Here is a 506962-nt window from a genome sequence, read left to right as displayed (position 1 = left end):
TGACTGATTATATTGATAAATGTAACAATAAATGCAGGAAGTTGCTTGAGCTTGAAACACGGCTTGAAAGCAGGAAATCTTTTTTATATCTTTTTTTGGTATGTGGTGTTTTCTTAAATACACTCTTACTTGTTTTGTATTAACACATACTGTAGTTGTTTATAATAAAATAACTCGATTAGATTTTTTCAATTTTATACAGTCTTTTTACAATATTTTGAAGTAATCACTTGTCACTCAAATTTTAATTATATTAATTTTCTGCTATGAGTTCCAATTGTACTTATTTCGTTGTAAAATAAAATAAACTACTTTGAAAATAAAATGACAGACACATCTATCACTGTCAAGGATCTCGTCGTTGGACAGACTATAGTTGTTGGATAGTTGTTGTTAGAATTTTAATTAATGTCATATTTTTTGCTCTTTTAAAATATTAAAGAAGCACAAAATGTATTTAGTTCAATGCTACGTAAAGAAAAATAATAGTTATCGGAAAATGTGATACTTTAACAACAGCAAAATATGACGTTAATCAAAATTAATATGATATTGAGAATATCTCACAATTGATAATCATATGCGTCAGTTTTCAGCTTTCAAAATTCAGTTTTACTACACAAAAGATGTCTATTTACATTTGTAAATAGACATCTTTTGGGTTCTTCTTCACTTCAAAATCGTGTGAAAAAAAAACTCAAAATGTTTTTGATTTGATTAAACTTTTCATCTCATGTCATCATCATCATTATCATCATCATCCTCAGCTTATTCAACCATTTCCAATTATGGTGTAGCCTCCTCACATATTTAGATGATATCTTTGCAATTAGACTCATTGTTTGTCTATCTGCTAATTTCCTAATATCATGGGCAAATCACAGGTTTAGTTTTCGTCTAGGTCTCTTAATTACTTATGGTACCATGCTGTAATTTTTGTGATCCATATGTTGTCCGTCCTTCTTGCCAGGTGTCCTGCCCATTGCAACTTGTGAGAGATATGATTCTGTTGATGACATCTATTACCTGAGGCTATTGTCGCATCCACTCTACTTTTTACGGTCTTTCTTGGTTATTCCCAGTATATTTTCCACCGAGTATTGCTCACCTGCAGTTTCTTTAAAATGTCCGTTTTGAGTGTCCTAGTTTCGTATGAATTGATCACGACTGGCAGTACACATTGGTCGAATGTTTTCTTCTTTAGATAAAGTGGTATTCTTGATTTGAATATGTATATTCTTGTAAAAAAATCTGCTTGGACCTAGTGAGATTACATTTTTACTAAAATAAGACAAAACATATTTACTATAGAATATATTTAGGTATTTAACTCTCTTTTTCTGTGATGCCAATGAAGTCGTCAAATCTTGAAAAAGGACGAGTTTAACAGTGTAGTCAAATAATACGAAAACTGTTATAAGGGTGAGACACTCCTGAGACGCTCCGGTATTATTTGTATTGAAAAATAGTAATTTTTTACATTGAAAAATATGTTGATTTTATAAATAAAATCAGAACTTGTAAATTTTTAAGAAGTTAAAGAAAAAACAAATAGATTACATGTGAATTGACATTTGTCAATTTTAAATTAAGATTCATCTCATAAATCCATCACAATCTGGCAGCGCTGTCGCCATAGCTTGTCACTCAAAGTTGATCACGTGCATCGGAAATTGTTTTGCGATTACCATAGTAATTTTTGACATTGAAAAAGATACAGGGTTGTGGAATCGCGGGAGAAATGATTACATTTTTATTCCATTCTATCATTCAATACGACGTTGCCAATTCTATCTAACAATTCTTTATTTTGAATATTTGTATACATAGAGGGTGTCCCAGAAATAAGTGCAAGTGAGGAGCAGACTTTCTAGATGCATTTTATCCATTTTTTCGAATTTTGGCAAACCAAGAAAAACAGCTACGCTTTCTGCAAAAAACTTACCGTAAAACTAGCATACTTAAAAATGGGTAAAAAGTCATAAAAATAGTACACCTACATATGAAAATATTTGGCATAATTTGCTAAAATTTTTCGATCGATAATTTCTTTTAGTATCAGTACTTCCTAACCACTAATCCTAAAATTCTTTAACGCAGTATCGCCAACTATTTCAACCATTGCTGATCGCTCCGTACAAGTTAAACTAAATAGAAAAATAATGTTAGCTCGATGTTCAAACGCATTCATCCTTAACCGAGCATACCGAACTACGCCATTTAAGAATACAAAAGTCCGAACCACCAGCGCCTTTTATCATAGCGACATTCCCGATTGCCGCAAGGACTAAAATCAACAAAACCCAGTCGAAACAAAAGGAAAAGAAACGATTTAAATCCGGACTGGAAATCAGACGAAAGGAAATCTGTAGAAATAACACTAACACGCGCACACATGCACGTCGAAACAGAGGAAAGGAGCGTGGAATTTAAACAAAAGTCGTCTGTCTGCTTTTGCTCCCGGTTCCCCTGCGGACGGTTTAAATTGTACACGGGACAAAATTCGATCTATAAAATTCAACTGGTTTTCGATTTTCCTCAGTTTTATAGTAATTTGAGCTGCAGAAAAATACAGGGTTGCGGAACAGCGGGAGAAATGATTACATTTTTATTCCAGTCTATCATCCATTACGACGTTGCCGATTCTATCTAACAATTCTTTATTTTAAATATTTGTGTATATACAGGGTGTCCCAGAAAGAAGTGCAAGTAGAAGTGATGACAGGAAAAAATAAAATTGATTTTCAAAAAAATCCGTTTTTTTTTCCAAAAAACTCAGCAATCCTTGAATTTTTTAAAACTTTTTTGATGGCATCTCGGTGAACATCCCAGAGCGCAACTTCGCGCCAATTTAACCATGTTTGTAGCTATTACAGTTACCGAGATACCATTCTCGCTCGTTCCCCGAATTTGTAACACCGTGTATATGCACTTATATGCATATTTTCTTATTTAAGATTCACACTGTATAGCGGCTTATCTTGCGATAGATATAGTAGATATCTGCTATCAGAATAAACCTATAACTGTCAGGATAAGACAATATATTATTTTTACGCGTGACAAAAATAAACTTTTATCTGAAAATAATCTTGAAAAAGACGAAAATATATGTCGAAATGTCGAAAATTTTCTAAAAAAAGGAGTTTTTATTTCCTGATCTTAAACCTGTTATATAATATAATTATTATTATTATTATAAATTGTAAAAAACCTTCCCTTTGTGCTGGGCCAAAGCAAACCAATGTATATGCTTAGTCTATCTTTTATACATGCATGTGGTAAAGTTTTTAAAACGTTCATCGATCTAAATATTGACATCTAATAAGGTCACTTAACTGGAGAATCGATTGGGAACAGGTGTTTCGACATAACTGGGAAGCTTCCTGAAGAAAAACAGACAAAAAGGACACCCTTTCAGTCCAGAAAAAAGTGCCTGACAACAGTAACAAAAACAACCAAACGCGGGAATTTCTTAATCAATTTCCTTAATCACATTAAAAATATATATTTCTCGCTTTCCTCTAACGCGTTGAAAAGTAACAAATGATTGTTCCATTCTTCGAGAACGTTTCGAAAGTTTCCGCGTTGCCGCCGTCCGCCACTTTTTCTCCTCAAACTTCCTTTCTCGTCATCAATCAAGATTTATTGTGGTCCCGGATCAACTTTGGAGATTGAATTTTGTACTGTGTGTACGGTATAGTGGTCGTCGTTTATCTCGGGGCTTGAGGGGCTGAAAGGGAGGTAAAAAGGAGAGGGCTTTTGTTTAAATTCATCGTTTCCCGCTTCTTTTTGCGTGGGCGTTGGAGTGGGTGTGTGTTATTTCAGCAGATTTTCGCCGTTTGTTTTGTTTTCGCTTTAAATCGCGATAGTTTTTGGTGGTTCTTTTTATTTGTGCCCTGCTTCGGAGACATACGGGGTTGTTTCATATCGGAAGATGAAACTATAAACATAATCAAGAATATAACTTAGACTGAAAATACGATTAGGATGATTTCAAATACAGGGATATTCACTCCATTTATTACATTAATGTAGAATGAGTGGAGGGGGAGTTCATCACCGCGACCTTAAAGATATATTGTATCCCCCTTTCTTGAGTTATAACTCATCGTACAGTCCTTTTTTTGTGGGGATGGTAAAAAATCTTCATAGACGCTTCATATTCTGTTGTTCTAGCAACCGAGGTGTGCCGGATTCCTACCGACTAAAAAATATCCACCCTATTTGCTTGACAAACTGCGCTGGAACTGCTCACGCATTTGCGCATATACTCCTCTCTACATTAGACTTTCGTCATTCTTCAGCCCTTCATTGATCAAGCTCTTTCTGTCGTAGTATTTGTGATATAAACGCCACATAAGCTTCCTATATATCTTCGTCCTCCACAATAAAGCGTATTAAGTTTTCTTTTTTAAAGGGTACCTTAAAAATCCCTTTGATTTTCAATCTACCTGGTTCCCAGGCCGGGCATTCAAAAATGTTGTGACTGACATCGTTGATGGTATTGCTGCAATATTTACAGGCCACACTAGCTCTTTTCTTAATCCGATATAAATAGTGTTTGAAAGCTCCGTGACCGCTAAGTATCTGGGAAAGATAATAGTCCCAACCTGTCTGTGCTTTAGTTTAGTCCATCTTCTTATATTCAGGATTAACATATGTGTCCATTTTCCACCGTACACTTCATCCCATCTTCTTTGCCCACTGTTAATGTAATATTTCCTTCGCTTCATTTTTGATATTAGCTTATAATATGTTCTTCCTCTAGTTTTCTGATCGTATATACCGGGTACGTCTCAAGGTGCGTATTCATTATCCGAACGAACGAACAAACGAACGAACGAACGAATGAAAGTGCGGTATATTTAGACGGGGACCGAACGCATGCGGCCGTTCGTTCGTTCGTTCGCTCGACCATCCGTTTCGAGTCGGTACATCAAAGGCGTTCGCCAACAAATGCCTCCGGTCTTCTCGTGCGGTTCTATCGTACGGTCCCCGTCCATACCACTAGCGAACATTCGTTCGTTCGTTCGTTCGTTCGTGCGGATAATGAATACGCACCTTCAAAAGTGGCTCACCCTTATAACTTTTTTATATTACAAAAATTAGGATTGATTGACGTACTCAATTATTTTCGGCCACTTCTTCTTTAAATGGCACTCTCGGTATTCGGTTACTTTATTCGATAGAAAATGACACTGTGAATAGAATGACATATCATATGTCAACTTTTGACATTTTCGAATATGGTTTATTTGAAATGCAACATGCGATTTATAACGCCAATTTGATTCGAATTACCAAGCGTGTGGGTACCAAATTATTCGTAAAAAATGTTTTTTCCAAATATGCTAATGAGTCACCCCCTAAAAATTGAGATATATTTAAAAATACGATTTGGGCATCTTTTAACAAGACACTAAAAACATTAGATGATCAAATCTATTTTTTCAAGACTCCTTGATTAAAAATTAGTGTTTTTAACACAGCCGTGGCACTCTAGATTGTAATTTTGTTTTAATCAAAAATGTAAAAACTTGACATATGATATTCAGAGTGTCATTTTCTATCGAATAAAATAAAAAAAACAGGAAGTGGCTGAAAAGGATTGCATGCGTCAATCAGTCCTAATTGATGTCATATACTAACATACCAAATATCGTTTTTTTATCTGAAAAAATAAAAAAGTTATAGGGGGTTCTTTAGAGCCACTTTTAAGACGCACCCGGTATAGGCGGCACGTTCCTTTACTACCAGGTCTATTGGTGATATACCTGTGATTACGAATACCGCCTGCTCCGCTACAGTTCTGTAGGCAGAAACAACTGTCACAAGGCGCTCCGTCGCTGAACTGATAGAAGTTTCTGTTTTTCTTTTTTAACCTCCAGTGCCTTTGCCCATACTGGAGCGCCGCACAGTGGTTCTTGCATATGTGTCAAAGAGCGGCCATAAGTGATTTTAGAAAAATTAAACTATATGACACACTGTTAAACTTTTTGAATAGTAGCATTGGTTTAAAAAAAACAACAAATTTTTTGAATAAAATTTATAACCATGTTTTTTTTCTCTTAAACCCATCACATTGAATTGTCTTTTTCGCTTAGTGATAGCAAATAAGAATCTAAATATTCCTGGAGGCTTTAAAAAACCCGAGATGATTATTATTTTTAATATTTTAAAGAAAAGGTTTTCTCTACTTTTGGACTATTACTAAGAAAGTTCTGAAATTATTATTATGTATTAATTTTTCATGTTTTTTGAACGTTGTTTTTATCCATATTTTTATAGTTTTCAAAATACCAAAAAATACTATCGACGCTTATCGACGTTTCCTCTTATCGCAAATAATAATATTTGAGGAATGTATTTGTTTATAAACAAAAAATGCTCTGCCGAATTCTGCCTAATCATGCGATATATTTATTTGAACTAGTCCGTGTTTCTCAATAGACCGCAACACAATTTTAAGTTACGTTTTTTCAGAAAAGACAATAGTCGAAAATGTTCACGGTATGCCACAAATCAAGATATTTTTAATTTTCTCCTGATATCCTCTGACACTTATTTGGCTGCATTTCGGCGTATGTGGAAGAAAAGTGAATGTTTAGAGCTGGATGATGAAGCCAAAGAACTCCTTTTTTAGAACATATTACTGAGTTGGTTGAGAATATGTTTCCTTACATAAATATTATTTTTTACTTTTACGTTCGAAGTTGTAATGATGGTTTAGTTTTTTTGTTTTGTAAAATATATATTTTTTTAATTTTATACTTCAGGTTTATTTTAGTATTATTTAAAGTTTCTTTTAAGTATGGAAATCACTTGATTTACAAAATAAAACTTTTTTACAAACATAATTAAATTATAAACACTTCTTCGTCTGCACGCATATAATATATTTTTTGGATCCCATTGTTAAATTAGTATCTTGTTATACCCAATCATTGGCGTAACTACAGTGGTGCCTGGTTGTGCCGCCCCCCCCTGCAGGTATTGCTGGGCACCCCCCAGAGAAATCCTGAATTATTACTGTTGGCTACGTATTAATTTTTATTTGATTGTGATGCAGTAAAAATGTCGTTTTTTAGTTTTGTTTAGTTAATATCATTTTGTTGTATTCAAAAAATGTGTTAATTTTTATTTTTTTTTAATTTGTAGGTATTTAAGTAATCTACGGGAACACGGTTAGATAACCAAGTCTATGAAATTTATTGATAGAGAAATTCATGTAAACGTTTTATTCAAAAAATGTGTTTTTTAAAATTATTTTTCATTTAAAAAAAAACCCTAGGCCCCCCCTGCGCTCAACCCCGGGTCCCCCAGGATAAATTGCTAGTTACGCTAATGTACCCAATCCAAACATTTCCCGAAACCCATCCCCCACGTTCACCCTTTAAAGGAGGGGGCGTGGCGTGGGGCTGTTAGTGTAAGAAAAACATTTTTTGAAATTCACCAGAAATCATTACTAAGCGATAACGGTAAATCTACAGGTGTGTACCTTTACCGATATTATTAAGTGACACGCTTTACAAAAAAATAATTTTTGCAGTCATAATTAGACCGGCGCCGGCGTTTTGCTAAAATTCAATTAACATTATAGAAAAATCTATATTTTCTTTTCGCCATAAATAAAGCAGCTGGGCTACAAATTACTTATTAAAGTATTTTTTTCTATTTATGACCGCTATATGCCTATACCTCGAACCACTGCGCGCCGGCGTACAAAATACTGGCATGGACCACTTCATTTAAAAGTATCCTTTTTTCCTGTCCTGGACCTCTTATGTTTGGCATTACTCTTGTTAATTTAGCCAGTGTTGTTTGAGCCTTTACTAGTATGTGTTCTTCAAAGTTCAGCTTTTTGTCAATTTGCACTCCCAGATACCTGAGGCTTTCGGACCATTTGATTACTGTCCTATCCAATACAATACGTAAAAGATCGCTTAACAATTTTTCTTCAAGTGTATCCAGCCTTATGGATACGAGTTAAAATTATTTTCAAAAGATACAGTGTCTTAAATAAACAAAATATTAAAGTTATTTTTTAAAGAGAACACGATTTTTCTTCAAGTCTCACCCCAAACACAAACATTATAACATTAAATCTAATCCCCTGTCCCCTCACCATAAAGAACGCGATGCCGTAAAAAGAGATTATTCCTCATTGCTTTTTTTCTCTTTTAGTATTTTCAAGCTTACCGCCTCTAGACTCTTTCCCGCCGGCAATTGGCCCTTAAATAACGGCATGTAACCGTTAGCAGTTAAAACAAATTGGCTTATAGATCAAGATCCAACGAGTGGAGGTCGGCTGTCGTCGCTTGTGGCGCCCTCTCTACCGGAAACGTCAGCTAGACGCGGCTAAATCATAATTTAGACTCGCGCCAAGCTTTAAACACGCCACCAGAGCTATCTGGCGGGGTGACAGATAAACCGTGAAATGTGTGAAGCTAGGCTTATTACATTTTCAAAAGTCTGTTATCTTTGTAATTTTATCTGTCTATGAGAGATTTTATTTCATTATGGTTTTCGTTAATACACACACCGGAAAAGTCTAGGGATATTTCAATTTTATCCAGCCGTCGTCAGTAATTTTATTATTTGCATTTCTGATATAATAAAATTAAAATAAACAAATAGTTTACAGGACGTATTGGAAATAAAAATGCGAAATTTACCTTGATTTTTATTGAACTCAAAAAAATACACACATTTTGGCCCATTGTTCATTCGACCACTGAACATGATCTTGAGCCCACAAATATCGTACCTCTCGATTTCCTCTCGTTAAGGATTGAGCTCTCCAGGGGCGTCTACTTCTTAAGTTGACCTCTCTTAATCTACTGCGAACAGTGTCAGGACTAACGGTTACATTATGTGTTTCCTGGAGAATTAAAGTAAGTTCTGGTGCTGTAAGAGTCGGTCGGCGTCGAGCATTTAATTGTAAAAAATGATCTTGCTGAGGGGTAGTAATGCGATGTCGCCCTGTGTGCCTTTCAGCAACATCACCACTTTCACGGTAGCGTGCACTTAATCGCGATATTACACTTTGCGTTGTATTTAATGCTCTAGCTACGTCGATTTGGCGTATTCCAGCTTCGAGCATACCCATGGCCCTTAGCATTTCGTCTCTGTTAAGATGTCTACGCTCCATAATGTCGTTTAATACGAAACAGAGTTATTTGAATGAATTCTGGCCAGTTATCATAAAAAAATAGCCAGTACAGGTTAAATTCGAACAATTGATGCTAGGTGCTTTTTATACATTTGACAAAAAATGCACAAACACTTCTGCAAATATCCCAAATTTAGAAATAACTAGTGTGACTACTTCGTTTCAATCGAAGTAGAAAGAATCGGCCTACAAATATGTGGTTGTTTTTTCAAAACATTTATTTTTAACTTTAATAAAATGATATCTCTAGATTTTTCCGGTGTGTGTATTTAACAACGGATTTATTGTTCTTCTTTAACTCTTTACTGCCGTAGCTGGGACAAATTTGATCCTATCTAGGATTTAACGAAATATTTCTTCACCTAAATTTGATGGCGGTTTTTGCGCTTTCCTCTAATATTCAACCGAGATAGAGATTTATCGAGACACTAGAGCCCGCTTTGTTATCTTTACATGAATTTTGTGTGTTTTGCAGTCAATTAAAAATGGCAAGTTGTAGTAAAAATTATATACCGTGTGGTGCATTCGAACGCGGCGCGGGTCATAGGAAATCCTATATAAATTTTGAAAGGGTCAAATATTATCTCCCCAAATGATCTTATGCAAAAATTGTATGAGACTTTTTTGAAGAGGCGTTAAAGTTGTACTCTCGTTTAGAATTTTGTTTTATTTTAAATAGGCATTTAAAAGTTATTTACAAAAATCTACCGTCAAATTACTAAAAATTTATAATATGGTCCAGAAAAAGCTACAATTAAAATATAGTAAACGCCACGAATCTTTGGGAGTGATACATCACTTGATGAAGTTAGAGTCGACACGCGCACTATCATTTTTACATTAAAAATGTAAATTTTTACCGCAGACGTAAGTTTTTAAAGGTCCGGTCTAATCATGTGCCTGCGCTCCTCCTACTTATTCTGAAATGTTAGCGTGATTGACAAATACGATACTATATCACGTTTCTTTGATTGATTCGTTTTTGTGCGTCAGTCCATTGGTGTGCTTGCAGTGCGACCAATGGGGCATTCCAGTTTATATTTATAGCTAAATATATGTTTTGGCCAGACTTTGACAGTTAAAACAACAAATTACATCATATTATATATTGATTATTATATGACTTAAAACATCACGGCACTGGAATTAAGTTTTATGTAACCTTGAACTGATTAATTCACATGGTAGCGACCGATTAATCACTCACAAACATTCGTGGCGTTTACTATACCAGCAAAAATTATATGTTGTCATTGTCAAATTCGATATCACTTTTCTTTTTTTTCTTTACAAGAATTTCTGTGGTTTGAGAAAGGTGGTTAATTTGGAATAATCATCTACAAAAGAATTAGTTGAACTGAGAATAGTATTGGCGGTGTATGACTTGCTTGCTGTTCATTACTCGATCACTCGCAGGCCTCGCTCATACCAAACACATCCAAAACAATTTGTATGTACATGTCTTTTTTATATATAATATATGATGTCTGGTCTATCGTCACCGGATTCCCTCTCGTTCAGGCCGGATAGTTTATTTGGCGCGCTTGGCGTAATTTTTACGTTCTCTAGTCGGCAACCCTGCTATCGTTTCACTGTTCTGTGGAGCGCTGTCAACATCGCTTCAAGGCGTCTCTCCGTGCTTAACTTCACTTGGTTTTGAACGTCCTACTGCCACCATCAAAAAATCCTTGCTTCGAGAAACTGCAATTATAAAAATCTTGCTGTATAATTTGAATCAGCTGCTATTTCGAAGTTACAGGGTAGAGTTACGGATGCTCCAACCTAACTTGTATTTGTATTTTGCTGGCACGTTGGCGTCCCTTTTCTTTTGTCCTCCAGAATGTCACATGGAAGAAAGGACAAGTTCTTTATTATTTAGTGAGCCCTCGGAAGTAATTCGAGGTTCTTATGGACGGACTGGTCCAAGGTTATGGTGCAGGTTACGGACATTATCCAAGGTCCTAGTAGTGTTCCAAGGTACGGGTAGTGTCCCCATATTGCCACAGTATGGATACAGCGTAGGCCCCATGCTGCTTCGCTCCCATTTCTAAGCCTAGTCAGTAGCTACGGCTGTATTGATTCATGGTGTCCTCATTCTGGCCCCTTTTGTTGTTTTGGCCAACAGAATCGCCGACAGACAGTACAGAAATATGAGCCCACCTCACGCTTAGTGGTTAGATTATTAAGAACATTTATGTCGATTTAGTTGTTACAATATGATTTAGATTTTAGGTTACATCACATTACGCCTTGTAATAGTATTACTTTCTATAGATAATATTATTACGCTATATTAACAGATGAATAACCAGACATAGATTCTAGAATCTACAGGTTGCAACATATCAGATTTAACACCGCATAAAATTTAACAATTTAAATAAAGTAATGCTACCTTTCTTATATTTTCTATAACGTTACACGCATTGTATTTTGTCATAGTCTTTTCATAGAACATATTTAATATTATTTACATACATAGCTTTTACTCGACATATAACCACTATAATAATTATTAAAACTGTACAATGCTATTTACCATCAGGATACATCATGAACGAATATAGTCACTAGTTTTAAGTAATAAACAACTGTGTTTTCTTTTTCTGTTCATGCCTGGCGCCCAATATTTATAATTTCGAGTTATTATTGCTAATTAGTTCTTTCCAGTGAAATACCTTATCCACGACTGCTCTACCAATGAAAAGCTGCCGTTCGCAGTGGTAATGTTTATAAAAAAACGCTACAAATTCAAGGGATAATCGAAATATTTGTAACACAAAGAACTTTGGTAAATCATACCAATTAATAGAATGTTTACATAATTCCCCATTCACAGCCAAACAGTACCCCAAATGATTGTGAAATTCACGCCTTACAATAAAAAAAATGTTAAGGGGAGAATCTTTAGCATCCATAGAGGTGTCTTTTTTAGTCCATCTAAATTGCTGTATTTAATATGTCTATATACAAAGGTGCCCGGTGGCGTAGAGGTACACGCTCTCGTCTACCAATCTCAAGGTGTGTGTTCGATTCCCACACCCGGCATTTCATCAGCCGACTATTTTTATTAAAATAAAAATAGTTTGGGTACCTAGGTCGACTCAGCCTTAAATGAGTACTTGGGATTCACAATCCTGAGGTAATAATAGGCGGTTGAAGCGTAGTGCTAGCCACATTACCTTCCTTGTATACCGAACGGCTCTAGTATAGCAAGCTGTACCTTGCTACTTTCAAGGCGTTAAACGCTATATACGGGAGCTATTATTATTATATAATATGTCTATAAAGACGTTTTTTTAGTGTGCTCTACAGGAAGTTGTTCGACGAAAGATTGTTGTGTGTTTTTCCTACTGTATCCCCAGTAAACGGTAGTCAATGCTGAAACATAAAGAATATTCAAGTCATTGTGGTTTTCTTTCTGTTCATTATTTTTGTCTTCACAGTTCTATGTCTTTAGTTTCATGCCTTTAGTTTCAAAGTTCTGGTTTGTTCTTTAAACTGTTCACTTATTCGGTATGAGCTGCGAACCCATCCAACATAGCAGAAATAATATTTACAGCAAAATGCCGTTTAACCATCATAACTTTTTTAGAAGTTGCGAAATTCATGACTATTTTACACAAAATTGGCGTTGGTACTTTCAAATCCTTGTAAACAAAATGTGACAATGATGTAACATGCAACTTGACAATGAAACAATAACACTTATGCTTGTATTGGTGGTATTTTAATTGTAGCTTTCTCTGGGCCGTATTACAAATTTCACTAATTTGAAGGTAGATTTTTACAAATAACTTTTAAATATCTATTCCAAATGATACAAAGTTCTACACTACACAGTACAACTTCAACGCCTCTTCAAAGAAGTCTAATACAACTTTGGCACAAAATCATCTGGGGAGATAATATTTCCGAAATAGAAATGAAACTTCCACACCCTATATCTCCAAAACGAAGTATTTTAGGACATAAATTTATATGACCTTTTTTAATTAATTTTGTCAAAGAATTCCGATTACACTTCGAACCATCCTGTATATTTTTTTCTTAGAACATAAGTTCTAAAATAACAACTCATATTCCTGAAGAACAGTATTTTAAATCTATTTTTGAGAAACAACTCTTCCTAATAATTTTAAATTAGTTGAGATTTCAAAAATTTCACGTTGAAAACTTAACCTGAAAACCACCGGTCGTTAGAGCGTTCGTTCCAGGTTTTATTTTCCTTTGGACATAGCGTTTTAAAGAAAACTAATTACGGAAATCGTTAGTGGCTCATTGGCCGGCCCAAAAGGCAAATTTACTTCCAATTTCTTGGCGGGGGCAAATTGGGAAAAGTGCCGCTAAATTACACAGGGCTGAAACAGTAATTTAATCTGCGGCGAAAGATGGATTTTGATAAGATGGTTCTAATAAGTTTCGGCAAAGACTAATTGGAATTTTTACTGATAAGCAAACATGGATGCGTGTGAGGCTTGGTAATAAACCTTTTAATTTAATAAAAATGTACAGGGTAGTCCAATGTTCCAAAAAAGGTACAGCGTAAGATTATTATTAGGCAAAGGTTATTTTTTGGCATAAGAAGTTTGATTTTGATGTCAATATGACTCCTTGTTGTACGGGGTACCACCTACATATTTTTGAACTGTTTTGAAGAGCAAGAACTTTTCGTCCGTACCTGTATTAAAATACCGACTGAAAAAATATACATTTCCGCCATTTTTTACACAAATAAGTTCTTAGGGTAAAAAGCGCTACGAGTAATGGCTCTCAGGATATTTGGAAACGAAATAATCAACACAAAATTGTTTTTATCGACAAAAATCAAACATGTTTACTTGGTAATTGTTAGACAAATAATAAACCTAGATTTGTTTGTGCTAAAGGTTCAACTAAAAACTGTTTTATTATAATTATTTCTAGAAAATGTTTTATGATTATTTAAAAAATCCCAAATTTTTCATTTGTCTATTAACTATGTAGACAAAATTTTTTTTTATTTTTTTCTCAGTGATGACATTGCGGCAACTTTTTAAAAGATTAGAAAAAATTATATAAAAAGATGGTAAAGATTAAAAAGAAAACCGCAGCGTACAGCTGCTCTTCGTATGGTGAACAGTAAGCGTGGGTTCATTTAATTGTTTTTGCATTTTGTTGGGCACCACTTAATTTAAGCCAAGTCAATGTGCTATTTAAAAAAATAAGAAAATTGCCACAGGCTAAAGATGTTCTGTAATGATATATCTCAAATTAAAACACCAAAATTTAATAGAAAACTATGTACTATTAATAATTAAATAGGTTGAATCTCCAGTTTGAAAATAAATAACAAAAAAGGTAGTCATTAAAAAAATTATACAATAATTTAAAAAAAAAACAACAACAAATATTTTTAATAAGGTTTGGGTTGGTTTGGTTTAGATTGGATTGGATTGGATTGGATTGGATTGGATTGGATTGGATTGGATTGGATTGGATTGGATTGGATTGGATTGGATTGGATTGGATTGGATTGGATTGGTTTGGTTTAACATAGTTAAAATATATTTATTTTTTATATAACTGATTTCAGCTATTCTAAAGTCTAATAAATTTCCTAAGAAAATGAAAACAGCTTATTTCCGCATGAAAATTTTTCTGTTTCATGTTAAAAAACACACAGACACCAATTTTCATCCAGATATCAGCTTCAGTTCAGAAGTTATTTTGAAAAAATCAAGACACTGTATCTTCTAGACAAAACACTTTAGGGCATAATTTTATACGAACTTTTTTACTTATTTTTATCTGCAGAATATGTTGCCAAAGTTTCCGGAATACAGTTCGGACCACCCTGTATATAAACTATCTGAAAACTAAGAAGTTCAAAATAGGCGATTTCGAATTCAATTCCTTGGTCATAACTCATAGATTAAAAAAAAATAGTTATTTGCTTGGTACAAACTGTAAACATCCATTTTAAAGGTGGACCGTGCTTCTATTTCGAAAGATTTAAAACAGTTAGGCCAAGAGTAATTCTCTCCAAAACTCCAAGACCAATATATAAAATAGTTTGCGAAAAAGATTAGTTAGAAAGTTTCATCCGTCCAGATCCATATAAGTCGAACGAGACCAAAAAGTGGGAGTTTGAAATTGGATAGCCGCAACAGTTTGGACTGAGGACTAAGTCGCAACTGAGAAAAAAGACAATCTTTCAAAGTTAGCGAAGGCACGCGATCCATTTTAAATAAAGTGAGAGATGGGTCAACAACACCGGCTGTCAATATATATATACTAGCAGATTTCAGTTATTCTAAAGTTCGAAATTTGGAAATTACGCATTCAATTCGCATATTTAAGGTTCTCGTTAAAAAAATATTTATTTTTAAATTGTGACAAAATGGTATTAGATAGAAGAAAGTTGCAAGAGACATTTTTTCTTGGAAATAAACCGAGTAAATAAAAAAACTCCGAAATTTTTATTTTTATCAGTGGCGTACTTTTTTTTTTTGAAAATATTACCCGATGCGTATCACAGCTACGCCAGTGGTTGAAACTAAAACCTCTTCTTTTTACATTTAAAGTGTCTCTGTTAGGCAGACTCCTATAATAAAATTTGTAACGATACTTTCAACTGTTGAGAAACTATTAAAGAATATCTTTAATTTATCAAAAACTTTAACACCCTGTATCTGGCGTAAGAGGCATTTCCGACCCATAGTGTGCTATATCAAAATTAATATTTCGACGTCCTTTATTATTCTTTGAAAGCATGACCGACTTACAGGAATCACCCTGTATATGCATCTTTTGCTTTTTTTATTGCATCTTCCCTGTATTCCGGGTCAGATTATATTTGTTGGTGTTATATTTTTTACACAGTTGTATTTTATTGATAATATCTTATTGGTAGACTTTGAAAATGGTTAAAACTGAACCGAAACCAAAGAGTAGATAAGACAAGAGACGACAGTGAACAAAGAAGTCGAATTTCGCGAGAGAGACGCAGATATATTAAAATTTAAAGGTCCCATGAAGTCCCATTTTGTCTGTTGCCAAGTATATTTCTTTGAAAAATAAACAAGATTTTCTGAAAATAAATTAATAATATAAGAAGGAATAAGTAACGTATGTTAATACGGAAATATACATTTTTAGTTTAGGTTGGTTTAGATTCTTTTTTCGCAATGTACTGATAATATCAAAGAAACAGAATGACTACGTTGATCGATTTCAAAGATAAACAGATAAAATCTGAAAATCTGACAACGGCGAATTTTATTTATTTTAACCTATGATTTTAGGACGCTAATCAGCTGTGCTAATCAGGCTTAAACATAAACAAATCTTATTAGTTGTTTTCTTGCATTTTTGCCTTTTTAAAGTGTGTTTTCAGAGTTTTTCGATATATTATCGTTTTGAGAGTTTTCAAGGTTTAATTTTAGTATTGTTTTTGTTGCGTACTAATTTGTAATTATTGTTAAATATGAATACTGGACAGGACACGAGTAGCAGGAAAAGACAAGATGGTGGCAATGTGTGTGCTTATAAAGACTGAAAAAATAGATCTTATTCTTCGACAAACATAATATTTCACTCTTTTCCAAAGGATCCTGAAAAGTATTTTTATAGAAATATACTATATAATTATGTTATTAAACTAAATGCAGTCCAAAGATCGAAGACATGGTTAGAAGCTTGTAATATAATTTTACAAAAAAAATTGAGCAACTCTATTTTTTTGTACATAAACTCCACATTGTGATATTACACTTGTTCAAGTCCATATGTAAAAAAAATACACGTAAATAAAACATTTCTTACAAATCGACTTGGTCACTTTCTCTTGTTTACCAACGATATACAAAATATTGCTTTTATTATCTTTATTCCCCGACAAATATGTTTCTAATTATAATTTATTTTATATAATATTTAGAAAACTCATTTTTTTTTCGTTTCTATTTATCTCTTTACCCACACAGTAACTATTTATAAGCTATACAGGCAAATTTTAATAATAGTCTATTTCAAATTTCCCGCGAAAAAGTTACGAAAATTTAAAGGGACAAGCGAGACGAGGTCACTCTCCCCACCACTCAAACATGAAAGGTACCGCGCGAACTGTCGTCTCTTGTCTTATCTACTCTTTGCCGAAACGTTAGTTATGTAATAAACACTTCCTAAACCCAGAAAAAGGTTAATTTTGACGAAAAGTCAAGAACCCTTTAAATAAAAAATTATTATTAATGTGTGACCTATTTAAAATATCACTACAAAAGTCTCAATAAAGACAATCAAGAGTTTTACTGATGATGTTTTCAAAATTCAAAGAAAAAGAATATTTTGAATTATTACCAATTTTCAAAGAAATCCTGAACTAGATAATTAACTAAAACTAAATTTGCTCTGTAATATTGTGGTTTAATATCAGAGCGAACTAATTCCTATTTTGCGAACAAAACTACAGAATTATCGATACGTCCGAATGTAATATTACCCCGACCTCACCACTAACATGGAAAATATGGAAATACCCGGTCTAGCACAGATAATTGCCGAATATTGGGCCAGTATATTAATAAAAACCTAATATTAGCGATATAGCGTAACCTGATAGAGGCACTTAACCTGATTTGTAAAAAAGATTGTTTCACTGTGCAATTTAAAAACGAATATTTCGAGCCAATTTATTAAGTGTTTTTCAATATTTTTATGGAGTTACGGTATTTAGTAACTTTATAAACCGGTTGTTTTTAGTAACTTTCAATTATCTGTTATTTTTATTTTAGAACCCTCTACATTGATTTATTAAACGTTTTACAAAGTTTTATTGGATAAAATGTAAATTACTTATATTGGTTGTAGAGTAAACATGATTCTGTACAGAATTTTATAAAGGATTAGTTTATAAGGGAGTTTATAAATTTATATACAGGGTTGTTCACAACATACGACACGGAGTATTGTAGCTAAACGATGAGATTTTTACAAATTGTAAGTTTGGGGTTCGTTGAAGGGCTATTAGAGCTACAATTTAAAAATATTTTTACAATATACAGAATGTCCCAAATAAATAAAAAATATCAAAGTTGTATTTGTTTAAATAGAACACCCTGTATATTATTACATTTTTAGTTTCTACGATTAAGATAAAGGTAAATTTGATTAAGGTTTATTATACTTAAACCTTACTGTATTTGAAATATTTTCAATTTTGTGAAATTGCAGTAAAAATTTTAAAGCTTCATTTCACCAAATCAATGTTTTTAATACTAAATATTTAATGAAGTTTATTTATTGATCAGTTATTGTGTTGCAATAATAAAAATAATACTACCTTATACAGAGTGTCTAAAAATTTATTTTAGATAATTATTAGCTTCAAACGGCAATAACTTGTTTAATTTAAATGGAACACCCTGTATATTTTACGAGAATCAGATGCACAATTTAATTGTCTATAAAATTATATTATACCATTTTTTACCTATTTCTTTAAGTTTCCGTAGAAAATGCATTTTCTTGTAATTTAGAACTTATTTATCAATATACCCATGGACTACTGATATTTTAGATTATTTTTAAAGATGTACCAAATTTTTAAAGAGTACAGATACTAATATTGTCGATATAATTCGTTTATTTCATTAAAAAATAAAAAAAAACTAGCCCATTTGTATGCAAAAAGAAAACTATTTAAATCTTTATAAAAGAGTATACCATTAATTAAATATAACACCATTATTTATGCCCATATACTAATTAATGACATACTTAATTGTGTTCGTTAATAAATTATTATAAATAAATGTGGATTTGAGTCAGAAATCAATATAATAATAAGTTATCAAATTAAAGTCTCTGTTGTTATAAATAAGCATTTATTAAAAAATGAAATATCATTTTTAAGGTGTTACTTTTTATCACACTGTCTAATGCCCATACAAAATTCAGTTTTTTAGTATTTGGAGCAATTATTATTAATCAACGCAAACAGTCAGTTAATGTAGTTTGAATACTGAAATCATATTAATTGGTCCTCTTTAACAAATATTTAAACAGTTTTTTTTTATTTTTTAATAAAATAAACAAATTATATCGACAATATTAGTATCTGTACTCTTTAAAAATGTGGTACATCTTTAAAAATAATCTAAAATGTCAATAGTCCATGGGTATATTGATAAATAAGTTCTAAATTACAAGAAAATGTATTTTCCACAGAAACTTAAAGAGATAGGTAAAAAATGGTATAATATAATTTGATAGACAATTAAATTGTGCATCTGATTCTCGTAAAATATACAGGGTGTTCCATTTAAATAAAACAAGTTATTGCCGTTTGAAGCTAATAATTATTTAAAATAAATTTTTAGACACTCTGTATAAGGTAGTATTATTTTTATAATTGCAACACAATAACTGATCAGTAAATAAACTTCAGTAAATATTTAGTTTTAAAAACTTTGATACCCTTGGAGAAATGAAGCCTTAAAATTTTTACAGCAATTTCACAAAATTGAAAATATTTCAAAAACGGTAAGTTTTAAGTATAATAAATCTTAATCAATTTACCTTTATTTTAATCGTAGAAACTAAAATCTAATAATATACAGGGTGTTCCATTTAAAAAAATACAACTTTGATATTTTTTACTTATTTGGGACACTCTGTATCTTGTAAAATTATTTTTAAATTGTACCTCTAATAGTCCTTCATCGAACCCAAAACTTACAATTTGTAAAAATCTCATCGTTTAGCTACAATACTCCGTGTCGTATGTGGTGAACAACCCTGTATTATATTGAGTACCAGTTTATAAAGGATTTTAAAATGTAATTGAATTACAAATCTGAATTTTTTAAGTCAAATATATTTTGAAGTCTCCCCAAAAAACCCTATATGGGTATTTCGCCACTGCAAGAAAATCTACAAAATAAAATAGTTATTTTTTGTAAACACTGCACTGGCTACGTTAATCCAACGGAAACTACTTGTCAGTAGTTAGGTTTAGAGATAAACAAATTTGCCTAACGAAAAAAAAATGCTTAACGTTTCAGAAAGTTTATCTCTTTCCGTCGTCGGAAGCAATAAAAATACAAAGAATAAAGAAAAAAACTATTTAAAATATTTAAATTCAACTATTCAGAACACTTTAGTTTTTTTTAAACACTCTACAACTTTGGTCTACAAAAAAAACCACTGACGTTCTAGTTTGTTGTTGTTTCCGTTTGGATTAACGCAGAAGTGTTTACTATTTTATTTTGTAGATTTTCTTGCAGTGCAGTGGCGAAATACCCATAAAGAATTTCTTTGGAGAGATGAATCCGCTACATAGGTATGACATTTTTTATATTTCGAGGTGTATTATCTTTTCAAATCTTATCTGTTTTTTGAGATTTCCGTTTTACCCGGAAGTGGGTATCATTTTGTTTACTTTAAATTGACCTACCTATATACCGGGTGTTGCATCGTCGAGCGGGACATAGGAAATCCCATGTAAATTTTAATGGGGTCAATTATTGGCTTCTCTAATTATTTTAGAGAATAATTCTATTTAGGTTTATTGAAGAGCACTAAAACCCACATTCAAAAGAATAACTTTAGATATTTTTGATTAGCCCGTTTACGAGTTATCGCCGATTTATCGATATTTTGATTATATATATTATGCGATATATCGCAGTGTGATCTATTCCTATTTCTGATCACAACTTAATAGAGCTTCGGTTTGGAATAGATAGCGATACAAATAACAAGACACTGATGAAGAAATATAGACCTATCACTGAAAGAGGTAAGCAATCTTTTTTTACTTTAGTTCAAGAATATAACTGGTCTTTTATATCTAAAAACAACATAAATGTCAGTACTAAATGCAAACTTTTTTGTGATAAGATTCAAGAAGCTTTTGATGCTTCTTTTCCAGAAAAAATATATAAAAATAAACAATATCAGACTCTGTTTCCTTGGTTTAATGACACACTGCGGGAAATGCGAGAACGTCTGTGTTTTCTTAATGATCTTTTTAAACAATACCCATCCCAAGAACTGCTTGACAATAAAAACTGCTTTAAAAAACAGTATAGAAGGGCAATTAAAGTCGCGAAAAGGGAATATAATGTTAGACTTATTTCTAACTCAACAAATAAGTCAAAAAGTATTTGGAAAATCTTGAATAACAACCGTGCAAACAAGCAGAAACAAAATCCCTCAATGACAATTGGTCCCGATGCATTTAATGATTTTTTCTCTAGTGTGGCGGATGTCTTGGTCGGAAATGGACAGTGATCTACGCAAGATATTCCATTTCGGATTACTCATCTGCTGGATGAGGAATTCAAGTTCGGAGATGTGGGTTTTAATGAGGTCAGGGACGTAATACTTACTTAAAAAATAAAGATTCGCGTGACAAATTTGGGTTCAGTGTTAGGATTATAAAGATGATAAGGGAGCTTATCCTTATACCGCTAACAAAAATTATTAATTTGTGCTTTAGGGAATGCATTTTTCCATGTTGTCTCAAGGAGGTTGTTGTTGTACCAGTATTCAAAAAGGGGGACACGAATGATATATCTAATTATCGTCCGATTTCACTGCTTCCTGTTTTTTCAAAAATCATTGAGAAATGTATGGCCTCAAGAATGGCGTTATTCCTTGAAGAGTATTTATTGCTGAACGACCAACAGTTCGGCTTCAGGTCCGGACGCAGCGCTGTGGCGGCTATTCTGGACCTCGTGTCATTCATCTTGGATGGCTTTGAGGGTAGGAAACATGTTGGCGCGGTATTTTGCGATTTAAGTAAAGCCTTCGATTGTGTGTCTCACGAGTTGCTCATTAAAAAACTCGACTATTATAACTTTAGTGAGGGTAGTGTTGCCCTTTTGAAATCCTACATGGAGGACAGAATATAGAGGGTGGTCGTTGATGGTGTGTGGTCGAACCCAAGACCTCTTAAAAATTGTGTCCCACAAGGCTCAGTACTGGGTCCTTTACTTTTTTTGATTTATATAAACAACTTACCACATATCCGACGTGACAACCACTACGTTATGTTCGCAGATGATACAGCGGTCTCGGTCAGGGAAAAGAACTAAAAGACCTAGAGGGAGGCGCGGATGACGCTCAAGCGAGGGCGGCTGACTGGTTCCGGAAAAATAACCTAGTTTTAAATGAGGCCAAAACAAATCGTGTAATTTTTTCTTTGAGGAGTGTGCCTGAGGACTGTCGCTTCTCCAGGGAATCTGTTCCATTTTTAGGGGTTCAGTTGGACAGTGAAATGAGATGGAATGCTCATATTGAGCAACTATGCAAGAAGCTAAGAAGCGCGCTCTTCGTTCTGCGTAATTTTCAGGTACTGTTTCCTGTTGCGTATTGCGGACGGCTTACTACGCTCTTTTTTCATTCTGTGATGTCCTACGCTGTTTGGCTTGGGGTCACGCACCTCAGTGGCGCAGAGTTTTCTGCGCTTCAGAGGAGGGCTGTGAGAGTTGTCGGAGGATTGGGCTACAGGGATGATTGGAGGGAAACCTTTAAAATGTTAAATATACTTACTCTCCCAAATCTTTATATATTGGAAAATCTATTATATGTTAAAGCCAATACGGAAAAATATCCCACAAATGCTCAGGACGGCTCTCATGACACTCGTAGGGCGGAGCACCTCAGTATCCCTATACATAGATTAGAAAGGTCTCGAGATGGACCTAGATACTGGGGTGTGAAGTTTTACAAGTTTTACAACTTCCGGATGGGTATAAACTATTGTCCGATAGGGTGTTTAAGGGCAGGGTTCGTGGCTGGTTACTTGAAAATCCACTGTATGACTCGAGGGAGTTTCTTTCAAGTGATATACATATTAATCTCGCTTAATGGAAATTCCTTCTACAACAGAATGTGGGAACTGGAAACTCCCACCCTATGTTTATATTACAATGTATTAACTAGAGTATATAATTGTCATTGTGTACCCATCTAATATGATGGTTTTAACTTTATGTCTTTTGTGTTAATTTTTAAGTTAATTGTGTTTTATATATGTATTTTATTTTATATTTTGACTTATGTACGCCACTATTTGTATGGTATTGACATCAATAAATTATTCTATTCTATTCTATTTCATCCTCAAGTTTCCTTGTGCTGATCTTTCCATCGTTCTCTTCCACGCACAATAAAACTTCCAAGTCGGTATCATTTCTTGCATCTTCTCTTTGTTCCTGCCTTGCTTCACATCTGCAGATATTTATTAGGGTACCTTTGGTCTCAAATCTCTGGATATTCCTTGCGATTGTAGATTTTCCAGGTATCGGTCTATTCGGATACAGAGCAGCAAACATGTCCGACACCTTTTGATAACTATTTCCTTGATAATACCATTTAATCATCAATACTTTTTCTTCGGTAGTGTAATTCATGGCTAATATTTTCGATGTAGGTATGAGTTTTTAATAATAATAATAAAGCACTAAATAGGTAAATTTATGAAATGACAACTTCATTTGACAGTTATATTTTACCTTGACTGGTGCTTATAAGTAAATACAGGGCCATAAGAAAGGAGAAATATTTAAAAAGAAATCGGCGATAACTAGTAAACGAGCTAATCAAAAATATCTAAAGTTATTCTTTTGAATGTGGCTTTTAGTGCTCTTCAATAAACCTAAATAGAATTATTCTCTAAAATAATTAGGGAAGCCAATAATTGACCCCATTAAAATTTACATTGGATTTCCTATGTCCGACGATGCAACACTCGGTATATAAAAAGAAGTTAAAATATAAAATATTTTAACTTCTATAGGATGAGAAAAAATAAATATGTTGATGAGATAGTTATTTGACGCAGATATGATAATATTGCGAAATTTTTATTTTTTAAGCTAATCATTAGCGATGGGAACTATCGAATGAATTAGACTATCAAATGGTTAATGAATGAATGATTTCAACTATCGAATGGTTTTATTCGAATAAAATCATTCATTCATTTGTATACTAAAGCATATGTGACAACCCCGCCGTGCGACTAAATGGTTATCGTTGAGCCACGACTATCGAAGGCTTTTGATAAATGAAATTTAGTATTCGTTTGATTTTTGTATGCGTCAGTGCATTATTAGTTCTTCCAAATTTTTATAACTTCGCCGTATAAATACTGTGCTATTTTTGCGTTTATTATAGTAGTTAAAATACCTACTAAAATAGTAGTTATTTTTTAATTTTATTCATTGACGATTGTGTGCATGTGCAGGTGGTCAAAATTTTTCCGAAAATTTGTGTGGTTTTCCGTAGTCCGATCTTTCAATTATTTAATTTTATATGGTATATGGTCTATTTTTTAATGGGAAATTTTGAGAAGTAGCAATTTTTGAAGAGAGATGAGATGAACTTACAATTAATTTTAAAAATACATATTTGTATTTTAGATGTTTTAATAATATGAATTAGTTGAACTTAATAATCATATTTAAGTAATGTGGTTAAGTAAATGTTTGTATTTTGTTTATGCTAATTCTTTTACATGTAGTTTTTTGCGAAGAAATATTTAATTTATTTTTTAAAGTAAATGCCAGTAAAAGTAGACCATAAAAGTAAATATAATTTTTAAATAGTAATATAAAGCACCTAATATAAATAATTTTGATTTATAATTTTTTATTTATATTTTCCTTCCTTTACACTGCATGCTTAGAAAATTAATAAATGTTTATATTTCATGATTTTAAAATTTGTTGTTAATATAACAAATTAGTTCTGTAATTATTATTATTTAATAAACCAACGTTGCCACACACACAAAAATTTAGAGACTATATTATTTTTAAATAGGATCTAATATAAATAATTTTGACATCTAATTTGTTGTTTATATTTTGCTACTATTTAAAAAAAAATATTTATATTAAATGATTTTAAATTATGTTGTTAATAGGTATAACAAATTATTACTGTTATTATAATTTTTATTAAACCAGTCTTTGCTTAAAAACATTAAAAATCATTTTCCTACATCCAAAATAACAAGTATTATTGCAGTGTAATAACAGAATATTAATAAAAAAAATGCAAAATATATAGACATACTACCCCTAACTAACTAAAGCCAAACAATAATATTCTTTGCTAATATCAACTAATACCAAAATATGGCAACAGCGCCCCTCATAATGTATTTTCTGTGTAAATACTAGCACCTCAATAAAAAAAAACAATGTGTCCTTATCTATATCCTTAGATTAACAATAGAATTTATATCTAACTCCGCAAAAAATCAAAGATGCCGGCTTCTTTCATAGCATTGCCACCGACCGCTGTCGGGTTTCTCGGAAAGAAACCTACGTCGCCGGGCGACAACTAAAATTCAGTTAGTATTTTATTATAATCGATCTTGACGAATAAATGAATTTCATAAATGAATGAATTTTATAAACGAATGGTTTTTGCTGCCGAATTACTAGAATACAATATTTCAAGGCAAATGACGGATCTATTCGATAATTTTTATTCGAATAGTTTTCAACGAATGTTTTCTTACTAACTATCGAATTATTCGAATGAATTGCAACTATCGAATGTTTCGATAGTATTCATTCGATAGTTCCCACTACTACTAATCATGAATTTTTCTAGAAATAAAAATAAATTCTATAAATAAAAATACGATAAAACAGTTTTTGTTATATCTTTGACACAAAAACATCCAAAATGTTTTTTTTTTCAAAAATTAGTGGTTTTAACACAGCCATGTCACTCTGATTGAATTTTTTTACCTGCAAATGTTTAAAGTTGACATATAATATGTCCTTCTATTCAGAATGTCATTTTCTATCAAGTAAAGAAAAAAATATCAAGGATACTCTTTAAGAATCAAAAGTTGAAGTAATTTCCGGTGAAACAGGAAGTGACTGAAACTCAAAGGTGAGCAAGTTTTCAAAAAAAACCGGTATATACGTAACCCTCTTTAAAATAAACAAATTGATAGCAACTTTGGGTTAAACCGTGGAAGTTATCTAAAAATACAACTGAAAATAACCATAAACTAAAACATTTAGATGTGTGTCTAAATTATATCCTAAAAACTTGAACGGTATAATTAACATAAAAAACTCATTAACATATAGAGGAAATAGTTATTTTTTATGCAAGACGATAAAATGGTATTTTATCGTCGAAAAGATTAATTCACAAATGATGAAATCGGGAGTGAATTAATTTCGAGAGACGATAATGCAATTTTATCGTCGTGTATAAAACAATATTTTTTTCCATAGTGAGTTACGTTTTAAAAAATATCCAGAAATTATTATTTCTAGCAATTTATTACGATTAGAAAAAATATTGTGCTGGGTTGGCGTTGGTTTCTATGTAATTTGACAAATAAATAAAGCTGTCTCTGTAGTGCCAGTTTTGAGTCAATGTTTTTTAATTTTCTTTCGTGTCGATTGCTGATTGAATTGGAGCCAGAAATGGCTCAAAACGAAATAAGTAAATTACCAACAGATATTCAGGCTGAGGCGACAAACGCCATATCCAAATTACTTCCATTTAAATCCCGAATAACTTATGAAAAGGAATACAAAAATTTTCAAAAATGGAAGTAATAAATAAAAAACGAGCGAGAAGAAATAAAGTTTTTAACTTATCCTCGCTGTTAAAGTATCATTTAATCTACCCTAGCGGTTAAAGTACTATTTTATCTACTATTTTTGATAGATATAAGGCAATTTTAACAGTTGCTTTGGAAAAAATATTCATTAACTAGCTTGATTACCCTTTTATTTAATTTCATCTCAGGTTTTGATTATCATCTTCTCTAAAACAAATATTCTTAAACATATACTTAGCAAACTTATAATTCGATAAAACTTTCTTATAATTTGCCGCCGAAGCTTTCAATAGTTTCGACACAGCATGTGTCCTTTATGCGAAACAGGGCCAAATTTTCGAATAACAATCTGCCATTGCCGATAACAGCTTTATACTCAGGAGAACTATAGATTAAGCAGTAACCTGTACGAGACACGTAGACAATAATTGCAACACGCCATCTGAGAGAATCTTTACAAGGCAGATTTTCCAAGTTGTCAATCGATACAATTGCGAATCCAAACTTAAACTAAGTTCTTAATCAATGAATCGAGCATGTGGCTATAAAGCTGGAATTGTCGTGTTGTTTCAAACTGTATTTTTCTTTTAATTTTTGTTCGATCAATATGTTACGGTTTAAGTGCTTACTTAGCCCAATCACTTTAGCTCAACTTTAACTAACTTTAGTTAGTTCCTATTTGACAAGTAAATGACAAAATTATAGTCTTGCCCATATATTTGATATGGGACTTTGAATAAAAAGATTAAAATAGGAGCATATCAAACAACTTAGATCAAACTCAATTTCATGTAAAGTTGCTATAAATATTTGCTAGTTTTTATACTATACCGGGTAAGTCTCAAAAGTGGCTCACCCCTATAACTTTTTTATTTTTTCGGATAAAACAACGAGGTTTGGTATGTTAGTATATGACATAAGTTAGAATTGATTGACATACTCAATTGTTTTCGGTCACTTCCGATTTCACCGAAAATTACTATAACTTTTGATTTTTACATGACACCCTCCGTATTTTTTTACTTTATTTGATAGAAAATGACACTGAATAGAATGACATATCATAATATGTCAACTTTTGCCATTTTCAGATATGGTTTATTTGAAATTGTCCCATGAGGTTCATAGCGACAATTTGACTCGAAATACCAAATGTGTGGTATCAAATTATTCGTAAAAAAATGCTTTTTCCAAATATCCTAATGAGACACCCTCGTTCTATTTGAAAAAATTGAGATATAATTAAAAATATGATTTAAGCATTTTTTAACCAGCCAGGATAAGACACTAAAAACATTAGATGATCAAATCTATATTTCCAAGGCTCCTTGATTAAAAATTAGTGTTTTTAATACAGCCATAGCACTCTAGATTGAAATTTAAAATACAATTTGTTTTTGAGCGAATATGCCAAAAGTTGACATATGATATGTCATTCGATTCAGAGTGTCATTTTCTATCAAATAAAGTAAAAAAATACCGAGGTAAAAAAATTTTTCGTTCTAGTTGCTAATGCCTGTTACTCTATTATGTTCTATTTTGGTTACCAGATTGTTAGTTTTATTTTTTATGGTATTTATTTTATTTCTTTATTAAGGAAGATTAGTTGGAAAAGTTTGGACACAGGGTGTACGGAAAGGTCATGCTAGAGTGTACTATTTGCGCCATTTGGTACTACTTTTTGTTGGCGGAGAAATTTCGTGCAGGAAAAGTAGTACCAAATAGCACAAATAGCGTGCTCCACGAACCCACCATTAGTTTCAACTACCGTTAGTTTTTTTTTATAATACCATTATACCAATATAATTTTGTGTATAATACCAATTACCAATATTCGGTTTGTTGCCTCGACTTTATTTTATTTTATTCTCAACTCTAAAACACTGGCTATGATAGAAAAAAAAATGAACACTGGTCAATATTAATGCCGGGTTTATACAACATTTGCATAAGTCGTAATCATAATCACACTCTTAATCATCGTTATAATCACAACACAATTTTAATGTGCGTTTATAGAACATTTTCATAATCATAATTTTTATATCAGTGAAGTTAGGTAACATAATTAAAGGCTAAGTTCATGGTAGATATCAACAGGTTTATAGGAAGTGGATAGTTTAACTTATGATTATGACTATGATTGTGATTACGACTATGTAAATGTTGTATAAACCCGGCATTACTTGCGCAAAGACCTAATTATCACTTAAAAAAATGTATCATTTCCAACTTTCAAGAAGTCTTGAATTCAAGAAATCTTGCAAGACTTTTGAAATTTCTTGCATATAGTCTTGTCTTGTCTTGTTTTTGAAATTTTGAAAGTCTTGAATTTCTTGCAAGAGTCTTGGTCTTGCAAGACTTTTTCAAGACTCTTGGGCAACACTAAAGATAACACTTGCTAACAACAAGAAAATTACACAAATTGACCAGGGTTTTTGGCTATAGTTTAGAAATTAGTCAGAGTATTTGGATAAAGTATCAACTTGAATAATAATCTCCTTGGTTAGTATCTAAACTGACCAATTTTCTCTGGTTAATTTATTAGTAGTAAGATAACTTTTTTACATGGATTGTGATTTTTATTGTGAACTGATATATTTTCAAAAGTTGTTTCAGAAATATTCTGATTACTAATAGCTAACCCGGCAAACGTTGTTTTACCATATAAATATTTTTTATGGCCCAACAGTCCTTTTTATTCACGAGGTATATTAATATATACATAATTATTGAATTACTAAAATAAATCATAAAAGCCACTATTGTCACTAAAATAATCATAAATTAATAAATCATAACATAATAAAAATAAAAAATTTTGTCAAAATTTTTTTTAAAAATTTGGGGTGGGCAACCCTTATCACTTAGGGGTATAAAAAATAGATAGGTCTGAGAATAGATATACTCTAATTTGAATGTAAAAATTCAAAAGGTCAAAATTCGTGACTGTAATTACTGTCAAATAGTAGAAAAAGTTAACAACTCCAAAATTAACGAGTTACGTCAATTTGGCCTTTGATTAACTTCCGTCAAGAGAAATTGTGGTTAGAAATCAAAAATCTATTGTTTTGTATTATTAAATATATAGCTAATTATTAGTCTTTTTTATGGATACAACTGACTACTGCAAGCTGTTGCTAGAATATTAATTTTAATTGTATTTTATTATACATTGTAAATATCCATAATTTTTTTAGTATAAAGCTTCATTCATAACCTCGAAATTAGTGGAATAAATTAGTGGTTTCGATCACACTTTATACTTTTTAGTTTACGATCATTCACAATGCAATGTCTTAGACCTCTTTCAGTCGAGGACGCTGTATCCCAGACGCGCGTATCTCAGATACAGAAAAAGCATGTAGTTAAATTGTACCTTACACATGGCATTCGGCGACGCATACAGTATCGCGCGGCAGAATTTTTGAATGTGGAATGTTCAGCCGCCCGGCGACGAAGGAGTATCCGGGATACAGAATTATCATAGTAGCTTATGGACCTGTTCAGATTTGCATACTTTTGCGATACAAAAAGTTCGATTTCACAGGCGAATAGAATATTTATTGCAGGTTTATTATAGTAAAATAATAATTCAGTAGTGAGAGTGAGTTCGAACAATAAATCGTCCCATTGCTGCCAAGTCACTAACTTACTTTTTATTACTTCCGAGAAAAATACGTCTAAAAATGAATTGCATTGCATAAAGATGTTATAGTTAGTAACTATTCGGTATTAAAATAAAACATAAATAGCCAGAAATCGTAGTTAATGACTTTTGCAATCGATTCTCCGCTTCAAAACATAGTTAGTGATTGAATTTGGTTGTTCGGAAAAATGTTAATTAGTGACTTTTGGCAGCAATAGGACGAAATAAGAGAACCATGGATCGTGCTGCTTTCGATAAGACCTAATTATCACTTAAAAAAATTATCATTTCTAACTTTCAAGAAGTCTTGAATTCAAGAAATCTTGCAAGACTCTTGAAATTTCTTGCATATTAAAGTCTTGTCTTGTCTTGAAATTCAAGACAAGAAATTTTGAAAGTCTTGTCTTGAATTTCTTGCAAGAGTCTTGGTCTTCCTTGCAAGAGTCTTGGTAAAAGTTGTATTTTTTTAAACGGAACACCCTGTATATTATTACATTTTTAGTTCCTGCGATTAAATTAAAGGTAAATTTGATTAAGGTTTATTATACTTAAACCTTACCGTTTTTGAAATATTTTCAATTTTGTGAAATTGCAGTAAAAATTTTAAGGCTTCATTTCTCCAAGGGTATCAAAGTTTTTAATACTAAATATTTACTGAAGTTTATTTATTGATCAGTTATTCTGTTACAATAATAAAAATAATACTACCTTATACAGAGTGTCTAAAAATTTATTTTAAATAATTTCTAGCTTTAAACTCCAATAACTTCTTTAATTTAAATGGAACGCCCTGTATATTTTAGGAGAATCAGATGCACAATTTAATTGTCTATCAAATTGTATTATACCGTATGATCGAAAAAAAACGGCGTCCAGTTGGCTGGGAAATGAACATCAATGACATTTCCCATATAAATTTACATATAAAATGACAGCGATCTTCATTCCATAGCCATCGCTGACGCCGTTTTTTCTCGATCATACCGTACCATTTTTTACCTATCCCTTCAAGTTTTCGTAGAAAATGCATTTTCTTATTATTTAGACCTCATTTATCAATATACCCATGGAATATTGACATTTTAGATTGTTTTTAAAGCAACAAATGTACAAAATGTACAGGCTAGTAATATTATCGATTTTAACAAAACGATAATATTACTAGCCCCATGTATAAAAAAACTATTTAAATCTTTATAAAAGTGTATAACATTAATTAAATATAACACCATTATTTCAGCCCATATAATAATTAATTTCATACTTAATTGTGTTCGTTAATAAATTATTCTAAATAAATGTGATTTTGAGTCAGAAATCAATATAATAATAAGTTATCAAAATAAACGTCTCCGTTGTTATAAATAAGCATTTATTAAAAAATGAAATATCATTTTTAAGGTGTTACTTTTTACCACACTATCTAATACACATACAAAATTCAGTTTTTTAATATTTGGGGCAATTATTATTAATCAACGCAAACAGTCAGTTAATGTAGTTTGAATACTGGAATCATATTAATTGGTCCTCTTTAACAAATATTTAAACAGTTTTTTTTATTTTTTAATGAAATAAACGAATTATATCGACAATATTAGTATCTGTACTCTTTTAAAAATTTGGTACATCTTTAAGAATAATTTAAAATGTCAATATTCCATAGGTATATTGATAAATAAGTTCTAAATTACAAGAAAATATATTTTCTACGGAAACTTAAAGAGATAGGTAAAAAATGGTATAATACAATTTGATAGACAATTAAATTGTGCATCTGATTCTCATAAAATATACAGGGTGTTCCATTTAAATTAAACAAGTTATTGCTGTTTTAAGCTAATAATTATTTAAAATAAATTTTTAGACGCTCTGTATAAGGTACTATTATTTTTATTATTGCAACACAATAACTGATCAATAAATAAACTTCAGTAAATATTTAGTATTAAAAACTTTGATACCCTTGGAGAAATGAAGCCTTAAAATTTTTGCTGCAATTTCACAAAATTGAAAATATTTCAAAAACGGTAAGGTTTAACTGTAATAAACCTTAATCAAATTTACCTTTATTTTAATCGTAAAAACTAAAAATGTAATAATATACAGGGTGTTCTATTTAAAAAAATACAACTTTGATATTTTTTACTTATTTGGGACACTCTGTATCTTGAAAATTATTTTTAAATTGTACCTCTAATAGTCCTTCATCGAACCCAAGACTTACAATTTGTAAAAATCTCATTGTTTAGCTACAATACTCCGTGTCGTATGTGGTGAGCAACCCTGTATATGCCACAGCAGAACGCACTCTTCAATATTCATTTTATAATACAATAATACGACTGCACCGCACTGAAATTTGTTTTAAACTGGAATATTATTTTGTACCTAAAAAAAGTATGCCAAAAGAGTATCTCGATAGTATTCGACTGTAATTCTGTATCCCGTATACAGAATCTCGCATACAGTATCCTCATCTGAAAGTGCTCTAAAAACAAAATGAAAATTAATAGGATATCCTAGCAACAGCTTACGGTAGCCAGTTGTATGCATAGAAAAATTTTTTAGAAAAGAATTTAGTTTATGAAAGAATCAACTTTTGATTTCTAACTACAATTTCTCTTGACACATGATAATCAAAAGCCAAAATGATATTCCTTGTAAATTTTGAAGTATAATTAATGGAAATGTTAAAAGTTTGTAAACTTTGTCTACTAAAATGACCACCACTATTTTTGACGTTCTGAATGCTTACATTCAAATTACAGGAACAAACTTCTACGCTAATTGAAACCACTAATTTATTCCACTAATTTCGAGGTTCTGAATGAAGATTTAGTCCAAATACAGTGATACTTTTAATTAAATTTTAGGAGAAGTATGAGAGAGTTATTCCCTTTAATAAGATTTAAGGATTTCAGGCCAAAAAAAAAAAGAAATATTACACAGACCAAACCCAAAAACCTATGAATATAATACATATAATTCGCAAACGATTTGCTAAAGAGTTTCTATCATTAAACCAACCTTTTTCTCGATGATTTTCCATCTCTCATCCTCAATTTTTTCTTTCTTTTCCAGATCTCCGGCGAAAATGACGAGGAGGAAAATTTTATGGCCGCCCATATTGACTTTTCTCTTCTTCCTCTCAGTCACTGGTGAGTAAACAATGTAAATATTAAATTTATTTTCGTGCCCGGGGCTTCTTCGGGGTTTCCAGGGCGCGCGTTTTTTATTTTTCCTCTTTCGGACTGTTTTTCTCGATCTGGAACGGTCCTGATTTATATCGCCAGGCAAATATTCGCGTTTATAAGTGTTGGGGATACATATTTTTTATTTATTTATTGCGGGGGCGCGGCGTTTGAAATATGTTCGATCAACATTTGAAGAAGAACTATGGATGAAGAAATTTAAGATGTATCTGTTCAATAAGCTTAATGTATACTTATGTACAGTGTGTCTCAGTTTCAATTTCCTTGCTAGATATCTCTAGTGTTGACAATAAAATTTTTCGTACAAATTATGATAACTTAATAAATTTTTTTTATGAAAAATATAATTTCTTTTTTATGAGATACAAGGGAAAATTGAAAATATTCTATTGTAGGACAACATATCGAATAGGTAAATTTTGGTTCTAAATTATTTTTTACATAGAATACAAAGTTGTACAGTGTGGCGTCTCTCATACGACGCGGATTCTAATTTAGAGCATTTTTTAAGAGAGAGTTCTACAGAGTGCCCCTAAAAAAAGTTGCACATCAAAGTTGGATTTTTTGTAATGGAACACCCAATATATAAATTGATTTTAGGATTCTAGGAGGAAAATAAAGGTGAGTTTCATTAGAGAAGTATATGACTAAAATGTAAGGGTTTTGAAATTTGGTTCTTCATTTTTGGTTCTTAGATTTCTAAAGATGAAGAACAATTTCTAAATTTCAATAAAAGCTACCTAAATTCGAATTTACTCGGCATAGCCTAATATGTAGTTAAAATAACGATTGTATTTTAAATCAAATTAAAACTTGAGCCCAAAAAGTTATACAGGGTGAGATAAAATTAATATTGAACATTGGTCACCATTAAATGCAAATTACTCTTTTATTTTAAATAAAAAACACAATATTATTCGATATTAATTTATTGAGGAATTCATTCTCTTCAAAATACTATTAAGGTTGTCTACCCCTCAAACAAATATTTTCCTGGATATTTTCATTTTTTTAATTAATGTCAGTAGATCTTTATTATTTGTTAAAATCTAGGTGGCTGTGATACGTCTGACGTTACTTCAACAGAGAGCTGTGAAATTAGTTCAATTTTAACAAATAGTTATCATTTTGTGTTAGTTAAAATAAGAAAAGTTCTCAGAAATTTGCAAAAAATGGAAACTGATCCAACTATGATCCAACAATTATTGTCTAGAAATACATGAGAGAAATGGTTGTGACTGCTTTTCGAAATAGAACTTCACATATGCCATTTAACAAGAAAAGGTCTTTTGAAAAGAGAATTATTTTAAGCAGTGAACAGGAAAGGAAACATATTGGCCTTTTATTTCATCTAGCTAATTTTTGTGTCACAATTATACGCTTATATCTAGTTTTAATTCTGTAATAATTAAAATATGTTTTAAACGTGTATCTTTTTAGTACGGTTGAGTATTTTACTCCTTTAATTTTTGTTAAATTATCAAAAGGTATATCACATTAGCCCTCTAGATTTTATCAAATAATAAATATCTACTGAGGCAAAATCATAAAAATGAAAATATCTAGGAAAATCTTTGCCTGAGGGTAAGCAACCTTACTAGTATTTTAAAGATATATAAATTCTCCATTAAATACCGGTATAATAGACTGGGCGTTCCATTTAAAATAAAGAAGCAACTTGCTTTTAAAAGTGGCCAATGTTCAATATTTATTTTGCCTCACCCTGTATAAGTTTTCGGGACAAATTTTAATTTTGTTTTTGACATACAATGGTTATTGTTATTAAATATCAGGCTATACAGGGTAAATTACAATTTAGGTAGCTGTTATTGGAATTTAAAATTTATTCTACATTTTCACAAAATGTGAAATATGTCGAAATCCTTATACTTTAGGCATATGTTTCTTTAATGAAACTCACCTTTATTTTTGTCCTAGAATCCGAAAATCAATTAATATATAGAGTGTTCCATTACCAAAAAAAAACAACTTTGATGCGTAACTTTTTTTGAGGACACCCTGTAGAACTCTATATATTTTTATAAAATGCTTTCAATTAACCCACAAACTCCTTGGAGCCTCCGCGTCGCCGTCGTATGGGAGGCGCCACCCTGTATATTTTCAATATTCAAAACAAAAGTTGCTACATTTTTCAGAAATGTATAACATCATAAGGAAACCTGAAACTGATTTTTTTCTGAATAGTTAGTAGTTAGACGTCCTGTATAGACTTGCAAAGTTTCTTAACCCTCGAAAATGACAAAATATGTCTTTAAATCCAGTCTCTCATTGCAAATGTCCGGCTAACCTCAAAACCTCTTGTAATCTAGCTGGGAAAGGGCCACAAATTCAGATGCTATTATTCGACAAATCTAATTCAGGAAACTGAACATTCTGAAGTTAACTCAACGAAGACAACGATTACGAAGGACCTCTACTGCCCATTCCTGCTAGGGATGGAACAAATTAAAAATATCGATATTTGCCTCTTCAAAAAAGTTCTATGGGTATTTTGCTCGGTATTTTGCCACTGTAAGAAAATTTACAAAATAAAATAGTTATTTTTTTGTAAACACTGCTGCGTTAATCCAACGGAGACTAATTGTCAGAAGTGGTTAAAAAAATTTGCCTAACGGGCAAAAAAATGCTTAACGTTTCGGGAAGTATTCTTCGTCTTCGTCTCTTCTCGTCGTCGGAAGCAAAAAAAAACACAAAGAACAAAAAAAAAACTATTTAAAGGTGCGTATTCATTATCCGCACGAACGAACGAACGAACGAACGAATGTTCGCTAGTGGTATGGACGGGGACCGTACGATAGAACCGCACGAGAAAACCGGAGGCATTTGTTGGCGAACGCCTTTGATGTACCGACTCGAAACGGATGGTCGAGCGAACGAACGCACGAACGGCCGCATGCGTTCGGTCCCCGTCTAAATATACCGCACTTTCATTCGTTCGTTCGTTCGTTCGTTCGTTCGTTCGGATAATGAATACGCACCTTAAAATATCTAAATGCAACTATTCGAGAACACATTAGTTTTTTTTAAACAGATACGTCTATAAAAACCTTTGACGTTCTGTTAAAAATACAGTGTTTACAAAAAATAACTATTTTAATTTGTAGATTTTTACAGTAGTGAAATACCCATAGAACTTCTTTGAAGAGATGAATCCGCCACAGAGGTATAGACATTTCTTATCAATGTTTAAGTAAATACATTATACAGGGGATTTTAAAAAACATGTGCCATCTCTCGTGAGGAGATTCCTCACGTAAAACTAAAGCAGAGTTTACACTGTGTCACTTTGGATGTACAACCAAAATGAATCACTCAGATTGAATTCATCCAAATTGAACATCCTTGTTTACATATTTTCATCCAGTTCGTAGGAGTTCACTGTTTCATCTTTTGCAGGCTGCCACCTCTCCCAGTGTTTTCTATATCGAGGTTGGCCGCACGAGTCGGCATCGGCTGTTTACATTTTTCACTTGCCGTTCAATCTGGATGAATCAACGGTTCGTTGAACGCTCTTTCAACAAAAGTAGGAAGACCGTCAACTTGTTTCATCGCTCAATTTTAGTGTACACTTTGGATGAAACAGTGATGAAAGGCAATTTATACTTATCACTTTGGATAATTCATCCAAGTTGTACATCCAAGGTGACAAATGTAAATGAGTCTTTAGATTTATTTTCATACCATCATAGGTCCAATTCTGCTTTGTTTCGTAGTTACAGGGTGTTAAAGTCTTAATAATCTTTCGAATTATTATAATTTTTTTCCAAGTACTTTTAGTGATTCGAATGAAATTTTGAGGGTAAAAGTGCTACATATTTTAATGCTAAAAAAGTGTCGATAAATTCATCAAGAAAGCATATGGGTTATCGCTGGAATATTTTTCAAAAAAAAACATGTGCTCCACTGACTTTTTTTTATATTAAAATTGTGTAGGAGGTTTAATGTCAATTAAAAGTTATCTCTTGTTATTTTGCTGAATTCGGCCTCCTTGATGAGATAAACGCAATTTTATTAATCAACAATTTATAAAATTAAAATTAAAATAAAATTAACAAATTATATATTTTACCAAATTTATTATTAAATATTATTACTATTAGTTATTATTACTATTAGTCCATCCTACAGCAATTTCAATAAAAAAAATAGCAATTTCAAATAAAAAAATAATGGTATTTACGATAATTACAAAAAACCTATGTTATATAAAACTATGCATTTCCATACTCATATTTATAGGAACTTTTTTTCATATTTTTTGATGAGGAATCAATGAGTACTTATTTAAAACTTTCGCAAGTTAATGATATTAAAATTTTTTTGGTATTAGACTTGGACCAAGACAAATTAATCAAATTGCGTTTATCTCAATCTTTATTATAATCTCATCAAGGAGGCCAAAATCGACAAAATATCAAGAGACAACTTTTAATCGGCATTAAACTGCTTACACTACTTCGCTAATAAGAAAAATAAAAGTCCTTAGCGTACATGCTTTTTTTAGAAAAATATTCCAGTGATAACCCATATGCACGTCTCTGGTGAATACATTGACACTTTTTAGCTTTAAAATATGTCGCATTTATAGCAACTTTTACCCTCAAAGTTTCATTCGAAACGCTAAACGTAGTTGGAAGAAAATTGTGATAAATCGAAAAAATATTCAGACTTTAACACCCTGTAGCTACGAAACAAAGCAGTATCGGGCCTATATGTTAATATGAAAAATAAATCTTCCTTAAGAAATCTCCCCAGGAGAAATGACACATGCTTTTTGAAATACCCTGTATACAAAAACATCTCTACTACCAGAAATTAACAGAAAAATTAAGTTAGCATGGAGTACTTATGGAAAAAACTCAAGATATTCAAATCTAGAATTCCACTCTATCTAAAGAAGAAAACACTCGACCAATGTGCACTACCAGCAGTGTTGAAAAAAATAATTATTATTAAATTTATGTCATAATCATTATCGTGCTTACAGAATAAAATATGTATTCAACACAAAACAACGACAGTGATGACACTTGTTGAATTTGACACTGATGACAGATAACGGAATGACGCATAACATGACATGATGACTGATGACATTCCGTCGATATTGCCAATAGATAGAATGTTAATGTTACTAAAATATTAGCAAGCAACAACAAGGTTGCCTGCAAACAATATATTAATATTCCGAAATTGTCCGATTTATTTCTTGGTCCGAAAAAAGTCCACCAACCTATCAAATAGTCCGACAATCGGACAATTATCCGGCAATTGGCAACACTGACTACCAGTCATGACCTATGCATGCGAAACCTGGACACTTAAAGGTTGGTTCTCACTATACCTTCCGTTGCCATTCCATATTCGTTCCGTATATTTTTATTGTATTGATGCTATACGTAAGCTTCCGTTCCGTATCAGTTCCATACTTTTTATTGTAGAATTATATTATTACGAAAGTTTTATTTTAAAAATTTGTATCTTTTAAAAAAGGTAATAGATTTAATTAAGAGGTGAAAGAATAAATAAATATCAGCCAAATTTTAACAGAGCTGGTACAAATGTAAGTACTTGACAAAGCTGTTTCCGATACGCTTCAGTCCGTCCGCCAAAAAAATGTATGAAAGGAAATGATATGGAACGGAAGGGAAACGGAATGGATAGTGTGCATTATCCTATTCATTTACATGATATAATATTTTATGTGAACGGAAGAGAAACGGAAGGGAGCTGACATGGAAGGTATAGTGAGAATCAACCTTAAAACGGACTGCAGACTAAGAAAACTGCAGGTCGCACAACGGTCAATGGAACGAAATATGCTGGGACAGATGACAGCTTCTGTGGATGACATCTATTACCTATTTCCTAAAATCTTGAGTACTTGCTACTGAATTGAGCCCTTCCAAGGTAAATTTCGAGGTTTTGATTTAGAAAATTGTACAAAATGAAACCATACATTTCTTAACCAAAGTAAGATTTTCTAAAACTTTTCAAGACTTCCTTTGCCATTTTGTGAAGGTGAAGAGTACGGTGGTGAGGGGGAACGAGGGGAGGTAGAAAACTACTTAATTTTACGACACCGAAGCCCATTTACCTACCGAAGTTAAAAGCTACTCGCAGAGCGGAGAAGAGATTAACTAAAATTACTTAAGTTTCTAACAACAACTATTATTGGCCCCGAATTGGACTGCGGGGGGTTAGACCATCCCTCTTCTACTCCTTTTACCCTCTCTGTCTTTCTTCCTTGCTCTTCTTATCCATTTCAGGTTGCCGTATTTAAATCCGAAAATTAGAGATGAATTAATATATCGATATGTGAAAATATCGGTATATTTGTATAAGTATATCGATAGTTTTCGTATTTGTTCTCTTATGTTCTTCGTATTACTTTATTGTTACTGTATAGGGTGTCCCATTTTTGTTTAAATCACACGATATCTCCGTTATTAGTAAAGATATGAAAATGGGATTTGCACAAACCTGTCCCACTGTTTTGTCAAACGGAAAATGCTGTATATAAAAGTTTCATAGCCTTCTTTTTTTTTGACCTACAAGGTATTTTCGAAAATTTTGTGATTTGGGACAGGATTTTGTGATTGGTATCGACAAGGTGAAAACTGATCCTTGTAGAACTTTTTACATAGAATATAGTGGCATAGTCTATTTTTCTACAAAAAAATATTTTTGAAAATAGAAACTAAAGTTATATTTTTTCAAATGGAACCTCCTGTATATTTATAAATCATATGATTCGTCTTGCTATGGGCTTCTCAAAAAATATATATCAGCAAAATATAACACTAAATCACCACAATACACCAATACACTTTTACTTTTACATTGGACGCGCGTTTCGCTAACCATGTTAGCATCATCAGCAGATGACCAAGGCTAAACTAAAAATTACAATTTGAGCCTTTTTATACTCGCTCAGTGGGTACCGAGTGTCTTGACCCACTTCGGTTTGCCTCGACCTACTTTCGATTCTTAAAAGCGCCTGAAAACTACTTGTGAGGAAGGTGTGGGGTGATTTTTTTTGGCGTTTCTTGTTGCCTCATTCATTTTTTTTTCGTTTTGAGCTATTTCCAAAACGTAGCGGTATCTGTACCCAAGGCAAAGGACTTTTTTTCATAAATCTCCAGTGAAATAAGTAAACCTAGACGTTTCTAAAATAGCTGTTAAATCTCGTTTTATGTTGATATATATTCCACAAAATTAATATTTGAACACGCGTTTATAATATGTATAGTAGATATTTAAGAACAAAACTTAGGAATATAATTACAATATTTATATGATTTATTTATGTTATAATGAATTAGTATATAAAATTGTATATGATGTTTGTTTACTGTTAATTTATTAATATAAGAGTAGTATTGCTTGATGAGTAATACTGGTAACATTATCAATATATCGAGCTGATTGGGAAAATTATTGATTGACCCGATGTCAACAAGAGTATTGTATTTTACTAAGAGTGAGTCCCAGGTGGGACCCTCCACTGAGGCCGCGAGGGCCTATTGTGGCTCAGTTTCTACAAGCTCTTTAATAGAAAAAGAGCATTAAAGTTCGCCCTCAAGACCCAGCCTTTTAACATAGGCCGTTGTCCTCAAACATGTCCGAGGGTGATATGTCTTCTAGGTAAGTCTAGCGTGGGTTTGCCAAACACCTCAAACCTGGTCCTGCCCCCAGCGGGGCAGGTACACATAACGTGCTTCATTGTTTCGTCATCTTACCATACAGAGTCGGCATTCGGCGTCTTCCACCAGTCCCATCCTCTGTAGGTGTGATCTCAGCCGGCAGTGGCCCGTGTATACTGCAGTAAGCGTACGCGCTCCGTTCCTACCAGCCTTTAGGAGGATTGTTTTGGCATGTTCCATTCCGGGACTGTCATACCAGTCCCGAAGCGTTACACCCCGAACCCATTCACAGAGCCTATCTCTTGCGAGATTTTTTGGTACGCTAAGTGTCGGTTCTGGGCCCACGAATGGTGAGCCTGCACCAGTTTTGGCGAGGGAATCAGCACGTTCATTTCCCTCTAGGCCGACATGTCCCGGTATCCATATTAGCGACACTTTGTTTCCATCTCCTAATATATTGAGTAGTTTCTTACAATGAAGAATCGTCCTGGACGTACTTTTCGTTGCCTCAAGTGCTTTCAACGCGGCTTGACTATCCGAAAATATGCTTATTGTTTTCCCGGTGTATTGCTGTTCTACCAGCAGTTGCACACAGGTTTCAATCGCATATAGCTCAGCTTGGAAAAATAGATAACAAGAGTATGGTATATTCTTAAAGAAAATTGGCATGGTTTGATATAAATCCATTGAACTTGTATTTATTATGCAGAGATTTTTAGACAATTACTAGGAAAACAAAACCAAATTCGTAAACTAAACTTTGCTACAGACTACAGTATAAATTACTTTACCATAACCAGAAATATGAAACAAAAATACTATTTTTTAAATAATTTTGTGTATATTTTATTCATGAGGCGTAATACCGTCGGCGTCGTTTATAAGCCGATAAATGGTAGACCGCTAGTTAGTCACTGTTTTATGTTTTTTTTACTATATTGTAATCAATAATATTAGACAATGATTAAAACTAAATATATTCTTGTGTAACCTTCGAGGAATAGCCAATTTAATGTACCATCGCTAACTGTTTTCATATCAGTTTTTCCATGTTTACTTATTTTTCTGAAGCCACTACAACGTTTGACCATGATTGCTTCGTGCTATTTCACAAAATAGTACAATAAAAAGCCCGTGTTATAAAAATTAGTTGTTTGTTTTTTATTGTTAATTTATATTAACAATAAAAAACAAACAACCAATCACGGCGGGTCTTGATCTATTTCAGGAAACCTGGGAAACTAATTTTTATAACACGGGCTTGTATTTAGCGTTCTATTTCCAGTTTCCAACTGTTTTGCGAAATGTTTCACAAAATATTTCCAGAAATATTTCGTAAAACATTTCGGGGATAGTGTAGAGGCTGTTTTAAAGAAGAAAATTGCTGTTAATTTCTAATTAAAAAAATATATTTAAGAAAAATAAAAAAATAATTACAAGAAAATTTAGAGAACTTCCAGGTAAGAAAACAGGTCAAATTCAACAAAAAAAAAGAACATTGATGATAGAATTGAAAAAAGATAGAGCAAAAAAGAGCGACAGGAATGGAAAGAAAACTACTTAATTTTACGACACAGGATTCCAATTATCCGTCGGAGAGTTAAAAGCTATTTCACACGGAGATGGAAAAGTTATTTCTGATGGCGAGCGGCATCGAAAATTGTGCGGTTTTTAAAGTTCCGCCCGGCGCGGCGCGGCGCAATTAGAAATCATTTCCAATCGGTATTTCGCCAGTAATAACGTTTCTATTTTCGGAATCTTCCATTCAGTCCTAATGGAAAACATTTCGGTTTTATGCTGTACTAATAAATTCAATTTATAGCTATTATTGCAAAACTATTTAGATATTGAAATACATTATCTTTTGGGACTGGCATTGTCTTCAATTTTGGGAATTTACACGACGCCGACGTCAGATAGGTGTCACTGATCGTTATTTTTTTTTCAATAATAAGGGGGTCTCCTGTGCCGGAAGCACTGTGACCTGTAAGGCCTATTATGTTTTCCATATTCTGCAGATAAAAATAAGTAAAAAAGTTCGTATAAATGTATGCCTTAAACTGCTTAGTTTCGGAGATACAGGGTGTAGAGGTTTCATTTTTATTTCGATTTTTTCCAAATAATTTCTAAGGTAACGTCAATATTTGGATGAAACTTGGTGTATGAGAGTTTTTTGCAATGACAAATTTGATTTCGGTGTCAATATGACTCCTATTTGTAGGGGGCGCCACTTACATGTGTTTTAACTTTTTTGAAGAGTAAAAACTTTTCGTCCCTACCTGTATAAAACTACTGAGTGAAAAAATGGTAAAAATCGCTACGAGGAACTGTTCTCAAGATATTTAGAATGGAAATAGTCGATATTTGTATGTTATTATTGACAAAAAATAAACACGTTGAATAGATAGTTATTTCACTGAAATAATGAATTTGGGAATTTTGTATTTTTCATAAATTTTTCTGCGAAAAAATGATGATAAAACAGTTACTGTTGAGCTTTTGCCACAAAATCATTTCAAATTTATGATATCAGTCTAATAACTATTTAGACAACATATTTAATTTATGTCAATGATGATATGATAGGTAATTATAATTTCGATTCCAAATAGCTCAAAAACATGACTAGTAGCGATTTTTACCAAGAGACCTTTTTTCGTAAAAAACGTCGTAAATGTATATTTTTTTACTCAATAGTTTTATACAGTTACAAACGAAAAGTTATTACTCTTCAAACCAGTTAAAAAATATGTAGATGGCGCCCTCTACAAGTAGGAGTCATATTGACATAAAAATCAAATTTCTCATGTCAAAAAGCTCCCAGATACCAATTTTCATCCAAATATTGACCTTACTTCAAAAATTATTTGAAAAAATCGAAATAAATATGAAAATTCTACACTGTATCTCCGAAACTAAGCATTTTAGGACATACATTTATAAGAACATTTTTACTTATTTTTATCTGCAGAATATACTGCTGAAGTTTCCGGAATAGTGTTCGGACAACCCTGTATAATAGTCTTGTTTTCCCAAATAGAAAGTTCCGCTTGCGATTCAGAGCCTGGGACATATTATGTGATCCACTGTTTCGGAATTTTATCGCAGAGCTTGCATCAAAGTCTTAATATAGGTTGAGCTTGTTCAGGTAACACTTGTCCATAGCCATATGACCTGCCAAGAGACCTGTTCCTGACGTGCCAAGAGACCAAAATCCGCACTTTATTCCTCCTAAGCATTAGCAGTTCCTTTGTGGTTTTAGATTTCGGTCCTTGGATAAAAGTCTAGCTATGTCCCCTAAGGCCCGGCACCCCACTCACTGTAATTAAGTGTAAACTAATCAAACCACTGTATTAGAACGTCATAAGTGATTGCCATATTGCCAAGATTTTTTACATTGTTAATTGAAACAATGGGGTTGATATAATCAGATGAAAATAACTGAAGGTTAAGTTCATCGCGGTTCTCGCCAGACTATTCTCTGTACCTACATCTGTGAAATTATATTGGAAATTGATTACTATGCAGATAAAAAAATCGTGGGTGTTTGGGAAGGCTTGAAAGGAAACAATGTTTTTGCGACGTTTCGCGACTTTATTGTCGCTTCTTCAGGCACCAAAACATATATTAATCCACATTATGCCTACAAACATTCATGGCGACTCCAACCGCCAACACTAAGACACATACAGACGAATCGAACAGAAACTTGACAGGTATTCTTTGGCCCGATATACACCGATGCTCGGTTTGTGTCGAGAGTACGACACAAACCGAGCATCACTGTATATCGGGCCAAAGAATACGACACAAACCGACGCCAAACCTTCCCAAACACCCACGATTTTTTTATCTGCATATTAACTACTGGGAACTAACAATAATCAAAATTGATTACTATGTAACTGCCGATGACCAACGATGACGAGAATCATATAAGTGAGAATAGAGAGCATAGCACGAGTTAGTGGAGTCTTGATCAAAATTAGACCAGTGATAAAAAGTCTTGCAGTCCCAGTAGGAATCATCGAAGGTGTAGTCAGGGTAACTTTTATGTAAGTCCCTATTTTTATTCGCTTCACTCCTAAAGGGCTTGGCATTTGCGTATTTTTTACACATCTCTGTTTTAGCAATCGTTATAATCTCTAACAACCAAATGTATTTTTAAAATATTGTGGTTGTTACAAGATTCGAACGCACAAATGCTGAAATTATATACCTGGGCATTGGAGGCGTTGGGCCTTAAGCTGAAGATCGATATAACTAAAATTATGTGCAGTCTCCCGGAAACTCATAACTATGCTATAAAAATCAGAGAAGAAAGTATTGGAATACGTAGCGAAATTCAATTATTTTGGCAGTTTGATTTAGGGAAAGGCCAATATCAACTCTGAAATTCAGCATAGAATTACCAGCGCCTCAAGAGCATTCTGAAAATTAAAAGACAGGGACTACTACAATCTACAATCATGACTTGAGCACAAAAACGAAACTTGCAGTGTACTGAGAAATGATAATCTATGTTATATGGAAGCGAACCTTGAGTGGCGTACCGTCGGTACATGAACGCGCAAGTTGCAATAGAGACACCTTAGACAACTGTTAAGAATCAAATAAGTCTCAAACGTATCGGTTCTTGAAAAAGTTCGCTACAAGAGCGCTGAAATCATGATTACTAAATCCCGCCTAAGATAGTCTGGTCAAGTATGCAGGATGCAGGAAAACCACCTACCGAAATATCCCCTTTACGGTGAGCTTGTAGACGGTAAGAGGAAACGGGATGGACAAGTCAAAAGGTACAAGGATATTTTCCATGAAAACTTAAGGGGATAAGCATGCAGAATTAGTGGGAGGAAGCAGCGCACAATAGAATGCAGTGGGGAAGAATTGTAAACTCAGTTAACAGCGACAACCAAAAAGTAAAGAGACAACAAGGTAATGAGATTTTCGAATGTCCGAAGTGCCGATCAAGGATAACATCACGTATCTGGCTTTTCAGTCACACAAAAGCTCATGAAAGAAAACGCCTTGCGTAACCGTCTTCTGATGCATGTCGAATACTCGTCAGCGAGTAATGGCAGTAAGTAAGTAAGTTTATGCGTTCTCTCTAAATCTCTTTTCTAATGTACTTTTTATACATAAAATTGTTAAGACAGTCTCAGGCAAACGTCTCATAAGTCTGGCTTATAGGTCCAAATAAATCTATTTTTGTTTTGCCTTAAATTTTATTTGCCTTGTGTTAAATCTGATTTTAAGGTACCGTTTAATTTGATGACTGTTCTAGTATACTCTTTCCCGATGCAACAGATATATTTAGGAACTTTTTTAATTTGATCAGGTTACCCACAGTTACAACTCAAATAAAAATAAATCAAAAACAATACGAAATTTAATCGACTCTTCTCTGGCAGTCTTCCATTTTACCTTCAAGTCGTCAATTTTAAATTAGATTTCTCATTTTTCCAAACTTCGATTAAATTCAACGTAAAAACGGGGTTTCTTATATTTATAATTCGCAGAAAATTCCTTAGGGAATTCTGCCTTTCATCCCGCTTTCCAAGTAATAATACACGGATTTGTATTTGTGTGCGGTAAAGAATTCGAAAGTAATATAGAATTATAAAGAAAAAGTATAAAAAATATATGGCAAAAAGTATTAAAAGGCATTTTTCTGAATGAATAAATGTGTATAGGTGTCAGTCGTAAAAATACCACGTTTTTTATTTTATTTTTCTTAAATTCCAAACATAACAAAAATTAAAGAATAATGCAAGCAGTTGGTATTAAAATCTATTTTACGATCTGTGTAATTTTAACTTGTATACTTGACATTTCATTATTATATTTTTGTAATTTCTAATTATTCGCATAGGAATAAACGAAAATTTGTTGTAAAATAAGAGGGGTGGACCATGGAAGGGCCACTGTAACGAATAAACAGTTTTTATGAGTGCATTTAATGGATAAATGAAAGAAACAAATTATTAACAACTGGAAATAAAACTATTAAATAAATAATATTATTTATTGGTACATTTAATACTTTTTATTCGCCATCTTTTCATCAGACTGTAAAATAGTTTTTTATAAGTTTTATATTTTTGCTAATGCTATAACCCTTAGAATTTAAATTAAGATATATTTGTAAGATAATTATATTTTTCATTAATCATTTTTCTTAAAATCTGTTTGCTTTAGAAATACTTTAGCTTAAAGAATAAAAAGTAACATAATTTGAATCTTTATCCAAGATTCCTACGCTATATGCTAATTTTTTTATCTACATGTATGTTTTTATCTACGTATATTTCTTATTAAAGTTAGAAGTAAAATGGTTCATGTCAGATAATCACTAAAATAATCAATAAAATCAGTCTTACTTTATTCCCGTGTGTTAGTGAAATGTAATTCTCTTTTTTGCATACTGTATAACTATAATTGGAATTATATTTTTAATCAATTAATAGTAGCTTTACAAATTTCCTTTTTTTGTCATATTTTTTCTTTGTCTTTTCTTATTTTTGTAAAAATATTTTTTTTTCAAACGTCATAAAAGTATTAATTTTTGTGGCGTGATTGACAATATAAAAAACTAATTTTAATGCACTTTTATGCCTAAGCAAATACGAAAATATATTATTAAACTGACATAAAGTGTCAAATTCAACTAGCGTAACTATAATTCCTGGATATATTCCTAATTACTTACAAGGTATTACTTACTTACTTAACAAACCAGAAGGTGTAGTGTACATGAAATTTTCAAAAACCGGAGAGAATGTGGCAAGTTTTATAAGCTTTACGAAAATTTGTTGCCACTTCATCTCATAACTTATCTAAAATGTATAGATTATGGTGATTACTATCTTTCTGAACCCATAAAATATCTCTTACAAATACTAAATTTATTAATTTCTGGGAATCCATCATTTTTTACACCTAAATTATTTGAATCAATCTCGCTTTACTATGTTCACACGTACTTGTCTTCACAGTTTTTTTGGACGCGATGTCGCGCTGCTTGCTCGCCGCTATCCCCATCGCTTCACTATGTTCTTAACCTTACTCAAATACCGACACATCACTAGATGTAATTGTGTACTGTAAACTAGGAAAAAGTCATAATAAGTCACAACAAGTTTGATATGACAGTATTTTTTCAGATACATAATTTATCAGTATAGGACTAGCATTTTATAATATTTTTTCCAACTTTTGTATTTCTCAGATAGATGATAATTTTTTGAATTTCTCAGATGATTATATTCTCAAATTATAAAAGATAATTTCACTGAGCACATATTTAAACGCATTTACTTAAATTTTACTCTTTATCTCTTACATTCTCCGACATCATGTATACACATATATTTATCTTAATTTACATTTTCTAAGAAAAAGCTTAAAACACAAATTTAAGCATAACATTCCAGCCGTTTCCACAAAACTCCTAAACAATTACCCGAACAAACATGCACACAAGGGAGGCCCAAAAACATCAACAAATTTTAATCACGAAAATCTAATTAGGAAGCTCTCTTTGTAAACGCTGGATGCTTCAGCCTTGCGTCTTTTGTTTGAGGTCGCGCACAGACAAAAGGACGTACAAAAAACAGAACCACGGGCGGAAATGAATGAATATCTTTCATTTTGAGCCCTTCGCAGCGCTTTTCTTTTTTCTACTAGGCTTTTTCACTTTTCTACGTCAGTTTTTATGTTAGTAGAATATAAATAGGAAGTAACACAAATTGTTATATGTCTTTTGCAGTTTTTACATTTAAAATTGCATTGTTTAACCTTTAAAAATTCAGGGACAAAAATTAAGAAAAATTTGTACTATACCTTTGCGACGGGTTCTTTTCTTGAAATAATCCTGATATTTGTAACTGATACAGGAATCTGAAAAATAAAAAAAAATAGTGTGTGGACTATGTACGCATATTTGAAGTGAAACTTCTTACTAACAGCTATTAAATTGAAGAATTTGAAGGATAAATATTTTTTTATAAATGCTTTTTATTAACTTCAAAAAAATAGACTTAATATAAAACCGTATACTATTCTAGCTTTATAATTTTAAAATGTTTTTGAAATTTTATTAAAGAACGATTATTCTATCACCCTGCCGGATAGCGGTATCCATTAAACCAAAATACTACTACATCTATATCTCTGATTACTACTAACTGTTAATAACCAACAATTTGTTTGTTGTGGTCGGTTTTTGTTTAAATGTTTTGTTCATTATTCATGTTGGTGATTTATTTTTAAATTAATGTTAATCGTTAGGCAACCAGTAAACTCAAAGAATATGTATTTCTTTTACTTAATCAAAATTATATTATACAGGGTGTTTCAAAACAAATGCGAAAAACTTCAGGGGGTGATTCCTTATTTAAAATAAAGGGTAGTTTGCTTAATAAACGTTGGGTCAAAAGTCAACCATTAGGGAGATATCGCCGTACAAAGATGGCGGAAAAATAATGTTTTTATTTTTTATCTTGAAAACGAAAAGCGATAGACTAATGAAATTTTATGGAAGCATTACTATTATGAAAATACACTTTTTGGTAATTTTTTCACTTTTTTAAAATGAGTGGAAGGGGTTGAAATAAACTACCCCTATCATTCTTGTTAACGAAATTTAAAGAAAAATCTTATCAAACACATGCAAAAAAATTAATTTGGATAGCTTAGCTTGTTTAGAAACTTTTTTATCTCTTGTGTTTTTTTGATAAAACTCGCCGATTTGCAATTAAAAAATAAAATGCATGTCAGGAAAAAAAACTTTTTAGATGAAGAAGCATTACAAGTCAGGAAAAAAAAACTTTTTAGATGAAGAACCTAGGGGGCTGCTGTAATTTTTTAAGGAAAAAATCTAGTCGGTTACTGTCGTCTTTAGGAGGTTTCATACTCTACTGCAATACGTTATTATCTTACGATCAGTTAATTATTCAGAGAAGTCTATTTTTATGATCTATTTAATTGCGTAAGAAAGGAGTTTTAATTACGTATTACATAATCAGTAAAACAATAATGGTTAATTTCACTAATGCTGAAATGGCAGATATGCGTTTTATGTATAGGCGTGCAAATGGAAATTCATGAAGCTTGTCGTCTTTATACAGAAATGTATCCGAATCGTAAGACCTCCCCACCACAGCACGTTCACTAGGCTTCATCAAAGGCTGCATGAATCTGGAACTTTCGAAAAAGAAGTTTGATACCTCCGACACCGCCAAATTCGAACACCAGAATTAGAAAGTCGCTGTCTTAAATATTATTGAGCGCAACCTGAGACAAGTACCAGGAAAATTGCAGCGGAATTAAATACTTGTGCATCAACTGTATGGAGGATATTAAAAGAACAGCAGTTATATCCTTACCATATACAGAGATTTCAAGCTCTTTTACCAAGAGATTTCGAGCCGAGAATGACATTTTCCCAATGGTTTCATCAAATGAATATGGAAAACCCTTTTTTTTTGTTCAAAAATTCTTTTTTCGGACGAAGCTAGTTTCTCAAGAGATGCAATTCAAAACTTCCCTAATAGGCATGTATAGGCTTAAGAAAATCCTCATTCAGTTATAGAATCTAGACATCAATATCAGTTTTCCGTTAACGTTTGGATAGGAATTGTCGATGAACATTTAATTGGGCCCCATTTTCTACCTTTAAGATTAACTGGTGAGTCGTATTTTTATTTCCTACAAGAAGAATTGCCTCCTCTACTAGAACATTTACCCCTGCAGATTAGACGAGAGATGTATTACAGGCATGATGGTGCTCCAGCACATTTCAGCATAGATGTACGAAGGTATTTAAAGCTTAATTATGAAAACCGCTGGATAGGAAGAGGTGGGCCTCATTTCTGGCCGCGTCGATCCCCAGCTATTTCGAGCTTCATTCAGTAACTCAAAATTAGTAGAATAAATCAATGGTTTCAATTAGCGTAGAAGTTTGTTCCTCTAATATCAATGTATGTTTTATAAGCTAAATATTAGGCTTTCTCTATGGTTACAACTGACTACCGCAAGCTGTTGTTGGATATTCTATTAATTATAATTGTGATTTTAGACATTGTGAATGATCGTAAACTAAAAAGTATAAAGTGTAATTGAAACCACTAATTTATTCCACTAATTGCGAGATTCTGAATAAAGCTTTATTGTTAAATATCGGTTAAAAAGTATCATAAAATTCTATATTTTCGCCAACTAGATTATTAGCACATACTAGATTTTATGCACCTACCTAGCTTGATGTGACAAAAACATTTTTTTGTAGATATTGAATTAAATATCTCTGAAAACCTTGTAACTAGGCATTTTATCCGCATAAATTTTCAATACATTGACCTTTTATATTAAAAGAAACGGATATTTTATTTTCTGTTTACTTTGTTCCTTAGATATTCCCGATATAACCCTCCCACGCGTGGGCACTCTCAAACCTCCTCGAACGCCCTCAGTTTACAAAGCTCTCAAACACACGCCAAACATGCCCATCTCGTAATATCCTCCCTCGAGAAATATTTAAAATCCATCTCCGTGTCCGGGTGAATTTCCGAGGGCAAACACTTGTCGATACCTCGGCGCGGTGTCCCTTCTGGAGTGTCCCCCGCGCCAGCCTGACGGTCCAGAGTGCCCTCTGATGGAAATGGGCCTGTCGGGAACAGCCGCTCCTCGATTTGTTTATCGTGTTAATAGGGGTGACGGGAGAGGAAGTCGTGTTGTTCGTTGTTTCGTGCTCCCTTTAGGACCAGCCAGCGGTCAAGCAGGGAAAGGTCAGTTTGTGGAGTATCTGGATGTTTGTCGACTCGATTTCTGACCTGTAGATATTTTTCTTTCAGGTACAGTGTCTAATACTATATGTATAAACATTAGAATTACAAATATCCCATTGATTACAATAACGATATTTGAAATACCTTTTCACCTGCATATTTTTGAGAAAAATTCTGTTTTCTGATCAGCCATAACAGATGCGCCTCCAGCGGACATTTTTCGAACTTATTGATGATTTCCAGCTATTTCTCTTCACCGATTTACTTATTACAGTTTTTTTCCCAATGTTATACGATAAGTAGTTTCTGAGATACAGCGTCCATTCCTGGTTGGCTACCCGGTATATACCGTGTGCGTCTCGAAAGTGGCTCACCCCTATAACTTTTCTATTTTTTTTTCAGATAAAGAAACGAGATTTGGTATGTTAGTATATGACATAAATTAGGATTGATTGACGTATTCAATTGTTTTTGGTCACTTGCTGTTGTACCGTAAATGACTAAAACGTTCGGTTTTTAAATGGCACCCTCAGTATATTTCTATTTTATTCGATAGAAAATGACACTCTGAGTAGAATAACATTTTTGCTTTAAAAAATCGTATTTCAAATTTCAGTCTAGGTGTTATTTTTTAATCAAGGAACTTTAGAAAAATATATTTGATCGTCTAATTTTTTGTGTCTTGTCCTGGCGGGTTAGAAGATGCCCAAATTGTATTTTTAATAACATAATTAATATTAATTATTTAAAATAATTTTTAATAATACATATCATTTTTTCAAATGGAACAAGGGTTTACATTAGCATATTTGGAAAAACTATTTTTTACGAATAATTTTGTACCACACACTTGGTATTTCGAATCAAATTGTCGTTATAAACCGCATGTTACAATTTCAAATAAACTATAACCGAGTGTCATTTTCTATTCAGTAAAGTAGAAATATACCCAGGTGCCATTTAAGAATCAAAAGTAGTTATTTTCGGTAAAAAATTTTCCATAGCAAAAAAGTTACAGCGATTTGTTAAAAATGCATATTTTTGAAAAACACCCCGTAACTCCGAAACGGTAACAGATATCGATATGCGGTTTTCACCATCATGTTTTTGACAAAAATTGAGCTCCAGACACCGATATTAGTTTTTGTCTATCTCCTATAAAAAAGGGTGTTTCCATTTATAAGCGTCGAATTTGACCCACCCTGTACAGTGTGTTCAAGAAATTTAGACACTTATATTTATAAAATAATATTGTCTTAATGTTAAGGTTTTATTAAAACTAAAAAAGAATGATACTCATAGTCTAACAAATTGTGATAAAAATATCTTATATTTCATATTAATTAAACTTTTAGTTACGTAATCCAGAGCGCAATTTTTAAATTCATTGTTGCCAACCATGGATATATTTGGCGCCGGGCTGACTAACTGGAATTTAGATTTCGCGCTGGGGATTCAGGCGGTAGCTCTGCTGTAAAAAATGTCAAGTTGCCGCATTTATTTATTTATTTTCTGACATTATCATTAGTTTTGAAAATGTAGTTTTCTATTACGAGTTTTTGGTTTAAATGAATTGTACTGTGATATTTTAAGCTTAAAAAATAGTAGCAGACCTTGAAGTCGCACATTGTTCTTTTTAGAACTTTTTTAGTGCGAAGTATACAAGATAGCAACAGCCATAAAAAATTCATAGCAACTTTATTAGAATATTTTGAACGGGAAAGCAGTAGTAATGGTCCTTTATGTCCCTTAAATGCTGTTAAGAAGGTAAGCTTTGTTGATGTAAATAATAACTGTTTATATATTTATTATTAATTTATATTTTTGTTTCCTAAAATATTTTGATTAAAAGAAAATATATAAAAGTGGGCAACGCTGTGCCGGTCAAGCTTAATCACGTGACTAAAAGTTTATTTGGTATGAACTGTATGTTAACAATCCTCAAACTTCTCCATGTTTAAAATGTTCTTGTTATTACCGTATTTTCAATGGACCTTATCAACAAATTCTGACACATCTGCATCTTATCAAGCTAATAAAATCAATCGAATAAACCCTTGATATTTAATAATGTTGTTTAAGATTACACGAAAATATTTTTTTATTTTACAAAAAAATTTTATACAAACGCTTAATTTTGTTTCTACATTATCTGTGTGTATATGTGTGTATTTTTTGTCGGTTGGATATCTGCAAGATAGAAGTTTTGAAAATGTTTATACTAAAGAAACATTTTGTAAGTTTTCCATAATTTGGATACAACGAATGCTTATCTTGAGATAAGGTGGGTGGACCATGGAAGGCCATGCTCCTTTGAAGGCCAACTATAAAAAGTCATAATTATTGTCATGTGATGACAAATTCCTTACACTAACACTGAGCTCCATTAAACTCAAGTATACAGACGCGACGTCGCTGTTTTGTTAGTGCGGTCCCTCGCTTCGTAGGCTTCGGCCGTCGATGTTAAAATGTAATTCGCGCGCACAGGTAAAGGTAAGTTTTTATGTAAATTAGCTATTATTATCTTATTTTTTACTCTAAATTGGCATAAAAGTATTTGTAATGGTACTAAAGAAAAAAGTAATAATTTTGCTTTGATTTTAATTAAAATATCGGTAGTGTTTCTATGAAAGCCGGTGGGTCCTTATAAGGGCAATCAAAAATTTGACTGTTGGCCTTGCTAGGGTACATGGGCCTTACTAGGAACATTTACAAACCATGAAAATATGAACACTTAGTTTTTAGTTATAAATACGTACCGGGACAGTTGAAACAATGTTTAATATTTATAATATTATTATTTATAAGGGTTATTCAACTTTTTAGCTAAAAAACATTTTGGCTTTACAAAGAACAAACCCGTAAGACTGCCATTATAGGTATTTTTTCTTTCTGTAAGCTCAATTATAAATTATTATAGTAATGCTCATTACTATAATTTTTAAGTAATTTTCATTAATATATTCTTAGTTATACGATTGTGTCCAAGGAATGTTTGTTGAGTTTTTTTAAAAAAGATTATAATATATTAAGCATTACATTTTTCGTTTAAATAAAAGTGCTTTTTATGTACTTTTAGTAAAAGCGGATATTTTGATTATTACAACTTTAGTTTTAAGTTAAACGACTGATTTATAATATTGACCTTACATGGAGCCCTGTTCCTTGCAAGGCCGTTTGGAAGAACTTAATAAAAGTTAAGGTTAATAAATAGTGATCATATAGAATAAAAAAAGTAATGTATATGTTACACAATAAAACAAAGTGTTAGTTTTCAAGTATCCAGTAAATGAACTAATAAAAACTGTTTATTCGTTACAGTAGCCATCCATGGTCCACCCACCTTATATTGAATAAGTTGATATACAGGGTGTCCCAGAAATAAGTTCAAATATTTTAACTGGTAGTATAGTTCAACCCCAGAAATACGCCTATGAGGTTTTTTTACCAAAAAAAATTGAAAATTCGAAATTTTTTGAAAAAATTTTTGGAAATTTTTTTCGTTTTTAGTTAAAAACATAATTTCTTGATAATATGACAACATAGGTAATAGATTAAATTTACAAGAAAGAAAATCCAGGAAAGATCCGGTGGTTCTCAAAATTTTAGCAAAAAATCATTTTTTTTGGAAGTTTTCAAAGTAAAATAACTCCGTTATTTTGGACTTATTTGAAAAACGATAAAGAGAAAATATGTTTATTTTATCGAGATCTATCATCTCTTAAAATATTTGCACTTATTTCTGGGACACCCTGTATATCCCATATGTTTAAGTTGTTTTAGACACCATAAGATATTTGGTAAATTAAAAGGAAATAGTAATCATAGTCTAAAAAATTGTGTAATTATGTAATTGTACAGTAACGATTGTTTATTTATATTATCTCTCCGAGGTTTAAAACAAGTCCATTTCCATTTCATTAATTAAATTAAAAATAACGATATATACAATTATTTTCATATTTAGATATTTTATTTTGTATCTCTAAAAAAGCCCACAATTCTATTTTTAGAACAGTATACTGATTTTCTAAAAGCAAACCAACGATATCGATGTTTTGAGCTTGTAAACAATTTCACAATTCCTTTCGCACGATCTAATGTTCGTCCAAGTGAAAATATTCAAAAATCACTTTTTCTTCTCAGAGAAACGTGAAAGGTAAACAGTTGCCGATAGCAAACTGATATAGAGGCTTTAAACAGGTGTTTACGGTATCTGGGCAGTCATGCTTGTATTTATTTATTTTTATATTGCCTACAAACAGAGTTTTTTATTACAAAGTTTATTTATCTTTATTTTTGCGTGAGGTATTTTAACAAAATCTTTATATGAAAAACTACATTAAAATTTATAACTTGATAAACATAACGTAAGTAAAAACTGAAAACAAATATGCTTAATATAATATATTTAAAAAAAAAAGAAAGAAATTATTGAGCAAAACCTTCAGTACGATTAGCCATGAGACATGACTAAAATATGACCACCAATAAACACTTAAAACAAAAAAAGAAGTGTCTACGGGTAGTCATATTTTAGTCATGTTTTATGGCTAATCTTACTGTAGGTTTTGCCCAATAATTTCGTTCTTTTTTTATATTATATCTAGTTTTAATTTTTTTTTCTTATATTTATATCTAGTTTTAATTTGTAATATTTGAAATACGTTTTAAACGTCTATCTTTTTATTACCGTTGAGCATTTTACTCTACATCATTTAATTTTTGTTAAGTTAACAAAGGGCATATCACAGCCACCTCCTAGATTTTTTTTAAATAATAAAGATCTACTGACGCGAAATCATGAAAATTAAAATATCTAGGAGAATCTTTGCCTGAGGGGTAGGCCACCTTGACAATATTTTGAAGATATATGAATTCCCCATTGAACACGGGAATAATATACTAGGTGTTCCATTTAAAATAAAGAAATAACTTATTCTTAGCTTTTAAAAGTGACCAATGTTCCATATTAATTTTGTCTCACGCTGTATAACTTTTCGGGTCAAATTTCAATGTGTTTTAACATATAATGCTTATTGTAATTAAATATCAGGCTATACAGAATATATTAAAAAATAGGCAGCTATTATTAAAATTTAAATTTTGCTCTTCATTTTCACAAAATGTGTCAAAATGTTAAAATCATAAATTTCAAGTATATGCTTCTTTAATAAAACGCACTTCTATTTTTTTCCTAGAATCCTAAAATCAATTAACATATTTAGTGTGTTCCATTATAAAAAACACAACTTTGATGTGTAACTTTTTTTGGGGACACCTTCGATAACACACCTTCGATAACTCCATATATTTTTATAAAATGCTTTCAATTAACCTACATATGCTTACAAAATTTCATTTCGATATAAACTACCGTTCTCCCGGGAGCCTCTGCGTCGTATGAGTGGCGCCACCCTGTATATGGTTCCTTATAATTTAGTTATGATTTTGTAATACACTTTTTCAAGAGAGTATACTCAGAAAAGTAATTTTCCTAAAAAACAGAAAACCTATCTGTTTCGACCGATTTCTCCGAACAAATTCGACCATCTCTCATGATATAGAAACGTTCAATATAAAATATCTAGTGTTATATTAACATCGCCTCAGTCGGGTTTTAAAAATGGACATTTTTACAGGGAAAAAGCCCACTTTATTTCGGAGAAAATTGCTCTTTGTGGGTAGAGAGGTTTAAAACACCGGACGATTAATAGGCGGCATTTTTCACCGGAGACAATCTGGCGTCATCGACGTATTTTGAAGGGAACTCACACTCCGATAACTCTATCGGGTCGGCGCTGTATTACTGGAATAGAAAAAAGGAAAAAGAGAAAAAAAGAGTGTATCGGAGCTTTGACATGGCACGTAGCCAGCTGCTGAGCTTAAAATACGACTTTAATTAAGATAGTGTACCTGTTTCTTGTACAGTTAGTTGAAATAAAACGAGAGAGTTTATTTAAGAAAATATCTTTTTATAAAGTACCATCATTAACTTGCAAACGTTTATTATGTAGAGTGTCCTATTTTGTTAAAAAAAGCTTGAGATTTAGCCACTGAAAAAGAGATTTAAAACATAAAGATATTTTTTGTAAATCTAAAGTGAAACCAGCTTGAAATTGTCTTTTTACTCATAACATAAATTTGCCTAATCAATAAAAAAATACTTAACGTTTTGTAGCCATAAATAATAACCAATAAAAAATACTTAACATAATTAGCATCGCCTCAAAAATATTCTCGAAATTAAGAGACAGGGGGATTTCTACAATCATTACTTGAGCATAAAAACAAAACCTGCAGTTGCAGTGTACCGAGCAATAACAATCCTGTTATATGTTGTTAATGTTATATGGAAGCGAAATCTGGGTGCCGATGCCGTACCGCCGGCTTATAACCTGTTGCAACTGAGAGTTAAGGCAATATCCTTGAAAAAGCAGCTGCGAGAGCGCTGAAGTCATGATTAGTAAATCCCGCTTAAGATGGGATGATCACGTATGCAGGATGCAAGAAAACCGCCTATTGAAATATTTTCCTTTTGGTGAGGTTGTAGACGGTAAGAGAAAATCGGTGGACAACATAAAATGTACAAGGATATTTTCAAAACTAACAATAACAAAAAAGTTTTGCCTCTTGTAAAGACAATCCGGGGTCATACTGTAGAAAATTCAAAAAGATAGACATCAACTAATTTTTAGATTTAGCCATACATCAACTGATTTAATTCAAACATTTAAAGGTACCAGATATTAAACTAAAAAAATGCTATGTGCGCATATTTGACCAAAGTGAAACTTCTTACTAGCAGCTATTAAATTGAAAGATTTGAAGGACATGTATGAAAAAGTAACATATAATGCTGTTTTAATATAAATATTATTTTTTATTTATTTCTATAATCAGTACATTTTCTGTTTCCTGAATAGCCTGCAAATTTTGTGGAAACCCACCCAAAATACACACTTTTATGCAAATTCCTAATAAAAATAAAATTATATAAGGATTCTTGCCACTTAACTACTGATATAGAAATTTAATCCTACGCTGTGTTTGTCATAATGTGGATCAACCTGCTCTCACTACCGGTTTCGGAGCCCTACTCCATCATCAGGTGAGCTTGGGCAGATCCACAAAATGACAACCACAGCGCAGAGATAGTTAATTCCGACCTGTCGGAATGTGTCAGTTAGATATTAAGTCCCGAACGAAAGATAGCGGCCTGTGTGCAATGGTAGTACTTTCGTACAACCGAGGCGCAACTATCGATAGTAAAAGGATGTTAAAAGGCTTTTTGGGCATCTAATTGTGGATCTGCCCAAGCTCACCTGATGATGGAGTATAAAAATAAAACAACAAAAATCATAATCTTTATATTACACATCTAAAATGTTGCCGTCGGTCATGCAAAATTTTAGTATAAATATAATCTTATTACCATCTCCACTTACTTTTTACTTTTCGTCATCTTCCTTAACCGTCCATCAATCCCCCCTCTCCCCAGTCACTGATTAATCCAGCCTCCAGATGACGTTGTTGTGATTTTCCGCACTATCGGTCTTTTGTTTCTCAGAGCCGACGTTTCTGATAATTTCCACCCGTCCAACTTCCGGATGGAGAGTGGCCGCCAAGGGGGGGGGGGTATTAGGGGAGAATGGGGTTATAATACGGTGGTGGGAGAATTATTTGGGACGGAGGGAGGGGAGGTTAGCGTAAAGGAGTTTAATTAGTGGTCAGGCGGGCAGCAGCGGATAATTTAAGAGCCGAGAGATTTCGTGAGATGGATATAGTTCGAAATGAATGAAAGAGGGAGACAGATGAAGTATTTGCTATGTCCATTGATGGACATAATTTGTACGTATCCTCAATAGATATTTTATTGGGTATTTCTTTAATTCTTGTTTGTAACTCCTGGCATGTTTTTTAATTTTAATTGTTTATTCTCTACAGTTAAATGTTTAATTGATTTTTTCATTTTTACTTTTCGAGGAGTATGCGCGGTTATGCGCGGTTGAACTGCGGTTCTAGGTCCTCATCCCTACCGAAATGCCGTAAATCGACTCTTGCCCATAAGATCATCTGGGGTTCTGCTAGAAGAAATTTTTTAAACCTAACATTAATTCTACACGTGATTTGTGTAAAAGTTAAATTTATATCTAGGTTAAATACCTTCTGTTTTAGAAATTTTTGATTTAAAATACCTTTAATATAAGCAGATTAACTCTGAGTTGTGTTCTGGAAACCTTTTAATTTTAGTTAGTTTTAATTTTATCTTCAAAGCGTTGTAGTCTGTCATAAACAATAACATTACTTCTACAGAATATGACTACAGACATATACATCTATAGTCATATACAGAGTGAGTCTTAAATAAGTGCAAATATTTTCAGGGGTGGTATATTTCTACCCCAGGAACAAGTCTATGAGTTTTTTTTTTCGCAAAAAAGATCTTTAAAATCATGCATTTTCTTTTAAATTTACCTGTATATTTTTCCAGAAAAGTTTTTAGAACTGCCTATTCACCGCAAATTTTCCCACGGTCTATTTTATTGACTAGTTCTATTTTATTTACTATATTTCACTAAAAAGGATGGAACATTGCCACTTCCTAAATAACCTATATTTATAATTACTCATCTGAGAAAATGCAACTAACAAGTAAAAATTGCTAAAAAGGTGGTGAACAAAATATCCTTTGTTATAAAGAGCAGAAATACTAGTTTTGCCATTATGATTAAATATTTATTTCAGTATTCACATAATCTCTAAAAAACTCTCTTCTAAACTCAAAGAAAAAAAATTGCTTTAACAAAGATTACCTTAACGCAAACAATCATCTGTTTTTTAGACAGATAAGGCAGGACTTGAAAATTAAGAATATAATAAATAATAATAGTATATTTTATTTAAGTAAAAGAGGTAAGCTTTTTCTATTTATTGTGTGGCATAACAGTGCTACTGACAAACACCATTAAACAAGAAAGGCATCTTTGCAATACCCTTTGGGGGCGTGTAACAAATAACATTTAGGTAAAATTTTGGAATTTTCAGTTAAAAAATATAATATCTTACAAACGTGACAACATCGCTAGTAGATTAAAATTAGAGGAATAAATTACAGGAACAAATCCGGTGACTCTCAAAATTTTTTCAAAAAACTTAAATAACTCGATTATTTTGCACTAATTTGAAAAACAGTAAACAGAAAATATGTTGCTTCTATCGAGATCTACGCTATCTCTATGCTGAAAATATTTGCACATATTTAAGACTCACCCTGTATATATCTGAAAATTAATATTTTTCGGTAATAAACGCACCATAAAAAGGCATGGTCACAAAATAGTGGGTGGTCAACAAATCTTAAACGCGGAAATTCACAAAAAATGGGGAATATTTGTTAAAATTTCAGGCAGACATAAAAAACAAAGACAGAAAGATTATCAAAACTGTAGTGGTTTTTCTAACAGGACATTGCAAGCTTTATAAACATCTAAAGCTCATTGACCGTTAAAGCTATGTGCAGATTTTGTCAATCAGAAGAAGAAATGGCAGGACACATTTTATGACAGTTTTAGCGATTGGCAAAGAATGGAGAGTTTAGTCTCCTTATTAGTCTCCTTATTAGATATTTAACAAAGACGGAAGGAACTGAAAAATGTAATCTAGAAATCGGAAGATGACCAAATAGATCTCAAGAAATTAACTTTTTCTGTAAATTTCTTGCAAAATATACTATTGTGCAAAACAAAGTCTCGGCATCAATCTGTTCGTTACTCAGTAGTTAAAAGGTAACCTTGTTCTACTAAACCCGCTATCAAATTAATCGGATTAAGTCACCAAGAAATGTTGACATGTCTGCTAGAGGACAGTTATGTCCTAAGTTTACGTCATTTGTGATGGCATATAGGACGCCTGTTTATTTCGAAGAAAGATTTACAGGGACATTGATATTCTAGTAAGATTTTTGGATGCACAAATTTCGGCACACCAGTCACACGACTACACGGCTACAGGAGTATGCACCTTAAGACTTCAAAATGGATTGGTTGTGAATCAAAAAACAGTCAGTTTACGCATTTTGGATTCTGATGGAGTTAAGTCAGCGACGTCATCTAGGAAGGCGACCATACTACAATAAAAGACCCAATTTCCTATGGCATACCGATTGTTACGACAAACTTAAACCATTTAGAATTTGCATAACAGGCTGCCTATGCAGGATTTTCACGCTGCATTACCTGGTTGAAAGCTGGTCCAAATATCAATGACCCGCCGATAATTGCTTATCATTTTATCTTTTGTGAATAAACTGGCGTAGAATGGAGTTTGATGGGAGCGACTCGTAGAATAACGTACACAGCTGCCACTAACGCAAAAATTGACAGAAATAGTGAAAATTTACAGAAAATCTGTGGATTTACGAAAAAGTGTGAATTTACAGAAAAACTTTAAAGTTAGCTAAAAATATTTTTCAATGTTGCGATGGCAGCTTTACGCATTCTTACAGACCGCTGCTAGAGGTATTTTCTAATTTTATAAGACCTGCATTGTCTATCATTATGTCCTTTTACCTGTAGGTATTAGTAAAGTTTTGGGCATGGAATATTAGTTGAAAAATAATAGTTGAAAACTTGACCTAAAATAAACAAATTATCTGTCCAATTGACTACACACTTCTGCTTAAAATATTCTTTCTAAACAATCTACTGCTGAAACAGTTACAGAGTATATTGCTCAAGTACACTCGCCTAAACCAAAATTCCGAGTAAACCAATTTAATTACCGCATTACAACGGCACCGCAACGGACAATACACTCGATCAGAAAGACAGCGAGGAAAACGGACGAGGACAAGCACACTCAGGACAAGGACAGAAAGCTCCCGAATCGCTCCGAACGAATGACGTAGCTCCGGGAAGAAACGAGATAGCAGATGAGGGAGAGAGAGAGAGGAAAGTATTTAGCGTAGAAGCGGTGGTCGTAAAATCTTGGCGGACTTTGGCGAATTCGATTAGAGACGGTTTTCGAGAAGAGGACATTAAGCCAGCTAGAGAGAAATATTAATCTTGGAACGGAGTTCGCAGGTATAAGTTTCGTTTTAGCAGATGAGATAGATAGGTAGGTATATATTGGAGAGATATTTCGGAGACTTTGGAGTGCTTAGCCGCTTCTGTGGAGCAAGCAGCGACCGTGATTTCTTTGAAGAGAATATTGCTTGATTAGAGGGGATTAGAGCTAGTCGAGGAAAGTTTTGTGCTTTAGAAAATATACCGGGGTAGTGCAAATATATTGATATCACGATCTAGCTCTGTTTTTTTTGCCGTGGTGGTTTAGGTTCTAGATGCTCTTTTATGATTAAAGCAACATAATATAAAAAGGTTTATTTATTGAAGAAATAATATAAAATATACGAATGGCAATTTGGGAAATGTCCAGACAAAGTGAATGCTGAAGTACTTACAGTTTTATCAACATCAGGGCCTATTATGCCATAAGGCCCATGAGGCCCGGGCCTTGGGCCCGGTGGTCTGTGGGGCCCGTTAAAGGTCGTAAAATATTCATAATTTCTTGAATTTTTGAAATTTATTGGAAAAAAGGGCCCGAATTTTTGCTTGGGCCTTAAGGCCCGACCAGATGAAAAATAGGCCCTGATCCACATCTACTGATTCTTTACTCAGCGCAATCAAATATTAACCCGTTAGTTGTCTAACTGATTAACTCTTCCACTGCCTGATTCTAGTGATGGGCAAAACTATTATTTTTAGATAACAGTTGAAACTGTTATAGTTATTCATAAAAAAACAGCTTAAAATAACAGCTTAAAAATAACAGGTTTCTTTATTTTATTGCTAAATATCTGAAAGAGTATGAGGCGGTCACCGCCAGGCGTATTAACACAGTTGCAAGTTGCAACAATTTTTAAAAACGAAGTGGGGAAATATAGAGAATAGAAAGCCCTTTTCATTACGGCACCACTTGACCCCCCTTCCCATTTGAAAAAAGTTGGGGGATGACACACCCGCTTAGAAGGTTGAAGATTTTACAATTATTTTTGGGGCAAAAGTTGTCCCCCTCACGAACAAAATTGACGTGTTTTTGGACTTTTTCAAAAAATATATACCCTGGTCGTTATGCCTTGCGGAACGTTTTCGATGGGCCACCCTGTATTAATCAATTAAGGCCGCGTAAGCAAACATAAGATATACAATTTTATACTTACTAATGCCATTATAATAAAATTAAATAATAAAAATATTGCAATTATGTTCCTGCAGATTAAGTAAAAAGTTTTGTTCATAAATATCTACTAGACATATTATAAACGCGGATTCAAATATTAATTTTGTGAAATATACAGGGTTGTCCGAACTGTATTTCGGAAACTTCGGTAGCATATTCTGCAGATAAATTATAAACGCGGATTCAAATATTAATCTTGTGAAATATAGAGGCATATACAACCATATACAAATTAAATAATAAAAATATTGAAATTATATTCCTGCAGATTAAGTAAAAAGTTTTGTACCTAAATATCTACTACACATATTATAAACGCGGATTCAAATATTAATCTTGTGAAATATACAGGGTTGTCCGAACTGTATTTCGGAAACTTCGGTAGCATATTCTGCAGATAAAAATAAGTAAAAACTTCGTATAAATGTATGTCCTAAAATGCTTAGTTTCGGAGATACAGGGTGTAGAAATTTCATATTTATTTCGATTTTTTCCAAATAATTTCTGAAGTAACGTCAATATTTGGATGAAAATTGGTGGCTAGGAGTTTTTTGACATGAGGAATTTGATTGTGATGTCAATATGACTACTATTTGTAGGAGGCGCCACCTACATGTGTTTTAACTGTTTTGGAGAGTTATAACTTTTCGTCCGTACTTGTATAAAACTACTGAGTAACAAATTTTATATTTCCATAATTTTTTACATAAAAAATATATCTTAGCAAAAATATCTACTAGCAACCGTTCTCAAGATATTTAGAATGGAAATAGGACAAAAATAAACATATGTTGAGTTGATAGTTATTTGACTGAAATGATTAATTTGGGAACTTTTTATTATTTTTAAATTAATCATAAATTTTTCTTCGAAAAAATGAGGAAAAAACAGTTTCTGTTGAACTTTCATTTCAAATTTATGATTTCAGTCTAATAACTATTTAGTCAACATATATGTTTAATAATTTATGTCAATGATGAGAGGCATTGGTAATTTCGATTCCAAATATCTCGAGAACCATTACTGGTAGCAATTTTTACCAAGAGACCTTTTTTACTTAAAAAACGTCGTAAATGTATATTTTTATTCTACGTTTGCATATTTAATTGAGATTTATAAAAAAAAGTCCTTTGTTTCGGGTATAGATACCGACACGTCGTGGAAACAGTTCGAAACGATACAAAATTGAACGAGATAACAGGAAACGCCAAAAAATCCCATCGCGTCCTTCTCCGAAATTTCACGAGCAGTTTCGAGACCCTTTTAAGAATCAAAAGTAGGTCAAGACAAACCGAAATTGGCCAAACAACCGGTGATAAGCCAAAACGTAATAAATTTGGCGACAAAAAGTGACCTATCGAAATTTGCGCCTTGGCGATACAAATGTACGACCGTTGCACGCAAGCCGCTATCTCGCCATGCGCGACTTAATATCTAACCGTTGTTTTCCGACAACTCGGATTTACATACTCTGCGTTGTGTTTGTCATTTTGTGGAATCAACCAAAGCTCACCTGATGATGGGGCAGGATCTTCAAACCACACAAGTGGAAGTAGTAGTTAAACTGCGTCAATTGGCCTACACAGTCCGCATGTGTTAAAAACTGAGTATCTGGGGGGCTCTTATACACAAATCTATTTTAAATCAAATATTTTTTTACCCACTACGCAACGATTTAAATTTTTTCCCTTTCGTCCTTTAAATAAAATTTAACCTTTGACATATTCATCCTCTTTTTTTCATCGATATACGTTTGTCACGAGACTAACGCGATTTATATTGTGAAGACGGCCTAAGAACTGACGTCTTATCGCTCTGCCAAGCGATGCAAATCGATCCCCTGTTACATCGTCCTGTCCCTCTCTCGCACACTATCAACGTATATAATCTCTCTCTGTCTCTCTGCTGTAGACGTAAGAGGGTGATGGGATTGCAATTAGGCCGGATCTGGAAGGACAAATGACCGTCCAGTGGCAAGATTGATGTCGGCTCGGATTTAGTAATAATCCGCTCTAAATCGGAAATTGTTATTGATTCGAGAAGAAATAAAATCAGTGGTGTCAGTTGAGTTGCCAGAGTTGTGGTTTTGTCCTCTTTTATGTTTATATTAATTTCGCTCTATTGAAAACTTTAAGATTATGATGAATAAAATGGTGACTATATCCTAACTTTTTTATTATATTTTATTTACTAACTCTACATTCTTTCTTTTGTCTACATCCTACCAAACATTTTTTGTTTTATTCCTAATAAAACATAAAATATTTTTATTCACAAATTTTTAGTAAAACAAATTGTGTGTGCACTATGTGGGCATATTTGAAGTGAAACTTCTTACTAACAGCTATTAAATTGAAGTATTAATTTGAAGGATTGAACCCAAACTATACAGGGTTGTTCACCACATACGAAAAATATCATCGTTTAGCCACAATACTCCGTTGTGGCTAAACGATGATATTTTTACAAATTGTAAGTTTGGGGTTCGTTGAAGGACTATTAGAGCTACAATTTAAAAATATTTTTACAAGATACAGAGTGTCCCAAATAAATAATAAATATCAAAGTTGTATTTTTTTAAATGGAACACCCTGTATATTATTACATTTTTAGTTTCTACGATTACAATAAAGGTAAATTTGATTAAGGTTTACTTAAACCTTACCGTTTTTGAAATATTTTCAATTTTGTGGAATTGCAGTAAACATTTTAAAGCTTCATTTCTCCAAGGGTATCAATGTTTTTAATACTAAATATTTAATGAAGTTTATCTATTGATCAGTTATTGTGTTGCAATAATAAAAATAATACTACCTTATACAGAGAGTCTAAAAATTTATTTTAAATAATTATTAGCTTCAAACGGCAATAACTTCTTTAATTTAAATGGAATGCCCTGTATATTTTAGAAGAATCAGATGCACAATTAAATTGTCTATCAAATTGTATTATACCATTTTTTACCTATCCCTTCAAGTTTTCGTAGAAAATGCATTTTCTTATAATTTAGACCTCATTTATCAATATATCCATGGAATATTCACATTTTAGATTGTTTTAAAGCAACAAAATGTACAAAATGTACAGACTAGTAATATTATCGTTTTTAACACATGTGTATGCAAAAAAGAAAACTATTTAAATCTTTATAAAAGAGTATACCATTAATTAAATATAACACCATTATTTCCGCCCATATTCTAATTAATTACATACTTAATTGTGTTCGTTAATAAATTATTATAAATAAATGTGGATTTGAGTCAGAAATCAATATAATAATAAGTTATCAAATTAGTATCTGTTGTTATAAATAAGCATTTATTAAAAATTAAATATAATTTTTAAGGTGTTACTTTTTATCACACTGTCTAATGCCCATACAAAATTCAGTTTTTTAGTATTTGGAGCAATTATTATTAATCAACGCAAACAGTCAGTTAATGTAGTTTGAATACTGGAATCATATTAATTGATCCTCTTTAACAAATATTTAAACAGTTTTTTTTATTTTTTAATGAAATAAACGAATTATATCGACAATATTAGTATCTGTACTCTTTAAAAATTTGGTACATCTTTAAAAATAATCTAAAATGTCAATAGTCCATGGGTATATTGATAAATAAGTTCTAAATTACAAGAAAATGCATTTTCTACGGAAACTTAAAGAGATAGGTAAAAATGGTATAATATAATTTGATAGACAATTAAATTGTGCATCTGATTCTCGTAAAATATAGAGGGTGTTCAATTTAAATTAAACAAGTTATTGCCGTTTGAAACTAATAATTATTTAAAATAAATTTTTAGACACTCTGTATAACGTAGTATTATTTTTATTACTGCAACACAATAACTGATCAGTAAATAAACTTCAGTAAATATTTAGTATTAAAAACTTTGATACCCTTGGAGAAATGAAGCCTTAAAATGTTTACTGCAATTTCACAAAATTGAAAATATTTCAAAAACGGTAAGGTTTAAGTATAATAAACCTTAATCAAATTTACATTTATTTTAATCGTAGAAACTAAAAATGTAATAATATACAGGGTGTTCCATTTAAAAAAATACAACTTTGATATTTTTTACTTATTTGGGACACTCTGTATCTTGTAAAATTATTTTTAAATTTTACCTCTAATAGTCCTTCATCGAACCCAAAACTTACAATTTGTAAAAATCTCATCGTTTAGCTACAATACTCCGTGTCGTATGTGGTGAACAACCCTGTATAACAAAAAAATTTATATGAAAGAAAGGGACCTACGTTGTTAAAAATATTTTTATTGTGATTACCTCGGATACGCTTCGACAGAAGCAATATTTTGGGAAATTTCAGGAGAATAGGATGTGTAAATAAAACGCTAAATTTGTAAATAGCCCTACTTATTTTATTAAATGAAATGAAAGGAGTGCCGTACTCTGCCTTGAATTCACATGTAAAAGAGCACGGCAGAGAAAACCATGATCACTATTCCAGAGAATCTAACTATGCTGTCCTGAACTTTAATAAAAGAAAAAAAAATAATATAGAAACTGTCTTCATACCAAGGTTTGCAGTTTCATACATTCAAAACATGCCACATTTTTATCATGCAAAACTGAAGAGATTTGGTTAGTTAGCAGGCCGCTGTCCGCAGGTACTAAGATCCTGGTTTCGGATCTCGAAGCTAATCTAATGTTTGGTGTAAATATCTTAATATTATATTTATTGTTTTTAGTTGCCCTCTGCGAGGTAAGATACTTGTCCAGTCACGGTCGAGAAATATTAGTAAATTCAACAAGGCCCTTATTGTTATACTGAACCAAAAACATCGCCACGACTCGACTGGACTGTGCTTTAGTTAACATTAGTTAAAAAATGAGAAAATATTTACTTTACCTTTAATAAAATTCTTTGTCACAAAACACAAGAAACAAAAATAACATCAATGCGTCTCGAATGGTAGTCTAAAAGCTAATAAATCTTACAATTATTATCTCTGGTCGTCGCCTGATTTCCCTCTCCCTACTTTTGCGAATAATATTTTAAAAATCAATAATTTTATTTATGTATACAGAGTGTCTTAAAATTTAATATTTTAGATTTAAAGAAGTATGTCTATTTTTAAATAGGCGGTTCATCTCAATATATATTTTTTATGAATGCTTTTTATAAACTTCAAAAAAAGTAGATTTAATATAAAACACTATTCTATTCTAGCTTTATAATTTTATAATGTTTTTTAATTTTTATTAAATACCATAATTCAACCGGCCGGATAGCCCTGGCAGCTGTGGCTATTAAACCAAAATATTACTACATCTCTTTGAATAAGAAGACTAAGGAAGGAGCATATCAAAAATCTTAGGTACACCGCGATGGGCCTCAAATATGGCCGACTTAAATTCCGGTTTATCAGTGTCGTTCTAATTTTATTTAAAAAATATAAAACTATGATGTACGGTAGATATGGGGTAGACTCAATAATTTTTTGTTTTATTTTATGTTGTGAATAAATGTTGGTAGTTATTAAAATTGTTATAAAAATATATAATTCTAATAAAAATAGATAAGTTATAATAAGTATTTATTAACACAAACATTCGATACGTTACTGAAGCAGGTAAGTCAAATTAACGTATCTAAATTCTTTGACATCTAATCTTTGACAAGTAATAAATAAAAGCTAAAATGCAAGAAAAATATATAATTTAGTTAATTTAAGTGAATTTCATAAATGATCGGTTTACTACACGTATGTATATTATATAGTCACTTACTAGCGAAAAGTTGTTCCATTATTTCACTCAATTTTTGCCGAGATCTACCGCACGCTACACAACCAACTATTAATCGCGATAGTGTCACTGTTAATTTAAGTTCTGCCACAATTTCCATCTACATTTACTACCTTTATACAACTATCAGTAGTAGAATAAATAATAAATAACACAAAATAAGCTCCATAAAGACTGACAAATCCACAAAATTTCAAATCAAATTCAAATGTGTCAAATGAATCGTCAAACAGAACTGTCAAGAATCCCCACCCTAGAGAGCTTTTATGGTGCCTTTTCCGCCCACCATGCATGAATACATGGCAAATACATGGATAGCATTATGCTCCTTCCTTAGCCTTCTTATTCAAAGCTACATCTAAATCTCTAATTACCTACTACAAGGCTACTACTAAATGCTACTAACCAACAATTTGTTTTGTGTCTGTGGTCTGTTTTTGTCTAAATGTTTTGTTCATTATTCATGTTGAGGATTTATTTTTAAAATTAATGTTAATCGTTAGGCAACCAGTAAACTCATAGAATATGTATTTCTTTTGCGTAATCAAAATTGTCACTCTAAATTTTACATAACAAAATTTTCACTCGAAATCGCTGTTTTTTTTAGACAGATGTCACTTGTCTTGTCATTCAATTCATTATTCGAATTCTCAGAATGTTTTTAGCAAAAGTTTCATCTAAAAATAAAATTTTAATCAATCACAATTGTTTATCTCTATCATTTACCCGATTAATAATACAGAAATTACAGTTCAATTACAAACAATTCATTATTTATAGTGATTTACAGTAATTTTTATTAAATTATAAGAATATTCTCGTTGAGTATTGGTTTGAAATAAATATGACACTGTCCTCCGTGTGTGAATTTTTACTCCCAACCCGCGTAAAGAAGTTTCACTTCAAAAAGAGAATTTTGCTTATAAACAGAAAATATAAGTAGACAATCCTTATTATACAAACCTCAAACTTTGTACCCAATATATTAAGAAAGCAAGACCAAGATTAATACTAGCGTTAGATCTCCAAAAAAGACCCAGACCAAGACCAAGACTGATCAGTGCAAAACTTCGGTAAAAGGAAAAAGGCCAAGACCCTTCATGCCGTACTACAGCGGTCTTGCCTTTTTTCACTATTATTTTTCATAGGCAATTAAAAAATACAAAATTCTTATTTTGACCGAGAGGAAGAGAGTCTCCCATTGTATTTCATTTTTTATTGGTACCGACTTCTTTACGAAAAACGGTAAAACACATTTTAAATTTATTTTATTTTTATTAAAAATATTATGCTACTCTATTTTAACTGCTTCTCAAAAGAATGTATAAGAGGATAACGAATTTTATAACTATTGAAGCTGATGCTGTAAAAGTTTTACACTTACAAAGTTCCTTAAACTTTTACAAGTCTGTGCATCTAAGTTTAATAACTGACCACAGTTGTTCTTATGAAAAAGTTCCGTGATTTTTACAAACCGACACGTTTTGAAGTAGTTTTGCACTAAAATATGGATACTTAGTTTAATTAACTTTAACCTATTGCAACTGAGAAGTAAGTTTGTACAAAGAGCATATTGTTTACAAAATATTTTCATTGTATGAACATGAGTAAAAGCATCAGTTTAACTCATGCTTACCGTGTTTAATATGTTATTTTATGATTCGTTTGTAGCAGTTGTGTTAAAAGTGATCTGCTTTTAACACTTTTTTATATTAGCACGCGTACTTTTGGTTTGACTTACTATACAATAATTCAAAATTAGTTTTTTTCAAACCTCACAAACGTATTAAGTTTTGCGACGCGATTGACAATATAAAAAAGTCATTTTAACGCCTAAGAATAAAGGCGGAGTCTGAGGCGGACTCGTGTACTTGTACAGGGTGGGTCAAATTCGACGCTTTTAAATGGAAACACCCTTTTCTATAGGAGATAGACAAAAACTAATATCGGTGTCTGGAGCTTAATTTTTGTCAAAAACATGATGGTGAAAACCGCATATCGATATCTGTTACCGTTTCGGAGTTACGGGGTGTTTTTCAAAAATATGCATTTTTAACAAATCGCTGTAACTTTTTTGCTATGGAGAATTTTTTTTTTATGAAAACATTTCCAACGCACTTTTTTACGTAGAATTTAATGGTTTAAGTATAATTTTTTTAAAATTAATACTTTAAGAATTATCAACAGAAAATTTGATTTTTTATATGAGACGCCCTGTATATTTTTAATTTATTGAAAATAATTTAAAATTACCTTTCCAAAAATATAACACACTTGATATTTTGCTCGATTCCTCTTCGAGATATAGAGTATACAAAAATTCGCCCACTTTAAATAAGTAGGCTTTGAACGGCACAGGCTGTAATGCAAAAAAATTCTAGCTGTGAGCATCAATTAAAACGAAAATAATATCTGCTATGAGAGATGCAGAATTTTATAACAATTTATAATATATTTAACCAACATCAACACATTTGAACTATATCTAATAACAATAAAAATAAATAGCAAACCAAGACATGAGATTTTGCTACAGGTGTTCGACATATCGACCGTCTTCTGTTATGGACAGACGGGTCAGTTTTTGAACATTTCTTGCGGAATTCATTAACTCGGTGGGGGTGAAAGCTAAGTATTTTTAATTCTTGTCTAGATTATATGGAAGAATAAGGAACCTTCATTCTTCCGCAAATATGTGCATAGGATTAGATCCATGGGCACTAAGGTAGGCGGTCTCGACGGCCAATGGCTGGGATCTTGGTTAGCTATTCAATTATTCTTGAAATTGGCTGCAAAAATTTGCTGATAACTTCAGCGTTCAGAGGCGGTGCGTCGTCTTGCTGGAAATATAATGTTCTCGAGTTCCATTAAGGGCATATCATCAATAAGGGGTCAAGCCTACTAGTTAAAAGTGGCGAACTTTTAAAAATTCTGTATTTTGAAGGATATTATAACAAAATATCAAGTGTGCTATATTTTTGGAAAGGTAATTTTAAATTCTTTTCAGTTAATTAAAAATATATAGGGTGTCCCAAATAAAAAATCAATTTTTCTGTTGATAACTCTTAAATTATTAATTTTAAAAAAATTATACTTAAACCATTAAATTCTACGTAAAAGGTGCTTTGGAAATGTTTTCATAGAAATACAAAATTTTTCACAGCAAAAAAGTTAGAGCGATTTGTTAAAAATGCACATTTTTGAAAAACACCCCGTAACTCCGAAACGGCAACAGATATCGATGTGCGGTTTTCACCATCATGTTTTTGATGAAAATTGAGCTCCAGACACCGATATTAGTTTTTGTCTATCTCCTATAGAAAAGGGTGTTTCCATTTAAAAGCGTCGAATTTGACCCACCCTGTACAAATATTTGTCAAGGCGGATTTTCACGACTAGTGTACTTGACAGGTACGCCAATATTTACGTATTTGGCAAGTATGCTATCTTTGTAAACAACATTTTTCGCAACCAACACAGCGCTCACGCGCCGCTTCAAGTGACAAATAGTTGCGCAAGTGAACCGATCACATGGCATGGCAATGTATATGCCGATAACCAATGTTTGTACAAGTACACGAGTCGTGAGAGTCCGCCATTATTGGCATATACTTGCCATGTTTTGTGAGCGGTTTACTTGTGGAATTACTTGACACTCGTAGCGCCGCGTGAGTGCCCAGTTTGTTGCAAAAAATGTTGTTTACAAAGATAGTATACTTGCCAAGTACGCAAATATTGGCGTACTTGCCAAGTACACGAGTCGTGAGAGTCCGCCTTAAAAGTAAAGCACTTTTGGCCTAAGCATATAGAAGCTATAAAAAAATATATTGTTAAACTGACATAAATTGTCAAATTCAACGAGCGTAACCAAAGTTTCTGGATAGATAATTACATACAAGGTATTACTTTTAAATCTTTTTATATTATTTGGAACGTATGAAATTGGTTAAAAAATATTTTTGGCTTTTGAAAAAAATAGCATGTTCTATTCGGAATAAAAATGACTTTTTGTTCGTCGCCTCTAATGTCAACCGTACAGCTTCGAAACAAAAAGTATCATTTTTACTCCTAATAAAATATTATACTATTTTGTTATTACACAAAAGTCGCACCCTTTCTGACAGTTGTACAAAAATACACTTCCAAATTCTATTCCTAGCAAATTTATTACCTTTTTATAATACTACTTCGTTTTACTCCCCCGAAGATCAAAGGAAACTGGAATAAAAATTATTCAAAAAGAAATTTGAGACTTTTTATAAAACGAGTAGACTTGTTTATGTCATATTTCTGACGTAATTAGATTGTACGGTTTTCGAGGCAGAGATAAAAACCTTTTTTTATTTCGTTTTCCGTGAGTTTTCAGAGTTTTCAAAACTGAATAAAATTATTTCTTCGCATCAAGCGAATCCAGTAGATAGAAATATGAGAAAGATGAGAATATGTACACTCAAAAAAATTATAAAATTATAATAATTGACCCATGAAAAAATGCGTGCCTAATAAAATCTTTAGATGAATATTATAATAGATATTTACGATACAAGTGAGTTAACAGCATCATTAAGATACGCGTGTGAAAGTTGCATAACAAGTATCTTAATATGGAGTTAACTCGCGTGTATTGTACAATATTTTATCTACGTCTAACTATAAAAACACACAATGAATTTTAAAAATTATTGTACTTAACTATATACCTATCCTAAAAATCAATTACCTTAATACCTTTGTTCAGATAACACCATGCATGGCAATGTCAATATGACAGTAAATAATATTGATGTCACTAGTTTAAAAAATTGGTCAAGTGCGAGTCGGACTTGCGCACGAAGGGTTCCGTACCATTCATTATCGATACAACATTAGACACTATATTATTATAAACTTTTTTTCCGATTCAACTGAAATTTTGGATGCGCGTATAAGTAATTTAGAAAAAAATGAAGAAACACATTACTAAAAATTGTATTAAAAAAGTAAAAATAAATATGTAAAAATATGTAAAAATTAAAAAAAATTCACAGATTTTGCAACATGCGCAACCATCGTAGGAGTATTGAAAATACCAGACACAAAAGTCGGCGGTGATCACCTGTTTTTTTTTTTCATTTTATAACTTGTGACGTCATTTGGAAGAGCGCAATAAAAATATAAAAGAACTAAACCTTGTTTGGAAAGCAATTTGACATTCGTGACGTCAGCACTCCGCCAGTCTAACGTATCGCCTAATTGCCATTCGTAAATATATTCCAGATACGTATAGTGAACAAGTGAACCGTTCGCAACGTTAAATAATTTTGATATTTGATTCTTATCGTGATGGCTTTTTATAAAAGTGAATAATTTTGAAGGAAAATATTAATGATGGAGATGAACGTGTGCGGATTCATGAATGGTCACGACCACGGTCACGACACTATAGAAATGTGAGGTATGTATATATATATATATATATATATATAGAATTAATGGCATCAATTTGCAGTAACACCTCAAACCCACAGTTTCGTTATGGAGAAAAAAACAAACTAAATCAATCAGAATGAGTATTATGTTACCGTAAAAGCCCGAATATTGGTTAAACGTAGGTTACCCACGTAGGAGCCCGAAATAGTCAAAAAAAGGTCAGTTTAGGTGAAGTTTAGATTAGGTCTATATTTTTATTAATGCAAAACCAACAAAAACCTAATTTTAATCTAACCTAAACTCACTCCCTCTTTTGCATATTTCGGGCTATTGCCTGGGTATTCCTAAGTTTAATCAATATTCGAACTTACGGTGTAAATTTATGGATGGCCCATAAATTTAAATTCGCCGTACAAAAAATAAGTAATAGTTACTGTAGATAAAGATAAATTAAAATATAGTTCCATGATAATTTAGTTTGCAGCGTCTTTTCATCATACCTAATAAAAAACCGTCACAACCACTACTCATAGTATGTATACCTATGTATTTTTAAACATCGTTATGAGATTTAAGTGTACATAGGTGCCCATAATACGAGCCATAATATGAGTAGCGGTATTGACGGTTTTTTGTTATGATGAAAATGTTGTGTGATATGAAAAAGCAACAAAATATATTATCGATTGCAGCAACTATACCTAGTTTACATTCAGTATGTCCAATTAATATAGAACATTATACCTATGCATGATTTTAAAAAATTTCTACCATTATATTTTGATAGTTGAGTTTTTGAAATTATTTGTTAGCTTTTTAAACAAAACAGACCCATAATAATTCAAATATTTATCATCCGAGACTTCCAAGGATTATAAAGAAATCTCACGTCAAATTTTTTTTAAATTATTGCATGCCTTAAATGTTTGCAAAGTTAACAAAATTATTTCTTTCGATACTTTGCAATTAATATATTTGGTCCAATTTATCAGTTCTGCATCATATCCGAAATTCAGATTGTATGTGACACAACGAAGAGTCAACGTGCAACGTGAACGACAAGAAAAATTGCAAGTAAAAAAATTGTAAAGTCTTAATTATTAATTACACAGTCCTTCCCTTGAGTTCTCCTGCCTAAAATCTATATTGCCTTCCCTATGATTTTAAATATAAATGATTGAAACTCATACAAGTTTACCACAATTTAAACTTAAGATAATTATTAAATCCATAATTATATTAAAATATAACACCTTATACGAAGTTAATAAATATTAACTACATATTTCTACTTAATCATTTAATAATTCTGATAAAAACACGCTTGATTATATATTTTAGGTTAAATAAATATTTCATGTTTTAGAAAGTTTGGCGTGGAATTTTGAACACCCTGTATGATTTACAGTTACAATATTTATAGCAAAGTAAGTATAGACCATTTAAAGTAAATACCTAATATATTTTTGATTTCAAGACATTTCTTGTATTTTTAATATTTTTTTTAAAGGCTGAAAAATATATATTTTTTATTTATTTATTAATATCTCTGAAACTATAGAAATATATTTACTAGTATATTAGGATTATATAAAGTGATCTAAAAAGAAGCCAAAAATGCAATAATATACAGGGTGTTCCATTTAAAAAGAATCACCCCGATACACTCACACTTTTTTGAGTCACCTTATAGAAATTAAAATATTTTCCTGAAATACATCCTAGTACATTCTATAGGTTTGCACTTAAACCATATACCCAAGTTTTTTATTCTAGGAACTACAGATGCCCAACGAAATATTGTCGGAATCTGTATATCTATCTATATTAGTGAAGTTAAAATTAAAAATTACTGATTATAAACTGAATGTAATTCAATGTAAAATAATTAAAACAAAAACAAAAATAATTATTAGGTACCTAAAAAAATAGTTGATTTTAATTTCCAATATTTCAATAAATAAAAAATACTATTTGATGCCAACGTTATTTGGGATAATATCGACAAAACCTCTTTTTTTGTCTTCCTGTAATTATATCACCTTGAGCCCTGGAAGATTTTATTACCACGATGTTATATACCCTCTTTTTCGCCCACACCCCTTCACCACCGCCGCCACTGGTGCCCGGAATTGTCCCAGTAATTAAATCGGTCCGGTTTGAACAGAGAGAGAACTCCGGGTCTTCCCGGACTCCCTTTTCTCCCATATTCCGCTCCGGGGGATACGCTACGAAAGGATAAATAATTATTTTCGTACTGGAATCGCTCGGAACTTCAAATAGAACGGAAAAAAATGTTTTCTCTTGTTCTCTCGAAAGGAGTACAAACTAATTACGTAGGACAATATGACGTAAATAGATTTTTTTCTTGTTTTACAGAGAGAGACTAACGTTTGTTCTGGATTTGTTTGTTTTTTAATTTTGATAGCATAGGTGTAGAAATAAAGTAAAACCGCAGATAGTGCTATCTGTGGTAAAACTATAGTTCATATTAGTGATGGGATAACTCGAGCGAAAATTCGCTCGAGTTCTCGATTATTGAAATAGCCGACATCGCTCGATTATATCGAAAAAGTTAAGCTCTGCCTGTTTTGCATTAAGATCTGTTTCTAAGGAGCTTAACTTGTCAGTGGCAGAACTGTTTATTATGCACTTTTTGAGTCGCACCTCAGATATGGCCTTCCATTCTGTTAGGTTATGTTGTTCGATATTCACTGGGACTAAACAGCAGAACTCATTGCCAGGACTTTTTAAAAAAATTAAAAATATTAATTCTTCCTTCCTTATTAATATTTGAATCCGTTTGCCTAATACGTAAGCATGTATCAGCTTCTCAAGAAAGGCCATCTCACACTTATCCACGCAGGAACGCGGAGCAAGATCTTTATCTACTTACGCCACGCTCAGAGTTAAGCCCCATACTCACACTTCGCTCCTTCCTCGCCTTACTTCCTCGCGTTACTTCCTCGCGTTACTTCCTCGCGTTACTTCCTCGCTTTCCTTCGTCCCTTCACTTCCTTCCTTCGTCCATTCGATGCTTGGAAATTAGTCAGTTATGCAACAACACATCACAAAATATTTTTAATATAGCAGCTACATGTTTAATACGAAATATCTAGTAACCTCTAAAATTTTTAAAAAATCCGAAAGGCGCATAATTTTTATTTTATAAAACTGCAATTCTTTGTCGTGTCAAAAATAAAAATTGAATTTTAATAATATATTTTTTTTTAATAAATCCGAATATTTCAGTATCATGTACAAGGTATATCAGTATGAATGTACAAGGCGAGTCAACAACAGAGTAAAGTTTATTATGTAATTTATATCGAAACCATGAAATATGACATACTAATTAAACGTTAATGATGTCAATCCCCATTTCTTCAGATATTTTTGTAAAGGCATCATGCACATTATTTCTATTTTTATATTTTTGTCGCTACAATTACATAAATATGGACATGCATTTTTTCACAAATATGAAGACAATATTGTTTTTTTCTTCCATTTTTTAGACTATTGTGTGTGAATTATTTTTATATCGACTGGCGATTGCTAGATGTACAGGATGTCCCATTTGTGTGTGTTTTATGGGGTTTCTGGTTTATGAGTAGAGATAGAAAGGTGCTGTTTTCACATTATTGTTCTACTTATTATGAAACTAAATATGCTACATAAGAAATAAGAATTAACTTTGAACTAAGAAGGCTAGGATAAATATGTATTTATCCTAGCCTTCTTAGTTCAAAAGCTTATTTCTTTCTTTCTCTTTTACTTTATTTTTAATTAGTAGAAATTTTTGCATTTTTCGATAACCTTTGTATCTTGATTATCTTATAATTTATCGAAAAGGTGAAAAGGGTCAGTGATGGGCGGTGGGTAAGTACCCAATTTGAGGGTGATAAATAAAAATCTGGAGTATATATGTATATACCTGTAGATTTAGATGAACATCTAATTTTAATAAAAGGAGTTTCCGACGACGGCATAGTAAATACCCGGTATAATACCGGGAATAAAAATATACCAATATATAATATCAATACAATATATATATATATATATATATATATATATATATATATATATATATATATATATATATATATATATATATATATATATATATATATATATATATATATATATATATATATATATATATATTATTCTTATATATATATATATATATATATAGAAATATTGTGAATATACGTATTCCTGACATTACTGGTATTATATCGGGTATTTACTATGTGGTCGTTGAAAAGTACCTTTATAAAATTAGACTGTTCATCTAAATGTACAGGTATATACCGGATACCCCTGGGATTTTTTTGTTCTACCTATTGAGTACTTACCCACCACCCGTGTCTCGTTTTTCAGGTAGAATGGCAGTGACGAAAGTGGTTCTTCGTTGGGAGCTGTCTATTTCGAAAAATGACTCAAACTTATGTTCTTTTTTTTAAACAGGACTTCTTCTTCTTACGACACCGTCTCCTTTCGAAGGTTGGCAGCCTGTTCTATGCGGCTTCTAATTTCTTTCTTCGGGTCGCATTGATCATTTACAATACACCCCAAATACTTGTATGAAGACACTTGCTCTACTGGGTCACCGTTGATATCCAGGTGAATCTGCACAGGTGTTTTGGTGAATGCAAGAACCTTCGTTTTGTGGTATTTATGAGGAGACCGCAGTTTTCACTATGCCGAACTAATTCATTCATTAGCCTCTGCAAATCTTGTTCATTCTCGGCCAGCACAACTGTATCGTCGGCATACCTGATATTATTGATCACTTTCCCGTTAATCTTAATTCCACATTCGATTCCTTCTAGAGCTTCTTTGAAGATAGCCTCTGAATATATATTAAATAAGAGCGGTGACAGCACACAGCCCTGTCTTACACCTCGTTTAATCGTGATTTCTTCTGACGATGTCCCTTCAATTTTAACCACTGCGTTTTGCTGCCAGTAGAGATTTGTAATCAATCGAATTTCTTCTCTATCTATTCCTGTTGTTTTGAGGACTTCTATAAGTTTTTGATGGTTAACGCAGTCAAAGGCTTTTCTATAATCTATAAAACAAGCGATTACATTGACATTCATGTCTCTGCAACGCTGAGTGATAACGTTTAATCCGAATAACGCCTCACGAGTACCTAGGCCACTGCGAAATCCAAATTGAGTTTCGTCTAGTTGGTATTCGCATCTTTTATAAATTCTGGTGTGAATTATTCTGAGAAATATTTTGAGGACATGGGACATCAGAATTATCATGCGGTATTCATCGCAGTTCGAAGCGTGGGTTTTCTTTGGAAGGGTAATAAATGTCGAGCGTAGCCAATCCGTTGGGATAGTCCCTGTACGGTAGATTGTATTGAATATGAATACCAGCGGTTGCAACCCCCTTCCGTCCTGTTCAGCCATCAGTTTTATAACTTCGGCATGAATATTGTCTGGGCCAGTTGCTTTTCCGTCTTTTTGGGATCTTATTGAATTAGTTCGTCTTTGGTAATTTCAGGTCCTTTTTCGTTCATGTTTTCATCCGCTTTCGGTCTGCTATAATTAAATAGTTCTTCTACGTATTCCTTCCATCGTTGTAGTTTATTCTCTATTCCTAAGATGATGTCATTATTTTGGTCCCGTAAGATAGCTGTGGAACGTTTCTTGTTACAGTTTACCATTTCTTTCACCTTCTTGTGTAAATTGAATGTGTCGTATTTTTCTTGAAGATTTTTGATTTCACTACACTTCTCGGCCATCCACTGTTCCTTTGCATCTCTGCATTTTCTTCTAATCCTTTTGTTTAGTTCAGCATATAATGCTGGATTTGCCTTATGGGTTCTCCTTTCATTGATGAGTTCTAGGATTTCAGGAGTCATCCATTCTTTTTTCACATTAGTTTCAAGGTGGCCAATGTCATTTTCCTGAATAAGAGTTATGGAGGTTTTTATCCTATTCCAGGTTTCCATTATATCCAGTTGTTTTTCATTTTGGATTTTTGTCATTTCACATTCGATCCTGGAACTCACTTGAGTGTGTACATCCGGTATCCGCAGTTTTCTAGTTAAACAGGACACTCTATATATATTATTTTTTATTTTATTTGCCTTGTTAATCTTTGATTAACGAGAGCTTTCGAAAATTATAATATACTCTATATTTATTTATTTAGATACTGCTAAACTGCTAAACGGCTCTTATTTTATTTAACTTAATTTTACCAGATAATTTTGCTTTGCATCGTGATATTTTGATAAACTACACGGAAACTGAACTTGTGCTGCTTTTAAATAACATGCCAATAACCAACATTTTACGTCGAATAAATTAGTTGATTGTTTTGATTACCTAATTTAAACCGACCGACTATGTAATAAAGTTAAATAAAGTATTTTTACCCCGTTTATGAAAATAAGTATTTTAGAAAGCTCATAACAAGGAAAATAAAATAATATACAAAATATCGTATTTAAAAAACATATAAGTTTTAGTCAATTTAAAAAAAGACGTCAGAGTTACGTCAATGCATTCTACGTGAAAAACTGTACGGGAGACCGTTTTCACCTTTTCAATAAGTTATGATACAAAGGGGATCGAAAACTGCATTAATTTCAGATTCGCCCTGTATTTTAGGAAGTAAGAGAGCTAGGACATATCTGTATGTAGCATCTTTAGTTTCATAAAAAAGTAACAGCGTAATGTGAAAACCGCATCTTTGTATTTCGACTCATAAACGAGAAACCCTGCAAAACACACGAAAATGGGACACCCTGTACAGACGTACTGCCAAATCAAGAAATCAACTACGAATGAAATCCAAGATCGATTTAAATATTTTAAATATTTTAATATTTTTTTGTGTTCGTGATAATTCCTTTCCAAATATACTGTGCTACTTTCTCCAAAAACCGACAATACGTGGAAGGAGCGTTTCGAGGAAGTAAATGGACGAAGTAGCGTTTTGACGAAGGAGGAAGGAACACACAGTCGCATAAAATCGACATTTTCCCATAGTAAATATATGATTTTTGGACGAAGGGACGCGAGGAAGGAACGAAGTGAAGTAGCGAAGTGTGAGTATGGGGCTTTAGTTAAAAATTCAATACCATACAACTCGAAAAAAATGCACAATCACCTGCCATTTGAAATCAAATCCGTAACATCATTTTCTTCATTTCGTAAAGCACTGAAACCTTATTTACTAGACAAGGCTTTCTACGCAGTAAATGACTTATATTTTGATAATCGAATTTGATATTGTAAACACTGGTCTAATATTTGCTATTACTATATTTACTATAAACTTACTAAATATTTTTGAGTATTATTTTCATTTTTTTTATTCTTTGACATTGTAAACATTTTTTAAATGTTTATTTTAAACAATAAGACTGACAATGTAATTTGTATACTTGTTTTGTATTCTCTTTTGTTTGTTTACTCTACCTTTGTCTACAAATTGTAAAGGCAAAAAAAAAGAAATAAATTGAAATTCGATTTTAATGTTAGCGAATTTTCTACATATATTGCAGGTAGCAAATTTATACGACGTTATCCGTTGCGTATTTTAGTGACAAAATTTTACGATCTACATCGACAATGCTTTCAAATAAACATAATCACGGTTTATATTACATAATATGGCTTTTTCAACAGTAAATTTTTATCAAAGCCACATAATGAACTTTGTCTAGTATTTTACCGTTGAGAAAGCCATAGAAAATAATACTGCGTGTATCTGCAAAACCATTAAAAATTTTGAAATACTTTAAATACAAAAAATGTTCACTTCTTAATTCTACGTCTAATAAAAAGATGATATACAGGGTGTTCCATTTGAAAAAACGAAGAAAAATTATTTTATACTTTAGAAAGTTTGGTGTAGAATTTTGAACATGTATGATTTAAGATTGCGATATTTATAGCAAAGTAAGTATAGACTATCTAAAGTAAATAACTAATACAGTTTTGATTTTAGGACGGTTATTGTATTTATAATAATTTTTTTAGTGAAGGTTCAAAAATATTAATTTTTTATTAATTTATTAATATCTCTAAAACTATCAAAATATATTTAATTATAACTTATGGATTATGTAAAGTGATAAAAAAAGAAGCAAAAAATGCAATAATATACAGCGTGTTCCATGTAAAAAAAAATCACCCCGATCCACTCACACTTTTTTGAGCTAACCTATATAAGTTAAAATATTTTCTTGAAATACATCCTCATACATACTTTAAGTTTATACATAAACAAAATTCCCATTTTTTTTTATTCTAGGAACTTAGTGCTACCAAAAATGTTCATTTTTCAATTCTATGTCAATACGAAAAATAATATACATATGCACCATTATAAATCATGCAACATCTGCATAATTTTATTTCGTACCTTCGTCAACAACGACGATATTGGACTTCCTCGCACTAATAGGCTCACACCCTGTATATAAAATATAATCCAGCCATGTATATTGATTTGTTTTGACTCAATATATGCAAGCAAAATTCACACAATCCGACTGTTTATTTACAGTTTCATTAGCTGCCCAAACACGGAAAGGCCAGGCCTGCGGGTCTGGTCTTCGGATCCAGCCTTCGCATGAAATCTTTGAGTTTGTGGGCAAGACCAAGTCTTTGGCAGGCTGGCAGGCAAAGCCTTTGGCGGACTAAGCCTGTCAGAGGCCAAGTCCGCGGACTTGGTCTTTAAGATTGGATTTATCTAATGAAACGAACGAAAGGTAAAATCCGCGGACAAGTAACTAGCTATAAGATTTACTGAAATTGATATTTCACAAGAATCACACTATTTGAATTTCTGACACTGTATCTTTCTAAATTTGTACACACTGCATAAAACCAATTATAAAATTTACAAGAAATAACGTAAAATATACATACTCAGAAAAACTCACTAAATGCTATAGCATGGATACTGGATAACCTTCCTTGGATTTTTCGATATTTAAACATCTGGTTAAAGAAACATATTTTAAATTAACTAATTGTCTTTTTTTGTATTTATTTACTTTATTTCATAGTATTTTAGCCTCACCAACCCTTTTGTATTAAACAAAACTGTGTTACTAATTAAATTAATTTGGTTTTACAGAAATACAAAAAGAGAATTCCCACTCTCCCTGGTGTCTTTTCTCTTCTATATCAATCTCCAGGGTGTTGGTTTGGAGAGAATAAATAATTATTTCCTAGCGAATACCGGAAATTCAGAAAAACAGAGAGAAAAAAGATTCCTCTCTTTCCCACCAGAGCTGGCAATCTAATTAGCTCGAATTGTACGACGTAAACCAGTAGCTTGGTTTTTCGGAAAGTCCGAAAATTTTCCATTGGATAAGTCGTATCTGGGTTTTGTTATTATCCCTAAGGGTTCAAACAAAATATAAATAGAAAAGATTGAGGACAATTCTGATGGGAATAGAAATATGACGGCAATATTTTTACTGAATGTTTTTGATGTACTCTATCTCTGGTTTAGAATATTGGATCCACATCAAATTTGACTTCAGTCTAATAACTATTTAGTCAACATGTTTAATTTATGTCAATGGTGACAGGTATTGATAATTTCGATTCCAAATATCTCGAGAACCATTACTCGTCGCGATTTTCACCAAGATACCTTTTTTACGTAAAAAATGTCGTAAATGTATATTTTTTTACTCAGCAGTTTTATACAGGTATGGACGAAAACTTATTACTCTTCAAACCAGTAAAAAAATATGTAGGTGGCGCCCTCTACAAGTTGGAGTCATATTGACATCAAAATCCCAAATTTCTCATGTCAAAAAACTCCCAGACACCAATTTTCATCCAAATATTGACGTTACATCAGAAATGATTTGAAAAAAATCGAAATAAAAATGAAATTTTACACCTTGTATCTCCGAATCTAAGCATTTTAGGACATACATTTATACATACTTTTTTACTTATTTTAAGGTGCAGAATATGTTACCGAAGTTTCTGGAATACAATTCGAATTCCCTGTATATCTTCCATCTCATTTAAACTATTATTCGGATCTATTGATTAGTCAAATTCGGCAATTAGTAGCTAGTAGGTATCACTGAAATAAGTTAAGGCTTTCCCGGACACACTCGCGAACACATAACTGCCGCTAAACACTTCACATTCCAATCGCTCTGGGATAACCCTGTTTATCGCAATCGAGCACCTCCAGCAACTTACAAGACACAACTCAAAGGCATGAGGCCCTTATTTAACATAGAATAAACAAACAAAACGTAAAACTCATGTTAACCACAAAACACACTTCTCGTACTGCCCGCCGTCTTACGTAACTACTTTTACCTCTGTTTGCCTTGCTTTCCAATGAATCATATATTATTTTTTCTAGTTATCTTTAAAATATGGAGTTTTTATTAATTGGTAATTGGTATATACAGGGTGTCAAAGAAATAGTGTATCTAACTTTGGTGGAGTGAAGTCCTTCCTGTCATGATAATTACTATGAATATATGCCCTAAAATACTTCTCAAGGAAGTTATAGCTTGTCCTTGAAAGGACAAATAAAACTAATATAAATTTATCTTTTTTACGTGAAAAGTCCTAGTTCTAAAAGTCCCGTTTATGCCATTTGTTGAAATTACTGTATCTATAGGTTTGGTGCATTTCAGTTGATTTCAACAAATTCCGACCACAGCGCTTCAACGGCAGAAATCAGAAATTATCAGTATGCATTTCACATCGACGCGCGGCGCGGCGCGGCCGTTCCTGTTACAGTTCATGTTGATCGCATTAAAGATTGAAATCGTTTGTCATAATATTTAAGTTTTTTGCTAGTGCAGTTATTGAAACTACAAAATACTCAGGTACTACGAGATTTGTGTTTCGGGTAGTAAAAAATAAGTGAAAAAAAATTCGAACTAGACGTCGTTTTGTGTTGTGACAAGTTCAATTGTTAATAAAATTGCCGAAAAAATGTTAGCACGTAAAGGAGAGCATAATTAAGGCATTGTTGGGTGCAATAACATTCAATAATTCAACTTTCCCGCATATTCAACTCTTTCGAAACAACATTTTATAACTTCATAGTTTCTCACAGCGATTTGATCAAAAGCAAAAGTGGCTTTAACTCCTTCAGTATATATTTGGCATTTGAGCCTTTTTCTGTCCATGATATTCGTAACATTTCTCACCAGCACATTTCAAATACATCTATTCTTAGTTGTGTAATTCATGTAAGTCATAAAACAATGCCAATTGAAAGAAATTCGGCAGTTTCTTAGAAAACTTTTTAATCTAATATTCTATCCTTATCTTATTGTAAAACTTCTACAGGGTGTCCCAGGCTGAGCGTGCATTAGAAGTTTCTAGGGAACTACAATATCTAGATCGGTGATTTCAGTTTGAACTTAAAAACGATTTATTTTTAGGTATAGGAACATGTACAGGGTGGGTCAAATTCGACGGTTTTAAATGAAAACACCCTTTTTTATAGGAGATAGACGAAAACTAATATCGGTGTCTGGAGCTCAATTTTCATCAAAAACATGATGGTGAAAACCGCACATCAATATCTGTTACCGTTTCAGAGTTAAGGGGTGATTTTCAGAAATGTACATTTTTAACAAATCGCTGTAACTTTTTTGCTATGAAAAATTTTGTATTTCTATGTAAACATTTCCAAAGCACCTTTTTACGTAGAATTTAATGGTTTAAGTATAATTTTTTTAAAATTAATAATTTAAGAGTTATCAACTGAAAAATTGATTTTTTATTTGGGACACCCTCTATATTTTTAATTAACTGAAAAGAATTTAAAATTACCTTTCCAAAAATATAGCACACTTGATATTTTGTTATAATCCTCTTCGAAATACAGAATTTTTAAAAGTTCGCCACTTTTAACTAGTAGGCTTTGGACCCCTTATTGATGATAATGCCCTTAATGGATCTCGACAACATATTTTTCCAGCAAGACAACACACCGCCTCTGAACGCTGAAGTTATCAGCAAATTTTTGCAGCCAATTTCAAGAATAATTGAATAGCTAACCAAGATCCCAGCCGTTGGCCGTGGAGGCCGCCTGACTTAGTGCCCATGGATCTAATCCTATGGATATATTTGCGGAAGAATAAACGTTCCTTATTCTTCCGTATAATCTAGACAAGAATTAGAAATACTTGCAGTTATGAGTTAATGAATTCAGCGAGAAATGTTCAAAAACTGCCCCGTCTGTCCATAACAGAAGACGGTAGCAAAATCTCATGTCTTGGTTTGCTATTAATTTTTATCGTTATTAGATATAGTTTAATTGTGTTGATGTTGGTTAAATATATTTTAAATTGTTATAAAATTCTGCATCTCTCATAGCAAATATTATTTTCGTTTTAACTGATGCTCACAGCTAGAATTTTTTGCATTACAGCCGGTGCCGTTCAAAGCGGGCGATTTTTTATATACTCTGTATCTCGAAGAGGAATCAAGCAAGATATCAAGTGTGTTATATTTTTGGAAAGGTAATTTTAAATGCTTTTCAATAAATTAAAAATATACAGAGCGTCCCATATAAAAAATCAAATTTTCTGTTGATAATTCTTAAATTATTAATTTTAAAAAAATTATACTTAAACAATTAAATTCTACGTAAAAAGGTGCTTTGGAAATGTTTTCATAAAAATACAAAATTTTCCATAGCAAAAAAGTTACAGCGATTTGTTAAAAATGCATATTTTTGAAAAACACCCCGTAACTCTGAAACGGTAACAGATATCGATATGCGGTTTTCACCATCATGTTTTTGACAAAAATTAAGTTCCAGACACCGATATTAGTTTTTGTCTATCTCCTATAGAAAAGGGTGTTTCCATTTAAAAGCGTCGAATTTGACCCACCCTGTACAGTCAAGGTAGGTATTTATGATAATTTTTTAATCCTTCAATTCCATGACAGCTACCGCCATTATTCTATGACATTCAAACAATTCTATTTTTGAAATAGATAGCCACATGTCTTCTCTTTATGTCACAGTGACTGTGGTAATCACTATATTTGATTTAGGCTATACATATTTTTTGACAGGTATTTTTTTTCGTTCAAAAATTAAAAATTTTTTTTTTCTGAAAAACGGTTAATGTTAGGTACAGAGTGTTTTACATCAATATTCATAAAATTTTACGGAGAATCTAAGTATGTAATAAAAAACGGGGGTACCCTTTACAATATTTTGAATTTCCGGAAGTGCCGCCATATTGAAAGTATTTTAATCGATTGATCGCGTTCCCAAGTAGTATAGGAAGGAGAAAAAACCATTGACCACGGAAAATTAACCACTATTTGGTTGAATTTTACTTATACTTAACTTAATAAATTTCTTGTAGGGAATAAACTGCGAGAAATCTAAAAATGAAGTCGTAAACTAGTTAATAATAACCTAAAATTATGCCTCTGAAAAGTAGCAACGTTGGAGTTAGCTGTCATTGTTAAAATCTGGTTACTGATCAAGGTTATTATACTCTAAAGGTTACCTCACCTAAGCCCAACCAATCATAGCGCGTGACGCCCGAGACCCAGTTCCTCTTTGTCTAGCCTAGAAGTTATATGGATTTTGTCTCTCTCGTACTAACAGTTTAAATTTGTATTTTGTCGTCTCTTTAAAATAATGCAAAATACAAAAAGATTGGTATTATTTTGTAATGATTTATATTTTTTTCTAAAATGTAAAAAATTAAATTATTTTCATATAATTTAAATGAAATGTGTAAATGTATTAAAACGTAAAAAGTTAATTAATTTTGAAGATTTTGTAAAAGGATCTTATCGTGAATAAATCTTGATTTTCTTTTTCATAAATATTTTGGTATATATTTATAAAAATAGATACAATAAATAAAATTTAATATTTGGAAATTATTATCAATACCCTTACATTTTTATTTAGTAATATATGAATTTGTATAGTTATTGAAATAAATAAATCAAAGTACCTAATCAAAGCAATAAATTATTTATTTGTAATATAAATGATGTATATGCAAATTTAGTACAAACAGTTTTAAACAATTCAGAAATACCAATTTTACGACATGGTTTGTATAATTAATTTCTAAATATGTATATAAATAAAAATAATTTACATTGTAAAAAAAAATTCTTAGCATTTCTTTTTTATTTTCTTTAAACTTAAAGTTTAAATTTAGAACAAAAGTTGAATTTAAAATTTATAAATAAACTAACCGACTTAGTATTCTACTGTTTTATAGGACTTTTCTGCTTCAAGTGTAGTTGAGATTTTAAAAGTTGTTTTTGTTATTTCTTAATTTTTTGGTCCTCTGCCATCAATAATTCTTCCTTTAGAGATAGGATAGTTTTCAATTCATTATATTTTAACAATAATTCATCATACATTGGATGACCAACACAAGTAATAACAGCTCCAGATGCTACGGTACTGTGTTCCTTGGCAACATTTACATTGCTTTCCTCGAAATTTTTCATTAGTAATTCCTCCACCGCCACTTGTGTTCTTCTTTGTTCAACTCGTTTTTGCCTCAATGGATCAATTTTGTCAGGTGGACTGACTGTTTTTTACTTTTACATAAGATTCTACTCATACCTATGTAACTAAAAATATTATATTACAAAAAAGCCAAAAAGCTTTGAATTATTTACCAATTGCTTTTAATGTTTTTCTTAGTTTCCAAGTCCTAATAATTCCTCTTACTTGAAGATCTCTTTCATAATCGTCATCGGTAAAATGATCTGAACAAATCCTACAAGTTTCTACATTCCATTTTCCATCTCTACAACTCTACACCCTTTGAATCTGCACCCATATTTGAGTAATTTCGGTATTCTTCGGGAAAGCATGAAATTTAATAATTTTTCCAAATTTTTAGCCTTTTCTAGGCTATTTTGACAAGTAGTAACTGTATACTGAGTTCACAGCATTCTAAAAATATTAAATCTTATTGTTTTTTTTTCAAAAAAAAATAGTTATTAAAAATTAGTATAAACATGCCGATAAACGTTTCTCTAGGCTGAACATTTATATAAGTAATTATACTCACTTAATTGCCAGTTCCTGAGATCTACGCAAATAATAAATTGTCCACAAAGTACTTAAATATGTGTAGTTCACAGACCACAATTAAATTAACCAGTAACACTTAAAGAAATATTAGAAAATAAAGAAATAATACAAAAACGACACAAAACCACTACCAAACCAACGGCCATTGCCATTAAACCGTACGAGAAAGAAAACTAATTTTGTTTTCTAGTTAGTGTTTTAGTTTAGGCCAGTTCGGTAATTGCATCGGTCAGCAAAAGAATAAAAATTTGACATGTCACGTGACTCTCAATAAAGATTCTCATTTTAGGACACATGATTACTGTGAAAAGTTAATCGGATTGCTCGAAGATGTAATTACCGAACTTAGCATAAAATATTATTGTCAACTGTCACTCAAAGAAAATAAAAGTTTTCTGTTTTATCGGCGATACTCCAACAATGTATTCAAGACTTCGAGAAATGAGCTTCGACCTAATATAGCCCATTTTTTAACTTGCACCTCGAAAAATACCTTAAGCCAGAAATCTTGACCTTTGAGGTTATTAATTTAAAGAAATCTTAACCTGATAAAAAGAAAGTGGACTTTAAGGTTTTAAAATTATGGAAAACCTAACTTCATAGACGAATAGTTAAAAACACCATTAGCGGCCACTTTCTTATTCAATTTGTTTTCAAAAAATATTTTTTTGTGATATTGTTCTAAACTATTGAGAAAAATAAACAGACGTTTATGAATAACACTACCTACCACAAGTTAAATTAACTAATTAAGAACATTAAAAGTGTACCAAGGAAGTTAAACCAAGGAACTGAAAAAACGTTAGGTTAGAACCTTGAAAGTAACGATTTATTCTAAAATTAATTATTGAAAATACATAAAATTTTAATGGCGCTTAATTTTTTAGGGCCTATCATATTTACGTCTGACAGAAAACATTTCTCCGCAAACATAATTATCTTGCGAATTCAGTAATCCACTTCTTACCAATAACTTATTTACATTTACTAGGAAGTGCATATATGTAGGTATTTCATCCATATTGGATTAATGTTCAAACGACCATGCCAGTTATTACTACACTTGTTGGTCTTCCTGGTTCATTATTGGGAAATTCATTTACAGACACATATTAAAAAGAAAAATACTTTACCTTACTCTTTTTTTTCTCTTCCATGTTAAAATATAGGTAGTAAAAATTAGGACTATTTTTAGTAAAATTTATCTCTATTTTGCCATGTTATGACCTCAGGTCGGTTATTTTTGACTTCATAGCCCATATTTCATACAAGACATTATAACCTGTTAACCTGTTTTTAACTTTCAAATTACTTTAGCTTTATTCCCCACTTTGGAATTTTAACGTCAATTCTTGGAAATTTCGACCAATTTCCAGTTGGTCAATAATAGTCCAGATGGTTAATTTAACGTAATTTTACCTTCAAATGTTTGTTGGGTTGTAAAACATGTGCAGAAGATCTCCGATCTAGATACTGTAGTTCTCTAGAAACTTCTAATGCACGCTCAGCCTAAACACCCTGTATATCCCTACGTTTAACTACAGTCACCCTCTATACAATGATAATTAACGTCATTATCCCACTCTAAACAAAAACCTTTAATGACGCCCTCTCTATAGCTTCTGGAAATTGTTATAGAATAAAACAAATCGCTGGAAATATCCTGCGAAGAACTGGAAAAACGAAAATCGAAAAATCGATCCTATTGTTGGGCTGTGCCGTGCAGACGGCCGAGGCGTTAATTAATTTTCATGACAATTCGTAATTTGCGATCCCCATAATGACTTTTATATTTTTATATTCGTCAAGGAATTTAAATTCCAAAAATAAATAACAATGAGGTCCTTGTCCTGCTTCCAGCACCTGCTTAAAAAAGAAATATTCCAGCTTTGTAATCGTCGACTTGTTTAGATGATTACTTTCTAATTAATTTTAATTAAAATTTAAATTAATTCTAGTATTATTATTATTATTTAAGTATGATTAATTATTATTCTTGGACGATGAAGACATACGAAAAATAGATGTATTTGAAATGTGCTGGTGACCAATTTTACGAATATCATGGACAGAAAAAGGCTCAAATGCCAAATATACAGGGTGGTCCGAACTGTATTCCGGAAACTTCGGCAGTATATTCTGTAGATAAAAATAAGTATAAAAGTTCGTATAAATTATGTCCTAAAATGATTAGTTTCAGGGATACAGGGTGTAGAAGTTTCATTTTTATTTCGATTTTTTACGGTTTTTACGATATCGTACGGTCAATATGACTCGTACTAGTAGAGGGCGCCACCTACACGTGTTTTAACTGTTTTGAAGCGTAATAACTTTTTGTCCGTACCTGTATAAAACTACCGAGCGAAAAAATATACATCTCTGTGATTTTTTAAGTAAAAAATATCTCTTTGTAAAAATCGCTACGAGCAACTGTTATTAAGATATTTAGAATGGAAATAGTAAATACATGTCATTATTGAAGCCGAAGTTTCCGGAAAGTTTCCGAAGTTTCCGAAGTTTCCGTTTTCGAAAAGTTGCCGAAGTTTCCGGAAAACAGTTCGGACCACCCTGTATACTAAAGGAGTTAATATAATTTTATTTTGTACCAACTTCCAGAATCTACAGAGGACGTCATTATACGTTTCTGTTTAGAGTAACACTAACGTCAATTTGTATTATACAGTGTGTCCCAAAAATAAGTGCAAGTATTTTAACTGGTAATATATAGTTCAACCCCAGAAACACGCCTATGAGGTTTTTTTCGCGAAAAAAAAATTGAAAAAAAAATTTTTTTTTAGTTTTTAAAAAACATAATTTCTTGATAATATGGCAACATACATAGGTATTAGGTTAAATTTACAAAAAAGGAAAGATCCAGTGGTTCTCAAAATTTTAGCAAAAAATCATTTTTTTTATATATTCTCAAAGTAAAATAACTCCGTTATTTTGGACTTATTTGAAAAACGATAAAGAGAAAATATGTTTCTTTTATTTTATTAAGTATATTAAGGAGTCTACCACTCCTTAAAATACTTGCACTTATTTCTGGGACACCCTGCATACTGAATGGTTTTGCCATTAAAAATCTGTATTAGGGAGTTTACCAATGAGAAGTATAATAAAATATATTCTCAAAAAATGAATTTTCACTGCCTTTAGTTTCATATGGCTGTCCATTATCAGGCAGATACTAAACCTGGTAAACTAAGATGCACAGTTTAGAAAGAAATTTTTTGTTATTTAAGCCTAAAAACTTTAACGCGTAAAATTATGCCACATGAACAGTTTTATTAAAATCTTCCAGAATTCATCTGAATTGAAAGAATATTCATTCATCACAACATTGATATTTCATTGTAATTCATCAATTCCGTGTTTACACATTTTATATCAAAAATCTAAAACCTCTATTTAAAATAGCGATAGTTCTTAATGCTGTGTCATACACAGTGTTTGAGGTTTAACACACTTAAAACATTAAAATTTATAACTGAAGGTTTTGTTAGTTAGCAGGTTCCCACCTGAGGTCCCTGGATTGGGGAGGCTACTCGGCTAAGTTGATATGGTTGGTGCCAATATCTTTAGACTATGATTTATACCATTCTTTGGTTTTGATTGTTCAATTGTGTGCTAACATATTCGCCCAGGCACGGTTGGAAAATATTAGTACACTCAACAAGGCCCTTATTGTCACACCAAGTTATACTGAACCAAAAACAGCGGCACGAATGGACAGTAAACGATTATCTTTAGATTTAGTTTTAAACTAGAAATTATTCACAACATAATTCAAATCTATTAAATACCCCCATACACATGTTATTTATACTAATATATATTATAAAATCCTTAAAGGTGCGTATTCACTATCCGAACAAACGAACGAACGAACGAATGGGATTCGGTATATTTGGACGGGGAACTAAACGCATGCGGCCGTTCGTTCGTTCGTTTGCTCGACCATCCGTTTCGAGTCGGTACTTCAAAGGAGTTCGAAAACGAATGGGTAGATGTTGTTCGTTCGTCGTATCTGTCAAAATTGACGTTTTAAAAAATTTTGGTGTAGAGAATCGGCATCCTCGCGAAAAATTACAGTAGAAAATTTCTCTACTATCTTTAAATACCAAACAGGAAAATTATAAATCGAGTGAGACACTTAAAATGATGTCCCTGTACCTTAAGGTGCGTATTCATTATCCGAACGAACGAACGAACCAGCGAGCGAACGAATGGAATTCGGTATATTTGGACGGTGGACCGAACGCATGCGGTCGTTCGTTTGTTCGTTCGCTCGGCCATCCGTTTCGAGTCGGTACATCAAAGGCGTTCGCAAACGAATGGGTTAAGGTGTTAAGGTTTGGTTCTAAAATCCGGTCCCGTCCATATTACTACCGAACGAACGAATAAACATTCGTTCGTTCGTTCGGAAATGAATACGCACCTTTAAAGTGACTGACACACTGATTAATCACGATCCTGCTCAAACCACTCAACGTGAGAAGCTCAATTTTGGCATACAGATTGATTCTAGGGTGTAGAGGTTCGATAAGAAGGGATTTTTCGAAATTCCAGTTCCAAGGGGATGAAACCACCCCTCAAATATTACAATATTTTATATTTAAAAAACGGCCAAGTTTCCAAAAAAACGTTTAAACACGTATATTTTATTTCGTTTTTTTACAAATTTTAAGATTTTTTAAAAATGTATACAGGGAGTTTCGATAAATCTGGTCATTGATTAATCACGATCCTGCTTAAAGCGCTTGACGTAAAAAGCTAATTTTTGGAAAACGCATTGATTTTAGGGTGTAGAGGTTCGATAAGAAGAGATTCTTTGAAACTCAAATTCTAAAGGGGTGAAACCACCCCTCAAATATTAGAATATTGTTTATTTAAAAACCTGTGAGTTTTTCGATAAAACTCTTAAACACGTATATTTTATTTTGTTGTTTTATCTTAAACACGTATATTTTATTTTGTTGTTTTACATATTTTAGGATTTTTTAAAAATTTATACAGGGTGTTTCATAAAATATGACTATTGAATAATCACGATTCTGCTTAAACTGCTGGACGTTTAAAGCTGATTTTTGGTAAAAGATTTGACTGTGGGGTGTAGAGGTTCGATAAGGAGGGGTTTCTCGAATCTCAAATTTCAAGAGGGTGAAAACGCCCCTCAAATATTACAATATTTGTTATTTAAAAAACGGTTAGTCTTTCGGGAAAACGCTCGAACAGGCATAATTTATTTTGTTTTTTTACATATTTTGAAATTTTTTAGAAAATCATACAGGGTGTTCCAAAATGTTGAGTAATTGATTAACCACGATTCTGCTTAAACTGCTTGACTCAAAAAGCTTATTTTTGGCAAACGGATTTTTCGAAAGTCAAATTCCAACGAGATGAAAATACCCCTCAAATATTACCAAGTTATTTAATAATATCGTCATATTGTTTTTTCTCATGCTGACATAAATGTGAGAAAATTTTATCCAGTTTGTGTGTTAATGGAAATTCTTGTTTTGCTTTATCATCACCATTAAAAATTATTAATTCTACCCGAACGAAGTCGCGGGGACACGCTAGTACAATGTAATACTCAGATAAAATAAATCAAGAAAAGCTTTAGAACAGAATATTACAACAGAAAAATAAAATAAAATAATATGCTTAGTAAATATTGAGAAAACATTTACTTTACCTTTAATAACTTCCTTCGTTGCAATAACCAAAATTTACAAACCAAATTACGCGTTTAAATAATATTTTTTTTATAATTCTTGCCCAATTTATGTAATTCAAATGTTTTAAGATTAAAAAACAAAATTAAAAAACGAAGACTTTTTTATGCTGTTTTATATTCCAACAAAACCAGCACTACAATGAAAGCGCTCAAATTTACAAATCAATCGAATTGTTCGAAGTCTTTCGATCGCAGCGGCCATGATTAATTTTCATGACAAATCGCAATTTACCAGACCTCAATAGAGCCGAACAACAGCCTTTTTATATTTCGATATTCGTTAGAAATTTGAATTTATAAAACAAATACCTACTTTTTCCAACTTTATCCTAACTTTTTTATTATTCGAAAGAACCCGAGGAAAAGCCGAACTGGAAAAAAGTTATTTTTACACTTTTTGATCTGCCTTCTCGTCTGTAATTAATAATTAAACATTTTCCGGTTCAACTAAGGGTGGAAATGAGGCGAAAGGGTACGTGAAAAATTCAATTTTTGAAGAGGAATAATTAAGTTCTATTTTAGAGCGAAAAATTCAACAAGGCGTGGATTTATAGGAAAAAATTGCATTAAATGTAAAAAGTACAAAGTACTAATTTATGTATAAGCTCTAATAAATGCTGCTGTAATAACACTAAATAATATACTTTAAATTTTTGTTCTTTTTGTTCTTTTTGTCTTCTTATTTTTTTCTTTATTATGTTCTTATTTTTGTTTGTTTTCTTTTTTTTTCTCTGCGTTTTTTGCCATTGAAATATTTTTTTGCTTTATATTCCGCTTAACTCAGCAATCTATCTTGGATATTTAGCTGTTTCTTTGTCTGATTAATGTAGTTTCAAAGATGGTAGTTTCAAGGTGGAAGAGACCACTCTCTCACTATTCTTTAGAGAATCGTCTTGACAGATTTGGAACACTGTTCCTTCTCAGTTTTGTGTATGCTACTACTAATGGTACTTCTAGAACTAATGTACTAATGGTACTTCTAGAACCCGTTAGTTTGTCAGCTAGAGCATTGAAAAGTATTGTAAATCTTTGTTGGTAGTTTAGGCTTCGGGCAGCGATTTCTAGTTTCACAGTGTTGAGTATCAGGTCGTGCAGAATATGTTTGTTGTGTTAGGTTAGGTTAGTTTCGAATATTTTGGAATATTGAAAATATATTTAATAGCTTTAGTCTGAAACCTTTCCAGGATTTCTATGTTGCTATTACTTGCTGTGTCCACCGTTTTAATCCGTTTGTCCAAACTGGCTTTTGAATCTTTTTGTAGGCTGTTATTTTGCTTTCGTTTGACTACTGAGACTAACAATCGGCCACGTTTTGCGTCCAGGGCTTCTTTTGCTTCAGATATGTTTCTCCCGGGTCAAATTTTTAGATGTCAAACTTTTAGATGCATTCCTAGGTATTTTGTGACAACATCGTGGTAAATTTGTTCTCCGAGTAGTGTGATTAATGGAATAGTCAATACCCGTCATCATTGACAAAAAAATTAACATGTTAAGTAGATAGTTATTTCTGAATGAAATGATAAATTTGGGAACTTTTTATTTTTTTAAATTAATCATAAATTTTTCTTTGGAAGAATTATGATAAAATAGTTTCTGTTGAACTTTTGGCACAAAATCATTTCAAATTTATTATTTCAATCTAATAACTATTTAGCCAACATGTTTAATTTATGTCAATGATGACAGGTATTGATAATTTCGGTTCCAAATATCTCGAGAACCATCACTCATAGCGATTCTTATCAAGAGACCTTTTCTACGCGAAAAACGTCGTAAACGTATATTTTCTACTCAATAGTTTTATACAGGTAAGGATGAAAAGTTATTACTCTTCAAACCCAAAAAAATATGTAGTTGGCGCCCTCTACAAGTAGGAGTCATAGTGATATGTCAAAAAACATGATGACATTTCTCATGTCAAAAAACTTCCAGGTACCAATTTTCATCCAAATATCGACATTAGTTCAGAAATTATTTGGATAAAATCGACATAAAAATGAAACTTTTACACCCTGTATCTCCGAAACTAAGCATTTTAGGACAACAATGCTGCCGACTAGAGGTGTGTAGTTCGTGAACGAACGAGTTTTAATAAACTATTCCTACCCCGAATGAAAAGAACTAGTTCATGGTTTCTCAAAGAACTAGTTCCTCAGGACCTCCGGGATTGAGACTGTAACTGATAGATATTCTGAATTTTTAGACAAAAACAAAAACCTTGAGGTGAGGAAAAATGCAATTTTTAGTAGAATTTTCGTAATATTTGCTGCAATTGATTTGTGATATAATTTTTTAAACTCTGATTTCAGTTTCTTACATATACAGGGTGGCGCCTCTCAGACGCCGCGGAAGCTCCAAGGAGAACGGTAGTTTGTATCAAAATGAAATTTTGGCAACATATGTAGCTTAACTGAAAGCATTTTATAAAAATATATAGAATTATACAGGGTGTCCCCAAAAAAAGTTACACATCAAAGTTGTGTTTTTTCTAATGGAACACCCTATATATAATAATTGATTTTCGGATTCTAGAAAAAAAATAAAGGTGAGTTTTACTAATGAAGCATATACCTAAAATCTAAGGATTCTGACATATTTCAAATTTTGTGAAAATGAAGAGTATATTTTAAATTTCGACAACAGCTACCTAAATTTTAGTTGACCTTGTATAGCCTGATATTTAATTACAGTAACCATTGTATGTTAAACCAAATTGAAATTTGACCCGAAAAGTTATACAGGGTGAGACAAAATTAATATGGAACATTCGTCACTTTTAAAAGCAAGTTACTCCTTTATTTTAAATAGGTTACCACAGTAAAGTTTTCCGATGTTCAATGGGGAATTTATATAACTTCAAAAAATATTATTAAGGTTGGCTACCCCTCAGACAAAGATTTTCCTAGATATTTTAATTTTTATGATTTTGTGTCAGTAGATCTTTATTATTTCAAAAAAATCTAGGTGGCTGTGTGATATACCTTTTGTTAATTTAACAAAAATTAAAGATTATAGAGTAAAATACTCAACGGTAATAAAAAGATACACGTTTAAAACATATTTTAATTATTACAGAATTAAAACTAGATATAAATCTAGAATTATGTGACAAAAAATAGCTAGATGAAATCAAATGCTCAAAATGCTTCCTTTCCTTTAATTGCCTAAAATGATTGTCTTTTCAAAAAGATCTTTTCATTTTAAAAGGCATATGTGGAGTTCTACCTCGAAAAGCAGCTACAATAATTTCTTTCACGTTGTCGACAATAGTTGTCCAGTTTTGTAAACACTGTCTCTAACATATCCCCATAAAAAATCCCAGACTAGATAAAATCGGGAGCACTTAAGTATTTTATTAATTGATGAAGTAGATAGATATTCACGAAATAATATAATCATATCAATTCTTTCTGATGTAGGATAAGTTTGCATTTTCGGAAAATTTCTGAGAAAATTTTTTGTTTTAACTGACACAAAATGATAACTAGTTGTTAAAGTTGGACTAATTAGACAGCTAAGTTGAAGTAGCGTCAGACTTATCACAGCCCCCTGGATTTTATCAAATAATAACGATCTACTCAGATCAAATAATGTAAATGAAAATATCTAGGAAAATCTTTGTTTGAGGGGTAGGCAACCTTAATAGTATTTTGAAAAGACATGAATTCTCCATTGAATATCGGAATAATATACTAGGTGTTCCATTTAAAATAAAAGAGTAACATACTTTTAAAGGTGACCAATGTTTAATATTAATTTTGTCTCACCCTGTATAACTTTTTAGATCATGTTTTAATTGGATTTAAGGTACAATAGTTAATTTAGCTAGATATTAGGCTATACCAGGTAAATTCCAATTGAAGTAGCTTTTATTGTAATTTAAAAATTGTTCTTTATAATATATAATATGTCAAATATGTCTAAAACCTTACATTTTTGTCATATACTTTTCTTATATAACTTAACTTTATTTTTCTCTCAGAATCCGAAAAACAATTAATATATAGGCTGTTCTATTACAAAAAACACAACTTTGATATGTATATTTTTTGGAAACACCCTGTAGAACTCTCTATCTTTTTAAAAAGTGCTCTGAATTAACCTACATATGCTCACAAAATTTCAGTTCAATATAAACTGTCGTTCTCCTTGGAGCCTCCACGGCGTATGAGAGGCGCCACCCTGTATGTTTTTAACATATACAATTACACGTCTCGTTATATTTCGTACATAATAAAAATTCTACAGATCATAAGGTGAATAGTTTTGACTCACAATGAAATCCATTAGCAAGCAACGGGGATGCCAATGTTAGTCGGGAACTATTGTGAACTAAAGACATAGTTCAAGGAACTATTCCTCTGGAGGAACTAGAATTACCACTTCTACTGCCGACGTTTACTGAATACAATTCGGACCACTCTGTATAATAAAAAAGATACGAACTCTAAATAAATTACCTTTTATAAACACAAAGCCTTCTCACAATAAAATGAATGTAAATTTCAATTAACTCCAGGTAACAACTAAAACAACAAACTACACTCCACAAAGAAACAATATAGACAATATAATTCGATTTGCTAATTCCAATAAAAACTTCGTTCAACCGTTCAATTTCTCGGAAGCCTCAAAACGACTCAAAGTTATTTTTATGCGTTTTGATCCTAAGCGAATTAATTAACAATTTAAGGATTGTCTGTAGGTATGGAAGGTTGTGGAAAAAGGGGCCCAACAAAGCTGCCTTTGAATTAGCTGGATTAAAGGAAGCAATTTGCTAAGCTAACTTTTACGATATTTTTAACATCCGGGCTTCTCGTTCAGTTTCAGAACTGTCGGCGATAGTACTTTTGTAGGGTTTGTTTCGTTATTTTTTATTTAATTTGCTCGGGGAATTGAAGAAGAAGAGTAGTTTTAAGTTTTAAGAGTTTCTCAAGAACAAAGCCGGTCAAATTATATCAAAAGAGATTATGAAATACATTATATACTTACATAAAAAATATTATTAAACATTTTCAGTTAATATAGAGTGATCCAGGGCGATTACACGTTAGACATTTAGAACCAGTGATTTTTTTTTTGAAAATTTGGGTTTTTACATAAAGGCAAATGCTCCATCTATCTAAAATATTTTCAGCGCGTTACAATGTTGCTGCATCATTTGAAAAGTGACACTATCTTTTTTATTTTAAATGGAACATCCGGTATTGTATTATATTTTTAGAAACTAGTATCATATCTCATAATTTTTCTATTAGACTAACCTATCTCTAATAGTTTTTGAGGTAAAAAATAAAACATAAATAAATGAATGAATAAGCATTGATAAAATCATGAATTAATAGTTATTTTTTATACAAGACGATAAAATGGTATTTTATCGTCCACCGAAAAGGTTAATTAATTTCGGAAGACGATAATTAATTTCGGAAGACGATAATGCAATTTTATCGTTGGCGTTGGTTTCTATGTAATTTGACAAATAAATAAAGCTGTCTCTTTAGTTGTCAGTTTTGAGTCAATATCTTTTAATTCTCTTTCGTGTCGATTGCTGATTGAATTGGAGCTAGAAATGGCTCTAAATAAAATAAGTAAATTACCAACAAATATTCAGGCTGAGGCGACAATATCCAAACTACTTCCATTTAAATCCCGAATAACTTATGGAAAAGGAATACAAAAATTTTCAAAAATGGAAGCAATTATAAAACGTGCGATAAGAAATAAAATTTTTAACCTATCCTCGCTGTTAAAGTATCATTTAATCTACCCGTGCGGTAAAAGTATTATTTTTTGATCATAAGGCAATTTTAACAGTTGCTATGACAAAAATAAAAAAAGTTAACAAGGTATGTCGTTAGTATTTGCGACATTGCATTATATGGTTAGTATTCTATAGTTAAAAAACACAAATTTAGCGTAAAAATATCTTTCGAATTTTTTTAAAATCTGTATTTCCCCCATACTTAGTAAAAACGACTGAATAAAAAAATTGGAGAAAAAACGCTTGGTCGCCATATTATACGAGTAGACTATTCAAAATCATATTATCTTCCCAAAAAATCAAATTTAATATAACATTATAATAAAAATAAACCGTTAGACTGCTAAAATAGCTCATGCTACTCATCAAATATCACTCACTATATCATCGGAGCATTCTTTTCCTCCATCAAAGTTTAAAGGTTTAATGCCCTTAAGGCCAGGGCCGGTGAACTTTGCAGACGGCATATAGAGGGCGACACCTGGGCCAAACGACGTTATTTGACGCAGCGCCCGTCATCAGGGAGCCAGGATGGAGGATGGACCGGAATTGATAATTATCTGCACGGGCATCGGTTGGCATCTTGTGGAGAATGGTAATAAAAAAGGAGAAGATTAGAATCGGATGGTTGGTATTTTATTGGAGATATATATAGGGTGTATCAGCTAGAGATGGGCAAAGATTGAACGAAGTTTGTTCAAAGAGTCAAGGATTGATTTATTGCTGATAACACGGTTCGTTCAAGCGAATCGTGGCCAGTATATACCTCTAAATTTTTCGTGTCCATATGTGTCATGACGATACCCAAGTAGCATCTATCTGACTTCGAACTAAATCTGACCTGAAGCGACGTCAGACTTTGTGCAAATTTAGGTCGGGTGCTGGTGATACGACTGGTGACGTCGCTTTCCTATTAAAAGTGACGTTGTTGGATCCGAGTCGGTAAATCCAACGATCTGTCGACGTACAAAATAATAACGTACCATTTTTATTAATTTCCCAACGTCGCCGCGTCGTTCCAACGTTGGCTTGCACGACGTACCAATACTTGAACTAGCCCGACGTCTACCCGTTGTCCGAATAGGATACGTCTCACTGATAATCCCTAAAGTAACGTCCAATTATATTTTGTTGTATTTTATGTTCATATATTTAACCTAATTTACGTATCTCTATTTACGTCCGTAAATACAACCCTTTAAGTAGCATTTGCGGCCTAATAAACATCATGAACATAACCTAATAAAAAGTTTTTGTAAACAAACTTAATTTTTTTTATTATGCCTAAAAAACACTAAAAAGGCATTTAGACATTCATCTACATTTTACAGAAAGAGGTCGAAGCTTTTGCAAAATAATAATAGTGGTAGTGATGTCTTCCCTCCGCCCACGAATGCTTTTTATCCGGAAGAGATGCTGCATTACACTGGCGCATCTTAATTTCATTTTTTAGCTTAGGAAACCAGCAGACCCCATCCTCCTCCCACATGTGAGGTACTGGTTCCAATTCTTTTAAATTTTGTATATACTATCTTAAAAAAGTGGCTGCCCATGTTATATTTAAAGAGAAAACAAAACTAAAATATAGTTGCACAAATCCACAAATCTCTGATACGCAAAGTGAGATTACGTGGCGTACGTTGGAATTATATACGTCATAATACGATTGCCGGTCGTCCGGTTTGATGACTTCGGTCGTGTGAGACTAATGTTGGAGACCCGGTCGGAATTGGTATATTGGTAGTTCATATTAAGTCGGACACAGAAATCCGCCATTTTTAACAGGTATCCGATTGTCAGCTATTTTAAAATCGTTTTTTGTTTTTAAAATTTATATTCACATTCCGATTTCTAGTAGAATAATATTGATAAGGTTGAGTTTGGGGGGAACCACAGTACAGTTTTATGATTAAACCAGCTAGAAAATAAAAAAAAATATTTTGCGAGTTACTTTTTTATAGATATTTTTATTTCATAAATCTACCTACTTTTGAAGGCGCTCGTTGTTTTCCGGAGTATTTTAATCAGATATATCAAAAAAGTGACTTCCGTTGACAAAACTGATGTCTGGATTAATGATTCAGAATTATTATAATATGAAATTAGATAGGCACTTATAGTTCTACTCGAGGAGTGATTATGAATCCATTTGTAATTAGGTAGTTTGGTTAGGTTTTTATGTATTCTTGGTAGCGAATATGAAACCAAACGTAACGTAAGTGCTTAGGGACGAATTTTAAGTGACTAAAATCTAACGTAATATGACGTTGGTAATTGGTAGAATTACATTCCCTATTAGGTCAGATACCGACGTCGAGGCGATCCGAATCTGTATTCCCCATTTAGGTGCAAATAAGGGTCGTCAGGCGGTCGAACCGACGTTGGTACCCGACGTCGGGTTTATTGAACGCGACGTATACCCGACGTTAGATAACGTCCAAATGCTACTTGGGTAGTATCAATGTTGATATACATATAGAAAGTTAAAACTAAGCAAAGTAGTACAAAACTACCAGGGTTGGATCACAAATGACCAAACGCTTGCAATAAAATACCAAATATCTTAGAACATATACAGGGTGTCCCAGGATGAGCGTGCATTAGAAGTTTCTAGAGAACTACAATATCTAGATCTGAGATAATGAGATCCGTCGATTAAAAATATTTTCAATATGGCGGTACTACCGGAAACACCGGAAGTTGGCAGTAACTTTCTTATTTTAAATGGGTACGCCCATTTTTTATTACATACTTTAATTCCCTGTAAAATTTTATCAATTTTGATCTAACATTAACCGTTTTTGAGAAAAAATATTTAAAATTTTTGGAGGAAGGACAAAACTGCCTGTCAAAAAAATTTGTATAACCTAAACGTCAAATTTAGTGATTATCACAGCCACTGTAACATAAAGAGAAAACATGTGGCTATCCATTTGAAAAATTAAATTGTTTGAATATTATATAGCATTGGCCGTAGCAGTCATAGAATTGAGAGATTAAAAATTATTATAAATCAATTTTTTTATTTCTCCAGTAAAAAAGTTTCTCAATTTGTTACTTTTTGATTATACACGTTCCTATAGATTTAGTTTTAAATCGTATATTTTACTTGATTTTATTTAAATTCCTTTGACATTAAATGTGAAACAATCAGACAATTTATTTCCTTCTGTCAAAAAACTAATTATTTGAATATAGTGTATTATAAATACTGATGCTAAAACTTCATAAAGTGTGTTTATAAAAATATATCTCGTATTTTAGTGATATATAATAGTTGATATTAATAATATGATAATCTTATATGATCGAAAAGAACAGCGTAAAGTTGGCTTGGAAATGACGATCGATGACATACTGAATTTTTAACAATGTCGCAATATGACATGGCCAGATATATTGTTTGACATCGCTTGATGTTTAAAGTCATAGGCTACTGGTTAAAAACCAGAAAACTATACGTTGTAAAACTAAATCTTAAATAACTCAAAAACGGTTTATTTTAGGTATAGGAATATAGCTTAGCGTTTAGAACATGGTTAGCGAAACGCGCCTCCAGTGTAAAGATAAAAGTGTTTTGGTGTATTGTGGTGATTTATTGTTTTATTTTGCTATGTAATACCCTTGTTTATATATTCTTAAAGTTGGTCAACCTCTCGACAAAATGTGCTGCCTCTGGTGAACAAATCGTGAATTTCAGTCATGTGATTAGGGGCGGAGTCAAAAATATCGATTATTTGCGGTATTTCCCTCAGAGTAATGTAATAATATAGCTCGGATTTTTGCGAACTATAATAGGGCTCAGCTGATTAAGAAATTTAAACAAAACTATTATTTCATTGTTGATTTTCGATTATTTTTTGCGGTTATTTTAAGGATTCCAAACCGTATTAACATAGAAATTATTATTTCAATATGTTGGTACATTTGCTAATTACTGGTAATTATTAATATTTAAAAAAAGTTACATACACTTACTTTATTTCGATTTGACACAGGGCTATAACATTTTATTTCATTCTTAGAACATTTTATTCTAAATTGAGGTTTTACGAATTTACGATAATTTTTTTTTTTTTGAAAACAAAACTTTTATACATTCTTGATTAAATTTTTTCTTAATTAAAAATAAAACTTGGCACTTGCTTCAATAATATTATTTGACATTTAAATAAATATTATGTAGATACTTAATATACCTTTTAAATCTTTATTACACGAAATAAATCTTTCTTAGCGTAAAACATGATCAGTCAAGTTTGCTTTAACTTTGTACCATATGAAAAAAAAAACGGCGTCCAGTTGGCTGGGAAATGACGATCGACGACATTTCCCATATAAATTTACATATAAAATGACAGCGATCTTCATTTCATAGCCATCGCTGACGCCGTTTATTTTCGATCAAGAATTATAGAAACTGAAAATATCATTATGTTTTAACTCACAAAGCCTGTTAAACCATAAAACTTTCTAGTATATTGTTTTATTAGGAGTAAAAATGACATTTTTCGTGCATGCATGGCGAGACTGTACGTTTGACATACAGCCGAAGCACAAAAAGTCATTTTTACTCCGAATAGAGCATGCTATTTTTTTCAAACGCCACAAATAATTTTTTAAACAATTTCAAACGTTCCAAATAATATAAAAAGATTTAAAACTCATACCTTGTAAGTAATTATTATGATACAGAGAAAACAAGGTATGATATTGCGCAGGTTGGTCACCACGTCACAGGTGATAAACGGCACTATTGGTCGTCAATTTCAAATTTTCAAACAGATGACGCATAATAAATGTGAATAATGTGTCATAACTTTTCAAATGTCAAGCTCGATGATTTTACATAACTTTAGGGGCTATGTCATTATTCTTACTTATTTTAGGTCTTTTTTTATTAGTGGCATTTGAAGAATATGGATATTTTTTTGTATGGCATATGACGTCACAGACGATATGCGCAAACTGAACGAAATTGGAGCCGCTATCGATCATACCTTGTTTTCAAGTTTTCTGTGTACCATGAGTAATTATATATCGAGAAACTATGGTTACGGCTCGTTGAATTTGAGACTTATGTCATTTTAATAATATATTTTCATACTTTTATGCTTAGGTGTAAAACTTTACTTTTATGCCTAGGCGATGAAATGACTTTTTTATATTGTCAATCACGTCGCAAAAATTAATACTTTTATGACGTTTAAAAAAAAATAATATTTTGAAACTAACTGGTATATTTTTCTGCCACAACAAAGTTATTATACAGTGATAAATGATAAGATCATATTGAAATACGCTACTGGGTAAAAAAAATTGGCTAAATTTTATCAATAATACTCCATTTCAAAATTTATTTTCCAAAATAATAAATATTTTTTAACAATTGATTGCAATTAATATTATTTGACTAGTTTAATTTGATTAATAAGACTAGATTAATTTAATTTAAAATTTGATCAGATTTTTTTTCGTATATATTCAACTACCAGAGAACCAAAATTATATAATAACGCATTTTTAACGAAGTTGAAGGAAGATTATAATGTATCTATCACAATATTTAAAAGAACTACTACAATTATTTAGAAGAAAAACAAAAAGAAAAAAATACCCAAATACCTTCACTTTCTACTCAACTCGAAAATAAATGAATATAATCTCTTACAAGAACACTACACAAACTACTTCATGTCTTCTACACTAAACAAATTATCAAACTTATTAATTAATCAAACATAAAGAAAAAATAACCACACACAAATTACCCCTTCACCTATACTACTTAAATTCAAAATAAAATATAAAAACACTACTAAATTACTTCTGGTAGTCTACACTAAACATTATAATCAAACTTAATAAATTAATCTAATTTTACTAAAACTACAAAGAAACAAGAAAATGTTTTAAAACTACAAGAAACAAAACTTCGATACGTGCGACCAGTATGTAGATCAAGCGGTCAAAGAATATAAAATATTTTAAAATGTGCATTCGGAAAGAAAAAATATCTCGAAAATTATCTAAACAAACATTTTATTTCTTATCAGTGAAAAACATCGGCTTCGTCGGCCTTGCGGAATTTGTCGGGTATTTACAATGGTCGAATTGTATAATTACCAGCTTTTATAGCATATCTAATAGACAAAAAGTATCTGGTCGATTAGCAACCAATTGGCACAGTCCGAAAATTATCGATTTTTATTTTCTCTGTTTTTATTGGCCGCTTCAAAATTCAGAGTACCAAAAAATATTTTTCTGTAGTAAAAGACTGTGAAATACGCCCCGCCATCTGGTGCTTTACATCCATAAACGTCTTAGGTTGAGCTACTTTAAAAATTCATATACAAGGGTAATACCAAAGATTCCAACCCCAATCACTGTAATACAGGAATATATATCTACAGGGTGAGACTTAAATAAGTGCAAATATTTTCAGGGGTAGTATATTTCGACCCCAGGAACACGTCTATGAGTTTTTTTCGCAAAAGAATGATGTTGAAAATAGTGCATTTTCTTTTAAATTTCCCTGTATATTTTTCGAAAACTTTTTAGAACTGCCTGTTCACCGCAAATTTTCCAATGGTGTAATTTCTTAATCTCTGATATTACCATAGTTACAGCTTTACTCTATGGTTCCGGCACTAAAAGGGATGCAAATACCTACAGAAAAAAGCCGGTGGCTCTCAAAGTTTTTCAAAAAAAAAATATTCTTTTTTTAAATTTTCAAACTTAAATAACTCGGTTATTTTGAACTTATTTGAAAAATGATAAAGAGAAAATATGTTTCTTTTATCGAGATATACCAGTCCTGAAAATATTTGCACTTATTTAAGACTCACCCTGTATAATTAAAAGGTAACAAATTACAAAACTTTTTTCAATTTAATTTAAGCCTAAATAATAAATTTACTTAATTTAATTACAAAACGAGTCCTTTTTCAATTTAATTTAAGCCTAAATAAGATATTTATTTGCTGAAAAAACTAAAATCCTAGATACATTCTCCCACAAACTCATTCTTTTTACTAAATATTCACCAGACAGTTCCGGCGGCATGGCAGGTAAAAATTTCAAATAATTCTTCGCTCGTACATTCCTCTTGCAAATAACCAGTCCGAAATATAGGTCTTAATTCGTTTCCGATGACCAGAACTGTAGAGATCCGGCATCCTAACGACCCGTTCTAATTCAATATCGGGCTGCAATATTGCGCGTCGCCGAAATATTTGCAGGCCACCGATCTTATCGATTCGGCTTCGACGTGGTGACGGAGCTGGATGCTCGTGAATTACGGCTGCGGACTGATGAAATGGGTGGCCAAGCTGTGGAAGCATCAGCGAAGCTGAATATACGTGTATTTCGTAATATTGTCGAGATATGCGATACTTTAGCTTATAACTGTATCTTTTTATTCTTAATATAAGGCTGTATGTAATATGCACACGGGAACACTACGGGAATATCATAAACAGCGTCTACACTATGCGGAAAACTCTTCGAAACATGTCAAGGTCGCATTTAGATTTATTTCCAATTGTCTTGACCCACTTCGGTTTGCCTCGACCTACCTTCGATTCTTAAAAGCGCCTGAAAACTACTCGTGAGGAAGTGCGTGGGGGGATTTTTTGGCGTTTCCTGTTGCCTCGTTTAATTTTGTTTCGTTTTGAGCTATTTCCAAAACGTGGCGGTATCTGTACCCGAGGAAAGGACCTTTTTTTCATAAATATCAGTAAAATAAGGAAACCTAGATGTTTCTAAAATAGCTGTTGTTACGATGATATTTCGTTAATTACATCTCGTTTTATGTTGATATATATTCCACAAAATTAATATTTGAACACGCGTTTATAATAATATTGTTACGTTTTTCGTCGGTTCCGTGTGGATAGAAAGTCACAATTTATTTAAACACTATTTATTTAACACTAATTAACAAAAACAATAACGATAAAAGACTTATAGAACTATTTACAAACGATTTATAACTAAGAATTTATTTTGAATTTTAGCACGTCAACTGTATATTTATAACTGCCCTCTCTAGGCCACTGCCGCCGGCTTTTATACCTACAGCAAAAGAAATCTAGAATAGTCCATAGATCGTTAGGCGCATAGAGAAGGTTTTCGAATGTTCTCGTATGTACTAGTCCATTCTAGTGGGTCTCGATTCTTCTCGAACGAATGAATCATTGCGGTGTCTATGCGATGTTAAGGTCATCCGAGGGCGGGCCATATTGTGAGGTTAGGTCGAGTCCACACCGGCTCGCAACAATATGTAGAGTAGATATTTAAGAACAAAACTTTTCACACTCAATCTGCAGGAATATAATTACAATATGTTTATTATTAATTTTATTATAATTAATTAGTATATAAAATTGTATGTTATGTTTATTTACGCAGCCTTAATTGATTAATATAACAGTAGTATTGCTATGAGTAATACTGGCAACATCATCAATATATTGAGCTGATTGGGAACGTTATTGATTGACCTGATGTCAATAAAACATACTTTTATGTATAATAATAACATGGTTTGATATAAATCCATTGAAAAATAAGAAATAATTTGACGATTTTTTAAATAGTTTAAGAACGTAGATTATAACCTATAAAATGCAGACCATCAGAACACTTAGTCACTACGTATTGCCCAGCGGTTTCACGATTTTAAGTTTTGAAAATATTTTTTTTACTATACTCTGTTTTTTTTTCTCAGGTAAGATTTCGACAGACGATAACAGAAGAAAAGCAGATGACGTCCCATACCAATCTATTTATTTTACTAAAAAAAGTTTCTAATAATTTTTAAGTTATCTATGGATGGGTTTAAATATAAATCCGTCATACGTCGTGTCTTGTTGTTTTTAACCAGTTTTATTGGTTTATTTAAAAAATGACAGATCGTATTTCAATTTTATTGGTTTGACGGAACGATGAACGACAAACGGACGCCGATGCGTATGAACTCGCCTTTAGATTTTTGTCATTTTTGACGCTTGTCAAAGTCTTGCCAAATTATTGGTTATAATTTTGTGTCAACTTTTGTTAAATACCCTGCATTTTGAAAGATGATGCATTTTGATTCGTATTATTACGTGTGTTTTGTGTCTTTTGAAGTCAAGTGGAGGAAAAATCGAGTGAAAATTAACTGTAGGCCCAGAGCACAGTTTATGGTTAATACACGCTGCCCAGGCAGAAAGTCTTATACACCAATGAAGTTGCCATCGATAAAGTTTGTATACCATTTCGTCGTAGATAAGTGCATTTCGTATATAAGGATCAAACTAAACACATACTAAAAACTGGAGTAGCTGTAAAATATCGACATCACACGATAGGTAAATAATGGATTTTAGTACTGGTGCAGAAAAATAATGTCAAAAGGTACTGGTTTAAAAAAATTAAGATTAAAGGTAATTAATCCACCTTTAAGGTATAAAATTTGGTAGGTGTTATTATTAATAAAATAGTTGTTGTATTTACCTATGTTGTTTTATTTATACCTGTGGAATATTACAAATTTGTATTTGTACATAAGTTATATTGATAAATATAATCATAAATGCGGGTAGTTTCATAAAGCTTGAAAGTAAATAATAGTTATTTTTTATATTTTTTTGGTATGTAGTGCCTTGTTCTTGTTTGTTTTGTATTAACACATACCGTTTTTATTAAATAAAATAACTCGATTACATTTTTTCAGTTTTATACAGTTTTTTTCACAATATTTTGAAGTAATCACTTGTCATCTTGTCAATCAAATTTTAAATATATCCGGCTATGCGTTCCAGTTGTACCAACTTATTTCTTTGTAAAATAAAATAAACTACTTTGAAATTAAAATGACAGACACATCTATCACTGTCAAGGATCTTCTCGTTGAACAGACTATATATTGTTATTAATAATGTTATACAATGATTAAAACTAAATATTCTTGTCTAACCTTAGAGGAATAGCCAATTTAATCTACCATCGATAATTGTTTTCTAAATGCACTGTTTTTGATTTTTCATATCAGTTTAATATAGTGGTATTACATTACACTCCATTACAAATTCATGACATTTATTCATGCTCCATGTTTCCTTATTTTTCTGAAGCCATCACAATGTTTGACCTTTATTGCAATAGTGTAGAGGCTGTTTTGCAAATAAAATGATAGCGATTTTCACTTCATAGCCATCGAGACTGTCGAAATATTTTTTCGACAGAAAGGCCGTATCTTTTTTTGCGTTAACTTCATTCGTCAAGGGACTGTAGACCTGAGTACATTGTTTTAATTCCGATTGGATACCTCCACACGACAAAGATTCTTGACAGAGAGACAGACGGACAGACAATAAAATGATCCTATAACGGTTCCGTTTTTTTCCTTTTGAGGTACGGAACCCCCCAAAACCAGGATTTAACTATTAAATAAACTCTTTGTCCATTAAAGTTTCCATGTCGCTTCCGTCTCGACTTTCATGTTTCCGTCCTTTTTTTGGCTTCTCGTCTGGTAAAAATAAAGTCTGTCTCCATGGTGGTGGCATACTCGTCACACCGCTATAAATTTGTTAGCACTCGCTGTTGGCCGCAATAAAACTTTGCTTTTAAAACTTTCTAACGAACACCACCAGCGCCGCAGCACACAGTTATATAAAAGCTATTTCTTTTCGACGGATTATAAACTTTTTCGGTCTTTCTCTCAATTCCTCACGATTTCGGCTATAAATTACATACATTTCATTTTACAAAGATTGATGACGGAGCCCGCCTCGTTTCTGGCGGGATTTTCATTGTCGAATCGTGATGCAAGCGATGCCTGGCGATGGCGATGCAACGTTTCGCGGGGATGGGAAGACCCAGGCTGCGATTTATTATTCCCCGATGCGTTTTAGTGAGGAGCATTCGAAATTTTGTTCGAATCAGTCGGATTAGGTTTCATCAATCTAATTCATTTTGTCTGTAATTTAAAATTTGTTATTATTTTTATTTATACACTCACCGAAAAGAAAAAGGGGCACCTTAAAATTTTGATATATTTAAAGTATAATATATCTTTCCAAAAAAAATCCTGTATGGGTATTTCGCCACTGCAGTGCAAGAAAATCTACAAAATAAAATAATTATTTTTTGTAAACACTTCTGCGTTAAACCTAAACGGACGCTGCTTGTCAGAAGTTATGTGTAAGGTAATAAAAATTTGCCTAACAAAACAAAAAAAAATGCTTAACGTTTCGGAAAATTATCTCTTTCCGTCGTCGGAAGCAAAAAAATACAAAGAATAAAGAAAAAAACTATTTAAAATATTTAAATTCAACTATTCGAGAACACTTTACTTTTTTAAAACAGATACGTCTAAAAAAACCGTTGACGTTCTGTTAAAATGACATTTTTAACTTGATATTTAAACTTCAAAATTAACACAATTACTACCTGATAACAATTATTTAGTAAGGCAAAACCAAAAAGCCCCAAACTTTCTGTATGATTGTTTTTAAATTTTACGTATGTTATGTTTATTTATCTTGTTGTATCTATTGTTCTTTAAAATCAAAGAAGCGATTGCCATACATTACTAACATCTACAGATGTATGAGCAATACATTTATTTTTATTACATTGAATTAAAAAAGCCTCTTTTATTTCTCTCTTAGAGGCTATCGCTTCTTTCGTTATAATTTTGGCGTTATTACAATTTATTCTGTGCCCTGTGTCCCAAGAATGCTGACAAATCTTAGATTTGTGAAAATTTCCCTTTCTTAAATAATCTTTATGTTCTTTAATTCTAACATTTAAGGGTCTAGATGTTTCACCAATGTAAAATTTATCGCATTCACAGGGTATTTGGTATATTACATTTTTTGTTTGTTGTTCTGTATTGATTGGTTTAGTATGTGATAAAATGGATCTAAGTTTATTTTGTGTATATTTTTTTGCGCTATAGTTCTTCCCCCAACACGATCTTTCAAAGCAATCAAAATTAATATAATTTTTTTGAATAATAATATATAATTTTAATTGAAGGGTCCAAGGGAAAAACTTGATAAGCGTTGGTTTTTTAATTTTAGGATTTTAGAATATTATAGTAGGTCTAACTGGTCCCTACAAAATGTATAAATTCTGTAGGGTAATAAGTTGTTAAATCCTAGGATATATGCTTAGTAAAAATATAGAATACACGCAAAAAAACCTGATAACTACCAGCCATCCAGTGCTCTCCGGTAAAATTAGTAAAATGGTGCTTATCATGTTTTTCCTCACGACCCTTCAATTATTTTTACACGATGTCAAATCAAACGTAACGTGAGAAGAACTATATCTACAGAAACAAAATATACACGAATTTGTATTTCTTTTCCGAATTTTTATATTATTTATGAGAAAATATATATGGGATTTTTGAATAAACCGACAGAAGACCGAACAGAAACGCTCTATGCTTATAGAAATGCGCTATGCTTCCTAGAAACCAATTTACATGCGATGAAAACCGAAATAGCGACGGTTATGTCTCGAAGGAAAAATTACGAGCTTAATCTTTCGAAAGCGTTTTAAGTGACGAAAGTTATTACCGCAATATTTCCGTACTTGTTTTACGTTCAACAGTTATTTGCTTTATGCGCTAACAGGGAAAATATGGCGAGAAAACTCTTGTTTCCAAAGCACTTTAATTTAACGCTTTTCTGCTTTCTACATACATTTATATCTATAATTGAAAAAAAATAATTTAGTACAAAAATTTGTATTTTGTAACATGGTATTTGTTGTACAGAGTTCTGTTCTAAACGAGTAAAAAAGCACCGACAAGCTGGAAAAAATCTACCAAACGAAACTAAGTAATAAAAATGAAATTGTCTAGGAAGATTTATGTCTAAGGGTGCGTACCCCTTAGACAAAAATGAAACCTTAAAAGTGTTTTGAAGAGACATGCATTCTCCATTGAATATCTGAGTAATATAATGGGTGTTTCATTAAAAATAAACGAGTAACTTGCTTTTAAAAGTGACCAATAATCAATATCAATGTTTCGTGCACTACGAAACCCCATCATCAATGAATCAAATCAATCAAGACCAACTTGACCTTGTACGACAGGTGACACTTAGTTTTGACGTAAGAAACATCAAAGTTGTGGATATCCAAACCAAACGATTCGATATTGAAGAAAAATGTGGGACAATTTCGGCATAATTGAAGACGGGCTACAGGATGACGCCCTCGACGTTTAAAACCAAAAACATCTAAATGTGTAGACAGAACACTCCATTCATAAAACTCAATTTTTGAGAATCATACATGGTTTGACACTTTTATGAGAGTTAAAAAGAGATGGGCACATAAATATGACAACTGTCATTTGGCTCTATCAGTGGAGTGGCGGTGGCGTGATGTTTTTTTATCTGGGATTTATTGGGATTTCCTCAGACCAATTTTCCATTATAACTAGTTTTGCCTGAGGTCTAACTGAGGGTAACGAAAATCGAAAGCGAAAACAAATAAGAAAATATACGTATTTTTGTAATAATCTACTAATCTAACTAAAAGTATCTAAATACGCTACTGTAAGCATGGCTAAAGGTAAAACGTAATGACACTTACGGTCGAAATATATCAATTCCACGGGTTAGAATAGTCCACCTTTTTACAAACTATGCACTGGCGAACCATCGGCATCGTAGATAGTTAAAGACTACTTTAAATAGTTTTCTGTGCAATAAACATTAATAATTATTAGGAAATTGTTCAAAAGCTACAAAAACTTTCCACTACCGCAGAAAACTCACAACCGCGCGCTGTCAAATATAAGTTGAATGAAAACAAATGAAACCGTCAAATGTCAGCGTAATTCCTACAGATTTCGACAATTTCGTAGTAAAGATGAATCCATAGCGATGCCGCTAGTTATCATTGTAATTTCCCTAATATAATTTAATTAGAAAACTAAAAATAAGGTATAATCCTGGCACAATCTATGTATATAAATTAAAGTTATATACCTATACAAATATTTAGTTTAGCGTTCCTATAGGTACCCAAAAACATTAACAACAATAATAACATTTGGAACTCGAACCGTATTTTATCACATACCGCGTAAATCTGTCATCATCGATTTATGCGGAACACGGTTCGATCGCGATAAAATGTAAATTGTTTTGTTTCCTTTTATTTGGATGTCTTTGTTTAGAACCCATGATACAAAGAAAACAAAGTAAGAGCGATAGCGGCTCAAATTTCATTCAATTTGCGCATATCGCCTGTGACGTCACTACGCCATACAAAAAATACATACTGTTTAATTGTCACTAATAAAAATGTGAAATATACATGGACCGTTTATCTAGTTGTCTCTAACTCGGCTTCAACTTGAACACATTGCAGAGATAGGCGATAATCTGTATAGGGTTTATAAATATATGCAAATAATTGAGCTTGACATTTGAAAAGTAATTTCACATTTATTATGTGTCATCAGTACACTCCACAACCATCAGTTTGACGATTTGAACTTGGCGCGCGGAGCGTGCCGACCGATGGTGCCGACCAATGGTGCCGACCAATGGTGCCGACCAATGGTGCCGACCAATGGGGCCGACCAATGGGGCCGACCAATGATGCCGACCAATGGTGCCGACCAATGGTGCCGACCAATGGTGCCGACCTATGGTGCCGACCTATGGTGCCGACCAATGGTGCCGACCAATGGTGCCGACCAAATCATCTGTGACATAATAACCAACCTGCGCAATATCATACCGTCATACCTCGTTTTCTTTGTCTCATGTTTCAAACCGATGCGATGCCTCTAAATGGACGAAATCATCAGGATTTTTCTTAATTATGAGTCGATTGGAACCAAACTCGGCACGTGGATAAAGATAACCGAATAGAATCCTCAGACGGACAGACAGACAGACGAATGTACAAAGAAGTTTTACTTAAAATATGCTCACCCCAATTTATTTTTCAAATATACTATTTAATTCGTTATTTATTTTTTAAATCAATTTTGTTTGTTTTTAGTTCTAAAACTATACCAAAAGTCAGTTTAACTTCATTGAGAAATGTCAGTGTTTTGGATTAAAGCGAATGATTTAAATAAAGTCGAAAACTGTCTTTTCCAAATTCGATTTACCGAAGTCATCGAGATCGGCCTTAATGAAGATATAAGAAAGATAAAGTAACAAATCGAGGATTTCCCGCTTTTCTTTCTCTTGTATTTCCCTTTCTTCCAAACTAATTAGACGTTACTCTTACACACAGCCAGCGTTCGCCTTCATTAGCTCAACTCCGTCTATTAAAATTTAATTAGTACAACGAGATATCGGATACGCCTGCAGCGCCAATTATAACAATCTTTGATACCATCTCTCTTTCAAAGAGTTTAAAGCGAAATAACATGTACAACGCGAATGAAAACGACGTCACGGTAGGCGTAGAAATATAATACAGAAGTCCTTCGTTTTACGCGGGGATTACGTTGCTTCAAAACACCCCACAAAATAAAAAGAAACGTATATTCAGAGAAACTTTCCATTACATAAACTATGCAGTGTAAATCTTAACTAAGTGTTTGACTTATTCAATATTGTTCAAATTTGGCATGTGTATTTAGTATAAGCACGCCTTTAAAAAACTATCTACGACTTCGAGAGCCAATATTTGGACAGTGCAAAATTTGCATGCGATTTACTGTTTCCAACAACGACGCACCACCCGTTATCTAGTATAAACGTTTTCTTAACGCACTCGTTACGCAATAACACAGTTTAAATAAATTATAATGACAGTTTCATTTGTCTCGCTGCCTGCAATCCAAATCGTCGTTTGTATTTCTCCCATTGTTACCAGTGACCTCCTTTGAGAATGTCTTGTCCACTCCAGCAAGCCGCCATTATTATCTGGAACACAATGGCACCAGCAATATAACAATAACGGATGAAAATATCATCGTTAGGTCTTGTTTAACGACCTTAAAATGTAACGTCGCAGTTGTATTATACGTGTCATCAGTTGTTTAAGCTCTATTAAATTATAAACAAGTTAAAATAACATGTTGTATTCAGTTAACGTTGAACTATTTTATGGAGAATCATGCTCTATTGTTTATCTGTTTTTTAATTTAAAATGATCGAAATATTACCAGGACTCTCTTGTTGTTTTCCAGTTTTCAGATGTTAATGGCAAATATCAAGAGAGTTATTGTACTCAGGACCCTACATGTTTAACTACTTAGATAGCACTTTTATTAATAAAAGCCTAGTATCACAAAATATAATGCTAAGGCATGCATTTTAGATAAAAAAAACTCAAGAATCTTTACACATGCCTTATTCTTCAATTTTATAAAATCTTATATAATAAATAATATATTTTACCATATATTAGTATTTAATTTTGAACTACACAGAACCCTGCATGTTTAACTACTGTATGTATTTTTTCTTAAAATAAAATAAAATTTCCCGCTGGCGATTCAGTTGGTAGCTCTGCTGTAAAAAATGCGAAGTTGCCATATTTAGTTACTAATATTTGGTTACTTTTGACAGTTTAGTTTTGTATTAAGAGTTTTTTGTTTAAGTGGATGTTTGTTGACCAGTTTAACCGGTTACCTCAAGCTGGTTCATTTTTGGATGATATGGACGAAGACATCACAAAATCTCTAAAGCTTGTTATGCACAATATAGTAATGCTGAAAAATCATTTGCAATTTATTGATACAACATTTTATCGAGCTTAAATGTTGTAAATTTGTGTATGTAATATGTGTCTATAACGTACATTTTACCTATGCGTCAGGATTCATTTAAAAAGATTGTAACAAACTGGATAAACGTATATTAAGAGAAATTAATAGGTAATACTAAAGTGGTAAAAAGAAACTGCAAAAAGCGTAAGGTGATCGATATAAGTTATATTATAGACATTTCATTTGTAACTATTTCTAAAACTTATTAATCTGTTATTTTAAGTTTGTTAACCCTTTTACCAGTGTTAGATAACATATTAATTAAAAATTATTTTTTACTTTTTATTTGGATCTGCAATAAAAACTTGATATTTAGCTTTTTAAAATATTCTTTATGTAAAAAATTGGTAAGAGTAAAAACGGAAGCAAACTTAATTAAAATTAATTAATTTATAATTTATATTTTTCTTTTAAATTTTGCTAAAATATGATTAGAGCAGTGCTACAGTAGAAATATAATTTAAAATATAAAATAAATTAAATAATTAAACATTCCTCCTCCTCCTTCCTTTTACTCTATGTAATAGAGTAATCGGACAACTGAACATCACCTTAATGCATTTTTCAAGTGGGTAAATATCACCATTCTCCAACCTTCCACTTTAGCCATACTATACAGGGTCCGGCAATAGTGCGTCGGGCATCTGTAGCTCCTAGAATAAAAAACTTGAGAATTTTGTTTAAGTGCAAACCTAAAGTATGTACCAGGATGTATTTCAGGAAAATATGTAGACTTCTATAGGGTGGCTCAAAAAAGTGTCAGTGGACCTGGATGATTTTTTTTAAATGGAACACCCTGTATATTATTGCATTTTTGGCTTCCTTTCAGATCACTTTACATAACCCTAAAATATGAATAAATATATTTCTATAGTTTCAGAGATATTAAAAAATAAATCAAAAATATATATTTTTCAGCCCTTCTTTTCAGCCCAAAAAAATTATTAAAAATACAGGAACTGTTTTGAAATCAAAAGTATATTAGGTATTTACTTTAGATGGTCTGTTCTTACTTTGCTATAAATATGGTAATCGTAAATCATACAGGATGTTCAATATTCTACGCCAAACTTTCTAAAATATAAAATATTTTTTCTTGGTTTTTTTAAATGGAACACCCGGTATATTATTTTTTTATTAGATCAAGAGTTAAAAAATGAACATTTATTGTATTTAGAGTATTTCAAAATTTTTAACGGTTTCGCTGATACACGCAGTATTATTTTATATGGCGTTGTCATTGGTAAAATACGAGAGAAAAATCATTGGGTGGCTTTGATAAAAATTTACTGTGGAAAACGCCATATGAAGTATAAAACCGCAAATCATTTGCCGGATTAATAGTATAGTACAATTCTTTTAGAAGTTCCTCAATATGGCCGACCTAGTTACGAAAATTGGTAATTTTTTTTAATGAACTCTCTTTGGTTAACAAAAACATTTTTCAGGATTGTCAAGTTGACGTTAAAGTTAAGTTATTAGGTGGTTGTTATAAATCATAAATAAAAACATAGATTATTGAAATTATTTATACAAAGAATAAAGGTATATATATATATATATATATAAATATATATAATATATATATATATATATATATGTATATATATAAGTATATATATATATATATATATATCCCGTATACATATATATAATATATATATATATATATTATATATATATACATATATATATATTAATAATATATACATATGTATATAGCATAGCTACATAATATATATGTATACATATTATTACATATATTATGCCAATCCATGTACCTGTATATCTACATTTATTACACATGTAATGGATATATAAATATAATATGCTGGATACCGTCCCCTGCTGGATATGTATGCTATTGCTCCTGTGAAACCAGTTAATATATTCATATTATATATATATATATTATATGTATATATACACATACTATTACATATAATATTGCAATATACATATATATACATATATATTACATACATACATATATATATAATCTATATATATATATACAGCATATACTCTAAATACAAAAAATGTTCATTTTTTAATTCTCCGTCTATTGAAAAAATAATATACAGGGTGTTCCATTTAAAAAAAAAAACGAAGAAAAATTATTTTATATTTTAGAAAGTTTGGCGTAGAATTTTGAACATCCTGTATGATTTACGATTTTCATATTTATAACAAAGTAAGTACAGACTATCTAAACTAAATACCTAAAATAGTCTTGATTTCAGAACAGTTCTTGTATTTTTAATAATTTTTTTAAAAGGACTGAAAAATATATATGTTTGATTTATTTTTTAATATCTTTGAAACTATCGAAATTTATTTATTCATATCTTAGGGTTATGTAAAGTGATCTTAAATGTTCCATTTTAAAAAAATCATCCATGTCCATTCACACTTTTTTGAGCCCCCCTATAGAAGTTACAATATTTTCCTGAAATAAATCCTGGTACATAGTTTAGGTTTGCACTTAAACAAAATTCTCAAGTTTTTTATTCTAGGAGCTACAGATGCCCGACGCACTATTGCCGGACCCTGTATAACCAAATTGAATGATGATATGCTCATAAAGCACATATGCACAGTCAGCAATAGTGGGTCTCAAATGAATTTAGCAAAAACTAAAGTAATGTACAACAAACACTTGGACAAAAAAGACATTTTAATAAATAACACAACACTTGAAATAGTAGAAAAATAAATATATAATTGGGATAACTACTACACAGCTCGGGATCTTTATTATCAGAAATCAACAGAAGAATTAAGTTAGCACGGAGTACTTATGGAAAAAACTCAAACATATTCAAATCTCGAATGCTACTCTATCTAAACTAGAAAACATTAGACCAATGTCGGCTACAGAATCAAATCTCTCAAGTGGCAATGGGCAAGAGACCTGGACAGGAAGAAGGACAGACAAAAGATGGATCACAAAAATTACAGTATCTATGAGGGATTAAGAGACCTAAAGGAAGACCGAACCTATGAGATGGGACGATTAACAAATTAACAGGGATAACTTGGGCCCTAACTTGAACTGGTCGGTCATCAGGGCCGTTTGAACGGGTCAACGCGACGCAAGACGTCACGCGTCTGCGCCTGAGAATTTACCCCCACCACATTGGTCACAATAATGACAGGATGGACCTTCATAAGAAAAAGCATGGCATTTTGTCCCAAAACGAAGGTTACTTATCTACTAGTACATTTTAATTCATTTTAGAAAAAAAAATATTGGCTTCAATTCCAGAATCCATGCGTGTATCTTATACAATTCATGTTTCGAAAGATACTTTATTTCCTCATTTTACAATCCTCTTTGTACACACAACATGGCGATGACTTAAACTAATAAAAGAACACTTTGCATCCCTCCTCATCGCACATTCTAAATAAAAAAGAATCAACGCCAAAAGGAGACTTGATGAAAATTTAGGGCCCGCTGTTCGCTGGCATAAGCCTATAAATTTTCCAGTAATATAATTGAAGTTCGGAACGAGTTCGTAACCGACTCGGAACAGGTCCGGTTTTTCCAGCAACTGGCCGATTTAAATTTTAATTTCGTGGGTGGAAATTAAGGGTGAAGGCAGACGCATCGGTTGTTCGTGGATGAACTACGTAATTAGAGAAGACGCTTCGGGTTTTTTTCTTGTAATTATTAAAGCGTTTAATCATCACGAAATGGTTCGTTGGATTTGTGACATTTGTCTTTGTCAGAGAACAACGGGAATAAAAGTTTAAAGCATCAAAAATAATTGAAAAAAAAACTCTATTATGCAGTCTTCGTTTAAGTTTTTTTTAACCATATTTTTGCTAAAAAATATACAAAGATTAACCTTCTTTCATCATCATCTACACTAAGCCCGAAATTTTTCGCGAAATATTTCTGGAAATATTTAGTGAAACATTTCGCGAAGCATTACTCGAAATACTTTCAAAAGTAAACCCTGTGCTTTTTATATATTGCGGGGGGCGCATATACGGGAGGGGTAATGGGGGTAATTACCCCTCCCAGAAAGAAATTAATTTATTTTAATTATTACTTTCGAAAATCGACAACTATGAAACTATGAACCCTTCCCGGACACAAACGGTACAATGTGAGGCAGGAAATTGTAGAGAGAAACGAGCCCTATAACATAGGATACAATATTTTAATGAACAGTGCTTTCCATAAAATCAATAAAATGAAAAATATACGAAATAATATACCTGTACTGATTTCTTTCGAAAATCGACAACAATGAAACTATGATCCCTTCCCGGACACAAACGATACATTGTGAGACAGGAAATTGTAGAGAGAAATGAGCCCTATAACATAGGATACAACATTTTAATGAACAGTGCTTTCCATAAAATCAATAAAATGAAAAATATACGAAATAATATACTTTTACGGATTTCTTTCGAAAATCGGCAACTATGAAACTATGAACCCTTCCCGGACACAAACGGTACATTGTGAAACAGGAAAGTGTAGAGAGAAACAAGCCCTATACAATTACCCCTCCCAGAAAGAAATTAATTAATAAGATAAAATTTGGTATAATATAAAGTTGTTATAAAAAATTTAATAATACAAATTAAAACAGAATATCCAAACCAATCCAAGTAGATTTTTTCCACAGTTACAATACCTTGCAGCAAAAATTTAATTCAAATTTAGTACTTTTTTGAATATTCACACTACCCCTCCCAGACTCAATCTCTAGATGCGCCACTGGCGGGGAATCTTGGCTTGTCTCAGCCCCAAACTCAGAAACAGATCAAAGTCGTGGTTGGTTGTTTATTTTTCATTGTTATTGGAATTGTCTTGTTAAATATTTCGAGAAACGTTTCGATCTGTTTCGACAAAACTTTTATAACATGCATTGTACTACTTCGTACTACCTCGCAACACATACTATTAGTTGATAGCAGATTTTATTGTATACAGGGGAGTCCGAACTGTATTCCGGAAACTTCGGCAACATATTCCGCAGATAAAAATAAGTAAAAAAAGTTCGTATAAATGTATGTCCTAAAATGCTTAGTACTGTATCAATTTGTACTGTATCGACTGTACTATATCCATTTTTTCCAAATAATTTTTGATGTAACGTCAATATTTGGATGAAAAATGGTAACTGGGGTTTTTTGACATGAGAAATTTGATTTTGGTGTCAATATGACTCCCACTTGTAGAGGGCGCCACCTACATATTTTTTTAACCGGTTTGAAGAGCCATAACTTTTCGTACGTACCTGTATAATAAAACTACTGAGTAAAAAATGCACATTTACCATGCTTTTTACGTAAAATAGGTCTCTTGGTAAAAATCGCTACGAGATATTTAGAATCAAATTTATTAATAATAAAACCAAACTTCATCATTGATATGTTATATAAATTAAACATGTTGACTACATGGTTATTTATTAAACTGAAATCGTAAATTTGAAATGAGTTTTTGTATCAAAAGTTCAACAGAAACTGTTTTATCATCATTTTTTCGAAGAAAAATTTATGATTAATTTAAAACTATAAAAAGTTAAAACAAAAACAAAAGAAAATTGCATACTTACGAATAGTGAAATTGGTTTACTTTTAGGAACAACTGTACAAAAAAAAGTATCAGGATCATGTTTTAGCTAAAGACCCAAAATTCCATTTGATCATGAAATCATCTACATGCAATATTTCGGTCAACATTGACGGAAAACCCGTTCTTTGACCCCGTAGAGCCGTGTTTAAGCGGTTTCCCGGGACTTTACAAGAAAAAGTGTGGACTTTTTTGTAGATAATGCCGTAAGCTTCATTTTTTTCCAGAAAAATATTTATAAATTGCATATTTTGGCAGATATTTGCGAAAAACTGATTCAGGCCATTTGGGGCCATCTTTTCGGCCAAAGCCGGTGCATGGTGTTTTTTGTCACAATTTTCTCCCCTAAAACTACTCCCCAAAAGGTACACAATCCGCGTAAAAAGTCACGGTCGTCCAATTAAGCCGAAACTTGGATCTTTTCGTGTCCTTATTTACTGGACTATTATTTGTCTGGCCTATAAAACGAATAGTCTAAGATAATAAAATATATTAATTTAGACTGCTTTAACGAATAGTCTACTGACAGATTGAAAAAATTCACAGATTTTGCAACATGCGCAACCATCATAGGCGTATTGAAAATACCAGACACAAAAGTCGGAGGTGGTCAGCATCACCTGTTTTTTACATTTTATATTAACTTGTGACGTCATTTGGAAGAGCTCAATAGAAATATAAAAGAATTAAAGCTTGTTTGGAAAGCAATTTGACATTCGTGACGTCAGCACTCCAGCAGTCTAACGTATCGCTAATTGCCACTCGCAAATATATTCCAGATACGTATAGTCAACAAGTGAACCGTTCGCAACGTTAAATAATTTTGATATTTGATTTTTATTGTGATGGCTTTTTATAAAAGTGAAGAATTTAGTAAGAAAAATATTAATGATGGAGATGAACGGATTCATGAATAGTCACGATCACGGTCACGACACTATAGAAATGTGAGGTATGTATGTATATATATACACAGGGTGATTCCTGTAAGTTGGTCATGCTTTCGGGGAATGATGGGGGACGTCGAAATATTAATTTTGATATAGTACACTATGGGTCGGAAATGCCTCTTACGCATGATACAGGGTGTTAAAATTTTTGGAAAATTAAAGATATTCTTTAATAGTTTTTTAATAGTTGAAGGTATCGTTATAAAATTTTATTATAGAAGTCTACCTAACAGAGACACTTTAAATGTAAAAAGAAGAGGTTTTAGTTTTAACCAGTGGCGTAGATGTGAAACGTATCGGCATTAAATTGCAATAGCACCTCGAACCCACAGTTTTATTATGGAGCCAGATTAAACCAATCAGAATGAGTATTATGTTACCGTGAAAGCCCGAATATTGGTTAAACGTAGGGTTACCCACGTAGGAGCCCGAAATATGCAAAAAAGGTCACTTTAGGTTAAGTTTAGATTAGGCCTCTATTTTTATTAATGCAAACCCAACTAAAACCTAATTCTAATCTAACCTAAACTCACTCCCTCTTTTGCATATTTCGGGCTATTACAGTGGCGGATACAGAGGCGGGGCCCATGGGGCCCGGGTCCCCCCCTAAAATCTATAAATTGCGTTAAATATTAGGCTTTTGGGTTAAAAATGGCGCCCTAAATAGCATATTCTACTTTTATATCTGGACCCCCCTAAAATAAATTTCTGTATTCGTCCCTGGACTATTACCTGGGTATTTCTAGGTTTAACCAATATTCGAACTTGGACCGTCCATAAATTTAAATTCGCCGTACAAAAAATAAGTAATAGTTACTGTAGATAAAAATAAGTTAAAATATAGTTCCACGATAATTTAGTTTGCAGCTTCTTTTCATCATACTTAGTAAAAAAACGTCAAACCACTACTCATAGTATGTATACCTATGTATTTTTAAACATCATGCCCATAATATGAGTAGTGGTATTGACGGTTTTTTGTTATGATGAAAATGTTGTGTGATATGAAAAAGCAACAAAATATATTATCGATTGCAGCAATATATTATCGATTGCAGCAACTATACCTAGTTTACATTCAGTATGTCCAATTAATATAGAACATTGTAGGTATGCACGATTTTAAAAATTTGCTACCATTATATTTTGAGAGTTGAGTTTTTGAAATTATTTCTTAGCTTCTTAAACAAAACAGACCCATAATAATTCAAATCTTTATCATCCAAGACTTCCAAGAATTATAAAGTAATCTCACGTCAAAATTTTTTAAAATTATTGCATGCCTTAAATGTTTGCAAAGTTAACAAAAATATGTCTTTGATTACCTGCAATTAATATATTTGGTACAATTTATCAGTTCTGCATCATATCCGAAATTCAGATTGTGTGTGACACAACGAAGAGTCAACGTGAACGACAAGAAAATGGCAAGTAAAAAAAATTGTAAAGTCTTAATTACTAATTACACAGTCGTTCTCTTCAGTTCTCCTGTCTAAAATCTATATTGCCTTCCTTAAGATTTTAAATATAAATGATTGAAACTCATACAAGTTTACCACAATTTAAATTTAATATAATTATTTAATTATTAAATCCATAATTATATTAAAATATAACACTTACAAAGTTACTAAATATTAACTATTTCTACTTAATAATTTAATAATTCTGATAAAAACACGCTTGATTATTTATTTTAGAAGTCATAAGAACCGTTTTAATACTCTATGAAGTTATTTTTAAGTGCTCCTGTTCATTTTTCAATTATTAAAGTGCCTTTAGATACAATTAAAATTAATTAATTGGTGTATAGTATTTGTATTATGGGTTTGTTTATTTTTTATTAGATGATTTTTTTCCTATTAAAATAAACGTAGCTTACTAAATCACTAGCTAGCCATTTTTAAATACAGGATGTTAATTAAGTATCTGGCCAAACTTCAGGAGGTGATTCTTTGAGTGTTTTTAAGGTAAAAAGTTCATATAAACATGTGTCCGGAAATGTATAATTTTAAAGATACAGGGGTGTCAACCTGTTTTATTAATATCTCAAAGATCCGTTAGCCGATTTTGTTGAAATTTCGCCGTGTTGTGAAATTTAATAAGTTAGCACTAATTATATGATAATTATTATTTACAACAATATTTAAACGATAAAAACTTATCCCAATAAATATTTGGCACTGCCTTGAATTCATTTGTTTTACGTTGGCGGTGGAAATCATGCAAGCTTTTTCTTTGTCCTAAGTTGTTAATTAAAAAAATAATTATCATATAAAAAAATATAGGTCCTAATAGCCTAAATTTTATCAAAATATATCAGCAGATCCGATGAGACCCGAATTATTATATGTTTTGGAACTTAATGATTTAATTAATTATTCCCTTTAATGTGCGATTGTGCGCATTATCCTACGCGATACATCGATTGTGCGCATTATCCTACGCGCCAAGAAAAAATATTGCATTAGTCTAAATTTATTATTTCTGTTATTCCGCTCTTTCACGTATAATTTGCCCCTGCTTCTCATACGGAAAGAGTTAGATTAAAATAGCCCAACTGTACTTAACAACCCATGCTTTGACGCATATTCTTTTTTATAATAATATCGGCTTTCAGAGACTAAACATCCATATCCATAAAATAGTTGGCCCACATTAATAAGACCTCATTTCGGTCCTCGGACTGCCTTGCTCTATTCAGCTATCGACTTACGTGTTGACAAGTTGATTAGGCAGGTTATTGAACTCCATGTCGCCTCTAGCATGTCGTTTTTTCAAAGATGGGTCCCATATAAACGCGGCCAGAAGTATTTTCAATACTAAAATCTTCTCTTCTTAAGGTGCCGTGCAGATTCCTGCGTAGGCGTTCATCTTTTTCTTCCTCAGCAGATGGTTCTATTTATTGCAGCGACTTGGAGTGCTTGGAAGTCCTGTATGCCTGTCCAATGACGAATATTTCTCAGCCAGGATAGCTTCCTTCGGCCTATTCCCCTTTTGACGCCCTCGATTGCACCCTGGAGAATTAGACGCTGAAAGTGGTAGTATGCGTCCCAAATAGGATATTTTCCTCTTCTTGATGATTTCGAAGAGTTCACGTTCTTCTAGACCAGCTCTTCTGAGAATGTCTTCATTCCTCACACGGTCGACCCAGGACACTCTTAGCATTCGTCGTAGGGTCCAAATTTTGACTACCTTTAGTGTCCATGCACACCATATAACAAAACGGACCAGACATAGCACTTGACCATTCTGTATCTAATTCCCGTTTCTATCTGTGAGAAACTTTTGAAGTTTTAGAAAAGTGGTTCTTGCTTGCTCGATCAAATGCACGATCATTTGATCTCCTGATCTGGATTCCACGTTTGATAAAAACACTAAATCACCACAATACACCAAAACACTTTTACTTTTACACTGGACGCGCGTTTCGCTAACCATGTAGCATCATCAGCTGATGATTATAAACTAACAATTATTCAATTCACTTTATAATCATCTAACAATTCAGTTTATAATCATCTGCTGATGATGCTAACATGGTTAGCGAAACGCGCGTCCAGTATAAAAGTAAAAGTGTTTTGGTGTATTGTGGTGATTTAGTGTTTTTATTTTGCTGTGTAACACCAAAGGTTCCAACTCTCAACTGTAATCCCACGTTTGGTTAACCATACATCCCAAATATTTAAATTGTGTGACCTGATTGATGAACTCTCCATTTAAGTAAATTCTGGTGCTCGGAATGTTGTTTCTGTTGACAGCCATAAATTTAGTTTTTCTAGTATTAATGTTTAAACCCAGTCTTTGGTTTCATTGTTAACCTTATTTAGAAGGATTTGGAGATTATTTGCATTGTCTGCCAGTATCACTGTGTCATCCGCATATCGGATATTATTAATTAAAATGCCATTTATTTTCAAACCAATGGGACTGTCGGATATTGACTCAGTGAATGCTCTTTTCACATTCAAGTTAAACAACATTGGATACAGAATGCCTGCCTTACCTCCTTTTTTATTTCAAAATTTTCTGTTTTAAAAAATGCTTGACAAAAATTACAGTTTGTAACAAAAAAATTAAAGCAATAACAGAAAAGTGAGAAAAGAGAAAACAAAAAACAAAAGCAGTGGAAAAACAAATTTTGTCAGGTAATAAATCGAATTTGCGGTGGAATACGTAAAAGATAAATGGAATATCTGACCGGCTGCAGCCATTCACATGGCCGAACGTTCGGTTTTGATAACGAATTACACGCGCATTCCACTCTATTTACCGAAAAACGCTCCACGGCTCCGATATATAACGGCGCGGGAAGATTTTTGTTTATTGAAGAGTCGCATAGCTGAGAGCTGACATGTCCACCGGCTGCCATCATTCCATTCGGAAATAACGTCGCGGTTTTCGAATTTTTCAAGCACTGTTGAACTGTTTGAAGGATTAGGGAGGTATTTCTGATTGTTAGAGTAGCTTCAGTTTCCAGGATTTCAGTTTTATGATTTTTTTGTAATAAAAAAATGTGGTTCGATTTTTTTAAATATTTTTTCTAAATATTTTTTTTAAGTGAAACTTCTTTACGCGAGTTGGGAATAAAAATTCAAGGCCGTGTGTCACAGTGTTGCCACAGCCATACCATTCGGGGTAGATCGACCCCTTTGTAAAACAATTTAAACTCGTTATCTCGTGATAATCTACTCCGTGATAAAAAAAGCTTGTGGCAACACTGGGTAAAGATCTATGCCATACGCGGCTAAGAAAATCACCTTACCCAAGTAGCATTTTCACGACTTGCGACCACATGTTTACTAATCACAACGTTGGATTAGTTACAAAAAATAGTTAGCTCCGTACCTTGGGTATTAAAATAAATGTAAACGTTGTTGTAACGTTGTGCCGACGTTGAACTAGTACTACAAGAAAGTAAAAGCTTCTGCGACGTCGAATAAACGTTGTCTTGTAACCTTTTTTGCTTAAGTGATCTTTAGGTGATTCGGACAACGTAATAACAATGTTGGGCAATAAAGAATTTTCCGACGTCACTTTCAGGACCTATTCCAACGTTATGCAAACGTCGTCTGTTTTACTAATTCCAACGTTGTTTAGATTTCCTTATTCTTACGTTGGTAGGACGTCGAGCCACTACCTTTTTGCAACTGTATTGAACCATAACCTTAAATCTTAAATTTTCACTTCATTGTTCTGTTCAATCAGACAGTTCAGTGCAGTTTTTGTTTTTATAAAAAAAACTTAATTAAAATGGGACATAAGAAAGGTACATATAAAACTAAATTTAAATATACATCGACATATTACCGATACTTTATCCACTCCCTCGTTTATTTAGAATATAGAGGGCGGCACAAGCTAGACTCTAGGATGACTAAATTAGCCAATCTTGCGACTAGTATACTACCTGTTAAGGCTGAACTGCGACTTTATTAGTTCAGTATGCGACTACTCGAACTACTCCATCTTAATCTTCAAAACAACAAAGTGAAAGCCGCCATGTTGTTGAATAAGAAAATGTTTCGTTCTTAAAATAGTAATTCCTGCTTTTTGAATACATTAACTTGAAATATTTGACCCTAAACAACACGCGGAAACAATTTTTTCGACTACGAATAAATTATTCTCATTTTACTAAAAAAAAGTTTCAAGAAATGTTTTAAAACTTCTTTAATTTTAAGGCCCATTAGTATTTTTCAAAGTAGAAACAATACATTTAGCAATAAAGTTGTTTGCGTTTGACTTTTTTGCCTTGGGTAACGAGTTACAGAGTCGATTAAAGTGTTTCAATAATTATGATCTTTAAACATCCTCCACACTAAAATACTTTTGTTTTGTTTCCCTTTACTGCCATCTGGCATATGTCTCTAACTAAATCACAAAAATAATATTTTTACTATAATTATCCCAATTTAGGATAAAACGCGACTTAGACGCCATATTATTATAGTTTTGTATTTCTGTGAATTAGGATTTTAAACAACGTTGCAGTTTGTACTAAATTAGGCTACTAGCCAACGTCGGTATCCAACGTCGCGCGTCGTTTCAACCCAAAAATTATTCTCCAAACTAGTGCAGACTAGGGTTGGCACGAGGTTGTGCCGACGTTGCGCCCCGACGTTTGGTCGCGTGACACAACGTTGTCCCGACGTCCAAATGCTGCTTGGGTAATAAACTTGAAACTGTACCAACCTCGATTTCATGCATTATTTCATCGATAGGTTTGTAGTTTATGTATAACAGTCTAGGTAAAGCATTTAGCTCATTAGAATTAGAATTTTAGAGTTAGTAACTCGCATTTTCATTGGAGGACACTCATATTTATTTCAAACCAATAATCAACGAGAATATTCGTATAATTTAATAAAATTACTGTAAATTACTATAAATAATGAATTGTTGGTAATTGAGCTGTAATTTTTGTATTATTAATCCGGTAAAATGTGGAGATAAACAATTGTGATTGATTAAAATTTTATTTTAAGATGAAACTTTTGTTAACAACATTCTGAGAATTCGAATAATGAATTAAAAATGACAAGACAAGTGACATCTGTCTAAAAAAGACAGCAATTTAGAGTGACAATTTGGTTGTGTAAAATTTAGGGTGACAATTTTGATTATGAAAAAGAAATACATATTCTATGAGTTTACTGGTTGCCTAACGATTAACATTATTTTAAAAATAAATCCCCAACATGAATAATGAACAAAACATTTAAACAAAAACAGACCACCAACTACACAAAACAAATTGTTGGTTAGTAGCAGTTAGTAGTAGTCAGAGATATAGATGTAGTAGTATTTTGGTTTAATGGCCACAGCTATCTGGTCGGGTAATAGAATTATCGTTTTTTAATAAAAATTAAGAAAGCATTATAAAATTATAAAGCTAAAATAGTATACTGTTTTATATTAACTCTAATTTTTTTGAAGTTTATAGAAAGCATTCATAAAAAAATATATATATCCTTCAAATCCTTCAATTTAATAGCTGTTAGTAAGAAGTTTCACTTCGAATATGCACACACACAATTTTTTTGCCCACACATAATTTTTTTATTTACTACTTGTAAAAGTTAATATTTTGAAACTTACTCAGGACACACAATGCAAATTCACCTCAAATATCTATTTAGTTGGGCAATGGTAAGCGGAATCTCCTTACACATGAAAATAACAAAACAAAAATTTACCAATTTGAACTAAATTGATAATTTAATAGTAAAACTCACGTCCTACCTACGTCCCTTGCTCTAGCGCCTGTGGAACATAATTTATAAAATTTTGTATGACAATCCTTGTGATATCTGGCACTCGAACAAAAAAAAAATCTTGACAACAACTATTATTAACGAAAATAACTATTATTAGCGAAAATATGAATAAGTTTGTAAAAATCAGAAAATTTTTGGGTCAAGGTCAAGGTCATCAATCATAAATATGACAAAATTCAAACAAGTTCCAAAATTTCATAGCTGTTGATTCTACCTTTTAAATGAGCTTTGAATCATCAAAAAAAATTAAATTTTAGCCAAGTTATTAAACAATTTGTCCTGTCAATCAATGATAAGCTTATGCTTATATGCTTAATAAAATTCAGGGATCTTCGGCGGAATATCTCGAAAACTACTAATTTTAGTTAAAAAATGAAAAGTACCATTTTTATAATTGATAATTACTTAAGCTTCATTCAATTGTAAATTACATATTTAGGCAGATATTTACAATAAACTTTTTTTTTTGGCTATTTGGGTCCATTTTTCGGGCAAATCTGACCGAGCACGGTGTTACAAGTTTTTCCCCTAATTACTCCCCAAAAGATACACAATCCGCTTGAAAAGTCACGGTAGGGACTAACTACTAGAAAATTAGGAAAATAACTTATTTTTTGCGCTAGTGCAAAAAACACCTTGACGTTATTAATCACAAGAGAAAAAAATTGTAAATAACCAAGTACCAGTAGTGAACACGCAGCAACATTCCGGAAAAGAGTTTTAGGCAAAGAACGAGAACCTAAAACATCCACGAGCAGAAATAAAAGTAAAATTCAAAAGACTACTGCAATAATGAAGTTTGTCCATCAGTTACCTCAGTGAATTTTTCAAACTGCGACATCAAAATTAAAATGAACTCAAAAAAAGTTTATAGTGTTATTGTTACTGGTAATATTATTCCGTGAAACTTGAAAAAACTTTCACTCCGTGAAAAATTCCGTGACTGTAAAAACTTTCTAATATACATTTAAATAAGAATTTCAATTCGATCGTAGAAAAAATCTTGTATGCAACATGTGCAAAAAGCATATTTCATGCACTCAGACCCATTGCAGTTGGCGTGCAAAAGTCAAGCGTCGTGCAACAAATATGTCCTTTTTGCACTAGTTACACAAATAACTATTTCTAGCAGGGGAAGATATACTGAAAGAATAATGGGGTAATTTATATAAGAAGTAATTTATAAATAAATATTATCGATTATTAATGTGTTCTCTGCCTCAAAACTGTAATTCTTCATATATATATATATATATACAGGGTGTTCCTTAATGACATGCAGCATTTAAGGAGGTGATTCTTGGACCTATTCTAAGAAAAAAACTTCATATGAATATATATCCTAAATATCTTTACTTTTCAGATACAGGGTGGTAACATTTTCTAATTTTTTTTCGAAATATCTCTGATGGTATATTTGATACACGTCTTCCATGCATCAAAATGGCTTAAGTTGATATACGAAAAAAATGTTTTAAGTATTAATTTCTTTCCAGCCGATGTAGAAATGATTTCCAAACAACAATCACCAAATCATATTTTCAGCGATTTGACCCTGTAATAAACTAACTTGATTTTTTTTCAGCAAAAACTATGCATCGGTCGAAAAAAATAAACAGATAAAAAATGTTTAGAAATGAATGGAGATTTTGAAAATAATTTTTATTTAAGAGAAGTCAGTGGTGTACCACTTTTTTCTCCAAAAATATTCAATGTAAAACCCGTATGGACGGCACTGGTTGAAATAAATAAAATTATTTGTACACCAAAAAAGGTATTTTGATGCATAGAAGACGTGTATTAAGTTTCATAAAGATATCTGTAATAAAATCAGAGTAATTATGAAAACCCTGTATCTCAGAAATTAAGATGTTTAGGACATACATTCATATGAAGTTTTTGTCTTAGAATTGGCCCAAGAATCACGTCCTTAAATATTAGCATGTCATTAAGGAACACCCTGTACAGTACTCCAGTAATCATTGAACCGTACAGTTCTTTGTCGCCACTCCATACCTCGACCTGTAACTACAGCCATCTCTCTAATTTGGCTCGATTAAATTCGGCGTGACGTTAATGGCTAATCCAAATATATATTAGGAGGATTAGCGCGCGAATCCGGTGCGGCGTTGATGCCATTGTGAGCCAATTTATAATAGGCGCTCCGTGCGGGCTAGAGAGAGACGGGACGAGTGCGAAGTGGGAGTTATTACTGATTATTCGGCGCCCAGAATGCGCTGCATGGCGTGGTTTAGACGGTGGAATAGTAATAAAAGGAGAAGCGTGAAGAGACATGATTTAAGATTTTGATATCGGGTTAGTCGCTGGAGTGATATATTAACTCATAAAAGATTGATTAAGCGTATGCATTGATTTGTTTTGACAGAACATATACACATAAACTATAATTAAACCGTTGGTTTATTTAGAATTTGATTTGGGCAGAGAGTTAAATTGCATTTATCTCATCAAAGAGAGAGACAACTTTTAATCAGCATTTAACGGTCTGCACAATTTTGCTAAAAAAAGAAAAAAAGTCTGAGACGCACATATTTTTTTTAGAAAAAATATTCCTGTGATAACCCATATGCACGTCCCTGGTGAATACTTTTTTAACATTAAAATATGTCACATTTATGGTAACTTTGACCCCGAGTTTTACCCTCAAAATTTCATTCGGATCGCTAAAAGCCCTTGGAGGAAAATTATAATAAGTCGCAAAAAGATGAAGAATTTAACTTCCTGAAGCTACAAAACAAAGCAGAATTGGACCTATGTTAATATGAAAAATAATTCTTATTTTTACGAGAGAAATCACCCCACGAGAGATGGCACATGTTTTTTGAAACACCCTGAATATGAATAGATTAATTAATAATATATGACAATATAATCAATTATTATATTGTATAAAAATCTTTTGATCTTGATAATATGGCAACATAAGTGGTAAATTAAATTTAGAGAAAAGAAAATAAAGAAAAAAATACAGCGGTTCTCAAAATTTAAGCATTTTATTATTTTCAAAGTAAAATATCTCGGTTATATTGGATTTATTTGAAAAGTGATAAAGAGCAAATATACAGGGTGGTCCGAACTGTATTCCGGAAACTTCGGCAGCATATTCTGTAGATAAAAATAAGTAAAAAAGTTCGTATAAATGTATATCCTAAAATGCTTAGTTTTGGAGATACAGGGTGTAGAATTTTCATTTTTATTTCGATTTTTTCGAAATAATTTCTGAAGTAACGTCAATATTCGGATGAAAATTGGTGTCTGGGAGTTTTTTGACACGAGAAATTTGTAGGGGGAGCCACCTACATGTGTTTTAATGGTTTTGAAGAGTAATAACTTTTTGTCCGTATCTGTATAAAACTACCAAGTGAAAAAATAAACATCTCCGCGATTTTTTACGTAAAAAATTCCTCTTGGTAAAAATCACTACGAGCAACCGTTCTCAAGATATTTAGGATGGAAATAATCAATACATGTCATTATTGCCAAAAAATAAACATGTTGACTAAATATTTATTATACTGAAATCATAAATTTGAAATGTTTTTGTGCCAAAAGTCTGTTTTATCATCATTTTTTCGAAGAACACTTTATGATTAACTTAAAAAAGTAAAAATTTCCCATATTTATTATTTCAGTCAAATAACTATCTACTCAACGTGTATTTTTTTTGTTGACATGTATTGACCATTTCCATTCTAAATATCTTGAGAGCGGTTGTTTGTAGCGATTTTTACCAAGAGACATTTTTTACGTAAAAAGTTACGCAAATATATATTTTTTCACTCAGTAGTTTTATACAGGTAGGGACGAAAAGTTATTACTTTTCAAAACAGTTAAAACACATATATGTAGGTGGCACAAATAGGAGTCATATTGACATCAAAATCAAATTTCTCACGTCAATAATCTTCCAGCCACCAATTTTCATCCAGACACTGACGTTACTTCAGAAACTATTTCCAAAAATCGAAATAAAAATGAAATTTCTACACCCTGTATCTCCGAAACAAAGCATTTTAGGACATACATTTATACAAACTTTTTTACTTATTTTTATCTGCAGAATATGCTGCCGAAGTTTCCGGAATACAGTTCGGACCACCCTGTATATCTTTATTCACTTTTCAAAAATAATGAAAATCTGAAAATAACAAAAAGTTAGGTTATAGGATAACCTTTTACTGCGATACTACAAAAACCTTTTACTTTTTAGACTCACCTTGTATTATTAACATTTAAAAAATTAACTAATTTACAAGAAATGTAGATCATAGTTAAAAGAGTTGTGAAAGAAATATATTTTTCAAACGTATTAGATTTTGCGACGTGATTGACAATATGAAATCGAAATACGGGATTAACCATTTTTGAACAAGCAAAAAATTTTCTGAAGTATGCATTTTTCTCAAAATATCAATAATAAAAAAGTTTTTCCGCTTGTAAAGGGGTCAATCCGGGGTCATACTGTATAATTATTTACAACTAATATTTTTATTTCATTTGGAACGTGTAAACTTGTTTAAAAAATTATTTATGGCGTTTGAAAAAATAGTAATGTCTCTTAGAAATATGTTCTTTATCTCATACGTATTAAGTATATGGTACACTAACCTCTAGAATTACAACATTTTATTGTTATAAAAAAAGACAAAAAATAAAACAAGATTTTTCAGATTCTAATTTTATGTTATATAAATTCATTAAAAACTAACATAATTAAACAAATTGAAGACAAAAAATAACTGTAATTTAATACAGCACTGCATAAAAAAGAACCGATTATTTTAGCTACAGGCGGCTTAAAATCCGAAAGGTAAATAGCAATAAGCGTCCCAAAACGAAAACCGAATAATATATTGAAATAGATAAACTGAAAGTTATTTGCATTCATTACTAAAATATTGACTGGGCACAATTTATAAACTTACTCTACCCATTTCCATTTATGGCTTTTCGATTTTGGTTTCGAAAATGGAAAATTGGAATATGCCTCTATTCATTGTCCAATATGTAGGCTTACAGATATAAATTAAATGGCCATTATATTAAGAACGTAGGTGTATTTTGATAGATAGGAAAGTGAATCAATAATAGATTCGTTTTAGTCTAAATTACCAAGAAAGAAAATTAAGGAAAAAATATTAATGAATCTACTTACTCTATAAACAGGGGTTGGGCCACACTTGTAATCAGAAAACTTGGGATGCATATTCAGGAGATAAAAATATGTAAAAAATTTCGGTAAATTTATATCATAATTGCTTGGTTTCGGAGATACAGGGTGTAAAAGTTTCGTTTTTATTTAGATTTTTTCCATATAATTTCGAGTCCAATAATTTCTAAGTCGATATTTGGATGAAAAGACATACACTACAAAAATACATAATGAAGGTACAGACGAAAATATATTTTGTCCGTATCTGTATAAAACTACTGAGTGAAAAATAAAAAAATTTCGCCGTTTTTTACGCCAAAAAGGTCTCTTGGAACAAATTGCTACTGCTAAAGGTTCTCGAGATATGGGAATAGAAATAATCAATATATTATGTCATCATTAAAAAAAATGAACATGTTGAATATATTTCAGTCAAATAACTATCTAGTCAACATATTTATTTTTTATTATATTGATAATTAAAAATGATTTTAAGAATGAAGAATGAAAAGAAGCCTTAGCAGCCGCCTTTAAACAGCGAAAATGAGTATTTTTTCACTCAGTAGTGTTATACAGGTTGTACAAACAAAAAGTTATTATTCTTCAAACTATTTAAAAATATGTAGCTAGCGCCACCTAGAAGTAGGAGTTATATTTTGATCGAAATCAAATTTCACATTTAAAAAACAAAGAGACACCAATTTTCATTAAAATATTGACATTAGTTTAGAAATTATTTGGAAAAAATTGAAATAAAAATGATATCTATATCTCCGAAACGAAGCATTTTAGGATATACACTTATACGAAGTATTTTTCCTATTTTTATCGACAAAATATTCTGTTGAAGTTTTTCCAATACAATTCGGACCACCCTGTAGATTGAGTAAAGTTTTATCTAATTAAAGCCATAATTAATGCCGATTAAACACCTAACTACCTCACGAACTAGTAAAACCGAGAGCAAATAAAATATAACGATCTTTGTTAGACACGTACCAGAGAGTCTACCAGAAACTATTCTAGTATCACACTTATTATCAGTGGAGTGCGGTAGTTTTCGATATAAAATTAATTACCTTAAAATTTCTATTGGATAGTTTTATTTTATTAAATATAATTATTAAAATAATAAAAAATCACGAACTAAACAGCACAAGGCAATCGCAAAATATATTTGAAATAAAATTTTTGCTTGTGCTGACATTGTGGTAAATTTTCGAATTTTTCGATAACAATATTTTGATCATGTATATCAATAATCGAGTGTATACTAATCTCAATCTTAAAACTATTTAGATTATGTATTAGGGCAAGGTATTTACTAGTGAAAAAGTTTGGTGCAGTCAAGTGTAAGGTTGTCCACCGTGATTGTCGGAATTGGTGACTTTATAAGCGATTGCCATATCGTCGAGATTTCCCACTTAGAACAAAGCATTTACCCGGAACAGAGTTTAGTTGGGTTCGGTAGTTTACTAAGAACACCGAATTATTGGAACATTTTATAAGTGGATTGCTATATTGAGAAAATTTCCATTCCAAGAATTGTTAGGTATAGATTATTTTTGATATAAAATAATTTTTTAAATTAATTTAATTATTCTTTAATAACCAACTGTTGCAATATACTACACATTTTATCACTTTCAAATAAATACTTACATTTTTGGAGCACTATGTAGTCTAAATATATACGTACATACTGCATCATGGATTTCTCACCAACTTCTAATAATTTTAGAAGAATGTACTCACCTGAAATGGAAAATAACTATATAAGTATTGGAATAATTCTAAATATTATTAAAGTAAAATATTAAAACTGCGGTGAATTGATAGGAGCCTGGGAATTTTGCCACTGGAATAGAAATAAAAGATAAATTTTAGTAAACCTACTGTGCAGAATCTAAACGTGCTCATAAAGCAAATTTGTTTATGGAGGTACCGTATGATAATAAAAAACGGCGTCCAGTTGGCTTGAAAATGAACATCGATGCCATTCCCCATATAGTTTTACATATAAAATGTCAACGATATTCATTTCATAGCCATCGCTGGCGCCGTATTTTTTTTAGATCATATTGTTGATCCTCCAGTCAGTAGAAAAAAATAAAATAAAAAAAAACTATTTAAAATGTCTAAACATCCGCAGAGAACAATTTTGTTTTTAGAAAAATCCGGGCTTTCAACCAAGTTATGTTGTGGTGTGAACTAAACGTCATGGTCTGCAATATTTGACATCATTGTCTACCCTCTTTGCGTTTGTTTTTTATGTTCATTAAGTCATACCTTTAAAATACATTTTCTCTCCAATACAAAACTCACCGCATACCAAAATATACCTGTTAATGCAACCTCTAACTTGTTTCGATATATTTCCGGTCCTGTTTTTGTAAAGACGTTTTTTAAAGTAGTTCCAGACTTAAAAACAGTTTCAATGACATACAGATTGGCAACTGAACTTTTCTTTGTGCTTTTAATATATAGAATAGACAAAAGAAAGAGTGTATCTTCTTCAGGCTTACAAAGGTTTATATTTCGATATAATCTTGGATTCCTCAGAGTAACAATTTGAAGAGCAAAATGAAAAATAAAATTACACCAAAACACTTTACTTTACTTTTGCACTGGACAGGCGTTTCGCTAACCATGTTAGCATCATCAGCAGATTATTAAAACTATTATTATTATAATTTGGTGCAAAAAAAACGTGTAAAGTGTTTTGGTGTATTGGGGTGAATTAGTGTTTTATTCTGCTGTTGTAACACCAAACGTTCCCTGACTGTCATACCATTTTAAGCAAATCCATTTTAATATTATTTAGTTCAGCACGAAGACATGCTTGGTTTCTGCAAATATTGTTTGCTCGATGATATCACGATATGACTTCCTAATTTGTTACATTGATAATGGTTTAGTTTAGACAATCGAATGAAAACCACTGATAATTTTGGCTAGGTCAAGCTCTAGACATCATTTACTTGACAATCATTCTTCTTTATTTTTTAATGGCGTTTACTACCAATTGGTGTTAAGAAGCTTATCAATTATTTATGTTTATATTCAGTAAAAATGATTTTTAAATGGTCAAGTTTAAAATTCGCAAACATTTTTCTTTTGAAAATAGATTTATGTGTTTGAAAACGTTCTATCCTTTTTTAATCTTCTTATAATTAATGTTAAGTTTTAGGTCAATTTTTAGTAAATGGCGTCTAGAGATTGACCCAGCCAAAATTATTATCGACTGTCATCTTTAACCCCGTTTTTTTAGATCATGCCTGTGTATCTGTTTTCTGTATACAGAAGTAATAACACATTCACCATTTCTACTAATATGAACATCCAGAAACAAAAAACAGACAATTTTCTCTTCATCAGTCGTAAATTGGATGGAATAATTTTCTGAATTAAGGTGATTGAGAAAGGAATCCAACTATCTATCGGTTTTATTCCAGATTAAGAAGATATCGTCAACATACCGAAGCTTCATTACAACATTTTGTTTAACATGAGCTTGCCAAGAAGTTATAAAGGCGAAACAACAACGACAAACGGATCTCAGTTTGGTTCTTTGATACGTACGCCACTGACCTTTATCTCTTTCGCCGCGGATATATCCGATATCCGTCATAAATTGCGAATAATGAACTCCTGGACCGGTAATTTCGATTAGCCCACCGTTAATATCCAGCCGGAGTGCTTCCAAAGCTTGCCAAAGCCCGTTTGCGGCCGGAGCTTTTGCACGGAGAGTCGGTCTAATGCCGACGTGGCGCAGTGTTGGAAATTTGCATATTTCCACCGATAGTTTGGCCAACGTCGGCGCTTAGAATCAATCTGGATGGAGATACGATAACTATCAGTCTAAGATTCGTGTGAAACCCTATAGCTACTAGAGTGAAAAGCAGACCATTTAAATGTGATATAATATATGTAAACATTCTATCTTTACTGTACATACAAACCAAATCCACCCAAGTTATACCTACAAACCAAATGTAATGTGAGAAATGCTAGGTTGTCACTTATTTATTAAAAAATATCTTTTTTGTTTTAATCTTGTTTATTCTGCTTTCAACGACCTCTTGCTCTGTGGATGTTCATCTTTCGTACGATATTACCTGTTTAGTGCAATCTTTCTCTTGGTTTGATGTTCCAGGTCTTGTTTTCGTTAAGATGCTTTTTAAAGTAGTTCAAGTTTTAATGGTAGATAGTTTGGCTATATTGAAAAGATCCAAACATAAAAATGTTTGGATCTTTTTCTGATGTTCCTCTTATAGATGGAATCGTTATAAGAGTAAGGCGCATCTTTCTTAGGCAAGATACTGGTTTACAATTCGATATAATCTTGTCAAGCAACATCTTAGAGTAACCATTCTGAAGGGACAAAGAAAATAAAGCTCTTCTACTCTGGATGCCAGCCCACCAAGTGATCGATGGTAATACAAAAGCGATCTAGCTACAATAAGAGTGAGCCCTCTACACTAAATGAACCGGAACCGTTCTGCTTCCCAAATGGAAACTAACTTACGCTGTATTGTTCGGGTCGCTCTCAGCGGTCGGATACAGCGGGTGTGCGGCCGAAGAAAATATATATTATATTTCAGAAATTTGCCTAAATTCTGTCGTGTTAAGCCACACCTAAAATTCCAAACACACGGCTTGCTTAAGGCTCATCATGGATCACTGAGCGATCCCTTCCTGACAAATACAGGAGTTAGGCAGGGATGTGTCCTAGCTCCTCTCATATTCCACATATTCATGGCAGCGCTCTCTATTATAGTGGACAGCAAACTGCAGGAAAGAGGAATGGGTGTTAGATATGGCGGTCTGTTCAACATAAAAAGACTCAGGGCAAAAACACGTATAAAATTCATCACAGAACTCCAATACGCTGATGACTGCGCCCTAGTCGCAAATACGTCACAGCAATTACAGGAAATGCTGAACACATATACCTGGGCATACGAGACTTTGGGTCTTAAACTGAACATCGATAAAAGAAAAATCATGTGCACTCTCCCGGAAAATCATAACAGCGCTATAAAAATCGGAGAAGAACTATTGGAATATGTATCGGAAAATAATTACCTCAGCAGTTTGATTTCGGAAAAGGCAAATATCGACTCTGAAATTCAGCACAGAATCAGCAGCACCTCAAGAGCATTCTGGAAATTAAAAGACAGGGTTTTCTACAATCATGACTTGAGCACAAAAACGAAACTTGCAGTGTATCGAGCAGTAATAATCCCCACCATGTTATATGGAAGCGAAACCTGGGTGCCGTACCGCCGCACAGTAGTTCCCTCCCTTATAAAAATTTGGCCAAAACTCAATATATCGAAAAAAATTATTTTGATCATATATGATCAAATATTTTATAATCTATATTTAAAAACACGAAAGGTTTGTTATAAAAATATATTTTGGAAAAATGCACTTTAGAGCACCTATGTAATAACATTTTATATACAATAGCCTAAAAAAGCATTTAACTATTTTTGTATCGGCAATGAATAAATTACTCGCTTAGTGTTTTCAAAATAATATAAAATAGTGCATATTATAATTAGACTATACTGCACGTATACTTTCCTCATATAATATCAGTTTTTGATAAATAAAATGAAAAAAAAATAATACTAACCATTTCAAAATATCAAAATATATTGTGCCTTTGAAATATATTTTTATACATAACTAAATCAAGGATATCGAAGCTGAACTAAGTGATTGTTTTTAACTTAAATGAAACTTCATAATGTCTTTTTTAAGAACCATGTCAAATTAGCTGCTAATATCTGCTATTCAGCATAAATTGTCTTCGTAAACAAAAGTTTTATATAAATGTTGCATGGCTAAGAAATGTGCATTTAAAAAATTGAAATAGAGTATTTTAAATATTACATTGTTAGCCACGCCATAAAAAAATAACCGGCACACATTAATGTGAGTTTTTCTTCACAAATTTATTCTCGTTTCTTTGGTGTTAAGAAAATATTGGTAAAGTTCAGGGTATTAACATAGTATAGTACTAGATATTAACAAATATAAATTAACTTCAGGTTTTAACCAATTTTCGGATATATGTAGGTACCTACTATTATTAACCAAAATTTTAATAAAGAAGAAATAGCATGGCAACACCGCATAGTTTTCCAAATAAAAATAGTGTCCTATATGCACAATTTTATGCTGAATCGAATTATGTACAGAAAAATGGGAGCTGTGATTTAAAAAAGACAACGCTTTATCATTACTTTTTTTGATACCCTGTATATAACAAAATATTTTTAGGATATGCACTGTTATAAACCATGCAAATATCTATATAATACTTTTTTTCATATTTTCGTCTACAACGATGATATTGGACTTTCTCACACTAATAGGCCACTCTGTATCTATCTATTTATTAGCTTATGAACTATATACCGGTTATGTTCTAACCATTCTTCAATCTGTTTTTTTTTTCAATTTTTGTTAAATACCTTTATAAAGTAATACCCTTGTAATTATTGGTAATAAATAACACTTTTAAATTCTAATGAACCATCATCATTGAAAACGCCTAATGATAAAGAACTTTTTTTATATGTTAGGCAACTCCAAACGCCTAAATATTTATAGATTTACTAAAAAATATTAACTGATACATTCATTTTCACTGATATAATAAAATACAGGTTTTGGCCACGTACGTCCATAAGAGCGAACCAGTGTGCGCCGGCACACGAGCGCATTAAACAAGTTGCAACAGAGACACCTTTGACAACTTTTAAGAATCGAATGGTACCACCATGTCTCAAACGTATCAATCCTTAAAAAAGCAAGCTACGAGAGCTCTGAAGTCATGATTACTAAATCTCGCTTGAGATGGGCTGGCCACGTATGCAGGATGCAAGAGGGCCGCCTGCCGAAATCTCTTCTTTACAGTGAACTTGTAGAGGGTAAGAGGAAACCTGGTGGACAACTCAAAAGATACAAGGATGTTGTTCATAAAAACTTAAAGGGGATAAGTATGCAGTATCAGTGGGAGGAAGCAAAGCACAACAGAACGCAATGGAGGAGAATTGTAAATTCAGTTAATAACGACAACCAAAAAGTAAAAAAACAACAAAGTAATGAGATTTTTGAATGTCCGGAGTGCGGAAGAGAGATAAAATCACGTATCGGGCTTTTCAGTCACAGAAAAGCTCATGACAGGAAACGCCATCGCGTAACCATCTTTTGATGCTTGTCAAATACTCGTCAGCGAGTAGTGGCAGTAGTAGTAGCTTAAGGCTTACAGAGCTTCAACATTATTTACCATAAAATAGCGAGTAATTTGTTACAAAACCATATAAATTATATATCACTGTAATCACAAAACTTCAATCTTCGTCGGTGTTGTAACGGAATTTTAAATTATTTCTTTATTTTCGAGAAAATTTAGTCCAAACATAAGCTATATTTTGTTGATGTCTGACCATCAAAATCTTAAAAATAAAGAAGTTATCTAAAAATGTGCTGCAATACCAACACAGTATAATCCTTTTTCTTTAATTTCCTTCTTCATTTTTGTAAAAATACCTAGCCAGTTTTACATATAACGTTAAATGCCGAACGCTTATTTTGCTACCTTTTCGGACCATAACAACATACATACCATAAGACAATCCGAGAAATTTCTAAGAACTTACGACCGGGAAAAATTAAACATTTTCCTTGATTTAAGTAAGAGTAATCTTCGGATTGGCACGGGGTTTTTAACAGGGTACACTAACTCTTCAATGAACACACTGAATTGAAGCTAAGAAACTAGATTCTTTTAACAAAAAACAAACTTTTACCCCTATTTACAACCCAATACCTTCAAAAATGTGTTCATTCTTCCTTCTCAGTGTCCAATTACCTTATTCATGTTATATATTATTCCTTCATGTTATATATTATATACCAAGTCTTCTTGTAAAGCAGCGCTTCTTAGTAGATCAGTCTTCCTTATTCTTAAATATAAATATATATTATTCCTTCATGTTATATATTATATACCAAGTCTTCTTGTAAAGCAGCGATTCTTAGTAGATCAGTCTTCCTTATTCTTAAATATAAAATGGCCGATTCTGTATCCTCCTTCCTGCACAGGATGTGACGTCATGTGACAACAACTGCTTTAAAACAGAAATAAAAGGGTTTGAACAAAAAATAAAGGTGTGTTGTTTTAAGCAAAAACGTGGTCCAAGGCAGTTCAAAAGCGGTTATTTCCTGTTTAACGAGTTTATTCTTGTTTATTAGTGTATTTTACATGTTCTTAGCTGATTTACGTTACATGACGTCACTTCCTGCACCGGGAGGAGGATGCGGAATCGGCCATCTTCCTCTAATTATTTGCCAAGCACAAAAATGCACATTTGGCAGGCTATAGTACTAAATATATGTTCTACAATTTTTTTTCGATTTGACAGTATTTTCCCATAGCATTCTCTGTAAATCAGTTTAAATTTCTATTGGCTTGCAATGCTCTATTAGTAGACGCACTACAATTTTGACAGTTAGCCAAGACAAGAACTTAGCTTATCAGGTCTGCTTTATATTTTGACTGGTCAACTGTCTCTGTCCAGGTTAGTGATGGGTTGTTATTTAACTATCTATTATTTAAAACAATTATTCAGAAATAACATAATGCAACCGTTACTACTTCTAAAAAATAATAGATATAAAATAACGACACGTAGAGATCGGCCGCTCGTGAAACGAAAAACGAAGTCGGCGCTCTGCACCGCCCCGAAATTCTATGCTGCTCGAAGCAATTCCAAAAAACAACTAGTATAGATGGAAAACATGTTATTTCGTCAACCATCGATACAGGCGGCGAGACAACGGACAACGGAGTGGGGAATGCGCTACGGCAAACGTAGCTGCTTCGGTCGATCTTGTCGACGGACGTATTGGGCTTACAACAGCTTAAAAATAATAGGATATAAAAGAAGGTTTTTTGAAATAGTTGCGGGCATAACGCCTGGCGGTCGAGATAACAGGAGAGGGAAAGGAAGGCTGCTGCATCGGTCGATTGTCGATGGAAGCTCGCAACGGGTTGGAGAAGCAGTCATTGTAGATACGTTGTTTTTCAACTTGTTACGAGCATAACAGGGTGGCGGTCGAGATAATCGGAGTGGGAAAGGAACGCTGCTGCATCGGTCGATTGTCGATGGAAGTTCGAAACAGGTTGGAGAATAACGCATCAGTTGTTTTAGATACATTGCTTTTCAACCTGTTACGAGCATAACGGGCGGAGGTCGAGATATTATGGCGCTGTATGTTTTAGTACGTTATTAAGTTTCAATATTTAGGTATTTATTTATTCTGAAAAATTTTCAGAATAATATTTTAAGATTTTTTAAAAATGTATACAGGGTGTTTTGAAAAATCTGGTCATTGATTAATCACGATCCTGCTTAAAGCCCTTGACGTAAAAAGCTGATTTTTGGAAAACGGATTGACTTTAGGATGTAGAGGTTCGATAAGAAAGGATTTTTCGAAACTCGAATTCTTAGGGGGTGAAACCACCCTCAAATTTTAGAATATTTTTTATTTAAAAACCGGTGAGTTTTTCGGAAAAACTCTTAAACTCGTATATTTTATTTCGTTGTTTTACATATTTTAAGATTTTTTAAAAATATATACAGGGTGTTTCATAAAATGTGACTATTGAATAATCACGATTCTGCTTAAACTGCTTGACGTTTAAAGCTGATTTTTGGCAAACGGATTGACTGTGGGGTTGAGGTTCGATAAGGAGGGGTTTCTCGAATCTTAAAGTCCAAGAGGGTGAAAACGCCTGTCAAATATTAAAATATTTGTTATTTAAAAAACGGTTAGTCTTTCGGGAAAACGCTTGGACACGCGTAATTTATTTTGTGTTTTTACATATTTTGAATTTTTTTAAAAAATAATACAGGGTGTTCCAAAAAGTTGAGTAATTGATTAACCACGATTCTGCTTAAACTGCTCGACGTTTAAAGCTTATTTTTGGCAAATGTGAGAAAATTTTATCCAGTTTGTATGTTAATAGAAATTCTTGCTTTGCTTTATCATCACCATTACAAATTATTAATTCGACGCGAACGAAGTCGCGGGTACACGCTAGTTTAAGTGTAAAATTAATTCGAACTCTAGTGTGTAGTTGGTTTACTTATGAAGAATATACTACACATTTTCTTCTATTGCTATTTTTTGACCGCAAATGGTAAAATTATAACTAAGACCTTCTCGCCTGTCGAGTGAGATGCACCCTGTACACTGCTACGCAATTCAGGATCTACGCCGATCGAGGGGCCAGGCGTAGGTAGATCGGAATGTATATGTACGTATAGACGAGTGGCAGAATTTTGGCTTTTTTATATCGCAATTTGTAAACAGCGCTTATTTGTAAACAACGACCGTTTTTAGAGAGGTATTTTAGATAATAATCGATATTTAGAAATGTTTTGACACCCTGGAAATACTACCACCGAGCATGTCATTGTTGCAACTTGCAACTGCGTTAATACGCCTGGCGGTGACCGCCTCATACTCTTTCAGATATTTAGCAATAAAATAAAGAAACCTGTTATTTTTAAGCTGTTTTTTATAAATAACTATAACAGTTTCAACTGTTATCTAAAAATAATAGTTTTGCCCATCACTAGTCCAGGTAAATATTTCCACTATTAGGCCACCAATTGGTTTGTGGTCATTTGCCTGAATCACAATTTTAATAAAATGAAAACAATAGAAGTTCGATATACTTCTTGAAGGGAAACTTCTTTACGCGCGCTGGGAGTAAAAATCCAAGGCCCTGACATGACACACGAGAGTCTTTTGGTGGGTGGGCTATAGTGATGTGTCGGTATTTGAGTAACGCGATTTTGGAGCGGTATTTTTTATAACGTCGTGTCGCGCTCCACAAGGAATCAGGAACCTGTTACTGAAGAACGACGATCATAATGACGACAAAATTATTTATAATTTGCAAATATTTTTTTTATAATCGCACTTGAAGTTAGCTCGAACCGTAGTAACTGCATAGCGACGTGTTTAGCTCCAGCCGTCGCGATTTCGTCGGTCGCCAACAGTAGTGTCTCGAACTGTTATGTCCGTAGCGCCACGCGATCTCGATCGGGACGTGTTCGCTCCAGCCGTCGCGCTCCTAGAGTTGTAGTTCCCTGTCGCGAACAGAAATAACTGCTCTAACTAATTATCGACGCTCGACCTCGGCGGCCACGTACTTCGTTCCAGCAGTCGCTGGAGCGCTTCTAGGATTTCGGCTTTGCCTGTCGCGATTTGGTCGGTTACTATTAGCGTTGGTGCTCCCGTCGCTACGTTACTTTCGAAATAGCGATTTTTGGTATGTACTAGGCATGGTATAAAATAGTATTGTTTGAAAGATGAAACGCAAAAGCAAATAAAATAAAATAAAAATATTTTATTTGCTTTTATACATTTATATAAGTTTTATTGTTTATATCTATTTTTTAGGTTAGGTTAGACCAATAAACATTTTTTTTTGACAGTGGTTTGGACTTTGTTCTTGATTTTAACATTAAATAAATATTGCAATACACATAAATATGAGCCGTTCATTTTATTTAAACGAAAATTGATAAAGAAAAAAAAAATAACAAGGAATGTCATCGTTTTTCTAAAAATGAGATAGATTGGCTATACACAATTATAAACTCGATATTTGGAAAATGAGTGGCGGATAAAAGTTACATTAATCTACAAATATAGATTAGTTAGATATATTTTTAGCACGGACCGCAACACTTTGGAAGTCGGAACCTCGGTTACAAAATCGCGGTATTTTGTCGCGGTATTTTTCTGGAACGGTCGCTATTGTAACGCGACTCACGTGGAACCGGTATTCCCATCACTAGTAGGCTTTGTGAGCGACGGCACACACGGTCCCACCCTGAAAAGTTGGATACGTCGCGCCGCCGCCGTTTCGTTTACATCTTCATCAGGGTGGGACTAAGGATTTGATATTGAATAAAAATGTGGGTCGTTTTCAACATAATTGGGGACGGGCTACAGGATGACGTAATGAGGGATCGATTGGAATCAAATTCGGCACGTGGATATAGATACCCAAATGGTGTCCTCAGACGGACAGACGGTCATTTTAATACACATTTTGTGAAAGTGAATTATTTATTAATTTCAAATTTATTACTTTTTCAACATTACAAACTACATTTTTTCAAACATGTCCTTCAAATCCTTCGATTTAACGAAGAAGTTTCACTTCAAATATACGTACATAGTGCCCACACAATTTCTTTTACTTCTATTTATATTTATAGATTTTAGTAAGTAAATTTCTGGCATATTTTCGTAAGAATCTAGGCCAAAGCCCTCAAACATAATAAGTATTCCCATCAGGAAAAATAATTTTAATGGCCCTAATTTCGTGTAAACAACATTACGCAATCCAAATTGTAAATTGTAATCACGGTTAAATTATGTTTACGGTCCATGGCAAGTAAAGCACAAATAATGCAAAAACAAATTAGTGGCCGAAAATAAAACAAATTACTCCGTTTTATTCTAATATACAAACGTATAAATTATTATGAACAGAGCAAATTTTAATTAATTGAAACTACATACAAATAAATGTAATAATACGCGAGTTTGATAAAGCTGAATAAATGTCATTTCGGAATTTTGTCGTAAAATTATCATTTGCTTATATTATTTATTAAACAAAGTGTTTGTGAAATTAATTGGCAGGGAGTAAAATTTATATAAATTGTGTGTTATTATCTAAATAAATAAAACGAAGTCGGGTTAGTCACACCATTCAGTTAACTCAAGAATGGCTGGACCGATTTTGATGATCTCTGATTTGTTCTCGGATTTGTTGGATTTGTCTCCACCCCGAATAGCTAAATAATTATTAAAATATCATTCGCGGATAAAAAAAATTATAGAGAAAACTAATTTTAAAATAAATTAGGTTTAAAACTCCGCCAATTTCCACAATTGAGAGCTCAAGTTACGCACGCTTATAACTTGTTTGTTAATATTGATGTAAATATCCCAATAACGGAACAGGAAATAGAGACCTCCATAAAACAGCTTAAAAACAACAAATCAGCTGGTAGTGACGCGATTCCGGCGGATATCTATAAGTGTGCATGTAAAGAACATGTTGGTCACGTTATGGTTCTCTTCGATATCGGCAAAGAACAGGAAATACGTATGCCTGACGTTTTGAGAAAACATGAAATGGAAAACAAAAAAATGGGAAAAGTTAATAGCAAACATAATATGCACAAAGTATAATCTTTGTATCACCAATACGTGGGTCATATTGAAAAACAAGTTTAAAGGTACCTGAAAACATCCCAGATCAGGCAACTGGTATCAATTGAACCACGTAATCGTTCAAAGGACGCATCTAAAAGATCACAAAAGCCAGAATAGATGCCGAATGTGGTGCTGACCACCGACTTTTAATTTCAAAAATGAAAATCCCAAACATCCACACTGTAAGAAGCAAAACAACATGACCAGATTCAACATACGGAGTCTAGAGAACAACGATACCGCCGAAGCCCTAAGGGAAGCCATCAAAAAATCACCTCCACGGATAACTTCAATCTCAATCTTGGAAGCTGAACAAAGCTAGGCAAAATTACGGAATGCGATTCATAAAACCAGCGCAGCAGTACTGGGAAAATTCAACAAAAAGAAACAGCCAAACTGGTTTAACGAAAATCAACCGCTTATACAGACTTTGTTGGAACAAAAGCATACAGCACATCAAGCAATCACTGCAAATCCACACAATCCAAGGCCGGTGGACAACTTTAAAGCAGCCAACAACACGCTTCGAAGAAACATACGCCAACTAAAGGATAACTGGTAGTCGCAAAAAATGCTAATCAGATTCAAGAGTACGTCGCGCATCATGAGTATCGTAAATTCTTCGAAGCTGTAAAATTATATGGCCCAACCAAGAATGTGTACAAAACGGTGAACATCTAAAAAAGGAAGTGCAAATCAGAAATCGCTGGAAAGAGCATTACAGCCATATTCTTAACCAAGAAAACAACCCCAATATGGAAGCACTAAAAAGAATACCTCAGTATAACATCCTTGATGCATTAGATATCCTAATCCTAATTACAGGACAGGAAATAAAGGTCTCAATAAAACAGCAAATCAGCGACAGTGACGCGATTCCGGCGGAAATCTATAAGTGAACAACGCAAGTAAAAAACTTGTTGGTCACCTTAAGGCTCTCTTCGATGTCATATGGGAAAGCGGAGAGATACCTCAGGTTTTTCGCAACGCGAATATAGTTAATATATTTAAGAACAAAGGAACTGCCTTAGATTGCGGAAACTATGAATTTTACTACTGGATATTGGAGGAAAAGTTCTTACAAAAATTATGTCTAACCGCCTGCACCGATATATAGAAAAAATCCTCCCAGAATCGCAAACGGACTTTTGCACCAACCGTGGTACAATTGATTCCATATTCACCATCTGCCAACTACAGGAAAAAGTAAAAGTGCAGCAGAGTAAACTTCATGTTGCATTCATCGACATAATAAAAGGATTATGTATAAAGAAAGCAAGTGATGTGAAAAATATTGAAATATGTAGAAAATTCTTCAATAAAAATGTAAACAAAAATATCTCAATTCAACAGATCTTTCGGTAAATCAGTCATCAGTACACAAGATTGACAAAGAAACTTCACTTCACTATTAGGCGGTACAAAATTAGCTGTAACATACCTTATGATCGAAAAAAACGGCGTCCAGTTGGCTTGGAAATTATTATCTTCGTTTCATAGCAATCGCTAACGCCATGTTTTCTTCGATCATACGGTACTGGCTCACACCGGATCAGCTATTATGATCTAAAATATTATTAAGATATGAAAACGTTTTCTTTACATATTTTAGATTGATTTTCATTTTAAATAAAAAATATCTAATTAAAAAAAACGCATTAAATCATACCAATCAATCATGTTTCAACAACTTTACCGAAAAAAAGTTATTCTACCCTCTAGCCAATTGTATTGCAACTCTGCATTAAATTGATACTAATTTCACTAATTGTAAAGCATACATAATTACTATTCCATTATATGATTATAATTATATGCCAATAACTACGTATTGTGCTGAAAATTTGAGAATTCATCAGGCGAACAGAATGCATTAGAAACAAGAACTCATTTCATTATTCTATTGTATCGGGCTGCACAATATAATTAGACTTATGTTTATAGAGCCATAAACCCTGTATATTTAGGTGAAAAGTTTGCTCTTAAACAAAATATTTTATGTATGGGGTAACTTTAAGGGTTTTAAATGATTAAGTCTTGTCTAATAAAAACTATAATAACGTATTGTTTTAAATAAACAGACTTATGAAGGTTTAGGAAATATAATGAATATATTGAAATAAAATAGCTTTCTCTACTCGCACTGGATCACTGGACATTTATTTATTAAAGTAGCTTTATTGACGTTGAAAAATAAATATAGATGTAGAAGAAATCAAGAATTGATACTCTCTATTTCCTTTAGAAATGTATAGCACGTTTCGGTCAGATGTATTATTACTGACCGTTATGAAGTGTGAACTATTCTGAATCTTAAAACTACTGAGCATATAAACTAGAACAAGACATTCACCAATGACGAAGGTGTATGCAATCAAGCGTGAGGTTGTAATACTAATGGTAATGGTACTACTGCCATTACTCGATGACGAGTATTTGACACGCATCAGAAGATGGTTACGCAAGGCGTTCCCTTTCATGAGCGTTTCTACGTGATGTTATCTCTCTTCCGCACTCCGTACATTCAAAAGACTTCTAAAAACACAATTTTTTTGTGTTTTTAGAAGAAACCAAAATATAGGGTATTCCATTTAAAATAGTGGAGAAAATTACAATATTTTTTAGTTTTGACTCACCCTGTATATATCAAACAAAATTGCAAATATTGGTATATTGACTTTTGAAGAAAATACTATTATACAGTTTTTTTATAAATTTATTTAATATATATATAATATATTTTATAATATAATATACAGGGTGGCGCCTCTCATACGCCGCGGAAGCTCCAAGGAGAACGGTAGTTTATATCGAAATGAAATTTTGGCAGCATATGTAGTTTAACTGTAGGTTAACATTTTATAAAAATATATAGAATTATGCAGGGTGTCCCCAAAAAAAGTTACACATCAAAGTTGTGTTTTTTCTAATGGAACACCCTATATATTAATTGATTTTCGGATTCTAGGAAAAAAATAAAGGTGAGTTTTATTAAAGAAGCATATACCTAAAATCTAAGAATTTTGACATATTTCACATTTTGTGAAAATGAAGAGTAAATTTTAAATTTCGATAACAGCTACCTAAATTTTAGTTGACCTTGTATAGCCTGATATTTAATTACAGTAACCATTGTATGTTAAACCAAATTGAAATTTGACCCGAAAAGCTATACAGGGTGAGACAAAATTAATATGGAACATTGGTCACTTTTAAAAGCAAGTTACTAAGCTAGTTCCTTTGTTTTAAATGGAACACCCAGTATATTTTTCCGGTGTTCAATGGGGAATTTATATATCTTCAAAATATTATTAAGGTTGTCTACCCCTCAGACAAAGATTTTCCCAGATATTTTAAGTTTTATGATTTTGCGTCAGTAAATCTTTATTATTCGAAAAAATCTAGGTGGCCGTGTGATATACCTTTTGTTAACTTAACAAAAATTAAAGATTGTAGAGTAAAATACTCATGGGTAATAAAAAAATACACGTTTAAAACATATTTTAATTATTACAGATTTAAAACTAGATATAAACCTATAATTATGCGACAAAAATTAGCTAGATGAAATCAAATGCTCAAAATGCTTCATTTCCTGTTAACTGCATAAAACGATTGTCTTTTTAAAAGGATCTTTTCATTTTAAAAGGCATATGTGGAGTTCTACCTCGAAAAGCAGCTACAATAATTTCTCTCATGTTATCGACACTAGTTGGCCGAGTTTTGTAAACACTGTCTTTAACATATCCCCATAAAAAAAACAGACTATTGTAGATAAAATCAGGAGCATTTGAGTATTCTATTATTTGGTGAATGCACACTGCATTCAACAACTAATAGGATCATGTCAATTCTCTCTGATGTAGGATAAGTTTGCATTTTCGGTAAATTTCTGAGAAATTTTTTTGTTTTAACTGACACAAAATGATAACTAGTTGTTGCTGATAAAAGTTGAATTAATTAGGCAGCTATGTTGAAGTAACGTCAAACATATCACAGCCATAGCCACCTAGATTTTATCAAATAATAAAGATCTACTCAAATCAAATTATGTAAATGAAAATATCTAGGAAAATCTAACCTTGTATAACTTTTTGGATCAAGTTTTAATTTGACTTAAAGTACAATAGTTAATTTAACTACATATTAGGCTATACCTGGTATATTCCAATCTAAGGTAGTTTTTATTGCAATTTAAAAATTGTTCTTTATTTCTAGAAAATGTTAAATATGTCAAAAACTTTACATTTTAGTCATATACTTCTCTTATAAAACTCATCTTTATTTTTCTCGCAGAATCTGAAAATCAATTAATATATAGGGTGTTCCATTACAAAAAAACACAACTTTTGATATGTAACTTTTTTTGGGGACACCCTGTAGAACTCTTTATATTTTTAAAAAGTGCTCTGAATTAACCTACATATGCTCACAAAATTTCATTTCAATATAAACTGAGAGGCGCCACCCTGTATAAATATATATTTTATAAAATTTTAAATTCTTCGAATTTATAAGTTTGAGAGAATTTTAAATAAGCAGTAAATTTAGTTTAAAAACAGTTAGTCTAAAACCACTCAGTGAGGAGGTATGACATTATAGTATTTTTGGAATTGAAATTTAATGGACAATCAAATAAAAAATCGTATTCTAAATTTCAATCTAGAGTGTCACGGCTGTGTTAAAAACACTAATTTTTAATCAAGGAGCCTTGAAAAATAGATTTGTTGGTCTAATGTTATTGTGTCTTGTCCTGGCCGGTTAAAAGATCCCAAATCAAATTTTTCATCCTATCTCAATTTTTCCATAAATATGGGGGTGGCATTTTTTTCCATTCTATAATTCCATAAATATGGGGGTTTACAAATAATTTGGTACCACACACTTGGTATTTTGAGTGAAATTGTCGTTATGAACCCCATGTTATAATTTCAAATAAACCATATGCGAAAATCATGTTATATGTCATTCTATCCAGAGTGTCATTTTCTATCGAATAAAGTAAAAAAAATATAATAATAATAATAATAATATAAATTTAAAAATCAAAAATTGTACTCATTTCCAGTGAAACAGGAAGTGACCAAAAACCATTGAATACGTCAATCAATCCTAATTTAGTATGTCTATACTAACATACCAAATCTCGTTTTTTTATCTGAAAAAAAAATAAAATAGTTACAGGGGTGAGTAATTTTTGAGACGCACCCGGTATAAGCCGAATTGTCGTGTAAAACTCCGAGAAGATATCTCAATTTAAAATAATTGTTAGCGATTCTCGTGCCTTATAACTTCATAAATACCCCATTAAATTCTAATTTGACGACACTGCTCTCCGGCAACTCAACCGAATAAAACTTTCAAAACTGAATTTCCGCCAGGTCATTAACGTCATAGAATGTTAAATCAAGTGAACGTAGGGCGAAACAAGTGCTGCAACGGTTGTTTTGCCCCAAAGACCGACAAAACGAACGCCGGCCTCGAACTAAACGCTAAAAAATTCGCTACAAATATGCTACGAAATTATTTATTACCCGTTGCCTGCACGGCTAGGTGGTGCTAGCGTACTCTAAATTAAGGTTTAATAGGAGGGAGGGATGTGGTTAAATTATCGATATATTAAAATATCGATAATTTTTTATTCGATAGTTTTGTTGATGAATTTCTTAGAAATATGTCGAATCATTTTCAGCTTATTCAACCATTTCCAATTATGGTGTAGTCTCCCTCACATATTTACTCGTAGATACTCTCTTTGTATATTTTTCATTTTACTGATTTTATGGAAAGAACTGTTCATTAAAATGTTGTATCCTATGTTATAGGTCTTACTTCTCTCTACATATATAAGTCGGGGAAGGGTTCATAGTTTCATAGTTGTCGATTTTCGAAAGACATCAGTACTGGTATATTATTTCGTATATTTTTCATTTTATTGATTTTATGGAAAGGACTGTTCATTAAAATGTTGTATCCTATGTTATAGGGCTTGTTTGTCTCTACAATTTTCTGTTTCACAATGTACCGTTTGTGTCCGGGAAGGGATCATAGTTTCATAGTTGTCGATTTTCGAAAGAAATCAGTACTGGTATATTATTTTGTATATTTTTCATTTTATTTAATTTATGGAAAGCACTGTTCATTAAAATGTTGTATCCTATGTTATAGGGCTTGTTTCTCTCTACAATTTCCTGCTTTGCAATGTACCGTTTGTGTCCGGGAAGGGTTCATAGCTTCATAGTTGTCGATTTTCGAAAGAAATCAGTACATGTATATTATTTCGTATATATTTTTCATTTTATTCATTTTATGGACAGCACTGTTCATTAAAATGTTGTATCCTATGTTATAGGGCTTGTTTCTCTCTACAATTTCCTGTTTCGCAATGTACCGTTTGCGTCCGGGAAGGGTTCATAATTTCATAGTTGTCGATTTTCGAAAGAAATCAGTACATGTATATTATTTCGTATATATTTTTCATTTTATTCATTTTATGGAAAGCACTATGCATTAAAATGTTGTATCCTATGTTATAGGGCTTGTTTCTCTCTACAATTTCCTGTTTCGGAATGTACCGTTTGTGTCCGGGAAGGATTCATAGTTTCATAGTTGTCGATTTTAGAAAGAAATCAGTACATCTATATTATTTCGTATATTTTTCATTTTATTCATTTTATGGAAAGCACACAATTAAAATGTATCCTATGTTATAGGGCTTGTTTCTCTCTACAATTTCCTGTTTCGCAATGTACCGTTTGCGTCCGGGAAGGGTTCATAGTTTCATAGTTGTCGATTTTAGAAAGAAATCAGTACATCTATATTATTTCGTATATTTTTCATTTTATTCATTTTATGGAAAGCACTGTTCATTAAAATGTTGTATCCTATGTTATAGGGCTTGTTTCTCTCTACAATTTCCTGTTTCGCAATGTACCTTTTGCGTCCGGGAACGGTTCATAGTTTCATAGTTGTCGATTTTAGAAAGAAATCAGTACATCTATATTATTTCGTATATTTTTCATTTTATTCATTTTATGGAAAGCACTGTTCATTAAAATGTTGTATCCTATGTTATAGGGCTTGTTTCTCTCTACAATTTCCTGTTTCGGAATGTACCGTTTGCGTCCGGGAACGGTTCATAGTTTCATAGTTGTCGATTTTAGAAAGAAATCAGTACATCTATATTATTTCGTATATTTTTCATTTTATGGAAAGCACTGTTCATTAAAATGTTGTATCCTATGTTATAGGGCTTGTTTCTCTCTACAATTTCCTGTTTCGGAATGTACCGTTTGTATCCGGGAAGGATTCATGGTTTCATAGTTGTCGATTTTCGAAAGAAATCAGTACATCTATATTATTTCGTATATTTTTCATTTTATTGATTTTATGGAAAGCATTGTTCATTAAAATGTTGTATCCTATGTTATAGGGCTTGATTGTCTCTACTATTTCCTGTCTCACAATATATCCATAGTTTCATAGTTGTCGATTTCCTAAAAAGTAGTAGTATATGTTGTGTTATTTATTAAAATCTCTCTTCTGTTCTCTAGTTTGTTTGTTGTCCTCTACATTACTTTAGTTTTTGCTAAATTCATTTTGAGGTCCACTTTATTGCTGACTGTGCATATGGCGGATTTTTGCAAAAACACTAGGCATATTATAAAACGCCGGCTTTTTAACACAAGAAGGAATTTTTACAAAAAGCCTATCTATTTTCAGTCACTTTGCAAAAAAGCCGAATAAGAATGAGGCATATTAAACAATGACTATATTTTCTGAACAATTCTGCAAAAAGACTGCCTGCTTTCAGTCCTTTTACAAAATGCCAAATCGAGGCCAAGCAGATTAAAAAATGATCAAAATTTACTCATCTATGAGCATATTGAATAATTTACGCTTTAATAAAAAATACCCCATATTTTCGCTGCACATTGCTTCAGTATTTTCTAAATTCATTTTGATATCTACTTTATTGCTGGCTGGATTTAGTTAGAAATTCGTGCTTGTAGTTCTTCAGGACTATTGGCAATTAGGGCTATGTTATCAGCGAATCTTAGATGGTTAAAATGTTCTCTACTTATCTATTTTTAATCCAATTTGTTGTTCCAGTCCAGTTGACAGAAGATTTTTTCTAGTGTTGCTGTATACAGATTTGGTGATATCGTGTCTCCTTGTCGTACTTCTCTGCCACGGGAGGAAAGATGGCTCCTTATATAAAGTTAAATATTTTGTGTCGGTTAGGCAAATTTCCATTACTAGTAAAAAGCCATTGCCAATCTGATTTCTGTTTGGATTCAGTGTTTACCAAAATAATATTTTTTTTTATTTTGGATATTTTCTTCCAGATTTTCCATTTTCTTTCCTTTTAATTCTTTTGATAAAAAAAGAATTAATTTCAAGAAACATTTTTAGAGTTTTTGTTTTGTTTAAATAAAGAAAAATTAGATAGGCTTGTTTATTTCCAATTCAAAAATTTAAAATTTTTAAGAAACGCAACCATTTACTTTGTAACTATGTAACTTTTTTTATGAAGATTTTCACATACTGTCTGAAAAGAAAATATAGCAGAAATATTAAGAAAGTTTTTGAAAAAAACTACAATCAATTGTTTCTAATGGATTTCGAGATATCAATTTTTAAGTTCATAGTTCTAATAGCGCGACCACTGTCGAACACCAACTCAATTCCAATTATTTTTACCAGAAGTGCAAGTGTTTCTAACTTGCACTTAAAAATTTACAAGTTATAGGGAAAATTACGACTTGTTAATAAATAAACAAATAAAGTATCACGAGACGTAATTAAATCGTGAAGCTGAACGCATGATCGACTGATCGACCGCGACGAATCAGCTATATCCCCTTCCACATCTCTTAGCACAGTTTCTCGGTTTATTTCATACATTTGGCAACGTTTTTACTGTTCTCTCTTTGCTCAGTAGATTGTACTCTTCTTACATATGGAAATCTGGACCCAAGACTAACCTTTGCCAACCCATAGTACATCGATACTTTCGTTAATATGACCATCCCTAATAGAAGGAAGAGAGCTTTTTTTCGTCCCTTGTTCTCCGCTTCCTCGGTTTCTAGCTGGACGTAGTTGCTGTTCCGCTTTCTTTTGTAAATTTTAGAATAATTAGTTTGCAGAGGCGAGGCTCATACGTGAAATTAGGGAGATGTTCCGAAAAGCCTGTTAAAAATAAAGCATTTTTAGTTTTTTGCCCTAGAAATTATGTATTAAAATGGCGAGGTTTATAAATAAATTATAGTGTTGTTTATTATTAATTTAGTGATGGGCCTTAACAAAAGCAAAATACCTAATATAAATGTTGATGAGTAATTAAATTAACATAATTTAAAAAATTCATAAATGCTTATATCAAGTCTGGAAATTACAAAATTTTTGTTTAACATTTCAAAATCAAAACTTCACAATTCGGAAATTATTGTTGAATTTAGGTACATAGTCGTAATACATATAATGTACCTAAATTCAACAATTTCCGAATTATGAAATTTTGATTTTGAAATGTTAAACGAAAATTTTGTAATTTCCAGACTTGATATAATCTCATTTTATACATTTATAAATGCTAACTTAAACTAATGTCAAATATTTTTAAGGATCACAGTTTCCGCAGAAAGGCGTCGTTAAATGAAACCGAACACATCAAAATTAATGAAATCGAATTGTTTAAGTGATATTTTCAAAAGGCAAGAACGCGGAAACGGTTGGTTTGAGGTACATTGTGTGTATCTCGATTTTTACTTAGAATTGAAGGAAGAACCGAAATATGCAATTATATACAGGAGGTCCCATTTAAAAAAATGAGACTTTGATATACCACGACTTTATGACCGACTCTGTATACTTAAATTTATTACCCGCTAATAGATATTTAGAAACCTTATAACTTTTATATTTAACTTTTTGCGGTACCTCTTATATTTTACCTAATAATCGACCGTTCCCATACATATCAGCGACCCTGTATACTAACTTCCTCTTGGAGGAATGTAGCTGAGTGTAATGGATATTCTCCTTCACTAGTTGATAAAATAATTAGAAAACGTAGGTATAGGTTAATTATTTCTGAAAATTCGACTTTTCAAGTGGAGAAAGATACGTCAAAATATTTTTCAATACCGTTTGATAGAGAGTTATCCCGTGGTCTAAAAGGAATTTTTAAGAATGTCAATTATAAACTTGTGTATAGTGCTAATAATAAATTACAACAATTATTAGGTAATCCAAAGGGTAAAACACCTCCACTGGAAAGGTCGGGTATTTACGAAATTTCTTGTAGAGATTGTAATCAGAAATATATGTTGGGCAAACTAGAAGATCAATATTAACTAGATTGGAAGAACATTTAGCTCAGATAAGATATGGGAGACCGGATAAATCTTGCGTTGCCGAACATATTGTTGATAAAGAACATTGTATAGATCTTAATAATTTAAAATTAATCAAACAAGTCTGAAATTATAGGCAATTAGATGCATATGAAAGATGAAAGCATCAGAATTAATAAATCTAAAAATAGTATGAACGGCGACAACGGTCCAATTCCTTCAAGTTCTTTGTTCCTACTACTCTAGTGGCGGAAATCTAACTGTTATGAGCACGCACTCACTGACCCTTAGCGAATGCTCAAGTGTAAAGGGCTGTGCGCACACGCTCACTCTGAATCTGTATGTGCGTGAGCAGCGGCGAACGTAAGCCGTCTGGTGTCGGTTTTTGGTCCGTGCTCAAAGGGATTTTATGTGTGCGCGAACGCTGAGTTTGCACCGGCAATTTGTTTTGTCTGCGTGCGTCCGTGCCTTCACCAACACAACTCTGCTGTTCGCGCATAAATGGATCACTTCATTCGTCGAAAAATAAGTTTTTAATTTAAACCAAGATGAGAGCGCAAACAAATGCCGTGCGCTTACGCTTAGCTCGTGCGTGCTCAAATCTAAACGCACCATTACGCTCGGTGGGCTCTGACTCGGTTGGCTAGATCTTGCCACGCCCACTCGGTGCCCACTGAGCGAGTATATAAACGCTCAAATTGTAGATTGTAGTTTAGTTTATAATCATCTGCTGATGATGCTAACATGGTTAGCGAAACGCGCGTCCAGTGTAAAAGTAAAAAAAAGTTGGTGTATTGTGGTGATTTAGTGTTTTATTTTGCTGTGTTACACCAAAGGTTGTGATCCAACCCACAACTGTAATCTAGTACCGAAATACCTACGATATGGCAACCACTGATAAAAGCCTCCAACGCAGGCATTCTATGTGGACAACCTCACGGTTGCCTGCACCCAATTTTTTCACGTGTGAATGCCTGGCCGTTGTATAAAGCTTGTAAGTAGCTTTAGAAATTAGTTTAGTTTACATTTGATAACGGTCAGTGATTCTTTTGACCGAAACATCGTGTTAATCAAAATAAATAAAGACAATGGAAGTTCGAAATCCTTTTATTTTCAATAATGAATCATTGTCTACCGCATTCAAAGAAACGATAGATTTTAGTACTGCAGAAAGAAAATTGAGATTAAAATTAATTAATCAACTTTTAAGGTATAAAATTCAGTAAGTATTATTATTAAAAAAATGTTATGTTTTATTTGTAATGTGTTTTATTTATTCCTGTGTAATAATATTTTTTTATTTGTGCATAAGTTGTATTGACAAATGAAATAATATATGCAGGCAGTTTCTTGAAGTTTAAAAATAAGAAATAGTTCTTTTTTATATATTTTTTTTACATGTGGATACACCCTTGTTTGTTTTGTATTAACACCTAACCTATTTTTTAAATAAAATAACTGAATTAGATTTTTTCGTTTTTTTTTCACAATATTTTGAAGTAATCACTTGTCACTCAAATTTTAAATATATTAATTTTCTACTATGTTTTCCAATTGTACCAATAAATTACTTTGAAATTAACATGTCAGACACATCTATCTCTGTCAAGGATTTTGCCGTTTACTATACAACCAGTTAGAGTAAAAATAATAACTATAGGGCATAAAAAATCACAATTCATACTGTGTTGCAAGATTTTTACTTTATTTTAAAAGAAGAACAAAGCTTTCCAATAAACTAGATTTTTTCGTTTTTCAATAATGTCCCTTTTGCTAGCACATTAGTGAAGTGTCAAGAAAGTTCACTCGGCTAACAAACGGATAATAGACAGAGGAAAAGAGAGAGCCATAGAATAAATGACTCGAAATAAAGCTGTTTGATTTCTCAATTTAAATAAACCTTCTGTTCTGCAGGCAACGAATGCCACTGCAAAATTGGTAATCGAACAAACCAATTTCCTGGGTTCTTTAAAAGTTGCATGGCGATAAATCGATAGTTATGTACGTGTGAGACGGTTACGATTTTTCAATCTCGTTGATTTTCGTTTATAATATCATTTCGAAAACGCAGTTACTGCAGATTTTGATGCTGTAATATTTTGGGAATATTGCTATTCTCTTTCAAAATATCTGTTTGGTGCAAAATTTTGTTAGAATGATAATTTACTGCCCAAGTAGCATTTTTGGACACATTTTAGGTAATGTTTCTAATAATTATGTCTGTTTCTTGACACAAAATGGAAACGGTATGCCACAAATAGGAAAAGTTCGCGAAACCTATATATTTTATATGGCTTTATTACGTTTGTTTCAATGTGGTGGCACTAGCCGTTTCCTGAAATGTTTCGATGCGGAATCAAAACTTTTAGAGGAAATGTTTCGAAACATTTTCTGTAATTTGTGTCCAACATGTTCCTGTTTTCAGAAGCCACTGTTTCTAAAAGTGAAGAAACAAAATACCAAACTTAAATATTCTGTCTGTGTGTGGGTTTCAATGTCGACCTCGGCTATATTTCTTCGTTTTTAGGTTTTCTCGCACAAAAAATGTCTGGCAAAAACAAATTCATCGTTTAATTTAATAATGTAATTTCATATTTTTAATGCTTCATCTACAGGGTTGTTCACCACATACGACACGGAGTATGGTAGCTAAATGGGACACAATGGATCTGTAAGGTCGAAGTGATTAACCCCCCTCCCACTCATGGTAGCTAAACGATTAGATTTTTACAAATTGTAAGTTTTGGGTTCCTTGAAGGACTATTAGAGCTACAATTTAAAAATATTTTGACAAGATACAGAGTGTCCCAAATAAATAAAAAATATCAAAGTTGTATTTTTTTTTAAATGGAACACCCTGTATATTATTGCATTTTTAGTTTCTACGATTAAAATAAAGGTAAATTTGATTAAGGTTTATTACACTTAAACCTTACCGTTTTTGAAATATTTTCAATTTTGCGAAATTGTAGTATAAATTTTAAGGCTTCATTTCTCCGAGGATATCAAAGTTTTTAATACTAAATATTTACTGAAGTTTATTTATTGATCAGTTATTGTGTTGCAATAATAAAAATTATACTACCTACTATACAGAGTGTCTAAAAAATTATTTTAAATAATTACTAGCTCTAAACGGCAATAACTTATTTACTTTAAATAGAACACCCTGTATATTTTATGAGAAGCAGATGCATAATTTAATTGTCTATCAAATTACATTATACCACTTCTTACCTATTCTTTCAAGTTTTCGTAGAAAATGCATTTTCTTATAATTTAGACCTCATTTATCAATATACTCATGGAATATTGACATTTTAGATTGTTTTTAAAACAACAAATGTTCAAAATGTTCAGGCTAGTAATATTATCGTTTTTAGTAAAACGATAATATTACTAGCCCATTTGTATGCAAAAAGAAAACTATTTAAATCTTTATAAAAGAGTATACCATATTAATAATTAAATATACCACCAGTATTTCCGCCCAAATACTAATTAACTACATACTTACTTGTGTTCGGTAATAAATTATTCTAAATAAATGTGGATTTGAAAAAATTAAATATCATTTTTAAGGTGTTACTTTTTACCACACTGTCACAGTTTTTTAGTATTTGGAGCAATTATTATTAATCAACGCAAACAGTCAATTAATGTAATTTGAATACTGGAATCATATTAATTGGTCCTCTTTAACAAATATTTAAACAGTTTTTTTTATTTTTTAATAAAATAAACGATCTATATCGACAATATTAGTATCTGTACTCTTTAAAAATTTGGTACATCATAAAATATACAGGATGTTCCATTTAAATCAAACAAGTTATTGCCGTTTAAAGCTAGTAATTATTTAAAATAAATTTTTTGACACTCTGTATAAGGTAATAAAGTTTTTATTATTGCAACACAATAACTGATCAATAAATAAACTTCAGTAAATATTTAGTATTAAAAACTTTGATACCCTCGGAGAAATAAAGCCTTAAAACTTATACTGCAATTTCACAAAATTGAAAATATTTCAAAAACGGTAAGGTTTAAGTGTAATAAACCTTAATCAAATTTACCTTTATTTTAATTGTAAAAACTAAAAATGTAATAATATATAGGGTGTTCCATTTAAAAAAATACAAGTTTGATATTTTTTATTTATTTGGGACACTCTGTATCTTGTAAAAATATTTTTAAATTGTAGCTCTAATAGTCCTTCAACGAACCCAAAACTTACAATTTGTAAAAATCTAGTCGTTTAGCTACAATACTCCGTGTCGTATGTGATGAACAACCCTGTACATATAATATATCATTGTTTGTTGCTACAAAATATTTTTGTTTGAAATATAGATTTTTATTTTTATTTCTGTATCATGGTTCTGAAAATAAAAATATATAAATCAATGCAAGTATAATGCGTTCTTGTTAGTTTGAAAGCTCAACAGCCGATAAAAACATATATTTTTAGTTAAAAACGCTATCACTAGCCAACATGGCGAAATTTTAATTCATTATGTTATAAAATTCACATGGAGTCGGACACAAATCATCTATATTATATCATATTTGTGTTCAAAAAGAGAGAAACTCGTGTTTCGAAAACGAATCGACAATAATTTGAAACTTTGTTCCCTAAATGTTTCGATTTAGCGCTATCTGTGTAGAAATTTCGAACCTGTCACCTGTCAACAACGCCAATCAAAGCATCTAGTCAAAGTAATTAAAACATTTTTATTTACTTATTATAACACAATTAACACATGAAAACATGTATTTCATCGTGGAAAACAGAGAAAAAAAATTGCTGGTAACATTTTTATTCGGTCTCCCGTTGGCTATGGGTAGTGGCTATTGTTACATTTATTCCTAAAACAAATCATCTCTGTAATGCGTACAAAATTGCGAAAAACCTCATAGTCGTGTTTCTGTGGATGAAATATACCACCTCTAAAAATATCTACCCACATTTAAGGCTCACCCTGTACAATCTAAATATCTTATTATACAAAAGCAGTACCTTAGTAATAATAATAGTAATAATACAGTAAATATCCTTATCTAATAAACCCTTTCCATGTCCCATTGTATAAAAGCAAGTACATTAGGGTATCTCCCAAGCGACTACCAATATACCAGAAAACTGTCAAAATCTTAACTCTCGCTGCATTAGCGCCATTTCTACCACTCGTTACGCTTCGCAACGTATCCCTAAGACACATTTGACAACGGACGTCCGCATAAACATGCGGAACTATGTCTAGCTCTTAACTGTTACAACCCTTCGGCCCTAATGAGGGTTGTTTAGATAGGAGAGACGCACAAGACGCGATAATAAGGGCATGGATGGGTAACGGATACGTCGAAAGGGCGAAGTTAAGGGACAAGGTTACAGCAAAAGGTCGCTAGCTGGGTGTGTGACCGTTTAATTTAACTTATCTCCTTGTATATTAAGTCAGATGAGCTGATGAGTTTGTCAGTCTCAATGTATTTTACAGCAGTTGCCGATCGAGGTTTTCGTTTTTTACTTTATAGAGAAATGGGATTATGATTATTACTAAAATGAATTGTATTTAAAGAAATTATACAGGGTAGCACAAAAGAGTACCTTATCAGATTTTCTACTTAAAATTATTTTCCAACGATGTCATGTTGTCAGCGATGAGTATGAAATGAAGATCGCTGTCATTTTATTTGTAAAACTAGCGGGTACCCGCGACTTCGTTCGTTAATCATTTTTAATGGTGATGTTTGCCAAAAATAAGCATTTTACGCCAAGCAGTTTAAGCAGAATCGTGGTTAATCAATTACTCAACTTTTTGGAACACCCTGTATAATTTTTTAAAAAATTTCAAAATATTTAAAAAAACAAAATAAATTATGCGTGTCCAAGCGGTTTCCTGAAAGGCTAACCGTTTTTAAATAACAAATAATAACAAATATTGTAATATTTGAGGGGCGTTTTCACCCTCTTGGAAGTTGAGATTTGAGAAACCTCTCCTTATCGAACCTTTACACCCCACAGTCAATCCGTTTGCCAAAAATCAACTTTAAACGTCAAGCTGTTTAAGCAGAATCGTGATTACTCAATGGTCATATTTTATGAAACACCCTGTATAAATTTTTAAAAAATCTTAAAATATGTAAAACAACAAAATAAAATATACGTATTTAAGAGTTTTTCCGAAAAACTCACCGGTTTTTAAATAAAAAATATTCTAATATTGGGGTGGTTTCACCCCCTTAGAATTCGAGTTTCGAAAAATCCCTTCTTATCGAACCTCTACACCCTAAAGTCAATCCGTTTTCCAAAAATCAGCTTTTTACGTCAAGCCTTTTAAGCAGGATCTTGATTAATCAATGACCAGATTTTTCGAAACACCCAGTATACATTTTTAAAAAATCTTAAAATATGTAAAAAAATAAAATAAAATACACGTGTTTAAGCGTTTTTTCAAAAACCTGACCGTTTTTTAAATAAAAAATATTGTAATATTTGGGGCTGGTCTCACCCCCTTGGAACTGGAATTTCGAAAAATCCCTTCTTATCGAACCTCTACACCCTAGAATCAACCTGTATGCCAAAACTGAGCATCTTACGTTGAGTGGTTTGAGCAGGATCGTGACTAATCAGTGAGTCAGTCACTTAAGGATTTTATACCCTGCTGGCAAGCGAAATCAAGATTTCAAGGGTTTCAAGGAAAAAATCAAGAATCAAGAATCAAGGATTCCCAAGGGTCGGCGTTTACATGTATAGGAGTGAATCGCTATGGCTATCTAGTAAGTCGGAGAGAGCAAAAATACGAAGTATTTATTACATAACCACTTAATTTGACGCTAGATTTCATGCGCTTGGAAAAATACTTGCCTTCTGTCTTTATTCAGTACATCTTATTTTACTAAGCGTGTTGACCGTACTCTTCGTACACACGAAAATCGGCACCCAAGACCATAAATGCCAACCTTTAGTATATTAGTATAGATTATATGGGCTATATCATCGATCGCCATTTCCAAGCCAATTGGACGCCTTTTTTTTGATCATACGGTATCTATTTCTCAAAAACAATGCTTTACAGCGCTTTCAGATGGAGCGGAGCGTCCGCGACGGACCGTCCGTCGTCTTTTTTCTAGATAGCCGTCGGACGGAGCATACGCGCCCATGTGAAACTGTTCATATAAACTCATGGTACTTGCCCGAAATTGCGGACGCTCCGTCACGGACGGTCCGCTCCATCTGAAAGCGCTGTCAGTTATCTATAACGGGTGATTCTTGAAATATGATCAATCTTATATTAAAATTTCTACGCATTTTAATTCTCTCAAATTCAAATTTTTATTATGTATGTTTTAATATTTTTATTTATTATTCCTTTTTGTTCAAATTTACCTCATGGAAAGGAAGTATTGCTATAGACTCAATTTTTATTATAGAGGGTGGTCCGAACTGTATTCCGGAAACTTCAGCAGAATATTCTGCAAATAAAAATAAGTAAAACAGTTCGTATAAATGTATGTCCTGAAATGCTTAGTTTCGAATATATAAGGTGTAGAAGTTTCATTTTTATTTCGATTTTTTCCAAATAATTTCTGAAGTGACATCAATATTTGGATAAAAATTGGTGTCTGGGAGTTTTTTGACATGAGAAATTTAATTTTGATGTCAATATGACTCCTACTTGTAGAGGGTGCCACCTAGATACTTTTTAACTGCTTTGAAAAGTAATAACTTATTACTTACTAATACTTTAACTAAACTTAAACATGTTGACCGAATAGTTATTACCTGAAATCATAAATTTGAAATGATTTTGTGCCAAAAGTTCAACAGAAACTGTTTTATCGTCATTTTTCCCAGAAAAATTTATAATTAATTTAAAAAAATAAAAATTTACCAAATTTATTATTTCAGTCAAATAACTATCTACTCAACGTGTTTATTTTTTTTGTCAATAATGATATAATATATTGACTATTTTCGTTTTAAATATCTTGAGAATGGTTGCTCGAAGCGATTTTTACCAAGAGATATTTTTTACGTAAAAAGTCACAAAAATGTATATTTTTTTACTCAGTAGTTTTATACACGTACGGACGAAAAGTTATTACTCTTCAAAAGAGTTAAAACACATATAGGTGGTGCTCCTTACAAATAGGAGTCATATTGACATCAAAATCAAATTCATCAAAAACAGACACCAATTTTCATCCAAATATTGACGATACTTCAGAAATTATTTGGAGAAAATCGAAATAAAAATAAAACTTCTACACCTTGTATCTCGAAAACTAAGCCTTTTAGGACATACATTTATAAGAACTTTTTTATTTATTTTTACCTATCTGCGGAATATGCTGCCGAAGTTTTCGAAATACAGGTCGGACCACCCTGTAGATAGAACTTTCACTTTTAATAATAAGTAAACAAAATACAAGAAGCGGAAAAAGGAGCCAAAAAAACTAGTAGTGGGAACTATCGAATGAATACTATCGAAACATTCGATAGTTGCAATTCATTCGAATAATTCGATAGCTAGTAAGAAAACATTCGTCGAAAACTATTCGAATAAAAATTATCGAATAGATGCATCATCTGCCTTGAAATATTGTATTCTAGTAATTCGGCAGCAAAAACCATTCATTTATAAAATTCATTCATTTATCAAATTTATTTATTCGTCAGGATCGATTTTAATATAATATAAACTGGATTTTAGTTATCGTTCGGCGACGTAGGTTTCTTTTCTAGAAACCCGACAGCGGTCGGTGGCCATGCTATGAAAGAAGCCGGCATCTTTTTGATTTTTTGCGGAGTCTAATAAAGATAAGGACACATTATTTTTTTTATTGAGGTGCTAGTATTTACACAGAAAATACATTATGAAGGGCGCTGTTGCCATATATTCGTATTAGTTGGTATTGGCAAAGAATATTTTTCTTTAGCATTAGTTAGTTAGGGATAGTATGTCTATATGTTTAGCATTTTTTTATTAATATTCTGTTGTAACACTGCAATAATACTTTTTATTTTGGATGTAGGAAAATAATGTTTAATGTTTTTAAGCAAAGACTGGTTTAATAAATAATAATAACACTAATAATTTGTTATACAAAATTTAAAATCATTTAATAATATAAACATTTTTTTAAGTAGTATCAAAATATAAACAACAAATAGAAGTCAAAAGTACTTAAATTAGATCCTATTTAAAAATAATATAGTCTCTAAATGGCAATGTTGGTTTATTAAATAATAATAATTACAGAACTAATTTGTTATATTAACAACAAATTTTAAAATCATGAAATATAAACATTTATTAATTTTCTAAGCATGCAGTGTAATGGAAGGAAAATATAAATAAAAAAATAGAAATCAAAATTATTTATATTACTTTATATTTACTATTTAAAAATAATATTTACTTTTACTGGCATTTACTTTAAAAAATAAATGAAATATTTCTTCGCAAAAAACTACATGTAAGAGAATTAGCATAAACAAAATACAAACATTGATAACATTTTTTTTTAAATTGGCACGTGTAAAACTTTCAATTTAATTTTCTCACCCCAAAATTTGAGTTTGATAATCACATTTACTTAACCACATTACTTAAATATGATGATTAAGTTCAACTAATTCATATTATTAAAACATCTAAAATACAAATATGTATTTTTAAAATTAATTGTAAGTTCATCTCATCTCTCTTAAAAATTGCTACTTCTCAAAATTTCCCATTAAAAAATGTAATCTAATCTAACCATAATATATCATATAAAATTAAATAATTGAAAGATCGGGCTACGGAAAATCACACAAATTTTCGGAAAAATTTTGACCACTTCGCACACAATCGTCAATTAAAAAAAACTACTATTTTAGTATTTTGAATATTTTAATAAACGCAAAAATAGCATAGTATTTACAAGGCGAAGTTATAAAAATTTGGAAGAATTAATAATGCACTGACGCACACAAAAATCAAACGAATACTAAATTTCATTTATCAAAAGCATTCGATAGTCGTGGCTCGTGGCGCAACGATAACCATTTAGTCGCACGGCGAGGTTGTCACATATGCTTTAGTATACAAATGAATGAATGATTTTATTCGAATAAAACCATTTGATAGTTGAAATCATTTATTCAGTAACCATTCGATAGTCTAATTCATTCGATAGTTCCCATCGCTAAAAAAACCTACATATATGCTTATTCTCTGTATTAAGTTCATCGGACTGAAGAGAACAGCCATTCGACGACTGTTCCGACGTCGAATGGCGACGTCCCTTCAGTCCGATGAACTTAATGCAGAGAATAAGCATATATGTAGGGTTTTTTTTGGCCCCTTTTTCCGCTTTTTGTATTTTGTTTGTTTATATATACCTTACCAAACCAGCTCCATCTACGGTAACGTGGATGAAGCAAGCATATTAATAATAAGTGTTTACTAGTAAAATAATGCAAAAAAAATAAAACTAGGTCTTATATTAAAAGAAACAAAAACGCCTTAACAAATATATAAAAAATTAATTAGATATATTACCTAAAAGGAAATAAGTCAGACAGTTATACATTTATTGTTCTTGATAAATCTCTTAATTTCGTGCATTTTTTTGCTTACAGATGTTTTCTTTTTCTCGAAGAAATTTTATTGTTTTTGACTACAGGGCAGCTGTTTATTTTCGAATAAAACGTTGCGCTTTTATAACAGAAGTCGACATATTTTATGGAGAAATCAATATCGTTTTTGGAATGTATTCGTACAACTTTGTAGCAGATGTAAACAACTGAATATGCCTTTTAGTCAATTTTTCTTATATAAAAGATAGTCAATTTGAAAATATTAAAGGAAGGCTAGGAAATTTAATTTATAATACTATAATGTTCTAAAAACATTTATTATACTTTGGTAGGTATGTAGTTATATTGCTTAAGAATATTTCTTACAAATTTGAATTTAAATATTACTAAAATAGTATGTTTTTGTTCGTACGGATTGGTTCTATTTGTTCGTTTAATAACATTTGTAATTCATGAAAGAAGACATCAAAGAAGACAAAAAAGAAGACAGAAAGGCAAACAATATCATAACAGAAAAGTAAACGAAAAAAATATGGAAAGAAATAGTAATTGAAGTGAAACTAGGAAGTTGTTTTGTCCACTTATTTATTAATTTATTTATCCAAAACAAAAACGGTGTTTTTCTACAGGGTGTTTAGAAAAACATGTGCTATCTCACGTGGGGAAATTCCTCACATAAAAATAAGATTTATTTTTCAAATCAACATAGGACCGATTCAGCTTTGTTTCGTAGCTACAGGGTGTTAAAACCTTAATAATCTTTCGATTTATTATAATTTTCTTCCAAGTACTTTTAGCGACTCTAATGAAATTTTGAGAGTAAAAGTTACTGTGTGTGTAAGTGCTACATATATTAATGCTAAAAATGTCTCGATAAATTCATCAGGGACGTGCATATGGGTTATCACTGGAATATTTTTCAAAAAAAACCATGTGCGCCACTGATTTTTTTTTCTTTTTATATCAAAATTGTGTAGGCCGTTTAATGCCAAAAATCACACCTAAAACACGAATAATTCTATGCTAAAATAGCGATTTTCAAAATTCAACACAAAGGTGTGAAATTAGAAGTAAATATTTGTGTGAAAATTCAGTACTATTTAATCTAGAAGTATAAAATTTTACACCAAGATACTTTAAGAAATATAATTAAGTATTAATAAGTGATTTTTGCAAATTCACCCCTCAAGGGATGAACTTAGGGAAGAAACACCGTACAAGAATTACCATTAGCTATTTTACTTTGTATGAAAGTTACTGTCTGGTCTAAAAGTATAAAACTCTATAAAACTTTGTCCATTTCAAGTTCACAGTAAAGTAACATAAAATTCGAAATGCCTGTACTTTTTTGTACGTTCCAATCATAAAGGAAATGTATAAGAGATTCCAGGTAATATGCAGAGGAAGTCGAAAGAGAAAGCTAGTGTACGACTAAAACAAACAACTTCGTCCTTTTTTCTAAATAAATATTAGAAAAATATTTTTTATTAAAAAAAACGCATAAACATTTATATTTATCTTTCAAACATTTGGGAAACGTCGCTAAGCGTCGAAAGACCGCCAACGAATAAAAAACCAGCGTTTCGTCCAATAAAATCTCACTTAAAAAGCAACATCCTCAATTCCACAACGGCCACAACGAAGATATAGGAACGCGTCCCCGGGGATGAGCTTTTACAAACATTTATTCCAGGCCGAAACGTATATTTGCTGTCATTTTCCTTTTTTTACCCAAGTTTTATTTTAGTTTTACTCTGGTTTATGTCGACGGTCGGACATATTTTCTGCTAGATTCTGCTCGGTGTATGTGTGCTTGTGTGTGTAATTTACAATTGCAAAGTTGCCTGCATTTTCGGGCATTTATACTAAGTGGTAAAGATAGTAGAACAGTTTGAAGTAATTAAATTGTGTGTAGGTTTCTTGAATCATAACTTAATATTGTATGATTGACCTTTCTTCTATAAAAATATTATTTATAAAATAAACAAAAATTAACACGCCTCTTCACATAACAATTAGAATGGATGCAAGAACAATACTCTAGCAACAACTACGGCCATGGTCTCTACGCAAAAAAGCAAAAATGTGATACTCAAAGATGGTGGATACTATTGGGGACAAAAAATAAATTTTAAACATGTTTACTGTTGTAGAAAGCAACACTCCTAAGGAGATTTTTTTGACCAATTTGCCCGCCTGGCCAGGTGGAAATACCATTTGTTTAAAAGAACGTGAACTTACTGATGATTTCCATTTAAAACTGGGCATAGATAGTGGAGGTGGATCTTTAAAAATTCTTCAAATAATGTTCTACCAAGTGACCACCATAATGGAAGAACTTACTCAGGAAATCTCCATACCAGACATTACATACATTAGACAGAAGTTTTGGAGAGACAGACTATTTTCTAACTCTGGAATTGATAGGGCATAGCTGCTTTAACAACTATTCGTATAAAAGGGGGAGATTTACCTCATACCTGTGCAGGTATTGCAAGGAAGTTGATAGTGTCGAACACACACTATTCCTACAGTTTAGAGAGTCATTCCAACAAAACAGTGGCGACAAGTTTTTAATGCCAAAAATATGATGAAAGGGCCATCATCATATTTTATAAATAATATTAATTAGCAGTGGGCCATCATGAAAAATTACATATAGATGCATTAGAGGAACAATACAAATCAAACAGAATCCAGCGTCATATCGTATAGACAGCCTTCTAGCTGAAGTAATGCGCAAGCGGTTTTTAACTGAATAGAACGTTGGAATGTGAGGAGTACTTGGGACTCCCAAACCCAAAGGTGTCTTTAAAACTTGTGTGGATGAACTTGGAGCCCTGGCAGAAATGAAAGAGAATTAAATTTATTCCGGAGACCTCAGATGCATCCAAGGAAGTAAACAAGACGACGATTGCACAGCCAGGATTATTGCATCTTGATTCAGAGCTAGTACTGCAAATTTTCAGATGTATAGTCCATAATTCAATAAAACTGTGGATCTAGGAGAATCAGACCGTCCACTCGATAGACAGGTAGGAGCATAGGTATAGTATTTATCCTTTATCCAAGGATCTAATTCTAAAATTACAAAGGAACTGTTAATTAGTATAAAGTGTGGATTACAATGATCTCTTGACAGGGTATATAGCCATCAAGTGCTACTTGAACAAACTCAGCCTATATGAAGGAAGTCTTAACAGCAGGCTTTACGATAGGGATCTGAAATAGCACAGCACATAATATGTCCCTGTGAGGCTCTGGATTGCAAGCGACACTTTCTATTTGAGAAAGCAAAGCTAGAACTGTAAAAATATGGTCCTATCCTATCAAGGACCTGCACAAACTAGCTCGGAGCAGAGAAATAGAAAATATAAATATCTTTTTTTTTTCATTAATAATAATTGTATTTTAGTAATTGTATGAATTTGTGTTTTGGTATATATTTTTTTCTTTTTTGATTCGCTCGGTAATACATTTTTTTACCTGTTGGGCAAATAAAATGTTATTAAGATTATCAATAACCTTAATTAAACGACTGCGTTATTTTAGAGAATTTCAATAAAATCCCATTTAATAAAATTTCAACAAAATTACTGTGTCATCGTATTTTATAAATGATATTAATACTTTATTATATTATATTGCTAGGAATTTGCTGAATTTATTTTATTGTTGTTAACATATATAAAACGTCGTATAAATTGATATTTGCATATAATGTTCATATATTTATTAACTCAACATGTTAAACCTGACAATATTTTTCAGTCTGTTTGATCTACGTGGTTTTGTATATTTATTTGTGAGTAGATTATTAATTTTAGGGAATATATTGTTTTTAATATAAACAAGAAAAATCTAAATATTCTTTTTTTGTTGGACGTTGACAAAACAAAAAAATTGTGTAATAAAATGATATCTTTATTTACCCCAAACAAATTTAGAAATTGTATTTAGAAGTGTAATGACCATGAATAAATTATATCTATAGCAAATATAAATAGTCTATTCATATTATTTTTCTGAGCTTAAAACTGTATAAAAAACATAATAATAAAATACAGCAGAGTTAGCAGCGCCTCAAGATCATTCTGAAAATTAATAGACAAGTTTTTCTATTGCCAGGACTTGAGCACAAAAACGAAACTTGCAGTGTACCAAGCTATAATAATCACCACTATATTATATGGAAACGAACCTTGGGTGCCGTACCGCCGACACATGAACGCATTAAACAAGTTGCAACAGAGACACCTTAGACAACTGTTAAGAATCAAATGGTACCACCATGTTAAAAGCTAGCTGCGAGAGCGCTGAAGTCATGATTACTAAAGCCCGCTTAAGATGACTGGTCTGGTTAGGTATGCAGGATGCAAGAAAACCGCCTACCAAAATATCTTCTTTACAGTGAGCTTGTAGACGGCAAGTGGAGACCGGGTAGACAACTCAAAAGGTACAAGAATTTTCCATGAAAACTTAAAGGGGATAACCACGCAGAATTAGTGGGAGGAAGCAACGCACAATGACACGTAATGGAGAAGAATTGTTGAACGGTAATGGAGAAGAATTGAACTCGGTTAACAACGACAACCAAAAAGTAAAGAGGCAACAAATTAATGAGATTTTTGAATGTTCGAAGAGCGAAAGACAGATAACACCACAGATTGTGAGTGAGATTCTCAGTCACAAAAAAGCTAATGAAAAAAAAAGCCTTGCGTAACCATCTTCTGATGCGTGTCAAATACTTGTTAGCGAGTAATGGGAGTAAGTAAGTATATAAAACATAAATATTCAGATCAAAAAGAAACGAAAAACATATTATGAAATTCAAATTAAAGTCATTCCCTATAAATATCTTTAACATACCATCAATCAAAAATATAGTCGCACTTTCTCTAACCAGCTCTATAATAAAAACTCCCTTTTTTTTGTTTCACTAGGACATTGATGGAGCACTGCCATTTTCTACCACTGCCTTAATGATTCATTTCTTTTTAACTTTCCTTTAAGTATATTTTAGTGTTTTTAACGCTTGCTTTTATGTTGTCAAAATAAAGAAACTGATAGTGAGCGTGATAAGGGGTATTATTACAGTATTTGATGCTTATCGTACATTATGTGCGATTGTTTTAGATGGTAAGAACTTGTAGAGAGTAAAAAAATGTTTTGCGTGATATCAAGATGAACATGAACTATTTTTAGAGAATGTTTTTATAATTTACAATAATCTTCCTGTAATTCAAGTCCATACAAAATGTCATTCCTGTTTTATATACCTTGTATAAAATAAATAAGCAAATAAAATAAGCAAAAATTGTCAAGAAGAAAGTCAAACGAAAATGATAAAAAAATTGGTTGTCATTGCCTAACTTTGATCTTTATTGCATGCTTGTGGTACTGTTTAAGTGCTTACTTACTTAGTTAAAAAATGTTTTATCTAAAATAATTATAAATTTAACAGGTTTATATTCTATCCTGCTACTTTATATACTTTACAAGATTTGTCACTAAAGTTCAAAGAAGAAAATTATGAAAATTTTTATTTTTGATTATACAGCGGGCTTTACTTTATAGTCTAAAATTAGCAGTTTCTCTTCTTTTTTAAATGCTACATTTCAGTGTGAACATTTTGCAACAGTACCTAATCGCTGAATTTATGTTGGTAAAAACAATAACACATAAAATTCCGAAAAATTGGGGCGGTATTTCTGTTTTTCTAAAAAGTACAGCGGTATTCGAATAGCGGTATTCTTTATATATTTAGCAGAGACTGCTGTACTTGGAAAATTGACCTAGTTGGCCGGCGGTATTGATATTAATGAATATGTAAAACTGTTTAACGCGTGTCTTTCTTTCGTTATACAGGGTGAGTCTTAAATAAGTGCAAATATTTTCAGGGCTGGTATATTTTGACCCCAGAAATACGTCTATGAGGTTTTTTTCGCAAAAAAGATGTTGAAAATCGTGCATTTTCTTTTAAATTTCCCTGTATATTTTTCGAAAACTGTTTAGCCTGTTCACCGCAAATTTTCCCACGGCATAATTTCTTAATCTCTGATATTACCATAGTTACGGCTTTACTCTATGGTTACAGCATTAAAAGGAATGCAATTACAAAAAAAATAATCCGGTGGCCCTCAAAATTTTTTCAAAGAAAAATAATTTTTTTTTTAAATTTTCAAACTTAAACAACTCGATTATTTTGGACTTACTATCTGAAAAATGGTAAAGAGAAAATATGTTTCTTTTATCGAGATCTATCAGCCCTGAAAATATTTGCACTTATTTAAGACTCACCCTGTATAATTATCTATACCGCCGAGCCGCAGTTTGTTAATACTAGCCACTAGTATCTATTTTAGCCGTAAAGGTACAAAATTCTGAAATTATATTGTATATTTTGTATTGGTTCGAAACCAACTGGATATCTAGTGTATAAACAAACAAATATCACACTGTATCTAGACCCTTAAATCCTCGAATTAAAAAATATAAAGATTATTTAAGAAAAGCCGATTTTCACAAATCTAAGATTTGTCAGCATTCGTGGGACACAGGATACATAGTAGATTCGTCCGTCATCAAAAAACTTCATGTGTAAATAATGTCAAATACTTGTTATAGCAAATTTAATTCTCTACACAATCGATCTCTTAACTTTATTTTGTATCTCCCTTAGTTTTTGAGTTATAGTAATAAAAAAATCTGGCCAAGGTGACTTGTCCTAAAATTCTCTTATATGAATGTATCTAGATTTAGAGTGATTTTTAAATTAAGAGTAATGTTTCTCGATTTTGCTATATTGAAAACGAAATTGCAGAGTCAAAAATTTTTGCATCTAAACGTAATACGAAATTTACTTGTGTGAGTGAGGCGATGCTTTCCTAATTTTAAATGACAGCCAGACCGTGTATTTTATATGAAACTATTTTTCACGTGACAAATTTTCAAATCCTGGAAAATAAGAGAAAAAAATTTGTAATTTTTGCAATTTTCAAGATGCCGCCAGACTCACTGGCCAATTTCATAAATCAGCCAGGCTTACTTTTCATTATAGTTTATGATAGTATCAAATGATACGTTAAATTTCAAACATGGGAAAATAAGGGTTATGGACTTCAAAAATCTGTTAATTTTTTGCATCCGCAAAATTTTCAGCCATACTGACTTTCCACCCTTTAGGATGTGCCAGACTGTTATTTCCATTAATAAAATGTCAAATATTTATGACTTTAATAAATGTCAAATGTTGGACTGGAAAAATAAGTGGACTTTTTTTATTTTATTTAGAAAACCCATCCGAAAATTTTAGCCAGACTCACAAATTGTTATTTAATATCACCATCCGAACAAATTATTAATACCCACTGGGACATTAAGTACAAAAAAAATTCGCTGCCTCCTGGATTAAAAGTTGATATGCTCTCAAAATAAGCACTTTGACCATAATATTAGATATTAAAGCAGTATTTGAATCCACTTTTAAACAGCCTCTACACTATGAGGAAAACTCTTCGAAACAGGTCGAGGTCGCGTTTCAATAAAATTTCAAGTTCAATTTATTTCCAGTTGCTTTTACCCACTTCGATTTGCCTCAAGTCAAGGACTGTATATATTCTAAAGGACTGTTCGATCGCATCAAATCGCCGCTATCGTAGTCACCGTGGATGCTTAGGTCACGCAGGGACCAGCGCTCCACATGGATGGTTATTCTAGCGGGACAAAATCTCAGGAGCGATATTATATGGTTGGTTGATAAAAATGTACCGAAATACAAAGAATATATACGACCAAAAAATAATTCATGCATTTTTATATCAATTGGAATGTCTACTATTTATTCTTATCAGTACACATTTTTGGCTTATTTCTAACCAAACGGTTTTGTCCCGCTAGATTTATCTTCCGCCGCACTGTGCGCTCGTCCGTCAAACGCAAAAATAACTGTCACTATATAAAATCTTTAGCGCGAACTTCAACTTGGTCCCTAGAAAACGTAAAAAAACTGACAGTACCGGAAGATAGGAATCGAACTATTCTTATCTCTATAGTATCCTTGGCCTCAAGCTACTTTCGATTCCTAAAAGCGCTTTAAAACTACTCGTAAGGAGGGCGCGGGCGTGGGGGTATTTTTTTGGCGTTTCTTGTGGCCTTGTTCAATTTTGTTTCGTTTTCAGCTATTTCCAAAACGTGGCGGTATCTGTACCTAAGGCAAAGGACTTTTTTCATAAATCACAGTGAAACCTAGACGTTTCTAATATAGCTGTTCTTACGATGATATTTTGTTAATTACATCTCGTTTAATTTTGATATACATATATTCCACAAAATTTATATTGGAACGCGCGTTTATATGTATAGTAGATATTTAGGAACAAAACTTTTCGCTTAAATTGCAGGAATATAATTACAATATTTTTATGATTTAATTTTATTATAATGAATTAGTATATAAAATTGTAAATACGTTTGTTTACGGTTAATTGATTAATACCGTATGATCGAAAAAAAAATGGCGTCCAGTTGGCTTGGAAATGACGATCGATGACATATCCCATATAATTTTACATATAAAATGACAGCGAACTTCATTTCATAGCCATCGCTGACGCCGTTTTTATTCGATCATACGGTATAAGAGTAGTATTGCTTGATGAGTAATACTGGTAACATTATCAATATATCGAGCTGATTGGGAAACTTATTGATTGACCCGATGTCAACAAAAGTATGGTCCAGGACATTTTTTAAAAGCACTATTCCTTTATTTTTCTTAAGAGAAATCTGTAAAGGATGCTTTTATTAGCACCCAGCATGGTTTGAAATAAATCCATTCAACTAGTATTTATTATGCAGGGATTTAAATAATTAGTAGGAAGATAGGTAAGAACTAGGAAAACAAAACTAAATTCGCAAACTAAACTTTGTTACAGACTCCCGTATAAATGTTACTTTATCATAACCCAAAATAATAAATAATTTGACAATTTTTTAAAATAATTCTGTGTATATTTTTTTCATGGGGGCAATACCGTGGATTATAAGCCGATACATGGTAGACCGCTAGTTAGTCACTGTTTTATATTTTTTACTATATTGTAATTAATAATATTCGACAATGATTAATATTAAATATTCTTGTGTAACCTTTAAGGAATAACTGTTTTCATATCAGTTTTTCCATGTAACCCAGATTAACAATAAAAAACAAACAACCAATCACGGCGTGCCTAGATCTATTTCAGGAAACGTGGGAACTAATTTTTATAAGAAGGGCTTATATTTATCGTACTATTTCCAGAAATGTTTTACGAAATATTTCCAGAAATATTTCGTTTTCGGGGATAGTGTAGAGGCTGCTTAAGATTATTTATTTAATATGTAAGCAAGCATTTTATAACATCTCTACTGTTATTTATATCTCCGATATAAAAACAGCTCCTTAAGGCAGAACGTATTTATTATGGATTCAACTCGTGGCTGCCTTCAAATGCAAATTCCCAACGGCCCATTGTAGAGGCATAATTACGGGAATCTTTATTAATATTATTTATACCGTCGCCGGCTCCATCTGAAGTCAGTGCGCGGCACTAATTCGGAGGGAAACACGAAAAGTCCTCCTCGCCTCTCTCGCTCATCTTAATCAAAAAGAGAGACTCTAATTAAACAATTTTTGCCGTCTCTCGAATAATTTTCCGCCCTGATAACGGCCAAAGCCTACCGACACAGAAACGGGGGCTTTCTTATTTAAATAAGGATGAGCGGTAATTTCGAGCCATTTTTTTCTTCTTCTCCATTTTTCATTCCATCTTTCAGAAAGAAAATATCTCCAGTGTTTTTTTTTCTTTTTTCTGTTTTTGAGGCCCCTGTGATTTTCCTTGATGCGATTGTTGTTGTGTGAGGGTGTGTTAAATTATGCATTGATTTTTGGTGACTCGAGTTAATAAATATAATTTCTCGTTTCTTCGATGTTTGTTTGTTTTTAGACGAAAATTTTTCCACCTCTCTGGTACGAATAATATCTTGAAATCGCTGATCAACACGTTTTATTCCAATTTTTTGCAGATTTAATTTAGCCTCTCACTCGAAGCTTCAAGTTTTAGCATTGAAAATACTTCTGGCTGCATTTATATGGGACCCGTCTTTGAAAAAACGACATGCTCGATGCCACACGAGTTCAATAACCCGCCTAATCAACTTGTCAACACGTAAGTCGATAGTTTAGCCGGCGTTGATCATCGAATGCAAGGACGTTTGAGGGCCGAAATGCTGTCCTGAACTTTAATAAAAGAGAAATAATAATATAGAAACTGTCCTCATACCTAGGTTTATAGTTTAATACACTCAAAACATGCCACATTTATATCGTTCAAAACTAAAGAGTTTTTTGTTAGTTTAACGGGTCCCCACCCGTAGGTACGAAGTCCCTTGTTGCGGAATCGACGCTAAAGTTGAAGGTTTGGTGCCAATATCTTATAATTTAATAAATTGTAAGTTATTCTATAAATTATTTTATTTATTGTTTTTGTTTGTCTTTTTGCGAGCTAAAATATTCGCCCACGCAAGGTCGAAAATTGTTAGTACACTCAAAAAGGCTCTTATTCTCACAAACCACAAACATCGGCACGAAGGAACAGTAAACGAATTTATTTAGATTACTTTTAAACTGAAATTATTTACAGCATAAATAGATTACATTAAATGCATACACATATTATATATTATCTTTGTCAGATCAAATGAATAATGAAAAAGCTTTAGAACAGAATTACAATAAGAAAACAAAATAATATGATTTAGTTAACATTAGTTAAATAATGAGAAAACATTTACTTTACTTTTAATAACATTCTTTGTCACAAAACTCAAGAACCAAAATAATATCAATGCGTCTCGAATGGTAGTCTAAAAGCTATTATCTAACAACTATATCATCTCTGTTCGTCGCCTGATTTTCCTCTCCCTAGTTTGTGAATCTTTTAAAAATCAATAATTTTGTTTATGTATACAGAGTGTCTTAAAAATAAATGTTTTGAATTTAAAGAAATATGTCTATTTTTAAATAGGCGGTTCATCTCATCATACTGAAAAATAAATGATAATTGAAAAAATTACAAATTATTGTTGGTGGCAAGTTCGTTTCGCTCTTACAAATTAACCAAGGCATGTATTGACATTATCCAAAAAAAATGCTCAGGAAACATGGTTCTGAACGTAAAATTATATTTTAGGAAAATTTACACACCAAATTATTGCACAATGTGTTTTAAAGTTAAGGTAAAAAAAACCTTCGATTAACCCTGTATAATATGCCAAATAATAAAGTTTATAAAAAACTGAGTTTACAAATACTTAATAATTATTTTGTTCGTTTACTTTCTACATTTTTTTCAATATCCGTAATCTAAAAATAATTTATTTTGGCCTATAGATAAAATTGCGCAAAATAAGAAATCGATCTGATAAACGAGAGAAGGTAGGAAAGGTATTTTAATAAAATCTCACTTAAGAGACGTAGCCTGGCTAAAGCAGAAATAAAAGTGGAGCACATCCCTTGTGAGAGAACATTCGTTTTGCGAAAGCGGAAATTTATAGCTGTTTCTTGGAACTTTTTCTCTTTTTAATTTTATTTTATCATTTGCAAATAGTATATCTTGTACCGTTCAACATCGTTATCTGTACAGTATTCAAGTAGTTTAATGAATGAAAGTTATTTTAATTTAAAGTAGATATTTTGTTTAATTATTGTAGCACTTCCATACGATGATGTGTTATTAGAGATAAAAAAATGTTTGCTACAACCAGTAATCAGATATGTATGATATACGGCCATATACAGGGTCCGGCAATAGTGCGTCGGGCATCTGTAGCTCCTAGAATAAAAAACTTGGGAATTTTGTTTAAGTGCAAACCTAAAGTATGTACCAGGATGTATTTCAGGAAAATAATTCAACTTCTACAGGGTGGCTCAAAAAAGTGTGAGTGGATCTGGATGATTTTTTTTAAATGGAACACCCCGTATATTATTGAATTTTTGGCTTTCTTTCAAATCACTTTACATAACCCTAAGATATGAATAAATATATTTCGATAGTTTCAGAGATATTAAAAAATAAATCAAAAATATATATTTTTCAGCCCTTCTTAAAAAAAATATTAAAAATATAGGAACTGTTCTGAAATCAAAACTATATTAGGTATTTACTTTAGATGGTCTGTAACTTACTTTGCTATAAATATGAAAAGGAACAAATACAGGATGTTTAAACTTCTGCATAAACTTTCTAAAATATAAATAATTTTCTTTGTTCTTTTTAAATGGAACACCCTGTATTATTTTTCAATAGATTTGAGAATTAAAATGAACATTTTTTATATTTAGAGTATTTCAAAGTTTTTACGGTTTCGCAGATACGCGCAGTATTATTTCATATGGCGCTTTCAATGGTAAAATACGAGAGAAAAATCATAGGGTGCCTTTGATAAAAATTTACTGTAGAAAATGCCATATGAAATATAAGATCGCAAATATCTGCGAAACCGTTAAAAATTTTGAAATACTCTAAATACAAAAAATGTTCATTTTTTAACTCTCCATCTAATAAAAAAATAATATACAGGGTGTTCCATTTAAAAAAACAAAGAAAAAATATTTTATATTTTAGAAAGTATGGCGTAGAATATTGAACACCCTGTATGATTTACGGTTACCATATTTATACATACAGCCATTACTCGCTGACGAGTATTCGACACACATAAAGAAAATGGTCACGCAAGGCGTTTTCTTTCATGAGCTTTTCTGTGACTGAAAAGCCCGATACGTGATGTTATCTGCCTACCGCACTCCGGACATTCAAAAATCTCATTGCTTTGTTGCCTCTCTACTTTTTGGTTGCCGCTGTTAACTGAGTTTACAACCCTTCTCCATTGAGTTCTATTGTGAGCTGCTTTTTCCCACTCATTCTGCATGTTAATTCCCTTTAAATTTTCGTGGAAAATGTCCTTGTATCTTTTCAGTTGTCCACCCGGCCTCCTCTTACCGTCCACAAGCTCACCGTAAAGCAGAGATTTTGGTATGCGGTTTTCTTGCATTCTGCATACGTGACCAGCCCATCTTAAGCGGGATTTTGTGACCATGACTTCAATACTCTCGCAGTTAGATTTTTCAAGGACCGATACGTTTGAGACATGATGGAACCACCGGACTCTTAAGAGTTGTCTAAGGTGTCTCTGTTGCAACTTGTTCAATGCGTTCATGTGTCGGCGGTAAGGCACCCAGGTTTCGCTCCCATATATCATGGTGGGGATTATAATTGCTCGGTATACTGCAAGTTTTGTTTTTGTACTCAAGTCATGATTGTAGAAAACCCTGTCTTTTAATTTCCAGAATGCTCTTGAGGCGCTACTAATCCTGTGCTGAATTTCAGAGTCAATATTGGCCTTTTCCGAAATCAAACTGCCAAGGTAATTGAATTCCGCCACATATTCCAATAGTTCTTCTCCGATTTTTATAGCATTGTTGTGATCTTCCGGGGGAGTGCACATGATTTTAGTTTTGTCGATGTTTAGCTTAAGGCTCAAAGCCTCGTATGCCCAGGTATATGTGTTCAACATTTCTTGTAATTGTTGTACCGTGTTTGCAACTAGAGCGCAGTCGTCAGCGTATTGAAGTTCTGTGATAAATTTTGTACGTGTTTTTGCCCTGAGTCTTTTTATGTTGAACAGACCGCCGTCATATCAGTATCTAATGCCCAATCCTCTCTCCTGCAGTTTGCTGTCCACTATAATGGAGAGCGCTGCCATGAATATGTTGAATAGGAGAGGCGCTAAGACACATCCCTGCCTAACTCCTGTATTTGTTAGGAATGGGTCTCTCAGTGATCCATGATGTGACACTCTTGACTTGTTGTTTTGGAGGCTTTTACACACTGTAAGAAATTTGTTGGGTACTCCGAACTTTTCCATAATTGCCCAAAGCGCATCTCTGTTCACAGAGTCGAAGGCTTTTGTTAGATCGATGAATGCAACATAAAGTTTAGACTCCTGCTCTTTTACTTTTTCCTGTAGTTGACGGATGGAAAATATGGAATCGACGGTGCCGCGGTTGGTACGAAAACCCCTTTGCGATTCTGGAAGGATTTTTTCTATATATGGGTGCAGGCGGTTTGACATTATTTTTGCAAGAATTTTTCCGCCGATAGCCAATAGCGAAATTCCCCGGTAATTTCCGCAGTCTGATGCACTTCCTTTGTTCTTAATATATTCACTATATTCGCGTTGCGAAAATCGTGAGGTACCTCTCCGCTTTCCCATACGACATCAAAGAGAGCCTTAAGATGATCCATAATTTCTTTACTTGCACACTTATAGATTTCCGCCGGAATCGCGTCACAGCCAGCTGATTTGTTGTTTTTAAGCTGTTTTATGGAGATCTTTATTTCCTGTTCTGTTATTGGGATGTCTAATACATCGAGGCTGTTATACTGAGATATTGTGTTTAATGCTTCCATATTGGGGTTGTTTTCTTGGTTAAGGATATGGCTGTAATGTTCTTTCCAGCGATTTCGGGTTTGTTCTTCCTCTTTTAGAAGTTCGTCATTTTGTGCCATGATTGGGCAGCTTACCTTCTTGGTTGGACCGTATACTTCTTTTACAGCCTCAAAGAATTTACGATAATCGTGATGCGTGGCGTACTCTTGAATCTGATTCACTTTTTCTGACCACCAGTTATCCTTTACTTGGCGCAAGTAAAACCAAAGTCTACCAGTCTCGGATTATGTGGATTTGCAGTGACTGCTTGATGTGCTCTATGCTTTTGTTCCAACAAAACCTGTATATGCGGTTGATTTTTGTTAAACCAGTCTGGTTGTTTCTTTTTGTTCGACTTTTCCAGTACTGCTTCGCTGGTTTTATGAATCGTACCCCTTAATTGTGTCCAGCCTTGTTCAGCTTCCAAGATTGAGATTGAAGTTGTCGGTGGAAGTGATTCTTTGATGGCTTCCCGGAGGGCGTATTGTTGTTCTCTAGACCCCGCATGTTCAATCTGGTCATGTTGTTTTGCATTTTACAGTGTGGATGTTTGGGTTTTAACTGGATTTTCATTTTTAAAATTAAAAGTCGGTGGTCAGTGCCGCATTCGGCATCTATTCTGGCTTTTGTGAGCATAACATCTTTTAGATGCGTCCTTCGAACGATTATGTGGTCTACTTGATGCCAGTGGCCTGATCTAGGATGTTTCCAGGTACCTTTGAACTTGTCCTTCAACATGAACCACGTATTGGTTATGCAAAGATTATACTCTGCGCATGTTGTTAATAAGCGTTCACCATTGCTATTTAGGTTTCCTATTCTATGTTTTCCCAATACGTCAGGCCATATTTCCTGTTGTTTGCCAACACGGGCATTAAAGTCACCTAGCAAGATGATCCGTTCGTGCTTTGGAATTCGTTAGAGTGCGTTTTGTAAAGCTTGGTAAAATTTATCCTTATCCTCAATTTTACAGTCAAGGGTGGGAGCGTAGACACTAATGATGTTGACGTAAGTTTTGTCTGATATGGGGTACCTTAGGGTCATAAGACGTTCGTAGACACCAATAGGTACTTCTGTTAACTTGGTGGCGATTTCGTTTTTGATCGCAATGCCTACGCAATGAATTCTTCTGTGTGTTGCGGGGTGACCTTTCCAAAAGAAGGTGTAATGGTCCTCAGTGAGACTATCTTCATCCGCAAAGCGGGTTTCGCTTAGAGCGGCAACATCTATATTTAATCGGTGGAGTTCCTGTGAGACCAGTGCTGTTCTTCTCTCTGGTCGATTTGAATTTATCTTGTCCAGTAGAGTGCGGACGTTCCACGCCGCAAACGTGAAACATTCATGTTTTTTGTTTCTCCGATGATACGCTCGAGTAGGCACCCCCTCCCGGAGATCCGATTGAGGGGGTATTTTACCTCCGGACGATAATTTTTCCCACTCGAATGTTCCATCATTGCTGTGTGTAGCTGCGTGAAAAGGTTTAACTGTGGCGGTTACGCTGCCGCACAGTTTTGGCTGCAACTGTAGCACGGGATGGCTATGGCACAGTGAGGACTGCGACGATAGTTCCCTTGTGCTACGTTCTCGGCCGGCTAGGTGTATTTTATTACTCCTTTCCCCCAGAAGATGGTAGGTCTGAGGGTTGTATAAGGTTATACTGCCTATACTCGGACGTCAGAGCCTCGTTTGTGTAAACAGGGTGCACCACGTGAAGGTGAGGTTGACTTTTGGGTAAGCTAGGCTATATGTATCGCTTCAATACCCCTTGAACCCTCAAAAACGAAAGAGTTTTGTAAAGTACGCGTTTGGGTCTACAAGATAATATAAAATAATCAAAATCGGTTATCCAAAATTTTTTCGTGAAAAAATTTCCTCGGCACCCCCTTGTCGATTTTGTCAAAAATGAAAATGTCTCAGATTGCAACTAAAATATACTTACTGATAGCTTATTTTACTTAGAATCCACTGACAAAAACCGCAGAATGATATCTATAATAGATTTCAAGCACTTTGAGAAAATGTGCGAACAAATCGCTACATTTAGCAGCGAATATCTCGAGAACAAATTACCATATTTATAGCAAAGTAAGAACAAAAATACCATATTTATAGCAAAGTAAGAACAGACCATCTAAAGTAAATACCATTATAGTTTTGATTTCAGAACAGTTCCTATATTTTTAATATTTTTTTTAAAAATGGCTGAAAAATATATACTTTTGATTTATTTTTTAATATCTCTGAAACTATCGAAATATATTTATTCATATCTTAGGGTTATGTAAGGTGATCCGAAAGGAAGCCAAAAACTCAATAATATACAAGATGTTCCATTTAAAAAAAATCATCCAGGTCCACTCACACTTTTTTGAGCCACCCTATAGAAGTTAAAATATTTTCTTGAAATACATTCTGGTACATACTTTAGGTTTCTACTTACACAAAATTCTCAAGTTTTTTATTCTAGGAGCTACAGATGACCGACGCACTATTGCCGGACCCTGTATATGGCTTGGTGCATTCTCGGCCGGTACTGCCACCGTCGGAGAATATCGTAAACAACTCGTACTTAAAAATACACGGGTTTAAATAGCGAGAATACGAAAAATTTATTATTTAATTATTCTAAATGTGTTAAGCCCCATACTCACACTTCGTCCCTTCGCTTCCTTCCTTCATCCATTCGATGCTTGGAAATTAGTCGATTATGCAACAACACACCACAAATATTTTTAATATAGCAGCTACATGTTTATTACGAAATATCTAGTAAACTCTAAAATTTTTAAAAAATCCGAAAGGCGCATAATTTTTATTTTATAAAACTGCAATTCTTTGTCGTGTCAAAAATAAAAATTGAATTTTAATAATATATATTTTTTTTAATAAATCCGAATATTTCAGTATCATGTCCAAGGTATATCAGTATGAATATACAAGGCGAGTCAACAGTAGAGTAAAGTTTATTATGTAATTTATATCGAAACTATGAAATATGACATACTAATTAAACGTTGATGTCAATCCCCTCAGATATTTTTGTAAAGGCATTATGCACACTATTTCTATTTTTTTATTTTTGTCGCTACGATTACATAAATATGGACATGTATTTTTTAACAAATATGAAGACAATATTGTTTTTTTCTTCCATTTTTTAGACTACTGTGTGTGAATTATCTTTAAGTCGACTGGCGATTGCTAGATGTACAGGATGTTCCATTTTTGTGTGTTTTATGGGGTTTCTGGTTTATGAGTAGAGATATAAAGATGCCGTTTTCACATCATTGTTCTACTTATTACGAAACTAAATATGCTACACACAGATTTATCCTAGCCTTCTTAGTTCAAAGTTATTTCTTATTTCTTTCTTTTACTTTTTATTTTTTAATTAGTAGAAATTTTTGCAGTTTTCGATAACCTTTGTGTCTCGATTATCTTATAACTTATCGAAAAAGTGAAAAGGATCAGTGATGGGCGGTGGGTAAGTACCCAATTTGTAGATAAATAAAATCTGGGTATATATGTATGTATATACCTACCTGTAGATTTCGATGAACATCCTAATTTTAATAAAATGAGTTTCCGATGACCGTATAGTAAATACCCGTTATAATATCGGGAATAGAAATATACCTATATATATATATATATATATATATATATATATATATAACATATATAGCATACAGCATTATATATATATATATATATATATATATATATATATATATATTATATATATATATATATATATATATATATATAATATATATATATATATATATATATATATATATATATATATATATATATATATATATATATATATATATATTATATATATATATATATATATATAAGGAATATTGTAGATATACTCGTATTCTTGATAATACTGGTATTATACCGGGTATTTACTATGCGGTCGTTGGAAATACCTTTTATAAAATTAGACTGTTCATCTAAATGTACAGGTATATACCAGATACCCTGATTTTTGTTTTGTTCTACCTATTGAGTACTTATCCACCGCCCGTGTCTCGTTTTTCAGGTAGAATGGCAGTGACGAAAGTGGTTCTTCGTTGGGAGCTGTCTATTTCGAAAAATGACTCAAACTCTTATGTTCTTTTTTTTAAACCGGACACTCTATATATTAATTTTTATTTTATTTGCCTTGTTATGAGCTTTCTAAAATTATAATATACTCTATATTTATTTATTTAGGTACTGCTAAACTGCTAAACGGCTCTTATTTTATTTAACTTAATTTTACCAGATAATTTTGCTTTGCATCGTGATATTTTGATAAACTATACGGAAACTGAACTTGTGCTGCTTTTAAATAACATGCCAATAACCAACATTTTACGTCGAATAAATTAATTGATTGTTTTGATTACCTAATTTAGACCGGCCGACTATGTAATAAAGTTAAATAATGCATTTTTACCCCGTTTTTGAAAATAAGTATTTTAGAAAGCTCGTAACAAGGAAAATAAAATAATATACAAAATATGGCATTTAAAAAACATATAAGTTTTAGTCAATTTAAAAAAAAAAGATTCCACCGAAGAAATAGTTATGTCACTGCATTCTATGTGAAAAAATGTACGGAAGACCGTTTTCACCTTTTCGATAAGTTATGATACAAAGGGGATCGAAAAATGCAATAATTTCAGATTCGCCCTGTATTTTAGGAAGTAAGAGAGCTAGGACATATCTGTATGTAGCATTTTTAGTTTCATAAAAAAGTAACAGTGTAATGTGAAAACCGCATCTTTGTATCTCGACTCATAAACGAGAAACCCTGCAAAACACACGAAAATGGGACACTCTGTACAGACTTACTGCCAAATCAAGAAATCAACTACGAATGAAATCCATGATGGATTTATATATTTTATATATTTTAATATTTTTTTTGTGTTTGTGATAATTCCTTTGCTACTTCGTGCAAAAACCGACAGTACGGGGAAGGAGCGTTTCGAGGAAGTAAACGGACGAAGGAGCGTTTTGACGAAGGAACGAAGGAACACACAGTCGCATAAAATCGACATTTCCTATAGTAAATATAAGATTTTTGGACGAAGGGGCGCGACGAAGGAAGGAAGTGAAGTAGCGAAGTGTGAGTATGGGGCTTTAGGAAGTATAATTTGTGTAAAATTCTAAAAATAAAAATAACAAAGTAAATATTTTGATACTTTCAGAGGGTCTAACTTGTATTATAATTTATTATTCCAGTTAAAAAACTTTTTAGATGAGTTCAACTACGGTAACGAGCATAGTTTTGTTAGTGGGGCATAATTAGAGCTATTCCGGCTACAATAAAAAAAATTAAAGGTACATAATTATAATTTTAGAAGATGTTCATAAAACATTTAATCACTACTTGATTAAAAAAAGTATACCATTAATATTGCCAATTATATTTTACCCCCTCCTAGTATATATCTTTTTAATTTTTTGATTATGTAACGAGCACTTTGTTTACTGACTTGTTTCGTCGAACTGCTTGAATCCATTTTTGCTTTTAATCAAATCGGTGTGAGAAACTATGAAGCTATAAAATGTTTCAGGAAAGTTGAATATCCGGGAAAGTATTGAATGTTATTGCACCAACAACGCCTTAATTACGCTCTCCTTTTTCATTTTGTTGATTTTATGGAAAGAACTGTTCATTAAAATGTTGTATCCTATGTTATAGGGCTTGTTTCTCTCTACAATTTCCTGTCTCACAATGTACCGTTTGTGTCCAGGCAGGGTTCATAGTTTCATAGATGTCGATTTTCGAAAGAAATCGGTACATTTATTTTATTTCGTATATTTTTCATTTTATTGATTTTATGGAAAGCACTGTTCATTAAAATGTTGCATCCTATGTTATAGGGCTTGTTTCTCTCTACAATTTTCTGTTTCACAATGTACCGTTTGTGTCCGGGGAGGGATCATAGTTTCTTAGTTGTTGATTTTCGAAAGAAATCAGTACTGGTATATTATTTCGTATATTTTTCATTTTATTGATTTTATGGAAAGAACTGTTCATTAAAATGTTGTATCCTATGTTATAGAGCTTGTTTCTCTCTATAATTTTCTGTTTCACAATGTACCGTTTGTGTCCGGGAAGGGATCATAGTTTCATAGTTGTTGATTTTCGAAAGAAATCAGTACTGGTATATTATTTCGTATATTTTTCATTTTATTGATTTTATGGAAAGAACTGTTCATTAAAATGTTGTATCCTATGTTATAGGGCTTGTTTCTCTCTACAATTTTCTGTTTCACAATGTACCGTTTGTGTCCGGGAAGGGATCATAGTTTCATACTTGTCGATTTTCGAAAGAAATCAGTACTGGTATATTATTTCGTATATTTTTCATTTTATTGATTTTATGGAAAGAACTGTTCATTAAAATGTTGTATCCTATGTTATAGGTCTTGCTCCTCTTTACAATTTCCTGTCTCACAATGTACCGTTTGTGTCCAGGCAGGGTTCATAGTTTCATAGATGTAGATTTTCGAAAGAAATCGGTACATTTATTTTATTTCGTATATTTTTCATTTTATTGATTTTATGGAAAGCACTGTTCATTAAAATGTTGCATCCTATGTTATAGGGCTTGTTTCTCTCTACAATTTTCTGTTTCACAATGTACCGTTTGTGTCCGGGAAGGGATCATAGTTTCTTAGTTGTTGATTTTCGAAAGAAATCAGTACTGGTATATTATTTCGTATATTTTTCATTTTATTGATTTTATGGAAAGAACTGTTCATTAAAATGTTGTATCCTATGTTATAAGGCTTGTTTCTCTCTACAATTTTCTGTTTTACAATATACCGTTTGTGTCCGGGAAGGGATCATAGTTTCATAGTTGTCGATTTTCGAAAGAAATCAGTACATGGTTATTATTTCGTATATTTTTCATTTTATTGATTTTATGGAAAGAACTGTTCATTAAAATGTTGTATCCTATGTTATAGGGCTTGTTTCTCTCTACAATTTTCTATTTTACAATGTACCGTTTGTGTCCGGGAAGGGATCATAGTTTCATAGTTGTCGATTTTCGAAAGAAATCAGTACTGGTATATTATTTCTTATATTTTTCATTATATTAATTTTATGGAAAGAACTGTTCATTAAAATGTTGTATCCTATGTTATAAGGCTTGTTTCTCTCTACAATTTTCTGTTTCACAATGTACCGTTTGTGTCCGGAAAGGGATCATAGTTTCATAGTTGTCGGTTTTCGAAAGAAATCAGTACATGGTTATTTCGTATATTTTTCATTTTATTGATTTTATGGAAAGAACTGTTCATTAAAATATTGTATCCTATGTTATAAGGCTTGTTTCTCTCTACAATTTTCTGTTTCACAATGTACCGTTTGTGTCGGGGAAGGGATCATAGTTTCATAGTTGTCGATTTTCGAAAGAAATCAGTACTGGTATATTATTTCGTATATTTTTCATTTTATTGATTTTATGGAAAGAACTGTTCCTTAAAATGTTGTATCCTATGTTATAAGGCTTGTTTCTCTCTACATTTTTCTGTTTCACAATGTACCGTTTGTGTCCGGGAAGGGATCATAGTTTCATAGTTGTCGATTTTCGAAAGAAATCAGTATTGGTATATTATTTCGTATATTTTTCATTTTATTGATTTTATGGAAAGAACTGTTCATTAAAATGTTGTATCCTAAGTTATAAGTCTTGCTGCTCTCTACAATTTCCTGACTCACATTGTACCGTTCGTGTCGAGGAAGGGATCATAGTTTCATAGTTGTCGATTTTGTTTGTCGATAAGCACTTTGTATTTCGAGTCAAATTGTCGTTACATTTATAATAAAGGTGTTAAACAATATATTTATTTAGTTAACGTATTAACATTTTAATATACTAAAAATTTGGGACCATTAAGCAACAAAAAAAAACAGAAGATTTTCAAAATTCTTTAAATAACCACCATTTATCAACGCAATTCACACAGTTCCTTCGTTACATCTTCACTTTCCCCATTTATAGGGCCAAAATCAAGACGACAAATTAAACACTTTATCTCCGGCAGCGGTTCGAATTGGCGACCAGGAATTTTTCGAAAGTTTGGAGAATGAAGGCAGCCGGCAGATAACTCCGAAAAAGTTTGGAATATTTTAATTTTAAGGCGATAGGTCGAAAAGATGAAGGAAAAAAGTTTATTAAATAGACAGCGGTGTGGCCTGATGGACCATAGATCATGCAGTAATGTCTAGATACATTTTTTTATCAGTACATGTAGCAAATATAACGATTATATTATTTATATTATTCATAATGATATAATAAATATTAAAGATATTTTAATGTGACTTTTTAGGAATATTTTTTGAAAATTTTGAACTTTGTTTTATCATCATCGATATGGTGTAGCCTCCCTCACATATTTAGATACTCTCTTTGTCGTTGGGTCCATTGTTGTCTATTGTTGGCTATGCGGGCCCAAGTTATCCCTGCTAATTTCCTAATATTATCGTCCCATCCCAGGTTTGGTCTTCCTCTAAGTCCTCTTGATTTCTCGTGGGTACCATGTTGTAATTTTTTTGGTCCATCTGTTGTCCATCCTTCTTGCCAGATGTCCTGTCCATTGCTACAGGAGGGATTTGATTCTGTGGATGTCATCTATTACCTGGGTCTTTTGTCGTATGCACTCTATTCTTTTACGGTCTCTATTGGTTATTTCCAGCATATTTCCTTCCATTGGAACCTGCAGCTTTCGTAAAATGTCCGTTTTAAAAAAATAGAATGTCTTTTCTGTCTACTAGTTCGTTGTACATTATTTTAGTTTTTGTTAAATTTATTTTGAGACCTACTTAATTGCTGGCTGTATTTAGTTCGTTAATTTGTGCTTGTAGTTCTTCAGGACTATTGAAAATTAGGACTATGTCCATCAAAGAATCTTAGATGGTTAAAATATTCTCCAACTATTCTTAATTCTTCTTTCCCAGCCGAGTTAACGGAATATTTGTTCTAATGTTGTATCTCTTAGGCGATATCGTGTTTCCCTGTCGTATTCCTTTGCCAGTTGGGAACTCTGGGGTTGTTTTGTATATCATTACTCTTGCTTTGGCTTCCTTGTATATATTGACGATCACTTTATTTCTCTCTTTGCTTATAAGTAAAAGTTATGAAGAATTTTGAAATTGATGTAAAGTATTTTCTATAGTGTTTGTGATATTACACGATGTTCGGAGAAGTATTTCAGTCTTGAAATTGGCTTGAATAAGACGAAAATTCAAATATTAGACCAAAACGCAACTTATTTAGCAATCAATCCATTGCAACGGTTTAAAATGTCACGTTCAATACTGCTGTTATTCTAAGTTGTTCTTCTGATTTTCCATTCGAACAGATATTCTATTACAGTTGAAGCTTGGAACCTTTGGTTTAGCAAACCTTTGGTTACACAGCAAAATAAAATTACACTAAGTCACCACAATACACCAAAACACTTTTACTTTTACACTGGACGCGCGTTTCGCTAACCATGTTAGCATCATCAGCAGATGATTATAAACTTAGTTTATCTAATTAATTACATAATCTTAGTTTATAATCATCTGCTGATGATGCTAACATGGTTAGCGAAACGCGCGTCCAGTGTAAAAGTAAAAGTGTTTTGGTGTATTGTGGTGACTTAGTGTAATTTTATTTTGCTGCAGATATTCTATTCTTCAGACTATATTATACTTATTGCGATATTTTTTCAAAACCACGTTAGCGATCTTAAGGTACGTTTAGACTTGAGCACGCACGCACTGAACGTACACAAACAGTATTCGTTCGCGCTCTCGGCTCCGTTTAAATTAAAAACTTATTTTTCTAAGAATGAAGTGATCCAGTATTGAAGCGAACAGCATTGTTACGCTGGTGAACGTACGCACGCACACACAAAACAAATTACCAGTTCAAACTGAGCGTTCGCGAACACATAAAATCCCTTTGAGCACCGACCAAAAACCGACACCAGACAGCTCGAGTTCGCGGCTGCTCGCGCCCAGAGAGATTCAGAGTGAGCGTCCGCACAGCCATTTACACTTGAGCATTCGCGAAGGATCAGTTCGTGCGTTCTCAAGCCTAAACGCACCTTAATTTTCACCCAAAAGTTTCCAGATTTCATCCAAATATCGACATTAGTTCAGAAATTATTTGGAAAAAATCGAAATAAAAATGAAACTTCTACACCCCGTATCTCAGAAACGAAGCATTTTAGGACATACATTTATACAAACTTTTTTTACTTACTTATATCTGCAGAATATGCTGCAGAAGTTTCCCAATAAATATACAATTCTAACCATCATGTAAAATATGTATCACTAGTAGTGAAATCGTCATAAAAAATAGTTCTTTAGTCTCTTGCTCTATTGAGGCAAATGGATACGAAAAATGATCTAAATAATTTATTAAGAACTGTTGCAAAAAGCCAAATAAAATTTTCTGATTCCTGTTTTATAACGATAACATCCGGACAAATTAAATTGAAAAATTAATGCCATTAGAATTTCGGAAATTAAATTAAAATTCGAAAGAAGAACGGAAAAAAGAAATGGATCGGGAAAAAGTCTAAGGAAAAATGATGACGCTTAAATAATCTCATCTCCTCAGGACCGGCTGCATTACAACAGTTTAAAAAATTAATATTTCCAATTTCATCATTTTCCTTCTTACAGCAACTCCCCTTCCTTATTTTGGTTCCTCCTCAAAAGTCCGAAACTCTAAAAATACGGCTTATGGCGGCACAGAGTGAATATTTGGGATTGGGTATGTACTAAATTTTTGATTTTTTTGTACTTTATAGAAGTAAAAGGTTATATCTTTCGTTGGACAGGCGTTAGATTAATTGTCAGCCGTAGCAGTTTGGTATCACTGCCTCTACAGGGTTTCTTGAAGTTAAAGAGGCATTTTTAGAATTGCAATCAAATGATAAAAAACGCTTATGAGATTAATAGTCTGTTGATGATGATCTAAATAACACATCCACGTTTAAACTTTGTATTACTTCAAAAGTCACTATTTTCCAAAACCTACCATGACTCCACTGAGGCGTCGTTTCTTGTTCACTGTCATGGCCTCTTAATTATTATTAAATATTAATACATCTGATCGACATGTGTGTCAGTTGGGTAAAAAATGTACATGCACTGCCAAAATATAATTTTACTGCTAAGCAACTGCCAATAAAAGGGAAGATGTCTGCCATATAGTTACAGTCGACTGCCGTAAGACTGATGCCTACGGCTACCAGCGACTGTCAAGAGAATATACGTGTAATTCCTAGAGTGAGATACCCCTCGCATCTGACATTATGGTGTTCTGGTATATTATGGATATTAGAATAAATTAATCGCTATTTTATTTTTTATTAAAAATGTTCATTGACTGATACCGTGATATAAAAAACAAAAAGAATCATTTTTACTCCTAATAAAACAATATACAATTTTTTATTGGGATATACTTTTTACACTAATTACTTTTTTTATATAAAAGGTTCTACTAGCTCACAACTTCATTAATTAGCCATCTCCTGTTATATTTATAATTTGTTATTTTTGAACTAATTAACTCACATATTAATTTCAATTAAAATTAACTGTAACGTGCTGTTTTCTTCTCTAAAATAATTTTAAAACTAGAGAAAAAAAAAGAAAAATCACGTGGCGCCTACTTTATACTCAACATCAAAGGTATAGAGAGAGTGTTAGTGCCATTAAAACGCGAACCTGAAAATTCTTTGATGAATTCTGACGTGAAAAAGCGGGGTCCTTGTGCAAATTAACATGTTGCCGTTCCATCTCAGTCTCGAGGGCCGATAAAAATTCGTAAAAATAACATTTTTATAATGCGGTTTTAATTATACCTTTATTTTGAGATAAAGAAGTGCCACAAATATTGGACAAATTGGAGTTAACTAAAATATTTTCTTTACAACCATATTTGTAAAATTGACAATGCTGAAGACATTACGGAGAAAACCTCATGAGGAAACTAATAACAACTAAACTGTTTTGAATGGTGCACCATCTCTTAGATACTAGAGGAAAATCCCGGATGTTGTAATGTAAATAAACTTTCTGGTATCCTTGGTGGGAACTAACTCAGTAGAAGGGTTGAAGCTGATACCTCTTAGAAGAAGAATGTGTGTACAGTTACTAGGAAAATGGCCATTGTAACGGAAGAGGCTATCGTTAAATTGAAGTTAAGGAAGTTTCAGCATAGAGTTTTAGTGGTACATATAGAAGATATTTTCATTTTTGGCATGGATGTGATTGGTCAACATGGATTTTGATCAGCAGAGAACCACCTTAAATATCGAGAATGAAGAGCTCATGTTATCCCACTTCTGACACTAATTGTTACAGATTCCATGGACCCTTAATTGAAAACACACGATAAAATACTTAATCAATTTATTTTCCAATTATTGAAACATCCCCCAATAACTAATTAAATACAACACATTAATTTTCTAGCATCTTCACCAATTACTCCAATTCGCTTATTGCAGAACTCTATTCAAACCTGAATTCGAGCACTGGAAACGCTTTTACTCAACATTTAATGTTTCGCCTAATTTCCAATCCGGAACACTGTAGAATTCTTTTTGTGTCCAGAAAGTTCGTTTACAACATCCGAGATTTTCCACCAATATCAAAGAGATGGCGCACCATTCAAATTTCCATCGGTAATACACTTTAGCGAGTATTAGTTTCCCCGAAAGATATCGCCACGCTGTTTGTTTACTGATTTTTGCCTGAAGGTATTACTACCAGTTCTTCGGTATATTTTGTCTGGATTATATAATTAATATTTTCTGTTTATTTTTTCTGCAAAAGGTTATAGTTTACATCATGTCGTTTAAATTCTATTTATGTACTACCTATATGCTTTTGGCGTAAATAAGGATAATTTTTATGTTTTTATGAAGATCTTAAATCTACGGCAATGACGATATCAAATCTTGAAGAAAATATTTTACAAAGACTGTAGATAAAACAGACTGTAAATAAACAAACTGTGTGTGTATTAGTTAAATTTTGCATGTATGTGAGCTTTAGCTTTCTCTGATTCAGAGAATGATCTTAGATATTATGTAAAGAGAATGATAGGTTGAGAAAAACACTACGCTCGATATAGTTAGTTAAGAGTAATAGGCGATTGAAATGTCGGATCGCTCTTATGTAATTCTGACTACTACGACGGAAAAAAGGAGTTATGAAGGAAATCCAGCATTTTATTTTACTACATTCTCACATCAGAAGTGGGATCAACCTACTAAGGGTACTAAAGTTTTAAGAAGTGCCAACATGCAATGCTGTGTTCCATAAGTGCCGAATAACGAGATAAAATATAAAGCAACAAGTCTAGCAGTGTTAGTGAATAAAAAGAATGATAAAGTAATGTACAACGAACTAGTAGACAGAATATACCTTCTAATAAATAACACAAATTTGGAAATAGTAGAAGAATACATATATTTAGTATATACATACTAATACACAGCTCGGAATCTCTACTACCAGAAATTAACCGAAGAATTAAGTTAGCATGTAGTACTTATGGAAAAAACTCGATCGCGCAACGCTCAGTGTAACGAAATATGCTGGGAATAACCAAGAAAGACCGTAAAAGAATAGAGTGGATATGACAAAAGATCCAGGTAATAGATGTCATCCACAGAATCAAATCTCTCACGTGGCAATGGGCAGGACACCTGGCAAGAAGGATGGACAACAGATGGACTACAAAAATTTCCCACTGTGGTACCCAGGAGGAATTAAGAAACCTAGAGGAAAACCAAACCTAATATGGGACCACGATATTAGGAAATTAGCAGGAATAACTTGGGCCCACATAGCCAACAATAGACAACAATGGCACAAATTACCTATAACAGATGCGAAAGAAAGCGACTGCATCGGAAACCGCTCGGCAAACCCGACACGCCTATTGAGTGGTGTAAGAAACCTATGCTGTGTCGTATTCACTTGCTGGAATGACATAGTGCGTGGTAATATGTTTCTTTTTAAAAACGCGTGTAGGATTTTTGTTGAATTTTTGAACTGTTATTTCTAAGTTTTGGTAATTTGTATATCTTATTTAAAATGGAATGCAAATGTGTTTATTTATGATTTCTTTTTATGGGGGTACATAAAATCTAAAATTTACGGCCATGAACAAAAACAAAACTTGGAGCAGTTAAGGCAGAAAATATTTAATGCCTTTGACACTGTCACCCCTGATATGTTATCCAATGTGAGGAGGGGATTTTATGATCGTTTGGTTTAATGCAAGAGGGAGGCACTTTTGAACAATTTTTGTAATTTTTTAAATTTCATTATCCTGTTTTTTTACCGTTTACCCATTTTACCTACCTTGACGAACATGGGACAACGAAGGTCCTTTTCAGGACCACAAATATTTTGATTGAGAAAATTGGTAACTTTTTTTTGGATTAAAAAACAAAAGTTGTTAATATAATACCAATTTAAAAGTGTTTTAGTAGTTTTAATACACACTATGATATAAGATTTATTATTATTATAATGTACATTATTAATACTATGGTTCATTCGAAATGGTATTAAGGCCCAATTGCAACGATGATTTAAATTTTTCTTAAAGATAAGTAGAGCTTAGAATGAGCTGTATTTATATTTACTTTAATATTCACCTTAAATGAGGGAATTTGACTGATAAAATTTTTGAATTTGAATTGTTTTTAATGATACTAACAATTTTAGTTCAATTTTTAATAAAAATTATTTAATATTAATAGAAATCCAAGAGATTTGAAACCTCTTTTAGCGATTTATAACATTTTCAAATGAATTACAGGTGCCCTTATTTTCTATGAAAATCACACAGCTTTTTTCATAGTCGCTGCAGTTGCTATAGCTATAAAAACTAATTTTTTAAGGTGTGAAAATTGCGACACACGCTAAATGGACTTGATTTTTCGTATGTCTCGAAGTCTGTGGACCTTTTTGTATGCCTCGATAACATATTGGTGCAGATTATATTTTCACCCAAACAAATAATAACCCAAACTATACATTGATGCGGATTGTCTATGAACTCTTTCTGAAGGTCACAGAAACCTGAACGCGTAATTCGGTATTCTTTCGCATCTGTTATAGGTAATTTGTGACAATGGGCTCAACTAGAAAGAGAGTATCTAAATATGCGAGGGAGGCTACACCACAATTGGAAATGGTTGAATAAGCTAAGAGTGATGATGATAGTGATGATGATAGTGATGATGATGATTGTAAATTTATATAAATTTTCACTCAATTTAACATTTAAACTTGCATTCTAAATTTTAGTTAAACCATTTATTATAAATATTAATTGTTTTTTAGATATTTAACAGCACCTAAAAAAATGTTCTCTATTATTCCAACTAGTTACATAGTTATAAACAGGTCTCTACGAATAACAAAAACAGTCTGCTGGGGTACATTTTTTGTTCAAAAAAAGTGTGAATCATGAGAGACAGGGCCGTACGAGGCCTAGAATGCAATATTCATGGACCCCCGTAATTTATGTCGCCTTCCTAGCTCTTCTACCCTTCACCCCAACCCTTAGAGCGCACGCCGAAACGTCCGGCTCTGAATTATGGCGAACGCGTGTCATGGTGGGTAAAAAGGGTGATACAAGGGAAGGGGGGAAGTATCCTGGGACTTATTACATAGATATGCGTAAATTGTTAACTAAATTTTGTTTCATAATGTAAAAATAAAGTTTTTTAATATAAAAAATAGATAAATTTAAATTGTATTATATTAATAAAGTGCAAATCTATGAAAAGTCAATGAGTGTTGGGGTGCACTTCATCAAAGTATCGAAACTATTATATATTAGGTATTATTCTATTATAAATTTCTGATAAATAAAAATATATTTGTTTGAAACTTAGAGCGCACTTTTTCCTTTTGCTTATAATTTTGTATTCTAGTTAAAAAAAATATAGCACGCTGTCACAACAAGTAAACGAAATGGCCGATGACCCGTGTTTTGTTTTCCTGTCCTTATATTTTCTGAAACGCTTCGTATACCGGATGCGTATCAAAGGTGGCTCACCCCTAGACTTTTTTATATTATTAATATTATTATTATTATTAATTACTATTATTTTCGGTCACTTTCTGTTTCACCGGAAATGACTACAACTTTTAATTTTTAAATGGCACCCTCTTTATTTTTTTACTTTATTCGATAGAAAATAACCAAGAAATACCAAGTGTGTGGTATCAAATTATTCGTAAAAAAATGTCTTTTCCAAATATGCTAATGAGCCATACTCGTTCCATTTGAAAAAATTGAGATATGATTAAAAATACGATTTGAGCATTTTCTAACTGGCCAGGACAAGACACTAAAAACATTAGACGATCAAATCTATTTTTTCAAGGCTCCTTGATTAAGAATTAGCATTTTTTACATAGACATGGCACTCTAGATTAAATTTTAAAATACGATTTTTTATTAAGTGAGAATGTCAAAAGTTGACATATGATATGTTATTCTATTCAAAATGTCATTTTCTATTGAATAAAGTAAAACAATACCGAGGGTGCCATTTAAATATCAAAAGTTGCAGTCGCTTCCAGTGAAACCGGAAGTGACCGAAAATAATTGAATACGTCAATGAATCCTAATTTATGTCATATACTAACATACCAAATCTCGTTTTTTTATCTGAAAAAATAAAAAAGTTATAGGGGGTGAGTCACTTTTGAGACGCACCCGATAATATTGTGTCACTTAGAAAAAGGTTCGAAATATTTAAAGCAACTTACCAAATTGGTGAAATAGCTTAAAAGATCCATAAGGGATATACCTGTAAGGAAAAAAAGTTGTGAGTTTTAACAAAGGATTTGAAGAAATACATTATTGAACAGTCAAAAATACATTTTTTATCAGATAAAACAGTAAAAATAGTAGTAATAATCTAATAGATACACTTTTTCGACGGTTATACAAGAATAAAAATATCTCTATATTTAAATAGCTTCAGAGTCTATTATGCTGTAGTGTTCGGGTCGCTCTCAGGGGTCAGGTAAAGCGGGTGTATGTCCGAAGGAAATATATATTATATTTTAGAAATCTGCCTAAAGCTTAGCCCTATCCTGTCGTCTTAAGCCACACCCAAAATTCCAAATACACGTGCTTAGATTAAGTCTCGATTAAGGTATCAGCATTTGCCATAAAATAGCGAACAATTTGTAACAAAACCATATAAATTATATGTAATCACAAAATCCCATAACAGGAAAATTCTCAGCAGAGCTTTTTGCAATATTTAAGGCTATTCAACATATATTGACATCCAGCTCTACAGGGAGCTACAAATTCGAGGTACGAGCATTGGTAACTCAGTAACCGTAGTAGATACGAACATGGTTAAATTGGGGCAAATTTGCGCTTTGGAATGTTTACCAGGATGCAATCAAAAAAGTTTTAAAAACTTCAAGGATCGCTGAGTTTTTTGGAAAAAACGGATATTTTTGAAAAGAAATTTTATTTTTTCCTGTCGTTACTTTTCAGAAAATCAAAAAACTAATTACACATTTTCATAGCCACTTATTTAGGGCTATCTGATAGTATTTTTAGATTTTCAAATCAGCTAACAATTTGTGAGATACAAAGGCCAACTTAATTTTTTTAAATACGGACCTGCAGTTTTTATTTCAGATTTTGAAAGAACTCGCTCTCCTGAGTACAATGATATACCACACTCAGTATTTTTTTTGTTTTGGAAATTTGGACACATTTTATTTAAACTAATTTCAAGTCCGGCTCTGTTTTTTTTAATATTTAATATATTCATCGCTAAAATATTGATAAGCTTTCAAACTTAACAATGACGTGGGTTGAATACGGAAAATCAAATGCAATAATTTTTTTTATAAAAATAATATAAATAAAATGTAAGATAAACAATCAAATCATTTCCCCGGAAGATGGATTGGAAATGGTAGAGCAGTATAATGGCCAGCGAGGTTCCTGGACCGTCTGATGACGTCAAGTAATGCGACAGGTACAAATTTTACAAAAAAATTAAATCAATACATCTCGGCAGTTACAATAGAGTACAAAATGCATTCGAAAGTATAAGAAGATCTATTCAAAAGCTATAAATAAAATTGAACGAAAAATAAATTTGTGCAATAGGGAAGGTGGTGAGTGGTAACCCTTTCGCACATGTAGACTATGTAGAGCATTAGAAACTAGTTTGTAGAAGTTAATTTAGTCATAATAACTACGATTAATACTATGCAAATTATTAGATTTGACACTGACACTGAGAATTTCAAATTCACAATAAGAAAAATTAAAAATAATATCTTTAAATTGCTGATCTGGATATTATTTATTTCAATCTTTCAATTGACTCAATGTTCCTTATTCAATGTTAATTAGCACTGATCAATATTGTTGCGATGAATATAATCAGATTAAATAATTTAAAAAACAGAGTCGGATTTGAAATTTTTTTAAATAATAATTAAATAGCTTTGTTGCTGTTAAGGTACTCAAAACAAAAAAAATATAAAGTGTGGCATATCATTGTACTCAGGAGACTGGGTCCTTTCAACGTCTGAAATAAAAAATGCAGGTCCGTATTTAAAAAAATTAAGTTGGCCTGTGTATCTCACAAATTATCAGCTAATTTGAAAACCTAAAAATACCGTCAGATAGCCCTAATAAAGTAGCTATGAGAATGTGCAATTAGTTTTTTGATTTTCTAAAAAGTAACGACAGGAAAAAATAAAATTAGTTTTCAGAAAAATCAGTTTTTTCGAAAAAACTCAGCAATCCTTGAAATTTTTACAACTTTTTTGATGGCATCTTGGTGAACAGTCCAAGGAGCAACTTTGCCCCAATTTAACCATCTTCGTATCTATTACGGTTTCCGAGATACCAATGCTCGTACCTCGAATTTGTAGCACCCTGTATAAGAGATGGGTCGTGGCTACCGATTCATTGAGTTCCATTTCAATTATCTCCTCTTTCTACTCCAACCATCCACTAGTTATAGCAATGACAGAGCTGACTACTTGGTTGCAAAAACTCCCAACCCTCATAAAACCAACCTTGTTTTCTCCGTGCAAGATCTAAAGAACTATGGCAAACATATGATCGAAAATATAATCCAACTAGAGTGGGACTTGGACATGAATGATAGTAAGGCTTCATGAAATAAAAAGGGACTATTTTGAAAATAATGTAGTTAACTTACCTAGAAGAGATTTCGTTGTGCTCACTAGAATTCGTTTAGGACACACGAAACTTACCCATGAACACCTCCTTAAAGGACAAAATCAGCCCATATGTGAAACATGTAATCTTCCAATATCTGTCAAACACATTATCTTTGAATGCCCAAAGTACGCGTTAAAACGAAGACAACACGGTATCGTGGATAGCCCTGAGGTAGATCTTTCCTTCCAAAATAACAAGGCTATGTTGGATTATACAGGGTTGTTCACCACATACGACGCGGAGTATTGTAGCTAAACGATTAGATTTTTACAAATTGTAAGTTTTGGGTTCGTTGAAGGACTATTAGAGCTACAATTTAAAAATATTTTTACAAGATACAGAGTGTCCCAAATAAATAAAAAATATCAAAGTTGTATTTTTTTAAATGGAACACCTTGTATATTATTACATTTTTAGTTTCTACGATTAAAATAAAGGTAAATTTGATAAAGGTTCATTACACTTAAACCTTACCGTTTTTGAAATATTTTCAATTTTGTGAAATTGCAGTCAAAATTTTAAGGCTTCATTTCTGCCAGGTTATCAAAGTTTTTAATACTAAATATTTACTGAAGTTTATTTATCGATCAGTTATTGTGCTGCAATAATAAAAATTGTACTACCTTATACAGAGTGTCCAAAATTTTATTTTAAATAATTAATATCTTTAAACGGCAATAACTTGTTTAATTTAAATGGAACACCCTGTATGTTTTATGAGAATCAGATACACAATTTAATTATCTATCGAATTGTATTATACCATTTTTACCTATCTCTTCAAGTTTCCGTAGAAAATGCATTTTCTTGTAATTTAAAACTCATTTATCAAACCCATGGAATACTGACATTTTAGATTATTTTTAAAGATGTACCAAATTTTTAAAGAGTACAGAGACTAATATTGTCGATATAGTTTGTTTGTTTCATTAAAAATTAAAAAGAAACTGTTTAAATATTTGTTAAAGAGGACCAATTAATATGATTCCAGTTTTCAAACTAGATTAATTGACTGTTTGCGTTGATTAATAATAATTACTCCAAATACTAAAAAACTGAATTTTGTATGTGTATTAGACAGTGTGGTAAAAGTAACACCTTAAAAATGATATTTCATTTTTTGACAAATGCTTATTTATAACAACAGAGATATTCATTTTCATAACTTATTATTATATTGATTTCTGATTCAAATCCACATTTATTTAGAATAATTTATTAACGAACATAATTAAGTATGTAATTAATTAGTATTTGAGTGGAAATAATAGTGGTATACTTAATTAATGGTATGCTCTTTTATAAAGATTTAAATAGTTTTCTTTTTGCATACAAATGGGCTAGTAATATTTTCATTTTGCTAAAAACGATAATATTACTAGCCTGTACAGTTTGTACCTTTTTTGCTTTAAAAACAATCTAAACTGTCAATATTCCATGGGTATATTGATAAATGAGGTCTAAATTATAAGAAAATGCATTTTATACGAAAACTTGAACGGATAGGTAAAAAGTGGCGTAATACAATTTGATAGGCAATTAAATTGTGCAGCTGATTCTCCTAAAATATATAGGGCGTTTCATTTAAATTAAACAAGTTATTGCCGTTTGAAGCTAGAAATAATTTAAAATAAATTTTTAGACACTCTGTATGAGGTAGTATTATTTTTATTATTACAACCCAATAACTGATCAATAAATAGACTTCAGTAAATATTTAGTATTAAAAACTTTGATACCTTTGGTGAAATAAAGCCTTAAAATTTTGACTGCAATTTCACAAAATTGAAAATATTTCAAAAACGGTAAGGTTTAAGTGTGATAAACTTTAATCAAATTTACCTTTATTTTAATCGTAGAAACTAAAAATGTAATAATATACAGGGTGTTCCATTTAAAAAAATACAACTTTGATATTTTTTATTTATTTCGGACACTCTGTATCTTGTAAAAATATTTTTAAATTGTAGCCCTAATAGTCCTGCAACGAACCCAAAACTTACAATTTGTAAAAATCTAATCGTTTAGCTACAATACTCCGTGTCGTATGTGGTGAACAACCCTATATAAAGAACATCGACTTATATATAAATAATGGGATAAAGTGACGCTAAAAGACTCTACAGTCGATGCGTCTTTGTCACATATCTCTCTCTCCATCTCTCTCTCTCTCTCTCTCTCTCTCTCTCTCTCTATGTAATCACAAAACTTCAATCTATCTCTGTATTGTAACAGAATTTTAAATTATGTCTTTATTTTCGAGAAAATTTAGTCCAAACATAAGAAATATTTTGTTGATGTTCGATCATCAAAATCTTAAAAATAAAGAATTTGTCTAAAAATGTGCAATACGCATATAGTATAATCCTTTATCTTTAATTTCCTTCTTTATTTGTGTAAAAATGCCTAGCCAGTTTTACATAAAACGTTAAATGCCGAAAGCTTAATTTGCTACTTTTTCGGACTAGTGAAATGGACACTTAATTACGTTTTATTCCTAATCCGCCATTATAATACTTCAATCATCGTTCCTAGGACTTATTACTGACTAAAATAAATTACTGTTTAATTAATAGCTCTATCAACAGCACGAATAATTAATACTGAAAACCTCATTTTGTAAAATCCTTTCGCCCAAAAATATCCGGTTTAAAATGTTTCCGCAGCTCCACTTTATTGCGATATTTATCAGTCTGGATTCTTCTCTTTCCCTCTTCTGCCTCTGCTTCTCTTTTAGATTAGACTCGACTTGTTAATTATGGCTCCTTCGATTGGCCGAACAAAACCTTTATTTGAAGTAGAGCGGCTCCCATTCAAGGCCAGGTGATTTAGAGGTAGTTTGGGAGGAAGTTAAGCACACAAATTGCTATTGAACGCAGGATGAAAGTGTTTCTGAGGTTGTAAAAGAAAAGACGGACAGAGATAGGGTAGATTTAGGGCGGATATTACACTTAAACAGATTATTTTAAAACAAAACGTATTCTTTAGGACGTTTAGAAATTTCTTTAAAAAATATTCTCTAGTTTATTCGTACATATACTCGTTGGGTAGATAAATATAGGATATATTGAATTTGGGTGAATACCATTATATCAGGTATCTACACTCAGATACAAACAATGCAACGGAGAAAGTTTTGGTCAAATTTAAAGTGTTATATTTTTGATATTTTTAGCCCTATTTTCATGAATTTTTTAGCAAACTGTATATAATTATGTCAACTTTAATTCGTAAACTCAGTTTTTTATAAAATTTATATAGTATTTGGCGCATTATACAGGGTTAATCGAGGGGTTGTTTTTTAATCCTACATTTAAGACACCCTGTGCAATAATTTCGTTTATAAATTTTCATAAAATATAATTTTAGGGTCAGGACCATGACTCCTGAGCATTTTATTTTTTGATTCACATGCTTTGGTTAATTTTTAAGAGCGAAATGAACTGATCACGATCAATTTGCAATTTTCTAAATTATCATTACTTTTTGATGTAATTTTTTTAATATGGCGAGATAGGTTTGGTGACTATTGTCGTAACGTCACATTATTATTACGCTGCATTGGATACTCTATACTAAATTAAAACGTTAAAGACTAATGATACAGTTCTGGTTCTAATAAACATTCATAACGATAACAGAACTGTTAAAGGAAAAATCTGCTGTAATACTCAAGTATACAAACAGCAAAAAAAAATGTATTGCATTGTAAAAAGACTTTGTATTGCCTCCCTTGACTGCTATAACTGCATGTATACGTCCGTTCATACTGTCATTGAGGCTGCATATATCATATTGCGTTATGCTTTCGCATTCTTCTTTAAGTACCAAACAAAGTTCATTTAATGAAGCTGGTACCGCTTCGCGACCTCTAAACCTCCTACCACGCATTTCCCTAACGTCAAACATAATGGGCAGTTCATAAAAGTATAATAATCACCAAGGCCGCCTTGTCATATTAAAAAATAACTTCGAAAATTAATGATAATTGAAAAAATTGCCATTTGTTGGTGGCATGTTCATTTTGCTCTTAAAAATTAACCAAGGCATAAGTATATTGACATGATCCAAGAAACAAAATGCTCAGGAGACATGGTTCTGACCGTAAAATTATATTTTAGGAAAATTAATAATTAAGGTAAAAAAACAACCCCTCGACTATCCCTGTATAATGCGCCAAATATTAAAGTTTATAAAGTGAGTTTACCAATTAAAGTTGATATAATCATATACAGATTGCTAATATACCTAAATATACTTACTTTGTCAGTTTAAGGTACTCTAAATACTACTAATAAATTTTAACTACTTGTACTAAATTTACTACTACTAATAAATTTTAACTACTTGTTGTTAAATAATCAGTTAGTCAAAAAAAGCACACAAGCCAATACATTTTATCAAAAACACGACAGCACAACGCCGACGTGGCGCACAGTGTTTTGAAGTATAGGGGAAAGTGGACATAAATGGAAAACTCGATTTTTCACTGCCAGAAAATATATTTTCTTGCATTACTAATAAAAGATAACATAATATTTTATATTTTAAACTAATTTTTATGATATAAAAATAAACTAAAAATATTTTTAGCAAAAAAAAATTAATTATAATTTTTACAAATATGGAAAAAATCTCCTGCAGCCCAAAGGGTAATTATTTCTCATTATTAGTAAATAACAAATTAAAAACAAAACGTTCTCCAACTCAGTGTGCGTACATATCAAAGTAAAACCTCTGACGAGGGGTGGGGACAAAAAACTCACAATCTTTTAAGATGTTTATTTAAATTTAATTTGCTTCGAAAAAAGAAGGGGGCGACATGTTTCGGGACTTAACAATTCCCATCTTCAGGCCCAAGAAAGCTAAAATAATTACAATCAGAATAATAAACAAATTCCAATAGTCATACAGAGGTCAAAAAATATAAAATACAATCACAAAACAAATTAAAAGGTTAAACATTTTTTTTCAAAGAGGGTTAAAAATTTATTTCTATCACAATTATTCAATCACAGATAACATTATGAAAAGCTCAGTTTGAAAATTAAAACAATTAAATTAAAATCATAAAGGGCAATAATTTAAGTTCAACAATAAAGATAAAAAAGAAAAAACTTCAAGAACTTTCTCACCTGGAAACGACTTTCTTCTTGTAAAAACGAATCAACTTCTTCAGAACAATCTTCTAAATGTAAACATAACTTAATCTTTTCACAAATTTTTGCCACACTTTCACTTTTGGCATTATTGTACCATTGTTCAAACATATATTTTATTTCAAGTACTGGACATTCTCCTAAAAAAAATCGAATACTTAAAATATCGCAGTTTTCCGCACAAACTGAAATAATGGTTTTAAAGTACAATACTTGGGACAACATTACACGAAAAATTTCGTTTACCATATTATTCCATTTTTTTAAAACCTTAAATAAAATTACACTACTAATTTTCATTCAGACTCGATTTGACTTTTTGTAATGGCCATGTATATAAAAGCAATGATCGAATTTAACAACAACTAATATGGAAAAAGAATGTACTTACTATAAGTGTTTTTTCTCCATTTTGTGCAGCTAGGAAATATTTTTTTTCAACTACACAATATTCACTCCAATTTAATTGAAAAATGCTGTCACTTAAACACACTTCCACTATAATAAAAATACTGATATTCAGTTTTTGGTATTCGCATTGCTGCTCATGTATTAATTTTTTTCATATATTTTTTGGTGATTATAGGCCTTCCTAAGGCGATAAATAATAATATTTGTGTAAATACAAAACAGGTTTTATCTGGTTTTTGTCCATAGATCGCTACACTGTGCGGCGGTGCAATTTAGGTGACAACCCTAATTTAGAAGATGATTTTCCGACAACAGCATAGAAAATACCCGGTATAGTACCAGAAATATACCAGTATATACCGTGTATGTTACGGTTAAACTCCGATGTCCGGTTAATGTCGACATTAACAGGTTAATGTTTGGGTTTGGTTATGTTTTTGATTGTTTAGTGGTATGTTATTCGCGAGATTAACCGGGTAATGACGACATTAACCGGACATCAGACCTTAACCTTAACATATATATATCTACAATAATCCCCAATGGGTATATACCGAGTGTGTCTCAAAAGTGGCTCACCTCTATAACTTTTTTATTTTTTCAGTTAAAAAAACGAGATTTGGTACGTTAGAATATGACATATATTAGGATTGATTGACGAATTTAATTGTTTTTGGTCATTTCCTGTTTCACCGGAAATGACTACAACTTTTGATTTTTAAATGGCACCCTCGGTATTTTTTTACTTTATTCGATAGAAAATGACATTTTGAATAGAATGACATATCATATGTCAACTTTTAACATTATCGCTTAATAAAAAATTGTATTTTAAAATTCAATCTAGAGTGCCATAGTTATGTTAAAAACACTAATCCTTAATCAAGGAGCCTTGGAAAAATAGATTTGATCGTCTAATGTTTTTAGTGTCTTGTCCTGGCTAGTTAGAAAATGCACAAATCGTATTTTTAATCATATCTCATTTTTTTTTCAAATGGAACGAGGGTGGCTCTTTAGCATATTTGGAAAAAGCATTTTTTTACGAATAATTTGATTGACACTTGGTATTTCGAGTCAAATTTTAGTTACGAACCGCAAGTTATAATTTCAAATAAATCATACGAAAATGTTAAAAGTTGACATATGATATGTCATTCTATTCAGAGTGTTATTTTCTATCGAATACAGTAAAAAAATACCGAGGGTGCAATTTAGAAATCAAAAGTTGTAGTCATTTCCGGTGAAATAGGAAGTAACCGAAAGCAATTGAATACGTCAATCAGTCCTAATTTATGTCGTATACTAACATACCAAATCTCGTTTTTTTAACCGAAAAAAAAAAAAAGTTATAGGGGTGAGTCACTTTTGAGATGCACCCGGTATACCTTCTGAGTATATACTAGATGTATATCTACAATAATCCCCAATGGGTATGTATGCTTCTGAGCGAGGGGGAAACCGCTGGGGAAGTTGGTGTACAAAAAGGGGGAAGTATGGGAAGGAAGTACGGGAAGTATGGAAGAAGTAGGAGAAGTATAGAGGAAGTTTAGGAAGTATTGAGGAAGTGCGAGGCAGTACGGGGAAGTACGAGGAAATATCGGGGAAGGATTGAGGACTTCCTCAATCCATCCTTAATACTTATTAAGGAAGTCCGGTGGAGTTCAAGAGAATTATTAGAAATTAAAAAGAAAAACAGAAGGATTTCCTTATATAGAATATAGTTGATCATAGAATCTGATCCCTACTTGAGCTACATGAGCTTAGAACTGCTTTAAGTTGGTATTTAAATAAATCATTTTTTGTCTACGGTTTTCGAATATTTTTTACAATTGGCAACATTGTGGTTTCGACTATACTAGGCAGCAATTCTCTCGCGTTTGTCTTCCAGTTTTGTTTTAAAAGTGAGTATTTTAGGAATTTCACAAAGCGCCAGCTTATTGTTTGTCAGTATATTGTATGGATAATACTTTTACATACAGAGATGTTTTACAAAGATAGAAATATTTAGAGCAGGAAGCTAATTGGTATGGAATAAAAATATTAGGTTTCTTTTTAGATGGCAATACGTGACTTTTGGAACTTTATTTTCGACGAGTCAGTTGACGAAAATGAGGTCGAAACGACTTCTATAATAAATTTGGAACTAATATGGGTGGATCAAATTATAAAGATTAATCGGGATTGTAATTTTTTTTAATGCAACACCCTCTATTTTATTGTATATTGGCTTCCTTCTTGATCACTTTACTAGACTGCATATAAAGTGATTAAAAAGGAAATCAAAAATGCAATAATATACAGGGTGTTCCATTTAAAAAAATCATCTTGACCTACTCACTTTTTCAGCCACCCTGTAGAACTTAAAATATTTTCCTGTAATACATCCTAATACATAGTTTAGGTTTGCCCTTAAACAAAATTCCTAACTTTTTTATTATAGGAGCTACAGATGCTCGACGCACTATTGCCGGACCCTATATAGGCAGGATAACTGATAATCTAGTGAATACAAAGTACGAATTACAGTTTTTACAACAATATGCAAAGCACGATTTGGGGGCATTTAAATGGCCAAAAATCTAATGCTGGAAGTACACACTCGCGCCGAGGCGACCCGAGGCGCGACAAAAAAAGACGGTCCTAGCCAATAACAATGTAGATATCGTGAATTTTTGTCGCGCCTCAGGTCGCCTCGGTGAGTGTGTACTTCCACCATTAAGGCGCATTCTCACGACTCGTGTACTTGACAAACATTTGTAATTGGTATACAAGGTATACACGGTGCGTCGGGCATCTATACGAAATTTTTAAGTTATTTATTATAGGAGCTACGCCGCACTCCCGCCAGACCCTGTATGCCAATAAAAAATACTTGCCAAGTACACGAGTCGTGAGGATGCGTCTTTAGATGTAGACGAAAAATATTTTTTATAGCCTTATAAATTTCCTTAGCAACGACTCTTAAAAACGATTTATTTAAAATTAGTAGACACGACAAAGTCAAAATACAAAATATTTATAAAACGTTAAAAAAATGATTTGATTACATATTTTTATTCGAGTTTATTTTTGTATTTATGTAATTTGAACAGAATTTGATTCAATGTATTTGTTTTATTATTATTAAAAACTAACTAAGCATTTTAGGGCATACATTTATACGAACTTTTTTACTTATTTTTATCTGCAAAATATGCTGTCAAAGTTTCCGGAATACGATGCGGACCACCCTATATATTATTCGTTATATTATTTGAACGCCTGTAAACAATTAAATTTTCGCTATTATTTAGGGCTTTTTTTATAACGCTGGCTGTTTTTGGTAGCCCGATTCAGTGGATTAATTGAGATATATTTTAAATTACATACCTTGGTTTAACGGGGAAGTATTAAGAAAGTGCGGGGAAGTATTAAGGATGTACGGGGATATAATGAGGATGTATGAGGAAATATGAGGAAGTATTGAGGATGTAAAGGAAGTATTAAAAGGGGTAGAAGGAAGTAAAAAGGATGTAAAGGAAGTATCAGGGATGTATGAGGAAGTTTTTTGCATAAAAGGGAAGTTGGTGTACAAAATTTAGGTCAGCGGTTTTCCCCTCGCTTCTGAGTATATAGGTACTAGGCGTATATCCAAATTTTATTTACCTACCCGTTGGATGTTTACCTACCGCCCATCCACTGTGGACAACAAATTTTATTACCTCAAAATAAATCATAAATAATGTGCTGAATTAGTCCTGTTTTACATCACAATGAATTGAAACTCACAAAAAAGTGTTTTTCCAATATTATTATACCAAAACAACGTATAACATCCACGCCCAATTAAGCCGTTAAGCGCCAAATTTGGGGATCAAAGAGAACATAAAAAAATTTGCATACAAAAAAGCCAGGGCAATATTTTACCTTGCCCCTAAAACAGAGTGAAAGAGAGAGCTTCAAAACAGGTCAAAATAAAACTTTTAATAACTTTGCCCTCTAAACGATTTTCGAAAATGTTTTATAAAAAAGTGCTTCTAAAATTCCCCGGCTAAATATTTAACATTTTTTCTAATGGGGCTTGTGGCACGCTTTAAAAAACCATTTCAATAATATGAGAGAAAAGTTCATGAAATGTTTTAGTGATATCAACAGGCAGACAAATATGTTACAGCAATATAAAATACTAAATTACCACAATACACCAAAACACTTTTACTGGTTCAAAATGCATTTAATCAGTAGATGAAATTTAACAGTTAAAAATGTTTAATGATATGTATTTTTAAAACCAAAAACTATACAAAAAAATACTGTTGTATCCTGTAAAGTGAAAATCTAAAATTATGAAAAAATATCAAACATTATACAACCATAAATTAAATTTAGTTAACAAAAATATATCAATCTACAATTCATGAGCATATGTTTTAATAAATATTAATTTTATAGGTTTGGTTTATTAATATTTCAGCGCCATTTTACTGGAAACAATTTCTGTGGTGTTTGGTTTAATTTTATATATTTATATGAAAGGTTAGCTTTACATAATGTATCACTTTAAAATATTGAATATTGCACAGCCAAATGAAAATGAACAGCCAAATATTATAAAAGTAAACTATGCATGAATTTAATTATGGTTTTGAAATATTTATAACTAATATTTTTACAGTATATTTTTTTCAATTTAAACAATTTTTGATATCTACGTTTTTATAGTAAAGAAAATGTATTTTTAATCGACAAGGTGTTGTCCAGCATTGATAAAAAGTCAACTAACTCCTATCGAATATTTTGTTCATCATTTTACCATTCGTAATTTAACTATTATTTTTAAACTTCCTAAAAATTATTTAATTTTATTGAGTTAGTAAATTTTTTATCGCTGTTACATAACATCAGAATAATTAAAAAATATTTTTTACTTTTTAGTTCAATCTACTACATTTTTAATTCTTTGGTCAATTATTTTGTTTGTTTATTTCGCAAATTCAGAAATCAAAACTAGATTAGATATTTACTTTAGATGGTCTATACTTAATTTGCTATAAATATCGCAATCTTAAATCATACAGGGTGTTCAAAATTCTACGCCAAACTTTCTAAAATATAAAATATGTTTCCTTTGTTTTTTTAAATGTAACACCCGGGATATTATTTTTTTATTAGATGGAAAATTAAAAAAAAAGCATTTTTTGTATTTAAAGTATTTAAAAATATTTAATGGTTTCTGGGTGGCTTTAATAAAAATTTACTGTGGAAAATGCCATATAAAATATTAAACCGCGAATATCTGCGAAACAGTTAAAAATTTTGAAATACTCTAAATAAAATAATGTTCATTTTATATTTCCATCTATTGAAAAAATAATATACAAGGTATTCCATTTTTTTATTTATTAATTAATATCTCTAAAACTATCAAAATGGATTTACTGATATCTTAGGATTATGTAAAATGCTCGGTAAAATGATATGAAAGGAAGCCCAAAAAGGAAATAAAATACAAGGTATATAATATGTAGAGTGTTCCATTTAAAAAAAATATTCCAATCCACTCCTCACACTTTTATGAACCAACCTATAGACCAACGACATCCCAAACATGGCAGAAAATACAATTTCTGTGTGAAATAAAATGGCAGAAAAAAATCATCCCAATCCACTCACACTTTTTTGAGACACCCTATAGAAGTTAAAATATTCTCCTGAAATACATCCTAGAACATACTTCAGGTTTGCACTTAAACAAAGTTCCCAAGTATTTTACTCTAGGAGCTACAGATACCCGACGCACTATTGCCGGACCCAGTACAGTACATCTGCTGGATCTGTGTCTATGAAAGGAATGCAGACAAAAAACATTTAAACAAACAGCAATATATTTTATACGTTGATTTGACAAGTGCGTCACCGCAAATCGCTCCGCCCACTCATTTTATTGGCTACTTGCAAATTTGTTGAATTTTTATTGATGAAACGCGTCGTCTACTTTTTTACGAAAAACATCGAGAGAATATCGTTTCCCCTCTCACGGATACCCCGCAGCCACAGAACGGACAGACGTACTGTATACATACATATACAGTACCGAGCAAAAGTAGAGAAACATTATATTTTCCAAATAAATAACCAGGAATATTGACTAGTGCCACTTATCACTAGATCAACGCAAAAACATGTTTATCATTTTTAAATTTTTGTTTATAAAAAACATAGGAATGTATGTTTATTTTTAGAGGAGCAAAAGTAGAGAAACATTTTTAAATTACCTAGTTTATATACTTACTGATGAAACCGAATAGACAATATTTTTTACTGTCGTGTTAGTAAAGCATAATTTGTAAATATGCCTCGAGGAATTATTGTGCCGTTATATGTAAAACAATTGATAGTATCAAAATATCAATCAGGCATTAAACAAGCAACAATCTCCAGACAGCTTAATTTAAATCGGTCGGTTATTTCCAAGATTCTCAAGTTATACCGTCTCAGAAAAACTTTGATAAGTCCACCTAAGACTGGTAGGCCCAGAAAAACAACACCTAGGATTGACACCAAAATTAAAACCATGTCTCTTAAAAATCCGTTCAATACAGCTGTCGATATAAAAGCTCAACTTGAAGAGCTGGATATCAGTTTGCATACCGTACGAAGACGTTTAAGAGACAGTGGTTTACCAGCACGAAAACCATCCAAAAACCCCTTCATATCGAAGCAGAAACTTGATATTATGTTAGCTTTGAATTACATGTATAATTACGATTTAAACAAACAAAGAGTGTTGTCTTTAATTTTGATATATTAATAAATTTATTGCAAAATCAAATGTTTCTCTATTTTTGCTCGGTACTGTACATACATAGTGCCATTACTCGCTGACGAGTAATTGATACTCATCAGAAGATGGTCACGCAAGGCGTTTTCTTTCATGAGCTTTTGTGTGACTGAAAAGCCCGATACGTTATGTTATCTGCCTACCACACTCCGGACATTCAAAAATCTCATTGCTTTGTTGCCTCTTTACTTTTTGGTTGTCGCTGTTAACTCAGTTTACAATTCTTCTCCATTGAGTTCTATTGTGAGCTGCTTCTTCCCACTCATGCTGCATGTTAGGTTTGTTAACGAAAACTTAAAGGGGAAAAGCTTCCGTGGAAAATGTCCTTGTACCTTTTCAGTTATCCACCCGGTCTCCTCTTACGGTCTACAAGCTCAACCTAAAGCAGAGATTTTGGCATACGTTTGACACATGATGGAACCATCGGATTCTTAAGAGTTGTCTAAGGTGTCTCTGTTGCAACTTGTTCAATGCTTTCATGTGTCGGCGGTACGGCGCGGCACCCCGGTTTCGCTCCCATATAACATGGTGGGGATTATAATTGCTCGGGACACTGCAAGTTTCGTTTTTGTACTCTTGAGGTGCTGCTAATCCTGTGCCGAATTCGATATTGGCCTTTTCCGAAATCAAAATGCCGAGGTAATTGAATTCCGCTACATATTCCAATAGCTCTTCTCCGTTTTAATAGCATTGTTGTGATCTTCCGGGGGAGTTCACATGATTTTGGTTTTGTCGATGTTTAGCTTAAGGCCCAAAGCCTCGTATGCCCAGGTATATGAGTCCCACATTTCTTGTAATTTTTGTAATGTGTTTGCAACTAGAGCGTAGTCATCAGCGTATTGAAGTTTTGTGATGAATTTTGTACGAGTTTTTGTATGTTGAACAGACCGCCGTCGTATCTGTATCTAATGCCCAATCCTCTCTCCTGCAGTTTGCTGTCCACTATAATGGAGAGCGCTGCCATGAATATGTTGAGTAGGAGAGGCGCTAAGACACATCCCTGCCTAACTCCTGTATTTGTTAGAAAGGGATCGCTCAATGATCCATGATGTGACTTGTTGTTGTTATGGAGGCTTTTACACACTGTAAGAAATTTGTTGGGTACTCCGAACTTTTTCATAATTGCCCAAAATGCATCCCTGTTTACAGAGTCGAAGGATTTTGTTAGGTCGATGAATGCCAGGTTATGCTAGGTTATGCCAGGATAAATGCTTTTGTTCGGTCGGTGGACCCAGTATATTTAATTTATTTCAGTTGGTAATTTCAAAAGTGAGTAGTGATTATATTGCCTGCTGTAATTAATGCATATCAAGAAACTTTTTAATTATACGGTCGCAGTTATGCACGCTATATTGATATTAATACTACTAATACCTTTGATCGACTATTAATATGAAGCAACAGACGCCCCATGCGGAGATACATAGGATAATTAATTTACCTCAAAGCAGAGACAAAGCAACTGGTCACCGGATTTGCTATAACATGCTCCGACATTTACGTCTAGTCTTTTCAAGTAAATTGAACGACATATCATATAAGCTGCCTTATTAATATACGCGTATGTATCGTGGATTCTGTTCGATCCCCCACACAGTTCGTAATATAATACGAGTATATTGACTGGAGCCAACCACGCGGAATAATGTCTATAGATGTAATTATAATAAAAGCTTATTAAGTAAGTTAGTTATATGGATTTTAGTCTAATTGAAATGTAATTTACTCCTACGTATGCCATGTTAAATACGTATCAAATATACACAGTGTTCCATATAAAAATGTACATTAAGTGATAAGGGATTCAAAGTAAGTTAAATTAGAAAGAAGTTGCGCCTTGCTAAACCTCACGTCATACTCTAAAAAATCTGATTAGTTTCAAAGTTATTTGGAAAAAAATGACCTTTCCCGATTTTTTATTTGTTTTTTTATAAATAAAAAATCGGTTAAAATATTTATAACTGTGATTTGCCTGTGAAAGGAATTTCAAGAATGCAGACACACTAATGGAGTATGATCAATTTACTACAAAACACATTTAAATAAACAGCAAAATATTTTATAAACCCCCACCTACAGGGTATCAAAAAAATAGGGTATTGAACTTTGGTGGGTACTAAAAATCTGTATAACAGTACCAAATATCACTAAACACGGTTTACCAATGTTCTTAAAAATGATCAAAATATATTATTTTTATTTAACCTTTCGAAGGCTGTATCTTCTTCGCTAAGCATTTTAGGGTATATGTTTATTAGAACTTTTTGTTTTATTTTTATCTGTAGAATCACCCACCAAAATTAGATACTTACACTACTAGATTTTTTGACATCCTGTAGACACGCGACGAGTCCACCTGGACTTGACGAGTATGTCACCGCAAAATACTCCGCCCACTCACTACATTAACTGCTTGCAAATTTGTCGAATTTTTATAGATGGAATGCATCGTCTAATTAAAAAAAATCAGACAAAAATTGTGTGTGCACTATGTGCGCATATTTGAAGTGAAACTAACAGCTCAACTAGCAAATATAGTTTCCAGTCCTTTTTAAAATGTCACTGCCCCTAAAGTACTCGTATAGTTCCTAGGCCCACTCTGTTACTCTATAAGGAATAGTTACTTTAAAGAATATTTCAAGAGTGACCGGTTAGTGCATGCCTACCTACCATAAAAATGGAAAATAAACACTCCGATTGAAAGTCGCAAACATGTAATTTAAACAAGTGGCTGGAACTACCCGAATCTTCGAATATGACACCATAAAAGACCAAAAACATTATAGTAACTTTTCAAAGTAGGGGTTACTAACAAGTGCTACCATAATGCCTCCATTTTTACTTTATAGTAACAATTTAAGTTACGGGGTAGTCGCGACCACGACACCTAGTTACTTCTAATTTATAGTAGCATTGAAAGTAGCAAAATGGTTACTGCTACCTTCCTAGGTCATTATAAAATAGCCATCGCTCATTGATTGCCATTAAAAAGTCACGGGGATCAAAAACGGCTATTTTGTAGTGACCATAACTTAATATACCCTAATAAATGTAATTGCCTCAGATTGCATCGTGTGCTGCTCTGTTTTAGTGTTTTCTTTTACTTGCTCTTAAGCTTAATTAAGATTTTGTAAAATGCCTAAGGTGAATAAAAAGAAATTTATATATTCTAGTACTTTCTACCGAAGAATTAAACAAAAGGAATAACTGCGAGCCGAAGCATCAACATCAGAAACACTGAGACTGAATCTCAGAGAAGAACTAATCTGAGAACCAACAAGAATTTAAAACAAGAGCTAAAAGAGTGGGCGTTAAAATACTCTATACCTCATGTAGTTCTGATCGATTTATTCAGGGTATTGAAAAACGAACTCGAACTTGAAGAATTGCCAAGGAATAGTAGAACTTTAATTGGAACACCAAGCTCTTGTCGATGGCCATGGGCGATAGCCATTTTTGGTATAATGAAGTGCAAAAAAAATATTGTTCCATTTACAAATGACTAAAGAAAAATATACGAAATGAGTAACACTTATTTTTAATATTGATGCATTGCCTCCTTTCAATAGGTCGCCTCTAGAGTTTTGACCAATATTACTAAGGGTGCAAGAATTCCCACAAATTCGTCGCGTCGCCAAATGGGAACTTCAAAGGACGAGGCGGAAGGTTATAGTGGCCACCAATGGAATATATAGAGTGGTGACAATTTCGATGCTCAACATTGGCATCTCAGAAACTACGATAGATACGAATTCGGTTAAATGGAACAAAAGTTGCGTAATTAAAAGTTTGACCAACACCTATGAAGAAAACCCCGGTATCTTGATTAGTTAATGAAAATAATACGTTTATTTTAAATGACAATATCTTCAGAACTATTGTATCTATTGCAACGTAATTTGGTAGTTTTATATTTTTGACTTCGGTCAATTAAATGCCGTTTAGAAGAAAATTTCTAAGCCATCTAGATCTTGCACAACAACAGTCAGGTTTTTGTTTTCTTATGGCCGCCATTTTCAATTTTTATACTATTAGATAGAGCAAAAAAAAATCTATACAGTGGTATCTAATTTTTATTCATTATTATGTAAATTCGCTAAAAAATAGATTTTTTTAAAAATTCGCTCAAAAGATCAAGTCTGCTTTGGAAATACTATTGACGATTTATATGACAGCAAGTTAATTTTTTTTACACTATTAAGTGTCAAATCTGGACACAAACATTTATAATAGATAGTGTAAAGTGTATTAACAGTCAACAATATGTTTACAAGTGAGGAAATACGAGATATGTGTGATGTTTACTAAAAAAATTATAGAAATTCCGATATAGCATGCGCAATTTATGGAACATTGTATCCTGAAAGGACACAACATCATCGTACTATTTTCGCATAGAATTTAGCAGTTGCTGGTAGCTTTAAAAAACAAGAGGGCAATATTTTAAAACGCTTAATGATATTAATACAGGGTGGCCCATCGAAAACGTTCCGCAAGGCATAACGGCGAGGGTATTGTTTTTTCAAAAAATTCAAAAACACATCAATTTTGTTTGTGAGGGGGACAACTTTTGACCCAAAAATGATTGCGAAATCTTCAACCATTTAAGCGGGGGTGTCATCCCCCAATTTTTTTCAAATGGGAAGGGGGTCAAGTCGCACCGCAATGAAAAGATCTTTCTATTCTTTGTATTTCCACGCCTCGTTTTTGAAAATCCGTCGGGTCATTGAGAAAATATGAAGGATTGAAATTTGAAAAGTTTATTGAAACATTTATCAGAGTAAAGGATAAGGATAAATGCTTTCGACCAATTCGAGGTTTTTTCTTATTATTTCTAGATGTTTACGCATTTTTCACTTGCCACAAGGTTGAACGATCAGGTGTGGTAGTTGCTAGATAGCTGTTCTGTGACTTGTGCGTTGAAGTTCTTCTCAATATCGTTAAACTGACTCACAATAGAATTTCCAAAAATACCAGCCCAACCGTTCAATTTATAAGGGTTTTGTGTGTGCACCTCGTGAAACCCTGGGGTTGTCTTCAGCCCAGTACCGACCAGTTGTTCCGATTAACTACACCGTTCAAAAAGAAAGTACACTCATCCAAAAAACACACATTAAATAGAAAATTATTATCATTCGCCACTCGTTCACTCATAATTTCACAAAATTGCAAGCGACGATCAAAATCGTCTTCGTTGTGTTCTTGTACCAATTGAATTTTGTACGGGTGGAACTTCCGTTTTTTTAATATCCTTTGGATACTTTGCTACTAACTCGCGAACAATTTTGCCATAAAGGTGGTTGTCAGGATGGCGTTTATTGAATATCTGCGCAACCCGATTGCCACATTCATTATTTTAAAATAAAGTTCGATTATTTCCACTTTTTCTGCAAGTGAGTACACCATAATAATTGTTAAAAAATTTAACGATATTGAGAAGAACTTCAACGCATAAGTCACAGAACAGCTATCTAGCAACTACCGCACCTGATCGTTCAACCTTGTGACAAGTGAAAAAATGCATAAACATCTAGAAATAATAAGAAAAAACAGCAAATTGGTCGAAGAAATTTATCCTTCTCATTTACTCTGATAAATGTTTAAATAAACTTTTCAAATTTCAATCCTTCATATTTTCTCAATAACTCGACCGATTTTCAAAAACGAAGCCGGAAAGTATAGAGAATATAAAGCCCTTTTCATTGCGGTACCACTTGACCCCCCTTCCCATTTTAAAAAAATTGGGAAATGACGCTCCCGCTTAAAGGGTTGAAGATTTTGCAATCATTTTTGAGGCAAAAGTTGTCCCCCTCACAAACAAAATTGACGTGTTTTTGAATTTTCTGAAAAAAAATTACCCTGGTCGTTATGCCTTGCGGAACGTTTTCAATGGGCCACCCTGTATACCAGCTCAGATTGAAATAAGTCGTAAAATAAGTCGCGAGTGTTGTAGAAGCGATTCTTATGTAGGGAAAATTATCAAAAAACATAAATATCAAAATTTAAATGTGTACCAAATTTACATTTTTTTACATGCTGGTGATCATAAGATGTTACAGTTTTGCAAATGGTTTCGGGAAAGTGTTCAAGAAAGCCCCCGAAGATTTTTTATAGAAAAATATTATGGACGGATGAACCTTTATTTACAAATTCTGGTACATTTAAAAGAAAAAAACTGACATTATTATGCAAAAGAAAATCGTCATTTAATTAGAGAAACCAGACTACAAATAATCTGATTTGGTGATATACTGATATCCATATGAGACAGTCATTTTAATACAATTCCCTGTATTGAACTCTACTATACAATTTTTGTGCATCCAGATTTGACACTTAATGGAATAAACAAAAAATATTTTTCTGATATATAAAGGTGCGTATTCATTATCCGAACGAACGAATGAACGAACGAATGAACGAACGAATGAACGAACGAATGAAAGTGCGGTATATTTAGACGGGGACAGAACGCATGCGGCCGTTCGTTCGTTCGTTCGCTCGACCATACGTTTCGAGTCGGTACAGCAAAGGAATTCGACAAGAAATGCGTCCGGTCTTCTCGTGCGTTCGTTCGTTCGGATAATGAATACGCACCTTTATCCGAACGAACGAACGAACGAATGTTCGCTAGTGGTATGGACGGGGACCGTACCATAGAACCGCACGAGAAGACCGGAGGCCTTTGATGTACCGACTTGAAACGGATGGTCGAGCGAATAAACGAACGAACGGCCGCATGCGTTCGGTCCCCTTCTAAATATACCGCACTTTCATTCGTTCGTTCGTTCGTTCGGATAATGAATACGCACCTTAATGAATACGCACCTTAAAGTGTCAATTGGATTTCCAAGGCAGATTTGATCTTGGGCGAATTTTTAAAAAAAATATTTTTTTAGTGAATTTGCATAATAATGAACAAAAATTAGATACCACCGTATAGACTTTTTTTCGCTCTATCTAATAGTATACAAATTGAAAATGGCGGCCATAAGAAAACAAAAACTTGATTGTTGTTGTGCGAAATCTAGAAGAATCTGAAAACGGCATTTAATTGGCCGGGGTCAAAAATATAAAACTACCAACTTACGTTGCAATAGATACAATAGTTCTGAAGATATTCTCATTTAAAATAAACACATTATTTTCATTTTTTTGACATAAATCCGAGACTAATCAAGATACCGGGGTTTTCTTCCTAGGTGTTTGTCAAACTTCGAATTACGCAACTTTTGTCCCATTTAACCGAATTCGTATCTCTGTTAGTTTCTGAGATGCCAATGTTGAGCATCGAAATTGTCACCACCCTATATATTATGATCTAGGTGTTTGACACTAAATACTGCTAAAAACGACAAAATCAACATACAAACAACATAAAAAACATCAGTTTTACACGTATAAGCGTGAAAATTTCTTTTATTTCTATTGGTTTTCCGGAGCAAGAACACCATTTCGCGCTCCAAAACGGTGACGATAAACGCCAAATTGATATGTCGAGGGTATAAATAACAGTTTGCCCAAGTATAATTCTGCTAAATTGAAATGCGTCGTTGCATTTAGTAACGTACGCACACACACTCGCACCCACCGGCCCGGTGCGTTTAGCGCATTGTTTACATCAAACGGGCGATTTCGATTGTTGTAATTGGAAACAAAGGGCGATTTTCATTAAAAATGCCCTAATTAGAATTGGCGAGGTAACGCTTTGTGGCCGACCGATATCTGGCAACGATATACTGCTGGAAAACCCGCAGATACGCGTACGCACACAGACAGCTCGACAGGAAATGGATAGCTTCAATATTACACTAGTTTTATAACAAAATTAGCTATTTATATTCCAATTCAAATTAAATCTTTAGCAAAAAATTTTTTAGTTAAAATATTAGTAGGTTTAACTTAGTTTCAGTTGGAAAACATTTATAGCTCTTTTTTAAGTATCTTAAATTGATAATAACAACACCCCCTGTTTGTTTCTGATATCTCACCTCAGTTTGCATTTTTACATAATTATATTTATTTTCACGTGAAAGAGATAATAAACTCACCGGCAAAAAAAACCGGCCACTAAAAACTAGACCCAATTTCAAAGTTGGATTTCTCGCGAACCACTCATTAGATTTTGATGATTTTTTTTAAATTGTAAATTAATTCCTTTTTAACGGATGCTACGTCAGAAATGCTTATTCCGAATTTATTTTGAGCATATACAGGGCACAACAATAAGACGAAGTTTTTTGCCTGATCTTTGTAACACCCTGTAGGGTGCAGCAGCGGTAGTAGCTAGTGCTAAATAAAATCACATTGTAACCTCATTTTTTGTGAGCATTTTGTTTTTTTAATCACCACATTATCTCTTTTTGTAGTGGAGATATGCTGTTTTAAAACGAACGTCTCGGAAAAATTCAGAATTCATCTCGGAAAAGGCAGAAAGTTTTATGTATAAATAATCAAGGCGACATAGGTGAAAACGGATTTATGAGTATTTGGAATATGAGAAAAACGGTTGTCAAATTAAAAAATGCCATTATCTGTAACAAATGTTGCTCGTATTATGGCTTTAATTGGATGGCCGAAATCAACGTTATGTCTCCGATACCCTGGGTATATTTCGAACAACAGTCCAGGATGCCTGGAATCGGTATAGGGAAACGGGAAATTTCAACAGAGTGGATACTAGATATTAGTCCCTTTAAATTTCTTTACCTTTTTTTTAATTTTCATGTTTTAGTTAGTTTACGTCTACGTTCTGATGTTTGATTTGATTTTAAAGCTTTTTTCGAGGCGTTTGTTTTAAAGCAGCGTATCTCCAATACAAACAAGGATAATGTCGTGATTAAAAAAATAAAATGCTCAAAAAGATGACGCTACAATGTGATTTGATTTAGCAATAGCTACTACAGGTGCTGCACCCTACAGGGTGTTACAAAGTTTGGACAAAAAACTTCGTCTTATTGTTGTACCCTGTATATGCTCAAAATAAATTTGGAATAAAAATTGCTGACGTAGCATCCGTTAAGAAGGAATTAATTTACAATTTAAAAAAAAATCATCAAAATCTAATGAGTGGTTCGCGAGAAATCCAACTTTGAAATTGGGACTAGTTTTTAGTGGCCATTTTTTTGCCGGTGAGTGTATTTAAGGCAAGTGTATTGAAGGTTAAAAAAAATGACACATCACTACATATTTTAGCAAACAACTTTATTATTGGTTTAATTAAAGTTGGTAAAGCAACATAGGAAACACAAGCAAAGAAAAAATAATGTAGAAGACAGAAAAAATGGTTCAAGGTATGCCCCATAGTCAGGCTTAAAAGATTAATTTATAATTTGTTTATTACAGGTTGATTTTATCACAGACTTACTATACTCCTAGATATAATCCATTTTTAAGATTTGACAATAAATATTATACAGGGTGGTCCGAACTGTATTCCGGAAACTTCGGCAGCACATTTTGCAGATAAAAATAAGTAAAAAAGTTCGTATCAATGTATGTCCTAAATGCTTAGTTTCGGAGATACAGGTTGTAGAAGTTTCATTTTTATTTCGATTTTTTTCCAAATAATTTCTGAAGTAACGTCAATATTTGGATAAAAATTGGTGTCCGGACGTTTTGTGACATGAGAAATTTGATTTTGATGTCAATATAACTCCTACTTGTATAGAGTGCCACCTACATATTTTTTAACTGGTTTGAAGAGTAATAACTTTTCGTCCATACCTGTATAAAACTATAGAGTGAAAAAATATAGATTTCCGTTACTTTTTACGTAAAAAATGTCGCTTGATAAAAATCGCTGCGAACAACCGTTCTCAAGATATTTAGAATGAAAATAGTCAATGCATGTCATTATTGACAAAAAATAAACACGTTGAGTAGATAGTTACTTGACTAAAATAATAAATTTGGGATTATTTTTTTAAATTAATCATAAACTTTTCTGCGAAAAAATGATGATAAAACAATTTCTGTTGAACTTTTGGCACAAAAAGATTTCAAATTTATGATTTCAGTCTAATAACTATTTAATCAACATGTTTAATTTATGTCAATGTTGATAGGTATTGATAATTTCGATTCCAAATATCTCGAGGACCATTACTCATAGCGATTTTTACCAGAAAACCTTTTTTACGTAATAAAGGTCGCAAATGTATATTTTTTTACTCAGTAGTTTTATACAAGTACGGACGAAAAGTTATTACTCCCTCTAGAAGTAGGAGTCATATTGACATGAAAAACAAATTCAAAATCAAATTGACATCAAAAAAAGTCAAAGCACTCCTAGACCCTAATTTTCATCCAAATATTGACGTTACATCAGAAATTATTTAAAAAAATTGAAATAAAAATGAAACTCCTACACCAAAAACTAGACGTTTTAGGACATACATTTATAAGATTTTTTTTACTTATTTTTATGTGCAGACATATTCAAAATAGACATTTTAATTAATAATAATTCGCATAGAGCTGAAAATTGGTACAGGTCTTAAATACACTATTATAAATGATATTTGAAAAATCCCCACCTATCCCACGTCTGCTAAAAGAAATATTCAAGGTCAAAAGTCAAAAAAATGTTTTTTTTTGCTTTTTTCTCTTAAACAGTAAACGCTATCGCAAAAGTACCTTAAACAAATGTTGTAGACCATTAAATTTTCTACAATAATGCTTGTTATATTTTTTTCTTACCAACCACCATTCCTCAGATATGGCGATTTCAAAAGTTGAAAAACTCGTATTTTTCATAATATGCACACATTTTTGCACCACCTGTGAGGTACGCGTGTACTTGGCGCGTTTTTTTAACGTGGTTTCCCCTGTAGGCCTAGTCCACGATCTATTGTGATTAAGTTTAATTACACATTATACTATTAATTTAAAAAAACGGTGCTCTTGGTAATGATTATAGTCGAACGGATTATTGTTGACTTTGGGAGAATTTTAATCTGAGTGGTAATCTTCAAATGATACTTCAACAGTAATGTCTTCTTCGCTTTCTTCTTTCTCGTCTTCTTGCGGAATATCTGGAAATTCATCTATGACAGATGCATCAGTTGTCTCCTCATTAAAATCCTCATCTGTATTTAAGTCAATGTTCCATCAAGACTACCTTAACAATTAGTACATATTGGTGTACAAAACAATCTGACTCTTTTACAACCACAGTTTGCGCTACAACCCTTTTTGCAATTGCAAAAAAATTGTGTCGTCAGTAGTTTTTCTGGAGAAGGTGGAAGTAAAGTTTTAATCAGCTCCAAAATATTATTTATTAATTTCCAACCCCAGTCTTCTGGGTTCAGTTGATTACCTAGCCACAATTGAACTTGATAGTATACACGATATAAGCGTTGAAAGGCAGAAGCAGATGTTGGAGGAAGACAAGAAAGTTGTACCATTTTATTGTTCTGAGTATTTTTAACAAAACTTAAATATCTATACTTATCTATAGAATCAATTTTTTTTGGAGCATCATATATAGCAAGAAGCAAGCGAATTCGACTTGTGATGATGACTTGTGGAGAAGAGTCAATCTTTTTGAATACGTCTGCGCAGACATTACTGTTGAAGTATCATTTGAAGATTTCCACTCAGATTAAAATTCTCCCAAAATCAACAATAATCCGTTCGACTATAATCATTACCAAGAGCACCGTTTTTTAAAATTAATAGTATAATGTGTAATAAAACTTAACCACAATAGATCGTGGACTAGGCCTACAGGGGAAACCACGTTAAAAAAACGCGCCAAGTACACGCGTACCTCACAGGTGGTGCAAAAATGTGTGCATATTATGAAAAATACGAGTTTCTCAACTTTTGAAATCGCCATATCTCAGGAATGGTGGTTCGTAAGACAAAAGTATAAAAACCATTATTGTAGAAAATTTAATGGTCTACAACATTTGTTTAAGGTACTCTTGCGACAGCGCTTACCGTTTAGAAGAAAAAAGCAAAAAAACATATTTTTGACTTTTGACCTTGAATAATTTTTTTAGCAGACGTGGGAGGTGGGGGGACGTGGGATTTTTCAGATATCATTTATAATAGTGTATTTAAGACCTGTACCAATTTTCAACTCTATGCGAATTATTGTTATTTAAACTCCTTTTTTTTTGTTTATTTTGACTGGGGTATAAATGAAATAAACATTTTTTAATAAGTAAATGATATTTCAGAACCTGTTTATATCTGGTTTGTATATCTTGGATGCCAGTAGTGTTTATACATTAAAATTTGTGTATTTATGTTATTTGTCTGAGGTGACATCCTTTATAAACACCTTATATCTAAAAAATAAATAAAGACATTTTACTAAAAAAAACGTTGAGAAAGTTCTGTAATAAAATAAGTTTCTAAAACTTTGTTTACTCAGTTATAAATCAATATTAATCGCAGTACCTACAATCTAACTGAATTTGAAGTGTCATTATACATTTCCTCGAACGTTTCCTGAAACAATTTTAGACCAACTTACAAATTCCTCGCATAATAGATGAATATATGACAAACAGTTGTTTGCAGCGTAAAGAGATAATAAACTAACCTCAAGTGGAACAACAAGACTTGGTGTTTACGCGCTCAGAACTTCGGCATAATACAGATTTGTTGTGGAAACAAAGGGCTGAGACCCTTAACATATTAATTTGTTGCCTTTAGCTGCTCTAAACCACCGCGGTGCGGCGTCACTATTTCGCCGACTTTCTCTCTAATAACACGAAAAACAATTAGCATTCGTTAGCAAACATATGCACAAGCTCTATACGTGCGACGTGACAATTTCGCAAATATTGATAAATTTCAGTACATAGTAGGAAGAAAATTTGAAATCACACATACCAAACAAAAGCCACTAAGTAGATAAAATCATAGACATGTATAAAAGAAAGAGACTAACAATATAAATTTGTTTTAGCCACACATATAAGGGCATGATATAAATTACCGTTTAATAACCATTTGTTTATTTACAGTTTGGTTTTGACCACAGATTAAATCATATTTTTTTAGAATGAAAGATTTGACAGCATCATTGGCGTTGGCCTCAGGCTCTTCATATAAACAAAAAAGGTGTTAAATAAATAATTCTTTCTAGGAATTTTATTAGGAATTATATAAATAGAATATAAATGACACATAAACGTATATAATTCTTCAATTCTTCGGTACAGTTACTTCATGTTAGGTTATTATGAATTATTGATACAGTAAGAAATAAACACTATTGTATTAAAACACAAAAATTTGAAAATCTCTAAAATAAGTGCACTTTAAAAACACTTACATCTAACAAAAATAAGTGAAGAAATTTTACTACGAAAAATGTTAGAAAGTTAAAAGTTATGATATATTACTTATATACAAAAAAACATATATTTCTTACCATTAAAAATGGTCACTTGTATATTTCCATTTTGTGAAATTCCTAAAACACCATTTTTGATGGAATTTATTTTTCTTTTAAAAAAGCTTAAAACTCTCAAAGAGTTTTTAAAACTTTGCCTACTCTATTATAAATCACAGTACAATATAATTGAATTTGAAGTGTCATTATACATTTCCTCGAACATTTCCTGAAACAATTTTAGACCAACTTACAAATTCGTCGCATAATAGATGAATATACGACAAACAGTTGTTTGCAGCATAAAGAGATAATAAACTAACCTCAAGTGGAACAACAAGAGTTAGTGTTTATGCGCTCAGAACTTCGGTATAATACAGATTTGTTGTGGAAACAAGGGGCTGAGACCCTTAACATATTAATTTGTTGTCTTTAGCTGCTCTAAACCATCGCGGCGTCACTATTCCGCCGACTTTCTCCCTAATGACACGAAAAACAATTAGCGTTTGTTAGCAAACATGTGCAGAAGCTTTATATGTACGTGACGTGACAATTTCGCAAATATTGTTATATTTCGGTACATAGTGGGAAGGAAATTTGAAATCACACATACCAAACAAAAGCCAGTAAGAAGATAAATTCATAGACATGTATAAAAGATAGATACTAACAATATAAATTTGTTTTAGCCCAACAATATAACAGCAAGATACAAATTACCGTCTAATAACCATTTGTTTATTTACAGTTAGGTTTGACCACTGCTTTAATCATATTCTTTTTTTAGAATGAAAGATTTGACAGCATCATTGGCGTTGGCCTCAGGATTTTCATAAAAACAAGAAAGGTCTTAAATAAATAAAGGTATTATTCTAGGAATGGTATTAGAAATTATATAAATAACACATAAACGTATATAATTCTTCAAATCTCCAGTTCAGTTACTTCAAGTTAGGTTATTATTAATTATTGATACAGTAACAAATAAATACTACTATAAAACACAAAAATTTATAAATCACATGCACTTTAAAAGTGAACACATTATATCTAACAAAAAAAACTGAAGAAATTTTACTAAGAAAGATGTTGAAAAAGTTAAAAGTTATGATATATTTTGCGAAAAACATATATTTTCTACTATTAAGAGCCCCTTTCACTAGTCCGAAAAAGTAGTAAAATAAGCGTCCGGCATTTAATGTTTTATGTAAAACTGGCTAGGCATTTTTACAAAAATGAAGAAGGAAATTAATGATAAAGGATTATACTATATCCGTATTTTAACACATTTTTAGACAACTTCTTTATTTTTAAGATTTTGATGGTCAAACATCAACAAAATATTCCTTATGTTTGGACTAAATTTTCTCGAAAATAAAGACAATTTAAAATTCCATTACAATATGGAAATAGATTGAAGTTTTGTGATTACAGTGATATATAATTTATATGGTTTTGTAACAACTTGCTCGCTATTTTATAGCACATGCTGAAGCTCTACAAACCTTAATTAAGCCTTTACCAAAGCACGTGTGTTTGGAACTTTGGGTATGGCTTAACACGACAGGATCGGGCTAAACCTTAGGCAGATTTCTGAAATATAATATACAGGGTGGTCCGAACTGCATTCCGGAAACTTAGGCAGCATATTCTGCAGATTAAATTAAGTAAAAAGTTTGTATAAATGTATGTCCTAAAATGCTTAGTTTTGGAGATACAGGGTGTAAAAGTTTCATTTTTATTTCGATTTTTTCCAAATAATTTATAAAGTAACGTCAATATTTGGATGAAAATTGGTGTCTGGGAGTTTTTTGACATGACAAATTTGATTTTCATGTCAATATGATATATATTTATAGAGGGCGCCACCTAGATATGTTTTAACTAGTTTGAAAAGTAATAACTTTTCGTCCATACCTGTATAAAACTACTGAGTAAAAAAATATACATTTACAACTTTTTCTACATAAAAAAGGTCTCTTGGTAAAAATCGCTACGAGTAATGGTTCAATTGGTAAAAATCGCTACGAGATATTTGCAATTGAAATTATTAATACCTGTCATTATTGACATAAATTAAACATGTTGACTAAATAGTAATTAGACCAAAATCATAAATTTGAAACCTTTTGTGCCAAAAGTTAAACAGAAACTGTTTAATCATCATTTCTTCATGGAAAAATTTATTATTAATTTAAAAAAATAAAAATTTATTATTTAAGTCAAATAACCATCTCAACGTGTGCTTATTTTTTGTCAATAATGACATGTATTGACTATTTCCATTCTAAATATCTTGAGAACAGTTGCTCGTAGCGATTTTTGCAAAGAGGCGTAAAAAGTCATGGGAATTTATATTTTTTTAGTCAATAGTTTTATACAGGTACGAACGAAAAGTTATTACTATTCAAAACAGTTAAAACGCATGTAGGTGGCGCCCCCTACAAATAGGAATCATTTTGATATCAAAATCAAATTTCTCGTGCCACAAAACTCCCAGACGCCCGTTTTCATCCAAATATTCACGTTAATTCAGAAATTATTTGAAAAAAATCGAAATAAAAATGAAACTTCTACACCCTGTATCTCCGAAACTATGCATTTTAGGACATACATTTATACGAACTTTTTTACGTATTTTTATCTGCAGAATATGCTGCCGAAGTTTCCGGAATACAGTTCGGACCACCCTGTATATTTCCTTCGGCTACACACCCGCTTTACCCGACCCCTGAGAGCAACCCAAACAGTACAGCGTAATAGACTCTAAAAATGGTCACTTTGTAAATTTCCATTTTGTAAAACTCCTAAAGCTCCATTTTTGATCGAATTTATTTTCCTTATGGAAAAGCTTAAAACTGTCAAAAAGTTTCCAAAACTTTGTCTACTCCATTAGAAATCACAGTACAATATAATTGAATTCGAAGTGTTATTATACATTCCCTCGAACATTTCCTGAAACAATTTTAGACCAACTTACAAATTCCTCGCATAATAGATGAATATATGAAAAACAGTTGTTTGCAGCATAAAGAGATAATAAACTAACCTAAAGTGGAACAACAAGAGTTGGTGTTTACGCGCTCAAAACTTCGGCATAATACAGATTTGTTGTGGAAACAAGGGGCTGAGACCCTTAACATATTAATTTGTTGTCTTTAGCTGCTCTAAACCACCGCGGCGTCACTATTCCGACGACTTTCTCTCTAATGACACGAAAAACAATTAGCGTTTGTTAGCAAACATGTGCACAAGCTCTATACGTACGACGTGACAATTTCGCAAATAATGTTATATTTCAGTACATAGTGGGAAGGAATCATACATACAAAACAAAAACAAAGATAGAGATAAAATTATAGACACGTATAAGAATATAAATTTGTTTTGACACTTTGCATAAAAATATTAGGCTTTATTGGACAGAACCAACATCATGAGCCCCAATTTTTTAAAGTTGCATTTGATGTTTCAATTTACATATTTGAATTTGATTTGAATTTTTGAGCTTATTTTGCATTATGTATTATTTATTCTACAATATTTTTGAAGCGAAACTTCTCTACGCACGTTGGGAGTAAAAATTCAAGGCCGTGACACGACACGACACACGAGAAAAAAAGTGACAAAGACAGCCTAGGGCTTAAAAAATCATCGGATTTAAATAAAATTTAGTATGTCGATAGATTGGACCAAGGCCAATTTGATTCTAGACGCACTAAAAAAATTGCCTTTTTAAATTTCAAGTGTATCTCTGCATTTTATTTTTCTTAATTTAATCAACAAATAGCTAGCATTTTTCTGTTTATTTCTGGTACTTATATTTTCGGTATCTTTGTTTATTATTATAATGTTTGTCTATTTATATTATTTGTCTGGGGTCTGCAACAATACAATATTATTCTTGCGATGGCTAATATTTATTCAGTTAAATTTTAAACTGTACTTTACATTTTAATTATTCAATATAAACTATCAAACATTAATTATTGTTCCTAAATTAATTATTGTTCTTTTTTTTCAGGTAAGCAACATGGATAAAAAGCTTGAGACTGGCTCTAACTTCAGAAAGTTGGTAAAGTTAAATATATTTACTATAGTATTAAAATCTTTAGATTGGCTAAATTAAATTGATTACAAACTTTTACCAGACTGTACAAAAACGCTGCTTTGAATACAGAAAATAATAATTCAACTTAAATACTTGTTCTAAAGTAAACAGTTTTTGTAGTCTATTTCTTCAATCTCGTTATATACAGTCAATAGAGGACCTTATTTTTTAAAAGAAAAAATATTTCAATATAAAATCATATACAGGTTGGCCTAGTATTACAAAAAGGTTCTATATTGGGTTAATTCTATTTAACGTAGGATGTACAGGGTGTGCATGTATATTACTGCCAATAGCGGTCTCCGTCAATATTGGTTTTAGAAAGGAATTCAAATTATTTTGTCCAATTTTCGAAATAAAAAAAAATATCAGAGAAAAATTGGAATGTTTGTTTTAAGTAAATATTATCATTAAATCCCAATCATCCCAATGAAAAACAATCAATAATTTTTGATTTGTAATAAACTTTAAATTTTTAAATGTATAATAGCATTGGAATTTTATGGCAAAGTCACTGAGCAACAAAAACAACTTAATAAAATTACAAGTTTTAGTAAAAAAATATACACTTAAATCACCCTGTAATCCACGAATAATATATTTAAAATGTACCATATAGGTATGTAATGCAAGCATATTTTATATAAAAAAAGATAGTCACCATGTAAAATTGGACGCAAAATTAATTTGAAACAAACTTTCGAAAGCAAGACAAAATTACAAAATTAATTTATCCAAAAGGTGCAGGACTCTTCAAATATCAAACAAATCTGAACCTACTTCAAAGAGAGCACCTGGTGGAGAGCTAATGCAAATGCCACATCAAAGCTTCACTCCGCTGTTTGCACAGTTGAGTGTAAATATTTTTTGATTTTCCTACTACACTGCTATTAATACGTTTTCGATTTCAACTGCCATGTTTTTGCCATAATTTTGTCGACTTAAATTTTAAATATGACGAATAAAAAATTCTCTTTTATTTTAGAGATAAAAATTTTATGGAATATTTAAAAAAAACTGATTAAAATAAACCTAATCCTTAGTTTTGATTGGTTTCTATAAAGTATATTATTTTTAATCTTTTTGCACAGCTTTAATGTTAAAATTTAACTTCATTATAAAAAAATAAAAATATTTCAAAATATCTCCCAAATTTCTTATGGGTATTTCACCACTGTAAGAAAATCTAAAAAATAAAATAGTTATTTTCTGTAAACACTGCTGCGTTAATCCAATGGAGACTAATTGTCAGCAGTGGTTAACTAATAAACAAATTTGCCTAACGGATAAAAAAATGCTTAACCTTTCGGGAAGTATCTCTCTTCCCGTCGTCGGAACCAAAAAAACACAAAGAATAAAGAAAAAAACTATTTAAAATATATAAATGCAACTATTCAAGAACTTTATAGTTTTTTTTTAAACAGATGCGTCTATAAAAACCGTTGACGTTCTGCTAAAATTACATTATATCAAGTTAAACTTCAAGATTAATATAGCTAAAGACACTCAGATAAGCCACAGACACTCAGAGATCAAGACCCCAACCACATTCTCAATAATCTAAAGCAGGGCATAACTACAGCAACAAAGAAAATATGTAGTAAAATAAAACAACCTTCGGAAACTAAATTAAAACCAGAAACGACAAAACTAATAAGGGAAAGAAGAAAGACTAACAGAGATGCCCCAGAATATGACACCTTAAATAAAACAACTAAAAGAGAAATAAGAAAAAATCTAAGGGATTATAAGAGAAACCAAATTTTGGAAACAATTGAAAACAATAGAAGCATGAAAGTGTTAAGACGCAAGCAAATGCGCGGAAAACAAAAAATAATAAAGATAAGAAACACACATGGCACTATAACAACAGACAAACATGAAATTAGAAATGAAATACACAAATTCTACGAACAACTTTATCAGTCTGTTATACCAAACAAAGATAGAGTACAAAAACACATCACAAACGTAGGATCAGAAGATATGCCAGAAATATCAACCACAGAAATTAAATACGCACTTCAACAAATAAAAAATGGCAAAAGCCCAGGAGAAGATCGTATTACACCTAAATGCTGAAGATGGGCGGAAAACCATTAGTGGATGCCGTGGAAGTATTGTTAAATAAATGTCTGATGGAGGGTAGAATCCCGGACGCATGGAAAAACGCAGAAGTTGTGCTATTATACAAAAAAGGAGATTTTACAAATATAGAGAATTATAGACCAATAAGCCTTCTCTCGCATCTATACAAGCTCTTCACTAGGATTATCAACAACCGACTGTCTACGAAACTAGATTCCTATCAGCCAATAGAACAGGCAGGCTTTCGAAAAGGTTTTAGTACCATCGATCATCTACAAACAATTAAAACAGTCATTGAAAAAACAACAGAATACAATATACCTCTACATTTGGCCTTTGTAGACTACCAAAAAGCCTTTGACAGCATCGAAACCTGGTCATTTCTAGCTGCAATGGAGGACGCGAGAATTGATTCCAGATATTATTCCATTATTAAAAATATCTATGATAGTGCAACCTTCCAAGTTAAATTAGATGATGACCTCAAAACAGAAAAAATACTACTCGGCAAGGGCGTGAGACAAGGAGATACCATCTCTCCCAAGTTATTTACACTGGCACTGGAAAATGTCTTCAAGAAATTAGAATGGGAAAATAGAGGTCTAAACATCGATGGGGTACACCTTAGCCATCTGAGGTTCGCAGACGATATTGTCTTGCTGAGCACCGACATTCAAGAACTAAACACCATGCTAAATGAGCTAAATGACCAATCCCAGAAAATTGGCCTTAAAATGAACTTGAAGAAGACCAAGATAATGAGCAACAATATCCATAACATTACCGTTGACAACGTTATTATTGAAAACGTAGACCATTATATATATTTAGGTCATAAAATCAAGCTGGGCAAGGAAAACCAAAATACGGAGATCAAACGCAGGATCCATTTGGCATGGGTAGCATTTGGAAATATGAGCAATATTTTCAAGGATAAAAAGGTGCCCATGAACCTAAAGAAAAAGGCTTACGACAGCTGCATTCTACCTGTGCTTACGTATGGCTTAGAGACTATGGCAATTACCCGAAAAACAGCAGAACAACTACGAGTAGCACAAAGAGCCATGGAAAGAATCATGTTGGGAGTCACCATTAGGGAAAAAATACGGAATACCCACATACGTCAAAAAACAAAATTAATAGATGTCGTTAAAAGAGTGGCAAGTCTAAAGTGGCAATGGATAGGACATGTGGCAAGACAGGATCCAGACCGATGGCCCCAAAAAGTAATCCTATGGAGACCTAGGGGAACAACAAGAAGTGTGGGCCGACCAAAAAAGAGATGGGTCGATGACGTCAGGGCAGTGGCGGGAAGACAATGGATAAGATTGGCTAGAGATCGCGAAGCATGGAAAAACCTAGAACAGGCCTATATCCAACACTGGATGGAATCAGGCTGAGAAAGAAGAGAGAAGAAACTTCAAGATTAACAATTACTACCTGATAACAATTACTTAATAAGGCAAAACCAAAAAGCTTCAAACTTTCTGTATGATTATTTTTTAATTTGTTTTTAATTTTTACGTATGCTATGTTTATTTATGTTATGTTCTTTACAATCAAAGAAGCGCTTGCCATATTAGTCTCCATTGGATTAACGCAGCAGTGTTTACAAAAATTAACTATTTTATTTTGTAGATTTTCTTACAGTTGCGAAAAAATATCCACATGATTTTTTTGGAGAGATGAATCCGCCACAGAGGTATGGCGGACTCATCTCTGGATTGTCTTTACAAGAGGAAAAACCTTTTTATTATTGATTTTTTGAAAAAAAACATTCTTATAAACGAGATTAACCATTTTAAATTTAAAATTAATACCACACAGAGTATAAATGAGATTAACCATTTTAAAACAAGCAAATTTTTTTATGAAGAATGCATTTTTTTCAAAATGTCTTTCATCGTTTTTCCCGTGTGCTTCTCATATAAAATTCACACTCTTTACATACAGTATGTCCCCGGATTGTCTTTACAAGAGGAAAAACTTTTTTATCATTGACGTTTTGCGAAAAATGCATTCTTCATAAATTTTTTTGCTTGTGCTGTAATGGTTAATCTCATTTATACTTTTCCAAATATCCATACCGTTTTCGAGAAATTAAAAAAAAACATAAAAATATAATTGAATTTTTCCTAGAGTCATAAAAATCAAAACGCGTTTCTATGGTGTAGTGTAACAAAAGCTTCTTCAACAAAGTTGAAGAGGTAATATTTTGGCCAACTGTATAAAAAGAAATTTAAGTGAAAGAAAGGAACCTACGTTGTGTTAAATATTTTTTTATATGTGATTACCTCGGATGCACCTGGACAGAAGCAATATTTTGGGAAATTTGAGGAGAATAGGTTAGGTAAATAAAACGCTAAATTTGTTAATAGCCCTACTTATTTTATTAAATGAAATGAAAGAAGTGCCGTACTCTGCCTGGAATTCACATGTAAAAGAGCACGGCAGAGAAAAACATAATCACTATTCCAGAGACTCTAACTATGCTGTCCTTAACTTTAATAAAAGAGAAATAATAATAATATAGAAACTGTCCTCATACCAAGGTTTGTAGTTATGCATTCAAAACATGCCACATTTATATCATTCAAAACTGAAGAAGTTTTGGTTAGTTAGCAGGTCACCGCCCGCAGGTATTAAGGTCCTGGTTTCGGATCTCGAAGCTAAAGTTGGATGTTTGGTGTAAATATCTTAATATTATATTTATTGCTTTCAGTTGCCCTCTGCGAGCTAAGATATTCGCCCAGTCACGGTGGAAAAATATTAGTACATTCAACAAGGCCCTTGTTCTCACCCCGAACCACAAACCGAACCACATTTTTTTTAGTTCTCACCCCGAACCACATTTAACATTAGTTAAATAATGAGAAAATATTTACTTTACCTTTAATAACATTCTTTGTCACAAAACTTACGAACCAAAAATATCATCAATGCGTCTCGAATGGTAGTCTCAAAGCTCTTATCTAACAACTATTATCTCTGGTCGTCGCCTGATTTCCCTCTCCCTACTTTTGCGAATAATATTTTAAAAATCAATAATTTTATTTATGTATACAGAGTGTTTTAAAACTGAATATTTTAGATTTAAAGAAATATGTCTATTTTTAAATAGGCGGTAATATAATGTTTTGTTTTCATTATTGATAAAATTTTAATTAATTACATAGTTTAAGTAGACAAAAGTTATTTAGTTAAATGTGATACTTTTACAACAGCAAAAAATACGACGTTAGTTAAAATTAGTAATAACCATCTCTAACCATCTATCAAAGAATGAGATCAAAATTATATTGCCATAGACACGACTTTCTTCTACCTACTCTCTCTTTCTAAAACGGTGTGGAAATTTGGAAAAGTTTAAACAGAACCAACCATTTTAGAACAAGCAAAATTTCTTAAAAAGAATGCCTTTTTCTCAAAATCTGAATATTAAAAAAGCGTTTCCTCTTGTAAAGGCAATCCGGGGACATGCTGTATAATAAATATTTCGCATAATAAATAATGTTTATACAAATCGCCATATTCAATTAGGAATTCAATCAAATGACTAGCAAAATTATTAATATTAAATTTGCGACTAAATTTTCATAAAATAAATATACAACCTAATAATATTTGTGTATCGAATAGCGAATTAAATTTTTTATGGTATTTTTATGCCGCTGCTATATTACATCTATTAATAATTATGTTATTAAACGTTCATATAGAAATGCTTTCGAAATTATTTAGTAAATAATATAAGCTCGCTTGGCTTTATATTATGTTATATGCAAAATTGGTTTCAATTTATTAATACAGCAACATTTTAAAACTTAATTTTAAACTAGTATGATATTAAATTCTATTTGATTTTTTGCTTGTTAATAAATCTGAGTCTATAAACAAGGTTATTGTTTTTTTACGATTAATTTCGCCAAAAATTTGACTGTTTTAAGTTAAAATTACATCCAGTTGTACTTTACTTTAAAAGTATTTTCCTCATTCTAAAACTTCCGTTTTGACCGGAAGTGTATGACAATTTGCTTATTTTAAATAGAACAAACACCCTATACATATTTTTTTTTTAATTATACATCATATTTAAACAAGCGGAAATGTAACCATATAGGCTTGGTGCATTTCAGTTGATTTTAAAAATTCTGACCGCAGCGCTTGATACGGCAGAAATTAGAAGTTTTTGAATAAAGTATATCTAACGAAGTCCCGTACCGTTCATTTCTATCGCGTTGAAACAATATTAAAGATCGAAACCTGAATAATAATCGCCGCTGGGTGTGAGTGATTTTGCTTTCTGTTTTTAATACACTGTTGCCATGTACTTGAATGACTAATAATATTGTAATAAAAATAAATATTTATTTTAAACACATTTTTAATACTTTCGTGTATAATTTAATAGTGCTGATTTTGTTTCTTTAACTCCGACTTTGAGACTAATCTGGCAACCCTTCAGCACACTTTCAGGCCAAATGAAACCAAGTACCTAATTCTAGCAAAGTCTAGTCTCTCTTTTTCGGCGGTCGATCATTGAGATAAAAAATATATTTTGTTTTACTTTTTAATAGCGTATTTTCACCGAAAATAAACTGTAATATTTTAAGTTTTTATGCGACATAATATCCAGTTTTAAAAAGTTTATTGTTTGAGCTCAGCTTAACTAATAATCGAAAAAAATTGTTAATGATGATTGTTTCGGATTTTCAACCTCTTTCTCTTGTAATAGAATTTTTTCTATTGTGATAGAAATTCTCCTCGTAATAGAAAAATATTAACTATTGAAATTTTACTTGAGGCCTACAACGAGTCAGCTATCGCTTTAAAAACTGTTTGAAAAAAAAATGAAATAAAATATACAGCAATATTGTTATTATTCTTGTTGGCAAATTCTGCAAATCATTCACTTTATACCTACGTTCCAAAGAAATTTAAAAAATTATAATTAATATACCCCATCTAAACATCTAAACAAAACAATACAAAAATAAGTAATGTATTTCTGTTCAAAAATGCCAGGTTACTACTCTAAAAACCGATTATTATTGTGAGCGATATGCGAGCAAGTGGTTAAACGGTTATCCTCTATCCTCTATATAAAAGGTTTCAGCATAAATCGCCTGTACAGCGAGGATCAGCAAATACGTCACACCCGATATTAGTTGCATGCCGAGTAATCCTCGAGGATCGACAAAAAAAGGTTTCAGCATAAATTGTAAATTGCCTGTATCCTCGCGAGCAGCGACGACGGTACACCACACCCGATGTTAGTTGCATGCCGAGTAATCCTCGAGGATCGACAAAAATACTCGAGACATACCGAGGATAGGAATACTCGGGTGACCGAGTATTTATCACTCGAGTAACCCCATCACAAATTAAAATCGTTGCTTTGTCATAATATTTAAGTATTTTAGTTTGTGCTAGTATACAGTTATTGAAACTATAAAATACTCAGGTACTAGGTTTGTGTGATTTAACGCTGTTTCGGGTAGTAAAAATTAAGTGAAAAATAACCCGAAGTGTTAATAAAATTTCCGAAAGAATTTAACACGTAAAGGAAAGCGTAATTACGTGGTTGTTGGGTACATTATCCCCCCCCCCATTCAATAACACAATTTTTCCGGATATTCAACTCTCCCGAAACAACATTTTATAGCTTAACAGCTTCTCCCACCGATTTGATCAATACAAAAATGTATTCAAGCAGTTGAAGCAATGAATCAAGTGAGTAAACAAAGTGCCCATTACATAACCAAAAAATTAATTAGGCATACTACAATGGGAGAATAAAATCAAATTTGCAATATTAATGGTATGCTTTTCTTAATCAACTAATGCTTAAATTTTTTATGAACATCTTCTAAAATTATATGTGTCTTTAAAAATTTCGTTATAGCCGAAATAGCCCCAATTATGACCCCACTTACGAAATTAATAACAAACAAATAACAAACAACAAAAACTCACCCAAAATACAAAGAATATGATATCTTTGCGAAAAGAAATGTTAAAACAAAATAACAGAAACTCTAAAGACCTGAGACAATTGAACAAAACAATATCTGAAGAAATCAGAAAGGACGTAAGAAAACTTAATACAGATAATATAAGGCAAACTATAAAAGAGAATAAAAGTATGAAGGTGTTGCGGGGAAAACTATCAAATGGAAAGAGAGAGATCTTTAAACTAAAAGACAACCAAGGGGTCGTGACAACAAATAGAGAAAGGCTGTTGAAAATAACAGAAAACTTTTACACTGAACTATATACAAGTAATCACCAACAAACATACAACAGTCAACAACGTCTGTGCAAAAAGATAGTTAACCAGGGGATCAGAGGATATACCGGAAATAACTACAGAAGAAATCAGAAACTCCTTAAAAAAAATGAAAAATAACAAAGCCCCGGGCGAGGACGGCATAGTGATTGAGGCTGTAAAACTCGGAGGAGGAACACTATTAAAATGGATTAAAGACTTATTTAATCTATGCCTTGAAAAAGGAATAATCCCGTCTCAATGGAACAACGGCATAACGATACTTCTCCATAAAAAGGGCGATATCACCGAGCTTGAAAATTATAGACCGATAAGCCTTCTTTGTGACTTGTATAAGCTGTTTACCAAAATCATTGGCAAACGTCTCGAACGTAAACTAGATTTCTATCAACCAAGAGAACAGGCAGGCTTTAGGAAAGGTTATGGAACAAACGATCATCTTCAAATAATTAAAGTCCTGATAGAAAAATCTGTGGAATACAACAGGCCCCTAGCATTGGTGTTCGTTGATTTCCAGAAAGCATTTGACACAGTAGAATTAACATCAATAATAGCCGCATTGGAGCAGGGAAGAGTAGATTATAGGTATACAAGGCTTATAGAATACATATATAGTAATGCCACCAACTGTAAAACTTCACGAAACAACAGATAAAATTGAGGTAGGCAGAGGAGTTCGACAAGGGGATACTATTTCGCCTAAAGTTTTTACAGCTGTCCTTGAATACGCAATGAAATCACTCTCTTGGGAGAATAGGGGCATAAATATCGATGGTGAAAGGTTGACACATCTATTCGCAGATAACATCGTCCTTGTCTCACATAACATCGGAGATTCAAAGCAGATGCTCGAAGAATTAGTGCAGGCCTTATTAAAAGTCGGTCTCCGGATAAATACGAGTAAAACGCAAATAATGACAAACTTAGTGCTGACACAGGACATTAGAATAGGTGATGCCGACATAAAAGAAACACATATATACAAATATCTCGGGTACGAAATACAAATCGGAAAGAACAACCAAACACACGAGATACAGCGCCGAATAGGTTTGGGTTGGGCTGCTTTTGGCAAACTGCGGGAGACCTTTAAAAGTGATATACCCATATGCTTGAAGAGGAAAGTTTATGAACAATGCGTCTTGCCGGTAATTACAAATTACATATGGAGCGGAAACTCTAACATTAACGAAAAAGTCAGCAGAAAATTTAAGAGTAGCCCAGAGAGCCATGGAGAGAGTCATGCTTGGAATAACTAAAAGAGACAAAATTCCTAATAACACTATCAGACAAAAAACCAAAATTAAAGACATAGTGGAACACGTAACTCGAATGAAATGGAGATGGGCAGGTCATGTGGCGAGAACATCTAAAGACAGGTGGACTAGAAGATTATTAGAATGGCGACCTCGAGCAAATAAACGTAGCAGAGGCAGACCACCGACACGCTGGAGCGATGATGTAAAGAGGATTGCTGGAAATTGGATGATGACGGCCCAAAATCGAGAGACATGGGGAAATATGGAGGAGGCCTACGTTCAGCAGTGGACAACGATGTCTACATGATGATGATGATGATGACCCCACTAGCCAAACCGGTACGTAAAACTATGCTACCGTAGTTATCTAAAAAGTTTTTTTTAGCTGGAATAATAAATTATAATACAAGTTAGACCATCTAAAGTTATCAAAATATTTGCTTTTTTATTTTTATTTTCAGAATTTTCACCATTCAAAATTAACACTTTTAGAATAATTGCTTAACACATTTTTCGTGTATTCTCTATTTAACAGTGTGTTTGTTTAGTCCGCTGTTTACGGTATTCTCCGATGGTGGCAGCACCGGCGGAGAATGCATGAAGCCTATACACAAAAAATAAAAATACAAAGACAAAGGAAAAATAAACTGTAATTTAATATTGAATATAGTTACACAGTTTATAATTCTCACAAACTCTACACAAACAAAACTCCTTCTTTTCAGTTAAAAACTAGCTTGTTTCAAATCCGAATCGTATTTAAACCGTCTCTTTAATCGTCACGTGTGCACGCTACCCCTTTATAGTCTCCCAATCTGTCGAAACTCTAATTGTAGCTTTAGATTATTGAATTATTTATTCGCATTTTAATGAAACTCGCGTGTTTCGGCGGCGCCATTACCAATTGATGAGTTTGCAATGGGAGAAATAGGATTTAAATGCGACGGTGTAACTGAAATTTATTCATTGAACCTCATCATCGAGTTATGTATAAAATAACTCGGCGAAACAGGATTAAATTAGACTTAAGTTTATTGAATATTTGAACTGTTGTGACATTAAATTTTAACATTTAATGTTACAACAGTTCAACTTATTTTTTTTGTAATTTGTGGATTATAGATCGTATGGGAGGGGGAAAGTTAATCACCGCGACGATATAGATCTATTCTGTCTCCCTGTCTTGGAGTTATATTTCATCATACAGTCTCAGAGTTTGACAAATGCCAATGTATTTGAAACGGTTTTACGGAGGTTAGTTTTCTGGAGACACTGAGTGAGAGTCGCATCGATCATCGATACTCCTCAATCATAAGACATATATATGATAATGCCAAGGCAAACGCAAGAATATCGACAAATCAATGCACAGACAAATTCAATATCGATCGAGAGGTAAGACAAGGCGACACACTGTCCACTAAACTATTCGTTGCTTTGCTAGAAAGTATGTTAAAAATTATAAACTGGGGACTCAACAGGAATTAACATCGATTGCAAATTGATAAATCATCTCTGTTTTACAAATGATATTGTTTTAATATCAGACAACATACAGGAAGCACAGAATATGCTGGATATGCTAAATGATGCTTCGGAAAAAGTCGGTTTGAAAATTAACTTATCAAGGACACAATACATGACAAACCTAGTACTGAGTGGAAATTTAAACACCAATAACATAATTTTGGAACAAGTACATATATATAAATACTTAGGACATGAGATCGGTATTAGAGAGGATAAACACACGAAATTCTACGAAGAATAGGTTTGTCGTGGGCTAGTTTGTCGGTAAACTAAATCATAAACTGAGATCTGATCTTCCAATATGTTTAAAAAGAAAAGTCTTTAACCAGTGTGTCTTGCCTGTCCTCACGTATAGAGCTGAAACACTTGCTTTGACAAAAAAGAACATACACAAAATACAGGTCATGCAACGGAAAATGGAAAGTTCCATGTTGGGAGTTACACTTAAGGATAAAATACCCAATCATACCATAAAAAATCGAACATGAGTAAGAGATGCGGTGATATCTGTCTTACATCTTAAATGGAATTGGGCAGGACATGTGGCTAGGATAAGAGATGGACGGTGGACAAAGAGACTTGTGGAATGGAGACTAAGACACGAGGCCTATAGAAGCAGAGGAGGTCCTAGTCGATGGACAGATGATATTAAGAGAGTGGCTGGAAACTGGATTCAAGCAGCACAAAATAGAAAGAAATGGCTAGCGTTAAGGGAGGCTTTTGTTCAGCAGTGGACGGAATAAGCTAAGTGATGATGATGATAGTTTTCCATCTCCGATATCAGTCGTTCTAAAGTCTATGGCACGATTGGTTGTCGTCTCGGTGCACTCAATTGCCGTTGTTTCTTAGCTTTAATCTACTGAGATGTTCATTGAGGGAGAGTGTCCTGTTAAAAACCTCGTGGACAATTCGAAGATTGTTCTTACTTAAATTTAGGAAAATCTTGCAAAATCTAAATAACCCTTTCTTGCAAAATCTAAATAATTTACCAAAGATTGCATCGTATCAAATAAAATGTTTAAAGAAATTTGGTTAGGTACTGGATTTTACTATACAGGGTGCTACAAATTCGAGGTACGAGTATTGGTATCTCGGTAACCGTAATAGATACGAACATGGTTAAATTGGGGCAAAGTTGCGCTTTGGGATGTTCACTAAGATGCCATCAAAAATGTTTTAAAAATCTCAAGGATTGCTGAGTTTTTTGGACAAAACGGATTTTTTTGAAAATTAATTTTACTTTTTCCTGTCGTTACTTTTAAAAAATCAAAAAACTAATTGAACATTTTCATAGCCACTTTATTAGGACTATCAGGTAGTATTTTTAGATTTTCAAATTAGTTAATAATTTGTGTGATACAAAGGCCAACTTATTTTTTTTAAATACGGACCTGCATTTTTTATTTCCGGTTTTGAAAGAACTCGGTCTCCTGAGTACAATGATATTCAACACTTTATACTTTTTTTTTGTTTTGGGTATCTTAACAACAAAAAAATTATTTAATTATTATTTAAAATAATTTCCGACGAATAAGTCCGACTCTGTTTTTTTTTAATTATTTAATCTGATTATATTCATCGCAATATTGATCAGCGCTAATTAACATTGATTAAGGAAAATCAAGCCAATTGGAAGATTCAAATAAATTATATGCAGGTCAGCAATTTAAAGATATTATTTTTAACTTTTTTTATTATGAATTTGAAATCTCAATGTACGATCTAATAATATGCGTAATATTCATCGTAGTTATTATAAATAAATCAACTTCTACAAACTAGTTTCTAAAGTTTTACATGTTCGAAAGGGTTACCACTTTATTGTAAATATTGGAATGTATTGATTTCACTTTTACAAATGACGTGAAGTAATGTATTCATTTGTCTATTATTTTTTATTATTTTATTGCATTTGATTTTCAATATTCAATGTTTTACCTCACACCAATGTTAAGTTTGAAAGCTTATAAATATTGTAACGATGAATAGATTAAATATTTATAAAAAACAGAGCCGGACTTGAAATTAGTTTAAATAAATTGTGTTCAAATGTCCAAAACAAAAAAAAATTATGTATGGTATATCATTGTACTCAGGAGACAGAGTTCTTTCAAAATCTGAAATAAAAAATGCAGGTCCGTATTTAAAAAAAATAAGTTGGCCTCTCACAAATTATCAACTAATTTGAAAATCTAAAAATACTATCAGATAGCCCTTATAAAGTGGCTATGAGAATGTGCAATTAGTTTTTTAATTTAATAACGTGTAAAGTAACGACAGGAAAAAATTAAATTCATTTTCAAAAAAAACCGTTTTTTCAAAAAAACTAAGCAATCCTTGAAATTTTTAAAACTTTTTTGATAGCATCTTGCTGAACATCCCAAAGCGCAACTTTGCCCCAATTTAACCATGTTCGTATCTATTACGGTTACCGCGATACCAATGCTCGTACCTCGAATTTGTAACACCCTGTATTCTTGTTGCTTGTTATGAAATTCAAATAACGCAAAGAGCAAAATTTGTAACATGAATTTTATGTAACAAAGTAAAAAGTGTACGAAAATCAAAGTAAATTTATTAATACTCATGCCTTCACACAAAAACTTTGAATAACTAGATTAAGTAAGGAGCATAATACTATTCATGTATTAATGCATGGTAGACGGCATGGCAAAGGGCCTAGAGTGGGGATCACTGAAAGTTCTGTTTGACGGTTCGTTTGACACATTTGAATTTGATTTGAAATTTTGTGGATTTGTCAGTCTCTACTGAGCTTATTTTTTGTTATTTATTCTGCTACTGATAGTTGTTTTAAGGTAGTAAATCTAGAAGGAAATTGTGGCAGAACTTAAATTGACAGTAACACTATTGCGATTTATCGAAAAAGACTGTAAAATAGTTGGTTCTGTAGCGTGCCGTAGATCTCGGTCAAAAATCGAGGGAATATTTTTTCGCTAGTAAGCATACCATATAATATACATACAGGTAGTAAACCGATCATTTGTGAAATCCAGTTAAATTAACTAATTATATATTTTTTCTTGCATTTTTGCTTTTATTTACTATTTGTCAAAAATTAGAAGTCAAAGAATTTAGTCAATTTGATTTACCTGTTTCATGAGCGTATCGAATGTTTGTGTTAATAAATAATTATAGTAACTTACCTATTTTTATTAGAATTATATATTTTTATAACAACTTTAATAACTAGCAACATTTATCGAAAACGTAAAATAAAACAACAAATTTTTGAGTCTACTCAACATCATATTTTTACATGTTTTGAAGAAAATTAGAACGGCACTGATAAACCGGAATTTAAGTCGGCCATTTTAGGACCCCGTGACGTTCGATCTAATATTTTGGATATGGTACTTCCTTAGTATTTTTATTCAAAGCACACAAACAAAATTTCCATAAGCAAACTGACATACCGACACTGTTGTCAGATAGATAAGCATTTAATACTTTACTATCAGAATATAAACAAAAATAAAATAAAAAAGTTTTTGCCCTGACCCGGATTCGAACTCTGAATCCTCGCTTGATAGGCGAAACCTCTACGCGCTGAGCTATGCATACTCGGTCGGTTTATATTCAATATTAGAATTTAAAGGACTAATAAAAATATAGGATCTTCTTTCAATGCGCAGTAGGGAACGCAACGTTTACCGGTAACCAGACGGGCCGCATGCTGTTATAGAGAGCATAGTAAAAGATATATCAAAGTGCCAGACGTCTTAAAATACTTGTTTTTCCGACGTTGCTAGCTCTCGTACTATTAGATCACTAGGCAATACTAATAACTTGACTGAAAAGTGTTTTTAAAACAGATACGTCTACAAAAACCGTTGACGTTGAAAAGTGTTATTTAACATCGATAATAATTAGTAAAAAAATCCATTTCAATTAGCTCAAAGTATTATTTAGGTTTTCTCTAACAATCCGTTGTTAGTTTTTCATTTCTCTTCAATACACTGTTTACTGCAAACCAATGATATTTACATACTAGTGCCCCTCTATGATTATTTGTTCCTCTGAGCTCTATATTAAATCGAGATAAGCCTCTAATGAGTATTAAAGTGCGTTATAATTACTTGAACGAGATATATAGAGCTAATTTGATATAATGCCCCACTGTAAATCACAAATTGGTATATGCTCGCATCGATAACACATACGAATCGAGTTGAAATAGACAATATTAATATCGGTTTATATTAAAGTCTATAAATAATCTAATTTTGTACGAGCCACGAAATTTATAGTATGTATTATTAAACATTTACACGGCAATTAAACATTATTCAACCAAAATACTAAATAATTTAGAGTCGCAAATTCAATGAACAAATATTTAGAAAATCCGCGCATCCCAATTTTAATACCTAATATTTTTGAATAGTAATAATTAACCGTAGAGTAAACGCGTCTACTCATTTAGAACACAGAATTTATAAAAGAAATGCCAAAAATAACATACAAGCTTTTTATCAATATTACGAGTAAGTTGAATACAACTTTGAAGATAATATAAAATTCCAGTTTTCTAAAATACCTCATTATAATAAAGTTATTAATAAAAAGATACAACAGTTAGTATGAGAGCTATCAATGTCGAGAAAAGAAGTATTTTAAAAGTTTTTTTGGCTCTTTGATATGTCTTTTACTATGCTCTCTAGAACAGTGTGCGGGCCGTCTGGCTGCCGGTAAACGTTGCGTTCAGTACTGCACATTGAAAGAAGATCCTATATTTATTAGTCCTTTAAATTCTAGTATTGAATATACACCGAGTTCGTCTACATAGCGCGGCGCGAAAAGTTTCCGCCTATATAGCGAGGTGTCCGATTTCGAGACCGGCTCGGGGTATAAAACTTTTTTATTCTATTTTCGTTTATATTCTGATAGTAAAATATTAAATAACTCTGGTAATTCAAAAAAACAAATACTTAATAGGTACTTTGCTATCAGAATATAAACGAAAATAAAATAAAAAAGTTTTATACCCCGAGCCGATCTCGAACACCGACTTCTCGTTTCATAGGCGGAACCTCTGCGCGCTGCGCTATGGAGACTTGTTCGATTTATATTCAATACTAGGATTTAACGAACTAAATAAAAAAAAAGATAGGATCCTATTCCAATGCGCAGTAGTGAACGCAACGTGTATCGGCAGCCAGACATCCCGCATGTTGTACCAGAGAGCATAGTAAAATATATATATATATATATATATATATATATATATATATATATATATATATATATATATATATATATATATCACAGAGCTAGCTTTCTTAAAATACTTTATCGAAAACATTGCTAACACTTAGACTACATAGACTTTGTGCATTCTCCGCCGGTGCTGCCACCATCGGTAAATATCGTAAACAATCGGTATATACAAATACACGGGTTTATATAGCGAGTATACGAAAAAGGTTTATATAACCATTCTAAAAGTGTTAAGCTTAAATGAATGCTTTCGATTACACTTTATACTTTTTAGTTTACGATCATTCACAATGTCTAAATCACAGAATTTAAAATTAATAGAATATCCTAGTAACAGCTTGCGGTAGTCAGTGGTATCTATAGAGAAAGCCTAATATTTAGCTTAATAAATAAGAGCCAATGGTAGCTTTGCTGTAAAAAATGTCAAGTGGCAGTCAAACATTGTTTTTTAGAATCTCTTTTAGTGCAAAGTGTACAAAATAGCTTAATAGCCGTAAAAAACTCATCGCAACTTTATTAGATTATTTTGAACGGAAACGTGATAATAAAGGTCCTTTATGTCCCTTAAGTGCTGTTAAGTAGGTGAGTTTTGTTGATGTAAATAATAACTCTATATTTATAATTAATTTATCTTTGTTCCCTAAAATATTTTGATTAAAAGAAAATACTTAAAAGTGGGGAACGCTGTACCGGTGAAGCTTAATCACGTGACTAAAAGTTTTATTTGGTATGAACTGTATATGTTACGGTTAAGGTCCGATATTCGGTTAATATCGAAATTGCCCGGTTAATCTCGAGAATAACACACAACAAAACAACCAAAACCCTAACCAAACCCAAACACTAACCTGTTAATGTCGACATTAACCGGACATCGGACTTTAATCGTAACATATACAGAACGTCTGTCCGTTCTGTGGCTACGGGGTATCCGTGAGAGGGGAAACGATATTCTCTCGATGTTTTTCGTAAAAAATTAGACGACGCGTCCCATCAATAAAAATTCGACAAATTTGCAAGCAGCCAATAAAATGAGTGGGCGGAGCGATTTGCGGTGACGTACTCGTCAAGTCGACGTATAAAATATATTGCTGTTTATTTAAATGTTTTTTCTCCGCATTCCTTTCATAGACACAGATCCAACAGACGAACTGTACAGGTTGTTAATTTGTTTATTACTCGCGGCAAGAGCTTTATAGTTGAAATATGGCAACCTCGGCCCGCTCGTCGAGAGACGACGCGACGGGACGAGTCGGCAGCTTAGCTTAGTACTCATTTGGAATGTAGGCAGTGTTGCCATTCTGTTCCCCAATAAGTAACCGTCCAGTTAACAATCTGTATATCTCTCAAATGGTAATATAAACATCACGTAGCAAGAAGGACTGAATAAAAAGATGAAGCAATACAGTAGTACTGACAGGCGTATAAAGATCGAGGCATAATAAGGCACCACCAAACAGTATAACAACGAAACACACTGGCGCAAATTAAAATAGAATATGCAGGATAAAAATATCACCATAATAGATAATAAAATTAAAGTTAAATATATTATAATAAAAATATTTTTAATATTTGAATAACAAATTAAATTACTTTATGAATAGAGCGACCTGTGGAAATTTTTTCATGCCCCATTTAGTGTTACCTATACACATATCCGATACAAAGTTAAACAATTTGTTACCTCTATTCCTGTTTTAACTACCTGAACAGAAAAGTTAGAGGATAGTAACGTCTGCATTTGATGGACAGATAGTTAAATATATAGGTACATTTCCGACTCCATTCTATTGCTTTAGTTACTAAGCAAAATATATAGTACTATTTTGTAGTCCTGTAATTGCCTCTTTCGAATACAGATAGTTACAAAGTTTCTACAATCAATTCTTATTTTTCTCTTTTTTTTTCATTTTTTTTTTGTTTCATTTATTCTATTATTGTACATATACGGGGTGTTGCAAACTCATGCATTATCAATGGAATCTCGGAAACTAGAAAAGATACGAGGTCGTGTAAGCTGAGGTAAAGTTGCACAAATTGATGCTCATCAAAATGCCACTTTAAAAGTTTTAAAATCCGAATATTTGCGAATATTTTTGGAAAAAAATCAAATATTTCCGATTTCATTTTGATTTCTTTAAGACTCTCTTTGAGCAGAACAAATAAAATTTCACATTCATATTGCTACTCTTTTTGTTCTGCAAGATGGTGTCATCAAATTTTATTTATTTTTCTGAATTTTCATTACGGATTTTAAGAGCCTCTAGTTTAAGAAGCCAGAAAAAATGGTGTATTGTACTTATTAAAAAAATCATATTAATAGCATTTTTCATAATAGTCTAAGAGCTAGCAACGTTTTCGAGAAAGTATTTTAAGACGTCTGGCTCTGATATATCTTTTACTATGCTCTCTGGAACAGCATGCGGCCTGTCTTGCTGCCGATACCCGTTGCGTTTACTACTGCGCATCGGAAGAAGATCCTATATTGTTTATTAATTTAGTCCTATAAATTCTAGTATTGGATATATATCGAACTTGGATATATATCTTTCTCTCTGGACACATGAGTTCTTATAGTACGAGAGCTAGCAACGTCGGAAAAACAAGTATTTTAAGACGTCTGGCTCTTTGATATATCTTTTACTATGCTCTCTAGAACAGCATGCGGCCCGTCTGGCTGCCGGGAAACGTTGCGTTCCCTACTGCGCATTGAAAGAAGATCCTATATTTTTATTAATCTTTAAATTCTAGTATTGAATATAAATCGAACATGTCTCCATAGCGCAGTGCGTAGAGTTTCCGACCACGAACCGATGATTGAGAGTTCGAATCCGGGTCAGGTCAAAGACTTTTTTATCTTATTTTCGTTTATATTCTGATAGTAAAGTATTAAATAATTCTGGTAATTAAAAAAAACAAATATTTAATACTTTACTATCAGAATATAAACAAAAATAAAATAAAAAAATCTTTGCCCTGGCAAAGACTTTTTTATTTTATTTTCGTTCGAATCCGGGTCAGGACCGGATTCGAACTGTGAATCATCGGTTCGTGGTGGGAAACTCTACGCACTGCGCTATGGAGACATGTTCGATTTATATTCAATACTAGAATTTAAAGGACTAATAAAAATATAGGATCTTCTTTCAATGCGCAGTAGGGAACGCAACGTTTACCGGCAGCCAGACGGGCCGCATGCTGTTCTAGAGAGCATAGTAAAAGATATATCAAAGAGCCAGACGTCTTAAAATACTTGTTTTTCCGACGTTGCTAGCTCTCGTACTATAAGAACTCATGTGTCCAGAGAGAAAGACAGAGAATAGGTTTTTGATAAGATCTTACCAAAATATAATTTAATGTACCATTTAAGTTTGGAAAGTATTACTTTGGAATATCACTTAATGACTGTCTCACTAACACATGATATCTTATGAAAAGTGCCATTGAAAAAAGCACTAAAATTAGATTTAGACATACTAATAAATACACAACTCTGAAAATAGTAGAAGAATATTATACATATATTTGGGACAACTAATACACAGCTCAAGATCTCTACTACCAAAAGTCAACAGAATAATTAAGTTAGCATGGAGTATTAATATGGAAGAAACTCAATCATGTTCAAATCTAGAATAGATGCCACTTTATCTAAAGCAGAAAACATTGAACATGTGTACTACCAGTCAAAATGCATGCAAAACCTGCAAATTTAATGCGGACATCATAAAGAAACTACAGGTCACACAACGCTCCATGGAATTAAATATGCTGGAAATAACCAAGAAAGACCGTAAAAGAATCAAATCCCTCAAATGGCAATGGGCAGGATACCTGGCAAGAAGAACGGACAATAGATGGACCACAAAAATTACAGCATGGTACCCACGAGGAATAAATATAGACCTAGAAGAAGACCGAACCTGAAATTGGACAATGATATTAGGAAATTACCAGGGATAACTTGGGCCTGCATAGCCAACGGCAATGGGCCCAATAACAAAGAGATTACTTAGATATGTGAGGCGGGCTACACCATAATTGGAAACGGTTGAATAAGCTGATGATGATGATGATAAGGAGACACAATTTAACACCAGATTTAGTGTTCATAGACTAGAATTGAGCGTCCGGATTGCACAACGACCTTAGCGCCTGGCCGCGGGCAACCCAGTAGGCAGGCGAGACAGCGACGCGTTGTTGCGCGCCGATTTAACAAAGTAAATAATTTTAAACCTGCCGTCATTTCGTTAATAATTATCGTATCGTGTTGATTTTTGCATAGAAACACTCATGAGTCTTTAGCGCTTCCGACAAGCCTAAATAACTGGATTATTTTTTATATTTTCGATTTGTTTACATTGCTCGAGCATATTATAACTTTGAGATAAAAATCTCTGTTATAAATTTTAAAACTGACAGATATGAATACTATCATTTAATTAGTTATACATTTAGTTACAACATATTCAAAATTTAGGTCTATCGGTTTATGCTAGCAATAATAACGAGTATAAATAAAAAAAATGGTCAGTACAACGCTCGCCGTGTTTTGCACACGTTCAGCTTTGGTTTTAGTTTTAGCGCTATTTTTACAGAAAATAAATTCTGAACTTTGATCAAATGACAAGAACATTATCATTGCCGATATCTCCTGGTTATAATGTAGTTCTTTTCTCAAAATATTGCATTGTTTTAGCTTTTAATAAAAACTTGAATTATGCGGCTTTTTTTGCGAGAGCTACCGGCGCTGTGTTAATAAAGAGATGGCTATGTACGTCATTCGAAAGACAGTATTGGGATAGTCTTTTGTTTACACGGAGTATAGAAAAATTTTGCCACAGCTTGTTTACTACCAGTAGTATTTGTGCGTTTTTTAAATTATTTATTATTAAATAGAGGGAAATGCGACCGAAAAAAAAGGTCAAAAGTTAGTAGAAATCCGGATAAATTGAAGTGCAATATTTCCAAAAATCTCGTGACTAGGTAAAATTACAGTCTATTGTGGCTATGATTGGCGTACATAGCCATCTCTTTATTAACGCAGCTCCGGTAGCTCTCGCAAAAAAAGCCGTATAATTCAACGCTTTTAAGCTAAAACAATGCAATGTTTTGAAAAAAAGAACTACATTATAACCAGGAGATATTGGCAATGATAATGTTCTTGTCATTTGATCAAAGTTCAGAATTTATTTACTGTAAAAATAGCGCTAAAACTAAACCCAAAGCTGAACGTGCGCTAAAAAACGGCGAGCGTTGTATTGACCATTTTTTTTATTTATACTCGTTATTACTGCTAGCATAAACCGATAGGCCTAAATTTTTAATATGTTGTACCTAAATGTATAACTAATTAAATGATAGTATTCACATATTTGTCAGTTTTAAAATTTATAACAGAGATTTTTATCTCAAAGTTATAATATGCTCGGGCAATGTAAATAAATCGAAAATATAAAAACTAAGCCACTCATGAGTATTTCTATGCAAAAATCAGCACGATAGGGTAATTTATTAACGAAATGACGGCAGGTTTAAAATTATTTATTTTGTTAAATCGGCGCGCAGCAAAGCGTCGATAAGCCACGCGCTAAGGTCGTGCAATCCGGACGCTAAATTGTTCAAGAAAGCATATTTCAACAAAGAAAATATATTTATTCAAAACAAAGCTGATATTTTGTGCAAACCAGTTATGTATAAATTGAGTAACCTATAGGATGTTAGTTTTAGCGTTTACTTGATCATGCAGAGTTATACAGGATGTGTCTTAAATAAGTGCAAATATATTAGGGATTATATTTCGAACTCAGAAACACGTTTATGAGATTTTTTCGCAGAAAAATTTTAACAAGGAAGAAAACCCAGAAAAGATCCAGTGGTTCTAAAAATTTAAGCGAAAAGTAATTTTTTCTTTAAAGTAATAATTTCTTCTCGGTTATTTTGGACCTATTAAAAAAAGGGTAAAGAGAAAATATATATCTTTTATCGAGATCTAGTAGCCCTGAAAATATTTGCACTTATTTAAGACCCACCGTGTATCACTAATTCAAAACGTTTTGTTTTAATTCTGTAGGTACATCAGAAAATAAAAATAATGCAAAATTGACCTAATGGTTTTCTTTCCCAATTTATTTGAACTAATTATACTAGTAATTTATCATTATCTTAATTTAGCTAACATTTCGAGTAAGCATTAGTTCATTAACATCTTATACTTTATACCTTTTTGAACCTATGTCTCCTCACCGCAGAACAAGGCAACAAAACCCCGAAACAACCAGTCGAGTTCTCCACATTTTACTCCCATCTCCATTTCTGTATTCTCCAAAACACGGTCCGGCATTCATTCAGTCGTCCATCCATCTCGCAGACCCGTCACTTTTGAGCCATTAATTTGAGCTTATAACTAGACACACAACCTAAATTTCTAGACGTAAAAAGTTGGGGAAACGCCATCGCACGGATCCCCCCATTTGTTTCGGGGGATTTGGGCGGCTCCACAAAACGCCGACCCTCATTATCTCACGGACGTAACGATGAGGAAGTAATGGGGCTACAGCTTACGAAACATTTTTTTTTACTTTGGCGAAGGAAGATTGTTTAGTCTTCTGTGTTTATTTTTTTTTCTATCAAAGCATCGATAATTTTTTTTAAGATTTTTATATACAGGGTGTGTTTTGTATGATGTTCTCTATGGGTATTTCGGAAACTACTGGACGTAGAGAGTTGGTTAAATGGGGAAAGAACTGCAATTTTGTGGGGTCATAAATATACCTTTCAGATTTTTAAAATACACTTGCGTGCATTGAAATCGGCCCAAGGCAAACTTTTGAAGTTAACTATATATTTTTTAGAATCTATTTGTCAGATTAAGAAAAAATATATGCTGTTTGAAAGACAATTTCATATTCTTTGAAAAGAGTTTAGAGATATTAATTTGTATTTTGGTTTCTTTGGATCAAAATTATTAAATTAATGCATGAAACCAGTTATCGTTTTTTATTACTAAGAGGTATGTTATTATTTATTTATTTTTTTATTTATGGACAACTAACTAAACTAAATTTTCAATAATGTGTATGACAACCTCTTGCTCTAACAACATATCTCATACGATTTGGCATAGATTCGATCAAATTTGATATTATTTCTTGCGGGATGTTAAGCCACTCTTCCTCTACTGCAACAATGAGCTCGGGGATAGAAGTTGGGGCTCTTCGTCTAGCACGAATTCTTCGTTTTAGCTCATCCCATAAATGTTCTATCGGGTTTAAGTCTGGACTGCATGCTGGCCATTCCATAATCCGAAAACCGACTTCTGAAATGTAATCGTGTACGATTCTTGATGTGTGTGCCCTCTAATTGTCATGCATAAAAGTGAATTCGTTTCCAATGTAATCGACGTAAGGTACCACCATAAACTGCAAAATCTCCTCAATATACCTAGCACCAGTTAAACCTCCTCTCCCGTGCCGACGGTCGCCTCAATGGAAGAAAACTGGGTCGGTTCGCGCAGTCATAGAAATTGCAACCCAGATCATGCAGGAACCACCTCCATAAGCAATCCGCTCCTCAATGCAGTATTCTGCGAATCGCTGACCTGGCCTCCGGTACACTTTTCTTCTTCGGTCGCTACCATAGAGGCATATCCCGGTCTCATCTGGGAATAGAACAGATTCCCATTGTTCTAGTGTCCAATTCAATGTTCCCGTGCAAAACGCAGGCGTGCTTGACGATGAGCTGGGGTAAGTTTTGGATCAATTGTGTTTTAGGGGTCATGTTACTTTCCTTCAATCTTCGTCTTACTGTCCACTGACTAATAGTCACTCCTCGTGTTTCACGGAGCTGTTAATTGAGTAATGCATTAAGACACCGATTTCTTAACATTGTTGACATACTAAAGCGGTCATCACGATCTGTTGTATATCTCTTTCTACCAGTTTGACACGTCGCGTACGAAAGGATCGGGTCTCCTAATATCGTTCACACACTCTTCGAACCGCTCCGCCGAGCTACAGCCCTCTGTTTAAGTCCATTTTCGATTAAAGCGATTACTTGGGCGGCTTTTTCCGGTGATGTATGCATTAAATTGAAACACTAATCAAACAATGAAACACAACTAATTAAAGAATAAAAGAACAAATGTAGTAAATGCAATATATGACAAGTTTGTTATTCTTATTGTCGCAACAAGACTAATACCTTTCATTTGTTTACCCCACTACAGATATAAACGATAAGTACTCTGGATAAATTTATACTCATATTAAAGCATATTAAATTGTCTTTGAAACAGCTCATATTTTTACTTGCTCTGATAAATAGATTCTAAAACATACAGTTAAAACCAAAAGTTCACAGTGTGCCGATTTCTATGCACGTAAGTTTAGTTTATGTTCTGGCGTTCTGGTGTTTCCTCATTTTCCCCACAGAATCGGCATTCGCCGTTGTTTCTTAGCTCCAATGTATTGAGATGTTCATTGAGGAGACCGTACCCTGTTAAAAACCCTGCGACAATCCGAAGATTGTTCTAATCCTTTATTTTTCTCGGTCGTAAGTTCTGAAAAATGTCTTCGAGTGTCTTAGACCGTTGAAGGATTCCCAGGTTGAAGGATTTTCAGGTTCAGAATTTTCGAAGTTCTTCTTTTAGTACTGCTTTGAGCTGGTTTCCACTTGGGAAGCTAGTGATATCACCCAAGTGTTCGCTCTTTTTCTAGCTAGATAGTTTGCTTTTTTATTGCCTTCTACCCCTTATAGTGCCCCTACCCAAAGTAGGAACACTTTATTTTTTTTACCCAATTTATTTAGCTTCTCTAGGCACTTCTTTGCCCAACTTCGAATGGGTGGTAACTCAGTTAATCGCTTTTAATGCCGTTGCTCTATACAGGGTGAATCTTAAATAAGTGCAAATATTTTTAGGGGTAGTATATTTCGACCTCAGAAACGCTATTATTAGTTTTTATCGCGTATCATTTTTTTTTAATTCTTGGAAATTTTTTTAGTTTTTAGTTAAAAAAAACATAATTTATTGATAATAGGGCAACATAAATGGCAGATTAAATTTACAAGAAAGAAAATCCAGAAAAGATCCAGTGGTTCTCAAAATTTAAACAAAAAATATTTTTTTTTGGAAATTTTCAACGTAAAATAACTCGTTTATTTTGGATTTATTTGAAAAATGGGTAAAGAGAAAATATGTTTCTTTTATCGAGATCTACCAGCCCTAAAATTATTTGCACTTATTTAAGACTCACCCTGTATAAAGACCGTTGCTCTATCAATCTAAATTATCTTAATATTTTTTTCTATAACCTATTTCTATGCCTCATACGAAAAATATTAGCTAGTATCTTTGATATTTTAAATAAAGCACGTAGTATAGTATTACAACTTTGGGAAGGACATTCTTTTTTTCATAATTTCATAATTACTTTTCTATATCTATTTCCAACGCAATTCGATACGGAGTATTGCACCTAATTTTAAAAATCGTCAATAATGATGTCGTTGACTAATAGAACCACAAATTAAAATGATCTTCAAAAGGTACAGAGGGTCCCAAATAATATACAATATCAAAGTTTTATTTATTTAAAATGAAACACGCTGTATATTTTTTTTGAATATGGTGCCACAGTATCTTGCATATTAAAACATTTTCAGTTTCTGCGATTATAATAAATGTAACTTTAATAAATGTTTACGCACTTAAATCCTATTGTCTTTTAAATATTTTGTGAAAATGCAGTAACAATTTTAATGCGTTAATTCTCTAGATTTATTTAAGTTTTTAAAACCAACAGTAAAATTAAACACTAATTCACCACAATACACCAAAACACTTTACTTCTACACTGGACGCGCGTTTCGCTAACCACATTAGCATCATCAGCAGATGATTAAAACTAAACATTTACAGTATATTATTACACAGTATACATTATATATATTTACTTTATTTTTAAATGACGCCTACTGCCAGTTGGTCTTAAGAAGGTTTTAATTTATCTTCATATTGAGTAATTTTTTTTTTAAATGGTGTAGTTTAAAATTCGAGAAAATATATTTTTTTGAAAATAGATTTGTGTGTCTGGAAACGTTCTATCTTTTTTTAATAGTCCTGTTAATTTTTGGCAAGTTTTATGTCAATTTTTAGTAAATAACGTCTAGAGATTAACCTCGCCAAAATTATCATCGATTGTCACTCCATAGCCGTCTTTGACATCGTTTTTTCAATCATACGGTTCTTCTAGACAAAATAAAAGTAAAATTACAGAAAATTATACTAGTAAAATTTTACTAGATTTGTTCCAAAAGATTTCAACTTTCAGCTTAATTGTTTTATTAAAGAAAAGTCACAAAAAGCATTTCCCCCTCTCAAAAGAAGACAATAAGACATCAGAAAATCAATCAGAAATATTTTCCAGATAAAATATTTTACCACACTAGCACGTGTCACAACAATCAACACTCGTCGATTTATTTCAGTTGAGGAGGGCGAGATCCAATCGGTCAAAACGTCGATGTTTTTTATTAAACGTCCGATAACCGTCTTTATCCTTCTATCGAACATTTCCCCATGTCTAATTCGACACATTTAACGCTTTTGTAGTAGAGATGTACTACATTTACATTATTATAGTATCGATATTTTCTAATTTAAGATATCGTCTCAGCGCACTTAGTGATGAGGTGTTCTGGTGGTCCATTTTTCCCACAGAATCTGCATTCGCCATTGTATCTTAGCTTCAAGCTACTGAGGTGTTCGTTGAGGAGAGAGTGTCCTGTTGAAGACCACATTACAATCCGAAGGTTGCTCTTACTTAAACCAAGAGGAATCTTTAATTTTTCTAGGTCTCCTCAGTTCTAAGAAATTTCTTCAAGTGTCTTAGATCGTTGGAGGATTCCTATTCCAGGTTACGGATGGTCTTCCAGGTTCTTGAGTTCCGTTGTAAGTTAGTTTTCACTTAGGAAGCAGAACAAGTCTGGTACAGTGATAGAACATAGTGTGAAAACACTCCACTCAGTTTTCTTCTTCTCTAGCTAGATTGTTTGCTGTTTCATTCTCTTGTATCACTTGGTGAGTCAAGAATGCCTAGATAAGCTGAACAAGTTGGGTAAAGGAAATAAAGTCCTCCTAATCTGGGTGCCAGCAGATTAGGAGGACTTTATTTCCTTTACCCAACTTGTTCAGCTTATCTAGGCATTCTTTGACCAACTTCGAATTGAGTTACTGATTTGACCATTTTTAATGCTGCTTGACTATCGGATAAGATGACTATTTATTGTTTCCAATAGTTTCTAAATAAGATAAGTTGTACGCATCTTTCTAAAGCTTCATTCAGAACCTCGAAACCAGTGGAATAAATTAGTAGTTTCAATTAGCCGTAGACAGGGCCGGATTTCCGCCTAGGCCTGCAAGGCCCGGGCCTAGGGGACCAGCCAGCCTAGGGGCCCCATGCAATGAGTGGCGCGCAACTTTTATATATAAGCTCAAAAGCCTGGCTTATCAAAATGTTTTATCGAAAGTATTAGCTTCGTTATCAAGAGTCATTAAACTCGATTAAAAATTATATGTTCTGTACTAGTGTATTTAATTCGGTAAATTTCCAAATTGGCTATGACATGGGGGGGCCCCAAATGTCAAGTGCCTAGGGACCCTGGATGTCTAAGTCCGGCACTGGCCGTAGAAGTTTGTTCACCTAATTTTAATGTAAGCATTCAGAACGTCATAATTAGTGGTATTAATTTTCAATTATTGGAAAAAGTTAACAAACTTTTGACTTTTCCACTAATTATACTTCAAAATTTGCGAGGAATGTCACTTTGTCCTTTGATTATCACCCGTCAAAAATAATTTTGGTTAGAAATCAAAAGTTTATTGTTTATAAGCTAAATATTATGCGTTCTCTATGTATACAACAGACTACGGCAAGCTGTTGCCAGGATATTTTATTAATTTTAATTATATTTTTGAGACATTGTGAATGATCGTAAACTAAAAAGTATAAAGTGTAATTGAAACCACTAATTTATTCCACTAATTGCGAGGTTCTGAATGAAGCTTAAGAAATCCAAATTAAGTATTTGGATGTAGTTCGCTTTTGTTTAGTAGATTGTATGATTTTGACATAGCAGATATACTTGTGGATGAATTAGCACTTATATTACTATTGGCACTTATTGGCATCATTATATTATGTCAAAAATTTCAACCAAAATTATCCATACCCTTATCCATACCATTACTAAACATACTTATACAGGGCGAGTTTCCTACGATGTTCTCTATGGGTATCTCGGAATCTACTGGAGATAGAGAGTCGGTTAAATGGGGAGAGAATTGCAGTTGTGTAGGGTCATAAACATGTGGCTTTCAGATTTTTGAAAAAGTTCATGGCTTACTAGATATTTTGAAAAAAACAAATTTCGGCTATTTTAAAAATTGTCCCTAATTCCATTATAATCTATTTTAGACAAAAAAATTTCAGATAAAAGTTGTAGATAATCACATTCTTAATGACATTGTACCCTCCGTTTTTTTCTAAAACCTGTCATTTTTGCCATATGAGACAAACATATGTTTATTTAAATGGAAACCATAGTTGGCCATGACTTCACAAAAAGCGCCATTTTTTAGGCTTTTTAGCGATATAAGCTATAATATGTTTATTTCGTTACAGCCAATTCTCATAATTTTTAAACAATTTCACTTAGTTAGCCATGGAAACAAGTTCAATTGTCGTTGTTCTCAGAGATGTGAAACTATCACATCCAAATTTTATAAATTAAAATAAAAAAATTGTAAATATGAATTTTTCAAATGAAGAAAAGTGCGTAGTATTATTGGTTTAACTTTTCTTGGCCATACATTTTCGACGATACGTTGACCGGTGAACGTTACTTACGTTTTTTAGTAAAGTTAAATTTAAATACTTGCGCTTCAATAGAATGGTTCCATCATGACTTTCATTATTCTTTATGACACCCCTATAAAAATGAGAGTAATGTTAAAAATTATTTATATCATAAATATGCAAACTCAGAGATTGGAAGAGGTGGACCAATTGCATGGGCCTCCTCGATCACCTGACCTATCCATTTTAGATTTTTTTAGGCGGTATGATTAACAGTAAGGGTTACAAAAGAACTTATGAATTAAGAGAGGCACTCGAAGAGGCGGTGCGGGAGAAGTTTATTAAAGTCGACCGGCCGTAGTCAACCGTTCTGTGGAAATTCATAAGTTCTTTTGTGACCCTTACTGTTAATCATACCGCCTAAAAAAATCTAAAATGAATAGGTCAGGTGATCGAGGAGGCCCATGCAATTGGTTAACCATATCACCTAAAAAAAATCTAAAATGGTCAGGTGATTGAGGAGTATAAATAATTTTTAACATTTCTTTTATTATTAGGGGGAGTGTCATAATGAAAGTCATGTGGGAACCATTCTATTGAAGCGCAAGTATCTAAATTTAACTTTTCTAAAAAACGTTCACAGGTCAACGTATCCTCGAAAATATATGGCCAAGTAAAATTAAACCAATAATACTACGCGCTTTTCTTCATTTGAAAAATTCATATTTACAATTTTAGTTTAATTTAAATTATAAAGTTTGGATGTGACAGTTTCACATTTCTGAGAGCAACGACGATTGAACTTGTTTCCATGGCTAACTAAGTGAATTTTTTTTAAAATTATAAGAATTGGCTATAACTCAGTAATTTTTTGAAAGAAACATATTATAGCTTATATCGCTAAAAAGCTTAAAAAATGGCGCTCTTTATGAAGTCATGGCCAATTATGGTTTCCATTTAAAAAAAATACGTTTGTCTCATATGTCAAAAATGACAGGCTTTAGAAAAAACGGAGGACACAATGTCATTAAGAATGTGATTATCTACAACTTTTATCTAAAAACTTTTTGTCTAAAATAGATTATAATGGAATTAGGGACAATTTTTAAAATAGCCGAAATTTGTTTTTTTCAAAATATCTAGTAAGCCATGAACTTTTTCAAAAATCTGAAAGGCGCATGTTTATGACCCCACAAAACTGCAATTATTTCCCCATTTAACCGACTCTCTATCTCCAGTAGTTTCCGAGATGCCCATAGAGAACATCGTAGGAAACTCACCCTGTATATAAAAATGTCTTTTAAAACGTCCTTTGACGTTGTGTGATGCCTAGCACGCAGATCCCTTGAGCTCATCGCCTTCTTGACACCCTCCATCCAGTTTGTACTTTGTCTTCCCCGTTTCCTTCTCTTTTGTGGAAGCCAGTTTAGCACCTTCTGAGGCAGTCGCGTGTTGTCCATCCTTCTCAAATGTTCACACCATTTCAGTTGGGCACTCTCCTTTTCCTCTACTATAGTTTTCTGTCTTCCCATTTTGTCCCTGATTATATCGGTTTCGTACTCTATCCAGCCTTGATGTTCGCCAGTAATTTTCTTTTGTTATTCCCCACTGAGTAATTTTCTTTTGTTATTCTCCGTTAACCTCCATGCCCCAAATAACAGATTGCTCTTGATTATCGCATCATAAAGCCTTAGTTTTCTGTCTTTACCCATCTCGTTACTTCAGAATATATTATTCAGACATGAAGTCATGACTCAAAATCAAGAAACCGATACTTACTGTAGTTAAAACATTTTCACTCACAACATTGGAAATACAGGCAACTTCTAATCAAGCAGCTCAGCAAACTCAGCTGACAAGCTCAGCTAGCGACACGCTGTATACAAAATATCGATACTATTAGAAATACGGCACATCTCTATATTTAGAGGCTGGGTTTCATCCCGGGCCCGTTTTACTAGCGTACAATGTAATTTAATAGCTCATTATTTTCGGCCTTTCGTCCAGAAATATAATGGCGATTATTCTCCCTTTCTATCCAGCAGGCCGAGGCAGTTCGACAATTGAGGCCGATTAGTCGCTGTAAAGAATGGACCAATTTAAGTGCGCCCGCTTTTTTTATCTCTCCTTTTTTTATTAGCGCCTTTCTGTCCCTTAAAGACCTTTTTTCCTTCTGGATTCTTGTCTAGTGTCATGGAAAAAGACTAGGTTTTTTATTTGTTTTGTTCTTATCGGTAGATAAATGTATGCCGTAGTCAGGTTTAATTTAAAATTCTTTTCCTTAAAAATGTTCACCAGTTGATGTCTATGTAAAGCTAGGTTGACACAAGTAGTGAAGCACGCTCGTGTCTCACACTTTCGTGACCTACAAAAGTACCAAAAAGCCATTCGTGAAAAAAGAATCATCCAGCGATTATATGCTGTTTACACGGCAAACGTGCCAGTCTTCTATATAGTTCTTTCAGTGGAAGGTTGTACACGTACACTAATGTGCCAAATATTACGACGCTTAAAGACAAGTAAAAATAATTAATTATGGCATTCATGTCAATATCTCTTCACAGAGTTGCCGATATTTACTATCTTACGTCTTTTCATCAGACATTTCTAATTTACTTGCGAGTGTCATTACTGTATACCGGTTGCGTCTCAAAAGTGACTCACCCCTATAACTTTTTTTATTTTTTCAGATAAAAAAAACGATATTTGGTATGTTAGTTATGACATAAATTAGGATTCATTGACGGTATTTAACTGTTTTTTTCCTGTTTCACCGGAAATGACTACAACTTTTGATTTTTAAATGGTACCCTCTGTTTTTTTTTACTTTATTCGATAGAAACATATCATATGTCAACTTTTGAAATTTTCGCTTTTGTGTGTTAAAACAATAATTTTTAATCAAAGAGCCTTGGAAAAATAGATATGATCGTCTAATGCTTTTCGTGTCTTATCTTGACCGGTAAAAAGATGCCCAAATCGTATTTTTAATCAGATCTCAATTTTTTCAAATGGAACGAGAGTGACTCATTAGCATATTTGGAAAAAGCATTTTTTACGAATTATTTGGTACCATACACTCCTTGGTATTTCGAATCAAATTGTCGTTATGAACCGCATGTTACAATTTCAAATAAACCATATGAGAAAGTGTCAAAAGTAGACATATGATACGTCATTCTATCCGAAGTGTTATTTTCTATCGAACAAAGTAAAAAAAACCGAGGGTGCCATTTAAAAATCAAAAGTTGTAGTCATTTCCGGTGTAACAGGAAGTGACCAAAAACAATTGAATATGTCAATCATTCCTAATTTATGTCATATACTGCCATATCAAATCTCGTTTTTTATCTGAAAAAATAAAAAAGTTACAGAGATGAGTCACTTTTGAGACCCACCCGGTATATAAAAATTCAATTTATATTTAATTTAATTTTTATAATCATATATATATTAATCATATATTATATATATTACATAATCATATATTTATAACCATATACAGGGTGGTCCAAATTGTATTCCGGAAACTTCGGTAGCATATTCTGCAGATAAAATAAGTAAAAAAGTTTGTGTAAATGTATGTCCTTAAGTTTCGGAGATACAGGGTGTAGAAGTTTCATTTTTATTTCGATTTTTTCCAAATAATTTCTGAAGTAACGTCAATATTTGAATGAAAATTGGTGTCTAGGAGTTTTTTGACATGAGAAATTTGATTTTGATGTCAATATGACTCCTATTTGTAAAACCTACCTACCTTTGCACCAGCTACATGTGTTTTAACTGGTTTGAAGAATTATAACTTTTCATCCGTACCTGTATAAAACAACTGAGTGAAAAAATGTGCATTTCCGTGATTTTTTACGTAAAAAATATCTCTTGGTAAAAATCGCTACGAGCAACCGTTCTCAAGATATTTAGAATTGAAATAGTCAATACATGTCATTATTGACAACAAAATAAACACACGTTGAGTAGATAGTTATTTGACTGAAATAATAAATTTGGGAAATTTTTATTTTTTTAAATTAATAAAAAAAATTTCTGCGAAAAAATGATGATAGAACAGTTTCTGTTGGACTTTTGACACAAAAACATTCCAAATTTATGATTTCAGTCTGATAACTATTTAGTCAACATGTTTAATTTATGTCAATGATGACAGGTATTGATAATTTTGATTCCAAATATCTCGAGAACCATTACTCGTAACGATTTTACCAAGAGCACTTTTCTACGTAAAAAAAACGTCTTAAATGTATCGCTACGAGTATCGATTTTTACCAAGAGACCTTTTTTACGTAAAAAATGTCGCAAAGGTATATTTTTTACTCAGCAATTTTATACAGGTACGGACGAAAAGTTATTAGTCTTCAAACCAGTTACAAAATATGTAGGTACCCCCTACAAGCAGGAGTCATATTGACATGAAATTCAAATTTATCATGTCAAAAGACTTCCAGACACCAATTTTCATCCAAATATTGACGTTACTTCAGAAATTATTTGGAAAAAATCGAAATAAAAATGAAACTTCTACACCCTGTATCTCCGAAACTAAGCATTTAAGGACATACATTTATACGAAGTTTTTTACTTATTTTTATCTGCAGAATAAGCTGCCGAAGTTTCCGGAATACAGTTCGGACCACCCTGTATATGTTAAAAAATGTAACAATTAAACATTCGAAGTGGTTTTTATGCAACAAGGATTATGATCGGAAGTCAATCAATATTTTCTAATGCGAGAATAGTGCTAATATGCTTTTTTACCGCAACTTCCTCTGCAACTTCTTATTCACTATTGATTTGCTACGTGAAATATCTAACGCATTTAATTTGCTCATTCACGATCGTGGCGTCTTTCGTATTGATTCGTTTCGATTCATCTTTCACGAATCTACCGTTGACATGAGGCGTTATCCATACAAGTGTTGGACACGAGCGTGCTTCACTATCCGTGTCAACCTAGCTTAACGGTAAGTCAGATTAAATTGAAATTTTCCAAAAACGGATGGCAATACAATTGACGGTAGTTCCCTTTGGGGTTGGTCCCTTGGACTTGCACTCTTAATGTTCTCAACAACACTGAGAACATTAAGAGTTTTTAGGGTTTTCCTCGCTAGGGGGGGTTTCCCTCTAGCGGTTACCGCAAGCGTTAGTCGGTCCACCTCTATAAAGCCCCGCATGTAGAAATAAGAGAGACGAAAATACAATGTGTCCCGCAAGGTCGAGACAAGTAGATGCTAGTCTTCTATCTAGCCACGTATCCTTTTGACCTGGTTCAGCCATTGATGGATTTATGTTTTTGGTTTTTGGTGAGGTGGTCCGGGCGGTTAAGCCAAGACCTTTCAAACCAAACCAAACCCTCTGTCCGTGATACAAGACCACAGACAGTAGAGGTTGCGTGATATGACGAACAGAGTAGTTCCATCGCGCATCGTTATACGTATTGGCCACGACGCTACAGCCAGGGAAAAAAATTGGGATGCTCGTTAGACCAAGCTAAAGTGCTAGGGGGAATTCCCCCTAGCACCTGACAAGGTCTCGCATCTCCTAGAGGACGTCGGCTTTCCGAGGAAGGACTTACAGGAAGCAGAGCTCCTGGCATGGGATAGCCTCTTAATGTTAAAAAAATTGGATAAAAGTGCGTCACTAATTAAAGTATGACCTGGTCTTTTTTATCTCTCGCCTCGTTTTATTAGCACCGTTCTGTCTCTTAAAGACTTTCTTTGCAATTTAAAGAACATTTCTTCTCTACACCAATTGAATTTGTAAACATATAAGAGGAGAAAAGGAAGCTTTCTATATATTTTTTATTTTCATATTAGAAGTGTATAAATAGATATTGAATAGCCAGTTTTTAAAACTTGTAATAAGAAGGTTCTTATTAGAGAGTAAAAAATATTTAAAAATTATCAATTTTTTTAATACTAATATTATTTATCTTTATTCAATCAAACCTTTTTGATTTTTTTTCTTTTTAATTTAGTGTTCACACTTTTGACACTCAAATTTTCTGCGACTTAACCCAAAGTTCTTCTGTTTTATATCCGCACTGATAAAATATCAATAAAGAATTGGCTTAACAATAATATTTTTGAAGGTAATTGTGTTTTCAATCGCCCATAATCAGAGGTTGATTATAATTATATGTTATTAATTTTTAATAAATAAAAAGCTTAAAAAATATTTTTGCTTACACTAAAATAGAAAATTTTCACCCTCTCTTTCGTTATGTAAAGCAGCCCATTGTACACCCCTGAAATATTTTATATAAAACACCCTGAATAAAGGGGATAACACATTTTGGGGATTTCATTACTGCCTCTAACGACATCTTTTGTTCGATATCCTAAAATAGTACCCCGGGTTATAACTTCTCACCCTTGCATTGTTAGAGACAGGAACGATAACCTTCATTGATTATCGATCTTGAAAAATATGTCAAACCAAATCACTACCACATGAAAAATTCTTATATACCGGGTGTTTTTCACAACTTTTTTATTTTTCACATAAAAACGAAATTTGATATACAGGGTCGTCCGAACTGTATTCCGGAAATTTCGGCAGCATATTCTGCAGATGAAAATAAGTAAAAAAGTTCGTATAAATGTATGTCCTAAAATGCTTAGTTTCGGAGATACAAGGTGTACAAGTTGCATTTTTATTTTGAATTTTTTCAAATAATTTCTGGAGTAACGTCAATTTGGTGTCTGGGAGTTTTTTGACATGAAAAATTGGATTTTGATGTCAATATGACTCCGATTTGTAGGGGGCGTCACGTGTTTTAACTGTTTTGAAGAGTAATAACTTTTCTCTCGTCCATACCTGTATAAAACTACTGAGTGAAAAAATATACATCTCCGTCAGTTTCTACGTACAAAATGTCTTCTGGTAAAAATCGCTACGAGTAACCGTTCTCAAGTTATTTAGAATTGAAATAATCAATACATGTCATTATTGACAGAAAATAAACACGTTGAGTAGATATATAGTTATTTGCCCGAAAAAATAAATTTCAGAATTTTTTTTAAATTAATCATAAATTTTTCTGCGAAAAAATGATGATAAAACAGTTTCTGTTGAACTTTTGACACAAAAAATTTCAAATTTATGATTTCAATCTAATAACAATTTAGTCAACATGTTTAATTTATGTCAATGATGGCAGGTATTCATCATTTCCATTCCAAACATCTCGAGAACCAGAACTCGTAACGATTTTTACTAAGAGACCTTTTCTACGTAAAAAACGTCGTAAATGTATATTCTTTTACTCAGCAGTTTTATACAGATACGGACGAAAAGTTATTACTCTTTAAAACAGTTAAAAGATATGTAGGTGACGCCCTCTACAAGTAGGTGTCATATTGAAATCAAAATCAAATTTCTCATGTCAATAAACGGCCAGACACCAACTTTCATCAAAATATTGACGTTACTTCAGAAATTATTTGGAAAAAATCGAAATAAAATTGAAACTTCTACACCCTGTATCTCCGAGACTAAGCATTTTAGAACATACATTTATACGAACTTTTTTACTTATTTTAATGTGCAGAATATGCTGCCAAAGTTTCCGGAATACAGTTCGGACCACCCTGTATAAATATTTTTATTGACACAAAATATCTATGGTTGACTAGATAGTTATTTTTATTTTTTTACATTAATAAATGACTTTTAAATCTGTCTGTATTATTTGGAACGTTTGGAATTGTTTAAAAAATTATTTGTGGCGCTTGAAAATAAAAATAGCATGTTCTATTCGGAGTAAAAATTACTTTTTGTGACGAGAGGCTGTACGTTTGACAACTCCTAATAAAACAATCTACTATTTTATTAAATCGAATAAAAAAGTTAAATAAATACACATTTCTAAAAACCAAATACTTCAATTTATTTAAATAAAAGCCAATAGACCAAAATAAAAACGATATAATTTCCATCTTTTGCCTTTTTGACGGTTTAAAACTAAGCATGTTTTAACCATTTTCCTCCATTTTTTTTCACTGACATCGTCGAGACAGTTATTCGCGAACATTTGCAATCGTCCCCAGGGACATTAAAGTGTCTCAAATGGCCCTAAATTTGGTTTAAACGCTCTCGAAAAAGATAAGAGGGGCGCGAATGGCCCCCCTCTCTTTTCTCGTTATGGCCACCTTTTTGTATCGTTCCATGTTTCCATACAATACCGGAATATTCATTTGGAGGGTTATAACGTTGTAGTTAAGCCACTGCCTCGACCTTTAGTCCCCACATTGTCGTAGATTTGAGGATTGCGACGACGATTTTTACACTGGCATACATTTATTTTGAATTTTAAACCCTCCTCATTAATAAGGGTTATTTGTTTTATAATTTGAATTAAAAAGTTTCTCTAACAGAGTGTTGGAAGTTGGAATTATTAGTTATTTTTCATACAAGACGATAAAATGGTATTTCATCGTCGACCGAAGATATTAATTCACGAACGATGAAATTGCGAGTGAATTAATTTCGGGAGACGATAATGCAACTTTATCGTCGTGTATAAAACAATATTTTTTCTATAGCGAGTTACGTTTTAAAAAATATTCAGAAATTATTATTTCAAGGAATTTATTACAAGTAGAAAAAATATTGTCCTGGGTTGGCGTTGGTTTCTATGTAATTTGACAAATAAATAAAGCTGCCTCTTTAGTTGTCAGTTTTGAGTCAATATTTTATAATTTTCTTGCGTGTCGATTGCTGATTGAAACCAAATTGGAGCCAGAAATGGCTCAAAACGAAATATTAAATTACCAACAGATATTCATGCTGAGGCGACAAACGCCATATCCAAACCACTTCCATTTAAATCCCGAATAACTTATGAAGAAGAATACAAAAATTTTCAAAAATGGAAGCAATTAAAAAACGTGCGAGAAGAAATAAAGTTTTTGACCTATCCTCGCTGTTAAACTCTAAATATTTAATCTACCCTTGCGGTTGAATTACTATTTTTGATAGATATAAGTATTTTAACAGTTGCTATAGAAAAAATATTAAATTTTTAAAAATTAGGTAAAATATAATATTAGTAAGCCAAATTGATATAAGACCAACGTTTGATTTTAATGTCTGTCAGCAACTACAAACTGTCTATCTCCAGTAGTTTCCGAGATACCCATAGAGAACATCATAGGAAACTCAGGGAGTCAGTTAAATGGGGAAAAATTGCAGTTTTGTGGGGTTATAGATATACGCCTTTCAGATTTTTGAAAAAGTTCATGGCGTACTAGATATTTCGAAAAATAAAACAAATTTCGGCTATTTTAAAAATAGGCCCTAATTCCATTATAATCTACTTTAGACAAAAAGTTTTCAGATTAAAGTTAAGTTAAATAATCACATCCCTAATGAGTTTATGTTCCATTTTTAGCCGTACCATACCAACAGGTATGGAAGGCTATTAAGATCGACAAAAAAAGTTTTTTAATTTCACTCAAAATGAGTTATTTGGGTCATAAATGACCTAAATACAAAACATTTTCATGGTGTCTGTCCGTCTGTCTGTCTGTATGTCCGTCTGTAACAAGATAACTCAAAAACCGCCTAATCTGGCCATTAGCTTTTGGTGGGAGAGGGGGTTAAAAATTTTAAAAAATCGTAACTCCAAAATTGCAGTAGCTAGCAAAACGCAGTTTTCAATTTAAGATTAGGAATAATATTTGCAACAAAATTTGTAATAACATCAAAGTCAGTCAAAGTCGCAGTTTTTGAGATATTCCGTGATTCCGTAGTCCGTTTTTGAGAAAATCCGTATGGAGAACTCCAAACTCCCATCGGACGCGACCCCAGGTGGCGAATAGGGGAAATAACCGCGAACCAAAATTGGAAAAAATCCTTTACTTTGAAACTAACAGAACTGCCTACCAACTTTTTATTAACATATTTTAGTATGGGCGGCTATACGTGCCTTCCGGCGCCAATTTTTTGTTTGTGGTTTCCATTTAAAAAACATATGTTTGTGTCATATGTCAAAAATAACAGGCTTTGGAAAAAATCGGAGAACACAAATTCATTAGGGATGTGATTATCTACAACTTTTATCTGAAAACTTTTTGTCTAAAATAGATTATAATGGAATTAGGGACAATTTTTAAAATAGCCAAAATATGTTTTTTTTTCGAAATATCTAGTAAGCCATCAACTTTTTCAAAAATCTAAAAGGCGCATATTTATGATCCCACAAAACAGCAATTCTTTCACCATTTAATCGACTCTCTATCTCCAGTAGTTTCCGAAACACCCATAGCGAACATCGTAGGAAACTCACTCTGTATAAACCTATCCATAGTTAACTTAAAAAATATTATAACTTTTTTTAGCGAAAGAAATGGATTGGTATGGACGTCATCTGCTTTTTTCTGTCATCGTCTGTCGAAATCTTATCTGTGTAATAAAACAGAGTATACTTCTAGTTGAAAAAAGTGTTTGTTAAAAAAATGTGCATCAACTTAAATACCAAAGACGTTAATTTGGTTAATAATAAAGAAATCAATAAAATTAGTTGATTTTTTGAGATATTTCTTGTCCTTCTATTATTTGCCCTTGTGATTATTGGTTGCTCTACAACCAATCAACTGCAAAGATTTTTTTTGTGCAATTTTAATCCAATTTTCTTATATGCAAGCCTTTTTCTTAACTCATTTTTCTTTAAATAACTCTCCTAAGCATCCCTAGCTTATCAAAATCCTCATAAAGTCGCTTCCTTAAATTTATACCCTCTCTAAAAACAAAAAAGAAGAGAAAAAACACAAAAAGGGATAAAACCACCCTAATAAAATGGAATGATTTTGCAATTTTAATTTAATATATATTAAAATTTTCGTAATTAAAAATTGAGAAATTGCACTGCTTTTAAATTCATTATCTTCTTGGAGAGCTTGGGCGGTTTCGCTAGCCGAGAGCGAAAAGCTTTCAAAACTAAATGAAATATTAGACCACTTTTCTCCGAAAATAGCGAAAAATATTTAACGGCTTATAAACTATTTAAGATCAGTTTAATACTTTGCTAAGTTACGAGGGAGAATATCGCTAAAAATTGCGCTAAAGTACAAGAAGGTATTAAACCAATATAGACAAGAAGTTTAACAGTTATGGTTTTCTAAAAATTCGATTATTGTGTTTAAATTGCATTATAAAATGTTATTTCTAATATAATTTAATAATGAAAAGTTTTTTTAATATAAATCTAGAATATTTTATTAAAGTAAGAGTTAAAATCATAAACATTACCCTACAAATTTTCTAGAAGTAATGGAATGAAAGAGTCGCAAATGGGCTAACGATATTTTGGTCTACCCTAATAAAACAGCAATGATATTTTTGATGATGCCCAGAAGTAGCATTCGGACTGTAAGCGAAATTTTATTAGAACATCCATTGTCTACTTAATGGAAAACTTATAGAATGTAGAATGTTTAGTAGATGGGTCAATCACCACGACCTTACACATCTATTATGTGTTCCCCTTTCTTGAGTTATAACGAGTTACAGCTCATCAAACAGTCTCATGGATTTAACAAAAGCCAGTATCTGACGGCACCACAGGGGCAGCTCCCCATCTCCGACATCAGTCGTACCAATGTTTATCGCACAAACGGTTGTCGTTTTGGCGTATTCAGACTCAATGATGAGGTGCTCAGGTGTTTCCCATTTTCCCCAAAGGATCTGCCCCCGCCGTTATTTCTCAGCTTCAATCTACTGAGGTGTTCGTTGAAGAGACAGTGTCCTGTTAGAAACACCGTAACAACCCGGTAATTGTTCATAATGAAACCAAGGAAAATCTTTGATTTTTCTTGGTCGTAAGTTCTGAAAGACTTTTTCAAGTGACTCAGGCCGTTGGAGGACCCTCATTCCAGGTAACAGTTGGAGTCTTACAGGTTCTTGAGTTCCGCTTCAAGTTGGTTTCCGCTTAGAAAGCAAAACGTTCTGCTCCAATTAGTGGAGTGTTCGCTCCTTTTCTAGCTAGACAGATTGCTTTTTCATTGCTTTCTATACCTTGGTGAGCGGGCACCTAGACTAGGACTTTACTTCCTTTGCCTAAAATGTTCAGCTTCTCTATGCATTCTTTGACCAACTTCAAATTGCTGGTTACTGAGCTGATCGCTTTTAGTGGTGCTTAACTATCGGATAAGATAGATATTCCCTAATTTCGTTAATTCCTATCTATTGGAAAACTTATCAAAATCAAACTAAACAAGCATACCACTCTGCAGAGGACATAAATAAAAAAATTAACATGTCTGATGCTACTATCAGGGTCTGTCCTTAATCAGGGAGTTCAGTCTAGGTCAAGCCTGGCCTACTTTTTTTTCTAATAATCAGACCAATAGCATAAGTTCAACATTAAAAATATTTTAAACTAAACTCTGACTATTTTTCATTACTTCAATTGTCACCCTATATTAAAAAAAGATATAAAACAGTAGTTATATTTAGAAAACGCACATAATGTAAAAAACCCACTAAATTAAATTTTACCTACAGCGATCTAAAACCTATGGGCATAATTTCTGATGTCATGATATACACATTGTTGTTTTGTTTTATTTAGGAGTATTGAAACTGAGCACTTAAAAGCATGATTTTATAAAATATAACCAGTGTAATTTGGCACTAAAAATTTTCTCCCCGAATTTAAAATATTAACTAAAAATAAAATTTTGTTGTAATCGTTCGCATAATTAAAAATTAATATATAATTAAAAAAATTCCAGTATTCAAACACATGGTATATCGAAACAGATACAAAGCTTAACAGTTATTTCATTTATTTATACAGGGTGTTTCAAAAAATATGTGCCATCTCTCGTGGAGAGATTCATCACGTAAAAATAAGATGCATTTTTCATATCAACATAGGTCCGATTCTGCTTTGTTTCGTAACTACAGGGTGTTAAAATCTTAATAATCTTTTGATTTATTAAAATTTTCTTCCAAGTACTTTCAGTGATTCGAATGAAATTTTGAGGGTAAAAGTTACTATAAGTGGTACATATTTTAATGCTAAAAAGGGACGTGCATATGGGTTATCACTAGAATATTTAAAAAAAAATGTGCGCCACTGACTTTTTTTCTTTTAATATCAAAATTGTGTAGGCCGCTTAATGCCAATTAAAAGTTACCTCTTGATATTTAGTCGAATTTGGCCTCCTTGAGGAGACAAACGCAATTTTATTAATCACAATTAATAAAATTTAAATAAAAATTCAATTAATAAATTATATATTTTGCGTAATTTATTATTAAATATTATTACTATTTGTTATTATTACTATTAGTCCAACATACAGCAATTGCAAATAAAAGAAAATAAAGGCTATTAAGATAATTAAAAAAAATCTAATTTTAAAAAGTTTTAACATCCTGTAACTTTAAAACTATGCATTTCCATACCCATGTTTATAGGAACTTTTTTTCATATTTTTTGATGAGGGATCAATGAATACTTATTTTAAACCTTCGCAAGTTAATGATATTAAAATTTTTAAAATCTCATCAAGGAGGCCGAAATCGACAAAATATCAAGAGACAACTTTTAATCGGCATTAAACTGCTTACACTATTTAGGTGACAAGAGAAAAAATGGTCAGTGTCGTGCAAGCTTTTTTAGAAAAATATTCCAGTGATAACCCATATCCACGTCCCTGGTGAATATGTCAAGATTTTTTTAGCTTTAAAATATGTCGTATTTACAGTAACTTTTATTCTCAAAATTTCATTCGAAACGCTAAAAGTACTTGGAAGCAAATTATAATAAATCAAAAAAATATTAAGGCTCTAACACCCTGTAGCTACGAAATAAAGCAGAATCGGACCTATGTTGATATGAAAAATAAATTTTAATTTTACGTGGGGAATCTCCCTACGAGAGATGGCACATGTTTTTTGAAACACCCTGTAGATATTAGTATATCTTAGTTACTTTTCGGGAAGCATATATCTTCACAAAAAAACAAATAAAAAAACTATTTAGAATATCGATATACAATACTTTAGTTTTTTTCAACAGATACGTCTGTAAAAACCGTTGACGTTCTGTTAAAATGACATTATACAAGTTAAACATACATACAAGTTAAACTGATAACAATTACTTAATAAGGTGAAACCAAAAAGCCTCAAACTTTCCGTATATGATTATTTTTATCATAGAACCTCACTGTATATATTCAGTAGATTTAAACAAATAAATATAGATATGTTTTTAAATAAAACGTTGTATAAATAAAACTAAACTAATTATGGGTTATTTAATATACTTTACACTTACCTAGTTACATAGTTATCTTTACCAATGTACCTAAATTATTAAAAACTTTATCTAGCTCTAAAACTCGCGCAAACTTTAAAGTTCTTAATTTATGAAATAATGACACACGCCGCTTTGTTTTATTTTACGGCGATACCTTAATAAACGAAAGTTTCAAAGTTCGTTAACACTTACCCAAAGTTGTTTTATTAGGAATAGTCGGTATAATTTTGTTGGGTTAGGTAAAGGTTGAGAAGGCTTTGTTTATCAAACTTAATGGAATATTAAAAGCAAATTCAAATTAAGTTTGACACAAAGTGAATCAAGAATTTCAGAGAGTAAGGATAATTGAATTCAAACTGTGATATTTTATGTTCTAACTTTCACAAAACATATATTTGATATCAATTAAACTTTTAGTTACGTAATCGAGGACGGGATTTTCAAATTCATTGTTGCCAACTATATTGGGTGTCGGGCTGACTAATTGGAATTTAAATTTCTCGCTGGGGATTCAGGTGGTAGCTCTGCTGTAAAAAATGTCAATTTACCACATTTATTTATTCATTTTCTTAAATTGTCATTCGTTTTGGCACTTTAGTTTTGTATTACGAGTTTTTGGTTTAAAGTTTAGCGTTGTGATTTGAACGTTTGTAAAGTACGTCTACTGGATCTGTGTCTATGAAAGGCATGCGGACAAAAAACATTTAAATAAACAGCAATATATTTTATACCTCGACTTGACGAGTACGTCACCGCAAATCGCTCCGCCCACTCATTTTATTGGCTACTTGCAAATTTGTCAAATTTTTATTGATGGGACGCGTCGTCTAATTTTTTACGAAAAACATTGAGAGAATATGGTTTCCCCTCCCACGGATACCCCGTAGCTGTAAATAGACGTTTACTAACAGACCTTGCAGTCAAACATTGTTCTCTTTAGAACCTCTTTTAGTGCCAATTGTACAAGATAGCAATAGCCGTAAAAAACTGATCACAACTTTATTAGAATATTTTGAACGGGAAAGCGGTAGTAAAGGCCCTTTATGTCTCTTAAGTGCTGTTAAGAAAGTGAGTTTTGTTTCTGTAAATAATATAACTCTTTAAATATTTATAATTATTTTTTTCTAAAACATTTGGATTAAAAGAAAATATATAAAAGTGGGCAACGGCACACGTCAAGCTCAATCACGTGACTAAAAGTTTATTTGATATGAACTATTTATCATCAATATTAATGTTTTTTTTTATCAATACAATCCTCAAAACATATTAAATAAAATATACAAAGTATTCCACTTAAGTTCTTGCTACTTAAATCTAATTTATCAATGGTTTGATATTTCTTTTTTCTTTCTTTTTTTTTTCTTTCATAAATTATGAATTTTTATATTTATTATTAACCTAAATTAGAATATCTATGTTAATTGGATATCCATTAAATTCATTACTAAAAAAATACATTTCATATACCGTATGTTTGAAAAAAACCGGCATCAGAGACGGCTGGGGAATGACAATCGATAATAATTTTGGCGAGGTTAATCTCTAGATGTTATTTACTAAAAATTCACATCAAAAATGAACACTAATTATAGAAAAATTATACAAGTATATAACGCTACCAGACACACAAATATATTTCCAAAGAAATGTTTTTCTCCCATTTTAAAATACGCTATTTAAAAATCATTTTTAATAAATTACATCCTTCTTAAGGCCAGAAAGCGCCATTATAATAATAATAATAATATACTTTTCTTTTCACAATGTCACAAAGGTATTAGTTTTTGCGACGTGTTTGATAATATAAAAAAGTAATTTTAACGCCTAGATATAAAAGTAAAGCACTTTTACGCCTAAGCATAAAAGTACCAAAATATATTATTAAACTGACAAAAAGTGTCAAATTCAACGACCGTAACCATAGTTTCTGGATATATAAAATAATACATACAAGGTATTACTTTTAAATCTTTTTGTACCTTTTGGAACGTTTAAAATCGTTTAAAAATTACTTTTTTTTTGTGGCTCACCTGCAGTCAAACGTACAGCTTCGACACATAAAGTATCATTTTTACTCCTAATAAAACAATATACTATTATTAGCCGAACAGGAAATCCCAATTAAAAATATTATCAAAAATTAACAGTAAAAACAGAAGTTTTTCAGTAACATTTTTTTTAAATACAAATAGACTAAACACTAATAACTTTTAACAAGTCTGAAAAAATAAATATTTTATGGAAATTAGTACATTGGGAGGCAGAGCTTAAAACCAAATAAAATATGTATACAACAACCCTATTCTGTACAAAACCCACTCATTTATTTTACCCGTTTTGTCCCCGGGGCTGTTAATTTAAATAATTTTAAAATAAACACTAGATAGGTTACAAAACAACCGAATGAGTTACAAGTATTCGGTTTATTTTCAAGTAAGTGACATTAAAACTAATGAAATTAAATTATTATTGTGCGCCATAATCCGCAATATATGCACTCGAACGATAATATAAATGCGCAGATAATAATTCGTTAATTGTAAAACATTAATAGGTTAGAATATAACTGTTTAAACAGCTATTTAGTTTAATAGTGAGCGTTAAATTGGGCAGTTATAATAATCATTATAGGTCATTAAAAACATAAGTATTATATTATGGAGTTCTATATTGTTTGTTTGAAAGTATAGAAAATGAAATTAAATTTGAATCTTGTTTGGACTGACTTTGTCTTTTATTTTGAAATCTTACACATTTCGATCAAATACATCACTGAATTTTAATCACCCCCACACTATGCCCCATGTGTTTCACGAAATATTTCGCCAAGCATTTCTCGAAACAGTTTCTTTGGCTTGTCTTGGCTGCAAATTCCGGAACAGATCGAAATCGACCGAGACAAGTAGCATAGGAAGGAGAAAAAACCATCGACCACGGAAAATTAACCACTATTTGGTTAAATTTTACTAATGCTTAACTTAATTTCTTGTAGGGAATAAAGTGCGAGAAATCTAAAAATGAGGTGGTAAACTAGTTAATATTAGCCTAAAATTATGCCTTTGAAAAGTAGCAACGTTGGTGTTAGCTGGCATTGTTAAAATCTAGTTACTGATAACCTATTGAGGGCATTAAGACTACAGGGACTTAAAGTGGGTCAAATGTTACTTTATTATAACCTCAAATTTGTCTCGGGGGTCGAAGGCATTGTTTGGTTTTCAAGTTATGTTAAAATTTAGTTGTTAATAACTTTAAATTAGACCTTATTTGGAGGAGTTCAAATTAGGTTGAAAATTTAATTTATTTCGACCTCATAAGTTATGCTTCAAAAGTAACTTAATTTTTTGACTTGGAAGAAAGTCAGACATACGGCAGGTTAAAAATTACCTTTTTTAATTTCCTCGGGGTGATTTCAGTTTAAAAAGTTTTCAATTCGAGGGATTATTACGTCATAGCACATTACCTTGTTCCCACTGGTTGGGAACGAAAGAATATTCAATGCGTTTCTTTTTTATTACCGCCACAATCTTAAACGTGTCCATTATGTGCAATAAAAACAAAAAGTCCTCTGTAATAACACTCACAATCCCAAAACACAAAACTTTTAAAAATAATAAGCAAAGAAAACTAATTTAGTTTTCTAGTTAGTTAGTGTTCTAGTTCAGGCCAGTTCGGTAATTGCATCGGCCAGCAAAAGGATAAAAATTTGACATGTCACGTGACTCTCAATAAAGATTCTTATTTTAGGACAGATAATTACTGCGAAAAGTTAATCGGATTGCTCGAAGATGTAAATACCGAACTTAGCACAAAATATAATTGTCAACTGTCACTGTCACTCAAAGAAAATAAAAGTTTTCTGTTTTACCGGCGATACTCCAACAATGTAGTAAAGACTTCGAGAAATGAGCTTCGACCTAATGTAGCCCATTTTTTAACTCGTACCTCGAAGGAAAAATACCTTAAGCAAGAAATCTTAACCTTTGAGGTTATTAATTTAAAGAAATCTTAACCTCATACAAAGAAAGCGGATTTTAAGGTTTTAAAATTATGGAAAACCTAACTTCATAGACGAATAGTTAAAAACACCATTAGAGCGGCCATTTTCTTATCCAATTTGTTTTCAAAAAATATTTTTTTGTGATATTGTTCTAAACTATGAATAATACTACCTACCACAAGTTAAATTAACTAATTAAGAATTTTAAAAGTGTACCAAGGAAGTTAGCTGAAAAAAAGTTAGGTTAGAACCTTGAAAATAGCGATTTATTCTAAAATTAATTGTTGGAAATACATAAAATTTTAATGGCGCATAATTTTTTAGGGCCTATCATATCTCACAGAAAAATTTTCTCCGCAGACATAATTATCTTGGGAATTCAGTAATCCACTTCTTACCAATAACTTATTTATATTTACTAGGAAGTACATATACGTAGGTATTTCATCCATATCGGATTAATGTTCAAACGGCCATGCCAGTTATTACACTTTTTTTTCTTCCTGGTTCATTATTGGGAAATTCATTTACATACACATATTAAAAAGAAAAATACTTTACCTTATTCTTTCTCTTTCTTTCCCATGTTAAAATGTAGGTAGTATAAATTAGGACTATTTTTAGTCAAATTCATCCCTATTTTATCGTGTTATGACCTCAGGTCGGTTATTTTTGACTTCATAGCCCATATTTCATACAAGACATCATAACCTGTTAACCTGTTTTTAACTTCCAAATTACTTTAGTTTTATTTTCCACTTTGGGAATTTTAACGTCAATTCTAGGAAATTTCGACCAATTTCCAGTTGGTCAATAATAGTCCAGGTGTTTAACTTCAAATGTTTGTTGGGCAGTGTCAACAAAACCAAACAAACCAAACGGAGTTGAAATTAAGACCTGCGAAAAATACTTCACAGAATTATACAGCACACAAGATACAATTCTTCTTATTTCAGTGCCTATCCTCTAGGGATATTGGGATTCATGTTGGTCCATATAATCCTATTGACAGCCGCCCTGAATAAATGTACGGTAGTCATTCCCGTCCACTCTCTAATATTTTTCAGCCATGATGTTCGTCGGTGTCCCTGCAGTATTAGTTGAATAAGTTGGTATTTATCATTACGCATCATTAATTAATCGCATCGTCCGATTAACGTGTGTTCCGATTAAAAAGGTTGCATTATACAGGGTGTCCCAAAAATAAGTGCAAATATTTTAAGTGGTGGTAGATCTTGATAAAAGAAACATATTTTCTCTTGATCGTTTTTCAAATGAGTCCAAAATAGCATAGTTATTTTACTTTGAAAATTTCCAAAAAAAAATATTTTTTGCTAAAATTTTGAGAACCTCTGGATCTTTTCTGGATTTTCTTTCTTGTAAATTTAATCTAATACCTATGTTTTCATATTATCAAGAAATTATGTTTTTTAACTAAAACTAAAAAAAAAACAAAAAAATGTTTTGGTTTGGTTTGGTTCGCGAAAAAAACGTCATAGGCGTATTTCTGGGATTGAACTATACTATCAGTTAAAATATTTGCACTTATTTCTGGGATACCCTGTATATTAAGATATTTTTTTCACAACACTATGTAACTCTGTATAAGTGTTTGTTTATACCACCAGGCAAAATCAACCCATGCTAATTCAATATGACTGTAAACAACATAAAAAACATATATATTTAGAACAACCCTCTGTATAAAGCCAGAAAAGGTCAAAACGCCCTCAAAAGACATTTTTGGCCCCGCAAATAACCCTTTTCCAACGACTGTTGGCCCGTTTCGCTGGAAACAAGGAATTTTCCTATTTTCCCAGCACCGAAAACTCTTTGTCGTTCGTTGGCCAAGCGAACCCGTCCGGGCGTACGTTGCGGAGCTAGTTTAATATTCCAATGACATATAAACGCTTTTTCTTCCCTCTAAACGTAATAAAAATGCTCGCTAGAAATGCTCCCCGGCTCTAAAGCTTTATTTATACGGAGTAGGACAAAGTAGATTTGGCTTTTGTGCGGTTTTAGGAAATCGCAGATGCAACGGTCGAGTGGTAGTAAGGGGAATATAAGAGGAAACAACGGTATCGCGTGTTCTATTTGTATCGTGTTTGTTTAGGACTGGATATTAAATTCTGTTAGAAATAAAAATATTTTATTGCTTAATTTTGAAATTAGTAATAGTATATAATAGTATGCGACGCGCGACAGCGACGAATCGGTCAACGCGATCGTAGGCCGATGCTAGGTGGAAGTGAGGAGTGATCGCCGTATATTACCGGTCCTGGACCGAAAGCACCGAGAGGAACTAGAGGCACTAATTAAAATACTAGTTCACGGGAATCTATTCGGTCCGCAGTATCGAGATATAATGCGACGATGACGGATCCGGCCTTGTCTATGGCCACAGCCGGCGTAATTACCACAGAAAATTATCGTAGATACTGTTTTTAATTTTTAGTTTGTTCTTTAAATACTTTATGGGAATGTTTCACTTTAGGTCCCGGATTGAAATATTGAACTCGAAACTACGAACCGAATAAGTTCCTGTGAACTAGTCTTTCAATTAGTTCTTCTCGGTCTTTTCGGTCCGTGACCGGTAACATACGGCTGACACTTCCGCCTAGCATCGGGTTACGATCGCAGGGGCCGATCCGTCGCGTCGCCGTGGCATATTATTATATCTCGGTCACAGTCTCGGTTCTCGGAATAGATCCTGAGGAACTAATCTTAAACTTAAATTCCGGTTCCAATTCATTCCTTTCGTTCTGGGGTCGGAATAATTCATTGGAACTGCCTCTGCCCTAAAGACATGCCAATTACGTAGCACTCGTGACAAGCTTGAACTTGAATGTATCAATCAGTTCACTTCGAACCTCTAATATCTACGTCTAAAGATCATACGTTTAGCGAATCAGTTTTTTCATTAGAATTCGAACTTTGAAATCTATAGTGGTGGAAGTAAAACATGTAATTTGGAACTTAAAAGGCAAAGTTAAAAACGGTTCAATAAATTATGTCTAAATCTTTGCAGTTGTTTTATTTCTTTAAAAAAACCTGGGTACTTTTCCAAGAAACGAACCCGCGCTTTAAGATTTGTCAATTGTCTGCTTTCATATATGTATTGATTAAACATGGGTAACTAATACTAGCTATAATATGATAGCTATTATATACAGGGTGAGTCTTAAATAAATGCAAATATTTTCAAGGCTGGTAAATCTCGATAAAAGAAACATATTTTCTCTTTACCGTTTTACAAATAAATATAAAATAACCGAGATATTTTACTTTTAAAAATTCCCAAAAAATATTTGTTTGCTAAAATTTTGAGACTGGATCTTTTCTGGATTTTCTTTCTTGTAAATTTAATCTACTACCTATGTTGTCATATTATCAACAAATTATATTTTTTAACTAAAAACTTTAAAACATCCAAAAAAATTCTTCAAAAAACCTCATAATCGGGTTTCTGGGGGCGAAATATACTACCCCTTAAAATATTTGCACTTAATTAAGACCCACCCTGTATAACGTTTTATATAACGAGTTTTATAAAAACTATGTTCATTTATCTCGTAAAACACAGGTTGTTCTTTTTGAAATAGTAAAAAATACGTCTAGGTTTTATTCGTTCTTGTATCTCCCAAGAAAAAATAAATAATAGTTTACTCTAATATTAGGCTTGAAGAGAATACTGTTATTACACACAATTTGCCATTCTATATGAGTGAGCTCTAATGGCACAGAAAATTTACTTTAAAAATTGTCATACAAAAATTGTATATCAAAAATCACTGGTATCAATGAAACGTTATGGCAAATCTAGAGAATGAATAAAAAATCAGCATTTCTACCACCCTGTATATTCACCAAAATATTAAAAAAAGGATTTGAAAAAAATTAAAACACAAAATCTGATATTCATCAGTTTTGCTCTGTAGAGCAAAAGCGGACGTTGAGAAATGTAATAAAGACAAACTTACCATATTTTTTAACGCTAAAAATATGAGCTTTTTTAAGAATCCACAGTTACAAAAAATGCACCTGCTTCGATATGTTTAAAAAAATCCTTAGTAGTTTTCAATTGAAACAGAAATCTAAATAATAAAAATGATATTTGGAAACGTGTCAGTCGTTTACTTATCGTATACTTAAGCAAAAAATACTTTTCTACTACTCCATCCAAGGATTTTAAGAGAAAATACAGCTTACTCCACATCCAACTTTTGCTCTAAAACAAACGATTTTTTCCACTTTAACCTACTTTTTCCTCTGCATTCTCGCCGGCCAAAAAGCTGCTAAAAACCGCAGCTTAAAATCTAATTAGTAAAACACACGTGTCCCCGGAAAATAATAAGAAGAGAAAAACGGAACGAACGGAGAATGCGGCAGCGGCTTTAAAGCTCTTTAACAGGCTTTTCTTTAAAGAAACTTTCGGAACGGATCACGTCACGGTGCAAGTCGGATTCAAGGAATCTTTAATGAGATTTAAAAGGAGTTTCTCCATGTCCGATCATTGTCCTCGTAAAAATTAAAGTTTAAAACTCTGAAAATACAATGATTTGAGTCGATACTAAAAGAGACATGTTAGTGAAAGATTTTAGAAGTTTATTTGGTTTCTTCGTATTTTAAAATAAGACAAAAGTGAAACTATTTATTTGGTGTCTCTGATAAAAGTCTCATGATGGCTATCTCGCACTAAAGCCAAGGGGGTTTATTGTGGCTCAAAAATTTAAAAAATTACATATTGCTCTCAATAAACAACCTCGATATATGAACTGTATTGCGGTATATCACCACTGTTTTGAATCAATACATACCCGTATATAGGAGTTACAAGGAGTTGCATGTAACTCTGATATACGGGCTGCAGAAGAATTTGTGACTACAATTTTGGCGATTTGTAATTGTTTGTGTGTAGTGAACTTTGTATAAACTTTATTACAATGGTGATTAGTTGTTCAGCTTTCAAGTGTAAAAGCTGCACCGACAAGAAAGAGCCAGGAGTTACGTTTTATACGTAAATAAACAGTCACTCCACCTTTTTAGAGGTTTCTTATTGAATTCGATAATTATTTTCTGATATTATATGTACTTGATGTTTGCTATACGTCGATACTAGTTTTGTACCTTTTGTTAACATTTTAATACGTGTTTTTCGCAATTAATTAGTATGATACCACCGTATACACCATAGGCGTAGTCAAAACATTCATCAAAAAATATAAATATCTCTTCAAACAGCTAAGTTAATAAAAATATGTGCCACGACACTGTTTGGTGATATGGCAACAATTTGCTCTCGGGTGTTATTTGTCCTTGGACTCTTTAGTCATTAGTATTGAATACATACTACTGTATGATCGAAAAAAACGGCGTCCAATTGGCTAGGAAATGATGATCGATGACATTTCCCATATAAATTTACATATAAAATGACAGCGATCTTCATGTCATAGCCATTTCTGGCGCCGTTTTTTTTTCGATCATACGGTATATTACCATATGGTATACAGTACTAGTATTTCATGTATTTTATTTAGTCCGACATTTAACGAGCATTTTTTTTGCTTTATTTAATATTACTTTCAAATTGGAGATCTTTTACTGACACTGACCGACATGACAAATCAACACCTTAAAATTTTCATGATTTTTAAATTTTAATATATTTTGTTTTACTGGGCCGACTTTGACGAATTTTTAAGCAATTTGTAGCAAGATATTTTACTTTTTAGCCTATTTTCCTATCCTAAGTTCCCATCTGTCTATTTTACAAAAGAAATAAAAATTTTGTTATTTTGCCAAAAGTTTGAAACATCCTTTCAAATGATTTAACAAAGTAAGGAATTTAAAAACCTCTTAATCAAGTCTCCAAAAAATCCTTTATGGGTATTTCGCCACTGCACTGCAAGAAAATCTACAAAATAAAATAGTTATTTTTTGTAAACACTTCTGCGTTAAACCTAAACGGACAATGCTTGTCAGAAGTTATGTTTACAGTTATACAAATTTGCCTAACAAAGAAAAAAATGCCTGACGTTTCGGAAAGCTTATCTCTCTTTGAATTTAAATATTTTAAATAGTTTTTTTCTTTATTCTTTGTATTTTTTTTGCTTCCGACGACGGAAAGAGATAAACTTTCCGAAACGTTAAGCATTTTTTCTTTGTTAGGCAAATTTGTATAACTGTAAACATAACTTCTGACAAGCATTGTCCGTTTAAGTTTAACGCAGAAGTGTTTACAAAAAATAACTATTTTATTTTGTAGATTTCCTTGCAGTGCAGTGGCGAAATACCCCTAAAGGATTTTTTTGGAGAGATGAATCCGCCACATAGGTATAGACATTTTTTACTCTTTATCAAGGCATATTTTGGCAATATCTGAATTCCTGACAGTGGCAGTTGTGTCTGATACACCGTCAAACTTATACTTACACAGTCCAATTGTATTTTCTGTCATTTTTGAATGTCATATGTCCAAATCTGCTTTAATTCATAACACTCCATAAGTTGTTACCTGAAATAAATTTTAAGATTATTTCAAAGATCGATTTTCTTCATTAGATCGTACATTAAGAAAAATAGAAAATACACTCAGATGCAAAAAAAACGCAACGGAGAAATTTTTGGTCAAATTTAAAGTGTTATATGTTGGTTATTTTTTGTCCTATTTTCATGATGATTTTTTAGCAACCTGTATATAATTATATCAACTTTAATTTGTAAACTCAGTTTTTTATAAACTTTAGTATTTGGCATATTATACAGGGTTAATCGGGGAGTTGTTTTTTTTTGCCCTAACTTTAAAACACCCTGTGCAATAATTTCGTGTGTAAATTTTCTTAAAATATAATTTTGCGACCAGAACCATGTCTCCTGAGCATTTTGGTTTTTGGATCGTGTCAATATATGCCTTGGTTAATTTTTAAGAGCGAAATGATCTTGACACCAACAATTTACAATTTTTTCAATTATCATTTCTTTTTGAAGTTATTTTTCAATATGACAAGCCGGCTTTGGTGATTATTGTGAACTATATACTACTATGAACTGCCTATCATGTTCGACGTTTGGGATATGTTTGGCAGGAGGGTTGGAGAACGCAAAGCGATACCAGCTTCATTAAATACATTTCGGTTGGTCCTTAAAGAAGAATGGGAAAGCATAACACTATATGATAGACGCAGCCTCAATGACAGTATGAACCGACGTATACAGGCATTATATCAGCCAAGGGAAGCAATGGAGAGTATTATGGTATTTTTTACAATTTCTTTTGGGTTTTTATACTTAGTTTTTATACTTAAGTATTACAGATGCTTTCTTTAATATCGTTAGTTCTGTTATCGTTATTAATTTTTATAAAAACCAGGACTGTATCGTTAGTCTTAAACGTTTTTTTTTTAATTTAGTATAAGGTATCCAATGCAGCGTAATATGACATTACGACAATAGTCACCAAAACCATCTCGTCATATTAAAAAATTACATTAAAAGATAATGATGATTGAAAAAATTGCAAATTGTTGGTGTCAAGTTCATTTCGCTCTTAAAAATTAACCAAGGCATATATTGACATGATCCAAAAAACAAAATGCTCAGGAGACATGGTTTTAAAAGTAAAATTAAATTTTAAGAAAATTTAGACACGAAATTATTGCACAGGGTGTTTTAAAGTTAAGGTAAAAAAACAACCCCTCGATTAACCCTGTATAATATGCCAAATACTAAAGTTTATAAAAAACTGAGTTTAAAAATTATAGTTGATATAATTATACACAGTTTTCTAAAAAAATCATGAAAATAGGGCTAAAAATAAAAAAAAAATATAACACTTTAAAATTGACCAAAAATTTCTCCGTTGCGTTTTTTTGCATCTGAGTGTATTTTAAAAAGAAAGTACATTTCCAATTATGGAAATACTCTTATCCCGTGACGCAGAAAACACTGAAAAAGCAGATCTTGCAGTCGAACATTGTTCTTTTTAGAACCTCTTTTAGTACGAAGTGGTGTAACATAGCTTAATAGGCGCAAAAAACTCATCGCACCCTTATTAGAATATTTTGAACGGGAAAGCGGTAGTAATGGCTCTTTATGTTCCTTAAGTGTTGTTAAAGAGGTGATTCTTGTTGATTAATTTATAATTAATTGATTTTGTTTCCTAAAATATTTTGATTAAAAGAAAATATGTAAAAGTGGGCAACGCTGTGCCAGTCAGGCTTAATCACGTGACTAAAAGTCTAATTGGTATGAACTTACTTAAGTTATATCTTAAAAAATAATTATAAAATTAATTAACTGAACAAGTTGCGTACAACATGTATAGTTCGACATTTACTTGCAGTCTAGCTTAGCACAAACATTTATTTCAAAATCGAAAATCTCCATCCAACACCAAAAGTTATCAATACACTCGTAAAGTAACAAATAACAGATAAGAACCACAAAAGTGTAAAGCGGATAATATGATAGGTCCAGGGAACATACAAGATCAACAAAATGTTATTCCTCAAATGGCAATGGAAAATATCTTCCATAGGGAAAATACCGCACAGCACTTTTTATGTTAAAGAATTTACATAACCACAAAAAACAAAGCGAATTTACGCCAGATTGTCTGTCAACGTTGCCAACGTTTAGCACAATTTAATATGTTATCCTTATATTACCTACTAGCGTGTACCAGCGACTTCGTTCGCGTCAAATTAATCATTTGTAATGGTGATGATAAAGCAAAGCAAGAATTTCCATTAACATACCAAATGGATAAATTTTTCTCACATTTATGTCAGCATGAGAAAAAACAATATGGCGATATTATTATATAACTTGGTAATATTTGAGGGGTAGTTTCATCTCGTTGGAATTTGACTTTCGAAAAATCCGTTTGCCAAAAATAAGCTTTTTACGTCAAGCAATTTAAGCAGAATCGTGGTTAAGAAATTACCCAACTTTTTGTAACACCCTGTATGATTTTTTAAAAAGTTTCAAAATATGTAAAAAAAACAAATAAATTATGCTTGTCCAAGCGTTTTCCCGAAAGACTAACCGTTTTTTAAATAACAAATATTGTAATATTTGAGGAGCGTTTTCACCCTCTTGGAATTATACCCTCTTATCGAACCTCTACACAGTCAATCCGTTTGCCAAAAATCAGGTTTAAACGTCAAGCAGTTTAAGCAGAATCGTGATTACTCAATGGTCATATTTTATGAAACACCCTGTATAAATTTATAAAAAATCTTAAAATATGTAAAAAAGAAAATAAAATATACGTGTTTAAGCGTTTTTTCGGAAACTTGACCGTTTTTTAAATAAAAAATATTGTAATATTTGAGGGGTGGTTTCACCCTCTTGGAACTGGAATATCGATAAATCCCTTCTTATCGAACCTCTACACCCTAGAATCAACCTGTATGCCAAAACTGAGCTTCTTACGTTTAGTGATTTGAACAGGATCGTGATTAATCAGTATGTCAGTCACTTAAGGATTTTATATATTAGTATAGATTATTTAACTTATCCTTATTTATCCTTATATTTTCCAACATGTGGCGATCGCGCTAACTGAATCTTTCAAACTCACTAATACTACTACACTGAATCTTCATTCACTAGTAAAAGTTGGTGTCAAAAATAACTGTTGAACTTTTACTGGCGTAGTCTTAGCAAATCAGTGAATGTGAGCATTTACTAGTAATTGTTAACAATCACTGATTTCCAACTTTTACTGTAACATATAGGGTGATTCCTATAAGTCGGTCATGCTTTCGGGGAATGTTAGGGGACGTCAAAATATTAATTTTGATATAGCACACTATGGGTGGGAAATGCCTCTTACGCAAGATACAGGGAGTTAAAATTTTTAAAAAATTTAAGATATTTTTAGTAGCTTTTTAACAGTTGAATGTATCGTTATAAAATTTTAGTATAGGAGTCACTAACAGAGACACTTTAAATGCAAAAAGAAGAGGTTTTAGTTTCAACCAGTGGCATGTGAGAGACATCGGGTAATATTAAAAAAATAGTACGCCACTGATAAAAAATAAAATTTCAGAGTTTTTTATTTACTTGTTTTTTTCCAAGAAAAAATGTCTCTTGGAACTTTCTCCTATCTAACACAATCTTGTCACAATTTAAAATTAAATTCTTTTTTAACTGCATCATTAGCTCCCTTCATCACTTACATCTGAATTTAAATAGCCCAAAGTTAGAATTAATCACCTTGGGTAACTTTAGTACTTTTTACTATTAGCTCCTTATATAATTTTTAAAAAAAATATATAAATTTAAACTAGAATTTTTTATTTGTTGTTAATAATAAAATGCTTAGTTCTAAGGCTGTTACAAAAATTCGCATATTTAAGGGTTTTATTAAAAAAATTATTTATTTTTAAATTATGACAAAATGGTGTTAGATAAGAGAAAGTTGCAAGAGACATATTTTCTTGGAAATAAACCTAGTAAATAAAAAACTCTAAAACTTTTATTTTTACCAATGGCGTACTATTTTTTTTTTGAAAAAATTACCTGATGTGTCTCACATCTACGCCACTGGTTGAAACTAAAGCCTCTTTCTTTTACATTTGAAGTGTCTCTCTTAGCTAGACTCCTATAATAAAATTTTATAATTGTTAAAAAACTATTAAAGAATATCTTAAATTTTTCAAAAATTTTGACACCCTGTATCTTGCGTAAGAGGCATTTCCGACCCATAGTGTGCTATATCAAAATTAAAATCTTAACGTTTCCTATCATTCTCCGAGAGCATGCACTTACAGGAATCGCCCTGTATACAAATATTATAATTTTTGAAATCTTTGATATTCAAAAACATCGAACGTAAATTTTGCTAGATTCCCTCCGATAGTCGAAATTCCTTCTCCACGCTTAAGGAACGTCTCCGAAACCCGTCAATGCGGATTTTTTCCTCCTCAAAGCAATAATTCCGGCTTTATATATATCGTCGCTGTCGTCGTATCGGTTTCTTCTTCCGCCGATCCCAAATCCCTTATTTATGTTTCGTTCACTGTTGGGCCTCCAGAAAAGATAAACTAATAATCGATAGATATATTTTCGAGGCACGACTACCCAGCACGCGTTTAACTTTCTTCCTTATAAAGAAAAGATCCGATTTGAATTAAACATGAAAGAGGAGCAACGATACGGAGGACAGGAGAAGGGATCAAAAGATATGAGTGAGTTTGGGAACTTTTCTCCAAGGTAATATCAATATAAGTCGAAATGGTAATGTTTCTCTGACATTATTTTCCTAAACCTCGGAAAATACTACTATAGGCATAAAAGATAGATTAATAATATAAATTGCTTTGATTTTTTATCGAACATATACAAGCAGAATGTAAACAAAATGTTAGTTTATTTATAGTTTAATTTTGCTACAGGCTTAATCATTTTCCAACATTTGATAGCGTCATTAGGTTGTTTAAAACATTTCACAAAAATAAAACAGAAAAATAATTAAATAAATATTTGTACACTCACCAGCACTATTCCACGGATTTTAAAGTTTTATATATTATGTTCTATTGGACCGATTTTAATGATTATTTAAGCAATTTGTAGCTAAATTATATGATTTTTTAGTATCTATTTTAAATTAAAAATGAAAGTTTCGGTCATTATTTATTAACATTGATAGGACAGTTTAATTAGTTAATTAAGAAAACAACATATAATATGACATGGACAAATATATTGTTTTACATCCCCTGACGTTTACAGTCATAGGCTACTGGTTAAAATCAAGGAAAATATACGCTTTAAAAATACTAAATAAGTTAAAAATGACTTATTTGGGGCATAGGAACATGTATAACCAAAAATGAACGAATTAAAAAACTTTTTTTACTAGTGAAATAAAAATTAGGTTTCCATTTGGAAAAAAATGATTTATAATCATTTTTAATCCCTCAATTGTATGACAGCCACGGCCAATATTATATGCCATTCGAACAATTCAATTTTTAAAATAGATATCCACATATCTTTCCTTTATGTCACAATGGGGGGCGGTAATAACTATATTTGACGGCTGTACAAATTTTTGATGACAGGCTGTTTTCTTTCTCCAAAAATTTTAAATATATTTTTTCTCAAAAAATGGTTAATGTTAGGTATAAGATAGTGTTTGATATCAAAATTTATAAAATTTTACAGGTAATTCAAGTATGTAATAAAAAAATGGGATTACTCATTTAAAATAAGAAAGTTACTGTTACCGTCATCAAACTGTCCTGATAATTTCTCGAAAGCTTGACAAAAATTCAAAAGTAGTTTTATTAGCCCATGTGAGGATTATTCACTGCATCCTCACTAAATTTAGTTTTTTTCGAAACAAATTAATATACAGGGTGGTCCGAACTGTATTTCGGAAACTTCGACAGCATATTCTGCAGATAAAAATAGGTAAAAAATTCGTATAAATGTATGTCCTAAAATGCTTAGTTTCGAAGATACAGAGTGTAGAAGTTTCATATTTATTTCAATTTTTTCCAAATAATTTCTGAAGTAACGTCAATATTTAGATGACATGAGATTAGTTTTCTGACATGAGAAATTTGATTTTGATGTCAATATGACTCCTATTTGTAGGGGACGTCACATACATGTGTTTTAACTATTTTGAAGAGCAATAGCTTTTTGTCCATACCTGTATAAAACTACTGGATGAAAAAATATACATTTCCGTGATTATTTACTTAAAAAATGTATCTTGGTAAAATCGCTACGAGCAACCGTTCTCAAGATATTTAGAATGGAAACAGTCAATACATGTCATTATTTACACAAAATAAATATGTCTAGTAGAAAGTTATTTGACTAAAATGACAAATTTGGGGACTTCCTATTTTTTAAATTAATCATAAAATTTTTCTTCAAAAAAATGATAATAAAATAGTTTCTGTTGAACTTTTGGCACAGAAACATTTCAAATTTATGATCTCAGTCTAATTATTTAGTCAACATATTTAATTTATGACAATGACGACAGGTATTGACAATTTCAATTCAAAATATCTCGAGAACCATTACTTGTAGCGATTTTTACCAAGAGACCTTTTCTACGTAAAAAACGTCGCAAGGTTAATTTTTTTCACTCAGTAGTTTAATACAGGTACGGGCGAAAAGTTATTACCCTACAAACCAGTTAAAAAATATGTAGGTGGCGCCCTCTACAAGTAGGAGATACATTGACATCAAAATCAAATTTCTAATGTCAAAAAACTCCCAGACACCAATTTTCATCCAAATATTGACTTTACTTCAGAAATTATTTGGAAAAAATCGAAATAAAATTGAAATTTCTACACCCTGTATCTCCGAAACTAAGCATTTTAGGACATACATTTATACGAACTTTTTTACTTATTTTTATCGGCAAAATATGCTGCCAAAGTTTTCGGAATACAATTTGGACCACCCTGTATAAAGCTTAGTAAAAACTTGGCAACCTATATTATTTCTGTTTACATTTTGTTTTCGCATCTGATCGCACTATGATTTTTTGTATTTCGCTTTGATCTTTTGTATTTTGATATTATTTGTCTGATGCATAGAGGTTAATAATAATTTAAAATGATTCGATGGAATCAAATTAAAAACGCTTAAATTTCTATAACTATTTCCTTTCCATTTAAGAAAATTACCGAAATTATTACTTTCCCTTCAGGCTTCTTTACTTTTTGCATTTCTCTTTAACATTCATATTTCTAAAACTAAATCTACAGGTCTGATAAGCCTGTACACAACACACTAATTTTTGAACAATAAAAGTTTTAGTACTTTGCATAATTTACATAGATATGATACACCGGAGAATATAAAATATTCATAAATTCTATGGAAAGTCGTAACATTTACAAATAAAAGCTACTAAGAGAACATTAAAACGGCATCAGTGATACTGAACTACCTCCCTTCTCCATTTTTGCATCCTACTTTTGTATTAAAAACATCTTTAAAACTAAACGAACCTCGGAATTTCTTAAACTAATATCTATTAAAGCATTTATTTGTTATTTTCCCAACGTACACCGACATCCCTCTTTTAAAACCTTTGCAGAAAAAGAGAGATGAGAGTCTGTTATTAGATCTAGAAGTCTTTTAATCAAGCTCTCCCTGGAGAATTGACCTCTGAAGCCAGCAAGATCGACGCTGGCCTCCTTTCTCAAATCTCTAGCGACTGCACGACGTTGTTAGTTTTTACATTTTAAACGATGCATTGTTGGAGAGCTCTTTTTACTTTATTTATTTACGACATTTTTATTTTACTCCGTGATGAAGCGAAATAGAATACTTGTAAGAGTTGTTCAGCTTTCACGTAGTTTTAATTTAAATTTAATGGTACTGGTTGATATTATTTACTCAGCTTTTTTTTAAATAAATGATAATTAAGAATATAAAAATAATATAACCATAAATTCATTGTGCCTTTCTTTTCAAATCTGTTTCTATGCTTTGTTCGGTAAATTGTTGTTATGAACTACTGATTTTTATTACGTTTGGTAACAATGGCAGTCGAGTGCCTATATTCATTTTCAATTTTTAAATAATAGCGTTTTTTTCGGAGAAGTTCTTGCAAAAATTATGTCAACACACCTGCACACCCTCCCCCCCTTCCGTTGATTCCATATTCTCCGTACGTATGAAAAGTAAAAGAGCAGCAGTGTAATCTTTATGTTGCATTTATCGATCTAACAAAAGTCTTTGACTCTGTAAACAGAGATGCGCTTTGGGTAATTATGAAAAAGTTCGGAGTCCCTAACAAATTATTATTACACTGTGTAAAAGCCACCATAACAACAAGTCAAGAGTGTAACATCATGGATTCCTGAGCGATCACTTCCTAACAAATACAAGAGTTAGGCAAGAATGTGTCTTAGCGCCTCTCTTATTCAACATATTCATGGCGGCGCTCTCCATTATAGAGGCCAGCAAACTGCAAGAAAGAAGAATGGGCATTAGATACAGATACTGTCTGATTAACATAAAAGCACTCAGGGCAAAAACACGTACAAAATTATTCACAGAATTTCAATACACTAATAACTGCGCTCTAGTTGCAAAAACGTTACAGCAATTACAAAAAATTCTGAACACACATACCTAGACATACGAGGCTTTGGGTCTTAAGCTGAACATCGTTAAAATTAAAACCATGTGCACTCCCCCGGAAAATCACAACATTGCTATAAAAATCGGAGAAGAACTATTGGAATATGTGGCGGAATTTAATTTCGAAAACGGAATTTAATATCGATTCTGAAATTCAGCACTGGATTAGCAGCAATAATAGGCAGTGTACCGAGCAATAATAATCCCCACCATATTATATAGAAGCAAAAGCTGGGTTCGCCCACACATGAACGTATTAAACAAGTTGCAACAGAGACACCTCAGACAACTCTTAAGGTTCCACATCAAATGGTTCCACCATGTCTCAAACGTATTGGTCCTTGAAAAAGCTAGAAAGTCATAATTACTAAATCCCGCTTAAGATGGGCTGTTGACACATGCAGGATGCAAGAAAACGACCTACCAAATATCCCTGCAAACTATCCCTTCTTTACGGTGAGCTTGTAGATGATAAGAGGAAACTGGGTGGACATGTGGACAATTCAAAAGATACAAGGATATTTTCCACGAAAACTTAAAGCGGATAATCTGTGCAGAACAGCAGAATCAGTGGCCAAAAGGCAGAGCACTGAAGAACGCAATGGAGAAGGATTGTAAGCTCAGTTAACAACGACAACCAAAAAATAAAGAGGCAACAAAGTAATGAGATTTTAAAATGTCCGGAGTGCGGAAGTGAGATAACATCACGTATCGGGCTTTTCAGTCACAGAAAAGCTCATGAAAGAAAGTGCCTTCCGTAACCATCTTCTTGTCAAATACTCATCAGAGAGTAATGGCAGTAGTAGTAGTAATGGTTTAGATTTAAGCGCGATTCTCACTACAACGTTCCGCCACCGTTACGTTGAGCCGCCGGCCACCACGGTAAATATTCTTAAATGGTCAACAATGAACATATTCGCTCTACCCGTAATGTCGCCGTTCCATCGTGACAACGTCCATCTTCCATTTACTTCATGTTATCTGTCGAGTAGGCGGCGGCGCACACTGGAACGACTCAATGCTAAAGAGTGGACATTGGCTGTTTTAAAAAGTTCGAAATTTCTAGCGTTTTACAACACTTTTTGTTTTAAGACATATTGGTCTTCTAGTAGAACATTATAATACACTTTCTGCTACTACCACGTTGAAAGCGGGACAATGATTTTGGTAGAAAGTAAAAAAAAACGTTTAAACAAGGCCGATTTTACATCAACTTTGGTTGTGATTTAAAAATAGAAACAAAAATGTATATCTATTTTTTGTAAAGTGGATAGTAAAATGACTTCTTGGGATACAATTAAACAATGAACAGTCCAGAAAGAATGTATCTCAGTGATGAGGTGTTTATTTAACTTTATTACTGCAAGAAAAGTAAAAAAAAAAATTTTTGGACTATAAAAAAATGTAACCAGATGTAATTCACGGCATCATCTATAATATATAGAACTTACCTTACACTAACTTACTAAATGAAAATTAGCTGCAACTTTAAGAAATATTATTTTTATAACGCAGGTCTACCTCATTTTTGATGCACTTGAATCTAAAACTTATGATATCCTAATTAGTGTTAAAAACTTAGCTATTGAGGATAGTTATTTGTGTATATACCAAGGCCTTAAACTGACCTTTTTGGCCGAATCCAAATATTTATTATTAAACAGTTTTCCTCAATATGTTTCTCAATTATGTTTTCTAGGTGTACGCCATAAGTGTACGCATTATGCAACTTTAGATGTGATTATAGGCCGTAGCTGAGGTACAGCAAATTTCTGCCCAAAAAAGATCATTCGGCAGTGGTTGGGACACGATTTTTGACGACCCTTTTTACCAGTTAGATGCGATATATTATCAAAATGTCTGTTCTTAAAAAAAGAAATAGGTAAATGGCACTCTAGTAGGCGAATTTGTAAGTTTTATTAAAGTTGCTATGTGTAGCGGCAAACTGGGAAGTATGACAACAGCGCTAATATTGATATTTGATATTCAAGTCCGCATGCTCAAAACTCTTAAATATCCAATTTTTTAAACACAACTTTAACGAGGATAATTATTGACATTATTAAGTCTCCACCTGTATATGTACTAAATTTGTCCACCATTTTGAGTTTTATTAAATGTTCAATTTTATAATAATTTTAAATTATATGGAGTACTATTCTTTCTTTAAACTGCCCACAATTCTCAAAATCAAAGGTGTTCCTCGCTTTTGCTCATAAACTATAATAATAATAGGTGTCTGTATTTATAATAATGCCCGCCATCTTAGATTTTTAGCAAATGTCAAATTTCATAATAAATTCAAATATTGTAAGGTGTTCTCTATACGAATTGGTCAAAACTATTAAGATCGGACATTTCATTGCAATGTTAGAGCCAATGTCCCTATTTTCCTATACCTTGATCCACCGTGCGGCGGCGCGGCGCGGCGGCTCAATGTGACGGTGACGGGACGGTATAGTGAGAATCACGCCTTAATCGGCAGGCAATCATGCTGCCATTCTTTACTATTGTTAGTAAACAAACGCGCGTCCAAAGTTCGTAGTATAATGTTTTGATGTATTATGGTGAAATACTACTAATTTAAAATAATAAGAATTTATAATAAAAATAACAAAAAGTAATTTTGTTATTTTTAAAACAACAAAGAAAAGAATTTTGTTATTTTTAAAACATTATATAAAAAATTAAATAAAATTTCATACGTATCAAAGTACGCTTGCATTATTACTATTGCCTTTTAAATTCAAAGCTCGGTGAACTCCGTAAAGTGCTTTACTAAATATTTAATTTAACAATTAAAAATGACTAATGGCAGCCGAGGATAATTGCCTCACTGTGTAGCGATTGTATGGAATATTAAAACGTCCTGCTCTCGCAGCTAGACGCTAAAATTAACTTTTTCTTCATTAATTAGCCAAATTAGCGTGAAAAATTAGTTCTATGCCCTCACCGACGCTTCTTTAGAAGTATAAGAACGAAAAAAACAATCATAAAATGTTCGCCTTCATTATTATTCATTAGGTAGTGGATATCAAACAGGAACCCAAACGGTATGCAGTGGCCAAAACATCTGTAAAAAGGGCTAAATTTCATGTTTACCTAAACATATTTAATGTAAAGAATGTTTATACCTTTAATTCTTGAAAAAAAATCGTCACTAAAAGAGAAATTTGTTAAATAAAAAAGTTATTTTTTGTAAACACCACTACGGTTGAAAAAACTATTAAAAATGTTTTTTTTTTCTAATGCCGGAACCCCATTAGCCAACACGCCACGCCACGCCACGCGATACCATTCTACCCCACGTCGTGAAGATCTGTGCCTCTGTTTCCCATTTAATTACACGTATTGCGTACGCACTAGGCAACACGCCACGCCATCCGACGCTATAACACCCTATCACACGTGTGATGGGTGATTCGTCAGTCCCAGATCTCACCGATGTATGTTACGGCGTGTTGTTCCCCGCTTGCCTCCCTAGTCCCGCCGCTATCTATTTTTGTAGTTGATGTAGGAATGTCCCAAAATTAAAATAAATCGATATTTTGAATCGATTCAACATCGGATATAACAAAATAGATCCAGAAAAAATCGGCAACAAAAGATTGATTTTATTAAATACCGATATTCGACTCTGAATATATTGGTGTACTGGTATTATGATTATAATTTAATATCGGTATGGGTATCGATACTTCTAGTATATTTTAGTAACCCTACTGATAACTTTTTTAACTCTAATAAAAAATTCAGGCGTGTTAACACGTGTTACAAAATGTGTACACCCATTCCCACGTCGCAACACGTGGCATCGCGTGGCATGGTATCGGGTGTTCGCTAATGGGGTCCCGGCTTACTGTTCAAGAATACTGTAGTTTTTAGCACATACGTCAAACAAATATTAGCTGATCACAATTACTTAATGAGATAAAACCAAAAAACTTTCTGTATATGAGTTTATGTTTTAGCAATACAGCAATACATTTATTTATATTTGATTGGATTAAAAAAATCCTCTGTTATTTTTCATTTAAATGTGTGTATAATTTTTTGTCAGTTAGATTAATTTGTTTTACAAGTAAATATCCACAGACAAACTAGTTTCTGCTTGGATCCAAGGCAGTTGTTTTTAAAAAAAATAACTTTTTTATTTGGTAAATTTCAGTCCCAGTGGCGAAAAGCCTAGACTACTTTCAAGAAATTTATTATAGTTATGCAGAAAAAGTTATTTAAGGGGATCCACTGTCAGATAAAAATTCCATATTATTTTATGTTTGAACATATATTTTGACTTTGGCAACCGCCGCACGGTGGGGTATTAGCATGAAAAAGGTGATCAAAATTCGAAAAAGCAAATGTGTTTAAGATTTCCCAAAAAAAGATAAATGATAAGTTAAATCATGTCTGCCATGAATGGCGTTGCTATGGGTATGTTTAATTGCATTCATTCCTTTCAACGAAACGTCAAAGTTGTTACTTCTCACAGATAAAAGGTAAATGGCTAAATTTTATGTTTAAAATTATAAATTGTTGTTGTTCTTGTGTTCTTTTTACGTTTATATTATTGTTTTAATTGAAAATGGCTCAGCAAGCTGCAGGTATGTATTCTACAAAAACGTATTATTTATTTTGATATTCTCTATACTAACGATTTTTTTGCAACTAAAAGTTAGGCGTTCTGAAAATTTGATTAAATTTGTGACATTTTTATTATACTTAGAGATTTAGTTGCGCATTTCGAAGAATTCAGCATATTGTCTATATACGTTTTACTTAGTAAACATTGGGCTTTCATACAGTAAAATAAAATACTGCGACTTTTTGCGACTTTGCTGATAAAATGAGAAAAACATTCTTTGTTTCCTCTAATTTGCCAATCAGTGATATACTAATGCGAGGTGTAAACCGCGATGGCATTGTTGTGTACAAAGCGATCGCATTAGTGCCATTAGCAGTATAGCACAATTTGGCATTAGGAGCGACTTTAGTGGTATCGGCATTGCTCTCAGTCGTAGCATTAGTAGTATTAGTTGCGATATTACTACTGGCATTAGTAGCATTGACCGTGGAAACACCGGAACAGTGATTTTTCTTTCTATTTTTTAGAATCGACGAATTATCCTTTATTTTGTTCATATTATTTCCTCTTTATTGAAAATAGTAATACTTTATATAAGGTCTACATAAAAAAATTTCGATCAACTATCTGTGTCAAATACCCCACTGTGCGCCGATTCCATGTGAGATTGTATTCATGCTGACATGTAACAATTGGACTGTTTCCAACTCACATTCACTATAGTCTCTCAAACGAGAGGATGCATGACAGTGAGAGTTGTGTCATTTTAATTCACCGGCAAACTTTTATTTTCATTTTTTGAAGTCTTTTTTTTTGGATGTCGTTTGTCGAAATCTTTCTTGACTCGTTAGATAGACTTTGGCTCCAGATCTACGTAGATCTGTATGTATGTACAGGATAGCCCAGTAATAGAGGACGGCAACTATAACTCGAAAACCGTTAATGATAGAGTTTAAAGAAAAAATTTAATAATAAATTATGTTGATATCTCCTTTAACATATTTTAATAAACTTAATGTCAAAATAAAGGTGCATTCTTAGTTGAAAATTTATTTTAATTTAATTTTAACGAAATTACTTTCTATCGCTGTTGAATAATATCTCTTCTTCTACTTATTGCAGATTTAGTCGATCTGTTATTTTTAAGGCTGCCTCTGTAGGAGTTCTTGGGATATGCAGACTGGCTAACTGTTTTTCCATCTTTTTGGTGGTCTTCCCTGCTGTCTCTTACACATGGACTTCCCTTCAAGAGCTATTGTCTTACCACTGTCTTTTTCTTCGTCTACCCCATCTCACTACGACCTGAATTCCACATTGTTGTCTGATATTTGTGTTTCTAATTTTGTCACTTCTAGTCTTCATTGTGGTTTACGTTCTTCATTTCAGCAACCTTTAACATGCTTTTGGTTATGTTTGTTTCTTCACCGATTTATATGCCATATGTCATTATTGGTCTGATGCCAGGTCACACTATTTGCCTCAGACATCCTGACAGGGCCGTCGCTCTGTTTATTTGGCTTCGCAGGTCTTTCTCTAGACGACATATCTATTCCTAGGTAGCTAAACTGTGATATTTGCTCAATAATTTTGTTCTCTACTACCAGTTTGCATCTTACCGGCTCTTTAGAGAAAGTTAAGCATTTAGTTTTTTTTTTCTGTAGAGATGATCAAGTTCAATTCTTGGCTTACTTGATAGAATTTATGAAGCTGTCCCTGCATGTCGTCGTCTGTCTCCGTGATAATGGCTGCATCATCAGCGTAACAGTCCATACTAACACTGTTGTGTCCCATTCAATAACATTTATTCATTGATAACTTTTATTCCTCGATGAATAATGCCACAATAACTAAAAATGATTTGTAATTTTTCAGTTCAATCTGCTAAAAAAGTTTGTTTTTACAAGTAGGAGAAAAATGAACAAAATTCATCACAGAACTTCAATACGCTGATGACTGCGCTCTAGTTGCAAAAACGTTACAACAATTACAAGAAATGTTGAACACATATACCTGGGCATACCAGGCTTTGGGCCTTAAGCTAAACATCGACAAAATCAAAATCATGTGCACTCCCCCGGAAGATCACAACAATGCTATAAAAATCGGAGAAGAACTATTGGAATATGTAGCGGAATTCAATTGCTTCGGCAGTTTGAGTTCGGAAAAGGCCAATATCGACTCTGAAATTCTGCACAGGATTAGCAGCGCCTCAAGGGCATTCTGGAGATTAAAAGACAGGGTTTTCTACAATCACGACTTGAGTACAAAAACGAAACTTGCAGTGTACCGAGCAATTATAATCCCCACCATGTTATATGGGAGTGAAACCTGGGTGCCGTATCGCCGACACATGAACGCATTAAACAAGTTGCAACAGATACACGTTAGACAACTCTTAAGAATCCGATGGTTCCATCATATCTCAAACGTATCGGTCCTTGAAAAATCTGCGAGAGTATTGAAGTCATGGTTACAAAATCCCACTTAAGATGGGCTGGTCACATATGCAGATGCAAGAAAATACCAAAATATCTGCTCTACGGTGAGCTTGTAGACGATAAGAGGAGGCCGGGTGGACAACTCAAAAGTTACAATGACATTTTCCACGAAAACTTAAACGGTAATATGCAGAATGAGTGGGAAGAAATAGCTCACAATAGAACTCAATGGAGAAGAATAATTGTAAACTGAGTAAATAGCGACAACCAAAACGTAAAGAGACAACAAACCAATGAAATTTTTGAATGTCCGGAGTGCGGTAGGCAAATAACATCACGTATCGGGCTTTTCAGTCACAGGAAAGCTCATGAAAGAAAACGTCTTGCGTGACCATCTTCTGATGCATGTCAAATACTCGTCAGCGAGTAATGGCAGTATGTTTGTATGTATTCATCGATAACGTTTATTCCTCGATGAATAATATCACAATATCTAAAAATTATTTGTAATTTTTCAGTTCAATATGCTAAAATAATTTGTTATTACAAGTACAAGAAAAAACCTCTACACATTTTCCACTATTTCGCACCACTGTGCAACGTACTACAGTCCAAATTTTCTCCAACAAACGAAAACAAGCGATTCAAAGTTGGCGCTTTTGTTGAGGAATACAGACGTAGATAGAGGAAGAGGGAAAATATTAGAGGAGGCCGGAAGTGTTCTTCAACTGTTTTCGAGGGTGCAACGGTGTTGGAATAAAAAGAAGACCGAAAGAGGTGCAAGAGGGAAAGATAGGAGAAGGAGATGGGTGGGGCAACATCGTCAGGGATGGGTATATGTTGTAATATTAGATTCATGAGCGTCGCCAGGATTATTTTTAAGGAAGTGCACCTGCGGCACGTGCTTGTTGAAGGTTCAAACGATAAAGCAGGACACTAAATTACGACAAAGTAAAACAAAATTGGATAACACAACAGATGCCTTGAATATTAGAATAGTACATTAATAAAAAATAAATCTCAAACATTTTTAGACAAGTCTTACTGTATAAAAAAAAGATATCCAAGATATATAACCAGCTGTAAACAGTAAAATGCTAGATTGTCACTTATTTATTAAAAAAATATATTAACAAAGATCGTATAAAAGTTATTATACCGACTGTTTCTTAAAATGGCTCACCCCTATACCTTTTTTTATTTTTTCAGATAAAAAAACGAGATTTGGTATGTTAATATACGACATAGATTAGGATTGATTGACTTATTCAATAGTTTTCGGTCACTTCTTGTTTCACTGGAAATGACTACAACTTTTGATTTTTAAATGGCACCCTCGGTATTTTTTTTTCTTTATTTGATAGAAAATAACACTCTGGAAAGAATGATATATCTAGGAAAATGAAAGTGAAATAGCAAAAGCGGTTCCATCGTTTCCACCAGAATTTCAAATAAAATAGTGTCGCTAAGTGGCAGTGCAATTAATTTTTAGGTTAGAAAATTGCTAGTAGTTATTGCCAGAAGACGTTAAATCAGAATTTTTCTGCAGTTTCCATAGTTTCCAACGGCCAGTGTCATCAGGCCCTAGACACTGAATGGTAATTTTATAGAACTACAAATTTAGTTTCTTCTGCATCGCCAGGCGCAAAAGACATTAGACAGGTTTCAAATTTATATATGAAGATGACATAATACTTTCTATGTTGACTACCGTCTATGGTCTAGTTTTGGTGTAGTTTACAAAATGTTGGTGGTCCATCCATTATAAATCATTAATAATTCAGATATTCTTGACTTGTCGGAAAGTTTTCAGTGATTTGTGTTTTTATTAGTTTGTTCATTCTGATATTTACAGTCGATCATCATTTTCGTGTTAGATACTAAACTTTTTTTTATTAAAGTCATTTTGACATTTTAGAAATGATAAATTTATGAACCAAATAAAAAATAGTTTAATCATAAATAAGTAAGTACATAGTTGGTAAATAATGGTAATAAATATTATTTTTTAGTAACAGTTAATAAGTAGTCTATCATATTTTTACTATATTATAATTTATTTGTTAAAACAAAAAAATAGGAGCTATGTACTCTATTGTTGGTGTTTAAAATGTATGTATTCAGAATTTTAATTTTGTTTTGACTATGTTATACTTCTAATGATCTAATAAAACATAAAAGGTAGTAAAAAAGTCTATACTTATTATTTTATATCTTACAAGGAATAATTTGGCGCTTGAATAACGTTACCGTTTTAGTTATTAATACTTAATATTAAATTATGTTATGCCAAAACTGTACATTAGTTTCTTCCGGATCACCAGGTGGCTCTAAATGACGGTCCAATTTGTTTTATATCAGTGTCCAATCTATCTCTAGTACATGACATCTACGATTGTCATACTATTGTCAAATTCTCAAAAAATATTGTCATTGGCATAACGCCAATCATATTATCAAATGATTATCAAAACGATTTTCAAAGTATAATTATTATTATATGGAAAATAAATTTCTTGCAGTTTTTAGGTATATAATAAAATTTTATAAGAGTTTCTTGCCTTGAACTGCTAATATAGAAATTAATTCCACATTATGTCGAACACAGCCTGGAATTTGTTTATTAAACTCTTATATAATTTTATTATATAGCTAAAAACTGCGAGAAATTTATTTTCAGGCGGCTATCTCGCGATGCGGGACTTAATATCTTACCGCTACTTTACGACAAGTCGTGTTTATATACTCTGCGCTGTGCTCGACATATTGTGGAAACGACCCAAGCTCACCTGATGATAGGGTAGGGCCCCGAAACCGGTAGTGAGAGCAGGTTGATCCACATTATGTCGAACACAGCGTGGAATTAATTTCTATATTAGCAGTTCAAGGCAAGAAACTATTATATAATTTTATAATATACCTAAAAACTGCAAGAAATTTATTTGCCATTATATAATTTGGGCTAGCCGAAAAAAGCCTTTATTTACTATTGATAGTTGTGCCTCGGTGGTACGAAAGTACTACCATTGCACGCAGGCCGCTATCTCGCGATGCGGGACTTAATATCTTACCGCTACTTTACGACAAGTCGTGTTTATATACTCTGCGCTGTGCTCGACATATTGTGGAAACGACCCAAGCTCACCTGATGATGGGGTAGGGCCCCGAAACCGGTAGTGAGAGCAGGTTGATCCACATTATGTCGAACACAGCGTGGAATTAATTTCTATATTAGCAGTTCAAGGCAAGAAACTCTTATATAATTTTATTATATTATTATTATATGTGTTTTAATTAGACAATTCTTTTTGCTAGTGGTCCTAAAATATAATGTAAGTCTTTTACTTTTCCATCACTAAGCAGTAGTTCTAAAGTACATATTTATATTTACTCTATTTACAAAACTTTCGGCGTATTACAGTCTTGTTTTATTATAATAAACGATGTTTATATATTTGACTTGTTATTTTTTGTAGGTATGAATTTTACTATTAAATTTTATTTCTTACACAACACATAGTAAAGCTTTGCATTAGAGATGATTTTTGATGATAACGATGGTTTTCATATTTAAAATGATAGTTTCAAGTGAAAATAAATTAGAATATTTAAATTCAGACCCTCACAATAGATGGCGCCACTAACATGAAACCATTTTTAGTAAGGCTCTTTCGTTTCTTTTTCTTGGTATATTCTTTAGATATATCACATGTCAACTTTTGACATTTTTGCTTAAAAATAGTATTTTAAATTTAAATCTAGAGTGCCATGGCTGTGTTAAAATAACTAATTTTGAATTAAGGAGAATTGGAAAAATATATTTGATTGTCTAATACTTTTCATCTCTTATCTTGGCCGGTTAATCATATCTCGATTTTTTCAAATGGAACTAGGATAGCTCGAAAATACCGACGGCGACGGTGTCAGTTAAAAGTAGGAAAGATCAGTAGTAAGAAATTTAATTTCATCATCTACTTGAATAGCCTACATCTACCTACATCTACCTAAATCTACGAATCATGATAAATCTCTCCGAAACTTCGTAGCCATGTAAATCGGAAAATAGATGAAACTTTAACATAACAATTTGACTTCAAATGAAACATTGTCTACCACCTTTAAACAAATTGATATTTCGCTACATACCCGACCCTGGCCGATCCCGAGCGCGGCCAACTTCAAACTGAAAGAGTTAAAATTTTCCTTAATGGGCCATTTGAGCCGGGAGAGTTTTTGCACTTTGCTTTTATCGTTGCCAACAGCCGGAAGAGGGAGCCACGCCACGCTTTTTTTCTCTCTCTGGCATAATGGGATTATTCAGACGAAGTTAGTTGTACGCTGGCTGGGCGATGAAACCGGGGATGAAATTAAGTGGGGGTAATATAAGGTGAATCGCTAAAAGTTTCAGTAAAGGAGGGTAATTAATTTTTTTGGATGTTTTGATTGTTGTTCTTCAGAGAATCAAATCAAGGTTTATTGCTCTTGAGAATAAATAATTTTAAGATATAGTCAATAAAAGTCATTTGATATTTTAAAGTTTTTTTTTTTAATTTTATGTGAAAATAATTAGATTCCATGATTTATAACATGCAAACCAATATGCAAAACCAACATGCAAACCAATAGCTTCTTCAGCTAATCATCTAAGAAACATTATGTTTCAAAGAGTTTATTTTATAGTGAGATATTAGTGTTTTAAATATTTTTGTAAAATTAATATTATAGAAGATTTTCCTGAGAACACATGCTATCCACTCCTAAAAACCTTCGTGTTACCAAGAAGGTTTTACAATAATTAGATATTGATGTTTTAATTATTTTTAAAAGAATAATTACTTTATTCTAGAGTTGCGTGTTTCAAAAAACATGTGCCATCTCTCGTTTTAAAAATGTGTCATCTTTTTTTTTAGGGGGGGATTCCTTTCCTACGTAAAAAAAAAGATTTATTTTTCACATCAACATAGGTTCTATTCCTGGGTCTGAGTAAGAACAATCTTCGGATTGCCACGGGGTTTTTAACAGGACACTGTCTCCTCAATGAACACCTCAGTAGATTGAAACTAAGAAACGGCGAATGCAGATTCGGTGGGGAAGATGGGGAAACACCAGTACACCTCATCACTGAGTGCGCCGAGACGACAACCATTCGTGCCATGAATTTTGGTACGACTGATATTGGAGATGGAGAACTACCCTCTATAAAACCGTCCCAGATACTGGCTTTTGTCAAAGCCCTGGGACTGTATGATGAGTTATGATTCAAGAAAGGGGGACACAATGGATCTGTAAGGTCGAAGTGATTAACCCCCCTCCCACTCATTCTAAATTCTAAATTCTAGGTTCTATTCTGATTTGTTTTGTTGTCTTCATTTTTTTTTTAATTTATTATAATTTCCTGCCAAGTAATTTTAGTGATTCGGATGAAATTTTGAGGGTAAAAGTTACAATAAGTGCTACATATTTTAATGCTGAAAGTGTCGATAGATTCATCAGGGACGTAAATATGGGTTATCACTGGAATATTTTTCAAGGAAAAAAAAACATGTGCGCCACTGACTTTTTTCTTTTGGTAGCAAAATTGTATAGGCCGTTTAATGCCAATTAAAAGTTGTATCTTGATATTTTGTAGATTTTGATCTCCTTGATGAGATAAATGTAATTTTATTAATCACAATTAGTAAAACTAAAATCAAAATAAAATTAATAAATTATTTACTTTATCTACATAATTTATTATTAAATATTATTACTATTAATCCCAACTACAGCAAATTCAAATAAAAAAATATTGGAATTTAAGATAATTCCAAAAGACCTAATTTTAAAAAGATTTAACAACCTGCAATTTTAAAACTACGCATTTTATTGCACCTATATTTATAGGAACTTTTTTTCATATTTTTAGCCGACCATACCAACAGGTATGGGCTATTAAGATCGGAAAAAAAAGTTTTTTTTAATTCCATTTAAAATGAGTTATTTGGGTCATAAATGACCTAAATACAAAATATTTTCATGGTGTCTGTCCGTCTGTCCGTCTGTCTGTCTGTCTGTAACACGATAACTCAAAAACCGCTAAACCGATTTTAACCAAATTTGGCACAAAAACACTGTGGCACCCGAGAATCTGGCCATTAGTTCTTGGTGGGGGTGGGGGCTTGGTAAGGGGGTACAGGAGGGGGTTAAAAATTTAAAAAAATCGTAACTCCAAAATTACAGTAGCTAGCGAAACGCGGTTTTCAATTTAAGATTAGGAATAAAGTCGCAGTTTTTGATATAAAAAAAATTGGAAAAATGCCTTTACTTTGAAACTAAAAGAACTGCCTACCAACTTTTTATTAACATATTTTAGTATGGGCGGCTATACGTGCCTTCCGGCGCCAATTTTTTTTGTGGGGAATCAATGAGTACTTATTTAAAGAAGGCGTCCATTCTTCTCAAAGAGAGCTGGTTTAAATTAAAAAGACTAATTAAAGAAACATTGAGTCATTTTTATACCTCTTTTTAATGAGTACTTATGTCAAACTTTCGCAAGTTAATCATTTTAAAATGTTTTAAGGGTTGCTATTAGACTGAGATCAAAGCAAATTAATAAAATTGCAATTATCTCATCGAGGAGGCCGAAATCGACAAAATTGCAAGAAACAACTTTTAATTAGCATTAAACGGCTTACACTATTTCGCTAACAAAGGAAAACAAATCAGTGGCGTACATGCTTTATTTAGAAAAATATTCTAATGATAACCCATATGCACGTCCCTCGTGAATCAATCATCCAAAACTAGCATTAAAATATGTCGCATTTTAGTAACTTTTACCGTCAAAATTTCATTGGAGTCGTTAAAAGAACTTGGAAGAAAATTAAAATATATCGAAAAAATTAATATTTTAACACCCTGTAGCCACGAAACAAAGCAAAATCTATGTTGATATAAAAAATAAATCTTATTTTCACGTGAGGAAAAAGGAAGCCAAAAATGCAAATAATATACAGGGTGTTCCATTTAAAAAAAGTCATCCAGATCCACTCACACTTTTTTGAACCACGCTATAAAAGTTTAAATATTTTCCGGAAATACTGGTACATACTTTAGGTTTGCACTTAAACAAAATTCTCAAGTTTTTTATTCTAGGAGCTACAGGATGCCCGACGCACTATTGCCGGACCCTGTATATGTATTTCTTTAACTAATTCTTTACTGCCGATGGATATATGTAATTTACTTTTATAGAACGCGATGATATAAAGAGTTCTTGTTATTGGTATACTCGTATATAGATAAATGAATTAAACTCATACATAATATTCTGTAATACATCACAGAAAAACTAATTTATTTATAAGCTTTTCATATTCTGTAATACATTTATAACATCCACTTCAATAGTATACTCTTTCATCTAATAGATTACTACTTATTTCTCCATCCACTAAATATATTTTTCTAGAACTAGTTTTATTAAAAACCTGAGTAAATAATATCAACCAGTACTTCAAATTACAATTAAAATCACGGGAAAGCTGAACAACTCTTACAAGTATTTTATTTCGCTTCATCTGAGAGTAAAATAAAAATGTAACAACCGTAGATAAATAAATAAAGTAAAAAGAGCTCTCCAACAATGCTTCGTTTAAAATGTTAAAACTAACAACGTCGTGCAATCGCTAGAGATTTGAGAAAAGGGGTCAGCGTCGATCTTGCTGGCTTCAGAGGTCAATTCTCGAGGGAGGGCTTGATTAAAAGTCTTTTAGATCTAATAACAGGCTATCTCTCTTTTTGTGCAAAGGTTTTAAAGAAGAGATGTCGGTGTACGTTAAGAATAACAAATAAATGCTTTAATGTATATTAGTTTAAGAAATTCTAAGGTTCGTTTAGATTTAAAGATGTGTTTAATACAAAAGGAATGACAAAAATAGAAAAACTAAGCAGTAGCATACCATTTTCATATTTATACCGATTTTCCCTGAAAATGTCAGTCTAGTAAACTTTACAGGTTTATTTTAAATTCGATTAGGCGGTAAATTTTAAATGATTCGGATATTTTATGGTTTCTACTATAAACCGATAATATATTCTTGTTCTACAAATCTTTTCCTCAAATATTTGCCAGCATTTAAATCAAAAATGTTTAGACATTTTTTTATATTTTTATTGAAACTCATGTATTAAAAATATTAACCAACAACTCTAAGTAATATTTTGAGGACTATTTTTTGGAAGATTCTCTAAAAATTTAGCTTCTAATCTTCATCAATAAGAGAAATAGAATAAATTGTATCTTATTTGACTTTTTGAATTATAAAGTTCTATATTGCATAATTTGTCGAGATATGATTTACCAGATCTTGTAAAAATAATTATAAGTCGATTAAAAAATTGTAATATATATTTATACTTATTAGCCGACCATACCAATAGGTATGGTAGGCTATTAAGATAAGATAAGAGCAAAAAAAAAGTTTTTTTAATTTCACTCAAAATGAGTTATTTGGGTCATAAATGACCTAAATACAAAATATTTTCATGGTGTCTGTCTGTCCGTCTGTAACATGATAACTCAAAAACCACTAAAACGATTTGAACAAAATTTGGCACAATACTGTGGCACTCGAGAATCTTGCTATTAGTTTTTGGTGGGGGTAGGGGGTTGGTAAGGGGGTATGGGAGGGGGTTAAAAATTTTAAAAAATCGCAACTCCAAAATGACTGTAGCTATCGAAACGCGATTTTCAATTTAAGGTTAGGAATAATATTTGCAACAAAATTTGTAATAACATCATAACCTTAATAGTCAAAAAGACTCGTAACCTTAGTCAAAAGACTCGTATCCTTAATAGTCAAAAAGACTCGTAACCTTAGTCAAAAGGCTCACAACCTCCAAATGTCAGATCTGTGACAAAACATAACACAACACTAGTTTACAGTCGGCCGGCCCGTCTACTACTGACTGACCTGCCGCGCGCCGGCAAGCTAAGCCTCCTCTTACATCACATTTTTACCTGATCACAAATATTTACTTTGCTTGCCAATGAATCATACTATTGTCTCTAATCGGCTTTTAAAATAGAGTGTTTTAGCATTACTAAATAAATAAATAGAGAGTGTCCGAAGGAATGCATATTCTTTATTAGAATAGTGAATAATAAAAGCATTATTATAACGAACTTATTTTCCACGTTTTACAGTCCCTGCTTAAGATCTTTGATCAGGCAAAAACAAATAAAAATTTGCTATAATAAAATGTAATTTTGTAGTAAACTTGAAATTCAATTTTGTATTTATTAAAATCCCAAAAAGGGTTGCTATAATAAAACGTAAATTGAAAGTAATACAAATGCATAAACCCGTATTTAATTTGGAAGAATAAAAAATCAAATATCTCAATATCGGCTAAAGCAAATTCAAATTTCCTGTAATAAAACCTAAATCTGTTGTAATACCAATGCCAGATCCCTTATTTAATATTGCAAATAAAGAAAATCAAAGAAGAATACATACATATACAAGCAAACGCACGCAGAGTAAAGACTATTGAGGCTAGCAATACTATTGCTCCCTCATAAAACTTTTATTAGCTGACCCCCAAGGTTTACTCTCATGTTTTATTTAAGATTGTGGCTCCAGATAAAGGGTCAGTGGAGGTTTCTAGACCAGCTGGGTAAAGAATATGATTTTTTGTTTCCCATTTCCATATTTATACGGATTTTCCCTGAATATGTCCGTCTGGTAAACTTTCCAGAATCATTTTAAATTCGATTAGACTGTGAATTTTAAATAACTGAGATGTTTTATGGTCTCTACTTTAAACAGGTAATATATTCAATTTATGCTTATATAAACCTTTGGCTCAAATATTTTCTAGCAGAAGTTACAATTTAAATCAAAATGTTTACACATTTTTGCATTATTATATAAAAAATATTAACAAGTTTAAGTAATATCTATATTTTAAAGGCTTTTGTAAAAATCTAACTTCTAATCATCAGTAAAGGGCCGGCTACACGTACAAGCTTTACCACAAGCTAACCTGCGCAAACCGGTTTGTATCGGGAACGCGCTGTGTGTAGACGGTAAAACGGTAGCACGCACAAACCAACAAGCTCGGCCTGCGTAAACGTCGCGCTGCTAAAGATTTTAGTTTGCGCAAACCAGTTTGTGCGGTGATATCATACGTGTAGACGGGTATCAGCGAGTTCAAGGTACAGTTTTGTGACTTTTGTGGATTTTGTGTTATTAGTTATCAACTCTTAGAAAATGTCTGATATTCGTACTTATTCCAATAAGGAGTTTATGACAAGTTTTATTGAAATATATTGATCGTTGCCATGTCTATCGAAGATAAAACTGAAAGATTATTCCGATAGTAAACGTCGCGCTGCTAAAGATTTTAGTTTGCGCAAACCAGTTTGTGCGGTGATATCATACGTGTAGACGGTATCAGCGAGTTCAAGGTACAGTTTTGTGACTTTTGTGGATTTTGTGTTATTAGTTATCAACTCTTAGAAAATGTTTGATATTCGTACTTCTTCCAATAAGGAGTTTATGACCAGTTTTATTGAAATATATTGATCGTTGCCATGTCTATCGAAGATAAAACTGAAAGATTATTCCGATAGTAAACGTCGCGCTGCTAAAGATTTTAGTTTGCGCAAACCAGTTTGTGCGGTGATATCATACGTGTAGACGGTATCAGCGAGTTCAAGGTACAGTTTTGTGACTTTTGTGGATTTTGTGTTATTAGTTATCAACTCTTAGAAAATGTCTGATATTCGTACTTATTCCAATAAGGAGTTTATGACGAGTTTTATTGAAATATATTGATCGTTGCCATGTCTATCGAAGATAAAACTGAAAGATTATTCCGATAGTAAACGTCGCGCTGCTAAAGATTTTAGTTTGCGCAAACCAGTTTGTGCGGTGATATCATACGTGTAGACGGTATCAGCGAGTTCAAGGTACAGTTTTGTGACTTTTGTGGATTTTGTGTTATTAGTTATCAACTCTTAGAAAATGTTTGATATTCGTACTTCTTCCAATAAGGAGTTTATGACCAGTTTTATTGAAATATATTGATCGTTGCCATGTCTATCGAAGATAAAACTGAAAGATTATTCCGATAGTAAACGTCGCGCTGCTAAAGATTTTAGTTTGCGCAAACCAGTTTGTGCGGTGATATCATACGTGTAGACGGTATCAGCGAGTTCAAGGTACAGTTTTGTGACTTTTGTGGATTTTGTGTTATTAGTTATCAACTCTTAGAAAATGTTTGATATTCGTACTTCTTCCAATAAGGAGTTTATGACGAGTTTTATTGAAATATATTGATCGTTGCCATGTCTATCGAAGATAAAACTGAAAGATTATTCCGATAGTAAACGTCGCGCTGCTAAAGATTTTAGTTTGCGCAAACCAGTTTGTGCGGTGATATCATACGTGTAGACGGTATCAGCGAGTTCAAGGTACAGTTTTGTGACTTTTGTGGATTTTGTGTTATTAGTTATCAACTCTTAGAAAATGTTTGATATTCGTACTTCTTCCAATAAGGAGTTTATGACCAGTTTTATTGAAATATATTGATCGTTGCCATGTCTATCGAAGATAAAACTGAAAGATTATTCCGATAGTAAACGTCGCGCTGCTAAAGATTTTAGTTTGCGCAAACCAGTTTGTGCGGTGATATCATACGTGTAGACGGTATCAGCGAGTTCAAGGTACAGTTTTGTGACTTTTGTGGATTTTGTGTTATTAGTTATCAACTCTTAGAAAATGTTTGATATTCGTACTTATTCCAATAAGGATTTTATGACGAGTTTTATTGAAATATATTGATCGTTGCCATGTCTATCGAAGATAAAACTAAAAGATTATTCCGATAGTAAACGTCGCGCTGCTAAAGATTTTAGTTTGCGCAAACCAGTTTGTGCGGTGATATCATACGTGTAAACGGTATCAGCGAGTTCAAGGCACAGTTTTGTGACTTTTGTGGATTTTGTGTTATTAGTTATCAACTCTTAGAAAATGTCTGATATTCGTACTTATTCCAATAAGGAGTTTATGACGAGTTTTATTGAAATATATTGATCGTTGCCATGTCTATCGAAGATAAAACTGAAAGATTATTCCGATAGTAAACGTCGCGCTGCTAAAGATTTTAGTTTGCGCAAACCAGTTTGTGCGGTGATATCATACGTGTAGACGGTATCAGCGACTTCAAGGTACAGTTTTTGTGACTTTTGTGGATTTTGTGTTATTAGTTATCAACTCTTAGAAAATGTTTGATATTCGTACTTCTTCCAATAAGGAGTTTATGACCAGTTTTATTGAAATATATTGATCGTTGCCATGTCTATCGAAGATAAAACTGAAAGATTATTCCGATAGTAAACGTCGCGCTGCTAAAGATTTTAGTTTGCGCAAACCAGTTTGTGCGGTGATATCATACGTGTAGACGGTATCAGCGAGTTCAAGGTACAGTTTTATGACTTTTGTGGATTTTGTGTTATTAGTTATCAACTCTTAGAAAATGTCTGATATTCGTACTTATTCCAATAAGGAGTTTATGACGTGTTTTATTGAAATATATTGATCGTTGCCATGTCTATCGAAGATAAAACTGAAAGATTATTCCGATAGTAAACGTCGCGCTGCTAAAGATTTTAGTTTGCGCAAACCAGTTTGTGCGGTGATATCATACGTGTAGACGGTATCAGCGAGTTCAAGGTACAGTTTTGTGACTTTTGTGGATTTTGTGTGTTATTAGTTATCAACTCTTAGAAAATGTCTGATATTCGTACTTATTCCAATAAGGAGTTTATGACGAGTTTTATTGAAATATATTGATCGTTGCCATGTCTATCGAAGATAAAACTGAAAGATTATTCCGATAGTAAACGTCGCGCTGCTAAAGATTTTAGTTTGCGCAAACCAGTTTGTGCGGTGATATCATACGTGTAGACGGTATCAGCGAGTTCAAGGTACAGTTTTGTGACTTTTGTGGATTTTGTGTTATTAGTTATCAACTCTTAGAAAATGTTTGATATTCGTACTTCTTCCAATAAGGAGTTTATGACCAGTTTTATTGAAATATATTGATCGTTGCCATGTCTATCGAAGATAAAACTGAAAGATTATTCCGATAGTAAACGTCGCGCTGCTAAAGATTTTAGTTTGCGCAAACCAGTTTGTGCGGTGATATCATACGTGTAGACGGTATCAGCGAGTTCAAGGTACAGTTTTGTGACTTTTGTGGATTTTGTGTTATTAGTTATCAACTCTTAGAAAATGTTTGATATTCGTACTTCTTCCAATAAGGAGTTTATGACCAGTTTTATTGAAATATATTGATCGTTGCCATGTCTATCGAAGATAAAACTGAAAGATTATTCCGATAGTAAACGTCGCGCTGCTAAAGATTTTAGTTTGCGCAAACCAGTTTGTGCGGTGATATCATACGTGTAGACGGTATCAGCGAGTTCAAGGTACAGTTTTGTGACTTTTGTGGATTTTGTGTTATTAGTTATCAACTCTTAGAAAATGTCTGATATTCGTACTTATTCCAATAAGGAGTTTATGACGAGTTTTATTGAAATATATTGATCGTTGCCATGTCTATCGAAGATAAAACTGAAAGATTATTCCGATAGTAAACGTCGCGCTGCTAAAGATTTTAGTTTGCGCAAACCAGTTTGTGCGGTGATATCATACGTGTAGACGGTATCAGCGAGTTCAAGGTACAGTTTTGTGACTTTTGTGGATTTTGTGTTATTAGTTATCAACTCTTAGAAAATGTTTGATATTCGTACTTCTTCCAATAAGGAGTTTATGACCAGTTTTATTGAAATATATTGATCGTTGCCATGTCTATCGAAGATAAAACTGAAAGATTATTCCGATAGTAAACGTCGCGCTGCTAAAGATTTTAGTTTGCGCAAACCAGTTTGTGCGGTGATATCATACGTGTAGACGGTATCAGCGAGTTTCAAGGTACAGTTTTGTGACTTTTGTGGATTTTGTGTTATTAGTTATCAACTCTTAGAAAATGTTTGATATTCGTACTTATTCCAATAAGGAGTTTATGACGAGTTTTATTGAAATATATTGATCGTTGCCATGTCTATCGAAGATAAAACTAAAAGATTATTCCGATAGTAAACGTCGCGCTGCTAAAGATTTTAGTTTGCGCAAACCAGTTTGTGCGGTGATATCATACGTGTAAACGGTATCAGCGAGTTCAAGGCACAGTTTTGTGACTTTTGTGGATTTTGTGTTATTAGTTATCAACTCTTAGAAAATGTTTGATATTCGTACTTATTCCAATAAGGAGTTTATGACGAGTTTTATTGAAATATATTGATCGTTGCCATGTCTATCGAAGATAAAACTGAAAGATTATTCCGATAGAAACAGAAAAAATGATGCGTACAAGAAAATGGTTTTCTATTTAAGTCAGTTTTTACTCCACTTGTTGTTTTTTCTTTAACAATAAGCAATAAAAAGAATAATTCGTCACTTGACATTCCCACGAACGGATCCACAAATTCATAATAAAAATAATGATGAATGTACGCTCTTACTTGCATCGTGTGGACACCGCACAGTGTTCCTTCTAGTTTGCGCAAACTATACCGTGCAGGCAAGTCGCTGTCGTGTAGCCGCCGTTTAAGAGAAATAGAATAGATTGTGTATTAATTGACTTTTTAAATTATGAATTTATATATTACATAATTTGTTGAGATAGGATTCACCTGATCTTGTAAAAAGACTCAGAAATCGACTAAAAATTGTATTATATATTTATACCTATTTTTTACTATATAAAACATTATTTATAATAAAAATGTAGTCCCTGCTTTGTCCAAAATCTTCGATCGGGCAAAAACAAATAAACATTTGCTATAATAAAATGTAATATAGCAATAAAGTAAACCTGAAATTCAATTTTGTATTTATTAAAATCCCAAAAAGGGTTGCTATAAACGTAAATTGAAAGTAATACAAATGCATAAACCCGTATTTAATTTAGAAGAATAAAAAATCCAATATCTCAATATCAGCTAAAACAAATTCCAGTTTCCTGTAATAAAACCTAAATCTGTTGTAAGACCAACGCCAGCTCCCTAATTTAATATTGAAAATGAAAAAATCAAAGAAGAATACATGCATATACAAGCAAACGCACGCAGAGCAAAGACTATTGCGGCTACGAATACTATTGCTCCCTCATAAAACTTTTATTAGCTGACCCCCAAGGTTTACTCTCATGTTTTATTTAAGACTGGGGCCCTAGATAAAGGGTCAGTGAAGGTTTCTAGACCGGCTGGGCAAAGAATATGATTTTTTGTATACCATTTCCATATTTATACCGGTTTTCCCTGAATATGTCCGTCTGGTAAACTTTCCAGAATCATTTTAAATTCGATTAGACGTTGAATTTTAAATGATTCGGATGTTTTCTGGTCTCTGCTATAAACCAGTGATATATTCTACTTATTCCTCTATAAATTTTTCTGTCTAATAAAATTTTCTAGCAGTGGTCACAATGTAAATCAAAATGTATATATTTCTTATAACAAATAAAATAATATAATTGATTATAAAATGAATTATGACAAATTTAATTATGTTTAATTCATATTAAAAAAACAGGTTGTGCGTGAATTGGTGAACTCGATGAGAGTGGTCAGGGTTTTAATAACTATTTGTTCTGCAGAATAAATTGCTCAATTGAGGCTAGAAGTGAGTAATCGCATGTTGAATCGTCTCATCGTTCTCGTGATGTCCTGTAAGTTCTCAATGTCCAATTAGAATTTCAGTTACAATCTGATGACTGCTTTTTATTGAGTTATGTTAACATTCCTTTGGGGTATTTATACCTTTTCGATTGATTTCAGAATTTCTAAAATTTTTAGGGTAACATTTTTAGAGTAAGAAGATTTTTAGTTCTTTTTCACTGAACTCTTCAGTAAAAAAACACATAAATGACATAATAATATAATAATCAATTCCAGTTCATATCAAATAAACTTTTAGTCACGCTTGACCACAGCGTTGCCTACTTTTACATATTTTCTTTTAATCAAAATATTTTAGGAAACAAAAATAAATTAATTATAAATATATAAACAGTTTTTATTTACATCAACAAAACTCACCTTCTTAACAGCACTTAAGGGACATAAAAGGCCATTACTACCGCTTTTCCGTTCAAAATAACCTAATAAAGTTGCGATACATTTTTTACGGCTATTAAGCTATCTTGTACACTTCGCAGTAAAAGAGGTTCTAAAAAGAACAATTGAAGACTGCAAATTCTGGTAGTAAATACTTTTAAGATTAAAGTATCACAACACTGTTTATTTAAACCAAAAATTTGTCATACAAAACCAAAGTGTCAAAACGAATGACAATGTGAGGAAATAAATAAATAAATATGGCAACTTCACATTTTTTACAGCAGAGCTACCACCTGAATCCCCAAGGCGAAATTTAAATTCCAGTTAGTCAGCCCGGCATCGAATATGTCCATGGTTTGCAACAATGAATTTAAAATTTGCGCGTAACTAAAAGTTTAGTTGATATCATGTATATAATTACATCAGATGAAATGTCAACATTACATATGTAGAGTTATAAATAAGATCTATTTTTGTCATTAAAAAATTACACTTACACAATTTAATACCATATTTTACACACTGTATGTTTAGACCCCCAAAAAGTTGAAGCTAGGGTTAAAAAATGTTTTTGTTTGTTTAGGATAATTAATTTCTGAGCTCTGTTCGATGGGAGGCTCAAATTTTATCAACAGTCGCCAGACTTTTGCGTTATCTGCGATTTAAACGATTAAAGGCGTAGCTAGAGAATATAAAAAATTGTCTCGGCTTTCCAGACATAATTCCTAAACAATCTTCGGACGCAGTATCTGTTTATCTTATCTTTGAAGCCTTCCCCACTAAACTTCGGGAAGGGTTCAATATAAACTGGCTAAACTAAAACAAGACGATAGTCACGTCAACAAAAACTTCTAATCACAGTTCTGAAATTTACTATAGATTCTTATTAATAAAATTTACTAATGATGGGTGAAATATTTCAGCCACAACATTGAGAAAACCTGTTATAATAAAGTTGAATTTTTGACTCATTATCTGAGTTTGTACAGGGTGGGTCAAATTCGACGCTTTTAAATGGAAACACCCTTTTCTTTAGGAGATAGATAAAAACTAATATCGGTGTCTGGAGCTCAATTTTTGTCAAAAACATGATTGTGAAAACCGCATATCGATATCTGTTACCGTTTCGGAGTTACGGGGTGTTTTTCAAAAATATGCATTTTTAACAAATCGCTGTAACTTTTTTGCTATGGAAAATTTTGTATTTTTATGAAAACATTTCCAAAGCACCTTTTTACGTAGAATTTAATGGTTTAAGTATAATTTTTTTAAAATTAATAATTTAAGAATTATCAACAGAAAATTTGATTTTTTATATGGGGCACCCTGTATATTTTTAATTTATTGAAAAGAATTTAAAATTACCTTTCCAAAAACATAACACACTTGTTATTTTGCTCGATTCCTCTTCGAGATATAGAGTATATAGAAATTCGCCCGCTTTAAATAAGTAGGCTTTGAACGACATCGGCTGTAATGCAAAAAAATTCTAGCTGTGAGCATCAATTAAAACGGAAATAATATTTGCTATGAGAGATGCAGAATTTTATAACAATTTAAAATATATTTAACCAACATCAACACATTTAAACTATATCTAATAACAATAAAAATAAATAGCAAACCAAGACATGAGATTTTGCTAGAGGCGTTCGACATATCAACCGTCCTCTGTTATGGAGTGACGGGGTAGTTTTTGAACATTTCTCGCGGAATTCATTAACTCAATGGGGGTGAAAGATACCCTCTCATAACTGCTAAGTATTTCTAATTCTTGTCTAGATTATACGGAACAATAAGGAACCTTTATTCTTCCGCAAATATATCCATAGGATTAGATCCATGGGCACTAAGTCAGGTGGCCTCGACGGCCAACGGCTGGGATCTTGGTTAGCTATTCAATTATTCTTGAAATTGGCTGCAAAAATGTGCTGATAACTTCAGCGTTCTGAGGCGGTGCCTCTTCTTGCTGGAAAATATGTTTTCGAATTCCATTAAGGGCATATCATCAATGAGGGGTCCAAAGCCAACTAGTTAAAAGTGGCGAACTTTTAAAAATTCTGTATTTCGAAGGTGAATATAACAAAATATCAAGTGTGCTATATTTTTGGAAGGGTAATTTTAAATTCTTTTCGGTTAATTAAAAATATAGAGGATGTCCCAAATAAAAAATCAATTTTTCTGTTGATAACTCTTAAATTATTAATTTAAAAAAAATTATACTTATACTAGTAAATTCTACGTAAAAAGGTACTTTGGAAATGTTTTCATAGAAATACAAAATTTTCCATAGCAAAAAAGTTACAGCGGTTTGTTAAAACTGCACATTTCTGAAAAACACTCCGTAACTCCTAAACGGTATCAGATATTGATGTGCGGTTTTCACCATCATGTTTTTGATGAAAATTGAGCTCCAGACACCGATATTAGTTTTCGTCTATCTGCTATAGAAAAGGGTGTTTCCATTTAAAAGCGTCGAATTTGACCCACCCTGTACAATTCATGAATGGTAAAATTTTTGAAAATTTGATCTTCTTCATCAACATAAAATATTTTCAGCGTTACAGTATTGCCGCTTTATTTGAAAATCTGTAACGTTTTTATTAATTTGAGTATTACACCCGGTACATTATCTCATTTTTGGAAATTACTTTCATATCTCATAATATAGGTGCGTCTTAAAAGGGGCTCACCCCTATAACTTTTTTTATTTTTTCAGATAAAAAACGAGATTTGGTATGTTTCACATAAATTAGGATTGATTGACGTATTCAGTTGTTTTTGGTCACTTCCTGTTTCACCGGAAATGACTACAACTTTTGATTTTTAAATGGCACCTTCGGTATATTTTTACTTTATTCGATAGAAAATGACATTCTCTGAATAGAATGGCATCTCATATATCAACTTTTGTAAAAAAAAATTGAATTTTAAATTTCTATCTAGAGTGCTATGGGTGTGCTAAAAACACTAACTTTTAATCAAGGAGCCTTGGAAAAATATATTTGATTGTCTAATGTTTTTCGTGTCTTATCCTGGCCGGTTAAAAGATGCCCAAATTGTATTTTTAATCATCCCATTTTTTTCAAATGGGCCAAGGATGGCTCATAAGTATATTTGGAAAAAATATTTTTTTACGAATAAGTGTGTGGTACCAAATCCACACACTTTGTATTTTGAGTCAAATTGTCGTTATGAACCGCATAATATCAAATAAACCATAATATGCTAAAATGTCAAAGTTGACATATGATATGTCATTCTATTCAGAGAGTGTCATTTTCTATCGAATAAAGTAAAAAATACCGAGGGTGTCATTTAAAAATCAAGAGTTGTAGTAATTTCCGATGAAACAGGAAGCGACCAAAAATAACATAATACGTCAATCAATCCTAATTTGTGTCATATAACTAACATACCAAATTTTGTTTTGTTATCTGAAAAAATTAAAAAGTTATAGGTGTGAGCCACTTTTGAGACGCACCCGGTATATCTTGAATACAAGACTCTTGAATCAGCATTGGTTAAATCATAAATTCGGCATATTGATAGCTGAAATTTAGTATATGGGTTAATGAAAGTTGACATATTCGATCTATCTATATCAACCGAGTGGATATATCAAACAGGGAGGTTTTAGAACTATTTAATAACAAACAAGCTGAATAAAAAAATACACCTTGATATATGTGTCTAAATAGCTTAAATACATATAAAATACATTTAAAAGTCCTTCGTTTCTGCTGTGCAGCGTTTTCCACAAACGTTGGAAACTCGCGATTATTGAGGTAAAACCAACAAAACCGGAACCACTCTTGCTGCGACAGCCGTTTATAACCGGGGCCTAAGACGGCTTTAGCCTTTGCTTCTGCTCTCCATAAATAACTAATCTCGACCTGAGCACGTGTGGTTGCATAATTAAAGGTTTACGCCGAAGCTTAGGGCCGATTCACGGCGCGGAAACGTGAGAAGTGCGCGGCGACGGGTCTCAGACCTTGTCTCTCTCTATCGGTTGTTTCGTGTACGATTGCGGCAACATAATATTCCATTAACAGATTTAGATTCGAGATGTGTCTCGTGCTATTAGAATTCTAGCGTGTGCAGTGCTGAATTAATGTTATGTTATGCCTGACGATATAACTGCAATTTAAGTTTAATTCCGATGCAGTTTAGTCTATGATTATTTAAGAAACGTACATTTTTTCGTTGGAAAATAATGTTTAATGTCAAATGATTTGATTGTGTTTATAAAAACATGCAAAATATCGTATGATCGAATAAAAACGGCATCGATAGTCATTTCATAGCTATTGCTGACGCCGTTTTTATTCGATCATACGGTAGATTAATATTATAAATGAAAGGTCCAGAGAAAAAACTTGCTAATCGCCAATTTCTTAATTTTAGGATTTTACAATATTATAGTAGGTCTAACTAGTAGAGGAAAGTCGCCTAATATGAGGATAGTGCCTAATATGCGGCAGGTCGCTTTTGCGGAAGTACTGAGTCCAACATCTATTGTATGTATTGTTTACTAACCGCCGACATGCCAGGAGGTGACCATTCTCTTTTTGGCCCAAACTTGTGCTCTGTTTTGACATTTGAGGTAATAACAGTTTTGTGTAGTAAGCAAAGTTTTTTGGCCGTGCTGCATTTTGGGTGTATAAGGAGACTTAATGGTTAGTTTTTAAAGTTTTGATAATATTATTCTATACAAAATTTAGCGTAGTTTATGAAAATAGTTAGGTTTTTTAAAATACAAACACACTTTTTGCAAAAAGCCGCCCCTCCCAAAATTATAGTTTATTCCTAATATGGGGTACCTGCCAATTCTTAATTTGGGGTACCCCATATTAGGAGATTATTTTCTATTTTGTGTAATACCAAAATATTTTCATTCAGATGCCTAAAAAAACGGATGGCGTGGAATAAGGAAGGAAAGATTTCCGCAATTTTAGCTGTTCGCCAAGGAGTTTGGGCTACATGAAGAGTGCTCGAACTCACAATGTACCTCAAACGACCTTAGAAAGATACATTAAGATGGAGGCGAGTCCTGAAGACATTGTGAATTGTCATTTAGGACGAAAAATAGTCTTTTCGGAGGAAATGGAGTCAATGCTCGCCAGTCACTGTTTAGAAATGGAAAGAAGATTTTTTGTAATTACACAAAAAGACGTACGAAAATTAGCATATAGCTTATGCAAAGCAAATAATATTTTTTAATGTATAATAAGAAAAAATACATTTTTGTTAGATGCAGTTTTTTAAACAGATGTATTTTATATGTTACTCCTAGATAAGTAAGTTTTTTGACTCATTATAAGAAAAAATACCTTTTTGTTAGGTGTAGTTTTTATATGTGAGTTTTATAAATAAATAGTTTTAATCCAAAACAATCCAAAATAATTCAAGTTTTTTTGAAATTTTACATTGTAAATTGTACCCTACATTACGAACCTAGTGTACCCCATATTAGGATACCCTATTCCCCTAATATGGGGTAGGGAATCTTTTTTTTTAATGCTGCATATTTCTTTTCTCTATTTCTTTTTAAGCTATTTCTTCTTACTAAATGCTTAAAATGTGTCCAAAAAAACGTAAAATTCAGAAATAGTTTCCAAAAGTTATTACGCTTTTTATATAAAGTGTTTTCAAAAAAAAGTACCCCATATTATGCGACTTTCCTCTACCTACAAAATGTATAAACTCTGCAGGATAATAAATTGTTAAATTCTATGATATATGCCGCGTAAAAGTATAAAATACATGAAAAGAACCCGATAACCACCAGCCGTCTAGTGCTCTCATGTAAAATTAGTAAAATGGCGCTTATCATGTTTTTCCCCTGGACCCTTCAATTTGAAACAAAGATGAACACCAGTCTCTATCACATTTTAACCATCAGATATCTTAGTAAGGAAATGTCAAAATTACATGCCGTCTCGTGTATTCTTTAACCCATAGCGTTTAGGTTGTGTCCTAGCAAATAGTCGCAATCACATTACTAAAATTTCCGAAACACTTTTTAATGTCGAAGAACCAACAAGATCTACTAAACTACATTATCTTGAAACTAATTATTGAAAAAGTTACATTTGCTAAATTGGCTCAAAACTAGCAAAGCAAGGTGTTATTTTTGTCCCAAAAATTATGAATCATGAAATTATGGATCACTCCAAGTGCCCTGAATAGATATATAAAATCCATCAACAATGGCTTAGCAATTAAGACAAAAGCAGTTTCTGAATTCGAAAATTCGGACAATTAATATTTAATTCGATTAACTATTTAAGTTTTTCAATGTTTATAGTTAAATAAAAAATTTAAATAAATGGGTATGACATCAAAATTATTATTTTTTGTCATGTTTTCCATCAAAACATAATTGGGGTATTGAAATATCCCACGCCAGTACTTAAGTAGAAATAGGAGGCGCAAGTGATGAAAGGTTAAGAACGTGTCACCCAATATCAATTTCACCATCGAAGTAGAAAAACCAACCGATATTATCTTCCTTGGCCGTACGAGGTATATGGGCAAGAACATTGACGTTTGCGATTTCTGGAAAGTAACTTGCATTGATCTACAAAAAAACTACCCGTATTGAACAATGCTAACTTCTGGAATGGCATATCTTCATAGACTAATGGTATTTAATTTTAAAATCTTGCACAATGTTTCGGTCAGACGTATATATCACTGACCTGTTTGACTGACTGTTCTCTGACTTGTTAACAAATACTAACGTCACCATAAATAAAATGAAAAATAAAAGCATATTGTTGCAGACCCGTGTGAACCCGGTCTAAGCTGACTAATACACCTGGCGCCATTCAAGGACGAATGGGAAATTCTCGGCGGCAACGGATTATTCGAGAACCAGAGCTGTGGGTATATAAACAGACGGCTGGGCCTGAAGGAGGACAGACATAAATAGACGAGTATAGTTGACGCGCTAAAATTAAAACAAAATAAATTCTTTCTAAATAAATAGTTATAAATCGTTTGTAAATAATTCTTTAAGTCTTTTATCGTTATTGTTTTTGTTAATTAGTGTTAAATAAATTGTGACTTTCTATCCACACGGAATCGACGAAAAACGTAACAATTGGTGTCAAGTGTGGCGTGTGTGATAGACTTGAAGAATAAAAAGACTGACAATGGCTCTGAAAAAATTATTGAAAGACTTGAAAGTGTCCGAACTGAAATGCATACTGAAAGAGAGAGTGTGCGAAACAGATGGAAAAAAAGCAATTTGCAAGCTAGACTGAGAGACGTTTTGGTGGAGAAAGGTGAGGATCCTGACATATTTTACTTCGAGCTGGAAGGTGACCTTGACTCGTCATTGAAAAATTTGCAAGACAATTTGAATAGTTTGAATAATAAAATTATGGAAAATTCCCAGGATTTGCAAGAAACTTTAAATGATAAAATGAATATTTTAGAAGATAAGATCGCAGAAAATTCTAAAGACATACAGGCCAGCTTTAATAATAAAATACTTAATTTAGAAGAAATTTTATATAACAAGATAGTAGAAAATTCCAGGGAATTAGAAGAGAAGATAATAGATACACAAGACAAAATAACAGAGATTGAGGAAGATGTAAATAGAAAAATCGAAATTTTAAGGAAAGAAATAACAAATTCACCAAAATGTCAAGAAACATCGGAGGAACCGAAACTAGTCGAAAATAAGTATACCTCACAGTTATGAAGCCTCCACAGTTTGAAGGAAAAACCGCTTGGGCCAACTACTTTTGTCAATTTGAAGCCGCTGCGAGAGCAAACGCCTGGACAATCGCTGAAAAAGCTACCGCTTTGACTATCGCACTGCGAGGAGATGCGACTGACATCCTGCAGACACTGTCACCATCGGAACAGGGACATTATCATCAATTGATACGACATTTAGAAATGTGGTACGGCCAGGCTCATTCAGAGCATGTCTACCATTCCCACCTCAAAAATCGTGTTCAGCAGCCTAATGAGACCCTAAGAGAATATCAAGCTGAAATAGTCCGCCCTGCTATTGATTAACTGGAAAAACGCGGACCAGAGACCGCAGAACGGAACGAAGACAGGATTCGCAGAACGTGAAGTTGTACTGGTGGAATTCATTGGTATTAGATAACGGATTACTTCGCTGTGTGATCGAGATACCAGAGGAACAAGAAGAGAGAAGACAGATCGTCATTCCAAAGATGAGGGTCCCGGAAGTCTAGGCGGAAGTTCACAATGGAACCAGCGGTGGACATCTTGGTGTTACCAAGACCCTTGGCAAGCTGCGTGAACGGTTTTATTGGGTAAACTGCACAAAAGACGTGAGGGCCTGGTGTAAGAAATGCGACGTTTGCGCTGCTATCAATGGGCCACAAAAGCGCGGTAAAGCTCCAATGCGCCAGTACAATGTAAGCAGTCCTTTCGAATAAATAGCGATCGACGTGGCTGGTCCTTTCCCGGAGACGAACGATGGCAACAAATACATTGTGGTAGTGATGGATTACTTTAGCAAATGGGTCGAGGCCTAAGCGTTGCCAAATCAAGAAGCATCCACCATTGCTGATGCCCTTGTTAAGGAATGGATCTGCAGGTTTGGTGCTCCCATGGAGCTGCACTCAGATCAGGAAAGAAACTTTGAGTCCAATCTATTCCAAGGTGTCTGTGAAGTCCTCAACATCCGCAAGACCAGGACGACGGCCCTGCATCCACAATCAGATGGGATGGTTGAACGCATGAACAGAACCATCAACCGTTATTTGGTCAAAGTAGTATCTGACCACCAAAGAGACTGGGACAAATTTCTTCACCTGTTCCTGTTGGCCTATCGTTCATCCGTCCAAAAATCTACAGGGCAAACTCCAGCCAGCATCGCTATGGAACGGGAAGTGCGCCTACCTTGTGATGTGAAGTTTGGATGCCGACCGGGAGAAGATGTCGCCGGAGAAGACTATGTCCATAGACTACGCCAAAGGATGGACGACATTCATCAGCGAGTCCGCCTAAATATTCAAAGCGCTAGTGACCGAATGAAGGAGCACTACGACATTCAAGCTGAGCATGGAGGATACCAACCAGGAAATTTGGTGTGGCTATACAACCCGCAGGGACGTCGTGGATTATCTCCGACGCTACAATCCTCGTGGGAAGGGCCATACGAAGTCATGGATAGGATTAATGATGTCGTATACCGTATCAGGAAATTGCCAAAACGAAAACCAAGTATCGTCCATTTCAATCGTTTGAGCCCCTACCAAGGCGAAATAGAAGATCGTGCTGGGACCGTGAGAACCTCCAGCTTTGATCTCCCTGATTCGGAGATGTCTTTTGACGACTTCATGGCCCGATACTACAGCAGTGAGAAGGCTTGCTATGGTGTGACTAAAGAAGAACAACGGAACCTCTTTTCCGTGCCTCCTGATTATTCGCTCGCTCACTGTATGGCCCGAGATTTGCGAATGTCCAGAGGAATAGCTGCGATGTTCAATGAAAAGTTTGGGTGTGTCGGAGAACTACGCCGACAGGATCCAGAGGTTGGAAGCGTCTTGAGGCTAGCCGATGATGCGCACGGTCAAGCAAGACACATCTTCTACCTGGTCACCAAGAAATGGTGACCGAGTAAGCCGACTTATCTCAATCTATGGAAGACTTTGATTGAACCGAGAGAAACCCTGCTAAACAACAACATTACACGATTAGCCATTCCGAAGCTGGCGTGTGGACTCGATGGTTTGAGTTGGCGTACAATCCGGAACATGATTGAAGTCTTGTTTAGATTTACGGGTATCGAGATCCTCGTTTGCTGCTACAACCCATAGCTGAGATTGGCGAGAGAAAACTGTAGACTGCTATTTCTACCAGACTTCTCAATGTGCCAGGGGCCAGCTTTGCAAATACCTTCATTCATCGTATGCATCACGGGACGAGCATGTATCTAAGAAGGGGGCAGCGTCGCGGACCCGTGAGAACCCGGTCTAAGCTGACTAATACACCTGGAGCCGTTCAAGGACGAATGGAAAATTCTCGGCGGCAACGGATTATTCGAGAACCAAAGCTGTGGGTATATAAACAGACGGCTGGACCTGAAGGAGGACAGACATAAATAGACGAGTACAGTTGACGCGCTAAAATTCAAAATAAATTCTTTCTAGATAAATAGTTATCAATCGTTTGTAAATAGTTCTTTAAGTCTTTTATCGTTATTGTTTTTGTTAATTAGTGTTAAATAAATTGTATTTAAATAAATTGTGATTTTCTATCCACACGGAACCGACGAAAAACGTAACAATATCTAAAGAGAGCATAACGAAAAACCTATATAACAGAAGGAAACATAACTGTGTAAGTACACGTATATGATTTGGCGATTGACGATTTTATTTGTAGCTAGAATGTAATTTCACATAAGATTCCAGAAAATATTTTTATACCGCCCTAAACCTTTGTCCAATATTTTATATCTCCCTTTGTTTAATTCCTTGTCCTACTTCAATCACAACCATCACTGCCCGTACTTTCGATCTTCTTCCCTACGTGACTAAACTACCTTACGGCTAGATACAAATAAGAAAGGGTAGGAAATACTATCCCTATCCCAAGGGGAATACTGCCCCCACCTCTTTAGTTCGTGCGCGCACTATTGTAAAGTAATATAAATGTGAAAGCAGCCCGCATGGAGTACAAAGAGGACATTGTGGACCGCTTTTGTTCGGCTGGGGATGTAAGGCTGAGAATGGAAATGCCCTAGAACGGAATAGTAATTCTGGATAAAGGAATTTAGGGGTGTGTAAAGGAAGGAGGGACGCTTTTTGTCGTTGGGGATGTTCAGCATAAAGAAAAGAAAAAATATCCCAAAACGGGACGATTTTATGTAAATTAAGTTATGTCGTTTTCGTGGCTCATTTTTTATCCAATGTCTTCAATTCTTTTTTTGTCAAAGATTTTTTATTTTATCACTGTTTTGAAATAAATTAGTATTACAATTTAATTAGAAAATATGACTACAAATAAATGTTAAGTTAGTCTTAGCAAATCAAAACATTGCCGGTATTTCCAAATGATGAACAATCCAAGAAACAAAATAATTTTGTAAATTTATAGTGATTAATGTAGAGGGCAAATGTCAACCAACATAGCAAAGTTACTCATATCAAAATACTTCTCATATTCCTTTCTGAAACTGCTGTATCTGTATCTAGAATATAGGTTATGTATTTTGCAAACATCCGCAATTATTTACATATTCAAACAAATCAAGAAAATATATTTACATCCCTCGGAACCCTTGTCCAACATTCGATATCTCTCTTTCTTTTACTCTTTGTCCTACTTCAATCACAACCATCACTGCCCGTACGTCGATCTTCCTTCCTACGTGACCAGAGTATCTTACAGAGATACAAAGAAGAAAGCGTGGGAAATACTACCCCCACCCAAAGGAAAATACTGCCCGACCCCTTTAGCTTGTGCGCGCACTATTGTAAAGTAATATAAATGTGAAAGCAGCCGACACGTAGAGTACAAAGAGGACATTGTGGTCCGCTTTTGTTCGGCTGGGGATGTAAGGCTGAGAATGGAAATATCCCAGAACGGAATAGTAAATCTGGATAAAGGAGTTTAGGGGTGTGTAAAAGAACGGAAGGAGGCTTTTTGTCGTTAGACATGTTCGTCATAAAAAAAGAAGAAAAACATCCTCCAAAACGGGACGATTTTATGTAAATTAATTTATGTCGTTTTGTTAGCTTATTTTTTTTTACTTTAGAAGTTTTTTTTATTTTTATGGTGTCCAGTGGCGTAGAGGTACAAGCTCTCGTCTACTAATCTCAAGGTAGTGGGTTCGAATCCTACAACCGGCATTGCATCACCCGACTATTTTTATTAAATAAAAATAGTTTGAGTACCTAGGTCGACTCGGCCTTAAATGAGTACTTGGGATTTACAATCCTGAGGTAATAACAGGCGGTTGAAGCATAGTGCAAGTCACATTACCTTCCTTGTATACCGAACGGCTCAAGTATGGCAAGCTGTACCTTGGTACTCCCAAGGCGTTAAACGCTATAGACGGGAGCTATTATTATTATGTTCTTGAATCTCGGGCTTTCCGGTATTTAACGTAGTCGCGGACTTAAGTCAAGCGTCAACGCTTTTTACTGTGTATTTAAGACTTGTCGTGTAATATTACATGTGTGGAGGATAACTGTTTTTTGAATGGGTATATAAAGTTTTGGTGGAAGTTCAAGGCCTTTCAGACTATCATGTAATGATTTTGGGATCAATCCTGTTGATGACACTATTATTGGTATAATTTTTACAATGTCCTGGTGCCACATCTGCCTTATTTCTTCTGCTAGCGGTATATATTTTTCAATTTTTTCAGTGTGTTTCTTCTTGACATTTTGTGAATTTGGTATGGATATCTCTATTAAGTATGTCGTTTTGGTTGGTTTGTGGATGAGCGTGATGTCGGTTTGTTGTGTGGTGTGGTTTTGTCTGTGATTATATCCCGGTTCCAGTAGAGCTTGGCTGTCTTATTTTCTAGAACGTTAGCTGCTTGATATTTGTAGTATGGTGTATGGTAGCAGATGAGTGAATATTTCTTTGCTATTTCCTGATGGATTATTCTGCAAACATCGTCGTGTCTTTGGGTATATTGTCTGGAAGCAAGTATAGGGCATCCCCCGGTTATGTGTTCTATTGTTTCGGTTTGTGTGTGACATAGTCTGCATTTGTCTGTAGGTGTTTTGGGGTCTTTGATTATGTATTTCTGGTAATTACGTGTGGCGATGATCTGGTCCTGGATTGCTATTATGAAACCCTCGGTTTCTCCAAACAGGTTACCATGAGTAAGCTATGCATTGGATGCTGCTATGTCAATGTGTGGTTGTGTTAGTTGGTTTGCATGTTTTCCATGTAGGGCTTTGGATTTCCATTTTTCAATTTTAGTCTTTGTTGTTGTAATTGCATCAACTGGTATGAATGCTTCATTGTTGAATTGTAACGGTGTACCTGATGTTGTTAGGTTAACAATGCTTCGGTGTAGTGGGCTGGTAACTGCTTTCTCTCTGAAATATTCTCTGAGTGTGTGTATTTGCTTGTAGTTCATGTTCTTTAGATCCATGAATCCCCTTCCTCCTTCTTTTCTTTTTAGTGTAAATCTTTCTGTTGCCGCGTGTATATGGTGTATTCGGTACTTGTTACATGTTGTTCTTGTTAACCTGTTTAGTTCTTCTAATTCTGTGTCACTCCATTTTATAACGCCAAATGAATACGTCAGGACGGACGCTGCATAGGTATTTATTGCTTTCACTTTGTTTCGACCGGACAGTTCTGTTTTGAGTATTTGTTTTATTCTGTTTTTGTATTTGCTTTTTAGTTGCTGTTTTATGTTGGCATGCTCTAATCCTGTTTTTTGTAGGTATCCGAGGTATTTGTATGTCTCATCCATTTCCATATTCTGTATGATATTTGAGTCTTGTAGAATGTATTCTTCCTGTATCGAGTGTTTTCCATTTATAATGCTGTTTATTTTACATTTATCTGTTCCTAGTTTCATTTGGATGTCTTCACTGTATGTTTCTGTAATATTGAGAAGGTTGTTGAGATGTTTTCTGTTGCTGCATAAAGCTTTAGGTCATCCATATATAGCTGGTGCGAGATGGTAGATGAATGTGTGAGTGAGGATATTTTATAAGCATCTTGGGGCGTTTTGTTGAGTAGGTTCGATAGGGGGTTGAGCGCAATACAGAACCAGAGTGCACTGAGGGAGTCACCCTGAAAAATTCCTCTATTAATTTGAATTGGTCCTGTGTGGATGAGTTGTTTTTTCATTTTGATGTTTAGGGTAGTTTTCCATGTTGCCATTATTCTCTGCAGAAGTTGTATGATTTGAGGGTGGATTTTGTATATTTGTAGAACTTGTATGAACCAGGAGTGTGGGACGGTGTCGAAAGCTTTCTGATAATCTATGTATGCAAAATGTAGAGACTTACGTTTTAATTTGGCTTGAGTGTGTATTTCTGCATCTATCACCAGTTGCTCCTTGCAGCCCCTAGATCCCTGACAGCATCCTTTCTGCTCTTCTGATATGATGTTATTATTCTGCTGGTGAGTGTTGATCTTTGTTGTTATTATTGCCGTTAGTAATTTATAGGTTGTTGATAAACATGTTATAGGGCTGTACTTAGATGGGGTGAAGTGTCCGTGCCTTTGGGTTTAAGGTAGGTAACTCCCTGAGTTAAAAAAGAGGGGATGGCTTCCGTTCCTTGTACAAAATTTTGTAATATATTCGTTAGTGGTTTGTGGATGCTTGTGAATGATTTTAGCCAGTAGTTCTGTATTTTGTAGTCTCCAGGTGCTTTCCAGTTGTGTGTCTTGGATATGGCAGCTTTGATGTCTTCTAAGGTGATTGTTACATTTGGCATGGCTGTTGTATTTATCTGCTTGTTTTCTTCTTCTGTTATCCATTGAGCTTCTCTGTTGTGTTCTACTGCTTGTGACCAGATATTTTCCCAGAAGTTTTTACTTCTGTAATTGATGGTGGATTGTTTATTTGCTGTTCCGTTGTTTCGAGAGATCTGTAGAACCTTTTTTCATTTGTGTTAAAAAGTTTGTTTTCTTGTTTTCTTTGGTGGCTCTTCTTGTATCGTTTTAGTCTTTTTGCTTGTGCCTGTAGTTGTTGTTTTTTAGTATCTAATATTTCTACTACTGATTCTTCTGAGCTGATATCTGGTAATATGTTTTGCGGGGGTCTCTTTTTTAGGTTTCCTTTCAAATGTTGTGTGATGACTCCAATTTCTTTCCTCAGTGTGGCTATCTTTTTCTGGAGCCGATGCTGCCATGGGGGTATTGCTGCTTTAGTTTTAGTTAAGTCGTTGTTTTTATTCTTCTGTTCGTGGGTTCGCATAGTTGTTGCTGCTCCACAGTATACGAGCGTGAGAATTTCTTCAATGTCTAGGCAGCTGTTTGATTCCTCAATCCTTTTTCCTATGATGTTATTAATTATTGCAATGGTGTTTTTGATATTTTGTGTGTTTTGTGGTCTGGTAATGAAAGGTCTGGATGATGGGTTTGCTCCCTGGTATTGGGCGTATAGTTCATTAAATGTTTCATCAATTTGATTAGATGGTTTGCATGTGTCTGTTGGCGGGATTAATGTTTCGTGTTGGGTGTGTCTTATCGACGACTCTGCTGATGAACTTTGGGTGTTAGTCAGCATGGTATGTGTTCGGGTGTTTCTGGTGTGATTGTTTGTGGGTGTGATGTAGGTGAAGCTGATTGTTGTGCTTGTGGTTCGTCTTCATTTTGTATGGCTTCGGCCGCTTGTCTTCTTATAGTTTCTCTTTCTGTTGGAGATATTCTGTTGTTTCGTATTATGACTCGAATTTGGTCTGATAGTCTTTGTTCTGTGATCATTTCCCTAAGTTCTGGATAGATGTTCATAAAGGCCTGATATAACTGACTTCTATATCCTGTTGTATTTTGTTGGAGATTAGTAACGGTGAAGTAACAGAGGAGTAGGTTTTTGTTAATTTCGTCGGTCCATTTCATCCTCTGTCGTGCTTTACCTGCTAGGGTGGTTGTAGGGCGTATGTCCTGCAAAACACTTCTAGCGGGTTCTAGTCCATTATTCGGTGCTGGGTCGTCATCTGTTGCAAGCTGATCATCACGACGGTTCCGAACAGGAGCAGCTTGCCCTCCTGCCCCGCCTCGATTGCTTCTTACATTTTTTGGAGCAATATTTCACACTACATGGGTTGCTAACCCACATAGCGGTACCAGAGCCCAGTTGGCCGGCTAAGCCGTTTTCCACCTCCTACGACGTGGACGTTGGGTTGGAATTTAGGAGGCTAAACGCTATAGACGGGAGCTATTATTATTATTATTATTAAGTTTTTTTATTACTACGCATCTTTAAGTGAATTCTTATTAACGCTTTATTAGAACCTGCTCTAAAATTTGTAGAAACGTTAAGTCTTTAAGAGAAAAAAAAATAAGTAAACAGAAAAAAATCTTAACTTATTAATAGGCATTACTGTTTTAAAGTGAGATGAAAAAAATTACAAAGGGCGGTTAATGATAACTTTTATATCTTAAATTAGATTTTTCCTACGTTAGACATATAAGAGGTGAGTGCTAGATGCTCTCGCCACCTAGCGACAGCTGTAACAACTACAGATCGTACCGCCGAAAAATAAAACCGGCGGCCTACTGGACATTCATGCTTGCTTCATCTATGTGCTTCCGTTTTTTTTCCTAAACGGAACCCTAAAAATTATGTCACTTTGTCATAAATACAGGAGTTAATACGCCAAAAACCATTTTCGATTGCCGTGTAAAAAGCCATTGTGACTTTTTTTCGATCATACCTATTATAAAATGAATAATTAGAATAATATACTTTATATATGATATTCTTATATCCAATGCAGTAAATCAGCACATAAACAATAACACACACAACATAAACAATAACCTGAAATATAATATTCCCGTCACCTCCTGTTCCTCTGTTTATTGTTCGCCGCCCTCAAACACTAACCTAAAATAATTCGGTCACGTTTTCGCCGGAATCCTGCGGATGGGGCCCAACAGATTTCGCTGCCTCTGATTGGAGCATCGGCCAAATCTCTGGCCCAACAAAAACAACAAGCGCTTTGTATTTTTATCCAAGGGAAAGATTATAGAGAACGCCCGGGCATTGTTGTTGTTCTAAGGCCGGTCCTGTAATCAGGCCCTTTGCTAGGTTTCTCTATCGGTTTCAGTAAGTCTTTTGCTTGATTTACGATTTGTATTGGTTTAGAGGAAAATGGATGTTGCGAAAAATAAAGCGGTATGGGAAAAGTATACTACAATTTATGTAGAAGCGTGTTAGAGTAAATTAGTGTTTACGAAATAAATAAAAAAAAATCTAAAATGTTATTGATGGAGAGTAGTGGCGACGCGTGGTTCAATACATTCAGGATGCACAATTTTAGAAATTAAATTGTCAAGCGACCATGCTCAAAAAAACGTTTTTTGGGCTATCAAATCGTCGCGTCGCGTCGATCCAAAACTGCGCACTAAATTGACGGAATTTTTTTTTTCATTTTTTTTTAAGTGTTATATTTTTTATACTTTTAGCCCTGTTTTCATTAATTTTTTAACAAACTGTATACAGGGTGTCATTGAAATAATGTGAAAAAAAGTAAAGTACTCCTAAAAATAGTAAAAAAAAGTTCCTATAAGTATAGGGCGGAAAATGCATATTAAGGGAGTTAGGGGCACTGAAAGGGTGAATTTAAAAAACGGTTGTTTTGAAATTGTAGGCTTAAAAAACGAGATAGAATTTCGAAAAAAAATGCTGTGCCATAAATTTTGACCCTAAATCAAATGGTGATACTGAAAAATTATTTGAAAAAGCGGAAAGGGTAGTTTTTGCAAGGGTAGGGGGTTCTTTTGTGAATAACTTCTTAGAGGTTATTTTTTTTGCAACGTGGGTTCGTTTTTTAAAAACTACATACTTTTTCCTACAAAAAAGGTACTCTTGTTGCACATCGCCCAGAGCGATGGTTTTCGAGAAAATCGAAGGCAAAGAGTTTGCTCTGATGGGTTGGTATCAACATAAACTTGTGAAAGTTATGGCGGTTCAAAAGTAACCAAGTAGTTATCAAATAATTAATTGAACAATCAAAATTTCATGATTTTTAAAACATCTTATTGCTTTAAAAACGAAATACACCAATTACCAAAATTCCTTATTAAAATAATGCATTCCTTAATTCATTCATAGTAAATGTTTAAAGTGACCACACCATTCATTTCAATGCAGGCACCCGCTCTTCTTTTCCAAGATCTGCGTACCCTGTGGAATATCCTTGGTGTTTGTCCGAATTTGATTGGCACAGTCAATAATGCGTTGCCGTAGTTGCTCTTCCGCATTAATCGGCACTGAGTAAACCAAAGCTTTCAAAGTGGCCCCAGAAGTAGAAATCTAGTGGATTATTTCGTTTTTTAAAGCAATAAGATATTTTAAAAATCATAAAATTTTGATTGTTCAATTAATTATTTGATAACTACTTGGTTACTTTTGAAGCGCCATAACTTTCATAAGTTTATGTTGATACCAACCCATCAGAGCAAACTATTTGCCTTCAATTTTCTCGAAAACCATCGCTCTGGGCGATGTGCAACAAGAGTACCTTTTTTGTAGGAAAAAAGTATGTAGTTTTTAAAAAATGAACCCTCGTTGCAAAAAAAAATAACCTCTAAGAAGTTATTCACGAAACAACCCACTACCCTTGCTAAAACTACCCTTTCCGCTTTTTGAAATAATTTTTCAGTATCACCATTTGATTTAGGGTCAAAATTTATGGCAAAGCATTTTTTTTCGAAAGTTTATCTCGTTTTTTAAGCCTACAATTTCAAAACAACCGTTTTTTAAATTCTTTCACCCTTTCAGTGCCCCTAACTCCCTTAATATGCATTTTCCGCCCTATACTTATAGGAACTTTTTTTACTATTTTTATGAGTAGTAGGTACATCACCCCCTGATTTTTTTTACACCATTTCAATGACACCCTGTATAAACCTGTCAACTTTAATTCGTACACTCAGATTTTTATAAACTTTATTATTTCACTGAATATAGAGGGTTAATTGAAGGGTTGTTTTTTACCCTAACTTTAAAACACCTTATGCAATAATTTCGTTAATAAATTTTCCTAAAACATTATTAGATAGACTCACGTCGACATAATATGCCTTTTTTAAGAGCGCTAACCCAATAACAGCTAACCCAATTTTTAAGAGCTTCATTTCGCTCTTAAAAATTGGCCATCAATTAGTCACTATCTGAAGAATATCTATCATCGACTGTATAAATAAAATAGTAAATAGACCATCGCTCCCGGAAACAACAGCCCTACAAGAGCCGATTTAACTTGTCAATTTATTCCTGGAAATTGCCAGTACCTGTCTTCGAAACGAAATTTTCAAGCCGTATTCTCGCTTGAACCGTCAAACGCGATGGAATTTGCAAAAATTTCCCCAATACGTAACACTTCATCTTTTCATTTTAACGATGCGACGAAATATTTTCCATCCCGATATCAATATCAATATAAATATCAATAAGACTCGTTCCGCTTGCAGTTCTAACCTTAGACCATCGAACATAAATAGACATATTTTTTAGTCAGTGACTTTGTAATAATATTATTTCAATTTTTATGTTTTATATTTAGTTTATGTCTTTTGTTTTGATCTAGCATAAAAGTGCGTATTAAATTATTCATTTTTCTTCAGGGAACTAATATACACGTAGAAAACCTTTGAAGATTCCCAGAATTTACGATCGAGAATAATCAAACATTTTTTATTTATTTAAGTAAGAACAATCTTGTCACGGGGTTTTAGCAGGACACTCGCTCCTCAATGAACACCTCAATAGATTAAAGCTATGAAACAACGGCTAATGCAGATTCTGTGGGAAAATAGGGAAACGCCAGAACACCTCATCACTGAATGTGCCTATACCACAACGATTCGTGCCATAAACTTTGGTACGACTGATATCGGAGATGGAAAACTAGCCTTATAACTCCTTAAAACTCAAGAAAAAGGGACAAGCAATAGATCTGTAAGATCGCGGTTATTAACCCTCTCCCAAACATTCTATTACACATGTGCTTTAAAGACCGAATGTGATTGTTTTGGCCGAAGCCGAAGATATTTTTATGAAGTGGTAAATTTAAATTAAAAACAAAAATATGACGGGAAATGGAATATGGAAGAAAGTCAAAAATAAAAGTATCTTGTTTTGAATATTATGTAATATACAGTTGGTATTACGGTTTCAAAAAAGCAAGAGGCTTTCGTGGTTGAGGAACTTGCGGCAATGGACAGGCTTGAGTGCGGATGAATTACTCCATGTAGCGCAAGATCGAGAGCGATACAGAGATATTGTTAACATGGCAGTCGTTAACGTCCACTAAGAACATCACACTTGAAGAAGAAGAAGAAACTCTTTGCGTATGATTTTTATGTTCGTCAAGTCGCACATCTAGAGGACGTTTCGTCTCTCCAATATACGACTCACCGCACTCGCAAGGTACCTGGTAGATGCACTTTTTCTCTTGGTTTGATGATTCAGGTTTTGTTTTTGTTAGGACACTTCTTAGAGTAGTCCCAGATTTAAAAAAAATTCTAATTTTATATTGCTTAGCTATTCGCCTGATCTTCTCCGATGTTCCTTTCCATATGGAATCGTCAAGAGAGAGAGAGAGAGAGAGAGAGAGAGAGAGAGAGAGAGAGAGGCTGGCTGGCTCGTCAGGCTGGCGCACCAATGAGTCGGACCTGCAATTCGATATAATATTGTCTAGGGATTTTGCAGAGTAACCATTCTGAAGCAAATCGGTTTTAATATTATTTAGTTCAGAATTCAGAGATTCTTGGTCATTGCATATACTGATTGCTCTATGACATAATGTTTTAATTATACCTCTTTTGGTTGCTTCAGAATGGTTCGACTGAGAATTTAAATACTGTCCTGTATGTGTTGGTTTTCTATATACAGAAGTGTGTGCTAATGGAACCATCGCCTCTACTTACAAGAACATCCAGAAACGACAGATGGAAGTTTTTCTCTTTCTCAATCGTGAATCTGATTGAGTTATTTCGTGAATTAAGATGATTAAGAAAGGAATCCAACTGTCTATCGGTTCCGTTCCAGATTATAAAGGTATCATCAACATATCGAAGCCAGACTTTGGGTTTGACGACCGCGGTACTAATGGCATCGACCTCGAACCATTCCATATATATATTTGCTATCACTGGAGAGAGAGAGAGAGAGAGAGAGAGGGTAACCCATAGATAAACCATCATTTTGAGCATAAAACTTTTCTTTAACTTGAAAATAAAAATTATGCAGACAGCACCTCAAGAGCTTCCTCTAAGAAGCAGCGAAGTCCTTTCGGAAAACGTTACGTCATCCCTCAATCTAGCCTCGACGATGTCTAACGATTCCTCTAAAGGGCCGTTGGTGTATAAATTCTCTACGTCAAAACTGACAAATTTGTCTGAAGGACCTAATTCTACTTTCTTAAGTACATCTACAAAATGTTTACAGTTCTTAACAAATGAAGATGTTTTTCCTACCAATGGTTGGACAATTTGAAGGAGAAATATACTTAAATTGCTAGTTGCTGAATCTCTTGAACTAGTGATAGGTCACACCATCTTTGTGAATTTTTGGTAACCCATAAATATGTGGTGGTTTACTGTGATGTGGTGTAAGCGATGTACTTAAGTTATCAAGTATGAAACTCTTATATTGTCGTATATTGGAGAGTATATACGTCTATAAAACTATTGTTACACATAAAAACTACTTTTTACGCATAAAAAATATCTTTTCCGCGTAAAAAACTATTTGGTACACGTAAAAAACTATTTTTTACGCGTAAAAAAATATATTTTTTTATTTATTACTTTTTCAACATTTCAAACTCCACTTTTTTAAACATGGCCTTCAAATTCCTCAATTTAATAGTTGTTAATAAGAAATTTCTCTTCAAATATGCGCCCATAATGCACACACCATTTTTTTATTTAAAATTACCCCCCCCCTACAGAATTTTCTTCTAAAACCGCCCTTGATTCTATTCATTCAATTCCTCCTTAATTTCACAAAACCGTTTCTAATATCTAATTATTCTAGATGTTTAAATGGAATTATCCATTAACCAGAGACTGCATTGTCTCTATACTGGAAATACGTATGGCAATTTGGCGTATGGCCGTTGCGACTGCACGTACGCAATTGTCGCATTATATATGCGCGTTGTGTTGCATAATATACAATTAAAGGAGAGCTATGAATAGAATACGGCATCAGGTCGAGTACTAATGTGCTCTAAGGTCTCAGAGCTCATTGTAGTTGGCTTGAAAACCTTCACAGAACTAAATCAGATAGTTTGAATTACTTATTTATGTAGTTAGAAATAATGTACGGTTGTAATAATATGTGAATACAGTTGAATATATGGAATGTCTTATTTTAGAATATATTTAAAATATACAGTGTGTTTGAAAAAATTTATTTTTCATACCGGGTGCGTTTCAAAATTGGCTCATCTCTATAACTTTTTTATTTTTTCAGATAAGAAACGAGATTTGGTATGTTAGTAGGTACATGACATAAATTAGGATTGATTGAAGTATTCAATCGTTTTTGATCGATATTCGATAGAAAATAACACTCTGAGTAGAATGATATATCATAAGTCAACTTTTGAGATTTTTGCTTAAAAAATCGTATTTTAAATTTCAATCTAGAGTGCCACCTTTTTTTTTAAAAAACACTAATTTTTAATCAAAGAGACTTGTAAAAAAAGATTTGATGGTCTAATGTTTTTCGTGCCTTGTCCTAGCTGGTTAAAAGATGTCCAAATCGTATTTTTAATCATATCTCAATTTTTTCAAATGAAACAAGGGTAGATGATTAGCATATTTGGAAAAAGTATCCTTTTACGAACAATTTGATACCACACACTTGGTATTTCAAGTCAAATTATCGTTATGAACCATATGTTATAATTGCAAATAAACCATATGAGAAAATGTCATGACATATGGTATGTCATTCTATTCATGTCATTTTCTATCGAATGAAATAAAAAGATACCTACATAAATCAAAAGTTTGATTTCCGATGAAACAGGAAGTGATAAAAAACAATTGAATACGTCAATCCATCCTAATTTATGTCACATACTAACACACTAAATGTCGTTTTTTTACCTGAAAAAATAAAAAAGTTATACAGGGTGAGTTTTCTACGATGATCTCTATGGGTATCTCGGAAACTACTGGAGATAGAGAGTCGGTTAAATGAGGAAACAATTGCAGTTTTGTGGGGTCATAAATATGCGCCTTCCAGATTTTTGAAAAAGTTCAAGGCTTACTAGATATTTCGAAAAAAAACAAATTTCGGCTATTTTAAAAATTGTCCCTAACTCCATTATAAGCTAATTTAGACAAAAAATTTTCAGATAAAAGTTGTAGATAATCACATCCTTTATGAGACTATGCCCCCCGTTTTCTTTTAAAGCCTGTCATTTTTGACATATGACACAAACATATGTTTTTTTAAATGGAAACCATAGTTGGCCATGACTTCATAAAAAGCGCCATTTTTTAAGCTTTTCAGCGATATAAGCTATATGTTTTCTTCGAAAAATTACAGAGTTATAGCCAATTCTTATAATTTTTAAACAATTTCACTTAGTTAGCCATGGAAACAAGTTTAATCGACTGTGCTCTCAGAAGTGTGAAGCTGTCACATCCAAGCTTTGTAAATTAAAATAAACAAAAATTGTAAATATGAATTTTTCAAATGAAGAAAAGCGTGTAGATACTCCTGCATCATTAGAGTGGTTCCAACATGACTTTTATTACGACCCCCCCCCTCATAATGAAAGAAATGTTAAAAATTATTTATATCATAATTATGCAAACTCAGGAATAGAAAGAGGTGGACCAATTGTATAGGCCTCCTCAATCACCTGACCTATCCATTTTAGATTTTTTTTTATGTGGTATGGTTAACAATAAGGTTTACAAAAGAACTTGTGAATTAAGAGAGGGACTCGAAGTAGTGGTACGAGAGAAGTTTAATTAAGTCGACCGGTCCTTCTATGAGAATAGGTAGTAATTCAGTTTTAAAAATATGCAACTCAAAACAATGGTGGATTTTTTGAATATTTTCTAAAATAACTTAGTGTATGCAATGATATTATTTTTTAAGTTTTAGTTTGTGTAATGTAAATTGTAAGGAACCGTTTAGTAATATATTCTAACTTTTTTAAAGTTTTATAAATCATAATAGAATACGAATACCATGCAATCCAATTGATATTAATCAAGAAAGATCAGAATTGGCTATAAGTAAATGTAACTTTTCTAACATGTCTTGAAAACCGTTCTCTAAAAAACGTAACATTCACCGGTTAACGTATCCTCGAAAATGAAAAGATCAACCAATAATCCTACACGCTTTTCTTCATTTGAAAAATTCATATTTACAATTTTTGCTCATTTTAATTTACGAAGTTTGGATGTGACAGCTTCACATTTCCGAGAGCAAAGACGATTAAACTTGTTTCCATGGCTAACTAAGTGAAATTGTTTAAAAATTATAAGAATTGGCTATAACTTAGTAATTTTTCGAAGAAAACATATTTTAGCTTATATCGCTGAAAAGCTTAAAAAATGGCGCTTTTTATGAAGACAAGGCCAACTATGGTTTCCATTTAAAAAAAATGTTTGTGTCATATGTCAAAAATGACAGGCTTTAGAAGAAAACGGAGGGCAGAGTCTTATTAAGGATGTGATTATCTATAACTTTTATCTGAAAACTTTTTGTCTAAATCAGCTTATAATGGAGTTAGGGACAATTTTTAGAATAGCCGAAATTTGTTTTTTCCGAAATATCTAGTAAGCCATGAACTTTTTCAAAAATCTGAAAGGCGCATATTTATGACCCCACAAAACTGCAATTCTTTCCCCATTTAACCGACTCTCTATCTACAGTAATTTCCTAGATACCCATAGAGAACATCGTAGGAAACTCATCCTGTAGATGTGAGCCGCTTTTGAGACGCGCCCGGTATAGAAAGACACTGTATATCTAGCAAATTTATTCTTTAAATGTGCATTACTTTTGCCCACATAGTTTATAAAAAGAGTCAAAATTGGCTTACATGGATAGAAATATTCTCTTGTACAGGGTGGGTGAAATTCGACGCTTTTAAATGGAAACATCCTTTTCTATAGGAGATACACAAAAACTAATATCGGTGTCTGGAGCTCAACTTTTGTCAAAAACATGATGGTGAAAACCGCATATCGATATCTGTTACCGTTTCGGAGTTACGGGGTGTTTTTCAAAAATATGCATTTTTAACAAATCGCTGTAACTTTTTTGCTATGGAAAATTTTGTATTTTTATAAAAACATTTCCAAAGCACCTTTTTACGTAGAATTTAATGGTTTAAGTATAATTTTTTTAAAATTAATAATTTAAGAATTATCAACAGAAAATTTGATTTTTTATATGGGACACCCTGTACATTTTTAATTTATTGAAAAGAATTTAAAATTACCTTTCCAAAAATATAACACACTTGATATTTTGCTCGATTCCTCTTCGAGATATAGAGTATATAAAAATTCGCCCGCTCTAAATAAGGAAGGCTTTGAACGGCACCAGCTATAATGCAAAAAAATCTAGCTGTGAGCATCAATTAAAATGAAAATAATATTTGCTATGAGAGATGCAGAATTTTATAACAATTTAAAATATATTTAATCAACATCAACACATTTAAACTATATCTAATAACAATAAAAATAAATAGCAAACCAAGACATGAGATTTTGCTACAGGTGTTCGACATATAGACCGTCTTCTGTTTGGACAGACGGGGCAGTTTTTGAACATTTCTTTTTTTTTTCTTAATTCAAAGATATCCTCTCATAACTGCTAAGTATTTTTAATTCTTGTCTAAATTATACGGAAAAATAAGGAACCTTTATTCTTCCGCAAATATATCCATAGGAATAGATCCATGGGCACTAAGTCAGGCGGCCTCGACGACCAACGGCTGGGATCTTGGTTAGCTATCCAATTATTCTTGAAATTTGCTGCAAAAATTTGCTGATAACTTCAGCGTTGAGAGGCGGTGCATCGTCTTGCTGGAAAAATATGTTTTCGAGTTCCATTAAGGGCATATCATCAATAAGGTGTCCAAAGCCTACTAGTTAAAAGTGGCGAACTTTTAAAATTCTGTATTTCGAAGGGGATTATAACAAAATATCAAGGGTACTATATTTTTGGAAAGGTAATTTTAAATTATTTTCAGTTATTTAAAAATATAGAGGGCGTCCCAAATAAAAAATCAATTTTTCTGTTGATAACTCTTAAATTATTAATTTTAAAAAAATTATACTTAAACCATTAAATTTTACGTAAAAAGGTGCTTTGGAAATGTTTTCATAGAAATACAAAATTTTCCATAGCAAAAAAGTTACAGCGATTTGTTAAAAAGGCACATTTTTGAAAAACACCCCGTAACTCCGAAACGGTAACAGATATTGATGTGCGGTTTTCACCATAATATTTTTGATGAAAATTGAGCTCCAGACACCGATATTAGTTTTCGTCTATCTCCTATAGAAAAGGGTGTTTCCATTTAAAAGCGTCGAATTTGACCCACCCTGTACATCAAGAGTATAGGAATCTAGCTCTATAAACTTGAAACAAAAAATACCTGTATCGTCTATTTAAGAGTGATTCTTTAAATGAAGTAAGCGTTATCTTAGAGAATTTAGTTAGTTCAACCAAAATATCAAAACATCGACATATAAATATGAAAGTCATATGGTTTTGGGATGAGAGTATACTCTTTATTCAAGAAAATATTTTTATTAGTGTATCTTTTATAGAACATGTCAATCATAAACTGCAAAGTTGTGTACGTGCTTTAAAACGCAATTAAACAAAAAATGTTGTTTAACTTTGTTATCAAGTATTTTATTTATCAAGTAGTTTACACTAAGTGGAAATTGGAATTTAATTTTTGAAGTTATTTAGTGGGTCTGGAGACATGCAATGAATTGTTTTTCTTTTCTCGAAAACAGTACTAGATAGATACAGTATTTCCGAAGTCAGTTGGAAGTATTGAGAGTTTTATGTCCTTTGTCCAGCCGATACCGACAAAGGCACCGACAAAGACTTTTTGAAGTGAAACTTCTTTACGCGCGCTGAGAGTAAAAATTGAAGGCCGTGATACACGAGCTAGCATTAGGAAACGCGTCACATAAAGTGGTAAGCCAATGAGGACGTTGAGATCTTTGGAACATCGTAACTTGGGCCCTATGTGAGCTAGAGGGCTGAAACTCGGGTACAATCTTTTCATGATATTTTGACGACGTTTCGTGCACTATGAAACATCATCGTCAATGGCGAAAAAATCGTCCGATTTAAATGAACGACACGTGTCACTGTGACAGTTAATTTTGACGTAAGAAACGTCAAAAGTTGATGTCATCCGATCGCAAATTTGGTGGGTAGACTACGTGAGCACACGGTCCCGCTCTGCAAAGTTAGATACGACATTTCGTTTATATCTTCATCAGAGCACTAACGGGGTACAGGCTACAAGATAACTCTCTCGACGTTTCGAACCGATGCCTCTAAATGGACGAAATCATCAGGATTTTTCTTAATTATGGATCGATTGGAACCAAACTCGGTATGTGGATAGAAGTACCCGAAAGGAGTCCTCAGACGGACAGATGGTCATTTTAATACAAATTTTGTGAAAGTGAATTAATCATTTATTACTTTTTCATTATTTTAAACTACACTTTTTCATACATATCCTTCAAATCCTTCAATTTAATAGCTATTAATAAGAAGTTTCACTATTAAGTGAAACTTCAAGCAAGCCTGATATTAATCAGGCTTAGAGCGTCATGATGAGACGTACTTCTCTCAATTTATATTATTTATTCCCCCATTTCCTCATGAAGGATTTTTTAACAGAACTACTGTATCTACCAATTTTAACCTCCGTTATTTTATAGTTGATTTGTAAATTATGTTCTTTGGTGAATTGTAAAATACTCTGCAAATATCACGTTTTGAGGATTTGAAGAGTCAAATCCAGACAGGATATGGGTGTGATAATATTTTCAAAAAGTATAATATTAAGTAAAAGGTTGCCGCAATATCTAAAGCAATAATATCTCGCCTTTTGGGTAGGGCAATTTATTTTAAATAAATAAAAAAGGATTTTTTCTTTCTTTTCTTTGCACAGGGCTTGATCCTAATCCGAGATGATTACGTGAAAAATGTAGTCTCAGTCCTAAAGCGCTAAATGATACATCGGGCTTTTCTCTAGACGAACCATTACTTTTCCTCCGGAGGTCCGGACTTTCCCGGAGTTTTTCCCTCATCCGCGCTCTGGCTCGGAAAAATCGTTTATCATTGGAAATTTACATCCTTCTACCTTTATTTGTCGTTGTTCGTTACGTGCAAAGTTTGTTCTAACCTAACTTAGACTATTTGCTCTATGGGTGATTCTCAAATAAAAAAAATGTTCTTCGGCTGACTTTGTTCTTAATTTTGAAATATTACACCACAAAGTTTTGACTTGTCTATATCACTAATAACTATCAAGCAAAAACTAAAGCTTTATTAAGAACCTGGCAATTAGTGGAATAAATTAGTGGTTTAAATTAGCGTACAGTACGTCTGCTGGATCTGTGTCTATGAAAAAAATGCGGACAAAAAACATTTAAATAAACAGCAATATATTTTATACGTCGACTTGACGAATACGTCACCGGAAATCGCTCCGCCCACTTATTTTATTGGCTACTTGCAAATTTGTCGAATTTTTATTCATGGGACGCGTCGTCTAATTTTTTACGAAAAACATCGAGAGAATATCTTTTCCCCTCTCACGGATACCCCGTAGCTACAAACGGACAGACGTTCTGTATAAGTGTGTTCCTTTAATTTCAATGTAAGCATTCAGAACGTCAAAATTAGTGGTAGACATTTTCAATTAGTAAAAAATGTTATCAAACTTTTAACTTTTCCACTAATTAAAATTTGAAATGTCATTTTGGTCTTTCATTATATTCCGTCAAAAGAAATTGTGGCTCAATATTAGGGTTTCTCTATGGATACAACTGACTAACGCAAGCTATTGCTAAGATATTTTATTAATTTTAATTGTGTTTTTTAAATATTGTGAATGATCGTAAACTAAAATGTATACAGTGTAATGAAAATCACTCATTTATTCCACTAATTGCGAGGTTCTGGATGAAGCTTAAATCATATTAATTTTATGCAGTAAGTTTGGAGCCACTGTAACTTTTTCCATAGTTGGGCGTCAACTTTTATTATTGAGTTCGACATGTCGATTACGTCTTAACCATAGATTTGGCTACAATACTCCTTGTCGTATGTGGTGAATAACCCTGTATACATTAGAATATAGAATCCGATCCCAAACCAAACCAAATCAATTCGGCGAATTTTAGAATAGAACATTTTGAGTCAACATGCAAATGCATTTAATTAAAATATTGCAAGTTACAATTCGAATGCTTTTTATACAAAAAAATATGAAATATTTTTGCGAGAATTCTATTAATATGAAAATTCACTTACTATCTAATAGATACTTTATGGTTTGATAATTGAATTTATCCATCTATAAAGTACGACTAGTAAGAATCCATGCTCATGTTCGCTTTTGTTCTACATCTTGGTAATTAATTATTTCAAACACAACGTTATTAAATCTACTTTATAATCTCTGAGTAAAATATCATAAAATCTCATATAGTCTATAAAGTGCTCGATACTTAAATTTGTAATTAATTTCTAATTCATTTTAAACCAGTCTGAAGTAGTTATTTGTCATTGCTGTTGTTTACGTTACATTTTAATAAACATAACTTGATGTTAACATTTTCTATTTATTTTGTTTATTATATTAAATCTTACTTAATAAAATCTTTATTCATGTTTTTTTTTCACAATATGTTAGTATCTGATTCACATTTTCTTTTTCTTTTCAGGTCACGCGGACTTAGTGGGTCTACCTAACCACGAAGCATCCGAAAGTGGTCACACAAAAGGCAAATTATCGGAAACGGTTTCCGGCAAGCCCCAGAAGCCCCATTTCGACGACGTAGGACCCAGAAACGTTACAGCGGTGGTGGGGCAATCCACTATATTGAGTTGCAGGGTTAAACATCCAGGAGACCGAACGGTAAGATAGACTTTATAACGTTATATTTTTTTATAAGAAAAATAAATGAATTAACATTAAAGAGGAAAATAAAAAAAAATATATTCACTCAGATGCAAAAAGAAACAACACAAAAATTATTCGTTAAATTTAAAGTATTTAGTGTTTCTTTTTTAGTCATATTTTCATAGCCCTGTTGGTAAAAAGCAAAATGTATACCGGGTGGCGCATCGTCGCGCGTCGTTGGAGACATACGAAATTCCATGCAAATTTTGAACTGTATTGGCTCCTCTATTGATTTTAAATAGATTTTCTAAAGGTTTAGGTCTGGTAAACACACATACCAAATTTGAACAATTTTGGACAAGCAGATTTTGAGTAATTTGAAAAAACTGCATCTATTTTTAAATCAAAACTGAACAGGTAATAATCAAACACCAGTCAAAAATTGACATACCTGAAGTTGTCAATGCCATTTTCAAACGTAACTTAATTTTAATAAAATTTTAATGTTCAGTACTAGTATACTCTGTTTTTTTTTCTCAGGTAAGATTGCGACAGACGATGACAGAAAAAAAGCAGATGACTTCCATACCAATCCATTTATTTCACTAAAAAAAAGTTTCTAATATTTTTAAGTTAATTATGGATGGGTTTATAAATAAATACGTCATGCGTCGTCTCTTGTTGTTTTTAACCAGTTTTATTGGTTTATTTCAAAAATGACAGATCATATTTCAATATTATTGGCTTGACGCAACGATGAACGACAAACGGACGCCTATGCGTATTAACTCGACTTAAGATTTTTGAGAATTGTCAAACTCTTGCCAATTATAGGTTATAATTTTGTGTCAAATTATGTCAAATAGAAATGATAAATATTTTGCGTTTTGCATTTTTGACGGTGATGTTACTTGTGTTTCGTGTTTTTTAAAATTAAGTGGAGGAAAACTCGAGGGCAAATTAAGTGTTGTCCCAGACCATAGTTTACAATTAATATTCAGTGCGTGCAGAGACTATGGCCAGAGAGAGTTGTGTTAGCCACAAATAAAATTGTATACCATTTCGTATATGGTACCAAAAACTGGAGTATCTGTAAAATAACATCACACGATAGGTAAATAATACATTTTAGTACTGCAGAAAAAAATTAAGATTAAAATTAATTAACCAAGATTAAATTTCAGTCCTATACAGTTTTTTTCACAATATTTTTAAGTAATCACTTGTCACTCAAAATTTAAATATATTAATTAATAATTAATTAATTTAAATATATTAGTCAAGGATCTTGTCGTTGGAGAAACTATAATAATTTATTGTTATACAGGGTGTCCCAAACTGAGAATGCATTAGAAGTTTCTAGAGAATCACAATTTCTAGACCGGAGATTTTTTATACATTGTTGTTTTACAACGAGATCTATCGATTAAAAATAATTTCAATATGGCGGCACTTCCGGAAATACCGGCAGTTGACAGCAACTTTCTTATTTTAAATGGGTGCCCCCATTTTTTATTACATACTTAAATTCTTTGCAAAATTCTATGAATATTGATGTTAAACACTCTATACCTAACATTAACCGTTTTTGAGAAGAAAAAAATATTTAAAATTTTTGGACGAAAAAATCTACCTGTCAAAAAAATTTGTATAGTCTAAAAGTCAATTTTAGTGATTACCACAGCCACTGTGACATAAAGAGAAGACTGTAGCTATCTATTTCAAAAATTAAATTGTTTAAATGTCATATAATAATGGTGGTAGCTTTCATGGAATTGAGCGATAAAAAATTATCATAAATCATTTTTTTCAAATGGAAACTCACTTTTTATTTCACTAGTGAAAAGGTTTTCCAATTCGTTACTTTTTGAGTATACATGTTCCTATAGCTAAAATAAATCGTTTTTAAGTTATTTAAGATTTAGTTTGAAAACGTATATTGTTCTTGATTTTATCTAGCTTCCTTTGACATTAAGTGTCAATTTCAGTCAGTGTCAAAACAGTCGGACAATTTATTTTCGTCAGTGAGAAAATATATTAATTCAAAAAGTGTATTTATAAACATATATCCCATATTTTCGCTCTTTAGTGATATCTAATAGTTGATATTATTAATAGATCGAAAAAAAAACAGCGCAAAGTTGGCTTGGAAATGATGACCGATAATATACTGCTTTTTGAACAAAGTAGCATAATATGACATGGCCAGATCTATTGTTTTACATCACCTGACATTTAAAGTCATAGGCACTGGTTAAAATGAAGAAAAATATACGCTTTAAAATTAAATTTTAAATAACTAAAAAACAATTGATTTTAGGTATAGGGACATGTTTAGTCAAAAAGTAACGAATTATAAAGCCTTTTCACTAGCGAAATAAAAAAGTGGGTTTCCATTTGAAAAAAATGATTTATGATAATTTTTAATCGCTCGATTCCATGACAGCTGCGGTCATTATTATATGACATTCGAACAATTTCATTTTTGAAATAGATAGCCACCACATGTCTTCTCTTTATGGCACAGTGGCTGTGGTAATCACTAAATTTAAGGTTTAGGCTATACACATATTTTTGACAGGCACTTTTTTTCGTCCAAAAATTTTAAATATTTTTTTTTCTCAAAAACGGTTAATCTTAGGTATAGAGTGTTTAACATCAAAATTCATAAAATTTTACAGCGAATTTAAATGTGTAATAAAAATGGGGGTACCCATTTAAAATAAGAAAGTTGCTGTCAACTTCTGGTATTTCTGGAAGTGCCGCCAAATTGAAAATATTTATAATTGATAGATCTCTTTGTGAAACAATCATGTGGCAAAAAATATCCGATGTAGATATTGTAGTTCTCTAGAAACTTCTAATGCACGCTCAGCCTGGGATACCCTGTACACTTAAAAGTGAGCATGTTACATATAAACACATGATACATATAAATACTACGCGGGAAATAACTTAGACCAGTATATCTGACATATTTCACTTAATTTCCCCTGAATATTAAAATTAAATTACTTTTAACAATGACAGAATCATAGTTTGTAAGCCTAAGGTATGTCGGTTTTTGACTGGTATTTGATTTTTACCTGTTCTGTTTCGATATAGAAATAGATGCAATCATTCTTAAATTGCTCAAAATCGACTGGTCCAAAATTGTTCAAATTTGGCATGTGTATTTACCATACATAAACCTTTAAAAAATATATTTTCCACTTCGTTGTAAAATCAAAAGGGGAGTCAATATTTGAACAGTTCAAAATTTGCATGGGATTTCCTATGTTTCCAACGATAACGATACAAAATTTTATAAAAAACTATGTTTACCAGTTAAAGTAGATGTATTTATGTACAGTTTTCTAAAAAAATCTTGAAAATAGGGCTAAATATAAAAAAACATAGTATATTTATATTGAAATATATAAATTTTTCCTCTCCAAAAAACTCATATGGATATTTTGCCACTGTAAGAAAATCTACAAAATAAAATAGTTATATTTTTTAAACACTGTTGCGTTAATCCACCGGAGATTAATTGTCAACAGTGATTTAATAATAAACAAATTTGCTGGACAGACAAAAAAATGCTTAACATTGCGAAAAATATATCTTTTTCCGCCGTCGGAAGCAAAATAATAAAGAAAAAAACTCATTTTTTTAAAAACGTCATTTTGTAACAGTCAAATTTCCTCGCAACGACCTCTGTGTGCTAGCTCATAAAATATCGCAAATAGCTATTATTTTTGCATCATGTTTACTATAATTTTATTGGTAAATATTATTTTATTTAAATTTTACAATTATGCAACCCGATATACACCGCGCTATAGAGCCACAGAATATTATCACTGGATGCCGCCCAGCATTAGAATCACTTGTCCCTTGTCACTGTCAGATCAAATCAGATGTTTTTGGATTTATTTATCCTTTGTTTTGGTTATTGAAATTTTATAATTATCAGATAAAATTTCGTAGTTAAATTGGTTATTTTTGATGTGGATCGCAGTGTGCAATTCGTTCATTTAATGGTGGGAATTTGTGAATAAGTTCGTTCATTGACCGGATATGAAATATGACAATGAAAAATATTCTAGAACGTCGTTTTTTTATTTATGCCTTTTTGTGAGTTGGACTAGTCGAGATATATAGTTCTCTATCTATATCCTGGAGGGAGATTTCCGGTTGAAATCTGGTTTTGTGAAGGAAATCGAATCCTTGCATCACTTCTTGTGTATCCACCGACTGAAGAGTGTCGTCGTGAAGAACTGGCTGTCGTTTCGTGAAGCATTTCCTGTTGGTAGTTAACAGGTCTTCCTAGAGAAGGATTAAGGCTTCCGAAACACATTTGGTTAGAGACGTGGTTGGATTTTGTTGATTTGTATGGACCACCGACCAATTTCCGTAAGGGATTAAATAGCCAAATTTTCCGACCGATATTCCGATTCCACGTGCCCAAGAAGTCCCCGACAGTTCCAAGGTATGCTATAATTCTTCTGCCTATTCTAAGTCAATGCTCAACTGATTTTTGTTCATATTGTTTTCTGGTTTTCGACTTTTCCACGCCCACGTGGTGTAGAAAGATTAGTTGAGTGTTATCTTTCTTAAATCTTATTTGGTTGTTCGTAATTGTAGAGCAAGAAGACCGATCCAGACCGTAGCACAAGAACAGTCCAGAATTCCATCCGTTCCTGTTGCCCGTGTGTAGAGTTACCCGATGGACATCATAAACTCTCGTTGAGGTAAAGTTCAGATTTGATTAGTCCTTCTTTATTACCTTTATTAACTCCTACACGTTGTGCTAGTCCTTGTTCTATAATTGAGGCTCTTTTCTAAGACAACCAATATTATTTAGGGTTTTTATGTTCACCTTTTGAAGTCCTACACCTGGCCGGCATCCGTACGTCTGCTGACATCCGTGGGCTCCAGTGACAGTACACCGAGCTGCTGTGCACCGCCGTAGCCACCCTGTAGCTATACACCGTAGCTCAGCCTGAGGAACTTCCGAGTTGTTTCAAGATTGTACCTCGATTAGAGTAAGACTGTTTAGATTTAGTTTGATATTGGTAATCTACCCAGGATTTTGTACTTAGTTTAAGTAAGGGGGATTATGACGTCATACTTTTAGTTTTATTGATTTAAATTTCATTTCACTTTACATCTATTTTCATTTACCTTCAATTACATTTCATTCATTTCTTTTCTTTATATAATAACTTCTTATATATCCTATTTAACTTTTTAATATTTCAATATATTGCTTAAATATTTTTAGTAGTATTATTTACAGCCTAGTCTCATAGTTAAGTTAGAGTCACTTAAGTACAGAGAGTTAGAGTGACTTAAGTGTTAAACTAATTACAATGGATAATATGGCTCCCCTCACCTTAGAAAGATTTTGAAAGGGGCAAATCTTGAAAATAGGGCTAAATATAAAAAAAAACATAGTATATTTATATAGAAATATATAAATTTTTCCTCTCCAAAAAACTCATATGGATATTTTGCCACTGTAATAAAATCTACAAAATAAAATAGTTATATTTTTTAAACACTGTTGCGTTAATCCACCGGAGATTAATTGTCAACAGTGGTTTAATAATAAACAAATTTGCTGGACAGACAAAAAATGCTTAACATTTCGAAAAATATATCTTTTTCCGCCGTCGGAAGCAGAAAAACAAAGAAAAAAACTCATTTTCTTAAAAACGTCATTTAAACTAATTACAATGGATAATATGGCTCCCCTCACCTAAAAAGATTTTGAAAGGATTTTCCCAAACATTTTCAAAGAATTGTTGTTTAGTTAGGCTACTTGTTGAACTTAAATTTAGTATTATTGCCTTTTGTGATTGTAATTTAGTGGTTTTAATTTTAAACTAAGCTTGCCATAAGATGTCTGTGATTAAATAATTGTGATAATAGTTATTTATGATATAAGTGCTAAAAGTGGTATTTCGAACAAAATAAAATCACTTTTAGCACACATATCATACACTATTTTTTCTACAAACAAGTTTATGCTGGTATATATCAAGGTATTATTACTTTTTACGTTAATGAATAATCCATAATATGTCATTTTGAAATCAATTATGAAGTTTATAGTTGCTAAGGTAATTGAAAGAAAGTGTTAAAAGTAAATCACGTGACTTACTTTTAGCACCAGTGCTAAAAGTAAAGGCTGTACTTAAACTGCCCTTAAACGGTAGCTTACTAAAATGTCGTTAATAGGTATGACGTCGTTGATGTGACGCACTTGACGGCTTTATGAAATATAGGAATTTTATAAGAACTAACCAACGCTATCCACCCCACCAAATAACCAACTTAACCAACTAACCTCGACACTGATAAAAAAAATTTAAAAATCAATTATAAATTAGTAAAAACCAACCAACCCCACCACAGAACTAACTAACCAATGAATTAACACCCTCCAAATAACCACGCTAACCAACCCACCAAATAACTAAACCAATCCAACAAAAAAAAAATGAAACCAATGCCATAAGATCACGCTACAAGCAAAAAAAAATATAAAAAAGTCTTGGTCGGCGTGAGATTTGAACCCCGGACCATTCGCTCCCGAAGCGATAGCCTCAGCCACGGAGCCACAATTGCTCTTGCAAAATGCTTATGGCTAGGCATTACTTTCCGCCGACATGAACGACGTCAAAATATCTATTTTAGTAGGCTACCGTTTAACGGCTGTTTAAGTACATCGAAAAGTAAATGACTTTTACCATCAGTGACATAATGCCACATTTTAGGCACTGACAGCATGCATTAAAATTTTTTACTTTTTTATTTTGACGTTTGTAGAAAAAATAATTTTTAACTATTTTAAAAATCTTTTAACCTTTTTAATCTGTTTGTGATTGTATTTTATAACTTGACCTCTATAATGACTATATTAGAATTGTTTACTATTCTGATTGTAATTTGATTAATTTAGCTTTCTGGGCCGGAAGATGGGAATTAAATGAATCTCGAAACATGTCGCCCCATTTTTGAATCAAATTAAATTTTGAAATAAACATCCTAAAAAGATTGTGAGTTTTTTGAGTCCCCTACCCCTCGTCAGAGGTTTTACATTGATATGTACTCACACTGGGTTGGAGAACCTTTAGTAAGAAAAAAACTATTTAAAATATTTAAATGCAACTATTTGAGAATACTTTATTTTTTTTTTAAAACAGATACATGTACAGGGTGGGTCAAATTCGACGCTTTTAAATAGAAACACCCTTTTCTATAGGAGATAGAGGAAAACTAATATCGGTGCCTGGAGCTCAATTTTCATCAAAAACATGATGGTGAAAACCGCACATCAATATCTGTTACCGTTTCGGAGTTACGGGGTATTTTTCAAAAATGTGCATCTTTAACAAATCGCTGTAACTTTTTTGCTATGGAAAATTTTGTATTTCTATGAAAACATTTCCAAAGCACCTTTTTACGTAGAATTTAATGGTTTAAGTATAATTTTTTTAAAATTAATAATTTAAGAGTTATCAACAGAAAAAATATTTTTTTATTTGGGACACTCTCTATATTTTTAATTAAGTGAGAAGAATTTAAAATTACCTTTCCAAAAATATAGCACACTTGATATTTTGTTAAAACCTCCTTTGAAATACAGAATTTTTAAAAGTTCGCCACTTTTAACTAGTAGGCTCTGGACCCCTTATTGATGATATGCCCTTAATGGAACTCGAAACCATATTTTTCCAGCAAGACGACGCACCGCTTCTGAACGCTGAAGTTATCAGCAAATTTTTGCAGTCAATTTCAAGAATAATTGAATAGCTTACCAAGATCTCAGCCGTTGGCCGTCGAGGCCGCCTGACTTAGTGCCCATGGATCTAATCCTATGTATATATTTGTGGAAGAATAAAAGTTCCTTATTCTTCCGTATAATCTACACAAGAATTAGAAATACTTAGCAGTTATGAGAGGGTATCACCCCCACTGAGTTAATGACTTTCACCCCCACTGAGTTAATGAATTCCGCGAGAAATGTTCAAAAACTGCCCCGTCTGTCCATAACAGAATGTCGAACACCTGTAACAAAATCTCATGTATTGGTTTGCTATTTATTTTTATTGTTATTAGATATAATTTAAATGTGTTGGTGTTGGTTAAATATATATTTAAATTGTTATGAAATGCTGCATCTCTCATAGCAAATATTATTTTCGTTTTAATTGATGCTCACAGCTAGATTTTTTTTGCATTATAGCCGGTGCCGTTCAAATCCAAAGTGTGTTACATTTTTGGAAAGGTAATTTTAAATTCTTTTCAATAAATTAAAAATATATAGGGTGACCCATATAAAAAATCAAATTTTCTGTTGATAATTCTTAAATTACTAATTTTAAAAAAATTATACTTAAACCATTAAATTCTACGTAAAAACGTGCTTTGGAAATGTTTTTATAAAACTACAAAATTTTGCAGTTACAGCGATTTGTTAAAAATGCACATTTTTGAAAAACACCCCGTAACTCCGAAACGGTAACAGATATTGATGTGCGGTTTTCACCATCATGTTTTTGATGAAAATTGAGCTCCAGGCACCGATATTAGTTTTCCTCTATCTCCTATAGAAAAGGGTGTTTCTATTTAAAAGCGTCGAATTTGACCCACCCTGTACAAAGCATCTACTAGCAAAATACATCTTGATTATATTCCAACATACAACAATCGACAATACACATCTACAAAAACCGGGCAACGGCCCAGCTACGTCGAAACACCGGTTCCCATTAGAACACCCAAGTTAAGCGACGTAACGCGATACTAGTGGATGGATGGGTGACCAGTTCGAAACTCTGTATCGTGCTGTTGTCCAAAAAAAGGCAAAAGTGTAAAATCTATTAACACACACTGCTCATTCACGCCGGTTCGAGGCCGGATGAGATCGGATATCTCGTTAGTAAGAGTCGATTTAGACACTTGCCAAGTCGGTAGGCCATTGACCTTGATATGGCCGAGGACCGGGGTTCGGATTCCGCGTAAACAAAGTAGGCCCTGTCCAGATTAGCCCTGGCAGCAAAAAGGAGACGTTAACTTGAAATCTTTACTTTACTTTTCTACAAAAACCGTTGACGTTCTGTTAAAATGACATCAAATAATATAAATATATAATATTATATATTTATATTATTTATCCGACGACGGAAAGAGATATAATTTCCAAAACGGATTTTTTTATCTTTTAGGCAAATTTGTTTAATAGTAAGCCACTGCTGACAATTAGTCTCCGTTGGATTAACGCAGCAGTGTTTACAAAAAATAATTATTAAAAAAAATACTGATAGGACATTTTTGGAGAAATGGATCTTCCACAGAAGTATAGACATTTTTTTTTCGTTTTTTTCATCTGGAAAAGAAAAAGAATTGTTTTACAAAAGGAAAAGCAAAAATATTGTTTATACGATAATTATGGATTTCGACAACGAAAATACTTTTTTAAAAAATTTTATTTTTCATAAAGTATGTTTAACAGATACAATGAATACAATAGTTAAGAACAGAATAACAATTTTAATGCGCTTGGTTATATTTATAAGTTCGGTTTCGCTCGCGTCTTCGTGGGAAAACCATGCTATTTCCTCTCACATAACTCGATTCTCAATTTGAAAAACTAAAGTGTAATAGAATTACATCTCTTCATACTCTGGTAAAACCGCAACTATACTATTTTATCCTCTCATCATCAGAATCGATATGGCAAAATCCAATTTATTTTTTTCCTTTTATCAGAGGCGGTAGAGGCGTGCGAGAGAGGGCAAAAAAGTTTAATTGAATAGATTTCTAGGTTTTTCGATTTATTGTGCTGCGAAAAAAGAAACAGGCTTTCGATACAACCGGTTAACAAGGTCTCTCAAAGCTGGTTTATCGATGTTTTTTTATTAATATCTACGCCAATTTTTATTTATTAAAATTGCTATTTTTAGACGTACTTGTTAGTGAGTTGAATAGTCGAATAAAAATACAAAATCTATACAGTTACATAAAAATATCAATTCAATACCCCTTTTTGAGAAAATAAATAATACCAAATCTAATTTTTTATCATTCATTCATTAATGTTATATATTTCATAAAGATATGTCATAGATGTGGAATTTATACACAAATACTAATATTGGTTTATAAACACAACTCTCAGTAGCTATACCGGGTACGTCTAAAAAATGGCTCACCCCTATAACTTTTTTATTTTTTCAGATAAAAAAATTAGATTTGGTATGTTAGTATATGACATAAATTAGGATTGATTGACGCATTCAATTGTTTTTGGCCACTTCCTGTTTCAACGGAAATGACTACAACTTTTGATCTTTTAATGGCACCCTGGGCATTTTTTACTTTATTCAATAGAAAATGACATTCTATATAGAATGACATATCATATGTTTTGACATTTTTACTTACAAACAAAATTGAATTTTAAATTTTAATCTGTGTTAAAAACACTAATTTTTAATCAAGGAGCCTTGGAAAAATAGATTTGATCGTCTAATATTATTCGTGTCTTGTCCTGGCCGGTTAAAAGATGTCCAAATCGTATTTTTAATCATATCTTAATTTTTTTAAATGGAACGAGGGTGGCTCATTAGCATATTTGGAAAAATATTTTTTTACGATAATTTGGTACCAAACATATTTCGAGTCTATTGTCGTTATGAACCGCATTTTACAATTTCAAATAAACCATATGCGAAAATGTCAAAATCTGACATGTGATACGTCATTCTGTTCAGAGTGTCATTTTCTATCGAATAAAGCAACAAAACACCGAGGGTGCCATTTAAAAATCAAAAGTTGTAATCATTTCCGGTGAAACAGGTAGTGACAGAAAACAACTGAAAAACAACTGAATACGTCAATCAATCCCAATTTATGTCATATACTAACATATCAAATCTCGTTTTTTTTTTATCTGAAAAAATAAAAAAGTTATGAAAAGCTGAATATGCCAAACGTTCCAATTCCACGCGTGTTGTTATCTTTTATCAGATTTATTCTACGACGTTGATGGATCGCTTCGTTCACTGCTCATGGAAATATTACAGGTAATATTAGATCTAATTGATCAAACCCTTCCGCACCCTTTGTTTCCTGCGACCTTAGATCATATACAGAGTGTTTCAAAAAACATGTGCCATATATTGTGGGGAGATTCCTCTCGTAAAAATAAGATTTATTTTTTATATCAACATAGATCCTTAAATAACTAGAAGAACTGTCATAAACATATCAAGGACGTTCTATTATCCACCCGCCAAATTTGAATATGAATTTGAATATTTATATATATTTTTAAAAAATTGATATAAAACTATTTATAAATACAGAAACATAACATTAACATTTAACTAAACACACTTGCATCTTTGCAATATAAAAGCTTAAAAATCAAAATAAAAACTTCCAAAAAACAATAGTCTTACGCAACGAAAATAAGGTTATAAATTTTATTACAGTTTCCAGAGTTGTCCTCAAAAAATTAATTTGTACGTTTTCAGGTATACTAAAATTGAACTTCTTGTTATATAAAACAAATCCTTGCTATACTAAAGCGATTATACAACTCTATGTATATTTTTCCTATATAGAAGGGTGTGATTAATAAGTGATAATCATTTAAGTGATTATCGCTTGGCGGTCATATTGTAATTATAATTTTTTGAAATATTAATTCAGAAGTCATTTCTGTCAGTTTCACAAAATATCCCGTCAATTCTTATTACCAAATGGCAAAAGAAAGATAAGGATATATGTACTTTATTTCGTTGTATAATCTTTTGAATACAACTCGATGTTTCGGGATTACCGAATAATACTTTTACCTGACACGAAATGCGTTACCCGGCAACACTATGACTCTGAAGGAGGAGTAGTGTTGCCGGTATCGCATTGAGTAAGAAACATCTTGTGGTATTACATTCGATAATCATCCATTTTGTCCTTTACTCCTACGTGGAGCATGGGCTTCAATAAAAGCTCTTCAGCGGATTCGGTTGTTTGCAATTGATTTGACATCTCGCCATGGTCGGTTTATTGCTTTGATCTTCTTTTTAATTGTCCTTTGCCATGTATGTCTAGATGACCAGTTCTTCGACTGCCTTGTGGATTCCACTCAATAGCTCTGCCAACGATGTTGTTGCCGCTTCGCCTTAAAGTGTGACCAATCCACCTCCATTTCCTCAATGTGATCTCGTTATACACCTGCCTCTGGTTGGTTAAGCTCCATAAACCCTCATTCCTGATAGTATTGGGCCAGAATATTCCTACAATTTTGCGCAGACAGCTGTTTATGAAAACTTAGAGTTTGTTAATTAATGGCGATGTAATTTTCCAGGTCTCTGCACCCTACAGCAAAACTCACTTGACATTCAAATTGAAAATCTTATTTGTAGTAAGTTGAGAATGCTGTCTAGATCTCCAAATATTTTTGACATTCCACATGTTATTCTGGTCTTGTTTAAAACGATAATATTATTAACTGAGACTACTACAATAATATATTTTGCTAATCAGTGATTTAACATTCCAATTCAAATTAAATATAAAATTGGTAAAATGTTTAAAAATAATATTTTTTACAAAATTAATTCAATTCGTTCAATTTTTAATTAGCTTATGCTAAATAAGGTCCTCGGGAAAAAGAAATCTATTGAACGCTTCATAGGTGCAATACGAATGGTATGTATGAAAATGATATATTGTAGTGATGGAACCCTTTTTAATGCTGATCTTATGGTGTTGATATGAAGGCTGTCCAACGACAAAATCCTTCATATAAATGTGTGTCCCCTCATATAAATGTGTCTCTCGTTTTAATTTCAGGGTAGTTTATTTTATTTTATAAATAAAGAAGTTGGGTATAATTGTAATACAAAGCATGAAATCGAAATAAAAATTTTAATGAAAAATGACTACTTCAAAAATATTATGAAAAAAACTGTATAAAACTGCTAAAATCCAATATAGTTATTTTATTAAAATGTATTATTAAAATTATTATAATATTAATTGTTCTAAAACTAGTACCTTTTGGCCTTATATATCTACAGTATTATAATCTATGGTAATTTACCTATCGTGTGATGTCTTTTTTACAGCTACTCCAGTTCTTAGTAACATATACGAGATGGTATCCAAACTTTATTGGTGGCTAATACAACTTTCTGGGTCCCCTAAGATATTGAACCACTCGCCACCACTGACTCAACAGAATCAAAAGCTTATTAGAATAAATTTCTTTCAATTCAGTCTTCTTATTATCTCATTACTGTTTACAATATTTTCAAATATAAAAACTCAATAAGGAGATTTATTTTATTTGAAAAAAAACTTAAAAAAAACTTGAAAAACTTTATATAATTGACCAAAATAAGATGAAATTTATTTCTTTTTGCGACTTTCACGAAAGCAGTTTGTTCGACGAAAGTGGCTACATTTTTTCTGGGTTCTTTTTATTTTCTGAAAGGTATAGAAATCTAAAAATAAATTTTCCAAAACCATTAAAACTTTTTTCGAAATTTATATAACATTAAATAATATTTACTGCCTGTTCTTGGTTCTCCTAGGAAAGTATAAAACAGCGAAAGAAGTATAACTAGAAGAGTTTTGAAATGTTTGTTGATACAACCATTTAATTACATCTTCTAATATTATCAAATTTTACAGAAATATCACAACACAAAGTAATACTTAATAGAGTTGGCAGAAATTTAATTTAATGTGCAAAAATTCCTTATTTTATTTTTGTTATGTCTAGTATAACATTAAGAATAAATAGTTTAATAGGTTTTAAAACTTCAAATTAATTTACTTAAAATTAATTTCATATAATACAGACACCATAAAATGACATCTTAGAGCTCACACGTTTTGTATTAACTTACTTTTTGTTCAAACAAACTTTAACGAAACTTTGAAAATTTAACATCTATTCCCAGTCAAAGTTAGTTAAGGATTTAAGTATAATAGCAACTATATAATAAAGAAGTTAAAGTTACCATAAACAATATGAATTAGAGATGAAGGTTTAAAGACTTAAAACAAAATTGTATTTTCTTAAATGTGTTTATAATACTTTGGAAATTTTATCACTAATACAAAATAAAATCAAAAAACCACACGTCTCTTTTCAATTCAAAAAATCATTTTTACAATTTAGTTAAGTTTCGATAAAATATTTTTATTTGGATGTGACAGCTCGACATCTCTGAGAGCAACGACGATTTTTCTATGGCTAACTAAGTGATTTTTTTTAAACAGATAGGAATTGGCTATAACTCGGTAATTTTTCGAAAAAAAAACCGTATTATAGGTTATATCGCTGAAAAGCTTAAAAAATGTCACTTTTCATGAAGTCAAGGCTAACTATGGTTTCCATTTAAAAAACGTATGTTTGTGTCATATGTCAAAAATGAGAAGGGCTTAGACAAAAACAGAGAACACAATCTCATTAAGGATGTAGTTATCTTCAACTTTTATCTGAAACCTTTTTGTCTAAAATACACGCAACGCAGAAATTTTTGGTCAAATTTAAAGTGTTATATTTTTGTTATTTTTAGCCCCATTTTCATGAATTTTTTAGCAAGGTGTATACTAAGGGCTGGCAAAGGTTAGTCTTGGGTCAAGATTTCCGTATGTAAGAAGAGTACAATGCGTTTATAATGTACCGAACAAAGAGAGGACAGTAAACACGTTGCCAAACATATGAAATAAACCGAGAAACTGGGCACATCGAAGAGACGTGGAAGGGGATATAGCAGATTTGTCGCAGTTGACCGGTCGACCCAATCAATACCTCTGTCAGTACTTAAAGTTCTAGGGAAACGTGTACGTCATGCGTTCAGCTTCACGATTTAATTACGTCTCGTGATACTTAATTTGTTCATTTACTAACGAATCGTTGTAATTTTCCCTATAGCTTGAATTTTTTTAAGTGCAAGCTAGAAACACTTGCATTTTTGGTAAAAATAAGTGGAATTGAGTGGGTGTTTGATAGTGGTCGCGCTATTAGAACTCTGAATTCAAAAATCGGTATCTCGAAATCTATTAGAAATAATAGATTGTAGTTTTTTCAAGAACTTTGTTAATATTTCTGCTGTATTTTCTTTGTAGACAGTATGTGAAAATCTTTATCAATAAAAAATTACACGATCGCTGAAAATTGCTACGCTCTAAAAGTAAATGGATGGATTGTTTACAATTTTTGAATAGAAAAAACAACCTTATCGAATTTTTCTTATGTAAACGTATTGTAAAATATCCGATCTTGAAAATAAAAAAAAGTTTCAATATCTAAAGTGGTTTTTGAGTTATGGCCTGTTATGTGTTAAAAAGTTGAGTTTTGAAATTATCGCGATTACTGACGTTTTCTCGTTATAAAAAAAATGACACCCTAACGATATCCTTATAAATCCATTTCAGATGCTCAGAAACATGTCTAATGATTTTATCTCGTTATCTCTTGAAAAAAAAGTATTTTAAAAATAAGCGGTTTGCGATCGTGATTTTACTTTACTTGATCAACGCCGCAACAGCACACCGTCGCGCGTCGCGTCGGTCGGTCGCATTTCTCTCACTCCGACTTAATAAGATCCCTATGCGATTTACTTCCACACATGTAAATGCCGACCCAAAAGTAACAGTTGCCAGCACGGTATAATTATGTCAACTTTAATTCGTAAACTCAGCTTTTTATAAAGTATTTAGTATTTGGCATATAATAACAGCGAAGAAGTACAACTAACTCCTCGATTAACCCTGCATAATACAGGGTTAATCGAGGAGTTGTTTTTACCTTAACTTTAAAACACCCTATTATATATTTTGATATATTAATTCATACAAATTAGAAAAAAGAGCCAAAATTGAAAACTGTTGATGGCAAGCTCATTTCGCTCTTAAAAATTAACCAAGGCATGTATTGACATAATACAAAAAACAAATTGTTCAGAAGACATGGTTCTGACGGTAAAATTATATTTTAAGAAAATTTACACATGAAATTATTGCACAGGGTGTTTTAAAGTTAGGGTAAAAAACAACCCCTCGATTAACCCTGTATAATATGCCAAATACTAAAGATTATAAAAAGCCGAGTTGACGAGTTAAAGTTGACATAATTATATACAGCTTGCTAAAATATTCATGAAAATAGTACTGATATTTTTGGTTTGGTTTGTTTTGACGCCTAGAAACAGCAGCCGATAAATATTCGAATATCTTAAATATTTTGCCAACCAAACTAGCAAAATCAGAATAGTCAACTATTTCAATCATTGTTAATCGCTCCGTATATAAAAATAAACACCATTTTTAATTAAATTCTTCTAACACCCAACAGAACACTCAACCAACAATAACCTGCGAATCATAATCCGGAAAATTACGAAAAGGAAAATTAAAGATATCGATCATTTCCACACACCGATACGTATTATGTCTCTCCCAAGGAAATGGTGTAAAAATCTCCTTTTCACGCGCTTGGGAACACCTGAGAGAAGGGGAAAAGAAATAATGCCCTATTTTGACAGAAACGGGGGGATGGGTTTCCTTTTCGATTAGAGTAGTGCCTCTTGGGATCCTGCTGTTGTGTTGTTGTTTATCGTATTTTCTTTTTCTACGTGTTTATAGATCCCTACAAGCAACAGAAGATGAAAAACGAAGATAAACATTTTTCTTTAATAAATTTAATATTAACTGTCTTAGAGAATATATATGGGGCGTTTACACACATCCACTTAGCATTTAGGTTTCGTAAACATTTAAAAAACATTTTTAATTAGAATTTATTAGAATCGACTGTCAAAAAGCACAAACCATCAACTAAGTATGAAAACCCTTAACATCTCTGTTTTAAGTGTCCAGGTTTCGCATCCGGAAGTCATCACTGGTAGTACACATTTTTTTTTCAATAAGAGGGGGCCATCCTCTGCCGGAAACACTGCGACCTGTGAGGCCTTGAGTGAAATGTTTCTATTGTGTTTTGCAATATACATTGGTAAAATGTTTTCTTCTTTAGATAAACATTCTAATTAAAAATTAATTCTTCTGTTGATTTCTTGTAGTAGAGATCTCTAGCAAATGAACTTACCAAAACTAAAGAAATGTACAACGAACTAGTGGACAGAAAAGACATTCTAATAAATAACAAAGTAATGGAAATAGTAGAAGGATACGTATATTTGGGACAACTAATACACATTAGTACTAATACACAATTGTGTATTAGTTGTCCTAAATATACGTATTCTTCTACTGTTTACATTACTTTGTTATTTATTAGAATGTCTTTTCTGTCTGTCAAATGTTCAATTGTGTATTAGTACTAATGTGTATTAGTTGTCCCAAATATACGTATCCTTCTACTATTTCCATTACTTTGTTATTTATTAGAATGTCTTTTCTGTCCACTAGTTCGTTGTACATTACTTTAGTTTTTGCTAATACACAATTGTGTATTAGTTGTCCCAAATATACGTATTCTTCTACTGTTTACATTACTTTGTTATTTATTAGAATGTCTTTTCTGTCTGTCAAATGTTCAATTGTGTATTAGTACTAATGTGTATTAGTTGTCCCAAATATACGTATTCTTCTACTATTTCCATTACTTTGTTATTTATTAGAATGTCTTTTTTGTCCAAGTTCGTTGTACATTACTTTAGTTTTTGCTAATACACAATTGTGTATTAGTTGTCCCAAATATACGTATTCTTCTACTATTTCCATTACTTTGTTATTTATTAGAATGTCTTTTCTGTCCACTGGTTCGTTGTACATTACTTTAGTTTTTGCTAAGTTCATTTTGAGAGCCACTTTATTGCTGGCTGTATTTAGTTTGTTAATTTGTGTTTGTAGTTCTTCAGGGCTATTGGCAATTAGGACAATGTCATCAGCAAACCTTAGATGGTTCAGATATTCTCCATCTATTTTTAATTCTTTGCTGGTCCAGTACAGTTGCCGAAAGATTTCTTCTAATGTTGCTGTAAACAGCTTTCGGGATATCGCGTCTTCCTGTCATACTCCTTTGCCAGTTGGGAACTCCGTTTTTTTTATATATCATTAGTCTTGATTTGGATTCTTAATATATATTGGCAGTAGTTTCTATATAAGGCCTGGCAATACCTTGTTTCGCAAGGGCTTCTATTATTGCCTTAGGATATATCGAGTCGAAAGCCTTCTCAAAATCTATAAAGGCTATGGCTAGTGGAAGTTCGTATTCTTTTGTTCGCCTGATAGTTTCTCTTAGTGTATATATGCAATCAATCTTGCTAAAGCCGCTTCTAAAGCCTGCTTGGTCTTGTGGCATCAATATCACAAGTGGCGTAACTAATTTTTTGAGATTTTTCAAGAAAGCGGTTTAAAGTTTTTTTACGACTTTTGTTTCAAAACTAACCAAAATATATTGAAGCCACTGTATTTTTTTGATAAAAACACAAAAAAAGGAAAAGAGAATATAAGATTATCAAATTTTATATTTAGCAAAGCCTTTGAAAATATAACATTATATTACTAAACAATTACAAATGTCACTGTCACAAAATACTGAAATGAATTTTAGGTTAAAAGTTCTTTACTATGTTATATTTTAGCTGTTGAAGTGTAAGTTTGTTTTAAAATATGCGACTACTAATTGCAACTTAATAACAATGTTGAACATGTCTATACAAATTCCTTTATAATTTGGAACAAGAAATCTATACCTGAGTTAATAAGCAAAATTTGCTCTTACCCTAAGCGTTTTCACTTGTTCATATAAACATTTTTTTTCAATTGTTCATATAAACTCATGGTACTTACTCGAGGTCACGGACGCTCCGTCGCATGTGAAAGCGCTGTAACAGCGACGGAGCGTCCGTGACCTCGAGTAAGTACCATGAGTTTATATGAACAATTTCACATGGGCGCGTATGCTCCATCCGACGGAGTTTATTCGACGGCTACCTTGAAAAAACACGACGGACGGCCCGTCGCGGCCGGTCCGTCGCATGTGAAAACGCTTAAGTTTAACATAAAATTTTATATATAAAAACGAAGCCTTGTGAAATTTTGTAATTAGCGTGCTTATTCGAACAATTTTTTTCAGGTATCTTGGATGCGTAAGCGTGATCTGCATATTTTGACCTCCGGAATACACACCTACACTGGAGACGGAAGATTTAGTGTTCGCCATCCTGAACACAGTGATGACTGGGATCTACACATCGATTACGTACAGAAAAGGGATGCAGGAGTGTATGAATGTCAAGTGAATACTGAACCTAAGATTAGTCTACCTGTGATGCTCTATATTGACGGTTAGTATTGCTCTATGTTAGGGATTTTTGAGAATATCTCTATAATATATATTTTATGTTTGCTACTTAATACTTTGTATTTTCAATACCGCATATTTTTTCTAAATATTTTAAAAATATTTAAAAACAAGAGCTTGTATGTTTAATAAACAGCAACCAAAGTACGCTTGCAATGCTAATTTGAAAGTGATAAAAACTATTAAAAGCACACTTTTTATTATTAAGAATCTCGACAACTTATTACTTTATATTTCTATCAGGAAATATCATTGTAGCCCTGGTGACAGTAGTATATTAAAATTATTATCCATCATCGTAGATAAACGAAACAAGTTTAGACTGGAATGCTCGGCTTGCCGCCAAAACTTACTATTGTTTTGGAGTGCATACGTACAAATCTGATCTTGTTAACACTGGTCTAATATTTGCTATTATAAATATGCTATATTTACTATAAATATAGTAAATATTTTTGAATCTTTTCTTTATTTTTTTTTATTCTTTGACATTGTAACCATTTATAAATGTTTATTTTAAACAATAAGACTGACAATGTAATTTGTATACTTGTTTTGTATTTTTTTTTGTTTGTTTACTTTACCTTTGTCTACAAATTGTAAAAAAAATTGACAATGAAGGCATTTATTTATTTAAATAGCTAACTCCATTATTCCTAATTTTACAGGTGAGCAATAAAAACGGTACAAAACATATGTACACATGTAGCATAAGTATATGTATACGTTAATATTATAGATAACAATATTTGTTGGGGAACAAAAAAACTCAATATTTAGTTAAAAATTTAACGTAAAAATTATATATCAAGCGTATTATTTAATTAACGTAAAAATAGAGTTAGCAGGTTAACACGTTTTATTGACAAAATACTTTACTTTATTATGTTTTTTGTAACAAGCACTATTGTACTATTATTTAAAGATTTACTTCATTTTTCAAAAAATTCTAGTATCATTTTTCATAATTAATGAGGTTATGGTTACCATTTTCTAAAATTTATGTAACATTTTTAAAAAGTTAATTATTTTTATTCCGAAAAATCATATAAACGAGAGTTATATGTCATAATTATTTACGCAAAAATATTTTTGACGTAAAAAATACTGTTCATAAATAAATAGGCCTTTAATTAAAAAAATGTTTAATTAATGAGTATTAAAACCCCTGTTAATTAAAAGGATCAGATATCTGACGAAAATAAATATTTAGAAGATTTTTTGTGTAATAAATGAGCTAATTAAAATTATGTAAACAAAATGTAAATCCGACAAAAAATGAACAAAAAGATTATTATCATGGATTTGATATATTCTGGAAAAAATGAAAGTCGTAAAATTTAATATTAATATTTTTGAAGGTTCGGTATACAGAGAATTATAATTTCATTCTTAAGTAAACATAATTTATTTACAAATAAATAATATTTAAATGAGTTTATATATTAATAGTATTTTTAAATTGTTTTTCAAGTTTTTTCACAATTTTTTTTTATTTAGTAACTTCATGGCAAGTATATCCCAATAACAAATGTCTGTCAAGTACACGAGTCGTCTGGATCCAACTTTAGAGAGAAACAGAAAATTGGTATTTTTAAGAACAAAAAATCTGCCAGATGAGTGTCATAAACTAGTGTCTATTTTATTTCTGGAAATAGAATAATCTGATTTAATAGGAAGTGTTTTTAAAATATTTACAATTAAACATATGTAAAGATTACAAATAAAACATATGTAACCATATGTGAAAAGTTAGATACTACAGGGCACTTACTGGTATTGTACAATCATTTTGCTATAGCTTATATTTTTATAGAGTACTAATAATGTTTATTTAATTTTGGTAAACTAAATTTTAAATTTAAACAGTAATGGATAAATCCACCAAAAAAAATTAAATTAATGGAATTGAAATCATAAATCCAATATATTAATTAAATTATCATTTAATTAGTTTACATACTCAATATCGCTACTTCTAGTACCTCTATATAATTTCACTCCATTACAGTAAAGGAGAGAATAAAATACTAATTATTTTACACAAATAATTTGAGTAACCTAATTTACAAGGTAAAATAATCATCCACAAACTAGAATCAATTAACCTGAGAGGTGATTAAAACGGTTGTTTAGATAATGTCCAAACAATAATTATCGGCGAATATTGAGAATTGATGAACATTATTCATTTTTATTTGCATACAGAGTGATTAAAAGGTTTTAAAAACTATTAAATTATAATAATAAATATACAGCATGCCGCAATGCGTACTGTAGCAACGGGGGAATCCGTAAGGGGGAAAACAAAATTCACGGCGAGCGAGCAATTCATGGGCGTGCTATAAATATTTTGAGTAACATTACTTACTTATAGAAAAATTTCAGAAATACCAAATCAATTTTACTTTTTTAACGTCTTTCTACGTAATTAAAACAAAATCTTTGTAAAAATTAGAAAATCAAGAAGAAAAACAATAAACAGTCAATAAGATCACGCAACTATTTTAATGATAATAACTGTACTGTTCTCTAAGCTCCATCTACTGCCGATTTAATCAATCTTTCTCGTAAAAAGTTAGACAATGCGGCCGTCAATAAAAATTCGACAAATTTGCAAGTAGCGAATTAATGAATGGGCGGAGTGTGTTTCACAGTAATATACTCTGCCTCAAATAGTTTAAGTTTTAGTAATAAGTCCGATTAAATGTATATCTCCGAAACTAAAGTTTCAAAAAAAGTAATACAATATATACAAATTCATTTACCCAGTAGTAGGTATAAAAAACATTTTTGGTAAACTCTGTCTCAAATAGTTTCTGAAAAAAAATAATTTTTTAAAAAGGTCCGATTAAATTTATATCTCCGAAACCAAAATTTCAAAAAAAGTCATACTATATCTACAAATTCATTTACCTAGTAGTACGTCCACGTGGGTTAGGTAGTGTTTTGTAGTAAATTATATTAGTCACACTCCAATATTGTGTCTGCATTCTTGAAATTCCTTTCATAGACACAAATACAGTAGATGTACTTTACTTTTTTTATAGTATCTAGTATATTACCTCGGAGAATCTAGTATAATTTGTAACTTGAAATGTATTTAAGAAATACATATTTTTGCAAAATAAAACATTAAATCACCACAATAGACCAAAAGGCTTTTACTTTTGCACTAGACGCGCGTTTCGCTAACCATTTTAGTATCATCAGCAGATGATTAAAACTAAATTAATATCTACAAATTGATAATTTATATATTAGTAGTGGCGAGTAGGCGTGGCAAAAACTATTCAAGCGAGTCAAAACCAACCGAGCGTAACAATTAATTACCTACGAAACTAGAGCAGTAGGAACGGAGAACTGGATGGAATTGGGCCATTGTCTCTGTTCATACTATCTTTACATTTATTAATTTTGACGTTTTCAGTGATTTTGTGTATTGTTGTGATTTAGCGTTTTATTTTGTTGACATTTATATCTTTGTAATGTAACGTTTTCTTGACACAATGCAAACGGCAGCTTTTCGTCTTTGGGAGCAGTCGTAGGTTCGTTTTTTCTTTTTTTATTTTTTTTATTAGGTGTTATAATTAATCAATAAAACAATAATTATTGGGCGCCAGGACATTCACTCAGAAATAATAGATCTCTTTACCCCAACTTAAATTTATTTATAATTAAAAAAATATTAGACAATTGATGTGGATGAAGTTAGGTTTTTAAAATGAATTAATATTTAAGAAAAATAAGTAATCAACATTTAAATGTATGATAAAAAAAAATAGTATCACTTGCTTTGTTGATCAAAAATCATTGACATTATTAATATAAAATTACGCAAAATAAAGTTAAATAAGTACCTCAAACTAACGCAGTTCACGAACCTTGTTGTATGCGCACATAATTCCGTCAATCAATCAAAAGTTAATTAAATAAATATGTCAAGTGACACCATCACAAAATACTTGACAAGATATTAAAATATATAAAAATTTGTATATTTAAAATTAAGAAAATTATATTTTAATAATGAAATTCAAAATTGATATCTAATAATTACATAATTAATTACGTAATTCGTCAACAGTAAGTAAATAGATTTGAAATGAGTTATTAAAAAAATGTGAAATCTGGCCTGATTATCCGGTGCAATTCCAGGCTTTGGCTCGTCCTTCTGGATGGTGTGTGGACGCTAGGTGTGGGAGCTCATCCCCAATCTACCACAGCCTCGAACAGCCCCTTACAATACCACCAGCCATGTGGAAATCAAACATGGATCATAGATACAGGCTCTCGTACCTCAAACCACCAATCACGACATATAACTCGCCATGTAACTGGGCGGTAAAACCCTGGAAACGACACAACTTATGCACAAAATGCATTTTAGAAATTTTAGAACTTACCTCACAATGCTGAGGGTTTACTCAAAAATTAAATTCATGACAGGACAACCAAAACCACGTTTAGAAAATCTGTAAAGAGATAAGGTTGAACCAAAAGAGTAAAAATGTGATGAAGATCAAACTTACCACAAAAATACCCATGAAAACTTAAAATTGATTCCTTCCCCAAATGCCAGGAACCACTAGGACTACATTCCAAAAGTTAATAGAATTAAAAAGTTTAAACTTTTTCGGATGACTTCAGATAAGTATGTCGATGTTTACGCCACGAAATCTGAATCAAAAATGGTGACTTCCGATGGTCAAAAAGATGCTCCAGTTCTGCGCCGACAAGGGCAAGTACGATCCACAGAGTGTCCGAAATTAGTCAGAACTAATTCGGTAGGGTGTATGTTGGGTTGCCAATAGTATCGTTTTATTAAAACGTTACAGTAATATAATAAAAAATTGTATTCATTCTATGCAGAATATATTTAAAGAACAAAAATAAATATACCAGGTGTTTCTCAAAAGTGGACAACCCCTATAACATTTTTATTTTCTCAGAGAAAAAATCGAGTTTTGATATGTTAGTACATGACATAAATCAGGATTGGTTGACGTATTCAATTATTTTCGGTCACTTTCTGTTTTACCGGATATTACTACAATTATTGGTTTATAATGGTATTTTTTTACTTTATTTGATAGAAAATGACATTCTCAATAAAATGACGTGCACTTAAAAAAATAGTATTATAAATTTTAACATATAGTGCAATGGCTGGGTTCATAACAATTTGTTTCAAAATAGCAAGTACCTATGGGGTACCAAATTATTCGTAAAAAATGCTTTTTTCAAATATGCTAATGAGCCACTCTCGTTCTATTTGAAAAAATTGAGTTATAGTTATTAATTCTTTTAAAATTAAAAAAATAATTCGATTTACCAGGTTTTTTGTTGCAGACTTGAATTCTCTTACCTCAACCCATCAGGATTCCAGAAATAAGAAAAAAGGTACATAAACCTCAATTTATAAGTTAAAAAAAAGATAACTCAAATAGATATTACCTAATATTTTTCACTCATATAGTTATTTGGTTCTAAATATATAAAAACAGTTTTAACAACATATATTTAAAAGTTTTTACCAAAAAGTTTGAAAAAGTAATAGATTATAAAAATATTTTTTACACGTAAAAAATAGTTTTGTGCGTGTAACAAATAGTTTTATACGCGTAGAATTAAAAATTAATAAATAATTTGATTCACTTTCACAAAATTTGTATTAAAATAAAAATATTTGATAAGCACGTGGAGTACTCACAAATACACGTGGCGTTACTACGTATTTTTAAGCGCGCGTCCTTACCATTTTTCGTCTCGCTAGCTTCTGTGTCACGACCTTCAATTTTTACTCCAGAACGCGTAAAAAAGTCTTACTTCAAAAATCACATGTTTTGTTTAAACATATAAAAGACATGTTTTTTTCTACCCTTATTTTGTCTCTCATATATTTACCTCCGCATAGTTAATCTCAATAGGTACCTAAAATATTAATAAAATAAATACCACAACTAGAAATAGAACCTGTGCTTTTAAGTTTAGTAGATAAAACCTATAACTTTGCGTTGCCCGCATTTTATAATAAAAAATCGGTAAAAAAACTTTTAAGTTAAACGGTTTTATCTTATGTGCACTGAAAACTAGAAAATAATAATAACAATTAGGTATTTTGAACTTCTAGTTCAGAAATATTTTAGTACTAGGCAGAATAGCTTTTAGGCATATTAGACTAAAATAAAAACGTGGGGCCCCTCTGAAATCCTACCTATGGCAAAGCATATCTTTATACTTTGGTAGATCATGAGCTCGGCGTTCGCTGGTGAAGCCGCCACGGCTGGTTATTGATTGTCAAAATCTCCAGTTACGATTATAGTAAGTCGATGCAATCCACACTTAGTATAGAAGAAAGTATTACAGCAATAGTTAATGGGCCCCACGTTTTTATTTTAGTCTAATATGCCTAAAAGCTATTCTGCCTAGTACTAAAATATTTCTGAACTAGAAGTTCAAAATACCTAATTGTTATTATTATTTTCTAGTTTTCAGTGCACATAAGATAAAACCGTTTAACTTAAAACTTTTTTTACCGATTTTTTATTTTCTAGTTTTTAGTATTTAACGGAAATGCCTACCGAATATTCCTCATTCTATTTATTACTAGGTTTTTTACCTTAGTATTATTACATGGTTTTTTACCTGATAATTTATTACAATCTGACGCTGAGGTGTTTCTGACGCTAACAACTCTCTCTGTCTATCGCGTTCTGATGCTAGCCTAGACTCATGACGCTCAGGTCTTTCTGACGCTAACAACTCTCTTTGTCTCTCTCGTTGTGATGCCAGCCTAGACTCATGACGCTCAGGTGTTTCTGCCGCTAACAACTCTCTCTGTCTATCACGTTGTGATGCTAGCTGGACTCATGACGCTCAGGTGTTTCTGACTCTACCAGCTGCCTTTGTCTCTCACGTTGTGCTATTAACCTGGCATCATGTTGCTCAGGTGTTTCTGTTGCTAACCGTTCTCTTCGTTTCTGTAGTCGACTATAAGTTTCATTTTCACTTTCTTTTGCACGTTTCGTTCTATACTTTTCTTTCGCCTTTTCGAGCCTTCTTTTTCGTTGTGTAGCAGTTTCGTTTTTATTTTTGTTTGTGTTTTTATTTATTGTTTCCATGTTGTTCCCACGAGTAATGGACATTTTAACGGTCGACCCCAGAGGTCCAGTAGAGGGGCAAAGCTATAATATACAACAAGAGGCGCCCAATCTTGAGGGGAAACGCTTGCGACATTACATTTTTAGCCACCCTAATGCCATACAGTCCTCAGCACATTTTAACCTATTACCTTAACTTGGGTGGTAAAGCTACCGCTAACTACGTAGATACATCTAATCACCTATTTTTTTTATCTGTCCTTCTAACGTCACACAATCTTGGACACAACTGTTCTGGACACGACTGCTCATGCCCTCACCTAATACGCCATTTTGTAACGACGTCCATCTTGGATTTTAAATTTTGTCATAATCACAGTATTCTACTTGTGTAGCCCTTTCATTTGATACCCATATTGAGGGGGTTGTGGAAAAATATGAAATCCGCCATTTTGTATCGGCGGCCATCTTAGATTTACAATGTTATTGATATTACTATATTGTATTGTCATCGGAACTAAAGGTGTGTACCAAATTTCAGATCAATCTGGCAACAGGAAGGTACTTAAATTTCAATTTCTAATTTTGACCCAAATAAACAAACAAATAAATAAATACCGTACGGGTCGAGCTAAATAAAACCGTTTAAAAATATGACAACTAATACAAATATTTTTATAGTATATATTTTTAATATCAAAAAAATATCGAGACGCTACTGACTCAAAAAATAAATTCAGCGATTAACTAATATTATACAAGGATCAACTAAAAAAAAGAACCAATAATCCTATAATCATATTTACCCTGGGTCTTTGCTTTTTTAGTGTCCCTCGGTATCTGCTGTTTGTTGCCTCTCGTCCTAGTTTTTTATTCGTTTATATAAGGAAAAAAGGGGTCAAATAAAAATTTATAGCCTGTCGTATGGTCATCGAAGCCAAAAGCCCCCATTTCTATTGGTCGCAGAAAGTTTAAGGCCATAAGGCTAAAGATTATTTATTTGTTAATATGGAGGTCCAAAAAAAGGGACATGTTGGCTCTTACAGAGACTAGATCAGAGAAAATGGCTATAAATTTATAAACAATTTTGATTTGTTTTTTACAGTACCGGGTCAAAAAATTCGCATTTTATTCAGGGTTGTTCACCACATACGACACGGAGTATTATAGCTAAACGATTAGATTTTTACAAATTATAAGTTTTGGGTTCGTTGAAAGACTATTAGAGCTACAATTTAAAAATATTTTTACAAGGTATAGAGTGTCCAAATAAATAAAAAATATCAAAGTTGTATTTTTTTAATGGAACGCCTTGTATATTATTGCATTTTTAGTTTCTACGACTAAAATAAAGGTAAATGTGATTAAGGTTTATTACACTTAAACCTTACCGTTTTTGAAATATTTTTAATTTTGTAAAATTGCAGTATAAATTTTAAGGTTTCATTTCTCCGAAGGTATCAAAGTTTTTAATACTAAATATTTACTGAAGTTGATTTATTGATCAGTTATTGTGTTGCAATGATAAAAATTATACTACCTTATACAGAGTGTCTAAAAATTTATTTTAGATAATTACTAGCTTTAAACGGCAATAACTTGTTTAATTTAACGGAATACCCTGTATATTTTATGAGAATCAGATGCACAATTTAATTGTCTATCAAATTGTGTTAAACCATTTTTTACCTATCCCTTCAAGTTTTTGTAGAAAATGCATTTTCTTATAATTTAGACCCCATTTATCAATATACCCATGGAATATTGACATTTTAGATTGTTTTTAAAACAACAAATGTACAAAATGTACAGGCTAGTAATATGATCGTTTTTAATAAAACGATGAGCCCATTTGCATGCGAAAAGAAAACTATCTAAATATTTATAAAAGAGTATACCATTAATTAAATATACCACCAGTATTTCCGTTCAAATACTAATTAATTACATACTTAATTGTGTTCGTTAATAAATTATTCTAAATAAATGTGGATTTGAATCAGAAATCAATATAATAATAAGTTATGAAAATGAACGTCTTTGTTGTTATAGATAAGCATTTTTCAAAAAATGAAATATCATTTTTAAGGTATTAGTTTTTTTACCACACTATCTAATACACATAAATAATTCAGTTTTTTAGTATTTGGAGCAATTATTATTAATCAACGCAAACAGTCAATTAATGTAGTTTGAATACTGGAATCGTATTAATTGATCCTCTTTAACAAATATTTAAACAGGTTTTTTTTCTTAATGAAATAAAGGAACAATATTGACAATATTAGTATCTGTACTCTTTAAAAATTTGGTACATCTTTAAAAATAATCTAAAATGTCAATATTCCATGGGTATATTGATAAATGAATTCCAAATTACAAGAAAATGCATTTTCTACGGAAGCTTGAAGAGATAGGTAAAAAATGGTATAATACAATTTGATAGACAATTAAATTGTGCATCTGATTCTCATAAAATATACAGGGTGTTCCATTTAAATTAAACAAGTTATTGCCGTTTAAAGCTAGTAATTATGTAACATATATTTTTAAACACTCTGTAAAATGTAATATTTTGTTTATTATTGCAACACAATATCTGATCAATAACTAAACTTCAGTATATATTTAGTATTAAAAACTTTGATACCCTTGGAGAAATGAAGCCTTAAAATTTTTACTGCAATTTCCCAAAATTGAAAATATTTCAAAAACGGTAAGGTTTAAGTATAATAAATCTTAATCAAATTCACCTTTATTTTAATCGTAGAAACTAAAAATGCAATAATATACAGGGTGTTCCATTTAAAAAAATACAACTTTGATATTTTTTATTTATTTGGGACACTCTGTATCTTGTAAAAATATTTTTAAATTGTAGTTCTAATAGTCCTTCAACGAACCCAAAACTTACAATTTGTAAAAATCTAATCATTTAGCTACAATATTCCGTGTCGTATGTGGTGAACAACCCTGTTTATTCACTTTATGTAGAAAAATCAGTTTAAAATTTGTCTTGTTTCAACTGTCATTAGGATAAATAAAAAATTGCGCTATACAAATGTAAAAAGTAGTAAGAGTTAGAGTACAACATACATTACGATTACATTACAACATTTGCTGTCACACCAAAGGTGTAATTGTAACCCCCAAATGTAATCTACATACCAGATGTTTCTCAAAAGTGGTTCAACTCTATAACTTTTTTTATTTTTTCAGATAAAACACGAGATTTGGTATGTTAGTGTATGATATAAACTAAGATTGATTGACATATTCAATTGTTTTCGGTCATTTCCTGTTTCACCGGAAATGACTACAACTTTTGATTTTTAAGTGGTAACCTCGGTATTTTTTTACTTTATTTGATAGAGAATGACACTATGAATTGCACTCTGACATAGCATATTATGTCAACTTTTGACATTTTTGATAAAATAAAAATCGTATTTCAAATTTCAATTTGTAGTGCTGTGGCTCTGTTGTAAACACTAGTTCTTAATCTAGGTGCCTTGGAAAAATATATTTGATGGTATAATGTTTTTTCTCTCTTGTCCTGGCCGGTTAAAATTTGTCCAAATCGTATTTTTAATCATATCTCAATTTTATTTCAAATGAAAAGTGGGTAGTTCATTAGCATATTTGAAAAAAACATTATTTTACGAATATACAAGCTAGTCCGAACTGTATTCCGAAAACTTTGGGAGCATATTGTGCATATAAAAATAAGTAAAAATGTTCGTATAGATGTATGTCCTAAAATGCTTGTTTCTGAGATACAGGGTGTAGAAATATTATTTTTATTTCGAATTTTTCCAAATAATTTCTGAAATAACGTCAATATTTGGATGAAAATTGGAGTCTGGGAGATTTTTGACATGAAAGTTTGATTTTGATGTCAATATGGCTCCTACTTGTAGAGGACGCCACCTACATATTTTTAACTGGTTTAAAGAGCAATAACTTTTCGTCCGTACGTGTATAAAACTACTGAGGAAGAAAATATATATTTACGGTGTTTCTTACGTAAAAAAGGTCTCTTGGTAAAAATTACTAAAAGTAATGGTTCTCGAGATATTTGAAATCGAAATTATCAATACCTGTCATCATTGACATAAATTAAACATGTTGACTAAATAATAATTATTAAACTGAAATCATAAATCTGAAATGTTTTTGTACCAAAAGTTCAACAGAAACTATTTTAGCTTCATTTTTTCGAAGAAAAATTTATGATTAATTTAAAAAAATAAAAAGTTCCCAAATTTATCATTTCAGTCAATTTTCAAATCAAATATTACCGCTCTTCAGTCTACTTATTTGTTCTCAATAATGACATGTATTGACTATTTCCATTCTAAATATCTTGAGAACGGTTGCTCGTAGCGATTTTTACCAAAAAATATTTTTTACGTAAAAAATCACGGAAATGTATATTTTTTCACCCAGGAGTTTTATACAGGTACGGACGAAAAGTTACTACTTTTCAAAACAGTTAAAACACATGTAAGTGGCGTGGTAGTAAATCCCTATAAATAGGAGTCATATTGACATGAAAATCAAATTTCTCATGTCAAAAAACTCCCCTTCATTTTCATCCAAATATTGACGTTACTTCGAAAAAAAATCGAAATAAAAATGAAGCTTCTACACCCTGTATCTCCGAAAATAAACATTTTCGGACATATTTATACAAACTTTTTTACTTATTTTTATCTGCAGAATATGCTGCCGAAGTTTCCGGAATACTATTCGGACCACCCTGTATAATATAATTAATATAACTATACAGTTTGCCTAATACGTAAACATGTATCAGCTTCTCAAGAAAGGCCATCTCACACTTATCCACTCAGGAACGCGGAGCAAGATCTTTATCTACCTACCCCACGCTCAGAGTTAGTTAAAAGTTCAATATTATACAACTCGAAAAAAATGCACAATCACCTGCCATTTGAAATCAAATCCATAACATCATTTTTTTCATTTCGCAAAGCATTGAACTCTTATTTACTAGACAAGGCTTTCTACGCCGTAAATGAATTATATTTGAATTGAAAATCGAATTTGATCTTGTAAACACTGGTCTAATGTTTGCTATTGCTATATTTACTAATGACATCGAAATTAATTTATTTAGAGGTCATTGATATTTTGCTATAAACTGGCTAAATATTTTTGAATATTATTTTAATTTTTTTTGTTCTTTGACATTTTAAACATTTATAAATGTTTATTTTAACAATAAGACTGACAATATTATTGGTATAATGTTTTGTATTATCTTTTGTTTGTTTGTTTGTGTATCTTGTTTTTTTTTACTTTGTTTGTTAGTTTACCTTTGTCTACAAATTGAAAAATTTTTTGACAATAAAGGCATTTATTTATTTATTTAAAAATTTACCGATTAGTACCACACACTTGGTATTTTGAATCAAATTGTCGTTATAAACCATATGCAAAGATGTCAAAAGTTGACATATGATATCCATTCTTCTCAGAGAGAGATTTTCTATGGAATAAGGTAAAAGAATACCGAAGGTGTCATTTAAGAATCACAAGCTGTAGTCATTCCGGTGAAACAGGAAGTGACCGAAAACTATTGAATGAAGGATCTTCGCTAATATTTTTTTTTTAATAAGTAAAGGGCAACCCTCTATTTTTCTGTTTACGTTTCATTTGCATATCTTGAGTGGCGCCAAAGTTTGCATATTTATTTTAATTTTTTTGTATAGAAAAAAAAATTCAACCGAATACAATTTTTTCTCATGAATAATGAATCCGAAATCACACATCATAAAAATTAAAACTGGCTTCTGATATAATATTAGAATAAAATTATTTGTTTTGGTTTCAGATGCCCAAGCTAGCATAACCGGTCCTACAGAAATCTATGTGAAGAAAGGAAGCACTATTTCCTTAACATGTACTGTCAATGTGCATTCAATACCTCCATCATCAGTACTATGGTAAGTAATGTTAAAAAATTGTTTTATACAGAATTATAGGAATACAATACCAACGTTTATGTTACGTTCGTCAAAACACTGTAGCTTTAACTTTTGTTTTCACCACAATCATAACATAAGATTCTGCGTTACGTCTCAAGAGATAATGAGTCCAAATGATGATAATTTTTGTTATTTGAGACTTAATTTGTTACAAAGTTTTATCCAGAATATCTATTTCTTTGTGTAAGGTCCTTTTTTTGAACAAACAACATCATATTTTTTTTAAATGCCTCTATAATTTCTCTAAAATCAGCTTCAAAATTATTAGAATAGATGAAATATTATTAAGATAAAAAAAATGTACCTAAAAATACTATACAGGGTTGTTCACCACATACGACTCGGAGTATTGTAGCTAAACGATTAGATTTTTACAAATTGTAAGTTTTGGGTTCGTTGAAGGACTATTAGAGCTACAATTTAAAAATATTTTTACCAGATACAGAGTGTCCCAAATAAATAAAAAATATCAAAGTTGTATTTTTTTTAAATTGAACACCCTGTATATTATTACATTTTTAGTTTCTACGATTAAAATAACGGTAAATTTGATTAAGGTTTATTACACTTAAACCTGACCGTTTTTGAAATATTTTCAATTTTGTGAAATTGCAACAAAAATTTTAAGGCTTCATTTCTCCAAGAGTATCAAAGTTTTTAATACTAAATATTTACTGAAGCTTATTTATTGATCAGTTATTACGTTGCAATAATAAAAATAATACTACCTCATACAGAGTGTCTAAAAATATATTTTAAATAATTTCCAATTTAAATAGAACGCCCTGTATATTTTAGGAGAATCAGATGCACAATTTAATTGTCTATCAAATTGTATTATACCATTTCCTACCTATCCCTTCAAGTTTTCGTAGAAAATGCATTTTCTTATAATTTAGACCTCATTTATCAATATACCCATGGAATATTAACATTTTAGATTGTTTTTAAAGCAACATATTATGTACAAAACGTACAGGCTAGTAATATTATCGTTTTTAGCAAAACGATAATATTACCAGCCCATTTGTATGCAAGAAGAAAACTATTTAAATCTTTATAAAAGAGTGTACCATTAATTAAATATATCACCATTATTTCCGCCCAAATACTGATTAATTACATACTTAATTGTGTTCGTTAATAAATTATTCTGAATAAATGTGAATTTGAATCAGAAATGATTATAATAAGTTATGAAAATGAACGTCTCTGTTGTTATGAATAAGCATTTGTGAAAAAATGAAATATCATTTTTAAGGTGTTACTTTTTACCATAGTGTCTAATACACATACAAAATTCAGTATTTTAGTATTTGGAGCAATTATTATTAGTCAACGCAAACAGTCAATTAATGTAGTTTGAATACTGGAATCATATTAATTGGTCCTCTTTAACAAATATTTAAATATTTTTTTTTTATTTTTAATAAAATAAAGAAATTATATCGACAATATTAGTATCTGTACTCTTTAAAAATTTGGTACATCTTTAAAAATAATCTAAAATGTCAATAGTCCATGGGTATATTGATAAATAAGTTCTAAATTACAAGAAAATGCATTTTCTACGGAAACTTAAAGAGATAGGTAAAAATGGTATAATATAATTTGATAGACAATTAAATTGTGCATCTGATTCTCATAAAATATACAAGGTGTTCCGTTTAAATTAAACAAGTTATTGCCGTTTGAAGCTAATAATTATTTAAAATAAATTTTTAGGCACTCTGTATAAGGTAGTATTATTTTTATTATTGCAACAAAATAACTGATCAATAAATAAACTTCAGTAAATATTTAGTATTAAAAACTTTGATACCCTTGGAGAAATAAAGCCTTAAAATCTTTACTGCAATTTCACAAAATTGAAAATAGTTCAAAAACGGTAAGGTTTAAGTATAATAAACCTTAATCAAATTTACCTTTATTTTAATCGTAGAAACTAAAAATGAAATAATATACAGGGTGTTCCATTTAAAAAAATACAACTTTGATATTTTTTACTTATTTGGGACACTCTGTATCTTGTAAAAATATTTTTAAATTGTAGCTCTAATAGTCCTTCAACGAACCCAAACCTTACAATTTGTAATAAACTAATCGTTTAGTTACAATACTCCGTGTCGTATGTGGTGAACAACCCTGTATATGTTATAAAAATATATTCTGTGTATTCTAGGTATCATGGTCATTCTATTGTGGATTTTGACTCACCTCGAGGTGGTATCAGCTTGGAAACAGAAAAAACGGAAATAGGTACCACCAGCAAGCTATTGGTAACCAAGGCCCTACTAACAGACACGGGGAACTACACGTGCATGCCATCAAATGCCAGTCCAGCGTCTGCATTCGTGCACGTGCTCAACGGTAAGATACATAATTAAAAATTACAGGGCTTTCGATTTGAAATGGTAAATGATAACATTATATCAACTTTTGGCTCCCCGTATACGAGCGTCACGATATTTTAAAAGAGACATCATTCTCTTCGCAAAAATCTCATAATTTCTTTTTGTTTAAACGCTTCTACGATTTCTCACCAAACGCAAAGGCTAAACGAAAGAGAGATATTACCGCTCTTCACTTTTAAAATTACGTTCCATTTATATTTGACGTTACATTTTTAAAATATAATAAGACCGCCATCAGAGAAAAAGACAGAAAAACTGAATTTTCCTCTCTCTAACTCCAATGCGAGAAAAGTGGAAAAATTAAGTTGATATAAAACGTCAAAAATGTGAAGCGCTCTGTATTTTCCCGGAGTTTATTTTATTTTCCGACGGGCTTTTTTGTTGTTTTTACTCTTCAGTTTAAATTAAGTAATAAGCTTCTCAGTTTACAGTTGGGTGATTCGGAATCAGTGAGCTATAGAGATGTTGCAGCCATTTCTTTCAAAACTCCCATTTATTAGATACTTAATTTGTACGAGAATTGAAAAAGACATTAATTGGAAAGTACACGTAAGAATAGGTTATACAATAACAATAATACAAGACAAAATAATATTGGTACTGTTGAGAATTGGTATACAGGGTCCGGCAATAGTGCGTCGGGCATCTGTAGCTTCTAGAAAAAAAAATTGAGAATTTTGTTTAAGTGCAAACCTAAAGTATATACGAAGATGTATTTCAGGAAAATATTTTAACTTCTAGAGGGTGGCTCAAAAAAGTGTGAGTGGATCGGGAAGATTTTTTTTAAATGAAATACCTTGTATATTATTCCATTTTTGGCTTCCTTTCAGATCACTTTACATAATCCTAAGATATGAGTAATTATATTTGGATGGTTTCTGATATATAATAAATAAATAAAAATTATATATTTTTCAGCACATTTCTTAAAAAAAATTTAAAAAATCTGGATATTTTGTTTATAATTATATTTGTTATTTTCCATTTTTATGGAATATCACGAAGTATCATAAAATTAACATAATGTAAATAAGAAAAAATTACAAGTTCTCCGAGCATATAATCTTTCACCTTTTTATATCATTTCTGAATAAAATTCATTATACCGTCGACATAATATTATATTCGGAATAGGCTTCGACTTTCAGTACACTCACTTGACGAAAACAAGCTTCTTATATCCCTCCGAGGTACGAAAATAATACTTTACGTGAACGACGATAAAAACTTAATATGAATCTTGAAAAAATGGAAAAACCCGTCAATAAAGGGGAAGAAAATGCTACAAAAAGTTCTCGCAGGGCTAGAATTTCATATAATGTCCTACACCTACCTTTTTTGAATTATGTTTTTGAAAGAAACCTGTCACTGTCGAGAGTGCTTGTCCTTTTTATATAAAATGAAACATGTGTAGAAAACGACATCTTTACTCAGTGGATCCTACATCCCTGTTTTTTTTTCCTTAGTATTAATATAATTTGTTGGATTGACCTACCTTTTCAATAGCAAAATGTTTTAAAACAAAAAAAAATGGCATTTCAATATAATGGAAAATTTACTGTGTTAATAATATTTATATCTTTTTCTAGCGCATTTATTTCTAAAAAAGTCTGGATATTTTGTTAATAATTATATTTGTTATTTTCCGTTTTATGGAATATCACAAAGTATCATAAAATAAACATAATGTAAACAAGAAAAAATTAGAAATTTTCCGAGCATATATCTTGTATCTTTCACCGAGTCTTTCACCTTTTTATAACATTTCTGAATAAAATTCATTATACCGTCGTCATAATATTGTATTGGGAATAGGCTTCAACTTTCAGTACACTTGACGAAAACAAGCTTCTTATAATAAATAAAATGAAACATGTGTAGAAAACGACATCTTTACTCAGTGGATCCTACATCCCTGTTTTTTTTTTCCTTAGTATTAATATAATTTGTTGGATTGACATACCTTTTCAATAGCAAAATGTTTTAAAACAAAAAAATGGCGTTTCAATATAATGGAAAATTTACTGTGTTAATAATATTTATATCTTTTTCTAGCGCATTTATTTCTAAAAAAGTCTGGGTATTTTGTTTATAATTATATTTGTTATTTTCCGTTTTGTGGAATATCACAAAGTATCATAAAATAAACATAATGTAAATACGAAAAAATTAGAAATTTTCCGAGCATATATCTTGTATCTTTCACCGAGTCTTTCACCTTTTTATAACATTTCTGAATAAAATTCATTATACCGTCGACATAATATTGTATTGGGAATAGGCTTCAACTTTCAGTACACTCACTTGATGAAAACAAGCTTCTTATATCCCTCCGAGGTACGAAAATAATACTTTACGTGAACGACGATAAAAACTTAATATGAATCTTGAAAAAATGGAAAAACCCGTCAAAAAATGGGAAGAAAATGCTACAAAAAGTTCTCGCAGGGCTAGAATTTCATATAATGTCCTACACCTACCTTTTTTCGAATTATGTTTTTGAAAGAAACCTGTCACTGTCGAGAGTGCTTGTCCTTTTTATATAAAATGAAACATGTGTAGAAAACGACATCTTTACTCAGTGGAACCTACACCCCTGTTTTTTTTTCCTTAGTATTAATATAATTTGTTGGATTGACCTACCTTTTCAATAGCAAAATGTTTTAAAACAAAAAAAATGGCATTTCAATATAATGGAAAATTTACTGTATTAATAATATTTATATCTTTTTCTAGCGCATTTATTTCTAAAAAAGTCTGGGTATTTTGTTTATAATTATATTTGTTATTTTCCGTTTTATGGAATATCACAAAGTATCATAAAATAAACATAATGTAAACAAGAAAAAATTAGAAATTTTCCGAGCATATATCTCGTAACTTTCACCGAGTCTTTCACCTTTTTATATCATTTCTGAATAAAATTCATTATACCGTCGACATAATATTGTATTGGGAATAGGCTTCAACTTTCAGTACACTCACTTGACGAAAACAAGCTTTTTATATCCCTCCGAGGTACGAAAATAATACTCTACGTGAACGACGATAAAAACTTAATATGAATCTTGAAAAAAAATGGAAAACACCGTCAAAAATGGGAAGAAAATGCTACAAAAAGTTCTCGCAGGGCTAGAATTTCATATAATGTCTCACACCTACTTTTTTTGAATTATGTTTTTGAAAGAAACCTGTCACAGTCGAGAGTGCTTGTCCTTTTTATATAAAATGAAACATGTGTAGAGAACGACATCTTTACTCAGTGGATCCTATATCCCTGTTTTTTTTTTCTTTAGTATTAATATAATTTATTGGATTTTGACCTACCTTTTCAATAGCAAAGTGTTTTAAAACAAAAAAAAGCATTTTAATATAATGGAAAGTGTACTGTCTTAATAATATCTATATCTTTTTCTAGAGCATTTATTTCTAAAAAAAAGTCTGGATATTTTGTCTATAATTATATTTGTTATTTTCCAAGTTTTATAAAATATCACAAAGTATATTTTCCGAACATATATCTTGTATTTTTCACCTTTTTATGTCATTTCTGAATAAAATTCATTATACCGTCGACATAATATTGTACTGGGAATAGGCTTCAACTTTCAGTACACTCACTTGACGAAAACAAGCTTCTTATATCCCTCCGAGGTAGGAAAATAATACTCTACATGAAAAACGATAAAAACTTAATATGAATCTTGAAAAAAATGGAAAACCCCGTCAAAAAATGGGAAGAAAATGCTACAAAAAGTTCTCCCAGGGCTAGAATTTGATATAATGTCTCACACCTACCTTTTTTGAATTATATTTTTGAAAGAAACCTGTCATTGTCGAGAGTGCTTGTCCTTTTTATATAAAATGAAACATGTGTAGAAAACGACATCTTTACTCAGTGGATCCTACATCCCTGTTTTTTTTCCTTAGTATTAATATAATTTGTTGGATTGACCTACCTTTTCAATAGCAAAATGTTTTAAAACAAAAAAATGGCATTTCAATATAATGGAAAATTTACTGTGTTAATAATATTTATATCTTTTTCTAGCGCATTTATTTCTAAAAAAGTCTGGATATTTTGTTTATAATTATATTTGTTATTTTCCGTTTTATGGAATATCACAAAGTATCATAAAATAAACATAATGTAAACACGAAAAAATTAGAAATTTTCCGAGCATATATCTTGTATCTTTCACCGAGTCTTTCACCTTTTATATCATTTCTGAATAAAATTCATTATACCGTCGACATAATATTGTATTGGGAATAGGCTTCAACTTTCAGTACACTCACTTGACGAAAACAAGCTTCTTATATCCCTCCGAGGTACGAAAATAATACTTTACGTGAACGACGATAAAAACTTAATATGAATCTTGAAAAAATGGAAAACCCCGTCAAAAAAGGGGAAGAAAATGCTACAAAAAGTTCTCGCAGGGCTAGAATTTCATATAATGTCTCACACCTACCTTATTTTGAATTATGTTTTTGAAAGAAACCTGTCACAGTCGAGAGTGCTTGCCCTTTTTATATAAAATAAAACATGTGTAGAGAACGACATCTTTACTCAGTGGATCGTACATCCCTGTTTTTTTTCTTTAGTATTAATATAATTTGTTGGATTAACCTACCTTTTCAATAACAAAGTGTTTTAAAACAAAAAAAATGGCATTTCAATATAATGGAAAATTTACTGTGTTAATAATATTTATATCTTTTTCTAGCGCATTTATTTCTAGAAAAGTCTGGATATTTTGTTTATAATTATATTTCTTATTTTCCGTTTTATGGAATATCACAAAGTATCATAAAATAAACATAATGTAAACAAGAAAAAATTAGAAATTTTCCGAGCATATATCTTGTATCTTTCACCGAGTCTTTCACCTTTTTATAACATTTCTGAATAAAATTCATTATACCGTCGACATAATATTGTATTGGGAATAGGCTTCAACTTTCACTACACTCACTTGACGAAAACAAGCTTCTTATATCTCTCCGAGGTACGAAAATAATACTTTACGTGAACGACGATAAAAACTTAATATGAATCTTGAAAAAGTGGAAAAACCCGTCAAAAAAGGGGAAGAAAATGCTACAAAAAGTTCTCGCAGGGCTAGAATTTCATATAATGTCTCACACCTACCTTTTTTGAATTATATTTTTGAAGGAAACCTGTCACTGTCTAGAGTGCTTGTCCTTTTTATATAAAATGAAACATGTGTAGAAAACGACATCTTTACTCAGTGGATCCTACATCCCTGTTTTTTTTCCTTAGTATTAATATAATTTGTTGGATTGACCTACCTTTTCAATAGCAAAGTGTTTTAAACAAAAAAAATGGCATTTCACTATAGTGGAAAAACTGCTGTGTTAAAAACGTATACCGCTCTGGTCATTGAAATTTTTAACGTGTAAAACAGTGATGTCGACAGCTTAATGGAAAATCAAATGTATTAAAAAGAGTCCAAAGTTGAGTTGATACATTTCTTCCATGCGGTATTGCCGGATTTTGTATCATAATTTCAAACCGCACAAGTAGGCGTTTATGAAAAATAATGCATCTAGAGTTGGAACTTTATTTTTTACAATTAGTTACTCATTTTATTACAGCTGTAATAGATTATATTTATCTTAGATATATTAACTTCATTTCAGTAGTATACATGAAAGTTTTTAAAATAATTTATTTTTTTCTAAACACATTTTCCTACAAACGTAAAAACCTGCAACATTCTATGCCGCTTTTTATTTTGTCTCTCTGTCTGTCAACCGGTCATTTATATATTTATCTCTGTCGCATGGATTAAAATACATACCAAGCAAATGAAGTGACCAGAGGTGTATAGGATCAAATGGTGTAAAAATGAGACATTTTTTAAAAATTTCAGTTTAATCTTAGTTACAACCAGTATTACTATTACAATCAGTGCAACGTAACCACTCAAAAAACAAAAAATGCATTTAGTGGGAAGGGAACTATAGTAAAAACATAGCATAATTTTTTTTATAAATGGCTGAAACAAATATTTTATTATTAATATCTCTGAAACTATCAGAAAGGAAGCCAAAAATATAATAAAATACAGGATGTTCCATTTTAAAAAAATAATCTGGACCAACTCACAGTTCTTTGAGCCACCCTGTAGAGAACTTAAAATATTTTTTTCTAAAATACATTCTAACAACGCTTTCAGATGGAGCGGAGCGTCCGCGACGGACTGTCCGCGACTTCGAGCAAGTACTATGAGTTTATACTAAGGGCTGGCAAAGGTTAGTCTTGGATCGAGATTTCCCTATGTAAGAAGTGTACAATGCGTTTATAATGTACTGAACAAAGTTCTAAAATAATGTACTGTAAAAACAGTAAATACGTTGCCAAACATATGAAATAAACCGAGAAACTGTGCACATTGCTAAGAGACGTGGAAGGGGAATAGTAGATTTGTCGCAGTCGACCGGTCAACCTCTAAAGCGGCCCATGCATTGCGCAGCGCAGGCTATTGCGCAACGAGTTGCCAATGTATAGTCCTGTTTGATGAGTTGCGCAATTGTTTGATAAGTTTCAAGAATGTTTGAATTCTTTTGTGCAACAGGACTGTTTGCGCAACGCGTTGTGTAGTGTATGTGTGTGTTGCGCTTCGTTGTGCAATATTTTAGTTCTTTCATCCAAATTCTTTGTTTTCTTTTTCGTTTTTTGGTATCATCGACATCATCTAGGGTATGTACGATATTAATTGACGCAATGGCAATTGAGGGCATGATTGTTTCTCGAACAAAGCACAACTTTTAATAAAAAGTTTGATCAAAACTTTACCAAGTGCGTGGGTGATGCAGTTGTGCACCACAACGTTGCGCATCGCTTTGTTGCGCAACTTGTTTGATAATGTATGGGCCGCTTAAGTAACTCTGTCAGTACTTAAAGTTTTAGGAAAAGGTGTACATCATTCACGATTTAATTACGTCTCGTGATACTTTATTTGTTTATGTATTTACGAATCGTTGAATTTTAATTTTCCTAGAAACACTTGCATTTTTAGGAAAAATAAGTGAGTTGCTGTTCGACAGTGGTCGCGCTATTAGAACACTGAATTCAAAAATCGATATCTCGAAATCTATTAGAAATAATCGATTGTAGTTTTCTCAAAAACTTTCTTAACATTTCTGGTATATTTTCTTGGCAGACAGTATGTGAAAATCTTTATAAATAAAAAAGTTATACAATTTCTGAAATTTGCTATACACTAAAAGTAAATGCATGGGTTGTTTAAAATTTTTGAATGAAAAAAAACAACCTTATCGAATTTTTCTTATTTACACATATTGTAAAAGATCCGATCTTCACAATAAAAAAAAAGTTTCAATATCTAAAGTGGTTCTTAAGTTATGGCTTGTTATGTGTTAAAAAGTTGAGTTTTTAAATTATCGCGATTACTGACGTTTTCTCGTTATAAAAAAGGCCACCCTAACGATATTCTTATAATTCCATTTCAGATGTTTAGAAACATATCTAATGATTTTATCTAGTTTGATAGGGAACTTTACTTGATAGGGAAAGGTGTACCGGCAACGCCGCAACAGCACACCGTCGCATTTCTCTCTCCGACTTAATAAGATCCTTATGCGATTTACTTCCACACATGTAAATACCGACCCAAAAGTAACAGTTGCAGCACGGTATGAACAATTTCACATGGGCGCGTATGATTTCGTCTGACGGCTATCTTGAAAAAACACGACGGACGGACGGTGCGCTCCATCTGAAAGCGCTGTAACACAAAGTTTAGGTTTACGTTTTAAAAAATACTAAGTTTTTTATTGTAGGAGCTACAGATGCTCGACGCACTATATAACCCTGTATAATAACTTGTAATTTAACATTCTATAGGTGTAAACGTTCTTCTTTATTTTGGTTCTTCGTTAAATAAAACATTATACCTAATTATTTTTTAATGACACTAATTCATATATATTTGTTTCAATGTCTCCTTCATACAAACGGAAATATCAAGAAAATTCCAAAGGAAAAGAGCAAAAAATGGCCAACCTGTGCGCGGCGCAGTTTAAAATTGTAAATTCAGTCGTAAATCAGCCGAAATTACTGCCGCTAGGTGGGGAACGCCAGAAATAAAACAAAAACAACAAAAAATGAGGAAGGGAGATAAGGAGAAACGTTGCGAGAAGTGGGAGGGGTACATTACCTGAGGGTAAAAGGAAAGACAAAGGTTTCTTCCGAGTTGTTCGTAAAGTATCTCACTTAATTCTTATAAACAAAAATTTAATTTTATCGCTGAGAGTTTGTTATAAGCTAAATCGAGGCTGTTAACGTTTAATGTCAAGATTTAAGTTTTTTTATAAAATTTTTGATCTTTTTATAGTCTCAAACAGTTCAAACTGAAGTAATTAACACAAAAAAATGAGAAAAGAAACTTAAAAATAAAGTATTTTAAATCAGCCCCTCTTTGTCTAATATAAACGAAGCTTACTTTGATAATAACACATAATACAATTCTCAAACGTCATCTGTGAAAATGCTAACCTTATCTAGGGTCAAGTAAATGACATCTAAGGTTTCACCTCGCTAATATTCTCCCAGACACCAATTTTCTTTCAAATATTGACGTTACTTCAGAAATTATTTGGAAAAAATCAAAATAAAAATGAAAATTCTACACCCTGTATCATTTTATCATTTTAGGAGATATATTTATACGAACTTTTTTATTTATTTTTATCTGCAGAATATGCTGCCGAAGTTCCCGAAATACAGTTCGGACCACCCTGTATAGTACCTATTCATAATATGCCTATCTATAATGTATAGGTTTATCAATATATTATAATTGCAATGTTTACTATTACTTATTCCTATATTGATGCATTTGTTTAAAGCTTGTAGGTATATTTTAACCTTTTTTATAATCTGCCTATACAAAAATCTGGATTTTTTTATTAATCCGAATTACCTAGCTTTAATTGAGCCCGATTATCAAGTCCCTACTGTATTTTAATTTGATGTCACTGTTTAGCTAGTTACCTAATTACAACAAATAAAAATCAAGCAAAATTTAGAAATACGTTTTAAGAGTATTTTTTTCATCAGTTTGTTGTCTTTATATCGAGTTCCTATAATTTTCACTGGACCCTATATCGTTCTCCTCCATTGTTTCCTGATACTTTTCCAGAAATCGAAAAATGGAAAGGAATTGAGGAAGTAAAGGGATAGAAGAGGAAATAGACTGAAAGAAGATAGATAAATAGAGGCCTGGGTAAAAGAAAATAAAAAGAAAACAGGCACATTATTGAAACTGTTGTGTACGTTCTTCTAACTCGGAAAAGTTTTGGTTTTGATAAAATAGAACTTTCCTCTGAATGTCTTGGAGGCCGTTTCTCAAAATTAACCGATAATTTTCTTTCTTATATTTGTTTCCTGTAAAGATGTTGTTATTTTTTATTTATATATTTACATTGCTGGTACGATTATTATCTCCTAACTTTTTCCAATATGATGAAAAACCCGTCAAAGCAGTTAAGGTCAAGAGGATTACAAAAGGAAAATCTTAAGGAATGTTTTCAAAATCAAAATATTCTTAATAAAGGTTGTAACAAAACTTCAACAACAGAACACGTTTGTATCCCTTCCTTAGGTATTTTTCGTTTGGACCATAGTTTCCATATTCCCCATATCAAATGTCGAGAAAAAGTTACGTGTGAAAGACTATACAGGGTGAGTCTTAAATAAGTGCAAATATTTGCAGGGCTGGTAGATCCCCAAAAAAGAAACATAATATTTTCTCTTTACCGTTTTTCAAACCGAGTTATTTTACTTGGAAAATAAAAAAAATATTCTTTGGTTAAATTTTGAGAACCACTGAATCTTTTCTGTTTTATTTTTCCTTTAATTTAATCTACTATGTTGCCATATTACCAAGAAATTAGGTTTTTAACTAAATATTAAAATAAGTCGTAAATAATAAAAAACCAAAAAATAATTTATTACATTTATTTACTTATATTAATCTATACTACCGTATGATCGAATAAAAACGGCGTCAGCGATGGCTATGAAATGAAGATCGCTGTCATTTTATATGTAAATTTATATAGGAAATGCCATCGATCGTCATTTCCAAGCCAACTGGACGCCGTTTTTATTCGATCATATGGTATTATATAAAATCCTTAAGTGACTGACATACTGATTAATCACGATCCTGCTCAAACCACTCAACGTAAGAAGCTCAATTTTGGCATACAGGTTGATTCTAGGGTGTAAAGGTTCGATAAGAAGGGATTTTTCGAAATTCCAGTTCCAAGAGGGCGAAACCACCTCTCAAATATTACAATATTTTTTATTTAAAAAACGGCCAAGTTTCCGAAAAAACGCTTAAACACGTATATTTTATTTTGTTTTTCTACATATTTTAAGATTTTTTAAAAATGTATACAGGGTGTTTCGAAAAATCTGGTTATTGATTAATCACGATCCTGCTTAAAGCGCTTGACGTAAAAAGCTGATTTTTGGAAAACAGATCGACTTTAGGGTGTAGAGGTTCGATAAGAAAGGATTTTTCGAAACTCGAATTCTAAGGGAGTAAAACTATCCCTCAAATATTAAAATATTTTTTATTTAAAAAACCGGTGAGTTTTTCAGAAAAACTCTTAAACACGTACCATATTTTATTTTGTTGTTTTACATATTTTAAGACTTTTTATAAATTTATACAGGGTGTTTCATAAAGACTTTAACGAGTTTCACGCTTAAACTGTTTGACGTTTAAAGCTGATTTTTGGCAAACGGATTGACTGTGGGGTGTAGAGGTTCGATAAGGAGGGGTTTCTCGAATCTCAAATTCCAAGAGGGCGAAAACACCCCTCAAATAATACAATATTTGTTATTTAAAAAACGGTTAGTCTTTCGGGAAAACGCAAACATGGACACGCATAATTTATTTTGTTTTTTACATATTTTGAAATTTTTTAAAAATCATACAGGGTGTTCCAAAAAGTCGGGTAATTGATTAACCACGATTCTGCTTAAAATGCTTGACGTAATAAGCTTATTTTTGGCAAACGGATTTTTCGAAAGTCAAATTCCAACGATATGAAACTACCCCTCAAATATTACCAAGTTATATAATAATATTGCCATATTGTTCTTCTCATGCTAACATAAATGTGAGAAAAGTTTATCCAGTTTGTATGTTAATGGAAATTCTTGCTTTGCTTTATCATCACCATTAAAAATGATTAATTCGACGCGAACGAAGTCGCGGGTACAGTGCTAGTTTTATTAATAATTAATAAAGTAAAGTAAAGTAAAGTTTATTTATCAAAAAAAGTACAATGTAAGTAAAAAAAATAAAACTAAAATTCCTGAAAAATAAGAAAATAAAAATAATAAAAGCTATTCCTTAGTTATAGATTTTCTAATTTGATAAATAAACTAAATGCTCACCAAAGAAATAAATCTTGTCAGTGAGTATAAAAAAAAGTGAGTAAAATAAAAATAATAAATAATTTTTCAACTCTTATGTAACATGAACAACAAAATAAAATAACAGTGTATAACATAAAAATAAATTAAAAGGATATTTAATTCAAATTGGTAGCTTGTGATATGTATAAATGTTATAAAATAATAAAATAAGTAATTATTTCTTTTTAACACATAAAGTTTGTTTAATTCTAGACCGTCTTTCTTCATTTAATAATATCTAGACTAGTCTTTTGAATTCCTATCCTGCTGGAGTTTTGAGTTTAATAAAAGTTTTAGTAAATATAGAAAGACAAACAGGAACTTGAATGCTCTATTCTCTTCATCGAAATATTAAACCAGACTGTTTAATAAAGAATGTTTAGAAAAAGGTACTGCAAACTTATATTTTGTAATATTTTGTATCTTTTTACTCTGTGTGTACTGCTATTTTTATATTATGTTGCTAATATTATTATGTAAATATGATTTATTTCTTACAGCTTTTTTAATTTATTTCATTTAATTTTTTGTTATTCATTTGTTTTTTTTAAATGATAATCTAAAATATATACACACAGTTTCAAAAATTTTGCACCACCTTGTTTTAATGTGAAAGGGTTTTTCGGGAAAAACAATATTTGTGGGCTCGTTGGTCAATCATTCTGCCCTAGCATATTTGTAGTAAAAAGCAACGTTACTCCAGAATATCTGATATAGCTGATTTTTCAGTGTGATTATCCTTATAGCTACACCAGTCGAATTTCAAAATTTAGAGTAGGAGTAGTTTGGTGTCTAACAGAGCTGGTATTTGGCAATGTGATCCAAACCAATTCACTAGGATCAACGGCATAATCGCTATATCCACTACATAATTAATCCATGTTGATAGGGCAATGACGGATGACAGATATACCAGAAACACGCTTCAGCGTCACCTAAGGCTATTGCGAGCGCAGCTATTGAAGATGCTTTTATTTTTATGAACAATAACGCCCGACATCATCGCACCAGAGCTGTAAATGAGTATCTTAAAATTGAAGGGATCAGTCTTTTGGATTGACCTTTTAACCAAAAACAGCTGAATACGTCAATAAATCCTAATTTTTGATATAAAAGATAAATCTTTTTTTGATATATTTATATACAGTTTACCAAAAAAATCATAAAATTGGGCTAAAAATTAAAAAAATATAATTCTTTAAATTTGACAAAAAAGTGTTCCGTTGCATTTTTCTGTATCTGAGTTTTGGTAATGAAGATGTGAGATCCATGCAGTTGAGACGCATTACTATACAAATTCTAAGGCAAATACGGGTAAATAACTCTCAGAACATTTCCATCACCCCTCGTAAGGCAAACACAAAATTACACCGATAAACCGTCCTCACCGTCCAAATCCCCATTCAGCCAAGTCATTGGCGTAAATTCCTGGCCACTTGGAGAAACCTAAGCCGCATTTAATATTATTAAGTTGGTTTAATGCTTGTTCCGGCAGAAAGATCCCCGGATTGAATACGGAAAATGCTTAGGAGGAAAAAGACCGAATAAAAGTGGGGATGGGGTAACAACGGAAGTGAAAGTAACGAAGAAAATGTTGGAAAAAATCGTGGTTGAGTATTGCGACGGTCAAACGAGGTAATTTATATACCGGGAGGGTTAGGGTTGTGTGGCTTGATGAATATTAAAGAAAAAGATCAAGTGGTATTATCCGAGCCGATGTTAATAAGATTTTTGTGCGGTAAATAAGAAACAAGAAAATTTACACAAAAAGAGAATTTAATAAATAATGAAATTACTATAACAAACGTACGTGTTCTAAGTCGTAAAGGATCTCTTTACGACGTTTTTGGTCTTGCAAAATACATAGCAAGAAACATCCAAGAAGACTCCCGCAACACCAAAACCAAAACCAAGATTTTTTTCACGTTTATATGGTATAAAAAACTACTTATTTGTTCATAATTTTTGTTATAATTTATTGCAAATAATGTTTTCCCGACTATGGCATAAAATTTAAAAGAACTCTGAATAGAATGGCATATCATATGTCAACTTTTGACATTTTCGCATACAATTTATTTGAAATTATAACTTGCGGTTCGTAACGAAAATTTGACTCGAAATACCAAGTATGTGGTGTCAAATTATTCGTAAAAAAAATGCTTTTTCCAAATATGCTAATGAGCTACTCTCGTTCCATTTGAAAAAATTGAGATATGATTAAAAATACGATTAGAGCATTTTCTAACTGGCCAGGACAAGACACTAAAAACATTAGACGATCAAATATATTTTTCCAAGGCTCATCCTTGATGAAGAATTAGTGTCTTTAACATAGTCATGGCCCTCTAGATTCAACTTTAAAATACAATTTTTTATTAAGCGAGAATGTCAAAAGTTGACACATGATATGTCATTCTATTCAGAATGTCATTTTCTATCGAATAAAGTAAAAAAATACCGAGGGTGGCATTTAAAAATCAGAAGTTGTAGTTATTTCCGGTAAAACAGGAATCGACCAAAAACAATTGAATACACCAATCAATCGTAATTTACTAACATATAGTATATATACTAACATACCAAATCTCGTTTTTTTATCTGAAAAAATAAAAAAGTTATAGGGGTGAGCCACTTTTGAGACGCACCCGGTATACAGGGTGTCAAAAAAATAGTGTATCTAACTTCGGCGGATCATTCTACAGATAAAAATAAAAGAAAAAGTTCCTATGAACATATGCTCTAAAATGCTGTCCGAAGAAGTTACAGTTAAATAAAAATAATATATTTTGTTTATTTTTAAGAACATTCCATGTGAAACAGCAAGTTGCTAAATATGCTAAAATCGATGCATTGTAATCTTTAAACGCAAATATCTTGAAAACTGTTCGCTTTTCGAACTAAACGAAGAGCATTTTTTTACGTAAAACAGTTCTAGCTTTTTACATGTTGAAACTACTGTATCTATAAAGATAAAAAAAGTACCATAAGTAGTACTCTCTACCCTAATGGAAAGTACACATTCAGGGCTCTTATGGAATTTTACACGATCGCCATTCGCTTTGACATTAGAATGCCATGCGTGCAAGAGTACCAAATTTCAGTAAAAACGGTTTACCAATGGTCATAAAAATAAGCAAAATATATTATTTTTATTTAACCTTTCGAGGGCTGTAACTACTTCGGGAAGCATTTTAGAGCATATGTTCATAGGAAATTTTTGTTTTATTTTTATTTGTAGAATCACCCACCAAAGTTAGATACAATATTTTTGTAAAAAAAACACCTTGTATATAAAAATATAATAAAGATTTTCTGTGTAGAAAGTGTACCTGGTAAAAATCTATTATAAAATGCAAGATTTGCAACAAAACTGCGCAAGACCAAGACTGGACCCTGCAAGACCAACACTACTTATTATCTGTAGAACCAAAACCAAGACCATGGGAGTCTTGCTCTTAGTTTTGCATTTGTTCATCACTAACACTACGCGTTTGATTTTTATAAAATACCATAAAACATATTAGCAACTTTTCTCTATCTGGGTATATATTTTTTGATAAGATTAACTTTCAGTTTACTTTTAAGTCATCTTCAGATTTTAAAATATCATAACTCATTTTTTTATTACATTAAAAATTTCGCACAAACATTAAATATACCTTAAACCTTAAATTATACGTGTTGTTAATGGTTTCAAACATAGATATGCATAAAAGATCCACTAGTCATACATTTGTATTGACCAAACATATATAAGCAAAGTGTAAACGAACTCTTTGTGTATCTACACTAGGCTGGAACGAAAAAATTTTTTTTCCAAAATATTTTCACACAAGTCTCAAAATGTACCTTTAGATAAGTATTTTTTTTTCTCAAAAGCTGAGCGCCCTGCCTTTGTATCTTCAGGTTCCCCACGGGCCTTAAAAGCTGAGATATTTTTGAAAAATATTTATTTTTTTGTACGTCAACATATTTAATAATTATTTATCTTTTACCTTTAACACACTGCTTAACATGACTATAAAATATAACCCAATAATGTTATCCAAACTAAATCACTTAAATTATTGTTTTCCGGTTCCTCAATATATTTGAAACTTGTCCACCTGAATGATAAACTACCATCTGTGGCACTTGCCTGTGACAAAACTGGAGTTTTAGATCACGCTACCGCTATAATCGCAAATGCTGTTTTAGAGGATATTGGAGTAGTGTCTAAAAGCAGTTGTACACAGATAGTAGATAGAATGAAGATCAGGAGGGCCAGAATGTCTCAACATAAGTTTGTACTAGTGTATTAGGTAAAATGTCGTTATTAGGCGTGTTTTTTCATGGTCGAAAGGACTCATTTCATGGTCTAGACGACTATTATTTACGAAAGAATAAAAGGAAGAGAAAACGCGTTGTGGGAGAACATATTTCTATTCTAAGTGAACCCGGTTCTAAGTATTTGGGCCATGTTACACCGGAAAGCGGATCTGCATGTCATATAAAACTGTCTTTGGTTAATTTCTTTAAGGAAAAGTTTGACTTGACCCAACTTTCCGATTTAGTAGAAGTTGGGACAGATGGAACTGTTGTGAATACGGAAGTGAAAAATGGCGTTATTCGTTTGTTGGAAAAATAATTAAAACGTCCCTTACAATGGTTAATTTGTTAATTCCATTTAAATGAACTTCCTTTGCGACATTTAGTAAAAGAACTAGATGGTGAATTGGTGTTATTGGAAGAACAAAGGTTTTATTGGACAGAAACTAGATAACTGTGAAACCCTAGCTGTTGTAAAATTCAGAAGAATTGAAACTGTCCAAAGACATTATAAAGATAGACCGAACATCTCATTCATAAATACTCGTTGGTAGTGTATCAAACATTCCGTTGAGACATTCTGGCCGTCCTGATCTTCTTTCTATCTACTCTCTGTGTAGAGCTGCTTTTAGACACTATTCCAATATCCTCTCATGCAGGTGGACAAGTTTCAAATATATTGAGGAACCGGAAAACAATAATTTAAGTGATTTAGTTTGGATAACAATATTGGGTTATATTTTATAGTCATGTTAAGCAGTGTGTTAAAAGGTAAAAGATAAATAATTATCAAATATGTTGACGGGCAAAAAACAAATATTTTTCAAAATATCTCAGCTTTTAAGGCCCGTGAGGAATCTGAAGATACAAAGGCAGGGCGCTCAGCTTTTGAGAAAAAAAAATTACATCTAAAGGCACGTTTTGAGGCTTGTGTGAAAATATTGTGAAATTTTTTTTTCGTTCCACCCTAATCTACACCTTGAATTAAGTACAAATTTTATATAATACTTTTTTGAAAATGCTTCGACGTTGTGGCGTAATTTCAGTATTTTCATATAAACTGAATAAAGTGGTAAATAAATATCTCTACTTTTGCTAGAAATACCTGAAAATCACTTAAATAGAATTTTAATAACATGATATATATCTATTTCTATTTAATTTAAGTTTTTTAAGTTAATCTCTCTATTTTATTCTTTAATATATCGTGGTGCATCGTCGTTGGAAACATAGGAAGTCCCGTGCAAATTTTGAACTGTGCAAATATTAGCTCCCCCATTGAATTTATAGCAAACTGGTAAATATATTTTTAAAGGTCTACGTTTGTTAAACACACATGCCAAATTTAAACAATGTTAGATAAGGCGATTTTTAGAAGTTTGAGAAAAACAGCATCTATTTTTAAATTAAAACTAAAGAGGTAACAATCCAACACAACACGACAACAGTCAAAAACCGACCTACCTTAAATTGCCAACGTCATATTCAAACGTAACTTAATTTTAATATTCGCTACCAGTAATAATTTATTGTTATACACATAAAGAAAAAGTGAGCACGATAAAATGGTACTACGCGGGGAATAGCTTAGCCCACGGCAACACAGAAAGCGTGTTTTGCTTTTTTAGCGTGAAGCGTCTTTAGCGACTAAAACAAAATAACAGGATTATATAGGGGTGGCCACACCAAAAGCGTGTAGCGTTCGGCGTGTCTCGCAAAAAACGCAAATAAAAACAAATCAGTTTGTTTTCTGTAGCGTCTTTAGCGTTTTCTAAGATGAGACCCCGTCATAGGCGGACGTTATATTTAATAATACAATAAAAATAAATTAAATAAAATAATATTTAACTATTATTATTTAAAAATATTTTTATAAAGAGCATCTATTGTTTAGGTAGATTCTATTATTCAAAAATTTGAAGGAAATGTTTGAAAAAGTGTAGTTTGAAATGTTGAATAAGTAATAAATTAAAGGAATATTTTCTTACGCGTAAAATAGTTTTTATGCGTAAAAAGTGTTTTTTTCTGGGTAAAAAGGTTTTCTAACAGAAACAAATAGTTTTTGACGCGTAAAAATAGTTTTTACGTGCAACAAATGGTTTTTACATGTAAAAATATATTTTTTTTGTAAGAAATTTTTTCTATCGGAAACAATAAGTTTTTGACGCGTAAAAAAAAATATTTTTTCACGTGTAACAAATAGATTTTTACACGTAACAAATATTTTTTTTTTGTGTAACAAAAGGTTTTTTACTAGAAACAATAAGTTTTTGACGGGTAAAAAAATAGTTTTTTACGTGTAACAAATAGATTTTTACACGTAACAAATAGTTTCATACGCGTAAAAAATAGTTTTCTACCAGTAACAAATAGTTTTCTACCAATAACAAATAGTTTTATACGCGTAAAAAATAGTTTTCTACCAGTAACAAATAGTTTTTTACGTGTAACAGTTTTATTCGCGTAAAATAATAAAAATAGTTTTTTACGTGTAACAAATACTTTTTACACGTAATAATTTAATTCACTTTACAAAATTTGTATTAAAATATCAATATTTTTGATAAACACGTGGACTGCTCACAAATACACATCGTGTCACTACGTATTTCTAAGCCGTTAACACGTTTCGTTACAACGAGCTCGTGTGTCAGGGCCGTCTCACTAGGTCGTATGTCATGGTCTTCAATTTTTACTACCAGCGCGCGTAAAGAAGTTTCATTCCAAAATGTTTTATAAATCATGTCCTAAAATTGCATTAGCAACTAGAAATATTTATTATTCTATTATATAATTACAATTATTTATTATATTATATTATAATTATAACAAGTACTAATCACAACACTACAAATAAAAAACTATACACATATAAACTAAAATTCGTAAAATAAATGGCAAATAATAATAATTATTTTTACACACACCACTGGCACTAGCAGTAGATTGTGTTTGTCTCCGAATATATGCCCCGGCCCGTCCACAATTCAATCCCAGCATCTTTTATCTTCGTCTCTTCAACGCTAACGGCGCCGATCTCGCCTATCTCTTTCTCACAGGATTGATTGTTGGACGGGCCGGGAATCCACGAGCTTGTGACGTTACTAATTGACATCTTGATAGAAACTGCAGACCTGCCGCGTCTTTTGCGTTTTTTAATGGACACAAATCGAAAAAAGCGCTTAAAATGATAAAATCGCAAAAAGCACTTTAGACGCAAAAAACGCTAAAAACGCTTTCTGTGTGGCCGTGGGCTTAGACAGTGTATCTGACATGTTTCGGTTAATTTCCCCTGAATATTAAAATTAAATTACTTTTGACAATGACAAAATCATAGTTTGTAACCCTAAGATATGTTTGTTTTTGACTGGTGTTCGATTGTTACCTGTTCGGTTTGGTTTGTAAAATATAAAAATTGATGCAATCTTTCTTAAATTACTCAAAATCGGCTGATCCAAAATTATTCAAATTTTACATCTGTATTTACCTAGACTTCGCTCTAAGGTCAATAGGGGAGCCAATATTTGAACAGTTCAAAATTTATATGGGACTTCCTATGTTTCCAACAACGATGCACCACCCAGTATGTATGAACTGTTCAAAAATATGATGAGAAAAATATGTCCATTACTTATTTTTTGTTCTAATAATATTTTATCTATAGAAAATTAATTTTTATTTGCAGGCGAACATCCAGCAGCTATGCAAACCAGCAATAGCTACAGCTCAACTCCACTCATATCCCTGATGATGATGTTGCTGATCATCACGAAATCAAGCTGACTATCTTTCTTCTAAGCGATACATTTGGGCGAGAAATGCAAGAAGAAGAATGAAAGGAAAAGATGAAATAAAAAATAAAGTGAGAGACAAATAACAATGAGGAGAAAAATATAATCTCGTATGTACAGTTTTTGAATCGAAATGAACTGAGTTATGTCAGTGTGTTTTTTGAGGTTTTTTTGCGTATAAAACAAACATGTTATTTGTAGTTACAGGGTACAAATCAAAACTTCAATTGCAATATTAAATAGGTTACTTTTAAATTTGTTATAATGTTGTTTTTTTTTCTGAGTTTATATCTTGTGTCACTATAAGTTAGAATGGTAGTAAAAAATAATGAATTTTAATTTATTATATAAATACAGGGTGGGGCACCTCATTCGCCTCGGTTAGGTTTAGAAAAAACAAATTTTTTTGGTACAGGGTGTGTCAGAACTAAGATCCATATCAAAGTTATATTGTTATCCATAAGAAAAATCTTATGGATAACACGGTATTTTATTTCATTTTTGGATTCTTGGACATAAAATAGGACATTTATTATAAGGATTTAATATGTTTAAAAGTTTTGATTTTTGAGATATTTAAATATGCCATTTTATTGAAAAATCGCTTTTTATTCAAAATCTGAGCCAGACAGGTATAGAAAACCCTAATATAGTTTGAAAGAGCATTTAAATCTGCTTCGATTTATTTAAAAAAATACATAGTGTTGCATTTGAAATAACGAAATTTTTTGAAAAAATGTAAAATAAATATTTAAAATAGACCAGCAATTTTTGATACCCCTGTATACATTTAAGGAAGCAATCAAATTTTTTAGTAAAGTCTATTTTTCTGGCTTGAAAGTCAGCACAAGAATTAATTCCGAAAAGTAATATACGAGGTGATAAACTTTTTTATTATAGCATGCATATTTAAATATTTTTAAATATCTCAAAAACCAAAGCTTTTAAACATATTAAACCCTTATAACAAATGCCTTATTTTATGTCCAACAATCCAAAAATAAAATACCGGGTGTTCCATAAGAAAAAATATACCTTTCGTATGGATCTTAGTTCTGACACACCCTGTACATTTCAAAATAATTTTAAATTATGCACAATACCTTCCCACATATACCTATAAAATATTTTGTTTCTACAACTTTTCGTTTTCGTATAATCAACCGAGGCGAATGAGGTGCGCCACCCTGTATATACCGATCTGGTCATCAAAAATGCGTGGTCTGGATTTTAATGTGTAAGATAGTGATGTTGACAGCTTAATGGGAAATAAAATGTATTAAAACGAGATAAATGTTAGGTTAATAATTTCTTCTATGCAGTATTGCCGGATTTTAAATGAAAATTTCAAACAGCACAAGTAGACGTTTATGAAAAATGTTGCATCTAGGGTTGAAACTTTATTTTTCACAATTACTTACTCATTTTACTACAGCTGCAATAAATTATATTTAGCTTAGATGTATTATCTTCATTTCAGTAGTATACATGAAAGTTTTTAAAACAGGTTATATTTTCTACACACATTTTTCTACAAACGTAAAAACCGGCAACACTGTATGCCGCTTTTTATTTTGTCTCTCTGTCTGTCAACAGGTCATTTATATTTATCTCTGTCGCATGCATTAAAATACAGACCATGCAGATGAAGTGACCAAGGCTAGTATATAAACACCAAGAAAATGAACTCAATAAAGTTATATTCTTAAAAAAATGAAATTTAATTTAAAAAGGTACCTTTTGTTAAAGTTTTCAAAATAAAATATAATATCTTTATTTTTTAGATATATGTATACTTATTTATTCGGTATATATTAATCAGCTGGTACACTTTTAAACTCATAGTGACACAATTTTGTATAATATATCCTATTAACCTTAAAAAATCAAAATATATCAACGGCGAATCAAGCGAGTGACAATTCAACAATAATAATAACCAAAATATAAATAGTTAAACAAAGACTATACCAGAAATTTTCGTTATAGGGTGCTGTGTAAAAACAAAAGAAAAGACAGAAAAACGTAAAAATGACAAGATACCGACAAGTGAAATAATTGTAAACGTCCATATATAAGTAATTCTAATTGTATATATTATATCATATGTTTTCTATTTGTATATTTTAGATGTGTACAGTACAAAAAGTGTTAGATTTGTTGAGATTCGGATATGAACGGATAGGTTCAAAATGAACCTACAAAAAATTATTGTTTCAAAATTTATATTATCAGTTTAAAATATTTACATAATAATATGTGTATCGTACCTTAAAAAGTTATGAATAAACGTCATTCCTTAGTTTAATTTTTGTAATGTGTGCATAATCTAATTTCTTTAAATAATATATTTTTATTTTAGTTTTATTACTGAAAAACAACTGTGTATTTACCAGAATGAATAAATACACAGTAATAGAAAGTGTCGCTATCCAGAGCCTCACAGCAACATGGTTAGTTGGTTAAAGTAGCGAATGACACCGCTTGTCGAGCTCCAATTAGCAAAATTGCCGCTTTGATACCACTACTCTAAGACCCTATCCTACGGATGGGAAAGTAGGATTGATAACTGTTTATTTCGTTATGCTGCAACATCTTCAAGATTTACAAAGCTGTAACCTCCGAGGAAACGATTGCAAGTCCTATACAAAGCCGGACAGCGGCATAGGAAATGCAGGACCTGTTTTCCCTTCCTTAGAGTCCTTGCAGCTTCGGCAAGCTTCGTAAAAAAGTTTGCCCATTCTAGCCGCATGTCAACAATTGGCCAGTGTCCCGTATATAGGGGTCCCAGGCTGAGCGTGCATTAGAAGTTTCTGGAGAACTACAATATCTAAATCGGAGATTTTTTGCACATCTTCTTCTTTTTAAGGTGCCGTGCAGGTTCCTCCGTAGGCGTTCATCTTTTTCTTCCTCATCAGATGGTTCTATTAACTGCAGCGACTTGGAGTGCTTGGAAGTCCATGCACATCATTATTATACAATGTGATCTATCGATTAAAAATATTTTCAATATGTCGGCACTTCCGGAAATACCGGAAGTCGATAGCCACTTTCTTGTTTTATATGAGTTCCCCCGTTGTTTATTATATACTTAAATTCTCTGTGAAATTCTACGAATATTGATGTTAAATATTCTATATCTTACATTAACGGTTTTTGAGAAAAAAAACATTTAAAATTCATCACAACGAAAAAAAACTACCTGTCAAAAAAAATTGTGCAGCCTAAAAGTCAAATTTTTTGATTACCACAGCCACTGTGACATAAAGAGAAGACATGTGGCTCTATATTTCAAAAATTATTGTTTGAATATCCTATAATATTGCCCCTAGCTGTCATGGAATTGAGAGACTAAAAAATTATCATAAATCATCACTATCTATTTCAAAAATTACATTGTTCGAGTATCATATAATAATGGCAGTAGCTGTCATGAAATTGAGCCATTAAAGAATAATTATATACATGTTTTTCAAATGGAAACTCTTTTTAATTCACTAGTGAAAAGTATTTTCAATTCGTGACTTTTTGACTATACATGTTCCTATACCTAAAACAAATTGTTTTTAAATTATTTTTGATTTAGTTTTAAAACGTATGATTTTATCTAGCTTCCTTTGACATTAAGTGTCAAACAATCAGACAATTTATTTCTGTCTGTGAGATAACTAATTATTTGAATTTCCTATATTACAAATACTGCCTACTTAAGAATTTAAAAAATGTATTTATATCTCGTATTTTCGCTCTTAAGTGATATCTAATAGTTGATATTATTAATAATATGATATACCATACCATATGATCGAAAAAAAATGGCGCAAAGTTGTCTTGGAAATGATGATCGATGACATACTGAAAGAAAAAAACATGGGGAGAATGGATCGTTTCCCCTCATAGATAGGAGAGAATATTCTATATATATTCTCTCCGATATAACCCCCATAGGAGAGAATATCGTTTTCCCTCTCACGGCTACCACGTAGCTACAGAACGGACAGACGTACTGAAACAAAAAATGGGGGTACCCCTTTAAAATAAGAAAGTTGTCAACTTCCAGTATCTCCGGAAGTGCCGTCATATTGAAAATATTTTTAATCGATAGATCTCGTCAAACAATTATGTGCAAAAAATCTCCGATCTAGATATTGTAGTTCTCTAGAAATTTCTATTGCACACTCAGCCTGGGAACTAAGTACACACTAAGCCCTTACGATTTCTTAAGGTCGTATTTGGGCCAAGTTTTCCTGGCTGTCCTGCAGGTGCTTAAAATTTTTTTTCTACTGTTTACCATTGACAAAAAATGGAGGTAAATCTCTTTTTATGGTATTGAGGGGAGTAAAAACTTCTTCTGATGTATCTAGCCCAAGACTCGATCCTCGCCTTGCACACAGTTACATAGTATCTGCTCTGCTGCTTCCGGATTTTTCTCGTAGAATCTGCGTCAAAGATAACCTTCATACAAGTTGAGCTTGTTTAAGTAACACTTGACAGTCATATATTCTGTATATAGACCTGTTATAATATAGTGAGCATTAGCAATTTCTTTGCTGTTTTATAATTAGGTACCAGGATAAAGACCTTGCTATGCTTAATGCTCTTGTATATTTCTCCAGTGGGCAGTTTGCCTCCCCTTCATTCAGAGTTTTATTGCACACTGTTGGTATATCTGGATATTTCCAGTACTGACTCTGAACCAAGAAAGATTTCTGATTATCCTTGTCTTGCTAGTTTGCCGTCTTTTTGTGTCTGTGGACGCCGCTGAGTTCCGGCACCTAGAATAATTTAATTCTGTTTCTTTCTGGTAGACTTTCAATATTATCAAGTCTTTCCCAGACGAGTCTCAATGATACCTATAGTCTCACAAAAGCCTTAAGTGCCGCTTGATGCTGAGCATATATTGATGGTAAGCCCTTCTATTGATTTCTCTCACGCATTGTAGAATGGCGAAGATTTCTACCTGAAATACGGTTGAGTATTTAGCAAAGAAAATGGATACGCTAAATTCCATATGTCCCATCGATTCCAAGTGGGTTCCACGCAAAGGTGCCCGGTGGTGTAGAGGTACAGCTCTCGTCTACCAATCTAATGGTTGTGGGTTCGAATCCTACAGCCGGCATTTCATCAGCCAACTATTTTTATTAAAATAAAAATAGGTTGGGTACCTAGGTCGACTCAGCGTTAAGTGAGTACTTGGGATTCACAATCCTGAGGTAATTATAGGCGGTTGAAGCGTAGTTTTAGCCACATAGCATGACAAGCTATACCTTGCAACTCCCAAGGCGTTAAACGCTATATACGGGAGCCATTATTAGTATTAAATGGATACGCTTGCCCTCCAAATATTTCTACTCCTGTTATCGGATAGGTTTAGATAGATATTATTAATTTTAATCTTAACTTTATCAACTGGCAATCTATCAGTGTCTGGAAAAAGTTCTATTTTCCGGTATAGTTAGACTAGGCCTATCTATTTTAAATATTTTTTGTCAATTGTTAAAAATAATAAATAAAATATAGCTCCAAATAAAATCTCAAATTTACGCCTACTCTGTTCTTTTTAAAATAACGTGCAAATCGTACTTTATAAAGTTATGACTTTCTTTGTTTCTTAATTTCTTTCTAGTGCCAAGTAGGTGTTTTTAAGTTAGATTTAGAAGCACTTATAAACGTAAAATTCTTGACTTTGCAATATCGACTAAACTGCTAATGCGAGTTTGAATTTCACAGCCAAATGCAGGTTTTGGCAAAGGTCTGCAACGAAATGCCTTTAAAAGAGATTTTAAACAACTAAACTTTAATAGAAAACAAATAGTCGGGAATTAAATATTTATAATGAGTATGGTTTTCTAAAATTTCCTACCAAAAATGTCAATCTGGTAAATGAATAATTAATAAATAATCTTAATACACCTGTAACTTAAAATTCTTGAATGGTATTTTAGAATTTTAACAACATCCACCTTTACCGTAATATAATATATCTTTAATTATACAGGGTAATTGACGATGTTGGAAAATTAGACGTTTATAGAGAACCTAATAATACGTCATTTTTTTTGGAAAAAGTGGATTATTATAAAAAGGCATCTGCTCCATATACCAAATTATCTTCAGCGTTACAGTGTTGTTTCTTCATTTCAGAAGTAGTAGCATCTTCGTTATTTTAAATGAAACACCCGCTATATTATTACAATTTTGGAAACACTTTCATATATCATTAATAGTTTTCGAGATAGAAAATATAAAATATTTGTTAAATTGACGAAAACATGTAAATAAGCATTGGTAAAATCTTGAATTCTGTATATTTAAAGTTGAAATTTGAGGTACAAATTAAAGAAAGTTCATATATTCGACCTCTCTAAAGAAACCTACTGGATACCACAGGGAGATATATTTTTTTATTATTTCCGCTTATTATAAAATTGTTATTTCATTCAACTCTATAAATATACAGGGCGTTTCAAAAAACCTGTGCCATGTCTCGTGAGGAGCTTTCTTATGTAAAAATAGGATTTATGTTTCATATCAACATACATAGGTCCGATTCTGCTTTGTTTCGTAGCTACAGGGTGTTAAAGTCTTAATATTTTTTCGATTTATTTTAATTTTCTTCCAAGTACTTTTAACGTTTCGAATGAAATTTTGAGGTTAAAAGTTAAACTACAGGGTGCAGTCATCCAAATTTTCAAAAAATCCTCTCATCTTTCTCCACAAACGTTTAATCTACAATGACCGCAAATCACCCTATATTTTAAAACACTATAGAGGGTTAGTCTTAAATAAGTGCAAACATTTTTAGGGTAGTATATTTCGACACCAGAAACACGATTATTAGGTTTTTTTTCGCGAAAAAAAAATTAAAATTTGGAATTTTTTGAAAAATATTTTGGAATGTAGGTGTTAGTATATAGCAATATAGGTGGTAGTAGATTAAATGTACCGGGTGTCCCACTAAGAATAGCTCTCGGCTGTATCTCGGAAAGTATTAGCCGTAGGGTTTACGAAAAAAAATATTTATAACTAAAGGGGCTATGAGAAATTGCTGGAAATTATTTTCAAGTTTGTAGAACGAATGCTAGGGGGCGCAACTGCAACAAAAAATATGAAAATGGATTTTTTACACAATTTTGCCTAGATAAGGTGTACTATAAGTAATAGCTTCACAATCTTCAGTAAATTTTGAATATTTTTTGTTAGAGCCATTTTCCCCTATCTACCAAAATAAAGTGGTGGGGGAAGGTTAGATCTGTTTTTATTTAAATATTAATAACTCTGGACTGGATGATCGGAATCCAACAAGCGAGGGCTCGTTTAAAAGAGCGTTGATTACTCTATATTGTACCATATAAACAATAATAATAAGCTTTTCAACGTGGACGCTAGGGGGCGTTGTCTTACAACTTAACAAACATTGCGCGTTTTTTCAAAAAAATTAAATGCAATAGTATACCTAATTTTAGCTAATAGTAAAGAGTAGCAAAAGCTTAAAAAGTCAGCGAAACTCGCATTTTGATATCTTCTTTCAAACCGAAGATATTAGCAAAATTATAATAAATACCAAAAAATAAGCCCTTAATTACCTTATTTTTACAACACGATATCAGTAGCCCTCTTAATTATGCCCATTCTAACAAAAAATAAGATAGAAACAGTTAGTTTATTTTTGAAGTTCCTTTAGGTTATAAGTTTTTATGTTACTAAATAATGATATTTCAAAGAAAAAAGTGTTTGTGAAGTATATGTCCGGATGTACCCCATGGGTGTCCAAAACTGCCCCACCATGGGGCACCTTTGGACAAATGCAACACATTTGTAATTTTAATTTTTTCAAAAAAACGATGCAGGTTTTATTGGCATCTGCTAAATTATTGGTTTTAAAACATATCAACCAAGCTATTGCCATCTCTAAAACATTTAATTTGGCAAAAATAAAAGTAAAATATCACCTTATCCAAAACCGCCCGAACCTGCCCCCCTCTACCCTAGTTGAAGTTGTTCGCATTTTGAAAAAGCAATCAAAAGATAAAAAACGCTGATAAGACTATCAAAATGTTGATTTAATAACAATTTGACGTTTATACTATTACGTCAAAAGCAACTTTTTTCCAAAGCCTACCATGACTTCACTGAATCATCGTTTCTTGTTTACTGTTATTAATATCTTAATTATTAGATATTAATACATCTGGTATTATAGTATTCTAGTATTTCGTCGATTTTAAAATAAACTAACTGTTTATATCTTATTTTTTTGTTAGAATGGGCATAATTAAGAGGGCTACTGATACCGTGTTGTAAAAATAAGGTAATTAAGGGCTTATTTTTTGGTATTTATTATAATTTTGCTAATATCTTCGGTTTGAAAGAAAATATGAAAATGCGGTTTTCGCTGACTTTTTAAGCTTTTGCTACTCTTTACTATCAGCTATTACGTATACTATTGCATTTAATTTTCTTGAAAAAACGCGCAATGTTTGTTAAGTTGTAAGACAACGCCCCCTAGCGTCTACGTTCAAAAGCTTATTATTATTGTTTATATGGTACAATATAGAGTAAGCAACGCTCTTTTAAACGAGCCTTCGCTTGTTGGATTCCGATCATCCAGTCCAGAGTTATTAATATTTAAATAAAAACAGATCTAACCTTCCCTCACCACTTTATTTTGATAGATAGGGGAAAATGGCTTTAACAAAAAATAGTCAAAATTTACTGAAGATTATGAAGCTAATACTTATAGTACACCTTATCTAGGCAAAATTGTGTAAAAACTCCATTTTCTTATTTTTTGTTGCAGTTGTGCCCCCTAGCGGTCGTTCTACATACTTGATAATAATTTCCAGCAATTTCCCATAGCCTCTTTAGTTACAAATATTTTTTTTCGCAGCCCCTACGGCTAAAACTTTCCGAGATACAGCCGAGAGCTATTCCTAATGGGACACCCTGTACAAGAAAGAAAACCGAAAGAAGATCCAGTGGTTCTCAAGATTTAAGCAAAAAAACTTTTTTTTGAAATTCTCAAAGTAAAATAACTAGGTTATTTTTCACTTATTCGAGAAACAGTAAAAAGGAAATATTTATGTTTCTTTTATCGAGATCTACCAGCCATGATTTGTACTTATTTAAAACTCACCCTATAAAAACAATTCATTAATATGCACTACTAAAGTGTTGTCACTACTTTTACAAGATTTTAGGGATTTTTATCAAGAATAAACATTTCTGAAAAAACATTTTTCTTCGATATTCTGTATAATACAACACTTTGTATAATCCTTTCTGTTTAATTCCTTCTACCCATTTCTATTTAGTTCAATTAGTATTATAAAACAAATTTTCATCATTCTTTCAATCAATCTTTATAAATTAGATTTCAACTTTTTTGTCACAGAATATCTTTCCTTTATTTCACTGCTGTATTTTTTCTTCTCGGCCTTTTTGTACAGGAATTTGCATAGATTTTCCTTACGCCTGCAGAAGTTTCAAGGCGGTTTTGTGGAAACGGAGAACGAAACTTTTAGCAGGACACGCAGACATACACAAGACAATCGGGGCCCTAAATTTCGAGCTAACATCAAGAGGGCGGCGCCAATGCGGAAGACTAACGACCACAGAGGTCAAGGCCATGAGATCTAGATATATATCGAAAAATCAGATATATAAAATAAGGCCTGTACAGGAAAGGTACAGTTAAATACAAAAAAAAACTGAGAACGCTAGTATAGTATAAGTAAAAGGCTTCGTTCAGAACTTCGACATTGGTATAATAAATTAGTGGTTTCAATTAACGTAGAAGTTTGATTCGTCTAATTCGTTCCTAGGTTCTGAATGATGTTTTAAGCCTAATTTAAAGCTTTAAGCCTAATAAATAATAAATATACAATGGAAGTCTAAAATTCTTTTAGTTTCAATTCTGAATCATTGTCTACCACATTTAAACAAACTTTGTGAATACTAGTAACATTTGTAAAAAAATGTCCATGCTATATATGCGTAGTTAAAATGATTTTATTTTTTTCTCCCAAAAAAATATGATATACCGGGTGCGTTTCAAAAGTGGCTCACCCCTATTACACTTTTTACATATAAAAAAATAGATTTGGTATGTTAGTTTATGACATAAATTAGGATTTATTGAGGGGTATTCAATCCTACTTCCTGTTTCACCGGAAATGACTACAACTTTTTATTTGGCACCCTCGGTATTTTTTTTACTTTATTCGATAGAGAATGACAGTCTGAATAGAATGACATATCATATGTCAACTTTTGACATTCGCGCTTATATAAATCGTATTTTAAATTTCCATCTAGAGTGCCATGGCTGTGTTAAAAACTCTAATTTTTAATCAAGGAGCTGTGGAAAAACAGATTTGATCGTCTAATGTTTTTCGTATCTGGTCCTGGCCGCTTAAAATATGCCCAAATCTTATTTTTAATCATATCTCATTTTTTTTCAAATGGAACGAGTGTGGCTCATTAGCATATTTGGAAAAGGCATTTTTTTACGACTAGTGATTAATTGTTTTATGAATATCTTCAAAATTATAATTATGTTTTTTTTTTAAATTTTAATATAGCCGAAATAGCCCTAATTATGATCCCACTAGCAAAACCGGTGATTAAAACTATGCCCGTGATTAATTTTTTTTTCAAATGGAATGAGGGTGGCTCATGAGTATATTTGGAAAAAGCTTGGTATTTCAAACACTCTTGGTATTTCGAGACCAATTGTATTTACATTTCGTCACCCTAGAATTAGGTTGTTCTATATCCACTTTTGGGGTAAAATGAGTTACATACACCATTTTTTTAATGCAGAATTAGCTTGTTCTATTTCCACAAAAACAATATAACCAAATTCACAAATAAAGAAAAAAAATCTAATATTTTGTACTATATCCATATTAATTTGAAAGTCGCGAAACCATATAATGGCCTACATCCAAAAAATCACTATTTAAGCGCAGTAAAAAAATAATTGTTGTGTTCTTTATCCTAAGAAGTGGATATGGAACGAAAATACTAGATAAAAAAATATGTTACTATGCATAAAATTAGATTTATATCCATTTATTCTCGATCTCTTTCTCTCTAACATACAATGGATGTATCTGTTTTTATTTAAATTTAAAGCTTTTGTTTTAAGTGGGTGAAATTGCACCACTAAACGTTCGTTTGTCAAATAGGCGGTAAATCGGTTCGTTTCAAAAGCACTGATTGCCTGATTTGTTAGCAAATTCGAATGTTTCACACTTTGCAATTTCGTGAAACCAGCTGCTTCAACTCAATTGACTGCTCAATCGTTCGTTTGAAAAGCACTGATTCCCTGATTTGTTAGCAAATTCGAATGTTTCACACTTTGGAATTTCGCGAAACCAGCTGCTTCAACTCAATTGACTGCTCAATCGTTCGTTTCAAAAGCACTGATTGCCTGATTTATTAGCAAATTCGAATGTTTCACACTTTGGAATTTCGTGAAACCAACTGCTTCAACGCAATTGACTGCTTAATCGTTCGTTTGAAAAGCACTGATTGCCTGATTTGTTAGCAAATTCGAATGTTTCACACTTTGGAATTTTGTGAAACCAGCTGCTTCAACTCAATTGACTGCCAATCGTTCTCTAATACTACCAATACTAGAGATAGCTGAAAAAACATTTAAATAATTCAATGAAAGTTAAAAATCGGATTTAAAATCTGAATTACTTATTCTAACAGTATACATACCAAACAAATTGGCGGAAAAAATGATAGTTTTTAATAAACAATGCAAACGAATAATTACTACTATTGTATTTTAGATTATTATTTTTTTATGTTTTTTTTAGTTAATGTCTTAATGTCTCCACTTCATATATTTTGTGTTGAAATAATATTTTGAAATACAAATAAATCAGCTTAAAATGAGTATTATATTATTCTATATCCCCTTATTTTGTTCTATATCCCTAAAATCGGCTGAATGCACAGCTAATAGACACATTTGTTCTATATCCAAATCTAAAATCACTAATATCTTTTAAATAAAGCTTCTAAAAGTAAAATAAATACATATGTTTGATAGGTTTTTATATTATCTTTAATTTAAATGTTTAATAGAACCATTTTGGTATATAATGTTCACGGATATCCAGTTTAAACTTTAAACCTTGTTTTCTCAGTTTCATCGAAATGGTCTATAGAACAATCTTATTCTAGGGTGACGATTTATGGCCATGGCACTCTGAATTAAAATTTAAAATACTATTTTTTTTATTTTAAATTCAAATTTGACATTTTTCTTTTGACATTTAAATTTTAATTAAAAGTTAAATGTCCAAAGTTGACATATACTATGTCATTCTATTCAGACTGTCATTTTCTATCGAATAAAGTAAGAAAATGCCGAGGGTGCCAAATAAAAAGTTGTAGTAATTTCCGGTGAAACAGGAAATGACCGAAAAAAATTGAATATGTCAATCAATCCTAATTTATATCATACACTAACATATCAAATTTCGTTTTTTATCTGAAAAATTAGAAAAGCTATAGGGGTAAGCCACTTCTGAGACGCACCCGGTATAAACATCATATTGTATTTTAATAGTTTTTATTATGAACTCTAGAGCTTATAATGAGATTGTCGATAAATGTAAAAGTGTGTAAATTAAACAAAAATAAGAATAACGAAGTATACGATCTGTAAAATTTTCAAAAAATTGAAAAGAAACCAACAAATCTAACACCACTGATCAATCGAACAGAGTACTGAAAGAAAAAATTCAAATAGAAGAATTTTAGAAAAATACCATATTAAATTAAATGTTACTAACTTTTAAGCAAAAAAATATCTGTAAATAAAAATATTTAATGTTATTCTTTCTTTTTTTATAGTATTTTTTTATAATTGAAATATTTTAATATGTACTGTATTATATTCCTGTTGATTTATATTTGAAAAATACATAAATAAGTATATGAAACTTGAATCAAAGATTATAAAAATATATAAAACAAGAAATGTTGCATCCAATGCAGTATTATATTTATACTAGTTGAAGCCTGGCGCATCCGCCACGACATCAGAAAAAGAAAATACTTTTTATTTTTTTTAATTAAATGAAAAACAAAAAATCCGGAGACGACAGTTTTTAGAAGAGCCAATTAGCTATCTTTTAGTAAAAAATGCAACTTTTTAGAGCAAGTCGTTACTTCACTAGAGACGACACAGATAAACATTAGCATTTTATATATGTAGATTTTGATATAATATTTTCCATTTTGAATATGATAATATATGTTCTATAATATGATTGATATTTTTAGAAATATTAATTTTTCAAACAAAAAAGCTATAAATTAAGTTAAACAATTTCAGTCAATGTTTGCCTAATAATAGCTCATTATACAGGGGGAGTCTTAAATAAGTGCAAATATTTCGCGAGCTGGTAGATCTCGATAAAAGAAACATATTTTCTCTTTACTGTTTTTGAAACAGGTTCAAAATAACCGAGTTATTTTACTTGGAAAATTTAAAACAATAAATTTTCGCTTAAAAAAACGGATCTTTTCTGGGGTTTCTTTGTTCTAAAATTAATCTACGACCTATGTTGCCATATTATCAAGAAATTATGTTTTTTAACTAAAAACAAAAAAAAATCCAAACATTTTTTCAACAAATTCCAAATTTTCATATTTCTTTGTTGGCCAAAAAACCTCATACTTGTGTTTCTAGGTTCGAAATACAGGGTGTTTCAAAAAACATGAGTCACCTCTCGTGGGGAGATTCCTTTAAAGGGAGACACCCTTTTCTATAGGAGATTAGATAATTTCAGCATTCTGAGGCGGTGCCTTGTCTGGAAAAATATGTTTTCGTTTTCAATTTATTCGATTATTATACAGGGTATTTCAAGAAACATGTGTCGTCTCTCGTGGGCAGATTGCTCACATAAAAATAAGATTTATTTTTCATATCAACATAAGTCCGATTCTTCTTTGTTTCGTAGCTACAGGGTGTTAAAGTCTTTCTATTTATTATAATTTTCTTCCAAGTACTTTCAGCGTTTCGAATAAAATTTTGAGGGTAAAAGTTACTATAAATGCGACATATTTCAAAGCTAAAAAAGTGTCGACATATTCACCAGGGACGTGCATATGGATTATCACTTTAATATTTTGCTCAAAAACAATGTACGCCAATGACTTTTTTTCCTTTTAATAGTGTAACCAGTTTAATGCTGATTAAAAGTTGTATCTTGATATTTTGTTCATTTCGGCCTCTTTGATGAAATAAACGCAATTTTATTAATTTGCCTTGATCCAATTCTAATAGCAACCTTTAAAAAAATATAAAAAAAGTTCCTATTAACATATGTAAGGAAATACATAGTTTTAGAGTTAGAGGATGTTAAAAAATTTTAAAATTAGTTTTTTTGTAATTATCTTAAATACCATTATTTTTTAATTTAAAATTGCTGTAGGTTGGACTAATAGTAATAATAGCTAATAGTAATTACAAATAAATTATATAATTCTTCCCGTGAACTGCTATGAAAAATTTTAAGTCCACGTTGTGTTAGGACTATTTCGAACTATGTAAATTTCAAAATTTTAAAAATAATCTCAAAAACTATTTCCACTTTGTATATAGTAATTATATTTAATAATAAATTAGGTAATATATAGTTTATTAATTTAACTTTTATTTTAATTTTATTAATTGTGATTAATAAAATTGCGTTTATCCTCATCAAGGAAGCCGAACTCGACAAAATATCAAGAGATAACTTTTAATTGACATTAAACGGCCTATAAGATTTTAATATTAAAATAAAAAAGTCAGTAGCGCACATGTCTTTTTTTTTTCAAAAAATATTCCAGTGATAACCCATATGCACCTGGTGAATTGATAGACACTTTTTTAGCATTAAAATATGTAGCACTTATAGTAACTTTGATCCTCAAAATTTTACTCGAATCGCTAAAAGTACTTGGAAGAAAATTACAAAAAATCAAAAAAAAAAAAATAAAACTTTAACACCCTGTAGCCACGAAACAAAGCAGAATCGGACCTATGTTGATATGAAAAATAAATCTTATTTTTACGTGAGGAATCTCCCCACGAGAGATGACACATGTTTTTTGAAACACCCTGTATAACTACCCGTAAAAATATTTGCACTTATTTAAGACTACCCTGTAGTACGTAAAATTTAAATCGTTTGCATCTTATTAGCATTGAAAATATTATATCAAATATTTAAAAAAATATACCGAACATAATCACATTGTTGAAAGATACTTATTAAATTTATTAAATGTATTTATAATAAATATTTTTTATAGTTTAATATACAGGGTGGTAATTAATGCGATAATGAGAATTTTTATTTTGTTTATATTAAAAAGTGGAGCAAACTGAAAAAAAAAATTATTAATTATATTTGAGTTTATAACAGTTCCATTTCTTAAAATATTGTCAGATTAAGAATCACCCTGTATATGAATTGTCAAAAGACATAAAAATATCAATCATAGTATTTATTTTTTAATATTTTTATGCCAGTAAAATATTTAAATTAATTATTATCAAATTAAAATGTTATCAATGGCCTCAAACGAAAAAAGATATAATAAAATAATAAAACACCACCCACGATTACCTTAATAACAGGCATGTTTTCCAAATTGCTTTAATAAAAAAAATGATATCCTGTTAAACCTTTATTGCAAGCTATCAAATCAGGATTCAACACGAAATAATTTTAGTAAAATTTGCTTTTAGGGGCTGTTTCGTTTTTTCATTTCGTTTTTATATGGGCATTTTTGTAGAGGTAAAAATATACTTTTTATTTTTGGTTGTTGTTGTGTTTTTTCGACTTTTAATAATTATAGTGAATATATGTATAAATAACGATTGTATATAATGTAATGTTAAGATAAATAAAGAACTAGTTATTAAAATTGTGTATTTTAATTTTTTCTATGATGATCATTTTTTTAACAGACTTTTTAAAATTTAATCTATCTTTTTTATAATCTACTACCATAAGTAACATAATCTGTTCTCCTGCTTATAATTATCTTGTCTAAATTAATTAATAATTTAATTATACAAGATGGAGAGAAGCAACTCATCATTGAAAACGATAAAAAAGTGAAATATGGACATGCATTAAAAGCACGGCAGTCCTTATAGTTTAATTTATATAGTTATAGTTTAATTATAATGTTGTCGATCCAAAATAATTATACTGTTTTTTTTTAATTAGGTTAGGACCGAAAAAAAACTCAACAGAAGTCCTTTGTATTAAATTAGTCTACGTTTCGCAAAATTTATTTGCATCTGCAGGACAATTTAAATCTGAACTTTCTTTGTCATTTTCATTATACGGATGGTATAGAGGGGAGTGGTGGATATACCTTTTTTATTTGACACATAAGGTACATTAAAAAAAACACAACATCCATATAAAGAAATATCACAATTTTTTTTCAAACGATGCAGCAATGCAGATACACCATACAGATCGTATTCAGAAAGCAACTTAGTTTAGTCTGAATATGGAATATTTATTGATCAGTTATTGGTGTTGCAATAATAAAAATAATACTACCTCTTACATAGTATCTAAAATTTTATTTTAAATAATTTCTAGCTTTAAACAGCAATAACTTGTTTAATTTAAATAGAACACTCTGTATATTTTAGGAGAATCAGATACACAATTTAATTGTTTATCAAATTGTATCATGACATTTTTACCTATCCCTTCAAGTTTTCATAGAAAATGCATTTTCTTATAATTTAGACCTAATTTACAGTGGCGGATACAGAGGGGACCCATGCTGCCCTAGCCCCCCTAAAATCTGTAAATTGAGTTAAATATAAGCCTTTTGGGTTAAAAATGGTGCCCTAAAATGCATATTCTACATTACTTTTTATTTGTCCCCCCCCCCCTGCTCATTTATCAATATACCAATAAAATGTTGACATTTTAGATATTTTTAAAGCAACAGATATACAAAATGTACAGGTGCTAAAAACGATAATTAAATATTTCTAGCCCATTTTTATACAAAAAGAAAACTATTTAAATTTTTATAAAAGGGTATACAATTAATTAAATATAGCACCATTATTTCCGTCCAAATATTAATTGATTACATACTTAATTGTGTTAGTTAATAAATTATTCTAAATAAATGTAATAATAATCAATATAATAATAAATTATGAAAATGAACATCTCTGTGATTATAAATAAGCATTCGTCAAAAAATAAAATAGCAACAGTCAATTAATGTAGTTTGAATATTAGAATCATATTAATTGGTCTTCTTTAACAAATATTTAAACATTTTTTTTATTTTTAATTAAATAAATGAACTATATTGACAATATTAGTATCTACTCTTTAAAAATAATCTAAAATGTAAATTTTCCATGGGTATATTGATAAATGAGGTATAAATTATAAGAAAATGCATTTTCTATAACGCGAAAACTTGAAGAGATAGTTAAAAAATGGTATAATACAATTTCATAGACAATTAAATTGTGCATCGGATTCATGTAAAATATACAGGGTGTTCCATATAAATTAAACCAATTATTGCCGTTTAAAGCTAGTAATTATTTAAAATAAATTTTTAGACACTTTGTATAAGGTAGTATAATTTGTATTATTGCAACACAAAATTTAGTAAGTAGAAATACTTCAGTACAATATTTGGCTTTAAAAACTTAAATACGCGTAGAGAAATGAAGCATTAAAATTTTTATTGTATTTTGACAAAAACCTAAATATTTCAAAAGCGGTAAGATTAAAATGCAGTAAACCTTAATCAAATTTACCTTTTATTTTAATCGTAGAAACTTAAAATGTAATAATATACAAGGCGCTCCATTTAAAAAAATACAACTTTGATATTTTTATTTATTTGGGACACTCTGTATCTGATAAAAATATTTTTAAATTGTAGCTCTAATAATCCTTCAACGAACCTAAAACTTACAATTTGTAAAAATCTAATCGTTTAGCTACAATATAGTCTGTCCAACGAGAAGATCCTTGACAGTGATAGATGTGTATGTCATTTTAATTTCAAAGTAGTTTATTTCATTTTACAAAGAAATAAGTTGGTACAACTGGAACGCATAGCAGGAAATTAATAAATATATTTAAAATTTGACTGATAAGTGATTTCTTCAAAATATTGTGAAAAAAAATGTATAAAACTGAAAAAATGTGTGATGTGATATTTTACAGCTACTCCAGTTTTTAGTATGGTTCTTCTACCATATTCGAGATGCACTTATCTACGACGAGATGGTATACGAACTTTATTGATTGTAACTTTATTGGTGTATAAGACTTTCTGCCTGGGCAGCGAGTATTAACCATAAACTGTGCTCTGGGTCTACAGTTAATTTTCACTCGATTTTTCCTCCACTCATTGACTTCAAAAGACACAAAACACACGTAATAACACGAATCAAAATGCATCATCATCCAAAACACAGGGTATTTGACAAAAGTTGACACAAAATTATAACCTATAATTTGGCAAGACTTTGACAAACATCAAAAACCTAAAGGCGAGTTCATACGCATCGGCGTCCGTTTGTCGTTCATTGCTCCGTCAAACCAATAAAATTGAAATACGATCTGTCATTTTTAAAATAAACCAATAAAACTGGTTAAAAACAACAAGAGACGACGTATGACGGATTTATATTTAAACCCATCCATAGTTAACTTAAAAATTATTAGAAACTTTTTTTAGTAAAATAAATAGACTAGTATGGGACGTCATCTGCTTTTCTCCTGTCATCGTCTGTCGAAATCTTACCTGAGAAAAAAAATAGAGCAACCTTGTATACAGGATAAGTTAAAATTAGATATTTTTTCACCTAACAACTGTTTGAAATGGAGCGTTCTGTATATTATGACCATATATGTATAGTTCATTTTCCAAAAACAGTAATTTACTTAATAACTATCAATTTCAAAGGTGTAAAGTGCTTAACCTATCGTACAGTCAGACAAAAACTTTGTTACTTTATTATAATATAAAATACCGTGTTCTGTCTGAAAAGTGTTCTGGAGAAAAGTATGTTTAGTGTCGACTTACCTTGTGTGTATGAAACTTTATTATAACATAACTTCGAGAGATGAGAATGAGATTTAAAAACATAGAATAATAATCTAAAAAATGTTAGGTATATTTAAAAAACCACTCAGTATAGGTTAAGGCATTATGATATTTTAAAAATTAAAATTTTATGACAAATTCACTAAATCAAAGAAGTAAACAGTATACAATTTAAAAAATATTACTTTAATGTATAAATTAATGTGCCACTATTATAAGCAAATTTTTTATAAAAAGATTTAAATATAAATTTTAGTTATAAAACTTGATATAGAGCTTTTTTGAAACAATGCATATTTTTTCCGAAAAACATCAGGTATAATAATAATAATATTTTTATACTATGAGGGTGGCTCAAAAAAGTATGAGTGGATCGGGATGATTTTTTTTAAATAAAACACCCTGTATATTATTGCATTTTTGACTTTCTTTCAGATCACTTTACATAATCCTAAGATATGAGTAGATATATTTCGATAGTTTCAGATATACAGTGTGGCGCCTCTCATACGCCGCGGAGGCTCCAAGAAGAACGACAGTTAGTTTGTATTGAAATGAAATTTTGTGAGCATATATAGGTTAATTCAGAGCATAAAAATATAGAGAGTTCTACAGGGTGTTCCCAAAAAAAGTTACGTATGAAAGTTGTGTTTTTTGTAATGGAACACCCTATATATTAATTGATTTTCGAATTCTGGGAGAAAAATAAAGGTGAGTAAGAGAAGTATATGAATAAAATGTAAGGTTTTTGACATATTTAACATTTTCTAGAAATAAAGAACAATTTTTAAATTACAATAAAAACTACCTAAATTGGAATTTAGCCGGTATAGCCTAATATCTAGTTAAATTAACTATTGCACTTTAAATCAAATTAAAACTTGATCCAAAAAGTTATACAGGGTGAGACAAAATTAATATTGAACATTGGTCACCTATAAAAGCATGTTACTCTTTCATTTTAAATGGAACACCCAGTATATTATTCCAATATTCAATGGAGAATTCATGTCTCTTCAAAATACTATTAGGGTTGCCTACCCCTCAAACAAAGATTTTCCTAGATATTTTCATTTACATAATTTGATCTGAGTAGATCTTTATTATTTGATACAATCTAGGTGGCTGTGATATGGTCTGACATTACTTCAATATAGCTGTCTAATTAGTCCAACTTTGCCAACTAGTTATCATTTTGTGTCAGTTAACACAAAAAAATTTCTCAGAAATTTGCCGAAAATGCAAACTTATCCTACATCAGAGAGAATTGATATGATCTTATTAGTTTACTACTATTTATTAGCATACTGCATTCACCAATTAATAGAATACTTAAATGCTCCTGGTTTTATCTAGTCTGGATTTTTTATGGGGATATGATAAAGACAGTGTTTACAAAACTCGACCAACTATTATCGACAACATGAGAGAAATTATTGTAGCTGCTTTTCGAGGTAAACTTCCACATATACCTTTTAAAATGAAAAGATCCTTTTAAAAAGAATCATTTTATGCAGTTAACGCATTTTGAGCATTTGATTTCATCTAGCTAATTTTTGTCACATAATTATAGGTTTATGTCTAGTTTTAATTCTGTAATAATTAAAATATGTTTTAAATGTGTATCTTTTTATTTCCGTTGAGTGTTTTACTCTACAATTTTTGTTAATTTAACAAAAGGTATACCACACAGCCACGTAGATTTTTTCAAATAATAAATATATAAAATATCTAGGAAAATCTTTGTCTGAGGGGTAAGCAACCTTAATAATATTTTGAAGATATATAAATTCCCCATTAAACACCGGAAAAATATACTGGGTGTTCCATTTTATTTAAAATAAAGAAGTAACTTGCTTTTAAAAGTGACTAATGTTCCATATTAATTTTGTCTCACCCTGTATAACTTTTTGGCTCAAATTTCAATTTGGTTTAACATACAATGGTTACTGTAATTAAATATCAGGCTATACAGGGTCAACTAAAATTTAGATAGCTGTTATTAAATTTTAAAATTTACTCTTCATTTTCACAAAATGTGAAATATGCCAAAATCTTTAGATTTTAGGTATATGCCTCTTTAATAAAACTCACCTTTATTTTTTTCCTAGAATCCGAAAATCAATTAATATATATGGTGTTGCATTAAAAAAACACAACTTTGATGTGTAACTTTTTTTGGGGACACCCTGTATAACTCTATATATTTTTATAAAATGCTTTCAGTTAACCTACATATGCTGCCAAAATTTAATTTCGATATAAACTACCGTTCTCCTTGGAGCTTCCGCGGCGTATGAGAGGCGCCACCCTGTATTAATAAATAAGTAAAAAATATTAAAAATACAAGAACTGTCCTGAAATCAAAATTATATTATGTATTTACGTTAGATGGCATTATGGTATCCATTTAAAAAAAAGATGAAAATTATTTTATATTTTAGAAAGTTTTGGCGTAGAATTTTGAACACCCTGTATGATTTAAGATTACGATATTTATAGCAAAGTAAGTAGAGACCATCTGAAGTAAATGCCTAATAATATAGTTTTGATTTCAGGATTAGGCTTTTAGGCAATATTTTTTTTATTTATTTATTATTATCTCTGAAACTATCAAAACATTCTTTAAAATATTTTAGAATAATGTAAAGTGATAGAATTTAAGCCAAAAATGCAATAATATATAGGGTGTTCCATTTTAAAAAAATCATCCCGATACACTCACACTTTTTTGGACTACCCTGTAAAGGTTAAAATATTTTCCCTAAATACATCCTTGTACATACTTTAAGTTAGCACCTAAACAAAATTCTCAAGTATTTTATTCTAGGAGCTACAAATGCCCGAAGCACTATTGCTAGACCCTGTATAATTTAGCATTATAGATAGCGGCACACATTTATATTAAACATAATCAATAAGAAAAATCAAAAACAAAAATACAAACGAAATAATAGTTGTTACCTTTGTTTATGCCGCTTCAGCAAAACTGATTCAGTGAACTTAGTTTATTACCATTTTTAATCACGTGTTTCCAGAATTCATTCATTGATCACATAATTAAACTTACCCTAACCTAAAGAAAACACAAAAAATACAATTAAACTAATATTTAGTATTTTAGTTAAAATCAATGATACTCTGTATAATTAATCATGTTTTACTATTACTTAAAATAAAAAAAATATTGTTTATTACCTTATATTATCTAGAAGAAAAGCTCCATCCTGCAGCTTAGATATTAATTTTCACCAGTAAAACCATACAAACAGCTCCCCTACAAGGCAAAACATATAAATTAACAAAGATATTACAGAAAATGTTGTGATTTCAGAGCTATCAATATTTTTTAGCGGTTATCGAAAAAATCCTGACAATTTCGCTCAGAGGAGGTTGCCTAAGCTTCAGTGTTGCCAGATGAAAATATGTAATATCCTTATTTCGTTGGTCGAAATATCCGTAGTTGAATAAAAAAATCCGTATTTAAACAGGGTGAGCCTTAAATAAATGCAAATATTTTTAGGGCATGATATATCTCGACCATAGGAGCAAAAAAAAATATAAAAATCGTACATTTTTGAAAAATATTTTTTTTCAAATTTTTAAACTTGAATAACTCGGTTATTTTGGACTTATTTGAAAAATGGTAAAGAGAAAATATGTTATCGAGATCTACCACCCCTGAAAGTATTTGTACAGGGTGTCCCACTAAGAATAGCTCTCGGCTGTATCTCGGAAAGTATTAGCCGTAGGGCCTGCGGAAGAAACATTTATAACTAAAGCGGCTATGAGAAATTGCTGGAAATTATTTTCAAGTCTTTAGAACGACCGCTAGGGGGCGCAACTGTATCAAAAAATAAGTAAATGCCCCCCTAGCGTCTACGCTCAGTTTATTATTATTGTTTATATGGTGCAATATATGTAGAGTAAGAAACGCTCTTTTAAACGAGCCCCGGCTTGTTGGATTCCGTTTATCCAGTCCGCAGTTATTAATATTTAAATAAAAACAGATCTAACCTCCCCCCACTACTTTACTTTGGTAGATAGAGGAAAATGGCTCTAACAAAAAATATTCAAAATTTACTAAAAATTATGAAGCTATTTCTTATAGTGCACCATATCTAGGCAAAATTGTGTAAAAACTCCATTTTCTTATTTTTTTGTTGCAGTTGCGCCCCCTAGCGGTTGTTCTACAAACTTGAAAATAATTTCCAGCAATTTCTCTAGGCTCTTTAGTTATAAATATTTTTTCCGTAGGCCCTACAGCTACTTTCCGAGATACAGCCGAGAGCTATTCTTAGTGGGACACCCTGTACAAGAATAGATAAGAGAAACAAGTATTACAAACCAATACAATTTTTTATTATTATAAAAATATGAAAAATAGTCGTTTAGTTGGCTTGGACATGACAAATATTTGCCATATCATTTTACATATGATCATCACTTCCGAGCCAACTGTGACGCCGTTCTTTTTTAATCATATAATATTATGTTAATTTGTTTAATAACAGAAAATCCGTATTATTGAAAAAAAAAACGCACGTCCGTATAATATATCCGAAATCCGTAAATCTACGGAGTAATCCGTAGTTCTGGCAACGCTGCTAAGCGGTATTCCATCTCCCGCCGCATAGATGCTGTCCGCTGCGCGCCGATATTTAAATCGCGTTGCCATGAAAATCTTGACGCTCGCTACCGACGCGAAACAAATACACTGACACGGCGCCATATATTATTAAAAACTCGACAAGGAAATAGTCAAAATAACGTTAATAAAATCAATATTTCGATAAACTTACCCCTTTAAAAGACATAACAGACTCCTAGGAAGATAATTTTTATAACGAAAGTCACTATGCACAAGAATTTCCACAAAAATATCGCGAAATAAAACGGAATATTTTTTGACAGGAACCATGTCCGGCCGCTTGTTCATCACTGGCAAAATTATTGCTATTTTGAGGTGTGCTGTGGTTGATTTGCAACCAAAATGGGGGATGTATTGTAGTTATGATCTTAGAACAGACATATGTTATTGATAATTTTTAGATATTGACGGATGTTTTAATGAAACTATTGATTGATATCGTAGAAAAATGTTTTAGGATAGGTAATACGAGTTTGTAAGAGAAAATTGTTTGTACTATTCAACTAAAAATGTTATTTAATAATTATTTTAAGAATTTTCTTGGTGTAGTAATTACTGAATTAGTTCTGATGGGAAAAAACGAATTTTGGATGTTTTTAGATTAAAATTTTGCAAAATATAGATCTATACTCGGCGGAATAGTGTCAAATATTTTTTTTTGTTAATAAAGATGTCATCTACAATAAAAATTGAGACTAAAACGGGCCCTATACGTAACGATATCTGGGCAATTTGAACTGTACAGTTCTTCGATTCAGTCCAAATCTCAACGTATAGTGCCGAAAATATTTACTATTTAAAATTATTTTTAAGATGTACACAGCGGCCTAAATAAATAAAAAAATTTAAAGTTATATTTTTGAAGTGAACACGTATATTCTTACAATTTTAGTTTCTATAATAATATACAGTTAAAATAAAGGTACACTGGAAAAAAATATAAGTAATTTTACAAAAAAAGATATTGATACATTATAGTATTTTTAATAAGAAACTTGTAAAAATAAGATATTTGTGCATAGCTTTACAAAAAAATGTAATTTTGCAAAGCAGTTCATTAAGATTAAATGATTATTACTAAACGATATTTTCATAATGAGTTTTGTGAGTTTAAAAATTAAATTTATATCAGAAATACAATCTTGTAGTAAAATTGCATTATTTAACTGTGATTTTGCAAAAATATTATTAGATTGGTTAGGATTTGGGTTGCTTTGGTTAGCTTTTCTTTGTGGAGGATGTTAAGCTGTGGTTTTTATATTTTAATAATTAACTGTGATTTTGCAAAAATATTCTTAGATTGGTTAGGATTTGGGTTGATTTGGTTAAGTTTTTTTTGTGGAGGGTGTTAAGCTGTGGTTTTTATATTTTTATAATTAACTGTGATTTTGTAAAAATATTATTAGATTTATTATTAGATTGGTTAGCATTTTAGACACTTTTAAATGATTTTTTTTGGTTCAACCAAGGATTTTTTTTCTTTTAAACTGTTCTATAAGCATAGGACTTTCTGCCAAAAAAATTTGCTAAATTCGTGGGTACCTATACTTTACAAGACCCGATAATATAATAAGGAACAAATGGAAAATGAAAATCAAACATTTCCGCAAAAAAAACAACCGCGGCCAAAATTTTGTACACCATTGCCAAATTAATGCCAAGCAATGCCAACTAATGCCAACTAATGCCAACTAATGCCAACTAATGTCAAATAATGCCATCTATTTGCCAAAAAATGCCATCAATTGCCAAATAATGCCATCTATTGCCAAATAATGCCATCTATTGCCAAATAATGCCAATTAATTTCAGTAATTTCCATACTAATGCCAACAATGCCACTAATTCCTATGACAATGTCAAACCGCACCGTGTGATTTCTGACGTAACAGTGGTCGCCGTTTCGTTAGTTTTCTAGTTATGTAATTAAAATTATTGATATTTGCTTAATAAGGTACTATGCATATTTTAATGTTTAAATTAACTAATCACTTCCACCACTGAGAAAGTACTATATGATATGAAAAAAAACGGTGTTAGCGATGGCTGTGAAATAAAGATCGCTGTCATTTTATATGTAAAATTTTATGGGAAATGCTATTGATGAACATCATTTTAAATAAAAGAAAATATGCACTTTTATATTTTATATTACCTTATTAAATAATATATCCAAATCATAATTACAGTCTTATAGAAAACAAACGAAATGGCAAAATGTACCCTATCTTCGTGATCAGCCGGTCGGTGGTGTGACAAAAAATTTGGCCTATCAAATTAAATTAAAACACCCATAAAAGACATATCTTTATTTTTATATCACACTAGCAACAAATCAATGAGATCATATTTTTACTACAAATCATGTTTTTAATTGTTTTACTTCAATGAAGTATAGCCGATATAAATTTTTAAAATCAAATAAAACGCATCGAAACTATTTACAAATTGATTTAAATATTTTCTTTATGTTGACAAGGTCATGTCTTTTAATAAATGGTGCAACACCCGCCAGTTCAACTAGGCCGTAAAAAATAAGCTTTTTGGACTGTATCGATATCATCCTTTATAGGCCATATACATTTATCCATATACAGGGTGTCCCAGGCTGAGCGTGCATTAGAAGTTTCTAGAGAATCACAATATCAAGATCGGAGATTTTTTGCACATCATTGTTTTACAACGGGATCTATTGATTAAAAATATTTTCAATATGCCGGCACCTCCGAAAATACCGGAAATTGACAGCAACTTTCTTATTTTAAATGGGCGACCCCATTTTTTATTACATACTTAAATTCTCTGTAAAATTTTATGAATACTGATTTAAACACTCTATACCACATTAACAACAATATTAACCGTTTTTGGGAAAAAAAAATATTTAAAATTTTTGGACGGAAAAAACTACCTGTCAAAAAAATTTGTATAGTCTAAAAGTCAAATTTAGTAACTACCACAGTCACTGTGACATAAAGAGAAGACATATATCTATTTCTAAAATTATATTGTTCAAATGTCATATACTAATGGCGGTAGCTGTCATGGAATTGAGCGATTAAAAGATTATCTTAAATCATTTTTTTCAAATGGAGATCTCCTTTTGTTTATTTCGGTAGTGAAAAGGGTTTTCAATTCGTTACTTTTTAACTGTGCATGTTCTTATACCTAAAATAAATCGTTTTTAAGTTATTTAAGATTTCGTTTGAAAACGTATATTTTTCTTTGATTTTATCTAGCTTCCTTTGACATTAAGTGTCAAACAGTCAGATAATCTATTTCCATCTGTCAGAAAACGAATTATTTGAATTTTCTATTTTATAAATACTGCTGCTTAAAAGTTTAAAAAGTGTATTTATAAAAATATATCTCGTATTTTCGCTCTTTAGTGATATCTAATAGTGATATCTATAGTTTATTATTAATAATATACCGGATGATCCAAAAAAAATAATCCAAAGTTGAATGATAATCGATAACATAATGATTTTTTAACAAAGTGTCACATTATGACATTTACATCACTGTACGTTTAAAGTCCTAGGCTACTGGTTAAAATCAAGAAAAATATACGCTTTAAAACTAAATCTTAAATAATTTAAAAACGATTTATTTTAGGTAGAAGAACATGTAAACGAATTGAAAAGCCTTTTCATTAGTGAAATAAAAAAGTGGGTTTCCATTTGATATTCGAACAATTTAATTCTTGAAATAGATAGCCACATGTCTTCTCTTTATGGGACAGTGGCTGTGGTAATCACTAAATTTGACGTTTAGGCTATACACATATTTTTGACAGGCAGTTTTTTTCGTCTAAAAACTTTAAATATTTTTTTTCTCAAAAACGGTTAATGCTAGGTATAGAGTTTAATACCAAAATTCCTAAAATTTATAGAGAATTTAAGTATGTAATAAAAAATGGGGACACCCATTTAAAATAAGAAAGTTGCTATCAACTTCCGGCCTTTCCGGAAGTGCCGCCATATTGAAAATATTTTTAATCGATACATCTCGTTATGAAACAATGATGTGCAAAAAATCTCCGATCTAGATATTGTAGTTCTCTAGAAACTTCTAATGTACAGGGTGGGTCAAATTCGATGCTTTTAAATAGAAACACCCTTTTCTATAGGAGATAGACAAAAACTAATATCGGTATCTGAGCTCAATTTTTGTCAGAAACATGATGGTGAAAACCACATATCGATATCTGTTACCGTTTAAGAGTTAAAAAAATCTGCATTGCATGTTTTCAAAAATATGCATTTTTAACAAATCGCTGTAACTTTTTTGCTATGGAAAATTCTGTATTTTTATGAAAACATTTCCAAAGCACCTTTTTACGTAGAATTTAATGGTTTAAGTATAATTTTTTTAAAATTAATAATTTAAGAATTATCAACAGAAAATTTGATTTTTTATATGGGACACCCTGTATATTCTTAATGTATTGAAAAGAATTTAAAATTACCTTTTCAAAAATATAACACACTTGATATTTTGCTCGATTCCTCTTCGAGATATAGAGTATATAAAAATTCGCCCGCTTTAAATAAGTAGGCTTTGAACGGCATCGGCTGTAATGCAAAAAAAAATCTAGCTATGAGAGATGCAGAATTTTATAACAATTTAAAATATATTTAACCAACATGAACACATTTAAACTATATCTAATAACAATAAAAATAAATAGCAAACCAAGACATGAGATTGTGCTACAGGTGTTCGACATATCGACCGTTTTATATTATGGACAGACGGGCCAGTTTTTGAACATTTCTCGCGGAATTCATTAGCTAAGTGGGGGTGAAAAATACTCCCTCATAACTGCTAAGTATTTCTAATTCTTTTCTAGATTATACGGAATAAGAATAAGGAACCTTTATTCTTCCGCAAATATATCCATAGGATTAGATCCATGGGCACTAAGTCAGGCGGCCTCGATGGCCAACGGCTGGAATCTTGGTTAGCTATTCAATTATTCTTGAAATTGGCTGCAAAATTTTGCTGATAACTTCAGCGTTCAGAGGCGGTGCGCCGTCTTGCTGAAAAAATATATTTTCGAGTTCCATTAAGGGCATATCATCAATAAGGGGTCCAAAGCCTACTGGTTAAAAGTGGTAAACTTTTAAAAATTCTGTATTTCGAAGGGGATTATAACAAAATATCAAGTGTGCTATATTTTTGGAAAGGTAATTTTAAATTATTTTCAGTTAATTAAAAATATAGAGGGTGTCCCAAATAAAAAATCAATCTTTCTGTTGATAACTCTTAAATTATTAATTTTAAAAAAATTATACTTAAACCATTAAATTCTACGTAAAAAGATGCTTTGGAAATGTTTTCATAGAAATACAAAATTTTCTATAGTAAAAAAGTTACAGCGATTTGTTAAAAATGCACAATTTTGAAAAAGACCCCGTAACTTCGAAACGGTAAAAGATATTGATGTGCGGTTTTCACCATCATGTTTTTGATGAAAATTGAGCTCCAGACACCGATATTAGTTTTCGTCTATCTCCTATAGAAAAGGGTGTTTCCATTTAAAAGCGTCGAATTTGACCCACCCTGTACACTCAGCCTGGGACACCCTGTATAGTGTATACACACCTACTTATTATTACAACGACTTACCTTTACCAAAGTTTCCTTTACTCTCGCGTTTACTTTGATTATGTTTCACTTAATAATAATTATCTAATTAAAAAAACAATAACATAAGATTAAAAAAAATCTGCATTGCATGTAAATCACATTGAATAATGCGCCGTTGTCAGATTTTCATTATATTATAAGGATGCACACGATTATTAATTTTATTTTTGACTAACCTTTTACCTTACACAAGTATATTTAATATATTAATTATAATTATGTATTAAAATCTGTTTTTACAAACGAACTTATCTGAAAATTGATTTTTAATGCAGCAAATATATTTAAGTAATTCCAAACTAATGCCAAACTAATGCCAATATTAATGCCATAAAATACATACGAATAAATGGGACTAATGCCAAATATTGCCAATTAGTGCCAAAACTAATGCCAAAAGTGCCATAGTACTGCCAATACTAATGCCAAAAATACACGTAAGTATGTGAAACTAATGCCAAATATTGCCAATTATTGCCACTAATGCCACGAATTTGTACACCATATTGCCATCGCGGTTGCCCCCTCGTTTCAGCTATTCTAAAGTCTAATAAATTTCCTTAGAAAATGAAAACAGCTTATTTCCGCAGGAAAATTTTTGTGTTTATATGTTCAGAAAAATATTAAAAATAAAACGCAAAATGTATTTTTTTATAGCAGATTTCAGTTATTCTAAAGTGCGAAATTTGGAAATTACGCATTTCCGCAGGCAAATTTGTGTTTTCCGTGGTTCACATTAGCACTTTAACGACAATTTTTTTTTTCTAATAACTGATTTCAGCTAAACGAAAGTTGACCCAAACTTTATTATAAATATTATAATTATAAAGACGTGTTTTATTAAATTCATTAATATTTACTAACGCTTTATACGCAAATATATTTTAAAAATGCGCTCTACATTTGCTCGCATATTTTACAAAAAATATTGAAGTAAAAATCTCAAACCAGAAACCTGGCTATTACAGACCTTTTTTTTAAGTTACTTTGTCACTCACACCAATCATTACAGATTGGTTTTTGATAAAATTGAAGAAATCACACAAAAAAGAACTATTGCTATTCAGGCCACTTTGCATAAGTATGTTCAATTGGGAGGTTTTGTCCTCAGGAATGGACGCAAAGTGAAAAAGTAGATTATTTCCACCAAACTCAATACACTGCATCCCAGAAATAGACCGAATATTCCACCTATTTGAACTGCAAAAAAAAGAAGACATTAGGTAGAATTTTTCATAAAATTATAGTTACCTTAAAGCTATCTTTACTACCATCTTATACATAAATTACCGTATGATCGAAAAAACGGCGTCCAGTTGGCTTGGAAATAAACATCAATCATCAATTAGATCTCCATATAATTTTATACATATAAAATGACAGCGATCTTCATTTCATAGCCATCACAGACGCCGTATTTTTTTCGATCATATTGTAATTATGTTTAAATTGTTAATTGTTATTTTTAACCTAAGTATGTTATTGCCTTATTTTTTAAACATTTATAAAAAAAACAGAAGATTTATCTAACACAATTTATTATAAAAATAGGCAATTTTAATGATATTTTTAAGAAATTTGTAGCTAAATTATTTGACTTTTTAGTATATTAATTTCAAATTAAAAATAAAACTTTCCATCTGTCACTTTTGGTAAAAGTCTGAAACACCATATGGAGTACGTTAATAAAGCAAGGAAATTAAAAATCGTTTTATCATCTAGGTACGTTTTTTTTCGATAGTTTTTTTTTAGATGAATCAATCTCAATATCTTTATTTTTATTGGAGATATTCGCTAAAACTTCAAAATACATAAAAATTTTGAATGTAGTTTAAAAGAGTTATATCATTTAATTTAATTTAACCAGATATCGCTATATTGCTTTCTATCGTGCTATCTTAATAAACTGCACTGAAAATGAAATTGTGCAGCTTTAGATATCACGCTGTGAGTCAAAGTTATTAATATTTTTGATACGCTTGTGCAATAATTTCAGACACAGAAACTAGCGTGGAATAACCAATACGCATGAGCATGTTATTCATACGTTTCATAGCATGTTCATTAAAATTACATAAAAAAAACTGTTACCTGTTAAATTGATATGTGAATAAATCAAATTTCAGACGTAGATTTTGTCGGGGAACATTATCTCGATTTCCAAAACGGTGGAAATTGGAAAGCGGTACGGTTTTTCTGATCGGTTTTCCCTGTACACGCTGACGTGGCAATTTTGCGGGCACGAACAGATGTCCGATCTGTTCGACGATTTCAAATAGAGCAGCGTCTCTGAAACACAGAGGCCTGCAATCACGTTCCCGAGTTTGTTATTATAAATTTTGCGTGACGCAAATAGGACACGTATTTTAGTGCTTTTCTAGGGCACAATAACGAGTTTTGATTAAAAACTGGTCCTCGTTTTATGCCAGAAAGATACAAATTTGCAACGGAAAAAGTGAAAAAGTTATTTCAGTATACAGGGGACCCAGTGTTCCGAAAATGTTCCAATTCTTTTGATGCGCTTATTTTTTATATAAAAATTTATACAGATTTATTATCGGCTAATGCTGCTTTAATTGGTCGTGGTAGAGATCAACTTTTGGACTTAAAAGTATATCTGCTAGAGAACTGCCCAACACACAATAATAATATGATTTTTCAAAGACAGTGGCATTACGTAAATAATAAACACTATTTTGTAGGTTTGTTGGCTAGAACCAAAACCAAATGCATGGCTTTAATGTAAAAAATTCAAAAAAATATTAGTGTCTTCTTCAAAAGCAAATATCTCCAAAAAAAAGCTATTATGAAACAAAATATCAACATTTTGTTTTTCCTCGTATAACTGACAGATGGCAACTTTCATTTTTAATTTAGACTGAGATACTAAAAAGTCAAATAATTTAGCTACAAATTGCTTAAAAAATCATCTAAATCTGTTGACTAGAACACAATATATAAAACTTTAAAGTACATAAAAATTTTAAATGTAGTTTAAAAGAGTATATCATTTAATGTAATTTAACCAGATAATTTGCTTTCTATCGTGCTATCTTAATAAACTGCACTGAAAATGAAATTGTGCAGCTTTAGATATCACGCTGTGAGTCAAAGTTATTAATATTTTTGATACGCTTGTGCAATAATTTCAGACACAGAAACTAGCGTGGAATGGAATAACCAATACGCATGAGCATGTTATTCATACGTTTCATAGGATGTTCATTAAAATTACATAAAAAAACTGTTACCTGTTAAATTGATATGTGAATAAATCAAATTTCGGACGTAGATTTTGTCGGGGAACATTATCTCGATTTCCAAAACGGTAGAAATGGGAAAGCGGTACGGTTTTTCTGATCGGTTTTCCCTGTACACGCTGACGTGGCAATTTTGCGGGCACGAACAGATGTCCGATCTGTTCGACGATTTCAAATAGAGCAGCGTCTCTGAAACACAGAGGCCTGCAATCACGTTCCTGGGTTCGTTATTATAAATTTTGCGTGACGCAAATAGGACACGTATTTTAGTGTTTTTCTAGGGCACAACAACGAGTTTTGATTAAAAACTCGTCCTCGTTTTATGCCAGAAAGATACAAATTTGCAACGAAAAAAGTGAAAAAGTTATTTCAGTATACAGGGGACCCAGTGTTCCGAAAATGTTCCAATTCTTTTGATGCCTTTATTTTTTATATAAAAATTTATACAGATTTATTATCGGCTATGCTGCTTTAATCGATCATGGTAGAGATCAACTTTTGAACATAAAACCATATCTGCTTGTGTAATTGTCCAACAAACAATAATAATATGATTATTCAAAGACAGTGGCATTACGTAAATAATAAACACTATTTTTTAGGTTTGTTGGCTAGACCCAAAACCAAATGCATAGCTTTAATGTAAAAAATTCAAAAAAATGTTAGTATCTTCTTCAAAAGCAAATATCTCCAAAAAAAATAAGCTATTATGAAACAAAATATCAACATTTTGTTTTTTCTCGTATAATTGATAGATGCCAACTTTTATTTTTAATTTAGAATGGGATACTAAAAAGTCAAATAATTTAGCTACAAATTGTTTATAAAATCATTAAAAGCGGTCGACCAGAACACAATATATAAAACTTTAAAATACATGAAAATTTTGTGTGTAGTTTAAAAGGGTATATCATTTAATTTAATTTAACCAGATAATTTTGCTTTCTGTAGTGCTATCTTAATAAATTGCACTGAAATTGAAACTGTGCAACTTTTAAATATCACAACTGTGAGTTAAAGTTATTGATATGTTTGATCCGCTTGAGCAATAATTTCACACACAGAAACTAGCGTAGAATAACCAATACGCATGAGCATGTTATTCATACGTTTGATAGGATGTTCGTTAAAATTACATAAAAAACTGTTACCTGTTAAATTGATATGTGAATAAATCAAATTTCAGACGTAGATTTTGTCGGGGAACATTATCTCGATTTCCAAAATGGTGGAAATGGGAAAGCGGTACGGTTTTTCTGATCGGTTTTCCCTGTACACGCTGACGTGGCAATTTTGCGGGCACGAACAGATGTCCGATCTGTTTGGCGATTTCAAATAGAGCAGCGTCTCTGAAACACAGGCCTGCAATCACGTTCCTGGGTTCGTTATTATAAATTTTGCGTGACGCAAATAGGACACGTATTTTAGAGCTTCTTTTCTAGGGCACAACAACGAGTTTTGATTAAAAACTGGTCCGTTTTATGCCAGAAAGATACAAATTTGCAACGGAAAAAGCAAAAAAGTTATTTTAGTTTACAGGGGACCCAGTGTTCCGAAAATGTTCCAATTCTTTTGATGCGCTTATTTTTTATATAAAAATTTGTACAGATTTATTATCGGCTATTACTGCTTTAATTGGTCATGGTAGAGATCAACTTTTGGACTTAAAACCATATCTGCTAGAGTAAATGTACAACAGTACAATAATAATATGATTTTTAAAAGACAGTGGCATTACATAAATCATAAAAACTATTTTTTAGGTCTGTTGACGAGAACCAAAAGTATATAAATGCATGGCTTTAATGTAAAAAATTTGAAATAATGTTAGTGTCTTCTTCAAAAGCGAATATCTCCAAAAAAAATTAAGCTATTAGAAAACCTAATGTCAACATTTTGTTTTTCCTCGTAAAATTGACAGATGCCAACTTTTATTTTTAATTTAGAATGGGATACTAAAAAGTCAAATAATTTAGCTTCAAATTGTTTATAAAATCATCAAAATCGGTCCACTAGAACACAATATATAAAACTTTAAAATACATGAAAATTTTGAGTGTAGTTTAAAAGGGTATATCATTTAATTTAATTTAACCAGATCATTTTGCTTTCTGTAGTGCTATCTTAATAAATTGCACTGAAAATGAAACTGTGCAACTTTTAAATATCACAACTGTGAGTTAAAGTTATTCATCTGTTTGATCCGCTTGAGCAATAATTTCACACACAGAAACTAGCGTGGAATAACCAATACGCATGAGCATGTTATTCATACGTTTGATAGGATGTTCGTTAAAATTAGATAAAAAACTGTTACCTGTTAAATTGATATGTGAATAAATCAAATTTCGGACGTACATTTTGTCGGGGAACATTATCTCGATTTCCAAAACGGTGGAAATGGGAAAGCGGTACGGTTTTTCTGATCGGTTTTCCCTGTACACGCTGACGTGGCAATTTTGCGGGCACGAACAGATGTCCGATCTGTTCGACGATTTCAAATAGAGCAGCGTCTCTGAAACACACAGGCCTGGAATCACGTTCTCTGGTTCGTTATTATAAATTTTGCGTGACGCAAATAGGACACGTATTTTAGTGCTTTTCTAGGGCACAACAACGAGTTTTTTTTAATCAAAATTTGCAACGGAAAAAGTGAAAAAGTTATTCTAGTATACAGGGAATCCAGTGTTCGACTAATGTTCCACTTCTTTTTTTCTTTTTATTTTCTACAGTGTCCTCTGATTGTCTTGACGAAGAGGAAAAACTTTTTTATTATTGACATTTTGGGAAAATATTTTTAGAATGTGCATTAACACTACCAACGTAACATTGTAATGAATCTCTTGTACCAAATAATACTTATACCAAAACTTTGATAGAGTGTTTTTTCGGGACATTGTGTTATTCTGTATACATAAACATTAAATATAAATGATTTACCTTTATGTTTTGATAGGCAGAACATCCCTTTCATATTGCAGATAGGTTCATCTATAAATAAAACCAAATATTTTTTCTCAAGTAATTTAACTGTCACTTAAATTTTTATTGAAAATAAAATATTTACCTAATCTTCTATAATAATATGGAGTACAGTTACAATGCTGCATTGCCAAATTTATGCGACATTCAAACTGACAGTTGTTGTAACTATAAACTGGTATATGCCTCAAAGGTTTTTCAAGTTTTTCTGTAGGTAGCCTACAATTTCTTTGCTAAAAAATAGTATTGTTAGAGGGAAAAAATTGCTTTAACTCAAGGAACACTATATGCCTTATTCAACAATCATTTTTTATCTAAAATTTATACACCCTACACGTTAAAATGTAAACTAATATTTGTATTGTTGCGGACCCGTGTGTACTCGGCCTAACCCAAAGGCCTAACCAGACTAATATGCCCCACCCCCATTCGAGAAAGAATGGAATAATCTGGAGAGACAGAGAACGGCGCGGCGCACGGTGGGGTATTAGCATGAAAAAGGTGATCGAAATTCGAAAAAGCAAATGTGTTTAAGATTCTTCTTGTGCTCTTTTTACGTTTATATTATTGTTTTGATTGAAAATGGCTCAGCAAGCTGCATGTATGTATTCTACAAAAACGTATTATTTATTTTGATATTCTCTATACTAACGATTTTTTTTGCAACTAAAAGTTAGGCGTTCAGAAAATTTGATTAAATTTGTGACATTTTTATTATACTTAGAGATTTAGTTGCGCATTTCGAAGAATTCAGCATATTGTCTATATACGTTTTACTTAGTAAACATTGGGCTTTCATACAGTAAAATAAAATACTGCACCTTTTTGCGACTTTGCTGATAAAATGAGAAAAACATTCTTGGTTTCCTCTAATTTGCCAATCAGTGATATACTAATGCGAGGTGTAAACCGCGATGGCATTGTTGTGTACAAAGCGATCGCATTAGTGCCATTAGCAGTATAGCACAATTTGGCATTAGTAGCGACTTTAGTGGTATGGGCATTGCTCGCGGATCAGTTGTAGCATTAGTAGTATTAGTTGCGATATTACTACTGGCATTAGTGGCATTGACCGTGGAAACACTGGAACAGTGATTTTTCTTTCTTTTTTTAGAATCGACGAATTATCCTTTATTTTGTTCATATTATTTCCTCTTTAATTGAAAATAGCAATAATTTATATACGATCTACATAAAAAAAAATCGATCAACTATCTGTGTCAAATACCCCACTGTGCGGCGGCTAGACGCAAATAGAAAATACTAGTAAAATCTAGACTGTCTGTTTCTCTCATACTTAAACCGATGCCTGGGGCCTGAAGGGGACAGAAACAAACAGATCGGTCTACGCGTACAATTGCCGCGCTAAATTCAAAATAAATTCCTTTTAGATAAACAGTTAGATATATAGTAAATAAGTTGTAAATAGTTCTTTAAGTAGTTTTATCGTTATTGTTTTTTACTTAGTGTAAAATAAATTGTGTTTAAATAAATTAGAGTTTCTATCCACACGGAACCGACGAAAAACGTAACAATATGATGTTTTCATAAAATTATCTTAGATATTAGGTATTAAAAATAAATTATATCTGCACCTGATTAACTTTTTGCCTTAAAATTGCTTGAAGAATTACCGACTATAGTTTGGTTACATATTCCGTATGATATATGATCGAAAAAAAGAACGGCGTCAAAAACGGCTGGGAAATCAATCGATTATAATTTTAGCAAGGTCAATCTCCAAATAAACGCTAATTAACTCAAAATTTGTTAAAAATTAGCACTAATTAAAGAAACATTAAAAATTGAGAAAACGTTTCCAGACACACAAATCTACATATTTCCAAAAAATATTCTCCAATTTTAAACTACACGATTTAAAAATAATTTTTACTCAATATAAAAAAATTACAACCTTCTTAAGGCCATCTGGCAGTAAGCGCCATTAAAAAACAAGGAAGAGTAAGGGCCAAGTAAATTACGTCTAGGGCTGGACCTTGCCAAAATTATCAAGAAGAAGAGGAAAATAATTATCATCGATTGTCATTACCCAGCCTTCTTTGACACTGTCTTTTTTCGAGCGTATGGTGCTTAATAAGTCCTATTTTATTTTAAAATTTTAATTAAAAATATTTTTTATGTTTTCTTACTATCACATATTTTTTTTTATTTATACAGGGTCGCTGTTATGTATGGAAACGGCCGATTATTAGGTAAAATATACGAGGTACCGCAAAAAGTTAAATACAAAAATTATAGGATTTTTAAATATTTATTAGCGAGTAATAAATTTAAGTATACAGGGTCGGTCATAAAGTCGTGGCACATCAAAGTTTCATTTTTTTAAAATAAAACCCCCTGTATATTATTGCACGTTTCAATTCTTTCTTCAATTCTAAGCAAAAATCTAAATAATACAAAATGTACCTCAAACCAACCGTTTCCGAGTTATTGACTTTTGAATATATATCACTTAAACAATTTGATTTAATTAATGTCGAAATGTTCAGTTTTATTTAACGATGTCATTCTGCCGAAACTGTGTAATAATATTTGACATTAGTTCTCAAGTTAGCATTTATAGATTTATAAAATGAGATTATATCAAATATGGAAATTACAAAATTTTCGTTTAACATTTCAATTCTTCAATTTATGTACATTGTATATTACGATTACTGCTTAAAATTGAAGGAAGGATTGAAATATGCAATAATATGTAGGGGGTTTCATTTAAAAAAGTTTGATGTGCCGCATAACTTTATGACCTACCCTGTATACTTAAATTTACTAGTAGTTAATAGGCATATAAAAAATCCCATTACAACAACAGTATCACAGTTTCGGCAGAATGGCATCATTAAATGAAACTAAACATATCAAAATTCATTAAATCAAATTGTTTAAGTATAATATTTTCAAAAGTCAATAACTCGGAAACTGTTGATTTCGGATACATTGTGTGTATTTCGATTTTTACTTAGAATTGAAGGAAGAATTGAAATATGTAATAATATATAGGTTCTATTTAAAAAAATGAAACTTTAATGTGCCACGACTATATGACCGATCCTGTATACTTAAATTTATTACCCGCTAATAGATATAAATCCTATAACTTTTGTATTTAACTTTTTGCGGTACCTCCTATATTGTACTTAATAATAATAATCAACCGTTTCTATATATTTTCTGTATATAAATTATTGTTTAAAACTTACAGCCACAGATAAATGTTTAGCAGACTCTTTCAAAATAACAGTATCCACGCTAAACTTGGAATGAAGAACTGAATAACTTGATATTTCAACTCGAGGATCTAAGATTTCCATTACCTCATCTGAAGAATGCAAATATAACTACAAACAAAAAAGTTTGATACAGCGAAATAAAGCCTAGAAAAAGGGAAATAATAATTTACATAAAAGTCATTTTTGGTTTTTATATTCAAACTCCATGATGCCTTTGAGCTTTTGTTATAGTATATTGGTTTAAAGTTGGTATACCCATGCCATTTATTAAAATATCTGAAAAATAATAGAAAAAAATAGATGTTTCAACTATATCATAATATTTCATTTTATGAGATGCATTTTATTGTCAATAGAAAATTTAATAAAGATCATATTTCCATGTCAATTTTCTATTGGTATGTAGTGTTTAATAGAGTTCAGAACTGGAAATTCCCGGTCCATTTGACCCACAAAGAACCGGAACTCGAAATTAATTCCCGGTACTTTCGAGACTGGGTAACAATAATTAAAAAATATTTTTTTTTACGTGAGAAAGTCCATTGATATTTTCTATAACGGTCGAAATCAATCTCTTCTAAAAAAGTAGTGATGATATTTCTTATTTTTTTAATTATTTTTTCTTTTAAAGTTCCTATAATATTTATTAGCAATTATTAAAATTTAAAAATATTATTTTTTAACAAAACCTAACCTAACCTAACCTAACAGTACAGTCATAGTATAAGGAAACTAGTAGCTTTACTCCTTGTCAAATCCTTTGTTCTTTTTGCCACTTTATATGACCTTGTTCTCGCCTCCCGTGACCATTGACGTAGCTATATAGTCGTGGTCTATTAACTAGACAAAGTATAGTCGTGGCACTCGCCATAGTTTCACAGATATGTATTTAGGAAATATGAGTTCACAATAAAATAAAATAAAAAAAATTGATCATCGAATAAAAACTTACTTGAAAACAGAATATTTTCACATTTCATGTAGGTAACAATTGTTCTGTATCTGAAAATCTTCTGATAGGAAGAAATGCGGAAAAAATGGCATATTTTTATATTATTATCTATTTCAGAGATTTTCTACAACTATTTTTTAATTAATTTTAATATTTAATTTTCTGTAAATAACTGGATTCGACATAAAATTCTGCATATAGTACACTGTCTTTATTTAAAGCACACTGCGGTGTTGCCATTCTTATGTTTTTGTTAGTTGGCTAATTCTTATTCACTAAAACTTTGGTTAAAAACATTATATAAGAATAGTGGTAAAAAAACTAGAGTGAATATAACTTTAATAATACTTAGCTATGTTTTCTTAAACATGAAGGATACCAGAATAAATTCGTGTAGAAAAATTTACTTTATCGTATACAGGATATTCTTTATGGCGTCACTAAAATCGTAATATTTAAAATGTTGTATCTCGTTTTTTTAAATGCAACACCTTGTATATTATTTTTCCTTAAACTATGGTACAATGTTTCTCAGTGTATTATAACAGGTGCGTCTCAAAAGTGCTCACCTCCTATAACTTTTTTATTTTTTCAGATAAAAAAATGAGGTTTGGTATGTATATGACATAAATTATGAATGATTGACGTATTCAATTCTTTTCGGCCACTTCCTGTTTCATCGGAAATGACCACAACTTTTGATTTTTAAACGGCACTCTAGGTATTTTTTTACCTTATCCGAAAGGAAATGACACTCTGAATAGAATGACATATCATATGTCAACTTTTGACATTTTCGCTTAAAACAAAATTGAATTTTTAATTTTAATCTAGAGTGCCATGGCTATGATAAAAACACTAATTTTTAATCAAGGGGCCTTTAATCAATAAGCCCTGTCAACTTACTCTAAAGTGTAGTACATTCCCATGTGAGGATTAAATGTTGTACAAGGTCCAAATTCTGTGAAAATATTAACCAGTGGCTTCGTTTCGTTCAAAAAGTATATCAGATGTGGTATTCGTCGAATTTGGCGAGGAATTGTGAATATAACTTTATCTAAAACCTAAATAGGAAATAGAACTATTATTTTAGTATTATTTTTATATACGATGTTAAATAAAAATAATAATAATAAACAAATAAGACAAATTTACTATAGTACCATATGATCGAAAAAAACGGCGTCAGCGACAGCGATGGCTATGAAATGAAGACGCTGTGTTTTTATATGTAAAATTATATGGGGAATGTCATCGATATTCATTTCTAAACCAACTGGGCGCCGTTTTTTTTTCGATCATACGGTATTTTACAATTTATATACCTTCATATATTGAGCGGGTTCCAAAAACTCTTCAAAGTCTTCAGAAATGTACTTGAAATACTTTTCGTAAGTATAGTAATTACCAAAAGCCAGAAATTTTAAATAATTTAAAAATTCTTCATATTTTGTTGATAATATTTCTTCAGTTAAATTTAATTCCCTACATCAAACATAAAAAAAATATTTATTACAAAAATATATATTAAAAAGCGAGTTAAAAAGTAAATATTTTCTATTCAAAAACAAAAATGTTAATACTTTGTTATATTTTGGATGATTTTTTTCAGTTCTACGGCCTCTTTGAACTCTTTGAAACAAATAGTTGCTGTGGGAAAATCCAATTGTTGGTCCAAAACCGATTTATCTATTGTTACAACTGCAGGTCTTTGTTCATATCGTTTTAATACAACCATGCCTTGCCATATGGCTCCCATTGTGGTCAGACTAATTACAATTATCCAGAATATTCTAAAAATAACATGAAATTTGATTTGAAAATCGCCAGTTATATTCAATATTTATCTGAAACCATTGACAAACAATACCTCTAGTTTTGACAAAATTTATTCAAAATTACATTAAAGATAATAGTGAATGACATTGTAAATTGTAATATGACCATTGTAGAATGTAGAATGAGTGGAAACAATAGAAGTGGGGATAATATACAGTGGAATATTCTATTGTTCCCCCTTTCTTAAGTTATAACTATATAGGGTGGTCCGAACCAGTGGCGTATCCAGGATTCATGCCTGGGGGGGTCAATAACTCAATATTATACCTAAATAAATATTTTTTTACATTATATAGTAAGTATCTATCTAATTACAGCTAGGTATTATGGTAAATACTAGGTATAAATTAAATAAATAAAAAAACATTTTTCTTAGGAAAATGGTTTAATAAACGGTCAATATTTGGATGAAAATTGGTGTCTGGCAGTTTTTTGACATGATAAATTTGATTTTGATGTTAATATAACTCCTACAGGTACACCTATATATGTCTTAACTGATTTGAAGTGTAATAACATTTCGCCCGTACCTGTATAAAACTAAAGTAAAGTAAAAAGTTGTACTTCTCTATATACCTCCATCGGTGTCCGCTGCCGAAGTGGAATATTTTCTTGATCTTCTGTCAGCATTCAATATTATTTACGACAAAAAAATCGTTATCATGGGTGATTTTAATATTCCACTTTTCAATACACCAGATCAATCAAGGTGTAAAAGCCAGTTGCTAACTTTCTCAGAAATTCATAACCTCGAGCAGCATAATAATGTACCTAACTCACTCAATAGATATTTAGATTTAATTTTCTCCTACCTTCATACCGACTTGAGAAACGAGGTACCTCTTGTGGATGAGGATGAAGGATGATCCTTCGCTTCTTATCAGAAGTTGTATAACCTCTACTAATCTTGATAGTTTTCCCATCAACAAAGAGTCGACTCCCTCATTTAATTTTAGAAAAGCAGATTTTCCCAAGATGTATGACTTTATACTTAATGCGGACTGGTCTCCAGTCACAGACACATCTACTGTTCAAGATTATGCCACCTAAATAAATATATTTTTTACATTATATAGCAACAGTATCTATAAAATTACAGCTGGGTATTATGGTAAATACTAGGTATAAATTAAATAAATAAAACAATATTTTCTTAGAAAGAAAATGGTTTAATAAATAACATTACATCATAACACCAATAATCATTAACACAAAATTAACCAAAAATTAAAGAAACAAATAACAAAAAGCGGAAACAAACAAAAGGCCTATGAAAGAAATAAAAGCACAAATAAGATAAAAACAAATAACAATATCCCAGCATTTTTGGTCGTTTTGCCTGCATTTCATAAGTACATCTCCTGTACTAACCTATATTTGTGGATACATATACTGAAGACAAAATATTTTTAGCCTGATCCTACGGTGTTACGTAGGTAGGACTTTAGCAATTTTAAGGTTCCAAAGTTTTTTTTATTTAAGGAAGGAATAAGAGAGCCGCCAGTTTCATATGTCTTTGTGTTTAACAAATCGTTCTTCCAAACCATCGTTGCCATTGATATCATTATGGCCAGCAAAAGCCTCAAAAAATAAACTAACGGCAGGTGCTGATGGTATACCTTTCAAGCTTCTAGTAAAGGATTGTGTTTCCGCATTTATAACTCCATTGATTCACATAGTGTAATACTACGTAATAGAAAAAAGGAATAAAAGATTGATAATCGTGCCTGACGAACCTGGAGCAGTTTCAGTTTTTAAAATTCGGCCTGTTTTTTATCTACTAGTTAGATGTTATTTTTATTTCCTGTCCAAAAAAATTCGTTCATGTTTCTGTTCGTTTCTATAAAAATATCTGCGAAGCTCGGTTTTTCCACTAAATTATTGTTTAACATATAAATTGGACCGACGCGTAGCGCAGTTTGTGATGGTGGAGGGGCAATCATGCCCCCTTTCCCCCCCTGGATGCCACTGGTCGAACTGTATTCCGGAAACTTTTGCAGCATAAATGAAGATTAAAATAAGTAAAAAGTTTTATAAATGTACAGTCCTAAAGGTACGTTGACGAAAACGCAGGGTGTAGAAGTTTCATTTTATTGACTCTTTTTTGATTGTGCATTTCTTCAAAATAAACATCAATATTTGGATGAAAATTGGTGTCTGGCAGTTTTTGACACCTTAAATTTGCAAATGATGTTAATATAACTCCTACACAGACTCAAACAACCAATCATGTGTTTAATTATAAATAGGCGTGATGCCGAGTTAACAAGGTCATCTGTCTTTAGGGACCTGGGAGTCATATTTGACGAAAAATTCACTTTTGCTCTACATATTGAGCAAATGGTATCTTCAACAGCCAAAACTTTGGGCTTCGTCATCAGGAATTGTCGGTATTTCACCAATTTGCATGTTGTAAAAATGCTTTATTTCTCACTTATTAGGTCAAGGCTTGATTACTGCTCGATAATATGGAATCCAATTTACAATCATCACGTCAACTCAGTAGAATCCATTCAGAGGCGATTTCTCAAATATCTCATCTTCCGGGAGGACGGCACCTATCCCGAGAGAGGAATTGCTCACGACCTTGTCCTGTCGAGATTCAACTGTCTACCTCTTAAAAAACGCAGACAAATACAGTCCCTTAAATTCTTATATGCCCTATTTCATAATTCCGTTGACTGTTCCTCCATTCTGTGCAATATCACTGCCTATCATGTTCCTCGTCCTGAACTGCCTTTGATATTATTATTTTTCCTTGTTCTTTTGAATTTTCGATTACTTAAGGTTTTTATTTTGTCTTTTTTTTGTTAGTTTGATTAAATATGTTAGTTGTAAGTTGTATATTGTATATTTAGAGAATTTTCTGTAAATGGGCCTATATGGCTTGTTGGAAATAAAGGACTTATTATTATTATTATTAAAGAGTAAAAAATATACATTTACGTTTTTTACGTAAAAAAGGTCTCTGGCTAAAGATTGTTACGAGTAATGGTTCTCGAGATATTTGGAATCGAATTTATCAATACCTCATTAACGTCAATACGTTATCATTGACGTAAATTAAACATATACCGGGTGTTGCATCGTCCAGCGGGACATAGGAAATCCCATGTAAATTTTAATGGGGTCAATTATTGAGTTCCCTAATTATTTTAGAGAATAATTCTATTTAGGTTTATTGAAGAGCACTAAAACCCACATTCAAAAAAATAACTTTAGATAAAAAGATAACTTTAGATATTTTTGATTAGCCCGTTTACGAGTTGTCGCCGATTTATTTTTAAATACGAGTATTTCTCCTTTCTTATGGCCCTGTATTTACTTATGAGCACCAGTCAAGGTAAAAGATAACTGTCAAATGAAGTTGTCATTTCAGAAATTTATCTATTTAGTGCTTTATTATTATGATTATTATTATTAAAAACTCATACCTATATCGAAAATATTAGCCCTGAATTACACTACCGAAGAAAAAGTATTGATGATTAAATGGTATTATCAAGAAAATAGTTATCAAAAGGTGTCAGGCATGTTTGCTGCTCTGTATCCGAATAGACCGATACCTGGAAAATCTACAATCGCAAGGAATATCCAGAGATTTGAAACCAAAGGTACCCTAATAAATAACTGCAGATGTGAAGCAAGGTAGGAACAAAGAGAAGATGCAAGAAATGATACCGCCTTGGAAGTTTTATTGTGCTTGGAATAGAACGATGGAAAGATCAGCAGAAGGAAACTTGAGGATACTTGAGGATAAAATAGGAATAGATCACACTACAGCGTTTCGAATTTTGAAACGACATAAATACTATTCCTTCAAATATGAAAAGCACAAAGAGCTATGAGATGGGGATGAAATACGGCGGCAGGCATTTTGTTTTGATATGATGGAAAGAGCAAACACGGTTAGGGAATTTTTAAAAAACATATGTTTCACTGACGAATGCACGTTTACCTTAAGTAATGAACCCAATGTTCAAAATTATCAATATTGTAACAAAGAAAACCAACACAGGTCTGTCGAAACAAGGACGCAATATCCACAGGAAGTAAATGTTTGGGCAGGGATATTCGGACACAATATTATCGGGCCATTATTCCTTACGCGAAATTAAAATGCAGAATATTATTTGGAACTACTAGAAAATCATATTTTACCTGCTTTACATGATGCCGCTAGGGAAAATCAGGAAGTTTGGTACCAAATGGATGGCTGCCCGGCACATAGTACCCTGGCTGTTCGGGAATATTTAGACAATAGTTTTAACGGAAACGTTATTGGCCTAAATCATACAGTAAATTGGCCAGTAAGGCCTCCTGATATTTCGCCAAACGATTTCTTTCTCTGGAGCCATTTAAAAAACAGGATATACAAGGATAAAAAATACCCAAATCTAGACGAGTTAAAAAATGCTATTTCTGCCGAATGCAATAGAATTTCATTTTACCAACTAGCGAATGTAAGAAGAGAATTTTATGATCGCCTGGGTTATTGTCTAGCAGTCGACGGAGGAATATTTGAACATCTTCTTAAATCCTAAAGTTCTAACAATTTAATAGTACCTAAATTAATAAGTTATTGGATATTGTAATAATACTATAATTAACCTTGTAATTGATTACTTTATTTTACTTTAATTCATATTAATTTGTATTTATAAATACATCTTTAAGATTTCCCATGTAGGAATGAGTTTTCAATAATAATAAAGCACTAAATAGGTAAATTTCTGAAATGACAACTTTATTTGACAGTTATCTTTTACCTTGACTGGTGCTCATAAGTAAATACAGGGCCATAAGAAAGGAGAAATACTTAAAAAGATATCGGTGTTAACTCGTAAACGGGATAATCAAAAATATTTAAAATTATTCTTTTGAATGTGGGTTTTAGTGCTCTTCAATAAACCTAAATAGAATTAATCTCTAAAATAATTAGGGAAGCCAATAATTGACCCCATTAAAATTTACATGGGATTTCCTATGTCCCGTCCGACGATGCAACACCCGGTATATGTTGACTAAATAGTTATTAGACTGAATAAATCATAAATTTGAAATATTTTTGTGTCAAAAGTTCAAGAGAGTTTCTAAACGTTTTATAATTTTTCCTGAAGAACTTATAATTAATTTAAAAAAATTAAATATTCACAAATTTATTATTTCAGTCAAATGACTAATGTTTATTTTTTGTCAATAATGACATGTATATTGACTATTTTCATTTTAAATATCTTGTTGCTCGTAGGGATTTTTACCAAGACATATTTTTTACAAAAAGAGTCACAGAAATGAATATCGTTTCACTCTTTGAATAAGAAGACTAAGGAAGGATCATATCAAAAATCTTAGGTACACCGCGATGGGCCTCAAATATGGCCGACTTAAATTCCGGTTTATCAGTGTCGTTCTAATTTTATTTAAAAAAATGTAAAGTATGTACGAGGATGTATTCCAGTAAAATATAAAGGTGGCTCAAAAAAGTGTGAGTGGATCGGGATAACTTTTTTTTAAATGGAACACCCTGTATATTATTGTATTTTGGCTTCGTTTTGGATCACTTTACATAATCCTAAGATATGAGTAAATATGTTTCGACAGTTTCAGGGATAAATAAATAAAAAAAATATATTTTTTAGCCTTTCTTAAAAAAATATATTAAAAATACAAGAACTGTCCTGAAATCAAAACTATATCAGGTATTTACTTTAGATGGTCTAAACTTACTTTGCTATAAATATCGCAATCTTAAATCATACAGGATGCTCAAAATTCTACGTCAAACTTTCTAAAATATAAAATAATTTTTTCTTTGTTTTTAAATGGAACACCGTGTATGTTATTTTTTATTAGATGGAGAATTAAAAAATGAACATTTTTTGTATTTAAAGTATTTCAAAATATTTAATAGTTTTGCAGATACACGCAGTATTATTTCATATGGCTCTCTCAACGGTAAAATACGGGAGAAAAATTATTGGGTGGCTGTCATAAAAATTTACTGTGGAAAATGCCATATGAAATATTAAATCGCAAATATCTCCGAAACCATTAAAAATTTTGAAATACTCCAAATACAAAAAAAGTTCATTTCTTAATTCTTCATTTATTGAAAAATTAATATACAGGGTGTTCCATTTAAAAAAAAACAAAGAAAAATTATTTTATATTTTTGAAAGTTTGGCGTAGAATTTTGAACATCCTGTATGATTTACGATTATATATTTATAGTAAAGGTAAGTACATACCATCTAAACTAAATACCTAATAGTTTTTGATTTCAGGACAGTTCTTGTATTTTTAATATTTTTTTAAGTGAGCTAAAAATATATATTTTATTTATTTATTAATATCTCTGAAACTATCAAATCTATTTACTCATATCTTAGGATTATGTAAAGAATGATCTGAAGGAAACCAAAAATGGAATAATATACAGGGTGTTCCAACTTAAAAATCATCCCGATCCACTCCCTATTTGAGCCACTATAAGTTAAAATATTTTCCTGAAATACATCCAAGAACATAGTTTAGGTTTGCACTTAAACAAAATTCTCATCTTTTTTATTCTAGGAGCTACAGATGCCCGACGCACTATTGCCGGACCCTGTACACCCTCCACTATCCACGGTTGAGGTTTAACCACGGCACATAAAACAATCGGCACGCCAACTCTACTCAGATTCCATTGTTTAAAATTTCTATAAAATATGACCTTGTCGGCGCCATTATGGTTTCCTAGTCAGGGCCGGATTAAAACGTATTAAAAAATTTCTTAGAAAATACGACAGGGTCGTATTAAAAAAATACTGTAATTGACTGAAACTGAATTTTATTTACAATACTTTTGTCCAAACAAATGAGTCGTTAACCGCGCATACTTCTCGAAAAGTAAAAATGAAAAAATCAATTAAATATTTCACTGTAGAGAATAGACAATTAAAATTAAAAAACATGCAACTAACAAAAACATGCCAGGAGTTACAAACAAGAATTAAAAAAATACCAATAAAATATTTATTGAACAATATAAAGAGGCTACGTACAAATTATGCCCATCAAGGGGCGTAGCAAATTTTATTAATATTCAAATTTCACAAATTAATAAATCCACAATTTTTTTTGAGAAACTTCTATTTTTTTCATGGCAGGAAACAAAGTAGGTACCGCATTGTATTTTATACGGTTACAAAGTGAATTGGTAAACATTTTAAATTCAAAGTGAACAGAACACAACCTGTACCTTTTCTGGGCCTTATTTATATCTTCAACCAAGTCTTCTCTATTAGATGCAATTGCCCATGTTCTTGCCCTAAAAATGTATTGTTAACTTGTTACTAATCTATTGTTATTTTCGATATACTCATTTTATTTATTTTTATAATTTTATTTAAATTAATAATATAATTATTTTTAAATTAATTGTTGAATGTCTAGATTCAACATTAAATTTTACTAAATATTTAACATTTTAATCTTGCTAATATTTTATATACATATAAGATAAGTCTTGAATAAGTGCAAATATTTTCAGGGGTGGTATATTTCGACCCCAGGAACACGTTTATGAGTTTTTTTTTCGCTAAAAAAAGATATTGAAAATCGTGCATTTTCTTTTAACTTCCCTGTATATTTTTCGAAAACTTTTTAGAACTGCCTGTTCACCGCAAATTTTCCCACGTTATAATTTCTTAATCTCTGATATTACCGTAGTTACGGCTTTACTCTATGGTTGCGGCACTAAAAGGGATGCAAATACAGAAAAAATCCAGTGGCTCTCAACTCAACATTTAAAAAAAAACATTTTTTTTAAACTTAAATAACTCGGTTATTTTGGATTTATCTGAAAAAGTAAGGAGAAAATATGTTTCTTTTATCGAGATCTGCCAGCCCTGAAAATATTTGCACTTATTTAAGACTCACCCTGTATATAAGTTTGTTAACATTTAATATAGATGCTGAACTTGTATATTTTTAATTAGATCTTTCTATTTAGCTGAATGTCCCAATATGTATACTACTGTTTTTTTAACTAAAATATGTTAAAATAATTAATCACATATGTATATACATACCTAATCGGATCTCTAGGAAACAAAAAGAAACTTTTATTGCAGTTTAGTCGTCTACTCGGGCAGTTTTTTGCTGCACAACTTCGCCCAGGCATTTTAAAAACACGTAAAAATTAACGATTTAAAAATGTTCAGAAAAACAATAATAAATTATATAACACAAGAAACGAAAATAAACTAGAAAAACCAAATATATAACACAATAAACAAAAATAAAACAACAACTATAAAATATAACTCAAGAAATAAACAAAATAAATTAATCCATACGCTACTGACTCGAATCAGCCGAAAGTGTGCGCAGTCGATGAACTACGACACTGGTTACTTTCTGTCGATGGAAACCCTAAGGGCGGAGTGCGCGACGGTATGCGCGTAGCATTCCCGCCAAAGAGAGTTAGCCTGCCGTGTGATTTATATGCCTTGGTTTAACCCTCCGTGCTCTTCACAGTCGAGAAGCTCGTTTTCTTTCTCTGGCTCAGGTACCCTTAAGGTTGAAGCTTGAGTATCTGTCTCCATTTTCTCCACCTTTTTAACCTGGTCTCTCCTTAGACCTAATACAGGTGTTGTCCTGGATCTATAATAGAGCATATATCTCTTTTTCTCTATTGTCTAGTGAGAATGCTGGCAAAGCTAGTTATACACCGCAAGGGTTAGTCAGTCCCCTTCTACAGAGTCCCGCATGTAGAAGTAAGGATGACGATAGAATACAATGAGTTGGTCCCTGGTGCCCCAAGGTTGAGACCGGCAGAAGCTAGTCTTCTATCTAGCCACACATCCCTTTGACCTGGTCTCGCTATTATAAGATTTAAGTTTTTGGTGAGGTTGTCCCCTCTTGGTCCGGGCTGTTAACTTAAGACCCTCCCACATCCTCTGCCCGTGATACATGACCACAGAGGGTAGAGGGTGCCTGGTATGACAGCAGGGTAGTACCCATCCGGCATACGTTTTGGTGAATAGACAAAGTGCCCGAGGGGATTCCCCCTAGCACTTGACTAGGAGCTTCCCCACCAACGACAGGGTCTCGCATCTCCTAGAGGAAGTATAACAAATATGACCCTGAATTAAAGGCTAAATTGTGCTATCTAAAACACGCTGCAAGCTATTTGTATACCGAGTTGATCTTGGTAGGGGGATGTTTTGTGCTTTGCAGAAAAATAGTGTGAAATAAAACTAATGTGAAAAATATTTTATAATTATTAGATATTTTTTATTTTTATTAAGTGGGAAATAAAAGTTCATGTTTGTATGAGTTTGTAGTTAGTTAGTTAGTAGTTTGTATAGCGCAACAAACATATTTTAGGAAATTCATCCCCTTGAAGAATAAAATGAATAATTAAAGTTTGTATTAAGATTCATCGTTACTAAATATCTGGTTTAGAAGTATGAAATTTTGCACAGAGTTCTTTTAAAGCGATATCAGTATAAATAGCTTTTGAAAATATTTAAGTAAAAAATAATATGAAGATTCGATATACAGGGTGTCCCAGAAATAAGTGCAAGTATTTTAAGGGGTGGTAGATCTCGATAAAAGAAACATATTTTGTTCTTATCGTTTTTCAATAAGTCCAAAATAACGGAGTTATTTTGCTTTGAAAATTTAAAAAAAATTATTTTTTGCTAAAATTTTGAGAACTACTGGATCTTTTCTCGATTTTCTTTCTTGTAAATATAATTTAATATCTATGTTGCCATATTATCAAGAAATTATGATTTTTAACTAAAAACTAAAAAAATTTTCCAAAAAGTTTTTCAAAAAATTTCGAATTTTCATTTTTTTTCGCGAATGGGACTTCATAGGTGCATTTCTGGGGTTGAACTATACTACCAGTTAAAATACTTGCACTTATTTCTGGGACACCCTGTATATAATTCTAGAAAAATGCGATGAAAAATGGAAACCAATAGAAACATGTTCTTGCAGACGAAGTCGCAGGCAAAATAAGCTAGTTATGGCGCAGAATATAGCTACTAAATATATATACTTTCGGTGGTTATGGTACGATACCTTTCTAATCTGATTCTTTTATCATTCAAAACTATATTTCTTAAACTATTTATAGAGCTAACATTTAGATAACTATAAAGAAGTTCTTTTAAATTAGGTGTAGTATTTTGCGACATCACAATGACAGACAAAATGTTTAAAACAACAATAACTACAATAACAACCATACTGCAGTGTGCCCATAAAAAATTTATTTTAAATATGCCCATTTAAAAGCATAACAAACTAACTTAAATAATTGAAGAATTCATTTTTTAAACATGCACTCCGGATTTTTAGCGCAACTCTGTAATTATTTTATTAATATTTTATTATGCTATTTATTTTGTCTTGTTTCCCTACACAGAAATTACTAAATATATAATTATACAGAAAAATATAGAATTAGAAGTAAATTAAAGATTCAGGCGCCAAAAGTTTATAATTATTTTATAAATTTACTACAGAATTTACAACTGCACTAAAATAAAATACAGAGCATAAAGCAAAATGTATTTTTTGTTGATTTAAGAATATTTTATTAATTATTATTTATTTATATATATTTTTATGTAAAACTATATAATATGTATGCCTCTTCCAATATCAGCATTCAGGGTTAGGCAACTTAAAATACAATATGCATAACGCACAAAAAAACAAAAATCATATAGTGAATCGATGGTATTTAAATATAAAAATGTTGATGTATTCAACTTGGATATATCAGAAATTATTTAACAAACTATTAAATTATAATGTTTACCGTTACATTTTTTAATATTGTCTTAAGCAGAGAAAAGGTACATGCATGGTTTAAAAAGAAAAATAACATTAAAGGAAGAAAACCAAATCTAAAAGATAAATTAAATATGTTGTTTACTAATGAGTAAATTATAGTAATAAGCTAATCATTAATAATATTGTCAGTTTCAAGAATTAAAATAGTTTATAAACCTACAGTGATGTCATCGCTTCTATTCTATAATTTTTGACCTTTTACCGCTCTATTAATTTATGATGCTCGCATGCACATTCAGGTGGACCAACCTAAAATTTCAGAACCTAAATTTCCAAAAATATTAAATAGAACATTAAAATTTATTTATAACTAAATATTGTACATAATTTTTTCACACGATATTAATATTGTTTTGGTAAATCATTGTTTTTATTTGTTTTTTAATAATATAATTGCAATGATTATTTATAGTCAAAGAATGACAGCTTTTCGATTTCTAATGTTGGCAGTATAAGGAATTTTGACACTGTGTGAAATGGCTGACATCTAAATACCGAGAGGTTTTCTTTGTTTTACTTCGATATTTTCTACGTTAAATCCTTCCGCGAGTGGAAAATATTGTTAATTTTATAGGATATGTTAATTAAAAGTCACAGGCAGTGCGCGTAGTTAATTTAGTGCATGAGATCGCGACCACAATACATTTCGTTCATACAGGTTTGACACAAAAACCTGTCAATTCTTCGACCAGCAGATTATAATTTATTTTCGCATTTTCCGAAGGTAATTGATATTTTCCTATAGAATTTTCGTTTAAAACGGCGTAAAATATAAAAGGCTACGATATTTCGACAATTCCCGATGCGAAATTAAAGCGATTTTGTTGGAATGCGATACAGAAACTTTGATTTGTATTTAGGTATGTCAGATTGAGATTGCCCCCAAGCAAAAGAATTCCAATTATTTTGTAATCTAATCCTATTAAATTTACTTCGGAGATATATAAATTAGACTCGAAACTGTGGCTTTTTATGATATATTACAGTTTTTTTCGTCAATATCGATCCTTTATGCGAAAAATTATACTACCTAATATTAATTGAGTAAAGTAGTTTTTAATGATGAAAAATAATTTTTATTGATATATCATAATGCTTGTAGAATATGTCATTGTGTTTGTGTTGTATGTATTAATACAATTTATTATTTGCAGAAAAGAAGAACATATCAGAATCAAATTCTGGAATGATATAGTGTCATAATTTAAGATGAATATTTTCAATATGAATGTAAAACTGTAGTGTAAGGCTGAGCATGGGACAAGCGCCTCGGTCTATCGACATGAATCAAAACACCTCAGCCCGGTCTCCGGGCTACCATCAAAAGGCTATGGAAGAGATTCAAGTAAGTGTGATATTGTGATTAATATTTTTGAAATGTTTAGTTGTGATGTAGTCTACTAGTCTAGTGTAATGAAGAAAATAAATTAATCATCTGTTTACATAAAACAAAACTAGCTCCAATTCTACATCTTATTACTAAAGTATGTACTAGAACTGTCGAGCACTTTCAGAAGGACCCGAAGAAAACATTGGAGATCTACTGTCGATCTGATATAATCATATTTTATTCATATATTTTGCAGACTACTAAATACAGAAGCTTAATATTATTCTGTACTGAGTATCTATGTTCTCTTTCTTTGTAGAATTCTCTGAGGCCTTTTGCGAAGAGTGGTAGTGAAGTTTTAGGATCTAGTGCAGCAAGTACAATATCAAATTTCTCAGCTACAAGTGGAATTAGTTCTATGAGCTCTACGTCAGGTTCGAATGGTGATAATGGTAAAGATCACTTACAGATTCGACATGCGTTGGCTCAGTTAATAAGTATGGGGTATTCAGAGGTAAGTCAGTCAGTGTTTTGTAATTATTAATCACTTATTATTCTATCAATTATATTTCTATATTTCTAACCTATAAACATTGGTCTTTATATGTTGTTTTATAGTACGTCTGCTGGATCTGTGTGTATGAAAGGAATGCGGACAAAAAACATTTAAGTTAACAACAATATATTTTATTCGTCGACTTGACGAGTACGTCACCTCAAATCGCTCCGCCCACTCATTTTATTGGCTACTTGCAAATTTATCGAATTTTTATTGATGAGACGCGCCGTCTAATTTTTTACGAAAAACATCGAGAGAATATCGTTTCCCCTCTCACGGATACCCCGTAGCTATAGAACGGACAGACGTACTGTAGACAACTGTGAAAATTATTTAAACTTAATTTAAATGTAGCTCTTCCACTTACTATCCTTTTAGTCAAAGTTAAATGAATTTGGAGAAATTCAAATGTTTGGCTTAGTTTAATTTTCCAATGTAAAGCTTATACATTTTATCATTGTATGTTGTTTTCACTTTTAGAAGGGTTTCTGAATGTGTATAATGTGTCTGTAGTATACTGCTCTGTTAAAACAAAATGCCTTAATTACACTTGAGATTCCAGTGTGTAATTAAAAATATCAATGTATTTTCCAACTGAATAAAAAGCAAAAACATCTCTTGCTTTATTTTCGAAATTATAATAAAATATAGTTTCACCACAAGTGTAAATCGACAGTTATTTTTATACAGGGTGGTCTAAATTGTATTCGGGAAACTCCAGCAGCATATTCTGCAGATAAAAATAGGTAAAAAAATGTATAAATGTATGGCCTAAAATACTTAGTTTAGGAGAAACAGAGGATGTAGATGTAGAAGTTTCATTTTATTTCAATTTTTTCCAAATAATTTCTGAACTCAGGTCGATATTTGGATGAAAATTGGTGTCTGGGTGTTTTTTGACATGAGAAATTTTATTTTGATGTGAATATGAGTACTATTTGTAGGGGGCGCCACCTACATGTTTTTGAACTGTTTTGAAGAGTAATAACTTTTCATCCTTAGACAAGGAAAGAGAGGGGACAGCTGACACGCATATTCTCCTGTGAAAAATTTTTGAGGCCAAAACTTGATCGGCGGCCATACTTTGGTGACAAGATTTAGAGGTGACACCAAGCGAATTTTTATGTTTTTTGTGAATACTGTTTTGTTTTAAATTTATAAACTGTGTTGTTTAGTATGGTAAGATGTTCGGCGTATGGCTGCAAAGGCTGAAGCGAGAAAAAAATGACTGGAATTACATTTTACAGGTAAAAGTTGATACACAACTTGTGCTATGTAGTCATAAATGTACATTTTTTTCATTATAGCGGTAAAAATATTTAAAATGCTTTTAATATGTCTTGTACCACATCCAAAGCCAACTATTTTTCTTAATTCCAAGTAGTATTTTCAATATCCTATATTATAATTAATGTTTGAAACTATAAATAATGCTAGTTAGACAGGATTCGTCCAGGGGCGTAGGGTATTATAATCAGAGAAATACAATTTCTGCAATAAACATTTTTTTATATATTTTACATGTAAAAAAATGTATAAAGTGTTGTTATCAAATATGTAAAATAATAATTGTAAACTATGAAAAAAAAACGAAAAATTTTGGATATAAAAAATCTATATGTATAGTTGTTACATAAAACTTAAACTTAACAGATTTGCTGGGGGTGGACAAACTTGTGGCGGGGTACTTGTTACAATATTTTTTTAAATATCCTTTCAAAAAATTTGCTAGTTTAGGTGTATAATAATAGTTTCAATGAGTAATTAATAAAAATTTAAAAATAAATAAATAAAATAACACAAAGCTTCTAGAATTGTTTTTTTTTTGCGGAAAATTCGGATATTCTTATGATTGAAGGTAACAAATATTAAAAATTACATTATTCATTGAATCCGTAGGCAAGTGTGAAGGGCCATTCCTCTCAGTCGTTTTTCGATGCCATTTTATATAGTTTTTATGTCATTTTATATGTAGAATTATATGTGGAATGTCATCGATCGTCATTTCCAACAAATAGAATGCCGTTATTTTTCGATCATACGGTATATGTATATGTATATACACATTTAAAACATATATATTTACATTATTTTTTATTTAATTATACATTATACACACGTTAATAAATAAATAATTGTCTTGATGATCAGTTCACTGTGACTGTTAAATAAATTTTGCATTATCGGCTTAGATATTCTAATATTATAAAAGTGAGACTATAAAATACAAAATTGTATATGCATTACTCAAAAATAAACGATATATTAGTTAATGTTTTAATAAATATTTTTTATCGTCTAGGTACAAGCTAATTTCTTATGCTACGCCATTGGAGAATTTCGCGTGGTGACAAGTGGCCTCACTTTCAGCTGCCGTGTTACCTGTCCCCTCTCTTTCCTTGTCTAAGTTTTCATCCATACCTGTATTAAATTACTGAGTGAAAAGAATACATTTCCGCCATTATTTACGTAAAACTACGCGTAATGGTTCTTAAAAATATTTAGAATCGAACTAATCAATACATGTCATTATTGACCAGCATTAAACATGTTTACTAGGTAGTTATTAAACAGAAAATCTGGATTTTTTGTGCCAAGAGTTGAACAGAAACTGTTTTATCATACTTTTACTGGAAAAAAATATGATTAATTAAAAAAAAATAAAAGTTTCCAACAAATAAGTCAAATAACTATCTAATCAACATGCTTATTTTTTGTCAGTGATGACATAATGTATCAAATATATTATGACATAATATATTCAATACAGGTATGAACAAATAGTTATTACTCTTTAAACCAGTTAGAGAAACTCCCAGATACCAATTTTCATCCAAATTTGGACCTTTTAGTTCAGAGATTATTTGGAAAAAATCGAGTTTTCTGTATATAATTACGAATCACACTGTATAAAACTGCCCAATTCCCACAAATATATTTACTAAGAGAGACTTTACTAAGAGAGACTCTTCTTCAACTTTTTCAAAGTGTCAGATAAGAGGTTTTTTGTTAACATGGCATTATAAATGACAGTGGCGTTTGTCATTAATATATATGCTACACACAAAGACATTTTAATATGTTAAAATTTTACTCAATTCTTACAATTTCATGTTACTTGCTTCTGCATGTTGCATCCTGGCTGTGTATATGCTGTGGTCAAAATATAATGTAATATTGTTATTATTCTAAAGGAGTCAGCTATGAGAGCCCTGCAATTGGCCAATGGCCGCGTGGAACTGGCCTTGGATTACTTGGGCAAACAGTTTTCTGACCCAACAGGCAAACCCAGCGCTGGCTATACCAAGCTTATTCGCAAGCCCAGCATCGAAAGGGAGTTGGTATTACCCAGAGGAAGTCCAGCCTTGGACTCTGGTGCTGGAAGTTCACGTTCGGACAGTCCAAGAATGCCAGACATCCATTCATCAAGGTAAAATTTACATATTAAATATAATATACCTACATGAAACATAGCATACTTTAGGTTTGTTCCAACAAGCATTTTGAAATCCTACTCGAATCGGTTTTCTTGCACTTTGTTAGCATGCGCGGACGGGGAATAGTTTTGTGACGGTGCAAAAAGTATCAACGTTGGAACGCCTTGTGGATTGTTTTCGCGAGTCAAAAGTGTGAACCGTGCGTGTATCGATCGGTTTTTTGTTTTTGTTTAGAATTTCATAACATAAGCCTATTATTTTTCTTAGCAATTAGCAAAAATAATAATTATTATTCTTAAAATCTTGAGAATCAGAATCCAGTAATTGTTGGTAAGTGTTGTTTCAACTTTATACTCACTAACTCACTTACCTATCCTCTCTTTTATGATCCTGTTATGCGTAGTTTCCTGTTATTTCATTGCAGTGGTAGAATCTTTGAACATAATTTTATAAATAAAAGATTAATTAAAATTTCCGAACGATTTACTCCACACAAACTCACAAGCAAAAGTATAACGCACACGTATTCAAATTCGTAAAAAATTATCAAGACAGAAGCATCAGCAGGACGCCGGACCAGAATCAGCTGTTAAAAATTGATAATCCCTGCCAATATGCTTTAATACGCAAGTCAACCCAAACAGTTTTCAATTTGAACCATGTACCGAAATTACCGTTCTGAAATCGTAACTAAACGATCCCAAGGTAGGTTGGAACGCAAATAGGATCGTCCGATAACCGTCAAATCTCGGTTAGAACACATTTGAATTACTGCGCACGAGCGTGATCGTTCGGTTCTGCGGCGGGTTGGAACAAACCTTTTATTTCAAACAAAAAACGTCATATATGTATAAACTCACTGGCACGAAAAACAGGCGACTTAAATTTTCATGTATTTTAGTTTCATACATTGTATTCTAGTGGACCGATTTTGATGATTTTTTAAGAAATTTGTAGCTAAATTATTGGACTCTCTAGTGTCTCTTTATAAATTAAAAATGAAAAATTGTCATTTGTCAGTTATATGAGGGAAAACAAAATAATGATATTGTTACGGATTCCGTGGGTCCACTATTTAAACTCACGATAAAATACTTAACGAATTTATTTTCTCACTTTATACACAATTACTAACTTATAACACACAACAAACTAACTATTTATAAGATTCCTTCACCAAATTGTCCGATTTTCAATTTCCACGCGGTATATTCAAATTTCAAAAACTGTCTCAGTTGTCGATGGCTCCGGCTTATATACTCTATTGACTGCTTCTCGAAATTTCCCCAATTCTCGAAAGCGTACTTCTTCATACCAGACAATTCTATTGTCTGATTCCCTTACTTCTCGACTTGACTAAAAGATGGCGCCTGAAAAAGTCTTTTTAATTTCTGGCGGATACGTTGCGGTTGTGCAGGCAACCAGTAATACATTTTTAATTTCTGGCGGATGCGCCATTTTCTTGACATTGCCCCTTCTCAAATTTGATCGTCCCGATCAAGGTTTCCTGTCTGGTATCTCTTCAATCGATCCAGATGAACTACTTTCATCTTACTTCTAGGGCTGCGTTGAATCCGGTACACAACATCATTTATCCTCTTGATGACTGTATAAGGACCTTCCCATGCTGGAGTTAACTTTGGGGACCTCCCTTTCTTGCGCTGTGGGTTATATAACCATACCATATCGTCCTGTTGAAATCCCGTAGAATTGGCTCTGAGGTCGTAACGAGCTTTCATCCGGTCACTGGCTAGCGTAATCTTACTTCTTACGGCCTTATGAATTTCCATTAACCTTTCCTTCAGTTCATCCGCGTAGTCCTCTACATTTGTGGTGCCGTCGTCTGGTGATCCGAACACCAAGTCACAAGGCAACCGTAATTCTCGACCAAATAAAATCTTCGATGGTGAAAGTCCGGTGGTGTTGTGAACTGCACTTCTATACGCCATTAGGAACAGCGGTATGTGTTGATCCCAATCTCTTTGATGTTCGGCCACCATTTTCGAGAGGTGTTCTTCAATGGTCTTATTGAATCTTTCGACCATCCCATCAGACTGCGGATGTAAAGCTGTTGTCCTAGTCTTGTGAATACCAAGCAGATCACACATCTTCTGGAACAGTCTTGACTCGAAGTTCCTTCCTTGGTCAGTGTGAAGCTCTAAGGGAATTCCAAATCTACTGAAGACATTATTGACCAATACTTCAGCTACAGTCGATGCTTCTTGGTTTGGAATGGCAAAAACTTCTGGCCATTTACTGAAATAATCCATCGCTACTAAAACGTACTTGTTGCCCTTGTGCGTTTCAGGGAATGGGCCTGCAATGTCAACAGCGATTCTTTCGAATGGCAGTCCAACGTTATATTGTTTCATTTTTCCCCTAGAGCGAGTGCTTGGTCCTTGGCTGGCTGCACAAGTTTTACATTGTCGACACCATTTCTTGACATCTTCGCAATAATCCACCCAGTAAAAACGATCTCTCAGCTTGCTCAAGGTCTTGTTTACTCCAAGATGGGCTCCAGTTTTACCACCGTGAATTTCTTCCAATACCTGGGTAATTTTCTTTCTTGGTACCAGTAACTGAGTTGTTACTGTCCTGCCATCCGCACTTTCCCACGTGCGCTTTAACAATCCATTCTCAATAACCAGTGAATTCCACTGAGCCCAGAGAGCTTTGAAAACGAGCCCTCTGTTTGCAATATCCTGCCACGGTGGTCTCTCGCCGTTACCTTCCTTGAGCCGTAGTATTGCTCCGATGTCTGGATCTTCCATTTGATCTTTCCTCAATTGTGTCGTCGTCCACTGTTCATCGGTTCCAAGTTTAAAACTCCTTATCATGACAGTGCCTTCACGTTGTTCCGTTTTACAGCAGTGCTTACAATCGGTTTGACAGGGTCTTCTGGATAAACCGTCTGCGTTACCATGCATTTTTCCAGCACGATGTTGGATGGTAAAGTGATACTGTTGGAGCTTCTCGAGCCATCGTGCTATTTGACCTTCAGGTTGTTTCATCTCCATAAGCCACTTGAGAGCCGCATGATCTGTCCTAATTAAAAATTCTTGGCCGTACAGATATTTATGAAAATGATCAACTGCCTTCACAATTGCTAGCAGCTCCTTCCGGGTAACGCAGTAATTCCTTTCTGGTTTGGATAGAACTCGACTGTAATATTCTATCACTCGTTCTTCGCCATCTTGCACTTGTGATAGCACTGCACCTATGCCGATATTGCTGGCGTCGGTATCCAGGATATACCTCCCTTGTTGTTGCGGGTAGGCTAGAATAGGACTTGAACATAAAGCCGCCTTAAGTCTTCCAAAGGCTACATCACAATCGGTGTTCCATTCGTAGCCGACTTCATCACCTGTAAGTCTATGTAAGGGTGCAGCTATATTGGCAAATCCCTTGACAAATCTTCTGTAATAGGTGCATAAACCCAGAAAACTTCTAAGTTCATTTTGTCGCGAGGTTTAGGCCAACTTTGATTGCCGCGATTTTCTTCTTTTCGGTGTAAATTCCGTCTGCTGAGACTACATGGCCCAAAAATTCCACTTGTCGCTGGAATAAGCTACACTTCTTCGGGTTCAAGTACAGGTGAGCATTCCGTATGCGGCCGAAGACTTCTTCTAAATTTCGCAAATGCTCCTCAAAAGTTCTTCCCATAACCAATACATCGTCGAGGTAAACCAAGCACGTTTTCCAAGTTAATCCTCTTAACACCACCTCCATGAGACGTTCGAAAGTGGCTGGAGCATTGCATAATCCAAACGGCATGACCTTGAATTGGTATAGTCCGTCTCCTGTAGAAAAAGCCGTCTTTTCTTTGTCTTCCTCGTCTAAACCAACTTGCCAGTATCCACTCTTTAAGTCGAGAGTGGAGAACCAGCACGAACCTGCCAGTGTGGTTAACGTGTCGTCTATACGTGGCAGTGGGTAGCTGTCCTTCTTAGTGACGTCATTGAGCTTCCTATAATCCACGCAGAATCGTGTACTACCATCTTTCTTCGTCACCAAAACAACAGGAGATGACCATGGACTTGATGATTCTTCGATAACTCCATCTTCTAGCATCTTATCTACCATTGTCTCCATTTCTTGTTGTTTGGAAAGGGGCACCCTTCTAGGACGTTGTCGAATCGGCTGAGCATGACCAGTATTAATCCGGTGCTTCACAAAATCCGTTCTTCCACTGTTATTTTTCTCAAAAATACCGCCATGCTTTCGCAGGAACTGCTTAGCCTTCTGTTTCTCCTCATATGTTAGGTGATCCCATGGCTGTTCTAGATGTTTTAGTGTTTCTTTGGATGCCATTTGTGTAACAGCTGACGACACTTCATCACATCGGGTGACACTTCTTACAGGTTCGCAGATGGCTATCTTGTCACCTTTTTGAATCTTGACACAATTCGGGAAAACATTCGCAATTCTGATCGGTATATTCTTGTCGGTGTTCACCAATGACTTTCCTACTAAGTACCTATCTTGTTTCTTGTCGCCACTTTTTACCAGTCCAACACAGCACCCAGCGATTTTCTCCACTTTACCGAATACGATCTTCTCGGTATTACCAGGTATCACCACAGTTTCCGCTGATCTTACATCCATTCTGCCTGGTCCCTCGTCTGGAGATAACATGAACTCTTCATATCCAATATTTAAGATATTTCTCTGGTGATCGAACGAAAATCCATGTTGACGAATCATATCCATGCCCAAGATGAAGTCATCTTCAATATCTGCCACTAAGACGCTATGCTGAAACTTCAAATTTCCTAACTTCAGTTCGACGATAGCCTTTCCCCGTGCAACGGCCATTTCCCCCGTAACTGTACGTAAACACACTCTTCTTCCCAGAGACATCAGCTTCAATCCTTGCACTGAGTTAGCCCGCACCAACGATACCATAGCGCCAGTATCCACAGTCATTCGAATTCCCTTTCCATTGACTTTCCCGTCGATCACCAAGCTGTCAGCGGTTGTTCCTAGACTCCTAATGGAAAAAATCCTGGGGGCTCTGTTCTCCCCAGTCAATACTCGCCCCTTAGTATTGACTGATTTTAGTTTTCCTGGTGCCTACGTTCTCTGGATGGTGAACGGGATCGCATTTGAACGCGGCAATCCCGTTTAATGTGGCCATTCCTGCCGCATCTAAAGCACCTTATGTCCTGGGATCTTCTCTGGTTCTCTGTCTGGGTGTTGTTGACTCCCTTGTTTATTAGTAGCACACATAGTTTGTCGAATTTTCTACACATCTCCTCCAAACTTCTGTGGGTACTCTCGGGCTGTTCCTCTACCGTTACCGATCTTATCTTCGCTCTAGGGATGGCGCTAAAAGCAGCTTCGATTTCCAGCGCCCTGACCAGTGCTTCGCTGCTGGTAGAAAATCGAGATATTTGCAGCGCCCTCTGTAATTCGTTGTCCCTCAGTCCGCTGATAAAGCACTGAGCAGCGAGTTCCTCCCTAAATCCTTCCGGTGCTTCAGGATACGGTAGGTGTACCAGCCGACGTAAGTCTGCTTCAAATTCCTGCAGACTCTCTCCGGACCTCTGCAGGCGTGACTTGATCTGGGCCTGGTAAAGTTGGCGTCGATTTTGGTCGCCATATCTTCTGTCCAGTGCAGCGACCAAAGTTTGGTATTCCTGCTGTTGGGCTGCAGGAATAGTTTAGTAGCAATTCAGGGCAGGGCCACGCAGTGTGATGACGAGTGCCGCTGCTTTCTCCTGGTCAGTCCATCGGTTGGCAGCAGCGGCTGCTTCAAACTGGCGGTGGTACATTGTCCAAGTAGTTTGTCCATCATAGGTCGGGGCCTTGAGGTTCGCAGTTCCAGAGACGCCAGGTGTCCTTGCTTGTACCTTGGTCTTCTGTATGTCCATCTCTAATTTTTCCATTTTCTGCTGAAGGCGTTCCTCCAGATCTTCTACGACTTCTTGGAAATGGTTCTCCTGTCGTTTTTCAGGTCTTCAAAATTCTTCTGTAGTCGAAATTCCCTGATTTTCTAAAGTTTTCTTAAGACGGTCCTGATCTTCTTGTCTTTCTTTTGGCGGCGCGTTTCTATATCTTCTAAAATTTCCCTCCATCCATTCTTCTGACGACTTTCTAAATTGCCTAAAATTTTCTCAAGCCGGTCCTGTTCTTCTTCTTTGTCTTGTTGTCGTTGAATTTTCATATCTTCTAAAATTTTCTCAAGCCGGTCCTGTTCTTCTTCTTTGTCTTGTTGTCGTTGAATTTTCAAATCTTCGAAAAAATTTTGTCTTGATTTTCAGAATTTTCAGTAGGCGGTCTTGTTCTTCTGCTTTTTCTCTTTTCGCAGCACTTCTCTTGTTCTTCTGCCTTTTCTCTTCTCATATTCTCCATAAAATCGCCTAATAGTTTGCTTACTTCCTCCATTTTCTTCGGCTTGCTGTCTCTTTTACCAACCATAAAAATTCCCAAATTCGGTGTAAAAATCGTCCAATCCACTTAATTTCTTCTTAAAATCCTCTTGAATCGCACTTCCGACACCAATTGTTACGGATTCCGTGGGTCCACTATTTAAACTCACGATAAAATACTTAACGAATTTATTTTCTCACTTTATACACAATTACTAACTTATAACACACAACAAACTAACTATTTATAAGATTCCTTCACCAAATTGTCCGATTTTCAATTTCCACGCGGTATATTTCAAATTTCAAAAACTGTCTCAGTTGTCGATGGCTCCGGCTTATATACTCTATTGACTGCTTCTCGAAATTTCCCCCAATTCTCGGAAAGCGTACTTCTTCATACCAGACAATTCTATTGTCTGATTCCCTTACTTCTCGACTTGACTAAAAGATGGCGCCTGAAAAAGTCTTTTAATTTCTGGCGGATACGTTGCGGTTGTGCAGGCAACCAGTAATACATTTTTAATTTCTGGCGGATGCGCCATTTTTCTTGACAATATTTTGGTGAAAGTTTGAAACACCCTGTAGAGTACGTTAACAATGTAAGGAACTTAAAAATAATTTTAAGATCTAGATGTATCTTTTCTCAATAGTTTGTTTTTTGAATAATCTCATTGCCTTAATTTTTTTGGTGATATTCGTTTTTGAAGCAGACACATTTTTTTCCTATTTTTTACATAAAAACCATGCCTTTGCTTTTAGCCCTAGTCAACAGATATAAAATAATGGTTATGATTTATGTAATATTACTGTCTTTGAAAAACCATATTATTATTGTCTGTTGGATAGTTACTACAGTAGATATGGATTTTAAGTCCAAATGTTGAGCTCTACCATAATCAATTAAAGCAACAATCGCCGATACTTTAGTTCTTAAAACCATCTCTACTAGAGTAAACAATAATAATATCTCTTTTCAATGCCAGTGACATTACAAAAACAATAAACACTATTTTAGAAGTGTGTTGATGAGGACCCAAAATCAATGCTAAAGTTGCGTTAAAATCGTTACTGTCTTATTCAAAAGCAAATATCTCCATTAAAAATAAAGCTATTGAGGCGAATCAAAAAACAAACTATCGAGAAAAGACGTACCTAGATGATAAAATGATTTTTAAACTCCTTGCTTTGTTAACATATGCCATGGAGTGTTTCAAAGTTTCACCAAATTATCAACATTTTGTTTTTCCTTGTACAAATTGCTTAAAAAATCATCAAAATCGATCCATTAGAACAGAATATTTATTAAACTTTAATATACATCAAAATTTTAATGAGCCGGTGAGTGTCTCACTATCACTAATCAATAGATTGAAACTAGTGAATTATTACTCAAAACTACAACTAGATATTTCTAAAATCATAGTTTTGACAACTTGAGCTGTCTAGTTCTAATATCCTGGAAATTTATTTGGGAAATATCTACGTTTCACACTTCAAATATAAAGTGGATAGCGTTACTTTTAAGTTATCTAGTTGCTGCAATAGAAAGACAATCCAAAATAACAAAGGTTGGTAAGAGTTAACTAAAAATAGCCAATTTTCGAGTTGCTATAATCTACTTCTAGTTTTGAGGTGGCGATATGGAATTTGATTTACTGAACAGAACCTCAAACTATTTGTTTTAGTTACATAATTTAGAACATTTGAAAAAAAATATTTCTGATTTGCAGATACTCGCCCAGCTTCGCCCAGGAACCGCCTCCCCCGCCTCCTCCTCGAACCACGCCTCCTCCGCCACCTCCCCACGTAGGCGCGTCCTACCAGCAGCAGGTGCCGAGCAACGTGCAGCAGATGTTTAAGCGGATGTCGCCAGCGCCACCGGTGGTACCAGCCAGGGCTCCTCAGGTGGCCACTACCAGTGCTGGAGCTTACGGTGGTGGAGGGCAAAGAGGGACTAGTCCTGTGGGAGGGGGAGGATCCAGCAGGCAGCCGATGGTGGTGCAAAACGGGCCGCAGGTGAGTGGGACATTTGAACTACTATATTATTGTTTCCAAAAAAATCCTATATGGGTATTTCGTCACTGCAGGAAAATCTACAAAATCAAATAGTTATTTTTTATAAACACTGCTGCGTTAATCCAACGGAGGCTAATTATCAGCAGTTAGGTTTACTGATAAACAAATTTGTCTAACAAACAAAAAAATGCATAACGTTTCGGAAATTTTATCTTTCCGTTGTCGGAAACAAAAAAAATACAAAGAATTAAAAAAAGAACTATTTAAAATATTTAAATGCAACTATTCGAGAACGCCTTAATTTTTTTTAAACTGATACGTCCTTTGGATACGTCTACAAAAACCGTTTACGTTCTGTTAAAATGACATTATATCAAATTAAACTTCAAAATTAACCATTAACTACCTGATAACAATTACTTATAAGGTAAAACCAAAAAGCTTCAAGCTTTCAGTATGAATATTTTTAATTTGTTTTTAGTATTTTACGTATATATTATGTTTATTTGTTATGTTCTTTAAAATCAAAGAAGCGATACATTTGCCTAACATCTACAGATACAAGAGCAATATATTTATTTTTATTAGATTGTATTAAAAAAACCTCTTTTTTCTTTTAGAGGCTATCGCTTCTTTTATTATAAGTTTGACGTTGTTAAAATCTATTCTGTGTCCTGTGTCCCATGAAGGCTGACAAATCTTAGATTTGTGAAAGTCGCCCTTGTTTCACCAATATGAAATTGATCCCATTGCCATACCGACATCTTTTTTTTAAATTTGAAAAGGAAGTAAGATCTGATTAAAACTAACGTTGAACTTTCTTTCAAAGGTACAACAGCAACTCTCACAACAAATGCAAGCTCTGAGCATCTACACCAATAGCAGCGTGAACGCCTCTGAACCTCCTCCGCCTTACCCACTGATCAGCACAGGTCCTGGATCTGCTCCCCCTCCGCCTAGTTACTCCGTTTCAATTCAGAACAGGCAGAGCCCTACGCAGGATTTCAGAAAGAGCCCTTCATCTGGGATCTACTCTGGATCTACATCTGCAGGTGAACATAATTTTCATTTATTATTTTTATGTAATTTGTAAATTTTTAAGAATATTGGCCAAAAACGGCATGATAAATCTCAGAAATGATTTATTCTTCCTGAAGGTCTCTGTATCTCAATAAATTAAAAATAAACTTATTAACTAGATTAATAACAAAAAGATATTTTGAGGTACCATACTTATGGCATGCTTATTACTTTTGATGTCATATGAATGACAGCTTTTTGAAAGATACTGTTAGATCTTTATGGTCTTTGAGCCGTAGAACTGGTAAATAATAACACTTAAAGTAATAGTTAGGCTACCTAGAAGTTGGCATTGAAGTTTTGTAATTGTATTTAACTCTAAATAATATTGGCATTTATTTTCTTTTAGGTTCGCCTAGTCCTGTGCCTGTTTCTACTGCCACCACACCTACGCCAATGGCTAGGCCTACGCCACTGCAAGCTTGGGGTGCCAGGCAAGCTGTGTCGCAGCCCCCTATAATTATGCAGTCTGTCAAAAGTACCCAAGTCCAAAAGCCAGTACTGCAGACTGCGACAGCTCCTCCCATACCTGCTACACCAAATGGTAAGTCATGTTTAATTAATAACAATATTCTGATAATTACTACTATGTTAGGAGTTATTACTTACTATGTTAGGAGTTAAACTTAAGGATAAAAAAAGAAATAGCTGGATAAGAATGCGGACTAAAGTGGAGGATGTGACAGCCAGGGCGGCACGATTGAAATGGAGCTTTGCAGGACATACAGTTAGACAATCCGACAATAGATGGAACACGGTAATTCAGCGATGGAGGCCATACTTAGGACAGCGAATGAGAGGACGCCCTCAAATGAGATGGTACGATGATTTCAAAAGAGTGGCAGGACTACATTGGACACGCACAGCACAGAACAGAGATCGGTGGCGAGAATTGGGAGAGGCCTATGTCCAAAGTTGGACGACAAACGGCTAACGATGATTCTGATAATAATTAAAATTATACAGTGTTTATGTTTTTTTATTTGATATTTTGTTTATGTGCCTGTTTGCCTTATACATACAGGGTGTTTCAAAAAACATGTGCCATCTCTCGTGGGGAGATTCCTCATGTAAAAATCAGATTTTTTTTTCATATCAACATAGGTTCGATTCTGCTTTGTTTTGTAGCTACAGGGTGTTAAAGTCTAATAATCTTTCGATTTGATATAATTTTCTTCCAAGTAGTTTTAGTGAAAAATCTAATTTTAAAAAGTTGAAACATCCTGTAACTCTAAAACTATTTTCATACCCATGTTTATAGCAACGTTTTTTTCATATTTTTTGATGAGGGATCAAAAAGTACTTATTTAAAACTTTCGCAAGTTAACGATATTAAAATTTTTAAAGGTTTTTTATTAGACTTGGATCAAAGCAAATTAATAAAATTGCGTTTATCTCATCAAGGAGGCCGAAATCGACAAAATATCAAGAGACAACTTTTAATCGGCATTAAACTGCTTACACTATTTCGCTTACAAGAGAAAAAATGTCAGTGTCGTACATGCTTTTTTTAGAAAAATATTTCAGTGATAACCTATATGCACGTCTTGGTGAATATATCGACACTTTTTTAGCTTTAAAATATGGCGCATTTATAGTAACTTTTACCCTCAAAATTCTTTTCATACGTTAAAGGTACTCAGAAAAAATTATAATAAATCAAAAAAATGTTAAGACATTAACACCCTGTAGCTACGAAACATAGCAGAATCGGAACTATGTTGATATGAAAAATAAATCTTATTTTTACGTGAGGAATCTCCCCACGAGAGATGGCACATGTTTTATGGCGGAATAATTTATATTATTTATTAACAATTTCCAAAGATATACAGAGCAGCAATTTACATTTATACATTTATCTTAGGCCAAACCACGCCCCCGGCCACTTCTGCCCCGCCACCCTCCTACACAGCTTCCATCCAGCAGAAGGCGTATACGAACGGAGGCGGAGCTTCTGGCAAGCCGGCCGCGCCCCTTCCAGGCGGGGTCTGCTCTAATCAGGGCGCGGTTAACGTGCCCACTACGGAACCGCCCAGCTACGCGAGTAGCATGCAGGCCAAAGCCAAGGCTACAAGGGGTAAGTTAGGGAAATAATTAGAGTTATTCTCATCAACTACACTTTTATACTATACTATTATATGGAGTGGTCAAAATTAAAATGGATCAAGTCCAATTTTCTACTATTTTAAGATAATCGTCTAAATATGTTTATAAAATATTGTTTTTTCTAGTAGAGAAATGAATCAAGGCATACCTCACGCGTTAAGCAGTTATAGCCTGTTTCTGTTTGGTTTCTGAATATTCTGTTGATTCCTTTCAGAACTGAAATTGATCGTTGTGTGCGATTTTAACACACGTGCTAAAGTTTAGAGCTAAAAAAATATTTTTTTTGATAAAATGGATGTCCATGAAAAAAAGTCTGAACCATTTGCACCAAGTGAATTGGATTATCAGCCATCTGAAAGGTCCGATTCTATCGATTCTGAAAGTATAGTTTCATTTATCAATATTTTCACTATTGCTACATAAATAAGTTAGACTCTTTTTCTTACAAATACTTAGATAAATATCTGACATGTTGTTCTGAATAAAACTGCACTAGTAATCTTATCATTTTATATAGAAGTAATGTAACTCACTTTAAGAGGCAACACATGAAAGATCTTTTTCCCTTTATCCCGCCTATATACCATAATTATTGTAAAAATCGAAGAAAACACTATTAATAGACAATGTCAAGTCAACAAATCCCTTAATGACGAATAAGAATGTACCGTGAACGAATTTGATCTAGATTGAAGAGTGTCCCAATTTATATCTAAAATTTCAAGAGAAAAATTGGTTCAAGTCCAAAAAATTATAAACAAACATTCTTAAAAATGACCACAGTTGTATTTTGAGTTACTTTAGTTTGCAATTATAAAATTTCAAATATAATAAAGCATTGTGTCAAGTTTTCTTCTCCAGCTTATTTTATTTTAACTTAGTAACATTAAAAGATTTAACTCCCATTTTCTTCATAATTATCTTCTAGGACTTGATCAAGTTCACTTCTGAACCCCTCATATACAGGGTGGTCCAAACTGTATTCCGGAAACTTTGGCAGCATATTCTGCAGGTAAAAATAAGTAAAAAAGTTCGTATAAATGTATGTCCTAAAATGCTTAGTTTCGGAGATACAGGGTGTAGAAGTTTCATTTTTATTTCGATTTTTTCCAAATAATTTTTGAAGTAATGTCAATATTTGGATGAAAATTGGTGTATGAGAGTTTTTGATCTGAGAAATTCGATTTTGATGTCAATATTGCTCGTACTTGTAGGGGGCGCCACCTACATATTTTTAACTGGTTTGAAGGGTAATAACTTTTCGTCCGTACCTGTATAAAACTATTGAGTATAAAAATATACATTTACGACGTTTTTTACGTAAAAAAATATTTTGGTAAAAGTCGCTACGAGTAATGGTTATCGAGATATTTGGAATCTAAATTATCAATATCTGTCATCATTGACTTACATTAAACATGTTAACTAAATAGTTGTTAGACTGAAATCATAAATTTGAAATGTTTTGTGCCCAAAAGTTCAACTGAAACTGTTTATCAAAGAAAAATTTATGAATTATTAAAGAGGAGTAAAAAGTTCCCAAATTTATCATTTAAGTCAAATAACTATCTACTCAACATGTTTATTTTTGTCAATAATGACACATATTGACTATTTCTATTCTAAATATCTTGAGAACGGTTGCTCCCACCGATTTTTTCCAAGAGACATTTTTTAAGTTAAAAAAATGGGAATGTATATTTTTTCACTCAGTAGTTTTATACGGGTACGGACGAAAAATTATAACTGTTCAAAACAGTTAAAACACATGTAAGTAGCTCCCCCCATAAAATAATAAATACAAGAAGAAGTGTCAAGTCAGCGTTAAATTATCGAAACAGCGTGGCTGCCTGGGTAACTAATTTTCAGATATGGCGGCTGGGACAATTGACATGACATAGAATTCAACAATTTCAATTTCAAAACAATTTCAATTTTATGAAATTTATTTCCGTTTCCGGTTTTTAATGGCGGGCTGTTCAGCAGGTTTAAATGAGGGTTAATATACTTTTTACTCTTTCTAGTAGTAAATAATACAACAAAATTACTCAAAAATATTTATTTGGAATTTAGAACAATGTAAATATGCAAATCAACACAATTAAAGAGCTATAAACCAATAAACTACTGTATCAATATCAAATATTTAAATAATATCAGAGATGCTGTGTTAAAGTGAATTAGTAAAGTAACAGAGTGCATTGACTTACAGAAACTTGAAGATACATAAATGTTTTCCCACAGCTTCACGGGCATAAACTAAATAACTGGAAGGAAAAAGGCAACCTGAACCCACACAAAACCTGGAATCAAAAAAATATGTAAAAAACATAAATATAGGTACATAAGACTTTTTGTGAATTAAATCAAACAGGATAGAAAATAAAATGAATAAATATGATACATATACATCTAATACCTCATTTGTATTTTAAAAATAATCTACATACATAGATTTATAGCATTATTGCTATGAAAATACATAATAGGTACCTATGTGATATGTAATTACGCATTTTTGTTCATCTTGTAGAAAATTAATGTAGGCTAATAATAGTTCAATAATCATAATTTACCTTGTATAACTTGCTTTCAATTGCTCAAAATCACCGATCAGTCTTTAAAGTAGAGATACGGAAAAATCCTTGGCAAAGAATATCCCAAAATCCTTGGGTTTAAAGCTAAAAAATATAAAAACAGTTAATATATTACCTATTTTTACATATAATATTGCCCATACCTACTACACGCAGAAACGTCGATTTCATCATTTTCTTCGTGTAATTAATATCATATATACTTTATTAAAGTGTTAATAAGGAACTTTATATCAAAAAACATCTTTGTACTTATACATTTCAGCCGAAATATCAGAAACAAACTTCCAATCAAATCTAAACGGCAAAAATTCAAATGGCGCCCGACCTTGCCAGAGGCCTCGGGAGCTGACGCTGACACACAGACAAAAGACAAAAGAACAGAACGCCGACGTGCATAAAAATGTTCCGTAGCAGAAATTGACAGAAATCATATAGAAATATTCAGATTTTTGTCTAGGACAGTCTAGAAGCCCATGCTTTCTGCCTGGGTAGAACCGCGCCACAACTGTTTCCAATTTTCCGGTTTACTGTCACCCCCCTGGCTCCCCCTACAAATAGGAGTCATATTGACATCAAAATCAAATTTCTCATGTCAAAAAACTGCCAGACACCCATCCAAATATTGATTGACGTTGATGAAATAAAAATAAAACTTCTACACCCGAAACTAAGCATTTTTGGACATACATTTATATGAACTTTTTTACTTATTTTTATCTGCAGAAGTTTCCGGAATACAGTTCGGACCACCCTGTATATACTCATTTTTATACTATAGATATTTTAGCCTAGAATATTTTCGAATATATTGTATATAGTTTGTAATATGATTTTTTGTTTTTCTGTAGCTCATCCACCATTGCCACCATTACCGTACCCAGACGACACTCATACAACTTTCACTACTCAATCTCACTCGCATCCCCCACTCCAAAGAAAGTTCTCCCCTGCTGTAAGCGGGGCCAACGAGTGCTGCAGGGCGGATAGTCCTCATTCGACAGGATCGAGCGAGGGAAGGAGTCTGTATCCCACGGACAACGGAGCACCGCCTTTACCACCTACCGGTGAGTATCATTGTATTTATCACTGAATAAAAACTAAACAAGGAGTCCAATACTACAATCCCTAGAGAGAAAATCGACGTCATGGAAATACCTTTTTGTCAGTTTAGTTTGACGTTTTGCGGATTTGGTTATTTTTTGTTTATTTTATAATTGGATTTAAGCTTGATTTTCATGCATCCGTTGTCCGACGATACGTTGATACGATATTAATTTTATTGGTAGAATTTAAGGACTTTCATTGGTTAGAAAATAACGCAGTTTTTAAATTTATTGCATTTTCATGCCTCTGTTTATCGGATATATGTTGTGTCATTTTATATTTTCGTTTCCATCAGGACTAAAATGCAGTAAGATTAGATAACTAGGTGTCGTAGCCGCGACTACCCCGTAACTTAAATTGTTACTATAAAGTAACAAAAACTTAATGGAGGCATTATGGTAGCACTTGTTTGTAACCCCTACTTTGAAAAGTTACTATAAAGTTTTTGGTCTTTTATGGTGTCATATTCGAAGATTCGGGTAGTTCCAGCCACTTCTTTAAATTACATGTATGCGACTTGCAATCGGGGTGTTTATTTTCCACTTTTATGGTAGGTAGGGACTAACCGGTCACTCTCGAAATATACTTCAAAGTGACTATTCCTTATAGAGTAACATTCTAAGTGGCAGAGTGGGTCTAGGAACTATGCTTTAGGGGCAGTGACATTTTAAAAAGGACTGGGAACTATATTTGCTAGTTAGGTTTTTTTTTCAATCATACGTAGATTATATTTCGCTTAGATATGTATTCTTCCATTATTATACATGGAAATTTTTAAAATACTGTACTGCACAGGTAAAAACAGGAAACACTGTGTACAGCTTTTTATTTTGTCTCTCTGTCAACCGGTCATTTATACTTATTCTACTCATCTTATGGAATCCTTCCCTTAGAAAATGGTCATATTATTATCGGGAGATGTCGCTAATCATTTCGTTATGTCTTTCGTAACAGTATCATTAGTATCGTTCTTCGAATACTAAGGATTAAGATCCTGTAAATATAATGTATTTATTATTTCAGCATCAACGTCGGTGAAACCCAATCCTAATAACAACAACAATCATGTATGTATTAATGGAAATTCATCGTCAGAGAGCAACGGTAGTAAGAATTCTGCAGAGGGACCACCACAGTTGCCGCCTTATGCAAAAATAAAACACCAGGTAAAGTATTACTATCTTATATTTGGCAACAGAGTACCTTTTTAGAAGTATAAATATTGTATACAAAGTATTATGAAGTGAACCCGATATTTCAACTTATATTCTATAAAAATATACCTTTTATTTTTACCGTTTTTCAGTCTCCTATACCGGAAAGGAAGAAGATCAGCAAGGAAAAAGAGGAAGAAAGAAGAGATGGTAAAGTGAAGAACTACTCTCCACAAGCGTTCAAGTTCTTCATGGAACAACATATAGAAAACGTGATAAAGTCCTACAGTCAGCGAATGTTCAGAAGGATGCAGTTAGAGAAAGAAATGGTTAAAATCGGTAAGTTCTGTCAAAAATATTTTTGGTACATTAATAACTCTGCTTGGCGCAATTCTTTTAAGATACTTTCAAGATGGCGGTATTTTCGATCTCTACAGGGTGGTCCGAACTGTATTCCGGAAACTTCGGCAGCATATTGTGCAGATAAAAATAAGTAAAAAAGTTCATATAAATGTATGGTACTAAAATGCTTAGTTTCTGAGATACAGGGTGTAGAAGTTTAATTTTTGTTTCGATTTTTTTCAAGTAATTTCTGAAGTAACGTCAATATTTGGATGAAAATTGGTGTTTGGAAGTTTTTTGACATGAGGAAATTTGATTTTAATGTCAATATGACTCCTACGTTTAGAGGGCGCCATCTACATATTTTTTAACAAGTTTGTAGAGTAATAACTTTTCGTCCGTATCTGTATAAAACTACAGAGTAAAAAATTACATATTTGCAACCTTTTTTTACGTAATAAAGTTATTTTGGTAAAAATTGTTACGAGTAATGGTTGTCGAGATATTTTGAATCGAAATTATCAATACCTGTCATCATTGACATAAATTAAACATGTTCACTTAATTAGACATGTTGAGTTATTAGACTGAAATCATAAATTTGAAATGTTTTGTGCCAAAAGGTCAACAGAAACTGTTAATAATAATAATAATGATTAATTTAAAAAATAAAAAGTTCCCAAATTTATCATTTCAGTCAAACCACTATCTACTCAACATGTTTTATTTTTGTCAATAATGACATGTATTGACTAATTCCATTCTAAATATCTTTAGAACGGTTGCTCGTAGCGATTTTTACCAAGTGACATTTTTTACGTAAAAAATCACGGAAACGTATACTTTTTCACTCAGTAGTTTTATACAGGTACGGATGAAAAGTTATTACTCTTCAGAACAGTTAAAACACGTGTAGGCTCTATAACTAGGAGTCACATTGACTTTAAAATCAAATTTCTCATGTCAAAAAACTCCCAGACACCAATTTTCATCCTAATATTGATGTTACTTCAGAAATTATTTAGAAAAAATCGAAATAAAAATGAAACTTCTTCAACCCTGTATCTCCGAAACTAAGCATTTTAGGACATACATTTATACAAACCTTTTTACTTATTTTTATCTGCAGAATATGCTACAGAAGTTTCCGTAATACAGTTTCGACCACCTTGTATATGACAACTAAGCATTCATGATTTTTTGTAAATTAATCTTGCCATTTGTTTTTCATTAGGTTTGAGTCCAGAAGCTCAACAGCAAATGCGAAAAATGCTGTCTCAAAAGGAATCAAACTATATTCGTTTGAAAAGAGCCAAAATGGACAAAAGTATGTTTGTTACCATCAAACCCATAGGCGTAGGTGCTTTTGGAGAGGTTACTTTAGTGAGAAAAATCGACACCAACCATCTGTATGCCATGAAGACCTTGAGAAAAGCGGATGTCTTGAAACGTAATCAGGTATACAGTTTTTTATAATATTTTCAGTTTATTTTTTGTGATTTTTGTGTCTGCATTTGCTCTTATAAGTTGTACATTATCAACCTATTAATGGCATTTTTATTCTAACATATTAATTTGGGTACTTTATACGTAAATTGGATACTATCAAATTTATAACCCAGATATTACAGTTACTATTAAAATTTAAAGTTCGATACATTTGAACTACTTTTTAGAATTTTTGTGAATTTGGCTAGTTTGTATTTTTGTAAATTATTTTAGGTTGCCCATGTGAAAGCTGAACGAGATATATTGGCTGAAGCTGACAATGAATGGGTTGTCAAACTGTATTATTCTTTCCAAGACAGTGACATTTTGTATTTTGTTATGGACTATATACCTGGAGGTGACCTAATGTCACTATTAATCAAATTAGGAATTTTTGAAGAAAGGCTAGCAAGGTAAAACTTTTTTTTGATTTATATATGTTCGAGTATATGTTTTTTTTTTAATTTAATATTAACTAAAATTTTTAATAATTTTATTTTTTCAGGTTTTATATCGCAGAGTTGACTTGCGCAGTTGAGAGCGTTCACAAGATGGGATTTATTCACAGGGATATCAAACCAGATAATATTCTCATAGACAAAGATGGTCATATTAAATTGACTGATTTTGGGTTGTGTACAGGTTTCAGGTGGACGCATAATTCAAAATATTATCAACCAAATGGTAAGTCTTTATTAACTTCATCTGTAAATATGTATAATACGATAATCGCAAAACATTTTCCGGTGCACGTCATCAATCATTTCGAAATAAACACTAAAGGGCCGGCTACACGTACAAGCTTTACCACGAGCTTACCTGCGCAAACCTGTTTGTATCGGAAACTCGCTGTCTGTAGACGGTAAAACGGTAGCACGCACAAACCAACAAAAAATGGCCTGCGTAAACGTCGCGCTGCTAAAGATTTTAGTTTGCGCAAACCAGTTTGTGCGGTGATATTATACGTGTAGACGGTATCAGCGAGTTCAAGGTATAGTTTTGTGACTTGTGGGTTTTGTGTTATTAGTTATCAACTCTTAGAAAATGTCTGATATTCGTACTTATTCCAATAAGGAGTTTATGACGAGTTTTATTGAAATATATTGATCGTTGGCGTGTCTATGGAAGATAAAATTGAAAGATTATTCCGATAGAAACAGAAAAAATGATGTGTACAAGAAAATTGTTTTCTATTTAAGTCAGTTTTTACTCCACTTCGATCTATACCGTTTATTTTGCTGTTTTTTCTTTAACAACAAGCAATAAAAAACAATAATTCGTCACTTGACATTTCCACGAACGGAACCACAAATTCAGAATAAAAATAATGATGAATGTACGCTCTTACTTGCATTGTGTGGACACCGCACAGTGTTCCTTCTAGTTTGCGCAAACTATACCGTGCAGGCAAGTCGCTGCCGTGTAGCCGCCGCTTAAAGCTTATAAACTTGACTAAATGAAATTTTGGCAAAAATGTTTAAATTTGTTGTATAATTTAAGATGCCGAGCATATCTTCATTTTACTTTATAGAGCAAATGATTGTAACAGATATTTTATTTAGATTAAAGCTGCAAAAATTAGTTTAAACCGAATTTTATTATCGCTAAGTTGAGTCACATTGCGCCGTGTTCAGTAACGTTGTCGTTTATTATTTGACAATTATCATAATGTCAGTCATTATTTTGCATAATATCATATTGTTGAATCTTTGTGACTAATTCTCGTTTTTTGCCTATTTTCATAGTTTTTTTTTAAATTGTACTTTTAAGCACAAACAGTTCTTTTAAGAACTAAATTTTCGAGTTTTTGTTTGGTTTGGTTTGGTTTGGACGAAAATATGCCGAAGCATTTAAACAGTCGAAACAAAGAGCTTGTAGCTTCCCAGATAAACTATTTTAAACGAGAACGTGAGAATAAAGCTCCTTTATTACCCTTGACTGCAGTCAGAGAAGTAAGTTTGGTTGGTAAGCACATTATACCACTTTCAAAGTTATTTCTATGCTAGTTTTTATTAAATTCTGTGATTATTAGTTTGTGCATTAATGGCACCTTCTTACTTGTTATTACCACTTGTAGTGTTCTAAGATGTATATGAATATAAATAAATAAATAACCCATAATAACGCTTAGAATAATCTTCATAATGGACTAGTTTTTGCCAATATGTAATAAGTAAAATAAGCTATAAAACAAATAATAATATGTTATTATATCAAATCAATTAATTATTAAAATATTAATTATTAAATTAAAATGATTAGGTATAGACATTTTTTTAATAAATATATTGTTTCCCAATTTTACATTAAGATTAATCTCATAAATCCATCATAATCTGGCAGCGTCGCGCGTCGCGTCGTCGCCATCGCTTGTCACTCAAAATTGATCACGTGCATCGGAAATTGTTTTGGGCTTACCGTATATTATCATCACTCACTTTAAGTCGCAAGATTAATTTTAAATTTGTTTTTTGTCACGTTTATCCTTTACACACTGTATATCCAAACAGGAGATCATAGTAGACAAGACTCGATGGACCCCATAGATGACTGGAGCGAAGAGTGCAAATGTAAAGTCTTGAAACCGTTAGAAAGACGAAGAAGGAGGGAACATCGATGTTTGGCGCACTCTCTGGTCGGAACGCCGAACTATATCGCTCCTGAGGTGCTACAACGTAAAGGCTACACCTGCGTTTGTGATTGGTGGAGCGTCGGTGTTATTTTGTACGAGATGTTGGTCGGTCAGCCTCCGTTTTTAGCCAATAGTCCAGCAGAAACGCAACACAAAGTAAGTTTTTTTCTTCTCTTTGCTAATGAAAGAAATGTCAAATTAAATAATGTAATTATGCTTTAGGTTATAAATTGGGAAACAACTCTACAAATACCCAAGCAAGCAAACTTGTCTGAAGATGCCACAGATCTGATATTGAAGTTATGCTGTAGTGCAGAGAAGAGGTTAGGAAAGAATGCATCTGAGGTCAAGAATCATCTTTTTTTCAAAGAGATTGACTTTGAAAAGGTAAATATTCAAATTTCCGGATTGTACATTTGAACTATTTTCTCTGTTTTTATATTCTTATTATTCTTGTTCAACAATTATACGTTTTGATACAAATTATTAAATGTTTTAGGGCCTAAGAAGACAACCTGCACCATACAAGCCCAAAATCGACTATCCTACAGACACTTCCAATTTCGATCCTATAGATCCCGATAGATTGAGGAACAGCACTTCAATAGATTCATCTAATTCAGATGACATAACAGATAACTCAAAATTGTTTCACGGATTCTTTGAGTTCACATTTAGGCAAGTATTAAAAATTAATTTATATAAAATACTGCATTATTTAATTTTATTTTTAAATTTGGTATTTTTAAAATGATCTTTAAGTTAAATTTTACTTAATAATCGCTTTCAAAAGACAATTTAAGAAAACAAAAATGAATTAATTATAAATTATATAAACAGTTATCATTTACATCAACAAAACTCGTCTCCTTAACAGCACTTAAGGGATATAAAGGGCCATTACTACCGCTTTTTTGTTCAAAATATTCTTGTTTGTTCAAATTATTCAATAAGGTTGCGATGAGTTTTTTTGCAACAGCTGTTAAGCTACTTCGGCATCTTGTATGCTTCGCACTAAAAGCGATTTATAACTTATATATTAAAAAAACTTATACATTAAAAACTTGGACTTTTAATGAAAACACTTTCTTTATGTTAAAATCATTAAAATCAAGTTAAAAAGACTAAGGCCGTGGTCCAACATAAAGCTGGTAGCCTAGAGTATGGCGGAGAGGAATGGTCCTCTCCACTCTACACTACTCAACGCTGTACGCCTCATATGGGGCGCAATATGGAAGGATTCTAATACTATTATTTTTTTTTATATTCATGCATTAGAGTGTTGATTGAAAGAATGGGAAATATACGCAACCTAATGAGCAAATTCGTGACAAGGCTAATTTGATTTTTCATCACGTCTCAAGTGCTGTACGGTGGAGTCTCTCTATTCGTTCTGCGGCCAGCGCATAAAACACTTATTTTCTCTAATTCGGCTAGCGAAGGAATATCGAAGACGTTGTGGAACTGAAAGCGACAGTGTTGGCATATTAAAATGTGTAATATCTGTAATATGTTTGACGAAAATATCTTTGGATGAAAAATCCGCGTTTATGTATTTGAAAATAAACAAAAATAAAAATTCTTTTATAGGTACTAAATATTTCGTTTGATCGAAAAAAGTCGTTTAGTTGGCTTGGAAATTACAAAAAACTATTGACATTTACCATAATATTTTACATATAAAATAACAGCGATCTTCATTTCCAAGCCAACTCGCACGCCGTTCTTTGTTTAATCATATAATATTATATTAAACTGTTTAATGATAGAAAATCCGTATTATTAACGTACTGTACCCAAAATCCGTAAATCTACGGATTAATCCGTAGTTCTAGCAACACTGTCTCCGGCAACCACCCACTTTGTCCACGGAAAGCAGAACTACGGTACAATATATTTTTTATCCGCTGCGCTGTAAACGACTATCGACGCAGAGCTAAACTAAATCTCGGACAGATTGACTAGCGGCGACGGTATCGCCAGCTACATCTCGGACAGGTTTTGTGCCATGAAATCGCCCATAAGATTGCGCATCTTCTTATTACTTCAATCAACGATTATAGTTTAATAACATTATCATGTTTTACACTTTGAAAACTTTTTTTTATACTTTTTCACAATTTGAATTTGATTTGAATTTTTGCGTGTTTGTTGCGCTTTTCAGACTTTGTTTTGAGATATTTTTTTGTTTATTTGTAATTAGTTTCATGCAAAGTGTATAAGTCATGGAAGACATTGTGTCAGGACTAGATTATTCTATTAAAAATAGTTACATTTGGTTTCAAAGTATGACATCATATTTTTACAAAACACTGTAAGAGGGCTTTTTGGCTGATTTTTTCGAAAATTCCACACCTGTAATTTTTAACCAATGAAAACGTGTTTTTTTGACAAATCACCATGGCGACCGATAAATTTTAGTGAAAATTTTTTCCTTGTGGGCACCCAACAGCGAATTATACTAGAAATTTTTTGACGTTTATAATGACAGAATATCTTTTTGAGAGTCTGGTTTTTATTTGTTTACATGATAATTTTGATACATTTCAATTACAAAACTGAGATGAAAGTTTGTAAACTGCTTCCATACGCTTGACTTTGATTTCCTAGTATTCGCGGGTGTCAACTGTTTAATCTCCTGACGAATATATTCTTTGCTTTCATGCCCGAAGCGAAACATTTTTTTTAAGCTGTGCCGCTTGACAGCTTCAAAACTGAAATAGTTTTTAGGTTTGGGTGTCACTTAGTTGTCATAGTAACTAAATAATCATTTCGACCAAAAATCGAAAAATACATTTTAATTATTTGATTTTCAAACACAGTTTGGTGTGGAATTTTCTTACCGAATACCACACGAGGTCAAATTAAATCCAGACATTTTTTCTCGCTCATGAATATTTTTAGAAAATTATCCCTCGTCTTCGACTCGGGATAATTTTCAAAATATTCATGAGCTCAAAAAAATTTCCGGAAATAATTTGACCTCTAGTGGTATTACTAGTGTCAATTTTTTTGTCATGTCAATGTCAACGGTAGAAAAAAGTCGTCAGTATTTAATTTATGATTTCAGGCGATTTTTTGATGACGGAGGCGTATCGGCGCTCAACAAAATCAACTTGGACGACAACGAAAACCAAGGAGGTCCAGTCTACGTATGACGACACAGATAACCAACAGTCGTCCCTTATATACGTCATCGTGAGGGTTGGAAGCCCTATAAAACAGATAGAGAGGTATATTTGAATGTGTATGCGTTATCCTTTTTTGACCATAACCTCTCTACTACATATTTTTTGTTTGTTTTTTTCGATAGAATTTTGATTTCCTCGAAAATTCGGCCAAAAGAATTTAAAAAAGCGGTATATTTGATGGAAGAACAGTTTTAACTGTGGCGAAATAAAAGTTAAATGGTGCGCAATATCTTAGAGAATCAGATCTATAATATAATTAATTGTTAATGTATATCCGAGTTGTTGGGTACGCTGTTGTGTTTTTTCCTTGCAATATTTTACGGTTCATTAAAAAAATAATTGGAATAATATAGGGTGTGCCAAAAAGTCTGCAACATATGGGAATTTTTTATTGTTTTTCACCAACACCACCACCCACCCCACGCCCACAACCGGCCCCACACCCACAACGCATTCCCGACTTCCCCCCGTATTCCCTATGCCACTCCGTGACGAACATCTCTCACACAATAAGAAACCTACCACGCTACCACACCCCGCTCCACACCATGCTACCTATAAACACCACCACCCACCCCACGCCCACAACCGGCCCCACACCCACAACGCATTCCCGACTTCTCCCCGTATTCCCTATGCCACTCCGTGACGAACATCTCTCACACAATAAGAAACCTACCACGCTACCACACACCCCTCCCACACCATGCTACCTATAAACACCACCACCCACCCCACGCCCACAACCGGCCCCACACCTACAACGCATTCCCGACTTCCCCGTATTCCCTATGCCACTCCGTGACGAACATCTCTCACACAATAAGAAACCTACCACGCTACCACACCCCGCTCCACACCATGCTACCTATAAACACCACCACCCACCCCACGCCCACAACCGGCCCCACACCCACAACGCATTCCCGACTTCCCCCCGTATTCCCTATGCCACTCCGTGACGAACATCTCTCACACAATAAGAAACCTACCACGCTACAACGAATTTTATGCCGATTTTTTTCGGCATATCCAATAACAGAAAATAAATTAAGTGACAAAATATGAAAAAGAGTCAAAGGGAATAGTCTACGTCTGTGTTAAGTTTCATAAATATATGAGGACTTTTGAAAAATATTGATTTTATTCATATATTTTAAGTTTAAAAAGTACCAAACTTGTTGCAATGCCGTATAAAAAAACAAGCATATTTTTTTGTGTCTAGAATAGAGTATCAGAATATTTCTTAAGTCTATAAGGTTATTTTGAATGTGTTTGTTTGAATTTTTTTATTTCTATAAGCCATTGCAACAACGAGGCACCTAGTCTAAAAATTAACTTATATTTTTTTAATTTATGGCCTAAAAATAATGTTTAATGCAGTAAACATTTTTTATTAAATTTATGTAATTCATAAAAAACCTTTTTCCTTTATTTTTTTTGAAAGATCCTGTATATTGATGAAACTTGCAGTATGTTCCCGGATTGTCTTTACAAGAGGAAAACAACTTTTTTATTCTTGACATTTTGAAAAAAATGCATTCTTCATACTTTTTTTGCTTGTTCTCGTTTATACTTTTCCAAATTTCCATACTGTTTTAGAGAAAATTTAAAAAAACATGAAAATTTAGATGAATTTTAGTTAGCCAAGTCCTAAAAATCAAAAGGCGTTACTATGGTAATATCATTCCGATTTCATTCTTTGATAGATTATTATTGGTAGAATTTTACTTAGCGCCATATTTTTTGTTGTTTTAAAATGTTAAAGAAGCACAAAATTTATTTAATTCAATGCTACGAAAAGGGTGATAATAATTATCCGAAAATGTGATAGTTTAACATCAGCAAAAAATATGACGTTTATCAAAATAATAAGAACCATGTATCAAAGAATGAAATCGAAAGTATATTTCCATAGAAACGCCTTTTGATTTTATTACTTTTAGGATAAATTCAACCATATTTTCATGTTTTTTTTTAAGTTTTCTCTAAAAAGATATGGAGTTTTGGAAAAGCATAAACGGGACTAACTGTTTTAGAACAAGCAAACATTTTTATGAAGAATGCATTTTACTCTAAATGTCAATAATAAAAAAGATTTTTCTCCTGTAAAGACAATCCTGGGACTCTCCAATTTTTCTCTTTGCCAATTTTTGATATGTTTTTGACATAACCCCATTTTTTGCATTTATGTATAGAAGATTTTTATAACTCATTGCCATGACAGTTGTCTCATGACATATGTCAAAACTGATTTTTGTTATTGGATCTGCTGAAGAAATTTCGTATAAACATTGTTAAACTCAATAATAAAGAATTTCCTCATTTATTGTGCACTTTTTGGCTCACCCTGTAGATTTGAAATTATTAAAATCTGTCACATTTACTGGTATAATTACGCAAAACAAACTCGTTCTAACCTCACATAAACCACCAAATGTTTATTCTAATTATTTTTTTGTGTTGTACGAACTTTAGAAACATACAGGGTGTTTAAAAATGCATGTGCCTTACTAGTGCCTCGTTTTTTAAAGGAAAAAGTCCCCTTTTGGTATTTTCCTCTATTTTAAATTCTTCAAGATTAAATACAGTTTGTTGAAATGACAGCGTGCGTCATTCTTTGGTCACTAAAACAAAATAATAATATTTAATGAATTATAATGTATGTTTAGCTTATTTTGGTTAGTTTATATAGATTGGTTTTTAACTGATTGAGATTGGGTCTATGTAGTTAGAAACCAACCAAAGGCTGTGACCAAAATATTTTTTGTTGTTTCTTGGGCAAACCTAAAATACTTGTAAGTATACAGGGTGATTCACTGTTCCTGGAACAAGTTTAATATCAGGTTTTCTTTGTGAAATTTTAATTTGTTTTTTTCTAAATATAATGCAATGGAAGCGCACTTTTTTATTTTTTTATAAATATACATGGCGATTGGGTTATATTTTTTCTTAAAATTGTAGATTTATGTTTTGAAATGTTTAACTTGGTAGGTTGATCCCTTTAACTTGGCAGGTTGAAACTGTATATACCAAACAGTATAGCTTATTTTTATATGATTAGTTTTGAAAAACACTATCATGGAATACTTCCATTTAAAAGGTATTAATAATTTGCACTTTGTCAATTTGGAGAGCTTTAAATAAATAGAAAATTTATAATCTAAAAATGTTCATGTTTTGAAAATTCACTGAGAGCACTAAGTATATAGCAATCTATTTAAGAAAAACTACATTGGTGTAGAAATATTTTTAAAATGTGCGCTACTATAATCTCACATAATTTACAAAAAAAGGCAGTGAAAATCTCACATAGGAAACCTAATATGGAGCTTTTTCCTAACAATGAGTCACCCTGTATAATTTTTTCTTTCTTGTAAATAATTGAGATATTATTAAGTATCGTGGAGACTAAGAGTGAGAAAGAGAGAGTAGATTGTACTGGAAAATAAATAGTTTTTTTTGTTAAAGTTGGTTTGATGATCATTTTCTTTTTAATTTTTTTATCTGATATGGGTAAGTAACCGATTATTGAAAAATATTTGAATAACACCATTTTTTCTGATCAGAAATTGGCAATGTGGTAGTATTTGTCCCAGATTATATTTATAGTAGGGTTTCCAATTTTCGGGATCGAGATTTAAAATCCCGGAATTAGAACCTATAATCCAGGGATCCCGAAATTGACTATCAGAATGAGAAATTTAATCTTAAGAAATACTTAATGAAATTGCAGCTACATATATCAAAAAGAAAAATGAGAAAATAGCTTTATTAAAATAGACAAAACAAAGTAACATCCATATTTAGCAAGTAAAAAAATACAATTCTTGTTGCAAAAAAACAAAATATAGAAAACACGGAAATATAACTTTCAAATATTGACGTTCTGCTTAGTATAAATAAAATATGATCTTTGAAAGACTAAAGTGTATAAAGTCGAATCATTTTTAGATTTGGACATTTAAATTTTTCGAGATTTTTGGGATTCCGGGATTTAATATCAGGATTTTGGGATAAACATAGACTACTATATCTATCTATTTGGAAACCCTAATTTATATACAATTTACAATTATTTCTTCATATTTCAACAAAAAAATATTACAAACTTTGAGATTTGTAGACTGAAAAAAAACGTCAACTAAACATTGTTTTTTTTCTCTAAACTAACGTTAGAAAAATTCGAAATACAAAGGTAACTTCTACACCCTGTATCTCCGAAACGAAGCATTTTAGAATAGAATATAATACGAACTATTTCACTTATTTTATGTGCAGAATATGCTGCCAAAGTTTCCTGAATGCAATTTGGACCATCCTGTATAATGAGAGTTCTCGAAATTTATCGCCATGTCAGTCGTCACATGACATATGCCAAAATTATTTATCTTATTATTGGATATGCTAAAGAAATTCCGCATAAACTATTTTTCAAAAATTGTAATATTTTTTCTTCATCTGTTGGTGGGCGAACTTTTTGGTAAATCCTGTATATAAAATTTTAAAAAAATGCAAAACTTATATCTTTTCTTTTGATGCTGATTATGTTCGTACACAATAATAAATAAATGTGGAGAATAGTGGTCTGACTGAAAGTTTGTAATATTTTTTGTTATATTTTCTTTAAAAAATTCACACAATAATTCAGCTTTGAAATGATTTAAATGATCTTCTTTTTGTGAAATTAAAAAAAAATATTTTTACTAAATTTTTAAATCACTTTTGTTATATAGAAACACAACTGAATATCTATAAAAAATATAGTATACAGGGTGGCGCACCTCATTCGCCTCGGTTGATTATACGAAAACGGAAAGATGTAGAAACAAAATATTTTATGGGTATATGTGGGGAGGCAATGTGCACAATTTAAAATTATTTTGAAATATACAGAGTGTTTCCGAACTAAGATCCATACCAAAATTATATTTTTTCTTATAAAACACACACCCGGTATTTTATCCGGGTGTGTGTTTTATAAGAAAAGATCCGTTTCTTTGTCCCAAAAAAGGCATTTATTATAAGGGTTAAAAATGTTTAAAATCTTTAGTTTTTGAGATATTTAAAGATATTTAAATTTGCATGCTATAATAGAATAGATTATTAACACCCTGTACATTACTTTTCAGAATTAATTCTTGTGCTGAGTTTAAAGGTAAAGAAATAAACTTTACAGAAAAATGGCACTGCTACCTTAAATTTATACAGGGGTATCAAAAATTGCTGATCTATTTTAAGGATTTATTTTATATAAAAACTTTTTATATAAAAACCTGTTAGACAGAAACCTGAGGTTGGAAGTGAAATAAATTATTATGCCGTAATTGTCTCTTTTATAGAAACTCCATATACAGGGTGTTTCAAAACAAATGCGAAAAACTTCAGGGGGTGATTCCTTGTTCAAAATAAAGGGAAGTTTGCTTTATAAACGTTGGGTCAAAAGTCAACAATTAGGGAGATATCGCGGTACAAAGATGGCGGAAAAATAATGTTTTTATTTTTTATCTTGAAAACGAAAAGAGATAGACTAATGAAATTTTATGGAAGCATTACTGTTATGAAAACACACTTTCTGGTAATTTTTTCACTTTTTTAAAATGAGTGGAAGGTGTTGAAATAAACTACCCCTATCATTCTTGTTAACGAAATTTAAAGAAAAATCTTATCAAACACATACAAAAAAATTAATTTGGATAGTTTAGTTTGTTTAGAAACTTTTTTATCTCTTGTGTTTTTTTGATAAAACTCACCGATTTGAAATTAAAAAATAAAATGTAAAGTATTACATGTCAGGACAAAAAAAAAATTTAGATTAAGAATCTAGTGATAATAACGATAATAATAATCATCTAGATAATAACCTATTGCAGTAGAGTAATGTCAAATAAAATAATATTAGAAACATCCTAAAAAGTAACAGCGGCCGACTAGATTTTTTCCTAAAAAAATTACAGCAGCCCACTAGATTCTTTATCAGAAAATGTTTTTTGTCCTGACATGTAATGCTTTACATTTTATTTTTTAATTTCAAATCGGTGAGTTTTATCAAAAAAATACAAGAGATAAAAAAGTTTCTAAACAAACTAAACTATCCAGATTAATTTTTTGCATGTGTTTGATAAGATTTTTCTTTAAATTTCGTTAACAAGAATGATAGAGGTAGTTTATTTCAACCCCTTCCACTCATTTTAAAAAGTGAAAAAATTACCAGAAAGGGTGTTTTCATAACAGTAATGCTTCCATAAAATTTCATTAGTCTATCTCTTTTCGTTTTCAAGATAAAAAATAAAAACATTATTTTTCCGCCATCTTTGTACCGCGATATCTCCCTAATGGTTGACTTTTGACCCAACGTTTATGAAGCAAACTACCCTTTATTTTGAACAAGGAATCACCCCCTGAAGTTTTTCGCATTTGTTTTGAAACACCCTGTATATACAATTCATCGTAAAATAAATCAAAGAACTACCTACTTCTCCGTTTTTCTTGATAGAATAATAAGTACGTATTTAATAAATATTATTTATTAAACTGTTGTAGGTAAATAAAATAAAAGTAAACAGGTATAAATTTAAATAAGTTCATAAACTAATTTCAAATTTGAAAATAGCTACTAACTGTCACTAAAAACTTGCCATGACGACATCAGCCCTCTTTGTTGCCATTTTATTGAAAAATTGCTCTTTATTCAAAATGTGAGCTAGATAGGTATAGGAAACACTAATAGAGTTTGAAAGAGCATTTAAATCTGCTTCGATTTATTATAAAAAATATAGGGTGTTGTATTTGAAATAACGAAGTTTTTATGTAAAATAAATCCTTAAAATACATCAGCAATTTATGATACCCCTGTATAAATTTAAGGAAGCAATAACATTTTCCAGTAAAGTTTATTTCTCTAACTTTAAACTCAGCACAATAATTAATTCTAAAAAGTAATGTACAGGGTGTTAATAAACTATTCTATTATAGCATGCAAATTTAAATATCTTTAAATATCTCAAAAACTAAAGATTTTAAACATATTTAACCCTTATAATAAATACCTTTTTTGGGACAAAGAAACTAAAAACGAAATAAAATACCGGGTGTTCCATAAGAAAAAATATAACTTTGGTATGAATCTTAGTTCTGAAACACCCTGTATATTTCAAAATAATTTTAAATTGTGCCACATTGCCTCCCCACATATACCCATAAAATAGTTTGTTTCTACATTTTTCCGTTTTCGTATAATCAACCGAGGCGAATGAGGTGCGCCACTCTGTATATGAGAACATTGTAAGATGTGATATAAAAAAACGAAGTTGTAGTGGTGATAGAAATGCATTTTAGTTTTAGATTTCCCTATGTCAGTCGCTAGTTCGCTAAGTTTTATAATGTGACAACTGATCATAATATCGATGATTTTCAAACAATGTTATAGGAACTATAGTCTGTCCAGCGAGGGAATATAGGTTTTTGACAAACGACATCTAAAAAAGTTTTATCTACTTTTAAATTAAAATGGCATGCTACAACTGTCTCTGTCATAAATTCTTTCGTTGGACAAACTATATTTACATTTTTATATTGTAGTTTATATATTTGACAGATATTTCAAATAAATGACGTTTAGCTGTCGATTTCACGATAGACGTAGTAAAGCTCGATCAAAAATGGCATTTCTAGGCTTATTGTGACGTTGTTTTAATTTTATCACATTATATAGGTACTGTATGATTGAAAAAAAAATGACGTCAGAGTGGCCTTTAAAATGATAATCGATGATATTTATCAATTGTCATTTCATTGGCTATCGACGCCATTATTTTTTCGATTGATATATATATAGTTTATCAGTTTCAAAAATCGAAGTTCGGTTTAATACGGATCTGAAAACAAAATCAAATTAATATTGTAGATGCCTTCATTGTGCCTTAAATTTAGTGTCTTTCCTTCTATGAATTAGAAATAAAATGTTCATCTATTTTACCGAATATTTAAAATTTGACAAGCAAAAATGTTGTACCGTGATTTATAGATTGTTATTCTCAAAGAAATATGTTTTGATTGATTTTGGATGTGATTGCACTGCCCCTACTTTTTGAATTGATGACGGAAAAAGAATTGTTGCCACGAAATGTACTATTACAATATTATATTATTTAAAAACAACGTGTAGGTCTTATAGTTGTAAAAAAATTAACTTATTTGATAATATATCTGGTGGCGAAAATTTGAAATAACTACAATCATAATTATTACCAAATTTTCACCACTTAACCAATGCTGTGTTAGAATTATTAATTATATTTTTTGCTCATTATATTTTGCTTAAGATATTTATTTGTTATTTCTTATAGAGAGATGAGCCACATTTTTTGTTTTTTTTTGGTTATTATCATCCATGAACGTTATTTTAGGCCTTAGTTAAGTAATTATTATAGAATATGATTTTTTCTAGTCTATCATTGTCTCGTTTTTAATTTAAAATAATGTGTTGTCTTTTTACAATATTTTTTTTGGTTCCTTAGACAAAATATAAAAAACGGTTCTGGCAAATATGCCCATTATTATATATAAATATATATATTTACTAATATTTAGTTTAAAATTATTGTAAATGTGTGTAAATAAATTATATTTTTGAAAACTATCTAGATTTGTTATTTTCCTAATAAAATTAACAACATTTATTCTCTTTTGACTCCCCTTGTATGCACCAAATACTCCAAACAGTCTAGTTTGTACCTATTCTCTGGCCTAGCCTATTTTAGTATGCTTAGTTTTGAAGAAGACATCATCTTATAATATATACTTCAAGTTTAAAAAGAAAAAAAATGCAGTATTATAATTATTTTGAGAACTTATATTTCAAAAACCACTTGGTACGGATTATTCTTACTATGGTCAAATGGTATTTTTTAGAATGGTTATTCACCCTGTATATCTGTGATATTTACTTAAATGTGCCCTACTATTGCCCATATAATTAATAACAAAGTTGAAGAGTAAAAATCTCAAATACGAAACTTGATATCAAGCATTTTTGAGACACTGGGTCTCAAATGTTTTCATTTATATCATTGAATGGATTTTTGATGATAAATATCGATATTTTCAATAACGCCCCATCACTACTTAATTGACCAAAATAAACCACCACGCAAGCGCATAACCTACATAACAAAATCATATGTTAACTACGCCTTCTTTTATAAACTGTCTCTATCATTGCCAATGTATTAAAAAGTGATAGATAGAGTTACGTATGTCAATGAATCATGTTCGATGACAGTGACAGTTGACAAAGGGGCGTTCAGTACAACTCGACATAAAAATAAAGAAGACGCCATTTTGTTATTTTAATAGAGAATTTTCTGATTTTATCAATATTTATTCCAAGCATCTTCAAACAAATTCAGCCTAATTTAGAAAGAAAGTGTCTGTGATACGTGTAGTCGGTTACGCCGAACGGTATTTTTGCAGTGATATGCACTAGTGTCTAAAAACAATTTAGTTTTAAATTAGTTCTCTCGAAGAAGTAGGAAAACCTTCAGAATGAGTACAAAGGATGATGAATACGACTACTTGTTCAAAGGTAACGACGCAGTTAATATCTTAAAATCAATTATATTTGTTTTTGTTTCAAGTTTTTTGTTCTACGAAACTGACAGCTCATCAAAAGTGTATGTATTTAGGATTTATTTGTATTAATATTTCTACTCTGTTTGATTTTATTGATGACTGTTTGTTTCAAGTTTCCTTCTCTAACATTAAGAATGTTAATTTTTTCCTGGTTGAAGACATAATTGCGATGTTTCGTATTTTAATAAACTGTACTCTATTCATTACTTGAATCACAATGAATGTAATCTATGTCACGAATTGAATACATTATCTAGTTCTGTACTGAATTTTCCAGTTTTTCTAGTAGAGCAATGCATTTTAAAATCGATTCTATTTTTAGTTGTGCTCATTGGAGATTCTGGCGTGGGAAAAAGTAACTTGTTATCCAGGTTTACAAGAAATGAATTCAATTTAGAGTCAAAGTCTACAATAGGAGTCGAATTTGCGACGCGTAGTATACAAGTGAGTTTTTTTTCCAGATTTTTATGCTATCCAGCTTTTTTAATAACGGATTTGAAAATGCCTTTTTGTGTTTGTATAAATCCACTTAATGTTTATGTTTGTAGCAAGTTTTTTTTAGAAATTGACCTAATTTTTTTGACAGCATGTATTTAATAGAATAAAACTGATTAAGATGCTTTAAAAAGGTTTCTTATAAAATAGTCGTAGTTACTACATGAGATATAGATATTTTGTTTAAAATATATTGTTGTTCCAATGGTTTATTTTAAAATTAAAAGAAAACTTATTACGTTATGTTGTATGTCCATTGTCTTTATTAGTAGAATGATAGAAATAAATGGTTTTTAGGTAGATGGTAAGACAATCAAGGCCCAAATATGGGACACTGCTGGTCAGGAAAGGTACAGAGCCATCACGGCAGCTTATTACAGAGGCGCTGTGGGAGCACTTTTAGTTTACGATATTGCTAAGCACTTAACCTATGAAAATGTAGAAAGGTTAGTAACCATTCATGATTTCTAACTAACAAGAACTTCATTACAAATTTTTCTTTAAATTATTACATTTCCCTGTATCATTAATTTGCTGATGATCTTTGCAGATGGCTTCGTGAATTGAGGGATCATGCCGACCAGAACATTGTGATAATGTTGGTGGGCAATAAATCGGATTTGAGGCACTTGAGGGCTGTCTTAACAGACGAAGCCAAGGCCTTTGCTGAAAGGAACGGCCTCAGCTTCATTGAAACCTCAGCTTTGGACTCGACAAATGTTGACTTGGCTTTCCAGAATATACTCACAGGTAAGAATAGCATTTAGCACAAATTAGGGATGGGATGTTTAAAATTATTGTTATTTTTAAAATCAATATTCACATTTTAAGTATTGATGCCAACATTTTTAACAGCGATACCGACATTTAAATTAATACCAACATATTTAACATCAATGTCAATGTTGTTCACATTGAACCCAACGTATAGACATTTTTAACACCGTGTTAATATTTTTAACGCCCATATCGATCTTTTTAACGCCCATATCGATCTTTTTAACGCCCATGTCGGAATTTTTAACGCCCATATCGACATTTTTAACGCCCATATCGACATTTTTAACGCCCATATCCACATTTTTAACACCGATATCGACATTTTGAACATTGATGTGTATCGAAATACTCCAGAAAGCCCCTTCACTCTGTCAAAGTGTGAATATAATGTGTATTTAACATCTTATCCTTTTTATTAAACACAACAAATTGAAGATTGTCTACTATGCGGTGTTGTCAAGTTAAGGGATTTTTGTTGTACTGGCGGTCATCCATAACGTTTCGTCGCAACTAAAGAACCTCTATAATATTGTTTACTCTATTACAGAGGTTCTTTAATTGCGACGTTGCCAAGTGAAACCAGTTTTCCCAAATTTAGTGGGTTTTGTTCTACTTTATTTTGGTTTATTACAGAAATCTACAGAATCGTTTCGCAGAAACAGATCAGGGATCCGCCAGAGGGAGACACTATCCGCCCGCAAAACGTCGAACAGATCGACGTGAAACCCACCATGAACACGGACAGCGTCCGCAGACAGTGTTGCCAGTAGTTAAATGTACCCTTAGCAATATTGTCTTTGTATGCAAGAACACACAGGTTTGATATTTCTTTATTAAATATCTTGGTATGAATTGTTTTGATTAATTTTAAATATATATTGATTATTTTTTCCATTCAATTAATTTCAATTAAAATAAACTTGATAGTTTTTTGACAGATTTTGACATTGAAACTCGTTTTAACATCTAGTATTTTAATTGATAGGTAAATTGCATGTTATTTGCATATTTAAATTGTTTCATATTAAATATTTCTTAAAATAGTCATGTTTTTATACATTTACCTATGTCAGACCCATTGTTATTAAATTTTGCAACCAATTTGATTGTTTTAAAAATAAGTGTCTATGATTAATTTTAAATCTATTTTCTTTTGTAATAAGGCATTTAGCTAACATAGCTTAGTAATACCTGCCTACTACTTAAATAATTGTGATAAGATGTTTTTTAAACTCTATAAGTATGGTGAATCATTAGGTAAAACAATAAATGACTCATATTACAATTATCATTAAACTTATGTAAGTTTATCTATTTTTGTGAATATTACTTGTTTTAGAAAAATAATAAGACATAAGATTCATTTCTTCATTCTGATAATTTTATATTAATTAAAATGTTACTTATATTGATAATAGTTACTTATCAACTTTCAATTGAAAAAAAGGCATCACAGTGGTTGTTAGCGCCTTCGATAGCTCTGGTTCCGAGTGTCCTTCGATATACTTGCCCTTGTTCCGATATACTTGCCCTTACTAGCGGCGGCTAGGTTGAATAACATTGACACATTAAATTTTCAATTACTGTATTGAAAGAAAATTATAAAAATGGAAACGTGATTATGTAACTATAATAATTGCAGTCTTATTTCAGTCTGTCTTTTTCTTCTGTCAACCGGCACAGGGTCACCCGCGTTGCCACTTCCTCGCGCGGGTGCCACTTCTTATATATGATTATGTCATATCCTTAACTGTGGTCAGTGGCATCAATAAACAAATAAATTGCAGCGTATTTTAGTCAACAATAAAGAGGTTTTTTTCCACCGTCCATTTATTAATAGTGTTTTAGATCTGAAGTATTATTTTTTCTAAATGACATTTCACATAATTGCTAAAACAATACACTAATGCTAAAACCTTCTGTTCGGCAAATGATATTTTTGACATAAAATTAAAATTCTTTAAGTGTTGAAGCCAATGGCTAAAGAATAAAAAGACTAATAACACCCTAGACCAAATTGTTACCATACTTCCAAACAGTGCCGTGGCACATATTTTTCTTAATATAGCTGCTTAAAGAGATATTTATATTTTTGATAAATATTTTGACTACGCCTATGGTGTATGCGGTGGTATCGTACTAATTAAATATGAAAAAAACATATTAAAATGTTAACAAAAGGTACAAAACTAGTGTCGACGTATAGCACATATCAAGTACATATAATGTCAGAAAAGTAATTATGGATTTCAACAAAAATGTAACTCCTGTCTCTTTCTTATCGCTGCGGCTTTTGCACTTGAAAGTTGAATAACTAATCACCATAGCAAAATAAAAAACTAAATCACCACAATACACCAAAACACTTTTACACTGGACGCGCATTTGGCTAACCATGTTAGCATCATCAGCAGATGAGTATAAACTGACTCAGTTTATACTCATCTGCTGATGATGCTAACATGGTTAGCGAAACGCGCGTCCAGTGTAAAAGTAAAAGTGCTTTGGTGTATTGTGGTGATTTAGTTTTTTTATTTTGCTGTGTAACACCAAAGGTTCCAACCTTCAACTGTAATAATCACCATTATAATAAAGTTTATACAAACTTCACTACACACAAACTACTAAAAATCCCTAGAATTGGCGCTGATGTTTCATTCTTTACTTCCAGAAAAAATGGTGACTAACTACAAATTCTGCTGCAACCCATATATGGGCATTACATGTCCTTGTATTTTTTAGTCATTGGTTGAAGCTTAGATATCAGAACATTATAACCAGTGACGTGCACATAATTTAGGCGCAAAAAGGCGTTGCCTACCCCAGACAAAATCATATTTTTTTTTATATCATTGTATTATAACTCGTTACTAATCCAGCAAATATTCACAGTAACCATTTTTTATCTTACCTTTATTCTAGTGTATATTTAGAGTTATTCAGAATTTATTTTATTCTGGTATATTTAAATTATTTTTGACTACACGCGCAATAGCAAAATTCTCAAAATATTTCCTATAAAGGCGCTCTCTTATAAAAATATGATTTACGTAAAGGCAGAATTTTTTTTGGTCTGAATCAACCAACAATTTGTTTTGTATTGTCGCTAGTGGGCAGGGGTGGATGGGCCATATGGGAAAACGGGAAAATTCCCGGTAGGCCGGTGGAAAGATCCGTAGGTCGGTGGCCGGTGGCCGGTGGGCCGGTCCCGATCAGAGTTCGAAAAAGATTGGATTAGCAAAAATTATATGGTTAATCTTCTAACTAAAGTGACGTAAGATCCTTAGTGACTCCATAACTAACTAATCAATTTGCGTCAGTACAATCGTCAGTTGCTTTTAAACATAAACACCAATTTGTAAAATGTCTTTCTCTGAGACACTCATAATTTTAATAATCATCTGTTGTTTGTTCGGTTTGAAAATTTTTATTATACAAGGTGAGTATATAAGTGCAAATATTTTCAGGGCTGGTAGATCTCAATAAAATAAACATAATATATTCTCTTTATCGAGTTTCAAATAATTCCAATTATCAATAGGTTATTAAAGTTTGGAAATTAAAAAAAAAACATTATTTTTAAAAAAAATTGAGCCACCTCAATTTTTTACTATTTGCATCTCTTTTAGTGCCGTAATATCAGAGATTAAGAAACTATACCGTGGGAAAGTTTGCGGTGAACAGGAAGTTCTAAAAAGTTTTCTAAAATATACAGGAAAATTTAATGCTCGATTTTTATCTTTTTTTGCAAAAAAAACCTCATAGACGTGTTCCTGGGGCCGAAATATACCACCCCTAAAAATATTTGCACTTATTTAAGACTCACCCTGTATAGTTTTACCCCACTATTCTTTTATTAATAACTAGTAAATATGACTGACTGGCAGCAAAAAAAAAAAGAATGAATAGCAGTAGGTAAATTTAAATAGTCTCGATCTAACTGTATACTAAGAATACAGTAGCGTAGATTGACAACTGGGGGCCTCGGTGCAATATTTTTCGAGCTCCCCTTTGTAAAAAGGTAGACGAATTGACGTTCTGCGGTTGACGGAGAAAACATATATATGTTTGGCTTGAATTGGGGACGGACTAAAGGCCAAGTCTGAAAACTACAAGCCAAGTCTAAATTGTTGTTTAAAATGTTGTTAAAATGAATTTGCTAAAAATTACTGAGACAGCAGAGAAGAGTTAAATAAGGTTTAAACTAGTTTAGATAATAAAATATTAATGTCTCGAAAATCCAAATATTCTTATTATGGACTGTGGACTGTAACATAGCATTACATCAGCATCAGAACACATTTATATCCACTGCCTAGGGATTTTTTCGTTTGAGTCATGGCATTATCATACAAGATGCCAAATGTAGAAAAGTATAGAGGAAAAGTTCTGTGATAAGAACTACCGTATAGTCGAATAAAAACGGCGTCAGCGATGGCTATGAAATGAAGATCGCTGTCATTTTATATGTAAAATTATAATGGAAATGTCATCGATCGTTATTTCCAAGTCAACTGGACGCCATTTTTTTTCGATCATACGGTATATAATAACCTAAAAAATGCTGCAGTTTTAATGGCGACCGCGGTTCATCCAGTTAAAAACAGGTGAATACGAGGAGGCTGCTGCTGTAGCAGAAAAGAGAGAATTTCTTTCTACAATGTGTCAGAAAGTATATACCCGAAAAGCTAAAAGTAATGTATTTTACAGAGGATTGGGTCAGCTGAACTGAATGAAACAGGAAGTTCAAAGTTCAAAATCGTAGCCTATTCAAGATCATATTATCGTTATCGATAATGGAAATAAAGCAGTAGAACCCTGTAAAACTGAGCCATTTCGTAGTAAAAATTCAGATGTCCGACCCAATATTGGTCTTTATGAAAATTTTGATCAAGACGATTTATTTTTTTTAACCGGAGGGAAAAGAGCTTTTTCGCACGAGCGAAAAACACCCTTACTTATATATTAATAAATAAAATATGTTTCTTCGTTATGGTCATTTTATTTTTGTGGATTTGGGCCGGTTGCCTATTTTTCCCGGGCTGGTTTCCACTTCCCCATCCACCCCTGCTAGTGGGATATTAAAGCCTGCGCCTTTGCGAATCTTCAGGTGCGTTGACACCGCGCAAATCATTTTTTTAACATATACTTTTGTGCGCGCTAAAAAAATACTTTAAAAGTACATGCTAAAAAACGTTTTGTACGGCGCGGCGCAGCCGGTGTGAACGCACCTGTCCACATAATCTATCGACAGCGATGACTTGAAGACTGATTTGTTGCAAGTAAAACATATCCGTGCGGTGTAGGCCGCTGTCCTGGGCAGTACTGCCAAATTGCTTTTTCACAATTTAGTGTAAAAAATAATTATACAGGGTGTTCCAGAAATAAGTGCAAATATTTTAACTGGTAGTATAGTTCAACCCTAGAAACACGCCTATGAGGTTTTTTCGCGAAAAAAAAATTTGAAAAATCAAAATTTTTTGAAAAATTTTTTGGATTTTTTTTTAGTTTTTAGTTAAAAAATATAATTTCTTGATAATATGGCAATATAGGTAGTAGACTAAATTTACAAGAAAGAAAATCCAGAAAAGATCAAGAGCAAAAAATCATTTTTTTGGAAATTTTCAAAGTAAAATATCTCCGTTATTTTGCACTTATTTGAAAAACGATAAAAAGAAAATATGTCCCTTTTATCGAGATCTACCACCCCTTAAAATATTTGCACTTATTTCTGGGACACCCTGTATTAATTACTTCATTATTACAACTTAGTATTTTACCGATGTTTGCCTACCCTGCTTTTATTAGCACTGCGCGCCATTGATTATACCCAAACTATAGTTAGAATTTCATGTAGAATCCAAAAAATCGCAAGCAATGACAACACACAATGTTAATGTAAGGTTAGGACTGATTTCTGAAGTATAAACCAGCCATAAATTAAGAATAAACAAATAATTTGGCCTGTTAGTGTGGGTTTACATGCATCCGTCATGCGTAGTTGTTCGTTGATATTGTCCAGTTTTATTGATTAATTTCAAAAATGACATATCATATTTGAACATGATAGGAGTGACGGAACTAGCCAAGACGGATGCGTATAAACTCACCTTTAGTGTAGGTTTATATGTATCCGTCTTACGTTGTTTGTCATTGATTTTATGCAGTCTTATTGATTTATTTCAAAAATTACAGCTCATACTCATTAATACAGGGTGGTCCGAACTGTATATTAAACAGGATTGGAGTGACGGAACGATGGACACATTATGGATGCATATAAACCAACGCTTAAAAAATTGTCAGTGTCACTTCTGTGTGGTTTTGGTAATGTTGTGTGTGAAGTATGAATCAACCATAAATGAAAGACTATGTTACAATATCAATAGGACTTGGTGTATTATTGTTGCATGTTCTGTGACTATGTTTCCTGATTAATTTCTGTATTTTGCAGATTTCATTTTGGTAGATAATGCAGCGGTTCGCCACTATATTCGTGGGTTATGTTCTCTCAACGTTTAGCAACAAGATATTAATGAATCAGCTTACACAGTATTGCTGGACATATACTACTACTACTACTACATAAATGGAATAAAACAATTATTAATGAATTATTAAAAAAGTATTTAAACAAACTAAGCTCTATATACATAATTTTGTTTCGGTTTTTTAATCTCTGGCAGACGGCACTGAATATGAAAGAAAGAATCCTAATATATTAGAGACTGCGTAGCTTTTATAAAATACATATTTTGTTTGGAAAATGTACAGGGTGCACCAAAAAGGTCGCTACAAATCTGAAATTTCTTTATTATTCGGATATTAAAAAAACGGTTTATGTGGACTTCTTCAGCTTATCCAAAATATATGTATATGTTATGATAAAGAGGAGCTGGCATGACATAATATGTCAAAATGATTAATTTTGTTATTGGGCAAGCCAAAATAATTCTGCATAACCTTTATTCCTATAACTGAATAATAAAAATGTTTACCATTTTAGGCGACCTTTTTGGTGCCCACTGTATATAAAAATTCCTATATTAAGTAGTTATAAATAAATAGCTAGATGAGATAAACATAGAGCAGAAGTAATATTTAATATATTAGGATACTATAAAGCCTGGTTATATATTATAATATGTATGTTATATAATAAATTCAATGCATTGTGATTATATTTGTAGTATAATTTTGAGGTGCATATTATTTATATTTATGTTGTTAGAAATATATTTGTAAATTTTAGTATATTAAACAAAGTACATCTGAAACAGGAAGTATTTTTCGTAGATTTCTCGTGGAAAAAAAAAACAACGTCGTAGTAGTCTTTGAAATGAAGATCTTAGAGAATTTGTCAGGCCAACAATTAAATGTCAGTTATTAACATTTGACATAAAAATTTGTCAAATTGGCCAAACAAAAGGAACCCAACAAATTACTGTTGATTGTCATTTAAAAGGCCAGTGCGACGCCGTTTTTATAGTAATTCTCGATTGTATGCTGTTTTGATCTTAACATATATTGAAGAAAACATTTTTTTAATTTGTGGGATTTCAAATTTTTTTAGGATTTTATTTTCTTCATTCTGTAATGGAAAAAAGCTTTTTGCTTGGAGATCGTTTTTAATATAAATTTAAGTGAAAAAAAAGAAGCAACATACTGTTAGTGTTATAATTTTTTGATCTAACTTAAGTATAAAAATATATATAGTGATTCATTTAAATAAAATATAATTTTACAAAAAAATATAGTTTTTTTAAAACCCCTGTATTTGTAGGTGGATCAAATAATTTGTAATTGAGATTGAGGGGCTTATTGTAATAGCACGGTAAGCCACTCAACCAGAAATCAGTTTTATTACCTAGTAACGTGTTTTTCTTCCTTTTTATCCAACAAATTTGTTAGATAAATACTTAGCGAGTTAAACTATACTAAAATGTATATTTATTAATAGTTAAATTTACACATTTTTTCAAAACTGCGAAGTCTAATTCAGAATTATGGATTTGTGGCATA

At 32.2% G+C, this 506962-nt stretch overlaps 3 protein-coding genes and 1 long non-coding RNA gene across 5 annotated transcripts; 3 read left to right on the top strand and 1 right to left on the bottom strand.

The window, feature by feature from the left end:
- Window positions 1-33514: 33514 nt before the first annotated feature.
- LOC115884056 (hemicentin-1-like) lies at window positions 33515-406012 on the top strand. The gene is made up of 6 exons (XM_030902507.1): window positions 33515-33578; window positions 351376-351569; window positions 370675-370885; window positions 383863-383974; window positions 386199-386386; window positions 405915-406012. The coding sequence occupies exons 1-6, from the start codon at window positions 33515-33517 to the stop codon at window positions 406010-406012; spliced, it is 867 nt and encodes a 288-aa protein (XP_030758367.1).
- Window positions 89989-90772, bottom strand: LOC115884059. Its single transcript, XR_004050492.1, has 2 exons — window positions 90584-90772; window positions 89989-90465 (listed from the first exon to the last, which is right to left on the bottom strand). It is a non-coding gene; the product is annotated as an uncharacterized LOC115884059 (long non-coding RNA).
- A 53073-nt stretch (window positions 406013-459085) lies between the features above and the next one.
- Window positions 459086-488716, top strand: LOC115884063 (serine/threonine-protein kinase Warts). 2 transcript variants are annotated; one of them, XM_030902515.1, is made up of 18 exons: window positions 459086-459340; window positions 459771-459961; window positions 460266-460460; window positions 463700-463935; window positions 472047-472332; window positions 473162-473384; window positions 473762-473956; window positions 475280-475492; window positions 478970-479185; window positions 480249-480391; window positions 480532-480718; window positions 481956-482179; window positions 482444-482622; window positions 482715-482893; window positions 484720-484997; window positions 485064-485228; window positions 485341-485519; window positions 487912-488716. In XM_030902515.1, the coding sequence occupies exons 2-18, from the start codon at window positions 459872-459874 to the stop codon at window positions 487997-487999; spliced, it is 3276 nt and encodes a 1091-aa protein (XP_030758375.1). In that variant the 5' UTR covers window positions 459086-459340; window positions 459771-459871; the 3' UTR covers window positions 488000-488716. The 2 variants fall into 2 exon arrangements, with proteins under 2 accessions (XP_030758375.1, XP_030758374.1); XM_030902514.1 differs by having other exon boundaries at window positions 459086-459476.
- Window positions 488717-497311: 8595 nt separating this feature from the next.
- Window positions 497312-506217, top strand: LOC115884058 (ras-related protein Rab-11A). Its single transcript, XM_030902509.1, has 6 exons — window positions 497312-497618; window positions 497988-498109; window positions 498458-498606; window positions 498711-498910; window positions 499574-499757; window positions 505395-506217. The coding sequence occupies exons 1-5, from the start codon at window positions 497579-497581 to the stop codon at window positions 499708-499710; spliced, it is 648 nt and encodes a 215-aa protein (XP_030758369.1). The 5' UTR covers window positions 497312-497578; the 3' UTR covers window positions 499711-499757; window positions 505395-506217.
- Window positions 506218-506962: the final 745 nt, after the last annotated feature.

The sequence above is a fragment of the Sitophilus oryzae genome, unplaced genomic scaffold (assembly GCF_002938485.1).
Source record: "Sitophilus oryzae breed Bouriz unplaced genomic scaffold, Soryzae_2.0 scaffold_2009_pilon_pilon, whole genome shotgun sequence".
Taxonomy (NCBI): Eukaryota; Metazoa; Arthropoda; class Insecta; order Coleoptera; family Curculionidae; genus Sitophilus; species Sitophilus oryzae.
Note: the sequence above shows the minus strand (reverse complement) of the source record. Positions and strands in the feature narration are given on the sequence as shown.

Bases quoted from the DNA above. Each gene is read 5' to 3' on its own strand.
- LOC115884056 (XM_030902507.1), top strand. From the start codon at position 33,515: ATGACGAGGAGGAAAATTTTATGGCCGCCCATATTGACTTTTCTCTTC. The intron at 351,570-370,674 runs GTAAGATAGACT...AATTTTTTTCAG, and splicing joins AACATCCAGGAGACCGAACG to GTATCTTGGATGCGTAAGCG. The intron at 383,975-386,198 runs GTAAGTAATGTT...TGTGTATTCTAG, and splicing joins CCTCCATCATCAGTACTATG to GTATCATGGTCATTCTATTG.
- LOC115884063 (XM_030902515.1), top strand. From the start codon at position 459,872: ATGGGACAAGCGCCTCGGTCTATCGACATGAATCAAAACACCTCAGCC. The intron at 480,392-480,531 runs GTAAAGTATTAC...ACCGTTTTTCAG, and splicing joins ATGCAAAAATAAAACACCAG to TCTCCTATACCGGAAAGGAA. The intron at 484,998-485,063 runs GTAAGTTTTTTT...ATTATGCTTTAG, and splicing joins CAGCAGAAACGCAACACAAA to GTTATAAATTGGGAAACAAC.
- LOC115884058 (XM_030902509.1), top strand. From the start codon at position 497,579: ATGAGTACAAAGGATGATGAATACGACTACTTGTTCAAAG. The intron at 497,619-497,987 runs GTAACGACGCAG...TTCTATTTTTAG, and splicing joins ATACGACTACTTGTTCAAAG to TTGTGCTCATTGGAGATTCT. The intron at 498,110-498,457 runs GTGAGTTTTTTT...AATGGTTTTTAG, and splicing joins TTGCGACGCGTAGTATACAA to GTAGATGGTAAGACAATCAA.